The sequence below is a fragment of the Felis catus genome, chromosome D3, assembly GCF_018350175.1.
Source record: "Felis catus isolate Fca126 chromosome D3, F.catus_Fca126_mat1.0, whole genome shotgun sequence".
NCBI lineage: Eukaryota > Metazoa > Chordata > Mammalia > Carnivora > Felidae > Felis > Felis catus.
In genome coordinates, this window is record NC_058379.1 from 85,255,951 (window position 1) to 85,832,666 (window position 576,716).

The 576,716-nt window shown below is 37.3% G+C and overlaps 3 protein-coding genes and 4 long non-coding RNA genes across 25 annotated transcripts; 3 read left to right on the plus strand and 4 right to left on the minus strand.

Moving 5' to 3' along the window:
- Positions 1-2,606: 2,606 nt before the first annotated feature.
- Positions 2,607-8,206, minus strand: LOC123381104. The gene is made up of 2 exons (XR_006587624.1): positions 5,271-8,206; positions 2,607-3,519 (listed from the first exon to the last, which is right to left on the minus strand). It is a non-coding gene; the product is annotated as an uncharacterized LOC123381104 (long non-coding RNA).
- Positions 8,207-9,780: 1,574 nt separating this feature from the next.
- TMX3 (thioredoxin related transmembrane protein 3) lies at positions 9,781-55,901 on the minus strand. 6 transcript variants are annotated; one of them, XM_003995253.5, is made up of 16 exons: positions 55,615-55,901; positions 54,517-54,571; positions 47,681-47,720; positions 46,201-46,324; positions 39,098-39,143; positions 37,656-37,736; positions 35,370-35,469; positions 34,656-34,733; positions 29,150-29,216; positions 24,783-24,881; positions 22,194-22,251; positions 21,976-22,029; positions 21,075-21,131; positions 16,331-16,460; positions 14,895-14,963; positions 9,781-13,285 (listed from the first exon to the last, which is right to left on the minus strand). In XM_003995253.5, the coding sequence occupies exons 1-16, from the start codon at positions 55,862-55,864 to the stop codon at positions 13,028-13,030; spliced, it is 1,566 nt and encodes a 521-aa protein (XP_003995302.4). In that variant the 5' UTR covers positions 55,865-55,901; the 3' UTR covers positions 9,781-13,027. The 6 variants fall into 6 exon arrangements, with proteins under 6 accessions (XP_003995302.4, XP_044897074.1, XP_023097859.2 ...); XM_045041139.1 differs by lacking the exon at positions 55,615-55,901 and adding an exon at positions 55,132-55,462; XM_023242091.2 differs by lacking the exon at positions 14,895-14,963.
- On the plus strand, positions 55,887-257,646 carry CCDC102B (coiled-coil domain containing 102B). 14 transcript variants are annotated; one of them, XM_045041146.1, is made up of 15 exons: positions 55,887-56,128; positions 58,688-58,816; positions 86,695-86,893; positions 94,819-94,925; positions 100,650-100,728; positions 104,684-104,783; positions 106,355-106,464; positions 116,573-116,703; positions 116,903-116,992; positions 165,611-166,226; positions 166,761-166,981; positions 178,452-178,560; positions 209,838-209,954; positions 245,442-245,651; positions 249,208-250,690. In XM_045041146.1, the coding sequence occupies exons 10-15, from the start codon at positions 165,627-165,629 to the stop codon at positions 249,508-249,510; spliced, it is 1,560 nt and encodes a 519-aa protein (XP_044897081.1). In that variant the 5' UTR covers positions 55,887-56,128; positions 58,688-58,816; positions 86,695-86,893; positions 94,819-94,925; positions 100,650-100,728; positions 104,684-104,783; positions 106,355-106,464; positions 116,573-116,703; positions 116,903-116,992; positions 165,611-165,626; the 3' UTR covers positions 249,511-250,690. The 14 variants fall into 14 exon arrangements, with proteins under 14 accessions (XP_044897081.1, XP_044897082.1, XP_044897078.1 ...); XM_045041147.1 differs by lacking the exon at positions 106,355-106,464; XM_045041143.1 differs by lacking the exons at positions 104,684-104,783; positions 106,355-106,464 and adding an exon at positions 117,526-121,167.
- LOC109493504 lies at positions 201,416-215,639 on the minus strand. The gene is made up of 3 exons (XR_002147799.3): positions 215,347-215,639; positions 214,757-214,835; positions 201,416-202,210 (listed from the first exon to the last, which is right to left on the minus strand). It is a non-coding gene; the product is annotated as an uncharacterized LOC109493504 (long non-coding RNA).
- A 39,574-nt stretch (positions 257,647-297,220) lies between the features above and the next one.
- On the minus strand, positions 297,221-386,863 carry LOC123381105. Its single transcript, XR_006587626.1, has 3 exons — positions 386,428-386,863; positions 383,555-383,655; positions 297,221-297,294 (listed from the first exon to the last, which is right to left on the minus strand). It is a non-coding gene; the product is annotated as an uncharacterized LOC123381105 (long non-coding RNA).
- Positions 386,864-506,257: 119,394 nt separating this feature from the next.
- LOC111557245 lies at positions 506,258-520,989 on the plus strand. Its single transcript, XR_002737100.2, has 3 exons — positions 506,258-506,444; positions 507,239-507,331; positions 519,920-520,989. It is a non-coding gene; the product is annotated as an uncharacterized LOC111557245 (long non-coding RNA).
- A 17,581-nt stretch (positions 520,990-538,570) lies between these two features.
- Positions 538,571-538,994, plus strand: LOC101097520 (40S ribosomal protein S15a-like). Its single transcript, XM_045042150.1, has one exon. It carries the CDS (start codon positions 538,574-538,576, stop codon positions 538,964-538,966), a length of 393 nt encoding a protein of 130 aa, XP_044898085.1. The 5' UTR covers positions 538,571-538,573; the 3' UTR covers positions 538,967-538,994.
- The last annotated feature ends 37,722 nt before the right edge of the window (positions 538,995-576,716 follow it).

Sequence of the window (576,716 nt, forward strand, 5' to 3'; positions counted from 1 at the left end):
GCTGGTGGCCAGACTTATACTTTAATTTAGAAAAAGTAGCAGTCTCTACTGGATTAACCCCCCTCGACAAGCAGCGCGGGTCTGCTGCAGTGTACCAACAAAATAAGTTCCCAGACGAGGGGTTCTACGCCTGCCCCGGGTTCAGAACCAGAGCGATGAGAAAAACCTGTGGAGGGCTCGAATCCCTCTACTGCAAGGCTTGGAGTTGTGTCACTACTAATGATGGGAGCTGGAAATGGCACGTAAAGCCCCAATATATTAAAATGTCATTTATTAAGCCATGCAACAAAGCCCAATGCGGGCACACGGTAGTGAACCCAACGCCCATCCGCGATCCCTATTGCAACCTTGTCCAAATCAAATTTCTAGAAGATGGAAAAAAAGAAACTAGATGGACCACTGGGCTTAGTTGGGGAATCTATTTATATCGGGGACCACCCTACTATGCAACTGTTATTCAGATAAAACTAAAGGTAGAACCCAAGGTTCCACCAACCCTAGTAGGGCCAAACCAATCAGTATGGCACACAAGTAAGCCTAATACTACCCCGCAGTCCACAAATAAGGGTACTAATTCTTCAGCCACTCAGGTGGTCACTGTAACCGGGACTACTCCAAGAAAACCCCAAAAAATTCAAATCCCATTCAAAGATGACCCCTTATGGGTAATGATGAATACCACTTATAAGGCCTTAAATCATACTAAACCCAATGAAACAGAAGCTTGTTGGCTGTGCTATTCCACAAAACCTCCATTTTACGAGTCAGTAGCAATAGTAGGAAATTATAGCACTGCAAACAACTCAGACACTTGCAATTGGGGACAGAGAAGACCCGGCCTCACACTACCGGTGCTTATGGGAAATGGGACATGTATAGGAACAGTGCCAACAAAATATAGCCACTTATGCATAAGTAACAGGAATATATTCAATACTTCAGAAAACTGGATTATTCCACCAAATAACTCATGGTGGCTTTGTTCTCATGTGGGATTAACCCCTGCCTCTATAAGGATATGTTCAATCAGTCAGAATTCTGTGTAATGGTAATTGTGTTCCCAAAAATCATATACCACACAACTGAGTATATAGACCAGATGTGGATAGCACCAAAAAGAGTAACTAAGAGAGCACTCATTACTGCAGGGGCTCTAACTCTAGCCACCATATTCGGACTTGGGGCCATCGGAACAGGGACAGGGATCTCGGCCTTAACTATACAAAATAAGGGATTTAGTATACTTAGAGAAGCGGTTGACAAAGATATAGAAAGAATAGAGACTACCATCACTTCGCTTGAAAAGTCCCTAACCTCCCTCTCGGAAGTAGTTTTACAAAACAGGAGAGGATTAGACCTGCTGTTCCTACAGCAAGGTGGTCTCTGTGCAGCACTAGGAGAAGAGTGTTGTTTCTATGCTGACCACACAGGAATAGTAAGGGATTCTATGGCCAAGATCCGAGAAGGGCTAGCCAAACGCAAAAGAGAAAGAGAACAGGAGGCAGGGTGGTTTGAATCCTGGTTCAGTGCATCCCCATGGTTAACTGCCCTGCTCTCCGCTTTACTCGGGCTTCTGGCCATCCTACTTCTCGCTCTCACATTAGGCCCCTGCATCATAAACAACATTATTAATTTTGTCCAAGACAGGTTCAATGCTGTACAATTAATGGTCTTACGAACTCAGTACCAACCGCTAGAGACATTACAAATAGAAAACTGAAGATCCAAGATTGGCTCTTCAGGCGCAAGGAAAAGGGGGGAATGTAGAAAATGAATTTAAAATTTTGTATGTCTTGCCTATTGTTCGATGTGAGCACCGTTAAATTTTTCTAGACTTAGTTTGCTATACCCTAAGATTATGAAAATACTTACTAACCAGCATTTCTCGCTTCTGTAATCTTGCTTGCTTAACACATTCCTCCCCTTCCCCCTTTCCCCTTCCCCCTTCCCCCTTCCCCCTTCCCCTTTTTTCTCCCGCCACAAGTAAGGGACAAAGCCTTCCCGCCAAAGGACAGACAAAGGACGCCCAATCAGAGAACAACAAATGTCCTTACTTTAAAATCAACTAATCAGGCCCCCCATAATCTGAAACCTCCCCTGTGCTATTTGTCTCTGTCTATAAAAACGCTGTACCAACCCTGATCGGGGCCTCTTAGCGTCACTGGCAACGAGTGCGCGGAGGTCCAGGTTCGAGCCTGCAATAAAGGACCCTTGCCGCTTGGCTTTGACTTACGACTCTGGTGGTCTCTTGTGGGGGGTTTCGCGACCTCGGGCATTACAGAAGGAATTAATATCCCTTGGAAGGGTCAGTGAAAGCTTCAAAGAGGTAGTGATTTATAAATTAGACTGGATTTTTTTCTTTTGTTAAGATTAGCAATACTCTGATATAAGTGACAGTAGCCAGACATATTTACATGCTTTCCTGGAAAAAATTATCATCAAATGTCTGCTTATATATTTATTATAATTTTCCAAGTTGATTGAAAGGGATGAAACTTTGTGTCTATACTCCTGGCTTTTGAATATGATTTATTCATTTATTTTTAATAGCAAGAGACTTTTTAGAGTTTCCAGGAACCAATTTGTTCAAGCCTCTCACGTGCCTCTTTGAGTTGATATCAAGGTTTTTATTTTACATAAAGCATATGGCATCTAAGTTGTTTGAGATACATCATACTTGATATTAAAAACACCTCGGTGTTTATTCAGGATTACCACAATGAAACAAAAATTTACAATAATGCTTATTCTATTCCCCCCACACACACATTTATTTTGAAATTTTTGAAACCTACATGCAAGTTGCAAGAATAATACTTGTTGATTTTAGGTGGAGGACACATGGTACCTTCCTGTCCTGTACTACTGAGAACTACCCATTGTAAATATGTAGCTAATTTTACTTTACCTGTTTGTTTCCCTAAGTATATACACAAAGAAGTATTTATGGGTGTTTGTTTAACTAGAACTATAAAATTGACTAAAAGCAGAATCTTTGGGGTCCAAACCATGGTGCTGTCCCTTCTTCCTTTGTAACAGCCATCACTGCACAAAGACTGCGAATTTTAGTTCCTCTCTGGTTGTTATTATTGTGGACATTGTGAAGTTATACAGTCCAACATCTTCGGGAAGAAACTGAGATCACAAAAGTCTGATTACCGGGAAATGAACTGTACCTGATGACCACAAAGAGGTGGGACAGAAATGGCCTTCTGCAGAGACGGGTTTTGGTGTCCCTGAGCTACACCTTACATCGCTAAATGGGTATCTCCATACATGTTGCATATTTGGCAGCAGTAACTGCTCACATAATAAGCTCAGAAGGTAGCACAGAAGAAAGAGGCAAAATCGTGAATACTTTTGAGTTTTAAATTTCATTTTCTGCACAAATGGCTCACGGGGATGAATGAAGCCAGAAAGCGTGGTACTCTGACGTTCAGGCCTTACGAGTGCCCAGTCTTCACCCTCATCTCCAACAGCAGAGGCTAATTTCAGTCCACTGGGCCACACTGTTCCTCTCTAGAGGAAGGATAGTAGAGAAAGAGGGAGATAAATGATCCCAGATGGACATAACCTACTTTCTTGTTCATAAGAAAAACAAAACAAAACAAAACAAACAAACAAACAAAAAACACTTTCCCGAAGCTGCTACTGTTGTGCCAGCAAGTTTACTCACCGTTGGCCGAGGCTGCGGCGTCACGGAAGGGAACTGAAGCATGTGATGCTCTTGGGTCATACGTGACCTCTGAACGCTTGCAAGGAAATCACAGAAAACCCAACTTCTTCCAAGGCACTGACACTTTTATCTTTCCTAACAATCATTTAAACCATTGGGTCACAACTGGGAGTCAACAGCAAAATCAGCTGGGGAAGGTTTTGTTTTCTCTTTGTTTTGGCTTCAAGCAGAAGGTCATCCGAAACCAACCCAACGGATCTTCTAGGGCTTCTCTGTATTTTCATAAATCATCTGAGGCAATGGATGCCTATGTGATTCCGATAATCACTGCTGGTTCGGAATCCATAACTTAAAGTGTAGTAATTATTGCCACAAGGCTAACAGTTTTACACTGACTTTTGCAAAAAAGCTAATTATTTTTCAATAGTATTTGAGGGGTAGAGAATATTTGTTCCCTAAAAGTTTTCATAGTTCTTCATCTCTAATCCATTCTTATTGTCACTGACTGTATAGATTTTAAGATTTTTGATCCCAAGCTAAATATTATAAAAATCTTCTGTATTAAAACATAAAATATTTCCAAAGTTTATGACCCTTTTATGTTAATTACTTATCTTTTACATTGCTCAATCAGTAAACATTTAGATATTTTTGGAACATGCATTTAAAATCTTCAATTAAAATAAGTCTTTCTGGGGCGCCTGGGTGGCGCAGTCGGTTAAGCGTCCGACTTCAGCCAGGTCACGATCTCGCGGTCCGGGAGTTCGAGCCCCGCGTTGGGCTCTGGGCTGATGGCTCGGAGCCTGGAGCCTGTTTCCGATTCTGTGTCTCCCTCTCTCTCTGCCCCTCCCCCGTTCATGCTCTGTCTCTCTCTGTCCCAAAAATAAATAAACGTTGAAAAAAAAAATTAAAAAAAAAAAATAAGTCTTTCTTCTGTTTTTTTTTAAATCAGAACCCTTCAACACTAACATACTAGTAATAAATACATCATTATATAAATACATATTCAATTACTCATTCATTTATTCATTTATTAGACAAATATTTATTGAATGCATACTTCATGCTAAGTGTGTTTCAGGAACTGAGAATGTAGTGTTGGACAAAAAAAAAATAATGTCTCTGACCATTCAGGGCTTATATTAGTGTGTATTTAAGGTGGGAAGCAGGCAGTAAACAAACACTACGTAAGGTTACAAAGATGCACTTGTAAAAAATAAAGCAGCGAAGGGGTTAGGGAGAGCTGGAGTCCAGGAGGTCTAATTCATGTAGAATGGTTTAAGGCGTTAATGATAAGATGGCCTCCAGTATGGAGGGAGGGACTCACGTGGATATCCAGGAGACCGCCATTCTAGTCAGAGGAAATGGCTGGTGCAAAGCCTCGAACTTAGTGTGCTCCAGGAAGAGCAAGAGGGCAGGAGGATGTAATGGAATGAGCAGGAGGACTGGGGAAGTGGTAGGAGTTATAAATGTGGTAATGAGTCAGGGGCAGGGATGTTGTAAGAAGCAACTACAAGTTGTATCAGTTTGGTAGGTTGCTGTAACAGAGCACAACCAACTATGTGGTTCAAACAACGGAAAGTTATTGTCTCACATTTCTGGGGTCAGACGTCTAAGGTCAAGGTGTCTTGTGTCTTCCAGGGTTGGTTCCTTCAGAGGCTTGGACCGAGAATCTGCTGCAGACCTTTCTCCTGGCTTCCTGTGGCTTGCTGGCAATCTTCGGCAGCAACTCTGCCTTCATCCCCACACGGTATTCTCCCTGTATGTGTGTCTGTCTCCAAGTTTCCCCTTTTTATTAGGACACCAGTCATTTGGGATTGGGATCCACTGTCCTCTAGTATGACCTCATTTTAACTAATTACATCTAACGACCGCATTTCCAAAGGAAGTCACATTGTGAGGTGATAGGAGTCAGGACTTCAACATATGAATTTGGAGTGACACATCTGAATCAATAACACAGTGCATGGTGAGGGAGGACCTTGTCTGTTAGACTAAGGTAGCAAGGCCCTGGAATGTTTTGAGCAGAAAAATGTCATGATCTGCCTTACATCATAAAAGGGACCCCCTTAGCTATTCTTCAGGTAGTACATTGCAGCCAGGCAATGGTGCAGGGCAGTGAAGTCTGGAACAGGGTGTGGTGGCCTAAACCAAACTGCTAACCTGTAAAGTGCTGTGAAGTTTGGCTTCCAAGTATATCTTAAAGACATAACTAACAAAAATTTCTCACAGGTTAGATAAGAGGTATTGAAGGACAGAAGTCTCAGATCAATCCAGGGCATTTGGCCCAAGTAGTTAAAATGATGATGTTACCATTTACTGAGATCAGAAAGACTGAGCATAAGCTGGTATTCGGTGAACAGCCAGTGCCTTGGATATGTTGTTTGAGTCGCTTACTAAACACCCAAGTAGAGATGTTGAGTCAGATACAAAGTCTGGAGTTCAAGCTGGAGGTCCCCATTTGTGAGAGGTCCATGCCGAGATTTTTAAAATCAAGAAACTGACTGAGGAATGATGTTGAGCACCTGTTAATAGGTTTATTGTCCATTTGGGTTTTCTCTTTTTGTAAGGTTCCTATCCAGGTCACGTCCTCATTGTTCAGACTGGGTTGTCTTTTCCTTACTGATTTGAAAGTGTTCCTTATATATTCTGGACACAAGTCCTTTGGTAGATGTAAGTATTGTGAATCTCTATCTCTTTTCCCTCTCTTAATGACATCTTTTCATAAACAGGAATTCTTAATTGAACAAAATCCAATTGATTTTTTTTATGGTTATCTTTGTTGTGTCCTTACGCATTTGTTCTCTACCAAAGGTCATGAATATTTTTTTCTATAAGAAACGTTAGTTTTATTTTTCTATATTTAGGTTCCTGATCCATCTTGAAATAATTTTTGTGTACAGCGTTTAGTATGGCTCCAGGCAGGCTTTCTTAGCAAACATACACGCTCCTGTCCAGTTTTCCACGGTCTCTTTCTTGTAAGAACCTTCCTGAAGATCACAGGGAGTAGCAGCATGCCCTATTACCCTGAGATTCTTCTCCCAAGTCCCATATGATCACACTGCTCAGAAGGGATGGTGAACGAGTCAGCCTCCCTCCTCCTATCCCATTTGGACTCCGCTAACAGAATGAGTAATAAAAGTTATTTGTTAAACAATTATCAAATAATTCTACAGAGATCTCAATCTTAGTTGATCTCCAAAGACCCTTTTGAACTATACATCATATCATAAATATATAAAAAAAGATTAAAGTATCAATGACTTTTCTCCACAATATATCTGAGGCATATCTAATAATTTTATAAATAACTGTGGTTCTATTTGGAAAAATAAATTCTTCTAATACCTTCCTAGAGGTTGGTTGGCCCCTGTGAAAATCATTGTTATGATTCACACATGAGCAATTCAGAATTTGAGATTATATTGTTAACAGCTCACAATAGATTGTACCAAGTGTGGTAATTTGGACATGAGAGGTTTATATATTAATCTTGGAAGCTAAGATACCTAGTCTTTCACAAGAAATGTGAATTAACCTATGTCCAAATAGAAGGTGAATCTTTTACTCCTTCCAAAATAATCCCTTGTAAAAAAGAGTCACCTTCTACCTAACAAAAAAATCTTTCAGATTAAGTCAGTCTTGACTGGGTTATGGTTTGGAATAGGATTTCCAGGGATTAGCATCAAACATGTTGAGAGACTGGGTAGATCACCCACCTCTGATGGAAGAAAACCAGTTACATAAATCCACAAGTGAACATAGCGAGAATAGTGATGGAGTCATGTGAAAAAACCGAATAAGTAGAATATCCTCAGTTACTATGTATGCTTCAGTTTCACTGGACTACTTCATCCACCCAACTAAAATGTATTAAATTTAATATATTACAATCGGCCAATTTTTATTAAAAAAATGTTTTTTAAATTGGAAAGGGACTATTGTCAAATGGACATAGAGGGTGGTTTTAGTGCTTACATCTATGGCCTCGCAGAATGTCCGTCTCGGAAGGGAAGTCGTGTGTAAATATTTTCAGTGTGGGTGCTCTGAACCTCCCGACAGCCTGTTCTGTCTCTGGAGAGTTCTTCTGTTGAGACCTCTTTGTACTGCATTCCACACATGTTACCTGCACCTACAGTACGGGTGCAGTTCCGGACATGCTGAGCCAATCCAACGCCTTCATCTGTAGGAAGAAGGCCACTGTGTTCTACTCTGCCTGGTCTCTTACCCCGAGTCCCAGAGATCCCACAGACCTAACAAGGATTTCAGGTTGAACAACAGATTATAGGAGAAGGAAAACCAAGACAAACAGGAAAGTAAAACCTTGGAATTGAGCACTGTAAGTGATGACTGAGGTCACAGCAGTTCTTTACTACTGTATCTGCGGTACACAGAAGACATTTAATAAACATTTGTTAAAAGAATAAATTGCAAGAAAACAACTGCCACTTTACCAGTTGTTGAAAATGCCTTTTCAGTTTAATTTTTTTTTAATGTTTTTATTTATTTTTGAGACAGAGAGAGAGACAGAGCATGAGCATGGGAGGGGCAGAGAGAGAGGGAGACACAGAATCCGAAGCAGGCTCCAGGCTCAAAGCTGTCAGCACAGAGCCCAACACGGGGCTTGAACTCACAAACTGCGAGATCATGACCTGAGCTGAAGTCAGACGCTTAACTGACTGAGCCACCCAGGCGCCCCATCCCTTTTTGGTTTATAGGGGATGGGCTCAGAGGAAAGTTAGGCGTGGAGTACTCAGGAAGGCTTTCAGGAGAATCAAATCATCTGTATTCAGTATCCATTAGTGCTCTAAATCTGGGTCCAAATAACATTTACATCTGTCTAAACTATTTACACGGGCTGATAATCCTACTGAATACTTGTATCCCTCCTCTTACGCTTACTCATTTTCACTGAAAGCACAAAACCCAAAGGATTTTCAGAGATGTTTGTCAACCTAAATTAGTTAATTTCAATGTTAAAGAAAACTTCTTTACATGTCTACGCACTGAAATTTGCTTGAATTGCAAAAGTAGCTGAACAAATTTAAGCATATTGGTATTTCACATTCCCAAAGTCTTGGCTTTTCTCTGTGGTAAGCAATACTAAATTCTAAAAGAAGCGAGAAGAGAAATAAGTTGGATACAAAAATGGTATAATTTCTGAGCTGTTTTCACGTGCCAGGCATGTTCTTAACATGCCTCATGTGTAACTCACCGGATCTCCTAATCCAGTGAGATGGGCGAAATCTTCCTGGAATTAGCACGGGAGCAGGGAGGGTAAGCGTCTTACCAACTATGCACAGAGGGTGACAGAGCGGCTGGAGAGGTTGATTCTAACCAGCTCGTTTGTGTGATTCCCAAGTTGGGTGGGGCCGTTTTTTTGGCTGTTATTCCCGTGCCAGAGCAATTCTTATTAAAAAGTGTGCCCACAGTTTAAAATATGAAAAATAAATTACTAAAAAAAACCAGTATTTGTATATATATTTTTAATAATATACTCTCCCCATTTGATGCTATTTTTTTTGAAGTTTATTTGTTTATTTTGAGACAGAGGCAGAGGGAGTAGGGGAGGGGCAGAGAGAATCCCAGGCAGGCTCTGCGCTGAAGGCACAGGGCTTGAACTCACCCAACTGTGAGATCATGACCTACACAGAAACCAAAGAGTCGGACTCTTAACTGACTGAGCCACCCAGGCACCCTCTCCCGCCATGCTATTTTTAAAAAGAACATTTTGAGGCTTTAGATTCCAATTTTACTGACAACGAAAAGGAGGGGAGCCTGTGTTACGTCTGAGATCACAATGTAGCTGTCAATCGTGGACTCGGTTCCAATCACTTCAACTCTAAACTCTGAAATTAATATTTAAAAATAATCAAGTTTTAAATACAAAATATATCCAACCAATCTTGGGTTCTTCATCTATAAAGGGATAACAATCTGATCTCAGGTGTGTTTACTCATTATATGTTTCTGTAACGATGAAAAACTTACAACTTAATAAAAGAAAAAACACTTTGTGGAAGATCGGTCTTCGCTATCCTCTTCGCTTGCACAAGGAACTGTTTGTGTTGAAAACGAAATAAAAATAGTAAAAATAATAAACGTGTTTTCAATTAATTTATTTTAGAAAAAAACAGGTTAACAATTGGTGCCATAAGGCAAGATATCATGAATTCAACAAGTTAGTAATACAGACTTTCAAAAACCTTTATAGATTTAGTCCAAAGTAGAAAATTATTTTTTGCCCACTCTTGGACTCAGACACATTCAGAAAAAATATATATTTATAAAAATAAAATGGCAAACATAATCCCACCATTAATTGATAGTCTTAACATCCCACACTGGTTTATTTGAACAACGTGTGCATAATAAAAAGAGCTTAGTTTTTTTTCCTGTTCTATCTCCACAGCATATGAAGCAATGATCGAAATATGTAAATTACTTTTTAGAAAACCAAAACCAAACAAGCCCCTGAAGCAAAACACAAGAAACATCAACAACAAAAATCCACTGAAATAATAATAATAATAATAATAATAATAATAATAATAATAATACAGCTGTTTACTCACATAGGTCCTTCCTTCAGCCTCCAGATATTTGGCTCTTAATGCTGTTTGTAAGTCAGATACCAGGAGACCACTAGGTTCGAGGAAGAAAATAAAAATTCAGGCCTAATACACCTCAAACAAGTTTCAGATAATAGTAGCTAGAGAAATATTACTGTGTATGATGAAACAAAACAAAAAGGGTTGCAAGCTATAAGGGGGTGCACGGCTTGATAAAAACATGTACTTTCTCTGCTAAAAAAATTGAGCAACAGATCCCACAACAACAAGCATCCAGAATTTTGAATTTTAGGATTAAAAAACAGAATTTTATTGCAACTGAAAGAAAACGTGAAACTCCAACTTAATATGCAATCATGGGAAGATTCACCAATGAATTAGGACATGTATGTCCTAACACTAAGTTCATTAAGATATTAACTGTATTTTGCAGTAATTTCTCCTGAAATGAAAGCAGCATTCCAAGTGCTGATACCACGTTAAATGAGGCCATATTAAAAGCATACTAGTGAAGAAAATTTTTAACTTTTTTTGTAAGAACTTTGATAATATCCTAAAGTCGACAAATAGAAAGCAAAATCTTAATACAAACAGAAAAGAAAATTATTTACTTGTAAACTATCTAACCATTTTGTTTTCCTAACAGTCACACTTTGAAAAAACACAAATAGAATGCGAGCCAATGGGAGAGAGCTGTGAAAAAGGAAACAGAACTAAGGCATTAATTTATACAGATAAAAAAAAAAAAAAAATCCCAATACAAAGACTGCCAAACTTTTTGTATGTTGATATATATTGAGCATTTCATCTATTTTTCCCCCTACTGAGGTCTTTCATTTATAAGTGATGCCTGACAAAGGCTAAGAAATGTGCAGATGACTGATAAGAAAACGGAGTCATTTCCTATCATTTCCTACTGTCACTGGCGGAGGCTAAGCTTTACCTTCCTTACTAGACTAGACTCGAGTGAGGCACTGTACCCACCTAAGCTTTTTTTCACTGCTGCAAAGCAAGCTTGACCACTGGGAACATTAAGATTGTCCCTCCAAAAGAATCCCTCACTACTCTTTGGAGAGGAACCTATTTGTTTAATTAAAAGCATTCATCTCCAGTTTCCACGTGAGAACATTTCTTTCCAGTATTTCCTGAAATTTCCTATGTGCTTCACTATTAAAAATAATAGAGTGCCAAACAGTAAAAATAAGCATTTAATCACTGTATGTAAAAGAGCATATGGATACAATAAAACAATTGCTAGCAACTTCTTAGGACTTAGATACTCGAGTTTTGTTTCAGTCGTGAGCAGCTTAGTATCAGAAATCGTCAACAGCTGCCTTGGAGACCAAAGCCCTAAACAACTTCAATGTCAGGACCATGAGTTGCGTATTTTTAAAATGATTACACATTTTTCAGTGTTTAACTCAACTGCTCAATGAATGGTCACCCAATGGTCATCTCATAAAAATCTAAAGTTAGCTAAAATGAAGGGCTCAAAAATAATCTACAATAAATATACCACAGTGTTACTTGCAACAATTCCAATCTGTATACACGAGTTGGGACAGAATTCCTCTGTTACTTCATTATAGACAGAAGGTGAAAGGGGTGTCAGAATTGAGAGGATGGAGAGGGTAACACTTGGCTGTTGATCACTGGATACAGATTTTGCTGACAGGCTGATTATGTCACTCATTACTCATTATGAACATAGACATGCCCATAATATTACATATGTCAATAAATTTTATATATATATGTGTAAATATATGTGCATGTTGTATGTGTATATAGAGATATATATATATACATATATATATATCTCTATATACACACAACGATACACACATATTTTAAGTTACCATAAAGTTACCATACCATAAACATAAAAAATAAGATCTATATTACTTTTTAAAAAGCAGCAGGAGCTTTTTATCAAAGGAAATTTTCAGAAGAAATTCCAATATACAAAACAAGAAAGAGAAAAAAAAGTAGGTCATTCTGGCTAAAGAAGGGTAGGAGTAAGACTCTCCCCTTTCTGCAGTGATCACTGAGACACCTGCTAAGCATGTCCCAGCACGTGGCTTGAAATCACTGCTCCAAGTAAATCCTGTTTAATTTGCAAAGATTAAGCATAAGACTGGTTTTTCCCACTATACACACGCATATGAAAATTTTATAATGTAACTGAGTAGAAAGTTAAAAAGTAACATTTCTTCTCCGTTAAAAATAACTAACAAAATAAAATTGCTATGCTATATAAAACCAAATTATTTTTAAGTTGTAATCTGAATTTGATCCATGGAAAAAGGTGTTAGTTCTCCTTAAAGTGCTAAATTTTAAAGACTTAATTTTGCCCGTGTAAATCTCATCTAAAATACATGAGGAGAATGAATGGTAGGAGGTGAAAGTATTGTTTTTCTTTATCGAACATGTGTCTTCTACCTGACTGACCAATTTAAATATTCTGCCCAAGAATCTTAATTTGTCACAGAATGCTCAGATAGAGAAACATGCAAAAGAACTACTCTGCTAAAACGACATCTATATGGTAAACTCTGATGGAGTGCTTCCTCATTTTTTTGTTTTAGATAAACATTTCCTGTGTTTGCTCCAAATGTCTCCCCATTTATGAAGGACTACTTTACTCCATGCAGTTTGATATTAGCAAAATACAAATAACATATTCTCTTTTGTAAAGATCATGATTAAATGTCTAAGTTCAATAAATAGACTCTTTGATAATTTGAAATCCTATCAAATATTCCACACTAGCCAAGATTCAATCTTTCTTCTTCTCTAATACGTCTTTGGGTTCTTGCACCGTAGGCCCGAGGGTGGCTCCACCGCTTGGCTCCTGTTCTTTGCTGTCTTCTACTGGTTCCTGGCTCTCGATTTCACTTCTGGACACCTCGTATCGTTCTTCTATGTACCCTCCATCAGTGTCCGCCGTGTAGATGCCGTAGCACATGATGCTGATGACACCCAGTGGAAGGCCAAAGAGAAAGCAGCCCATGAGGGGCGAGCTCTTGAATATAGACTGTGGGAAGATCATCACAGCTCAGTGTTTGTTAAAAAAACACTACAAAGTTCGTCCTCTTGCTACCCCCCAACTTCTTTTAGTTCCAATCAATCAAGGTCAGTATTTCTGCAGTAACTACCCTGTTACAGACACTGTTAAGAGACAGAAATTTTACACTGCATGCGTGTGTGTGTGTGTGTGTGTGTGTGTGTGTGTGTGTGTGTGTGTATCCAGCTACCAGCAGCAGAAAGAGGCACCAAATACTCTATGACTTTTCTAAGGACATTCATTTTCCTCACATCAACCACAAAGGTCTCTCTGAGACGGTAACTACGTGCCCAGCAGCTTTGGAGTCGTATCTTGGACCAGACGAACCTGCTCACCGAGAAGGCTGCTTGTTTATCGTAAAGCAGGTGCATACCCATTCCTCTTCACAGGAGGCTTTAAATCCTTTTTACTTTCTGGTTAGTAGCAAAGCCACACGAGCTTAATAACAACTCCTCTCAGCGTATACACCATCTCCTCAGGTCTCAGGAAAAAGTAAAAGCAATTTGGCTGAACAGGTCTTTCAACTATACTGTATCCTATGGGTTGTGACTACACACTTCTCAGACGGTAACTCTGAGAACGATACAGGTGAATTCAGAGGAGGGCAAGGTCACCTGGGATTGAGACAACGGAAGAAGGCTTCCCAGAATAAAAGCGTTCTGAGGTGGAAATTTAAGCCTGAGGAAGAATGAGGCACTGAGAACACCCAGGCGGCTTCTGCAGTATTCGAGAACTAATGAGAACACCCGAGGCGGACAGAGTATTGTCCCACGTGTCGCTGGAAAAGGGAAGGAGAGCGATCACAAGTGACTGTTTTAGGAATACTCACCGTGCAGTGGTAGAAACAATGCACGGAGCCAGGGTAAAAGGAAGGGAAGACACCGCGTGCAAGTCAGAGGAGCAGCTACGCATCACGTGCTGAGGGCCTACTCTGAGGACTTCCACTCTGAGAACTGCTTTCGGCCGTAATGAGCGAAAACACCTCTGGACTGAGCAGCTCAAGACAGACAACGAGAATGGAGTTTAAGGCTCCAACAAATCTAGGAATGCTGACCGAGAGCTGAAGCAGCTTCAGAACCCGCGACTGAAAAGGGCGGAAAGAGGCTCCGGAAAACGCTTGTAAGTCACGTCACTGAGGTAATGGATTCTGAACTCTAGTCAACTCACCGATCGTACAGAAATAAGTAGACAAACTTAACTTCCACCCGAAGAATACATTTTCTTAATATGAATATGCACCAGTTCTCATCTTTAAAGATGTTATTTTTAGGGGCACCTGAGCGGCTCAGTTGGTTAAGCGTCCGACTCTTGATTTAGGCTCAGGTCATGATCTCGAGGTTGTGACATCAAGCCCCGTGTCGGGCTCCGTGCCGGGTGAGGAGCCTACTTAAGATCCTCTCTGCCCTCCTCCCTCTGTCCCTCCCCGACCTGCATGCACACGCCTGCACTCTCCTTCTCAAAAGAAGAAAAAAAAAGATGTTTTTACCTAACCCTTTGAAATTTCAGATTTTACCTTCCTTAGACATTAACCCATACGTTTTCAATTATCAGTGACACCAAGCAAGCTGTCACGACTCACCACAATAGTCGATTTGGCATCAAATATTATTCTTTTCAATCTCTGCAAAATGCTATCACCTCCTTGGGCCTTAAATTTAACAGGAAGAGAACAATTACATTATTTAAGTACTATAACTTCATTTTCCTGTTATGATCTTACAACTGCAGGTCAGGGTTGACCCCAGAGGATTACAAAAAGCACCTGAAAGAGCCACGCAGCAAATATTTACTGTGTTTTCCGTCCCCCTCCCCCCCAACCTCCTTTCTTGCGTGAGCACACTCTGACCCTCCTCTGAAGACTCAGTCTCCCTACTGACACTCCAAGCGTCGTGGCTGATGCTGACCCACCTGAGCCCTGCCCAACTTCTTTCTGGATTTAGCTGAGCTTGTTAAAGTCACTGCACCTCAACTATTGTGGAGGGAATCTCCCCAAGAATGACGCCCAAAAGGCAAAAAAGTGCTCAAAGGGAGAGAAGAAAATTCCTGATGAAAATCAAATCCCTGCCTTCAGCTATCTCTGAAGTCTGGCTCATTCCTTGAATTTCTGTACAAAGCTCATTTTGTGGTCAGTTTGAACTGGGTTTCACTAACGGACATATGGAAGAATTCTCACTCATATAGGTGAGTTTCGTTTCAACAAGTATTGTTCTCACAAATATAAAACTCCTACTCTGTGATTGTTTTCAGAAGAACTGCTTGTTCTTCTGTGAGCCAACTTTCAAATAAAGTTTGTAAAAACCCGAAACAAAGCTCTCACAAACCAGTAATTAGACTTCCTAGAAGTCTAGAAGTCTCCTACTTTTTCTATTTTATTCTAGCCTACTGAATTATGATGACTGCTGCTCCTATCTGAAGTCATTTCATGAGCCCATAATAGGGGTGACAACCCACACTTTGAGTAACACTGCAGTACTCCTTACAGGGAAAAATGCAAAGTGAAGACAACCCATTCATTATTTCTAGAAAATATTTTATGTGGTTGGATTTGGAACTCTCTACTGAGGCTGATTCTCGGTACATTTCCCCATCTCTCAAAAAACTGAGGTCTTAGTCACAGGTTTTTCTTAGGAAAGCAGTCTGAATAACTTAATCCAGTTATGCTCTTGAACCCAGAGAGGTTAAGGGCCGGGGCAGCTCGCTACTGGGATGCCACTGCACACAGCAGACCTCTCAGCATCCGCAGCCCCGACTCCAAACACCAACACCACCTACCGTCACTGTGACAACCAACGATGTCTTCCAGATACCCCTAGGATGTCCCCACCCATAAGCAGCTTCCGTGTCTCAGAGAATGCGGCTCTGAGACATGAGAGAAGGGAGGCGGGAGCCCGCCCCGCCCCCCGCCCCCCTCCGCCAGGCGCCGCCCCTTCCTTTCAGAGTCCGAGGGAAAGAAGAAAACTTGTTTCTCCTCCACCTCCTCCCACGGCCCCTGTGAAACAGAAGCGAACAACTCACCGGGACTGTGCCATCTAAGATGTCACGAATGAAATGTGCCATGTCCTCGGCACTGCCGATCAGTCTGTCCAGTAAGAAGTATTGTTGGTTTGAAGTGTTCAGTACAACCACAGTCGGGACTTTCAGTTCACTGAAAAGAGAAAAACAAAAGAAATCAAAATACACATTGAACAGAGAGAGAACAAATATTCTGACAGTCATTTCTATTATAGCTAAGTAACAAGTACAAAAGGAGGAAGCTGTATGAGTAGCTTTGCCTCCCTGTGTCTACATGAAGAAAATTTCAAATTGTGCATCGGTTTAAAAAAAGCTAAACGAGGACTGTATGATAAACATTCTAATATATGGTATCAGACAGCTTGGTATTTACGATTAAACTGAAGGACAGAAATTATTATGTATGAAGTGTCAGTTTCCGGGCAACCCCACTCTTTTCCCTCCAAATACCAGCAGTGTTGGGTCACACACGACCCGCTCCAGTCAAGCGGCACGAAGGGAACTCGACGGAACTCGACGGGAAAGAGCGCGGTGTCTGGAGTCGCGCCGCCTGTGTGCAAGCCTGGGGCGTTCCCACCATTTACTTTTCAAGCCTAATGTGTTTCATTTATAAATGAGTAAGAGGTGGGTAGTGGGAGGTTGTCTTGTTTTAAAAATTAGGAAAACTCAAATATTCAGCACAGTCCCTCGTACATCGTACACGTTCAATAGATGCTATTCCAAATTCTCTGAACTCCCACTATCCCAATGCACATTCCACGGGCGTCCTCAGGAAAGGCCTCGCTGATACACTACGTATCAACTCAGTTGACACAAGAGAAAACATTACCAACAGGTGTCATTTAATTGAAATAATGTTTTATTTTTTTCCTTTCAAGGATAGGTTGTTGAATAATCATAAAAGGAAGGGAGGTGCTCAATTCTGTATGTCACCTACACATGGGCTTATGGCTATTGGTGCCTATATAAAAATATTATACAAAAGCACAAAACTACAGTAGAAACAATTTACACCACTGCTGTATTATCACCACATAAGTAACCGAGTCCTGTGGATTGCTTTATCGCTCATAATTCTCTCTCCCTCCCCACCCAAAGCCCCTTTCCCAGTGAGGCAAATCGTGCTCATGTGACTCCTGATGCTGGGCTCAGCCATGGACTTGGCCAGCCATGGACTTGGCCAGGGGGAAGGTAACAGAAGGGACTCGAGCAGAGGCTCCAACTGTGCTTGCAGGGCTAGGCTTGCCTTCTTCTATTTCTGTGACTGCCACAAGAAGAGCCCCAGGAAAACGTCCTGCTAAGGTCAAGGACATGGAAGACTGTGCAGCCGATGGAACCTCAGTGGCAGTTTGGAGCCACATCCTTCTGCGCCCAGTCAACATCAGCCAAGCCGAGACAAGTGAGAGAGAACAAATACTATTGCTTGAAGCTACTGGGTATCAGGTGGTTGATGATCCAATATTATTGTTAGGCAAGAATTAACTGATTGTATAATTAAAAAAAAAATCTTCATTCTTCCTAATAAATGCAAAAACCAACTTTTTGATTGATAACAGCTTAGTTATCAGTTATCATAATGTGTAAATAGCAAAAAACTTCTATATTTTACAGAATGGATTAGAATTTGGCCTTCCTATAAAAGCACATATTGTAAAAAAGTTCAATACACAGTTGAACTAAAGACTATCGTGTGAAATAATTCAATTCGAATAATGATGGAAATGGAAAACATCATTCCATCCTATTCCCTCTTAATTATATTCACAAAAACCCCAAACAAAACAAATTAGTAGACCCAGGGTCTGATAGTCCCTATTTATTTTGAGAAAATTTAAAAAGCATAGTGCTGGGGCACCTGGGTGGCTCAGTCGGTTGAGCGTCCGACTTCAGCTCAGGTCACGATCTCGCGGTCCGTGAGTTCGAGCCCCGCATCAGGCTCTGTGCTGACGGCTCAGAGCCTGGAGCCTGCTTCTGATTCTGTGTCTCCCTCTCTCTCTGCCCCTCCCCCGCTCATGCTCTGTCTCTCTCTGTCTCAAAAATAAATAACTGTTTAAAAAAAAAAGCATAGTGCTGCCATATAACTATCTTATAGAATATCATGTGTTTGTCCTAAGTTAAAAACATTTTAGGCGTCAATACCTATTAAATTCCACTAATTTATCTGACAATATTAGTGTCACAGAAGAGCTTTGGAGTAAGAGAGATCTGGATTTGAGAACTGGATCTCTTTAACTTACTTGTTGGGCATCCTTTGGAATATTACTTAACTTCCTTGGGTTTCTTCTAAGAAATTTCAATTTCCTCATCTATACAAAATGGAAATAACAATCGTACTTATACCTTACTAAATTCTACAAAAGTTCAAAAATACATATTGACCACTCAGTCCAGTGTTGGTCACAGAATTAAGTGTTCAATAAGGACTTTCAATTATTATCACATAACCATCATATGCTTTCTCTTCTTTCAGAAAAGAAACAAAAAAGCAAAATATGAATAAAAAACAAACAAAACAACACAACAAGGTGTTGGTGGTAGAGATTATTATTGTTCTCTGACCATGACTGTAGCTCAAAATGTCTACTATCTCACAACTTACATTAAAAGTCATACTCCTGAAGGACGGCCCATCATCTGTACATATTCTGAATATTTTATCCTGGATCAAGGAGCTGTTTATTAGACCCAGACTGCTTTGACTTCTTACAAACCATGTTTTACTGAATGCTGGCTTGCCTTGAAGGACATTGCAAGAAATGGTTATATCAAAGTCCCTACTATATATCCTGTAAAAATCCTATTAAAAATATATTTCTATTATAGTGTTCTCCATTATGAGATTATATAGCATAGCATATTCTCTTAGGTTTCTGCAAAGTCTGCCATATTCCTTATAAGCGACAGTTGTTTGATAGACTATGGGGAATGTATAAATAATGTTTCTTTGAGTCTGAAAAATTCAAGGCCAAATTTTTCAAGTACCTTTAATAATTACCTACAAATGATAAATCCCTCATATAATAAAGATCTTTTATTTTAGGTTCCTTTGTCTTGATGTCTTCGTGATATAGGATATCTGGTACTTTATGTCATTGGTAAACACTCTCAAATCTTTATTATAACAAAAGGGATAATAAATATAAATGAATAAAGGTAACGCTATAATTTTAAGACTTTTAACTGAAAATTACGAATGTTATCTTGGGATTGTAAATTTGGTTTTTATTTCCCCAATGGAATACATGCGCTGAAACCTGAAGCAAGGCAACGCTCTGCCTCTGCTCCCACGCCAAGCTAGAGAACACCACACACGGCACAAGGGCACAACGCTGTGAACTTGAACTGGCACCTCAGTGTCGCTGGAGGAGGTCACCGGCCTCTAGTGAGTGAGTGAGCTTTCCGTACCTTCACTTCGGGGGCGATCTTAAAGCTCCACACTCTCCAAAGCCCCATTTTCCCACCACCTCTTGTGCGTGCTGTTAGGCTCTGTCTGGAATGAGTTCTCTGCTCTTCTTCTTGCAGGAAACTTCTCTTAATTACTGCCTCCTCTAGCAAGCATGTTCTGAACCTTCCACCTTTGTGTGCACTGGGGTGGGGGTGAGAGCCTCCATGTTTCCAAAACCTTCTACTACAAAGACCTTTTCATACAGTTGTGGAATTACTATGTTGTGTTACCAGCAGACTGTAAGTATTTGAAGACAGGGACTCAACTCGTTTTCTACATCAACAGTACCAATCACAGCATGTGACACGTAGTAGATATTAAATGTCTACTCCTTAGAGTAGACTCTTAGCTGAAATTCATTCAGTATAGGTAGGTTAAGTGTTTTCTAATACCAACTTTTTGAAGTGACAAATCAAATCTTTACATCATAAACGTAACTGACAGAATTATTTTAAAATCATATATTTTCCCTATAAAGCTATTTTAATCTGTTAAAATAAATTCTTCTAAAATAGGAGTTAATTCTTGAATGTAAAAACCTGCTACTTAAGGGGCACCTGGGTGGCTCAGTTGGTTAAGCGTCCAACTCCTGATTTCGGCTCAAGTCACAATCTCATGATTCATGAGTTTGAGCCCCACACGGGGCTCCGTGCCTGCTTGGAATTCTCTCTCCCTTTCTCCAACTCACATGGGTGCACCCTCTCCCTTTCAAAATAAACAAACTTAAAAAAAAATGTTTACTTAAGTTACATTTACTCATTAAAACTGAACTTAAAGTGTGTGTTAAATAGAAACTACAAAATCTAGAAGTTTTTGAACACTGTCTTCTTTCCAAAATACTATAAATTATTAACATGGAATTGGGAAATAAATTGTTTTCTATGTTTATCTGAGTGCGTGCGCACATTGTGCATTGGGGTGGGGGGGGGGAGCAGCGAGGGCAGAGAGAGAATCCCAAATAGGCTCTGTACTGTCAGCGTAGAGCCCGACATGGGGCTCAACTTCATGAAACCACGAGATCATGACATAAGCTGAAATCGAGAATCAGATGCTTAACTGACTGAGCCACCCAGGCGCCCCGAGGTAAATTTTTTTTAATATAGTGCAATTATTAAAGCTCACTGAGTTTCAAATTTAGATTTAAAAATGAAAGTATGGTATTTGAGGACAGAATATCTGTATCAGCATATAGGAAACTTTGCTTTTTTTCCAGCTAGTAGTTCTGTTGTTTCTCAGAAACAGAAATTTAAAAATTGACAGAATTGATAAGGAAATCACGTAACCATTTAGAATTTTACTTACTCCATTAGCAAAGTATTTATATAGTCATTTCCATCCATATGGCCAAACTGAAAATCTCTAAATAACAACCAAAGGAAAAACAAAAGAGAGAGAGAGAAAGAGAGAACACTATTAGATACAAAATAAGGTAAATACGTACCAAGAACTGAACTTTAGGGCTTGGTAAGCATGTAAAGACTATAAACGTTAAATATAAATCACATAAAATAAATGTAGAAAAGAGTATGAATTCTACTGGCCTCTGAGATACAAATACACACGAGTAATATTAAACAAGTCCTAAGACATTTCTAGTCTCTATATATTTAACATGCAGGGCAATATAAACTTTTCTAATTAAAATATGTTTAAGAAAAAATACCCACTTCTAAAAAGAACTAATCAGAAAATGCTCATAGCAGGACAAATATAAGTATGTATCACTCATACTTCACTAGAAGACTCTGAATAAAAAGGGGATAAAGAGTAAATATAATGAATGTCTCTTATGGCAGCAACAAACACAATGGTTAGCACAAAGCAAAAAAGATCACTTAGTTTTTATATTGTTATTCTTTGAGTTCCCGTGAAAATTATCATCTGTCTGTATCTGACTTGTGACCGCACATTTATCCTCAATGTAGGAGCACAAGTCCATATATCCTAACCGCAAACGTATCCCGAATCCTATCAAGAAGCAAGTATGCTCCAAATTACAAATGAAAGTTTCTTTTTCACTTATATGACATCCATCAACAAATTTTAAGTCCAAACAATTCATACCGAAATGCAACATACTATAATTCACTTCAGTATCTTGACTCACCTTTGGAAGTACAAAACAGTACTATTTTTTGCCTTACTGTATAACAAAACATAATTAAGCAAAGATAAAGGAATGTTCCTGAATGCAAGCACCTACCTGTGGAACTGGTCTCTGTAATCTCTAGCAACTTCCTGAATAATTGACTTTAATCTGTGAAGGAACACATGAATATTTCATCTCTGCAGTTTAAGAATATATTATGACTTTTCAATTACAACATCTGCTGCCTATTCTAGCAGTGTAGGAAAAGTAAGATACTATATCAAGTTTACCTGAAGCCACGTAAAGTTTGAATGAGATGATATTTGATATACCTGGTGTGTTCATTTGATGTATTTTTCTCATCAATAACTGCAATCGCCACAAGCTTTCCTGAAATTAAGAACGACATATACCTCAATTCAAAACCCTCGTTACACAAATTTTTCAATTTTTATTGTAGATATGAATCGGGAATTAGTAAATAGCTTCTAGAACTATTCCAATTATGCTACATGTTATGCACAGTAGACTGAATCAGTGCACTAGTCAACTCCAAGTGAGACAGATGCTCCCTCCCAACCCCCAAATGTAAATAATAGCAACTAACAACTTATATACTCGTAAGTTGTTGTTTTCACACAACTCACAAAGTGACTAAGTATTTTGTCAAAAGCTAAGACATTAAGAAATAAGTTGATAAACAAAATTTATCATCAACTAACGTAGCTCTAAAACAATGACATGTAACAAGGGAATGATTTTTACATGTTATTCCGCTCAGTACCATGCATGGGTCACTACCTGCCAGTGATGCCACACAAAACAAAATGGACTGCAATTTACCTAACCCTGAATACAACATGGATCCCTTTCATCTCTAACATCCTCTAGTGGACAGCAGGATGTCATAAGCAGAGCACTGGGACTGGAGTCACAAGACCAGACGTCGCGGTCCAGCGTGTCTATCCTGTTCTAGGTGGGGGGGAAACCGCAGTGAGGCACCACCATTTATTAGCTGAGGGACTTAACCACGCAGTGATGGCCACACAGACACAGCCCGGCACCAGTGGAGAGCACAGTCTGGTAGGGAAAATAATAGTAACATTTACAGATCATTTACAATACACAAACAGACGTATGGCTAACAACGAGAAGAGTTCCAAAGGAAAGGAACACGAAGCTACAAAAGGGTATGACACAGCGAACTTCGGTCGTTTGAGGGGACCAGTAAAAGATGTTCTTAAGAAGCAATGTCTGGTCTGAGTTTGATGGATGAGCATAAATTAACTACACATTTCTGGGTATTGAAGGTGCATTGGTACAAGGTTTCCAGCCTTTGCAGGAAACCGAGACGTCAGTGTGGCTGGAGAGGAGGGTGAGGAAGACCAGAGAAAGAGGACACGGAGACTCAGGCGGGGTCAAAAGACACAGGGACCTGTCGCCACCAGGACAAAAGCCAGGACCCCTTGTGGTCGTGTGGAAAGTGGCCAGTGGGACAAGGAACAGGGGCCGAGCCGCAGCAACACAACCAAACAAGGGCAAATGTGTTGGACATAAAACAGGAACATTCCATAGCCAACTTCTTTCCAAATTAATCTGGGAGAAGAAGCTACAACCACCTCGAGGTCACGATGTCTCCTATGATCACTGAACCGAAAGCAAAACTACTGTATTCCTATATTGTCCCCCTCTTCCCTTCACAAGGGTCCGAGAGAATCCAGAAGTAAACCACATTCTTTGACAGTGTCCACACCACCTTCCAACACTGAGCGAGCACACACCCCCCTCTGTAAGGATAAGCAAAGACAGAAACGTCACCAGACACAGAACGTGAAAAAGTAGGCTCAGGAGCCAGAACAAATATCCTAAGAGTCAGAAAATAACATGAGAGCCTGTTAGAACATTTCTAATTTGCATTTTTAATCAGATTCAAAAGCAGGAAATCATCAAGAGGAAACTCTATGCACACTGCTTCTCATATAAAAAAAAAAAAAAACAAGGGGCGCCTGGGTGGCGCAGTCGGTTAAGCGTCCGACTTCAGCCAGGTCACGATCTCGCGGTCCGGGAGTTCGAGCCCCGCGTCAGGCTCTGGGCTGATGGCTCGGGGCCTGGAGCCTGTTTCCGATTCTGTGTCTCCCTCTCTCTCTGACCCTCCCCCGTTCATGCTCTGTCTCTCTCTGTCCCAAAAAAATAAATAAACGTTGAAAAAAAAAAATTAAAAAAAAAACAAAAAAACAAACTGAACCTTGAGTAACATTTTCCCATTTTTTACAAATCTGCAACTATACTTCCATCCCACTTATCAATGAAATTATAAATGGAAACAGATGTGGCAATAATATCCATAATTTATTTCTCATTTGTAATTCAATATAAATTGACAAAACGCTTCCTCCTACAACTTACATGGTTAGCTTCTTACAATAGTTTTCATCTATCTGAGACCCTACAGTCAGCTGCTGATCGCTTTCAGTTTTGCATCTGTATTTACTTTGCTTGTCATTTCCAATCATGCAACTTTAAGAAACCATGCTAATGTGGTGCCTGTATTTTCCTCACAAGTAAAAGCAGGCTTTAAGAGGTTGCGAGGAGTTGTATTCCGACTCCCACTACAAAATCAGGCTCCTAATATAGGTTCCTGGTTATTTTTCCTCATTTCTTTATTACCCAGGCTCAGTTTTCCCTGGCACTATGAGTTCTAACTAGGAAACCTTTTCTAACTGACCTTTATCCCCATACAAATGTTTGTTCTTTGTTAATATTAATCTATATTCTCATAAAGCGGAACTGGCGTTGAGGTCTATTTAAGGAATGAAATTATGAAACAGAGCTTAAAATTCCCTTCCTACAAAGTCAGGTTTAAGTAACCAATAAAGGAAAAACTGTACAGATTGATGGAGCATTGTATATACGCTTGTTACCTGTGTCTCCAAGTTCATACAAGAGGAAGCCATCCATGGTAAGATAGTTCTGAAACCTCTCCCTGTTGATCCAAGATGACAGATCACCATCCTCGTACTCTTAAAAATACAACAAAACTAGTAAGTTATATGCAAATATGACTTTAAAATGCTTGTAGCATTCTAATCTAACAGTATACGTAAGATGCCTCGACACAGAATCGTAATCTTAAACTCATAAATTTCATTTTAGGGGTCTATTCTAGGCAAACAATGAGCTGTACAAAAGGACGAATGCACAAAGCAATTCTTCACCACAGCATCATTAAAAACAACAAAAGACAAATAAAAATAAAGGAAATAAGTGAAATACCCTCAACAGAAAATAATTTAAATAATTATGGTACATTTTGAGGAAGACCATTTACAGACTTTTAAAAAATGGAAAATTAAGTGGTAAAGCAGGTTGCAAAACAGTATTACAGCATCACTGGAACTCTATAAAACATAAAGTATGAAAAAAACAGACAGAATGATAAAATGAAGGCATAGACTCCTACCAAATGGTTATCCTAGACTGGGAGTTATCCCTGAATGATGGCAGTATGGGTCATTTTTTATTACAGTTTCTTTACCCTTTTCTATTTTATGACATTTCTACTGCACTTTAAAATCGTTTCTCATATGTACAACTACCATAGCACACATATGAAGCCACAGTATTTTGGCCTTTATCCAACATCAACTGCTTCCCCCACTAAACAGAGAGGAAGCATTTATAATATTCAAGAGAAATATTGTGTCCTGATTAGAAACAGAATTCTGAAGTACTTGTGAACGATATTAACTGCATGATAAAGAAGGTGATGTAAAAGCCTACCAATATGTTTGGCTAAAGACTGGATTTTAATGATTTCTTGAACGATGTGCTTTTTCTATCACTTGCATCGCTAAACGAAACATTTTCAAGTTATCGAACCTATCAAATAAGTGGCATAATCCAAATCTGGAAGTATTTTTGGCTTTGGATTTACAAATTAGAAAAATAAACATAAAAATAGGAGTTGATTATTGGGCCACAATCTCCACTCCAGGTCAAAAGTAAATGTTTCAAAGATTATACAGAGTGATAAATCTGGAACTCATCAGACAAACTATCCTTGGGGCACCTGGGTGGCTCAGTGGGTTAAGCACCGGACTTCAGTTCAGGTCATGATCTCATGGTTTGTGGGTTCGAGCCCTGAGTCAGGCTCTGTGCTGACAGATCAGAGCCTGGAGCCTGCTTAGGAGCCTCTGTCTCCCTCTCTCTCTGCTCCTCCCATGCTTGCACTCTCTCGCTGCCTCTTAAAAATAAATGAATGTTAAAAAAAAAAAAAAAGAAAAAGAGAAAAGAAAAAAGAAAGAAAAGAAACGAAATGAAATTATCCTCCTGAGCCCCATCACAAAGCTTCTAAATTTATTGGCAACAATTAAATACTAGAAGCAGCATTCAAAGTAAATGGTTTCCTCTGAAGCTTCAGCAGGCTCTCGATACTAGCCTACTGCACATTAAAAACCGCTGGCCTCTATAATAGCTACAGATACTTAACCTATCCCTCCTGTCCCCTCGTGGGAGGCCATGTCTGAAACACGGCGACATGAGGATGGGCACTCTTAGTCGTGATTCAAGAACAGATTTACATCTAAACAGGTATGAACAGGCTTTTTCCAAAAAGAAACAAAGTGGCTCTCTGAAGCATTAACAAACTCTTAACAGAACTAGAACAAGAGATCTGAAGACTAATGCTTGATTACACTATTTTGACTTGGGGGAAAAACACATTAATCCTATCTTTTCATTTGTAAAATAGTAAGAATACCAGGATCTCAAAAGGATTGTTATCAAATAGGACAATATATGTTAAGTGCTTATCACACAGGAGGGTCGTAATCAAAGAGCAAATGGATAGAATCAGTGTAGATGTGAATTATTTTCCTCCTCATATTTTCATATGTGCAAGTTACTCCTAACTTCCTTTTTAAGCCCAATGTCTGATACGGACAATCAACAAATATCCGGTGAATGAACAAATGAATGAATGAACCTGCGAAGAGTTACACATCCATCGCCTTACCTAACGCTCTTCGGTCATCTCTCTCATAACCTCAGAATATTAATCTACCTGCTTTAATACCTATCCCCACAGAGGGGTGACGATAACATGGAATATCAAATACATAACAGTATCTGCTGTGTAAAATATAACAAATGGGAGTTGTTATACTATAGCAAAAAAAATAAATTCAGCCGTCACACTTACTTAAAGTTAATGAAGATACAAGATTTTAGAAATGCTTAGTTTTCGATTAGTATAATAAAATGTTCCTTTCATTAGAAAAAAATCAGAATATCCTTTTTATTAGATATTCTTCTATTTATTTGAGTTATTTAAGCAATACAAAGCTTACAGCTCTCAAGTAGTTCTAGTTTCTTTTCTGTTCTAAAATAACAAGACTCCAGAGTATTTCTGTAATGACTAAAATGCTGCATATCTGTACTGTCCAACATAGTAACAGAAAGTCACACAAAGGCACTGAGTATTTCAAAGGTAGCTGGTGGAAATAAGAAACTGAAGCTTCGAGCGGAAATGTCCATCAACTGGACTGATGAATGGATAAAGAAGATGTGGTATGCACGCACACACACACACACACACACACACACACACACACACACACACACAATGGAATATTAGAGATTAAAGAGAAAGAAATCTTGCTATTTGCAACGACATGGCTGAAGCCAGAATGTATTATGCTAAGTGCAATAAGTCAGTCAGAGAAAGACAAATACCGTATGACTTCACTCATATGTGGAATTTAAGAAATAACACAGACAAACAGAGAAGGGAAGGAAAAATGATAAGAACAGAGAGGAAGGCAAACCATAAGAGACTTTTTTTTTTTTTACTGTTTTTATTTATTTATTTTTTGAGACAGAGAGAGACAGAGCATGAGTGGGGGAGGGGCAGAGAGGGAGACACAGAATCCGAAGCAGGCTCTAGGCTCTGAGCTGTCAGCACAGAGCCTGACGCGGGGCTCGAACCCATGGACCGCGAGATCATGACCTGAGCCGAAGTCGGATGCTTAACCAACTGAGCCACCCAGGTGCCCCATAGAGAGACTCTTAAATCCAGAGAACAAGCGGAGGGTTGATGGAGGGAGGGTGTGTGCGCGAGGGGGGGACGTCTGCCAGGATGAGCGCTAGGTGGTGTAAGTCAGTGAGGAATCAATCACATTACACTGTTCGCTAACTTGGGTTTAAATAAAATTTTAAAAAACATATTGTATGCCTTTAAATATACACGATATTATATGTTAATTCTCTCAGTAAATCTGGAAACACATACACACACAAAAGAACTGAAGCTTCTACTTTATGAGACTAATGTAGAAGGTCACTGAGACTGCTACAAGCATGACTTTGCATTTACTTTTGCTTCTTAGGGGCTGTGTGGGATCCAACAGATGTTGAGTTTCACTGTTTCCCTTGAGATCTAAATGATCTCCCGGAGCCCCTGTGAGTTTGCTCCACTGGCCCGAGGAACCTCGCTGCACAGTTCTGAGATTGTGGGGGTAGGTATTTGATAATGCCAAGGAACTGCTGCAGATTTTATTAAGTGTTATAACAGCACGTAATTATACATAAAGGAAAAATAACATTTCTAAAAAGATGCCTAACAAGGCACATGGTGACGAAAAGCCTCTGGGATTTGCTTTAAAATACTTCCAACAAAGAAAAAAAGTGTTGAAGCAAATGTGGTAAGATCATGGTAACTGCCCAGCCTGGGCGATGGGGATGTATTTTTTATTACTCTAGCATTCTCTTTATTGTGATGTACGTTTGTTATAACACAAGTATTTTAAAAATAGACTAAGTACTTACTTCACTGAAGAAATGTTGAACAGTAGGTGGGTGGTTACTCTGTCAGGAAGGGAGAGATGGGAGCGAGGGCAGAACATACCCTACAGGGACTTCACCACTATCGAAGGGGTTTTAGTTATTCATCTTTTTGTGAGTCTGCAATGTTAGATCTTTTTTTTCCTATATAAATAATTTTGAATGCTTTAAAATAACGCACAGAAATTGCTCAAAAGACAAATGACCAGACGAAAAAAAAAAAAAAAAAAAAGAAAAAGAAAAGAAATTCATTGTAGGCAAGACCCAGAAAGCACATTAGATGGAAAAACGAAAGTTGAAGGGCAAGAAGAACCTGTCAGTCACTGAACTAACGGGAGACAGAGGAATCGTCGAATCTGCCAATTCTTTGATCAACACCTAAGTCCTATAATAGACACAGCATTTTAATTTCAAAATGTTTTCCATCAGTTAAAACTTCGGAACTTACCATCGTAAACAAAGTAAGTTTCATCTTTGAAAACAAGTACAGCAGGCATCTCCTTCAGTATCACATACTGCAAAAATAAGACGCGCAAACAACTTTTATCATTCTAAAAGTGTTTAATCGGTAGGTATAATTTCAAAAGTATCGAAAGAAATCAGAAAAAACAAAACAAAACACAGCAATAATGAAATTGTTGCAAGCAGTTAAAAAGCAGCCAATCCCAAGCTTATCCAAGGATGGGTTTGGCATCTCTTTATACATCTCCAGGTACAGTGCCCTGTTTGCTGTGAGAGCCATGGAATATTCTTAGAGCTGAAAACAGAGGTAAAGACACCACAGGAACTACAGGAGACCCACTCTGAGGTAGGGAAGAGCAGTGGCTGAGGTAACGATGGGCACTGGTAGACTCAAGTCCCTCCCTGCCATTCCTCGACTGTGTGACACTGAGGCCACTTGTGTCCTGGGAGTCAGGCTTTCTCCTCTGCAAATCAAGGACACTGAGTCCCTACCTCACCACAGAGTTAGGAAAATTAAGTCCGCCAACAAATGTGAGAGCAGGTTTAAACTGTAAATTGGCTTTATAAATGGGAACCTATAATGGCAATTAATAATAAGAAATTCTTTCAGAAGGCATGCTGTATTTATTTCAAAATAGTACTAGTATTATATAGTAGAGAAATCAGTATCCATGCGGAACAGATATAATTTGGGTAAGCCACACAGAATTATTCCATGATGTGGTAGTAATGAAAAGTAACAACAATCAATTGATAACTAATAAAATAAAAATAACAGTAACAGTAAAATAAAAATAAAGATGGCTGTTCTGGAAATATCAAAAAGGGGGGAAGGCATACCTTAGTAATATAGAATGAGCTGTTTACATGACTGCTAAAAAATGGTACAACACCATGAAAATAACTATTTTATTTTTTTATGAATATGATTTATTGTCTAATTGGTTTACATGCAATACCCAGTGCTCATCCCAGTAAGTGCCCTGCTCAATGCCCATCACCCATTTTCCCTCTCAGACCTCACCCCCCTCATCCACCCTTAGAGTTTGTTTTCTATATTTAATAGTCTCTTATCGTTTGCCCTCCTCCCTCTCTGTTTGTATCTAGTTTTTCCCTTTCCCTTCCCCCATGGTCTTCTGTTCAGTTTCTCAAGATCCAGATATGAGTGAAAAAATAACTATTTTAAAGGCAGCAGAAAAGCTTGCAGGTAAGGCTCTATCATCAAGTAACTCTATTCGCCTGCTCTTGGCAACTCATCTACAAAGGTGCTTCGAAAGTATTTTTTAACATTCGGCATCCCTCTCTTTCAAGGATGCCCCTGAGGTGGCCGTACTGTTAACATTACTAGATACGTGGAATCTTGCAGCCTTTGATTTCCATAGATTCTGAACCCCTCGTCCTCTTTCTTTGTGTTCCTTAAACTATCTGATATCACAGTTATATGTCTATAGGCCATTTTTCTCCATTTACCTTTAAGTATCCTGAAATTAGAAATTGTCTTCATCTGTATATCCTTTCTTACACTTACTAAGGCTTTCAAAAATACTAGCTGAAAAAGTAGCTGTAAATCTAAGGAAGCTTTTCATGACAAAATATAAAATTCAAAATGGGGGGGAGGGGCATAAAATCAAGGGTTTTGTCCTTACTTGAGAATTCTCTATGGGAATAAAAATCCTTATATGATTGTGAAGTAACAGTCTCCCCCCAGCAGACTTTTGCAACCACATACACAGAACTAAGATGACAAATATTGCTATTTGCAGGAATAATGAAGGGATGTTTGAAGAAAACTAGTTGAGAGGCTAATAATAATAAATACAGCACATGAGGGGTGCCTGACTGGCTCAGTCCGTTAAGCGTCTGACTTCGGCTCAGGTCATGATCTCACGGTTTGTGAGTTCGAGCCCTGTGTCGGGCTCTGTGCTGACAGCTCAGAGCCCGGAGCCTGCTTCAGATTCTGTGTCTCCCTGTCTCTCTATCCCTCCCTGACTAGTGCTCTGTCTCTCAAAACTTAATATATATATATAAAGTAAAAGCAAATACAGCACATGATAACCAACAGTCTGTCCAGGTAGCAGACACCATCTGTGCTCACCCAGAAGCTGTAGGTGCTAGAATTTTCATCTCAGACACCTGTCACTGCAGAAGGACCGGGGTGGCATCAGACGGTGTCAGGGGATGAAGCCAGCACACTCTCTGCTGTACTCCAAAGGAACTGCTTGGAGAGCTTCGGAGGTGAAGGTGCAGCGTACATCCTCATCTCTAACACTAAAATGTGGTCCCCTGGGCTTTGGAGAGGAGAATGGACTAAAAGTTCCAGTTCCAGTCCATCCTAGGCCTTTCTAGCACATTGAGACAGTCCAAAGAAGTTCATAACCCTGTGGGGCATCTATTTGAGAATCTAATGGCAAGTATGGCTCTTCATTCGCCCTATCTTCTCCTCCCCATCAAAAATAAATGCATAAGCAAAATACTACCAAATAACTTCTTAGACCAAACTAAGTAAATAAACCTAGAATGAGTTTAAACTGACCAGAAATTGTCTGAGGCTCCCCCAAGGAGCTGAAACGTTTATGTACATATTGCAGGAAGCACTAGACCATACTCTAGGTAACTCAGTAATCTTCTTAAATAAATAGTATCTAAATATTAGAAAATAATAAACAAAAATTAATCAAATGTATATTATGACTTACCTTTGTGGGGGGAAAAAAAAAAAAAACTTTTGACTTTTTGTAACTTATACTGATTAAAAAGAAAAAGCTTCCCTTGATTTCATGTTTCTCGTCAGCTCCTGCCAAATTTCTCAGGTCCCTTCTCAGCAAAACCTTTCTAAAGAGAAGTCTACACTTGTAACCTACAATTTCTTACCTGCATTCTCTCAAATGACACCATTGAGGCACCTGTCCTTCTCATAAAACCACCAACAACCTCCATGTGTGGACAAAATCACAGTTAACTGTACTTTCCTCATCTTGACCACTTTGCAAGCACCTTGCACAATGGATCCTTTTTTTAAAAAAAATTTTGTTAATGTTTATTTGTTTTGAGAGAGAGAAGGAGAGAGAGAATCCCAAGCAGGCTCCACACTGTCAGCTCAGAGCCTAATGTGGGGCTCGAGCTCACAAACCATGAGATCATGGCCTGAGCTGAAATCAAGAGCTGGATGCTTATTAACCAACTGAGCTATCTAGGTGCCCCTGGACCTCTCATTTTTAAACTTTTTTTTTTTTTTTTTTTTTAAATCTTGGTTTTCCACTCATCTTGTTTTCTTACTCACTGGCTATTTTCTTCGTATTTTCTTTTGTAGTCTTTAGGTCCTGGGCCCACTCATTTCCTTAAAAATTTGTATCCCATGTCTACAAAGTTTTTTACACAGCCTTAACTCCAGAACCCTATATCCAACTGTGAATCTGATGCTTGTACTCGGATGTCTAATAAGTTGATCACTCGCCCATTCCCAAATGTGTTCCTTTCGCCATATTCTCAAGCTCATGGATCACACTATCACCTACCCAGTTTTTAAAACCAAACACCTACTTATCAAACTCAACACCCAAAAAACAAATAAGCCAGTGAAGAAATGGGCAAAAGACATGAACAGACACTTCTCCAAAGAAGATGTCCAGATGGCCAATCAACACATGAAAAAATGCTCAGCATCACTCATCATCAGGGAAACACAAATCAAAACCACAGTGAGATACCACCTTACACCTGTCAGAATGGCTAACATTAACAACTCAGGCAACAACAGATGATGGTGAGGATATGGAGAAAGAGGATCTCTTTTGCATTGTTGGTGGGAATGCAAGCTGGTGCAGCCACTCTGGAAAACAGTATGGAGGTTCCTCAAAAATTAAAAATAGAACTTCCCTATGACCCAGCAACTGCACTAATAGGCATTTATCCATGGGATACAGGTGTGCTGTTTCAGAGGGGCACATGCACCCCCATGTTCATAGCAGCACTTTCAACAATAGCCAAAGTATGGAAAGAGCCCAAATGTCCATAGATGGATGAATGGATAAAGAAAATGTGGTATACATATACAATGGAGTATTGCTCGGCAATCAAAAAGAATGAAATCTTGCCATTTGCAACTATGTGGATGGAACCGGAGAGTATTATGCTAAGTGAAATTAGTCAGAGAAAGACAAAAATCATATGACTTCTCTCATATGACTTTAAGAGACAAAACAGATGAACATAAGGGAAGGGAAACGAAAATAACATAAAAACAGGGAGAGGGACAAAACAGAAGAGACTCATAAATATGGAGAACAAACAGAGGATTACAGGAGGAGGTGTGGGGGGGGGACGGGCTAAATGACGAAGGGGCACTAAGGAATCTACTCCTGAAATCATTGTTGCACTATATGCTAATTTGGATGTAAATTTTAAAAAATAAAAAATAAAATTAAAACAAACAAACAAACAAACAAACTTCTAGCAGTTATCCTTGATTCTTCCCCTTTCCTCCAGGTCAACAAGCTTGAACAATTTCATTTCCCAAACCCAACATTTTCCCCTCTCCCCGTTCCTTTGCAAACCTCCAAGCCCAAACTTGCCAGATTACTCCACGAGTTCAACTGCTCTCTGGGGGTCTACTCTCATCTCCGTCCAATTCATTCTGCTCTTAGCAGAGGAAAGCCCTTAAGATGAACATGAGACCAAGTCCTTCACTAACTTCAGCCCATCACATGCATGGCCATGACCTGCAAGGCCTCCCCTGGCCTCTCTGCCTATCTCCTTTCTCGCTGTGTTATAGCCACACTGGCCCAGCACCCGCTTCCCAAATACGCCCAAGAGTGTTCTCATCTTGGGCATTTGGAATATCTGTTCTCTTTTTCTAGTTTACTCGGGCCACAGATCTTTGCAGGGCTCCTTCACATCATGTAAGTCCCAGCTCAAATATTTTCTTCTCACACATTTCTTGAGCAACCAATCTAGAACAGCCACCCCACCCTCATGTTTCCACTATCACAATGCTCCTTTACTTTTTTCATACTAGGTATATTGTGTTTATATATTTGTTTACTGAACATGACCCCAAAGATGTAACCAGCAACAGTAAAATTTAGCACACTTCCTCTTTCCATGAGCACGGAAGCTCCACCCTATCAGGGTCCTGAGGATCTTGCTGGTCAAGAACTTAATAGAGTGTCACAGCACGTGATTAGGTAAGCAGCTGTGAATTAATATATAAAAACACATCACTCCATTGCTTATAAGCCAGCTGAAGTGTTTGAGTTATCACTTCTTACTACTGCTATTATTTTAAAGGAGAGAACAAGCACGGACCTAATAAACACAGTTCCTAAATGCTAGGAATCTAGTGGTATTTACTTATTAATAATAAGCAATCCGGTACCAGTAGTAAAGAGTTAATGTTTACTGTTTCTGTACATATGACAGTAAATAAATTTGATAAATCAAGTAATAATTTAAAAAATGAAATTAAGTCATTAAAATCCAATTTTAAATATTACCTCAGGAACCACGTCTTCTGAGGCAGAAAAGAAGTATGTATATACAATTAATTCTGAAGCAGCATCTATGTATTTCTCCTGTGAAGATACAAATAGAAAAGAGGTGACTTTTAAATACGAGGATCCAAATTCATTCCTCATTAAACATTCCGAACAGCGGTATCATCCCCAGCAGTCTCGTCACAATTGGACGCCTCAGTGTGTTTATGTGAGGAGATGATGGAATGTTGAGTAGCACATGAAGTAAATGGTTTCTAAAGCAAAGAGACCACTGTTACTCAGTGCTTTTATACTCCTCTAAACAAAGTTAAGTGTAAGATAAGCTCAATTCCTATTTATTAATTTGATAGTTACAGGAAAAGACGTGTGTTTATACATATATAAAATGATCTTTAAGAAGTTTACACTTACATTGCATTCTGCAGTCTCAAGGAGCCAAAAATGCTAAAAAGTAACACTAAATTTGAGTAACCAGGTCAACGAGAGAAGAAATACTAAGGCAAGCAACACCTTTTAATTCATTTCTGTTTCATGAAGCAAACACAATAGAGGGCATGTAAGAAAGTGTTTTCATTAGAAAAATACTCACACTGACCTCTTATTACCAATAAGAGTGAAGTAATTTTGAGTTCTGGATGAAGTTTTGGCTATACGGAAAATTCAATTACAATACACCTGTTACTTGTGACTTTAAAAAATAAAACCATTTGATACCTTCAAAGGTGACTCTCCACCTATATAAACAAAAAACACACGATGTCTCTTTTGCACATGTTCAAACATCTGCTGACTTGGAAGTGGCCGAATTAGAGCCCTGTTTGAAAGCAAAACAAAAAACTAACTTGTGTTTGAACTACAGATAGTACACAATATAGGTCTAAAGTTATGAAGTTTTAATGTGTTAACTGCATTTTAAATAATCACCCAATCCACATAAGCCTAATAAAACTATAGCCATGACCACTATTTGTACCCACATACTAAAAACACAGTACCCACAAGTTAACCCATCAATTTAAAAAATAACTTTAAAAAAAAAAAAGTAAGTTTAAAGTATATCCCTTTAGAGAGTACCATCTTAACCAATATTTTGGTAGGCAAGAACAGAACTGTAATCCATCGAGAGTCCTCAGCTAAAAATAAAACGATCCACGTGAGAATTACTTTTCTTTCTCTTTCATGAGATCGTTCACGCTAACACACTGTGAATGTGTTACCTCAGGAAACTAGAAATACTATGTGAAGATTTATATCCATTTAAATACTAGATAGCTTATGTCAAAGGTTATTATCAAACATATCACTTACAAAGTGTTATTAAAAAAACTAAAAAAGAGCCAGTCTTCTTAAAAATGTGGTCTGCATTATCAGATTTATCCTGCACTAAATCTGCAAAAAGAATAACATAGCGTTTGCAAAGGCAAACATATTTTCAAAATGCACAATTCCTCAGATGCACCGCACCACACTCACTGCTCGCCTCTATTTTCGTACTTGAGTAATTAACCGGCAAGTGATGCAAGTCCAGAACTGAGCCACGAAATTTCTGTGCAACAGAGTCACCCCCGGTTACATCAGAAGACCATCTTAAGCTTAAAGTGAAACTCGTTAAAAATCGCCAAAACATAAAGACGAATCTAACCACAGGGAATAAAGTACATCCCACACCAATGCCCTACTATAATGTAAAAGGTATCTTAAAATTTATTCAGAAAGCATTTATAAAGAAAATGAGATATGCAATCAATGAGAAAATACAGTGAAAATTATATCAATAAGTTTTGCAGACTTGAATAAAGATCATTCTGTGTCTTTTCTCAAATACTTTAAGCCCGGCAGTGTCATGCACTCGACAAATCCCCCCCCCCCCACCGATATCTCAATTTACTTTAAAGCTCTTTAAAGGTATCAATAGAATATATCCTGTCAAACTCACAAGAAAGTGCCTATACTTTCGAAGTTAATACAGGCTAACCTACTTTGATGAATGTTCTCCTTAAGGAGTTCCACACACCCGCATTGAATAATTATAAGCACCAACTTTCTTTATACCTCAGCAAGGTAGATGTAGATTAAAAAAAAAAAAAAAAAAGAATCACCATATTCAAACCAACAGGATGCTTATGAAAGAAAGTCTGTTTCCTTATCAGTAAAACCTCAGAGATCTATAACTCAAATAGACATCTGGGTTCTAATTATGCCACATTCTAAGCAAAATGTGCAATAATACCTCACAGTTGGCAGAAAGCAGCATGTAACAGATCAGGGAAAGTATTTTAATTAGCTGTATCTAAAAAGAATTTTCCAGTATCACAGGCCAGGGATTAAACCCAAGTCTATCAGAAGAATAATACCGTGGGGTTTCTTTCAAAAACTCCAACATTAGGTAACAAGAAAAATAAGTTGATATAAATGAGGCAGTACAAGACCAAATTTATAGTAAAATAAAAATTACAATTCACAAAGTTTTTAGAAGTAATCAAATTTTGAAAATGCTTCAAAAAATCCACTGGGGTGGGGAGCCTGGGTGGCTCAGTTGGTTAAGTGTCCGACTTCAGCTCAGGTCATGATCTCACAGCTCGTGAGTTCGAGCCCTGCATCAGGCTCTGTGCCAACAACTCAGAGCCTGGAGCCCGTTTCAGATTCTGTGTCTCCCTCTCTCTCTGCCCTTCCCCTGTTCACGCTCTGTGTCTCTCTGTATCAAAAATAAATAAACATTAAAACAATTTTTTTTTTTAAATCTACTGGGGAAAATCTTTTTTCTACATATGAAATGAATTTAAATGTGAGGTTAACAAGTACATAATACATATCACAGTTCTTTTTGTTTCTTTGAAGTATCTCTCTATACGCTGCATAACCCTACCTTCTGTCATACATGAACAGATTCTACTTGGGTTAAGCCCCTAAAAAATGTGCATTCAATATGGTCTATTAAAACACATTTAATTTTAAAATATTAGTATCCTATAGTAAAGGCCTTTCCTAATAAAAACTTACCCAGATACTCTGTGAGCAAACTCAATAATATCATCTTTAGTTCGTGGTCCTCTATAATTATATGCCAAGTCCCCTTTTAATCTTAAAAAGAAAAAAAAAAAAAGATAAAAGCTGAGATTATTTCAACTCTTTTAGTACGTAATGCTAATCACTACTGTCTCATAAAATTACAGAATATAAAATAATAAATGCAGAGTTTTTTTAGAAGCGGCATAACCATGTACAATACAGTGGGCAACTGGCTTCAGGGGACCAACAACTCAAAATATAAAGAAAAAGGCTGCATTTTATTAAAATTACATGAAAACAGTTTACTCTGTATTTGATACTTGCATTGTACCTATGCCTTCTGTAAAGTGCATACATAATCTACACATTCATGGTCAAGAGCTTGTCAAAGTAGTACAATTCTATCTTCTCTAGTTAAAAAAAAAAATGACAGGGAATTAACAGTATTTTGGTAGAGGGAGAACAAATTTTAAGCAACACAACATCATAGTAACTTGACAGAGGCTCTAAGATTACAGAGTAAAACAATGCATAAAACACCTATTCTAGAGAATTATGATAATTTTCCAAAAGCCTGTCAACGAATTATGTGTCCAACTGTGATTTAAAAAAAAAAAAAAATGTGAAAGCACAAGAGAATACCTATAAGTAAACAAAAAGAACAGAAAGGATAATTTACTTGACACAAGTAAAAGAGGCTTAGCAAATGCTTTTTTGAAAGTAGGGGAAGGAGGGAAGTCAATATAAAACCCCAGAAATAAAAAATTAAAATTAGCCAAATTTGGAAATTTGAGGTTTTAAAATACGGAAAACTTACTTTATATAAAAATAAATTTCAAAATCATCCCTCAACTCGCACACTACCAAAATAAGGAAGAAACTCAAGAGAAAATTCAGTAAAATTATGATTAACAAATAAATCCTTTAGAATTAATTAGCACACCATTTCTCCCAACTTATATACATACACTTTATATTATACTTCATCAACACTTTCAGGTTAGAATTAAGTCCATCAATTTGATGCTCTTGGTTTCTTTCATCTCTACTGAAATAAGTCTATTTTAATTATAGAGAAGTAAAATTTGTTAGGAGATGGGATTCACATGATACAGCAGAATACACTCTTGAGCTCCTCAAGGGTAAAAGCCCTTTTTCATAATCAACAGCTGGTCATCTGGTCCTGCAGGATGCCTGTCCCACAGGAAGCGCTCAGAGCGCATTCAACGAACTAGCCGAAAACACCACATTCGCTTCGATACACAGAAAAGCCGAAAGATGCAGTCCCTCTCCTTTGATCACATACTGCACCTAGAAAAAACTGCTGAACCCGTCTTCAATCCTCCAAGGAAGCTACTAGAAATTAATGTAATAAAACGTAAGCAGAGTGAACTAATAAAAATACACATATAAACATACAACACTCAACTTACAGCTTAATTGTTGGATAACCTCGAACTCCAAACTCTGAAGCAATGCCTTGATGAGAAAAAGAATAAATAATTCTAAATTTTTTTTTAAATGAGAAACTAGGTAGTAAATGAGCCTTTTACTTAAAAATATAGATTTATACAAACCCTTATAGCTATGTTTTTAAGTCTTTAAAAAGGATATAAATTCACACACAAAAAAGAAAAAACATGACATTCTCGTACAAAACAATCACTTAATAATCCAAATTATGGCCAGCACAAAACACTATGACAAATTAAGGAATAAATGCCAAAAGAATCGTTAAAAGAATACTTATTTTAAAAGATATTCCTGTTAAAAAAATATATGTAAATAAAGTCTCACTTATCATCTGATTTTCCAGGACAAATACTTTTTTCTAGGTCTCATTGGCTCCTTGCAAAAAATAAAAATAAATAAAAAACAAAAACAAGCAAAACCACGCTTTCCTTTTCTAAATCTTAAAATAACTGCATTATATTTTAACTTCTAAAAGATAAATATTATTTGCAAAATTACTTAAAGAATCTGCACTCTATATATGATCTAAAAGCAACTTTATCTACTTGTTTTAGAAGTTTCTGCTACTGTAATAACCTAGAATAATTCTAGTCACTTTCAAAGATTATTCTGAAGTCCTCATGTTAATTAAAATGAGATACAGTTGCTACAACGGCATCTTTTTGAGGGAAAGAAGAAACGAGATCAAATACAGAATTAGGACTTGAAGAGATATGGCAATCACTACTGCAAATTAATACTAACCTCCTTTACAGAATCAAGGCAATCAGGACAGTAAAGAAATAAAGCAGTCTCCGTAGACAAGATACAATATATTTACACAACCATACCAGTTTATGTAAAATAAAGTGTATTTATTCATATGATCTCTCCCATTGTTAATTTTAGTAATTTCTAGGATATCTCATCGTGGTTGGGTAGAAGGACACTACACTATTGCACGTGGGTTCTGGTTTACCAATCACTTTAGTAATCATCCATCTCTGGTTTCTAGGTACTGCCCAATACACAAGAATAATGACAGAGTGAACCTGTGGCAAAATAATAGTCAAAATCTCTCGGCCTTCCTTTGTCATTAATAGAGTTTCTCCCTTGAACACGAACAAAGGTGACTGAAAGGGTCAGGACAGTGATGAACTGGTTTTGATGGACAGGGTCAGGGTCAGGGCAGTGATGAAGTTTTTACTGGAAGCAACGCAGACAGCAGAGGTTAACATAAATAACTCAGGTTCTGAAGATAGAGGTCTTGCCTCTGAAAAGCCAGATGAACTTAAACCAATTAAATACCTGCTTTGTGCCCATCTCTACTGCAGGATTTAATTCTGCCAAGTCTATTCTAATTGGAGACTACAGGAATGGAGACTGACTTCTGAGTAAAAAATATGAAAATGATACGGGGGGGATTATGCGATAAAATATGTCCTTAATGACCCCTTCCCAAATCAAGGAGGTGGGGGAAGGTCAGCCCTTATTACTTTCAACTAAGACGAATATAATTGACTGGGAGAGAGGTGTATATGCCCCTAATAATTTAATTTATTGTAAGGTTTACTTTTAAACAGACCAATGAAGAAGATATGCAATCATTGAGAAAATGCAGTGGTGGTTCTCAAAAACAGTTTTCAGAACAAAAATCCCGGCTCCACATTTAAGTCCCACCACTTAATTTCCTTGGCCTCAGTCAGCAAATGCGTCAGGTGGAGACAGATGTATACCACCCACTCTTTAGTACCTAGACTCTGAGCATTAAACTTCACTTCTGATATAATTTTGACTTGACAGTGACTCCTAAAACCACATCTCCCTAGAGGTAACACAAACAAAGCATGGGTTATAGACGTAAAATGATGTAGGTTAGGATTCCAACTTCACATTTATCATCTGGCAACTCTTTCCCTTCTGAGGACAGCACTCACATGTGGCTGGCCTTGTGGATGGGATTTTAAAATGAGAAAGCATGTGGACAAGAATCTAAGAGGGAGCCTGGCACACAGAGATCTTCAAATGTTAAGTCCATTTCCTTTCTATTTTTGATCCTGATCTGTTAGGTAGCTGCTGACACATCAACGTATAGAACAATAAGAAGAACTTTCGATGTAAAATACCTTATAACTGATTTCAGTATACCTTCAACTACGCCTTGAGACAATTTTGTGAGCAGGGGAAGGGAAGGGTGCTAATGTCACTCTTCAGATAAACTAATACTTAGGAAGATGTGGTAACTTGTTTGAGTGCAAGCACTGAATCGGTAGCAGGGCTACGACTGAAGTTTTAACATTTTGTTCTTTTTCATAGCAGAGACCGGAGATCAATTCTTTCACAAACCCATGTATAACATGAATAACTTCTCTGGAATTGTATCATTTTAAATGCTCGTAAAATGGGGTTAAACATACAGCCCCTTATTTCCTTTTTGTCTTCTCCTTGAAATGATAACAACTTGATAGTGGAGACAGGCTTGTATGTGAAACATGATGATCTTGGAATCTGGTCCTAATTCTGCCTCTAATTTTGGCGTCTGAAACCACTCAGTCATTTCACTGTTAACTACCTGCTATTACTTCATCTATACAGTGGGCTGGGAGGGGGGTGGGGGGAAGGGAGGGGCCAGCCTTAATGTGAAGTCCTCAGCTCAAAATACTATTTTTAGCATTTACCGAGTGTCACTATGTGTCTAACATGAAAAAGATATAAAATATGGCAGCCGTTCTCAACTGAGAGATTTTGCCCTCCAGGAGACAATGGGCGATATCTAGAGACATTTTTGGTCGCCGTAAATTAGTGGGAGGCTGGGCTGGGGAGAAGGGTGCTGCTGGTTATCTAGAGGGTGGAGATCACAGATGATACTGGCAAATCAGTTTTACCTTCCTAGATTATAAGCCCTTTTGATCAGTGACTCTGTTTGAGAAATTATCAGTCTTGGCACTCCAGACATTTGGGGCCAGATAATTCTTGTTTGTGGGGAGAGGCTGCTGTGCACTGTAGGATGTTCAGAAACATCCCTGATCTCCACCCTCTAGAATTTCAGCGGTTTTGTAATAGGAATCAGTACACTGTCACAGAGAGTATCATGACCTGTTTTAACTTACAAATGAGAAACAATTCTGGTTCTCAATGAAGAGAGACTAAAATATATATCTTTATATAGTTTTTTAACGTTGATTATAGCATTATTAGTTAAAACCATGCATCAAGAAAATCTTCACACAATTCCAAACACATGGGGCAGGATAATTCATGATAGTTCAAGTTCCTAGTTGAAGAATTCTATACACAGAGATCTGCTGAGTGTGATGATGTGCACTTCCAATCTGTGCAATTACATGACTGAGGATAAGGTATGCCACATCCTCTAAGAGGTTTTCCATAATTGATCACTGAACAATCCATCCCTCTCCAAGCCCTATAACTAACTGTTCCCTGGAATAATACTTTATGGTTCTCCAACTTGGGTAGCGGAAGTACCTGAAGTCCCTGTTAAAAATACAGATTATCATGACCCAATCTCCAAGACTTTCATTTGATGGGGCTGGTGTGGGTCTTCAGAGTCTAAATTTATATTGGGCAGCCCAGGTAATCCTAATGTAGATTGTGGACTAAACGCTGAGAAACACTAATGCTGTGAATGCCTGAAAAGTGACCCACGGAGCGGATGAAATACACATGATACACCAATCCTTTAGTATTTACAATTAGACACAGCATAATGTTGACAGCTAGTTTGAAAAAAAAAAAAAAATTCAGTTATTTACCTGATTCCAAGTTCTACTAAAAGGCTCAGTGCAAAAAGCACTGAGGTATTTAAGGGAATTTTAAGATTTACATGTCAAAAATCTATTTGTAATCTCTAGACAGTAGTTTGCAAATATGTTAAATCTTTTTTTAAAAATACCAGGAAGATAACATTCTTTTTTCAATAGCACATAAAACACCACCTTGACTGCATAATAAAGAAGAAAATGCATCCGTTACGGATATCAAATACTAAATAGTATGACAATTTAACTTATGCTTACTGGCTATCATTTGTCTCTCCCGTCTAGCATATAAGTTCCATGAAAGTAGAAATTTCTGTCTGTTTTGGTTACTGATGTATCACAGATGCCTACAATGTGCCTCGTACATTCTGGCATACAGTAACTGCTCATTAAATACCTGCTGAATGAATACTGACCCTACAACTTTTCAACAAAAGAATGATTTTTCAATAAGCCATGTTTGTATGATTTAGGTAGTCGCAAGGACTTACAAGCAAGCATCACCACACAGGTTGGGAAAGGGAGTGGAGGGTTTAGCATTGCACATCCAAGGAGTAAAGGATATAAAGTGTAGGAAGCACCCATCACAGTATCTGGCAGAGGTGTTCCTTGCATACCAGTCCCCTATCCCTTTTCCCAACGCTAGGTGCTTTGCTGGAGGTAAGGTGCTCTGCATGCTCCATAGAGATTTCTTCCTATGAACTCAACACAACATACAACACAATGCTAAGTGAACAATAAATAAAATCTGTAACAATCACATATCAGAGACAAAAATTTAAACCTCTAAATGGCTTATGAATAATGGAATGAAAAACAGTCCCACCACAAAGCACCTAAAAAGCTATAATCCACATATTAAGTCTCAGTACCTACAAGAACACTGCATTTTAATCACAGCATTTAAAACATTTTTTTCTCAGCTACTCAGGAAAAAATCTTACGTTTTCCCTCATCACAGTGTCACTTAAACAGTGACACACACGGGCACTAAATACACACTGAACAATAAGCTAATGAATTACCATTCATTTAATGTAAACCATAGCATTATTTTTATTATTTATTTTTTTTCTTTATATACCCATATACCCAAATACTTTATTATTTATTTTTTTTCTTTATATACCCATATCCCTTTACATATTATTTTACTCTATTACTCCATTAAATGATTCAAACCATCACAGGAATTTGCTGTGTTTGAGACTTTATTGCACCTGTTGGTTTATTCATACTGTTCCCTCTATGAGACTAGCCATTTCCTGGACAAGAAGGATTCGTTCTGGTCTGTCTTTAATCTCTAGAGACTAACGCAGTAGTTAGTAAACAAACTGTCTCAGTGAACAGGACTATGCTGGTGAACGTTTAAGTACACGCGTGTCTAACCAACAAGACAGGATGAAACAAGATCGCCAACAGATGAGAACATACTTTCGGGAACAACAGTTGAAAGCAATAATTTCTCAAACATTGTTAAAAGCTCATTTCAATAAATCAACCCAAGCATATCATTCTCTCTTTGGGCGAGAACTCCTGCCATCGCTCTGGTCTCCTCTCAGGGCTTCAACAACTCGTGTTTGACTCTGCGACTGCAGCCCTCACACCTCACGGCACCCCGGCTCTTTGGACCCCAGCGCCTTGTTCTCCAACATCACTAGGCCAAACGCCATAGATTCACAACAGCTGAGAAGAGGGAAACGCACAGAAAGTCAGTGTTTCTTTTCCATACAGCCAGCAGTGGTGCAGTTCAGTAACTACGCTCAGAATCTTATCCTGTCACTTCTGATGGTTCTTCTTCGTACCACACAGCCAATTCATCACATCTGTGATCTCAGCCTCGAAAATGTCTGTGAGCGGTTGCTGTTTCTTCTCTCCTCCGCGGTCACCACCACGTCTGGGCTCCCGGCATCCCACACCAAGATGCATACAAAAGTTGACCTAGGTGATCTTGTCTCTAACTGTTCTTTGCTATCCTACCTGTCGCTGCCAAAAACATTTTTATCTAACCGTCTGCCTTCTCAAAACGCGTATTACCTCTTAATTCACAACGGATAAAATCTAAAACACTAGGACGTGAGGTCCCCCTCAAATCTGGTCTTATGCTTCATCTTACATGCGCTGGCCACTGTGGCAATGATTTCGAATAGGAAACGCTAATACAACCCTCACAACCCTGAGGATTATCACTCCCCCATTTACAGACGTGGAAACCACAACTGCGAGGTTAAGGTTTTCCCCGAAGCCCCAGAAGCAGCACATGGCAGATGTGGGATCAAAACACAGGTCCGTCCCTTTCCAAAGCTGTACCCTGAGTACAATCCTGATTTCCTAAAAAGAAACGTACACCACATAATTCCACTTTGTTCACTGATTAAAGGAAAAGGGGACCTCTGTGTACTGAATACAAGGACTTTACCTGTGCTACATCATTTGATCTCAAAAAAACAAAAAGAACAACAATAAAAGACACAAGGCAATACAACATCTAAAGTGGCAGGGAGAAGCAGCAAGTGAATATAGTTTTGCTTTCTGAAGCCTTGCTCCTTCCAAATTGCTAGGATACCTCATAACTTCACTCAACTTTAATTCTTTTCTCAAATCCTTTCAGATCAGCATTAGTACACTTTTCTTTCTGGAAAGGGTCAGATAGTATTTCAGGCACTGTGGGGAGAACAGGCTCCATTACACCTGCTCGACTCTGCCAGTGGAACATGGACAGAGACACGGACGACAGTAAACAAACGAGTGGGGCTGGGTTCCAGGACTGTTCTGTTTACAAAAATGGGCCGCGGGCCAGTTCGGTCCGTGATGGTAGTTTGCCAAGCTCTGCTTACAGGTGTTCATTCTCTGGAACGCACTTCGCTCATTTTCAACTCTACGATTTCGCCGAGATATTCTCTCTAATGTATCCATTCCGACTCAACTCAACTTTTTAAAGTCCCTATTTACTCCTCCAACACGCCATCTCAGGCTACTGAGACGACAACTCACATTCTGACTTCACACGGCAACACCAACAGCTTCACACTCACACTTGTGCAGCTGCCTCAGGTCAACGGAGCATCTCAAGTGGGCTCAAACCATGGCTTATACGTCTGGCAGGCACAAGAGTAATGCATACAGCATGTTACACATTTGATGGCTGATTCACTTCACTCAATAAAATATATAATCTTCAATTATTAAGAGAACCTTAATTCACATAAGCAAAGAGTAGATATTTCTTCTTCCTACCCTGAAGAATGCTTCATGTAATTTAAGCACTTTCACTACGAGAAGAATAAAACAGAGTAAATGCTTACTAGAATAGGAAGTAGCATCCATCTTCCCAACTTTAACTGGAGAACCAATGCTTTTCATCTCAAGACCAACTTCATTCCAAATCGGTTCCAGTTTTTTACAATGGCCACACCACGGTGCATAAAACTTGTTGGGGGGGGGGGGGGGGGGGAGAAAGACAACCAGTAAAATGTTGTGCTATTATGTACATCAATTTTAATTTTTAAGCAATCTCTTTGACTAAATGTTCTGATAAAGACTCCATTTTAGACAAAAAGTCTAAATATAATTTTTAAGGTGGTTACACAATAAAAGATGACACGCACACAAATCTAGATAATTTAACTCTTAGTATATGCCTCAAAACTGGTTTTACCTTAAATTCATGTAAAATGACTACAAATTCCTATTTAAAATAATTTACAAGAAAAACATCTTTGCTTCACAATGAGTCTATGTTAAAAATAAAATGAAATCACCAAACACACATACATCACACACACATCCCTTAAGTGTTCAGGATGAACACTTTCTATTTTTATTACAAAAATCCCAACAGAGTAGGTACCTTTGCTACGTTAAGAATAACTACCGGCAAGGCAAACGGGGGATCACTAAGATGACTGGTTTGGCATAAGCACAAGTCAGGTTGATTAAACTGAAACCACCGTTCCTCCTTCTTCAATATCACCACAGGGCTGGGTGGAGGTGTAACAAACTGTTGTGCCTTCGTGAAACAAGACTTATCTATTTTTTTTTTAAGTTTATTTTGAGACCCTGCGAGCAGAGGAGGGGCAGACAGAGGGAGAGAGAGAATCCCAAGCAGGCTCTGTGCTGTTAGTGCAGAGTCTGATGCGGGGCTCGATCTCAGAAACCACGAGATCATGACCTGAGCTGAAATCAAGAGTCAGCCGCTTAACCGACTGAGCCACCCAGGCGCCCCAAGACTTACCTATCTTTTAACATGGAAACGTTCCAACATACACAATAGGAGAAAGAATTAAACAATGGACTCTCGTGCCCCATGGCTTAGCTTTGGCAATTGTCAACTCTGCTATTCTTATTCCATCTGTATTGCTGCCATTGATTTTTTACTGAGGCAAGTTAAAAGGAATCCCAAACATGAGGTTTAAATACATTCCAAACTTGAAAGTGAGTTAAAGAAGGAAAACGAAAATTTGATTTTGTTCCCTATTAACACGAAAACATGATTTTGACCATCAAGTGATATAAAAAATTTCAGAGTGAAGTCTGTAGTAAAGTCATACCACAATCTCCCTCAACATAATCCATACGTCAACCTCTTCAGAATTTCAGCACAAACAGGTCCTTGCCAGGAACCTTAAGGCTGAGGTTCATTTTAGTATAGTAACCCAAATAGTACTACCTGACAAAAATTGACCAATATACATCAAGCACTAACCATATACTACCATATTTGTCTGGAAGAGACTAGAAAGTAACACAACAGCAGAGGTAGAAAACAAAAATTTACATACTCACATCTACAAGCCAGATGTCATCTTTTCGATTGTCTTTAAACCTATAAAACAAAAATGAGAAAACCAACCTCTGATCGTGTGTGTGTGCGTGTTTCCACTGTACAGCAGGTGGAGATAATCAACTGATAAATATTGGGCACAGAACAAATTCTATCAACAAGTTTTTTATGTAATTTTTTTTTACTAAATGACCTCTAAATCTTATCCATAAAACATCTTTTAAAAAGTAGAAACTGAGAAAGTAATCAACAGTTAAAAAAAAAAAAAAATTGGGTGGGACCTGATAGAAACACAGGCATACGCCTCAGCTCCTGGCCTCTCTGCCCCATTTACACCCATTTACACCCGTGCACTGCAGATAACACAGCTGATTGGAGGCTGCTCTACTGAACAAGTTCGGTCCTCCGTTGGTATCTGGGAATTTGAATTTCAGGAGGGTTTCTACCATTTCCTGATAAGATGGCTCATGGTTCCAGGGCGCTTGGGTGGCTCAGTCACTTAAGTGTCTGACTTCGGCTCAGGTCATGATCTTGCAGTTCAGGAGTTTGAGCCCCGCGGCGGGCTCTCCGCGGACAGCTTGGAGTCTGGAGCCTGCCTTGGATCCTATCTCCCTTTGTCTCTGCCCCTCCCCTGCTCTTGCGCGGGGTCTCTCAAAAGTAAACATGAAAGAGGAAAACAAAGCAAAACAAAAAGATGCCTCATTGTTCTAATGGTGTGCAAACAATGTGATTTTATGATGAACATCTGCTTTCCTTGTGGGAGTCTGAAAACCTGGTACAGACTAGGCAGGAGGGTGCTTATATGACCACAATCCCTAAGCATGGGGTCTCTACTGAGCTTCCTCAGTAGATAACATTTCACACTTGTGGTCACAATTCCAGATGAAGGAATTAAGCACATCCTATGGGACTCGACTGGGAGAGGACTCTTGGAACCTGTTCTGGTTTCCTCTGGAATTCACCCCCCGTGGCTTTTCCCTTTGTTGGTTTTGCTCTGTGTCCCCTCACTATACTAAATTATGGCTGTGACTCCCAACTATAGGCTGAGTCCTCTGAGTGCGCCTAGTCAATTACCCAACCTGGGGGTGTTCTGGGGACCCTGTGACACAATACCCTACAGCCACAGAATCTTCCTAAAACACTCTTCTGCTCGTTTGATCATGTCTCTCTTATTTGACACCTTCTCAGTACCCTCCCACCACCTACAAAAACAAGTATAAAGTGCTACACATACTCACATACTAGCTGTAACTTAGCTTTCCACTCAAATATTATTAGCACCCTACAATTTCCAATCACCCTATGGTATGTATCAGTTAAATTCACATGTTTATTTGACTTTCGTGTTCACATCCTATTCAGCTAAAAGCATTTCTTACTCTATAATGCCTTCCTAAATTCCTCATAGGTAGAAACAATCTTTCCATATCATCTTTATCCTCTTTATGATTCTTATCCATTTCCACAAATGCAATACTTATGTATTATCCAACCAAAAGTATGCTCATTTCATCCCCTAATACCTTGCACAGAAATCTATATTCAAAATCTATACTGAATGAAATGACAGAAAGTCTCTATGGGGATATTTTAGTAAGATTCTTAAACCTACAATGAAGACAAAGAGAACATTATCTCCAGTATCTGAGCTCTTAGGTGCTCACATCTATCCGACTGTGACACAGACGGTCTGTCCTCCACTATGGGCACTCTTAATCAGTCTCCCAGGTTGGTAAACCCAAATCTTCTACCTTTGCTCCATTTAGTATAAACTTCTACTTTACATACTAGTATCTATCACGTGGAGCTACCCAGGCAAAGTGGAACAGCCACCTCAGGCAAACTGTTGAACCAGAAACTCAACTGATGGTCACTATTCTTGAGGCAAAACCCCATATTCCGCACCCAGTGGTAAATGGAGGAGGTTACTGTCTCCCAGTCCTTAATATCTAACAGCCTTTTCATCTCTCAGTGATCTGAGTCTTTGGGAAGGAGTCGGAAGGGTGTGCAAGTCCTTTACAGGGGTCCCCCCCCCCCAACAGAGACTGTAGTCAGTAACTGTAAAATTGAAGGAAGGGGACAGACAACCTGGTCAACCATGGAGCACTAGTGAAAAGTACCTGACTGGTGAACTGCTGCATTGAGACCCAGACCTGAAATGTGTAGTCCAGACTGGGGTCATCTTGTCCCCTCCCATCAGGGGATCAAGCCCGTACTTCGAAAGTTCATTAAAATGCTCAAGTACCCCTGTGGGTTAGGAGGGGTGTGGAGCACAGAGCCCACTATATGCTCCGTGACTGGGCCTATCGCTGTGGAGCCTGAACGGCACATGCAGGGCTGTTATCAGATGCAGTTCTCAGGGAACCTGAACAGGAAGCAAATGTGAGTCTGCAGGGCCCAGGGAGCGTGGCTGGAGTCAGCGGAACGCAGTGGAATAGAGATTGGCGGGCCAAACACAAAGAAGGTGTCAACCGACAGCAAGACCCAGCGGGACGCCAGGGGTGGGATGCGAAACTGCCGAGCCCACTGGCTTGAAGGAAACTATCTGGGGCAGCGTTAATAGCCTGGCCCGGGGCCTGACAAGCGGGATGCATTTTGCACAATGTTTTAGTGTCTTCTCACCACCGTGGCCGCTGTGCACTGCCAACCTAATCTACGACGGGGTTGGAATTCCCACGGGCCATCCTCTCGCGGATCCAGGAGCCAACGTACCGTGCATATACTTGCTTTAGAGTGGAGAACGACTCAGTCTCCACATTTAGCTAAAAGCACGATATGCTCATTGGATAGATTTCCTTTTGCAGCCCGGGGCCTCTCTGGTGGGCATTCACACAGGTTACAAAACATTTTATCTTGGCGGGCATTGCCTAAGGCCCACAACTGTCACTGCGCTGAATACCTCAAACTCACATGACACTGTATGTCATAATAATAATGAGGAAAAAAAGCATTTACTAGGAGCAGAAATGATCTTCATGCAAATGTCTCATCTCAACAGGGGATCCTGTTTTATATGCTACAGAACCAAATGGCCAAGCCATTAGCTATAGCCCCTGAGAGTGAAAACATAGCAGAGCTCATCTGCTGGGGCCAGAGCAATAAACAGGAGGTGGGGGAACGGTGGGGCAGACAGTGTCATCATCGTCCACACCGCATGAAGCTGCCCGCTGTGCAAGGGCTCCTTCCCATGCTCGCTGAAGGACAGGTCTCTTTCAGGTTGGATGGCAGCCACATCCAATTCCTACAAGTTAAGCCAGAGGAGCCATTAGTGAACCAGGCCCAGCGGTGGTCCTGAAGGTCTATCAGGTCCCCATTAGGCCAGAGGCGGCAGTGTCTCCTTTGGTGTTACGTCTGGGAGGCAGAAGGGCCTAAGACCTTTCCATGCAGTTGCAAGATGCCGGCTGGGCTCCCAGAAGTTCCATTTCCATTCTCCTGGGGATCCAGAGCTGGCCCTATTTAGGAACAAGACTGGAACTTCTGCTCCTGAGCCCACCACTGCACTCACCCAAGATCAATAATGGTCTCTCAAAGGGTGTGTACCTTTCTTTCAGCCAACTTGGGGAGCTTACAGGTTGGTCCATGTTGGCCTCTGGGGCTGTCCTCCTGCCATAGGCTCTGGTCAGCGAATTGAGAGTCTGCTGCGAGGTGTAACTCAAATGGCAGATGTAGATCAGTGGGGCTAAGAGGGGGAGGCTTGACGGCCTGTTGGAGGGCCTCCAGGGTATCCTGTTGGTTGGAGCCCCACTCAAGAGCAGCAGCCCTTCTCGTAACCTAACGGAAAGGCTCTATCAAATCTCCACATGGGCTCTCTAACATCATCAGTAGTCAAATAGGTCCACCAACTCCTGGTGGGATTGGGCCCCTTTTTCTATTTTTTGGGTCAAATAAGGTCAAAAGTTTGGTAATGATTTCCTGTGGAATGAGATGTCATACCACTTCCCAGATTAGGCCCAGGAATTTCAGTTGGGAACTAGGTCCTTGTATCTTGAGTGTGTTAACAGTCCAGCCATGATGCCCCTTGTGAGTCATCACGACATCCGGTCCTTGTTGGGCAGTGCCCTCTCTAGGCCCTCTAGGAGGTTGTCATCAATAAGCAGAAAGCCAATGCCCCCTCTAGAAGGAGGATTTCTTCCCGACTCTGGCCTACCCATTGATAGCAGACAGTTGGGGAATTTGAACAGCCTTGCAGAAGGACATAAAGCTGTGCTGGAATCCATTCCACGTGAAGGAGATTGACCAGTCATCAGCCCTGTAGGGAAGGATGCTGGAAAAGGCATTTGTGATGTGAACTGCTACAGACCAGGCTACCTCCAGTACCTTCTTCATGATGTCAGATATCACCAGTGGCAAGAGCAGCACTTTCTTACTGAGGGATCTATAACGAATATCTAGTCTCCCGGTACCCGAGGCCTTGTGCACAGGCCAGACGGAGCTACTGAATGGAGAAACAGTCTCACGGACCACTGTCTTCTTTCACTTAGAGATCAGGCTGGCTGTTTACTCACCAGGCAGCCAATAATGCTTTGGGGAGAAAATGGCACCGAGAGCCGGTAGTTAAACAGGTTCACCGTCTTCCACATGCTCCACTAAAACAGCCCTCATTATAGCAGTTCCCAGTGGGGCTTAGGAACAAAGGTGAATGGGAGTTCACACAGACAATACATCTGTACCAATAAAACACGTAGCAGCAGGGGCCAGAAAGCACTCACCCAGAGCCAGCCCTGGCCAAAGTGCTGTACCAGTCACTGTGCACTCCAAACTGGGAGGCAGCATATGCATCCTCCTCATCAAGGTCGCAGGGTATCAGGGTGCACTGATACCGCAAAGGCCCAAGAAGTGCAGTTCTCCCCAACTTTCCCAGGAAACTCTGTCCACGGCACAAGATCTCCAGCCTACCCTGGGGGACAGAGGGACTCAGCCTAATACCTGCTGAAGGTCTGAGTAAATGTTTCAGAGCTTTTCCGCCGATCTGGAGGAGACACTGCCTGCAACAGTCACATAGGCTGTCATCACGTTGACCCTCATGGGGACTGCCCATCAGGCCTCTCCTTGCTTAACATCTGGCCATGAGATCCCTGGTGAGGAACCCATCAATCTCTCCCTATGAGACCCCATTATCAAATACACAGACCCAGAGACTTTTTAGGAAAGGTTCATGCCTCAGTTGCCCAAGGAAAGGCACTCAGTTCCCCCTCTTACATCACCGTGCTGCTCAATCTTTGCTATCTTGGTGGTGGCTACTTTTTCCAGGTCTAGATTATTTGTGTCAGTGAAGACCCGGACTTCAGTCTCAGACAGACTGAACTGATGAGATGAGGAGGCTTACCTGGGTTTGGTAATAAGCAGGAGCATCGAAGAGAAACCTAGAAATCTGAGTCTGGGTAAGTCTCATTATCCACGGTTTCCTAATCTCTCAACGTAGACCCAAGGGATCGCCAGGATGGCTCGCAGGACCACTACGGCCTCTGTGAGAATGCGTCAGACACGTTTTTCAGTGACAGGAAACTTGTCACAGGTGGGCCCAACCTGGCAAACTCACCCAGCACGCTGCTGAGCAGGGTCGTAGGTATCCACGCCTGCTCATCTCTCCCTTCCTCCCCCTACTTCGGCAGATGTCCCCACTGTCAGAGCAGTCCAAAGGAGAAAGTCTATACTAACACAGCCGTCAAGGCATTGCCAAGTTTAACCAGATTACCTCCACCTTAACAATGGTTCCCTTCAGAATCAACATTTTGTGCAAACCATCTGCTGTCACTCTCCAATTATCCATCAGCATAGCTAGTGGAGTGCTCCACGGATCCTCAAGAATTTTGCTCTTCCAGCAAAGCGCTGTGCTCAAATGACCACCTGGCTACTGTACCAAGTTTGTTGTGTAAAGGCAGTTAATTAGGACAACAAACCAAACTGAAAGTAATCAAGTCTTTATTCACTCACTATGACAATGTAAGCCAACAGGCAAAAAAACCAACCGAACAAAGAAAAAAAGGCACCAGCTCCTCAGTGTTCCCTTTTTCCAAGTGGAACAGTACCAGGTGCGGGTCAGGCGGACGTGGCATAGACAAAAGAATTCATCTAACTGGAGACGAGCACTGAACCAAAGGCTTCCGTCCCTTTAGGGACATGTGGGCAGGAGAATGAAAGATGGAAAGACACACGAGTGGAAAAGTACAGAGTCCAAGCAAAGAAAAGTGCCTTCAGCAAAGCCCCTAGATAAAGAGGTGTCAGAGGAGATGCCTAGGAAGTGCTCTGGGTGAGGCCCCCAGTAAGAAGCCTTCAAAAGAGGCAACTGGGCGAGGAAGGCACATATCCACGTGAGCTAAGCTGGCCCAGGGGCCTAGTCTGTGATCACAACTCCCTCCAGAGTCTGCAATGCGCTGGTGCACCAAGTCTGGGGTGGGGAGGACGGCTTCCCTGCTGAGGCCTGCCAGGAAAAGCCTTATAATCGCCTCCGGTCAGGCCTGAGAGATCACACGTAGGACTTCGGTCTGTCTAGAGCTGGACTCCTCACTATCACTACTGACCTAGTATAAGCAAAGCCTCGTAATTAATGCTATGGTACTATAGAAATATATAGTATAGTTACCAAATTCCAACACCTGCTCAGTTGTGATACAAGCAGAAAAACATAACACAATGAAAAATGATAAAACAAAATATGAATTGTTAGTAAACTCTTTTGAGTACAAGAGCGCTCAGAACAACTTCTGAAACAAAATTACTGCTATATAAATACTGATCGTGACTGGCTCTATTATGAAAAGATTAAATTCGTGCAAATATTCAGATAACGCCAGAGTTTAAAGACGTTAAAATGCTATTTAAAAACAGGTATACTCACGATTCATCTAAATCTTCCACAAATCCTTTACAGAAAGCCATATCAAGTAAAAAAACTGGGAAAAAAAAGAAAACAAAGGACAAAATGTTTACAATAAAAGCTGACTTATTACTTGTTTTGTACTACATGCTTAGTCATCTATAAAATGTTTTTTATTTTTTACAAACTACCATAAAAACCACCACTGATCCATTCCCAGGCACTAACAATGCGTAAGTATAAGCAGTTCATCCGTTTTACTACATATTTGCTCTGCAGGCAACTATACAGTGACCAGCAAGGTTTATGTTGGCTTGTAAGTCTGAGGAACAGAGGTTCTCTTTCAACATATTTTTACTTTCATCCTGTTTTTCCTTTTGGCCATTCTACCTTTTTTTTTTTTTTTAACAGACACAGAAACCGTTCTTCTATATCTCTTCAGTAATAAGAAATATTACTTATCTTCTCCTCTGTATAAACTCCAACTGCCATTCAAAATCCTATGTTTTATTTTTTTCCCACTTTATGGATAGAAATAAAACTGAGCTACACCTCTACCACTAACAGTCCTCACAGCCCGGCACGGGAACCAAACGGTTGCCGAGGAAGTGAGCACACTAATGGGGACCAGGGTACCTGATGCTGGCAAGAGGCTGAGAAAGGCCACCACAAACTCTGATCACTTTTCACAGTGCACAATCTGGCAACCTGACCATGACCCGTCCTTGGCCATCTCTCTTAGCCGCAGGTGGGTAAAAATTCATCAGACGTGACAAGACTCGGAACCTAAAGCCAAAGCAAGGTCTGGCCCCAAGCTGGGGTGGTGGAGTCAGCGCTATTGACACTATCACGCCTATCAGTGGAGTCAGCGCTATTGAAACTTCCTGTCACACTAAGCAAAGAACCAAATGGAAGACAGGCGCATCTTTTTCAGGCACGGGTCCCCGGCACAGCCACTCTGGGGGAAGGAGCCGGCAGCTGGGGCTATCTCGGCGGATCCCAGGGCTTCTCTGAACGCAGGCGGGAGACCCCGGCCCAGGCCCGACCCCACCCCGGAAAGGTCCCAGCACGCGCCCGCCCCATCGCCCCCGCCCCCATCGCCCCCCGCGAGGTCCTTACCAGTGGCGCAGAGCCGCAGGCCGGCCCCGCGTCTCCTAGGTGCCATACTCGCCACGGGAGAGCTGCACAAGCCGCGGAGAAGAAAGAGACACCGGCGGCCGAGGCTTGAGCTCCCGGAAAGGGAAGCTGGCCTTGGCCGCGCGGAAGGGAAGCTCTGCACGCAGGGCGGGGGCGGGGCAGGCGGGCCTCCTCTACTCTCCCAGGACCTCGCCGGCCTCCGCCTCTGAGCATGCGCGGAACCGCGGCGCATGCGCAGAACCGCAGCGCTTGCGCAGTTGCACCTTGAAATTCTGTGCGCCTCCGGCGGCCTCCGGGAGCGTGGGAACCTAGCCTACGGGCGCTTCCCTGTGGGGGCGGAGCGTCGTGTAGAGTCGGGGGGCGTTTCCGGGAAGTTAGATGCCAGCTAAACTTAGAGGGTAAAGTGAGGTAAACTCTAGCGCTGCTTGAGGTTTAGTTCGGCCAGCACTTTGGCTTGTTCCTCGTGGACAGCGAGCGATCAAATTCGTGAAAAGAGGTGGGTGTCAGCAGGTGTCAGAAAAATGGAGGCCTATGGATTGCAGTCTGAGCCCCCGTACATTTCCAAAATATGGACTCTTCGAACCTGTTTGCAGAATGAGATACCTACTCTGGTGCTAAGCGCCATTAATGCGGGTTTTTTTTGTTTTTTGCCAACTAAAGGGGTTCCGTTAAAAAAAGTCTTTTCTCTTGGAACCTGAAAAATTGAAGTTGATCTTATGATGTAATTGATAATTTGCACCTGTTTTCTGATTATTTTTTATAAGAGTAAGATATTAGAAAATACTTGTTGCTATTTTTCCATACACAACGACAAATATTTATAAATATTCCTGCCGCAATCACTACATCTGATTTAGATGAAAATTTCATCAGACATAAAATACCAGAGGATTTAGATTAAATCAATTTTGAACATGTGTTATGAGAATAGAAATGGATTATGATGTCACCCAGTTCACTTTAGGTTCAAGATTCCAACAGGCAGTGATCTCATAAATCTCTATTCCTAATTGCTAGAAGATTAAATTATGATCTGATTGAGACCAAGCCCTAGATGTCATCCATTTTACGCATACAGCATGGTATCCAGTGCAGGCCTTCAGCAGATTCAAACATTTTTTAATTGAGTAACTAGTTTATTCTGAGTTCAACATACAGAAATAGCTAATCCTCCTACGGTTCTCAAAATACGGATCATATATCCTGCGGCTCAGAAAAGGTAATTTACTTAATAGCTCTGAATGATGGAGTTGCCATTTGAAACAATGTTTCAGGCTCAGCTGTTGTTCTGCTTGTAAGCCCCACCGGGCCTCCCAGGATCTCTTTACCGCTGTAGAATTCTCTCCCTTCGTTTTCCTCCCCTTTTCAGTCAACCTAGTTGAGCTAATGGTACGAATGTTTGACCAATTTCCCTGGGAGTTATGCTAGGTTCTTCCCAACTTCGTAAGTAAGGCACTCACTGTATGAGTTTCTGTACATAAGCTTAAAAACAGAGAAATCAAAAGTGTTCGAAGGAGGAGGTACAGGTTTTTTCTTCTTGATCTGAGTCCTAGGTGTATGGATCTGTTCACTTTGTGAAAACGCATTGAGCTCTGCCCTGACAGCTATGTACTTTTCTGTATATGCATCCTAACAATGAAAGTTTAAGAGCAAATAAAGCTACATAAGTTGTTGTTTTTTTTTTTTTTTAATGAAAAGGTGCTCATTATATGGTGTTAAACAGGGCTTCACAAATTGGAATCATTTACCTGGAGAACCTGATAAAGCAGGTTTCTGAATACTCCTTAGAGAATCTGAACCAGTAGGTCTGGATTTGTGTTTCTCACAGCTTCCCAGGTGATTCTGTTGCTCTGGTCTGCAGACCTCATTTAGTGTGGAAGGAAAATAAATTCAGAAGATACCATTCATTTTAGATTGCTTTGTGTAAAATACATGAAGTAAAAAAAAATGTAGAAATAAAAATCAAGTTTTTTGTAGTTATTTCTTGGTGTCTAATGGTTTTATTCCTGGTTTTAAATGGTATTTTTAAATGTCTAATTTATAATTTGGTAAATATTATTAGATATAACCCACATTAAAGAAAGGCCTCTGGAGTTCTCAATGTATTTTTAGGAATGTACAAAGGCCGTAAGAAGAAGAGTTTAAAAACAAAGTGGACATTTGTAGAACTCTGCATTAAACAAGTAGGTAATGGATGTAGTAACATATATTGAAGAGGTAAAAGAAGAGCATATCATAAAGTAAGTTTCAACAGATTGAAAAAAGTGTGGTGTTATCAATGTGTTCTCTGACTACAACACAATAAGATTATAAGGCTATAGAAGATAAAAATATCTCCCACATCTGGAAATTTAAAAACACTTATAAAGAACATCTTTGTAAAAAAAATAATAGGAACTAAAATATACCTAGAAGTAAACAAAAAATATGCCTACAAAAATTGTAGGATGCAGCAAAATCTCAGGGAAATGTATAGATGCAAATAGCTTTTTATTTTAGAATGAAAAAGATGAAAATTAGTGAACTAAAAAGTCTCCTTAAGAAGTGGGTGAAAAAAAAACAGAAAAAGGATGGATGGCACAAAAGATACACAGGGATGTTCATTTTCTTTTATTTGCCAGAAACTGCACTGAGAACATAACATTGAATAAACTGGACCTTCGTGCCGTTCACTTCCTGGTGGGTCGCAAGAGTTATCACTCATAAGGCTCATATATTGAGGCAGGCAGTGTTCTAAATGCTTTACATGTGTTAACTAATTTAGAAAGGAAAAAAGATAAACAGAGACTCAAAGGAAGTCCCAAAGCATTTTTTTTTTAAGTTTATTTATTTTGAGAGAGCACGTGTGCGTGAGCAGGGAAGAGCCAGAGAGACATGGAGAAGAGGGAGACAGAGAATCCCAAGCATCCCCAATGCGGGGCTCAATCCCACGAACCATGAGGCCATGACCTGAGCCAAAATCAACAGTTGGACACCCAACCAACTGAACCACCCAGGTGCCCCACAAGTAGGTTTTTTGAAGCAAGCGATAAAATGGACACATTTCTTGTTTTAGGGAGTCCGGAAATAGAGAGCATGAGAAAACATCTAAAGCATCCAGAAATCCTCTCCTGGACACCTTCCAAGAGGCAGGCTGAATCATCCTTCAGCCCCAGAGAAGGGGAAGCCAATTTCAGGTGTTCAGGTAAGAAAACTACACACATCTCGTTTCCCCTGTCTACATGCCAACTCTTGAAGGAGAAGGCCCCAGTTAGCGAGCTGGGAAAGCAAAAGAGAGAGAAGGTCAATCAAGACCCCCAGTCCCACTGTGAGTTTCCAGCCTAAAACAGTCTCTAGGATGGGAAAGAGAAAACTTTTTGATGGTAAATCTAGTTCAAAATTTTGTTAATACTAAGAACTGAGTGTACAAGTAATTGAATTGTGCTTTCAACTTAATTACATCTTGTATCCAGATGGGCTTGTTAGAATTTTTATCCAGAGATCGGGGAAGAATACCTACACAGAGAAATATTTAAAGGAATGATGGAAGGAAATCAGTTATTTTTATTTTGTTGCCATTATAGTTTATTCAGTATAATTACATTAATATTAGGAACAGAAGAGGGACATAGATACAGACAGCAGAGGTTAAAGAGAGAAACAACTTTCACACAATATAGACAAAAAATTAAACAAAATTGAAAAGTTATAAAAATAATAATTTACCAAAATCACTTCAAGACCTAGGAGGATAATAGGATAACCATGAAAGAAACTGAGTCAGAATTTTTAAAGTGTCTTATAAAAAAGGTGCTATCCAGCTTTTATGAAAAAAAAGTCTGTTACAAACTCTTCCAGAGAATAAAAAAAAAAAATAGGAAACTCCTCAATTTGTTCAAAAGGTGAGTATAAACTTGGTTTCAAAACCAGAGGAGGCATTTGTGAGAAATGAAGTGTACAGATCAATTCATTCATGAACAAAAATGCAAAATATGCCAAATAAAATGTCATCAAATGGGATCTAGCAATACACCAAAAAAGATTAAATTGAGGTTTCTTGTCCAGAAAAACCAATTGTGTATTAACACCAGGGGGAAAAATTAGTGTAAATATTCCACAATTTACAGATAAAAGATGAAATTTATGTAACATTTAAATAAATGCAGTAAAATAACTTGAACTTGGTACACATCAACCTTCAATCACGATAGTAAACCGGAACCAAAGGAGCAATTTCTCAACATAATATTCTGTTCAGGTTAATGTCTGGCAGTCCTGGAATTAGCCTGAGCTGTTTTGCTATAGAAGTTTCTGTTGAGCACTAACCTCTACTTGCAACACCTGAAACATGCTGATTAATAATGTTGCTTTCTAACTATGGACACAAGGAGTTTTATGGTGGTTTTTTAACAACCTGTCAGCATTGTGTATTGGTAAGAGTGAGATCAATGGTTTGCATCTGGTCTTCATGAGATCCCCCTCCCAGAGAGCTCTGCTGTTGAGGCTGATTTTGTACCAGGAATATGCATATGCAACCAGCAAAATATTAAAAAGCCCACTGAGATTCCTAGGCTCCCTTGTTCCAATGTGTCTTATGCATGTGCAGGGGGTTCCTGATTCAAGAGAGAAAGTGCTTATTACAACAATGACTGTTACAGAAGATAGAAGTTTTGTACCGGGTCTCTACAGACCCCTTGTTGTGAGACAGCCTTTGACAGCGATCCAAACTCTTACTTCAACAAGGTTGTTATACAATAACAACGTGGTTGTTATACTATAACAACGTGGTTGTTATACTCTGATGAGTTATAAAGTATTATTACTTGGCATCCTAACAGCCTTCTTAATTGAATCCTATTTTAGTGCAGTTGGCATTAGAGGTGGGGCTGCTTAGCAGACTTTTGACTCATTCTTTGCCAAAAATATGGTGTAGGCATTATTTAGAAAGAAAAAGGATGACTCTGATAATGGGGATAGAAAGGAACTACTTATGCGGACAAGATTGTCCCGCTAGGCTTGGTTCAGAGTAGCATAAACTTTGAAATCAGTGACTGATAGTAAGACTTTCCATGACAGAAATGACAGAACTTGAATGCCAGGAGCTAGCAAAATTCGAAGACAAGTGCAAACTGATGGCAGGTTGGCTGAATCAGTTCCTACTTGCTGCTTTCAACATGAGCCAGAGGGAAGGTTCAGAGTCTCCTTCAACTCCATCCTCTCTTTCTAGCAAATGGAGCTCCAACCAAAGGAACGTAGGCACTATAACTTCTGATGGGTCAGCTAAGCTTGCGAGACCCATTACAACCAAGAAGGTAATTAGTGCTGTTGATGATGGAGGAAAGCCATAAAGTAAGGGATTATTTGGTAACAAAATGGAGGCCTTTTGTAGATGGTCATAAGCATTGTCCTGATGACCTTTGTTAAAATGGTTCCTGAGAGTTTTAGATTAAGTAGCAGTGTCTCTGGTTTTGAATACTGTGGAGTGGAGAGGATTTTTGCACTCATCCTGGTCTTCCCTTGGCTGCTGTCTTCCTAGGGATAATTCAAGGAATAGTCCTTGCTGATTAGAATGGATTCAGGCAAGGGACATTCCTACTAGAGAAGGGTAATTCCTCTGCCCCTCTCTTGTCTTTTAAATAAATGTCAATGTCTGCTGAAGTGGCAGAAATGCTGCAGATGGGGACTGTACTGGGCGGGGGGGCTACAGGACAATGAGATCAGCCATGCATGGGATGCCCCTCACTCAGATTATAAGGAGCCCTACCACCGTGGACACCATATGTGATATTTCTCTTAGAGCTCAGAGGATGTAAAGAGGCAATTTCCAGATCCCCTGTCCCAGCTTCCTTCTGTGAGACTTCAGGATAATATAAAGGTTACAGTTTTACAAAGGACAAGAAAAGGACAAAAATGAAGAACTACAACTCAACACCAAAGACCCACAAATAACCCGATTAAAAATAGGCAGAAGACATAACCAGGTGTTTCTCCAAATAAGACATCCAGATGGCCAACAGACACATGAAAAGATGCTCAACATCACTCATCATCAGGGAAATGGAAATCACAACCACGAGATATCACCTCACGGTATGGCTAAAATAAAAAACACAAGAAACCAGTGTTGGTGGGAATGTGAAGAAAAAGTAACACTTTTGCATTGTTGGTGAGACTGTAAACTGGTGCAGCCACTGGAAAATAGTATGGAGGTTCTTCAAAAATCTAGAAGCTGAATTACTATATGATCCAATAATTCCACGACAGGGTATCTGTCTAAAAAAAATTAAAAAACACTAATTCAAAAAGAAATGCACCCCTATGTTTATTACAGCATTATTTGTAATAGCCAAATTATGGAAGCAACCCAAGTGTACATTAATAAATGAATGGATACAGAAGATGTGGAATGGAATATTACTCAGCCATAAAAAGAATGAAATCTTGCTATTTTTGTTTTTATTTATTTAAAATCAATTTTGTAATGTTTATTTTTGAGAGAGAGAGAGACAGACAGACAAAGCATGAGCACGGCAGGGGCAGAGAGAGAGGAGACACAGAATCTGAAGCAGACTCCAGGCTCTGAGCTGTCAGCACAGAGCCCAGGGCGGGGCTCGAACCCGTGATCTGCGAGATCATGACCTGAGCGGAAGTCAGACACCTAACTGACTGAGCCCACCAGGCGCTCCAGAAATCTTAACCATTTTCGACAACATGGATAGATCTAGAGGATATAATGCTAAGTGAAATAAGTCAGAGAAAGACAAATAGCATATGATTTCACTCATGTGGAATTTAATAAACAAAGAAAACAAACACAGGGGGAAAAAAAAGAGACAGAAAAACCAGACTTTTAATTAATAGAAAACAAACTGATGGTTACCAGAGAGGAGGTTGAGGGATGAGTGAAGTAGTTGATGGGGATTAAGAGTACAGTTATCTTTATGAGCACTGAGTAATATATAGAATTGTTAGATCACTATGTTGTATACCTATAACTAATGTAACACTGTATGTTAATTATACTGGAATAAAATAAATAAAAAGTTAAAAAATGAAAATAAAGAAAAGCCCCCTCTCTTCCTAAAAAAGAAAAAGACAAGAATTCAGGAATGAATGATGTGGAAGTGTTTAGATGGTTAAAGTAAAATGGCATTAAAAAAGAGGAAATTGGGCCACCTGGGTGACTCTTGATTTTGGCTCAGGTCATCATCTCACGGTCATGAGATTGAGCCCTCTGTCAGCCTCTGCACTGGGCGTAGAGCCTGCTTGAGATTCTCTCTCTTTCATTCTCCCTCTGCCCCTCTCCCTGCTTGTGTGTTCTCTCTCATAAATAAATAAATAAGGAAATAAATAAAATAAAATAAGTAAATAGAGGGGAAATTGGAGTGTCCGCTGAAACCTTGATAGATTTTTAAAGATGCCAGTAAAACACAATTGCCTATCCTCAAGCTTCTCAAGATATAAAAATATCAAAGCATATATACTTGTCTGAGTGTAGAAGATTTTGACATAGAGAAAAGTTTTCATGAGCCTACAGCATCAAGTTCTAAAATACCAATTTTTAATACTAAGGCAAGATACCATTTTTCTATTTACTGCAACTGAAAACAACAGCAATTTATCCCACAGTTCTGCAGATTAGAAGTCCAGTAGACTAAACTAGTTGATCTGCTCTAGGTCGCACAAAGCCAAAAGTCAAGGTGTCAGAAGGCTCTGGGAAAGAACCCACTTCCAGGCTCGTTCATGTTGCTAGCATAATTTGCTTCCATGTGGTTGCAGGACTGTGGCCCCTGTTTCCTTGCTAGTTCATGGCTGGGAGTTCTTCTCTGCTTCTGGAGAGAACTTTCCTTGACTGTGGCCCCCTTCAAAGCCAACATCAGTGCATCACGTCCTTCCCAGGTGTCATATCCTTCTAACTTCCCCTTCTGCTTCAACCTTCTGACTCTTCTTTCTTCTGTTTTCATGGGCTTGTGTGGCTACTTTGGGTCCACCTGGATAATCCAGGATGATCTCCTTACCTTAAAATCACTCATTAGCAACCTTCATTCCATGTGCAAAGGCCTTTCAGAGCAGTGCCTAGATAATTTTTCTGAGTGAATAAAGATAGTATGTGAATCTTGAGAGGAATCTTAAGAATTTTTTCTACTATAGGCAGTGATGGAAGATAGAGCATTACAAGAAGGACAGGGTCTCCTGACCAAATCAGTCCCTATGGGAGCACCATAGGGATGGGCAAAATGATCTGCAGGTGTAGAAGAAGTTCTTTTAGGTCAGCTGGTCATAGGAGCACTGCCTAGGTCTACTAATGAGCCCCTCGGGGGTGATAGAATAAACTTAGGGGAACAGGGAGATGCTACTGTAAAAAGGAATAAAAATTAAAGTCTCATTAATAGTTGAAATACATGATTTTAAAGAGTATACTGTGGGGATGTCTCCCTCACCTGAATGTATAATTGGTATGCATATAATGATTGGCTAAAAAGTCTTCCTCTACTGCTAAATTGAGAAAAATAAATAATTTGTAGATCTGCCCTAAATCCAGTACTAATTGGATATGAAAAATGGGAGCTGTTAGAGCTTTCTAAGCCTATTCAAATAGTTAATTTGAAAAGCTATTATATGCTGAGGGCAACAAAAATTTACTGCCTTAATTAAGGACATGTTAGATGCAAGTATGTTAGTACCTATATACACTCACTCTGCAATAAGCTGATGTTGCCAGTGAGGAAGGCCAATGGCTCCTGGAGGGGACTCCAATAAAAAGTAACCCGGATAGCTTCAGGTATGTTCCAAAGTATTCAAGTGCTGAACAGATTATTTCAACAAGCTGAAGGTGACCAGTTTTCTGTAGTTGACCTGTAGTTGACCTTTTTTCAATATTATTTGCTAGGGAGCATCAATAGCAACGTGCATTTGTGTGGAATGGTTTCCAATATACATTTGCCTCAAGAATATTTGGACTCCTCTCTGCGTTGTCACAATGTATGAGGCAGATCTAGTGTAATATAACCATACAGTGTTCCTGTGGACTATACTGATGATATTATGATTATTTCTGAAACTGGGAACCAAACTAATAGCAACTTCATTGTGATCATGAGTCATATGACTGGTCAAGGATGGTTAATTAACCCTGAAAAAAGTTCAGGACATTGTACAGACTATAAAATTTGGGAGGAGTGCATGGCTAGAGTGTCCTGTTACACATAGACCACTAAGAATAAAATATTATTGTTCCCTGCCCCATAGACTAAACAAGAGACCTAATATCTAATTAGTTTATTTGGCTCTTGGAGAAATCATATCCCCCATTTAAGGATACTGTTGGGTTTGATCTATTTAAATCACCTGGAGAAGGTCATATTTGATTGGAAGCCTGGAAGCCTTCCTGGAACTGGAGAAGCTATAGCCCAAGTTATCCTGTTTGCTCCTTATGTTACTGCTAAGACATCAATTGTGTGCCACCCATCCCTGCCCCCGCCCCTGGCCAAATTCATATGTTGAAGCCCTAACTCCTAACGTGATGGTTTTTTTAGAGATGTGGTCTTTGGGATATAATTAACTTTAAATGAGGTCATGGGAGGTAGGACCCCCATGATGGGATTAGTGCCCTTATAAGAAGAGAAAGAGATCTGAGAGCTCTCTCCTCTCCTCCATATAAGAACACAGCAAGAAATCAGCTGTCTGCAAGCCAGGAGGGATGCTCTCATCAGAACCCATCTGTGCTGTCACCCTGATCTTAGACTTCCAAGCCTCCAGAACTTTGAAAAATTAATGTCTGTTGTTTAAGACAGCCAGTCTGTGGTATTTTGTTACAGCTGCCTGAGCTGATCCATATAGGTGCTAATGCTGAAACGATACTTGAAATGTCAGCCACCTGCTTTGATGCAGACTCAGGTCTTTGGAAAAAACCCATAATCGTGGTCAACAGTGACCTCTGGGATTTTGGGCTAGAAAATCATCTGGTATATTTCCTCGAAAGACAGTAATAAGCTAGTTATTGGGCATTTACTAAGACAGCCCCATTAACTGAAGCACATAACATTGTATCAATTCCTGAATTACCTCTCCTGTGATGGGTAATGTCAAAAAAGAATCCCAACAAGGAGACAAATGCCCATCATAAAATGAAAATGGTATTACAGAAGCATTCTGCCATGGGGCATAGTAGGACTCGGTGCATTCATGAGCACATAGGCTATTTTCCGCTAGGACCTCATAAAAAAGCTATCTAAAGATTTGCCTGCTGATATTATCGAAGTGTCTCACCTTTCCACCAATTTCCCAAGGATGTTAGGGAACTGAGCTGGTTCACAGGTGGCAGGTCCAGAATAGAGTGTCATGGCCCCATGGGGAAAGCAGTTACCCTGTGCTAAGCAGACAGTAACCTCTTCACAGAAAGAGGCAAAAGCAAGTGAGAAGGCCAGTGGGCTGAGTTACAGCAAGGACACTTCTAGGAACAAATACAATTCCTACAATTGGGCGCATACTTATACTTGGACTGTTGCTTATTTATGGGCTTGCTATTTGGTCTGGCTGGTGGGCCATCGGTAACTGCACAATAAAGAGACCCCTGTGACAGGTACCACTCTGTGGAAATCACTATGGCAATTCTGAGTGCAATCAAAGTAGAACCTATTCACATTCACCAAAGAACTCCTAGTTTCTCTACGTGGCTGGAATCCACTGATGCTCCAGTGCTATCTCTTGAAGTGGCAAACTGAGGCCATGTAAGGACATGCTAGAATTCAAGTCATGCTGTGATAGGCTGAATGGCGACATATACCGCTGGGCTCTGCTGAAACTCCAGTCATTATTAACATTGTGCTACAACACAGAATGGGAAAGGCAACAGGAACGGGAAAGGCAACAGGAACAGGAAAGGCAATCCTGGGGAATGTTTCTAGGGAAGAGCCAGCACATAACATGCAAGCCAGATCATACTCTTTCCCTATTCTTTCAAGAGGAATTGAATGGAATATATAGGCATGATACATATTCTTAACTGGCCTTGCCTGCTCAGTAACTGAAGCCACCGCTGCTAAAACCACCTGAGGATTGAACAACAGAAACAAAAATATTGAGCCAGTTTGGGCCTTGTAGCTACAGTCCTCAGATCAAACTAAAGCTTTAAACCTGTTGTACCAACAGCACCTTGCAGCTGTGCTGTGCTGTCACTGCAGGCTTAGGTGAGGCAGGCGTGGCCTGGAGTAGGCAGATCAATTTAGTCTCTTGTCTCCTGCCTTGAGCAGCCTCATTCATTTACATCAGAGTGCCCTAAAAGAATTATCTTCCTCTGTGGACTTTACTGTATTGAAAGAGTTGGGAAATACTAGGGTTCATAATAAGGATCAATAACATATCAAAAATTATTGTTAAGGGTAAAAAAATGGGAGACTTTCCTTTAATTTCAGCAACCAGATGAGAAGTTTGTTATTACCACACCAATGAAATATTGCACTGAAAATCTTGACTTGGGTAGTAAAATAAAGAAGAAAAAGGGACAACATAAGAATAAAAGGAAACCAGCATTAATCTTACATAAGACTATTTATATTGAAAAAGGGGAGAGTTAAGATGACAGAGGAATAAGGGGACCCTAAGCTTGTCTCGACCCTCGAACGCAACTAGATGGTTATCACATCATTCTGAACACCCAAGAAATCATTATGATGACTGAGAGATCAAACTGCATATCTGCAGGTTGAAAAACAGCTGCCTCGTGGAAGGTAGGAGCTGTGGAGAGTTGATTTGAGGGAGAAAGGATGCCCTTTCTCATGATTGCTGTGAAGGAGAGGAGTCCTGATTATGGAGGGAAGAGCAAGAGAGAGAGACAGAGAGAGGAAAAGTGAAAACAAGGGATTGCACAAGAAAAACTTTCTCCAAACCATTGACTGGAAAAGGAGAGGGACTGACTATGCACACTTTTATAAGCAGCAGGGCATGAAGTCTGAAGTTTTAGAAGTCCGTGCCATTGCCTGGGCCATGCCTGGTGGGCTCAGTGGTGCTCTGGTGGGGAAGGAGGACAGAGGCCTGGGAGTGGACAAGTGGTCTAAGGATCCTCTGGGTCAGGCTGGGAGAGACAGTTCCCCTTCTTGGAGTTCATTTGGGAGTGCTGGAGGAGCCTCTCTGGGGTCAAAACAACCGGTAGCAGCAACATGCTGCCCTGATCACTAGCATAGGAACACAGACACTGGCTGAGGGCCGCAAGCCTTGGTGCTCACTTTTTGCTGTGTTTTACTGGAAACGCTGAACTTCTGCACAGTTACGTGACCACTTTTCTGGGACAAACCAGCCCCACCACAGCGTGGCTAGACTCTCCCCTGGAGAATCAGCACAGGTCTGTGCCACGTGGGTCCCTAAAATTTGAAAGTCTGAAAGCCAGCTGTGTTCCTGAGATCAAACACAGTGGTATTGTGCTTTAGACAGAGACAGAGGCAGGGATCTGATGGAAGACAGGGACACAGGAGGGGTGATCGTTTGCTCTTTTGTGAGGGCTTCCTGAAGAGTGATGGGTGTGAAATCCCCAGTCCAGGGAGGAGAGAGTGGGGTGATGCCACTTCCCCCAGCCTGTCAGCACCGACCTACTTCGGTGAGCAACACACGACCACCCAGCGGAGGCCAGAAGTGCTGACACAAAGCCCTGCCCCCCAGCACCCTGCAGGTGCATCTCCACCTAAGAATCAGGATCAGCGCAGCCAGAGCCTCCCTGAGAAAACTAGCACAAAACCCTCACATGCACCAAATTTACTGATCATAGAACGCTACAAAGCCTCAGCTCTAGGGGAAATGGGATCTACCTGCTTCTTTTTTGTTTGTTTTTTGATCTCGCTTCTTTTAACAAGCGGATGAAAACACACCTAGTTAAAACTTGCCACACAGTGGACAAGGTCTAAACACCCCTCATTTCAGGAAAGGAGAAACTCTGCAGAGGACTGACCTGAGGGAAGGAGCTAGCAAAACACAACAGCAGAGTACACACTCTGAAACACCTCTTGAAGCACCAGGCCCAAGACAGTACAGGATCCCCCCTCTTCCTCCTCCTCCTCCTCCTCCTCCTCCTCCTCCTCCTCCTCCTCCTCCTCCTCCTTCTCTTTCTTTCTTTTCTTCTTCTCCTTTTCCTTCTCCTTCTTCTACTTCTTCTTCTCCTTCTCCCTCTTCTTCTTTTTCTTCACCTCTTCTTAATATAGCCATTACTCTCAGGAGCAAGAATGTAACCAGCTTTCCTAACAACCACATAAGAAAACGTGACCTAGACAAAATGATAAGATGGAGGAATTCACCCCAAAAGAAAGAGCAGGAAGAGAAGTAATGGCTAGGGATTCAATCAATACAAATATAAGTAAAATGTCTGAACCAGAATTTAAAATAACAATTATAAGCCTACTGACTGGACTCAAGAAAAGCATAGAAGACATTAGAGTATCTCTTACTTCACAGATAAAAGAACTAAAAACTAGTCAGGCCAAAATAAATGCTATAACTGAGGTGCAAAATTGAATTGAATAGATGCAATACAATAAGGATGAATGAAGCAGAGGAACAAATGACTGATATAGAAGATACAATTATGGAAAATAATGAAGCTAAAAAGAAGAGAGAAAGGAAAATATTAGATCACAAATGTAGACTTAGAGGACTCTGACTCCTTAAAACATGATGACATTCATATCAGAGGAGTCCCAGAAGAAGAAGAGAAATTTGAGCAAATTACAACTGAAAACTTCCCTTATCTGGGGAAGGAAACAGGTATCAAAATCCAACAAACACAGAGGACTCCCACTAAATTCAACAAAGCCAGCCATCACCACGACAGATCATAGTCAAATTCACAAGTTACACAAACCAGGAAAGAATCCTGAAAACAGCAAGGGAAAAATGCCCTTAACTACAAGGGAAGATAGGTCAGGTTCGCAGCAGGTCTGTCCACAAAAACATGGCAGGCCAGAAGGGAGTGGCATGATATGTTCAATGTGCTAAATGGGAAAAATATGTAGCTAAGAATACTTTATCCAACAAGGCTGTTATTCAGAATAGAAGGAGAGATAAAGGGTTTCTCAGACATACGAAAGCTAAAGGAGTTTGTGATTACTAAACCAGCCCTTCAAGAAATATTAAAGAGGACTTTTTGAGTGGAGAAAAAAGACCAAAAGCAACAAAAACTAGAAAGGAACAGAGAACATCACCAGAAACACCAACTTTACAGGTAACACAATGGCACAAAATTCATATCTATGAAAAATCACTCCAAATGTAAATGGACTCAATGTTTTAGTCAAAAGTCATAGGGTACCAGAATGGATTAAAAAACAAGACATATCTATATACTGCCTACAAGAAACTCATTTTAGATCTAAATATACCACCTGCATGTTGAAAGTGAGGGGATGGAGAACCATCTGTCATACTAATGGACATCAAAAAAAAATCATAAGCCATACTTATATCAGAGAAACTAGATTTTAAACCAGATATAGTAACAAGAGATGAAGAAGGGCATTATAATATAATTAAGGGGTATGTCCATCAAGAAAGAAGATCTAACAATTGTAAATATTTATGTCCCTAAATTGGAAGTAGTCAAATATATAGGCCAATTAATAACAAACATAAAGAAACTCACTGATAATAATACTATAATAGTAGGGAACTTTAACACACCACTTATAGCAATGGAGAGATCATCTAAGCAGAAAATCAACAGGGAAACAATTGCTTTGAATGACACACTGGATGGATGGACTTAATAGATACATTCAGAACGTTTCATCCTAAAGCAGCAGAATACACATTCTTCTTGAGTGCCCATGGAACATTCTCAATAATAGGTGACATACTGGATCACAAATCAGCCCTCAACAAGTACAAAAAGATTGAGATCATACCATGCATATTTTCTGACCACAACGTTGTGAAACTTGAAGTCAGCCACAAGAAAAAAACTGGAAAAACCCCAAATGCATGGAGGTTAAAGAACATCCTAATAAAGAATGAATGGGTTAACCAGGAATTTAAACAAGAAATTAAAAAAAAATACATGGAAGCAAATGAAAATGAAAACACAACAGTCCAAAACCTTTGGGATGCAGCCAGTGTGCTACTAAGCGGGAAGAATATTGCAATACAGGCCTACATGAAGAAGCAAGAAAAGCCTCAAGTACACAACCTAACCTATGCCTAAAGGAGCTAGAAAAGGAACAGCAAATAAAGCCTGAAGCCATCAGAAGAAGGAAACTAATAAAGATTACAGCAGAAATAAATATAGAAACAACAACAACAACAACAAAACAGTAGAACCGATCAACGAAACTAAGAGCTGATTTTTGAAAGAATTAATAAAATTAACAAACACCTAGCCAGACTTATCTCAAAGAAAAGGGAAAGGACTCAAATAAAATCACAAATGAAACAGGAGAAATCACAGCTAAAACCACAGAAATACAATCAATTATAACAGAATATTACAGGGGTGCCTGGGTGGCTCAGCCAGTTAAGCATCTGATTCTTGATTTCAGCTCATATCATGATCTCCTGGTTTGTGAGTTCAAAGCCTGTGTTGGATTCTGCATGAGAATGCAGAGCCTGCTTAGAACTTTCTCTCTCTCTTTCTCTCTGCCCCCCCCCCATGCACGTATGCATTCTTTCTCTCTCTCAAAAATAAACATTTTTCAAAAAGAATGAATTTTAAATATGAAAATATATATGCCAACAAACTAGGCAATCTGGAAGTAATGGATAAATTCCTAGAAACATACAAACTACCTAAACTAAAACAGGAAGAAACACAAAATTTGAACAGTTTTATAATCAGCAAAGATATTGAGTCAGTAATCAAAAATCTCCCAACAAAAAAAAAAAGGTTCCAGGGTTAGATGGCTTCCAAGGGGAATTCTACCAAACATTTAAAGAAGAGTTCATACCTATTCTTTTGAAGCTGTTCCAAAAAATGGAAATAATTTCCAAACTCATTTATGAGGCCAGTGTTACCTTGATTCCAAAACTAGACAAAGACCCCACTAAAAAGGAGAATTATAGGCCAGTATTTTTGATGAACATGGATGAAAAAATTTTTGAGATACTAGCAGATCTAAGCCAACAGCACATTAAAAGAATTACCATGATCAAGTGGATTTATTCCTGGGCTGCAGGTTTGGTTTAATATTTTCAAATCAATCAACGTGATACACCACATTAATAAAAAAAGATAAGAACTATATGATTCTCTGAATAGATGCAGAAAAAGCATTTGACAAAAATATAGCATTCATTCTTGATAAAAAACCTCAACAAGTAGGTATAGATGGAATATACCTCAACATCATAAAGGCCATAGAAAAAAGCCACAGCTAATATTATTTTCAATGGGAAAAAACTGAGAGCTTTTTCTCTACAGTCAGAAACAAGACAGAGATATCCACACTCACCATTAATATTTAACATAGTACTGGGAGTCGTAGTCTCAGCAATCAGAAAACAAAAAGAAATGAAAGGCATCCAAATTGGCAAGATAGAAGTCAAACTTTCACTATTTGCAGATAAAATGATACTTTATGTAGAAAACCTGAAATACTCCACCAAAAAATTGCTAGAAGTATATATGAATTCAGCAAAGTTGCAGGATATAAAATCAATGTATAGAAATCTGTTGCATTTCTTTTTTTTTTAAATTTTTTTTTCAACGTTTATTTATTTTTGGGACAGAGAGAGACAGAGCATGAACGGGGGAGGGGCAGAGAGAGAGGGAGACACAGAATCGGAAACAGGCTCCAGGCTCTGAGCCATCAGCCCAGAGCCCGACGCAGGGCTCGAACTCACGGACCACGAGATCGTGACCTGGCTGAGGTCGGACGCTTAACCGACTGCACCACCCAGGCGCCCCGAAATCTGTTGCATTTCTATGCACCAACAATGAAACATCAGAAAAATAAATCAAGAAATCGATCCCCATTCATAATTGCACCAGAAACAATAAGAAACCTAGGAATAAACCTAACCAAAGAAGTAAATGATCTGTACTCTGAAAACTATAGGTCTCTTATGAAACAAATTGAAGAGGACAAAGAGAAATGGAAAAACATTCCATGCTCATGGATTAGAAAAACAAACATTGTTAAAATGTCTATACTACCCAAAGCAATCTACACATGTAATACAACTTCTATCAAAATACCACCAGCATTTTTCACAAATGTAACAAACAGTCCAAAAATTTGTATGGAATCACCAAAGACCCCAAATAGCCAAAGCAATCTTAAAAAAGAAAAGCAAAGATGGCGGCATCACAATTCCAGACTTCAAGCTGTATTACAAAGCTGCCGTCATCAAGGCAGTATGATGCTGGCACAAACACAGGCACATAGATCAATGGAACAGAATAGAGAACCCATAAATGGACCCACAACTATATGGTTAACTAATCTTCAACAAGTCAGGAGAAAATGTCCAATGGAAAAAAGACCATCTCTTTAACAAATGGTGTTGGGAAAACTGGAAAGCAGCTTGCAGAAGAATGAAACCGGACCAGTTTATTACACCATACACAAAAATAAATTCAAAGTGAATGAAAGACTTTACAAAAGAATTAAATATGAGACAGGAAACTATCAAAATCCTAGAGGAGAACACAGGCGGCAACCTCTTTGACCTTGTCTGGAGCAACTTCTTGCTAGACATGTCACCACAGGCAAGGAAAACAAAAGCAAAAATAAACTATTGGGACTTCGTCAAGATAAAAAGCTTCTGCACAGTGAAGTAAACAATCAACAAAACTGAAAGGCGGCCTATGGAATGGGAAATGATATTTGCAAATAACATCTGATAAAAGGTTAGTATCCAAAATTTATAAAGAACTTCTCAAACTCAACACCCCAAAAACCAAATAATCCAGTTAAGAAATGGGCATAAGACATGAATAGACATTTTCCAAAGAAGACATCCAGATGGCTAACAGCCACATGAAAAGATGCTCAATATCATTCATCATCAGGGAACTACAAATGAAAACCACAATCAGATACCACCTCATACCTGTCAGAGTGACTAAAATTAACAACAGAGGAAACAACAGATATTGGTGAGAATGAGGAGAAAGGGGAACTCTCTTGCACTGTTGGTGGGAATGCAAACTGGTGTAGCCACTCTGGAGAACAGTAGGGAGGATCCTCAAAAAGTTAAAAATAGAACCACCCTAAGGACACCTTGTGGCTCAGTCAGTTAAGCTGTTAAGTTCTAACTCTTGATTTGGGCTCAGATCATGATTTCTCAGTTTATAAGATCAAGCCCTGTGTCAGACTCTGCACTGATACTGCACTGCACCCTCTCTCTTTCTCTCTTAAAATAAATAAGTAAACTTAAAAGAGAACTACCCTACGATCCAGCAATTGCACTGCTAGCTATTTATCCAAAGGATACAAGACATAAATGCAGATTTGAAGGGATACGTGCACCCTGATGTTTATAGCAGCATTATCAACAATAGCCAAACTATGGAGAGAGCCAAATGTCTATTAACTGATGAATGGATGGAAGACATATGGGGGATACACACACACACACACACACACACACACACACACACACACACACACTGGAATATTACTCAGTCATCAAAAAGAATGACATCTTGCCATTTAGCAATGAGGTGGATGGAGCTAGAGTGTGTTATGCTAAGCAAAATAAGTCAGTCAGATAAAAACAAATACCATATGACTTCACACATATGTAGAATTTAAGAAACAAAACAGATGATGAACATATGGGAAGGGGAAAAAGAGAGATAGAGGGGGTAAGAAACAAGCCATAAGAGACTCTTAATGATAGAGAACTGAGGGTTGATGGAGGGATATGGGTGGGAGATGGGCTAAATGGGTAATGAGTATCAAGGAGGACAATTTTTATGATGAGCACTGGGTGTTATATGTAAGTGATAAATCGCTAAATAAAAACTAAAATAAGGGAAGAAGATTAAAAAAGAAAAAGAAAAATGTGAACTTTTTGTAGTTTCAACATGGCTTCATATCTCAATAAAACACAGCATTGGTCAGTGTTCCAAACTGCAAGTTACAAAAACTAACTCAAGCGAGCTTGAACAAACAGGGTAGTGGGTTTCATGGCTAATGGGCTATCACGTGGAATCTAAAGGCAGCCTGGCATCTGCAGGGCCTGGAGCTACCAGAGTCAGGAGGGACTCTCTTGGCCTCTTCTCTGCTCCATTCTGCTGCATTCATCATTCCCTGCAGACTAGATATCTCCTCTTCTCTATCTACATGATAAATAGAAGTTGGATGCTCTGTACCTCCCAAACCTGTGCCTCTTAAGTTTTAGCAAACAGCCCAGATAGAAACAGAACTCTCACTCCTACTTCTCATTTTGTAAGAGAAAAAAGTTGCCCGACTTGGGGTTGCATATTCATCCCTGTTCTGTCAACTGTGGCTGGAAGCGGGGTAGGACTATGATGCAAAATATTTGTCAAGAGCTCCTGATTCCTGTTGGGGTCTCAACAGGGATGGGCAGATACCCCAAAGTGTCTCTACGTACAAATAAAACATACAATAATAATTTTTTTTTAAAAAACCCATGTTAATTATTAGTACTAGTAAAGGTTTACCGAAGTGGGTAGGTATCAGATCACTATACAAAATGTAATTGTGTTTCTTTAAAAGAGCGATAAAGAGAAAGCATACATTTTAAAAACGTATCATTAATATTAACAAAAAATGTTGCCTTCTAATAAACTAAGGATATGTGACAGCCATATGAATTGTAAACATTACTTAATTCAACTAAAAAAGACCCCAATAAATGGAGACAGAAAACACTTTTCATGGAGAGAAAACTCAGTATCACATAGAGATATCTCTTGTCTCCTAGATTACTTATAGACTCAGTGACATATCATTGAAAATCTTAAGAAGTTTGACATGTTGGTAAAAATCTATATAGAAGAACAAATGTCCACATATATCCAAACATTCATTCAGAAAAAGAGGAAGATGAGAAACCTATTCTGCTAGACATCAAGACTTGGGGACGATTAAGTATTGGCTCAGGGATAGACATATTGACTAATGGAGTCAAATAGGTAGCTCAGAAGCAGATTCCTGTGGAATTGAGAACTTGACACATGAAAAAGATCACACTGGAGAAGACAACTTATGGCACTGACACAATTTAATATCCATAAAACGAAGCAATTGATTTGGATTCAAATCTTATACCACTAACAAAAATCAATTCCAGCGAGAAAGAAAACAGCAAAATGAATAAGCAAAATATTAAAATCTATAGAAGTAAGTATATGGGAATATCTTTGAAACTTTAGTGTAGAAAATAATTTCTTAACACAAAAATTGCTAGTCAAAAGGAAAGGATTGATATATTTATTGAAAGATACTATGGAGAAAGTGAAGCAAAAAGACAACAGAGCTTGAACTGTTATGTGCAAGATACACAACTCTGAGAGGATTGATTTTTAAAAAATAGAAAAAACTATAAAGCAGAGAACATAACAAATGAACAAAATGAAACAAGCAAAAAAAACCACAATAAGCAAAACATAATGAATAGGCATTTTACAGAAGAGGAAACACAAACATCAACAAATATACAACGATGCTCTACTTTATTTAAAATGTGCTAAATTCAAAATAAGAACTTCTTGATATACTGTTTGACTTTAATTTTTTTTATTTTTTTTATTTTTTCAATATATGAAGTTTATTGTCAAATTGGTTTCCATACAACACCCAGTGCTCATCCCAAAAGGTGCGCTCCTCAATATCCATCACCCACCCTCCCCTCCATCCTACCCCCCATCAACCCTCAGTTTGTTCCCAGTTTTTAAGAGTCTCTTATGCTTTTGCTCTCTCCCACTCTAACCTCCTTTTTTTTTTTCCTTCCCCTCCCCCATGGGTTTCTGTTAAGTTTCTCAGGATCCACCTAAGAGTGAAAACATATGGTATCCGTGTGACTTTCGTTTTGTATGTGGTTGTGGAACATTGGGAATTCTCACACTGTTGATAGGAGTAAGATTTATATTTATGAATAACATCTATCTATTTTTAGGATGTTTTAATACTAAATATAAATGTAAGGTTTCATCTAAATAAATTTCTTAATTTACAAATTTCATATTAGATTCCAAGGTACTATTATAATAGGTCAGATTCTCTTACTCATTACAAATATAGAAATATAAAAAATATTAATGCTCTGTTTTCTTTTCCATAAAAAGTATCTATATTTACATCTTAGTCTCCCTAGGGTTAAAAGGTGCTAACCTAATTATGGAAGTCAGTTAATATTCCAGTTAATTAGGTTATCTGCTTCTAGAGAGTTAGCCTAAGGGAATAACTTAGATTCTTGTCTATGACCCTGAAGAAACACTTTGAATCTTCTTTTTAATTATTATGCCAATTTTTAAAATAATTTTCAGCACAAGAGTCACTCAAGTGGTAATTCTGCCTTCTTATGGAAGTCTGCAACTCCACCTAGGATATGCAGCTGATTAGAACATTTTTATCTGTAAATATCTTTTCCACTGAATTTTAAAGACTTTAAAACATTAATGCAATCTTATGCTCGTTCCTATTCTTAAAAGCATGCAAATCTTACTGATTTTAATGACAGCAGATTGATTATGGATGTCATATATTGTGATCTGACTTGATGTTATACATATGAGGCTATTCTTGAGACAGAAAAGGTCTTCTAAATGATGTATTTAATATTTACTAGAATATGTGTCATTCATCAACATGCAAATATGTCAACAATACCAAAAAGACTGACAAATAAAATCCAGTAGGAATATACTGAGTATATTCTGATCTCTTGACCCTCTTTGTTGTATTTAAATTAATAATGGGGCGCCTGGGTGGCGCAGTCGGTTAAGCGTCCGACTTCAGCCAGGTCACGATCTCGCAGTCCGGGAGTTCGAGCCCCGCGTCAGGCTCTGGGCTGATGGCTCAGAGCCTGGAGCCTGTTTCCGATTCTGTGTCTCCCTCTCTCTCTGCCCCTCCCCCGTTCATGCTCTGTCTCTCTCTGTCCCAAAAATAAATAAACATTGAAAAAAAAATTAAAAAAATAAATAAATTAATTAATATTTATCTTTGTGTATAGTGGACTCAGGACTTTAATAGATTTAATGTTTTTTAATTAACCACAATCATTATTCCATTTTTGATGCTCAAATTGTCACCATCAAACCTTTATAATTTTGTCCCTGTGTCTTTTTTTATCTGTTTTTACTAAACCTGGAATGAGATCTTGCCTTCTGATAAGGAAGGTCTATACTTTCTTATACCTTCCTTCCCCAGACATGGAATCACTTATCCTTCCAAAATCCCTGGTTCCTTTTCACAGAAAATCGATTTTATAACTGTAATCTGGGTTTCCTTTTTATATATTAGTTTGGTCCCACCTGAAATTCCATTGACTCTAGGCCATGTCAGTGGGAAGAGGGAGAAATTATCATATTAATAATTACATATATATTATATATGTACAGCTGACCCTTGAACAGCATGGGTTTGAACTGCGTAGGTCCACTTATACATGGATTTGGCTTTCTTTTTGAGTAAATTTACAGTAAGGTACTGTAAATATATTTTCCTTATAATTTTCTTAATATTTTCTGTTTTCTAGTTTATATTATTATAAGAATACAACACACAAAATGTGTTAACCAACTGTTTATATATGGGTAAGGCTTCTTACACTCAGATTTTTGACTGCATGGGGATTGGCACCCCTAACCACTGTGTTGTTCAAGAGTCAATTGTATGGGGAAATACATATGTGTTATGTAATCTGCTGCATAATAATGTCAATTCAGGTATATATCAGTTATCAAATTCATTTGGAGGAGGGAAGCTCTTCCAACAGACCATTGTTCTTAAGACTCTGAAATCTCTAAACACCATTTCCATCCACATCAGTAGAAGTTCAGAAAGTTATATGATTCCATACTCTTTTTGCTAGAAACATTTTTTTTAATAAACCTGTGATTATATCTCATATCCAAGGAGAAGGGTTTATGGTTTTCCAGATTTAAATTTTAGTGTCTATTAAATATTTCCTGCTATGTTTCTTTCAAATAGAAAAAAAAATTATCAAGCCTCTGACTTTATTTATTTATTTATTTATCTATTTATTTATTTATTTCAGTGTTTATTTACTTTTGGGAGACAGAGAGAGAGAGAGGGAGAGAGCGCACAAGCGGGGGGTGGGGCAGAGAGAGAGGGAGACACAGAATCCAAAGCAGGCTCTAGGCTGTGAGTGCAGAGCCCAGCATGGGGCTTGAAGTCACAAATTATTAGATCATGACCTGAGCCAAAGTCAGATGCTTGACTGACTGAGCCACCCAGGTGCTCCTTTCGTGCCTTTCGTGTTCTATTATTCTGAGGAACTTTCTGCATTTTGATACATATTCAGTTATTCAAACATTGAAGTTCAGAGAGTGGAAGCGTTAATTTCAATAAAATATACTGTTTAAGGAGAGGAATCTTGAATCTCTTTTATGTGGGCCAGATAAAGTTTATTGGACTACAAGGCTGCTGTGTGAGTACACTGTGTATTTTGTCTTTGTAGGGTGGACCCCAAGAGTGCTCAGGAAATAGTAATCAAACCTTGAAGCCAGATTCCTTTGGATGGGTGTTTGGCATTTTCTTGCGGGTTTTTAATAGGCATATCTCCTGGTTATCCGTCTGATGTAACTCTCACCTACCCACAGATCACATCTATTCAGGGTTGAAGGTTTCCACTTTTCTCCTAAATGTTTCAGCATATCATGGCTCCCCGAACTATTGATAGAAAACTATAATTTTGAGTCATCTCTGCCATGCCAATTACAAATTTTCAGACCAGGGCCCATAACAGTTTAATATCCGTGGAACAAGGTTGGGGAGGGAGCTGCTTCCTGATCCTTGAATTGAGAACCTCACATAGAGTGATCTAGCCTGGGGACAAAATGAAGACATTCAGTTGATAAGGAGAACTTCACTGAGATGTAAACACTGGGGAAACCATTGTAAAGAGACTAAACAGACTCAGTTTACCATCCTTCTGTGAATTCACAAGTCTTTCTAATCTAAAGCAGCTCATAAATGGCCAAAGCCATCCAGGTCTTACCCAGATAGCCAAGGGAAGAGGATGAGACGGGCTGGAAAGAAAGACCTAGTGTCCTACCTCTCACATATTCTGTTTTGGTCCTGGAAGCTAAGAGCACAGACTCCCATTAAACCATAAGTGTTGTTTACTAAGAAACACATGGTAAATTAAATAAAGGAGAAGGGAGGAATACACAACACATACTGGTTCTTTAATACATTAAAATCACAGATCTGGTTAAATTGCTTTGAGAATTACCTGCGGTGAATAGGAACAGACAGGGAAGAGGAGATATTGTGATCCTAACCAAGGGAGAGGAAGGATGAAGTTCCAATCATAAGTTAGGAAACTTCGAGAAGACCTTTGAAAGAGGCAGTTAATTTATAGGTTTCAGTGGAGTTATAATGTTTTTTTCTAACAAAATATTAAGGATCTATCATTTTGTTGAGACTCTATCTTCTTTAAACTACTGATCACCTAGGAGCTAAGTTCTTCATAATTTGGCTTTGTCCAATGAATCCTTGTTCTCTTAAAGCAAAGTAATTTTGTAGGTGTTAAGGCATTCTGCATGTCAAGTACATCACGTACGTTACTATATAATTCTCATATCAACCTCAGCTGTTAGGAATCGGTAAAACCCTTTATAGACAAGTAAATTGAGATTTAGGGAATAAGCTATAATACCTTGCCTAAAATCAGAATATACCTAAGAGGCCTTCCCGCCAATTACTTCTGTAAGTTCATTTATTAAAAATGAAATTTACACATGATGGCAGGTGTCTACTCCTTCTTCTTTGTGATATTTCCTTCATAAAAGCTAAGATTGTTTCCATCAGCCTGGAAGGACCTCTTTCAGGATTGAATTTTTGCTGGAAACAAGAATGGCGACATCTGCTGGAGGCACGTGTTTCAGCACCACACATCTGGGTCTGAGAAACTGACTCATTTGACTCAAGTTCTGCCTTCCTTTCCTAGCAGAGGTTACAGGTACACATGCAAATGGAAAAATAATGGAGTCCGTGCTCTACTTATAATAAAGATTTATTATGGAAAGAGACAAGTTCTTTGAGACAAGATTTTGAAAGACCCGAAAGCTTCTAGAATTATCTTTGCAAAGAAATCCGCAGGACTCAGAAGCTGAAAAAGTCAGAGAAAGCAGTTTGCAGTGGTTGCCATAGTAGCAAAAGTAAGCCTGTCCTCCGGGAAGAACAGAGAATAGCTAGCTGCCCCCCAGGGAAGTAGATTTCAGGGCTCATTAAGAGGCCCCAGGTTACAGGAGATACCAAGCTCTGAAAAGACAAACAGCTGAAGAAGTGTCTGTCTGTCAGTGTGTTTATCACCAGAGGCGGCTTCGTCAGAGGGGTACAGATCAGCCAAAACAAAGGGCAGCAGGGATGCACTATTTTGAAGTCCAAACTACATTTTACTGTCGGCAGGAGGCAGTACGCTTTGAATGCCACAGGATGACAATAGCGAGAGATTACTGTCTTCACCTTGCTTAGGGAGAAATTTCACTCCATCACATATATTTAAACCACAAACAGGAATCCATGAATGCCAAGGGTTTTATGCGTGGTGACTCAAATGTCACAATTTTAAATCTATTTTAGATTTAAAGCAATACCTCCTAATTCAGTATTCTGAAAATGATCCCCTCCTTATATTCCTTTCAGACTTTTATAAATGTCAACCTTTCAAGATATTTTTTCAGAGCAAAGATCACAATCATTTAAGTACCTTTCCTGAAAGAAACGCTCGATCATTTTAGTTAACTATTTTCTAGACGTTTTTCGTCTCATTATCCGCAAGTGGGCAGGACAAAGAGTGAAAGGTATGAGTGATTACTTTATCTCCTTTCTCCTCAACCTACTGAATTTTCTAGAATTGGGAACCGAGTGTTTATGGATGTTTCTTCTTCTGCTTTTCTTTGGCATTTGGTGTTTTAGACCACACAATACTTCATATTGTTATGTAATCACTCTTCCCATATCTCTTGAAACAATTTATCTGAGTATTTCCTTTGTGAATGTTTATAATGTTTTCTTTACTTTTTAATAATGGTTTTTAAATTTTTTAATGCTTATTTCTGAGAGACAGAGAGAGAGAGAGAGACAAGAGTGTGATCAGGGGAGGGGCAGAGAGAGAGCGAGACCCGGAATCCAAAGCAAGTTCCAGTCTGTGTGAGCTGTCAGCACAGAGCCTGACGTGGGGCTTGAACTCATGAACTGCAAAAGCGTGACCTGAGCGGAAGTTGGAGGCTTAACTAACTGAGCCACCCAGGCTCCCCTTTAATAATGTTTTAAGTAGAAAAATTTCTGAAGACTGGTATTATTGAAATGTATTTCTATAACCACATATTTAAAAGGACGTTTGGGTTTATCATTTTATGTCTGCAATTCTTTTCCTTAAAAACTAAAACCGTACTCCTCCTTGTTTACTTGCATTGACTCTTGCTGTTTTGGGCGGTGCCCTGATCCTTGTTCCTTTGTAGGCAATCTGCTGTAACTCACTGTAAGCTTTGTCCATTTCTCTAGGTCTTTGATGTTTTTAAATTTCACAGTAGCATTTACAGGTATAGGGGTTTTGTTTGTTTGTTCTTTTAACGTATCCTCTTTGGCCTAACGGGAGATCTGGTGAGCAAACTCTAGTACACACAGCTTTGGCTTTCCTAAAGGACTCACTCTGCTTACCAGGTGTCCCCATTAATCTGTGGGTTTCCATTATGTCTGGGATCTCCAACAAGAAGTCCTTTCTTAGGTAAGTGAGATGTGAGATTCAGTATAAACTCACCAGTCAGAAACACCTAATGCTGTGAAGATTTGTGCTGCTCAGAATACTTCTAACTGAACACTTTTTCTGCAGAGATGGTCTTTTGGCAATTTTTTAATTCCATGCTTAAAACCTTGTGTTAGAGTGACATCACGTGGTAGTGTGAGGTTATGCAGGCAAGGCTTGTTAGCAAGATTATCTGTTCAATAAATAAGGTCAACTCCTCAGTGACTGGGAATACTTCTTCTAAGTTATTTCATACAAAATACCACATTCTTTTATTTTATCACTGTATAATAGAATTGAATCAGATGGTAATTCTCAGCATTTTAAAATGCATGTTGTTGAAATAAGTATTCGGAGTAACAATTCCCCCCCGCCTTTTTTTCAAAGTTTTTATTTAATTCCGGTAAGTTAACATATAGTGTCAGATTAGCTTCAGTTGTACAATTTAGCGACTCAGCATTTCCATGCAACACCCGGTGCTCATCACAGCAAGTGCACTCCGGAATCCCCATCACCTGTTTCACCCATCCCCCCACCCACCTCCCCTCAGATTACCACCAGTTTGTTCTCTATAGTTAAGACTCTGTTTCTTGGTTCACCTCTCCCTCTCCCTCTCTCTCTCTCTCCCTCTCTCCCTCTCCCTCTCTCTCTCTCTCCCTTTCTCTCTCTCTCTCCCTCTCCCCCCCCTCCTCCTCTCCATGTCCCCTTCTCTCCCTCTCCCTTTCTCCCTCTCCCCCTCTCCCCCTCTCCTCTCCCTCTCTCCTCTCTCCCTCTCTCCCTCTGTATCCACCCCCCCCTTCCCCTTTGCTCATTTGTTTTGCTTCTTAAATTGCACATATGAGTGAAAGGCTGTCCTAGCAAAAACAAAACTTCCTAGTGGATGTTATTTTTGAGAATTTTAAGCTTAAGCTTATTTAAAATTTAAATCCTAATCTTATAGTTTCCCACATTTTAAAAGAACTGTGAATTTTTATTTAATCATCAAAAGCAGTGATGATAAACTAAAACATTGAGCCAAGTAATAGCATCTGTAAAACAATAAGATCTCTCTTCGACCTAGAATGAATTAACTGGGCTAACGTTAACTATGAGCTAACATAAGACCTGTATGACTTAAATTGTGTATGTTTTTAGCATTGTGATCAAAACCATTATTAATGTATGTTTTACCAGGCATATCACTTAGCTTTGTGTCCTAAGGCTAGGAGTTCAGTCTTACAGAAACTTTTCTTGATGGCATGTTGCTAGTTATATGTGCACTGTTTCCTTCTTATACTTTTATTTTGATTTAAATTTTATCTAATTGTTTATAGAATATCGAAGACCAAACTTATACAAAACATGAAGTGTTTTAGGTTTGGTTTCTAGCAGAGCCTGAGGTGGGATTCTGTTTTGGTGATTTAGTGAGGGAGGGTTGTCCAGAGAGTGCACTGGGGGACTCGAAACAGGAGAAGGGAATCCAGATCAGCACGAATGTGGTCTTAGCTGGAGACTTGGTTCAGACTGATCCCAGAGGAAAGCTCTAGAGCAATGCCATCCAGAAGAAATATAGTAAATATGTTGCATGCCACATATTTAATTTTAAACTGTCTAGTAGCCACATTTAAAAAGGTAAAAAGAAACAGATGGTTTACAACATTTTGTTTAAACCAATACATCCAAAGTATTGTCATTTCAGCATATCAATATTAAACATTGATGAGATATCTTACATTCATTTTTCATACTAACTTGTCGAAATCGAATGCATATCTCATTTCATCCGTTCAGTAACTGCTAGTCGCACTGTGTATTCAACAGCCAGTTCTAGAGCGTCAGTTGCGCAAAAGTTGACCCTATCTTGTGCCAAAGGAGTCAAATTTTGTATTCCCATTTCAGTCAGTTATTGGCTCTAACATGCCCTTAGAGAGTTTGCAAGAGTAGCCCGGAAGGTGCAGTGGCTCCCATTTGGCTGGTGGTAATTCTCAAGAGAAGGTGTCATCTGTGAGTTTTGCTATCTGGGGGTGGCTGCACCTGCCATAAAGAGGACCTAGGCATCCAACAAAGTATTCACCATAGTCCCTAGCACTGCTCACATACACTTGCTTCTCACGTCAAGTTCTTTCAGTGCAGGCTATGACTCTCTAGGATTCTAGTTGTTTCCATTTTCTGGGATAACTGCAAGAGGAGAGTAGAGGGGCCAGTGACAGCCTCTGCTGCAGAGTTGGCCCCAGTATTATAGCTTATACTCCAGGGGGTCAAGCCAGCTTTCGCAAACATTCATGGATGACCCAGTGAGATGCACCTTTCTTGAGTAGGCATGATTGAACCAGGGATTACATTTCTTCTTCACAAGAGACCCTAATGTCACTAAATAGAATCCACCTGCAACGCAATCCAGGAAATAGCAGAAATACGGGGCTCTAAGGGGAAGTAGGAATGAAGAGGTTTCGAATATGGTGAACTGAAGAGAATCGCACGACAAACAAGACTGGGAACAGGATTTCCAGAGTTGAAATGTCTCAACTTTTCAGGAAGGCAGGTATGTTCTATTTATGGCCATCCTGAAGAAAGAGAAAGAACCCCTATCCAGAATTTAGTCTCCATGTTAAGAGTGATGACACCATATACATGCAGAACAGATGGGAAAAGTTTACCACTCACATAACAAGGGGGCTCTGTAGTAGTTCCAAAAATGGCTTGAGAGAGCAGGGGACGGAGACTGGCCAATGAGGGTAAGGCAAAGCAGCGGTTCCTACAGGTGGTTTGAAGGTCCCATTGGTGTCAAAGAACGGAGCATCTGGGCCTTCTTACCTGCTTTTCCAGGTATTGGGTAGGAGGTAAAGGGGGGAGGGGAGAGATTTAAAATGGCCAGCAATGAGAGCTCATAGCTGGAGTCAGGCTATGTATTTGTTTGCTAGAACCTGCTACAACAAATGACCATAAACAAAAGGCTTAAAATGAAAGGAATGTATTGTCTCACAGTTCCAGAGACTGGAAATCTAATATCAAGATGTCTGCAGGGTTGGTTTCTTCTGGAAGCTTTGAGGGAAAATCAGTTTCATGCTTCTTTCCTAGCTTCTGGTGATGGCTGGCAGTTCTTGGCACACTCCCCAGCTGATGGATGCCTCACTCCAATCTCTGCCTCTGCCCTCACAGGGTGTCCTGCCTGCACATCTGTCTCCTCTTGTAAGGACACCAGTCCTGTTGGATCAAAGATCCATCCTACTCTAGTATAACCTCTTAACTTGAATTTTAATTACTTTTGCAAAGATTCTATTTCCTAGTAAGGTCACATTCATGGATATCAGGGATTAGAATTTAAGCTTGTTTTTTTTGACATACAATTCAACCCTCAACAGACCACTAAATTCCATATGCCACTCTTTGACAGAAGAGATTTGTGCCTGGATATCAGGTAAACATAACAGCAGAATTAACTTCTTGATGGCTAATTTCTCCTTACTGTTAAGTTTAAGCTAATTGGTCATGGACCACTGTCACAGATTGATGGGTGTTCTGGGAGGGCTGAAAGCAATAATATTCTCCATCTACTTTTCTTCCCTGAAAGCCATTGAGTTTCTCCTGAGATCTTTGGCATCACTAAGTATTGGTAATATGAACAAATGTTGCCTACTCAACTGCTTTAGGGGCTGCAGATTACTTTGCTTTCTAAATTTGCTGGGTGTTGGGACAGTGTAGTGATAATCTTTGGACTCTTTAGAAAAGAGACTGTAGGATTAAGGATACTTACAACTGGTCTGTAATAGCTCCATCTTTATTTCTAGAGATGCCTGGATGTCTGGCTTTGACTCTTGGCCAAGAGAAGGGTAGTAAAATTGATAATGTGTGCTGTTCAAATTCTGACCCTTAGGGCCAGTTTGTTTGCTTCTGATTTCCAACTAGCACAATGGTTTAGACAACCCGGTCTGACTATGTGATCAGAGGTACCTTAAAAATCTCCCTCGGAACTTCTGCTTTGAGCTGCCCAGAAGCCTACAGTCAAACACACACCTTGGTGGTTCAGTCCAGAGATCGTGTCAGTTTGCCAACAAGTACCCTGGGGAGTTAGCACCTAGATGTCTTTCAAAGCCTCCTTGCTTTCCTGTACTCCATTGTCTTTCTCTTAATGAATCATATCCTTGTAAATAAGTGCCTTGTGTAAGTGAGCAGTGTGGAGTCATGTCTTTTCAGGTATCTGGTCTTTTGAAATCTTTGCAGAGGCTGATCGAAGACTTGAGATTGGCACAGCTTTTGAGGCCTGAAGGCGCTTTAGTGCTTTCAGGAAGCGATTCTCCAGCCTGCTTCTGCTGAAAGAACCTCAGATCTTCCCAGTGAGTAAACATCTGGTTTTAGCTGAGACTGAGCAGAAAAAAAAAAAAAAACCGGGGAGAAACAAAATTAATTTCTTTGAACTTCTGTAAGTACAAGACATTTTTATGGAGTTTTAATTGTTTTGGATTTGAAGTGTTTGACCTTGAAAACTTATAGCATTTGCATTTAGTTCATCCTGGAAATCTTATTAATAAGAAACCATCTTCAATATGTGGAGCAATTCTATATTTTAGGGCTTTCATTATGAGAGTACCTTTATGAAACTTATTATTGGAATATCTTGTTGATGTTATTTAGTTTCCTTGAAGGTCTTCTGATATGCTCTGGTGAATTACTTACTGAACACAATCTGCATAGGAAATAGAATGGAAAAGTAATGTTCAGTCTTGGTGGAACACTCATCTTGGAGTTAGTATCTTCTTGTGCCTGATTTCAGATCATTATAAAACAAATTCAACACTAATATCTATTGGACTGTGAAGGTTTTGTAACACACCTGAAAATGGGCATTCCTCTCATGAGAGTTGGGTTTTATGTTCGCTCCTCTTAAATTTGGACCTTTTTTAGTGATTTTGTGTGAAGAGTAGAATGCAGCAGAAGTCAGGTCCCTAAATCTTGGGTCTGGGTCAGAAAAAGCTACGGAGCTTCCATCTGGTTCTCTCAGGACACTTGTTTTGGAGCCTTGAGCAACTATGTAAGAAGTCCACCCACACTGAGATGTCCAAGATATGAAGAAGCCCAGAGCATGTGGATTGGCCATGTATAATGCTCCAGCCAAGGGCACCAGCTGAGGTCTTGGGCAATAGCTTCAACCTAGTATCAGTTATTGGACATGTTTGTGAAGACTCCTCCTCCAGATGATTGTCCACCTGTCCACCCCCAGCCATCACATTGAAGGCCCAGAGAAACTGGAGCAGAGACAGGACACTGGCACCGCATCATTCTATAAATACTGAACAATTGTTGGTGTGTACTGTGTTTCAAAGGATTAGCAACTATAAGCAGCAAGTCAACTCAGAAGTCTTAATGATGGAGCAGCAGCTGGCATTAGGTATACAACCTAAGGGCACCTAGGGGCTCAGTCCGTTGAGCGTCTGACTTCAGCTCAGGTCACGATCTCACAGTCTGAGTTTGAGCCCCACATCGGGCTCTGTGCTGACAGCTTCAAGCCTGGAGCCTGGTTCGGATTCTTTGACCCTCTCTCTCTTGGCCCCTCCCCTGCTCTCACTCTGTCTCTCTCTCTCTCAAAAATAAACAAACATTAAAAAAAATGATGTACAACCTATTGAAAACTGAAGCAGGAAACTCTGATTGACATTTGGTTTCCTTCCTCGAGAAGAACAGTCAAAACCTGATTGACCATGGGGTTGGCCCTGTGGGTTAAGGGCATGAAAAGTTGAGCAAAGTTGGGGACAGACCTATCCTTCCCCACTTCTGAGTCAGGAGGAGAGGTACCATCAGCATTCTCGGATCTTCTATCTTTTCAGTGACTCCCTCAGAGGTGGGGAAGTAGTGATGTTCTTGTTGGAGATTTGAGAAGAAATGGGATATTTGTTGCAGCTCATATCCTCTGCTTTCCTCTTTGGAAGCCAGCCTGACCAGAGGCAGCACACATTTCCTGCTCCTTTGTCCATGGCCTACGCTTACGGGGTCAGGAGAGCACGTAGTGTTCTGGCTTTTTCTGCGACTAGGACCAAGTCTCCAGGTCACGTAGCTTATCCCCTACTGCCCCCACTTCTGTGTGCTATCTCCCACACACAGAAGATGATGTTTTGTCCTCCAAAGGTCTTATTCCTGACTTAATTTTTATTTTGTTCAGAACTCAGGTAGGGGTGAGGAGTGGCACGTATTGGGCTTCCTTAAGATGCTAAGACAATTCCTCTGTGTATATCATACACTCAGTCATATTATTTATGCTGTCATGTGAGCTACTAACACAGGAAAGAGTAAACCTTTGATGTTTTTACTAACTTAGAGAAAATTAATATATATGTATTATATATATTTTTATGTGTATCATATATAAATCATATCACATATAAATATATCATATATATCATATATAAATATATATCATAAATATATATATTTATGATGCGACATCTTGTCCTAATCCTTAGAAATGGAGTCCAGATGCTTGGAAACCAGTCTGTCAATATATTACTACCATACTAAGAGCTTCTTCAAAATAACTGAACTTTGTGTAATTTCTGGACCCATAGAGTTACCTTACTTTAACTATTTGTGAATATAATTCACCACTTGAAGAAGTGATGAGACATTTAGAAATTACTAAAGAGATACTTTAAGTGTTTTCCTCTGAGAATCCTATTCTATCATAAAGAAGTTTCAAAGGGCTATTGGATGATTTGTTTTGTTTTGTTTTTTCAGAAAACAATCTTATACAATGTGATATGCTTCTTTTCTAATCCAAACCATCCTGGGATTGCACAGAGGAATGACAAAGTCCCTGGTCATAAAATTTCTGAGGAACACTGATGCCTTTGGAACTAGCAATCACCCAATCTTCTTGTTCTTAAGAAAAATACAATCTTGAAACATTTACTTCTGTAGGCAGAAATTTCTTTCTGAAATTCTTTTTCTGAGTTTTTAGTTTTATACTCCAGTCTTGTGAATATTAGCCCTTAAATCAGCTGCTTATTTTTTCTCTTCAGTCCCGTAAAATCTACCATTACAATGGTAATGTAAATACCATTACAAGGTTTTCAATTTTTTTAAAAAGTCAGTTATTGTTATGTTTGGTTCTGCCCTAAAGGTTAACCTTAAATAACTTATATCAGCTTTACTGAGGAATAACTGATATACTGAAAAGAAATGAACATATTTAATATGTACAATTTAATGAGTTTGGACATAGACAAATGCCCATGATATGAGCACCATGATCAAAGGAAGAGATTTATCCATATCTCTCAGTTTCCCCTGCTCCACCATGTTTTGTTGTTGTTTTTAGTGTTAAGGACACTTCACATGAGATCTGCCCTCTTATGAATTTTGGAGGGCACAATAGTACACTGTCAACTATAGGCACTATGTTGTACAGCAGATCTTTAGAGCTTATTCATCTTGCATAACTGAAACTATATCCATTGAACAGTTCCCCACTTCTCCCAGCCCCCGTCCCCTGGAAACTGCCATTCTATTCTTTGCTCCTATGAGTTTGACTATTTTCGATACGTCCTCGAAGTGGGATCATGCAGTATTTGTCCTTCTATGACTAGCTTATGTCATTTAGCATAATGTCCTCCAGATCCATCCTTGTTGACTGAACATTTTACTTAAATTTTATGTACTTCAGTCTGAAAATTGTCCTTGAATTGTTTTGTCTTTCATAAGCTGTGCTAGCCTTCCCCCCCGCCCAAAGCACAAGCAATTCTGAAGTGCCACATTATTGATATCAGTCAAGGGCCAGCAGTCTTCAGAGGGGGTAATTTGAGTGGTTTAAAGGGAAATTGCAAAGGTTTTGTCAAGGTATAATGGACCCAACAAGAGATAATGTGTGATTCAGGAACAAACCAATCACAGTGGAGTGGCATTCCCACTCACAGTTAGACGGAGGAAAGGGAGGGGTTACACAGGACCCAAAGGAAAGTAGCTTAGTGGAGGAGACTTCATGAAAGGAACCGTGGTCATCGGTGGAAGGTCACATAGCCAACACGTGCTGACCCCGCCGCCAGGGGAAACTGGGGACATCAGTGGTTTCTGGCTTCCCAGCTTCGACTCATGCTTCTTATTGAATGAACCCAACAGGAAGCCAGAGAGCAAGTGAGTTTGATGTAGACCATGAATGTCAGTTTCCTGAGACACAGAGCAGGTACAATGGAGACAGGGGAAGCGAGAGGGGGAAATGTCTAGCACAATTATCAAAGATCCCAGGAGAAATACTCACTTTTCAACTTTCCAGATTTTCATTTTATTCGGTCTTTTACTCAGCAAATAACTACTGAGTGCCTAATGATGAGATAGGGGCTGTGAATCAGGAGGAAAAAGACAGTGTATGTGTTCAGGGATTCTATGGTTTAGTGAGGGAGTTAGGATACAAAAAGGAAAATTATAATACAGGGAAATACACCTTAAAAAATCAACCTTTTTGTAAAAGCAGGTCCACCGCTACTGAGGTGCTCAGCACTGCTTTGGAGGAGTAGATGGAACATGAGGACAGGTTTTCTGGAGGATATGCCTGTGATGGAACCGGGAGGAACCGGGACTTATCTGTGTGAAGGGTGTGGAGAATCATACTCCAGGCGGTTGAGAAACGTGCAGTTGCTCAGAAACCTTAAGTAGTGTGGAGCTTTACAGGAATATTTTGGCAGAGACAGCTATTTCTTTACTAACAATTTTTGTCGCTGTCATGGTGCACCGTGTGCTGGAAACGCATGCATACGCACGTACACGCACATGCCTCCCAGGTTTACTTTCAGCTAAGTGGGTCCTTGATATCAGCCGAGACGGTTACAAGAGGTAGCCTCTGAAAGATTAATGAGATAAGTCATGCATTCAACAGTAACCAGAAATAACAGATTTAATCACGGGAGAACTCCAGGTGTTGGAACTCTCAAATACAGAATATGAGAAATATAAGTACAAAATGTTTAAAGTAATAAAGGATACATTTAAAGCCATGGTTATACAGTGAGGGATTTGAACAGAAAAGGTTGAAAACGAACATTCAAATGGAACTTCTATAATTGAAATTTAAATAGCCATTCATATAAAAACTCTGTGAACAGGTTGAATAGCAGATTAGACGCAGTTGGAAAAATGATCTGTGAACTCAGGGCTCAGAACCATGTACACATAATGGTAAGAAGATAAACCTGAGAGAGAGGCAAGGAGATAGGAAACATGTAGTAATGACTAATTGGAGTGCTAGAGGAATGGAGAAGAGAGAATTGTTAAAGAATTGCAGAGTATTTACAGAAAAATTAAAAAGAGAAATCCATAATCCAAGGAGCAGAATATAATTTTTTATTGTGGGAAAATACATATATAATTAAATTCACTTTCACTGTTTTAAAGTGTACAATTCAAGTGGCATTGGATACATTTACCATGTTGTATTAGAGTAGTAAAACATCCTAGTAAGGCTCTGAAAATGTCATTTTAAAGTTTGTATAAGATTTACAAGGAGGGGTGCCTGGGTAGCTCACTCGATTAAGTGTCTGACTCTAGACGTCGGCTCAGGTCATGATCTCACGGTTTAGGAGTTTGAGCCCTGCGTCAGACTCTATGCTGACAGTGCAGAGCCTGCTTGGGATTCTCTCTCTCCATCTCTCTCTGCCCCTCCCCTGCTCTCCCTCTCTCTGCCTCTCTCAAAAGAAATAAATAAACTTAAAAGATTTAGAAAGAATAATGTGATAGTAATATAATTATATAATGTAAATAGTTGTTTACAGTCATTTAAAATTTTAAACAAAGAGCAAAATTAATGTTACATGTATTCAGGTTTATTCTCACAAAACACAATATTCTAACAAAGAGAAATTAATTACCATAAAAAAGATGCACAAGCATCTTTAAAATCATTATTCTAGTATATTGAATTGAGAATTCCATTTGAGATTCAAGTTATAATTATTATACTTGTCTATAATTTTAAGAATAAATAAAAATTAAAATGGTGGTACTTACTTACCTAATCACTTATTTTGGGAGACTGACATTTTTATGACTCTTTTTGTGGTTTGCCAATCATCAATATGCAATTTAAACTATCAGGCTAATTTATTACAGCTGGTAACCACAATTGAGCGCGTTACAAATCTGTACTGTATTGGGCTTCTACAGTGATTTATATCTGAGGAGGAAGACTTTTTTTTTTAAGGTTCATTTATTTATTCTGAAGAAGAGAGTGTGCACATGCACAGGGGAGGGACAGTGAGAAGGAGAGAGAGAATCCTAAGCAGTCAGTGCAAAGCCTCATGCGGGGCTCGAACCCACGAACTGAGAGGTCATAATCCAACCTAAACTAAAGTCAGACACTTACCTGACCAAGCCACCCAGGCTCCCTGAGAAGAAAGACTTTAAAGATTGAAATTGTTGATTTTCCATTGCATGATGGGGCAAGGGCCCCGTTTCCTGCTTAAAGGACTATTCTTAAACCAGCAAAGATGGATTTTCTTATCACAGGGACAAGAGTTGCTCCCCTGATGGGAGCTTTCTCCAAGGGCTATTTAGCTACAAAATTCACTTTTGGTCTCACCAAGCTCATGCTCTCTTTCTGGAGAAGGACGAGCAGCTAGTGACTATCACTTAAGAAAACCTTCCTATACCTGAGCATTTACAATCATGTCATTATTCTCTGTCTCTTATCCAGAGTCATGAAACTGAATGTCTTATTGGTCTCCTATTCTCTTTTGTTACTGATTACCTTCCTTTGGACACTGCCAACTTTTATAACTTATTTGGCAGGTGGCTACTAAATGAAAATATGAATGAAAGAACTTGGCTAAAATAGCAAAAACAAAAGTTCAATGAGGGGAGGTTTGGTGCTTTTATTAAATGCAAGGTAAATATGCTTAAATGATTTATTTTTCCTGCTTTAAAATGTCATGTTGTCTGTACTCTCAGAGTCCATGAATATAATTGTATATATTAACATTCATTTCTGGCTTAATGTAATTAATATTCATTATATTAATAATATGCAATGAACATATGAGACACAGTGTTATTATTCCCGGGTAGCTTTCAAGCTTAAGGGGGAAATGTGCCTAAAGAATTCATTAGAATCACCATAACATGCAATAGAGGTGATTAGAGAGGCATAATTTTAATTGGGATAAAGAGAAATTAGGTAAAATTTAAAGATGGACTTGATAAGTATGTTTTTCATACACACAGAGGGGATGAAAGGTATAGTCGAGTGGGGGGAGAAGAACCAAGGGCAAAGGTGTGCGAAGTTTGATGTGTGTTAATATCAAATAGAGAATAACGTACACTAGGCAAACTGTAAGTTAGAAATGAGGATGAGTCAAGGGTAAGTTCACTCTTACCTCAGTAAGTTCACTGAGGAAAGAATATGTGTTCCCATTGGGAAATTAAGTAAGTAAGTGTCTTTAGAGCATAAGGAATTGGAAGAGGGTGGTGAGAGCTGTCACTAAAACCAACATTACATGAGATGTTGAGGACGTTGGACTTGACTTGATAAATAATGGAGAACCATTGAAGGTTTTTAAGCAAGAGAATAACCGGTAAGGCTTACATTATCACTAGATTGCTGTGGAGCAGTATGTACATGAATTTATTGGGGTTAGTACCAGAGTGAGTTCAGTACCCGATATGGGAAAAAATGAAGTTGAGTTCTTACCTCACATCTTAAAAAAATTCCAGGTAGATTACAGGTATTCATAAAGAAGCCAAACTTCAAACAAACAGACAAAACCAACCAACCAAACAAAAATAAACTAAAACTAAGATTCTTTTAGTAGATGTTGTATCTGTACAGAAGGGTAGGATTTCTTAAACAAGACATAAAAATCTCCAATCAAAAAGAAAATATTGATAAATGTATTCCACATTTTCAATAATTAAAAAGTTGACAGCACTCTGTACTAGTCAACTCAGTAGTGACTTAAGCATTTTGTTTTCACAGTTCAAGAGGGTGGGAAGTACAACATAAAGGTGCAGGCTGATTCAGTTCCCCAATGAGGGCTCTCTTTCTGGCTTGCAGATGGCCACCTTCTCCCCATCTTCTTACAGTTCAGGGAGAGAGCAAGCAAGTTCCTGGTGTCTTTCTTCTAAGGGCACGAATCCCATCATAAGGGTCCCACCTAATGATTTCATCTAAATCTAATGACTTCCCAAAGGCTCCATTTCCAAATGTTATTATACTCAGGGTTAGGGCTTCCATATATGGTTTCTGGGGGAATGCAATTGAGTCCATGGTACATCCTGTTTTCTATTTTTTGCCTCTCACTCTCTCTGTCCCTACACTTGCTCCTGGAATCATCCCCCGATAACCTAACTGCCTCCAAACTTTTGTCTCAGACTCCGTTTTTAACAGGAACCCAGACTAAGGAGTTGGCATTGGAAATCAGACTGAGAATGGGATTGAGGATCTCACTGGCCAATAGGCAAGAAGACTGTGGCGAGTGGTAAGTGAAACCTGTGAGTCAATGAGAGGCAAGTTCTGTTCTGGGAACTGACAGGAGTTATGGCTACAGTGCTGCAGGGCTAAGACCAAGAACTGAGGCTGGAGAAGTAGAATGGGGTTAGATTATGCTGGTCCTTGCAGGACATCTGGAACAGTTTGGTCTTTCTCCTAAAGCAAACGGGAAAGCAGTGACATATTTTAAGCTGTGGAAACAATATGGTCATATTCGCATTGAACATATCAGCATGATGGACACACTAGAAAGTGGGGGGTAGATGGTTATGAATAGGTGTCGGACAATGAGTGTAGAGGCTATTGCACTAGTACAGGTGAGAGCGGGTGAGAGTTTGGACTAGGAGATTGAAAGCAAAGTCCATAGGAACCTTTCCTGGAATTTTAAACAGAACATTTCTGCATTTAATGGAGGATTTGACCAGTTGACTGTAGTGGCATCTCTGAATACTCCTTTGAATGACTGTCTGATAATTTCACCAAAAGAAAAAAAAAAAGTCTTGTTAAAACTCATGATTTCCTCAATTTTCTTTACTTTTCAATCTATTCGGTACAATACAAGGAAAACAATTCGCATATTTTCCCATTCCAAACAGTAGCTGTATGTTTAACAGGCAACTCAATGGCATCAACACTAAACCAGCGGGGGGGTCAGCCAATGTAGGCCAGTCTAGGCTAGGCTGTTCTGTGGTTTCTGCTTCAATATGTGGGTCTAGCTGGGCTCAGACCGCCTCCGGGGCGGGGCTCAGGTACCATCCAGGAGGAATTCTGAGGTGTAAGCTCCAGCTGTAGCAGCTATCTAGGGAAAGCCCTTTCCATGGCAATGCCAGAAGCTCAAGGGAAATAGCTCATACATCTGAGACTTAAAACTGTCAAAGTGCTGCTTCTCCACATATTCCACTGGGCAAAGCAAGTTGCATGGTGAAGACCAGTCCAAAGAGATTGGGGGAAATGTACTCCACCTCCACGAAGCCAGCACAGGGTTGGGGAAGCATACTCCTACTTCAGAAGAGGGGAGAATTGTGGCTAATAATTCAACCTGTTGTAAAAACTAAACTAGATCATAGTCTCCCCAACCAAACCTGGAAGCTTTTTGACAATTCCTTTCACCCCAGTCCTTCCCCAACTACTGAGTCAGAAGTAGTTCCTTTGTGTCTACATTGCTCTTAAAGGGAAAGTTGATATATATATATATAATTTTTTTTTTTTTACAAGGAAGCCTATGTCATTTTGTAAGGCTTTTCTCAAGTGCAAAATTGTAGTGACATTTGGGAAATCAAATAAATTTTGATTCATAAGGCCCAGGCTTTGTAGAAAGCAGAAAGGATTTTCTGTAATTTTTAAAAGTCCAGTTTTAAAAATTACGAGCCAAGCCCAGAGTATTGAACGTAGTTTTATACTACCAAAGGAAAAATATTTGATATTATAAAATACTTATTGCTTTACCATGAATGAAAGAAAAAGTTGAGTCAGTAGGTTAGAAGGGATGGTTCTGAAGGGACCTAACCAGTATCAGTGCTGGTAGGTTAAGAAAGTTAAGTGGGGAAGTGATAGATTTGGAGGATTCATAGGTCGGATTTAATGCCTGACCTTTCAGATTTGTGCCAAGAGGAAAAACATAAAATCTGTTTAAATTATCAATGGCTAAGGGATGGTATTTTGTCAAATGGGCCTGAAGTTAGCCTTGTAGAATTTGATATACTCCAGGGTGGAGTGGTCAAAGTAGACAAGAGTGCCCAAGCATTCTAAAGGGGAGAAGTCTTTAGAAGACACCTTGAGTCAGAATGAGAAAAGGTAGAATGTATGACAAGTGAGGATGGGACTAATGATACCTGTAGCAGGTCCCACTTCTAAATGCCTAAAATCATCCAGGATGTGGAATGTCAGGGTACAAGATAGTGATGACTAGAGAGGGCTCAAGGGTGAGGTGTTCACCTTCCCATTCAGATGAATGCAAGTCACATGCCCTTGATGACTGGCTCTTTACCTCTGAACCCTGGGAGATAACTCCTATTTAAAAAAAGGAAAGGAGAAGGAGGTTTGAGGAAATCTTGAATACATTTTTTAATGGTTGTGTCACATGGGGCGAGCTTGAAAAACAGGGGTGATGGGAGTGCTTTCTCTGCAGAATGACGAGGTGTTATCCGGGGAGCTCTGCAGACAGGTGGCTGTGAACACATCTACCAACAGAATACATTTTCAACCTGAAAGTGACTGTTACCTTAAATTGCGAAAAATCAGAGTCTTCTGCCCTCAGTGAAAATAAGGGTCAAAATTGAGGTCACCTAGAAGTTGAACTGATTCATCAAAATGATGGAAATTTGCATTTTTGCACGTATGAGTTATTAGTGTGAAATATAAACACACACATATCATTTTGAAATAACTCTCAAGATGCTTAATTCTTAAATGTCTGGTTAGAGTCTCTTAAGGTAAATTGGTCTCTTCTGTTTTGTAATGTTGTAGAATTGTTTCACCTGCAGTTGTTTTGATATTTATTGTTCCAGTTCTACATATATGAAAGGTTAGAGATTAAGTAAAAAAACACAATCCACTGTAATGAGCAGAATAAAATTCTTCTCCGCTGATTTTGGCCAAAGATCCAAGAGTTCTTGACTGCAAATTTGAATGCACCGGCCTATCAAAGTCACAGACCACCAGAGCCTTGTACACAATCTAGTACCATTCAACAGAATGAAGACTTGTTCACTCAAATGGATTTATTTTACTATTTTTTGTTGCCAGCAAAAGGTGAAATGGAAAGTTTGAAATATGCCTGAAAATCTGGTCAGCATCAGCAGCCAAACCAGATAATTAGGACAAAGCCATACTCAGCACCATATTCTTAGAATTTGTAGAGTACAAATTATCTGCAGCTGTGAATAACTTCTAATATTTAAGCAATGGGTAAAAATTTTACTTTTTGACCCGAACTGTCTGGCTTGGCTCTCTCCATAGGCATTATGGCCAACTTTCCATTTTGCTTTGTACTTTACAGGCGTGGGCAAAATCTGGACAGTTAAGAAGCTGAGTAATTTTTTCTTAATTTGGTAAAATAAAGCAAAACTACTTAGCAGGTCATTTATTATCCATTGCTATATACTATCTCTTGATAAATGGTTTAAATAATCAAAGTATTAATTTTATGTTTATTTATAAATTGAGATTTAGAAATAATTTGTCTAGTCCAAGGAAAGAAGGAATGTTAACACTGGAGTATAGCCAGATTTTTCTTGGTCATTATAAACAAACTAATTAAAAGAATAGGTTTAATATTTTTGGGGGGAGAACTAGCTGGTACACATTCCTGGAGCGTTCAATAGTTTTACAGAAAAATTTCTGAAGAAAGGAATACAAAGGAGGTGCAAAATACATTGACATTTTTTCAATAGAGAAAGAGACTGAACTGGTATGAGTCTGGAAAAGGGAGTTAAAGATTTTTGGTAAGTGGGAAAGGGCAATTGGACATTACAGAGTTCTGATTCCTGGGATATGGACCATGAAAGGTGGAACCTAAAAGAAAAATTGCAAAGTGAAGGAAAGGACTGAATGAATATCAGCACGTGCTCAAAGAATATGTCATTAGCTATAAGAGCTTCTTCCAAAGTAATATATTTTTTGTTTTTGGAAGTAATCTCTTCATAACTAGAAAAAAAAAGCCAAAACAAATGAATCAGATTGAGTTTCTCCCTTAAAATTTTGAACCTGGTCCTTGCTTTCAGTGTTAGAGGATATGTACAGCTGTAAATAATTTACACTCCAAAAGTTACAAGAATGAGACTGAGTGAAATACGAGTAATTCTGGAGAGGAGCCAGAGAGAAAGGGAAGGTTAATTCGATACGTCCTACAGTATCCAAGAAGTTAGTTTGCTTAATATGTGGTGAAGAGCAGATAAAATTTATCCAAAATAAGTTTTTAAAGTTAATCTGCTGTATTCTAATTTTGTCCATAATACTTTCATATAAATATATCTACCGAACCTGTAGAAAGTTAAGTGACTAAAAACCTTTGCTATATACCATCCTAATATAAATTTATCTTAATATTAGATTCATATATAAGTATGATTTTTCAGCAGCTCTGCTTAAAAGAATCTTATTTCTTAAACTTGAATACGATTTTCACTAATAAAACTATATTTTCTAGTATATAAAAATGCAAAGCATATGATTTATTGGCTATGATAAAGGGTGAAAATTTCAAAATATGTAAAAACTTTTTTTTCACTTTAAAGATAGTTGTCAGAAATATAAGCATGTTTGATGTTGACTGGTATTAAGATATTTGAGTGGAAAACTAAGATGGCATGACTGATTTTCACATTAGCACATGGTTAGTTTTGACTAAAGATTATCTTCTCCAAACATCCATTCCTTTCTTTGAACAATAAAAACAATAATAATACCACAATTATTCTAGGGAATACTATATCTACCAATTTAGGCATGAATTTTGCTTGTGATTGAAATTTTGCTTGTGTTTAAGGGAAAAACCATGTTTGCAAAAATGAGCACCTTCTTTAAATGGTACTGACTATTCGTTAAAGGACCAAGTAGAGTTGGCCATTAATATTAGTTTGAAAATCTGATAAAAAAAAAAAAGGGAACATTGAAACACAATACAATTTAAAATTGAGCAAATATTCACTAACATCTTCCAGTAGGCAACATCAAAGTAATTATTTTTATTAATGCTTAAATTGTTCCATTTTTTAATTCTAGTTCCTTTGAGTAGAAAATTGATGCCATTATTCCTAGGCTCTTTCATTTAACAAAGTTAAGATGAATGTATATATTTATTGTGGTGACTGGCTCTTGATTTTGGCTCAGGTCATTATCTCAGACACCTGCTGTGCTGATCTAGAGCCTGCTTAGGATTCTCTCTCTCTCTCTCTCTCTCTCTCTCTCTCTCTCTCTCTCTCTCTCTCTTTCTCTCTCTCTCTCTCAAAATACATAAGTAAATATGTGTATATATTCATGCATAAAACCATAAATAAATACACATAAACCATATATAGTTTTATAAAATACATAGTTTTACATATATACCTTTTTTTCATTTTTTTTTAACATTTACTTATTTCTGAGAGACAGAGTGTAAGCTGGGGAGGAGCGGAGAAAGAGACACACACAGAATCCGAAGCAGCTCCAGTCTCTGAGCTGTCAGCACAGAGACTGACACGGGGCTCAAACTCATGAACCGTGAGATCATGACCTGAGCCGAAGTCGGAAGGCGAACAGACTTTTTATATGACTTTTATATTACTATGTATTTAATTGAAGTCAGACACTCAACTGACTGAGCCACTTGGGGGCCCCTATCCTTTTTTTTTTTAATACTATATTATAGATATCACTTTATGGTCATGTATAGAAACATCTTCATTCTTTTTTATAACTGGACAGCATTTTATTGTGTTAATATGCTACTACTTGTTTGTATAAAATACAGAACGAATTCTCACTGACACTTTCATTAACAATGAGACTGAGGATTTCTACTAAACCTCTTCTATCTCCAATCTGTGTCTCTTTTCACCCATGTTGCAAATCCTGGTTCTTGAAGATCTGAGAAATGTAACATTAGCATATCACAAATCACGTAATTTCTCATTTGCTTTATCTGCAATATGCACACAACAGTCTGAGAATAACAATACCAATACTTCCACCAAGAAGATGATTACTGAAAATAATTTAAATTTGTTTGCAGGGTTTTTTGGTCAAATTATCACAATTCAGATAGCTTGGAATTATCAATCACTGTGTGGATGTACTAACTGGATATACAGGTAAGTTCATTTGTTTCCTTTTATTTTGGAGTTTTAGAGATTGTTTTTCAATTTATTTCTATATGGCCCCAAAGTTAAATATACTAAACGAGATCTACTGAAAGGGTATCTTTAACTTCTGTCCTGTTCTCTCCACCCAAAATCCCCGTTAGTTGTCACTTAAAATTTTATAGTTTGTCCATTTGTTTTTAATGTATCATGTATAAAATGTATTATATGTATAAGTATAGTTGAGACCCGATGTCACATTAGTCTCAAGTGGACAACACAGTGATCTGAGAATTCTCTCTGTTTTTCTGTGCTCACACAAGTGTGGCTACTATCTGTCACCGTACAATCTTGTAATACCATTGATAATATTCTCTATGGTGTACCTTTTATCCTTTTGTGTTTTTGTGAATGTGTTTGTAATTTTTTTAATATTCATTTATTTATTGGGGGAGCGCAAACAGGGGAGAAGAGGAGAGGGGGGGACAGAGGATCTGAGGTGGGCTCTATGCTGACAGGCTGACAGCACAGAGCCCAATGTGGGGTCAAACTCATGAACTGCGAGATCATGACCCGAGTCGAAGTCGAACACTCAACTGACTGAACCACTCAGGGGCCCCATCCACCCCCCTTTTTTTAATAGTATATTCTAGACATCATTTTATAGTCATGTATGGAAACATCTTCATTCTTTTTTATAACTGGACATTATTTGTTGTGTTAATATGGTACTACTTATTCATCCATTCTAATATTGACAAATATTTGTGCTATGTCCAATCTATGTTTTTTTAGCTATTCTTGGAATTTACAGTATTGTGTAGATGTCCTTTTCTATATTCACCAGCTTGTCTTTGGTATATATTTCTACAGGGGATATTGCTGTTGCATGAAAAGCTGAAAGGTATATTTAATTGTGCTAAATAGTGCCGATATTTTTATGATTTTTGAGCATTTTGTATTTTTCTTTAGAATTAGATCTAGATATGATCCATACATTGCATTTGGTTGAAATGAATTTAAGTGTCTTAATCTATAAATCCCTGTTCTTTCATCCTTGAAATTTACTTATTGATGTAACCACATGTAGAATTTCATTTTCCTCTCTGCATTTCTTATAAACTAAATGCTGTATTTAGAGGTTTGATTTGGTTTTGGCAATAAGTGTCCAAAACTTCTATACAGGAAGTGTTGGGTAGTTCTATCAGGCACATACAATAAACGGATGCCCTCCTTATGTGATGTTGTGATGTTGGTAGCCATTGATGACTATTTCCTGGATTCATTATTAATTAGTGATATGGAGACTTATGCTACTCTAACTCAATTGTAATATATCTAATTATTTCTTTCCCCCATCCTTTCTGTGTTCTCTTTCTGGAATTATGATTAGATGACATTTTTTATATCTCCATATAATCCTGCATATTCCATAACCTCTCTCTCACATTCTCCAAATCTTTTATTTCTGGAGTGCATTCTAGATTTTTCTTTTGTTTCTATTTTCAAGTTCACTAATTATCACTTCAGCTTGGTCTAACTGCTGGTTAACCACCTCAGCTTGGTCATCTGCTGGTTAGCCACTTCCAGGGAATTAAAAAAAAATTTTTTTTCAATGTTTTTTATTTTATTTTTGGGACAGAGAGAGACAGAGCATGAACGGGGGAGGGGCAGAGAGAGAGGGAGACACAGAATCGGAAACAGGCTCCAGGCTCTGAGCCATCAGCCCAGAGCCCGACGCAGGGCTCGAACTCACGGACCACGAGATCGTGACCTGGCTGAAGTTGGACGCTTAACCGACTGCACCACCCAGGCGCCCCTCCAGGGAATTTTAAAATCTTTAATCACTTAGTTTTTATATTTAGAATATCTATTTGTTTATTTAAGAACTACTTGGGCAACTTTCATAATCTCTTGATTTTGCTTATACTTTTAAGACATTGGCACTCATTGAACTTACTTGTTTTTGGTCTGTCTCAATTCTAATACATGAAGTCTTTCTAGTTTTTATTGTGCTCTCTTTTTTCTTCCTGGTTTCACTTATTATGTCATGTGTACTCATATATTGTGCTGTGTGCATGTGTGTGTGTGTGTGTATGTGTGTGTATGTGTGTATGTATGTGTATGTGCAGATCATTTGGGAGAGGACTTTATCTGTGAGAATTTTGCGGATCTTGAGGTCTTTCAACTCTGAACCATTTTAAAATAAATTTGCTGAGAACTTTAAGACTAAGGAGGTCATGGAAGTTGATCTCCAAACTCACACAGGTCCAGCTTATACTTCTGTATTTTCAGGGAATATTTTTGCCTTTAACATTCAGCACACGCTTAAGACAGGCAGATGTTAATTGATCCTTTACATTCTACACAGCAGGCTAATTGATCATTTACTTTATGCTGAGGTCATAGCTATTTGAGTTCTAGTTTAATGTGAAGATCTATGCCATTGGGCTCTAGGCTTTCCCTTCTCCTGTGCCCTGAAGTGTTCTCCAAATGGAAGCTCAACATCACTGAAATTTAGGAAAATACCCTCACAATGAAAGCTGACTTTAGCACACTTCTTCCTTGATTTCTTACTTCTACTTTACATTTGGCCTAATATTTCTTAGTTTCTTTACAAGTTCAGCAAAACATTGTTTCTGTTTTATACCAGCTATTTAAAATCTGATAATTAGTAGAGTTTTAAGAGGGTATTTAGATCACTACACTGCCAGGAAGAGAAAACTATTTCATGATATATAGAATTTTAAAGTTAGTGTAAGTGATAAACTATCCAAACCAAAGGATTCAATGTCTTCTGCCTCAAATTAAGCAGATTTAAGAGTAACTCTAAGACTTCCTTGCCTGGAAATAAAAACAAACACAAAAAATAAGAACGGTTTCCTAAACACATCACACACAGTTATTAGGATTGTTTGATTCTCAAGGAACAAAATAAACTTCAAGATTGGCAAGCATACTGCAATGAATTAAATAGAAATGTTTCTTTTATCTTTTAAAGGAAAATTCTAGTTACTAAGTTACATTTGCTGACATGTTAGACGCAGTAAATTAGAAACTAGAAGTGATAGGGCTTGTGTGAGGGTATTTATCAAACCTCTGGTCGAATAGTTTTAACAAGTGAGGTAGCTCTTGCTGGCAAGGAAATTAGAGATATAACTCAAGATGTTTGCACCTACAATCTAACAGTAGAAAAACAACTTTATGATAGATTGATGTACTTGAGGATCTTGAGATAATCAACATTTTTCTCTCTCCATATGCTTACCTGTACTAGCATATTTCTTTTAATTAATGAGAAAAGTTACTGGGTCCAAAGTCAATATTTGCCAGCAAAGGAATTTTCGTGATCAATATGCCAAATAAAACATCATCTGGTTTTATCTAAGTTTTGTCATTTCGTTTTCATCAACGATTTACTCTTGATGAGCTCATGCTGAATATCTACTAATTTGTATGGATCTGATTGCTGAGAATGCCTTCCTTTATCTCTAACAATCTTGTATTATAATCGAGTAGCTACTGCTATTTGGTGTGAGATGGGACCATTTTAGTTTGCCATCTCACCAGATGTCATCAGATCAAAGATGAGCAGAATTTTGGATATCATCAGACCGACTACCCTCCTTTTTAAAATAAGTAAAAAAAAACAAAAAAAGACCAAGTCCTAGTGATTCGTGAAACTTTTCCCAAAGTCACTCAATTGTTATGTTTATGTGAAAAAAACCTATCCAAATCTTTGATATATAACTGATTGAGTAAATCATAGTGGTTATTGGAAACCTGGCACTTATGAAGACAGTGTGCTGGGAACTGAGAATAAAAGGTGATTAAGGCATGGGAACCACTCTGAAGGAATTCACAGAGTTGGAGGAGTATAACTATAAGGAAATAGTTATGCCTTCTGGTCAAAATAATTTCTAGTTATAGCTTTTAATGCATCTTTTCCATATCTATCACTGCAAAGATGAAAAAGAGAAAAACTCAAGAAAACAGAACAAAACAAAAACTGAAGAGACCTTGTGCCAGAATTTTGAAGAATTGTAGACAATTATAAGGCAGATAGGGTACGTATATGAAAAAGTAATCTTCAGCATCATTATTCTAAACTTTGATAGTGTTTATTCCGAATGGTACAAAGATGCTTTTTGTATTCCTTTTTAACAACATATACCAACCATCTAGAGAACTGGACACTGACTCACAGATGTGTTTCCATGAGGTTGACAGATGTTTCTAAATACTTTGCTCTTGTCCCCCAGTACCCTGGTAAAGAAACAAAGAATGCAAATGCCAAAAATTTTCTCTGGCAAGAAATTTTTACGCACACACATGGTTTTGCATCTTTATGTAGGTGTGTGAGCTGGCAGTGTAGCAGGAAATTCTATGAAAAGTATAGCTCTCTTCTAAAAAGAATTACAAGGAAGTATGATGATAGGAAGCCCAGCAGTGCATTCTATAAATTCCTTTTCACATACTGTGTGGGTGGATTGTATAATGCAATTTAAAAGTACAAAGAGAATAATAACTAGTTATTTACATTAAAAAATTTTTATTTTATTTTTTTTTAATTTTTTTTTTAACATTTTTATTTATTTTGGAGAGACATAGAGCACAAGCGGGAGAGGGACAGAGAGCAAGAGGGAGACACAGAATCCGAAACAGGCTCCAGGCTCCGAGCTGTCAGCGCAGAGCCTGACGCGGGGCTCAAACCCACGAACCATGAGATCGTGACCTGAGCTGAAGTCAGAGGCTTAACCGTCTGAGCCACCCAGGCACCCCAAAAAACTTTATTTTTTAAATGTGTATTTTCATACTACTTTAATAATCTACATCACATAGTGGTGTAAGAGTACATGTACGTGTTTTATAAATGAATACATGTACTTATGGGTTCATACTAGATATAAGTAGAGAAGCAGAAAATCATGCAATGAGGGAGGGGGAAAAAGCAGCAAAAAAATATGGCTGACTATAGAGATGAGTTATATTGGTAATTCTGCGGAGCTTATAAGGATTAAAGGGAGCTCTGATAACTTAGGCAAACTTGCGGCCTCTCACAAAGGCTGTTGTTTTGTTTTGTTTTGTTTTGCTATAAAACAGCTTTATTAAGATATGATTCACATGACTTACAGTTTACCCATTTAAAGTATATAATTCGGTGGCTTGAGTATATCCACAGAGCTGGGCAACCATCATCACAATCAACTTTAGAATATTTTTGTCACCTAAGGTGAAAGAAAACCAAGAAAGAAGCCTGCAGCCTTTAGCAGGCACTTCCCATTTCCCTTCAACCTCAACAGCACAAACAATAATCTACTTTCTTTCTATATTTTCCCATCCCCGACATTTCATATAAATGCAATCATAGAATACGTTGCCCTTTTCTGGCTTTTTTTTACTTAGCATAATGATTTCAAGCTTCCTCAGTGTTATAACATGTATCAGTACTTTATTTATTTATTTATTTTTACTGCCAAATTATATTCCAGTGTGTAGATATACCACATTTATCAGTCAAAGAGCATTGGGCATTTTTCCCCCATGTTTTAGCTATTATAAATAATACTGCTACAAGCATTTGAGTACAAGTTTTTATGTGGATGTAAGATTTTATTTCATTTGCATCTTTACCTAGGAGTGGGATCAATCACTGGGTCGTAGGGAAACTCTATGTTTCACATTTTGAGGAACTGCCCAACTGTTTTCCAAAGCACCTGCACCATTTTATATTTCTACCAGCAACAGGTGAAGATTTATTTCTCCCGTATCTTTCACCAACACTTGTTATTATGTGTCTCTTTTATCACAGCCATCCTAGTGGATGTAAAGTAATATCACATTGTGGCTTCAGTTTGCATTTCCTAACGACTAAGTTGCTGAGTATCTTTTCATCTGCTTTTTCATTAGCCATTTGTATATCTTTTTAGAAGACATATATATTCAAGTCTTTTGCATATTTATAAGTTGGATTGTTTACCTTTTTGTTGTTGAGTTGTAAGAGTTCTTTATATATTCTGGATGCTAGGACATTATCACATATGTGATTTGCAAACATTTTCTCTCGTACTCTTCCTTTTCTTCATAGTTTGTTTTTTTCATCCATCATCCATGCAAAAGTTTTAAATTCTGATTAAGTTCAGTTTATCTATTTTTGTTGTTGTTGTCGTTGTTGTTGCTTGTGTTTTTGGTGTCATGTTTATGAAACTACTGCCAAGATCTAAGGTAATGAAGATTTGTCCTTATGTTTACTTCTAAGAGTTTTATATTTTTAACTCTAAAATTTATTTTTTTTTAAATTTAAGTTTATTATTTTTTTTTTTTTTATTTTGAGAGAGAGAGAGTGCGATCTGGGTAGGGGCAAAGAGGAAGAGGGGAGAGAGAGAATCCCAGACAGGCTCTAGCCTATCAGTGCAGAGCCAGATGCTGGGCTCAAACCAACAAACTGTGAGGTTATCACCTGAGTCAAAATCAAGAGTTGGACACTCAACCGACTGAGCCACCCACATGCCCCTTAACTCTCAAATTTAGGTCTTTGATCCATTTTAAGGTATTTTAGTGTGTGTGTGTATGGTATGAAGTAAAGGCTCAATGCCATTTCTTTGCATGTGGATATCCAGTTGTCCCAGCATCACTGGTTAAACAAACTGTTCTTTCCCCATTAAATTGTCATAGTAATGTTGTTGAAAATCAGTTGGCCATAGATTTATAGGTTTACTATTGGACTCTCAGTTCTGTCCCATTGATCTATATGTTTATCCTTATACCATGCTGTTTTGATATCAGTTGCTTTGTAGTATATTTTAAAATTGGAAAATGTACATACTCCGACTTGTTCTTATTTTCAAGATTATTGGGCTATTTGGGTACCTGCAATTACATATGAATTTTAAAATTGGATTTTCCATTTTCACCAGAAAAAACTGTTGTGATTTTGATAGTGCCTGCATTGAATCAATAGAGTTTTGGGAAGTATTGCCATTTAATAATATTAAGTCTTCTAATTGTTGAGCATAGGATGTCTTTATTTATTTATATATTTGTCCTATCCTTCAGGAATGTTTTGTGGTGTTTGGTGCACAGCACTTGCACCATCTTGTTTCAATTTATTACAAGTTATTTTATTCTTTTGGATGATATTATAATTGGAATTGTTATTTTAATATCCTTTCATATTGTTTGTTGCTTCTGTACAGAAATGAAGCTGATCCTTGTGTTGATTTTATAATCTACAGTTTTGCAGAATTTGTTAATGTGCTAATAGTTTTTATATGGAGTAGGGTTTTCTACATGTAAGATCACTCCACCTGTGACTAGAGATAGTTTGTATCCAATTTAGATGCCTTTAAATCTTTTTCTTGCCTGTTTACTCTGGCTAGGACTTCCAGCAAAATACTGCATAGAAGTGAAGTGAGAGTGAGCATCCTTTCTTATTGATACATTAGAGAGTTAATAGAGAAAGCTTTCAGTGTGTGATTTGTTAGCTGTGGGTTTTTCATATGTACCCTTTCATGTTGTGGACATTCCTTTCTACTCCTAGTTTCCTGAGTGTTTCTATTAGAAGGTTGTTGGACTTTGCAAACTGCTTTTTCTTCATCTATTGATATGATAATGTGTATTTTTGTCCTCCCTTCTATTATAGTGTTATATTACATTGATTGATTTTCATATGTTGAAACACCTTTGCATTCCTGGACTATATCCCACTTTTTCATGGTATATAATCCTATCACTATGCTATTATATTCTACTTTCTAGAATTTTGTTGAGGATTTTTTCCATCCATATTTATAAAGGACATTGGTCTGTAGTTTTCTTGTGATGTCTTTGGTTTGGTAAGATAATGCTAGCCTTATTGAATCAGTTAGGAAGTATTACCTCCTATTCTGTTTTTGAAAGAGTTTGAGAAGGATTGATATTAATAACTTTATGTATGTATGTACGTATGTATGTATTTAAGATTTCACTAGTGAAGCTTTCTTCTTGTTCTGGGCTTTACATGTTAGGATTACTCATTTTTCTTTACTTGTTATAGGTCTAAGATTTTCTATTGATTTCTGAGTCAGTTTTGGTAGTTTCTACATTTCTATCAAGCTGTCCATTTTGTCTAGATTATCTAATTTGTTGGCATCCAGTTGTTCATAGTATTCTGTTATAATGTTGTTTTTTTAATTTCTGTAAAGTTGGTAGAAATGTTCCTACTTTCAATTCTATTCTACCAATACAATTTTTATCTTTACCCTTCTCATTATTCTTTCTATTCTATCAATACAATTCTTATATTTACCCTTCTCATTATTCTAACCGAAGGCTGCCAGTTTTGTTGATCTAATAAAGAAAAAAAAAAACTTTTGGTTTTATTGATGCTCTGTATTTTTTTTTTTATTCTCTGTATTGTTTATCTCTGCTCAAATCTTAGTTTCTTCTTCTAGTTTTAGGTTTAGTTTTTTTTTTTTTCATATAGTTTCTTGAGGAATATAATTAATTTATTGATTTGATTCGCAAAGACCTCCTCCTTTGTTTCAGAGGACTTTCTCCTGGTTAAGTATCTATTTGGTTGCTCTAAACCTGTGCTTATCTTGCAGATTTCCAGTGGGTAGATTCTGGCAGTTTTAACGCATTTTCAGTTTCTTAGCTCCAGAGTTGCCAGTTCCACCATTTTTGCTGAGTGGTCTTAGGCTCAGAGACATTTTGCATTCATTTGGAAAGGACAGTTTTGTCATGGATCTATGTTAACTTTTCCAACTTCCATCACAGTAAGGTCTAAAGGTTCTGACCACTGTCAGAACAATGACGTAATGCTAATCACACTAGATGAGGAAGAAGTGACTGGTATGTTGATGACTTTGCTAAGATACATGCCCTACCAAGGTTGAAGGAAAAGCCCTACCAAATTAGTAAAATTTTAGGCATAAAGGAAAACACATTCAGATTACCACATCTTGTATCTCCCACCATTACAAAGGAAGCATAACTGATCTATTTTTCAGCTGTAGTACTTAGCTAGCAATGTTGTGAATGGTACATAACAAGATTACTTGTCTGCTCATGGGGATTGTGCCTAATAGTCTTATTTGTGCTTATTTATATTTTCTGATCTCTTTCAAATAAACGTATGTTTTAAATATTATTTTTCAACAAAATCTTTTTAAGAGAATTTTATAAGTTTCTCACAAAATTAATAAGAGTGAGTGGGCAGACAGAAAAATATTTTGACAAGTAATTTTTCATCGCTGAAGTCAAGATTCTTTATCTGTAAAATAATGATTTGATTATATTAGTTGTTTTCCAAAGTGCTCCTTGGAGTCTGGGGAGTCTGTGGATGACCTCCAAGGGCTATTGTTGGAGGAAATTAGATGTGATGAGAGTTTCCAAGTGGGCAGGTTTCCAAGTCCTCCTCCAAGAATTAATGGGAAAAGTTCCACTTTTGACGTACATGACTTCTGTGTAATATATATGTATCTTTTATTCTTAAAAGAAAGGACTCCATTACTTCAAAAACATTTGAAAGCTAATGTGAAAAATAATTGCTTCAGTTATTTCTGACTATATGCTGTCAAAATATCAAAATATAATTATTTTATTATTTTTCAAATTGCCTAGAGCATCATCTGAGCTTGGCCTGTGGAACGATTTGGGGAACAAATAGAAGACAAAAGCATTCGGTTATGAGTATTTTAAAAGTTTTAATAATAACATATACTGCTGAGCCCTTGTAGATTATTTTAGTTAAAGTGATAATATGTATTAGTTTCAAATTTTAAGATCTCAGAGATATCATAAATAGGATAATTGTCATTGAGATATTTTTCAAGGTTTCTAGACATCAGCAAATAAAGGAAATTGTAAATACAGAAGCTACCTTATTATAGTTGTCTAGTGTTTATTTCTATCACTATTCAGAAAGGTAGAGCCTGACTAGTTTGAGCCAATAATAATGCAATTTCTATTTGAAGAAAAAAGATGTAGTGCCATTCTTATACTATCCTATAAAACACACTACTGTCATTGAAATCTTTAGGAAGGTTGTTTAATAATATTCATAGGCCTAACTTTAACATATGTTTATTTTCCTACCTCTAGGATTTAGATGAAATTATCCTGTTTTTATTTGGATCATTACCAAAAATGTTTCCATTTTTATTGATTTAGGATATCTTAAAATTCATGAAAAAAATCAACATATACATTTTTATGACCATATAGTGTGGGAATATGCCAAAATAAGATTGTCTTTTAAAAATATATTTTTTTAAAATATAGGAACCTCAGTTCCTTTTTTTTTTCCTTCTTTCCTGTAGTTTTTTAAAGTCAAAAGAAGTTATACCTGGGGTGCCTGGGTCGCCCAGTGGGTTAAATGTCTGACTTCAGCTAAGGTCATGATCTCGTGGTTCATGGGTTTGAGCCCCGTGTCGGGCTCTGTGTTGACAGCTTCAGACTCTGGAGGCTGCTTCCGATTCTGTGTCTCCCTCTCTCTCTGCCCCTCCTCCATTTGCACTCTTTCTCTGTCTCTCAAAAATAAGTAAACATTAAAAAAAATAAAACTTAAAAAAAATTATGCCTGGACAATTGGGTAATAGGAGATATATAATGAGAACATTAAGGCCTTTATTTAATTAGCTAATGGTAATACATATTTTTATTTAAATTAAATGGATGTTTTGTATGTCCTTTGCTTTCGCAAAATTTTAACTCTCTTGTTTCCAATAGTTGGACATAAAAGAGATTTGAATTCATCAATATCAATTAACCAGAATTAAATGAAATCCTCACTAATATTTACTCCTTTTAAGTGTTTAGAATGAAAAGAATATTATTAATTTTTTTCATATTGTGTAATGGAATCTATATATCATTATTTCTGTTACTATTGTTATTACACCTGACATTTATTGAGTGCTTGCAAAACACCAAACTCTGGATTTTATTTTGTAAATGCAAAATAATTCTTATAACAATAAATTGGCCTATCTTTGCAGAGGAGGTTGGTGAAGTGGGTATATTTGTTTACCCAGCAGACCCAGCCTTGAAAGGGCCAGTGACAAGGGATTTGTGGGAGGATAAAACGTGTTTCCAGGCAGGTTTCCCGCTGTGGGTGGAGAGCAGTTGAGCAAACTAAATATCCACAGTCTTTAAAAAATGTATTTTATTTTTCAGTGGATTTCTTCAGTGGATTTCTTTTGTGGATTTTACTAGCAGTAGGGTCTCTTTTCTTTATTCTTCAGTGGCTTTTGTAGTCTTGAATTTTCCTGAAACTTTGTTATACTTCTGTCCCTGTCCTGGGTGTCCATGCTAATAACCGTCCTCAGGGAAATTATCTCCCTTGCTTAATAATATTTCTTCAACAACATAGATGGACCTAGAAGATATGATGCTAAGTGAAGTGAGTCTGTCAGAGAAAGACAAGTACCATATGATTTTACTCATATGTGGAATTGAAGAAACCAAAAAAACAAACAAAGGCCAAAAAAAATGAGAGAACAAACAAAAAACCCAGACTCTTAACTGTAGAGAACAGACAGATGGTTGCCAGAGGGAAGGGGGCGGGGATTGAGAGAAACAGATAAAGGGGATTAAGAGTAGACTTACTGTGATGAGCCCTGAGAAATGCATAGAATTGCTGAATCATATGGCACACCTGAAACTAATATAACACTGCATATTAATTAAACTTAAAAAATACAATTAAAAAAAGGCATTTCTTCGTGCATTTTTTTCTGTGTTCCAAGCAGCTGCTATGTGTGGGAGAAGAAACCAGATCCCAATACCCTGTGGTCAGTCAGGTAGTGCCATGATGATCCGAGTGATAAATAACCCATCAGTTTGGGTTTGTACTACCCTTGGATCCTCCCGGACACTCTGGCAAGACTAACTTCTACCTGGAGGCAGCCTCCTTCTCTTTTGGGTGTTGTATTTTGTCATGTCCCCCACATTGGTTTCCCTGTCATCAGATCCAACATGCTTTTGATGTTTAGAAGTTTCCAAAAATGTCTTGTGTAATGCAAGCACTCTTTCTTCATTTCAGCACTGTTATGGGTTTATTTTTAATTCAACATCGGCCACATTTTTGTCATGTTAGTGGGATATAGCGTGTGAGGAGAGGAAAACTTGTATTTGGAGTCCGTTCTGTTAGAGTCTGCTGATAGCATATATGAATTTTGTGAAATGTCTCATCTGAGGCTTAAAAACGGATAGTCAAGACTAACCTTAATGTTTTGCTCTCTCTGGAAAATAAATTTTATAACTATACTAATGGTGCTTTGATAATTGTGGTTATTTTCTACTGTCTCATAGGATTTTTTTTTAATTCTTCAGCTGCTTTGGTTTACCTCAAATATACTCTGTTTTAAATATTTATTAAGAGATTTCAAGCCTGTTAATATTGTGATAATACATGTTACAAAAAGATTAAAGGTTAATTGAATATAGTACTTTAAAAATTCATGCCTTCTAATTATAATAGACCTGATGTTTTTATCAGAGTATGCTTTGCCATTTATAGAGATCCTTATAACATAAGAAAAATGATAATAATTTTCTACATATTTTTTTTTATTTCCCCGACTTTCTTTCAGTGAAGTTAAGTGTATATTCTAACATAGGCACATGCTGGGGTTAAGAACAAACCCATATCTCTTTAAGACTTGATTCATTGTTTCTTTAAAATAGTAGATTATGCTATGAAGCATTACTGTTTTCATAGTTTTTTATTACATTTTTATCATAGCTAGGATATATTACCAAAAAAAGGAAACTCCTTACATATAAAGCAATATTTTTTTTTTCTTTCAGAGTGCAGGTATTTCTTTTTTACAAGAATTCTAAAGGACAGGTTAGCAAAAAGCAATGAATTTTGGAAATAGTGAAAGGAAACTCATGTGGAGAAAATGTATTCATAAATCTTAACAAGTTATAGTTTACTACTTAATATTTATTTATTTATTTATTTATTTATTTATTTATTTATTTTTTAATTTTTTTTTCAACATTTATTTATTTTTGGGACAGAGAGAGACAGAGCATGAACGGGCAAGGGGCAGAGAGAGAGGGAGACACAGAATCGGAAACAGGCTCCAGGCTCCGAGCCATCAGCCCAGAGCCTGACGCGGGGCTCGAACTCCCGGACCGCGAGATCGTGACCTGGCTGAAGTCGGATGCTTAACCGACTGCGCCACCCAGGCGCCCCAATATTTATTAATCTTAATCAGAACAATTATGCATTGAGGAGGGTTAGTTCTGTCTTGAATGAGATTTTTAGGAAGGTTGTCGAACAATTATAGTTTAAGGATTCAGAAATTAGATAGGTTTTCTGAATCAACTTAGTAAAATTAATTTTTCTCTATGTAGATTGCCTTTTCTTTGGTTAACAAGTTAAATTGTAACTTAATATAGTTCCTGAGTGGAAAAAAAGTACTTTTCATCTATTGTGAATGTTCAATTGTGTTGTTTTGAGGAAAAAAAAAGATTTTGGCCTTATAAATTTGGTTGTATCAAGGAGAAACATTTTTGTTTTTTTATATGTGGCGTTCCTGTAGCTGAGGTTACTAAGAAACGTTCATTGTAGTACTGTAAAACTGAGTTAAAAATGGGTTTCCTACATTGGAAATGGGTTTTGTAACATTTTTGTTTTCATTTCTTATGCATTTGATACCCTAAGGCAGAAAGACTGTATGAATGACTGTGTTTGACAGGTGTGAGTAGGGTGTGTGTGTGAGAGAGTGGGAGAGGGAGGGAGACATGGGGGACGGGTAATAATAAAGGTATTAAGTTTTAGTAAGATAAGCCTTTGAGGTCATCTAGTCTAATTTCCTGACTATGTGTATATGGGGAAAACAAGTCTTGGGTTGTGGGGTCCCTTTCCCAAGGCCACAGCTGACAGATGGTTACTAGCTGAGCTGAAGCACATCTTGGTCTCACCTTGTCACTACTCCATCACTCCAAACAATGGATCTCAAGTGATAGCAGTTTGCCCCTCAGTGTATGTGTAGCAATGTCTGGAAATGTTTTTGGTTGTCACGACTTGGGTGTGCTACTGGTAACTAGTGGGTAGAGGCCAGGGATGCTGCAAAACAACTTATAATACACAAAACATCCTCACATCACAGGGTTATTTGGTCCAAATGTCAACAGTGCTGAGTTTGAGAAATCCTTCCAAAGCATGAAGTACATCACACGCCATTATTAGCCAAGGAAAGAATCATTTACTTCCGCTATGAGCTTGGTCAAAATCCAATGAGTAAATTTTTAATTTCTCATAGGTAGGTATTTCCAAGGAAAATTCCTGAAACATTCAGTCACAAAGATAAAGTCATTATAGTTTCACAAAATCTCACAAAGACGAATGTTTCATATGCTTATTATAAGCCTAAGTAATACACCTAGTCGTATTTGTCAGAAGCTGAGTGTTGGTACCAGAACAAGATCACAAGTGCGAAGTGACTACTTAGAGGGGTAGCAGAATAAGTCATGTCATCAGACTGGGCCATGCCAACATTTGCTTAGTGTTCCCATTTAGAATATCAAAATTTGCTTTAAAACTATTTTCTAGACATTGGAATTAGGCCAACATAACCACTTTTTAAAATCATTCACAACTAAGGATAGCTTTAATTTATCTAGTATCAACTACTCTTTTAGCGCTTTATTTCCATTGCCTCCTTACCCTTAGAATCGCCACCCGTGATCCACCATTTGACAGTGATGAAACTGAGGCTCAGAGACAGAGCTCCCTGAGCACGCCCAACCAACGCTCAAACCCAAGTCTGTGATTAGGATCTCTTCTTTTTAAAGTTATGTTGATTAGAGATCAGATTTATTTTTCTTACAGTTTTTTCTTAACCTTTCCCTTAACTGACGAAATACAAATAAAGCTGGCTTTGTGTTACTACTCCGACGTTGTCATAGAAAATAGACGATGTGTTTATAAAGAAATTCTGGACATTGTGAGGCAATAATTCCTCCTTCTAAAAAGTGAGAGAGAGGGGCGCCTGGCTGGCGCAGTCGGTTGAGCGTCCGACTTCAGCCAGGTCACGATCTCGCGGTCCGTGAGTTCGAGCCCCGCATCAGGCTCTGGGCTGATGGCTCGGAGCTGGGAGCCTGTTTCCGATTTGGTGTCTCCCTCTCTCTCTGCCCCTCCCCCGTTCATGCTCTGTCTCTCTCTGTCCCAAAAATAAATAAACGTTGAAAAAAAAATTTTTTTTAAAAAATAAAAAGTGAGAGAGAAGAAAATATTTTCTGTAATGCTGCAATAAGACTCGTATATGGACACGAGGATTTAAGTGGCTCATGTGTGTGAGTAGGTGCAAGGTAGTGTAATAAAAGATGGTGGCTAACCCCCCTGGTCTGTCTTGATGAAGGAAAGACATATTTGTAAGAATCATAATGGGCTCTGACTTCGTGCATATGTGTTTCTAATCTATCGTTTCAAACCACTTAGTGCATTTCAATAAGAGCCAAACTGCCTTCCTTGCAAGACATTTCCAGTTATGGAGACAGTTATGATGCTTTTGAGTAATTCTACAAATATTGGTAAAGCCATTAAAATTGTAGCAATTAAGATTTAGCAGTACAGCTGAATTCAAGTGGTGACTCAGGTCCACAGAAAATCTTTCCCGTTGGTCTTACTTTGCCAGTGTTTCTCTATCGCACTTTGTCAGTGAAAGGCACGTATGTGTGATGTTGCCATTATTGATTCTTCCGATGTATAAAAGTAGGAAAAAACCCCAACAGTATGAAGAACTTAAAAATCACTGTATACTTATTGTTTTAAAGGTGTATCTTTCTGATTTATTTCCTCGGTAAGTTATCCAATTCTGAGTTACTCTCATTATTTTTGTTTCTTTCATTGCTTTCACAGAACATCCATTCATCCATTATTTATGCATTTGTACCTTCATCACTTATCCATATATTTGCGTATCTGCTAGAAACTCAAAGACAAGTACAATGCTGTGTCCTTAAAAGATTTACAGTTCCCTGAGGAAACAGGTAATTAAGTGCATGAATATCACCTTTGACTGTAGCATTCGCTTTATGTGGGAATCAGGAGATGCCTTGCAGAGATTGTGAGAAATAGCTGTGAAATTAGGTAAAGGTTTTGATGGGGGTTTCCAACCTTACGGCTTCTTCTGAACTCCCCAGTTAGCTGATAGGGATCTGATTAATATGTTCCCCGTTGTTTTTCCAGTTAGATAGTGTTATAACTGTCCCTGGGCCTGGAGCTCCTGATCTAATCAATAAGGCCACCGGAGCAGACCGAAGACAGTGGTTTAACCAGGTGAGTTCTTTTCTCTCCATCACCAAATGCCTGCACAAATCCAGTCATGGTCCTGGCTGCTTCTGCCATTTTCAATGTAGCTTTCATCTGAATTATGACCTCATGACCTCACGATCAAGTCATGCTTCTCCATCTCCAGCTTCCTATCCTTGTTCAAGTAAGGATAAAGAGAGAAGTGAAATGGAAAGGTATCCATGTAAGGAAGACAAAACTTTTCAAAAATGCTTATCAGGTTTCCACTTATGTTTTACTGCCCAAACTACCACATAGCTAAGTGTGTCTGTAATGGGAGTCTTGGTGACATAAGCTTTTTTCTTTTTTTTTTTTTCCAACTATAGGGAGGAATCAGAGAAAAAATACTAGGTAGGTAAGTAGCAGACTTCATAGGGACAACCTAATATATAGAATAAAATTGGAATGCACACATACAAAAAAAATCAGCTTTCATTGATGTGTGTTGAGTGCCTTAAGATATTGAGAACCTGGGGCTCCTGGGTGGCTCAGTTGGTTGAGCTTCCAACTCTTGGTTTCAGCTCAGGTCATGATTCCAGAGTCGTGGGATCGGGCCCCTCGTCAGGCTCCGTGCTGAGTGTGGAGACAGCTCAAGATTCTCTCCTCCCTCTGTCCCTCTCTGCTGCTCACATGTGCTCTCTCTAAAAGGTATTGTAAACTTGCCAAGAAATGAAAACTCTAAGGCTGAATTTTCTCCTTCTTTTCTTATACTCCCCTTGGTTGTTATGGAATATTGAGCATTAAGATAATGAAGATGTTTGTGCACCCATGTGTGTTTGAGTATGTGAGCCATGGTGGCCATGTACTTTTTGAACTAAGATAGAGACACTGGATAACTTTGTTTCCATGATGCTGGTAGGTCCTATCAGTCAACAAAGCATTTGTGAGCCAGACTTGGTAATAAGCACAAAGAAGGATCCCATTCCACTTTATCTCAAGAGAAGTGAGGTTGTGTTGGAAAATGAGAAGAAACCCTACAGATATAGTCAGATTTTACTGATCAGTGATTTATCAACTTGAAAGTAAAAGCTCATGTGGTAAAACAAAAGTCTGATTGGTGTGGATTCAAAAGAGATGAAAGGAGATGAAATGAAGACAGAGAAATGGACAATTCTTTCAGGTTTTAGTATAAAATAAGTTATGATGTGTGAAGGGTGGAGTGGTATGAAGACTAGGGAATAAGAGAAAGGTTTCTAGCTTGACAGACTGCGTGGATGGCAACATCATTATTTTAGATCAAGAATAAAAGATACAACAGGAGAGGTTTTGGAAGAAATATAAGAGATATGCTGTTTGGAAATTATGGATTTAAGTGGCTCCTAGTGCCTATTCTCATTAGACTATTAGACATGCAGATCTGAAGCTTGATATTCTATTATGGGCTGGCCATATGTGTTTGGAAATTAAATGTATATTAGTGTATTTGCTAGGGCTGTCATAACAATTTACCACAAACTTGGTGGCTTAAAACAATAGATATTTGTTATCTCACAGTTCTGGATTATAAATGTCTAAAACCAAGGTGTCAGCAAAGCCATATTCTCGCTAAAGGCTCTAGGGGAGGGTCCTTCCTTGCCTCTTTCTAGATTCTGGTGGTTGCCAACAATCGTTGGCTTATGGATGCACTGTTCCTATCTTTGCCAATGCATTCGCATGGAATTTGCCTCTGGGTGTCTGTTTCTAAATTTCTCTCTCTTTAGAAGGACACCAGTCATTGGACTAGGGCTCACCCTAATCCATTCGACCTCATTTTAGTTTGATTACCTCTGCAAAGACCCCATTTCCAAATAAGGTCACATTCACAGGGTCCAAGGGAGAGGACTTCCACACATCCTGTCAGAAGACACAATTTAACACACAATGATGTATGAGTGGCAAAAGTGACCACAGAAACAAATGTGATCACCCAGACAGAGGGCTCGGAGTGAGAATAGGACCAGTGATAGTCCCTTGGAAGCACTCCACCTTGAAAACTAATAAAGGAGGGTATGGGGATATGGTACAGTCAGCAGGACAGAACAAGTAATCCAGAAAAACTGCATCCTAACAAATATATTGTAAAGAAGAGATTTGATAAGAGGGTCAAAAATCTTTAGAGATTTCAGGTAGCACGAGCAGTAGGAATAGGCCATTGTAACTCTTGCTAAATATGGAGAGGGGCAAGTTTTGAGACAGGCAAATAATTTAGGATACTGCAGCAATCCAGGCAGATCCTGATGGCCGCCTGAACCAGGATTTGGCAGTGGGAAGAGAGGACTGAGCATATTACTGAAGTAAAGTCAGAGCGAACTGGTCCTGGATTGGGTGTAGACTAGGAGTCAGAGATTACTTCCAGGGTTTTTCTTTAGCAAACTATAAGACTGGGTTGCCGTTATTGAGATAAACAATGCAGTGAGCCCATGGAGAGAAGATGATTTCAGTTTTAAATATGTTGATGACATATCTGTCACATTTTCTAGTGGCAGGGTCTAGAGTGCTGGTGCATGTAAGTGTCGGAGACTCAAAAGAGAATTGAATCCAAAAACGAAGATACTTGAAAGTCACTTGAAAGGAAAGATAATAGCTCAAATCATGAGAATGGATGACATTATCCAGAGAGGTAATAGACTTACATGGGAAAATATCTGATGTACACAGAACGATGGGAAGGAAAAGAAGCACCACCGAAGAGACTGGGGAGAGCCAGCGAGAAAGGTCAAGAGGAAGAGGAGAGTATTGTGCTAGGATAGAGAAGAGCGTCTCCATGTTGGCAGGGGTGTGAACAGCGGTGTCAAAGGCTGTGGAGATGACAGGTACAATGAGTGCTAAGAGGAGTCTAGAAACTTAAAAAAAACCCAAATATGCATGTATGTGAGTGCAAATGTGTGTGTTTTCAGAGAGTCACTTTGGTGCATTAAAGGGAGTAAATGGCAGATGAAATGGGGTTTTTGGAAAGAAGTTTTTCAACTACCTCACCATGAAATGGAGGGGAATGGTAGCCACAAATGAAAATGAATTGACTTATGGACATAAGCGAAATGGACTGAAGCCTTGACGGTGTTTAAAATCTCCTGGGGGGATTCCAGACAGAAGGAGAGCTCAGAGGAAGAGGAGAGAGAAAGGTGATTGAGCACATCTCCGGAAAAGACCGGGGAAAGGAAACCTGAGCTCAGAGGATTAGTTCCTTTTCTACAGGAGAATGTCACCTCTCTTTGCATTGGGATGTAAGGGGGAAGGATGCTGTTCAGTGGAAATGGATGGCAAACATATTATTCAGCTAAGAATGTTCATCCACACTAAGGAGGGAGAAAGACTAAAGGATCTGAAGACATTAACTCTTCGTTCAAATGCTGTTTCTGTGCTATTTATGAGGAATGTGCTCATTGTGTTTCTTGTGCCCTTGCCTCTTTCTTTGGGCATTTAGTGCTAGTAGTGTCAACCAGAGAAACTCTGTGGTCTGCCACCACTCCTTCCTCAGAGTGCTTCCTGACAGCTGGGTCCTGTCCCTGGAAAATCACTCCTTCCCTCCCTGCCCCCAGGCAGCCAGAGGGCTCTCCCTAGGGGGCTCTGGAGATGCAGCTCACAAGTCTCGCCACATTACTGAAATCCAGGGTTTTGACATACAGTTTTTGTATCATGATTTACTGACTTGAATATTCTATTAAATAGTCTTTCTTTTTTTTTAGCAATCTAATAAAAATCTTCCTGGACCAATGATATTTTCTATCATTAAGATTTTCTTTAAATCTTATGGATAGATAACTTCGTTTCTTTCTTCTTGGCCATCTTGGTTTTTTCTACTAGTATTACAAGTTATACCCATTACTGTTAAACACTTGTAGATGAAGGAGTGGGTATTTTCTTCCTTTTTCACTCACAGTACCTGGTTTCAAATGGGTTGGATGGAAGGCTTTGGGCAACCATACTTAGTTAGGGAACATTAAAGTGATTTCATTTTGGTTCGCTTACTTGTGATCCAAAGAGGGTGTTGTATTGGTTTTGATAAAACTTCACAACCAATGGGAATCTTTTTTGAGTTAGTGCGGAGTGGCCTTAATGCTGGAAATAATCCTGTTGGCCAGGACCCCAGAGCTATACAGATGAGAAAAGGATGCAGGAAATTCTGTTGTTTACACATGTGTCTGTAACACTGAGCCGCTGGAGCAGCCCAGCAAGCCCAGAGGGTAAGATGCCTAATAACCTTGTGGTTTTCTATTTAATTATTACATTTTCCTGCTGGAGCAGAGCATGTGGTATTCTCGGAGCAAAGAAAGACAGTTGCTTATAAGATGCAGAACAAAACTACTGTAGGTCTGGGAAACAGAGGGATTAGGAGTTTCTTCTTAAAGTGGACTTGGTTCCTTCCCTCTTTCTTCCATTTTCCACTGTTGGTATTATTTATCCTGACAGCTTGCCATACTTTTCCTGTTTTCAAAAAATAATATACTAAGCAAAACTCAGGTAAGAATTTCAACTCTAAATTTAGAAAGTTATAGATTATGTTGATATTAAAACTTTATTTTGTAGTTCAAATGAATATGATGAGTTAGTCAATGTGCTGGAAGTAACCTATATTCTTAGAGTTTTAGAACAATGTAAAACTGTTATGCAAACCCTCATAATTCTGCCTCATGCATTCAGGGTTATTTTCATTTTGATGGACAGTCCTCATACTGAATTCCTGCTATTGTTAACAGAAAAGTATACTTCAAAGTTACCTGGGTTGTATGGAAGAGATATGGCATAGAATCAAACAATAAACTCCTGTACATAATAGAGAAGAAATGGATCTTTAACTGTATGGAAAGTAATTGTAGAATTGAGGAGGGGAAAATGATCTTTGGAAACCATTTGGAAATGTTTGCTTATGTTTCCCACAAACATAAATTGTAAAATGAACGCTAAGTGGAGAAGTCTATTAAATAGAAATATAGGGAAGATATTCTTTAAAAAATGTAATTAGAAACCTGTAACATATGCTGTTGAAATATATAGTGATATTTCTTGATATTCTCATTTACATCAATACTAGCTTTCTATTTTCTGATCAGGTGAATACACTTTTGCTAATATTTTTGTGGAGTAGGATACTGTTACAACTTTTGATTAAATGCCTTGTTTTTTAATCATTTCATTGTTGAATATCCTTGCATATACATTAAATATTCCTGAATTATGACTTTTGTCCACATTTTTACATAGGAATTAGATTAAGAAGGAATCTTAAAAAGCTAGTGATATAGTATCTGTATAGCTTTTCTGTGATTTTTCAATATTGATTTTAGATATCAATAAATCTATCTGCATGATATTTAGAAAAATGCTTTATGTGAATTGCTTTTTTCCCAAAACTTTAAGAAATAGTTTTCTTGTAAAATAATAGATTGTATAATGGTCCCCCTTTTACATTCTTCATGTTTTTATTGGATTCAGTAATTGCTTGATCACTGGGATATAGTTTCCTAGTGCTTTGCAATGGCTGTGGCCTTGAAATTTATGAAGGTTTCCTCTAATCATTAGAGCCACAAATATAATGGCGGTGATTCTTTAAAATTAAAAAATGATATAAGAACAGTTTCTATGTGAAGAAGTACTGTTTCTTCCAGGCTGATACCGCAAGGTTAATTGAATTTTTCTATAATGGCAAAACCTTCAAACATCCTCTTTTTAGCAAGATTTTAGAGAAGCCTTGAGAGAAAAGTCCAGCTCCCTGAGCTGAGTCTTGAAAAATCCATGGAACTTAGATAATTGCTGAAAAACAAAAAGATCATCCTACTTTGCAGTAATAGTTGGGGCAAAGAGTTTTGAGCATAAATTAATATGAAGCAGGGAAGGTTAGGGATGAGCTTCATCGGAGAAGAAATAAAACGGACCTTTGTGAGTAGCAGATATTGTGCTGAATAGATAGAACAGGGCAAAGTTATGAAGCACAAAGCGCTGTATACTCTGAACACACGGAGTAATTTTGCCCCTGTATATTATGCAGTGGGGACAACTGCAAGTTTCTGAAGAGATGAGAGTATTTATTCCTCTTTGCTTTGTCATTGTTGTCGTCATCCTCCTCCTCCTCGCCCTCCTCCTACCAGCAAAGAATAATGTTTCCTTGTAAGATGATTTACATACATACCTATGATCCCGACAGTTGTGTAATAGAATGAACTTCATTTTACGGAGTACCTTCATTTTATACGTGAAGAAATTTGATGTTCAGAAATGTTAAACGATTTCTTCAAAGCCACAGATATAGTAAGTTTTGGAGCTAGGATTCCCAATAATGTCTTTCTGGCTCCAGAGCTATTTCCACTCTGCTCCACTGGTATTTTAGGAATGTGAATCTGGCCGGAGTTAAGCAGAGTGGGGTAGGATGGCTCTGGGGTAATAGAGTGCAGGGATGAGGCGGCAAGACAGCATCCGTAAATCCAAGCTAATCGCAATTTTCTCAGGTGGTCCGCTCTCGCCTTTGGGAACAGACAAAAGAAATTGATACTGAAAATAAGCAGTTTTTATATTTAAATTGGCTATTCTCGTATTCAACTCTTAGGCTTTCCTCTCATTTCCTTGGTGTCATGTTCAAAGAAGATGTCTTTTGACTTCTCAGAGGAAATTTAAGCATTGATTTTCATCAACTATTGCGTATTCATAAATGAAATGCATGAGGTTACTGGAAATGATATGGGGAACACATTGGCCTTCTTTTGTTTCTTTTTGATGTGTGATATAATTGAATGCTTAGTGACCACACCTTCTTAAAATTATGGGAAGACTCAACTATTATCAAAGAAAAGTGTCATGTAAGTTTTTTTGTTTTTTTTGTTTTTTTCCAATATGTGAAGAGCATCTATCTGTTGCTGGCAGTGTGGAGTACTGTACATTTGTAGTAAAAATAATAAACCCTGTTTAACATTTTTCCTCATATATCTAAACCTTAAACATACTTTACTTTCTCTTTAAATAAAATATTTTATATATACATATATAATATATACATATATAATGGTGTCTATGCTATCATTTTACAAATGTACTATCTGCTGTTTTACAAGTTTATTGTTATTTAAGTGGGCTTTATTGGAGTAATGCCTTTTGGCCATATGCCCAAACAGATGAAGATAGTTGAAATGTAAAGGTTCGTTCCTTTAAATTTATCATTACTAAAACAGTAAGTACATTTGTCAGTTCAGATACTTTCACCACTGACCTTATGACATTTCATTTTAATTAAACAGGTCTAGGCTGTATTCCAAGATTAACTTTTATAGAGGGTCTTTTGCATACCAAATGCCTGGAGCTCAACGTTTGGTCCTCACTGCCCTGATCAACTCTAGATGCACAGTTGTTACCAAGTGTTGTAAAAAGGAAAACTGGGTATCTTCATTATTTTAAGAAGTTTGTTTGTTTGTTTGTTTGTTTGTTTATTTATTTATTTATTTTGAGAGAGAGAGAGAGAGAGAGTGTGTGTGTGTAAATATGAGCAGGGGAAGGGTAGAGAGAGATAAAAAGAAAAAATCTGAAGGGTTCCCAGCTGTCAGCACAGAGTCAGACGCGGGGCTCTAACCCACGAACCACAAGATCATGAGCTGAGCCAAGATCAATCATGACCTGAGCTGAAAGCAAGAGTTGGGCATGCCTTCAGCCCCAGAAAACTGAGTATCTCACTGGCGGAAAGCAGCCTATCAAAGAGAAGATGAGTTGTGCTCAGTGTCATTCTATTAAAGTCATAGCTTTACAGAGGATTACTAATATTTTCATATATGTAAATATCTGGGTGATTTATATTTGATAATATTTGCTAAGAGTTGCTATGTAGAAAAGATACAAAGCTATTTGATGTTAAACAACTGGTAGAAGCACTTTTTTTTTTTTTGGTAGCTGAAGACAGAAGTACCCTTTGAGTAAAAAACATATTCATTGCAGACCCCCAGAGCAGAACGAGGAGCAGTACTGGGTGAGGTAGGAGGGGAACCATGGGACAGAAGTCTTTCAGAAACCAAGTAAATGAGTCATTCCGGAAAGATGAAATGGCCAGTTAACTAAAATACGACTGATTGGTCAAAGAAAACAGGAGTTGGGTGCCTGGGTGGCTCATTTGATTGAGTGATAGACTCTTGATTTCAGCTCAGGTCATGATCTCACGGTTCATGAGTTCAAGCCCTGCTTTGGGTTCACTGCTGTCAGCGCAGAGCCTGCTTCAGATCCTCTGTCTCCCTGTCTCTCTACCCCTCTCCTGCTCACTCTCTCTCTCAAAAATAAATAAATATTAAAAATAAAGACTAAAAAAAAGAAAACAGGAGTTAGCTATTAATTAGATTTAGCAATTTAGAAGTCATTGATTTCTGTTTTGGTAGAGATCTAGGCTTAAAACAGAGTGAGTTCAAGAAAGAAAGAGAGGAGTGAAAATATCTTCTAAAGCTTTTTAGTGTAAAAAATGTCAGAGAAATGTGATGGCCCCTGCATGGGGATCAAGATGATTTTTGTTTTTCAGGTCAAAGGTATTATAGCAATTATAGCACGCCCATTTGCTGATGAGAATGATTTAGGAAGGAAATTTAATTTGATTAAGTAGGAGAGGACATATTTGCAGGAGCTAAGTCTAAGTCAGTTAGAGGGGATTTACATGGAACATACAAATGGGAAGTTTGGCCATATGGGTATGGACGAGCCCGCCCTACAAGGAGGCTGAGGTAAGGGTATCCATCCGCAAGACTGGTAGGTGTGGCAGAACCAGAGTATGGCAGTTGTCTTTTGATCACTTTTCTTTTCTCAGTGAAATAAAGAAAAAAAAAAAAGTTCATCAAGAAAGATGGAAGAGTAACAGAAGAAATGGGAAGTTTGGAGACAGAAAATGTGTGGAGTTGTTCAGGAGAACGGGGAAGTGAATTGATAAGGGAAATGTAGTACAGTTGGCGTGGCCATGCTAGAGGCTTGTTTGATATTCAGAGTGAAGAATTTGAATTGAGACCCCATAGTGAAGGGTGTTTTCTCTAAGTAATGCCGGGTGCTCAGATGCGTCTATAGAGGAGGCGGATAGTTGGATGCTATCCAGAATTGGAGTTCTCTAGGCAAGCACGGTTGAGAGAATGCCGTTCTAGCTGAGAGTCATTTGCTAATAATGGAGCTCAGAAAAGGGAGGGCAATGTCGATAGGAAGTAGATGATACACAGTTAGAAGGCAATAGGATAAATTAGTAGGAGGTTCAAATTTGGTCAAAGAAGAGAGTTGTGGGGACAATAGAAGGTAATCAGAGAGGTGCTTAACATTGAAATGAGAAGAAATGTTAGTATGGTAAAGCATCTAGGGTATAGAACCAGCATGGGTGGGTGAGGTAAAACCATCAGAATTAATAGGAACTGAGAGAGGAGATTATTGTAAGGACACTGCATGTGAAAATATTTTGGACGTTAAGTTAGGTTTTTGTCCCTGAAAACATTCCATCCCTCCCGTACCTTAAGAGTCAGTACAACAGCTGGTTTTACTAGGTACATTTTATTATTAATAAATGTTTTTGAATTTATTTCAATGTGGAAAACATTCCTGTTATAAAAATACATAGGAAAACATGATATTTCATATATGGCTCTTACAATGGTATAAAGATAGATATCCACAAGTGGACACTAACTTTAATTTCCCATTCCCATGCTGAGACTCTTATTTTGTTAGTGATTTCATCCACTTACCTTCTTGCTATATTTTAACGTGTCCATCACCACCTATAGTTATCTACTTAAAAAAATTTAACTGAAGTAGAGTTGGCGTATAATATTAAATTAGTTTCAGGTGCACAACATACTGAGTCAATGATTCTATACCTTATGAGATGCTCGCCAAGCTACGTGTATTACAGTATTAATTGACAATATCCTCTGTGCTGTCCTTGCTTTTTTAAAAAAATTTTTTAATGTTTTTATTTATTTTTGAGACAGAGAGAGACAGAGCATGAGCAGGGGAGGGGCAGAGAGAGGGGGAGACACAGAATCTGAAGCGGGCTCCAGGCTCTGAGCTGTCAGCACAGAGCCTGACACGGGGCTCAAACTCACAGAGTGTGAGATCATGACCTGAGCTGAAGTCGGACGCTTAACCGACTGAGCCACCCAGGCGCCCCTGTCCTTGCTATTTTTAATAATGTTTTCTTGGTCTTACAATCTGTATTAGAGAAGAATCTTTGGGGAAAGGTAAGAAATAGACAGAATTTTTCACATCTAACAAATTATAAGCCCATAATTTTTCTAGATTTGTATTATTTTGCCAAAGTTTTAGATAAAAATGAAATTATATTTATTAATGATATTCAGAAACCATGAATCAATGATATTTTTCTTGGGCTTTAGTTCATAGTAAAAGCGATATGTTTAACAACTACATATATTTTAGTATTTAGCAATTATGTTTGTCTAAAAGCCCATGCTGTCTAAACAGCTTCAAATAAATGGTGTTTCTTTTAAACTTAGATGAGAATGTTGAACAGCCATATCCAATGTTTTGTATGATGTTGGTTTACTTTGATGTGACTAATACAGCATCTCTTGCGTATATGACCATGTGGCAGAGAATGAAAATGTCCTGTTCATTTGTATTTGAGTGGTAGCCATGTTTCTTTGGCATATATTTCCATTATCAATAGGATGCATTTTTCCAAACATATATTTGTGAATAATGTTATTAGAAATCACCTTAATTTGAAGCATAGATAGGAAGCCTCTGTAAGATAGAGACAGAAATTTTGTGAGAACCCACTGGGTATATTTTTGAAAAAATCAAAGCATAGCTTTCTGTTTCTATAAAATTCTCTATGAAAAAGAAAAGCCCTTACATTTCTTGGATGTTCTAAAGTAGATCTGTCCAGTAGAAATATAATCCAAGCAACATTTACAATTCAGTTACATTTAAAAAGTTAAAAATTAAATGTGATATTGATTTTAGTAATATATTTTACTTAACCCATATCTTTAAAATATTACCATTCTAGGGGCGCCTGGGTGGCGCAGTTGGTTAAGCGTCCGACTTCAGCCAGGTCACAATCTCGCGGTCCGTGAGTTCGAGCCCTGCGTCGGGCTCTGGGCTGATGGCTCGGAGCCTGGAGCCTGTTTCCGATTCTGTGTCTCCCTCTCTCTCTGCCCCTCCCCCGTTCATGCTCTGTCTCTCTCTGTCCCAAAAATAAATAAAAAACGTTGAAAAAAAAATTTAAAATATTACCATTCTAAAATGTAATCAATATAAAATTAATGAGCTGGTCTACATTTTTATTTTCCACCTGTGCCTCATTTCGACTTCTAGTACATCTCAGTTCAGACTACTCTCAAGATTTCGCCAGCACCATCTGCCTTGTGACTATCCTACTGGACAGCACAGGCTATACTACTCCAGAATATAAATAATTACAGAGTACTCTCATAGCAAGTGTAGATCATGCTTAAGGCATTGCATTTATCTTCTTTTGGACGTGAAGATAGGTGTTTGAGTGAACTTCCTATGGAACAGATTTACCCCAGGTTTTCTAATTCTGAACCCGCTGTTCTCTGAGCTCCACTCTACCATTCTGATGATGTCCTGTTGATGTATTTAAGTTCTACTGATCCTGAGAGGTATGTAAAATAGGGTGACCATTGGAGATTACTGGCACCAATATGTTCTCCTCTCGTTATAATTTAAGAAAATCTAATTGGTTGAAAAGCAGGCAGTAATGAAAATGATGAAACCCAATTCTAGGATCCCACACATTGCTTAGTTTTTTATTTTTTATTTTTGTTTTTTGTTTTTCTTTTTTCTTCTTTTCTTTCTTTTATAAATTAAACAAAAGATCCAAATCCGGTAGAGCAGAGAAACAGAAAAAGTGAAATAAGAGTTTCGGAGGAAGATTTAAAACTGTGGCTTTATAGGGATTATTTGAGAAAGGATTGAAAGGAAATATTTATATGACTAAGAGGGTAAATAAAAACAAGCAAGTTTTCAGAAATGTATCTTTTTAATCTGGTCTTCAGCTTTTTGCAGTTCTCTTTGCACATGTCTTACATTTTCTATTTTAGGGACTGGAAAGCCAGATCTTTTGAGAAATGTAAACATGAGCTATTCACTTCCTGTTGTTTTGACATTTTTAATCCAATCCCTTGTCTTTGCTAAGGAAATAAAACACTATACCTACAATGCAAACAGATGAAAACTCATTTCAGATCAATTAGCAATTTGTTACGAACTCTGCTATATAGTTAAATTGCTTTTCTCTTTAGTGTTATCTTCTCTTCTGTCAAAGACAAAACCCTGAAATATCAACACTTAAAAAGCTGATTGTAGACTCTATGTCCAGAGTACAAAGACATTTTGGCTAATATAGAGAATGTATAAAGAGGAAAAAATTTTCACTTGCATGAATAGTAACTGAACTTCAAATAAAAATCTAACATTTATGCTTTGTAATATTTCATGTCTTTTCTTAAGATAAATGAAATTTTCCCAGTGAAATCAAGATTTTGGATCTCATTATTATAAGTAACTTAGGTATTATACAACCACCAGATTTGTTTTTCTGGAGAAAGTATTTTCCTCCAAATAATATATCTGAAAGCTGATAACTTGTTTTATTTTACATGAAAATTTGAAAGGATTAGAACAAAATATATGGTTGCTATTATTTTAATCTTAGGAGAGTCCATAGAAATATAACACGGCTATAAATCTAATGCTAGTAACTAAGATAAGAAGTCAACATTTTGTCTAAACATCAACACATTATTAACTGCTGTTCTGATAATTTGTATTCTGATAACATATTACTGTTTCTCTTTTTGTTACATAGTATAAGAACATTCAGTTTTGTGGGGTGCCTGGGTGGCTCAGTTGGTTGAGCATCCAATTTCACTCAGGTCATGATCTCATAGTTCATGAGTTCGAGCCCCGCGTCAGGCTCTGTGTTGACAGCTCGGAGCCTGGAGCCTGCTTCGGATTGTGTGTCTCCCTCTCTCTCTGCTCCTCCCTTATTCGCACTCTGTCTCTGTCTCTCTCAAAAATGAATAAACATAAAAAAATTTTTAATAAAAACAAAAAAGAATGTTCAGTTTTGAACAATTCCAATATTCCTCCTTTGCTTTTTTGTATTATTTTACTTTAGTTTTTCTAAGTATTAGAATCTCCATGACCAAGAAAAATTAATTGATTTAATATATTTATACTACTGTAAGTGAATATAGTACTATAAATGACTATGTTTTAATTATATACAAAATCAAGTTTACATATCCCTTTTGTACTTTTTCCATTTATGTCACAAGAGATACAATATACTTTCTGGAACCTCTGCTATTTCTACTCACAGGTAGACAGCCTTGTGATTTCAAAATAGATTAATCATGTACGAATCATGTTTTAAGAAAAAACATAATTATGAAACTTGAGTAGGTTCATATTCACTAATAATTTTATTTTCTCATCATCCTCGGCAATCACATTCATAAAGACTTATAATTCACGGACTAAATCTGACCTGCAGTAATTTGGAGTATTCAAGGACTTACATGGGCTCCTGTGGTATTGCACTTTGAACACATTGCCATGGGTGGGTGGAGGCAGCTGGTTTCCTGTTTAAAATATTTTTGAGAACTTTTAGAAAGTTCAGTTCATTCTCAGCCCAGAGTTCCTTCAGAAAAGAATAGTTTAACATGTGCAAATATTTATATTTGAAAGATTAATTGGGAATATGTGATTAAACTCCAAAAATTGGGTTAGTTTGTTTGTGTTATAGTTTATGCAATTCTGTTATACCCAGTTCCTCCAACATGTCCAAAATAACTTGTTTTGGTTCTTTCATACCAAAAATTTAGTTCCATTTTAAAATGTGAAAACATCTTGATAATTTGCTGCAAGGGAATCTTTGGAGAAAAAAAAATGATTTACACTTGAATTTCTGAGTCAGATTTCACATGTAATCACAATGTTAAGTTCCATGAGAATAGATATTTAAATCCATTTATTTCCTATGTACCTCCAAACGCCTGGAACAGTGTCTGTGGCACATAGGAGAGATTCAGTAAATAGCTTTTGAAGGAATGCATGGATATTCAAAGCTCAAAAGTGAAAGAATGTTTATCCTTATGCTATGTTAGCAACATGCAGAAATGAGTAGTCATTATTATATACACATGCATATAATTTTAATAAAATTATTATCAAAATACACTGTTTTACATGCATTTGCTGGTTTTGACTTTTATTTTGCCTTTGCCTTACAGAAGTTGCTGAAATGATTTTAAAACCCTAATCCTAAATTGGCTGAAAATTGAAATAAATAAATAAATAAATACAGTTTTAAATGATTAAAACTACGATTTTTAAGTCAATTAAACAAAGAGGTCATTCGACTGATGTCACCTTAGTGCTGTGGTGATCTTAGGACAGCCAATCACAGACAGCCAGCTAGGCTTTCTCTAAGTTCTAGCCAATCAATAATTTCCTTACTTTGTTTCCGCCTTTTCTCTACAAAGGCCTCTCCCTGAACTCCTATGGGTGGAGAGCTCCTATCCACTTCTAGTTTGGCACTATTTAAATCAAGTTTTGTTCAAATCTTTAAAATGTTTAATATGCCCAGTTTATCGTTTTAAGCTATGGTTACCACTGCTTGCTTTTGATCCCGTGATTGTGAGTTTGTATGACAATTTTTCAGTCAAATTTAGTGACAGGGAGGTTTGTGAGAGTGTTCATCTTTGAGTAGGGTGCATTATGTAAAGGGACGTTGGTTTAAAAAAAAAAACTAGTAGGACCAAAAATTTGGAAAGAGATAGGAAGCAATATTTTTCACATGGATTTTTTTTTATCTTTACCTGTTTTTTCAACCAAGGAAGTTATTTGTGTACCTCAGCGAAGAACTTTCATAAATGGACATTTGCAGAAACACGCTCAGCAGGTGGTAAATCCCTGTTCAGATGTCACTGTGTATCACACATATGAGTTCCATCTGATTAAAATGAAAATGCAGCAACAATAAAAACCCAAAGTATTTTTTTTTGCAATTCTTTTTTTAAAAATGTTTAATGTTTATTTATTTTTGAGAGACAGAGCACAAGCAGGGGAGAGGCAGAGAGAGAGGGAGACACAGAATCCAAAGCAGGCTCTAGGCTCTGAGCTGTCAGCACAGAGCTCGATGTGGGGCTCAAACTCACTAACCATGAGATCTGAGCCAAAGCCAGATGCTTAACTGGCTGAGTCACCCAGGCGCACCATTGTTTTGCAATTCTACAATGCCATTAGAAAAAAAAGTTCCCAATCTACCTTAATACAGAAAATAAAGTCTTTATTGTTAGTGTCCTAGACTGCATAGTTTTTGAATGCCACCTGAATGCACCATATTCTCTGGGTATTGGTAAATTTAGTGATTTTTTTTTAAGAGAGACTCTATTTTGAAGAATTTTTTTTTTTAATTATGAAGTCTAAATATAAAGCCATACAGAGCTTCCATGGAAAATTTCAAGAAGACTAGGGCGCCTGGCCGTCTCAGTCAGTTAAGTGTCTGACTTTAGCTCAGGTCATGATCTCACAGTTTGTGGGTTCGAGCCCCACATCGGGCTCTGTGCTGACAGCTTGGAGCCTGGAGCCTGCTTCGTATTCTGTGTCTCCTCCTTCACCTGCTCCTCCCAGCTCATACTCTGTCTCTCTCAAAAATATGTAAACATTAAAAAAAGAGAGAAAACTTCAAGAAAACCATTTCCTTGCTGTATTCATACAATGCAAACTTGAAGAAAGTAAGCGATTTAGGCAGGCAAACTCTTCTTTTGAAGAAAGGGCTTTGAAAGGGATAGCCAAGGTGATTAAGTGAGTGAAAGACAGGATGCTTTCTGGAATGTCAGAACATGCGAGACAGCAGGGCTGACTTGGTGTTCCATGAAGCATGAAGGACAGCAGGCTGACTCTCATATGTAGGGAGAAAAGCTAAGTTAAGAGAGTCAATGCCTGGAGGTAGAGGAGACATATAGTAGACTGACTTTGGATTTAATGCACTGAGTATGTTCACTTAAATGAGAAGATGATTTGGTCACCAAATGTGGTTATCTTCTAAGTTATCCATATGGGAAATATATAAGATGTTCCTACTGACACAGAATGAGAGAACTCCCCTGAGGTATAAGCATAAATATACTTTGAGTGTTAGATTTTCATTATTGCACAGTCAGTGCTTAATGTTTTATTGTTAAACACTTTATTGTTGAAAGTAGGGAGACTGCAAGAGCTGTAAGTCATGGTTGAGTTTACAGAAAAGAAAATCAGCTTTTCATGTTTCCATTAGGAAGTTTCAGTATGTTAATGGGAAAATATATTTGAATAACTTTATTTAAAAGGATCCAAACTCTGCATTACATTAATATGTCAAGTCGTGTTTGTTCTACTTCATGAAAAGTGTTAAGTTAAAAAAATGCATTTTGTGACAAATTTAAATGTTAACCAAAGCATTTATTTCAGAAGAAATTTCCCTTTTAAGTCCTCTGAGCTTTATAATAATTTAGAATTGTGGCTCTATGTGATCACTTGATTATGGAAGTTCTAATGCAGCAGAAAACAACTGTCATGTGGTGGTTCCGTTTAAGTAATAGAAAAGCATTTAAAAAAACATAATAATGAGTTTGAGTAGCTGCTCCTTATGTTAGCATGTCATAAATTATGTCTTTTACATGTTTAGTATTAATTGAGAAGGTTGATATTTTGCATAAATCAAGAGGAAGAAAAAGAAACCAAGGATTTAATGAATATTTAAGAATTATCTATTTTTAAAATACAAAACATACGTATTTTAGTTCAAGTTGGAACTTCTACATTTTTTGTGGAAGAAACATTCCTGCCAAAGAGTGAATATATAGGAATAGAGTATTGACACCCAAAGGAAGTTGAATTATTTTGGTAATCCAAGACTAAAAGCTTGGCTCCAGTGGGAAGTGAGATCTCCAGGTGTCCAAGCACAGGAGACTTGGAGATGCTGAAATGGAAAGGCGAGGACGGGAGCCCAGCAGGTAAGACTGATGTAAGGATTTTGAACTTAATCCTGAGAATAATGGGAAAACAAATTGAAGGGGTTTCAGCAAAGATTAAATAATCAAATGAAAACTATATCTCTGCAGTTGTTGAGTGGCAAACAGTATTGGAAGGAAGGACTTTGGGGCTCCTGAAAGAGTGGGCTGTGTTTGCACGAAGGTAGCTGAGAAGGAGAAAAGCAAACGTAGATGAAAAACCTCCCAAATGGTGAAATGAACAGGACTTGGTAATTGACCGGAAATAAGGGATGATGAAGAATGATCAGTAAGGGAAATCTAAAGTTTGGCATACACAAACTGAGAGAATAGTGGTGACTTTGATTAATGAGGGAAAAAAATGGCGGAAAGCCAGTTAACCTTCCATAGAGTAAGAGATGTAAGAGCCTTCCCTAAACTCCCTGAAGCAGCAAAATTCACGCTATTTCCACATAAACACAAACACACACAGCAAATGCTCTTTTCACTTCCAACAGGCCTGAGGATTCCACATGAATAAAATAAGACTAATTTGTTAAGGCCCAATGGACATGCATAAACATAATTGCATACATATGCATTTTGGCAGTTGTAAACTCTATTTTAATTGAATGGTTCAATTAGTTTCCTCTAGATTCATTAATTGAGTAACTTCTATATTCTAGTTCCCTCTAGGCTCATTAATTGAGTATCTTCTTTATTCTAGACATTGAGAAAACAAAGATAAATAAAAGGCAAGTTGCAGAAGTTTGTGGAAGCTCATAGACTGATTGTGGAAATAGATGTATTAAAATTCCTATGCAATTTCATAAATCCAGAGTAAAATAATCAACCAGCGCATGGGGCCACAGATAAAAAAGGAATGAACTGACCAGGGAACTTAGTGTAGATCCATTACTTTTCTCATTATTAGTCATTCTTTCTCTTTCCCTACCTTTACATGCGCAAACAGCACAACACATGCGCGCACACACACACACACACACACACACACACACACACACTAACAAATTGAACTCTATTTGGGTTTTCAAGTAGTTTCTACACAAACACCTTTTTATAGGCACAAGATTATTCTTTTTATCTAGACCGCATAGCTCATATATAATAAGTGTAGGCTAAGAGTTGATGACAGGACCAGAGTAGAATAATAGAACAGCCTGCTTTTCATGTATGTGAGCCCTTTATTTGTGAATTGTGCATCCTATTTGGAGAGGAACCAAGGAAACGTCAGTTTGGATTGTTTATTTCAGTTTATCATTTCATCGTTCCCATGGCTTCAGATAATTTGGAAGTGGGATTGTTTACATTCCTAGAAATTCTTCTTTGTTTTATCTTTAAGTGTTTTGCTTTCTAAATCTTATTAATCTCACTTTTTCTTGATTTCATTGTAGCAGATGATTTTATTACCTAAACACGGGATAGAAAATAGAATAAATTGTTTAAAGAGCTGATTCTCATGATAACATCTTCTACCTTCACTAGTCATAAGAAATGTGTGAACATTGAATTTATACTCTTTATTTTTGTTTTAGCCACAAATTCATGATATGCAGAAAGGGAATCTTATGTAGTAAAAAAGAAGTATAAGAGAATATTTACCATTTATTGAATATCAACATTGTGCCCAGATCTTTTATGTACTGTAGCAAACATGCTCCAAGCAAACTGATAGGTATTATCGCTCCATGTTTATTATCAAAACTAGTGGGGAAAAAGTTTTCTCCAAGGTCTCACACACGGTCACAGGTTACATCAAGTCCCTTTGCAGTGTACCCTTCTTCCTATTTTGTTCTCACTTTTCGGAGTAACAAAAGAAATTGCAGACATTTTCTTTGAGAGTTAGCTATTATAAAATCAGGAACAATGGCCAACGGCAGCCGTAAATAGTAAAAAGATCAGTTTGCCTAACGTTACAGTATAACTAAATGGGAAAGAAAGTGTTTTTGTATTCAAGTTAACTTCTGTTATGATTAACAATATGTGCTTGCCTGCCCTGTTACTTCACATTATGATAGTGTATTCAAGCCAGAACAGTCCCGAGGTAATCAGAACACTTACTTATTCACTGTTAAAAAAAAAAAACTTCAATTTTTTTTAACTTGTTGGGACAGTCTGCTGTTTTACAATGTTACATGTGTTTTTTTAGTTTCATTTTTTATTACTTTTATGAAATGCTTAAATTACATTTGATTATATTTGAGAACTCTTTTGACTTGCATTTGTATAGATTATCTTAAAGCATAGAAGAACTTTGAATATGTGTTTGTTTTTTAGATTTTAAGCAACAAAACTCAGTAGGAGACTTGGGACTCTGAGGTCAGATCTTTTATGCTGCCAAAGATTGTTAGAAATTTAAAAGTAGATCTGGCTTTCGTAAACATAATGAAGCAAGCGGAATTGAGCATTTGAATTCAGTCATCTTCCAAAATATCAAGTTACTTTCCTTCTTCCATTTTCCATTTTAATTTAAGCTTTTGAACAGCAAAATAATTATCTTGATTTTGTTTTTGTCGGTGCGAAATTTTTGAAAATGGAAATATGTCCAAACAAGGTGGAGGAAGTAGTTGGCTTTGTCCCCTGCCCCTCCCACTACAATTTATGTTAATACTCGTTATCTTGAAGCAAGCTCAGGTAATCTTGGCTATCTGTTGAAATGAAACGTTTTTATAAATGCAAGAAAGATAACTGTGAATGGAGACATTATCAAGTATTTTTTGATCTGTGTGTGTGTGTGTGTGTGTGTGTGTGTGTGTGTGTGTATGTGTGTGTGTGTGTGTGTGTGTGTGTTTAAGGGAAACAGGACAATTGACTATTTTGTCATAAGACTTTTTAAGGGCTTTGCAAACCATTTGGGGAGACTCATGCCTTCACTTCCATTAAGGGGAGGTATACTTGATAATGAAATTCTGATAATCTGAACATAATCGTTCTAATGAGCATTAATTTCATATAACAAGGTAACATCTGGAGAATTTAATCTCAGTGATTGGATAAGTAAAGTGTGAATCAACCAGAACATTATGTTATGTTTCTTTGCATTAAAGAGACATGATTTGGAGGGGGGGAACAAAAATTTTTAATTGTAAATTGTATGTACAGGTTTCATCAAGCTTTTTGTTGAAATTAAACCCAGTGAATTTATGGGGAGTTTTTTGTATTTTATGCTCATTCAAAGTCTGCATGATAAAACTATTTCAATACTGGGAATCATTTAGTGTAAGCAAGGTATTGTCCTTTCAGGGAACATATTTCCTTTCAAGCAGAGCTGACTGATCTACAATTTGCTGACAACGTTGACCAGTCCTATTATCATGTTCTTTTCCCCCTCACGTGACCAAAAAATTCTTACTCGCACATTTCCTTGGCCACAAGCAGAGGGACACGTTCCCTCTCCTATGCTGCCTCTGAGCTCTGTGCTTCCATTAAAATGCACGCTACTATATAGTGTGATAATATTCTCTTTATCGTGTCTATTCTCCTGCCTCATCTGAAAGCTGCTTAATGGGTAGAAATCTGGGTAGATACAGTATTTGTAAAGATGGAGCCTGGCAACTGGCTGCTTTCGGATTATCCCAATGAGGCTCAATGTGGATGGCTTCATGTAAAGTGAACAAACTGTAAACATATGGTGCTCAATGCATTTTTAAAAAGAACACACCCATGTGCCCACCCCCAGATCAAATAATAGAACCGTTAACATTCTAGAAGCCTCCCTCATGTCTTCTCCCTGTCATTACCATTCTAGCCAAAGGTAAACGCTATCTCTAGAAATAGGTAAGTCTCTGTCATAAGGAGTAGCGTTGCCTCTTTTTGAACTTGTTATAAATAGGATGATGCGAAAGGTATCATTTCATACCAGCTTCTTTCTCTTATTCTGTGAGCCGCATGTCTCACTAGTGCCAGTGCATCCATTTTTATCATCCTATAGTTTCTATCACAAGACTATAATGAAGTTGATGTGTCCATTTTTAGTTTATGAAAATGGACAGATTTAGTTTTGAGCTATTTGGAAAAATGCTACCATGAAACTTCTTACGGCTAGTGGTTTTACATTGTAGTTTTAATTTGCATTCCCTTGATAACTAGGGACGTAAGGTAAGAACATTTCATTTGTTTAGTAACTATTTGAATATCACCTTTCACGAAGTACATTTAAAAATTTCTAGCATGGGAGCATCTGGGTGGCTCAGTCGGTTGAGTCTGGCTCTTGATTTCAGCCCAACTCATGATTTCATAGTTCGTGGGTTCAAACCCCATGTCAGGCTCTGCATTCTTAGTGCAGAGATTCTATCCCCCTTTCTTGGGATTCTACCTCCCTTTCTCTGTGCCCCTCCCCTGCTGGCTCATGCGCTCTCTCTCTCTCAACAAATAACCTTAAAAAAAACTTCTAGTATGATTAAAAAAGACATGTTAACTCTTTAAAATTTCTGATAATTCTTTATGCTTCCTACATATGAATCCTCGGTGGGTATACATGTGGCCGAGACCTCCCATGCAATTGTTTGCATTTTCATTCTGGTAACAATATCTTCTCACAAACAGAAATTCTTACTTTTAATAAAATTCAGTTGATAAACGTTTACCCTAATGCTTGCCGTCCTATTTGCTGACTACACGGCAATGAGAGATTTTTCTTAGCTAACTTTTATTAGGAGCTTTATTGTCCTTTCGTAGAGATTTAGGTCAGTTCACTATTCGGAAGTGATCTTTTTATACGGTATGATATAGCAGTTAGTTCCATATGGATATGTGGTTGAGTAGCACCTTTTGTTGAAAAAAAGGCAAAATAATTTCACGTACTGAACTGTCGTAAATCAGGTATCACTGAGGTGTGGGTCTGTATTTGGAAATCTGTTCTCTTACATTAGTCTGTTTCCCTCCTTCTGCCAAAACTTCATCGTCTTAATTACTGTAGCTTTATATTGTTTTCATATCCAGTTGTATAATTCCTCTTTTTTCTTCTTTAACATTTTCTTGGCATTTTTGGCTCTTGGCATTTACCATAAATGTTAGAATCAACTTGTCAGTTTCCACAGAATAAACTTTCTCAGGTTTTAGCTGGAATTACATTGAAGCTGTAGGTCAACTTGGGTAAAAATGGCATCTTTACAGTCTTGAGCTTTCCACTCCATAACCATGATATATGCCTTCATTTATTTAGATATTCTTTAGTTTCTTTCAATAATGTATCGTAGTTTTTAGAACATATGTTTACCCATCTCCTGTGATATCCCTAAGCTATTTTGATATATTTAATGCTATTATAAAGTGGTATTGTTATAAAACATTTTATATTTGATATGTATTTGTTTCTAGAACATATACATATACCTGACTGTGTATATTCAGTAACCTTACTAACTTCACTTATTAGTTCTAATAGTTGGTGAATTGATTTGAATTTTGACTTATATAACCATGTTACAGGATAGTCTTATTCCTTCCTTTCTATTCTTATTTACTTTAATTTTCTTTTCACTAGCTGTACAATACTAAGAAATAATAGTATTAGCAGGTACTCCTTTCATATTTTTGATTTTGGGGGAAAAACATCCAATAATTCACTATTAAGGATTGTTGTTTTAGGTTTTGTGGAGATAACTGTTATCATGTATTTTCCCTTCTGTATTAGATTTTCTATGTTTTTAAATCATAAGCTGGTGTTGAATTTTATCAAATGCATTTTATTTATATATTGAGATTTTTCTTCATTTTATTAGTATGGGTTATTAAATAAATTGCAATAATTGATAACCAAAGGCTAAACCAAAGTTATATTTCTGGCATATATTCAACTTCTTTGTGATATATTAATTTTTTTTAATCACTACATTTTTCTTGCTGATGTTTTCATTCATGTTTTTATATCCATGTTAGTGGGAGACATTTGTCATAAAGTTCTTGTCAGGTCTTAGTATTAGGGTTGTTTTGACTTCATGAAATTAGTTGGGCTGTGTTCACTCATTTTCTTTTACGTAAAGTGTGGAAAATTGGTATCATTTCCAGATATGAAAATATTATCTTTACAAACTCTTTATAAATAATCTTTGCTAGATTCTAGACACTTTTCTCTTAAATACCTCTCATTCATTTAATCTTTCATTCAACAACAAATATTTACTTAATGTTTACTTTACCCCCCACACTGTCCCAGCCCCTGGGGATGGAATGGTGAGCAAACACAAACTCGCATTGAGCTCACCGCTTAGCCAGTGGGAAATATAGAGAGTAATCAAATAATTTTAAAATAGGGACCAAACCATGTTAAACATTTTTGAAGAAAGGGGACCAGTCTTCAGAATTCACAGCAGGTGGAGGCTTATGGAGGCTTCCTGAGGAAGCTAACAGTCAGAAATAGATAGGCAACAAAGTCACCTTCTCTTATTTGAATGGACATCTACCTCATATGGCTGGAATGCTGTGAGTGAGGACAGTTGTCCAGGGTGGTTTATTTTTCATGTTGTGTAGCACATCTCCTAAAGTCAAGGAGCTTGGTAATCCAGAAGCAAAGTAATGTCCTTCACAGTAAATGAAAATCTGGCACAAAAGCTGCATTTCTAGGTCAAGAAAAGAAAACACAATAAATAAGCCTCACTGCGCTCTTAATACCAATGACTAAAATAAATACTTGCTGCTTTTCTTAAATTCAGTGCAGTGACTTTTCTTATCCTTTTTTCGTTTGCAAATATATTAAAGTTTGCATTTTCTAGGTTGTATTTTATATACTTGTTTCTGTCTTTAATCTCATAAATATAATATTTATATTTAAATTAACTGCTATTACATTGGAAGCTAGCTAATGCAAAAGGAAGCCATGCCAAAATGCAGCAAGATAATATCCATAATATGTTGCAAAGTTCTTTTAAAGATTTTTTTCTAGGGAAAAATCAGTAGTATTTAATTAGTAAATAAAACAAGTTACTTAAAATTTAGAACTACCAAAGAACATAATTATCTAATGTAATTTTAAGTAAAAGTATTTTAAGTAAAAATAAAATAAGCTATCTAAAAATAATTCCAAAATTCCCTTAGGAGATAACTGTCAAAGAGTTGCAAGATTTGCATTATTCTATTTGGAACATAGCAAATTTGGAGCTTTCACTAAATATGCTGTCAAGTTTCACTTTAAGCTAGTGACTTGTAAAACTATAGACTTGTAGCCCATTCTAAATATCACAGGAATTGCTTTGAAAGTTTTCTAACAACGGTGGAGTTTTTTATTGTTTAGAACAGAAATTTTACATTTGCAAGGGCATTAACGTTTGCCATATCAAATTGGTATTTTGGTTTGAAATAGGGAATTTTATTTTTTTATTTAAAAAAATTTAAGGTTTATTCATTTTTGAGACAGAGAGAGAGAGAGAGAGAGAGAGAGAGACATAGCATGAGCAGGGGAGCGGCAGAGAGAGAGGGAGACACAGAATCTGAAGCAGGCTCCAGGCTCTGAGCTGTCAGCACAGAGTCTGACGCGAGGCTTGAACCCAGGAACTGTAAGATCATGACCTGCACCAAAGTCGGATGCCCAACCGACTGAGCCCCCAGGTGCCCTGAAATAGGGAATTTTAAAGCTTTGATTTTTAATTATATTCCTGAAATATATTTCACTGAAAAAACAACAGCCAGAAAAATGAAAATATTGAAACGTGCACATCATCACTTGAATAATACAGAAGAGCCAGACTAAAGTGGTATTATAAATAGGTGGAAATCTTTTCTGTTAGGCCAGAGAGTCTGTGTAATCACAATTAATAAAAATTATTTATAATAATTAAATATTTACAACAGATTTTTGCTGAAGAATTTGTCTATCATACATATACACATTTTATACATCTACATATTCCCTCAGAAGAAATAGAAAATAAGGAGGCATAGAGAGAAAAATACAATAAAATATACCACTTGGATTATGGTGAAGAGTAAAAACACTGATACATGTTAAATGCTTAAGAAAATATTTGATAATTTCTCTCACTCTGTCTCTGTCTCCAGACGTCACTGTAGATGCTGAGCTGTTCAGTTTATGATCATTTGATTTGTAGAAATTATTCTTATCTTGAGAAAGATAAATATTACAAAATATATTAGTTGATAGGCACTTAAAAACAAGTTATCTTCAAATTAATTTTGATAAACTTCAAGATTTTAATGCCCTTTATGTGTTCAAAATATGCACTACTAAAGTTAAATAAGGTGTTGTTTGCATGGACAGCCTTCCTCATACTACTGTACTTTGCATTCAAAAATGGGAAAGAAAAAAATCTAAATCATTGGTAGAGACTTCATTTTTCTGAAAGCAAAACAATATCTTGATTTAATTATAAAAAAAAACTCATTTTAATAAATAAATTTATCAGAAGGTCAAAATGTACAAATGAGCATGCCCAGTTTTACATCTCGCACAAGAAAAATCGTACACATTGCATTAAATGTGCGTCTCATGTTGCAACCTCACATCTTTGGTAATTATACGTAGTCACGTGCTCTTGAGAAACATTTTAGGAAAGTGAATCTGCACACTACTCGCATTTTCTGATTTTAAGGTTTTAAAGGCATTGTTGGATGCCAGTTTATATTTCCTGGTATTATTACCTCTCAAAGGGCCAACATAGTAATAAAAACCCAGAATATTTCTCCCTTGTTGGTTTTTGATTTCCCAACTATCAGCAGAGACTAAAAATGAATTTTTCTGAAAATTCACATTTTGTGTGTGTGTGAAAGCTGCAGTCTTTTAGCTATTTTAAAGTAATTTGTAAAGAAACTTTTCTCTGCTGGGGCATCTGAGTGGATCAGTTGGTTAAGTGTCCACCTTCAGCTCAGGTCAAGATCTCACGGTTTGTGGATTCAAGCCCCATGTCGGGCTCTGTGCTGACAGCTCAGAGCCTGGAGCCTGCTTTGGATTCTCTGTCTCTGTCTCTCTCTGCCCCTCCCCACTCACACTCTGTCTCCCTCAAAAATAAATAAAACATTAAAAATATATGGGGCACCTGGGTGGCTCAATCAGTTGAGCCTCCAATTTCATCTCAGGTCATAATCTCATGGTTCGTGAGTTCGAGCCCCGTGTCAGGCTCTATGCTGACAGCTCAGAGCCTGGAGCCTGCTTCAGATTCTGCATCCCCCTCTCTCCCTGCCCCACCCTTGCTTGTGCTCTGTCTCTCTGTGTCTTTTAAAAATGAATTAATGTAAAAAATATATATATATACATATATATATGTATATATATTTATATATATATACACATATATATACATATATATATGTGTATATATATATGTATATATATATACATATATATATACACGTATATATATATATATATATGTATATATTAAGAAATTGCAACTTTTCTCTGTTGTCAAACTAATATTGGAATTTTAGAGGAATGACTAATGACCAGAAGCTGTCTATAGACTGTACAGTTGAATTTGGATTTCAATTGGCTTAAATATAATAAAAACAATGAAATGTAATTATATTCATTGGTGGCTGTCACCCTGATTACACATCTCATTTGCTTGGTTTGTGATGGCTTTCTTCCTTTTTGGACTGGTTACCTAATATTCTTCCTATAAACTGATGGCATGGGTAGCTGTCTCTTTTGATAGCTCTTAAAAAGACTGTTCAGTTTTACCTTATGTTTACACATCTACTTTAACCAAGAGAATATACTATTTCTCGCATTTGATTACTTGAATATATCTTTATAGCAATATGTTTTTAGTGCCATGGACTCTTTACATTTTAAGATTATCTGAAGCTACATTATAAAATTGATTTACTTTAATCCTATGATTGGCATTTGAATTGAGACTTACTGTTTCCTGTTCCCTCATTTTATATCACTTAACTTTCAAATTGGGCCTGACTTCAACTGGCAAATTTTAACATTTTATTTCTTAAGTACTTACATTTTTGTGTGAGGTTGGAACAAATTGCGATAAGTGACAATGATAATTGGTCATTTGAGGAAGTGTTTTTTATAGTCCTATATTGCCTTTCCGTATCGCTGTGTTAACAAATTATACCAAAATTTGGTAGCTTAAAACATTATTGTCTCACAGTTTCTGTGGGTTAGGAATGCAGGTGGGGGCTTACTTGGGTCTCTGAAGGGGCTGCAATTAAAGTGTCAGCCAGTGCTGCACTGGTCCCCCGGTTCAACTTGGGGTGGGTCTGCTTCTAAGCATCTTTGGAATGTTGTGGGCAGGATTTAATTTTTCAGAAGCTGTTAGCCAGTTTCTTGCCTCAGTTCCTAAGGCTCTCCACAGGAAAGCTTATGACATGGCTCTTGGCTTCATCAGAGTGACCACAAGAGAGGCAGTAGAGAGAGTGCTGGCAAAATCATCCTTTTTTATAACCTAACTTCAGAAGTGACATCTATCACTTGTGCAACATTATATTCATTAGAAGCAGGTCACTAAGGCCAGCCCCAGTGAATGGGAGGGAATTATGCAAGGTGGTGACTACTAAAAGGTGGGGATAGCTGGGAAACGTTGTAGACATATGCCCACTATACTCTCTTTTTATCATATTCATAATAATAATAATATAAAAACTTGATATGTACATTGGGAGGAAACATTTTGAACCATTTTCCTTTACCATTTTATCCTTTACCATTCTTTCCAATTTCCTGAGGCTAACATCTGAAACCATAGAACAAGCCATAGTTCTGTGGCTTGAAGTCATAAACATAATCTTATTTTTTATTGGAATTTAATTTTTATTGGCAACACCTGACTCATTACATTAATTGTTACATAGCTGCTACCTTTATTTGAAATTTGAGGATTAGTCAAAATGAAAAAATTCTATGCTATAATTTTCATATTACTTAATAACCAACACTGAATTCCTAATATAGAATGTCAACAACTTGGAACACCAACTCGAATGGCATTGAATTTTTCACCTGAATCCATGAAACCCACAAGGATGTGGCACATTTGCAAATGCTGAGAAAAAAAAGAAAAACTGAAAACCATATACCCAGTGAAACCATTCTTTAGGAAAGAAAAGGAAATAAAGTTATCAGATGAAGGAAAACTAAAAACTGTCATTCACAGACCTACCCTTAAAGCAAGTTCTTCAAAGAGAGGTAAAATGTTAGAGGAAGGAATATTGGGACATCAGAACACATGAACAAACAATCAAATGCCAGAAATATGATTACATATAATAGAATATCTTTCCCATAAGCTTTATAAATCATACTTGATAATTGAAAGAATGACAGAGCTATCTTATACTGAAGAAAGTGATTTTTAAGAATGGAGGAGAGGGGTGCCTGGGTGGCGCAGTCAGTTGAGCGTCCGACTTCAGCCAGGTCACGATCTCGCGGTCCCTGAGTTCGAGCCCCGCGTCGGGCTCTGGGCTGATAGCTCAGAGCCTGGAGCCTGTTTCCGATTCTGTGTCTCCCTCTCTCTCTGCCCCTCCCCCTTTCATGCTCTGTCTCTCTCTGTCCCAAAAATAAATAAAAAAAAAAAAGTTGAAAAAAAATTTAAAACAAGAATGGAGGAGATAGGACGGGCCTCAAAGGAAGTAAGTTTTCCTCATTTCACTCAAAGTGGTAAAATACTGATTTTAATTGACCATGATGTCATATCCATATGTTTTAAATCCCTGAGCAACCAGTATAAAAACTGTACAAGGGGCGCCTGGGTGGCGCAGTTGGTTAAGTGTCCGACTTCAGCCAGGTCACGATCTCGCGGTCCGTGAGTTCAAGCCCCGCTTCAGGCTCTGGGCTGATGGCTCGGAGCCTGGAGCCTGTTTCCGATTCTGTGTCTCCCTCTCTCTCTGCCCCTCCCCCGTTCATGCTCTATCTCTCTCTGTCCCAAAAATAAATAAAAAACGTTGAAAAAAAATTAAAAAAAATAAGTAAATAAAAAGGGAAAAGTACACCATGCAAAATCTGTTAAAAAAAAAAAAGCTAGAGTGGCTACATTAGTATCAGAGAACTTAGAGTAAAACCAAACAAAAACACCACAGATCTACAGATAAAAAGAGAAATTTCTTTTTTTTTTTCAAAAAAATTTTAATGCTTATTTATTTTGGAGATACAGAGACAGAGCATGAGTGGGGGGGGGCAGAGAGAGAGAGAAAGAGAGTGGGGGGGGAATCCAAAGCAGACTCCACACTCTGAGCTGTCAGCACTGACCCCAACGCAGTGCTCAAACCTATGAACTGTGAGATCATGACCTGAGCTAACGCTTTACAGACTGACCCACCCAGGCACCCTTCAAGAGAGAAATTTCATAATGATAAAAGGATCAATCCACAAAGAACACATAATGATCCTACATGAGTAAATAGCAAAGCAACACAGTTTTTAAATGCATGAAGCAAAACCTGATAGAGCTGAAAGGTGAAAGTATAGTTGGGGACTTCAACAACCCCTCTCAGCAACTGATAAGTTAACTAATGAATCTAGGAAACAAGACCAAAAATCAGTGGGGATTTAGGAGATCTGAATAACACAATCAACCAAATTGATCTAATTGTTGTATATCAAACCTTCCACCTGCAAACTGTTCAATACACATATTTTCAAGTGCCATTGAATATTCACCAAGATAAACCATGTCCTAGGCCAAAACTAACCTGCAATACCTAAATAGTTGATATCATGCAGAGAATGTTCTCTTACCATACTGGAATCAACCAGAAATCAACAATAGAAATATTGGTAAAGAAATAGAAATTAAGTAGCACATGTCAAAATATTCCCTGAGTCAGTGAGGAATTCTCAAAGGAAATAAAATTATGCATAACTGTTTGAAATGAAAATATAGCATATCGAATATTTAGGAGATACCTGAAGTAATGCAGAAAAGGAAACTTGTAGTGCTCAATCTTCATGAGAAACAAGAAAGCATTTGAAAATAATAATATAAACTCCTTCAAGAAATTAGAAAAAGAAGACAAAATATACCCAAATAGAAGAGAAGGAGGGAAATAATAAATGTTAAGAGCAGAAATCAATGAAATTGAAAACAGGAAAACAAAAAAAAATAAATGAAAAAAAACCTAATTGTTCAAAAAAGCAATAGTTAATAAGCATCTACCAATATTGACAAAAGGAGAAAGAGAGTAGAAATAAATCACCAATATCAGGATTGTAATAGAGAACATCACTAAAAATCCTGCAGCCACTAAAAGGGAAATAGGTGAATATCATGAACACCTTTATGATCGTAAATTAACAGCCTAGAAGAAATGCACCAATTCCTTGAAACCATAAACTATCAACACTCAACTAAGATGAAACAGACACTAGTTAAATCATATTATAAACATTAAAGAAATTTAAATTTATTTATTAAAATTTTTTTTTAATGTTTATTTATTTTTGAGACAGAGACAGAGCATGCACGGGGGAGGGTCAGAGAGAGAGGGAGACACAGAATTCAAAGCAGGCTCCAGGCTCTGAGCTGTCAGCACAGAGCCTAACGTGGGGCTCGAACTCATGGACCGTGAGATCATGACCTGAGCCAAAGTTGGAAGTTCAACCGACTGAGCCACCCGGGTGCCCCAAGAAATTTAAATTTGTAATTAAAAGTTTTACAAAAATGAAATTGCCAGGCCTATCTGGTTTCACTGGAGAATTCTACTTGTTTTAATCTTTTCAGGCTTCTGTAAAAAAATACCACAGAATGGGTAACATATATAATGGAAATTTATGTCTCACAGGTCTAGAGTCTGGAAAGTTCATGAACAGAGTGCCAATGTGGTCACATTTTGGTGAGCCTCTTCTCCTGGTTCATAGCTGGTACCTTCTCACTATGTTATCATATGTCAAAGGGGCAATCAAGCTATCTCGGGCCCTTTTGTAAAGTCACTAATCCCACTCATGAGGGCTCCATCCTCATGACCAAAGTACCTTGCAGAGGCTCCACTTCCTAATAACACCACATCAAGCATTAGGATTTCAACATATGATATTGGCGTTGTGGGGGGTGGGGGGGATGGGTCACAAACATTCAGACCATAGCAGTACCAAATATTTAAAGTATTAACACCAATTTTACCCGTACACTTCCTGAAAATTAAAGAGGGAATATTTTCCAATTTATTTTATGAGGCTGTTATTATTAGACAAAGACAGTACAAAAAAAAATTGAAGGCCAGTATCTTGCATGAATTTATGTAAAAATCCTCAACAAAATCTTAGCATAACATATTCAAAATGTAAACAAATAATTATACACCGTGATCAAGAGGAATTTATATTAGGTATGTGGGACTGGTTCAACATTTGAAAATCAACCAATGTAATCTCTACCAACAATCTAAAGAATAAAAGTCATTTAATCATATGAATTGATACAGAAAAAGCACTTGGTACAATTTGACCCTCATTCATGATAAAAACTCTCACCAGTCTAGAAGTGGAGAGGAATGTCCCAACTTGCAAAAAAGCATCTAGAAAAAAAACGTGTACTTATCATCATACTTAATATTGAAATACAGTGTGCTTTTCCTCTAACATTGGGAACATAGCAAGTATGTCTGCTTTCACCACTCCTTTTTTTTTTAAAGATTTATTTTATTTTGAGAGAGAGAGAGAGAGAGAGAGAGAGAGAGAGAGAGAGAGAGAGAGAACGCACACAAGCAGGGAAGAGGGGTAGAGGGAAAGAGAGAATCTCAAGCAGGCTCCATGCTCAGCACAGAGCCTGACATGGGGCTCGATCCCGTGACCCTGGGAACATGACATGAGCTGAAGTCAAGAACTAGATGCTCAACCAACTGAACCACTCAGGCACCCTGCTTTCACCATTTTTACTTAACAGTGCTGGAGGTGCTAGCCACAGCCATATTGCAAGAAAAATAAATAATGGGCATTTAGATCAACAAGGAAGTTACAAAACTATCCCCATTTACAGATGATATGAATATCTACATAGAAAAATCCCAATAAATCTTCAAACAAAACAAAACTCCTAGAATTGATGAGTTCAGCAAGGTTGCAGGATATGAGAGCATCTCACACACAAAAATCAATTATGGAACGTTTGGTTGGTTCAGTCACTTAAGCGTCTGACTCTTGATTTTGGCTCAGGTCATGATCTTGTGTTTCATGAGTTCAAGCCCCACATCAGGATCCACCCTAACAGTGCAGAGCCTGCGTGGGATTCTCTTCCTCCCTCTCTCTGCCTCTCCCCCGCTTGTTCTCTCTGTCTCTCTTGAAATGAATAAACTTAAAAAAATGTTTAAAAAGTCGATTATATTTCTATACACTAACATAAGCATGTAAAAAATATTAAAAACAATATTCTTTATAATCACTCCAAAGAAAATGCAACTTAATAAGACCTGCACAGGCCTTGTATGCTGCTAATTGCAAAATACTGATGGAAGAATTCAAAGAAGATCTACATAGGGGAGGCTTACTGTGCTCATGGTAAATACACTATACCCAAACTGACATATGGGTTTCATTCAATTCCTGTCAAAACCATAATAAGTTATTTGTCTATGCACATAGATGAGATGATTCTAAAATTTGTAGAGAAATGCTAGCATAGCTAAAGCAATCTTGACAAAGAATAAAGTAGGAGGAATTGCCACACCAGATAATAAGTCTTACATACAATAATCAAGATACTGTGATACTTACAGAAGGGTTGTGATAGCACATAGATCAATGGAACGGAGTGGACAAGCCAGACACAGGCCTACATAAATATGCTTCTCTAATTTTTAACAAAGATACACAAATTCAATAAAGGAAGGACAGCCCATCAGCCAAAGGTGTTGGAGCAAGCAGACCTCTATAAAAAGGAACTAATCATGTCCTAAACCTTACACGTGATGCAAAAGGAAACTCAAAATGGATCGTTGACTTAACTATAAAACATAACATTATACAACTTTTAGGAAAAAAATACAGGAGAGAGTCTTTGAGATTGAGGTCTAGGTAAGGAGCTCTTAAATTGGACACCAAAGCAAAATCCATAAAGAAATAATGATGTATTGGATACTTTTTAAATTAAAAAAAAGTTTGCTCTCCCATGTAAAGGGAATGGAAAGAAAAGATACATATTGAGAGAAAATATTTGCAAACTACATTTCTGACAAAAGTTTGTATCTCTATCTCTGAAAACCTGACAGTAAAAACCAAAAGTACATTTAGAAAATGGCCAAAAGATGTGAAAAGACATTTCAACGAAAATGATATACACAGAGTACGTAAACAAGTGACAGAGGTATTCTTAGCTATCAGGGAAATGCAAATTAGAACCACAGTGAGCTCTGCACTTATCAGAATGTCTGAAACAAAAAAGAAAAAATTGCCAATACTCAATGCTGGAGAAGATGAGAAAGTAAATGGTGTAGTTATTCTGGAAACCAGGTTGACAGTTTTTTATAAAACTGAACATGCAATTACCATAGGACCCAGTAGTTGAACTCATGGACATTTATTCCAGAGAAGTGAAAACTTATGTTCATGAAAAACATGTATACCAATGTTTATACCTGTTTATTGATAATAACCAAAAACTGAAAACAGCTCAGATGTCTTCGAACAGGTTAGCAGCTTAAAGAGACCATGCTGCATATATATACCATGGGATTCTCCTCAGCAATAAAAACAAAAATCAAAAAGCAGGCTATTCATATATGCAGCAACTTAAATGATTTCCAGAGTGCTGTGCTGAGTGAATGAGTGAAAGAGCCAATCCCCAAAGATTATACAGTGAATTACTCTAATATATACATATTAGACATATATATGTATATATATATATTACTCATATATATATTATATATGTATATATAGAAATTATATATATATAATATATATATAAATATATAATGTTATATATTTATATATATATTATATATATATATATAATTTTTTTAGAAATGAGAAAATTTTAGACATGGAGACAATTTAATGGTTTCCAGGGATTAGGCACAGGGTGAGGGAGCACAAAGGATGTGGGTTCTGTCTTCACTGTGGTGGTGGATATGCAAACCTATACAGGTGATAAAATTGTATAGAACAAAATAGACAAACCAAACAAGTACAAGTTAAAATGGGAAAATCTGAATAAGGTCAGTGAGTTGTATTTATTTCAGTAACCTGATTGGACATTGTGCTGTCATTTTGGAAGAGACTACTGTTGGGAGAAACCAGCTAAAGAGTACATGGGATGTCTTGGTATTCTTTCCTACAACTGAATGTGAATCTACAATTTTCTCAGTAATGAATTCAACTATGACCAATAAGAAACTTAGGTCGTAACAAGTGTTCATCTTGCTATTGAAATGAATTAAAGCCTCCCAATGTAATTGTACCATACGAGAGAGAGAGAGAGAGAGAGAGAGAGAGAGAATTAATTACCTATTCATGATCAGAAAATAAAATGGTTACTGTTAAACAAAAATGAAAATGTGGTCTATTCAAAGTTCTCAGTAGTAAGGCTGGAAATCCACATATCTTGTGAACGTCTGAAATACTTGCACGCACACACACTCTTCAACACGTTGCTCCAACATCAGTGTCCTGCTCAGTTCTGGGCTCATAGTAAGTATTCTAGTCGACTGTTCTAATCCAAAAGAGAATTTAGGAATTAGAACAGACTTACATTTAACTTAGCGTCCTTTTAGTTCTGTGGTATTCATTCCATACATTGCAATATGTTTTCTTGTCACCACATACCTATGATGCATCATTACAGTATCTGAAATCTACATAGTCTTGCTATTAGTTATGGTCCTTCTGATGGTTTTTCCAGTTTCTTCCAACTCCGCCATTTGTTGAATATTTTGGATGCAAATATGTTTAAAATTAGGATTTAATTCAAAATCTCTATTTTGTATATTATTGGGTTGTCATTTGAGTGATTGTATATACAAATTCATGAATCTGTATATGGAAAACTGTGCTATATATATTACAAAGCAGGATAAAGAAGAAAAGTATAATCACACATATCTAGATAAAATCACTGTTAAAAGTTTACATATTTTTACTGCAATCATAATTGCTTTAAAAATCAGGCAAAAAACCTTTTTATGCAGCTTTTGCTCCCTTAATATTTTATCTGTATTTTCAACATTGAAAATCGTTGCTATTTTATATACATTGGTAGGCAGTATTTTTAAAAATATGACTTTTTGAATAATACGACAGTGCATCATTTAGAAGGCAATGGACTTGAGAATAAAAGTGCCCTGATTTCCTGCTAATATTTCAATCTCCTCTGCTTCGAGGTACTCACGTACTATAAAGTACTTACTAGTCAAAACCATAATCATTTGAAAAAGATTGCTATGGGTTAGGTGAGAAAGGATAGGACAAAGCATGGGAAAATTACTGTTTTTAAATATATACCTTTCTTATTTTGCTTTTCTCTTGATTTCTCAGTTTTTCTGGATCCAGAATATGAAAACAAAAAATAAAAACCTCTCAACTATCTGATATATAGGTTCATTACTACTTATTACAAAGAGCTTAGTAAAGATTGATATTTTAGAGTAGAGATATTTCAAAATAGGATAGACGGTTCAGTTTACTCAATATTAGAGTGAAAATCTCATGTGTCTTTGGGGGTAGTTGAATTCCCTAACTTTTCAAATGTTTTGTGTTACAGAAACCTCAAATGTATTTTGTTAAATTCTTTACCCTTAAGGTTTAGACTCAAGTGTAATTTAAAGGAAATTCCATCCATATGTTTATAATTTAATATGTTAGGCTGTTCTTTTTTTCTTTTCTTCTTATATTTGGTGTCTAAGAACTCTCTTGAGCTACTTCTTTCAGGGATCTTTTGGCAAGATTAGACCAAGTCAAGAACTGAAAATTTCAGTTTGGAATTCAGCATACATCCATAAGGTGCAGATTCTAAGCAATACCAAGAAATTTTCTCATTTTGATTCTAAATTTCACAGAGTTGAAGATTACTCTGTGGCATTAAAGTAACATTAAGGGACATTGAAAATGATTCCAGTTAATGTTGACTGAGAGCCAATAAATTTTCTTATTCTTAAATTATACCTTATTTTGGAAGAGTATTAGTATTCTTCTTAGCAATTCTTTAAAATTTCTTTACCATTTGCTATTTAACAAGAGTGACTGTTCAATGAACTACTTTAACCACACATTTTCATCTGCTCAACCAACCAGATCTGTCAAACAATTTCTAAATGTCTAGTCTTTAAACATAGATTGTACTTTTTTTCTATCATAGCATAAGCCATGCAGAGTAAACACGTATGATTTGGATTTAAAAATATAATCTTCATACATGTTAGTGATTAGTAATGTATGGTCTATAAAGGAGCAAACATTTACTGAGAACTTGATAATCTATGCACTTTTCATTTTCTGAATCTAAAAGAGACTTTATAAGCATGGGATATGAACCTTGGAAACAAAAATGAACTATAGAAATTCATATTCAGAATACATGAAGGGTAACTATGATTTCGTTTGAAGTCTTTGTTTCATGTAATTTTAGTGAAAATGGATTAAACAGAAAAGTGAATTGACATGGAGGAATTATTTTCTCCATGTACTGCTGACATTCTTAGATATACACTAAAGTTAAGCTCAGTCTGCTAAATAATAATATTAAAATAATATGCAACCCAATTAAAATATGTGTGTATACTGTGTGTGTATGTTTTTATGTTTGTATATAATATACACACACTTGTGTGGTATGTATTTTTTTAGGTGACTTGGGGAGGCACTATAAGTGTATGAGACAGTGTGTTTTTTAATTTCCTTTTTTTGAAGAAGGAATTTAATGTTTGTTCATGGTGGAAAGCTGGGCTCCAAAAGAGTATCTTGTTCTGAGGCCAAGAATGGGAGAATGGGCCTGGAGTCTTGGTACCACCACTTTCCTCTGTGTCTAGTCCTCCTGGTCTATGGAGTTTTCTTTTATAATTTTATTTTTTTTTTATTTACGCCCAAATTAGTTATCATATAGTGCAACAATGATTTCAGAAATAGATTCCTTAATGCCCCTTACCCATTTAGCCCATCCCCCCTCCTACAACCCCTTCAGTAACCCTCTCTTTGTTCTCCATATTTAAGTCTCTTATGTTTTGTCCCCCTCCCTGTTTTTATATTATTTGTTTCCCTTCCCTTACGTTCATCTGTTTTGTCTCTTAAAGTCCTCATGTGAGTGAAGTAATATGATATCTGTCTTTCTCTGACTTATACCGTACACAAAAACAAACTCAAAATGGATGAAAGACCCAAATGTAAGACAGGAAGCCATCAAAATCCTCGAGGAGAAAGCAGGCAAAAACCTCTTTGATCTTGGCCGCAGCACCTTCTTACTCAACACGTCTCTGGAGGCAAGGGAAACAAAAGCAAAAATGAACTACTGGGACCTCATCAAAATAAAAAGCTTCTGCACAGCGAAGGAAACAATCAGCCCAAACTAAAAGGCAACCAACAGAATGGGAGAAGATATTTGCAAACGACATATCAGATAAAGGGTTAGTATCCAAAATCTATAAAGAACTTATCAAACTCAACACCCAAAGAACAATTAATCCAGTGAAGAAATGGGCAAAAGACATGAATAGACACTTCTCCAAAGATGTCCAGATGGCCAACCAACACATGAAAAATGCTCCACATCACTCATCATCAGGGAAATACAAATCAAAACCACAGTGAGATGCCACCTTATGCCTGTCAGAATGGCTAACATTAACAACTCAGGCAACAACAGATGTTGATGAGGATGTGGAGAAAGAGGATCTCTTTTGCATTCTTGGTGGGGATGCAAGCTGGTGCAGCCACTCTGGAAAACAGTATGGAGGTTCCTCAAAAAATTAAAAATGGAGTTTTCTTTTATAAGAAACACAAGAAGGCGGTATTGGCTACTGAATTCTGTAGCCTTCTGGATGGTTTCATGGAGGTTGAAACTAAATTCTTCTTGACCCTTACTCTCCCTAAGTTAAGGCACAATGAGATCACACACTTTGCTGTGGTGTTTGGGTCAGGATGCTGGTGTTTATCCTGAACATTTGTAAAAGAAACAATTTGGTATGGTGGAGATAGCTCTGAATTTTGAGATGAAAGATCTGAATTAAGTCCTGTCTCTGCCACTTGTCAGCTGTTCTGACATTGGTCCAGACACCCATACCCACCTAATAGAATTTCCATAAGGATCATGCAAAATGTACATTAAAAGTGTTTTAAAATAGATATGTTATACACATGTGAAGAGTTACCACACTGGGAGGTTGTGCTTAAATTATATTAGCATTTTGTCCTCTTGGTTTGAACCTTCAAGGCCTTGTAAAGTTACATACTCAGAACAAGGGAACACATTTGAATCCAAAGATCTGAGGGAAGAGCATTCCACCCACAAGATCCTAAGGCAAGAATGAACATGGCCTCTTCAAAGAATGAAAGGAAGTTAGCAAGACTGGAGCAAAAAGTGTAAGGAAAGGAAGGGAGATAGGAATCAAGGTCACGGAGTAAGGCTGGTGGGGTGGATCATATGAACCAGACTGTGATTAAATGTTTTCATTTTATTCTAATTGTAATAGGCATTAGTAAGTTGTGATTAGAGTTATATAACTTTATTAAATTGTAAAAAGATTTTTTGACTGCTTCATACCAACTAGATAGAAGTATTTGTAGGCATTTCAGAAGTCGTAATGCTATAAGGGTAGTGGTTGTTTCCACAGCATAGAGGCAGGGATGGTGGAACGAAATACATGGGTCTAGGAAGTAATTTGAAGGAATGAGGTAATAGAACTTGCTGACTAAGTGTGGGTCAGAAAGAAACTAGGTTTTTGACTTGAGATGTTAGATGGATGCTGGTCCCATTTCCTGGGATGCTGACAATGGAAAGAAAACAAATTTGCAGTGGGCTGGGGATCGAGAGTTTAATTTTGTAATTTAAGGTTGAGGCAGAGATTCCTTTAGTGGAATCCAAGTGGACGTTCGGAGGAACTCTGTGAGCCTGGAGCTCAGGGGAAGTTAAAAAACTGGAGATAAGAACTTGACATTCAACAGCAAAGACATTCTGTTTCGTATTTTTAAGCTTTGGACTCTCTAATACAGAGAGAGGAGTGGTAAGGAGAGACAGAAGAGGCCTGGAAGGAAGAGGTAACAGAATAATGAAAAGAGTGTGGTAATTAAGGGGGAGAAAAAGACAGATGTGTTTAAAGAGCAAGGAATTTTCGATTTTTGTGAATAATGTTGAGGTCACATGAGGCAAGGATGAGGAATGAATATCTGATTTGGCGATATTAAGATAATGTGTGATATTGACAAGTGGGATTTCTGTGGAACAGAGGACAAGATTCCCAGTTGAAATGGGTTGATGAAAGAATGGGATGGGAGGAAATAAAAGCAGTGAAAATAGACAACACATGAGATATACTGTCTCCTTTGCCATAGGAGCAAAGAAAGGGGGCATTACTTCACGGAGAAGGCAGTGATGATGCAGTCAGTTGCTGAGAGTGTACTGAAGGAAGTGACCCACACAGAGGAAAATTCATGTGACACCCTTGAAACAACCATGGCAAAGCTATTAATAATCCCATTTTATAGATGAAGAGACTTTCACATAAATTAAGTTTCTAAGGTCACAAGATGGTAAATGATAAAGCAAGAATTTGAAGTACTATTTATGTGGATTCCACATAAATCCACATATTCCACAAATTCGAATCTTTTTTCTCCCCTCTCTTCAGCTGCTGTAGGCTGAACAATGCCTACACAACTTAATCTCTGGAACCTGTCATACCTTACTTAGAATGGTAAAAGAGATTTGACAGACATGATTAAGTTAAGCCTTTGAGATAGGGAGATTATCCTGGGTTATCTGGGTGGGTCAAGTGTAATCCTATAGGTCCTCATAGGAGAAGAGAGGAAGATGAGTGTTGGGGATAGAAGACCTGATGACAGGAATGAAGGGGTGGAGTGGTCTCATGAAGAGGCCACTAGCCAAGAAATGCAAGGAGCCTCTGGAAGCTGAAAAGGGCTAGGAAATGATCCTCCCTTCAGCACCTCTGGAAGAAACCAGCCCCACCTACACTTGATTTTAGCCCAGTGAGATTTATTTTGGGCTTCTGAACTTCAGAAATATAAGATAATAAATTTGTGTTGTTTTAGGCCATTAAGTTCTTGGTGATTTTCTACAATGGCAATAGGAATCTAACTGACCACCCTTCCTATGTTAGTTAACTATTTACAGAATTGTCTATTGCTCCTTAGTTCAAGTTAAATGTATTTTAGCATGTCAGCGTCCAATGATTATACTGAATCAGTAAATACTAACTACTGTATTATTTTTTTTATATGTTTCTTTATTTCTGAAGGAGAGAGAGACAGGGTGTGAGTGGTACAGGGGCAAAGAGGGAGACACAGAATCCAATGCAGGCTCCAGGCTCTGAGCTGTCAGCACAGAGCCCAACACGGGGCTTGAATCTCCAACTGTGAGATCATGACCTGAGCCGAAGTCAGATGTTTAACTGACTGAGCCACCCGGGCGCCCCCCCCCCCCCAACTTCTATATTTAAAACATTGCTTTACTTGACCGTCATTACAAGGATGACAACCTTACACCACTTCTTGGGGGTATATTTGAAACTTCTGAAGATTACTGTGACAAATATTTTGGGCATGAGGTCCTCAGTAGCCCTGGAGAGGAAGTAGCTACAAATCTGAGGGTTCCAAGTTGCCTTTTGAACTCTGGGGAGTGTGGGTTTCTTAAACCTGGCCTTGTCTAGAAAATACAAAAATAAAAACTATCTTACCCCATCCCTTTTGGATGCTCTCTGCAACTTTTGATGAACCAGTCATCTTGTCATCTGGGGGGAGTTGGGCTTTTTAAAGACTTCTCCTTTGATTTGATTTATAATTTAAAGAATGAATTTTAATCTCTACCACCAATATGGTCATAGGTCTTTACCCTGAAGATTAAATTTCAGATCACACATAAGAAATAAAACTTAATAAATAGTATCTTTCATGCCTTTATATGAGTATTACTTTGCTTTACTAAGAAGTAGAGTGAATGAAGCAAAGTATTTGGAAATATTATGCATAGGTATGGCTCACAGAAGTCTACATCCATCATAACATTTCTGCTTCTGATTCCAGTTTTTTCTCGTAGCTTTTTGATGTGGGATACATTTTAGCCAATTTGGATTATTAATGTAAAGAATGTACAATTGGGGAAATGAAACAGACTTAAAGAATAAATTTTTTTTATTAAAAACTTTTATAACTGCGTTTCAAAAGTAAATATGACAATCATTTGGACTGTATTCTCCAAACTTCATTATTAAGTCTGTGAAAACTTTCCAGTCAGCTAACGCAGAGTCGTTGGCAGCTATGTGCGTTCCATCAAATGGGTGTGAGAAAATATTACTGAATCACACTGACATGAAAGGGCTTTCTCTTGTTCACTATAAAGTGTAACCAGATCTATGAAGAATTTGTGAGTTAGCCTCATACATTCTTTAAGAGCAAGTGTGAACACAGTAAATAGGTTAGAAATTTTTCTTAGGAAATGCATAGGCAAACCGAAATGGCTTGTGGCTTTGTTTACTGAAACTCTGAAGTGGACATAAATATTGGAAAATGTCGATGGTTTCAACATTACCGAAAATCTAATAAGTAGCTTTTAAATAAAAAAAAAAAAAAACCCAAAACTGGAAAACATAACACCACTCCTTCAGCGCTACCTGGTTTGTTGTGGAACTGGGATAGGAATTATTTTATAGGGTCATTCACTTCCACATTATAAATTAATAATAATCATAATTTTGAGTTGTTGGCTCTTTGCTCTTGTGGACTTTATTTTGATTTCTTTGTAACTAATATTTGTGGACACAGTTACAATGTCCTTTAAATTCTTTCAGTTTTATGAAATTATACAAAATTATATTTACATAGTGAGGCATATTCCAGATTCAGGGTCACCTGTCCAACTTCGGAAAATGGTAGGATCTTTGACACAACCACGTTTTTTTAGTGTTCCTTCTAATAAAATGTGTACTCTGACTGTTAGCCACCTGGAAATAGCAGCAAGATTATTCTTATACGAAAATAAGATTCAACAGGGCTTTGGAGTTCCACAGCTAATAATTTCATTTTTTGGCATAAGGTCTCAGCAGATATCTTGGCTTATTTATTTGGTGCTATTACGTTGGATTAGATTGCATGAGAAAATGGGGATCATTTGTGGTTTTGTTCACTGAAACCTTGAAACTTAAACAAAAAGTTAAGAAATGCCCAGGAATTCAACAAGTGCCAGACTTGCATGCAAATAGGTAATAAATAGCATAGACTTTGTACATACAGTTAGAAGAAATACATTTAAAGTGTAAACTCCGATCTTAGATAAAATATCATTATGCTGCAATATTTGCTCACTTATGAGACATTTCAGGAATATTTCAAAACAGAACTTGCTTGAACCTGATTGATACCCTAAGTCCTAAACAAGAGTAGTTAAATTATTTTACATTCTCCAAGAAATTCTAAATTATCTGAACCTAAATTGGTAATTGGCAGGCAAAGCACTATAAAGGCTTCAAGATGATCAGCCTGCCAGAAAAAAGAAATTTTAGTTTTCCAAGCTTCATTACCAATGATACATTGGCACTTTAAAAAATAGAAATGGAGTGTGGATTCTAGATCTTTCATTGTTCCTTTATTCGTAGTCCAAAGAAGTAAGATTGACCACTTTCTATGTCTGACCAATAAGGTTTTTATTTTAAATGTAGTTTTTTTGTACGTTTTGTTATTATTTTTGTTCTTTTTCTTCTTTTTTTTTAATCTTTATTTATTTTTGAGAGAGAGAGACAGAGTGAGAGCAGGGGATGAACAAAGGGAAAGGGAGACAGAATCCGAAGCGGGCTCCAGGCTCCAAGCTGTCAGCACAGAGCTGGACGTGGGGCTCAAACCCATGAACCATGAGATCATGACCTGAGCCGAAGTCGGACGCTCAACCGACTGAGCCACCCAGGCGCCCCATGTTCTTTTTCTTCTTAAAGCATAGAAAACATTGCTATTGTCTGGGAAGGGCAGTAATTGCATCAAGATATGATGTGGAGAGATTATTCTGCAATAGATTTTTATAAAGAAATGGAGGTAATTTTTTATCATTGAGCATTATCTAAGAAATACATTATTTTCTCAATTTTTTACTGAAAATCTAGACTAAAGAAAAGGCGTCATGCTGCCGTGAAACAGTGACACACGGCTTCAGCAACACTGGGGAAGGTTAAGATTTAGGACTCAAGGAAGAGTCAGCTTCCAAGGGCAGGGCTTGTCATATGAGTTCCATGCCAATTCTTTAAAATAGAGTTAATTTCGGGCCTCTGCGTGGCTCAGTCTGACTTCGGGTCAGGTCGGGATCTTGTGGTTTTTGAGTTTGAGCCCCGCACATCGGGCTCTGTGCTGACAGCTTGGAGCCTGGAACCTGCTTAAGATTCTGTGTCTGTCTCTCTCTGCCCCTTCCCCGTTTATGCTCCATCTCTTTCTCTCTCAAAAAGAAACATAAAAAAATTAAAAATGAAGTTAATTTCTAGTTGATCAGATAATGCAATTTATAATTTCATGATGATTCTTGGCAAGCAGAAATGTGTTTTATTTTATTTAAAAAATTTTAGTGTTTATTTATTTTTGAGCGAGAGAGAGATAGAGTGTAAGCAGGAGAGGGGCAGAGAGAGAGGGAGACACAGAATCTGAAACAGGTTCCAGGCTCATGACCTAAGCTGAAGCTGGATGCTTAACCAGCTGAGCCACCCGGGTGCCCCTAAATATGTGTATTTTAAAATGTTTACATTTATGCTTATACTACAATGCTTTTGGAAAATAAAGTTTCCAAGCTATAAATAATGTACGAATTTATTCTATATTATTTAGTTGCCTTTTTTGTGCAAGTATTTCCTGCCTGTCTATGGCTCCAAGAGCTCACATTAACATCAACAAATATAGACTATAACTGCCTGTGTAATTTGTCACAGTGCATGGATTTTTAAAATATAAAGAACTTGAGCTCTGTTGAAGTGGTATAATCTGGCCATTACCTTACTGCCTACACCCGCTGTCTCACATTTCATATTTAGTGTTCTCTTGCAAAACTATCCTAAAAAATATCTTAATTTTTTCTGCTTTAGGCACATTCAAAATACAGATTTTTAATACTAATCACTTGTGCATGTTTGACAGGCCACATTTTAAAATACAATATGGTGTTTTACTTTCCTGAATATTAAAAACTGATTTTTCTTTTTCACTTTTTATCAGAGTGTATGGCATCATATCTAAAGTAACAACTGTTCTTAACATTATATTTTGAATCTGTATTAATGTATTTACTCTTTTCTTATGGCTTTTCTTAAGTTTATTTATTTATTTTGAGAAAGGGAGAGAGAGAGAGAGAGAGAGAATCCCAAACAGGCTCTTCACTATCATCACAGAGCCTGATGCAGGGCTCGAACTCACAAACCGTGACATCATGACCTGAATCAAAATCAAGAGTCAGACTCTTAACCAGCTGAGCCACCCAGGCACCCCTGCTTATGGCTTTTATTAACATTATTGTGTATGCATTAGTTGTCTTATGCTTCTTAGGGGAAAAAAAAATCCAAGAAGGGTTTCATTTAGAATTCATTTCCTATAAGTTAATGGAAAGCAATAAGTATAAACAATAAAGCCAAAATCCCTTGATCAGGCAAAAATGCCCTGATAATGTAACTTCTGCCAAAAATGCTTTTATTTTTGGTCCACCTCATTCTTCAGATAATACATAAGATGTCGGTCACTTCAGAGAGACTTCTTTGAGTATATAGGTATGTGTTGAATCATAATACACCGTTTATTCCTTTCAGAGAGAGTTATAATTTGTGATCGTTAGATTTATTGCTTTTGCTTATTAACAAGGTTCCAGATTGGCAGCACAATCTGATTGCACAAAGGAGAAAGTTGAGGTTTGTGCAGGGGACAGACACGCCAGGGTGGCTGAAATCATGGAGCGTGGACGCAGCATGACAGAAAAGGGGCAACAGGATGCAGAAGCCCCAAACTTGCAGTTCCTTTAAGTTATGAGGAGGTTAAATTCACTCAAAGCACAATGTCAGGGATCACTTGACTAACTGTGCTGTGATTTAATGGGAGATATTGGAGCACAGAGCCTAGCGCGGGGCTGGAACTCACGACCCGTGAGATCACGATCTGAGCCGAAGTCAGATGCTTAACCAACTGAACCACCCAAGCGCCCTGATAAATCTTATTTATCTGTTGATATCCCTGTTTTTTGAGTATGCTGTCTCTCTTTCAAAAGAGAGAAAAGAAGCTGAAAAAAACAATGTTACATGTCCAGAGTGACATATTAGTGACTTGGATAGCACTGAGGAAAACTGTCCCCTTGCCTAAGAGACAGATGGGTCAGCCAGCCTGCAGGCATTTTTCCATTTAACAGTCACCAGAACTGAGATACATGATATTTCTGTCTCCCCTTACAGGTAAGGATAATGAGTCAAAGGCAATTTATATAATTTGTCCAAGATCATCCATGTAGAAAGTGGGAGAATCAGAGCTTGAATCAATAGAGTCTGGATGGAGCCCAATGTCTTATACATTAAATGTCTCTTTAGTGAGAGATAATGTTTAGTAGCAATATTTATACATTGTAGACCCATCATGTTTCATTTATTTAGTTATTTAGTACCTTAAAAATACTTGTAGTCATCATGGTAGCCTGATTAAATGAACATTTTTAACAGCTTGATTGAGCTATAGTTAATACAAAATATTGCACATATTATATATATATATATATATATATATATATATATATATATATATATAATTTGATGAGTTTGAACATATGCATGTATCTGTGAACCCATCACCAATAATCAAAGTAATAAAATGTCCGTTACCTCCAAGAGTTTCCCTGTGCCTCCTCCCTCCTTTTTTGTGGTAAGGACAATGCAAAATTTAGTGTAAGAAACCAGAGTCAATAGCATTAAAATACTTTCTCACGCATCAAAGGCTTTGTGCTACAACCGCTGACAAATCCTTTCACGGTCATTGAAATAAAACATGCATACATACAGATGCACATACATATAGGGAAAATGAATGCTTAACTAGATACACATAAGGATTCAATATCCCCATTTACAGTTGCTTGAGAAACACTTTAGAACAGGAAAAACTATTCAAGTTCAAGGACTGAATGATTAAGCCCAACTCAATTTTGTTTAGTCAGATGTGAAAAAATACATAGTTAATTGGTAGGCAAGGTCTCCACATACCAGAATCCAATTATAGAGTCTTCAAAACACTAGTGAAATAAAAGTTAATGAGACATTTTTAAAGACATTACAATTTTATGATACTGATTGATTTTGAAAAATGGCAAGGATAAATTTACGTTTAATATGCTGAAATAAATTTTCTGTCTTCACTTTGGAATCCCAGCCAAAAGAAGTATCATTAAATAGGGAATAATGGAGATGAATATCCATATGATATGTGAACATATATATAAAATATTTGTGTGCTTCTAACTAAGAATTCCTTTTCTTTTTTTTAAAATTGGTCTTGGTTTACCAGTGGTCTAAGAAATTTGGTGAGCTATATTATCATTGCCCTCTGAATTACAGTAAATGTAGGGAACAGTTTCTCCAAATCAGCACTAACTCAAATGTGATTGGACATGTACCAATGCTAACAAAAATAATCACAACCATGAATCTATATTATTGTAAGTATTATAACAAGGAGTGAATTGTTTTGGCACCTCTACAGAATACTTGTTAAAATGTGTATTTTTCTTGCAACTGAAAAGGATATATATTTAATATTATAATAGCTTTTTCTTCAGTAAATAAAGACTTATTTTGTAAGTTGTTAGCATAATGAAACCCCTTCGATTGATTAAATGGATGGTTCATAAGGAGATAGTTTATGATCTGTAACTATATAAAATAGCAAATAAAAAATGAGAGGAATGAATGTCATGTGCATTAAATGTCACTTATAACAATAAATCTTACTTGATAATAAAAGTGGGTAATCTTATACAACCACAGACCTTTATTAATTTGTAGATTAAGCTGCATGTTTTAAGCATTTATTTTAAAGAAAAGGTTCTATTCACTATGTCATCAATATAGCTATGTTGCTATATTGAATAAAGTAATGGGCGTACATACAGATAAGAGGGTCTACTCTTACCAGTTAATTTGCGTTTGTTATTATATGGCAAGCTGTTTGTAATTTCTTTATAAAGCTTTGATGTTTTTAAGACTGTTCAATGTTATCTATGCTGTGAGGCGTCTTCATTTTTAGGAGACAGTTCAAGACTTCTGAGTATCTCCTATATATGGTAGCAACCTAACACTGATAATGACATACAATATGTACTGAAGAAAGATTGATTGAATAATTAGTGTGAATACGTATTTTTATTTTTATGTGCTTGTATTGCCCACTGAACTACAAAATCTTTGAGGATAAACCCCATGTCTTATTCATAGTATTTGTGTAGAATTTATCATTATATTAACCATAGGGTGAAAGTGGTTCATCTACCAGTCTCATGTCATTTTGACTGCAAGTGACAGAAACTCAACAATCACAGCTTAAGTAAAGTCAGGTGATTGTTCTCACATGGCAAGAAAACGAGAGGTGTGCACTCTAGATTTCATGGCATAGCTCAGTCACGAAATCAAGCTCTTTTCATCTCTGTTCCACCGATTTAAATGTTATAAGGTGGCTGTGACACTTGCCTTCTTCCAGAATCATGTCCTTGTTTTGGCGGGAAGAAAGCAGAAGAAAAGAGTTTCTCAATCCGATTTTTTCATGTTTTTTAGATGGGAAACTTCCCTGGCCGACTTCCCTTCAAATCTCAGCTAGAAGCAGGTCCCATGCTGTCTTGAGACTAGTGAATGGTCAATGAGATGGTAATGACACTCTTCCGAATTCCATCATGGAAGAGTTAGACCAATCATGAGTTAGCCTCTGGGATTGGAACACACATTAGAATATTTAGCCCCTGGGCTTCTCCTCCCGGAGATCATAGATTCCACCTTCCACTTAAGCAGGTTGTGGCTAAATTAGCACAGAAAAGAGGATCACTGAGTTGTTAATGGACAATCTGTGTTATAGTAAATATTACCTGTAAAGAACTGGATTTGTTAAAATGAATTATGTCATGTGCTATCCTCAATTGCTCTTTATATTTTTATTTGTGTTCACTTGGCAATATTTCATATGAGCATTTTCTGTTTCTTTCAGGCTAATTATAAATGCATTAGTTCTATATTTTTAGTCATAGTGGAAAGAAAATCTGCAATATTGAAAGATACATTGTTTTCATCAGCTTTCTTTTTTAATTTTTTATTTTACCATTTATTTATTATTGAGAGACAGAGAGAGACAGACCGTGAATAGGGGACGGGCAGAGAGAGAGGGAGACACAGAATCCAAAGCAGGCTCCAGGCTCTGAGCTGTCAGCACAGAACCCAACGCGGGGCTCGAACTCACGAACCGTGAGATCATGACCTGAGCCGAAGTCGGATGCTCAACTGACTGAGCCACCTAGGCGCCCATCAGCTTTCATTTTTAAATGTCCATCTTGCTCTTATAATTGCAAGGGCAATTCAAATGTTAATTATGTTTTCTGTCTTCTCTTAGACCTGAAAAGATAAATATGAATTTAGATTCCATTCATCGGTTAATTGAGGAAACACACATCTTTCAGATGCGGGAGCCATCAGTTAAACCACCTTGTGACATGTTAGCACCTGCTTCATCCCCCAAGGACACTTGTCCTTCCTGTTTGCCACATCAGGGACTGCAATCACGTGCCGCTCACAACTTCTGCGCTCACTCCTGTAACACCAGTGAGTGGAATATTTGCGAAGAGCTTCGCCTGAGGGAACTTGAAGAAGTCAAGGCCAGAGCTGCCCAGATGGAGAAGACCATGAGGTGGTGGTCAGACTGCACTGCCAATTGGAGAGAAAAATGGAGCAAGGTTCGGGCCGAAAGGAACAGCGCCAGGGAGGAAGGAAGACAGCTCAGAATAAAATTGGAGATGACGATGAAAGAATTGAGTGCACTGAAGAAGAAGCAGAGTTTGCCACATCAAAAGGAGGTATTAGAAACTACCCAAGACCTGAAGCATCCTACTTTCATGGAAGTGCCTTCTGCACAAAGAGACCCATTTCACCTTGGTTCACAAACGTGGGAGTCTATCAGAGAGTGTCCGGTAAAAAGAGAATTTCCTACAAAGGAGAACCCGGATAGTAAGGTAAGAAAAACACCCACAGAGGAACCAGAGATTATGTGCACATTTGAATGCCCTATACAGTAATGGAGAGGAAAAGGAAAATGACACACTCATTGGTTGTGGTTTTCCAGAAACCTGAGTTATTCGTTTTATCTCCTTAAATAGCATCAGTTTATATTGTTACCCCTTTCTATTTAATTCCATCTCTGAAAATATAAAACATACCTTGCTCTTGTATAGTTCTATCTAAACTTTTAAGCCTTTCTGTGATATATGGGATTTATGGTAGATGTAACCTAGGTTACATTGTAAATGAACAATTTGCAAAGACTGAAATATATTTTATCAGATGGTAGAACATAGAAGGGAAAAAGAAAGCTTGAGGAATGTTAGTTAAAGTTCAGTTGTATACCTCTTTAGAGACTGATAAAGAAATGAAAAGAGGAATTTGATGCTGAATCATAAGATTTGTTTCCTTCCAAAACTATGTTTTCTTTATGATTTTTCTATACTAGATGTAAAAATTTAACAATAACTGCTTTATTTTTTTTTCAGGAAGAAGGTTTGAATATTGACCAGTTAAACTTAAGTGAAGAGATGAAACTCAATCTTAACTGTCCTGATTCATTAAAAAATGTTGTTTCTGAAAACAGTACGCTGAAATCTGCATTAAGACCACAAGCAATAAACCTGCCTTTGGAGAATAAAGCGCCTGAAATTTCAGCTTTGCAGGTACATCTGGATGAGCTCCAAAAGGTTTTATGGAAAGAAAGAGAGTAAGTGCTAATCATTGTCCCCCATTAACCAAGTCTGATTTTCAAACTTATTAAAATTAAGTCTACCAAACTGGCCATTTGATAATGTATTTTATGCAAAATTAGTCATTAAGTACTAATATTTAAAATATGAGTTTGATATTTGTATATTTTTTGAACTTTTTAAAATATTAAATAGTTAATATGTAAATATTAAACAACACACTGCTGCACAGGCATTGGGCCAAATAGGAAATCAAACAGCAAATCAAAATATACCTCAAAACATGAGAAAAAGAAAATACAATATCCCAGAACCTATGGGTTGCAAAAACAGATGTTAGAATGTAACTTATGCTATAAATGCTTGTATTAAGGAAAAAAGTTCAGGGACACCTGGGTGGCTCAGTAGGTTAAGCACCAAATCCTTGATTTCGGCTCAGGTCATGATCTCATGGTTCGTGAGTTTGCACCCTGCATTGGTCTCTGTGCTGACCGTGTGAAGCCTGCTTGGGATTCTCTCTCTACCTCTCTCTCCCTCTCTCTGTACCCTTCCCCAACTCACATTGTGCCTCTCTCCCTCTCTCTCAAAATAAATTAATTAATTTTTTAAAAATTTCAAATAAACAACTTAATATTATACCCTAAGGAACTAGTAAAAGAAGAAACTTAGCTGAAATTTAGTGAAAGAAGGAAATAACAAAGAAAAATCAGAAATAAATAAAATAGAGACCAAAATAAACAACAGAACACTGAAAGTAATGAGCAATTTTTCTAAAAAAAATAAATGAAATTGGCAATGCTTTAACATTATGAAAAAAAAGAGAACACTCAAAAACCAAAATGAGAAATGGAAGAGAAAATATCACAACAGATAACTACAGAGATATAGACTGTGCGAACAGATTACCATAAGCAAAATTAAAAAAAAAAAAAGATAATTCCTAAAAATGCACAAGATTGAATCATGAATCTTGAATCCAAGAAGTAGGAAATCATCTTAGACCAATAACAAGAATGAAAGTTGAACTGGGAATCAAAAATCTCCCAGCATAGAAAAGCCCAAGACCACATGGTTTCATTGGTAAATTCTGCCAAACGTTAAATAAATTTAATGACAACCTTTATCAAAATCTTACAAATAACGGAATAGAGGGAATACATTCAAAATCATTCCATGACACTAGGTCAACCCTGACACCAAAGCATAATAAAAACAATACAAGAACAAAAATGTCCAGTTTGTCTGATATAAGAATTACTACTGTTTCTTTTGACATTCATTTGCATGATAGATGTTTCTCCCTCCCCTCACTATCAATCTGCAGGTGTCTCTAGGTCAAAAAAGAGTCTTTTATAGACAGCATATAGATGGATCTTGTGTTTTTATATATTCTGACACCTGTGGTTTTGAATAGAGCATTTAATCTGTTTACATTGAAAGTAATTATTAATAGATAGGTATTAATAGCCGTTTAGACCCTTACAACAGAGAAAAGTGTTACAAGAGAATTAGAGATGGAGAGTGAAATAAATGAGCTCGGAAACAGGCTTGATGAAATGAACAGCAGGCTGGAAAAAATCAGAGGAACAAATTAGTCACCTAGAAGACAAAATAGTAGAAAATGACGAAGCTGAAACAGGAGAGGAAGACAAATTATGCAACATGAGAATAGACTTAGGGAACTCAGTGACTCCATCAAAAGTAATAACATTCATATTATAGGAGACGAGGAAGAAGAGAGAGAAAAGGGAGAAGAAAATTTTTTTCAAAAAATAATAACAGAAAACTTCCCTAATCTGGGTAAGGAAACAGGCATCCAGATCCAGGAGGCACAGAGAACTCCCTTCAAAATCAACGAAAGCAGCCCAAAACCAAGACATTCTGTAATTCAATTTGCAAAATATAGTGATAAGGAGAAAATCTTACAGCAAAACAAAATAAGTCCTTAACTTACAAGGGAAAACCCATAAAGCTGGCTGGAGTTTTCTCAACAAGCTTGGCAGGCCGGAAGAGAGTGGCATGAGATTTTCAAAAGTGCTGAAATGGGAAGAATCTGCAGCCAAGTTCACTCTATCCAGCAAGTCTGTCCTTCAGAATAGAAGAGACAAAGAGTTTCCCGGACAAAAACTAAAGGATTTTGTGACCACTAAACCAGCCCTGCAAGAAATATTAAAGAGAACTCTTTGAGTGTAGAGGGGAGACCAAATATGACAAAGACAAGAAAGGATCAGAGAAAATTTCCAGAAACAATGACAAAGCACATCATTTTTTGGCTTGTTAGTTTTTAGTTTTTATCATTCTTTTTTCATCATCTTGTTTTCATCATCTCTGGCAGATTTGCCTTAATTATGTTTGAGTTGTTAATGTACACGGCTAAAACAGCCAGTGTACTTTCTAATTTTTACAGCATTAGTAGACTTCAGCTAGTCAATAAAAATGAAAAATATACTGATATTTATAAGGGACAACTCAAAATTTGAGAGTTACTGATTGCAGAAAAAGGATGCTTTATTCATTGACCATTAGTGGTATAGAGCAAAGAGCACTAGACTTGAAATTAAATGACCTGGTTTTCGCCTTGGATCTGATATATTCAGCGACATGATACTGGGTTAGCTGAGAGTGTGCTGTTGTCTCCTTTGTAAGTAGATGGATCGTCGTGCCTATGTCGCAGTTATCTATTGTTTCATAACAAACCTTCCCACAAAATGGTTAGTGTTGAAACAACAATCACCATATATTCTGTTCATGAAGCTAGAGCATGGTTTTGTGTGGACAACTCATCTGTCACTACATGAGGCTGCAGCCGGGATGGTTCAAGGCTGGAGATGACTGAATTGTTGGGGGCCAGAATCATGTGAAGCCTCCTCTCTCACGCTCATATCTGGTGGCTGACTTTGGTTCTCCCCTGGGGTCTTATGTGGAACACCTGCAGGTGCCCTATCCATGTGGCCACTTTGATTCCTCACAGCATACTGGCTTGGTTGAAAGTGGACATTTTAAGAGCACAGAGAGGGGCGCCTGGGTGACTCAGTCGGTTAAGCATCCGACTTCGGCTCAGGTCATGATCTCATGGTCTGTGAGTTCGAGCCCCAGGGCGGGCTCTGTGCTGACAGCTCAGAGCCTGGACCCTGCTTCAGATTCTGTGTCTCCTTCTCTCTCTGCCCCTCCCCCACTTGTGCTCTGTCTCTCAAAAATAAATAAATGTAAAAAAAATTTTTTTAAAAGAGCACAGAAATATATGGCATTTTAATGACCTTGTCCCAAAAGTCACTTAGCATCACTTCTGTCTTCACTGATTTCTTTTTTTTCCTTTAATGGTTTTATTTATTTTTGAGAGAAAGAGAGACAGAGCATGAGCAGGAGAGGGTAGAGAGAGAGGGAGACACAGACTCCGAAGCAGACTCCAGGCTCTGAGCTGGCAGCACGGAGCCCAACACGGGGCTCGAACCCATGAACCGTGAGATCATGACCTGAGCTGATGTCAGATGCTCAACTGACTGAGCCACCCAGGTACCCCCTGCCTTCACTAATTTCTTGTGAGGATCAAGCACAGATAATGTCTGGGAAAGTGACTATTAGTGTGGGTTACTCAGTATGATGTTTTTGTTGTTGTTATTCCTTCATGATCACCTTAGGCAATTATTAGCATTGTGTGGAATATTTGATACACTTTAAAATGTGGTCCCAAAGTCTGAAAATAAGTATTTTTCCATCTCTTTAGTTATAAGACTCTTAATGGGCAGAAAAAATGGAAAAAAAATAAGTATGAATAGAATTCTATACATTATATAATTTTCAATTTTCAATTTTCCCGGTTTAAATGGATTGGAATAGTGACTACTCACACACAAATATTTCACAGATACTATAAGCCCTTTACCTGCCATTCTTTTTCTGTCAGCCAGAAGTTTCTCATTAGTCCCTCTGAAATTTATTCCCACCACTAATACCCTTTTCCAGATGCTTTGTCTACAACTTACCATATGAAGAGATTGTTATAATACATGATACAATCGACGGTAATAATATACCTGAGTGTATAATAAAAACTTCTTATTCTACCGTCAAGTATAAATTCCTAATAGATGTAATCAACATTAGTAGAAAGGAGAAAAAACCGAATTAAATTTTAGGCACGGCCTCCTATTAACATTAATTTTATCTGGAGCTAAGTCTCAGTCAAGCTCTAATCTCTGTGTTTTATTTCCTGAAGGATTTAACTTGTTAGTGGTTATAGACTTCTCTCACACCCACTCACAATGTTACTTTACTGACATAATGTAGTACAGACCATACGAAACAGCTGTTTCCTACATGTAAACTCCCCGAGGGGCCGGTTTTAATGATACACACGAGTATTGCTACACTCCGACTCACACACACATACACATACATATATATCTGACTTCCTTGGAATAAGTTAACCATCTCTCTAGTACATAAACTCTTCGGTTCTCCACAACTTGAATATATAAGCCATAGACAGGCCAGAAAATAAGGGGGAAAGGGGACCTCTGATTCGACTTTGTCTCTTTAGTAAACAATCCTGTGGGCGTTATGTGTCCATGAATCAACATTAGCATGAAGTCCGCATGAGGCGATCGCAAAGCCTTTTTTCTATCACAAGAGAATGTTTCCCAAGGACATAGTATATACTGTTGCTATAAATCTATCTAACTTTTTAAATTCTGCCTCCTGGAATCTCAGCAAGTGGATGGCTGGCGTGGAGAACGTGTGAATGTAATTTTGTCTATGTTCCCAGCTAGTGGGAAAATTCCCCTGACTAGAGCACAGGAATCCGCCAAGAGAACTCAGGGGATCATTTCCACCACTGTCACTATGGAGAACCTTCTTATCAAAAGCAAGAAACTTTCTTCTATTATTTGTACTCTGAGTACCGTTCGCTTTTATGAAAATAATGATCCAGTATCTGGAACCTTCTCGTGTGTTAAGAATTTGTACATTTTTTGATCTCTTAAACTCTTCCCAGATAGAAAATTTGAGGTACAGACAGGAACCTAATCCTTTTACTGAGCTAGGTGTACCTAGACCTTTCGGGAGAGGAACTTCGGCAATCTTAAGTAAGGGAGACCACGAGCTCTAAAATAGTTTAATGTTTAGAACCAGTTCCCAAATTAAACTGCAGAGGGCACCTGTATTCCTTAGCAAATGCTCTGCGTTATTTAAGCTGAGCTATAATCAATCCTCCTTCTCAATTTTATTTCTTAGTTTATTTTCTATATAAGAAAAGTAGTATGCTTCAATTATTTTGCTTTGCTTCATTAAATTGTGTGGTTTTTTTCTCAATAAAATGAGACTGAAAATCTTAGTGGGATTACATAGATTCCTGAATGAACACAATGAACAAATTGTCATGCAAGTCTGGTTAATGTTATTTAATGTAATATTGTTAAAGATTAGACAGTCAGGCCTACTTATTTATTTACTATTACTAATGGCATATGCAGTAAACACATTTGCCTTTTTAAAACAGTAATTTGTGGTGTGTATTCCTTTATTTATACATACGTATTTATTTTTCTAGCTGTATTGAAGTATAACTGAGAAACAAAATTTGTGTGTATTTAAGTTGTACAGAGTGATGGCATTTTACTGTTTTTTTCTAAGTTCTTATTTTAATTCTAGTCAGTTACCATAGAGTGTTCTATCAGTGCAGCTATGTAGTATAGTGATTCAGCAATTTTATATGTCACCCTGTGCTCATCCCAACAAGCACACGTGATGTACTACTATACGCTGTGAAATGATTACCACAATGAAGCTAATTAACACATCCATCACTTAGCACTGTTACTAATTTTTGTGTGTGGTGAGACCTCTTATGAGGTCTTAGCACATTTCACATATGCAATATGATATTGTTAACTACAGTTTTCATGCTGTACATTCGATTCCCAGAACTTACTCATTCCTTAACTGAAAGTTTTGATTGACATCTCCTAACTATCGCCACTTCCCAGCTCCCAGCATTCACCATTGCACTCTCTGTTACTATGAGTTCAACTTTTTAAGATTCTGCATATAAATGAGATGATATAGTATTTGTCTTTCTGTGGTGGCTTATTTCATTTAGCCTAATGTCCTACATATGTACACATACACACACACACACACACACACACACACACACGTGCACATCTCACATGTTCCATGTCCGTTTGTAGATGGACAATTGCTTCTATATCTTGGCTTTTGTGAATATTGCTGCAATGAACGTGAAGGTACAGATGTCGCTTTGAGATACTTATTTCCTTTCCTTGAGCTATCTACCTAGAAGTGGGATTGCTAGATTATAATGATAGTTCTATTTTTAATTTTTTGAGGAACTTTCATACCTTTGTCCATAGGGGCTACACCAATTTACACTGCACCCCAACAATATCATTTCAACTACACTCTTACCAATCCTGGTTATCGCTTGTCTTTTTGATAATAGCCATTCTAAAGGGTCGAGGTGTTATCTCACTGACGTTATGGTTTGCTTTTCACTAATGATTACTGATTCAAGCACCTGTACATATGCTTGGCCATTTGTATGTCTTCTTTGGAAAACTGTCTACTCAGGTCCTTTGCCCATTTTTTAATTGTTTGGTTTGCTTTGGTTTGTTTTTTGTTGTTGTTTGGTTGGTTGGTTTTTGCTGTTGAGTTGTTTGAGTTCCTTGTGTATTTTGGATATTAACCCGCGGCCAAATATATGGTTCCCAAATATTTCCTCCATTCCATAGGTTGCCTTTTAATTTTGTTGATTGTTTCTTTTTCTGTGCAAAAGCTTTTTAGCTTGATATACTGCCACTTATTTTTGCTTTTGTTTTATATGCATTTGGTGTCAAATCCAAAAACTTGTTGCCAATACCATTATCCAGGAGTTTTTTCCTTATGCTTTATTCTAGGAGTTTAACATTTTCAGTCTTATATTTAATCCATTTCAAGTTAATTTTTCTCTACTTTTGCAACTGTTTTTTGTTTGTTTGTTTGTTTGTTTGTTTGTTTGTTTTTTACTCTATAGTACCTTTTGTGTTTGGGTATTTCCTTGCTGAAGGAAATTGAGTCTACTTCTCTGCAGAGACTGCAACATTGCTAGTAAGTCTCAACTTGAGTCTCCCTTGTCATTAAGGCACAGACACTTGACATAGGAACAGCTTTTCAGATGTAGCCACCTAGACTTTTTAGCAGAAGCTAATGCTCCAAGAAGCAAGTGCCCGGAATCCATCCTGATGAGGGAGGAGGCTGCGGCAGTAACTATGTCTTGATCCCAGAGGCAGCAGTGGTCTCTGCTCTCTGGTGAAACTGTCCCACACCTGGAGTTGATGGTATTGAGGTCATGCTGGTTGTCTGTGCCTAACTGGTGGCCTCAATGACATGCTGATGGGAAGATTCCTGTGGCTTCATCTTCATCAGACGCTTAACGGATGGAGCCACTCAGGTGCCCCTACAGTATTTTTTAAATTCATTTCTTTCCTGAGGCACCTGGGTGGCTCAGTCGGTTGAGTGTCCAACTTCGGCTCAGGTCATGATCTCCCAGTTTGTGGGTTCGAGCCCCGCGTCAGGCTCTGTGCTGACAGCTTGGAGCCTGGAGCCTGTTTTGGATTCTGTGTGTGTGTCTCTCTCTCGCTGCCCTTCCCCTGTTCGTGCTCTGTCTCTCAAAAATGAATAAACATTAAAATTTTTTTTTAAATTCATTTCTTTTCTACTTAAATTATGTATGGATATTTGCTAAAAGGTGCTAAAAATGCTCCAGGATATAATTATAAGCACTTGGGAGTAGAATCACAAAATGGAAAATATGTTGCTGATTAAAAGCATATTTTAAAACATTTTAAAATTATTTATAGTGGATACTAACTCTACATTTTGGATTAATAGAAAAACTGGTTTCTAGATATTATTACAGGTTAATTATTTTTGCCTGGCCAAAACACTTCACGTTAATAGACCTTTAGGAAAATACTTACCACATATTTTACAGTGAAATTTCACACAGTTCAAAAATGATTAATATTTATTCCCAAATATTAATGTTTCAGGAATTTTCATCCTTGAAAAATATTTTGGTTAATCTTGTTTTCTATATATATGTTCAAGTTGTATGCCAAATTATTATAGGATTGTGATAGTTAACAAAATATGAAAATATTGCATAGAAATATCATATCTTTCCATAAAAATCTTCTTGGTTTACACAATAGCTTTTAGTTCTGCAACTTTTATATATTTTAGCAGTTAGATTTTTAAAAGTTTATATCATCGTATATAAGATACTACATTTTTGCTGAGCTTTATCTTATTATTTTTAGAAGAATTTGTGCATAAAATATGCAGTATCTTTTAGAGTAAATTAGGATTTTTCTTTGCCTTCCTGTAGTTCAAATGGCATGCTGATAGTTTAAATTTCAATTAGAAATTTAACTGTATAATTAATCAATTTTGAAAATCTCTCTAAAATATAGAATAAATTGATTCGGCCAGAAATTAAGAATTTAAAGGGTGCCCCCTGCTGCATAAATTTAAGTGTACAATGTCCATATGTCCTTCAACTTTGCTTGCATTGAGTCACAAAATATTTTTTGATGAATGCATATTAAAAATATCCAAGTATCACATTATCATTAAGTAAGTTTCTATGAATTGCCAGTCTGCTGCCTTCCCTGACTAAATGGTACCATTTTACATAATAAAAATGCATAATTTTATTTCAGTAAGCCATAAATATAAGTTACTGTATTTAAGATGCATACTTAAAGAGATAAATAATACTACATTTTAAATGTTACTAATTTGTCTTAAATAAGGTAATAGGAATATTCATTTTAATATACTTGGGAAAATTATATTATTTTTATTTCATGAACTGGCTTTGACTACTTGTTATAAGTCTAGATGTAATCTAGATATAATCATATCTTTAGAATGCATCTATGTTTCACTGTAACTAAGATGAAATGTTCAATTAATATGTAGTTTGAAATGCTCTTTTTGAACCTCTTATAAAAACCTTAAAGGAATATTTAACCCAATATTTTTGGTGGCATTTTTGAAGATCGACATTTATTCAGTAGTAATAATGAATCATTTTTGTGTTAATGTGAGCTTTTTCTGCTCATGTTAGCATTTGATTTATTAAAGTGTAATGTTAAAAACTGACAGTGATCTGAACATGTATGATTTTGAATTCATAAAATTTAAAATGTAGACTTTTCTCAAATTTTCAAGTAAATTTTTATATTATTCTACTGAAAATTTTTGAGAATATAATATTTTCATAAATAACTTGGGTGTCCTTAGCTGGCTGGGTCTGCTCTTCTATCAGGATTTTGGGCTGAGGTTGTTAATCTGGATCTGTAGACATTCATAGGCAGTGTTCATAGGACCTAAACTTTTATATTGACTCCTTTTGCTGGTTAATTTTATATATTTGCTGTTAATAAGAGATTTAAAATTATAGTCTTATTAACAGTGAGGATGTTTTTGCAACCTGAGTCTTCTGAGGTTAAACTCTAACTAATTCTGAGACATCTCTTCAATTCCATGGCTTGGTTCATGCAAATATAGTTACATAGCTTTTTAATGAGCTGCTTATCCATTCATTGGATTAAACTATTTATGACCTAATTCTATTTTGAATTATTTTCATAGTGTTGCTTCCTGGAAGATTCATATTTCTCATAATTATGTAAATGACATTCAATTTTGATTCTGGGTGCATCTTTTAGATCTGTGAATATGTTCTAAGATCCTTCTAGTGACATTATCATGGAACTAGACCCAAGTGTGTGCATTGGTTAATTAAAATTACGATAAGGTTGTAACAGCCACAAAATCTCAGTGGTATACAACATTCAGACTTTACTTAGCTGGAGTCTGTGAGCCAACTAACGGCTGACTGATATTGACTGGACTCTGCAGGGGAGCAGGGGAGACTGGTTATGATCCATATCTCTCCTACCCCCACTGGGAGCAGTAAGTCTGCATTGGTATGTACTTATTGCTGTAGCCAAAATATAAGAGGGTAAAACCTCTTATTGTATAAATTGTATAAACACGTTTGAAGGCTCGGCCACATGGTGCCCACTAGCATTCCACTGGTGATATCATTCACATTTTCCATTTTCCAAAACACTGCAAGTGATGATTTCATCATGTGTTTTCACTACTAAATAACACATATCACTATTTTTCCAGCTGCTTATGTTTTATCACCATTTTTCCAGCCTCTGCCCACAATCTAGTCCTGAAGTTAAGTCTACATATTTTTCATTTTTGCTACTGTAGCATCCCCCCCCCCTTAAGTGTCATTTTCTATGTCAGTTATCTTTTGCTGCAGAAAAAACAAACAAAACAACACACACACACACACACACACACACACACACACACACACACTCTTCAGTGTCGTAAAACAACTATTCTTTTTGCCCATATGGGTACAAAAAAGGTGGGGTCAGCTGACCTCCACTTGACCAGCAGGGCTTGGCTCAGTGGTAAGGCTGGGCTCAGATCTGCTTTATGTTTTTATTTGGGGACAGCAATTCCCGAGGGAAAACTCTTTTCACAGTGATGGCTGAAGCATAAGAGAAGAAGCCCAACCACACAAATTCTTTTCAAACAGCTGCGTCTGTCATATCTGCTAATATCCCATTGTCAAAGACTAGAAGCAAGGGTTGAGGAAAGCAATTCTGTCCATGGGAGTAGAGAAAAGAGATTGAACATTATTAAGCACTAATCTAATGCACTACACAAATGAGGATTGTCCATCTGCAAAGGTCAATATATGCTAATTACGACCCATAGTAAACAATTATTTTCAGTGACTCACTCTGATAGACATATGGGCATACAAAAAATCGATAATTGAGATATTAAAGGACCAGATTTCAATTCTAACTGAGTCACTTGTTCTACAAATGGAGAAATTAATGTCAATTATTTTAAATAAAGATCCCAGTGAAATTGCTTCATTAAACAAAATTGCAAATATTTAAAAAGTATTTTTATAGCCCCAGTAAATAATTGATTTCTTAAATTATTATGTAGACTCCTTGTCATTCTCTGTCATATCAAAGGATTCTTCATTCATGTATAGTCACAATATGAAGCTGGATAGAAGCCATGTTAAAATTAGAAATATATATATATCCTCCTATACAAGGAGAAATAATATGAATGAGATAATAAGACAAATGCATGAATAATATAGGAGAAAGCAGGCAGAAAGTTAAATATTTTGATACAGGCAAAGCCAAATTAAATATGTTTAACCTACTCTAATGCTAAGTGACAGAATAAAAAATTAAACCAAGTTTTATTCAATGTTTGTAATTGTTAATAAGCTGGAAAAGTTTTCCTGTGATTACAATGGTCGTATACAAATATAAAAATAATGAAAACAGGAAATAAAAACACTGAATGTGTTCCTAAACTTGTCTTTAAATTGTAAGCCTGTTTTGCTTTTAATTCTTTATTTAGAAAGCGCTCATCTTTGGAAAAAGAAATAGAACGACTGGAGTCAGCTTTGTCTGTATGGAAATGGAAATATGAAGAACTGAAAGACTCAGAGCCAAAAAATCTGAAAGAGGTATGGAGACGAACAGTGTTGGGAAAGAAATGAAACTGCCCGTTTTCTCGGTTTAGATGTGTAAGCCAGTGGGCAGAAACCTCCACAAAGAGGAAAGGTTTAAAAATTGAATTTCCTCCATAAGAGGTGTATTTGAACTTACATGCTCATGTGAACTCGGTCAGACTCAGCCCATAAGAAATCTTGTTCTAAACAGATGAACATCTGGGAAAGAAAATAGAGACTCAGACTCAGGGAGAGCCGCAGTGCAAGGTGGGTGGGGGATGGGCTAGATGGGGGATGGGTGTGAAGGAGGGCACTGGTGATGAGCATGGGTAATATGTGTAAGTAATGAATCACTAAATATGACTCCTGAAACCAAGATTACCCTATATGTTAACTAGCTAGAATTTAAACAAAACTTTGAACAAAAAGAAAAAAGAAATCTTGTTCTAAATAACACATATTTTCAGTGATCAGCCTGACAGCATTAATTATCCATTCCAGGAACTTGTGAGGGGACTCTGCTAAAGAAGCCATTATATCATAGCACTTACAATAAACAATATTATCTTGTTCTTTTATGAAGCACTTTGAAGATATCCATTCATCTCAAGTGCATTTGGGTTCTTTTCATATTGACTTTATAGTAATTCAGAATCAGCCTACTTGCCTTTATACTTTGCCTTTGCTTTTTCATCAATAAAATGCTGTCATAAACCTTTCCCATTTCAATGATTTATTAATATTTATGGTATAAACAATATTAATTGTATATCTTCCGTGTACTAAAGCATCGTTCCAGGTAAGTAAGTGGGACAGAAAATGAGCAAAGAAAAGAAAAATACAAAATAATGGCAAGCCAAATTCTTCGAGTAAACATTTAGTTGTGTGTGTGTGTGTGTATTTATATGTATATTAATAATATGTATTAAACATCATATATTATGTATACACACACACACACACAAACCATATACATGCTGAACAGCTGTGTGAGGAAGCTATCTAAATCAATTATGTAATTGTGCCTTAATCAAAAGTGCTGTTCTATCAGTTGTTAAAAAAAAAAAAAAAAGGTGGTAAGCAGTGTTTCTCTTTGTTTATGAAATCCCACATGAATGTTGCTTAAGATTTTCTTCCAGCAAGTGGTAAAGTTTAGAGTCATTGACTTAAATTTGCTAAAATTGCTTGAGGAGCCTCAGCTGTCCGCATACGCCTGATTTCTGAATCCTACGCGGGCGTTCTGACTTCCACGGGGCAGTGTCATCACAAGGTTCAGATATGGTCAGCTCTGTTCACACAGTGGATCACTGAGATTTCAAAGGAGGGAGAGCTTTTCCTCATACTATTAAGCAAATATTTCCTGCTTAGAAACCATTTATTAATCAAAGGTAATTTCAGGGAGAGCCGCAGTGCAGGATGAGTGAAACAAAGCTAACAAGCTACATAAAGTTTCCCCCTCCTTTGTTGATTCATGTGAGGTGGTCAGAGTGACTTCGTTTCTCGTTCAGACTTTAGGTACATACACAGTGTATGCGTGTGTGCACACACATGCCTTTATATATGGATCCATGGTATTTATATTCACAGGTACCTAACTGAACGTGGTGTCTCTGGGTATGATTCTTGACAGTAATTGAATGTTATGCAGGAAAAATAGTTCACGACGCAATAATCATGTTATGTTTACAGTACACATGTATTTGCCCTTTCTAATGACTCTAAATTTGATTGAGAAAGCTAATACTGAAGAGAGAATTCGTTTTAAATTTAATTTTACGAGGAACATGCATTTACCATCTCTTGCCACTAGTGGACGGTGCAGACTTGATAACGTTAGTTTCCTAATGCTTTTTATTCGAGTAATTTCACATGTCTGTGCAACTGTGTTTGAGAAGTCATGGTTTTCAGTTGGTTTACACAGTGATACGTATATTTTAAAACGCTTAATGTTTTATCGTCAAAGATGGTATTTTTGACGTTAAGCGGGGAACATGTCTACTTTAAATTAACAAAGCTTTATAAATGAGAAAAAATAAAACCAATGCAGCATGGGTGTAAAATGGCTCTACGTTTTCACACCTATACAGAAATATATATTAGTCCATATGTGATCCTTTTACTAGATAAAATTATAGAGCTTTTGGAACAGGGGAAACCTCAAGATTGTTGTGAGAAACTTGTTCAACTATTTAAACTTTGAGTGCGTGTTTCGGTTCAATCAACTACAGGTTTGAACACTGAAGGAAAGTAACAATGAATAAAAAAAGAGTTTTACTTTAGATGATAGAGAGCTGATTTAAACGGAAATAAAGAAAAACACATTGTTTGAATTATCTATATGAGATTATTTTTTTAAATGTCTCTTTCCACTCCCTAAAAAGAATTGGTGATATTCTTAAAGGCTTTTTGAAAAGATATGGGATGCACATACGTTTAAATTACTTTAGAGATATTGTGGAATATTTAAAAATATTTAAAAACTGAATAAATAAAAACACTTTGTCACACGTAATGTTTAGGTATCCTTTGTTTAACTGTTTTGTAATAGATTATAACAGGAGAAGAATTTGACCGCACATTTGGAAATGGCCTTGTAGAGTAATTATAAGTGTAAAATATTCAAAGTTTTTATACACTTGATTGACAATCAGGGATCACGCCATGATGCGTCCTTTGGAACCTCATAGGAATTCTCTTTTCTTACTCTACCTCTCAATAATTATGATAAATGATCTTCACTTTCACTGTAGCTCTTCATCTATAGAAAGTTCTGAATACGAGTGTAATTCTGTTTTACATGCCTGAAACTGTTACAAGCAAATACATATGTGGCCAGGAACTGCTTATGGAAAGATTAGCAATTTTTAGAGTCAGAAACAGATGTGCTTAATAGACCAAGGTTCTTAAAAATGTATTTTAAAATCTGGCATCTTTAGAGGAAAATCATTCTTAAATCACTGATATTTAGAGTAGAGTCAATATAAGAATTTAATTGTAAAATCTAGTATTTCAAATGCAACCAAAACAATGAGTAGTAGAGATGATTATATTCCAAATGCTGTTCCTGTGCTGAATTTAATACTTATTCAGCTTTCCCTTTGCAGGTCTGTAAGTATTGATTTGAAATGGCATTATGAATTGCAAGTTTTCTGGGATGATCATTTTCATGAAATCTCATGATCTAGAGAATCAAATATTCATGGAAGCGATATTGATTATAAATAATTATGGTATCTTTGCTTTAACAATAAATGACTCTGATCCTTTCCAGAATGGAAGATATCTTTTACCATACGTGGAAAATACTGATAACATTTTAAAATTGGTCTCAAACTGAAAAAAATGAAATGCAATCTGGCTTTGAAAATTTTTGTGCTTTTACCAGCATCTTTTTAAGGATTTTATTGAGGAGTTTTTTGTTTTTTTGTGGTAATAATGATGTTTCTAGTAGTTTATAATTTACAATGTTATTTTATAAATATTTATATTAAATATTTATAAAGACAAGCTTCATGGGGAGTCTTTATGGCACTAAGAGCTGACAGTAATGCCTTATCTCAAATACCTCAAAACACGTTTCTGATTTGGGGGAAATTGAAGGTTAGAATTAGGATTAAACGTAGCTAAAATTCTACACTAATACCTTCAATTTCTTTCCGAAATGCGATTTTTAAAAAGTTCTTTTTTCTTTTTACTTATTATTTTTTAATTGAGTTTGGTTGAAGATACCTTCACTTTTTGAAAGATTACATCAATGGACACTTAGGTTGCTTCCATATCTTGACTATCGTAGATAATGTTGTTGTAGACGTAAGAGTGTATTTTTGTGAATTAGTATTCTCAATTTTGGAGGTAAATGCCCAGTAGTGTAATTATTGTATCAAATGGTATTTTCATTTTTAATTTTGGGGGAGACCTCCGTATTTTTCACAGTGGCTGTACAAAATGACATTCCCACCAATGGTGCACCAGGTTCCCTTTTCTCCTCATCCTCGCCAACACTTGTTATTTCTTGTGTTGTTAATTTTAGCCATTCTGACAGGTGTGAAATGATATCTCATTGTGGTTTTGATTTGCATTTCCCTGATGATGAGTGATATTGTGTCTGTTGACCATCTGGATGTCTTCTTTGGAGGAATGTCTGTTCATGTCTTCTGCCCATTTTTAATTGGATTATTTATTTTTTTGGTGTTGAGTTGTATAAGTTCTTTATATATTTTGGATATTAATCCTTTATTGGATATGTCATGTGCAAATATCTTCTCTCATTCAGGAGGTTATCTGTTAGTTTTGTTGGTTGTTTCTTTGCTGTGCAGAAGCTTTTTATTTTGATGTAGTCCCAAAGGTTCATTTATGCTTTTGTTTCCTTTGCCAGTATGGGAGCTATTCTGTATACATAAGGAAAGGGTCCTTGAAGATATTTATTTGAAATAGGTGTATGGTGGAGTGTTAGTACAGTTGGGAGTTCAAAACTGCCTCATTTTGCTATTTTTGTGGCTTAAAGAAATAGCCCATAGAAATGGCCAAAATTATTAATGTATCTTACCAGTTCTAGCCATACACGGTAGCTCCTGCCATTGCTTTCTGTCTCTGCCATTTCCCCAGTCATAACCACCAGATCTACTACTTTGCCCCCTCCTGCCAGGTCTTTTACCCATCACCGTTGACCTTTTTAGTTTTCCATCCAGTTGCCAGAGTGATATTTCTGAAAACAGAAATTGGATCATATTATACCCTTGCTTCAAACACTTAAGTGACTTCCCTTTTACTTCGAGTAGAGCTGCTTGCCAAGTAATTGGACGTCTAAGGAAATCTAAACCCACCCGGTTAAACCACCAGACGTTTAAACTTCAAAGGATGCCTGATAAGGATACCACTCTTTTCTACCCTAACTGCTCTAACAAGCAATGCCCCAGATTTCAGTAGATAGGACCCAGTAGATGGTAATTTTTGACTCACATACATTTTCTACATGTGTTTGAAAGTCAGCCTTCTCCTTCTATACAGTGACTTTCTGTCCCCTGGGCTCTCAGAAGTCATGCAGCTGAACACTCTGCATCTGACCAAGATTAGAAAAAAGAGAGAATGAGGATCATATGGGGATGTTTTGTGCTCCAGGCTTGGGAGTGGTGTACCTTATTTCCACTGAGAACCCGCAGGCAAGTACTCATTTGCACAGTGACACCTTATTGTAAGTAATGTTGGGAAGTGTATTCAAGCTATATACTTGAAAAGAAAAAGAAAATGAATTTTAAAACCATCTAACTAGTTTCTGCTGCAAGAATCAATATGATACCTAATTAGTAAGATTTACTTATGAATATGTTATCTTGTGAGTAAATCTATCAATTAATGTATTACTTTTATTGTTCTTGGTAAAACTTCTATTTAAAGGAAAGTGAGCTTCCTGATCCTAAAATCCGTATTAAAGAGCTTGATTTACATCTCCACAGATGGGCTGGACAGGTGAAAGCTGTGTTTCCCGTGAGACCCTTTCACTCTTCATCCTTTGTGCTTGAGAAAGATTGTGCAAGGTGTACTTCTTGCAGATATCTCTTACCCAAAGAACGGGAGAGGAAGGAACAGGGTGACAGATGCCCAATTTCCCCTTTAAATTTACCAGTGAGATAACTCCTCCTCTTCCTGACAAGGAAAGAGTAACAGATGGAGGCACCCTTGGAGCTGTGGTCAAGTAGCTGGCCGTCCACAGGGATGCATGCTTTGAGTAGAGAAAAGGCTCCCCTCTCTTGACTACTTACCATCACCTACATGATTTCACTTCCCCTTCTAAGTTTTTATAATCAACTGGTGGATACCTGTTCCCGTACTGGCTGGGGTGATTGGTCCTGACTACTAGGGGGTAATTGGACTAGTGCTCTACCATGGAGATGAGGAGGAGTGTATCAGGAACGCAGGAGGTCCCCTAGGGAGTCTTAGGATTACCATGCCCTGCGATTATGGCTGATGGAAAACTACAGTTGGAAAACTGCCAACGCAGGCAGGATTAGTAATGGTCCTGAGCGTTCAGGAATGGAGGTTCGGGTCATCCTACCAGGTAAAGAACCACGACCATCTGTGTGCTTGCTGAACACAAGAGGAATGCAGAATGGATGACTGAAGAAGGTAGCTACAACCAGAAATGAGCACTGTCGTTACAGAAATGAGCAGTGTAGTGTCGTGAGTATTTGTTCCTTAATTTGCTGTGAATATGCCTCTCTCCCTGTCCATCTGTCTGCCAGCAGACAGCCCTATCTCTGTATATTTATGTTTTCTTTCTGATTGCCTGACATTAACATAAAATGTGTCGATTCTATGTCGATATAGAATGTATGTAAGCATGATTAAGTTTACTTCAGAGTATTTAAGTTATGGGATATCAGGAGAAGAGTAAACATCATTCAGGACTTTGCTTCCTCTTCTGGAGTAATGATTAGTGGATTTTCGAAAACTTGCATCATGTTCGATGGAATCATGTCCTTGTTTTTGTCTTTATTTGAGGATTAAATGTGGTTTTAAGTGATGCATATGGATGCTGAGTTGCCAAGAGGTGGACTTGTGATGGTTAGTTTTATGTGTCAGCTTGACTGGGCTGAAGGGTGCTCAGATCTCTGACAAACATTTCTGGTATATCTTTGAAATGTGAATAGGTAAACTGAGTAAAGAAGCTCCCCAGTGCAGGCAGACATCACCTAATCCACTGAGGGTCTGAATAGAACATAAAGGCAGAGGAAGGGTGAATCTGTTCTTTGCTTGAGCTAGGACGTCCGTCTCCTCTTGCCCCAAACATCGCCATTCCTGGTTCTCTGGGCTTGAAGACTTAGACTGAGAATTATACCTTTGTCTTCTAATTCTCAGGTATTTGGGCTTGTACTAGAATTGACTCCCATTGGCTCTCCTGGTTCTCCAGTTTGTCGACTGCAGATCCTGGGACCTCTTGCTCTCCATAACCTCATAAGCCAATTCCTATCATAAATCTCTCCATCTCTCCCATATATAGAGAGATATTATAATATATATTTATCTATCTATCTGTATGTATATATTTATATTTATATTTGTAACTTATATTTTCTTTTTTTTTGGGAGAACACTCACTAGTACCTTTTGGTCTATGCTGTTTTTCTCTGTCTAGAACAGTCACACACAACGCTTTCAGCCCCTACCAGCCAGTCACATCTTGCCACTAACCTCAGTTTACATATTACTTTATAAAAAAGGAATGATTTCAGTCCAAAAGATATTTCCTTCACTATTTGCCTTCAAAGAAATGTGCAAGATTTTAAAAGACCTTCTCAAAACATGTAGCTATTTTTGTGTTTGTTTACTATGTATCTTTCCCTTTGAACTGTCAGCTTCGTGATAATATATATTGTTTGCTTTATTAATCTCCCTCTATCCAGTGCTGAACAAATGATGCTATAATTTGTGGTGAACAGCCCCCTTTTTCTTCTCTAGCTCTGTATGTGTATATTTCTGTATGGTAGCTGTGGCTACAGTGTAAAGAGGGTAGTTGAAACCCTAGACTTGTCTTGTATGAGCCTGAGGAGGCTACCACTCTATATCCCTGAGGAGTTTAGATTTTCCAGGGCGCTGGAGTGAACCTTCACCCCTAACATTGTATCCATCATGAAAATCTGTTCAGTTTGTTCTTTGCAAAACATAAATTGGCTTATCAGGCCAAAGAGTGAGGCTGATGAAATACTGTATTAGAATTCTATAAATGTATAAGAACAATGAAGCATATGGGACAGCGTTTTGCTGATATAACCGCCTTCAAGACCTTTTTAAACAAACCTAATTAAGAATAATATAAGGACTAAATGACATAAGTCAGAATTAATTGAACTACTAGTGGATAATTTATAGACATTGCCAATGTAACCCTCATAACACTGTGATGACTTATTTAATTTGAAGGCTATTATAAGAATTATGAATGAAAATTAGGCTATTCAAAACCTACCTTGCTTGTGGGTATAAAAATATAGTAGGTATAGATACACCTACAGATATAAAGAAAAAGACAGGTTGAAATCAGATGTTTCAATATCTATTCAAATTAAACAGTACTGTTTTATTTTATTTTTTTTAATGTTTATTTATTTTTGAGAGAGACAGAGTACAAGCAGGGGAGCAGCAGAGAGAGAGGGAGACACAGAATCCAAAGCAGGCTCCAGGCTCCAAGCTGTCAGCACAGAGCCCCTTGCGGGGCTTGAACTCATGGGCCACAAGATCATGACCAGAGTCAAAGTCGGACACTTAACTGACTGAGCCACCCAGGCGCCCCAATACTATTCTACAAATAAAAATATAACACAAAGGAGTCAGCTGAGATTTAGTTAATTTATAGAAATTGATAGTTTGAGGATAATGATAAAAGTCGGTCAAAAAGAAAAAATAAGTTGTCTGAGTTACACAAAGTTTCCACAGAGTAGCAACAGTTGGTCTATGAAACATCTTTATTTTATATCCCAGATGACGGGGCACTTTCCAGCAATGCATGCTTCATAAACCCAAAAATTCTTGTTTTACCTTTTCCTATAAGAAATCTCTATGTGGAGGTATTCAGTTAAGACCATTCTGGAGATAAGAAACTTCCTTTAAGGGAAGAGCGTTAGTATTCTTACTTTTAGGAGCAGTTTTCGTGTTGAATAAGAGATTGGACGAAGGCCCCTGCATCTTCTCTCTTCCCCAAGTGTATGCCCATTTCACCCTACCATGTACTGACACCAAAGATATTTGACTGTATACGACTGAGTGAAGAAACCCAAGCTAAAACAGGAATATATAGTATACCATTTAAATAATTCTGTATGATATACAAAATCTGGAATGATAAATTTTAAATTGTCCATTCTTTTCATATGCATTACATATCATTTTTACTTTAGAAACATCATCATCATCATCATCATTATTATTATTATTAATGTTTATATTTGAGAGAGAGACAGACCAACAGACTGTGAGCTGGGGAGGGGCAGTGACAGAGGGAGGCACAGAATCCAAAGCAGGCTCCAGACCTGAGCTGTCAGCACAGAGCCTGACACAGGGCTTGAACTCACAAACTGTGAGATCATGACCTGAGCTGAAGTCAGATGCTTAACCAACGGAGCCACCCAGGTGCCCCTAGGAACATCCTTTCTTATTTTTTTTTCAAATATATAATTTAAAGACAAGGATTCTAGAGTTGGAAGTTTATGATTTTGAGGGTTTGGAGGTGGCCTGTGTTTGGGAATTCCAAGTGTTTCTAATAATTTTTTTAGTTTTATTGGGGTATAATTGATATGCAAAAAACCTACACACATTTAACATATACATTTTGATGAGTTTGGGCACATGTGCACATATATGATGCACAACCAAGGTACTAAACATGTCCATCATTTTCCAAAATTTTTTTATGTGCTCTATGTGTGTACATATGTGTGTTGTGGTAAGAACACTTAACACGAGATCTATCCTCTTAATATATTTTATTTTATTCAAAGTTTATTTTTGAGAGAGAGCGAGAGTGAGTGCACATGAGTGGGGGAGGGGCAGAGAGAGATGGGGACAGAATCAGAAGTAGGGTCCAGGCTCTGAGCTGTCAGCACAGAACCTGATGGGGGGCTCGAAGCCATGAACCACAAGATCATGACTTGAGCTGAAGTCATGCTTAACCAACTGGTGGCCCATCCCCTTTAAAGTGCATGATACCATATTGTTAACTCTAAGCACCATGCTGTACAACAGATCTCTAGAACCTATTCATCTTGCATAACTGAAATTTTATACCCGTTTAAAAATAATTCTCCCTTTCCCTTTCCCTCTTAGCCCCTGGAAACTATCATTTTACTTTCCGTTTCTATGAGCTTGACTATTTTAGATAGCTCATATAAGTGGAATCATGTAATATTTGTCTTTCTGTTACTGACTTACTTCATTTAGCATAATTTCCTGTAGGTTCATCCTTGTTGCAAATGGCAGGATTTCCTTCCTTTTAAGGCTGGATGATATTCCACTGTTCGCATTTACCAGATATTCTTTATTCATTTATCTGTAAGTAGATATTTGATTGTTTCTATATCTTGGCTATTGTAAATAATGCTGCAATGAACACGAGGATGCAAATATCTCTTAGAGAAATTTATTTTGGACATATACACTTAAGTGGGACTGCTGGATCACATGTTAGTATTTTTAATTTTTTTATGTTTATTTATTTTGAGAAAGAGTGCACATGGGAAGGGTCAGAGAGAGATAGAGACAGAATCCCATGCAGGCTCTGCACTGTCAGTGCAAAGCCCAATGCAGGGCTCGAACTCACAAACTGTGAGATCATGACCTGAGCTGAAATCAAGAGTCAGATGCTTAGCTGGCTGAGCCAGCTAATACAGGTGCCCCAGGATTTTTTAATATTTTGAGGAACTTTTGTGTTGTTTTCCATAGTGGAAATTTCCCATATACCTCCGGCCCCACACACACGTACCAGTCTCCTGCATCATCCACATCACTCACCAGAGCATTTTTTACCAAAGATGAACATTTTTTACCAAGGATGAACATTGATTATCACCCAAAGTTCATCTTTTACCTTCAGGTTCACTCTTAGCGTTGTACATTATGTGGGTTTAGGCAAATATATAAAAACATGTATCCATCATTATGGTATCAAATAATTTTTTTTAATTTTTTAATGTTTGCTTATTTTTGAGAGAGACAGAGACAGAAAGTGAGTTGGGGAGGGCCAGAGATAGAGGGAGACACAGAATCCGAAGCAGGCTCCAGGCTCTGAGCTTGTCAGCACAGAGCCCGACGCAGGGCTCGAACTCATGAACCATGAGATCATGACCTGAGCCGAAGTCGGACGCTTAGCCAACTGAGGCACTCAGGTGCCCCTCACATAGGGTATTCTTACTGTCACCGTCCTAAAACTTGTCTGTGCTCTGTGTATTTATCCCTTCTTGCTCCCTTAACCCTTGGCAGCCACTGATCTTTTTATGGTCTCCATGGATTTGCCTTTTCCAGAATGTCATATAAATGGAATTATACATTATATAACCTTTTCAGATTGGCTTCTTTCACCTACTAATATGTATTTACGTTTCCTCTGTGTCTTTTCATGACCTGCTAGCTCCTGTCTCTCTAGTGCTGAATAGTATTCTGTTGTCTGGATGTACCAGCTTGTTTATCCATCATCTGACTGAGGGACATCTTGGTTGCTTGTAAGTTTTAGTAGTGGTGAATAAGGCTGCCATCAGCGTCTGTGTGCAGATTCTCATGTAGTTTTCAGTCTCTCCTCATTTAATTATTACCCCTGCTGAGATGAGTTCCTGCATTAGATTATTTCATAGATCACTGGCCACCCTCTAGCTAGCAGCATCTGAAGGAGGCACAGTCAGGATTGCATCCAGGGTAGCAGCTCAGCGTAGGGCAACTTGTATGGAAGTTAACGGCTCTGACGAGAAGGGACTATAGACAGGGTGGGAGACTCGGAGTGTCACTGACTCCTCTCCAGGCTTGTGGTGCATTCTAGTGAGTATCGGTAGGGTTTTTTTTTTTCAATGTTTATTCTTGAGAGTGAGACAGACAGACAGAGACAGAGATTAAGCAGGGGAGGGGCAGAGGGAGAGGGAGACACAGCATCCAAAGCAGACTCCGTGCTCCCAGCTGTCGGCACAGAGCCCAGCACGGGTCTCAAGCTCATGGACCGTGAGGTCATGACCTGAGCCGAAGTTGGACGCTTAACCAACTTAGCCCCCCCAGGTGCCCCAGTTTCAGTAGTTTTTATGTGAGTGAGAAATGAAAGAGACAGAAGGCTGCTTTAGTTGGTATTTTCACAGGAATCCTATGGGAGGACTGAAAAAGGACTAGATACTCATGGATGCATTTTAGAATGTGTAATTGTCACATGAGGCAATGTCTCTTTGTAATATAGTTCTGAAGTTGTGATCAAAGACAATGGAAGATATAGTATATTCACATTCAAACTTCAAATGTAGGTGAAATGAGGGGCCAGTGGAATCTCATGAGGGTTCTCCCATGGATAATCTGAAACTTATAAAAAATAGTAGATAGTCCTGTAATGTAGTTGTACTGAATTAGCAGAATCATAGGATTCATATGAAAGGAATTTTTAAATGTTTATGTATGTGTGTGTGTATGTGTGTGTATATATATAAAATATATATGTATATATAATCTCCAAGTCTCTTTGGACATTTTGGACATTTGGATTTAATTATTTAGGAGTGTTTATCACATATCTGTGTTTTGAGAAGCTTATTATTCTGATATGCACCCAAAATTGAGATCTGCTGCTATAAAGCATCATATCTCAGAGCAGAGTTGGAGGGACCATTGAGATCCTCAACACCCGTTGTGTGATCCTTCATTTTAAGTTACGGATCAACTTTATTTAGTCAATGTGTGCCCAGATATTTAGTCAGACATTATTCTGGGTGTGTCTGTGAGGGTGTTTCCGGATGAAACTAGCATTTGAGTCAGTAGCAGATTGCTTTTCCTAACGTGGGTGGGCCTTCTCTAATCAGCCAAAGGCCTGAATAGAACACAAGGACTGACCCTCCTCCACCTAGGAAGGAATGCCTCCTGCCTGCCTGTCCCACTGGGACATCAGTTTTTCTCTTGTTTTCAGATTTGAACTGAAACATTAGCTCTTCCTGGGTCTCAAGCCTGTTGGACTCAGACTGGAACTCTACGTTGAGCTCTTCTGGCTCTCAGGTCTTTAACTGGGACAGGAACTTTCACCACTGGCTCTCCTGTATTTATGGAAAATAAAAATACAATTGGAAAATATATGGAGAGATTATAATGTAATATTACATAAAATAAGAAGATAAAAATAAATAAATATATGAAAAGATTATAATGTAATATATGGTTACATACAAATGCAATATATAGAAAGTTTATATATATATATATATAGAGAGAGAGAGAGAGAGAGAGAGAGAGAGAGAGAGGACAAGCGAGCGACCACGGGATTTTCTATTTGTTTCTCTGAAGAACCCTGATTAATACACCAACCTTAATAAAAACCCGTAGCTTAAATAGATCTACTCACTGCAAGTCCTGGCTTTTTTCTGTCCAATGAAATGTTTTCCTTTATCGACAGCCGTACTCTTGGCACTTTAAGAACTACTTGGACTTCCTAGTTAGTAACATAAATGGTGAAATGGAATGGATACTTTATTTTACTTATTTCTCATACTGACTGGTAGATTGTATAATAATTTCTTTGCTTATTACAGGGGAATATTGAGCTAACAGAGAGATGCTTGTTACTTGATGACTTAGTGTTCTGAACAACCCTCCCCTACTTTTGGTTCCATGAAGGAGAAGGAGCACGTTTCCTTCTCTGCCAAGGCCGCTGTGCCAATGAGCTGAAGAAGGTTCAGCTGCATGTCTCTGACATGGACCCCTTCTAGGACCTCAGCAGCTGTCCTGACAAGATGTAAACATGGCCATATATTTTGGTGGTATTTGCAAGCGTAGGATAATTGAGACACACGTCTAAACCTCTCCCTCTTCCCACTCTGAATTTGCCCCCAACAGGCTTGTCCTCCTGTCTGTTAGACACGAAGTAGCTGTGGAAATCTTTAGGATCCTGCCAAGGTGAAATTGAATTGAGGATACATACAGTTTGTATGTAGAGGAATATCTTTTCGGCTGTGTTTGTTACATATACTTAGTCAATATGGAAGTTCTCTCAGAAACACGCTTGATACTTTTAAATGAAAATCGCATGAAAGATAATTTTTAGGACACCTGCCTTTGTGGGGTACAAGTTTCAAAACATGAATATTCCAAAAAGCAAATAGGCTTGTGTGTTCTGCTGTGATCTCATTTTATCCAACTTTCGTTCACGAAAAAAGTGATCAACTATTCTGGAAGAAAGACGAAACCCTCTGAAGTAAAAATGATATTACACAGTCGCTGTCATACTGAAAGCTGATGAAAGTGTATGCAGTCCAAAGTCCAGGAAAAGCGTTTAGTTGTTATTTAGTAGTTATTGTTAGGACTTTGTATTGTTTTTTCAGGATTTTGTGATATATTATGGTATTTGTCAGCTTTCCAAAGTTTGAGAATGGAGTTTCTTCATCCGAAATAAATTTTTACTCTCATTCCTAATTTTGTCTTCTCCCCAAATTGTAAAATACCAGCCTCCGTAAAACGTGAACATGGGTTCCTCTGCTTTCCCTTGGCTGAACCTCCCAGACTCCGCCGATGACTTTCTTCTGCAGAGTGAAGTTCCCTGGTATCCACGTGGTTATTTTGTTACTTATCACAAGTGCCTGCTTGCTTTTTGTGTCCTCACCTAGACCGGAATCCCCTTCAGGGCAGACTCCTTGGGGGCTTTTCCACCACCTAAGCCTGACTCAGTTTGACCAGTCTGTAGACATTTGCAGACAGACTTAATGAAAGCGGGTAAACGTTTCAGGGCAAGGGAAGGAAGCTTGCTGGAGGATTCCAGCTGCTTGCTTTTGGCCTGTTTTCCATTGTTCTGGCTCCCCCTCCCACCATATAGACGGCTTTTGCTGATTCTTCCTATGGCATTGTTTGCACAAAAAGACACAAAGTCCCAAAGAAGGAAAGTGGATTGTCAGCTGTTTGTCAGCCTGACTTGCACAGGTCAGGCTTCGATATCCAAAGATTTCAAAAACGCCTTATGCTAGGGGAGAGGAGGAATGCATTAACTTCAGGTCACCAAATTAGTGAAAAAATTATATAAGATGGAGTGTTTCCAAGAGTAACTGATTGACATAAAAAGTAAACAGCATTACATGCATTTAATTAAACTTAAATCATAAGTTTAAGTACCATTCTAATATTGACAGAGAGAGTTTGGGAAGTATCAGATTCACTTTGAACCACAATCTCCATGGTAAATAATGAAATACACAGAGAAGCGAGTGGGTAGGCTTTTTAATTCTTCCTCAGATAGGGGTGCCAATGAGACAAATTAAGAGGTGAAAGCTCATTTTCAGGTAGTTTCATTAAGAATGCTCCTAATAGAAGCTCTTTGAGACTTAAAGTCAAAGGCATAATTGCTGTGATTCTTTCGATGAAATAATCTTTGCTCTTTACATATTTTTAACAAATTCGGTGAGATATGAGTCACGTACTGTACAATTCATCCATTTAAAGAGTACAATTCGGTGGTTAATGTATTTACAGAGTTGTGCAGTCGTCACCACAGTCAATTTCAAAACGTTTCATCTGTCCAAAAAGAAACCTCATATCCATTAGCATTGCCCTCCAACCACCAGAGTGGAGGCGATCACTAATCCAATTGAGTACTATAGATTTCCCAATTCTGGACATTTCCCATAAATGGAATTTTGATTTGCTTCTTCCACTTTGTGTTAGTTTTTGAATACACTTTCTGTAATCTGCTGTCTTAGCCATGATTCCTACCACAACTCAATAAAGAAAGAAACATTATGCTGATCTTCGTTTTTAATGGAAACCTCATTTACAAAAAATATATATATTAGGAGGTGTAATTTTCTATTCCCCAGAAGGAAAATATTAATACTGAGCTGTTTCGTACCTGTCTGAAGCAAGAGCTAAACATTTAAAAACATTATTTTCCTTAAATGAAAACTTTGGTTTTGACAGAAGTAAATCCTACCATTTCATGTTTAATACACAAGGACTAAATCAGAAAACAAAGAAAAAAATTCAATTTCTACGGCTTTGCAGAAATGTAAGATCTTCTTTCACTATTACCAAAGTTGGCACTAATTTTTTGCTTGGTGAAGTTAAATCATATCCTTTAACTCCAATAAATATATTCAAACATGAGTATTTGATTTTTTTTTTACTTTGTTATTGTAGTAATTATATGTTGCTTCAGGCAATATTTAATTAAAAATTAAGCCAGGCTAATCCTTTAAAAAGAACATTTACCTAAAAGTAAAAATCTAAAATACTTTTTCCCCCAAAAGCTTTGATATTCTATAATTTCATGGGTTGTGGATATTCTATAATTTCATGTGTGTGTGTGTGTGTGTGTGAGAGAGAGAGAGAGAGAGAGAGAGAGCACACTAAAGGACTCAGGGCTCGTTTGCTGTCTCTCTTGTGTGATATCTCTCTCTGGTGTGTGTGTGTGTGTGTGTGAGAGAGAGAGAGAGAGAGAGAGAGAGAGAGAGAGAGAGAGAGAGAGAGAACTTAAAGAACAATATCCTGTGATGCTTAAAAGCCTTAAAATTGATAGCTAAAATGGTATAAATTCCGAAATATCTTGAAGATGCTTCTGTTTATGGATAGGAAGACTCAATTCTTTCCAAGACATCTGTTCTTTGCAATTTGATCTATAGACTCAGTGCAATCTCAGCCAAAACCCCAAGTTATTTTGTGGATATTGACGCCCTGAATCTACTAAACTCTATAGACAAAAGACTCAGAATAGCCAAGATAATATTGCAGGACAAGAATAAGGTAGTGGGCTGACATTACCTGACTTCAAGACATACCTAAAAGTACAATAATCAAGAGAGGGTGGTATTGGTGAAAAAACAGATCAATGGAACAGAATAGAGAACCCAGAAATAGGCCCACATAAACATAGTCAACCGATCTCTGACAAAGGAGCAAAGGCAATACAGTAGATAAAAGATACTCTTTTCACCAACTTATGCTGGAATAATTGGACATTCATGTGCAAAAAAAAAAAAAAAATCTAAACACAGACCTTACACCCTTCATGAAATTTAACTCAGAATACATCACGGACCTAAATGGAAAACACAAACTACCAAACTCCTGAAAGATAACATAGGAGAAAACCTGACTGACCTTGGTGTGGTGATGCCGCTTTTAGATACAGTGTTTGAAGGCACGATCCATGAGCAAAATCATTGATAAGCTGGATTCGTTAAAATGAAAAACTTCTCTCTGCAAAGACGATGTCAGGAGAACGAGAGGACAAGCCACAGACCAGGAGAAAATATTTTGAAAGTGTACATCTGAGAGAGGATTATTATCCAAAATATATAAAGAACTCTTGAAAGTCAACAATAAGAAACACAAGCAACCTGATTTCAAAAAGGGGCCAAGGCCGTATACACCTCACTGAAGAAGATCCACGGATGGCAGATAACCATGTGGAAAGACGCTCCACATCTTATGTCATAAGGAAGATGAAACTGCAAGCAATGAGATGCTATTGCACACCTCTTGGAATGGCCACAGTCCAGGACACTGACACCACCAAATGCTGACAAGAACATGGAACAGTAAGAACTCTCATGCAGAATGGTGTGGTCACTTTGGACGGCTGCACGGTGACTGTAGTCAATGGCACTGTATTGTGTACTCAAAGTTGCTAGAAGAATAGAGCTTTAATATTTTCACAACAACAACGTCAACAAAAAGATAATTATGTGAGGTGAGGGACATATTAACTAACTTCACTGTGGTAAACATTTCACAATGTAGAAGAGCGTCACATCACCACATTTGTACACCTTAACCTTACGCTGTGCTGTAGGTCATACGTGTCTGAAGAAGTTGGAAAAAATTTCTCTTAGAAGACCTTTAAAGCACATTTGATAGTTACAAGTGATGGGGAGTGGGGGAAAGACTTTTCTTCATTACTGTCTTTGAGCAATTTGATTTTCATATGTGTTGATATGATCTTTATATATGTGCTTGAGTTTATGGAATTTCTTGAATATGTCTATGCTTTTTATTAAATTTAAGTATCTGTCCCCACCCGTTTCTCAGGGGCTCCACTTACAAGTACATCAAGCCACTTGAAGTTGTCCTGGAGCTTGCTGATTAGCACTCATTGTAGTCCTGTGGTGAGCTAATGGAAATGCACTGGGGGGGGCTTTGAGAGAGGAAGTTTGGTTAGCGGGCTATATCCGGGTCCTTGATCATTCCTGAGTTTTCAGTCATCTTTATGATTAGGTTATCTATGTATATTGAGTGGCACCATGGAAATTGGGCTTATACCCTCCGATAGAGACTGGGCAATAAATAGAGTGCTATCTCCTTTGTGATTGCATTTCAAAGAGATGGTTCCCACGTCCTAGAGAAAGACATCCTGGATTTTTTGCCTGGAAGCTGGCAAAAAAAAAAAAAAAAAAAAGAATGAAAAGAAAAGAGAAAAGAAAGAAAAGAAATGAAAAAGAAAACAAAGAAAAAGGAAAAGAAAAGGCTGGGAGAAGATTTCTACCTCAAAGAGGTAGAGAAAGAATTTACAATTACAGGCTGTTGTTTTCAAAAGAAACACTAAGAAAGTGAAAGTAAAGAGTATGTAGTCACAAATAAAGGTGTCTAAAGTTTAATCAAGCTGAGGGGAACATTAAAGTCCTCTTAGTCATTTTTAATGCTATCATCTTTATTATTTCTGGACAAGTTGTTTCAATTGATTGACTTCCCTCCTCATTATGGGTCATGTGTACCTATTTGTAAGACATGTAATTTCTGATTAGACTCCTGTCATGAAGAATTTTACCTCATTGGGTGGGTGCTAAATATTTTCATATTTTAAAAAATATATTTTTGAGCTTTGTTCTGTGGCCTAGTTCCATTACTTGGAGACATGTTGATCTTTTTTGTCTTGAAGTTTCTAAGCCTGTTTAAATGAGACCAGAGTAGCATTTAGTCTATGGTTATTTTTTCTACTGAATCCAGAGGCAAAGCCAATCTGAATACTTTACCTAATGGGCCATGAATTGTAAGGTTTTATTCTGGCAGTTGGGAACAGGGATTATTATTACTGGACTTATTTCAGTCATAGAGATAGTTTCTTTTAATCCTTTTGGGGGTAAGTTCCTCAAAATGATGCTCTGGTCACCACTCCGGTGAGGACTCTTTAGGCCTCTAGGGTTCTCCCTCTGCTCAGTACCCTTCTGGAACTCTTGCCCACACTATGCCTCAGCCCCTTTACTGGGAGATCCGCCTCAACTCATGGAGACCCCGTTGCTTTTCCTTCCTTATCTATGAATTGAAAATTCCCCCAGGCAGTAAGTGGGCAATTTTAGGGCTTTATTTATTTGTTTTCCATTTCTCAGGAATTGCCTGATAATCTGTGTTTTTACAACAATTTTTCTATTTTTCTTGCTCTTTTATGGTTTCGGGTTGGCAAATTTCGCTTCTGCTACCCCATCTTGATCAACAGTCATGGTTGTTTTGACCATATATTAGAAGTATGATTTTCTATCCTGTTTCACCTAGGATATGACTTTTGAAAAAAGCAGTTAATTTTTATTTAGAATATGTTTTACATATGTTTTGTGAATGTTTTGGTTAGTCATAATAACTTGTTTTAAAAATAATTACCTTATATTTTTATTGAATATATTTTCTTCTTTTCTGGATTAAAAAACAAAAGTTATTACCTTCTTTTAAATCACATTTTTTTTACATAATTTCTAAGCTGTTAATCATTCTTCCTTTTGCTAATTTATCAGTCTCTAGATTCTCACTTTCATATCATATTCACACTGGAAAGTTACTTCGAATAAAATCTAGCTTATCTTACTCCTTTTATGAAAAGTAAAGTAATTTGGGGTCTAAAAGTCTGATTGTCCAAGGTCAGAAACGAGCTTTTGTAGGACAAGATCTAGAAAACAGCTTTCCTGTTGTTCTCCTAGCATCCTTTTGACCACTCTGCTGTTATTCTTTTATAAAAATGCTAGAAATTTTATTTGGAGCCTGTGACTAAAAATACAATTTTTATTGTTGTGATTTAGTATCTGAAGTTGTTAGAAATGGATAAATCAAAAGTTAAGGGGGAATAAAGGCAGTATCTCTACAATAAACATGGAATAAAGGAAAGTGGTTGATTCCCCTGTTCATCAATCGTTGTACAAAATAACTTCTTTCTACTGATAAAAGAAGTATGTATAAACCTCTCTCGACAGATATCCACAGAAAGAACTGCACACCACTGTATTCCCTTATTAGATGTTTTACATAAAGTATATACTAGTTAACTTCTTAATGAAATACAAATCAGATTTCTCAGATGAACCTTATCCACAAGTCATGATTAATCCTCTGTTGACCAGTGTGATATTCTTTTATAACCTTGTGGATAAATCTGTTAAGAATCATAAATTATTCTTTGGGACTCTAATTGGCTTTCCTCTGGCCTTTGAGTGACTCTGTGGACAGAGATCAGCTATGAGCTGAAAGGCATAAACTTGGATTATTGAAACAAGTACCGAGCCTGTATTTTAATGCAATTGGGAGAGCCAGGGTGTTACAGAATTGTGGTATTCAAAATGACCTTTCGAATAATTTTCAATGGACACAATAGAAATGTGTTATTTTTCATACTCTTGATTTATAGTCTTTTTATGTGATTTTACGCTTGGATGAGCTGCCACTCATATTCATCCACACCCCCACAACCACATATCGAAGAAAAAAGTCACCTTGTTCACAATAACATGTATATTGCATGGCTTCTGTATGAAAGTCTAATAATGTCTTTAATAAAGACAGGTTCTGGACCTGAATTACTAACAGAGAAAAGACTATGGATTAATAGAATCTATACTTTAAAATAAGCTGGAGTTGGGCAACTTTCCAAGTATGTTCATGCACAGGTATAAGAGATAGATTTTACAAGCAGGGGAACTTTTTACTATAGAAAATGTCAACTATCTACAAAAACAAAAATAATACTATCACAACTCCCAATTTTTCCATCAGCTATATTTAGTAATGATTGTCTATTGACTAATCATTTTTACTCATATCAAATCCATCCATATTATCACTTTGTATTATTCTATCTGGAAGTATTCTGTATGTATCTCAAAACATAAGGACTCTTGTTAAACATAGCAATACAATTTTGAAATGTAAAAAATTAACAATTTTCTGATATCAAATATTTGGTGTTCAAATGTCTAGTTTACCAGTAAACATCAACATTATTTTCATAGTCTACTTACTTGAATCAATATCAAATAAAGCTTAGCCATTTTAATTGAATGTCTTTTTTTTTTTAAGGTTTACTTTTATTTATTTTGAGAGAGAGATGGAGAGCAAGCAGGGGAGGGGCAGAGAGAGAGGGAGACAGAATCCCAAGCAGGCTCCACGCTGTCAGCACAGAGTCTGATGCGGGGCTCGAACTCACGAACAATGAGATCATGACCTGAGCTAAAACCAAGTGTCGGATGCTTAACCGACTGAGCCACTCAGGTGACCCCTAATTGAATGTCTTTTTAAGTGCATTTTAATATATAAGTTTTTTTTTCTGTATTCAACATTTTTCCTTTTTTTCTTCTTATAATTTGTTTATAAAAAAGAAAAAAAAACAGGTAATTTGTCCCATAGGGTTCTATTCTGGATTTTATAGATTGAATTTATACATTGTATGGTTAAATATGTTATTCTGTCTACTGTATTTTCTATTAAATGTTAATTGGATCAAGAGGTATGATTTGATTCTGTTTTAAGACTGTCTCCTAGATAATGTGTTCTTCCATTAGGAAGCACATGGTATTTGTTTCTGGTGCTGATAGACTGATGCTCCTTGCATTAATTAGGAATTCCAAAATTGTGATATTCTAATTATATTATTTCTGCTTCAGTTATTATTTGGAACATGTAAATAGAAGAACTTCCTCTCATACAATATTTTGTTCATTTAGGGGCAAGTGGGTGGCTCAGTCAGTTGAGCATCTGACTTGGGCTCAGGTCATGATCTCAAGGTTTGTAGGTTCAAGTCCCACGTAGGGCTCTGTGCTGACGGTGCAGATCCTGCTTGGGATTCTCTCTCTCCCTCTCTCTGCTCATCCCCCACTTGTAGTCTCTCTCAAAACAAATAAATAAACTTTAAAAGAAAACACAATATTTTGTTCATTTAGACCGAGTTGGGTTACAAGATGGATTCCTTTCCCTTTCTTTACCAATCTACAAAATAATGAATTGGATCACTAGTATTCCCCAGTGTTAATCAAATTAGTTTTTGTGTTTTTTTGTTTTTTTTTTTTTTTTTAGTCATGGGGCACCTGGTGGCTCAGTCAGTTAAGTGTCCGACTTCAGCTCAGGTCATGATCTCGCGGTTTGTGAGTTCGAGCCCTGCTTCCGGCTTTGTGCTCACAGCTCAGAGCCTGGAGCCTGCTTCAAAATCTGTGTCTCCCTCTCTCTCTGCCCTTCCCCCACTCACACTCTCCCTTCCTCTCAAAAATAAACAAACATTAAAATTTTTCTAATTAGTTTTTTTGTATTGTTATAAATTTATGAATTTAAACTTCTTAGTTTTTTTTATTGTCTACTGTACTAATTATCCTTAATGATATTCAAAAGGTACCCTAGTTAGAGAGCAAAATGTTTTTTTATATTGGCAATTGAGAACATTTGATGCAATCCTAGTAATATTTCAAGTTTACTTATTCTAATGTATGACAAGATATAGACTCAGTGGTATGATCCTTCTTCAAAGACACCCGGGTTCTTATAATGGGAAATACCTTAAGACCACCGTCTGTGCATAGATAAGGACACTGGTGCAGTGATGGTCACTATTTCAGGCCATTTTAGTGGGAAAAAAATGGAAAATGTAACACTTTGTTAAATCCTTGTCACTCTGCTCTGTCACAGTTTCCGATATCCTTTTTAATATTTATCTTGGATTTTGGGTTTTTTGCATCTTATTTCTTTTTACCTTATCTCTTAAGACATTATCTGCTACATTTATCTGTTCTTATGTTCCTTACAGTTTATTCTGAAATAAATTTCATATTTATTTCATATTATATATAATAATATAAATAATAAATATGTAATTATATATAATATGTAACATATTATATATAAATGTTATATATAATAAACATAATATATAATATATGTAATAAATAATTTCATATTATACATAATTTTTGTTTAGGTCGCAGTGAAAAATTTGATTATTGTTTTCTTTTTCTCTAGTGGGCATGTATTTTTAGTATGTTCTCATCAGCATACTTACACTGTCTGTAAGAGCATTATTTTGTTCTTCATTCTTTTGTCCTTATAATAACATCACACATGATTCAACTATGATCCTTTCCTGTTACTCATTCTTACATAGATTTAGGTTTTTTGTACTTAAAATAGAAGAAGCATAGACCAAGAAATGTTTCTGCCTTCATCTAGAGCTCACTACTCAGTGTTTGTAAAGTGCCCTAAATTATGACTTAGTCTTATCCTTTCCATAGTCCCCTGACTCTGTTCCCTAACTGATTTATCGGGATCATTCTCCCTTTATTGCCATGGTTCCTTTTAGTATGGATTCTGTTCTCAGCATTTTATACTTTATTGTAGATGTGTTTTTAAAGGAATTTTGTCTCTTTTTGTTTTTGCTTTTATTTTTTATAGTGTACAGAATATAGATTGTTGTACTTCTTTGGACTTTTCTATGGGCCTTTTGCACTCACACACCAATTAGAATGTGTAAACCGCCCCCCTAGTTTCATCTACTGTTTTCACATTGACCTTGCAGGCATACTTGCAGGGAATGTCCGTTGTCAGTTTGGGGTTCTTGTGTTCTCAGGGCATGCTGCTTCCATTTAGTTTTCTCAAACAGGTGCTGATATTCTGCAGTTCTTGAAGCTGAGTAGATCGTCTTAGGGTTTACAGGGAAAACTTGTCCTCTAATTTTGCAGTGGGCTTCCATAGGTTTTTGATTTTGTTCTTGACATTGCTCTGCCTGTTTCATGGAGAGATTCGCAGACACTGAAAGAGTCACCACCACACTCTGCCGTTTTCCCACAATTCCCCATGGAAATAGTTATATGGATTTCACTTCCAAATTCCCAGCTTTCATATGTGGTCTTCAAAAACCCATCTGCCTAAAGACGTACTTTTCAAGCAAGTTCTCTTTTCCCACATTACCCCCCATCCATTTCTCAAATGGAAATCATGCTTACTTCCCAGCCCAAGTGTTGTTTTAGAACATTTTGTCAGAGTGGGAAAAAATCAAGAGTACTAGAGATATTTTGAAAAATTGGTGTTGAGAAACCCAACTAATCAATGGTTCACAAAATCTTTGGCATTTCAGATGGCTTATATTTTTTCTTCTTCATAAAAATACTGGAATAAGACCTAATAGATTGGTCAGTTTGTAAATAATAAATGATATAAGAAGAAATGTGACCTTGTCATTTATTTAGAAAGTATATATTAACTAGAATTTAAATAAAAACTTGAAACAAAAAAAGAAAGACATTAAAAAACCAACACAGTGTGTCTGCTATAATGAAACATCTTCTGCTTCTATTAATGTGTGATCAACTTTCTCAGTGCCTACATTTTAAAGAGAATAAAGAAAACTGATGATAACTCTTATTTCATTCTATCAATAAGTAATTTCATCCATGGATACACAAACTAATTGAAAAAATGTATCTATCCATCTCATTAAGAGATGCATTTCCAGTAAATGATTAGTTTATATTTAATAATTACTTATCACAATATGTGCTATCTTGTCTTGTTTTTAAGTAACCATGTACCATAGCAATTCTAGAGATAATTCAATCCAAAGAAACATTGTAATGTTTGGAGCCTTACAGTCATAATATATACATACATATTTTATATACATATTTTTATTTCATATTATTGAGCAAAACTTTTTCAAATATAAACATATGTTAAAGAAATAAGAATTCAAGAAATAAAATTAATACAATTTTTTGAATAGATGATAGTGACTATCACATTTCTGTGGCTTTTCGATATTAGCATTAAGTAAAATGTGAAACAACCATTTTATTTAAAATTCAGCAGAAATTTCATTTATTGAATCTAGACAAATATACTGTTTAGTCCACCATTTATAAAAGTAAAAGATACATCAGTATGAGAGCAAAACAGTTTAAACACCACTAAGATTAGTTATTTAATGTTTTTATTTTGACGTGAAGGACACAATAAAATTTGCTTTAAACACAGTTAAACATTTTTTGTGTCTTTACTACCATTCTTTAAGGTTGAGGGAGGGAATCAGGTAAAGTTGAGTTTGAATAGTTTTGGCTACAATTTTTGGAGCTATGATATAAGGCTTGGAATTTTGGAGGCTTCTGCATGCACTTAGAGTTAATTAAAATTAGTTGGAATCTTAATTGTTGTTAGCTATCCCTGGGTCCACTTCATTTAGGTGACCTCCCATTTGGGCATATTTCCTCTTATTTTCCTCACCTTTCATAAGAATATGGTATGGCTGCTAGAACCTGCCTAACTGCTAAACACTTGGTCTTCCACTCTGTACTATTTGATATTCAATACTTAGGAGCCCAATTATAAATGTATACATCAACATGAAAGCAATGGGAAAAGCCATTGAAGTGTGTTGACCAAGGTCAGTTTGGTTAAAAAATAATGACTCAAAAGGCACCTAGGTAGCCCAGTCAGTTAACTGTCCCACTCTTGATATTGGCTCAGGTCATGATCTCACAATGGCGAGATCGAGCCCCATGTTGGGCTCTGTGCTGAAAGCATGAAGCCTGCTTTGGATTCTTTCTCTCCCTTTCTCTTTGCCCCTCCCATACTCTCTCTCTCTCTCTCTCTCTCTCTCTCTCTCTCTCTCTCTCTCTCTCAAAATCAATAAGTGAACAATTTTTAAAAAATAATTCAAACTTCAGTGTGAAGAAGAGATTTGGGGGCATGGCTGATGAGGAAACTGTTATGAATCTGTCATGGTAATCCAGAAAGAAATTATCAGGTGTCCTAAGTTTAGTGGGGGATGTGGAGAGTTCAGAAATATACAAGTGAAAGAAATTGTGATGCTCTCTTCAAACTTAGTGATTAAGTGAATGTTGGAAATGCTAGAGGATGCTAGGGGGTTAGAGAGGAGAAGTTACAGATTGCTGACCTTATCTGTGGGGTGGCCATCCACCAAAGAAGGCATATCATGAAGAAGAGAAACTTGAGAGGAAAGGACAATGGATTCAATACTGAATATATTGAGCTTGAGGTAGAAATATTTGGTAGATTTTGGATTTATTAGTGCAGGAAACAAATGTGAATAATCATAGCGAGATGGTGGTGAAACCATGGGAGGAAATGGGATCCCCAAGGCTGATGTATTGAATAAAGCAAAAGAGAGTTTGGAGGACTAGCACTAGGTAAGGCAGACAGAGGAAGGGAAACTGCCCCTAAGTCAGAATGTCTGGGAAGGATGAGAGCAGGGAAAAACCTTTCCTGGGGCGCCTGGGTGCTTCAGTCGGTTAAGCGTCCAACTTCAGCTCAGGTCGTGATCTCGCGGTCCGTAGGTTCCAGCGCTATGTCGGGCTCTGTGCTGACAGCTCAGAGCCTGGAGCCTGCTTCAGATTCTGTGTCTCCCTCTCTCTCTGCCCCTCCCCTGCTTACACTCTGTGTGTCTCTCTCAAAAATAAATAAAACATTAAAATAAGAAAAAAAAAACCTTTCTTCCCATGAACCAGAGGAAAAGAGTACTTGAACAAAGACATTGTTAACAGTATCAAATTCTGCCAAAGATTCAAGTTAAGGACAGGCTGCATATTGTATATTGGAAAGTGTTGAGAATGGGGGCAGCAAAAGCCAATGGAGGAAATGAGTCAGAGGGGAACATGTGGAAACCAAACCGTGAGGGCAAGCAGCTCTTGCATGACAGTTGAAGGTAAGAGGAAACGAAGAGCTAGAATGGACAGTTCAAAACCAGAAAAGAGATGGGGCAGGAGGGGAGGTGTGGGGCGGTCTTCTACACTTGGTCTCTCATACTTCCCTTTCAAACCTAAATGGAAACTATTAAGCTATTAAATATTGATGCAAGAGAAACTAAGAGATCTTGAAAATCCAGAAGAGGTACAGTTCTTAGAATGAGTTTTCCAAGTACTCCAAAGGTACTAAATCCTGACTACAAATGGAATGATTAGTTTTTAACTCTAGGAAGGAAGGGTATTTAAGTTCTTTGACAAGAGGAAAGAAGAAAAGATTTGTACAGATGCATGCAAATTTGTAGATTATGTTACAAGAGGTTGAAGATCTTTCCTGTGCATAGCTTTTCTATTTCTCCATGAATGAAGCTGCAAGATCGTTTGTTGAGAGTTAGGGGAGAAATGGTGGATTTGGTATTTGAGGAGATTGAATTATGTTGTATTATTAATAATATGGACATAAATACTGAATGTAATATCCCACAAAGGCCAGATCTTTGGAATAAGCAATAACTACCTAATTGTTTTAGATTATTCTGAAGGGTAAAATTGTGAGGCAGAATCAAAATAACAGGGTGTGTTAGATTATATTTTTGTGCCCTTTTGAAATGAGATTTTCTTTTCCCACTTGATCTGAATAACTAAGAAAATATTTTTATTTATATGTTACACAATATTCTTGTTTTCCAGAATTATCTTCAAAAAGACATTCCGCTCCATGCTAATTTGAATGTACTAGAATAAATATTTACATATAATGTTGCTGATTTTCCAGAAGCAAATTATGGCAGATATTTCTGAAGCCAGAGAGATGACAAGTTGCCTGGTTTAACCTTTCACAAATACTGCAGTATGAAAGGAGGAATTTTAAAGAGGAATTTTGGAATTATCTTATGGTGCAGTTTCAGAAAAGGAGTCTTAACAAGAGACTATACTTAAATAAATATTAAATAAAAGGACCTGAACTTAAAAAATGCTTTCTAATGCTGACTCATTCACTTTTTCAGGTACCTTCTATTTCTATCACTTTCAATTGAAGTAATGTGATAGATCACTTGTGGGTGGCATTCATAATTCTCCCAAATAATAATCTTTACCATCTATACATCCACAGCTTTCAACTTTTCAGCTCCTAATTAGATTTTACTTATGCCTCCATTAATCTGAACCTGAAGGTGAATAAGTGGCAAAATTAAGGTAATTTTGAGTTCAGAGTATAATTTTAAAAGGATCATAATAACTCAAGTTTTCATAAGGAGGAGTATAGTTTTATTAATCTGGCCATCGGGCTTTTTTTCTTGTTATATTGTCTTAATTGCCTTCACTGTACAATATTTTGTTTACTGTTTTCATCTTTCTTTAATTTAATTTAATTTAATTTAATTTAATTTAATTTAATTTAATTTATTTAGTTTTTGCTGTTTCGAGCCTGGAGTGTGTAGGAACAGTGAGAAGTCAGAGTGACCAACAGAATACAGGCTAGGAGTAGGAGATGAGGTTTGGAGGTTACAGGACCAGGCAGATGGTAAGGACTTTGACTTACACTCTGAATGGATTGGGAAGCCACAGGAAAAATTTGAGCGGCAGTTACGTGACCTGCATTACTTTTAAAATGCTTTATTTGATTGCTGTTTTGGAAGGGGAACCACAGAGCTGCTTGAAGAAGCGAAGATCATGGCAGCTATTAAAATAACTGATGTGAGAGACCATGGTGGTGTTGATCAGGGCAGTAGTGGTGCAGGTCGAGAAGTGGTTGGATTTATTATATATTTTGAAGGCAAAATTGAATTATTTTTATTTTACTTTTTACTTTGGATATGACACGTCGGAGAAAGAAAAGAGTTAGAAATAAATCCAATATTTTTGGCCTGATCAAAGGGAAAGATGGAGTTGATCCTTACTGAGATAGCAAAGTCTGGAAGAGACACCTGTTTTAGGGAAATTCTTAATTTGTCTTTGCAATGTGTTAAGTTTTGGATACCTATGGAAGTGACAAGTAGGAAGTTGGACACATGGGTCCAAAGTTCAGAGGAGACCTACAGGATAGAACAATTTGGAGATTGTCAGAATTCTGACTAGTATGCAGGGCTATGGGTGCACATCAGCTATCCAAAGGCGTAAATGCGTCAAGACCACAGGTCCAAGAACTGAGCCTTGAGACACTAACTTGTCTCATAAAGTCTTCTAAAGGATAGGATTACTAGACACATTTAAAAAGCTTTCTTTTATTGTTCTTTTTTCTTTGAAATTTTGAAATTGCTCTGTTCTTTATTTATGAGTGCAGTATAATATTCATTTTCCCCAAAGATAGTGATTATATTTTTAATAACATTTACTTTCATATCTTAAATTATACCATTTATCTTTTTTTTTCTGTCAGACATTTTGTTTTATAATCTTAGATATTTTTTTTTTCATGTTCTTGGTTTCTTCGTATCTCCAGAGATCCTTGATTTTCCATTGTCAATGAAAAATGAAAATGGAATCATTTTAGGTAATTAATGTGGACTTCCTATACTGTTGTGTATGAAAATTTATTTTCCTGCCTCCTTTCTCCTTTGAGTGGCAAAGTTGATTGGAAGTTCGGTTGACAACGAGAAGGCTTATTGATTGATGTAATTCGCTGAGAATTAATGGTCAAGATTTCAGAAGTTACACTAAGGGAATTCAGTGACCAGAATGAGTTGGATTTTACTTTGGTGAACTTGAACCCAGAAACTGTTGCTTTGATTCAACCCTCGCAATTCATTATTTTCTTTAGCAAAGTGACTTATTTTATTTTTATTTTGGCCAGAGATTAATACCACGTTGTTTATTTACACAAATGTGAGGTGAAACGTGCCTAGACAGACTTGTACTGAACTCCGTGGCATTGTGTCCTGTTCCACATTTGCCTTCCGTGGTGTATTCTCCACGTTATTAACTCTGAACATGGAGCTTCTCTGTACTCGGCAAATCAGCCCCCTAACTCCACTGTAGTTCGTTTTTAGTATGTGTCTATAAACTTTTTGCCTTTCAGTAAACTATTCCAGTGGCTTCCAGCTTTATAATTATAGATGTAGTACCGGTTTATGATTAAGCACTCTGGTAATGAATTTAGCGAGAACATTCTTAACTTTTGCTTCTTCCATTACTAGCTTTGTGAATTTGGGAAAGTTGCTTAAGCCTAGCAAAAGTATGGTTTATTTTTCTTTAAGGATAATAATAATACCTAACACATAGGATTACTCTAGCATTAACTAAGGAAATATATATCAAGTTCAGTTCCTAGAGACTAATACATACTTAATGTTATGAGTAATGTTATTTTTAATTTTAAATAGGTAGTATAATGTTTGCTTTTATTTTCTAACTTATAGTGGGATTGCACACAAATTATATAATATAAATTCTGAAAACATTTACTACATATTTTAGGGGAAAATGTAAGTTAATAAAACAATGTTATATGTGTATTACACATTTTATAGATTTACCAAATTTTGTGTTTCTGTTGAAAACTATAAGAACAGCTATGGAGAAAATTTACTATGTATTTACAGGATTTTTCTCACCTTCCTGTGTTTCACTTTATAGACTATTTTTTAGAGCGGTTTTAGGTTCACAGCATAATTGAATGGAACGTACGTACATTTGCCATAGGCTCCCTGTGTCCACTTAAGCATACCGTCCCCCCCATTATCAGTGTCCTCCACCAGGGTGGTACATTTGTTACAAATGATGAACCTGTATTGACACATTACTATCATCCAAGTCCATAGTTTACCTTAGGATGTATTCTCGGTGTTGTACATTCTCTGGGTTTAGAAAAATGCATAATGATATGTGTCTACTAGGGTCATACTAAATAGTTTCATTGCCCTAAAAATCTCAGTGCTCCACCTGTTCATCCCTTCCTACCCATAACCCTGAAAACCACTCCATACTTTTTCCTTTTTTAGACTGTCACATAATTAGAATTATACAGTACATAACCTTTTCAGATTGGCTTCTTTCACTCCGTAATATGCATTTAAGTTTCCGCCATGCCTTCTCATGGCTTGAATGCTCATTTCATTTTAGTGCTGAATAATCTTACATTATCTGGATATGCCACTCTTTACCCTATTTTTCTGTTGGAGTTCCATATTGCATTTTATTGGCATTGTTTATAAATATGTCTTTCCCAATTCGAGCATTATATAGATGTATTTTTTCCATCGCCCAAGTTTGTCTCTGTTGTAATCTATGTACTCTTTAGACTTCATAGAAAATAGACATTAAGTAGAGTCACAAAGGATACTGTGTTACAAATATCCAAGACTGTTAAATCAGTGTTAATTGGATTCATTTAGAATCCAGTTGGTCAATTATCAGGAGTATGTGAGGTAACCAAGTTCTGCCCAATTTTCAAATGATTAGATTGCTAAAGCTTTGCTGATTTGTTTTTGAACAACTTAGAATTTTTCAAGTACAAGTAAGGAAATAAATGATTTAACTACATTAATTATCACAGCAACGGTAAAACCTGCCAGAATCCACATAGAAAACAAACAAACAAAAACTAAACTAAAAGTAAAGTGAAGGACTAATGTGGATTATCCTGGAGCCAGCCTTTGGAGCCTCATGTGATTATAATTCTAACTTCTGGTTTTGTTTTTGTTTTTGTTTTTTCAGTTTAACATTATTCCTGGTCAACATGAAAATGAAATGAAAGAAATATCGGGAGATATAAAAGGAGAATCAAAATCTCAAACCGGCAAGGATAGAGTGATCTACGAGTTAAGAGCTGAGGTAAGGTATTGGATAAGGATTATAATACCAAAATATACCTGATTTTATTAGGTGATATACTATTTTAAGAAGTATAATTGGGGCATCTTTGGTTACTTTATGAAGAATAATGCTGCCAAAAATAAAAAAAGAATATAATCAGTTTGTATATGGTTTAAAAATGCTGCGGGAGGGCGCCTGGGTGGCTCAGTCGGTTAAGCGGCCGACTTTGGCCCGGGTCATGATCTCGCGGTCTGTGAGTTCGAGCCCCGCGTCGGGCTCTGTGCTGACAGCTCAGAGCCTGGAGCCTGTTTCAGATTCTTTGTCTCCCTCTCTCTGACCCTCCCCCGTTGATGCGTTGTCTCTCTCTGTCTCAAAAATAAATAAACGCTAAAAAAAAAAATGCTGCGGGATGATACTGGCTCATTGCTAGATTGGAATTACCTGACTTTTATAAAGACAGAATATTTGGTTAAAAAACATTTCTAGGCCATACGATTCTAACTGTGGGTAAATACTTATTAAAAGTTCAGTCGGCTGCTGGGTCTAATGGGTTAAGTTATCATCAGGACCAGCGACACACAAAATGTGTTGCATGTAGTGGAATTAAGGTAGCCTTTGGCAGCTAGCAACGTGCGAGACAGGCAGGTGACCTCGCTTTCGGTAGTTTCTTCATTTCTTCGGTGTGCCAAGGGAAATGGTGGAAACGTTTATTTTCAACACTTCTACCGCGACCAACACCAGAAGACTTTTTAAAGATTGTAAACTCTGTTTTTTCTATGTCATGTTAACAAAGGAGGAATTGTTTAGGGACTGAATATTTTCACTGCATAGAAAATTGCGTTAGTGCACTAAAAGTGAGGAATCATAAATTACTTATTTTGTATCATAATTCTGGAAGATTATCTTGGATGACTAAGTGTAGGAACAATTCAGGAAAAGTAGGCTGGGAAGAAGATTTGTGTTTGATGGCTTCTTCTTTATAAAACTCACACCCCAGTATATTTTCCATCAGATGAACAGATAGCAGAAAATGAATAAATCATAGATTTTGGAGCTGGAAGCGGCTCCATCACTGATCACTTTATTCTGGACAACTCCTTCTGCCTCTCCAGGTCTCAGTTTACAGAGTAAAATAATGGAAATAAGAAGAACGAAGGTTATCATACAGGATTTTTGAAAAGATCACACACTGCAAAGGAAAACTTGTTGGAGGCAGTGTGCCTTAACTTGGGGAGTTACCACTAAGTCGTTCAGGAGAAATAGCTCTTCCTGCTTGCATCAGTGCTGTCCCTTCCCACCTCTGCCCCGAGTCAGAAAGGGGTGTTGGGAAAGGCGAAGACAAATGGAGAGATCCATGATGAGAAAGGCTGATGTGTTGAGAACAATTCTTCCTACCAGCCAGGTCCAAGGGGAAACATGGTGGTTTGCATGATGGCTGTTTTCTAAGAGGAATCAAACCATCAGGAGAAACACTCCTTTCTTGGCTTTGAGATCTGAGAAGCATCTTAGATTAAGCTTTTGTACAACATGTATAAAAGCTTACTTAGCAGTTAGAGACAAAAACAGAAAAAGACACGCCTGGCTGTTTATTGTAAGTCTCCTCAAAGGTTGAGGGCATGATCTTATATCATCATTTTCAGATGCACTGGGAGCCATTGCAATATAGGATCTCTGATACACAGCTTTTTTAGTTTGAGCGAAAAGTTCTGAGACTTATTTATTAGCCATGTGACCTATTGTGACCATGTGACCCGTCAGCTATTTCATATCTATACAACCCAAATGTGATACAGACTTTTTACCCAGCTGAAGGTAATCTTCCACAAGACATTCAAGTACTATGATAAATGATGTTATGATTTACAACTTCGTGGTAAAGTACTGCAAGCTGAAAGCAAAGACATGAATTGGCTACGTCTTTTACTCTGTGCACTTGACTGGTATATACAATTCAATTAAATGCAGAAAGAAAGCTTTGTTCAGAAGAAAACAAACAGGGGCGCCTGGTGGCTCAGCTGGTTAAGTGCCCCACTCTTGGTTTCGGGTCAGGTCATACCTCACGGTTCATGGAATGGAACCCTGCTTCTGGCTCACGCTGATGGTACGGAGCCAGCTTGGGATTCTCTCTGTCCCTCTCTCTCTGCCCCTCCCCTGCTGGCACACGCTCTCTCTTTTTCTCTCTTTCTCAAAAATAAATTTTAAAAACTTAAAAAAAAAGAAAGAAAATATTGAGACAGATTCTTAATAGAAACGATCAGCTTCCGTGTGGGTATGTTCATGTGTGGATGTGGATATGTGCGTTGTATATGTGAGTATATATATGTTCATTTAAGCCTTAAATCAGGATAGAAGCTACTTTCTTTCCTTAGAAGACAGATAACCACACTTTGTTGTCATCATTTTACGTTTTACACTGCTATGTTTAGGTCTCTAAAATCATATCATAATGTGTAATATTTTTTTTTAATTTTTTGTTTAACATTTATTCATTTTTGAGAGTGAGAGACACAGAGCATGAGCGGGGGAGGGAAGGGGGAAGGGCATAAAGGCCATTGTATCTCTCCCACAATCTAATTAAAGTATAAATTATTTTTAAAAATCTGGGTGTTTTAGCTATATAATCAATACTGTAGTATGTATGTGCACATATATCTTTGGACATTTAAAAATGGCTTAGGGTAGGGGTGCCTGGGTGGCTCAGTCGGTTGAATGTCCGACTTCGGCTCAGGTCACGATCTGGCAGTTTGTGAGTTTGAGCCCCGCGTTGGGCTCTGTTCTGACAGCTTGGAGACTGCAGCCTGCTTGGAGTTCTGTGTCTCCCTCTTTCTCCCTGTTCCTCCCCCACTTGCCCTCTGTCTCTCTCTCAAAAATAAATAAACATTAAAAAATTAAAAATAAAATAAAATAAAAATGGTTAGGGTAAATTCCTAGAAATGGTATGGCTTAGTGAAGAGAATGTTTATTTTTTAAATATTTTATACACATTGCCAAGTTGTCCTTTAGAAAAAATTATATCAATTCACATTCTCACTCACCTGCAGAGTATAAAGTGTGCTCATTTCATTATTCTATAGCCAACAGTATATATTGTTATTTTTAATTTTTCATAACTGATAGGCAAAAAAATATCATTTTAATTTGTATTTTTCTTATCTAAACATAAAGTTCTGGTTGTTTGCTCATTTTTGCTGATACAGTATTTATTATAATAGCTACCATTTACTGATAACTTCAAAAATGTCATATGTATTGTGCTGGACCATTGAATTATAAGATCTCATTTAATATTTAATATTTTAACCCTCTTTTGATCTATATGTTCTTTTTTAATTTCAGTTTTATTAAGTTTTTAAAATTTTAATTCCAGTATAGTTAACATACTTTTTTAAATGAAATTATTTGTTTTATGATCTCTATATATCCTTGTCTACTTTTAAAGGAAACAGGCTTAGGTTTGTTTGGTTTAGGTTACAAAATCACCCCAAACATTGTTGAAATAATTTTTTTACCTATGTTGTCATTTAGTTCCAGTTTTTCAGAGGTGCACACTCAGATTCAGGCTGTCAGAAAGTTAGGCCACTTACCAAGGCCACGTAGCTAATGACTTTTAATCTAGAAACCAAATGCTAGCGGTTGGTATTCAGACCTGGTCTGCCACCTGTGAGTTTACTGGAGAAACCTAACAGATTTTCAAACAATATTGTTCGAATTGGGGGAAAATACAGTATTTTCATATCAAACATCACATTTTTTTAATATTGATGACCCCCATTTATGATGGACAACTTTTAACACTGTTACTAACAGACTCACCAATCTGATAATAGTATTGCTTTCACTTGACCAGGGTATTCTAGTTATTTTTTGAAATGCCCAATTTTTTCAGAAGTAAGCTTCTCATTGTAGAAATTTGGTCAAAGAAGCTCAAAATGGAGTGTTGACAAAAAGGTCCCAGAGTATTTACATAATTGGCTCTTCTGGCCAATGTGTAAGGAGGTGAATTCTCTGAGCACAAAGTGACTGGATAAATGAATCATTCTCAATAAATGTATATGCATAACAAATACATTTAATTTTTTCTCCATATTTAAGATCAAGGCCCCTCAAACTGGAAATGAAAAAAAAATGTTTTAACTTATTATTTTGAGAGAGAGAGAGAGAGAGAGAGAGAGAGAGAGAGAGAGAGAGAGATTGAGAATGCATGTGCATGGAGGAAAGGGGCAGAGGGAGAGGGACAGAGAATCCCAAGCAGGCTCCACACACACAGGGCTCAATCTCATGAACGTTGAGATCATGACCTGAAACAAAATCAAGAATCTGATGCTAGACCGACTGAGCTACCCAGGTGCTCCAATTAAAATTTTGCTTAGAATGGAAATTAACTAGCATTTTGAGTCAAGAAGTCACTATTTCTTTCTACAATCCGGTTGCTGCTTGAAAGCAAACTCATAATCAGGAAACACTCCTTTTACAATTATTTTTAGGCCAACATTTTTTGGGATGCACGTTCATCCAAGGGAAAATAGCTGTTTTATATTATATTATTCTAAAAAATACATATCACCAACATTTCAGTTTCAAATTTTTAGGAATTTTGATACGTTATTTTCTTATTTCTTATTTGTGAATTCTTCTTTTCTCTCCAAGTACACATTTACATCCCATTTCTCTTTCACTTTGGAAAGATGAAATAGACATACTTTCCCCTATTTATCCCAATAAATGCAACTAAAAACTCTAACCATGATACTTAAAGTAAGCACAAGAAGATTCACAAAGTTGAAGGGAAGAGGCATACCATCTAGGTAACTAGAACTTACAAAATGATATGGCAGGGGGTTTCCTGGATTTTCTTTTTGCTGCATGTATCCCAGAATTGGAACTTAAGAAGGCAGCAACCTAGAAACACCAACAGTACAGATAACAACAAAACTGAAAACGAAACAGAAACATGCAACCAAAATATTCTCACTCGAGCCAAACGACTAGGGAATGTCAGTTTATCAAGACAGAATGTTTTAGATAACCATTTGAATCCAGCCAAATAAATATCACAGAAAAAAAAAGGGTGCCCCATCTCAGCCCCTGTTAGCAAAGTTGAGTGGGGAGCTTGGACCACCACCCTTGCTAGGCCACAAAAGAGGTACCCGTCCCTGCCTTCTGAAGGGGGGGCAGAGAAGGCTGAACAGGAGCCAGGACTTGTATCTCTGTTAGACAGCAGTGAGGCCCACAGCCCCCAGGGGTGCCGGTGGGAAACATGTCGGGGGCCTGTACTCCCACACCCACCCTCCCCCAGTTAGGGAGGTCTGGTGGGTGGCTGGAACTCTCATTGTCACCCAGCTTTAACCAAGAGCACCCCCGACTAGGTGTCAAAGGAGGTTTAGTGAGGAAACAGAACTTCTCCATTCACCTGGAAGTAATAAGGCAGAGCTGTACCCTTCCCCTCCAGAATGGTGTAACAGGAACCCGGATAAAACAGAATGTTTACGTAAGATCTAGAATCTCTTCACACAGTACCCAAAATATCCAGGATACAATTGAAAACTATTCATCATGTTAAGACCAAAAATATCTCAAAGTGAACAAAAGAAGATAATCAGTAGATGCCAACACCAAAATGGTGGAGCTTTTTAAATTACTGGTGAGGATTTTAAAATGACTAACATAAAGGTGCTTAAAGAACAAATTGTGAATGTGCTTGGAACAAATGAGAAAAACAATGGCAATTCTCAGGAAAGAAAATGTCTCAAAGACACAGAAAATACAAAGAAGAAACAAATAGAAAATTTAGAATGAAAAACAGTAACTATTTTTTTAAAAAAAGTATGAATGGAAGGGACAGAGGAACGAATCAATGACCTTGAAGACAGAACATTAGAAATTATTCAATCCAGGGGCGCCTGGGTGGCGCAGTCGGTTAAGCGTCCGACTTCAGCCAGGTCACGATCTCGCGGTCCGTGAGTTCGAGCCCCGCGTCGGGCTCTGGGCTGATGGCTCAGAGCCTGGAGCCTGTTTCCGATTCTGTGTCTCCCTCTCTCTCTGCCCTTCCCCCATCATGCTCTGTCTCTCTCTGTCCCAAAAATAAATAAAAACGTTGGAAAAAAAATTAAAAAAAAAAAGAAATTATTCAATCCAGAAAAAAAAATAGAGCCTTTGCTAACGGGTTGAGATGGGTTGAGGTCGTAACAAAAGATCGCATTCTTCCACCTTTGGAAGCCAGTATAAGAGAAGAAGTAAGTGTGGGGCTGAAGAGAACTCAAATAAATAATGGGCGAAAATTTTCCAGATCTTAGGATAAGAGTCAAATCTATAGTTTAAAGCATAGTAATCCCCAAACAGCATAAACTCAAGAATACCCACATCAAGAAACATCAGTCGAATTTATGGAAGATTAGGAAAAAGTAATCTTCATAGCACCTAGAAGGAAATTACACCTGACCTACAGGGGGGAAAAAAAAAGATAACCTGGGTGACAGTAAATATCTCATCAGAAACCACAAAAGCCAGAAGGAAGTGGCATACAATTGACCAAGTTCTACACCTGTCAACTCAAAATGCTGTACTCAGTGTAAGTATCCTTCAGGACGTCCTCAGTGAAGGAAGACTAAGAATTTGTCTTCAGCAAGTAAGCACATGAAAAATGTTCAACACATTAGCCATCAGGGAAGCGCGAGCGAAAACCACAATGAGGTATAATCGCACACCTTTTACAATGGCTGAAAGAAGAAATAGTGACGAAGGCAACGCTGGTGGAGTTGGAGAGCTCCTGGGCCAGACTTTGTTGCTAGAGGGAACGTAAATGATACAGACGCATCGGAAAACAGTTTGGTAGATTCCCACACAGCACCTACTATGTCACCAAACAGTTGCGCTCCTGAGCACTTCTGTCAGAGAAATGAAAACATACTCACAACCTGTATGTGAATCTTTAAAGTAATTTTATTTGTCAATGCCAAAGCTTGGAAATGTTGTCTGTAACGTTCTGTGCGTAAAAAAAAAAAAAAATAAAACAAGCCATACACCCATACCTTGGAATACTCCTCAGGAATAAAATGGAATTAACTCTTGACTATGTAGCAATCTGGATGAATCTCCGAAGAAGTATGTTAAGGAAAAAATGCCGATCCTGTCAACAACGTAGTCTGTGATTTCATTGTTATAACATTACTGAAATGACAGAATTTTAGAAATGAAGAGATTTGTGATTGCCAGAGATTAGGGGATTATGAGAAGGAGGGAGTGTGTGTACAAAATGGCAACATAATGCATTCTTGTGATGGAAATGGCCTATTTGGTCAAAATATAGATTATATAATTGTCACTATCTGATTATGATACTGTACTATGCAGTTGCAAAATGACACCATTGGAGAAAACTGGGGCAAGGGCACATGGAATTTATCTTAATTATTTCTTACAGCTGCCTAAGGATCTACAATTATCTCAAAAATTCAATAAGCAAATTCTGATCTCTTTCAGTATGGATGACAAGTTCCACCTTTTCCACATACTCGTCTGAAAATATGCATTCCTAATTTTATTTCCATTTTTGGTGTCCAAGAGACCTTGGTCATAGTTGTTATCCTGGTAATACCTTGCTGTCTGACCTTCTAGCAATTACATAGGGTTTCTGAGTCTGTCTGATTATCTGCAAAATAGTGTTTAACAACTTTTCTAAAGGATTAATTCATCTGTATATGTAAAGTACTAAAATTGTACATTACATGTTAGGCACTCGATAAATACATGTTTTCTCCCTTGCCATTTCCATTTCATTTAGTAACTTCCAAGTTGTGTATGTTCTTCCTCTTCTCAACTGTAAACTCGTTTGAATTTAAGGATAACTGTACTGACCAGTTTCCAGCTCAAGTAGGTTTCCCCAGATTTTTTTGTGATGAGGTGGGCGAAAATATAAAGAACATAAAAATGCTTTTATTCTGTGCTTAAAAAATATTTTCTAGGTGTTTTCTTAAATTATAGTTCAATCTTTGATTCTGTGTATATTGTATGGTACATACTGCGATGGGTCTAGTAATCGACTGACTGCTGTCTACATGGAAATGAACCTGCCCTAGAGAACTGCCTTCAGTGAGGGATGTAGAATTCATCCAGAATTATAGTTAAGTGCATGTTTTCAGCTGTATGGGAACCATGTAGCAGATCTGCCTGATGCTGGGGGAGTTGACCTAGTTATAAATTTTAAATGAAGAGATGCCTGGGATTTTAGTTACTGCCAGCGTTAAATAGTATCACCTTTGACTGGCAGGGAGTTGTATAATTAGAAGTCCAGTGCCATCATAACTTAATTTTCCGAGATTGTCACAATAGATGCTAATCTAATTTGATTTAAATCTGTTGTACCTCATGCCTCTTACTGACTTACATGTTGTAGCAAAGTGAGTTAGATTACTGAGAATACTCTAAATGTATCAGAAATAATTATATAATTTTGAAACAGGATACTGATGGTTGAAAGCAAGTCAATTTAGAAGTCTGTTAGTGATATGGATTTGAGTATTCTGGCACATGCTAGGTTTATATTGACAAAACTCAGGAAGCAGAATTTCTAAAGAGAAATTTGATATGAGTAAGCCATTAGAGAAAAATAATATTCTGGGAAAACTGAAAATTAAACTGTCACACGTGGATATGCATTCTGGTTATTTAGACAAACACAAATCTAAATAGTCCAATTATCCAAGACCAAAACTGTCACTTGTCTTGCATTTACAGAAGACTGACGAATATAAAATTGGGTAACAGATGAAAGCCTGTGATGATTATCCAAAAAGTATTAGGTGGCTTGAATAACAACTTTCCTTCAAAAAAGGCTTAGAATTGTGCAGAGTGGGTGAAAGTATTTAAAACTCCTTTGCATAGATACCCCATGAGCAGTGTTTTTTCCTGGTGGCCAGTTGTTCAGAAAGCTTTCCAGCTATATCAGATTGATGATTTATTTACAGCCTGAGATTGTTTTCTCAACCGTAAGTTTATCCAAAAGATACAAAATGCTGGTTCGAAGGGGCACATGCACCCCAATATTATAGCAGCACTATCAATAATAGCCAAAGTATGGAAAGAGCCCAAATGTCCATCACCTGATGAATGGATAAAGAAGATGTGATACACACACACACACACACACACACGCGCACACACACACACACACACACACACACACACACACAATGGAATACTACTTAGTGATGAAAAAGAATTAAATCTTGCCATTTGCAACAACATGGATGGACCTAGAAGGTATTATGCTAAGTATGAAGTAAGTCAGAGAAAGAAAAATACCATATGATTTCACTCATATGTGGAATTTGAGAGGCACAACAGATAAACATAGGGGAAGGAAAGGGAAAATAAGATAACAGAGAGGGAGGGGTGCCTGGGTGGCTGAGTGGGTTAAGTGACCAACTTTGGCTCAGGTCATGATCTCATGGTTTGTGAGTTCGAGCCCCACATCGGGCTCTGTGCTGACAGCTCAGAGCTGGAGCCTACCTCAGAGTCTGTGCCTCCCTATTTCTCTGCTCCTCCCCTGTTCACGCTCTCTCTGTCTCTCTCTCAAATAAACATTAAAAAGAAAATTTTAAAAAAAAGGACGACCATATCAAGAAACTAGTGGCTAGTCACCCGAGTCCTAAAGATATTCCCAATTTTCCTATTATACTCTACCATCAGGGGTTAACTGAAGAAATTCAGTATCCTCTGCACTTCTTCTTGAATTCATTTATTTTTAATAGGGTAGGATATTTCTCTCAATTATTAGAAAATCTCCTATATTTTAAATATTTAAGCAGTAGAAAATACTGTTAATTAGATAACCTTTATAAATATAAAAATTTAAAACTTTATTCACAATATGTTGTTATCCTGGTAAGCATGAGTGGCTGTTGTAATAATTATTTCTTATCAAGTTTTTAATTTTAATTCCAGTGTAGTTAACATACAGTGTTGTATTAGTTTCAGGTGTACAATATAGTGATTCAGTAATCCTATACATTACCCAGTGTTCATTATGGCAAGTGTACTCTTCAATCCCCATCTCCCACTTCTCCCACCCCCACTTCCCATCTCCCCTCTGGTAACCATCTGTTCTCTACAGCTAAGAGTGCATTTTTTGGTTTGTCTCTCTTTTTTTTTCCCTTCATTTGTCTTTTTCTTAAATTCAACATGGATAAAATCATCTGGTATTGTCTTTCTCTGAATGACTTTTTTATTTGCTTGGCATGTTACTCTCTAGCTCCATCCATGTTGCAAATGACAAGGTTTCATTCTTTTTTATGGCTGAATCATATTCCATTATAGACAGATGGATAGATAGATAGATACCACTATTTCTTTATACATTTGTATATCAATGGACCCTTGGGTTCCAAAATTTGACTATTATAAATAGTGCTTCAGTAAACATAGGAACACATATATCTTTTTGAATGAGTGTTTTCTATTCTTTGGGTAAATACCCAATAGTGCAATTACTGGATAATAGGCTATTAATTTTGGGGGGAACCTCCATGCTGTTTTCCACAGTGACTGCACCAGTGACTGCATTTCTACCAACAGTGCACGAGAGTGCCTGTTTCTCCACATCTTCACCAACACCTGTTTTTTCCTGTGTTGTTGCTTTTAGCCATTCTGACAGGTGTGAGGTGTCATTGTAGTTTTGATTTGCATTTCCATGATGATGAGTGATGTTGAGTATCTTTTCATGTGTCTGTTGGCCATCTGGATGTCTTCTTTGGAGAAATGTCTGTTAATGTCTTCTGTCCATTTTTAAATAAGGTACATTTTGGGAGTGTTGAGTTGTATAAATTCTTTATATATCTTGGATACTAGCCCTTTATTGAATATGTTATTTGCAAATATCTTCTCCCATTAAGTAGATTGTCTTTAGTTTTTTTTTTTTTTTTGATTGATTCCTTTACAGTGTGGTAGCTTTTTATTTTGATGTAGTCCCCAGAGTTTATTTTTGCATTTGTTTCTCTTGCTTCAGGAGACATATCTAAAAAGAATTTGCTATAAACAGTGTCAGAAAGATTACTGGATTACTGGATTTTTTATTGTTCCAGGTGTCACATTTAGGTCTTTAGTACATTTTGAGTTTATTTTTATGTATGTTTTAAAAAAGTAGTCCAGTTTCATTCTTTTTCATGTGGCTGTCCAGTTTTCCCTATACCATTTGTTGAAGAGACTTGTCTTTTCTCCAAGAGTAATTGATCATATAATCATGGTTTTGTTTATGGGCTTTCTATACTGTTCTAATATTCTATGTATCTATTTTTGTGCTGGTACCATACAGTTCTGGTTATTACAGCTTTGTAATATAACTTGAAATCTAGAATTCTGAGACCTCCAGCTTTGTTTTTCTCTTTCAAAATTGTTTTGGTTAATTCAGATCTTTTGTGGTTCCATACAGATTTTAGGATTATTTGTTCTAGCTCTGTGAGGAATGCTGTTAGCATTTTGATAGGGATTGCATTAAATCTGTAGATTGCTTTGGGTAGTATAGATGATTTAGCAATATTTGTTCTTCCAACCCATGAATATGGAATATCTTTCCATTAGTTTGTGTATTCTTCAATTTATTCTTCTCACGGTTGTATAGTTTTCAGAGTACAAGTCTTTCACCTCTTTGGTCAAGTTCATTCCTAGGCATTTTATTATTTTTGGTGCAATTGTAAATGGGACTGCTTTCTTAATTTCTCTTTCTGTTGCTTCATTATTGGTGTATAAGAATGCATTGATTCCTGTACATTGATTTTGTATCCTGCAACTTTACTGAATTCATTTATTAGTTCTAGTAGTTTATTGATGAAGTCTTTAGGGTTTTCTATATATAGTATCATATCACCTGCAAATAGTGTAAGTTTTAATTCTTCCTTACCAATTTAGATGCCTTCTGTTCCTTTTCTTCCTTATCTGATAGCTTTGACGAGGACTTCCCATACTAAGTTTAATAAAACTAGTGAGAGTGGCTACCTTGTCTTGTCCTGATCTTAGTGGGAAAGCTCTAAAATTTTCACCATTGAGTATAATGTTAGCTTTGGGTTTTTTATATATGCCCTTTATTACGTTGAGGTATGTTCCTTCTAAACCTACTTTGTAGACATTTTCTATCATGAATAGATGCTGTATTTTATCAAATGTTTTTTCTGCATCTATTGAGATTATCATATGGTTTTTATCCTTTCTGTTAAAGATGTGATGTATCACGTTTATTGATTTTCAAATAGTGAACCACTCTTGCATACCAGGAATAAATTTTCCTTAATCATGGTGAATGATTTTTTTAATGTATTCTTAGATTCAGTTTGCGAATATTTTGTTGATGATTTTTGCATCTATGTTTATCAGAGATATTGGCGTGTAGCTTTCTTTTTTTGTAGTATCTTTATCTGGTTTTGGCCTCATAAAATGATTTTGGAATTTTTCTTTCCTCTTTTATTTTTGTAAAAGTTTGAGAAAAATAGGTATTAACTCTTCTTTAAATATTTGGTAGAACTCACCTGTGAAGCCATCTGGTCCCAGACTTTTGTCTGCTGTAAGTTTCTTGATTATTGATTCAATTTCAGTGGTGGTCATTGGTCTGTTCAAATTTTTTACTTCTTCCTGATTTGGTTTTGTTAGGCCATATGCTTCTAAAATGTATCCATTTTTTTTCTAGGTTGTCCAATTTGTTGGTATATAATTTTTCATAATATTTTCTTACAATTGTGTTTCTGTGATGTTGATTGTTTTTCTCCTTTCTCATTTCTGATTTTGTTTATTTGAGTCCTCTCTCTCTCTCTTATTTATTTATTTACTTATTTACTTATTCACCTATTTATTTATGTGTCTGGCTAGAACTCTATCAGTTCTGTTGATCTTTTCAAATTACCAGCTCCTGGTTTCATTGATCTGTTTGATCTGTTCTATTGGCCTTTTTTAGTTTCCATATCATTTATTTCTGCTCTAATCTTTATTATTTCCTTCCTTACACTGGTTTTGGGTTTTGTTTGTTTTTTATTTTGTAGCTTCTTTTGGTGTAATATTAGGCTACTTATTTGAGATTCTTCTTGCTTCTTGAGGTAGGCTTGCATGGGAATAATTATTTTTAACAGTAATGGATCAGATTAGTTTTTATTTTCAGTACTGACCTGCTTAAGTTAAAAACAGTTGAATTACAGGCTGTGGCCATTTTGTATGTGTTTTTAGCAGGGGTTGACGTACCCTGGAAAAAGAACAATTCTCCAAAGTCCATATTTGAGTCTCCAACTTTAGGTTTTCTAGTAATCGCCACAATAACAATTATCGTATGAAAGAACTAAATCAAACAAGTGATAAAGCACGATAATTACTCTTACAAACTATTTTATCAACTATTAAGAGTATGTCTTACAAAAGTGGAAGGTGTCATCTGGAGGTGAGCATAGATAGAAGAAAGAAAAGGCCAAAAGCAAAGGGAAGAAGAAAAGCCTTTTATCTATGCATCTTTGCCTTAAATATTAAAAAATAATGGAAGGTGATCATATAGTTATTAAAATACATGTTTCTGTTTTCTTTCATAGCGAGAATCACTAGATATTTATACCTAATGTTTATGGATGCTTTGTAGGCTCCCTGTGCTTTATAAGCCCTTAACATACATGATATCATTTCATCAACACATCAACTCTGTAAGAGAAGTATGATTATAGTTTTTTCTTTTTACAGATGAGAAAGCAGGCTCAGAAAGTTTAAGGAATGTGCCCCAGGCTTCACAGCTAGTACATAGCAGAATTAGATTTAAACCTCACACCCTCATAAATCAACTAAATATTTTAAGCATTTTTCATCTTATTATTTTGAACTTATTTTTTTGCATATTTTTAGCGTAATTCTCTGATGTTAGAATACCAAATAAAAATATACAAAGCAAACAAAAATGGCTATATGATGTGGTTAAATAATGATACAATACATGGTTCTAGCAACATTTTATTTTTCAATATATTAAAAATATTTTAACCATGATTATCATTCCACCAATTAAAAAAATCATCAAGCATCCTTAAAAAGGAAATGATTATGTGCAATACAAAGGCAGGCTCTACATTGCCACACTTTAGAGAATTTGAATCTGAACCACTTGGGTAAGAATGTAAATAAATAAGACAATTATTAATACTCAGACACTGTAAATTCATGTCCTGTAGCACAGAGAAATAAAATGGGAAATAATATTCATTATCACTGACTTTTGTAAGGTGATCCTACAATCCTGAACTTTTCTTTTTTTTTAGGTCTGATTCTTTAAAATTTTCTATATTTGTTCTGCATTTTCTCTTCTTCTGAGACAAATTCTGGCCTCCCCTAAGGTTTATCCTCTTGTAGGTTATATCCATTAGTTCAAGTTAAGTAGAAACCATTGTCATTCAAAACTCCTTAAATCGGATACTTTGACTACCCCTGAAGGGAGAGGGAGGAGTTATTTCTTTCTTTCTTCTATTTTATTTTGTGGAGGTGAGGAGATGTAGAAGAGTATGGCTGGAGGTGAGATAAAACCAAGTACATTAAGAAACTAAAAACTGAAAAAACAAAACAAACAAAAAAAACCTACTTAGTTCTAGATACGAGCCATTTAAAATTTTCCTTACAAGTGATTTTGAATTCTGGTCAGAAATAATTATTGGAAACCAAATTTCAAATAATACTCAAGTCTATACTTTGACCTTTATCAAATCTGTTGGGAAGATCTTTCCTCAACCATAAATGTCTAAGAATTTTTCAGTAAAAGGTCAGGTGAGTTGAAGATTCTCACGTAATCGATCCATACTCATTGACATTTGTTTTTGAATTTGGACAAATGTTCGTGTTGGACTTTGGCTCACTGACATATTTGAGTAATTGATTTTTTAACTGACTCACACTTGAGAAATATCCTTTCTTTTCTAAAAGAGAAAACTTAAACTACAGATATAAAACTACACTAACACACACCTCTAATGTTGGTACCAAAACTCAAAACAATATTTTGTCAAGACTCTTAAACTTTTAACCTTATCAAGTGACTAAAAACATTGAAACATCTCAAAATCATAATATATTTATAGTGCACCGTGAAAAAGCATGTTTTACATAGATGTTTAATCTTTCCCTGTCAGAGAATAAATAAAATTCTACAAACATTGAGAATAATGGTGACGCACAAGGAATAAAGGTGACAAAAACCAATCCTACTTTCATACATTGGTTCCTGGGCGTATATATTCAATGTACTAGGACACAGCCTCATACATTGGCCATTGGCCTACACTATCTGCCACAAATAGGGGACAGTGTCCTACCTTGTAGAGTATCTCCCTCAAGATGGAAAACATAGATGTCATTTGATAAACCATTCCCACTTTCTCAGGCTTTCTGTTGACTTGTGATTGATATTTGGAGGACCGGTCTTGGTAATGCACCCATTTTTTATTTCCTTTGCTGTTAAATGTGCCCGAGCTTTCAGGTGATGTTTCATAGGAATTGATGTTGGTAAACCAGTTTCTGTGTAAGGTTGTAGATCATTCTGCTGGCTGAGACAAGAGAAAAGACAAACAAGAGTACTTGTCAATTTACGTGACAACTATACATTGCCTCCTACAGAAAGGGTCTGGTCTATTGTCCCTAAGTGGCTGTCGGTTGAGCCTCCCAGATCAGGCATCCAGCAGGTGAATAGCTAGATCAGCTCTGCTGGGAGGAAGCCCATTCCATTGGACCTAGGCATATCCTGCAACCCTGATATTATGGCAACTCACCCGTTATTCAAGCACCAGTCTGGTGGAGGACTAAATATGACTCATGTTGACCGGATGCCAACATCTTTCCCACCTGGTTGCTAAAATGCCTCTTCTGTGGTGGAAAATCTGGCAGATATGATATGGGAATCAAAAAAAAAAAAAGCCACACCTTTTATGTCCAAAACCATCTGTCCATCCCTATGCCTCTTGTACAGACCTCTTTATCTTTAGTGTTTCAGTTTTCCTTTGTCAAGGCCCCTAGCCAAGAGGCCAGTGGTTCACCGCTTTCCAGTCAGTTGTATGTATACTTACCTTCGGTCACTTGTCCCTTCAATCCACATTGATGACAAGTGTATTTCTCCAAATACTGGAAGGATTTTTCCTCATCGTTGTCCTTTAGAGCCACCACTGAGTAGGTTTGTAGTAAAGTAGCTTCCTTTTTTATCTCATGCTAACCTATCAAGATGACCCTCTCATGGGTCATCCCTTTTGTTTTTGTCCTTCTACATTAACTCATTGAAAGATATTGCCCGTGGACTCATATGTGTGAACTAAGAGAGAGGCATCCATGTCATATAGAGAGGTACCTTGAGGGTTTGGTCCATCTGTATGTGTAAATTACTGTTGTCCTCTGCACCTGTTGGGCCTGATCCTCAGTATATTATTTCCATTAAAAGAAGAATTGCTATTAAGTCTCCCTGATTTTATAGTTTCATGGATGAGGTAATATCCAGACCATGATGGGCAGCTCCAGCCACAGAGTCACTTATTGTCCCATGGTCAGGACTCATTCTCTACTAGGAACTGGTTTTATCAGATGAGGAGCTAGTTTTCCAATAAAAAGTAGTTCACTTCTGGAGATGGCATTGCCTTGTTTGAGAACCCTCAGGGTCTGTTCTGTGACTCCTCTTTGGGGGTCTGTCAAAGACTCCACAATACATTCTTATCTGTGACATATTTTAATGCAACAGCTTGGACCTGATGCTCCCTCCCTTGCTCTAGGCCCCACTCAAAAATGCCATGCTTTAAGTTACTCCGTAAATGGGTCAAAACCTTATTTCCAAGTGCGGCATCTCCAGTCTCCAAGGCCAACCATTCTGCCTCTTTCTTAGTGTTGTTAACTTGTTCCTCACCTTAGAGGTGATGATTCAGCATGCTCCAGAAAACTGGGTCCCTAAACATTTTATTGGAGTGGTAGGATCCTTAATCTGTGTGAATGAACTTCCTACTCTCTGACATGCCTGTGAGCTATTGGGGCACCCAGAGCACTTCCCACTTCTTGTTCATCATATGTAATTAGTATGATGTCTTCAATATCATGGACCAATGAGATGTTCTGAAGAACATCAAGGTCATTTGAGGTCCGGCAAGGATACGACATCCAGAAAGAGAACGTGAGATTGGGTTACCACTTGATGACATTTGGCTGTCCATCATCACCCACCATTTGTCTGCTGTTTCCCAGGGCCATGCAGGTGGATTGTGTCTACATGGTGTTTGAGGAACTCGTTTCTGCAGTCCCACTGGGACAGGATATTGCTTCAAGGTGTTCAAGTGCATCCACTCAAATAAGCCCTTTCTAGGTTCCAAGGTCCCACTGCTTCCTTCCCGGGGCCCTCTGGAGAACTGTCAAGACTGTTTTGTCTCCTGAGAAGCTCTTCCACATAAGATTAATTCCTGGGACTGGAGACACTCAGTCTGCCTGCTGGATTCAGGAGATAAGAGCTTCTTTAAACACAGTCAGGAACAACTTCTGGCTTTAATAACATTCTGTGATTTGAAAATTGGCTGACCCGAGCCTGTCAGCTATTTTCTTTATGGCTTCCAAGTCATTTAATAAAATCTGGCCACATCCAAAATCCATATCATTACCATTGCTTCTATATCATTTAACTGTTAAGCGACTACATAAGGTGTTTCTCCTTCAACTCTATGCTTCCCCTCAATGTTATCCTAGATCACAGGTGAGAATCATAGTTTGTATCCAGTGCCACCAGGGGTGGGGGGATCCATTCATTCAAGTACCAGAATCACATCCAGAAGGTCTGTATTTTAGGGCCACTATTAGTACAGTTGTCTTCATTTGAGTCTTTCCAGAAAATACATATTTTTTTCATTCTCTCTCTCCCTTTTGATTTCTTCACTGGAGTTAACCATAATATGTTTCTTTTTTAAAAAATACAATTATCTCTTTGAATTATATTTTGGCCCTCATGTATACACTAATATTTATATTTTGATATGTGGATTCATTTTGCTACTCTGAGGCAGAGACTTTTACTATGCTATATGCCTTAGTTATGGAACGTTGTCACTATGGGTCTCTGCAAAGTCCCTGTCTTCTTTGTATTCATTCATTCATTCATTCATTCATTCATTTTTTATTGTCTATACACCCTCTCTTGCATGCATTCCCCACATAGGCAACTATTGCAATATGTATCTATTCTTTATATATATTCTTGAAAATGTACATTTTAAACTGTCATAAGTGATATTATCATATGCCTCATTCTGCTTATTAATTTTTAAATTTAACATTATCTGTTATCTTTTAAGATTAATCTCTGTAATTAATGTACCTCTTGGACACAAGTTGTATTCATCATAATACTTTTTTCAAGGGGCACCTGGGTGGCTCAGTCGGTTAAGCGTCTGACCTGGTTTCAGCTCAGATTGTGATCTCACGGTTTCGTGACTTTGAGCCCTGTGTCAGGCTCTCTTCTGGCAACATGAAGCTTGCTTGAGATCCTCTTTCTCTCCGTCTCTCTCTACTCCTCCCCCACTCACGCTATCTCTCTCTGAAATAAATAAGTAAAAAAATAAAATAAAATAATACTTTTCTCAAATTCTTTAGCATGTATCATCTTAGAGTAAGGGCATTTTCCTACATAACCACAATTATCAATCCTAAGAAGTTATTAGCTGTAATATAATCAAGATCTGGTTCATATTTAAATTCCCTCTATTGAGGAATGTCTTTTTGATCCACTTGTCTTAATGCAGTTGAGTTTATTAATGCATAGGTGTTATCTTATTTAATCACCCTTTTACTCTAGAACTGCTTCTCCCACTATTTCCTCATACATTACTATTTTAAAAAATCAGATTAGTCCGGTGGCAGAATACACCACATTCTGGAGTTGTCTAATTGTTTGCTAATAGTATTGGTTATTCTTCTATGTCCTGAATTACCGGTAAAGAGGAAAGTAGGTCTAGAGCAGGATTTCTCAACCTCAGCACCGTTGACATGCTGTGAGGTGTTTTTCTTTGTGCCGTAGGACATTTCGCAGTATCCCTGGCTTCTGTCCACCAAACGCTAGTAACATCTCTCCAGATGTAATGACCAAAAATGTCTTCAGACTTTACTAAATGTCCCCTTTGGGTAAAACCACGCTGGCTGGGAGCCACTGATTTACAGGCTAGTTACAGTCAGACTAAACATTTTTTAGCAAGAATACCATGTACATTATATACATATTTCTTATGAATCACATAAAGAGAAACATAATGCAATGTTGTTCTGCTGTTAGTGATGCTGAACATGATTGCTTAATTAGGGTGTGGATTTGTAGCTTTCTCCCATATGATACTCATTTTGAAATTAGTGAATGATCTTTCAGAAAATTGTCTGATATCCTAAAAATACCCTGTTCTCTAAATATCTTTTCTCTAAGGATTTTGGCACCCGTTGATTGTTTTTATCTGAACTGGTTATAATTGTTATAATTCATAGTTTCCACTATCCCTCTACATTTATTAGCTGGCATCCTTTTGCAACAAAGAAAAAAAAAGTTTTTAAAAAGTCTTCTCTTTGTCTCTTTTTCTATCTTTGAGTTGTATTACAGAGTTATGAATTTATTTTTATTCGATGTATTATATGTTAATATTGATTTCACATTTGATGTTCAAATTGCCCCCAAATTTAGCCAGTAGGAGTCCTTTGAAGCTGGAACTAGTGTCCTTATGACATTTTCCCATTAATCGCCGAGTGATTAACTGTTTTCAGACACAATTATGTTCTGGGTTCATCTTGTACTTTCTAGCTAGCTTCAGATCTGGAGGCAAGGATTTCTCAATGTGCTATGGTTTATCTTACTGGAAAGATTTGGGTGCTGAACATGTTAATTTCCCTTGCAGTATATTTCTGTAGACACGTCCTTTCTGTAGACAGAAAACTGAAGTCACATTCATATTTCAAAATTTTCATTTAAATTTAGCATTAAGTATTTATTGCTGACCTTTTCTGCTGAGGTATAATTTACACACAATTTAAAGAACAGATATTGAGTGGTACTGGTCAGTGCATCATGAAATATGTAAGCATTTGTAAAAAGCACACTCTTTGCAAGATATGGAATATTTCTGCCACCCGGTAAAGTTTTCGAGTTTACTAACGCCCCTTCCCAGTCAATTTCCCACCTTAGAGGTACCACACATTTTGCCCATTGGGCAGCACTTCATATAAAGGGAAACATGCCTAATAATACTTGATGGCACCAGCCTTCTTTTGCTTATTATATCATATTTGGTTTCATATGTGGTGTTTCACGTATCAATAGTTTGTTCCTTTTTACTTACTAACAATATAATAATACTCCATTGTATGAATACACCGAAAGTTGTTTATCCCTCCTCCTGTGGCTGAACATGTTTTTGAAGATTTTGATTGTAAAGAATACAACTTTGAATATATTTTATTTACGTTTTATGGTCATGTTTTTATTAATCTTGGGAGTGGAATTTATATCCCTAGGAGTGGAATTGCTGGTTGATAGATAGTACAGGTAAAAACTTAAGCTTTTAGAAAATTACCAAACCACTTTCCAACGTGAATGTCTCATTTCTTAATTTTTTTGTTATGTCTTTTCTTTTTAAAACTTTGTTTCTTTCCCAATAATGATGATACATAAAGTTATTTGTTTTGTCTTAAAACATACCTAAGGGGCGCCTGGGTGGCTCAGTTGATTAAGCGTCCGACTTCCGCTCAGGTCATGATCTCACAGTTGGTGGGTTTGAGCCCCACCTCAGGCTCCATGCTGACAGCTCAGAGCCTAGAACTTGCTCCAGATTCTGTCTCCCTCTTGCTCTGCCCCTACCCCACTCATGTTCTGTTTCTCTCTGTCTCAAAACTAAATAAGCATAAAAAAATTTTAAAAAACATGCATAAAATCGTTACAAATTCACAACATCAATGTTATTACCCATAATAGTCCTCTTAAGTGGAATTAAAGATTTCTGTGCAGCCCTAACTGTTCTCAGAATATATCCCATTGGATATTAAATGAGAGTTTTGTGTTAAAAATCACTTGAAAAACTATATTCCGGGTTATGTAATCAATATGAAATACACTCTGTTAGTTCACTTGTATCCAATATTATGGTTTATATTTTTTTCTCTTTTTGCTTTCATAGAATTTATGTTGGAGTGTGGTATTATAGTTTTCCTTTGTCCTATGATAGTTTCATGAGGAGTATTTTCAGCAGGTGAAAGTATTTTTTCCTATCTATGTTGTTGCAAATAGCAACATCCGGCTCTTTTTTATGACTAACATTCCATTGTGTGTGTATATACTTCCCTTCTTTATCCATTCATCTATTGATGGACACTTGGGCTGCTTCCATAATTTGGCTATTATAAACAATGCTGCAAAAACCACAGTAGTGCATATATCCTTTTGAATTACTGTTTTCATATTCTTTGGGTCAGTAACTCAGGAGTGGAATTACTGGGCCATAATAATAGTAATTCTATTTTTAACTTTTTGAGGAAACTCCACGTTTTTCTCTGGAATGGCTGCACCAGTTTGCACTCCCACCAACAATGCACCAGCTTCCCTTTTCTCCGCATCCTCACCAACACTTGTTACTTCTTGTGTTGTTAATGTTAGCCATTCTGACAGGTGTGAAGTGATGCCTCACTGTGGTTTTGATTTGCATTTCCCTGATGATGAGTGATATTGAGCGTCTTGTCATGTGTCGGTTGGCCGTCTGCCTGTCTTCTTTGGAGAAAGGTCTGTTTATGCCCTTCTACCCATTTTTTAATTGGATTATTTGCTTTTTAGCAGTTGAAAAGTGTTGATCTTTATTTTATTTTCTACTTTTAGTAGTTTTGTGTGGATATTGAATTTCTTTTTGTTTGTTGTGATGAAGGGGGTAGGGTTTTCCTAGACAAGCGACAATGACAAGTATTTCTGTGGGAGAAGGTGGAATAATGAAGAGGGTGGGTTGTGTACTTAATTTCCTAGTTCTAGAGTGCTCCCCTTTGTTGACACACAACGGACTGGGTTTTTTGTTTAAGCTTTTGGGTAGGGGGATGCAGATTAATCTGTATTCTTATTCTTTGATAGGACCCTTAAGAGCAACTTCTTACTTTCCAATTTTTCTTTACCTGGAAATACCCAAATGACACTCTTGCCTTCTAGGATATATCTCCCCCATAACTGGTACCACCTCAAGACTGACAGCTATTATCCTTTGTACTTTCTAAGCTCCTTTCTTACATTCCTTCTAGTAGAGGATTTTCTGGTCCTCTCGGTTTGAGGTTTACTCTCAGTGTTTCCTGGTGGAGGGTGATGTGACTTCCCCTGCAGCGGTCCACCCTAGCTGGGGTTCCATCTAATGCCCAATTCCATCTGATTTTGCTCCTGCATGGTCTCTGGAGAGGACTCTGCAGCTCCTGGATATATATTGTAACTCTTACATGTGAATCGGGGTTTCTAAAAAACTAAGTCTCAGGGCGCCTGGGTGGCTCAGTCAGTTAAGCATCCAACTCTCGATTTCAGCTCAGGTCATGATCTCATGAAATTGAGCCCCTCATTGAGCTCTGTTCTTTTTTTTTTTTTTAAGGCTTTAAAAAAATTGTATTTATTTATTTTTTTATTTTTATTTTTTTATTTTTTTCAATATTTGAAATTTATTGTCAGATTGGTTTCCATACAACACCCAGTGCTCATCCCAAAAGGTGCCCTCCTCAATACCCATCACCCACCCTCCCCTCCCTCCCACCTCCCATCAACCCTCAGTTTGTTCTCAGTTTTTAAGAGTCTCTTATGCTTTGGCTCTCTCCCACTCTAACTTGTTTTTTTTTTTTTCCTTCCCCTCCCCCATGGGTTTCTGTTAAGTTTCTCAGGATCCACATAACAGTGAAAACATATGGTATCTGTCTTCCTCTGTATGGCTTATTTCACTTAGCATAACACTCTCCAGTTCCATCCACGTTGCTACAAAGGGCCATATTTCATTCTTTCTCATTGCCACGTAGTACTCCATTGTGTATATAAACCACAATTTCTTTATCCATTCATCAGTTGATGGACATTTAGGCTCTTTCCGTAATTTGGCTATTGTTGAGAGTGCTGCTATAAACATTGGGGTACAAGTGCCCCTATGCATCAGTACTCCTGTATCCCTTGCGTAAATTCCTAGAAGTGCTATTGCTGGGTCATAGGGTAGGTCTATTTTTAATTTTTTGAGGAACCTCCAGACTGTTTTCCAGAGTGGCTGCACCAATTTGCATCTCTGTTCTGCCAGCTTGCGATTCTCTCTCTCTCTCCCTCTATCTCTCCCTCTCTCTCTGCCCCTCTCCTGCTCATGCACGCTCTCTCTCTCGAAATAAACAAACTTTAAAACAATAAAGTAAGTCTCTGGGGCACCTGGGTAGCTCAGTAGGTTAAGTGTCCAACTTCAGCTCAGGTCATGGTCTCGCAGTTTGTGAGTTCGAGCCCTGCGTTGGGCTCTGTGCTGACAGCTCAGAGCCTGGATCCCACTTCGGATTCTGTGTCGCCCTCTCTCTCTCTCTTCCCCCTCCACCACTCGTGTTCTGTCTCTGTCTCTGTCTCTCTCTCTCTCTCAAAAATAAACATTAAAAAATTAAAAAAAACAATATAATAAGTCTCAATTATATTTGCAGAATGAGTGATTTTATTTCTTCTTGTTGACTTTTGGAGGCTGTGTGGAAAGATGGGGACTTAGTCTGTGGTCATGTTCTAAGCTGTGTAATTCCCAAAAGATACTATTTTTTGACCATGAATGGTCATTTGTTATGGCATTGATTATAGAAAATAACTTCAATAAACTTGTTTATTTGGGTATGGGAAAACAGACATCTAAATAACTTATAGGTCAAAGAAATAAATTTAATGGGATATAAGATTGAAAGATAAAACACTGAATTCTTGAGGGATTCTGCAAAATTCAGGGATATTTATAACATTAGTGACTATATTAGGAAACGGTTATGTGCACCATGGGATGGTGACTCTCAGATCTCAATTACAGGGAGTGTAATTAACCCAGAATTCTAACTGCTGTACTCTGAAATCCAGGCAATAAGATCATGCTTCCCACAGGCTACTCCCAACAGAGGGCAGCCTCCTTGTTTCTGGGAGATGTGACCTTCTCGCTAACAGCTCCTCTGTGACCTCACCTAACTCTCTTTGGACTGCAATGACATCTAAGATGATTCCACCCAACTGTCTTTTCTTCCCTCTCTCCCCCTGACTCAAAGTCAGCCCTGATTGCAATCTAGCTGCCCCCTGCCTCTCCTGACTCCCTTCTCATTTTCTCTCCGATGCATTCCTCCTAATAAAGTCATTCCATTTTTAATCCCATTGTATAGCTGCTTCTTGGAGTACCTGGAATAACAAAATAACAACGACAAAAAATTCAGGAGCTAATATTCTAATAGAAAAAAATAGAAATGGCTGTAGAAAGAAAGGAAAAGACAATATTAGGAATTAATAATATATTTAAAAAGTGTATTACAGTCAACAAAACCAGAAGTTGGTTCTTCATTAAAAAAAAAAGAAAAAAGAAATAAACTGAAATGAAATTCAAGTAAAATTAATCAAGATCTATAATTAGAAAAAGCTAGTAATTAAAAAGGGACACAGCCTTAGAGCAGAGATTTACAAAGATAAGGAAACACTATGAAGGGACAGTGCTAATAAAAATAAAATCTTACATGAAATAAATTATTGATTGGAAAAATATAGCTTACCCACTATGACTCTTATATAAATAGAAAGCCTGAATTTATTTATAACATTATATAAAGTAAATTAAAATTAATAAATTAAAACTCTTCCTACAATGAAACTCCAGTATCAGAATGCTTTATGGTTACATTGTACCATTCAAAGTAAATAATTCCAATTTTTTTAAATGTTTTTAATGTTTTTATTTATTTTTGAGAGAGAAAGACAGAGTATGAGTGGCAGAAGGGCAGAGAGAGAGAGAGAGAGAGAGAGAGAGACACCCAGAATCCAAAGAAGGCTTCAGGCTCTGAGCTGTCAGCACAGAGCCTGATGCGGGGCTCAAACTCATGAACCGCAAGATCATGACCTGAGCCAAAGTCAGACACTTAACTGAGTGAACCACCCAGGCATCCCAATTATTCCAATTTTATAGAACATATTCTAGAAGAGAAAAAGAGGAAAAAATTTCCAACTTTTTCTACTGTATTTAATCCTAATGTTCCACCTAGGCAAGTATAAGACAGGAAAAGTACAATCATTCTCACATGTATATGTAGAGGCAATAATATTAACCAAGTAGAAGGAGTCTTAATCTCATAGTAAATAAAAACGGTTGATTTGTCACAGAAATGGAAGATATATTGTAACATTGGGTAATTTGTCACATAAATCAGCACATTAAACAGAGTAAAAGAAAAAAATTATATGGTTATCTCAAAGATTACATAAAAAAATAAAAACAGTTGCTACAACTTATTTCATTATTGTACAGAAAAATATTTTAGCACACTAGGAATCAAGAGGACTTTTAAAACTTGATAGAGTAGCAAAATTTTAGAGCAAATTCTTTATTTAAAGATGGAGTATCAGAGCATGCTATCCCTTTCTTGATTCAAGATTTTCCTTCAGATGCCAGACAGTTCAACAAAAAAAGAAAAATAAATAAAATAATAAGAATTGGCAAGATACAAAATTGTAATTATTACAGATGACATAATTATCTATTTGGAAAATAGAAAGTAACCTACAAAATATAATTCACAGGAGTTTAGGGATACTGCTGGGTATAAGATCAATTAAATATGTATACACCAGCAAAATTTATATTTATATGTATATTGTGTATATAATACATATAATAAATAGAGTAGTATTTGTGCAATGATTGGTAGACCAAAGAAATAGAATAAGAGACGAGAATCCGAGCCACACACGTATGGACAGTTGATCTATCAACAGATTTGTCATTGCAAACCAGTTGTGAATAGGGAGCTGGTAAAAAGTGCTGACTTTAGACTAAAGATGAATGGAAGGAATTAACTCGCCTCATTATAATATTAATCTTTTGAATGAATGATCTCATTTTAATGTAAAAAAATAAAGATTGTGTAATTCTGGCTTAAGACAAACTATGTTTTATTCTTATGTATTTTTTAAAGAATTCATCAACGTATCTTTTAAAAAAAAGAATTCATCAATGTATCTCTTTTGTGCAATTTCCCCCCAAATCAGATACTAAAAAGCAGCATATCTGAAACATAAATGTGTTCTACTAAGTCATTCTTGATGTAAAGTAGTGATGTAGGGGAAGCTCGTAAGTCCTTGCCACCATTTCATTTTTAATTCATTGTCCTTTTCTACTATTTTCTTCTGTAAATTATATATGCACTTTTTTTCTCCTTTACAGCTCAGTGTTAATAATTAAAGTTATCTTTCTATTTTATCTGAACCATCAGAGTACGTGCAGTTAGTCAATATACCTTCTAGGTCAAATGATACTGCGAGCTATCAAAATCTCCGAGACAACCTGTTTGTTAACTCTGGGGCCAAGAGAGTTTGTCTACTTTTAAATTTAGTTTTAGGAGAGATTTTGGAAATAAGGAAGGTCTACCTTTCATAGCTTGCTTAATTTCATCTTTCTTATAATGTACTTATTTTCCTACCACAGATCTTGCTAAGAACTGTGTTACCATAGCTTTCCTTAGTACTCAGTACTACTGGAGGGTGTAGTTAGCCCATGGCAAAATTAAGGTCCATTAGACCTACCTTACCTAAACCTCTGGTCCTGTTCTCATTGGAACAAAACCCGTATCTTTAAAACTCTGTTGTGTTTCACTTCTCAAGTTCTGGAAGCACTGCTTCTGTGAAATTCATGCCTGATCAAGTTTATGAGAAATCCACTGCAGCATATCAGAGCTTGGCAGGAGAGGTGCACAAAAGCATCTTTACACTGTTTTGTGTTTAGGTTATCGCTTTTCTCTGGTTGTTGTAGGACATGTTCATAAACAGTTTTCTATGCTTGACATAATAACAGCGTGTTTATTCACATTTTAAAATCCTGACAATTACTAGGATATGAATAGATGATTATTATATCACCTATATCATTGTTCGATGATTGCACATTGAAATGGAGAAAATTTTTGTGTATGAAATTTTGTAACACCGGTAAGAATTTTTTCGACTGCCACACCATTGTTGTAAAACCAGGGGTCCAAAATACCCATTTTGAGTTTTTCTTTGTGAAATCCGTAAGTTTTCTCTGCCAGGGTATAAGCAAGTCTTTATAAATGTATTTCTCTTGTCATTCTAATATGTATAGACTTATTTATACATAGAAACACTGTTTTTTTTTGTAATTTTCTTGCATTGCTTTTGATTCATGTTCAATCAAAAGTATGTATTTTGGCCTCCATTTTATTGAAGTATAATTAACATATATTGTCTACCTAGTATCAGGTATAGAATATGATTTGACAATTCTATAAATTACTCAGTGCTCATCATGATAAATGTTCTTTTATCCCCTTAATCTGTTTCACCCATCCCCCAACCCACCTCCCCTCTGGCAACCGCCAATTTGTCCTCTATATTTAAGAGCCTGTAATTTTTTGTCTCTTTTTTCTTTGTTATTTCATTTGTTTTGGTTCATAAGTTCCACATATGAGTGAAATCGTATGATATTTGTCTTTCTTTGTCTTTATTTTACTTAGCATAATACCCTCTAGGTCCATCCATGTTGTTGCAAATATCAACATCTCAGTCATTTTTATTGCTGAGTAATATTCATATATATATATATATATGTATGTATTCATGTATATATATGTATATATATAAATGTATGTATGTACATATACATATACATGTACATATACATATACATACACATATATATAAACACCACATCTTCTTTATTAGTTGCTGGACAGTTGGGCTGCTTTTACGTCTTAGGTCTTGTAAATAATGCCCCAGTAAACATAGAGATGCATATATCTTTTCAAGTTAGTATTTTTATTTCCTTTGGGTAAATACCCAGTAGTGGTACCCATGACTGGATCACATGGTAACCCTGTTTTTAATTTTTTGAGGAGTCTCTTTACTGTTTCCCACAATGTCTACACCAGTTTGTGTTCCCACAAACAGTGCACGAGGGCTCCCTTTTCTCTGGCTTTCCTCTTTTTTTTTTTTTTGAAAAAAATGTTCGTTTGTACTTTATCCAAATTTATAACTTTTGCTATGAAAGACACTAGTAAGATAATTAAAACACAAGCCAAAGATTAGTGAGACATATTTGCAGAACATATATCTGGTAAAGAGTAAATATTCAAAATACAAAAATATCTCTTTTTTTAAAAAAGCTTTTTATTTCATTTTTTTAAAAGAAGTTTTAGATTCACCACAAAATCAAGGGGAAAGGGGAAAGTGTAGAGATTTATGCATCCCACTCCTGCACATGCATAGCCTTCCCCACTATCAGATCCCTCCCAGAGTGGCCCGTTGTAACAACTGATGAACCTACCCTGACACATCATTATCACCCAAAGTCCACAGTTTACATTAAGGTTCAGTATTGGTGTTGGACATTATATAGATCTGGACAAACATAACGTATCCATCATTGTGGTATCATGCACAGTACTTTCACTGCCCTAAAATTCCTGAGCTTCACCTACTTATTCTCCTCTATCTTCAGCCTCTCCTTTAATCCCCTGCAACTTCTGAAAAGCACTAATATATTTCCGTGTCTCTCATAATGTTGCCTTTTCCAGAATGCCATATAGTTGCAATCATACAGTATGAAGTCTTTTCAGATTGGCTTTGTAGTAATATGCATTTAAGATTCCTTCATGTCTTTTCATGGTTTGATAGCTCACTTCTTTTTTCGGCTTCATAATATTCCACTGTCTGGACATATCTCAGTGTATCCATTTGTGCCTCCTGAAGGGCATCTTGGTTGCTTCAAGTTTTGGCAGTGATGAGCTGCTATAAACATCCTTGTGTCGATTTGTGTGTGTGTGTGTGTGTGTGTGTGTGTGTGTGTGTGTGTGTGTGTGTGTGTGTATTTTTGTGTGGACATAAGTTTTCAGCTCCTTTGGGTAAATACCAAGGATCATGATCACTGGATAATATGATAAGAATGTTTAGTTTTGTAAGAAACCTCCAAACTTCCTTTCCAAGTGGCCATATTCTTTTGCTTTCCCACGAGCAAAGTATGAAAAGTTGCTGTGGCTCCACGTTCTTGCCAGCATTTGGTGTTGTCAGTGTTCTGGATTTGCATCATTCTAATAGTTGTGTATTGGTATCCCATTGTTTTAATTTGCATTTTCCTGATGATGTATGATGTGGAGCATCTTTTCATATGTTCATTTGACATCTGTATATCTTCTTGGTAAGATGTCTATTATTTATACATCATCAGCCTATTTTCAATTGGGTGGTTTGTTTTCTACTGTTGAATTTAAAGAATTCTTTGTGCATTTAGGATGACAGTCCTTTATCATATATGCCTTTTGCAAATATTTTCTTTCAACCTATGGTTTGTCTTCCCCTTCTCTTGACATTGTTTTTCACAGAGCAGCCATTTTTAATTTTAATGATCTAGTTTATCAAATTATTTCTTTCATGGATCGTACCTACGGCTATGTATCTAAAAAGCCATCTCCAAATCCATAGTCATCTAAATTTTCTCCTGTGCTACATATCTTCTATGAATTGTTACAGTTTTGTGTTTTAAACTCTCATTATAATACATTTTGAGTTAATTTTTGTTAAGGGTATAGTGTCTGTATCTAGATTAATTCTTTTGCATGAGGATCCCTCTTCTATGTAACTTTGGCACACATTTTATTTCAAATGACTTCTGGGGCTCCTTGCTTTTAGAAATTTTCCTAAGATTTAAAATGAAATTAAAGTAAGTAAAATACATGTGACATTACCCGTTACTAAAATCATTTATTATTCTCTTGACTTTTGGTAGAAGAGGGTGTGAGCTGTCAACTGAGCTGTATTTAACTGTGGACAAGTGGGAAGTAGATTTTTATTTAGCAGAGAGTTTACGCAATTCTTTTCTTTTCTTTTCTTTTTTTGATTCTAAGTCTTGGTTAGAGGAAGAATGTTAAAAGACTCAGGGCAGGCTGACATCAGTAATATGCACAGTGCATTAGCTTTGAGTTGCCAGTCTTTGCACAGAATTGCTTTCCCTCTGAATTAATTTGCTGATAAAGTTGAAGCAAGGATCAAAACCCCAAACTACATCAAAAGAAAACATTCTTTTGCTGTAAAGTAGTACAATGGATTCAAACGTGTTGGTTGTTACTGCTTGCAGATACATTCATACATTAGCAGCTGTTAGCGTGGTATAGGTAGAATGAGGTCAGGACTGGAATCAGAGAGGACCTCTGGGTGAACCATAGACCTGGCTCTCTGCCTACCTTGAGAATTACTTCTACTCTAAGGACCCCAGTTTCCTCATGGTAGCAAGTACAAACTTACAGGATTATTGTAAGGATAAGAGCCTATATGGTTCTTTACCAAGAATATATATTACCCTCAGTAAAAGAGTAATCATCTTACTGCTGGGAAATAGCAAGCTTCCTGCCTTTTACCTTTAACTTCCAAAAATCATAGTTTGTAGTCCGATTTTATGGCTGACTTGGCTGAAATGAAAATTCTGAATATCTGCAAATATAGTATTGGCATATCCACGTCGGTTGCAGGTGACTCCTCACTGGCCTACAGAACGTCACACAGTGCTCTCTGTTGGGGCTTTCCTCAGTTGACAAGGTCCATTTACAAAATGATCATCATCTTGATAAAATAGGAAAAAGAAACAGACTATTTTCATCCGTCCTTATTTGATTTGGCCATTGCTATGTTTTATTCTTTAGAAAACAAATTTATCACATGGAATATTTGAGTTTGGAATAAATATTTCCCCTAAATAATAGAATTTCTGCCTCATAAGACTAGGCTCTAGGAAGTATTTTCTACATTTTATAAATGAAAAATGGAGGCTTTCAAGATTAAGAGAATTGGGACCCAACTCTAGGTCATTTTGCCGTAAGTCTTGTCTTTATGTCACTGCGTTCACCTGTCACAAAATGCAGTGGAACTATGCTGAGAAATGACTTAAGAGTAAAGCTGAGAAATCCTCCTGGTGTTACGTACTGTCGGCTAAATGACTGGTTCTTCTAGGATGCTTTCTTAATTTTGTTTTGTGTGTAATTGTTGTGATTGAAATATAGGAATGCTGTTTCCTAGAGACTACCATTGTGTACTTTCTCCTCATAGATCACTTACGTAGCTTGTGTCGGGTCCCAGGCTCATGAACAAAATGGCACAGCTCTGGTTTCATAAACCTACATTCTAGTTATTGCATTGGTTGGGATCTTTGATGTCTTCTCAAAATTGTCAAGCACTAATAATTGGTGAATATCGAGTGAGTAGGTGTAAATGTTTATAAATGACCCCGTATTCTATCTTTAAGGATAATCATAATATTACGTTTTCCACAAGCAACTCAAATGATTGTTGTGTTCACACTTGCTTTCAAGAACCACTGCCTGCTTGTCCAAATTCCTTTTATATCCTACTCTACCCCACACCGTGATTGAACACTTGCCTCTTATAATGCTCAAACCTATTTCCTGCTTCCTCTATTGGAACACTCTTGCCTTGATTCTGACTCTTTGCTTTCTTAAACTCCAGATTTCAGCTTATATTCTATTCATTCAAATAACCTCTGATTGCCTAATTTATCACAGGCCTTTCTCAGAACACAGGTTGTTTCCTCCTCCGTGAATCTCTACCCAATTTATACCTATGTGTTTATTTGTATTTTGGAAATAGAATATCCATTGCCTCTTACATAATAGACACTCAATAATTGTTGAACACCTGAACAGTTGGGTATTTATATATTTTTCTTGGTGCTTAATATGTATAACATTGGAAATCATTAAAGCAACAAATATTTTATTGATTACTCTGAAGAGAATATATTTTTACCTTAAAAATTTTAGAAAACATTTTTTCAGTAATTTTTCATATTACCTGAAATTTAACAATAGTACCCATGATTAGTTATAATTCATAGAATTTTAGAGTTAGAATTCAAATATTTTAAGATGTTCTCTTGATCAGTAGAAGCAAATCAATGGAATTGCATTCAATTTGGTGATTCTTGGAATTGCTTACCATAAATCTGAGGGCTTAAAATAGTACCTGATGTTTATTTTGTCTTTTTAACTTGCATTTAGTTGAATGGCTTTTAATGTGGTAGATTTTCATATGATTCTTGGAAAAGAATAATTTGATAAGAAAAAATTTTGTGAAATGAAAACAGAAATAAAACTGCTTATAATATCAGGCACCTGGGTGGCTCGGTCGCTTAAGCATCCGACTTTGGCTCAGGTCATGATCTTGAAGTCTGCGAGTTTGAGCCCTGCATCGGGCTCTGTGTTGACAGCTCAGAGCCTGCTTCCGATTCTGTGTCTCCCTCTCTCTCTGCCCCTCTCCCGCTCACACTCTGTCTCTCTCAAAAATAAATAAATGTTTAAAACAAATTTTAAACTGCTTATAATATTTGTGATGTTCCAATTTCCACATAACCTTTACTTTTTTGCTGTGTCTTGTATACATAAATTTATCATATAATCACACTGTGTTAATAGGCTGCAAACAACAAATAATCAGACGTGATTATTTAAGATTTGTTGTTATGACTGGTAAAATCATTCCTTTATTTTTTTTAAAGATTTAGAGTTTATTCAATCAAACAATCTATTACTTTTTTAAAACCTTAGTTCTATCTGTTACCTGTTATTAGTAATAAAATGGACTTCATCAATTTCTTTTAAATGCCTACAGTTTCATAATGCCCTGACATACCATCATATTATATATCCCCTTGGCCAAAATATATATTTTTCCCCAAATTAATTTTTCTTTTAAAATTTTTTTTTTTAATTTTATTGATTTACTTTGAGAGAGAGAGAAAGCATGAGTCAGGGAGGGGCGGAGAGAGAGGGAGAGAGAGAATCTCAGGTATGGATCCCAAGCTCTACACTGTAAGCATGGAGGCTTGAACCCACAAACCATGAGATCGTGACCTGAGCTGAAGTTGGATGCTTAACCAACTGAGCCATTCAGGCGCCCCTAAAATTAATTTTCATCACTAAGTTAATGATTTTTTCTTACAGCTTTATTATTTTAATTCTCATAAGTGACATGATGATAGTCAAAAAGTTTAAGCATGAACCTTAATAATTAAAGAAATGTCATGTTGGTAATTGCATTTTGAAATACTGTTTTCACCTTAAATCCCCCAATAGATACTCCACATGTTTAACCACATCGTCTAAAATTTGGTCCCTTAGTTTATGATATTTAGTTGATACACAAGGTCCAGTCTCAAGAATGTAATTTTTGTTTCCTGTTTTTTAGAAGCCAGAACATCTCTTTGATTTGGGAACAGACTGTTTTCTATAATAATGGTATAATTATGTGTATATGAAAAAGGTTGTTTTAGAAATGTTTTAATGCAAATTCATTTCCAAAGATATTTTTGAAGTCTAACATTTTCCTTAAGTTGATCTCTCTTTTAGAATTTAAAATGTCATGAAAAATACTTTATAATATTATAATACTAATCAGTACTTTGCAATCAAGCCGTTTAAAACTATGTAAAAATGAATAATTTCCAATTTCTATCCTTAACAGTTTAAAAATGTCTCACATTTTAATCATGTTACATAGTTTACAAGGCATTTCAAATAACTGATTTCATTCAGCCCTTATAATTCCACGGATTTGGTGGGTCTGGTGTTCTCATCTGAATTTTATTTTTAAAAAAGGAACAAAAAGAGGAAACGTTTTATTCAGAATCAGCCAAAAAATGATAAGTGACAGAATCAGGACTAGGTTCTACTTGTTTTTCTACTGTGAAGTGTGGCTTCACCATACAGATGTATGCCATAAAATTACTTTGACGTTTGGATATACATATGCTCAAATTATGAGAAATACGTATATAATTATTTCCCCCAAATATATATGGCCACAGTGTTTTTTCTCTAAGTAGAACATTGCTATGCAAAGTGTTTTCCTGTCAATTTAATTAATTTTACTTCTCACAGACCCTGTTACATTAGAGAATAAATTGTCCACATGGGGAGATTAAGTTGCCTGACCGAATTTACCCACAGAATACATGGTGAAGTCAAAATTAGAATTCAGAGCTCAGGATTAGAATTTAGAACTAAAAAAGCTACTAATCATTTCTACTTACAACATCCAGAACAAGAAAAAAAAATAATCATAGCAGGCAATTATAATTTAATGTCATTATAATAATGAGCAAATATTTAAACATAATGAAACTGAATAAAATAAACACATTTGATATTGCCTCTTTAAAATCTAAATAGAAAAATATTAAAACAACAAAACTGACCAAGGAAGAGAGACATTAAAATTACCCTAAGTTCAATAAATCAAAGCTCCTAGAGGTGGGTTCTTGTTCACCAGTAATTACCAACATCTCCCTAAGGCAATCTCATGTGCAGCCATGGTTGAGAATCATCGGACAGAATTGGAAGTGAGCAGACTTTGTCCCTAAGGGACCAGATAGTAAATAATCTAGGCTTTGCTGGTCATACAGCCTCTGTCTCAACAGTTCAACTCTGCCATTGTTAGTGTGACAATAATCATAAGCAATGTGTCAATGAATGAACATGACTGCATTCCAATACAACTTTATTTTTTTGACACTGAAATTTGAATTCTGTATAATGTCAGTGTGCCTGAAGTAGTATTCTTTTTTAATTGTTTTCAACTATAAAAAAATGAAAAACTACTATTATCATGGGGTATACTAAAAGAGATGGGTCAGATGTGGCCCCCTGGCCATGGTTGTCAACCTCCAATTCTCTGGAAATCCAGTTAGCCACTCACTCATGTGTGCTTGACTATATTTTATAGTACTTTAATTATGGATTATACTATTTTGTTTCACTCGCTTGTCTTTGTCCTCAGTGACTAGTATAATATGTGGAACTTGAAAGGTATGGTAAATAAATAAATAAAGGTAGACTAAATAAATAATAAGTGAATGAATACATGAACTATATCCATGCAACCAAAATTACCCAAGAAATTATTTCGTGCCTTCCCAATGGATAATATTCATCATTTAAGTGGAGATGATCGCCAGAATATTATCATTTTTTTATTTGACATATTTATTTGACAAATACGGTCTGTACAATTATAGAAATAGTCTCATGAACCAAGAGGAAGACTGCATTTATCTAGGGCATGGCCTGGTCTTAGGATCTTCGTGTTGTTCACAACTTTTCAGACAAATACAGTGTTCTTTTTAAAAATTATATAAATCTATGTGTCTGTGAACCTTAGTGGGAGCTTGTTTGCTGGGTGCCTTGCCTTTTGATAATTACAAATGCTACATGTTGCTTCTTTGTGTTTTCTGTATTTAGCTAGAGAGATTGCAAGCTGAAAATATCTTGGAGCGGGACAAGAGGGAAACACTTGAAACAGAAAAACAAGGACTGGAAAGAGAAAATAGAAGGCTAAAGGCCCAAGTGGAAGAAATGGAAGAGCTTCTGGAGAGGAGAAATGTATTAAGTGCAAACTCTCCAGGTGCTGACTTCAAGACCTCACAAATTGAACTGCAGGAAAAAATCAAGGTATCGGGGTTTCTTGGAAGCAAATGTTCTCACTCACTGTAAGTTGCCTCCCTCACGCTGCCTTAACTTTTGCCCACCTCCAAGTCTGAATATTTCCTTTGTACTATTTAACATCTAATGCTTGCTCTTTTTCTCATTGCAAGTAGAATAATGTTGTTCATGCATATGGAAACAGTGTAACAGATTTTGTATGAAAATGTTACGCTATTAGGGTGCCTGGGTGGCTCAGTCGGTTAAGCGTCTGACTTCGGCTCAGGTCATGATCTCACGGTTTGTGAGTTCGAGCCCCGCATCAGGCTCTGTGCTGTCGGTTCAGAGCCTGCAGCTTGCTTCGGATTCTGTGTCTCCCTCTCTCGCTGTCCCTCCTCCACTCTTGCTCTCTCTCTCTGTCTCTCAAGAAAATGAATAAACATTAAAAAAAATAAAAAATAAATATTAAAAAAAGAAAATGTTACACTATGACAAATCCAACACTTTCAAGCTTTCTAAAAGGAAGAGAAAATGAAAGGATGAACCTTTGTATTTTTCATTTCCTTTTACAGTTTTGCCCCAGTGTTTTTCAAGCAATTGATCTTATTTTTAAGTAAGTCTATTTCTCCGTTAGTTTGAACAACTGTGTAATAGGCATTTGTCAGTAACTTTAGTAAGGATCTGCATAAACGTTTCAATTTAGTTTCAATTCCGTTTACTCTTCTCTGGTTCTTTTTTAGTCTCAGAAAAATTGTTTTTGAGTCAATACAATGCATCATGTTTCAAATAGCTTTTGTAGCCTATAACATAAATGTTAAAACTAGATTTAAATTCAAAATCTGGCTTTGAGAAATTTAGGTTGTCTTGGAATTATTTTGTCCTAAAGTCAGTAGACATAATTACTGCTATAGATGGGATTGCTTTAAAATAAATTGTTTTTAGATTTTAAAAATAATCTCTTAATAGCAGTTGCAATTTGTGTGTTTTTTTAAAAAAAATTTTTTTCAACGTTTATTTATTTTTGGGACAGAGCAAGACAGAGCATGAACGGGGGAGGGGCAGAGAGAGAGGGAGACACAGAATCGGAAACAGGCTCCAGGCTCTGAGCCATCAGCCCAGAGCCTGACGCGGGGCTCGAACTCACGGACCGCGAGATCGTGACCTGGCTGAAGTCGGACGCTCAACCAACTGCGCCACCCAGGCACCCCAACAATTTGTGTGTTTTAGTGTCAACATGCTACAAAACATTTACATCTTGTTTCTATTTCTTCCATTAAAGTACATATAGTATCTTTTTTTATTTAAAAAAATTGTTAATGTTTTATTTATTTTTGAGACAGAGAGAGACAGAGCATGAGCAGGGGAGGGGCAGAGAGAAAGGGAGACACAGAATCCGAAGCAGACTCCAGGCTCTGAGCTGTTAGCACAGAGCCCAACCCAGGGCTCAAACTCACAAACCGCGAGATCATGACCTGAGCCAAAGTCAGACGCTTAATGGACTGAGCCACCCAGGTGCCCCTAGTACATATAGTATCTTAATGCACTCTTCTGTCTTTTCATTCCGTTTCTTTACCAGTGAATTAAAAGTGAGTTTGATAAGCTCATATCTTTTAGTTATATAAGTAGTTCATACTCATATGAGCTCTAAAAGCTAAAGATGGCCAGAAAAGTTGAATTCCATTTCACCTTTCCTTATTTCTTGTGATTCTAGAGATGAATTGCAAATACAAGATTAAATTGCATTAGTGTTTTGTGACTTGCAAGTGCAAATATCCATTTTGTTACAGCAAAATGTTGTATGAAACCAGCCTTAATAGTGGTTCCGATGTACATAACATCTGTAGAGATGTTTTTATGTGTTTCTACTTATGGAAACACAGAATTATTTCAATTATGAAACAAGTTTGATCATCAAAATACCTGGGTGTGTTTGACTCACCTGAACTAACAAGCGTTTATATTATACTCTGTGGGTGATGTGAAGATGAACGAATCATTATCCCTGCCCAGAATGGGCTTAAAGTCTATATAAATACATAAATCATTATCAATAGGACATCATGTTGATTGCTAAGAATAAAGTAGAATGGGAATACAGGCGAAGCAATTAATCCTATTTCATTTTGATTCCTATGTGGTTACCTCAAAATGTTATAGCATAAAGTATGTCAGTTAGGAAATACAAGAGTTGATTGGGGGCTGTTTGGAACTGGCCTTGGTATATACCATTGGTATATATATTGGTATATACGATTGGTATATACCAGTCGGCATGTCCTGTCAACAGGGCACAGAGTCCGTCCCTGGGGTCTTTGAGACAAGTGCGGTTCTTCACTTAGAACTAAACACAACTTGGAAACTGAGAAGATTCTGGAAGGCCTAACCACCCCAGTGGGTGTGTTCATCCATCAGAAAACTATTCCTCAAGTATATATTATCTTGACGACCAGGAAGAGGTGCTAGTGATTCTTACTCTTCATTAAGAATTCAGACTCCCTACATGAACCAAAATAATTATCATAGAACAGCTGCAGGTCAAAATCCTTGGTGCCACAGAGATCCCCACTGGGATCAAGATTGTGTCCCCAAATGCCAAACGGATCAAAGCTGCATATAGAACATGCCAAAGTCCAGAGAATAGTGCAGGTTTTATTATAACATGAAACTAAATTGTAATTTTAATATTATTTTAATAAAACCTAATTTATATGTATATAAACTATGCATGTAAGTTCCATATAGGAGTATCATGTGTATATAGGTATATAATTATCGTATAGAAGTAACATATATCTATATGGATATAAATACTGTATATGAGGGAGATAGTGGAAATAAGTGTTGGCATGTAAGTGATAAAACAGTAACCACTCAGTTATCAGTCTCTAAAAGAGGTGTAAGTTCTCTTACTACATTATATTTATATCTATTGCATTTAACAAATGTCTGTGACAGACACGAAACTACCACGTATTCATAGAAATCTTCATATCGATAAATTGTGTTAATTTCTTGAACTGTAACATTCTCATTGTTTGATGATTTTTTTTGTATAAATCCTTATTATACAAGAGAGGAAGAATTTTGCATATATATTTGAAATATATAGAGTGCTATATTTTGCCTACATTTTTGCATATTTTGGCTTCAGTATTATAGGGAATAGATTTTTAAAGAAAACATCTTGTAATTTTAAATTGCACTGTTAATTTAAAGACAAAGATTCTCCTCAACACAGATGATCTCATCACATGAATGTCCATATTGTGGTTGTTTTCATGTCCTATGTTAAGGCTATGTGTGCATCAATTTTTTACAATTAAAAAACAAAAACAGCAGCACACCTGAACTTTTAATGAATACATTGCAAATTACTAATCAATATCATATATGAGAGATGGGACCATACCTACGAGAGACACAGAGAGAAGTAAGTTTCAAGACAACCCATAAATCGTGAGGTTAAGAAAATAACATCTTCAGGGCTTGGGGAAAAGAAAAAGAAAAAACTTGAAGGACTTCACCAAATCTAATCTCTTTTTGAGCTTTTACTTCCACCTCTCTTCCTCCCTTTGTTCGTTTCCAGGAACTTTTAGGAGGACAGAGAGGAGAGGAGAGAAGAGAGGACAAGAGAAGACAAATGAGGGAAGAAGAAGGGAAAAGTGGAATTTGTGCTGACTATAAAGTGAGAGGACATAACAGAATAACCAAAATGGGAGCAAACACAAATAGGCTAATATTTATCAAAATATGTCCTGATTTTGCTGTAATGGAGAAAAGTAGAGTTGTAATTCCCAAACATTTTTCTAAAAATGATACCTTTCAATGCTCGTTTGCTTTACCTAAACTTTATTCAGTGACAGGGAGTTTTGTACTTGGAAAGCCTTGATTCTGTAGATATGCAGTGTTTGTATTCTCCATTCCAAATAACACGTTTTGAAGTGAAAAGTTATTGGAAAAAGTGGTCAGTATTCTATGGGGTAAAGCCCCATGAACTAGTCAACATGCCTTTTGTGGAGCTTTTTGGAGGCTTGTTTTCTTAAATCATTCTGGCAACTGACTCTCTTCCTTCAGGTCACACAGTGGGTCATTTTCAGAAAGCTAATGTGACAGAGTGGTAATTGATGTGTCTCAGGAAAATGATGAATTAATCTAAGAGTAGAAAGGCCATCAAAGTCAATTCCTAATGAATTTACATTACTGACAGTGTCCATTTCTTGAATAGGAATGACATTATATTTATTTTGCTTAGTAACTTTATCCTCAGAAATGTTTTATTTTCACTCAGAGGTTTATCAGGCAAACCTATGGCTTTGTTAACTTCTTCACTCATTATTTTTCTTTTAAAACCTTCATTGCTCATACAATTACTGAATAATTTAAGAATAAATATATCTATTCTTATGCTGTTGTAAAATAATACCTTTAAATATAAAATAACATAATTTGATGTTATTAGACAGGGTTATTTCACGTTTTTCTTTAACCATTCTTACATAGCTTTGCTTTCTGTGGTACACTAGAAATTTTAATTTTTAATACAGTGATTAGTAAAAATTTATATTACTGTAGAGACTTTAGAGATATGGACATTTTTAACCCTTTTGTAAGTGAAATATATTTTGGTATATAAAAATGAAAATAATTCATTTTGAAGAATGTCTTAGTTGTAGCAAAACACTGAGCTATACACGAGTGTCTTTCATGAATTGATAATTCAGTGATTTCATAAAACTTAGAAACACATCTGTGATTTTGTATACATTTTAGCAAAAGTGAATTAGATTGTGTGGGTTGACCAGAACAATGTTCTTTTCTCCAAGAATTTCTGAAGTTAGCAGAGACAGATGCTTAAGTACCATTTGTTAATGTCATAAAGAGGTATCTAGTGAAAGTTGACACTGAATTAAAATAAATCAATATACTACAAAAGAGGGTGGCATTTTCTCTAATATAATGACTGCCCTCACTCACCCTGAAATACTCACATGCGTTCATGCATTCAAACGCACATGTAAATGCAGACAATGAATTGATTTTTATAAATAAACTCAAAAGTAAAAGTTTTATTTTTCGTTGTTTTGTGATTATTCACTGGAGAAAAGATACACAAATAAGATTTTGTACATGTGAAGCATTATTTCTAGGACTATATTATCACTGGGTGGAGTTTCACTTTTTCTTATAAAAAAAACAAATGCTGTCATAGATTGTTAAATTAAAGTTATGAATAGTAAATCCCAACCCATCCCAACCCAACCCAAATAAATAAACATATGTTCCATTTCCATTAAATTTAATTGTATATTTTGATTTATCTTTAATTCTTATACTCTCTTTTTTATTCTATGTTAGTGGGCAATGAGGTCTATAAGATTGTTGCAGGCTTATAATATCCGTTAAAATTTGCTTCATGTATACCAGATCAATGATATTTTACCCCACAACCAATTAAAACCAAGATGTAAATTTTGACACTTTAGGTCACTTATATATTCTAGATTTAGAACTTCATGAAATTTTATAATATAAATTGTGACATTCAGATATGAAATTATATCATTTTCTGTTGATATGCCTAGCATACTACTAATAATCCACTATATTATTACAAAATGATTGGCATTTCACATAGCTGTTATCAGTTGATTTATATTAGCTTGATTTAAAGCAGTGATAGGAAATAATATTTAGCTTCTTATTTAAAATGAAAAAAACACTATGGTTATAGTATTTCCTTAAAACTAAAGCTAAAATACAAATAAATAAAACTACAAGTTGAGGGGAAAAACCTGTAGGCCTGAGACACTCACTATTTTGTTCTTTTTTCTTTTCGTTTTTCTCCAAGTCAAGTTATATTACATAATATTCTCTTTTTTTTGTTTGTTTGTTTTTGAACTCATGACCCTGGGATCAAGAACTGAGCTGAGATCAATGGTCAGACGCTTAACTAACTGAGTCACCCAGGCACCTCCATAAAATTAGCCATTTTGAAGTGAATAACTTAGTGGCATTTAATGCATTCACAATATTGTACACCCACCACCTGTAACTGATTCCAAAACGTTTTCACCATCCTCAGGGGAAGCCCAGTCAGCATCAGTGACTCCTATTCCCCGCTCCCCAAATCTTCTGGCAACAGCAGGTCTGCGTTCTGTTTCTACGGATTTACCCATCGAGATATTTCATGGGATCATACAACATGTAACATTTTGTGTCTGGCTTCTTTAACATACATAAGATTTCAAGGTTCGTGTGTACATCGGTTCTTCATTCTCCTTTTTGGTCGCATAGTATTTGATTCCATGGAAATACAACAATTTGTTCATCCATTTATGTGCTGATGGACACCTGGGTTGTTTTCATCATTTGGCTCTTTTGAACAATGTTATTATAAATATGTATGTACATCCGTTTATTTGAGTACCTGTTTTCAATTATTTTAGGTATGTATCTGGGAGTAGAATTTCAGGGTCCTATGGTAGTTCCATATTTAATGCTTGGAGGAATCAGCTCCTCACAGTGGCTTAGCCATGACATTCCTGTCACAGTGTATGAGAGTTCCGAGCTCTCAATAACCTCAGAAACATTGGTTTTGGTTTTGTCTTTTTAAAATTATACTCATGCAAATGGCTGTGTAGTGTGGTATCTTATGGTGGTTTTGCTTTGCATTTCCCTCATGATTAATGATGTTAAAAGTCTTTCTATGTGCTTCTATATCCTTTTTGGAGAAATGTCTGTTCAAATTCTTTGCCTCTGCCCCCCCACCGTCCCCTTTTTTAAACATAAGGTTGTTTCCCTTTCTGTTGCTGAGTTGTAAGAGTTCTCTATGTATTCTGGATATTAAACCCTTATCAGATATATGATTTCCCAACACTTTGTACCATTTAGGTTGTCTTTTCACTTTCTTGGGAATGTCTTCTGATGTACGAAGTTTTTAATTTTGATAAAATCCAATGCATCTAGTTTTCTTTTGCTGTTTGTGCTTTTAAAGTTTCATTTCTTAGAATCCATTGCTAAATCCAAGGCATGAAGATTTAGCCCCTATGTTTTCTTCTAAGACTTTTATTTTTGTGTATGGTGTAAGAAAGTGACAATAAATTATATTTATAAATTTTTAAGACGGTTAAAAGTAAAAAACAATAAAATAAAAAATTGAAGAATAAAAAAAGACTTTCATAGTTTTACGTGTTTTCAGTTAATTTATATATATAGTATAAGATAGGAATCCAACTGCATAATTTGACACGTGAATCAGTTGCTCCCACACTATTTATTGAAGAGACTTTTTGTCTCCTAGTGAATGGTGCTCACACCTTTGTTGCAAATCAGTAGTTGATAGAGCTATGGACTTATTTCTGGAGGCTCGATTTCATTCCGTTAGTTTACGTAGTTACCATTATGCCATACCGCATTCTTTTGATTGCTGTATCTTTGTAGTAAATTTTGAAATCGAGACATATGGCTCCCCCAGCTTTGTTCTTCTTTTTCAATATAATTTTGTTTATGTCGAGCCAATTAAAATTCCGTATGAATTTGAAGATCAGCTTTTCCATTTCTGCAAAAAATGCAGTTGGGTTTTTGGTAGGGACTCCACTGAATCTGTAGCTGACTTTTGGGAATATTGAGATCTACTAAATGTCTGTGTCCCTCCAAAGTTCATATGCTGAAACTTTATTGCAAATGTGATAATATTTGGGGGTGTTGCTTTGGCAAGGTGAGTAGGTCTGAGAGCAGAGTCCTCATGAATGAATTAGTGCCTTTAAAACAAAGACTCCAAAGATCATCCACATGATTATCCAAATGAAAGTGGTAACTGCTAAATGTGTGATTCAGTACGTCCGTAACAGGAAACTAGGACCAGTGTTTAGAAAGAATAAAATTCTTATCCTGGTTCATACTCAATATGTTGACCAAATAATCCTCCTTGTGCTTTAGTTTCCTCGTTTTTAAGAAAAGAATCTGGAGATTCTAGCTGAGATTCTTCCAGCACCAAAATTCCATTATCTTATGTTTGCCAAAATTTAGCTACTAGGTTTAAATAAAGCACTAATTTGGGTTCATGAGGATAATGTAACATTTCTTTAGAATTTCAGTTTATTTTCACAAAAATAGCTGTTGGCTCCTGATCCCGCTTAGTGTACTCTTTCCACTTGCTGGATTTATTTCTTTTTAATTCACACAGTTAAATTTAATATGTTTGTTGACATAATTGAGAGCATTTTCATTTCTTATTTCTCTTCCACTGCCCATCACTTTGTGTTTCCCTATCATTTTATTGTGCTTAATTTAATGGTATTTAAATTCCCACAGCATTTGGCAGCCTTTCTAATTCTCTTTAAATTCTAGGAAAACAGAAGACAGGAAGCATCAATATATCAGTAACTAACAAAAATCATCTCTTTGCTTTTTAACCAACTTTAATTCTCCATTACATACTTCCTTGTGTGTGTGTGTGTGTGTGTGTGTGTGTGTGTGTGTGTGTGTAAAGGTGGTTCTATTTTAGTGTAAAGTGAATAGAAAGTCAATCAAGAAGGAATAATTGCAAATTACATTCATATTTCACATTCAGCTCCTTTCTAGCATTCTGAAATCATGTTATGCCATGTATGTTCAGTTAAATTCACACGGTGGAGAGAAGGAATTTAAAAGGAAACTAGATGTTCTTGTCTCCTAATTCAATGTTTCTTGAACAATTGAATCATGGTCCTACTGTACCAGGTAGGGCGCTTTCTGAAAATAAAAATTCTGAATTAATAGGCATGCGACTTGACAAGTGGGAATGTATATGTTTTTTAAAGAGTAATTAGGTGTCCACTGATGAATGGATAAGGAAGATGTGCTGTACACACACACACACACACACACACGCATACAATGGGATATTACTCAGCCACCAAGAGGAATGAAATTTTGGGGCGCTTGGGTGGCTCGGTTGGTTAAGTATCCAACTCTGGATTTCAGCTCAGATCATGATCTCATTGTTTGTGGAATCGAGTCCCACATGGGGTTCTGCGGTGACAGCATGGAGCTTGCTTGGGATTCTCTCTCCCCCTCTCTGTCTCTCTGCCCCTTCCCTGCTCTCATGCATGTGCTCGCTCTCTCTCAAAATAAATAAATAAACATTTAAAAAAGAATAAAATCTTGCCATTTGCAATGACATGAATGGAGGTAGAGAGCATTATGCTAAATGCAATAAATCCGTCAGAGAAAGACAAATACCATATGATTTCACTCATATGTGTAATTTAAGAAACAAAACAAATGAGCAAATGGGAAAAAGGAGAGTAAAACCAAGAAACAGACTGTTAACTACAGAGAACAAACTGATGGTTAACAGAAGGGAGGTGGGTGGGAGGACCAGTTAAGTTGATGATGGGGATTAAGGAGTGCAATTGTGATGAGCACTGGGTGCTCGATGGAAATGTTGAATCACTATATTATACACCTGAAACTAATTACATTGTAGGTTATCTAGGTGGAATTTTAATAAAAACTTTAAAAATTGTTTTAACAGCGAAAACAATAAATAAAAATAAAATGTTGATAGATTCAGCCAAAATCTCTTAAAAAAAGAAAAAGAAAGAAAGAAAGAAAGAAAAAGAAAGAAAGCAAATAGCTAGGTGATTTTTATTTTCACTAAACTTGGAAATCTTCGAGTCAATAAAGAATGTTCCAAAAATATATTATACCTTTTGTAATAACTATAAATGACTTTAGGTTATTTCTGATTTGAAGTGTGTGTGTGTGTGTGTGTGTGTGTGTGTGTGTGTATGTGTATAACTTTAGGGATTAAGGTAAATATCTTTTGTTAATGGTAATTTCAAATTACTTTCAAGGATGTTTTGTATACCTCATAGTTAATTTAAATAAATATCGCAAATGAAATTTATTTTCTAATCTGCTCTAATGCTTGAAAACGTGGTTCTCTGCCCTGGAGGCAAGTTGGTGCCTGTTTTGGTGGCATGTCCTTGACAACATGGAGAAGGGCAGGGAAATGTGAGAGGTCTTCTGTGCCAAGGTGAGGCAGGTGTGGGGAGAACGGTAGCATATGGAGAAATAATTAGCCGGCTGAGTCTGTATTACAAGAATAATTTTACCTTAAGCCAGTTAAAATTAATTATCCTACCTTAAGCCGGATAGAATTAATTCAATTTCTCCCAAAGAAACTGTTTATTTGGCATGATTTGGGCAGACGTAGCTGGAATGTTTTTTTACCCATATTAATGAGCATTTCATAATTAGAACTATGTCCTTTGGCTCAGTATACAAATAGGAAAAAAAGAGAAAATTGGGATTTACAAAATTTAAAAACCCAAATGTGTCCTTTTCTCCAGATAATTATCTGAGTTTTAATGTTTTCTAGTCTTTATATTTGAATGAGTCACTGCTTATTAGCTTAGCTTGTACCATAGGAGGAATGCCTTTTTCATTCTTTTTATTAGATTTGTCTTATCTGCTTTTTGCTTATTAGCAAGTAATGCACTTGAAGAAAAAAATCCATTTTAGTTTTTATTTTTAATGGTTGTAGAGGAAGTATCAGTGTATTTTTTTCAAAACTAGATTAAAAAGTATTCAGTTTTTTCTGTGATTGGGCAATATGAATTTTTGGAAGGAGCAAACTATCCCATTACTTATTTTGCATATGTTCATAACTTATCATTTACTGAGAACAGAAGAATATTAAGACATAATTTTATCAAGGGCGGAAGGTAATCTCATCTATTATAGACAAAAAAATCATTTAAGGTCACGTAGTATCTACTCTTTCATTTGTTTATGGATTGGTTCAACAAACATTTACTGAATACTCACAGTTTGGTTGCAGATATCAAAAAATAGACAAATAACAGAAAGGTATATAATATAAGGAATCGGATGACTTAGAAGGACTCGGGGGGCAAACTCCATGTTGGATGTATAGGAATGACCTCTGGTGGATTACCACGGAACAGGGCTGACTAAGGAATGAGTTCTCCACAGAAGGTGTCAGGAAGAGACAGAGTTCAATGACACGGTTTCATCGCTGCCTCCATGATCACCCACCTTAGCTGTAAGCTGGGGATACAAGTCACCCTATGACTGCCAGCTCTATAATGTGTTGTTGGCATTCTTCCTCCTCTGAAATCAGCTCCAAATTTAGGTCTTACTTAAGCACATTTATTTTCCAGCATCTAAAGATTATCTGGAGCTCTAGCTACAAGAGATTCAGGAAAATGTAGATGTTTAGCAATACAAGAGGGAAAACTGGAAGCAATCTGGAATAAATGTCGAGATAGCCAATCTATCTTTCAGACACAGTGTAGATGGGGTTTATAAAGGTGGCAAGACACACAGTGTAACAGCTGTCCTCATGAAGCCTACGGTCAAATCAAATAATCAACAAAGAAGTCTATAGTGGCGACTCTCTTAAACGCTGAAAGTTAGTAGATTCATGTCATCGCTTCTTCCTGGAAAATGATGATTCAGACTGAGTTCAGAAAAAAGAAATCATTACCTGGAGAGGAATGGTATTCCATATGAAGTAAACAAGTTCATGGGCTCATTTGCTTCTGGTGAAGTTTGGTGAAAAACAAGTGAAATCTACTTGAAATCTACTAATTTTCTGAGATGAATCTAAGTGTGTGCAGTAGAAGAGCCAAGTGGCTGTTGGGCAGAGATACTGGGAAGAAAGCTGAGGTTCTGAGATTCTAAAATCTGTGTCCACTCCCTCACAGGTCCCTGGTGTGATGATGGAGCTCCAAGGCCCATTCTGAAGACTGCTGGTGGGCCTCTGGAGGAGATGTGCTCAGCAAAAGTCCATGTGCTGTGGAAATAGCGGGGAAGGCACAGAAAAAGAAGTCATGGGATCTCCTAAATTAACTTTGTAGGTACTCCCCTCCAAGGATCTGGTGGTTATACTTAGTTTGTGTAGCTAACAGAATTGTCATGACCTTTCCTAGTTGCTTTATCCTTAGATCCTGTTGTTCCTTTCTGTCCAAATTTATTTGCACTGAGATTAAAGTACCTTTCTATGTTGTTTTAAGGACTTTATCCATCAATTCAGATATTCCTGGAGTATGTTAATGATATAGCTTAGTTTCTTTAATTAAGGAGCCTGTTCTGAATTGTTATTTTGGAAGTTTTCTGTTAGCATCTGCAGCAAAATACTTGTTGATTACTTCTTTACCTAAGAATGGCTACAGTTTGCTCTGTATCTTTATCTCTTTGTGTTGCAAACATTGCACAGTATAATCAATGTTCACCTCACCACAGAAATAGAATTGCTTTTATTGGTATACAACCTGAAAATGAATCTCCTCTTCAAGTCCGAAATGGACAGAATGATCCTTATATGTAAGAATATGTCCCACCATTTTATTTGCCTTATGCACACTATAGAAATGCATATATATTCTATATATATTACATATGCCTATTTTATATATATTTATATACATACACACACACACACACACACACACACACACACAGTACATAAAGCATTCCTCCACCCCCATTACACAGACATGCAGAGCTACATATACATGAGAAAAGTTTAACAGTGTAGTAGGCCAATATTGACAAATCCAAGATGATAGAGACAATGAGGAAGTCCCTAAGTCATCTAAGATCGGCAGATATAAAATCTACACAAAAATCTTCATGTTGTCAAGGCAAAACATAAAATTAAATGTGTGTGGAGACTCAACATCCATTTTGTGTGATAAAGATTACTGGATGGTGGTTGTTTTGGGAACCATAACATCTATTCACCTGGCTTCTACTTAACATGCACTGATTTTCCTCTAGGATCAACTCCACCCTCAAATTTCAGGCCACATCCTGTGGTTAAGGTTGATACCTGCCTCTGCCTCCAGGTTGGGTAGGAGATTTGTGTGTATACAATCAAAACGTTTAAGTTTTCTGGGCACACTTGCTATTTATGTACAAGTAACCACATCAGAAAAAATGAAATATAATGATGCTTAGACTTTTTGAAGAGATGCATTTTCCTGCTGTTAAAGTTAAACCTGAGAAAATATAGACTCAGAACTGTAAAAAGTATCATCCTTTCACTTGTTGCTACATGAGAAAGAGAGTTGAGGTGTGGAGAGGGGCCTGACCTGGAGACATAATGAGCCTCTGGCTTAAGCAATAGCCTGGATCGAGATACCCCTGGGAATTGTAAATAACGCTGCTATAAACATAGGGATGCATGTATCCCTTGAGTTAGTGTTTTTATATTCTTTGGGTAGAAACCCAGTGGTGCGATTACTGTATCATAGGGTAGTTCTATTTTTAACCTTTTGAGGACCCTCCACACTATTCTCCACAGAGGCTGCACCAGGTTGCATCATCACCAACAGCGTTCCTTTTTCCTCCCCAACACTCGTTCCCTGTGGTTGTTGTGAGTTTAGCCATTCTGACAGGTGTGCAGAGATATCTCATTGTAGTTTTGATAATTTGCAATAGCCAAATAATGGAAGCAGCCCAAGTGTGCACAGATTGAATATTATTCATCCATTAAAAAAATGAAATCTTGCCAATTTTAACGACATGGATGGAACTAGAAAGTGTAATGCTAAGTGAAATAAGTCAGTCAAAGAAAGACAGATACCATGATTTCACTCATATGGAGAATTTCAGAAGTAAAACAAACAAGCAAATGGGGGGTGGGAGAGACAAACCAAGAAACAGACTTTTAACTACAGAGAACAAACTGATTGTTGGTTACCAGAGGGGAGATGGGTGGGAGGGATGGGTGAAACAGGTGATGAGGATTAAGGGGGGCACTTCCGATGAGCACTGGGTGATGTATGGAATTGTGGAATCGCCATATTGTACAACTGAAATGAATATAACACTGTATGTTAACTATAGTGGAATTAAAATAAAATTTTAATTTAAAAAAGATACCCCTGGGATTTTCAGTTATTTGTGTCCATGAATTTTCTTCTCCATTAAAGAAAAATTGAATTGAGTTTCCAGTAAATTCCAATAAATAAAAACGTGTTTTCCAATAAATCAAAACACGTTCAATAATAATAGCAAATATATCCTTTAAAAAGGGCAACTTTAAATTTTTTTAAATGTTTATATTTGAGAGAGGGTGGGGAGGGGCAGAGAGAGAAGGAGACAAAATCCGAAGCAGGCTCCAGGCTCTGAGCTGTCAGCACAGAGCCTGATGCAGGGCTCAAACCCACGAACCGTGAGATCATGACCTGAGCCACCCAGGCGCCCCAAAAGGCAATTTTAAAAGGAAAATATAGGTTAAATAAATAAAATAATAAGCTCCTTTGTTTCAAGAAAAAACAGGGAATCGATCTCTATATTTGTTAATCATTATTAGGACAGACAAGTGATATTTAGTTTTTAGCTATCAAGTGTTACATGTGTTGCATATATGTATATGTGTTACATATAAACATAAAAGGGAATGGTATGAACATATCTACATGCACAGATATGGTATATAACACATGTGGAATATGGGGAGATGATTTTTCCACATCCATGTTGGAGAAAACTATTCCCTAAAGTATTTTGTAGGTTTATGTCCTATTTGAAGCGGTATATTCCATGATACATGTCTTATTACTTATCAATGTCATAATGTTAAATAATTTTTGCCAACTACTAGTTATCAATGCTTAATATAAAGTGCTAAGGAAACTAGATTATTCAGTATATATGTAAATATTTGGAAGGGATTCACACTAGTAGAAGATGGATTGAAAACTTTATTATATTAGCCACAGTCTTATTAGCAGAAATCCTGGTTCTTCTTACAGAAATACCTAAAAGAAATAAATATAACTTTCTCATCTGTTTTTACCCATACTAAGCTGAAAAACATTGGCTTCCTCATAAACTCTACCAGGTGTATTTTGGTAATTAACTATTAAAAATTTGGAAATTCAGAAATAGCATTTCAGGGTCTAGAAAAAGTATTCACCTTCTTAAAATAACAATTATCCTGGGATTTATGGAGAGTCAACCTACAGAACTGTGTTCCCCTGAAAGTTCTTTTATTCTTCTAGAGACACACAGTGTGAAGTTGAATTCTGCTGCAAACTTAGTGCCAAGAGAAACCTTTTGTATTTAATCCCTAGTTAGTTATGATTCGTTTGGTATTTGTGGATGTGAGATGAGATCATTGTACAGTTGATCCAACAAAAATGGTGTTGAGGGATTATAGTTTATTCAGACCTATGTTTCCAAGATATGTGAGAGAATAACTTCAATGTTTGCTGTGGCAAACCTTGTGTATATTCTTGCATTCTTGTTTTATAACAGGTCTTAATTACCAAGATGCTAGTATTTCAAAATTTTAGTTGAATTTTGGCAAGATTCGGAATGATGCTGTATCCTGAAGAACCACATTATAAAACATTAAAAAAGCCACCATTTCCTCTTGTAGGTACATTGGACAGAAAAATCAAACAAATAATTTAAAAGAAAACCCCTTTCCTCATGGATATTGCATTTTAGTGACTAATAGAGACAACAGTAGGCAATATATAAGTACGTATTCTGTATGAGGAAGTACCTCAACTTCATGGCGTAAGCAATAACAAGATTCCAAAGGAGACAACTATGTTCGTTTTCTGGGGCTGTCATAACAAATCATCACAAATCTGTCGCTTAAGCATAAGAAACTTATTCTGTCACAGTTCTGTAGGGTAGAAATTCAAAAGTTACCAAAAGGGCCTCTCTCCCTCCAAAGGGCTCGTAGGGAGAGAACCCTTGCCTGCTTCCTCCAGCTTCTGGTGTCTCTTGTTATTCTTTGACTTGTGGCCGTGTAACACCAGTCTCTGCCTCCATTTTTGCCTGGAATTCTTTCCCGTGTTTCTGTTGCTCAAATATTCCCGACTCTTTCTATGAGGGCACCAGTCATTGCATTTAGAACCCAATGTAAATCCAGGATGATCTCATCATGAGATCCTTCACTTAATTACATCTTTAAAGACTATGTCCAAATAAGGTCACATTCATAGTTGCTAGAGTTAGGACTTAGACGTGTCTTTTTAGGGACACAATTCAGTCCACTGCAATGATTAGGAAACAAACATTCATTCGTCAGTGTTCCACATATACGGCAAGGAGACAAAATTCAGTGGATCAGAGCAAGTGCTACAACACAGCAAAGGGAAGAGGTAGCAGGTTAGTAGGGCAAGTTCCCTTGTCCCTGAGTCTCACTGAGTGATATAGTGATGACAGTGGCTCCACGTGGGGGGCAGCATGTGGGCTGAGCCAGCCCTCCTTATCTAGAGATTGGATAACAGTAAAGGAGTCATGTTGTGGTCACCTTGACCAACTTAGCTACCTACATGACTAGCTAGTTCAGAGCTGCATTCAGCAATGATGTGCAGGGACATTCAGAACCACAGTAAGCTGCCTCTTTCAACAATCCACCCCTTGGTCCTATATATTCTTGGCCAAGTTTACATTTTTACGTGTCCACATTCTACCCCTGGAATTCTGGAATGTGTCGTTTTATACGGGCAAAAGGAAATTGGCAGGTGGAATTAAAATTGCTAATTAGGTGACATTAAATAGGGAGATTATCCTGGACTGTCTCCTTGGGGCCAATGTAATGACAAGGGTCCTTAAATATGAAATGTAAGGCTAGAGAGTTCATGAGAGAGATGTAGAATACGAAGGACTGGACCTACCGTGGCCATCTTTGAAGATGGAGAAAAGGGACCATGAGCGGAGGATTGCAGTCACTGTCTAGAACCTGAGAAAGTCTCTTCGGGGCAACGAACACAGAAACAGGGACCTCCACCCCACAACCTCAAGGAACTAACTTCTTCCAATAACCTCCGTGGCTAAAGCAACATACTTCCCCTTGAATCTACAAAACACAATGCGGCTTTGGCAACACGTCGGCTTTAGCCAAGTGAGACCTGTGTTGGCTTTCTGACCTCCAGAATTCTAAGCTAATCATTTGTGTTGCACAAACTGGTGAGTTCGTTGTCATTTCTTACACAACAATAGGGAACCACCACAATGCTATTGTCCTGCCGCTTGAATTCAATACTCTGAAGGCGCTGAGACCCATTCCATTTAATTTTCACACAACACTTGATTAGTGCTGTCATCAGCAAAATTCCAATCAGCGGGGTGAGGCCAACGACACCTCTGATCTCAGCATGCACCTCAGATCCCTCACTCAGCCTGCTGAAGAAGTCCCAGAGGGGAGTGGCTGGTCTTATTTCAGATAACTATTTAACCTGCTCTTCTTATGCATGTTACACCCCAATAGTAGCATTAACCCAGACACTGCGAGAAGTATTGGCAACCCTGCCTCTCCCTGTCCAGCCAGGATGTAGCTCAGGGGTTTTTCACTACAACCCATTCAAGGGTTACCAATCCAAGGCTTGTGCTGTCTCACTGGGGACACAGATAACTCCAGTTTGGAACGTGCTGTTGAACTTGCTCGGAGTTAGTACTGCATCGGTTTGGTTAAGCCCACAAGAACCTACCACAAAGTATTTGCAGCTTCGATAGCCATGCATAGCAAAACTGAAAAATCACTTGCGGGCCAGGAGAAGCGTTTGAATTTGCATCAGTCTGGATGAAAGGAAGTTGTCTCAGTCTGTGTGTGTGTGTGAATGCACCAGGGTGGTCTTCGTTTATGAGCAGCCGTCGTTGAGGGCATAAAGCCCGGTTCCCCTGGCTGTGTCCACAGGGGCTTTTTCCGGTCCCTGGAGGGCCTGAGTGGGGAAGACAAGCTCTCCGGTGAGTCAGATGGCTGCCTGCAGCTCCCGCCTGACATCGGTGGAGCAGGTGACCGTGTTACAAGGCTGCAGTGGTGAATACTAATCTGCAGAAAGCAGCTTCTACTAACTGAGCACATAGCACGTTCCATGCCTTATGTTGGGTGTAGTACAAACACGGCATCATATAAAATCTGCTGATAGTAATTCTATTATTCCCGTCTTACATCTGAGAAACCTGAAATCCTGCAAGGTTAAGTAACACAGCCAGAAAGGAAAGGAGCCTGTATTCAAACACAGGTTTGCACTGATGTGAAAGAAAAGCAGTGAAGAAAATAGTTATTGGAATCCTGTTTCCTTCCTGTGAACCGGAAATTCAAGAGTTAGAAGCAACCTTGGTAAGAGAATTGCACTAAGCTTGTTGTCTTCACATCACCTGGAAAATAATGTCACAGATGAGTAGACGCCAACACAAGAGAACATGGTGTCCTGGGACTTGATTTGTCTGCATTTGAAGGGTATGGATTCATGATAATGAATATATGGAACCCAGGGGGATGCTTTTAATTTGCTAACTATGATAACGGATCCCTGGCCCTTAGCAGCAAAACTTGCTGTTTGTCCCAGGGCTACCCTCACGATGTGCGTGTTTTGTTTCATGTTTACTACTATAAGGGGCATCGTTACCGACCGAGCAGCTCTCCTAGGACTGAAATAACTGAGTTGCCTATTTGACTGAAATTAGTCTCCTGACTTCTGGTCCAGTGTCTGCCTCCCTGCCCCTCTCTCCTTCCTTCCCTCTAACACTTACCATATCTTTCTAGTTCTACTGAATCATTCCTCAGTATCTCCTGATACACCCAGACTTGGAGATACGAACAAAAGTGCAACGTTGAACCATGCTGGATCCACAGCCTCTCAAACAGGAAAGAAGATGTCCTTGAGAGAGGAAGCAGGTAGATGAGCTGACTCTTCTCTGGCCCCATTAATGTTCTCTCACGGGAAGTCCCACTGCCATTTACACACCAGCCCCTGCTAGTCGTCATTTTATGGCTCCGGTCAAGTACCGAAGAAATAAATTATTCTCTCGATCCCTTTAACATAGCTGAGCTGTATTACTACCTTACTTATGCCAGAGTTTCTGCAGTTTTACTCAGTGGCCAGAAGCACCCAGTGGGCTTGTTAAAGCATAGATTACTAGTCCCTACCCCCAGACTTACTGATTGGGTAACTCTGTAATGTGGCCTAAGTATTGGATTTTGAACAAGTTCCCAGGCGATTCTGATGTTGCTGGTCTGGTGATCACATGTTAGAAACCACTATGATACGCTAAGGTGTTCGGAAAAGAAGCATGGAAAAATCAGAACAACTGATGTTCCCCATAATGGCGGTTCCCTGATCCTGCTATGCGTAAGCGTTCTAGTACGCCTTCCCATCCTAGTTGTTCCCACAGCCTCTGAGAGAACCAGAAGTCACCCCTTTGGTTCTTGACCCAAGCTTCATATTAAAATTACTTGGAGAGCTTATTAAGAAGTACTCAAAAAGTTACTCAGCATCACTGATCGTCAGGGAAATGCAAATCAAAACCACAGTGAGATACCACCTTACACCTGTCAGGATGGCTAAAATCAAAAACACAAGAAACAATAAGCATTGATGAGGATGTGGAGAAAGGGTAACCCTCTTCTTGCACTGTTGGTGGGAATACGAATGAGTGCAGCCACCAGGGAAAACAGTATGCAGTTTCCTCAAAAAATTACAAATAGAATTCTCCAGCGATTCCATTACTGGATATTTACACAAAGAAAATGAAAACACTAATTTGAAAAGATATATACACCCCTGTGTTTATTGCAGAATTGTTTACAATACCCCAATCGTGGAAGCAACCCAAGTGTCCATCAATAGATGAATGGATAAAAAGATCATTCAGCCATAAAAGAATGAAATCTTGCCATTTGCAACAACGTGGATGGATCTAGAGAATATCATGCTAAGTGAAACAAGGCAGAGAAAGACAAACGCCATATGATTTCATTCATATGTGGAATTTAAGAAGCAAAACAAATGAAGAAAATAGAGACAAAACACAGATGCTTAACTAACTGTAGAGAACAAACCCGTGGTTACCAGAGGGGAGGTGGGGGTGGGGTGGGTGGGGTGGGAGAAATAGGTGAGGGGGATTAAGAATACACTTATTGTGATGAGCACTGAGTACTGTATGGAATTGTTGAATCACTATATTGTATACCTGAAGTTAATATCACAGTGCATATTAATTAAACTGGGATAAAAAAGAAAAAGAAAAAGGAAAAGGAGATAGACACTGTTCAATCATCTGGCCTGTTGCAGTGGTACAAATGTGTGTGTGTGTGTGTGTGTGTGTGTGTGTGTGTGTATACACAGTTTTTTAGAGTATTTATTTTGAGAGAGAAAGCATGAGCCGAGGAGGGGCAGAGAGAGAGAGAAGAGAGCAAGAACCCCAAGCAGGCTCTGCGTTGCCAGTGCGGAGTCCCACGCAGGCTTGAACTCATCAACTGGGAGATCATGACCTGAGCCAAGTGGGAGGCTTAACCTACTGAGCCACTCAGGGGCCCCACAGTGGGACATTTTTTAACCTCACTGCCAGCTGAAACTCTTCCCATGTGCAGCCAGGATGTGGTTCAGCTGCAAACACATCTAAGAGGGCCCAGGTGTGCAGGCGCCCAGTGCTTTCCTGGGCTCCGCGAGGGCGCGAATATCGGAGGCTTCCCAGGCGGAGGCTCAGTTTCACTGGGGTGTAATTCGCTGCTTAGAGATGCTGTTTCCCTAAATGATGACACAGTGAAAGACTTCAGAAGGAGCTCCTGCGGCAGCCCCTCCCTGCTCAGTACTTAGCTACTCTGAGAAGCTGCTATCTTATACTATGTCGGAAATAGCAGAAGGAAAGCCAATGAATCACCAAAACAGTCATTAGTAAAAGTTTATTGTGCGCACAGCACAAGTACCGTTCTTGAACCAGGGGCCCTCAAACCAAGCATGGAATGAGACTCGGGGGTATATTTTTAAAAAGCAGCTTATATAGGGAGGGGGGTAGCAACTGTTCCTTTTCCCTAGTGATTAGTTATCATTTTAGTTTTCTTAAATGATAGGGAATTAGTTCGTGGTTATCTCATCAATTGGGGGAAACAGTTTCATGAGGCCTAAGCAGGAAATGAAAGTTCGTCTTGCAAAATAAGCTAAATTAAGCTTTGTACGTGAGACTGTACTGGTTTTGTTAGCTTCGGGAATTTTCAAGGCTACTCTCCACTGGTTTTTGATTTTCACAAGCACAATGCCACGCCCATCAGTAGACCCATAAGCACCCCCGGAAGCCAGGTGCAGTCGGGCGGTTAAAGGAACTGATGAGGCAGTTCTCCGTTTTCCTCCTCCCTCCAGCCCGCTTTTAAGGTGAGCTTTCTCTAGCTGCTTTCTCCTCTTTGATTCCTTTTCTCTCCTCCTCACATCCTGCACGGGGGGCAGCAGGGATGGGAACAGCTAACTTCACATCAGAAAACGGAGCATCAGGTAAGCGCTTTCCGCATTTCCGTTTTTATTCCGGATGTTTCTGACCACAAAGCCCCCTCCTTTTTAAAATGTTAATAGCATCTCTCTATTCTGGTTTCCCTAGCACTTACTATGTGTCAGCGCTTTCCCAGGCTGTGGCGTTCATTGTTTCACCTTGTATTTATATTTGTATTTGGTTACTGATCCAAATGATTAGTATCTTATAATTAGTATCTTATAATCAATCTAATAAGTCAGTTTTTGGTAGTATATTATCTACACAAAGGCTAGGGGAACTTTCTTAAAGACTGGATTCGTAAAACACCAGCCTCTTCACACTTCTTTGCTTTTTATAAACCATTTAAGACAGAAATATTCTAATCGATATTACATTTATAAATGAATTTTAAAGGGGTGCCTGGGTGGCTCTGTCAGTTAAGGGTCCGACTTCAGCTCAGGACATGATCTCCTGGTTCGTGGGTTCGAGCCCCGGTCGGGCTCTGTGCTGCCGGCTCAGAGCCTGGAGCCTGCTTCGGATTCTGGGTCTCCCTCTCTCTCTGCTCCTCCCCCACTCAGGCTTGCTGTCTCTCTCTCTCTCTCTCTTTCTCAAAAATAAATAAACTTTAAAAAAATTAAAAAACAAATGAATTTCAGAGTTTCCTCTGACAGGAATAATAATTTAGCAGAACATTGTTAAAACTGGATAAAATATCAGGATGAAAAGAAAACCAAGATGGATATATCATAGTTTTTGCTAACATTTGGTGAGAAAGTTAATGCACAAAACTTCATAGCCTTGAAATATCGGATATTATAATAATGGCTATAACAATATAGGTTGTCTTTTAAATATGTAAGGACAATGAAATTTTCAAAATCAACCTGGAAAGGGAACTAAGAGAAAATGTAAACTTTTTTAAAGTTTATTTAATTTATCTTGAGAGAGAGAGACAGAGAACATACAGGAAGGGCGGAGAGAGTTCCAAGCAGGCTCTGCACACTGAGTGCAGAGTCCGATGAGGGGCTCAAACTCATAAACTGCGAGATCATGACCTGAGCTGAAATCAAGAGTCAGATGCTCAATTGGCTGAGCCACCCAGGAGCCCCAAAATGTAAACATTAAAAAAATTTTTTTAACTGTGTAAATATGGTACCAATATTTATAATTTCATATTAATCAGGAATTCTGGCTTTTAAAACATCTGTTATTTCTTAGGGAGCCTGGGTGGCTCAGTTGGTTAAGCTTCTGACTTCAGCTCAGGTCATGACCTCATGGTCCGTGAGTTTGAGCCCCACGTGGGGCTCTGTGCCCACAGCGCAGGGTCTGGAGCCTGCTTTGGATTCTGTGTCTCCCTCTCTCTCTGCCCCTCCCCCACTCATGCTCTGTCTCTCTCAAGAATAAATAAACATTAATAAATAAAGCATCTATTATTTCTTTAGACCAGCAATGATAAAGTAGATTATGAGATCAAATACCTATAATTATTTATAAAACCTGCATTAAGGCAAGATTTAAAGTTTTTTATTATTTCTTTGACTTGCTCTTGTATCTAGTAATATAAATAAAAAAATATAATTTTAATGGCGATAGGAGCTAGAAAGAATATAATTCACTTTTAGAATAACTCCAATAGACATAATTGTTCAATTGATTTAAAGTTAGTAATTGAGTGTTATTTCACATACATTAAGTCATGAATACCAAAGGTATTGTTAAAATATTTCCATAATGACTGATTGTCATAATTTCCATAAATGACTATTATTATTAAACTTCATTATGTAATGAATGATTTTGTGGCACTGCCTTTTTTACATATCTGTTTTAAGATGCAATTCTCTTTTGAGATGATTTTCCTTCCAAGGTTTATTCAAGTTTCATTTGTGCTCATTACTTTTCTTTATGGATTATATTTATTAATGAAAGTGCAGCATGGACACTTCTCTCTAAATTGAAAATTACAAATTATTACCTTAAGCAAAATTTGAAATATCAAGTGCAAATGAATCAGGACAATATTAAATTTTAGCTTGTTCTTCAAGCTTTTCACGGGTCAAACAATCTTCTCCTGCCAATGGCTTATACAAAGCTCATACAATAAATGAGTCAAAGGTTATAATTTGTCTAAAACTTCAATTGTTTGTACTACCTGGAAATATTTGAGTCTAAGATAAATGGACTCAGCATGTGTAAAGGGTAACGGTATGGTGTAGGAAAAGAAGTATGGACTTCAGAGTCAGGCATCTATTGGTTCCAGAATCTGGATACATTTTTAAACCTCACAAAGTCCCAGATTCTTGCTTGAAACTGCTCATAGAAATATAAATGAGATCATTTATAATGAAGAAATCACTTATATAACATATTGATGATGTGTGATGCATGAAAGTTGTTCCATTCTATTTAAGCATTCACTTACTTATTCAACAAATATCTGGGAACACTTATGATGCAAGAGCACTCTGGTAGGCACCAAAGATACACTGTGAATGAGAGACACTTAGTCTCTGCCTAATGGAGTGTAGATGCTAATACTCCATAGTTTTTACCTCCCCTGCTTCCTTTCTTTATAGAACTGGTCTGTTTTATCCTGTTGATGAGAACACATTTGATCAGCGGTATCCCTGCCTGAGAAGTGGCCTGTTAGTTCTCAGAAATGACATTGACAACAAGAGATCTAATTACATGATTGAACTCAATAGTTAATGCAGTTAATCCATCAGTTAACTGGATATCTTTGAAAGTGAAATGATACCAAGCATTTCCCCTGTCTCTGGGGATGCTCTAATGACCAAGACAGAAAATGCCCTAATCGCTGGTAAAACCCGCTGGACAAGAGGGGCCTTACACAACCACAGATAATCAAAGGGTTAGAAGTGTGTCAAGGTGAGAAGTGGACATCAGTGGATTTTTCAGAGGGAGTAGGGGGAGGGGAGAATCAGGTCCTTCTTGAAATCTTTTTCAGGCATTTGCTTTGGAGCGCACCAAACATCTCATTTGCAGATAATGAGTGAGCAGTTAGGTAACTCCCTTTGAATTCTGGCTCACCTACCTGCTAACTCTGGGAACTTGAGCACCTCTCTGATGATCTAAGCCTCCTTTTTCTCATTTGTGAAGTGCTGATTATAATAGCAATTACCTTACGGGGCATTCATGAGGATTAAATGCTGCAGTTAGGGTGCTCACCCTCAAGGTTAGCACATAGTAAGGGCCCAAAACATTTCAGTCATTAAATCATGATCATGAGTATCATATGGGCCTAGACATCAGAAGAATTGTCTGGATTAAAAGTATGGGTTTCAGGATCTTGGACCCACAGCTGATACTCAGTTGTACGAGGAGATGAAAAGGTTAATCGACAGTGGAGAAAGAAAAAATAAGAGATCGGTACTGATCATAAATGGTATGTGATGAGTAGTTAGGGAAGGACACTAAGAGGAAGCATCAGAATAAATTGGAGGAAAACAGAAAGTGATGCTGCTTGGAAAACACTGATTTCAGGAGGATGAAGTGAGCACCTCTATCAAGTGCTCCCGAGAGGTCATCTGGGGAATAAAAGCCATACTTTGGATGTATGACTTTGGAGTTGACTGTGATCTCAGTTGCTAATGTCTCAGAGAAGCAATGGGCAGAAGTTAGATGGGAATGGAATAAGGATTGGAGTGGAAGCTGAAGAAATGGAAGAAACTATTATAGATTACTTTGTTGAGATATTGGATTGTGAGATTTAAAAACCAGAGAAATAGTCTAATGTATTGGGTAGTAATTTTTTTTTGTTAGAAACATGAGCCTTTTTAATGCTGATGAGTAGAAAGGTAGAGTTGGAAATTATAGGGCAGAAAGGATACAACCAGATTTTCTGAATGTAGATGGTTGAGTTGGTTAGGATAGGATGGGGTCACCTTTTCTATTGCAGTAAGATGGGAGGAAGGCCAGATGTATGCTGGGGCAGGAATCTTTTCCCATCAAGAGTAAGACTGATGCTCTTCTGGGAGGTGGATTTTGGATAGAGAGGAACAATGGATTATTGTAGGGCAAGAAAGATGAAATGGTGGATGTTGGCACTTAAACTCAATGGTAAGAGAAGTGGCAGAGATTATCCAGTGACGGGCTGGAAAGTCATGATGGACTGACAGAACAGGTGTATGTATTGGATCAAAGAAGCAGATCAGCTGGAAGAATAAGAATTTGTGTTCAATGAGTTATTTGGGCTTAATCAAATATATCCTAAATCATCACAACTAAAGGTTAGTGCTTGAGATTATATATTTTTCATACCTATGAGAGATATGAAAGACACTGAAAATTCATTGTCAATTTTGTGGGAGTGGAGCAGAAATCTAATAATTTGAGTAGAAACTGTGACCTGACAGAGGCCTTTTCTCTCCCAAATTCCACACAGCAGGGGTGTCAAAGCTAGTAAAGCCTTAATTTCACCCTTCAGTGTCTCATCAGGCTAAAAACTTCAATTCTGACCAAATGGATGGAAAGGCTGTGTAAAGAGTTTTCTACCTGAAATGGAACAATTTCATCCTTCTGCTGAGTTTTCCACTTTACAAAAGTATCAGTTTTCCAAGAGACTGCCTTTGCATTGGTTTTACTGAGGAAGGAAAGTGGCTTTTATGGAAGCCCCTGCTGGCGGAGGCTCCAAAGCTTCAGTTTTCCTCAGTGAGGCAGGAGCACCGGGAAACTTGAGCTTGCTAAGCAATAAAAACAGTTGCTATTTCAACTTTAAATTCTACTAAGGCAACTTTTCATCTTGCTTAAAAATTTCTGGAAGTTAATGACTATCTCACTGACTTAATTTGATTTGAAAATTGCAAGCATCAACTTTCTCAATAGCTTCTAAGTATTTTAGAGAATGAGTTTCTGATAATCTGTTAAAAAAAATTGGGGGAGGACTACCTTTGCTAGACCAAGTGCAGTTAAAGTATTGGGACATAATTTGGCTAGTAAATGTGAACACCTTGTGTGTGTGTGTGTGTGTGTGTGTGTGTGTGTGTCCCATACCTAAAAATCACCATATCTACCCTATGTTTAATATTTTTGTGATAAAATTTGTAACTATAATTACCACACGACCCTATGAATCAAAAGAGAAATTGTGTTACTTTCTAGACCAAAATTAAGTTTTTGTTTGGGCTTGTAGTTTTTCATTTCGTTCTTCCTTCATTTCTTCTCTGTCGTCCCAAGTTTCCTAGGACTGAATTTGATCATCACACAGACCTTGCGAAAGATCTACAAGCAAACATAGGGCAAGGCAATTTGTAAAGGGTTCCAGATACTTTCACATTTCTGTGACGTAGAAGTATGTGAGAGGTATATGGATGTTTTTGTAGGCTATTCTTTATCACAGTTCTCAGGATACTAGTAAAAGCAAATCTCATTGACTTATTCTCCTTATAGTTTAATATACAATAAATCATTAATAGTAGATGTCACAAGGAAAATCAGTAAATGGCATTGTTGCACACCAGTGATGTGGTCATGCAGATTAGACACCTAAGCCAGAGAAAGATGGTGCTGAAATTAAGGATGTGCTGAGTTCCTCATGTCATGGGCTCTGGGCTGCTGTGTCTACTGGGCAATGACTTTTTTAATCAATGTGAAGACAGCATTTGAGCTGCCTGCCAGAACTGCCAAATTGTTTAAATAAATGTTAAGGTTCAAAAATGTTAGTACCAATGGAAGGATTTTCTTTGAAAATTGTCAGAATGTAAGTTTTGGATGGTTACCTTAATTTTCTGTCCCACAAATGGATCTTTGGTTAAATTTAGGGTCATTATATTGGTAAAGTCTGGTTAAAAAGTGAATATTAGGGATGCCTGAGTGGCTCAGCTGCTCGAGTGTCGGACTCTTGATTTTGGCTCAGGTCATGATCTCACAGTTCCTGAGATTGAGCCCCACTTTGGGCTCTGTGCTGGCAGGGCAGAGCCTGCCTGGGATATTCTCCCTCCCCCTCCCCCTCCCCCTCTCCCCCCCCTCCCCCTCTCCCCCTCTCCCCCTCTCCCCCTCTCCCCCTCTCCCCCTCCCCCGCTCATGTTCTGTCTCTCTCTCTCTAAAAATAAATAAACATTAAGGAAATTTTTAATTTAAAAAGTGAATACTAATCAGGTGCCATGTCAAGAAATTTATAGAAAACACAGCATCACAATAGCAACTATATACACACGTCAGACAAACATTTTTTTTTAGTAATGAACAAGTGATTTATTTGAAAGCTTTATTCGATTTAAGCTACTAGAGAATTCTCCAATTATTCTGGTCTTTACTTTATACCACATATTTCACTTCAAGGCATGATCAGTAAATTCAGGGTTTTATTTTATTTTTACATTTCAATAATTTGGCCACCTTAAAATTTAAAGTAGGTTTTACAATTTGTTTTTGAGTGTATCTGTTTTCTTAGACATAATGTAAATTCTTGGCAGAGATTTTTCTTGGGCTTATTTTAATTTACCACCACTTCTGTAGCTCAGGAAGTCAAAGAATCACTTGTATACAATAAATTTGCACCCTTAAGTGATGTATACTATTAAGCTGAATATTTGTCACACTCGTGAAGCTATAATGAATGAATTAGATAATCTGCTACACTAATCTACCAATTGAAAGGATGCCATAAATTATCATTAGTTGAGAGAATTTAAGCTGACTCTTCAGGTGTCTATATATTTGAAAAATGAAAACAGTTGGTAGAAAATGTTCACTAACAAAAATTTAATTGTTGAAACTAATACAATTATGTAATACAATTATGTAATATTTTATTACATAATTATATCAGAAGGCAGTTTGTATTCAGGCAGCATTCATTGTGTTTATAACATACTGCTTAATTTAAAATTTTAAAATAATTATGTTACTTTGCATTTATATAATCTACAGAAAATGATGCAGTTATTTTTTGATCAAAACTAAAATAAACATGAACTTAAAAGATTCTAAATTAATCTCCTTTTGATAGGTTTCTGTATTTTTTTGCAGAAACACAAAGTGGACTTTTCAGACAGCAGAATATTTTCACTACCACATTTATACGATGTATATAAAGTAAGAAATACCTAGTCTTTTTGATCCTGTGAAGGGAATGGCTTTGTAGAGAGCTCTGAGGACAGTGAGCTTACTGCGATTATTGGGCAATAATTAAGCCCCTCATTACCACCCCCTTCCCCCCCCATCTTATGTTTGTTTTGAAGGGAGTTCTGTGATTGAATGGATAAACTAATAGTCTGTTGATACTGTGGTCAGCCTTTATCTTTCAAAGGGAAATATGATCTGTAAGTCACTATTATCTAGTGAAATTCTTTAGTTTTTGTTTTGTATACAAAGGATTTTAGTGTTTGTTATCAATTTTTACCAACTGTTGGATTCTTTAGCTAAGCAGGCAAAGTATACTATTGCATTTTGTATGAATACATTTTTAAGACCTTCGTATTACTTAGGATAGGCTAAATTGTTATAACATATTGGACCCAAAATGTACAAGGGTCAGCATATTGGAATTTATGTTGTGTTCTTAAAGCCATCTAAATTGACCCCTGACACCTTCCATTTATCTTTTTATGACTCCATAGGGCATGCATTCTCAATATGAGCCATATCATCTGAGGGGGTAAAAATTATGAGTTTTCTTTTTTTTGGGGGGTGGTGGTAGGGGTGGGGGAAGGGGCAGGAATGACAACAATTTTAGGTATTATAATAGTCTGTGGTCCTCCAAAGGACCACGGTATGTAAACAGATATATAGCACAGTATTTTCATGGTATTACAATTTTACGGTAAGGATTATGAAAAGAACAAGTCTAAAACCATCCCTTGGGAAAAGTAATAATGGGAAGAAGTCTTGAGAACCTGTTCCTAGGGCCTCACTTTTGTTTTTTGCTTCCATTTGACAGAAGATAGTAGAAGACTGTGTGTAGAAGGACTTTAAGACCAAGTATGAGAGTGGTTGGAAACACTCCCACGGAAAATGATTGACTAAAATACAGTCACATGACTGCAGCTAACTTCAAGAGAAGCTGGGAAATGTAGTCTAGTTGTGTGTAGGACTAAGACCAACATGTTTTAGTGAATAGCCAGTGATCTTTAAATTCCAGTTCACAGGTGTGTACCTATCACAGAGTGAAAGTTCAGTGAGTGTTTTCTGAACTGTTTGCTGAGCTGATGTATGGATCCCCATGTCAGCTTCTTCTGACGTAACTCAGATCCCAGCTCTGCGGATCTTGTCAGTGGATTGTTGGTGAGTTACGGAGAATTGTGAATCCATTTGACTTTTATGGGATTCTTCTTTATTCAGTGTTGATAGTATGCAATCTAGCAGAATTTCTGTGAATTTAGGCTTTTGCTGTGTCTTTTTGTACAAAATTATTTCGACATTTAAATACAAATTTCTTATTATATAAAGTGACTTATTACTAATCTATAAATAACTTGATTTTTTAATGCTTTTTGAGCAACTGCTTGTATAGACATATGGTAAGGTTTGTTTTTGTTTTTGTTTTTGAGGGGAGAAGCAGTACTTTCTTTACAATAACCAAGTGACAAAATTGTTTATACCATAATGTAGCTTGGGATTGCTTATGTTGGAGAGCACTATAGATAAAGACTACCTTAAAATGTATACTGGATGCGTACAATTGTAGTGAATTCTTTGGATTAGAATTTCTTTCTTCTTCATTCCATTTTACATAACACGATCTTCTGAATAAATTCCTAGAGACTAACCTATTCGTTTCAAAAATTACTTAGTTCAGAATTAGATTTGAGGTAATAGGGCTTGGGAAGAAGAAAAAATTAAAAACACTGTCATGACAAGGAAGAAGCTTTGGTTCTAGACTTCACCGTGAAACAAGAAGATCATTAAACCACTCTGTCTCTTAACTTTCTTGTAAATAAGTGGAGAGCCTTCCTCAGCTAAATCTTTCCCCCACTTGGGTAAACTCTATAATTTCTTCTGCTTTATTTACAAATCGTACAGAAAGGCTCCTCTATTTCTAAATCTCCTTTCTGCTCTTAAGTGATAACACATATTAGTTTAATGTCCACCAGGCATCTTGAGAACAGACACAGAGTCTTATTTGTTGAAAAAGTATTCATGTCGGTATTTTTCAGCTGAAATTATAGTGCACATTCACTTTGTATTTTTTCATTTTTGCCCCGTGTATGTTGAGTGATTACCATCTCTTTTACTCTATGTTAAGAATTTTTAAAGTATTATTTGCTCCTCAAAATCTGAAGAAGAGATTGCTCTTTTACTGTTTCCATTTTATAAAGGAGAAAATTGAGGAGGAAGAATGAGTGATCCAAAGCTTGTCAGTAGAGAGCCAGATTTAGATCAGGGCCAGCTGACTCCATAGGCCACCTCCCTACAAGTGGAAACTGTCCTCCATACCTGGCCATAAGCATTTATAACAAAGGAAAATCTCATGTTTTTGCTAATTTGTCCACAATTTGACATTGAATTTTAAGGAAATTTATTGCTACCTATCATTAATAATTTTTTCCAAAGTTTTTGGAGACCAAATAGTCTGAATGTTAAGCATAATTATAATTTTTATTTCCTATCTAAAACATTTCTAGATATCTTAACATCAGTTTGACTGGTGACATTTGACTTTCCTGAAAAGTAGATAATTTTGATGAGGCATGAAGCCAAATCTACAGGGCCTGATATTGGGGCAGTCATTGATGAATTTGAAAAACTATGGGCAAAATACCTGATGAGTATATATACAATTGTTAACTGCAAAGCTCTAATTTCCTCAGACTCTTCAAGAATATTCTGTGATGGATTAGTGGAACTATCAGTTTAAAAACTGGCCATAGGGGCACCTGAGTGGCTCAGTCAGTTAAGTGTCTGACTTCGACCAGGTTGTCATCTTGTGGTTCATGGGTTCGAGCCCTGCATTGGGTTCTGTGCTGACAGCTCAGAGCCAGAAGACTGCTTCTGATTCTGTGTCTCCCTCTCTCTGCCCCTCCCCACTTTCTCTCTCTCTCTCTCTCTCTCTCTCTCTCTCTCTGAAAGTGAATAAACATTTTTAAAAAAGGTTTTATAAAAAAATGGCCATGTGACAGTGTCAGCCTTTATTACAATCCTATCAGTTTCAAATTGTAGAAGTGCATGTGTTGTAATTCCTATAGCATGATAATGTAAATACAATTAGGATAATTCCCACTAGTTGAAACTCATAACCCCTTTAATTTGAATTTTAAAAAGTTAACCAAAGGAAAACAATTGAAGAACAAAGGCATAAGCAAGTCAAACAAAAATCCATAAAAATGTGATTTCTATCTACTACTGGTGTTTTCTAAAGGAATATTTGAGAGCCAGAAAGCTATTTATATGTTACAGTAACTGAAAGTAGGCTTCTCTTTAGGTGAAGCAGTAGTCCTTTTTCACATGACACTAGATAAATGTCCTTTCACCTATGATTAGTTATTACTGATGAAGAATCATGTCACCAAAGCAGCTGGTGTCTACCGTGCCCACATTCTTCATCAGCAGGGAACCAAGTATGTAGGATCTATCCTTCGCGTAGAAAAGTAATTTAAATGTTTTCCTGTAGTGAGAAATCATTTGGAAAACACTTTAAGTTTTCAATTTTAAATTAAGATGACTTACCTTTTATGAAAGTTGTTGGCAAACTATCTTTAAGGAAGCTAAGTTTTTGATCATTAGAAAATTTATCAGTTCAGCTTTCTTGATTTCTTTGGCGAACTGGATAGTTCTCTTAAATAAGGAATACAAATATTCAGTAATTTCTTTTGAACTTCTTTTTCAAAAGTAACTTTTATTGTAGCATGGATATGATCCCTTTGTGTCAGGAAGCTGTATTTAAAATGGGCTATCATGAATTAATTAATTCTACTCATGATGGTTTCTGAGCACCTTTAATATTTTTGACCTCTAGTAAAATAGATTTCTTTGACCTAGGCCTTTAATTGAGGGAGAATCTTATATCTGTCCTAGAAGGTAATACTTTTTATTCATGTATGAAAAATATTCAGTCACTAGAAGTCAGGTGGTAATTAATGGAAAATGGCAGGGTCTTTTCTTTGATTTTTGTCAGAAAATACACTATCCAAATACATTTCATAATATACTGATGATGTTTATGTAAAGTTTTAAATGTCTCTCATATTTTTGTTCATTCAACCAATATTTATTTAATGCCTCCTTATGTAATACTCCATTTTAATATCTAGGTATAATTTAATGGAGGAAAATTGCCAAAAACAGACAAAAATATATATTTCCTATCTCAGTTAATAGTAATAATGCCTTTCCTCTAGTCTTGGAAATCAATTTTTACTCCTTGCTTTCTCTCATATACACATTCAATCCATTGCCATATTTTGTCAACTTTACCTTCAAATATATTCAGAATCCACTTTATACCATTTTCACTACCAAAAATATTATATACATATGTGAATATATACTTAATACATATCATATTTAATATATAATGCTTAACATGTATTAATACAACCACTAATAAGAGTATGTTCAAAAAGGCTATTAAATATCAAGGGAACAGAATAGAAAATCCAGAAATAAACTCATAATTATGTGGTCAACCAATCTTTGGCAAAGCAGTTAAGAATATCCAATGGGAAAAAGATAGTCTCTTCCACAAACTGGACAACAACATGCAAAAGAACTAAACTGGACCACTTTCTTACACCAGACACAAAAATAAACCCAGAATGATTGAAAGACCTAAATGTAAGCCCGGAACCCCCCCCCCAAAAAAAAAATCCTAGAAGAGAACACAGGCAATAATTTCTTTGATATTGGCCAAAGCAACTTTTCTTTCTAGATATGTCTACTGAGGCAAGGGAAACAAGCAAAAATAAACTACTGGGACTACATCAAAATAAAAATCTTCTGCATAGCAAAGGAAACAAGCAACAAAACTAAAGGGCAACCGACAGAATGAGAGAAGGTATTTTCAAATGGCATATGTGATAAAAGGTTAGTATCCAAAATATATAGAGAAAATATAAAACTCAACCCTCAAAAAACAATCCAATTAAAACAGGGGCAGAAGTCATGAACAGTCATTACTCCAAAGAAGGCATACAGATGGCCAAAAGACACATGAAAAGGTGCTCATCGTCACTTATCAGGGAAATACAAATCAAAACTACAACGAGATATCCCCTCACACCTGTCAGTATGGCCAAAATCAACAACACAAGAAACAACAAATATGCAGAAAAAGGAACACTTGCGCACTGTTGGTGGGATGCAAAGTAGTGTAGCCACTGTGAAAGACAGTATGGATGTTCCTCAAAAAGTTAAAAAATAGAACTACCTTACAATACAGCAATTGTACAAGTAGGTGTTTACCCAAAGAAGACAAGAACACTAGCTCAAAGGAACCCATGCACCGCTATGCCTATAAGCAGCATTATTTACAATAGCCAAGGTATGGAAGCCGCCCAAGTGTCCATTGATTGATGAATAGATAAAGAAGATGTGGTGTGTATGCAGTGGAACATTATTCAGCCATAAAAAGAATGAAACCTTGCCATTTGCAACAACATGGATGGAGCTAGAGATTATAATGCTAAGCAAAATAAGTCATTCAGAGAAAGACACCTACCATATGAATTGACTAATATGTGGAATTTAAAAAACAGGCAATGGGGAAAAAAAGAGACAAATCAAGAAGAGACTCTTAATTATAGAGAACAAACTGATAGTTACCAGAGGGGAGGTGGATGGGGGGGATGAGTTAAATAGGTGATGGGGATTAAAGAGTGAACTTGTCATGATGAGCACAGGGTGACGTATGAAAGTGTTGACTATTATAAACTTGGAGCTAATAAAACACTCTATGCTAACTGGGAATTAAAATTAAAACTTAAAAAATGTTTTTTTTTAAGTTTATTTATTTTGAGAGAGAGAGAGTGCAATTGAGGGAGGGGTAGAGAGAGAGGGAGAGAGAGAGCAAGCCAAGCAGGCTCCGTGCTGTCAGCACAGAGCCTCACCCGGCTCCATCTCATGAGCTGTGAGATGACAACTCGATCTTAAATCGAGAGTCTGACGCTCAACCGACTGAGCCACTTAGGTGTCCCTAAAATAAAAACTTTTAAAAAAGGCTACTGGGGTACCTGTGTGGCTCATTCTGTTGTGTCCAACTTTGGCTCAAATCATGATCTGGCATTTCACGAGTTTGAGCCCTGCTTCAGGCTCTGTGCTGACAGCTCAGAGCCTGACGCCTGCTTCAGATTCTGTGTCTCCCTCTCTCTCTGCCCCTCTCCTGCTCTCTCTCTCTCTCTCTCTCTCTCAAAAGTGAACATTAAAAAAATTTTAATAGAAAAGCTATTGAATTCAATAAAATAGTAATTAAAGATTATATATTTTCCTTCCTTTCTCCTGAAGTAACTAGTTATAGATTAAGTTATTTTATATATTCTGTATTTTATAGGTTCTTTATTTTACAGAAAATATATGAAATAAATATGTATATTATATTTTCAACTTAAAAATAATGGTTTCATTTTAGTTTTTTAATAATTAAACCTTCCTAATGATAATGTAATATGTAGAAAATAGACAAGGGTGCCTGGGTGGTGCAGTCCGTTAAGCGTCCGACTTCAGCCAGGTCACGATCTCGCGGTCTGGGAGTTCGAGCCCCGCGTCAGGCTCTGGGCTGATGGCTCAGAGCCTGCAGCCTGTTTCTGATTCTGTGTCTCCCTCTCTCTCTGCCCCTCCCCCGTTCATGCTCTGTCTCTCTCTGTCCCAAAAATAAATAAACGTTGAAAAAAAAATAAAAAAAAAAAAGAAAATAGACAAAAGAACAATATTAGTAATATTTTTGCATTTATATCTCACATTTTTTTCAAGTGACAAAAGTCAGCGTATTGTATATGGCTATTATATAGGAATATAAGTCATCCAAGTAAGTAATTGATACTTCTGAGCTTATAGTTCTGAGCTAGGAAATAAATGTTTCTGCCTACCAAATGTTGACTTTGTTTTTCTCATTTCAGGGGATTTATTTCTGTTAATTTCTTTCTTAAAAAGGGAAAGATTGCATATTAGACACCTTTGTACATATTTTCAAATGCAATTTACATTTTTTTTTTACCTTTTCAAGGGTACTTTTTAATGTAGTTCACCATAAATATAGGGGGAACAATGTTTCTATCATGCTAAGCACTGTACTTGATGATGATATCTTCTTGATGTTGATAGATCTAACAGTCAAGTTTTCTCTCTAAACCAAGAATTTGCCAGCTTCCAATTGATGGCTGAAATAAATGATATTCTTAGTTTTTTGGTAGAGAGAAAAGCTATTTTTACTATATAAGACACATATCATATGCTAGAAGTTACTGCTAGATTAAAATAAATTTTAGAAGGTTAGAATAGATAATAGAGGTCACGAATGATGAATTTTTTCATTATATTTTCCTTTTACATTTAAGTGAAATGTCTCCTCATCTTATTTATTATGTTTCCTTTTTAACAGATTAAACTGTAATGAAATTAACCCAATGCACTGAACATTCAGGCTCCTAATATTCTATGATTAAGTGGCAATATTAGATGATTCACTTCATTAAAGTACATAAACCCATGAGTAATAATCAGTTGAACATGTGGGCTTGCCAATTTTTTTCCTTCTACATTTTTTGCCTACTACAAAATATATTCAGTGATCATATTGACAACATTATTTCTAACATAATCTGATTAGTTTGGTTTCGATTTTTCCAGATCAAAATTCAGACACTGTCTTTCCAGTATTCCATTTTTTAGATATTATGATACAAACAAGAAATGTTAGAGAATATGAAGTAAGGAGATTCAGAAATATTTTTTTAATTTTTTCTAAATATTTATGTATTTTTGGGAGAGCACAAGTGGGGGAGGGGCAGAGCGAGGGGGACAGAGGATGGGAACAGGGCTCTGTGCTGACAGGCAGACAACAGTGAGCCTGATGCCCGCTCGACTCACAAACTGGGAGATCATGACCTGAGCTGAAGTCGGATGCTCAGCCAAGTGAGTCACACAGGCACCCCAATATTTTAAAATGTTTTTTAATGTTTCTATATTTTGAGAAACGAGTAAGGACAGAGAGAGAGGGAGAGAGAATCCCAAACAGGCTCTATGCTCAGCACAGAGCACGACATGGGGCTCCATCTCATGACTACAAGATCATGTCCTAAGCCAATATCAAGAGTTAGGTGCTAAACCGACTGAGCCACCCAGGCTCCACTAGAAATACTTTTTTTCATTAGTGAAATAGGGATTGTACAAAGAGGCATAATGCTTTAAATGTATTTAATCTTCATTTATTGAATAGTGGCATATAAAATAGTTTTTGACAATAAGCCTTTATTATCACAAGTGTTTGTCACTTGGAAATATTTGTGTGTGTGTGTGTGTGTGTGTGTGTGTGTGTGTGTGTGAAATGGTTGAAATTTTCAAAGGTTTACAAGTAAAGCAGAACACATAGTTGTCACATGTTTCTTTGTTTTTTGTTTTCGTTTTTGTTTTTCATTTGATTTGGTTCCATTTGTATTTTTTTGGTAATAGCCGAAAAGTATCCCACAGATGATTCTGTCCTTGTTCAGGCTCTTTCTTTACATCACTGAATCACATTTCATGTAAGGAAAATCATCTTATGAAAGATAACAGTTTACAGTCAGTTGCATGGAACACTCACTAACTTCTGATTATATATATATTTGTTCTTAAAAGCCTCACGAAAGCTTATAATATAGAAGTCCATGAATTCTCTTTAACTTTCTGAGGAACCTCCTCCACACTGTTTTTCAGAGTGTCTGTACCGGTTTCCATTCCCACCAATAGTGTAAGAGGGTTCCTTTTTTCCACATCCTTGCCAACTTCTGTTGTTTACTGAGTTAATTTTAGCCATCCTCACAGGTGTGAGGTCGTATCTCATGGTGGTTTTGGTTTGTATTTCCCTAATGATGAGTGATATGAAGCATCTTTTCATGTGTCTGCTGGCCATCTGGATGCCTTCTTTGGAAAAGTGTCTCTTGATGTCTTTTGCCCATTTCTTCACTGAATTATTTATTTTGGGGGTATTGAGTTTAATAAGTCATTTATAGATTTTGGATACTAGCCCTTTATCTGATATGTCATTTGCAAATATCTTCTTCCATTCTGTTGGTTGCCTTTTAGTTTTCTTGATTGTTTCCTTCACTGTGCAGAAGCTTTTTATCCTGATGAAGCTTTTATCCCTATAGTTTGTGTTTGCTTTTGCTTCCCTTGCCTCCAGAGATACGTCTAGTAAGACATTGCTGCAGCTGAAGTGAAAGGGATTCCCACCTGTGTTCTCCTCGAGAAGAAGATGGTTTCCTGCCTCATATTTAGGTCTTTCATCCATTTTGAATTTATTTTTGTACATGGTGTAAGGAAGTCCAGTTTCATTCTTCTGCATGTCGCTGTCCAGTTTTCCCAACACCATTTGTTGAAGAGACTGTCTTCTTTCCATTGGATGTTCTGCCCTGCTTTGTCGATTAGTTGACCATATAGTCGTGGGCCCATTTCTGGGTTCTCTATTCTGTACCATTGACCTATGTGTCTGTTTTTGTGCCAGTACCATACTGTCCTAAGATTACAGCTTTGTAATACGGCTTGAAGTCCAGGATTGTGATGCCTCCAGCTTTGGTTTTCTTTTTCAGGATTGCTTTGTCTATTCAGGGTCTTTTCTGGTTCCATGCAAATTTTAGAATTGTTTGTTCTAGTTCTCTGAAGAATGCTGGTGTTGTTTTGATAGGGATTTCATTGAATATATATATATATATATATATATATATATATATATATATATATATATTGCTTTGGGTAGCATAGACATTTTAACAATATTTGTTCTTCCAACAATGATGCATAGAATATTTTTCCATTTCTTTTTTTCTTCAATATATGAAATTTATTGTCAAATTGGTTTCCATACAACACCCAGTGCTCATCCTAAAAGGTGCCCTCCTCAATACCCATCATCCACCCTCCCCTCCCTCCCACACCCCATCAACCCTCAGTTTGTTCTCAGTTTTTAAGAGTCTCTTATGCTTTGGCTCTCTCCCACTCTAACCTCTTTTTTTTTTCCTTCCCCACCCCCATGGGTTTCTGTTAAGTTTCTCAGGATCCACATAAGAGTGAAAACATATGGTATCTGTCTTCCTCTGTATGGCTTATTTCACTTAGCATAACACTCTCCAGTTCCATCCACGTTGCTACAAAGGGCCATATTTCATTCTTTCTCGTTGCCACGTAGTACTCCATTGTGAATATAAACCACAATTTCTTTATCCATTCATCAGTTGATGGACATTTAGGCTCTTTCCATAATTTGGCTATTGTTGGGAGTGCTGCTATAAACATTGGGGTACAAGTGCCCCTATGCATCAGTACTCCTGTATCCCTTGGGTCAATTCCTAGCAGTGCTACTGCTGGGTCATAGGGTAGGTCTATTTTTAATTTTTTGAGGAACCTCCACACTGTTTTCCAGAGTGGCTGCACCAGTTTGCATTCCCACCAAGAGTGCAAGAGGGTTCCCATTTCTCCACATCCTCTCCAGCATCCATAGTCTCCTGATTTGTTCATTTTGGCCACTCTGACTGGCATGAGGTGATATCTGAGTGTGGTTTTGATTTGTATTTCCCTGATGAGGAGCGACGTTGAGCATCTTTTCATGTGTCTGTTGGCCATCTGGATGTCTTCTTCAGAGAAGTGTCTATTCATGTTTTCTGCCCATTTCTTCACTGGCTTATTTGTTTTTCAGGTGTGGAGTTTGGTGAGCTCTTTATAGATTTTGGACACTAGCCCTTTGTCCGATAAGTCATTTGCATATATCCTTTCCCATTCCATTGGTTGCCTTTTAGTTTTGTTGGTTGTTTCCTTTGCTGTGCAGAAGCTTTTTGTCTTCATAAGGTCCCAGTAGTTCATTTTTGCTTTTAATTCCCTTGCCTTTGGGGATGTGTCAAGTAAGAAATTGCCATGGCTGAGGTCAGAGAGGTCTTTTCCTGCTTTCTCCTCTAAGGTTTTGATGGTTTCCTGTCTCACATTCAGGTCCTTTATCCATTTTAAGTTTATTTTTGTGAATGGTGTGAGAAAGTGGTCTAGTTTCAATCTTCTGCATATTGCTGTCCAGTTCTCCCAGCACCATTTGTTAGAGAGACTGTTTTCCATTGGATGTTCTTTCCTGCTTTGTCAAAGATGAGTTGGCCATACGTTTGTGGGTCTAGTTCTGGGGTTTCTATTCTATTCCATTGGTCTATGTGTCTGTTTTTGTGCCAATACCATACTGTCTTGATGATTACAGCTTTGTAGTAGAGGCTAAAGTCTGGGATTGTGATGACTCCTGCTTTAGTCTTCTTCTTTAAAATTACTTTGGCTATTCAGGGCCTTTTAGGGTTCCATATGAATTTTAGGATTGCTTGTTCTAGCTTCAAGAAGAATGCTGGTGCAATTTTGATTGGGATTGCATTGAATGTGTAGATAGCTTTGGGTAGTATTGACATTTTGACAATATTTATTCTCCCAATCCATGAGCATGGAATGTTTTTCCATTTCTTTATATCTTCTTCAATTTCCTTCATAAGCTTTCTATAGTTTTCAGCATGCAGATCTTTTACATCTTTGGTTAGGTTTATTCCTAGGTATTTTATGCTTCTTGGTGCAATTGTGAATGGGATCAGTTTCTTTGTCTTTCTGTTGCTTCATTATTAGTGAATAAGAATGCAACTGATTTCTGTACATTGATTTTGTATCCTGCAACTTTGCTAAATTCATGTATCAGTTGTAGCAGACTTTTGGTGGAGTCTATCGCATTTTCCATGTATAGTATCATGTCATCTGCAAAAAACGAAAGCTTGACTTCATCTTTGCCAATTTTGATGCCTTTGATTTCCTTTTGTTGTCTGATTGCTGATGCTAGAACTTCCAACACTATGTTAAAAAACAGCGGTGTTGTGTTCCTGGTCTCAGGGAAAAAGCTCTGTTTTTCCCCATTGAGGATGATGGTAGCTGTGGGCTTTTCATAAATGGCTTTGATGATCTTTAAGTATGTTCCTTCTATCCCGACTTTCTCAAGGGTTTTTATTAAGAAATGTTGCTGAATTTTGTCAAATGCCTTTTCTGCATCGATTGACAAGATCATATGGTTCTTATCTTTTCTGTTATTAATGTGATGTATCACGTTGATTGATTTGTGAATGTTGAACCAGCCCTGCATCCCAGGAATGAATCCCACTTGATCATGGTGAATAATTCTTTTTATATGCTGTTGAATTCGATTTGCTAGTATCTTATTGAGAATTTTTGCATCCATATTCATCAGGGATATTGGCCTGTAGTTCTCTTTTTTTACTGGGTCTCTGTCTGGTTTAGGAATCAAAGTAATACTGGCTTTATAGAATGAGTCTGGAAGTTTTCCTTCCCTTTCTATTTTTTGGAATAGCTTGGGAAGGATAGGTATTATCTCTGCTTTAAACGTCTGGTAGAATGTCTTTAAACGTCTGGCTCCCCTGGGAAGCCATCTGGTCCTGGACTCTTATTTGTTGGGAGATTTTTGATGACTGATTCAATTTCTTCACTGGTTATGGGTCTGTTCAAGCTTTCTATTTCCTCCTGATTGAGTTTGGAAGTGTGTGGGTGTTTAGGAATTTGTCCATGTCTTCCAGGTTGTCCAGTTTGTTGGCATATAATTTTTCATAGTATTCCCTGATAATTGCTTGCATCTCTGAGGGATTGGTTGTAATAATTCCATTTTCATTCATGATTTTATCTATTTGGGTCATCTCCCTTTTCTTTTTGAGAAGCCTGGCTAGAGGTTTATCAGTTTTGTTTATTTTTTTCAAAAAACCAACTCTTGGTTTCGTTGATCTGCTCTACAGTTTTTTTAGATTCTATATTGCTTATTTCTCTTCCTCTGCGGGTTTAGGCTGTCTTTGCTGTTCTGCTTCTAGTTCCTTTAGGTGTGCTGTTAGATTTTGTATTTGGGATTTTTCTTGTTTCTTGAGATAGGCCTGGATTGCAATGTATTTTCCTCTCAGGACTGCCTTAGCTGCATCCCAAAGTGTTTGGATTGTTGTATTTTCATTTTCGTTTGTTTCCATATATTTTTAAATTTCTCCTCTAATTGCCTGGTTGACCCACTCATTCATTAGTAGGGTGTTCTTTAACCTCCATGCTTTTGGAGGTTTTCCAGACTTTTTTCTGTGGTTGATTTCAAGCTTCATAGCATTGTGGTCTGAAAATATGCATGGTATGATTTCAATTCTTGTATATTTATGACGGCTGTTTTGTGACCCAGTATGTGATCTATCTTGGAGAATGTTCCATGTGCACTTGAGAAGAAAGTATATTCTGTTGCTTTGGGGTGCAGAGTTCTAAATATATCTGTCAAGTCCATCTGATCCAATGTCTCATTCAGGGCCCTTGTTTCTTTATTGACCGTGTGTCTAGATGATCTATCCATTTCTGTAAGTGGGGTGTTAAAGTCCCCTGCAATTACCACATTCTTATCAATAAGGTTGCTTATGTTTGTGAGTAATTGTTTTATATATTTGGGGGCTCCTGTATTCGTCACATAGACATTTAAAATTTTTAGCTCTTCCTGATGGATAGGCCCTGTAATTATTATATAATGCCCTTCTTCATCTCTTGTTACAGCCTTTAATTTTAAGTCTAGTTTGTCTGATATAAGTATGGCCACTCCAGCTTTCTTTTGACTTCCAGTGGCATGATAAATAGTTCTCCATCCCCTCATTCTCAATCTGAAAGTGTCCTCAGGTCTAAAATGAGTCTCTTGTAGACAGCAAATAGATGGGTCTTGTTTTTTTATCCATTCTGATACCCTATGTCTTTTGGTTGGCGCATTTAGTCCATTTACATTCGGTGTTATTATAGAAAGATATGGGTGTAGTGTCATTGTGATATCTGTAGGTTTCATGCTTGTAGCGATGTCTCTGGTACTTTGTCTCACAGGATCTCCCTTAGGATCTCTTGTAGGGCTGGTTTAGTGGTGACGAATTCGTTCAGTTTTGTTTGTTTGGGAAGACCTTTATCTCTCCTTCTATTCTAAATGACAGACTTGCTGGATAAAGGATTCTCAGCTGCATATTTTTTCTGTTCATCACATTGAAGATCTCCTGCCATTCCTTTCTGGCCAGCCAAGTTTCAGTAGAGAGATCAGTCACGAGTCTTATAGGTCTCCCTTTATATGTTAGAGCACGTTTATCCCTAGCTGCTTTCAGAATTTTCTCTTTATCCTTGTATTTTGCCAGTTTCACTATGATATGTCGTGCAGAAGATCGATTCAAGTTACATCTGAAGGGAGTTCTCTGTGCCTCTTAGATTTCAATGCCTTTTTCCTTCCCCAGATCAAGGAAGTTCTCAGCTATTATTTCTTCAAGTACACCTTCAGCACCTTTCCCTCTCTCTTCCTCCTCTGGAATACCAATTATGCGTAGATTATTTCTCTTTAGTGCATCACTTAGTTCTCTAATTTTCTCCTCATACTCCTGGATTTTTTTTATCTCTCTTTTTCTCACCTTCTTCTTTTTCCATAATTTTATCTTCTGGTTCACCTATTTTCTCCTCTGCCTCTTCAATCTGAGCTGTAGTTGTCTCCATTTTATTTTGCAACTCATTGATAGCATTTTTAGCTCCTCCTGGCTGTTCCTTAGTCCCTTGATCTCTGTAGCAAGAGATTCTCTGCTGTCCTCTATACTGTTTTCAAGCCCAGCGATTAATTTTATGACTATTATTCTAAATTCACTTTCTGTTATATTGTTTAAATAGTTTTTGATCAGTTTGTTAGCTGTCGTTATATCCTGGAGGTTTTTTTGAGGGGAATTCTTCTGTTTTGTCATTTTGGATAGTCCCTGGAGTGGTGCGGGACTGTGGGGCACTTCCCTTGTGCTGTCTTGAATAACTTGAATTGGTGGGCGGGGCCGCAGTCAGACCTGATGTCTGCCCCCAGCCCACCCCTGGGGCCACAGTCAGACTGGTGTGTGCCTTCTCTTCCCCTCTCCTAGGGGCGGATTCACTGTGGGGTGGCGTGGCCCGTCTGGGCTACTTGCACACTGCCAGGCTTGTGGTGCTGGGGATGTGGCGTATTAGCTGGGGTGGATTGGCAAGGTGCACAGGGGTGGGAGGGGCAGGCTCAGCTCACTTTTCCTTCGGAGATCCGCTTTGGGAGGGGCCCTGCGGCACCGGGAGGGAGTCAGACCCACCGGAGGGATGGACCCACAGAAGCACAGTGTTGGGTGTTTGCCCAGTGTAAGCAAGTTCCCTGGCAGGAACTGGTTCCCTTTGGGATTTTGGCTGGGGGATGGACAAGGGAAATGGCGCTGGCGAGCGCCTTTGTTCCCCACCAAGCTGCGCTCTGTCGTCCAGAGCTCAACAACTCTCCCTCCCGTTGTCCTCCAGCCCTCCCGTTCTCCTAGCAGAGCTGGAGCTTATAACCTTCCAGATGTCAAGTCCCGCTTGCTGTCAGAACACACTCTGTCCGGCCCCTCCGCTCTTGGGAGCCAGACTCAGGGGCTCTGCTTGGCTGGCGGGCCGCCCCTCTGCTCCAGCTCCCTCCCGCCAGTCTGTGGAGTGCACACCGCCTCGCCGCCCTTCCTACCCTCTTCCGTGGGCCTCTCGTCTGTGCTTGGCTCCAGAGACTCCGTTCTGCTAGTCTTCTGGTGGTTTTCTGGGTTATTTAGGCAGGTATAGGTGGAATCTAAGTGATCCACAGGACGCGGTGAGCCCAGCATCCTCCTACGCCGCCATCTTCCCCTTTTTCCATTTCTTTATGTCATCTACAATTTCTTTCATAAGTGTTCTCTAGTTTTTCAGAGTATGGATCTTTCACCTCTTTGGTTAGCTTTATTTGTAGGTATCTTATGGTTTTGGTACAACTGTAAATGGGATTGGTTCCTTCATTTATCTTTCATAATTTGAATGAATGCAACAGATTTCTGCATCTTCGCTTTAGATCCTGCAATTTTGCTGAATTCAAGTATCAGCTCTAGCAATTTTTTGGTGGAGTCTTTCAGATTTTCCAGAGTGCCGTGTCATCTACAAAGAGTGAAAGTTTGACTTCTTCCTTGCTGATTTGAATGCTTTTGATTTCTTTTTGTTGTCTGATTGCTGAGGCTGGGACTTCCAGTACTATGTTGAGTAAAGCTGTTGAGAGTGGACATCCCTATCGTGTTCTTGACCTTAGGAAAAAACTGTAAGTTTTTGCCCATTGGTAATGATTATAGCTGAGGGTCTTTCATATGTGACCTTTATGATGTTGCAGTATGTTCGTTCAATCCCTACTTTCTTGAGGGGTACTGACCTATGACCCAGCAATTGCACTACTAGGTATTATTCAAAGGATATGAAAATACTGGTTCAAAGGGGTATGTGCACCCCAATGTTTATAGCAGCACTATCAACAATAGCCAAATTATGGAAAGAGCCCAAATGTCCAACAACTGATGAATGGGTTAAGAAGATGTGGTGTGTTTGCGTGCATATATATATAATGAAATATTACTCATTAAAAATGAAATTTTTCCATTTGTAATGACATACATGGAACTAGAGTGTATTATGCTAAGTTAAATAAGTCAGTCAGAGAAAGACCAATACCATATGATTGTACTCATATGTGGAATTTAAGGAACAAAACAGATGAACGTAGGGGAAGGGAAGGAAAAATAAAGTAAGGTAAAAACAGAGAGGGAGGCAAACCATAAGAGACTCTTAACTCTAGAGAACAAACTGAGTGTTGCTGGAGGGGATTTGGTGGGGGATGGGCTAAAGGGGTGATGGCTACTAAGGAGAGCCCTTATTGTAATGAGTGGTGGGTATTATCTGTTAAGTGACGAATTACTAAATTCTAGTCCTGAAACCAAAACTACACTTACGTTAACTAACTTGAATTTAAATAAAATCTTGGAAAGAGAGAAAAAGGAAGTTAATCAATTCTCATTAAGAGTAATCACATTTCTCATTACATAACAATTTTCTTTTTTTTATTTTTAAGTTTATTTATTTATTTTGAGAAAGTGAGCCAGTGAGCAGGGGAAGGGCAGAGAGAGAGAGGGTGAGAGAGAGAATCCCAGGGAGGGTCTGCACTGTCAGCACAGAGCCAGATGCAGGCTTGAACTCACGAACCATGAGATCATGACCTGAGCCAGAGTCAGACACTTAATTGACTGAGCCACCCAGGCACCCCTTCTTTATTTTTATAAACTTGGGATAAGCTTAATTATTCATGTAGACATTTGAAAAACAGTTTTTAAGTAAAACAAGTTTTATAATGACCTATATATATATATACGTACAATCACATATATATCACATATATAATCGCTTTAAAAGGTAGAGGTGACAAAGTATACAATGCAATTTTATGACATTTGTTGTAAATCAGGTTACATTCTTGGCATATAGTAGTTAATGAACTACCTTTACAGAAAATAGAAAGCACTGGGGACTGAATTTAACAGAAATGAAATCTCAAAGATCAGTGTATTTCATCAGTATGAACCCAGTTTTCAAGGGATTAATGATTCATCCAGGTTAGACAAACTATTAGGAAAGTTTACTCTCCTGATCAGAGAGCATTATAATTATATTTAACAAATAGATTCTGAAACTTAGGTAGAGAGAGGAAATATCTGCTTTCCTCTTCCGCATCAAATCGTAACTCCAGGTACAGTGCCCAACACCTAGCATTGACTGGGATAGTGTTTGATTGGTAGTGCTTGACCGTGAATGGAGGCCTGTTTGATATTTAAGAAACCACTTTTTAAAAATTAGTCTTAATTTAGATAAACGCTCAGTATTGACACACCTACTTGTTTACTACTCAGTAGAAATCATAAATATTTCTGAGCAATCCTGGATTAGATACAAAAATACCATCAGAATGCAATGTAATGTTATTGTAATGTAAATGAAAAAATATAGAGGAAATGTCCCATTAGTCAGAATCTAGTGTAACGCACAAAACAGTGTTTTGTATTCAATTGGTGATTCATGGAAGAAAAGCTTTCATATTTCATTTATATAATATGTCTGGATTTTTAACTACATTATACATTACACAGTTTGCATATTTTCTTCTCTTTCACTGACGTGTGGGTTACTGAAGACAAGGGTAATGTGTTATTAATTGTTCTGTGTCTCACAAGAAAGGAAGACCCCTAAACTTACCAGCTTATACTGACAAAGGTCACTCACTATTTGTTAAAATAAGTATACAGTCATAGTGGGGTGAACTACATAGACATGAAATGGTTTTGTAGACTTGAAATATAAAAACCATAAAGCCATTGAAATTTTCTTTGGAGTTGTCTTGATTTTGTAGGGACAGTATTTTTTACATCAAATAATATAAAATATACCAGTATTGAGGCACCTGGGCAGCTCACTCGGTTAAGCATCTGATTCTTGATTTTGGCTCAGGTCATGATCTCACAGGTCCTGAGTTCTAGCCCAGTGTGGGGCTGTGTGCTGAGTGTGGAGCCTGCTTAAGACTCTATCTCCCTCTCCCCTTCTCCCACTCCCATGCTCACTCTGTTTAAAAAACAAACAAACAACAAAAAACTCACTAGTATTTAAACTTTAAGTGTCCATTTACTTATTAATGACTTATAAAGTTTCTGATAGAATCAAAATACATAATATCACGGTGATTTTTGAATGTGCCAGCTGTCGCATTGCCGGACAGATACTGCTTTATGCAATTTTGTTGTCACTTTTCAATCCTTTTTTCAACTAAAAAGTTGAGTTGAAGAATAGTGGTAATACAGTATTTCAGGTGTACACCATAGTGATTCAATATTCATATAACAAAATGATCACCACAGTTAATCTAGTTACCATAGGTCACCACACAGAGTTAATATACATAAAAGTATTGACTATATTCCTTATGCTGTACTTTACAATCTGGTGACTTTTTTATAACTATGTAAATTTTATAACGATGTATGTAACGATGTAACTTTTAATTTCTTTCACCTTTGTTTCCTGCTTTGAGTTTTATGGATTCTTTATATGTTTTGGATGTTAGGCCCTCACTGAGTATATCATTTGTAACTATCTTCTCCTATTTAGTCGGTTGCTTTTTCATTTTGTTGATGGTTGCCTTTGCTGTAGGAAAGCTTTCCACTTTGCTTTCGTCCCAATTGTTTATTTTTCTTTTGTTGCCCTTGCCTGAGGGGACAGGTCCAAGATATATTGGTTAGACTGATGCCCAAGAGTTTACTGCCTGTATTTTTTTTTAAGGATTTTTATGGTTTTAGCTCTCACATTTAAGTCTTTAATCCATTTTGAGCTTATTTTGTATATATGGTGTAAGGAAGTGGCCCATTTTCATTCTTTTGCATATACCTGTCCCGTTTTCCCAGCATCATTTTTGATGATACCTTTTCCCATTGTATATTCTTGCCTCCGTTGTCATACATTAACTGACCACATAAACACAGGTTTATTTCTGGGCTTTCTATTTTATTCCATTGATCTACGTGTCTGTTTTTGTGCCGGTACCATGCCATCTTGATTACTCTATTTTTGTAGTATAGTTTGAAATCTGAGCGTGTTGTATGTCCAGCTTTGTTCTTCTTGCTCAAGATTGCTTTGGCTATTGGGGATCTCTGGTGTTTCCACCCAAATTTTAGTATTACTTGTTCTAGTTCTGTGAAAAATGCCATTGGTATATTGATAGGACTTCCACTGAATCTGTAGATTGCTTTAGGTAGTATAGACATTGTAACAATAATCTTCTAATCCATAAGCATAGAATATCTTTCCATTTGTTTGTATTGTCTTCAATTTCTTTCACAGGTCTTCTAGTTTTCAGAGTACTGTTCTTTTGCCCTTGGATATATTTATTTTTAGGTATTTTATTCTTTTTGATGCAGTTATAAATAAGATTGTTTTCTTATTTTCTCTTTTTGCTCCTTTGTTATGTATAGAAATGCAACAGATTTCTGTATATTAATGATTAATTCTGCTACTTTGCTGAATTCATATATTCTACCAGTTTTTGGTGGAGTCTAGTATGTTCTATACACAGTATCATGTCATCTGCAAATAGTGGCAGTTTTGCTCTTTCCTTACCAATTTAGATGTCTTTTATTTCTATTTCTTTCTATTGCCGTGGTTAGGACTTCCAGTATTATGTTGAACAAAAGTGGCAACAGGGGGTATCCTTGCCTTGTTCCTGATCGTAGAGAAAAAACTTTCAGTGTTTCATCATTGAGTATGACTTTAAGTGTGGTCTTATCATACGTGGTTTTCATTTTCAAAGCAGTTCCCTCTAAACCCGCTTTGTTGATAGTTTTTATCATAAAAGAAGTTAAATTTTGTCAAATGATTTTTCTGCATGTATTGAGATGATAATATGATTTTCATTCATTTCGTTAATGTGTATCTTGTTGGTTGATTTGCAGATATTGAACCATCCTTACATCCTTGGAATGCATCCCACTTGATCATGGTGTATGATCCTTCTAATGTATTCTTGAATTTGGTTTGCTATTTTTTTTTTTTTTGAAGATTTTTGCATCTATGTTCCTCAGAGATATTGGCTGGTAATTTTCTTTCTTTTTTTTTTTTTTTTTTTTTTTTTTTTTTTTTTTTTTTTTTTTTTTGCAGTGTCTTTTTAGTTTTGGTATCAGGGTAACAGTGGATTCACAGAATGAATTTGGAAGCATTTCTTCCTCTTCAAGTTTTTGAAATTGTTTGAGAAGATAAGTATTAACTCTTTTTTAAATACTTGGTAGATTTCACCTATGAAGCTGTCTGGCCCTAAACTTAGGTTGGGAGGTTTTTTGTTGTTGTTGTTTTGTTTTTATTACTGATTCAAATTGTTTACTAGTAATCTGGCTGTTCAGAATTTCTATTTTCCTTCCGATTTAGTGTAGGGGGGGGCGTTATGTGGTTATAGAAAATTATACATTTATTGCAATTGTCCATTTTGTTGGCTTATAATTTTTCATAGTAGTGTCTTATAATTTTTTTTTTAAATTTCTCCCTTGGATGTAACTTCTCTTTCATTTCTGATGTTTTTTTATTTGAGTGATCTTTTATTTTCATGGTAAGTCTGGGCAAAGTTTGATCAGTTTTGGTCATCTTTTCAAAGAAACAGCTTAGTTTCATTCTTTTCTATTTTCTTCGTCTTGGTTTTATTTATTTCCACTTCTATCATTATTATTTCTTTCTACTAACTTGGGCTTTGTTTCTAGTCCCTTTGGGTGTAAGGTTAGATTGTCTGAGATTTTTCTTGTTTCTGGAGATAAGCCTGTATGACTGTAAACTTCCCTCTTAGAATTGCTTTTCCTGTATCTCCTAGATTTTTTTAAATGATTCCATTTTCATTTGTTTCAAAGTACAGTATGTTTAAATTTCCTGTTTTATTTCTTCGTTGACCTATTGGTTGTTTAATAGCATTTTGTTCCGCCTCCACATATTTGTGTTTTTTTCACTTTTTTTCTTGCAACTGATTTCTTTTTTTTCATCCCATTTTGGTCAGAAAAGATGCTGCAGATGATTTCAGTCTCTTGTGGCTTGTTTTGTGGCCTAACATGTGGTCTGTCCTGGAGAATGTTCTTTGTGCATTTGAAAAGCATGTGTATTTTTCTGCTTTGGGATGGAATGTCTATGTATGTCTGTTAAGCCCATCTGGTCCAGTGTGTCATTTAAGGTCGCTGTTTCCTTATTAATTATCTGTCCAGATGTTTCATCCATTAATGTGAGATGTTAACCCCCTCCATAATATTATTGTATTGTACTCAATTTCTTTCTTTATGTCTGTTGGTTGCTTTCTATAACTCGGTGCATATACGTTTGATACATAGATATTTATAGTTGTTGTATCCTCTTACTCGGTTAATCCCTTTATCATCACGTAATGGTCTTCTTTGTCTCTTGTTGCAATCTCTGTTTTAAAGTTTATTTTATGTGATATAAGCATTACTCCCCCAAGTTTCCTTTGTTTCATTTTCATGGAAACTTTTTCCACCCTTTCACTTTCATTCTGTATGTGTCTTTGGGTCTGAGGTGAGTCTCTCTTAGGCATATAGATGGATCTTATTTTTTGTCCGGTAACCCTATGCCTTTTGATTGGAACATTTGGCCCAATTACATTTAATTATTGATAGGTAGGTAATTATTGCCATTTTGTTATTTTCTCATTTAGTGGTCCTTTTTTCCTTTTCTCACTTCACAGTTTTTTGTTGAAGACGTATTTTATGGGACTTTACTAGGCTCCAGACTATTTCAGCAGTGTCAGAGTATACTTTCCTGTTTTCTCTATAGCAATTGTAAATAATTAAAATACTGGAGGAAATGTTTCTTTTGTAACATCATGACAGGTTTATTAAAAAAGGTGAACACATGGGGCGCCTGGGTGGCTCAGTCAGTTGAGCGTCCGACTTCGGCTCAGGTCACGATCTCGTGGTCTGTGAGTTCGAGCCCCGCGTCAGGCTCTGGGCTGATGGCTCAGAGCCTGGAGCCTGCTTTGGATTCTGTGTCTCCGTCTCTCTCTGCCCCTCCCCTGTTCATGCTCTGTCTCTCTCTGTCCCAAAAATAAATAAACGTTAAAAAAAAAATTTACAAAAAAAAAGGTGAACACAATTGACATTTTAAGTCGTGCCCAGTAATGAAAGCTGCCGTTCATCTATCAGTTTACTGAGTACCAGTCTTTGAACACCTATATAGATCTAATCATCTATATTAATCATATTAACAATAACCATGGGCTCAGTATCAGTATCATGTTTCACAGATATGAAACCTGATCTCTAGCAAGGTTAGGGAAGTTGTCCCTAGTCACAGAGCTGGCAGTTTCAGATTGAGGTTGATACCCATGTGTGACTCCAAATCTGAAAGTCCTGACCATTTCCCTGTAACACTGCCCTCAAATAAACGTAATTCTCCTTCCCTCCTCCATCCTGATACATAAAAGTCATTACTAGTAATCCCTGGTGATTGGCGTTTCACCAAATGGCTCTGATACACCTAGAGACATTTGCTTGACTACAGAAAGCCTTGGTTTCACACATGACACAGGCACTAATGTCCCCCCTCCGTCTCTTTCCCTCTAACTTCTCCCTCTCTCCTTTTCTTCTACTCTTCTACTACTCTTCTTCTACTCTTTCTTCTACACTTCCTTCTTCTCTCCTCTTCCCCACTCCTCTCCCTTGCCCTCTCTTCCTGGAGCTCCTTGAGCTTTCTGTCCCCTTGCTCTCCCTTCTCTCCCCTCCCTTCTCTCTTCCCTCCCTTCTCTCTCCCCTCCCTTCTCTCTCCCCTCCCTTCTCTCCCCTCCCTTGTCTCCCCTCCCTTTTCTCATTAGCCCAGCTCTCCCACCCACCCAACCTTGTAAGTAAGTTTACTTATCTGTTCACTTGTTTATATGATTTGGAAACAATGATAGCCACTTCTGTTTTATATACTGTGGAGGGAAAACGTTGTTTAATTTCTTTTTGAAAACAGTTCGTGGCTAGCCTGCATTGTAAGCTCTAGTTTATATTAAAGTAAATCTAATGATCAATTTAACTAACCAAACACAAATTGCAAAATGAATATTTTCAAGGTCATATAGTATATATGATTTGCTTACCATGAGCAAATCAAAATTTTAAAAACAGTCGTTTATCTACCCACATCTATGATATAAAACAAATAATTTTAACCAACAATTTTAATCCCACAATTAACAAATACTGATATAAATGTTCGTTTCTTTGACCTGACTTTGTTTTGCCGGTTGGCGCAGTATTTTATAGTTTGTTGATTTCCAGTAGATAATGGATTGAAACTGCTTTTAATAGTGTTGGTTACTGAAGCATGCTGTTACAATGTAACCTCAAGGTATCCCTCATAAATGTTGTGGAAAATCTCCTGTAGAACAGCAGTAAAGTAATTTGTCCTTGTTTATTCCCAGGAGAGCATATCCATACACTTTGTTCCTATGATAGGATCCCTTAAGAATTGTCCTTTATAATGTTGATATTGTAATTGTGGTCTGTTATTGCTGAAACCACCACATTTTCTGGTCTAATTCATAGACACTGAAACAATTGACCTTGGACACTATTGGCTTGTGGGAACGGCATTTTTAAGTACAGGCTTTCCTAAAATGATCACTCTATTTTCTGCTTTTCTAACCTACATTGTGTGTATTCATTTTCTATTTTATCCTTTTCTGAAATACTTCATTGACTTTCTGGCTTAGTGGCTTAGTCGTTCTTAAATATCTTTTGCTGCTAAGCACTTTGTACCTTTTCGGTAGCTTTTTTATTTAAAAAAAAATTTTAATGTTTATTTTTGAGAGAGACAGAGACAGAATGTGAGTGGCTTAGGGGCAGAGAGCGAGGGAGACACAGAATCGGAAGCAGGCTCCAGGCTCTGAGCTGTCAGCACAGAGCCCAATGCGGGGCTCGAACTCACGAGCTGTGAGATCATGACCTGAGCTGAAGTCGGACGCTCAATCAACTGAGCCACCCAGGCGCCCCTAGCTTTATTATTTTTCTATTCCAAAATTATAGCAAAAGAAAAATCAGAATATATTGAAACAGCACTAAAGCATATCCACAGTTCTAGCATCTAGTCTAAGCCTCTGTTAGTTTTGTTAAAAATGCTTTTAGGTCTTTTCTGTGTGAACGCATACGAATGATCTCTCCTATACATACGTACATATTCCAAAAGACCTGCAGCTTCTGTTTTCCACTTAGCGATCCACACTCATGTGAATAACTGTGCCTCACTTCATCATACTTACATATATGTGCACACATACAAGCATAAATCGATCTCCCATCCTAATTTGAATAATTTAAAATAATTTCCTATCGTCTCAAGCTATAAATTACAGATAGTGTATGGTACTTTAGCAAAATCTCTGAATTTTTCATACAGTTGTTGAAAACTAGACGTTGCTGATTATTTGAAGGCAAAAATTACATTTTAGGTATTCCATTTGATGAACTGTTATTCAGCCAAACCTAATAAGCCTGAAGGTAAAATTGTTGTTAAATTGTATTTTACTATGTTTTTTTTTTTAAGCCTCGCTACTAGGGTAGATGTTTTCATTCCATATTGGACCACCTAATCATAGAGCATTTCCATGGAAATTGTATTCTGTGACTGAAATTATGCTTCGGTAATTTCGTGTCCATATATTCAATTATTACAGTAATAATCCCCAAAGGATACATCATGGACCAACAGAGGTCTCATACAAGATGTACTATGTTTATGGGAAATGGAGAATTGGGTATATAATGTATTTTCCAGAACAGAATCAGAGTATTATGTAACCATAGTCTGAACAATGCCTTAAAATTGATTTTTTCAAAATTATGTGAGATAAGAACTAACTTTGGATGTGACATTTTTATTTGGAGTAAAGCATTTATTTCTCCAGGACCTCGGGGTAATCTGCTTTCACATTCCCCTAAAGAAGGAACAGCAGCATTGAGCTACAATTTCTGAAACAGCTGTCTCATCTAATTAGCTATCTATCATTAACATATATTTCTTGATCTAGGCGATCAAGTTGTAGAATAATTGGAGTGAGTAGGTTTAAATTTAGAGAGTTTGAATGGAAGTTGGCACTCGTATTTGCAATATGCCCAGTACTTACACACGGGGCTCAACACAAAATGGCCGCACATGCGTTACGGTTACCTCAGGGAGCGTAAAACATGCTCCTCAGGGAGCGTAAAAATAAGGAAACAAAAAAAGAGCTGGCCATGTCTCCTTAGTTTATGGTGGAACCAGACGCCGCTGTGCTCTGTGTTCATTCCACAGTTACCTATTGTTCATAAAAACTTCAGGAAATTAAGTGTGATATATTTGCTGAAATGGTTTCCTCTTAAGTCATAGGTAAATCCTGGTTTTCATCTTTCCTTCTGCAAGTCTCCCTACCCCCTCAGCTCGATCTTACAACTCCACTGTATTTTTTTTCATTCTGTAGGAAGGAGAGCGTGACACATTTGAACTTATTTTTGATTAATTAGGGCTGTGTGTGTGTGTGTGTGTGTGTGTGTGTGTGTGTGTGTGTGACAGAGGGAGGGAGAGAGAGAGAGAAAGAAAGAGAAAGAGAGAGCGTGCTAATTAGAAATTTATGGCTTCTGAAATGTTACCTGACATTATGAAAGAAGTTAGCACATTTGTTTTCATGGTAACAATAATTAAAATAAATTAGAATTACAGTAAAAGCCCTTTGTTGATATACAGGGTAATTGTTTTGCACCTGTTTATTTTTTCCCCCTCAAACCCAGAATACCAGTCTCCTTTCTCTAGTAACTAAAATGCACTTTCATACACTACTTAAATCGTACCCACTCTGCTGGCTGCTCAATGGTATTGCCTTTTTCTTTCATTTGCTATCTAATATATGCTATCTTGTATTATCATTTTTATGTCATTTTCTTCAGTGTATGGCCTTTTCCATGCTGGGCCAAGTAATTGAAGGATATCTGGAGAAATTAATGAAACGTGGAATATGGTACCACCGTAAATCCGTGAACACGGGTATCGCCAGGGGTCCTCAGGTAGGTTCTCCAACTGCCTGGAAAAACTGACCCTGCATCTCCAGTCTGACTACTTTTGCGCTGTCTGCACAGCTTCCCATCTCAGACCTTTTCAACCCATAGAAACGTCCGCTATGCCTACCCTTTTGTCCCTTCTGTATCTTCCTACTACCAGCAGCAGAAACAATGTGTTTCTTTTCATAAATATTTATTGGGCACTTATTGGCCAGGCACTGATGGTTCTCAGTGCCAGGTACAACTTAACAAAACATGCACAGTTCAGTCTCCTGCAGATTATGGTCCATAACTAAAGAAGTATTCAACATGCTAGGTGGTGATGAGTCAATGAAGCTGAAAGTGCATTATGGGAGATAAGCAATGACTATTATGCCTTTTGGGCAGGATGGTTAGGGGAAACAATGACAGTTGAGGAGAGTGGAAGTGATCCTTCCAGATACCCAAGCATGAGAGGTTGCACATGGAGGGAGCAGCAAACAGGAACACTGCAAGGTGGGATCATGCTTAGTTTATTTGAGCAAGATGCACAAAATACCGTTTTGTGTTTCATAGAGGAAACAGAATCGCTTAGGAATTTAATCATTTCACCTTGCAAATTAATGATGTGATTCCATCCATCTCTCTTCTTTGCCTCCTGCTACGACAGAACGCTTCTCCTATCAGAAGCCAATTCCCCCTTCAGGAATATTGTCTCCATCTAGTAAGAAATCTTAACCCCATGTTAGTCTGTGTTTTGTATTTTATCTTCTTCCTCTACTCTAGATTTCCTATTAACATACTCTTGTTCTAAAAGTAAAATAAAATGTTAAAAATCTTAGGCCAAGTGTATACCCTCTTTTAGCTATTGTACTTCTGAGAGAGCATCAGTGATGAAATCATGGCTAATAATTAATAAATCATTGGAATAACCATGTATGTTTTATATTAAACACCAACTTCAAGTCTTAAAGTAGAAGTATTTTGGGGCGCCTGGTTGGCTCAGTCGGTTGAGCGTCCGACTTCGGCTCAGGTCACGATCTCGTGGTCCGTGAGTTCGAGTCCCGCGTGGGCTCTGGGCTGATGGCTCGGAGCCTGGAGCCTGTTTCCGATTCTGTGTCTCCCTCTCTCTCTGCCCCTCCCCCGTTCATGCTCTGTCTCTCTCTGTCTCAAAAATAAATAAAACGTTAAAAAAAATAAAAATAAAATTAAAAAAATAAAGTAGAAGTATTTCTAGTCACAACAATGACGAAATTCCATTAACCAGAATACTGTTCCCCCCCCCCCCCGCCCCCGCTATGGCTAATATGTTAGTATTTTTCTATCAATTTGAATTACATGAATGTATCAAGAAGTGCACAGCCTGTATGTAGCTTAAGTATTTGATTTTCATGTAAGAGATGGGAGATACTCTTATAATCCTTGGTTTTAGGGGTTGAGTTGACTAGAACTTGCTGAATATGCTTTAGCAGTATTTTCATCCTAAAATAATTTTATCTGAAGTAGACATAAGAAAGTTTTACAAACTCAAGTATTTCAAAACGTATACATCTGAATCTCTAGAAATCATAATAGATGAGCAATAGGAACTTTTAAAATATCAAGAGCTAAAAGCTTCAGTCTACAAGGCTTTTATATTTGGGTTTCTGTACATTTTCCTTGTGTTTGATAAATTGCAAAGTTTCTACTTTATATCCAAGAGACTTTGAGTAGTAAAACTTATTTAAGTATTAAAAATATAGTCTAAAGAAAGTATAATATCAATATATATGCTATTAGATAAGTCAGAGACTTTGTAAAAATGTATTTGAAATAATATAATGTAGTTTAAAATGTTGCTCTTTAATTTTCTGGAATATCTGTTATATTTCCTTGTAATGGCATTTTTAATATTTATTCTAAAACTGTGTCTCATTGTCTCATTAGATTATGGGGACATTCAGGATAATGTAAATATAAATATACATGCTGTAATAATAATACAAACATAGTAATATACAATTATAAAATATGTAATAATGTTTAATTATAATATGCATAATAATAGTTTATCACATACAAATACTTTATTTAAAGATTTTTAACTTTTAATTCTAGTGTATTTAACATACGGTGTTATATTAGTTTTAGGTGTACAATATTGTGCTTCAACAATTCTGTATGTTTCTCAGTCTTGATAAGTGTACTCTTTAATCCCCTCTACCTACTTCTACTTCACCCGTCCCCTCCCTCAACCCCCGCTCTGTTAACCCTCTGTTCTCTATAGTTAAGAGTTTGGTTTTAGTTTGTCTCTCTTTTAAAAATGCATTTGTTTTGTTTCTTAAATTCAACATATAAGTGAAATCAGATGGTAGTTGTCTTTGGTTTATTTCACTTAGCATTATACTCTCTAGATCCATCCATGTTATTGCAAATGGCTGAATATATATTCATATACATAATATATGAATATTATAGAATATGGAATATATATATATAGAGAGAGAGAGAATATATGTACACACACACACACACACACACACACACACACACACACACACCCCACCACCACTTCTTTATCCATTCATCTGTTGATGGACACTTGGGCTGCTTGCATAGTTTGGCTATTATAAATAATGCTGCAATGAAAATAGGGGTGCATATATCTTTTCAAATTAGTGTTTTCATATTCTCTGGGCAAATACCCACTAGTGCAATTACTGGATCATAGGGTAGTTTTATTTTTAAATTTTGAGGAGCCTCCATACTGTCCTCCACAGTACCTGCATCAGTTTACATCCCCACCAATAGAGCACGAAGGTTTCTTTTTTGCCACATCCTTGTCAACACTTGTCTCTTGAGGTTTTGGTTTTAGCTATTCTGACGGGTGTGAGGTGATATCTCATCGTGGTCTTGATTTGCATTTCCTTGATGATGGATATGTTCAACATCGTTTCATGTGTCTGTTGGCCATCTGCATATCTTCTTTAGAGAAATGTCTGTTTGTGCCTTCTTCCCATTTTTAATTGAATTATTTTGTTTTTGGTGGGTTGAGTTATAGGAGGTTTTTAAAACATATTTTGGATACTAACCCTTTATTTTATATAGATAGATAGATAGATAGATAGATATATTCAGCCTTTTAGTTTTGTTGATTAGTTCCTTCACTGTGCAGAAGCTTTTAATTTTGATATAGTCCCAATAGTTTATTTTTGCATTTGTTTCCCATGCCTCAGGAGACCTATCTAGAAAGGATTTACTACAAGCAATGTCACAGAAATTACTGCCTGTGCACTCTTCTAGGATTTTCATGGTCTCAGGTCTCACATATAGGTCTTTAATCCATTTAGAGGTGTGTGTGTGTGTGTGTGTGTGTGTGTGTGTGTGTGTGTGTGTTGTGTAACAAGTGGTCCGTTTTCATTCCTTTGCATGTAGCTGTTCAGTTTCCCCAACAGCTATTGTTGAAGATACTCTTTTTCCCATTGCATATTCTTGCCTTCTCTGTCAAAGTTTAATTGAGCATATAATTGTGGATTTCTTTCTGGACTTTCTATTCTGTTTTGTTGATGCACATGTCTATTTTGGAGTCAGTACCATACTCTTGTGATAATTACAGCTTTGTAATATGACTTGAAGTCTGGAATTGTGATACCTCCAGTTTGGTTTTCTTTTTCAAGATTGTTTTGGCTATTCAGGGTCTTTTGAGGTTCCATACAAGTTTTGAGAATTATCTGTTCTAGTTCTATGAAAAATGCTATTAGTGTTTTTATAGGGATTACATTAAATCTGTAGATTACTATGGGTACTATGGACATTTTTAAAAAAATTTTTTTAACGTTTATTTATTTTTGAGACAGAGAGAGACAGTGTGAGCCGGGGAGGGGCAAAGAGAGGGAGACACAGAATTGGAAACAGGCTCCAGGCTCTGAGCTGTCAGCACAGAGCCCGACGCGGGGCTCGAACTCATGGACCGCGAGATCATGACCTGAGCCTAAGTCGGACGCTTAACCGACCGAGCCACCCAGGCGCCCCAATCGACATTTTAATAATACTTGTTTTTCCAATCCATGATGGTGGAATGTGTTTCTATTTCTTTGTGTCATCCTCAGTTTCTTTCATCGAAGGTTTATAGTTTTTAGAGTACAAGTTTTCACCTCCTTGGTTAAATTTATTCCTAGGTATTTTATCCTTTTGGTGAAATTGTAAAATGGGATTGTTTTCTTAATTTCTCTTTCTGTCACTTCATTATTAGTGTATAAAAATGCAACAGGTTTCTGTTCATTGATTTTTGTATCCTTAGACTTAACTGAATTCACTTGTCAGGTCTAGTAGTTTTTTGGTAGCGTCTTTAGGGTTTTCTATATATAGTATCATGTCATTTGCAAATAGTGAAAGCCTTACTGCTTCCTTACCAATTAGGATACCTGTTGTTTTTGTTGTCTGATTGCTATAGCTAGGACTTCTAGTACTATGTAGAATAAAAATGGTGAGAGTGGACGCCCTCGTCTTGTCCTGATATTAGGGGAAATCTGCTCAGTTTTTCCCCACTGAGTATGATGTTAGCTGGGGGTTTTTCATATAAGGCCTTATATATAGAAGTCTGTTTCCTTTAGACCTGACTTTGTTGAGGGTTTTTAGCATGAATGGGTGTTGTATTTTGTCAAATGCTTTTTCTGCATCTGTTGAAATGATCATATAGTCTTTATCCTTTCTCTTGTTGATGTGATACATATTGATTGATTCGCAAATACTGAACCACATCTGCATCCCAGGAATAGATCCCACTTGATCACGATGATTTTTTTTTTAATGTATTATTGGATTCGGTTTGCTAACAGTTGAGGATTTTGCATCTATGTTCTTTAGAGATATTGGCCTATAGTTTTCTTTCTTTCATAGCGTTTTTATCTCGATTTGGTATAAGAGTAATGCTGGCTTCACAGAATGCATTTGGAAGTTTTATTTCTATTTTATGGAAAACTTTGAGAAGCGTAGGTAGTAATTCTTCTGTAAGTGTTTTGTAGAATTCACCTGTGAAGCCATCTGCTTCTGGAATTTTGTTTTTTTGGAAGTTATTTGATGGATTCAATTTCCTTGCTGATCAGAAGTCTGTTCAAAATTCCTATTTCTTCAGTTTGGGTAGGTAGGTTTCTAGGAGTTTATCTGTTTCTTCTAAGTTGTCCAATTCATTAGCATCCAATTTTTCATACTATTCTTACAATCATTTGCATTTCTGTGGTGTCAGTTGTTATTTCTTCTCTTTCATTTGTGATTTTATGAGTCTTCTCTTTTTTTTTAATACTCTGTTAAGTGTAAGGGAAGTTAAGGAAGAAATAACCTCCAACTTGCAATCTTTTCAATTTCTTTAAAATGTTCTGCATGAGCCTCATTATTTATAAATATAGCAACAAATTCTAAGTTGATTGCAGAATTGATATGTTAATAACCTAAAAGAACAAATTCATTTTTAAGAATGTTTTTATGTGAAAATTAAACATGCTAATGATGAATTATAGACATAAGACATCAGCTCATTCACCTGCTTCAGATTCTGTGTCTCCCTCTCTCCCAGACCCTCACCAACTCACCTCACCTCTCTCTTTCTCTTTCTCTCTCTTTCTCTTTCTCTCTCTTTCTCTTTCTTTCTCTTTCTCTTTCTCTCTCTCTCTCTCTCTCTCTCTCTCTCTCTCTCTCTCTCTCTCAAAAATAAATAAACATTTAAAAACTAAAAAAAAAAAGCGGTGATTCCTGGGTGGCTCAGTAGGTTAAGCATCTGACTTCTGCTCAGGTCATGATTTTATGGTGTGAGTTTGAGCCCTGCGTCGGGCTGTGCTGACAGCTCAGAGCCTGGAGCCTGTTTCCGATTCTGTGTCTCCCTCTCTCTCTGCCCCTCCCCTGTTCACACTCTGTCTCTCTCTCTCTCAAAAATAAATAAGCATTGACTTAATGTCGCTTAGCATAATACCTTCTAGTTCCATCCACGTAGTTGCAAATGGCAAGATTTCTTTCTTTTTGATTGCTGAGTAATACTCCATAGTATATATATATACCACATTTTCTTTATCCATTCATCCATCGATGGACATTTGGGCTCTTTCTACATAGGCTATTGTTGATAGTGCTGCTATAAACATTAGGGTGCCTACCTGTATCCCTTGGATAAATACCTAATAGTGTAATTGCTGGGTCATAGGTAGTTCTTTTTTTTTTTTTTTTTTTTTTTTTGAGGAACCTCCATATTGTTTTCCAGAGTGGCTGCACCAGTTTGCATTCCCACCAAGAATGCAAAAGAGATCCTCTTTCTCCACATCCTCTCCAATATCTGTTATTGCCTGAGTTGTTAATGTTTGCCATTCTGACAGGTGTAAGGTGGTATCTCATTATGGTTTTGATTTGTATTTCCCTGATGATGAGTGATGTGGAGCATTTTTTCATGTGTCGGTTGGCCATCTGGATGTCTTCTTTGGAGAAATGTCTCTTCATGTCTTTTGCCCATTTCTTCACTGGATTACTTGTTTTTTTGGGTGTTGAGTTTGATAAGTTCTTTATAGATTTTATATACTAATCCTTTATCTGATATGTCGTTTGCAAATATCTTCTCCCATTCCGTCGGTTGCCTTTTAGTTTTGCTGATTCTTTCCTTTGCTGTGCAGAAGCTTTGTACTTTGATGAGGTCCCAATAGTTCATTTTTGCTTTTGTTTCCCTTGCCTCCAGAGACATGTTGAGTAAGAAGTTGCTGCAGCCAAGGTCAAAGAGGTTTTTCCCTACTTTCTCCTCTAGGATTTATGCTAAATGAAATTAGTCAGAGAAAGACAAATATCGTATGACTTCACTCATATGAGGACTTTAAGATATAAAACGGATGAATATGGGAAGGGAGGCAAAAAATAATATAAAAACAGGGAGGGGGACAAAACAGAAGAGATTCTTAAATACAGAGAACAAACAGTGGGAAGGTGGGTTGGTTAAATGGATAAGGGACATTAAGGATTCTACTCCTGAAATCCTTGTTGCACTATATGCTAACTAAGTTGGATGTAAATTAAAAATAAATAAAATATTTAAATAAATAAACATAAAAATATTTCAAATAAAAAAAGACATCAGCTAATTCAAGTTATTTATGTACTTTCACATAATAAGATGTATTATAGAAAAACATCTTCAACTAAGATGCCCTTTTAGTACTGGAAATATAAGTATATATGGAACAGAGTTAACATTTTCAAGGAATTATCAGTGAAATGGAGAGGGACTGATGGTATGGATTTCAAATGTGGTAGGGAAGGAATGGGCATCTAGAGTTTTAGCTGCAATATTTTGTTCAGGAGGCAGCTTTAGCTGTGACTGGGGGATGGATAGAATTTAAATAAACCCAGATGATGCAAAGGGGGTCCTAGAAAAAAAATACAGTATCAGAAAAGAAGCAGAAATGAGAATTCAAATAGGGTGTTTGACAATCAGGTGACTAAGGATTTGGTCCTAGTTGAGGATTCTCAAAGCCCATCTCGGGAGATGAAATTTGGTAAAAAGACCTCGGATTTTCATTTATCCACATAATGAGTACATCACTCAAAAGATACATTATCTCACTTATAAAGGGTAAAATATTTATAATATTTATAAAATATTTATTTTATTTATATATTTATTATATATTTAATTTATTATTTATATATTTATTATATATTTATTAATAAATATATAATATTTATAAATATTTATAAAATAAAGGGTAAAAACCCAAGGATGATGCAAAACAATCTAATTCTAAAACAAAATATTTACAGTTTTCTATATTTTCCCCATAAAATAAACAGGTATTTTTCTCATATTAACCTTTAAATTATTTTAAAATCATTTAGTAAATTCATTTAGTAAATTAATCCAGCATTGTTCTTTTTCTCTTTTTTTTTCTTTTTTGGTCCATCTCTGTTTCTTTTTAATTTTTTTGAATATTTATTTATTTTTGAGATAAAGAGAGCACAAGTCAGGGAGGGGCACACAGAGGGGGAGACGCAGAATCCAAAGCAGGCTCCAGGTTCTAAGCTGTCAGCACAGAGAGCGACGCAGGGTTTGAACCCACAAACTGTGAGATCACGACGTGAGCCAAAGTCGGTCGCTTAACCGAATGAGCCACCCAGGTGCCCCTCTTTTTCTTTTTTTAATGGCCGTATAGCTAACATGCAGTGTCATATTAGTTTCAGGTGTACAATATGGACAGGCATCTTTTTACTTGCACAGAAGAACATTGGGTGCCTGCGATACATTTCTTTACAAATTTACTGGAATTCTTGTTTTTTTGTTTTTTGGTCAGAGGAAGATACTGATTCTTACCTATTAATTTCTTTTCCTTCAGTATCCATAGATGTACGTAAACTTTAAAAACAAAGTCTTTTCTTTGCTCTACACTAGATCAGTCTGATCAGGAGACAACTTCGTGTGCAGCTCTGCTCGTCCACTAACTCATGAAGTGATTTTCTACAAATAATGTAAATTGAAAGATGGCAAACCTTATGCCCCTCTTTCAAGTGGGGTTAATCGCAGCTAATTTCAACTCTTCAAAATTTTGACAACCTAATAAATATTAGAACATGTAAAATTGTAAGTTGTCCTAAAAAATGAAGTACTTTATAGCTTAATTTAGGTTTTAGAGAAATGTTGGATCTATTTTATCCCATAGGTTTTAATACTCCATTTAATACTCCATTTAACGGTCTTGAACCAATTTTTACCTTCGAAATCTGAAGTCTGCTTATAGGGTGAAGAGATCATTCAGGAGGGATGGGAAGAAAATATTCTGTCATGTCATTTACAGCAATTTAAAGGATCCAAATTTGAAGCTCCTGGGTATTTGGTCGGTTGAGTGTCAGAGTCTTTTTTTTTTTTCTTTTTCTTTAATTTCTTCATTTATTTTGAGAGAGACCTAGACAGTGCGAGTGGGGGAGGGGCAGAGCGAGAAAGGGAGGCAGACAATCCCAAGCAGGCTTGCACTGTTCCAGGTGAAGCCCAACATGGGGCTTGAACTCATGAAACCGCGAGATCATGACCTGAGCCGAAACCAAGAGTCGGAGGCTTACCTGACCGAGCCAGTGTCAGACTCTTGATTTTGGCTCAGGTCATGATCCTAGGGTTGTGGGATGCTCTCCCATGTCCAGCTCCGTGCTGAGCACTGAAGGCGGAGTGTGCTTAAGATTCTCTTTTTCCCTCTTCCCCTCTACCCCCTCTCATGCTGTTTCACTCTCTCTCTAAAAAAAATAAAAATAATAAAGTATTTAATTTTAATTGTAAATTGCGAATTTTAATTTTAATGGTAAATTGCAAGAGTATTAGGAAAAAATGTTCCTTTGTGAGCCCTTTTCTCCTCACCCATGAGCTTGCCCTGAACTTACACAGATGATATTAAGTGTGCATTTTTCTCCCTAACTGTGGAAATTAACTGAATTCAGTAAGAAAAATAGGAAATCAGCATCTTCCTACTTAATAGCAATTTGTTTTCATGCAATTCATATTAGCATTAAGTACGTCCACACATAAACAACATACTGATTATCCATCTACTTAACAAACTGACTTCATATGTAAGAAATATCAACCATCACTATTTAGATTAAATATTCAATTTCTTAGAGATTTTCGTGTGTTTTCTCCTCTCTACAACTCTTTGGTGGAGTTTAAGATTTTATACACCTAATGCCCTTCTAAGCACTTATCACTGCATCAGTTACCAGTTAAAACATGAGCAGAAGTACATCATTGAGTAGATATCTGTCTGGGATAAATGAACCAAGAAGGAAGAAGTCAAGTTCTCAGATTGAGCTGTTAACTGGGGGACGATGTGTTTTAGTACTTGATCAAACTTAGTGACAAGCCAAAGTTCAGGGCCTATAGCTGGAATAAAGTTCATTCAGGCCAAAATTCAGTGGCTAACTAATGGACAATTGTAAGCCCTTGGTCAACCCCAATGAGATGCAGTATTATTATCACGACTTGGCAAAAATTGTAAAGTTTGATAGTACCAAGTGCTATCAGGGATTTGCGTCAACAAAGCTGTTATACGCTGTTGTTGGGAAGCCAACTTGGGGCAAGAACTTCGGAAGAAATTTGCATTATCTTGTTAGCATGTGCAGGGTTCACGAATCCACAATTACACGAATCCACAAAGTCACGCCAATACTCTTGTACACGTAGACTGAAGATATGGAAGTACTGTATGAAATGGCAAAATATAGAAGCCACCCAAATACTTGTAAAAAATATAATGGGAAAAATAGTGGTACAGACATATGATGGTATATCTCAGAGGAATGGAAACAAAACAAAACACTGGAGCTCCAAGTGGCAGCATTGATGAGTCTTAGAAACATAATACCGAGTGAGAAAAAAAGTCTCAGAGTATCATGTTCAGGATAATTCTGTTTTTGCAACTATCAAAGGCAAATAAAAATCAAAACGGCGTAGGTTGTTAGGTACATGTAATCCACACAGGGAATAAGTTGATGTTTAAATATCTGAAGGATGAGGAGTGTAAAAGTCAGGATTGTTTACGCTGGGAGAAGGCAGACAGATGGGATATGGGGCGAACACACAGGTGGCCGTAACAGTATTGGTAATGTTCTAGTTCTTAAGTCTGTTGGTTTCACGGGTGGTCATTTCATTATATGCTTCGTTCATATCTTTCAAATATTCCGAATGAATGTAACATTATGTTAATAAATTTAGATGAGAAATCAGGTGAGTTTAGTGGCCACAGTAAATGTCACAGGAGAGACTGGATTATATTTGCGTATTGTTTTATGTCGCAGAAAGAGAATTTCATTCACTGGCTAATAGCCTTGATCATGTTTAAATTTAGGCATTGATTTCTGCTTAAATGACTAATCTTCCTGTCCCAAGGAAGAAATGGAAGGAAAGAACTAATTAGAAAGCTTCTTCTGGGATCTCTTCGATGTTCTACTTAGACCAAGTGGATTCATTGTTTTTGTTTAAAAACTCTTGTTTTATATTCATTTATTTGCTATTGTGGAATATGTCAGGTGAGCATAAAAATGAGTCCTCAGGAGAACCAAGTATTTATACGTAAAGGGTGGGAATAGAGATGACACCTGAAGAAATCTTACTTTCATGTGAATAGCTCTCTCCTCTGCCATAGGAGTTTTCGCGAAGCGTTAAATAGCAAACTGACTTTCAGGGTAATTTCATAACTTCTGGGATGTTATTTGAATCTGTACATGGCATTAAAATGCTCACAAGACTTTCATTGAATTGCTGCTGCTCTTAATGTCTGACTTAGGATTGCCTTGCCTTCTCTTTGACATTCTTGAATATTTACAGTGTCACTCATGCACTTTTTTAATATGAAAACATCATAAGCCTTAAAAACAACCACATCAGCAACAGACTTGACATGATACACTGCTTCACAGCAAAGCTACAACATCTATGGGAAATGCTGATCTGTGGAAATATCTTGCTACCTGTTCAGACAAAGCCTAGAATTCTAAAAGCTTTTTCTCCCTTTTTGTCTGAAAACTCTCTAATGAAAATGCACTAGATGATATCTACAGCACTAAACATCAAATATGATTGCTTTTCAGTAGTATTTGCATTTAATTTATTCAGTTTAACAAATTATTAAAATACAAATTTCTATTCTTTTTGTAGGCATGAGGGCTATAGGAAAGTCAAATTTATATTTCAATAACAAAAATAATGTTTACATGGAAGAAGAAAAGTGTAAGAATCACATTTTCAGATATACACTTTTTGCATATTGTGTGGTAAAGCATTTGGTATTTTTATATAATTTAATATTTATGAATCTACAATAATACTGTACTACTGTTATTAACAGTCTGATTTACAAAGGGAAAACTCGAGAGTTAGACACGTTAAATGATCTATGCCAACCACATTTACACAGTGGAAAAATAATCTGAGTGCAATCTTTCCTACTAAAACCAATTAGGATTCTGCTCACCATGCCTCTGTGAAAAGAGATTGGGCACAGATAACAATCTGGGCTACTTTCATAAGTATACATGTAAGTTGTTGGAATTCATTTCTAATTAAGGAATTCAAATTTAAATGTCTTCATTTTTTTATGCTTCATTCACCATCTGCCTTTATCATTTAACCATTTGTTTAAAGCTCAGTGTTTCCAAATGATGCTGATGAAAGCCTTTATAACTTATCTCTGAAGATTTTAATATTAGTGACCAACATTTTTATATCTTCTTTTTAAACTTTGTGAGGGTATTTTTGTTGCCCCATAGAATACCTTCCGGAAACTCTACCTGAGATCAGTTTATGTTTACATAAGACAAGACTCCTCCAGAAAGAACAGATTTAAATGCATCCAATATATCTCATGCTTCCTTTTCTTCGGAAAAGCAGTGTCTATAAGAGAGGGCTTTGAATTTAGGATTAGGAAAGTCCCTTGTCACCAGAGTGGAGGCGAGTAGGTGAAAGGGATTAAGAGAACACTTGTCATGATGAGCACTGAATGATGTATAGAATTGTTGAATCACTCTATTGTGCATCTGCAACTTATAGAACACTGTATGTTAACTATACTGGAATTAAAACTTAAAAAACTTGGTAAAAAAATCAATGTTTATTTTTAAAGGAGTTTAATTAGTTGGGTAGAAAGATAACCACACAAAGATATATCTCCATTTAGGAAACCATAATACATGGAAATCTGTATACGTTTGGGAAAATGCACAGGGTGGCAGAGAAGCTGTTAATTTCCATTTTAAATCACAAATGGGAAAGTCAAAGGAGGGCATTTCTGTAAACTGGAGTCTTGAAAATGCATTCATTATTTTTTGGCAGTCAAGAGTATTTCCTTCTGTTTTTGCCTTTTCATTCCTACCGGTTGTTCTTTCCATTTGTTGTTTTACTCTACCTCTTGTATACTGGGAAGAACAGTATCGGTTTGTTTCTTTTATATACTATATAAAAAAGAAGGCTGATCCGTGGCCCCTCAGCGACCATGAGTTTCCATGCAAATGAAGGACAATTTTTCTTGCTACTGAATCTCTTAATATGTTTGTAATTCTGAGTCTCTGGGAAATCCTGCTTTCTTTTCACACATTGCATTCAACTACCTTATACTCCCCTTCTATTGACAGGTCAGAATCATTGTCTCTTATTTGAAAACAAATTTATTTCTTTGGAAAAAAAATACTCAGTAGATTTTTGTTGTGTAGTTAATATTTTCCATACCATTACACTCTTCCAGAAGTGTGAATTCTCTATCTATAATGCTTTCATAACTAAGAATATGGGCATGAAGAGTAATAGAGGGAAATATGTTTAAACTCAATGAGAAATATTTTAAAAGTTTGGACTCAATATATATGTAGTCAGCCCTTTACATACTAAAATAATAAAATCTATGCATTCCTTTGTATTACATATTATCCATTACCAAATAATATAAAAAAAAATTTTAACGTTATTTATTATTGAGAGACAGAGAGACACAGAGCATGAGCAGGGGAGGGGCCGCGAGATAGAGAGACACAGAATCTGAAGCAGGCTCCAGGCTCTGAGCTGTCAGCACAGGGCCCAACACGGGGCTCGAACTCACAAACCGCGAGATCATGACCTGAGCTGAAGTCGGAGGCTTAACCGACTGAGCCACCCAGGCGCCCCCCAAATCATTTTAAATAAGAATCTGTATGTATTAGTTTTCCTGTAGAGAATAATTCCAGTAGAAGTTTCCAGTTGCTAATTATGTACGAAATTAACTCCTTGATACCCACAACATTTTATATTTAAATATGGTAAATAATGGAAATATTACTTATTTAGGGAGATTAGAGGTAACCTTTAAGTTTTTATTTATTTGTTTTTTTAATTTATTTTTTAAAATTTACATCCAAGTTAGTTAGCACATAGTGTGCTAATGATTTCAGGAGTAGAATGCAGTGCTCATCCCAGCAGGTGTCTTCCTTAATGCCCCTTGACCATTTAGCCCATCCCCCTACCCAGAACCCCTCCAGAAACCCTCAGCTTGTTCTCTATATTTGAGTCTCTTATGTTTTGTCCCCCTCCCTGTTTTATATTATCTTTCCTTCCCTTCCCTTATGTTTGTCTGTTTTGTATCTTAAATTCCACATATGAGTGAAATCATATGATATTTGTCCTTCTCTGACTAATTGCTCTCCGCATAGCATAGTACACGCTAGTTCTATCCACGTTGTTGCGAATGGCAAGATTTCATTCTTTTTGATTGCCGACTAATATTCCATTGTGTATATATACCACTTCTTTATCCATTCATCTGTCGATGGATATTTGGGCTAAGTTTTGTTTAAATGAAAAATGTTGTCATAGATTTCATTGAGTTCCTGAAAACCTCTTCAGAGTGAAATATTAATTAAGTTGCCAGGTTCATTAGTAATGAATATTGTGACTGCCCTGAATCTCGGCAGAATCGTCTTTGGATTTTCTCCCCACCACTGACCCTCACCTGTCTTTTATCACAGGAGCACAAGAACATGTTTTCCATTAGTACGGGAAAACGTGATGACACACGATTTTCCTTTTGCAAACTTCACTTCACTGAACTAAGCCCCAACAGCACAAATATTCCAGTGCCTTTTAAGATATGTATACTTTTTAGTCTGGGTTTGAAATATTAGAAAACAAGTGTATTACTACTTTATTAACGTTTTGAAACAAATGTATTTTAATGCTAACTTAAAAGGGATGTGTTAAATTGCCACATATAGACATACATGATAAATGCAAATTAGCATTTTCTCAGAAATTTTAAAGTATAAGAGAAATTATTTCTCATGCAAGATTCGTTTATATAAAAATCATTCACATTAACATGGAAACAATGGTGACAAAAATATCTGTATCATTTGATTGTACGTTTCCAAAAAATTATATGTGGGATCATGAGAATTTTCTAGCTTAGATATTCTGAAGCGTTCACACTTTCCTTTGGTAATAAGGCAAACCTTCCATTTCCTTAAAATAGATTTACAATAATATTCTTTCATGTAGTAGTACTTTCTTAGTATACGATTAAATTTATAAGAAATTTTAAGATATCATTTATTGGAAAAAGTTAGAATGTGCCTGTAAGATAACCAAGCTATTCTGCCCACAAAATTGTTATTTGAAATGAATAAGGAGGCTTTGAAATGTATCTTCTACTTTCTCATCCTACAAATTATATCGTAGCTTTTTTTATATTGAATATTTTGTGCCTGCGGTGTTGTGTGTATGCGCATATAAAAATAACATTTCTGTGGAAATATTATGGTAATTTAAGTTCTCCAAAAGGGGAGACACCCGCTAACATACCACTCTATGGATTTTAATAGAATTTTACCTGCTTTTATATATTCATTCTCTGTGGGACTCTGTAAATGTATTTTTAAATTTCATAAGATGTAGAATCTCTGAGCATTTTACTGCAGATACTATTTTTCTATATTGAGTATATGTCTTATGAAATAAGCATTTCTTTCACTAGATCGTTTTGCTACTGTATCCTGGAGAATTAGTTCTTACTTTTCCAAAGAGCAGCCAAATTGGTATTTAGAAATGTCATCCTAAGAATTGTAATGTTTTCTAATATATTCTAGAAAATATTCCATCCTTTTATTTGCTTTACTTTAGTTCTCCTAATTATGTTGACGCAGTATGTCTCATTAGTTTTGTGATGCAGTTTTGAAAAGCAAATAAAGCTTTACTCCATTTACTCTTTGGAGTCTCCTTGGATTGAGTTCTGAACTCAACTTAGGCAGCTTAGAAATCTGTGTATTTGGTCCGGTTCTTTTACATTCACCCCAATACTTTCCCTCCAATTATCCAAGAATCAAATACCCTTGGATGGCTTGCTACTACCACAATACAACATCCACTCTTTATTTCTGTTTCCAGACCAATCATGCTTTTCAACTGCAATAATATTATCCTTTATTTTATACTGAAAGCATTTTAGTTATTACTGTACCATCATTTGTATATCATTGCCTATCTTCAGAAATTGATTCAAGGATACAAAACTGCTGATTCAAAGGGGCACATGCACCCCAATGTTTATAGCAGCACTCTCAACAATAGCCAAATTATGGAAAGAGCCCAAATGTCCATCGACTGATGAATGAATAAAGATGTGGTGTATATATATATACACAATGGAATACAACTCAGTGATGAAAAAGAATGAAATATTGCCATTGGCAACAGTGTGGATAGAACTAGAGAGTATTATGCTAAGCAAAATAGGTCGAGAAAGACAGATATCGTATGATTTCACCCATGTAGAATTTAAGAACCGTAACAGATGAACATAAGAGAAGGGAACAAAAAATTAGATAAAAACAGAGAGGGAGACAAACCATAAGAGACTCTTAAGTACAGAGAACAAGCTGAGGGTTGCTGCAGGGGAGGTGGTTGGGGGGATGGGTTAAATGGGTGATGGGTATTAAGAAGGGCACTTTTTGGGATGAGCACTGGGTGTCATATGTAAGAGATGAATCACTGGGTTTTATTTCTGAAGCCAAGACTACACTGTATGTTAACTAACATGAACTTAAATTAAAAAAAAAAAGGAAATTGATTATATTTATATTGATAATTATTATTTCCTGCATCATTCATTTTTTCTGTCAATGTTGAATAATTATATATTGACCATTTGTGTTTAGGTCCTAAAAGCTAAAGCTAGGTACTGTATATACAGTAATAAATCTACTGAAGTCATTGCCTTCATGGAGCTTAGAGTCCAGTAAATAGGGAAATACAATTCAAATCCTATTTATTTTCCTTATGAATATGTCTTGTCTGATATCCATCACCTAAATGAATTTCTATTATTTTCCTATCAGTAATTCAAGCCCATGTATGGTATCATCTCCAGGCTTGCTTCCAATGATTCCTAAATACTGGCGTCAGCAATTTTGTTTTTCCCTATTAAAAGACTTTTTCTGACTCCCTGTTTCCTATTATACTGAAGACTCGAAACCACTTTTCCTTTCTTTTAAAGCATGGCTTCATTGATCCACTCTTTTATTTGTGTGTCTGTATACTCATTTGTTACATTTTTGAGTGCGTATATATAACCAGGCTCTACCCTTTAGCATTATGGGGATTGGCATTGGATGAGACTGTCTTACTCTCAGGGAGTTTGCAGGCTAGCAAGAAGAGGACGTGTAAACCTGTAGTCCTAATCTAGTGTGAGATCGGCCATGTTTGGAAGATCTGGAGAAAGTGATTTATCACTTACAAAATCAGGAGAGTTATGGAGAGTTTCCAGGAGGCAGGCTGTTGTAAATAGAGAGAAAATAGGCGTGAGCCTTGCACACTGCGTGGTTTAGAGAGAGAATTGTGGAGAAGTTCAGGGGAAACACTGATCGACCTAATCTCCTATTACATTTTTCCAACTGAGTGAAATATTAACACATATTTTGTGGTTAAGAAAATCAAATAATATTGACTAAACAAAAGTTACCCTTGATAGCTCCTTCCACTATATTCTCATTTTCAGAAGTTATTGATTACTATTTTCAGGTTGTTTTTTTTTTTTTGCATCTTTCCAGATCTCCATGTGAATAGAATTTGCAACTCATTGTTTACTTGGATTTCTCTAGTATATAAGTTTTCATCTCTGATCACTTGTAAATTTGAGTTTTCTCCAGGCATGTGTTAACCTTTATTGTTTCATGACTGTAGAAAAAGATCAATGTAAATCAGATCAGAGAAAGATCATGTGTATGTGGAAACTTGATACATTATAGAGGTGGTAATTCAATTCACATAGGGGAAGAAAGGCTGTTTACCTTCCAATAGCCTACCATTGACCAGAAGCCTTACCAATACATGAGTCAATTAACACGGTTTTTGTATGTTATATGTATTATATACTGCATTCTTACAAAAAACATGATAGAGCAAAGAAAATATCATCAAGGAAGAGAAAATGCATTTATAGTCTTACGCTGTAAAAAATCCACATATAAGGAGGGCTGCATAGTTCAAACCCAGGCTGTTCAAGGGTCAACTGTACATTTACACACATGCTTATTTTAGCAAATCTTGTTACTTTTTCTAGATGAACTTCACGGGTGGTATCATCCTGAATGGTAAAATGTGTGTCTCTAAAAACCGTTAACTTTGTTACTTCGAAACTGAATGAGGTTCCCCAAACTTTCAGGTATTGCTAATGACTTTCAGGTATTGAAGACCACTTTCTTCGAATGTGTGGTGACAGAGATACCAAGTTTGGGACTTGGGGGTTCTTGCAGAACAAAAGATGTCTGCAGTTCTGGAAAATTTTCTACCTGTATTGTTCTGCATATTGGATAGCCACGTATATTTCTTCTTTAGAAAATTCAGTTAGGCATATATTTAAAGTCATTGATATGCTCTCTGCTTTTTTTTTTCATTTAGTTTATGCTCCTGTAAGTTATTTGCAGTACATTCTAGGGCAATTCCTTGACTTTATTTTTGAGCTAACAAGTTTACTCTTCAGTTATAACCATTTCGTTGTTCTGCTCACCTCTTGTACCAAAGACCAAATCCTAATTTCCAAAATTTGTTTAACTTTCTATTGATACAGAATTCTCTTCCATCTCTCTGAGGTTATTAATAATATCTAAAGTTTTATACTTTGTGTTTTTTTTTTATTTTTTGAGTTTTATTTATTTATTTTGAGAGAGAGAGAGAGCATGAGCAGGGGAGGGACAGAGATAGAGAGATAGAATGAGAGGGAGAGAATCCCAAGCAGGCTCCACACTGTCAGTGCAGAGCCTGACACGGGGATCGAACTCACAAACCTCGAGATCATGACTAGAGCCGAAATCAAGAGTTGGTCACTTAACTGACTGAGCCACCCAGGCGCCCTGTACTTTGTTCTTTTAACTCTATTTCTTTGAGTGGAATACTTTGTTTAATTTGGTCCTGCTTCTCTATGGTTTGGCTTTTCTCAATTGCTTTGTTGAATTTAATGTTTAAGATTTCTAGTCATATAATTTGTCTTAATAAACTCAGGCTATCATAGAAAAATCCCATAGACTCACATAGCCTTTCCTCTGTCCAAGTGTGGAGAGGGACAGAGTGATAGAGGGCCAATGGGGCAGAGGCAAAAGAGGGGGAAAGAGAGCGAGCTCTCTTACTCTTCTCATAAGGACCACTAATCCAATCGTGAGGACTTCACTGGCATGACCTAATCTAATCATAATCACCTCCCAAAGGCCTCATCTCCAAATACCATTGCCTAGGGGTTAGGGCATCAACATGTAAATTTGGTGTGAAAAGAGGCACAGACACTCAGTGCATGGCAGTCCTTTATGGATGAAATTAATAAAGCTAACTATAGTTTTTTGTTTGTTTGTTTGTTTTGCTCATTTTTTCATGGCATTCTTTCTCCATACTTTTTTTTTTTTTTCTTTTTTACCCATTACATTTAAAGTGAATTTCTTGTAGACAGCGTGTATTTGGGGCATGCTTTTATAACCAATTTAACAATATTTGTCTTTTAATTGATAAGCTTAAACCATTTACCCTGTTGATCTTTTTTTAGTGGCAGGCTAAGTGGGCAGGGCTCCAAGGTCATTAATCACAGGTTGTAGTATAATTTCCACAGGATTAAAAATAACCCATTAACCAATAGGAGCACGTAACCCGAAATAAGCATCAGTTTCATCAGGAGAACGTGTTCAGAGATACATGCACTTTATGCAAATTCTTAAGAATTCCAGACTAAGTTTTTGATATCCTCGAGCAACCAGAGCATGAATATCACCCAGGTAATAAATACCATGTTTTGGAAGGTGTAATGGTTGAACAGGCATCTGCATGAGAGGAAATTTAATCAACATGTGGAAAGATGCCTAACTTTAATGGTCATCTTAGATATGCATTTTAAAATAATGATTCAATACCTTTCCAAATTTATTAGATTAGCAAAAATGGAAAGTCTCATAGTACAAGTGTGATGAAAATGTAGAAAAATGGGAATTACTTCCTTTGGAGAGCAATTTGGTCCCCTACGATAAAATTACATTGTGCCTAACAGTCTCCTAGTATCACCATTTAACTGGTTCAAATAGTGTAGAAACCTCCCAGCACATCCCTTATAGAACTATCGTAAATATTTTCTCTATAGATCTCAAAAACCTTAGATGGTGTTAAAATTTTTGCTTCAATATTAAACAATTTAAAAAAAACAAGAGGGGCGCCTGGGTGGCTCAGTCGGTTAAGCGTCTGATTTCGGCTCAGGTCATGATCTCACAGCTTGTGAGTTCAAGCCCTGTGTCGGGTTTGTGCTGACAGTTCAGAGTCTGGAGCCTGCTTTGGATTCTGTCTCCCTCTCTCTCTGCCCCTCCACCCCCCAACAACAAATAAACAATAAAATTGTTTTTTAAACTCAAGAGAAGGAACCTCTAGGCTATTTATCATACTTTTCCACTTTCTTTCCTTTCTTCTTTTCTTGGTGCTCTAAGATTCCTTCTTCTACCACTTTCATTTTAGAAACTGTCCTGTAGCCATCTTTTAGCATAGGATTGCTGGTGACAGATTCTTAGTTTCCTTTCACCTTAGACTGTCTTCATAAGTTCTTCATCCCTAAAGGACATTTGTGCCTGATAAAGAATCTGGACTGATGATTCTTTTTCCAGCACTTAAAAAATGTTGAGCCATGATCTATCAGCTTTGATGGTTTCTTATGAGAAATCTGCCATTGAATTGGTTTTCCCCTGTAGGTAGGGGGATATTTACTCTGGCTGCTTTTAAGATTTTCTCTTTGTCTTGAGTTTTCAGAAGTTTTACTATGATGTGTCTTTGTATGATTTGCTTTGAATTTATCTTCTTTGCCGTTTGCTCACCTTCTTGAATCTGTAGGTTTATAGTTGTTGTCATTATTCCTTCTAGTGCTTTTTCAGCCCTGACCTCTGTGTCCTCTTTTTTTTTCTGGGCCTTCAGTGATGTGACCCTTAGACTCTTGTACCAGTTCTGCAAGCCCCAGGGATTCCATTCCTTTCTTTTCATTCTGTTTTCTATGTTCATTGGATAATTTCTGTTTTCTAAGTGCAATTATTTTTTCCCTTCTCTTCCCTCGATTGTATTATCAACCCCATCCAATTCCTTTTGTTTAATTTTGGTTCCTGTACTTTTCACTTCCAAAGTTCCTATTGGATTCTTCTTTATATTTTATTTCTTTACTGGGAATCTCTATTTCCTGCTGAGAGTTTCTATGTTTTTATGTTCCCAGTGCATTTGTAATTACTTGTTGAAGCATTTCTATGATGGTATCTTTAAAATCCTTGTCAGATCATTCCGACATCTATGTCATTCCGGTGCTGATGTCTGTTGATCATCCTTCCTCATTCAGGTTTGATTTTCCAGGTTCTTGGTATGATGAGTGATTTCCTATTGAAATCTGAACTTTGGGTATTATGAGACTCTGGATCTCATTTAGAGCTTTTGTTTTATCTGGCTTGCTCTGACACCATCCCAGTAGGTGAAGGGGTACATACACCACCTTGGTAATTCCAGGTTTTCATGAAAGTCCAATTTCCCTATTTAGCCTCTGCTATCACACGTGGGTGAGAGGCTCCTCATGACTGCTGGGATTCAGGCTTCCCACCAGGCCTCTTCTGGTGTCATCCCACTGTGAGTGGAGGAGTGTGTTGTTATTATGACTCTGTGGTCCCCATTGATGGCCTGGTGTGGTTTTACACTCTGATGCTTTCCCACAGTTCTTGGATACTATGTTCTCTTTTCCCACTTTCTTTTCCATCTTACTATTTCAGTTAGCTTAGTTTCTAATAATCTACAAGTTCATGATTCATTCTGTGAATGTGTTGCATCTACTGGTGATCCCTGTCTGGTACTTCCCAACAACTCTCCTAAATCAGTCTCATTCTGATAATTGCTTTATCTCTCCAGACTGTTTTCTTGCTATTTAAATATACCTCCTAATTGTTTGCTGAAAGCTGGACAAATTATATAGCACAATAAATACATGAATATATATATATATATTTTTATGTCTGTAGATGAACAAGCCTTTCCTCCTGTTAGGCCTTCAGACTATGGGAAAAATCTAATCAGATTTTGAGTGGTTTGGGTGCTAGTTAATATGTTAGAGGTTCATCTCAATATCTGATCACCCTTTGACTTTGGTGTATCCCTTGGCCCTGCTCCCTAGAGAGACCTCCCTCTCAGCTGGCTTGACAGTTATTTTGCTAGTGTGGTGTTGAGTGGGTGGGAGAGTAAAATATTCCCTGGTATTCTGATTGAGCCTTGGTGTCTCTCTCTCTCTCTCTTTTAATGTTTGTTGATTTGTTTAAGGAGAGCATGTGTGAACAGAGGAGGGGTAGAGAGAGAGGGAGAATCCCAACCAGGCTGCACACTGTCAGTGCAAACCCAATGTGGGGCTTGATCTCATGAACCATGAGATCATGATGTGAGTGGAAATCAAGAGTCAGACACTTAACAACTGAGCCACCCAGGCACCCCTGAGCCTTAGTCTTATGGAGCCTGTGAACTGGGTATTGGGGAAGTATCTTTCTCAGGCGTCCTTACTCATTTTCCAGATACAATGCTTGACTTACCATATATTCCTGCCTCTCCCATAAGATAGTCTATTCCCACAGGAGTAGACTTTTGTGTTTCTTGCCCCCCCCCAACTTCCTATAAATAACCATTAGCACTATAATATCAATTCCTGTATTTTTTCATATGGTATAATGTTAAGTACACAATGCCCAAATGATACTTGTCAACCCAATAAATAAGCAATGTATTGTAATTTCCATAATGTATACAGTGATAAAATATGTGTCATAAAATCCACCTTTTTAGTGTTATTTTTAAGGGTCTTATTTTTTCTTCCAACTTCTAGATTGACAAAGACTATTCTTAGTAAACTACAATAATTTTTTGTTGCATTATTAATTTGTTTAAGACTATTTTGATGAATAACCTTTCTCTTTTTATCTATCAATGTAAGAAGTTCATAATCATGAAAAATATTAGAGCCCCCATTATCAGTGTTTATAAAATTATTTAATTGACCAAGAGTTTTATAACTTACATATGCATATTTATTCTGGTAAGAGCAAATTATATAGCCTTGAAATATAATTTCATTACTTTTCAGCAAATCTTACATCATGTAAATCCATCAGCCATGGCTATTTTCCTTATTGAATTTGAGAATGAGAAATTTAGGTCCCTTTTAAGCTGTCAGAATGAGAAAGTTTCATAAAATATATTAGCAAATGAGAAATATTTAGCATATTTATTGCTATGGTAATCATAGACCGACTGTATTTCAATAGTAAACAGAGATACAGTATTAGTAGTAAATCTTTAAAGAGCACTTATTTCTTTATCTTTCAAGCTCTTTGGATAACCCTTATTGGCTACGGGAAGAATATAGCTAGGACTTTATTTTTAGATGAAATAAATCAAAATATAAAGAACAAGGACTGCCACTATAAATTAAAAGTAGTATAAATATTCATGATTTTTTAATCTTACATAATTCTTCTTCTAAAAATGTTTGTCCATATCTTTCTAGAAAAACAACTGACACTCCTATCTGATGCCAAATTTGGCGAAATGGGATGCTCAGAGAATTACTGTTCTTATGTGATTCTTTAACAATATCTATATATGGACTTCATTACAATTGTATTATTTACTTTTGCTTTTTTTCTGCCTGGTTTCTAATTCCGTCTTTCCCACACACTTGCAGTTTGCCCTTGGGAACATTTAACTTGTTTTTTTTTACCTCACTTTCCTCATCTGCAAGATGGTGCTATAATAATACCAGGATGTTTAGATAATTAGATGGTTTCACACTTGTTGAGAGTCTAGATTAGCCTCTAGCACATAAGTAATGACATAGTGATATTATTTTCTGAATACAATACGCTTTCTAATTCTTTTTAAAACAAAATTGTCTAACCTAAAGCACTTCAGTAAGTTAAATACAACACATGTGGAATTTGTAATCATTTTGATAGTAGCAACTAGGGTAATGCTTACATCCTCAATTATGATACTATAATGAAAAATGTTTTTCTATGAACATGGGTCTCCTAATTTGATCCAAGGGATAAATAAACTAAAGGTGATTTTATTGTGTAGTAATATATATGTGAATGTGTGTGTGTGTGTGTGTGTGTGTGTGTGTGTGTGTGTGTGTGTAAGCAAATATTTGATTATAATCAAGGTGGCAATATTCAGGAAGAACCATGTGAAATAAGTATCTGTAATACAAAAACTTTGAAAAAGAACACTGTCCTTAGGAAGAGTAAAAAATCATATTTAAAATATCTTTTATCAAAATTTATTCTTAATGAGCTTTTAATCAAATTCATTTTGATTAGCTCCAATTTTTCCATACTTCTTTAAAAATTTTTTTAATGTTTATTTACTTTTGAGAGAGAGAGAGACAGAGTATGAGCCAGGGGGAGGGGCAGAGAGAAAGGGAGACACAGAATCTGAAGCAGGCTCCAGGCTGTGAGCTGTCAGCACAGAGCCTGATGTGGGGCTCGAACTCACGAACCATGAGCTCATGACCTGAGCCGAAGTTGGATGCTTAACCAACTGAGCCACCCAGGTACCTCATCCATTCTTTTTTTATACTTGTATGCAGACAGACCTAAGAGTGTGTTTGTAAAAGTATCTTCAAATTATATGTAATTAGAATCACTTCCCTATCTTACCATGGCTTTATGGATCTGGTTATCATTCGTTGTTAATTTACAGCCTTGTGTTCAGTTCTATTTCCATCCAATTTCTTTTTCACATATTCATCCACACCCCACCCCGCCAGAATTATCTAGTGAAATTCACAGATACATATTCAGAAATACTTCTACAGAAAAAAAAAAAGCCGAATTTTGCTCTATTGATTTGCTCCAATGATTAAAAGATAGGATCACCTGCTGTAAAGCCTAGACTTTTTCTTCTCTCTCCCTTTATCTTACTCACTACCCATCCCCTTCAATGTCTCCATACATTGTCTTATGTAAATATACCTGATAAAGTTAATGCCCAGCACCTGAGGCCAAGGCAAGACAACATGATGTAAAGCATATCTTTAGTCATAAGATGAAAGTCACTAGAAATATTAGAATAGTAGTTAGAAAGGTAGATATGATATTTTTGAAAATCCCCAAATGCTACATTTTGGAATTGTGTCCTGAATTCTTTCCTTCAAAAACAATGTTGGAATTTGGGGTCTGGACTACTCTTTATTCTCTCTTCCTGTTTCCATGTAAGTCTCTTCATCTGTAGAAGAGGAGAGAGTCACCTGATGGGTTTTGTTGGCAGAGGAATCAGCGTACAGCGTCCCGCCTGCCTGTCCCCTCTGGTCTGCCTGCGGGACACCGATCTCCTGAACTGAGTTGTGCTGCTGCAGGGGCATATGCCTGCACACTGCTGGGTGTGAAGGACACCTGTGCTTCTGTGTTTCCACGAGTATTAGGAATTCTGTTATTGTCCTGAAACTGAACCCGGGTCTCTAAGATCCTTCTCTAACATTTTGATTTCTGTCTGTTCCTATTTGTCTATCTCAACTGGCTCTGAACTATTGGGAGAAGATTTGTTATCTATGAGGCCCCTTAAAATCCCAATAGAGAATATATTTTTAAATGAATCAATTTTAGTAAGTGGACCTTTGGTTTCAGAAATATGCATGAAAAGGGGTGCCTGGGCGGCTCAGTTGGTCGAACATCCAATTCTTGATTTTGAATCATGTCATGATCTCAGGGTCGTGAAACTGAGCCCTGTGTCAGACTCCATGCTGAACACAGAGCTTGCTTGAGATTCTCCCTCTTCTTCTCTATCTCTAAAATTAAAAAAATACAGGAAAATATATTAGATATTAATATCATAATATATGTTAGTACAAGTTTATCCGAATGTTCATAATAAAATTTTAGAGATTCTTTACTGATTATATTCAGATGTAATTAAAAAGTAAAGACATGGTGAATTTTGCCCTTTTTATTTATTTTTAATTTCTAAAAAATGTTTATTTATTATTGAGAGACAGAGGCAGAGCACAAGCAGGGGAGGGGCAGAGAGAGAGGGAGACACAGAATCAGAAGCAGGCTCCAGATTCTGAGCTGTCAGCACGGAGCCCAATGTGGGGCTCAAACTCATGAACTATGAGATCATGACAACCCGAGCCAAAGTTGGGCGCTTAACTGACTGAGCCACCCAGGCAACCCAAATTTTGTTCTTTTAAAAAGCAGTATCTTTTTACTTTGTATAGTTTTCTTAGCTCTGTGAGCAGAGCTTTGTTTAAAAGTTATGAATGACTTCTAAATATCCACAATAGTAAAGGAAAATGAACATATGTTTGCAATTTTGTATGGGATATTCATAAGTTTTTTAGTCATCGGATGCTTTCATTTAGGAAGTATTACATATACCAGCAGCAGGTTTCTAATGTTCCGTTAGTGAGAGTTCTATAGTAGGTAGTCTAGTGGTAACACTCTCAAATCCTTGAATCTACTTATTGATTTGCAGGTTGGTGCAGGGTACAAGGAGTTCCCAATCCATAAATAGCCTGGCCGCATAAATATGGAATGTCTTCGTAATTTAAGTATTACTTTTTGTTTAGTTCTTTGTTTGACTGGCAGATCTCTCCTATTGTTTTCTATATAATGGCCTATAGTTGCAAACAAACCTATCACTGAGACCATGTCGAATTCTGGATACAAAGCAAACAAGAAGATCCAGAAAAGCAGATAAATGGCTACTGAACCACAAGACCATAAATTGCTTTTGTTTTCTTTGCAATAATCGTGATATTGTAGGATGTAGCCGACTGAGGGTCACCCACACCACTCCCAAAGCTGACATATCTGTTTATTCTAGATCTAAGAGGAGAATCACGTAGAGCTTAGCAACCAAAGGCATTGTATCTGATGTATGTCGAGGGTGCTTAAAACCAGTTCTCGATATACTTTTTATTTTTTATTTTTTATTTTTTAAAATTTTTTTTTCAACGTTTTTTATTTATTTTTGGGACAGAGAGAGACAGAGCATGAACGGGGGAGGGGCAGAGAGAGAGGGAGACACAGAATCGGAAACAGGCTCCAGGCTCTGAGCCATCAGCCCAGAGCCTGACGTGGGGCTCGAACTCATGGACCGCGAGATCGTGACCTGGCTGAAGTCGGACGCTTAACCGACTGCGCCACCCAGGCGCCCCTCGATATACTTTTTAATATACAGCATCATTTAGAAGCTTATTTACTATTATTTAGAAAGACATTTAAATTGCTAGCTCTCACAAATACACAACATTTATGATTCTTTTTGCATACATAAGCATATTTTCATGAAGAACGTTTTCTTTTAGGAAAAAACCTTCAAACTTATGGCAGAAAGGTTTATTGTTTTAGAACTAGATTCTTAAATGCTGACTAATTCTTTTTTCTAACAAAATAGTCACAGGTCTGCTTTTCACTGTTTTCGCAAGATTCACAAACATTGGGTCTCCTGCACCTTTAACTGCTGCAGCGTCAAATCTTAGCAAGAGCCAAGCCACTCTCTATATAGGTTATATTAAAAGATACTCAATATTGGGGCACCTGGGTGGCTCAGTCGGATAAGCGTCAGACTTAGGCTCATGTCACCATCTCGGGGTCTGTGAGTTCGAGCCCCACATCGGGCTCTGTGCTGACAGCTCAGAGCCTGGAGCCTGTTTCAGATTCTATGTCTCCCTCTCTCTCTGGCCCTCCCCCGTTCATGCTCTGTCTCTCTCTGTCTCAAAAATAAATAAACATTAAGAAATAAATAAATAAAAGATACTCACTATAAAGTAACCAACTGTGAATCCATGATGATTTTACAAACTTTTATCAGCAGTTATGTTGGTGATTTGATGTATATTTAATCATTTTATGAATAAGGCTTAAAATAAATTCAGGTACTCAAATATCATGTTTTTGTTGTCCTCGTTAAGAAAAATGTTCTAGTCCAGCTGTATGAGGCCATTTTTTTTTTCCTGTGGCATTTTCCCATTTATTTTATTGACCTAAGAAAAAAATATGTCTGGGGCACCTGAGTGGCTCAGTCAGTTGAGTGTCCAACTCGATTTCAGCTTGGGTCATGGTCTTGAAGTTGTGGGATTGAGCCCTGAGTCGGGCTCCACTCGGCATGGAGACTGCTTGGGAATTCTCTCTCTCTCTCTCTCTCTCTCCTTCTGCTCCTCCCTGACTCACACTTTCTTTCTCCCTCCCTCTCTCTCTCTTCTCTCTCTCTCCCTCCCTCCCTCTCTCTCTCTCAAAAAAAGAAAGGAGAGAAAAAAGTTTGTTGGGTATAGTCAATTTATATATGGTAGAACCCTTACCCATGCAACAGCTAACTGTTTTGAATGCTATTTAACTGTGGTATAACATAGTTTTCCCTCATAACCATAAGACTATACATTCAAATACATTCTCAAAATTTTAAAGTAGACCATCAGTGAAGAGTGGTGGAATTATAATGCAGGAATATAGGAAAAAAGATTTTATGATTTACAAGAAAACCCACACGACATCTTTACATATGTGGCTCTTTCCCCTAATGGTTATCAAAAGTACAATTTACCAAAAATCATTTAAAACATTTAGATAGGATTCTTTATATACAGAAAGTATCATAGTCTATCAAAATGATCTTCTTTGATCCTACACTGTGTTGAGAACCACTGTGCTAAATGCTATGAGCAATGTAAATTAGGAGATACTGCATGCTCCAAGGAACATACAAATTAGCTAAGATTTAAAACATGTCACCGTAGAAAGGTTACAAGAAGCAGTGTCCAAAGTCAAGTGACAAGTAGAGGCATCCTTCCCAGGCACCACTGCCAACTGTATCTGCACTTACATAATATGAAATTAATTTTCCAGGATTGATTACTCTTGGAGTTTTGTATGCCCCTTTCTTCTCCTTATGGATAAAATTTCTAATCATTATTTTCTCATGAGCATTCCATAGGTCAAGGGAAAGCAGAACTTCAAGTATTAAATATTTAACTCATTATTTTTGGCTTAAGAAACAATAAGATTATAGAGCAATTTATTGTATCTATAAACTCTCACCAAATATTTGAAGAAGGAGGCTGATACCTATTTGGGCAGTCTATAATAAGGTTTGAGGAGTCTGTGTGAATAATTTTTCTAATATTGCCTCCAACAGTTATCATCATGCATATAATCGAACTGATTGGGTCCTTTGAGGAATGTCCTTTGGAATATTTGTTTTCTTGAGAGAATACTAACAAACTAAGTCAAGGCTGTGAGCTCCGGGTCTATTTCCAAGTTGAAGTGTGTGGCTTGGGAATGTTTTCTCAGGTCGGTCTGCCTTCAGTGTCCCATTATTATTACCTAATAATGTGATTTCATAAGTAGCTGCCTAGAGACTTCGCACTCTCTTGTCTTAGGCCATTCTGCAAGTGACATCCTTCATTCATTAATTCTCTCAACAAACACCCTACCTTTTATGTGCAGAGGGAAAGCACATTCTGTCTCCTGTAGTGGCTCATTTAAGAAATTTTCTCTACACAAAATTTGTATAGATCAGCCCCATGGGACTTAGGCTCTTCAGACTCCATCACAAACAATATTTTCTTTTCCTCTCCTTTGAAATATTTAGCTGTTATTCATGCACACAGCACTAATTGAAATTTTATGTTCACAGGATTCAATAGAAATCCAGAGGCCTTTCAGAGAAGTTTGCTCTGAGGAGACAGTACCCATAGAAAATCCCCTTTTCTCAGTTAAAAGATATTTTCTCGTCATTGCGAAAATTATATAAAGTTTAAAGTATAAAATATTCTCTTAGGTTTGGCTTTGGTTTCAAGTAAATGATATTTAGATTCCTATTCATTCACCAGTACATAATCTGTACAAAAACAACCAAGTTTTGACTTACAAAACTTAAAATCCCACTAAAGATCTAACACATTTTCACAAATCTTAAAACTGTCATGTTAAAAAAGTAGTTAAGCATGCCCAGAATACTAATTAATTATTCAAAAAACAACTCTTAGTGGTCTTATTTTGATAACAAAATGGACGCGAATTCATGTAGAAATTTTGGAAAATACAGAAGATATCACAAGCATTAGGGATATTTTATAAAACCATTAAATTTTCTTTTGCAAAATAATTCTGAATGGATGCATTATATAATATGTACAGAATAATGCAGTTAACTAAAGACCAGAAAGTGATATTTAGGTTCTTTTTTAAAAAAAGTTTATTTGTTTTGAGAGAGAGGGAGAGAGAGGGAGAGAGAGAGAGAATGAATGAATGAATGAATCCCAAACAAGCTCCCTGGGCTCAGCTCGGAGCCCAATGCAGGGCTGGAACTCATGAACTAAGAGATCATGACCTGAGCTGAAACTAAGAGTTGTATGCTTAACCTACTAAGCCACCCAGGAGCCCTGATACTTAGGTTCTTTTTAACACATACACAATTATTACTTTTACAATAGTGGGTCAAAAGTTGGGCACATTTTAATCAATAAATTTGTATTACAAACATTGTCTCAAAAAAAGGTATCAATTTATTTTCATTAGCAATGGACAAGTAATTTATACATCCTTTGACTATTTAGACATATTTCTGAGTCTCTGCCTTCCTCAAAGTCCTCTGTTTGTCTATTTCTGTCATAATATCACCTGGTTTTAAATATTATAACTTTCCTGTATTTTAATTCATCAAGTAAGGCTATCAGTAAATTTCTTGTTCAAGTTTGCTTGGCTCTTTTCTTACACACATTCTGGCAGATAACTTTTCAGATTATTGTTCTGTGTTCCTAAAGAAAGCCCATTATGATCCCACTGATATGGATGGCATTAAATTTGTGAGTTAGAGATTTGCTCTTAAATTATTAATAACTCTTTACATTGGTCTGGTCTTTCTCTTCAGAGAAGTTCATTTTCTTCATATTCTTATGAACTACCTATTCAGTTTATTCTTAGACATTTTGTATTTTATGGATAATATTAATTAGCTCTCCTTTTATTATAGTTCATCTCAGATCAATTCTGGACTGTAAGAAAAGCTATGGTTTCTATGCATTTGATAGCACATAACTAGATTGGCCCCAATGTGTCTCATATGGTTTAATTTACAAACTTGGGGTTAGCTTGTTTATACTCATGCAAAATTTGGTGATTTTATCCTGGCCTGGCCATAATTTAAAGAGCAACACTGAAAATAGGATTGGCAATAGGCATCCTAAACTCTTCCCTGATTTCATAGTCATGGTGTGATGTTTTAACATTAACTATGATGATGATATTTATAGGTTATGGAGACTGTATCAGTCTGAATATCATCTTGCTCAATCTAATTTACTGAATTTTAATTTTTTTAGAATATATTTTTAAATTTTATTCAAATGCCCTTAGGACCTATATTGACAGGATTTAAATTCTTCCCCTTCCATTTAGTATTATTTAAGATGAATTATATCAATAACCTCCTAAGAGCAATAAATTTCAGCCAGCTGGAATAAACACTTCCTTTCAGTTGTATTATTCATTTTAATTCACTGCTAAATTCAATTTACTGCTGTATTATATAGAATTTGTCAATTTATACTTAAATTTGCTTTCATATGCAGTTAAATATGCTTATTTTTACTTGAAATATTTGCTGAGTAGCTCAGAAAATGTATTTATCATCACAGTACCGGCCAAACTTATCTGAATGATGGAGTATATGGGACCCTATATTAACCTATTAATGTACTTGAGGACTTTTTGAAAGTGGGTTATTTCATTTTATATAAATTAGTGAATTAATGTAATACGGCTTTCTTTAGATTCTATTATGATTAGCACAGGGTTTTGGAACTTACAATTGATTTGGGTGAAAATACAGAGGCAGTTACACTCTTTGAAATAATGTAAATTCAACCTGGGAATTGAAGAGGTCTTGTCATTTGTTTATCTATAGAAAGCACAGCATCTGACAGCCTGTCCCTCTTTGTTTTGTCTAGATCAGCTCAAATGGAAGCAATGAAAGCCATCACCTTGCAGGCACAGCCATATGCAAATATGAGTTGTTGAGTCCATTGTCTACCTGTAGAAATCTCTTAGATCACCCACTTCCAAAAGCATAATGTAGAGTTAACAACTCAGGCCTTGGAGTCAGACTATAAAGCACATAACAATGTGACACCAACACAGAATTAAATACTTAGTAAGTGTTGATAATAGTACTATTGCTATCATACTAATTCTCTGGGGGTAAGCCCTGGGCATCAGATAGCCTTTTGAACTCTCAGGGAGGTAGTAAGCTTTTCTGGTGGTTAATACATTCTTTTTGCATTTATTTTAATATGAAATTAGGCTAATAGTTACTAATATCGTTTCTTCATATTGTCTGGAGAAATAATTGCGCTGTTTCCAGCAGAAGATAAAATATGCTAAACATTAAAAAAAAGCAAAAGCTAAATTTCCAACTACATTGTTAAAAGTAATATTACTTCGAGATAATCCTAGATTGGGTTGATGAAGATTGGAAACACAGAAATGAAAGAAGGGAGGATAAAATGGGCCGTTTCTTTAAGTGTTAAAAAAAAATTGAATTATGCTTAAATTTGGTAGCTACAACTACCGTTCAAAGTGTTTATGACTTCAGACTAAGAATGAAGCCTTTGTGTATAAAAGGGAATCATAAACCTATCATAAACAGAAACAATCACAAAACATAAATACTAAAAAATCTCAAAAATTCTCCAATCAGAAATCGCACAAGCCATAATGCAGCAAAATTTGGCAACAGATATTTATGAATAAATAATTCTCCTAAATAATTGCATGAGAAAGAAATTAGTTATTCATCAAATGAATACTCCAAAAGATAACGGAAGTTAGCATTTTTTTCTTAATGGCCAAAGTCCAAAAATGATACAAATTTCATAAACAATAATATTGTTCAATCCATTGTATTTCTAGGGAATGTATATGGGAATGGGAGAAAACACACAAGAGCACGGCTGCATTTCACAGGTGGTTCTAGGTGGTTCTGATGTAAAGCATATTTGCTCCAAACATTTTCAACCCATAACTAATTGGCCCCAAGTCAATTTTGCTATAGAAGAAAAAAACATCACAAAAAAGAAGAGAAGGACTTTCATTTAAAAAGACCTGGCAAGGGGCATCTGGGTGATTCAGTCAGTGAAGTGTCTGACTCTTGATCTCAGCTCAGGTCTTGATCTCAGGGTCGTGAGTTCAAACCCCACATTGGGCTCCACATTGGACATGGAATCTACTTAAAAAAAAAAAGACCTAGTGAAACATAAAAAAATGAATAACACTTATAAAGCCTTTAATGAAAAATACAAAACATTTGAACATATTTAAAATGAGTGTAGATTCATGACAATGAGCACAAAGAACTGATTTTGCTTTGCGGACTGTACCTAAGCGCTGTCTTCACAGTCTTCCATTTATAGTGTTTTTACAATATGTTTTGCTTAGCGACTCACCTCCTCATTTGGCCTTGCACTTTTGCCTTTTTTGCTAAAATTTCTTCAAGAGAAGCATCAGTTTCCAAGTACTAGAATGCGTATTTGTAATCAAGCTTTATATGGCATCGTGAAAGCATTCTGCACAGGTGTTTGTTCTGGCCATATTGTCACATGTCTACTGATGGACATTGCAAAGTTCTGTGGGACATGTGGGTTTAAAACTCTGTGCCACTGTATAGACCACTATGAGGGCTAAATTTATATCCTATAAAAATAGGAGTACTGTGCCACTGGAGAAACGAAACCAAGTAGTCAACCGGTTATTTTTTTTATCTCTTATGGCAAAACTACCCCGTGGCCAAGTAGTGATGCTGAAAATGTTTGTGGCAAAGATGTCTACTGTGAAGATACCAGACACGCTCGCACACAATGTTGAGTGAAAGAAGCGGTTATAAAAGGATGTAGACCATGTGATTTCATTTAGAGATTGTACTGGCAGAAGACACAGCAGCAGTTGAAAGATGCAGGTGGCTTTTGTCATGTTGGCGACCTTACATATCTTAAGCAGGGTGCTGGACTCACAGGCCATTTTCCCCTCTGCAAAGTTTCTCCAACAGTATAACTCATGTTATACTTCATTCTGTATGAGTTATGTGTTATAAATAATTCAAAACCACATAGAATGTGTTCAGGATGCTATTCAAGAGTGGTGATTCTACAGTGAGGTAGCATGCGGATTTTCTGAAGAAAAAAAAAAAAACCTAGCAATACGTATAGGCTTAAAAGTATTCTTTTTCTGTAGTCCAATAGTTTCAGAGAAATGAGAACTCCAAAATAAAATGGATCTCTCTCCAGGTCATTTAATAGTGTAAAACTGAGGTCAAAGATACAGAAAGGAAGAAAAGAATAAAAAAACAAGCTAGTCAAAGTGATGCCTTCAGCCCAACTTTATGAAGAGTCAGAAGACCACTAATGTGGGGGGTGGTGAAGAAAATATTATTTATTAGATTTCTTCTTTGGCAGAATGCTGTGTGTGGTTTAATGAAGAAAATTAAGACTGAATAAAATGCAATTTCCTTCAGCAGAGGAATAGTGAATGGTTCAGACATAGGATGAACTGTTAATCAGTTTTCGAGAAGACAATTGCAAAGACTTATGTGTTCACTTTCATGGAAACATACTTCTATTAAGTGAAAAGGAAGTTGGCAAAATGGATCATGGTAAATACTATAGATTGCTCTTTTCTGATGCTTTTCTTTGTTGTAGAGGCTAAAATGCTGATATATATATATGTGTATATATATATATGTATATATATGTGTGTATATATATGTATATATGTGTATATATATGTGTGTCTTTATATATATGTGTATATATATGTGTGTATATATATGTATATATGTATATATGTGTGTATATGTATATATCACTTTCTAAGATTCCTTACAGCATTACTTCTGGATGCTAGTTAGGTTCCATGCTTTTCTGAGACTTGGAAGGCCAAAGGAAAGCAGAATCCACTCATTGTTCTGTTATTTTTTTTCCCGTTGTGTGGGTTGGCAAACAAGCCTGTTGGGCAAGAAGCAACTGTGGGCTGAGATGGTATTTCATTGTATTCTCTGGCCTCCAGGATGTCAAGGGCAGTTAAAACAGTGGCCACTTTTGTTAGGTCCTGGTTTTCTATTCCAACCTGTACTGAAACTCCCCCACCTTCCAGGTAGATCCCTTCATCGGTGAGTTCGCCGGTGGCTGGTGGCATTCTGGAGATCCAGGATGGAATTCTGTCGTCTAGCATCTTAAACATTTGATAAACACCTATTTCCTTATATGAAATTCCTTTCTTCTTGAAATACTTGCAGTTTCCTTCATTCATCACAGGATGGTATAGCGATCTTAAATAAGGTCGTTCGTTTATTCAAGCAATTCAACTTAGGGCTTGGAATTTTCTAGGTACTTGGGATACATCATTGAACAAAATGGACAGAGATCTTTGCCCTTGAACCGTTTAAAGTTTAGCCAAAGCTGTCCATGAAGGAAAACCAAAAATGATATAGAAGTATATACTCCCTGAGAAAGGTTGCTGTTTTGTTTTGCTTTGTAAAAAGAAATAAGATAGATCCAGGGAGGGCATGGATGACATAGTTTGAAGTATTAAACAGAGTGGTCAGATGAAGTCACATTGAGGACACTTGAGCAAAGATTAGTAGGAGTCAGATAACAAGCCAATGAATATATGGGGCAGAGGGAATGACTAGACCCAGGCCCAGAGATTGGAGTGGGCCTGACGTGTTGGAAGAACAACGCAGAAGGAAGGCAGAGTATCGCGGGGGGTGAGGCCAGAGAGATGGCAGGGGCTCCCCACCACGGAACTTGCAGGCCAATTATTAGGACACTGGGTTTACTCGGAGACAAGGGGGGCACTGTGCCTTTTGTGCAGATGAGTGTGCACCATCTGACTGGTGTTTTAAGAAGATCAAGGATCACTTAGCTGCTGAGATTGTCAATGGTATTGATGGGTTCCAGTAAGGAGGCTCTTGCCATGATCCAGGAAAGCTAGAGCTTGGAATCTGGGGCGACTGATGGCAGTGAAGGTAGCATGGCTATCACCAGATGGCTGAGTTTGTTTTCATGTCTTTACTTTTCTGTGCCTTCAGATATCCTACAATAAGCATAATTTACTTAATACTAAAAGCACTTTTAGGAATTAAAATTTATAGCTGGTAGAAGAGGAAAAGTGGCTAAAGGAGACAGGTATATTTAGTTCCAATGTAAAGCATCTGGAGAAAAGAGGGGAAGGAAGGGGGAAAGGAAGGGACGAGAAAGAAAGATGGAGAAAAGGTAGTTCATACTAGCAGTAAAGTACAAGGGCCACAAAATGTATGCATGCATGTGGTAATGCTGGCCTCCGTGCTGAGAACAATAACAGTAACAATAACCCTAGCATCTCAGGGACTTACCAAAACAAAGGATTATTTCTGCTCACTCCGCAACGCAATGTGGTTGGTGGGGTAGGAAGGTCAGCTCTAATTCCCGTATTCACTCGGGGACCCTCTGAGAGAGGAACCCCATCTCATTCTGTGGAGCAGCCAGGGACTCATGCAGGAGACACCTGCCTCTAAGCCATGCTGGCAGAATATTAGGCCAGCTCTGGTCAAATACCCAAACTGACCACAGGGTACTGGGAAATTTAGTGAGCATCGCAACCTTTAAAATTTGAGTAGAGAATGGGAAGAAGACATGAGAATAAAGGATACCCAGGTAAAAGAGAGCTGCCCTAGCAAAGGAAAAAGTATCCTTTAAGGACAGATGACTCTCCAGGGTCTTGCCTATCTGTAACACTTTGGTGATCTGAATAAGAGTTGCTTTGAAGAAGAAGAATAAAACCTGATCAGTGTTGAGTGAGAATATAATTCATGGGATGATAACAGTAGTGTATATACGTATATGCATATATGACCTAGAAGTTTTATTATAATATGAATGAGAAAGTGGGGCCTGCAGGGCTGTTTTGATATTTTAAATATTTAATGACATAAAGATCTTGGTATACTTAAAGGTATCAAGTATACTTAGTGTACCTAAAGACGTCAAGTATGTTTAATATCCTTAAAATATTTTAAGGTATTAAAGATATTCTGTATTTCAAGGGGCTTGGTCTACCGAGATATGAAAATATTGAGGTCGTAGGTAAGAATAGGGCTCTGCTGAAGAGTGAAGTCCTTAGGAAGACCGTGGAGGTAGTGGAGAGGTTGGTCTTAAATAAGAAGAGCACATATTTCCATTTTTCACAGGAGAGAAGACAGAGAGTGAAGGTGAAGGTGAAGGCTGGGTGTTGAAGCTGAGGGCTTGTCTGTTTCCGTTCCTGTGTGATGTATCCAGTTAGGTGACTAGTGAGAGCGAAGAGGAGAAGTGGAGATTTGATGAGAAATTGTCTTCGAAACTGAAGACGTGAATTTACCAGTAACGTGTAGTGACAGGCAAGTGCAAAACGCCAGACCAACAGAGAGGAAGACGTGGGAATAGGTCTTGTTTGCCAGGGAGATGTTTTATTGGAGTGCTTTTCACTTACGCTTGTGAGGAAAAGACGTGGAGGCAACAGAAAGCTAAAGGAGAAAAAATTATTGATTTTTGACAGAGTAGATGATACAGAGTCTTGATGAGAACAGCTGACACGGGAACATGAGAAACGCTGGACGCAATGGTTCGAACCTGCTGACCAGAGATATTTGAAAGCAAGATTCATCATTTTTAAGTCATTAACTCATTAATGTTATAAGCATCTTTTCGTGCCTGTTCTAACCATTTTCATGGAGGCCGCCAGGAACATGGCAGTGAAAACACACACGAGACCCTTGGCCTGACGAAGTTTGGCATTTCATTCATGCGTTAAAGAACCGATAGAGAGATTTCTGAGTTGGCATCCTAACCGGTTATGCCTGCTAAAGAGATAAGAAGGTGACATTTGAGCCGAAGCTCTAAAGTGAGTAGGATCTTGAGCTACTTAGGAAATAAGTGGGGAGATGAGAGAAAACTTCAAACGGGAGTAAGATTCTTTTGAGGATGAAAACAAAGCCAGTGAGCTGGAGGTAATGTAGTGTGAGATATCAACGGTGTCTTTGATGATAAGACATTACCCCGTCCTAGAGACAAATCCATGCAGAATTTTCTCTGATAAAATATAGAACACTTATTTTCTGTAGTCCAGTACTCTCAAAAATGTTGTGTTCATTTATCCCTAAGAATGTAAAAAAAAAAAAAGTACAATATGTGGATGTTTTATCTGGCATTAGAATTTATAGATTACATATATTTAATGCATATGATATATGCATTATATATGGATATATATGATATATGCATATATATGGTATATATATATATCATTATATATATATATATCCACACATTTGTATGTATACAAATGTATGTATTAAATATATATAATGATATGATATGTATATGATAATTTTAAGGAATGCTCACACATAAATGTGTACACACAAACACATTAGTTGGGATATTTTCTTCCTGCAATCTTAACCAGGCACACTTATTTGCAGTGCACATCCCTCTTGAAATAGATCAGATGGGAGCACCTCGATGGCTCAGTTGGTTGAGCGCCTGACTTTGGCTCAGGTTATGATCTCACAGTTTGTGAGTTTAAGCCCCGGGTGGGGGGCTCTGTGCTGACAGCTCAGGGCCTGGAGGCTGCTTCACATTCTGTGTGTCCCTCTCCGCCCCTTCCCCACCCCCGCTCTGTCTCTTTCTCAAAGATAAATAAAAAAATATTAAGCAACGGGTCAATGCAAATTTTATTTTCTAGTACATTTTCTAAAAACTTGATTTTTAATAAAAACTAGTGATTTTATTTTAATTTTATATGGATGAGACGGGAAAATAATTTCTATTTGTTTTTACAACGCTAATTTGCTTTTGTCTTCATTGTATTTTAGTCCCTGGAATATGCTCTCCCTCCTTCTAGACTATAATCTCATTCCGTAAGAAATAAACGTCTGCAGAGTAATAGCCAATGAAAAATATTTGTTAAGTGACTAAGGACCTAGTGAAATATCACAGCAACAATTTAATAACCTATTTTTTAATCTTCTAATGTATTGCATATCTACATTTTCTTTCAAAATCATACATAATTCTGTACGTAGAAATTTTAAGAGGTATTTGTATCTTTTCTGGTTAGTATCATAAGCCACAGATATTTGCACAAGCCACAAATACTTGCATCACAAATATAGTTCTTAGAATAAGTGCTTTTCCATCTGGTCATTTGTGTCTGTGTTACCCAATTTCCATTTTTAGTAGCATACTTTTTTCCCCTTATAATTGGAAGTATGCATTAATTTGAGAGGAATCCTGAGGGGTGATTAAGTTATTTTTTTTTTCAGTATAATTTATGTAATTTGGGTGAATATATGAACTCTTTCAAGTCATTTAGTAAATTATTCTCTCTCTCCCATAATCTTATCTGTATGCCAAAGTGAAGTGGACATTTGGCAAGTGACCAGTTAATTTGATCAATGCAGACACCAGACAGGATTATGCAGGGGGGGAAAATGTCACTTGGCAGCTTTACTAAGGTCTTAATGGATCAAAAGGTTTGATGCAACTGCAGAAACAGTTTAGTCACCTTGTGTGAACCAACCCACGCAATTCACAGAAAACGGCAGTAGTTGGACCCATGAACTCAGGCAAATGTCCCAGCTTTTATTTTACAAACCTGTGATCAGATAGACTGGGTGCATCCTAACCACACATGCAACAAAATGCCTGTTTCTTCTCAACTACCTATTCAACCACATAATTACAAAGTGCGCTACTTTTGTGATCTGAAGTGGAAGCCTGAAAAAAACAATTTTATTTAATGAAGTTTCGACTAATGAAGTTTCGACTAAAATACTCCTTACAAGTACAAGTACAAATACACCCTTACAAGGTGTTTACTGGGAGCTAACATTTGTTGTTGGTGAATAAACTCAGAGGAAGTCTTTTTGCTGAATTTTCTTTTAGGGTTATTATGAACTTTATCTCATACTTAAGGTTGAATTAATAAAATGTGTTAGTCTTATCTGATTTTTGGATGGTATGAAACTGATCTTGTACAATTATTATTATTATTATTATTATTATTATTATTTTTGAAAGAGAGAGAGCAGGTCAGAGAGAGAGAGAGAGAGAGAAATCTGAAGCAGGCTTCGCAGTGTCAGCACAGAGCCCGACGTGGGGCTCGAACTCAGGAAATAATGAGATCGTGACCTCAGCTGAAACCGAGAGTCAGAGGCTTAACTGACTGAGCCCCCCAGGCACCCTGATCTCGGATAATTCCTGCCTGGGAAATGATAGTAGTTGTACGTCTTAAGGAATGAAATAAGTATTTTGGAGAATAATACAAAAGTCATAATTAAAATAAACTAAATTACAATAATTTTTATAGCATTTTCAAGAAAAATTTTCACATAAAGGAATTTGGAAGGAAATTGCTTTCTTGTGTACCAGAATTGCATTTGCAATTGCTTTAACTCTTGCATTTGTAAATGCATTTGTGCCTTGGCAGAAATGTACTGTTTTCATGATGAAAAAAAAAAATTTTTTTTTTTTGAAATTGTGTTAGACTGTGTTAGACAGTATCTGTTTATGTAAAACTTGGGCTTAAACAGACTGAAATAACCATATTTCATATTGCTCATTTAAAAGATTATGGACAGAATTCCATTAAAATTCTAGAATACATGTTTGATCCTCAATACACAAATTATACATATTGAGTCTACTGACCATATATCTAAATTGATAAAGTATTTTCAGAGAAAGTGTACTTAAGATAGGCCACATAAATAGGGGAGGAAAAGCAGTATTTAGAGCTCAGAATGCTTTGTGTAATGTTTGGGGTAAGACCCTTTAACCCTATTCAATTTTGCACATAAAAGGTTTTATTAAAAAGTTTGCTACATAAGCTATGCATGCGTAATCTTTATTTCATAGCTATAGCATTGAAATATTTAGGAAGAACAGAAAAACCGTATCTGTGGCCCTATTTTCAATTATGGGCTTGGGAGGATACTTACAGCTGCCAATAAAAATCAAGAACATATTTCTAAATTTACCTTTTCCCTCCAGAGACTTTTCTTATTGCAAAGACAACAAGAATGTGTATAAATGTCACTTATTGCATAATGATAGCAGATATTGAAATCATTTAAATTCCTGTTTTTGCTATCAAAAAGAAAGAAGATGGGAGAAACTGTAAATACCACTCATGCAGGTTAAATTAATATGAATACCAGGGGCTAGAGTATATTCCCTACGTAGGAAAGTAATTAAGATTTTCTCTACTCCGTTTATCTGCGGGAACCACTCCCGGCCCTAACGTAGCACTCATTATGTTCTATTTTAATGTACAGTTAACTCATTTCATCTTCTAGAACAAGAGCTCCCTAAGGCCAGGACTGTTACCTTTGTAACACAAGGGCTGCAAAAATTTTTAAAGTAAACAGTGGTCTCTCTCTGAGCCCCTCCAGGCTGTTTCCAGCACTCTCCTGTTCTGACGTGCCGGAAACTACCCAGATTACGGGCAATTGGCATTTGGGACTATTTGTGTGAATGGCCAGCACACAGATTCCAATCACCAGGCACTGCTGACCATGCAGGGTGGTCAGAAGCAGGTGTTGATTTCCTGGGGGCGGGTCCAGACCCCAGGATGTTTCCAGAAGAGCACCAGCTCTGGCGGTGTCTCTTGAAACATTAGGAACCTATGCCTTTCCTTTCCTTTTTTTTTTTTTTTTCCCCTGGCCTAACCTTTCCTAACTCTATTCTTTGCCCCCAAGAAACTATTCCTTAATGCACGCAATACCACCTTATTGAATTCCTTGCTAGCCCTGGAGCAAAGCTGAGGACAACTGCAACTACAAAGGGACCCACCCACTTTGCATACCAGGCAAGCTCTATTAAGTATGAGGATATGTTCAGTTTTGGATAAACTTATTTTCCCACTTTTATTTTAAGGTTTGCCTAACTCTGGCCTCTAATGCTTCTCTTTTACAAACACCCAACACAGAAAGGAAAGATGAAACTCCAATAGTCTACATTGATGGATTTGTTTTTCTTAATTTACATGGAACCCCTTATTTCCAGACTCCCCATGAGAGTGCCTGAATGTACCAATTAGTGCTAGCCTATTTGATAATTCCATTAGGTAACATATATCGATTTCTGGATATGGAAACTATCTGGGGAATTAAAAAAATTTTTTTTAATGTTTATTATTTTTGAGAGAGAGACAGAGAGCAAGCAGGAGAGGGGCAAAGAAGGAGGGAGACACAGAATCAGAAGCAGGCTCCAGGCTCTGAGCTGTCAGCACAGAGCCCAATGCAGGGCTCGAACTCACAGACCAGGAGATCATGACCTGAGCTGTAGTCGCCGCAAACTGCCTGAGCCACCCAGGCGCCCCGGAAGCTATCTGGAGAATTAAATGTTAATAAATGCTATTATCTATTTCTTGCGGTCTGAGGCAATCTGAGTTTGTGAATGAAATATGAACTACTTGTGTTAGATCAAATTGAAAAACTGAATTAGCTTCGTGGTTCTCTATCGAAACTTGTGTATTTCAGTGGAAAGTAAAAGGCTAAGAGCCCCACTCAATTTGTACACCTATAATCCCACGCCTCCTCCCCGTGGCAAACGTTCTGTCCAAAGCGATGGTGCATTTGGTATTCCATGGAAAAGAAAAATTCCAGAGGATGATATATATTTAATGATAAGACATGTTTAAGAAAGCTGAGATTCACAGTAACAGCGAGAAGCACTTTGTAATCTTTTCTACATCAGCAATTCATATTTAAATTTGATATACTCCTTTGGAGATATCATACACATGTAATACATTATAAGTGCTGAAAAGACACAAAATGAGTAAAATGAAACCACGTCCCTCATGAAATATACACTGTATGTCAGTGGAGGCCCAGTCAAGTAAACGGAAAGTACTCCTGTGTCTACACACAGAGGAGATTCAATTCCAGGGACTTGATTACATAGTAACTGAGGAGGTGAGAAGCTAGGGAGACCCGCAGGCAAAACCCACAGCCCAGCAACAGCAGGGCCACGCTGCCAGGGGAGAGGGGAATAGTATGAAGTAGTGTTGCCAGACCCCAGAGCTGGAGCCATCTGATAAGAATAAAACAACTGTTGATAACTTCCCTTTTCCAAGATAGGAGTTAGAGCCACAGCAGATAAGCAACTGCATGCGTGAGATAACTCTGGACAGAGCCAGAGAACAACTTTGGATTCTCCCCTCCACCGGACCTCCGTGGTCAGGATCCATGGCCATTGGTGGAAGCTGCCTGGAAGTCCATTGACCAGGAGCCTGGGAAAGGGACTGACTGCAGTGCAAACCAGAGCAGGAAAGAAAGAGGAATAGATCTGAGAGCAGATATAAGCAAGTGGCCAAACAGCACAGACAGATATTCAAACAACTAGTATAGTAGAGTATGGGAAAGGCCATGAGAAAAGTATAAAATGATTGCTCAGGTGATAACTTGAAGGCAAAACATAAACTGGTGAGAACAGATTGTATTTGATGGGGGGGGGGGGGGGGTCAAGATTAAAGTGAATCTATTGTTGATCATCTAAACCAAAAAAAATTAACAACGTATGGGAGATTTTAGTAAGGACTCTAAGACTCTCAGCTGGGTCAAGCTCTTGCATTTCTTCAGTCTTGGCCTCTGGCTGGGAAACCTAGAGTGAGAATTGGCAATGTCTGCTTCTCTCTTTCCTACATCGCTCTCTCGCTCCGTCTCCCCGACTCACTGGGCCACCTCACATTTTTCAGGGCTGGGAGAGAGGAAAGGGGGAGGGAAGGTCCTACGGCCACTCGTGCTTCTCTGGCCACTGGATGCTCCTGTGCCAGCTGTGTCTGCCATGGCACCCCTTTCCCATTTAACTGCTAGGCCTACTCCTTGTGTTCTCGGCCCTTGTGTTCTCAGAGTTCCTTCTTCTCTAGCTACCACCTCACCCATCCTAACTAGTCCTATAATAGGTTTTCTTGTTTTAATGACGCAAGCCCAGCATCTCTCCTGGGTCCACTCATGATTCATCCCAAACATTAATGCTTTCTTTTTCCACCAAATTGCCTAAGAGTGCAGGCAATTACTAGTGAGATACCAACTCTCTGCCCTGTAGCAGCAGGTGCTTTTTATTCTTCTCATGTGACCAAGGTGCCAATCTGCCCCCCAACCCCAGCTCAAATGAGACGTGTTAAGATTGTTTTCTGGAGTGCCCTTGATTTGGGTTCAGGTGGGTGTGGGTAAATTGCCTGCGTTTCTCAGGAAAAGAGGAGAGGACGTACCTTGGCACTCAGTTATGGCCTCTCCAGAGTCTCCATGTCAATGTCAAATCCTCCCTTTATGTACCCTCCAGATGGGGGAGAAGCTAATGGGTGCCACACTAAATTTCTCTGTCCTCTTACCCTTTTGCTGTTCTTGACGGCCATCATGTTATCTGTTTCAGGAGAGGTACCTAAGAATCTTCTGATTCCATGTTGAAGCCTTGGGTAAAACTGAGCAAAAGGAAAGCCCCATTTCCTGTATATTTTGAATATCTTGCTACCGTGTGTTTATGTGGTATGTCCATACATCATTGTAGTTACTATGTATGTAGATTTGTACATTGTGCTGTTTTATTCCTCATTACATTAGCCTCATTTCTGTATTACCAAAACACTTGCCATATAGTTTAAAGGCATATAATATCATACTGTATGGATTATAATTTTTTCGGTAGGGGCCCAATCATATAGATCATTCAAGATGTTTATTTTTGTTGTTGCTATTATTATAAGCAACACAGTGATTTTTTTAATATTAAGCTTTACTATATATGTCTTTGTATTTTCCTAAAATAATTTTCTTATTATAAAATATACTACAGATTTAAGAATGGATATTTCTTTAGTAAATTATCTTCTCTCCCAAAAATGTCATGAAAATTTGAATTTTCCTTTAGCACCATATGAGAGCATGTTTCTCACCACTTCTGTATCAATATTCTTATTATTTTTTTTTTCATTTTTGGATTTCCTCTTCCATGAGTCTTCTTTGCTGTGCGTATCTTTGTCTTAACCTCTGGATTATTTCCTATTAATTTTTAGGAACACTTAATACAGTCTTTTTTCTATTTGCATTTCTGGGCACTTCTTATTCCCTCCTTTACTGACTCCTCTGTTATTTTTATATAAACAGTGGGAATTATTTGGATATTGGGTCTGTAAAACTCAGTAAGAAAATCTATTTATTTTTTATTTAAGTTATTTATTTCTCTAGAATTATGACCAAAAGCAATAACCTTAGCTATTGGTAGAGTTTGCTGTGTGCAGAACCACTTTCATATAAAAGGGCTGCCTGGGGACTTGGAAAAGCCTGATTTATTAAATGAAATTAAGCATTTTCAACAATAAAGTGCTTTCTCTGAATATTTGTAGCTTTGTGAAATTACAGAGTGCTGAGTGTGGGTAGAGAGAAGATTGCAAACTTTGGTTATGAAGGATTACTTAGCTAAGTATGCATGGCTTTAAGAAAAAAAAAAACTATGTAGGAGTAATGCATTCCCCCACTGAGAATGAGTCAGTGATCAGTCTTTCTATTTCCCATGGAGGCCTGTAAAACAGAAAAAGAACTTGTGATTCCATCTACAATTTTTGTGGCTAACCATTAAGGATTTAACATAACATTTGTGTGTTCTTTAGAGACCCAGAATGCTGTGTGAATACTAAATTATATTTGTAACTTATAGTTATGGTTTAACTGTAGGGTTAATAGCCATATTTGCATTTTTTTTTAAGAAATATTCAAATATCACACAGTCAGGATATGTATTGTATACATGAAATGTATTGCCTACTGTTATAGAACTTTATTATGTATAGATTTAATTGGTGATTAATACATGCTTTAAAAGAAAGTCTAGAGAGATATTTTTTATTTAGCCTATCTCATAAGAATATATATATATATATATATGCATATATATATATGCATGAGCCACACGAGATACTCAAGATGTATACATATTTAAACACATAAATGGGATAGGAAACAAATACAATATTGCTACTTAAGCCCTATAATGTTTCTCTGCAACATTTTTAGGTACATTTGATCCCTGTTCTAGCCTTACTTTTGCATGCTAGACTATTTTGATTGTTTTTCTTTGTTTTTTTCTTTCCCTTTGATATGGGTTTTTGACTAAAAGGAAATAACCAGCAGGTACTGTGTACTGAAACCTAAATGACCCAGACTATTGCTTCTAAAAGGAGCATGGACCTCCCATTTGGACTCCATTCTACATGTAGAATAGGACTCTGAATATTTTCATTATGCTTATTCATGGTTTCATTCATATAGATAATTAATGCTTATCAGCCACTATCCTTATGCCAACTCAAGAAAGAAATATATTGACAATGAATTCAGGAAGAAGGTCAGAGTCATCGCCTAGATTAACTCAGAAGCCTTCTGGCTGGACTCCACCTATATCCATCTCTGCTTCTTCTATTTCTTTTCACTTTGTTCTGGGACCTTCTCTTTATACTCTTCTTCAGACTTGATAGGTATCACCAAACTCTTCTCCCAAGTGTTTAGCCAACTTACATTCCTACAGTGTGCATCTATACTGGGGTTATTACTTTTTAAGTATAATTTTATAAGTATATATATATATTTTAATGTAATTTTTGTATTTTTAATGTAATTTTTGGTAGACCTTTTATATTCTCTGAAATAATATGGAGCAAGTTTATCCTCTAAAATTTAGTAAAATCTCCCTAAAATGCTTTCTGTGTCTTGATTGTTCAATTTTTTAATGATAATTCATTGACTTTAATTTTCTGTTTTTCTCAGTTCAATTTTGATAGGTTTTTCTAAAGTCCATTTATTTATTTAAAAACATTTTTACACCTTCATATATGTTGGTATAACTATAACATATTTCATAGTGTTCTCAAATCTTTTATAAATATCTATTCTGTCTGCATCCATCCTGATATTTTTCCTCTATTATTTTTTAAGTCAATTTTGTGTTCTCAATTTCTAATGTAATTTTTAAAAAATTTTTTTTCAACGTTTATTTATTTTTGGGACAGAGAGAGACAGAGCATGAACGGGGGAGGGTCAGAGAGAGAGGGAGACACAGAATCGGAAACAGGCTCCAGGCTCTGAGCCATCAGCCCAGAGCCTGACGCGGGGCTCGAACTCCCGGACTGCGAGATTGTGACCTGGCTGAAGTCGGACGCTTAACCGACTGCACCACCCAGGCGCCCCTCTAATGTAATTTTTAAAGGAACTCTGTTATCTCTTTCTTCTCATTGTTTTTGTTAATTCATTATTATTTTTGTGCTTCCAATTTTCAAAAATCTACTGTTTTACTATCTCAAGTTTCACAATTTTTAATTGAATTTGTTTTCATCTTCATGTCATTTACTAAATGTATCCAATGCTATAAATCGTCCTCTGAACACTGGGTTAGTTGAACCCTGTACCGTGAATATATAGAACTTTTTTTTTGTAATTTGTATTATAATTTCCTTTAACTCATGTAAATTTCCACATAATTTTTAAACTATTTATAAAACTTTATACTTTAATTGCTTTATTACTGCAAAATGTCATCTATAATTTTTTTGAACATTGAGGTGGGAGGTTGTTGGAAATTGCTAAGACTTCTTTGTGAGTAGATATATCAGAAATTTTGTAAATATTCTATTAACTAAAATAGACAGGGATGTGTTCCCTTTTTGTTCTTTTTGTGTGTTTCCTTTTGGGGGGATGTATAGACACACCTCCACCCTCACCCATGTATTTTATACTAGATCAAACTTTCAATTTTGCCATTCAAGTATTCTACATAGTTGCTGTTTTAATTTGTTGTTTTTTTGACACAGACTGGCATATGAACCTCTGCACTTATAGGTGACCATGTACTCCAGGACTGATAATTGGGGGCTTGCTAGAATAGTATGGTTTATATATCAAGTAGACCACTGGAAATGCAAGTCTGGCCCTTAGTATTTCTTAACCCTTCTGTATAGTTACTTCATAATTCTTTGCTACAGTCTATGTACTTTAATTCTGATGTGTTGGGATAGTTAATTTCCTCTTCAGGGGTATCGAAATTTCTATTTAATTCATCCATTGACTTTTTAATTTTTAGAACTTTATTGAGATTTTCAAAGAGTTCTACTTGGTTCTTTTTCAGATCTGCATTTTCTATTCTCACAGTTTACTTTTATTATAATTTATAGTCTTTTTATCTTTCAACGATATTGTGATTGCTTTGTAGTATTTTCAGATTGTCATAGCTCAGGTTCTTGGGGTGCTAATTTTTCTGCTGTGTTTGTTTGCTCTCTCTCACATTGAATCACTACTTCTTAGGGTTTGAAATTTTATTTTTGAGCTAATTTCCCCATCACGTTGAGCCATTTGGTTTGTTTCTTCTACGTGTTCCAAAGGTTTCACTGGTAATTAGGTTGTTTTTCCCACCTGGTGATTGCTTTAGCTTCTCCATGTCAGTGCCTGCTCAAGTCTGTGAGTCTTAATATTTTTTACTATGAGAGTGATTTGTTCACACTCTGTTGAAGGCAGAAACAAGCTTGCTTTTTCACCTGAGCTTAATATCACATCGCCTATGTTAGTATGAGCATTAAAACCCAACCATTAAATGCTTATTTAGGGCTTACATCTTGGTACTCCTCCTTATTTTCTCGGGTTGTGATGACTTTTATGTGTTTTTTAGTAAAAGGCGTACTGGTTAAGTTTCCCATATCATTGGAATTATTAGAACAATAAGTCGTATAACATTTTAAATGTCTATTAGACATTCAAATGTAGATACCAAGTTGATAGTTGGGTATACAAGACCAGAACTCAGCATCCAAAATGAATTGATTGTGTGTATGTATCTAAAATTATAATCATAAAATAAAAACATTGTTGAGAGTTCGAGTTAGGATTGCGACTGGGAGGCAAGCAATGTGTTTGGCTCTCTAGAAGCCACTAGTGACCTTGACAAGAACAGTTTCTCTGGAATCATGTGAAAGAGTAATAATGAGAAGAGTTAAAGAAATTATCGAGGATGGAGAAGTAGATACAACAAATACAGAAACTTACTTCATAAAGTTTTATTTTGAGGGAGAATAGAGATAAGGACTCTATCTTGAATTGGGCATAGAATCAATATCTAAGTCTTCCCAAATCTTTTGTTTGTCTTATGTTACCTTTAAATGTGCCCCTTTTACACATTTCCTTGTTCTCCTTAAACTGTTCCTATTATTTGCTAATTTGCCTGCATCTAAAATTTCATCTGTGAGGGTGGAAACAGGGACTTCAGTTCACACTGACCATCGGCATCTAGCAGTGTACCTGAATGCAGCATAAACGTATTTGTGTTTTTAAATCACTTGAGCGGGAAGACTTGTTTAAGATTGGAGACAAATAGTATATATTGTTTCGCTATTGATATAGTACATGCCCTCTGGGAATTGTAAAAGAGAAATACGTGAAGTAAAAAGTTCTATTTACCCCAAACAGAACTTATACATATTGAATTTTAATTTTTTTGAGTTCTTGCAGTCATTGGATCTGTGCAACCCATAATTAGAGCAGAGTGAAGATAATTTATTCTTAGTAATAATAATAATTAGCTGTGTATAAAATATCAAATCTGTATTATATTTATATATATATGTACATATATATAATTTACTATGAAGAATATGCCTGTTTTAAACATACATGTTTATTACATTTAATATGGTAGAAAAATTCTTTTTGCCTGGACTTTCAATCTTTCCTCATCATATAGTAATTTTTAATAAACTCCAATTTCAGATACAATGTTCCTTTCTCTAGGAAATAATGCCTTCTTTGTGCTGTTAGCTGCTTTGTGTATCTCTCCCTGAGCATACCCCTAACATAGTTCTTCCCAAGAGAGGTATTTCATTTTTCTGCTTTCATTTTTCTCAGCAAATAAGTCCATGCGTTGATTTTATAGCTCTATCCTTGGTGCCTATGATAGTGTAAAGTACATAGCTGTTTGTCAATAAACACTCGAGAGTGAATGAAAGGATGGAATGAAGAAGAGAGGGATAAAAGGAAAGAGGGAGAGAGGGAGGAAGGAAAAGGAAATACAGAGAAATAATGCATTGGATAACAGGCATTTTTGGTTGCTCAGTGTCTAGCTCCTTGCCCACTGTAGCTTTCTTGACACATAAGCAAGTAAACCCTTCAACATGTGATAAAGACTATGAAAAGAAATGAACAGATCATATAAAAGATAATTAAAAATAGTACTATGAATCCTTACTCAGATTCGGGTAATCAAGAAAGCATGTCAGAACAAAATAATAGGTAAACTAAGACCCAAGTGATATTAGGATTCAGGTTACTGTAGAGCTGTAAAAGCTCTTGGCAGGGGGAAAGGAAAAGCACGTCTGAGTACTCGGAGGCAGGCAAGGATTTGATTAATTCAAACTGTAAAAAAGGTAAATTCCTGAAGACTGTCCTGAGTTCTTCCATCAAGATGTGAATGGAATATCCTACCTCTGCCTAAAACTACAATTGATTTTGCCCTGCCTCTCACATATTAGTTTACCTGGGTTTAGAATTCTATGTTATTCAGTAACTGAAGACATTCTTTTATTCAATAAGGTTTCTTGCTGTTGCTGATTATAAATATAGTATTCATTTATTTACATGTTCTTGTTTCCCCTAATCTGTTTGTGCTTTAATAATCTCTTTCAGCCTTTGATGTTTGTTTGTTTACAATATGTTTGGCTTTGAATATATTTTTGTGTGTCCTCCTCAATATTTTGTGCAGTGTTTTTAGCATTTCCCCCCTGTAACATAGCGTTGGGAGGCTGTCTTATCAACAAAAAGGCAGAATCTCACTAGGAGAAAGCCATTTTTATCACTGCTCCTTCTCCTCCTACTTCCCGCCCAGCAAGATTCAGCAGATATTTTGTGATTATAATACAAGGAGCTTAAGGAAAAAGCCCATAAGAATGAGCTCAGGGTGGCAAAGCAGAGAGATGAAAAGGGTCCAGTCCTTGATGGTGTTTGCTCTATCTACTCTGGATTCCTGACACTCAGACTTATCACTGCATTTGATAAAAACCAAAGGATCTAGTCAGTCTGTTTTTTTCTTCTTTATGTGTAATTAGTGTATCACAAATGGCCTGCACATATTGTGTCATTTAAAACTTACAATTCTGTGAAGTTGCTATTATTTGCATTTTTATAGATGAGGAAACTAAGACTTGGAAGTTAAAATTAGTGAAGCTTGGGCACCTGGGTGGCTCAGTTGGTTAAGCGTCCGACTATGGCTCAGGTCATGATCTAACGGTCCGTGAGTTCGAGCCCCACATCAGACTCTGTGCTGACAGCTTAGAGCCGGGAGCCTGCTTCGGATCTGTGTCCCCCGCTGCCAACTTTCCCCAACTCACACTCTGTCTCTATCTCTCAAAAAATGAATAAATGTTAATTTTTTTATAATTAGTGAAGCTTTTCCATATTTTCTCCAACATGAATATTTTGGGGAATATTGACTTAAATGACTAGATAGTCCTTAATGGAGGCTCAACAAACATTTTTTTAGCAAATTGTTTAGTTATCTCTGGCATTTAACAGACAGTCATACTCCAAAGTTCAATTTACATTCTGTGGCCTTTACCTTGTCATATTCACTTTACGCATATTCAAGCATAGCCTCTATATAGACGGTTCCAGAAACTCTCTTTCTTCAGACGTTACCATTGGGAATTCCTATCTCTCGACATAGATATACACAAGATGGCCCACCAACACCTCAAAAGAACATAGCAAAGTTGAACTCATTACCTTCTCTCATTTTTTCAAACTTGTCTCTTTGACCACTGTTTTTGCCTGAGCTACTTTAAGCAACATCTTTCCGAACTTCTAGGAAACAAAAAACCCTAAACTAACCTGCCTCCAAAAGCATCTGTAATATTTTTCCACTGCTGTTTATCTACATTCCCTACTCCAGTCCATAGTTGCATGATTTTTCACCCTGACCATTGCAATGTATTTGTAATTGACTCATTTCCTCCGCTTTTTATTAGGTTTGTCTTTGAAACTCTGGTGTGAATATTTTTGTTCCTGCTTAAAGCCAGACCCTCTTTGCTTATAGAGTAAGTCTCGAGTGCCTTAGCATGTCATTTAATGGACTCGTAATTTGTGTTCCAATATCTCTTTTCCAAACTCAAGTCCTCAATTACTTAGGTTCATTGGCTATCAACAGACCGTCGGCAAGTTATTTCCAGTTTCCCAAGTGCTTCTCTCTATTAAATATAGTTGAACTATATACTCTGTTGTGGATTTCAGATTTGTACGTGTCAATACACTATTGATATGAATATTTGGTATTACATACAACACTGGTGAATACGATACTGTAAACTCACACTGTTTCCACATTATTTTGTCAGCAAAGTTTCTACCCTCTAGCTCTCCATCCGTGGCCTTTTTGCTCTCATATTTAATTCTTCATGGTAGATGTCCCCAAGCCACAGCCATGGGGCACGCCTGTTGAAGTTTGTGTTAGCCAGGAGGCAGATTCTGAGACAGATAACAACACGTGGGAAGTTTATTAGGGAGGACAACCCCTATGGGAAAAGGGAGCAGGCGATATACAGCAGAGGGAGAGGTGGGACTGGAATGAGAGAGAACAGTACTTCAGCTGGCCTCTGGGGAGTTCTGAAGCCAGGATAGACCCGTGGAGCTGTGCCCAATCAGAGTGAGGAAAGCAGTTGTTTTTACTTCTAAAAGAGCCAGGCACTAAGTCAGTTAAGCATCGGACTTCAGCTCAGGGCATGATCTCGCGGTTGGTGGGTTCGAGCCCCCCTCAGGCTCTGTGCTGACAGCTCAGAGCCTGGAGCCTGCTTGGGATTCTGTGTCTCCTCTTCTCTCCGCCCCTTCCCTGCTCACACTCTGTGTCTCTTTGTCTCTCAATAATAAACACATGTTAAAAAAAAAATTAAAAGAGCCAGGCTGCTCCTGGGAGAGGATATGTACTTAGGGAGAAGGCTCTTTGTCCCCAGGGAGAAAGAGCCATCTCACATTTCCAGCTGCCGGTGGAATACATTCTCCCACCCTTCCAGGGGTTCTGAGGAGCATAGGGCAGCATTCCCCAACACCAGGTCTTCCGTGTTTCTCATCCACCCCTCATAATTTATTCCCAATACCCTATCTTAATGACTCATTTGATTATTTCTTAGTAATTTTCACAGTTAGAAAAGTTGCTTATTAGGCATCTTTAACCCATCGCCTCTACTGGCTTCTGTGCACCGCGAAGGTAGAGATTTTTTCTGCCTTCTTTACTTTTCTATGTAAAATGCAGAACCCAGTCATTGGCACATAGTAGATCCTCAATGAACGCTTGCGGAATGAATGACTGATAATGTGGCAACTCTATAGCTAGCACTAAAATCACTCTATTTTTATTTAACATATATTAAATGAGTCTTCTAAAGATGCTACTTACAATCACAGCGCTCTTATAATAATGTATCATAAGTATGTTCATGAATAACATTGAATTTATTTCTGTTGAAATATATGTTGCTTTGATTTCTCTATTTCTTGATGTAAACATTTATTATAGATACAGAGGTAGGCACTTATCATAAGAAGCAGGCAGGTGGTACCAGATATTTTTAGAATATGCTTAATTTGGGTGAGATTGTGAGTTCTTTAATGTATTTAAGTAGATGGATTTGATCTGCTATCAATCCAATCTATCTGAGTCAACTCTGAGAAAAATCTGCCCTTGTTGATAGACTCCAGCTATGTAATAGTGCTAAGAAGCCCATCAACAGACCATGAGCAAGTTATTTCCAATTTTCCAGGTGCTTCTCTCTATTAAATGTAGTTGAACTATATATTACATTGTGGATTTCAGATTTATAAATGTTAATATACCATTATTATGAATATTTGATATTATCGATGTAAAATTCATAATTTCCTATAGATTTAAAAAATCGATCAAATAACATAACACATAATACTCTAAATTTCCTGCACGTTATTTTGTTTTTCCTTCAAATAGATGCCTAGAAATGTATCTGATTAATTTTTACCAGCCTCCCATGTCATTTCAAGTTATAATAAATGCATTTTAGTTCTGTCAGCTTGTCACAATCAAGAACATGTAAGCCTCAATACTTGATGTATCAGATATAAAATTAATTCTAGGTAGAAAGCAATATTCTTACTTATAAGAGCATAAACTAATACATGTGTTCAAAACCACATATAAAATTTAAATCAAATGCTTTGCATCACTACAGTCAATTTGAGAAACTAGTATTATCCTATCAAAATATCTGTATATAAACACATTATGCATGTTTGTTTTCTACATTAAGACTCAATATCATTACTCATATGCACTTATAAAAAGATTTTGAATTATATTTACTGTTCAGTTTTATAGCTTTAGATTTATAGAGGATTACACACTAACAAAAATCTGTAGTACTGGATATTCTTTACATATGCTTGATATCCATTCAGATTTTTCTCTTCCAAAATAAACTATAAACATATTACATCATTGTTTTATGTATTTTACCATTAAAATATACTAGAATAAGCTTGCTCTAAAAGACCATAATAATCTGTATTATCCATTTAATTCTCTTTTCAAATGCAAAACATTAACTCTTAAATAAACATATATTTGGACGCCTTCCAATTGAACATTTAAGCAACTTACAGGGAAATAGATTCTTTGGATAAAGTCATCAAACATATGCATGGGACTATAATTTGTGATACTAAGAGCTTTCATCTTTTAATGTGTATTCAAAGAAAGAACTGGGGTGGTAGAAGTCTCATTACAAGAATAACAAGAAATGGGCATATAGTAGCAAAGGCCAGAGCTTTGAGAATTAAAGAAATCCATCTCTCTCCAGGAAGTAAAATGGGGATTTGGAGAATTAATGGCTTAAAATGTTAAAAAAAACTTGTGAAGTCTTGAAAGTAAGGCCTGATAACAAGATTAAAGCCAGCTATGATATAGTGTTTTCATAAAATGAAAAGTGCAAGAGTAATTTACAACTAGGTTGACTATAAGCAATTTGCATAGTGTCTCTAAGACTGAAGAGGGAAAATCGTAAAAAAGGAAAGGTATGTGAAGAATTTGGCATACAGCAGGTACTTAGCTAATACTAATTCCTTTCGCCCTACACTGATTTTTTTTTCCAATGTTTATTTATTTTTGGGACAGAGAGAGACAGAGCATGAACGGGGGAGGGGCAGAGAGAGAGGGAGACACAGAATAGGAAACAGGCTCCAGGCTCTGAGCCATCAGCCCAGAGCCCGACGCGGGGCTCGAACTCACAGACCGCGAGATCGTGACCTGGCTGAAGTCCGACGCTTAACCGACTGCGCCACCCAGGCGCCCCGACCCTACACTGATTTTTAAAAACATCTTTGTATTAATGAACTAATCTTTTTCTTCTAATGTGGAATCCAGTTTTTATTTTTATTAGAATAGAAAGTAAAAGTATGCAATAAATGTAATTAAAATATGTTTGTAGATAAAATTTGATATATTTTCCCATGTAAGAAAACGAGGCCAGGCCAGGTTTGCCAAACTCAACTGTAAGCAGGATTCCCCTTTTGGCCTAGATCATTGTAGCACCTACAAACATGTATCTTCCCTTTACATATTTACATGCTAAAAATTCTAGATCATTTCCTACCACCCAATATTTCATTGTTCAGTTAGGTTACATCTACTTTACTAAAAAACTCACGGGTTAAGAGTAAAACTTTCTACAACTAGCATATACTACTGGGTCCCCAACTTTAAGTGGAATCACTAACACACAGAGGGGTTGTTAAACACAAAGTTGCTGTGGTTTCTGATTCATCTGGTCTTGGATGGAATTCCCAGGTGATGCTGATGCTGCAGGGCTTAGGAACAATGTACTCGGAATAGAGTTTGGCCAATAATACATAGCCACCTCCTAGGCCTGAGAATAGGCTGACCTTCCCTAAGCAAATGGCCGAGCAGTAGAATGTGAATGCTAGCGCTCTGCCTGCAAGGATGACACATGCTTGAGGTGCAATTTGCACTCACTGACAAATTTTTGTGTTTTTTCCTTCCTTTCTTCCTTTCTTCCTGCCTTCTTCCTTCCTCCATCTCTCCCTTCCCTTTCTTGCCTTCTTCCTTCCTTCCTCCTTTTTTTATTCTCTTTTTTTCCCTATATGCACATCTCAGAGTTGTTTTTGTTAGTTTTCTTTAAATAGAGTTAAGTAAACAAAGTGAGACTTCCAGGGAAGATGGCAGAGTAGAAGGACCCTAAGCTCACCTCATCCCATGGATATACCTAGACAATAGCCACATCATTGTAAATAATGTAGAAAAGGACTGGGAGACCAGTAGAATGCTCTCTCCAGCTAAATGTAGAGAAGAAGCCAGATCAAAGAGGGTAGGAAGGGCAGAGACAAGGTTGGACCCATGGTGGTGTCTGCAGGAGGGAGGGACACTGCAGGAGTGGACAGGGCAGAGGGACAGAACCTACATTAGGCATCCCAGGCACAGGGAACTCACACTGGGAAGATGAATCTCCATAATATTTGGTGATAAAAACTAGATAGATTAACTTCACAAGTTATTGTAATAGGTGGGGCTTAATACCTGGAACTTTAAAAATCAGCAGGTTGGCTCTGAAAGCCAGAGGGTAATAAAAAACTGAATCCCACCCTTGAAGAGATAACAAACAGATATAGCATAGAAACAGCAGTTTGAAAAACACCTAGTATATGGGAAGAATTATTGACTAATCTCAATGTGTGCTATAGGGGCAGGGATCATTAGGAGACTTCTCCAAGAACAAAAGAGCTAGAGGGCACCACTTCCCTCCCCTGACCCCCAGCCTAGATACACAGTCACCTGCTGGAACCAGCACAGAACAAACACTCTTGATCTAGCTTGCTAATAGTATGCCTGACCCCTGCATTCTCCTGCAACTTACCCCCTTCAACCAGGACTGGAAAGAAGTTTTCCAAAGCAGCTACAGGTCCCCTCCCATAGCAGCCAATGCAAACCTTGCTAATACCATGCACCCTGCCCTCATGTTCTGAAGATCAGCCCCCACCAACAGACCCTCAACAAGAATCCATCCAAAGCAGCATCATAAGCATAGCAGTGAGAAACCCCAACAGGGGCTGGCATCACTCCAAAGTGACTCCTGCCCCAGGGAAAGGGGAAGATAACCACACACACAAATTCAGCTGTGGTCCTAGCAGTGGGCTAGGGGCAGACATCTGGTGTGACTACAGGCCCTGCCCACCAATGAAAACTTCTCATAGGACAACACAGGAAGAGCACCCTGCAGTTTGGTCCTACCATAGATCTGGCAAATGTCTGATCTGACCCAACTCAAGACCAAGGCCCCAGACTGGCCCATTAACACCACAGGAACCAAACCCTACCCACAACAGGCAAAGAGAACCATTGCAAATAACTAGACTGAAGGCAAATACAGCTCATCCACAACAGTAGGATGCATGCAACACACATAAGAGATACCCATGAAGCACCAGGTTGCAGTAAGCAGGGGACATTGCACCACAGGGCACTACAGGATCTCCTCTTTATAAGGCCACTACTTTAAAAGGCAGGAGATGTAGCTGACTATCCTAACACATAGAAACAGAGAGAAGGGGTGCCTGGGTGGCGCAGTCGGTTAAGCGTCCGACTTCAGCCAGGTCACGATCTCGCGGTCCGTGAGTTCGAGCCCCGCGTCGGGCTCTGGGCTGATGGCTCAGAGCCTGGAGCCTATTTCCGATTCTGTGTCTCCCTCTCTCTCTGCCCCTCCCCCGTTCATGCTCTGTCTCTCTCTGTCCCAAAAATAAATAAACGTTGAAAAAAAAAATTAAAAAAAAAAAGAAACAGAGAGAAAATGGAGACAGAGGAATGTATCCCAAATGAAAGAACAGGGAAAAATTCTAGCCAAATGAAATGGAGATAAGTAATATGCCTGATAAGGAAATAAAATAAAGTTCATAAAGATACTGGGCTTGAGAAGAGAATATTTCAGTGAGACCCTCAACAAAAAGATAGAAAACATTAAAGAAGAACCAATCAGAGAAGAATTCAATAAATGAAATGAAAAATATAGTAGTAGAATAAATAGTGGACTAGAAGAAGCAGAAGAATGGATCAGGGACCTGTAGTCCAAAGTAATGGAAAGTAACCAAGCTAAAAAGAAGAGAAAAAAAAGATTAATAAAAAAATGAGAATAGATTAAGGGAATGCATAGACATCATCAAGCATAACAACATTCACATCATAAGGATCTCAGAAGGAAAAAGAGAAAGAGAAGCAGAGTGTATATGAAGAAATCGTAGCTAAAAACTTCCCAAATCTGGGGAAGGAAACAGAAATCTAGATCCAGGAGGCACAAAGAGCTCCCTAAAAAATCAGCCCAAGGAGATCAACACTATGTCCCTTACATAGAAATGAGAATGGCAAAAAGCATGGACAAAGAATTTTAAAAGCAGCCACAGAAAACAAAATAGTCACATACGAGGGAAACCCCATAAAGCTATCAGCTGATATGTTTTGTATGTAATGTATTGTCAAATTGGTTTCCATACAACACGCAGTGCTCATCCCAACAAGTGCCCTCCTCTCTGCCCATCACCCAATTTCCCCTCTCCCCCAACTACCATCTACCCTTAGTTTGTTCTCAGTCCTTAAGAGTCTCTTATGGTTTTCCTACCTCCCTCTCTGTAACTTTTTTTTTCCCTTCCCCTCCCCCATGGTCTTCTGTTAAGTTTCTCAGGATCCACATAAGAGTGAAAACATATGGTATCTGTCTTTCTCTATATGGCTTATTTCACTTAGCTTAACACTCTCCAGTTCTATCCACGTTGCTACAAATGGCCAGATTTCATTCTTTCTCATTGCCAAGTAGTACTCCATTGTATATATAAACTACATCTTCTTTATCCATTCGTCAGCGGATGGACACTTAGTCTCTTTCCATAATTTGGCTATTGTTGAAAGTGCTGCTATAAACATTGGGGTACAAGTGTCCCTATGCATCAGCACTCCTGTATCTCTTGGGTAAATTCCTAGCAGTGCTATTGCTGGGTCATAGGATAGATCTATTTTTAATTTTTTGAGGAACCGCCACACTGTTTTCCAGAGTTGCTGTGCCAGTTTGCATTCCCACCAACAGTGCAAGAGGGTTCCCGTTTCTCTACATCCTCACCAGCACCTATAGCCTCCTGATTTGTTCATTTTAGCCACTCTGATGGGCGTGAGGTGATATCTCATTGTAGTTTTGATTTGTATTTCCCTGATGATGAGTGATGAGCATCTTTTTATGAGTCTGTTGGCCATCTGGATGTCTTCTTTAGAGAAGTGTCTATTCATGTTTTCTGCCCATTTCTTCACTGGCTTATTTATTTTTTGGGTGTGGGGTTTGGTGAGCTCTTCATAGATTTTGGATACTAGCCCTTTGTCAGATATGTCATTTGCAAATATCTTTTCTCATTTCGTCGGTTGCCTTTTGGTTTTGTTGATTGTTTCCTTTGCAGTGCAGAAGCTTTTTATCTTGATGAGGCCCTAATAGTTCATTTTTTGCTTTTAATTCCCTTGCCTTTGGAGATGTGTCGAGTAAGAAATTGCTGCGGCTGAGGTCACATAGGTTTTTTCCTGCTTTCTCCTCTAGCGTTTTGATGGTTTCCTGTCTCACATTCAGGTCCTTCATCCATTTTGAGTTTATTTTTGTGAATGGTGTGAGAAAGTGGTCTAGTTTCATTCTTCTGCACACACACAACTTGTATATTTATGTGATGACATTTTAAAGCTATGATCTCATGAATGAGATTGTGCTTAGTAAAACTTGCCCTGTTTGGTAATTTAAAAAGGATCCAAATGATTTCCCCAGTATTTTCTAACGCTTTATGGCTTTATTTTTACTGTTGGATCTCTGACTCTTGATTATTATTAGTGGTAGTGGTAGCAGTATAATATGTGGGAAAGAATACTATTTTCGGTTGTCTGCCTACTTGTTGGAAAACAATTTAACTATACATTTTTAACTAGTATCATTTTATGTGATTTTCATAAAGTACCATGACGGTATTTTTCTGAAATTTAAATAAATAGTTTTAGATGTTTTTCTTAAAGGATTACATATGATGAAAAACTAGATGTTTTCTACAATAACAGTGCTGTTAACTTGGCCCAACACATTTTATGAGAAGCTACATTAGTGATAATCTGAGGCCAATTAGTGTAATATATTGATTCATATCTTATATTTATAACAAGGTTGGTTGGAGATACAGTCAGTTAATGATAGGTTTATTCTGTTTCTTCCCAGGGTAGGACCCTTACTCCAGGTATCTTAGCCCAAATCATGTGGTTTTTAGAAGGGGAATGTTCACAGCAGGACTTCAGCAGCACAAAACCTTTGTTCTTAGAAAAATAATTAAAAGCAGATAGCTAACTTTTAATACTTTTCCTAATTTAGCAGAGGAACAGCTCTTCTCGCATTTATTTTTATTTTATTCTTCATTTGTGAATATGTGATTTCCTGTTTTGGAAAGCATACATACAAACCATATTTGCATAACAGAAAATGGATCATTCATTCAAGAACATAAATTTACATTGTTTTTCAGCCATTCTAGTCACACAAAAATAAAGTTTCCATTTATGGTTATATGCTAATCATATTTCGTTGCAGAAATAAAGAGTCCCAGTTGAAGAGATGCTTCATCTGAATTCTTCCTAAAATGTTTTTCTCCTTTGTCAGAAGAAGTTGCCATTCTTCTGACCTTATCAAAGCAAACTATAAATAATGGAATTTCTGTTTTCTTTTCAAAGGAATTGTCGGGCTTTCAACGTGCCCACTATAAATGAAGCAGACAATACCAGGCAAAAATAGTGGAATTGACACATGCAAACAACTGTGTGGACCAAAAGGAGTCTGAAGAAACAGAGGTCCAATGGAAGGACTAAAACAGGGACTCATCCAAAAGGAAGAGTGAGGCATCATATGTGTGAGCACATGTTGAATAACATCAAAGTAGCATCTTATAGCTTATATAAAGCATTTCCCCCTTTATTAACATATGGTTTCATTGAGATAAAAATCTTCACATTTTAAAAACTAGAATCAGTAAAAAGTCAAATGTAAGGGAAGAGAAAAATATCATATAGACAACATGCTCATCTTTGTGATGACAGTAGTATATTCATTATGTGTGATCTACAACTCCAAATATGCTTCGTCATGGTCCTCTATGTGTGTGTTTCCATATGGGTCCAGTATCACTGAAGCTTGATGTTTTAAGCTTTAAGCCTATACATCAGAGAAATGTGATATATGTCATGATCATATGTTATGTCATATATTATAATACGTATTCTCCTCAGGGCTCTCTGGTGTTTAGAAAAAAAATGTAGGCATCTTGTTTCGTTGGGTAAGGTCAACTTGTTAATGGTTTACGGAGTATGTAAGAGGTTTCTGGAAGGTGGAAAACTCAGTGTCATGAGCAGCGTGACATCTGCAACGAGGAGGTGATTCGAGTTACAATTACAAACCACAGAGAGATTCTTTGGGAAGGAAACACAATCTCAAATGGTAATGTTCTCGTGAGACTGTCACCACATGGCGACAGTTACTTCAGATGGTGTTCCAGTCACCACATCTGCTCCTGTTGGACAACTTATGACTTGAAAAGTATCAGTTCCCTGGTTGGTAAGACTGTTTCCTGATAATGCCAAACAGTTAGAAATTTAAAAAAAAAAAAAAAAAGAAAGAAAGAAAAACACGGAATCATTTTTCCAAGTGGTAATTCTGTAACAGAACACATTTCATATTTTGAGATTTTATTTTAATCAATACTATTCTAGTCAAGCAAACTAGGGTTTCTCCTCTAATAAAGCACCTGAAAGAAGAATCGTTGGCCAGCAAAGCTCATACATTGTCCCCCGCTGTTACTAGCAATGACTTTTTGGAGGACATTGTATCTGTGATTCCTCCCCCCCCCCCATCCCCTTCATCTATTTTATCATCCCCTATCCCTCTTTCTTTGGCTACCACCAGTTTGTTCTCTGTATTTATGAGTCTCTTTCTGCTTTTTGTTTATTCATTTTTTTGATTCCACATATAAATAAAATTGTATGATACTTTTCTCTGACATTTCACTAAGCATAATACCCTGAAGATCCATCTAGGTTGTCACAAATGGCAAAAATCTCATTCTTTTTTATGGCTGAATAATATTACTCTGTGTATGTGTAATATATATATATATATATATATATATATATGTATATATATGAAATCACATCTTTTTAAATATAAATATACACATCACACACACTGTGAATATTTTTTCACATATTTTTCTTTTTTATTATTTTTTTAAAAATTTAAATATAGTGGGGCGCCTGGGTGGCGCAGTCGGTTAAGCGTCCGACTTCAGCCAGGTCACGATCTCGCAGTCCGTGGGTTCGAGCCCCACGTCAGGCTCTGGGCTGATGGCTCAGAGCCTGGAGCCTGTTTCCGATTCTGTGTCTCCCTCTCTATCTGCCCCTCCCCCGTTCATGCTCTGTCTCTCTCTGTCCCAAAAATAAATAAAAGTTGAAAAAAATATATAGTTAACATACAGTGTTATATTAGTTTCACATATATGATACGGTAATTCAGCAATTTTATACATTACTCAGTGCTCATCATGATAGGTGTATTCTTTAATCCCCATCACCTATTTCACCCACCTCCCCACCCTTCTCCCTTCGGGTAACCATCAGTTTGTTGTCTATCGTTGAGTCTATTTCTTGGTTTGTCTCTCTCCTCCCCCACCCCCACCCTTTGCTCAATTGTTTCTTAAATTCCATATGAGTGAAATCATTTGGTATTTGTCTTTCTCTGACTGGGTTATTTACCTTAGCATTACACACTCAAGCTTCACCTATGTTGTTGCAAATGGCAATATTTCATTCTTATTTTTATGGTGAATAATGTGTGTGTGTGTGCGCGCACACGCGCACATCTTTTTAATCCATTCATCTTTCTATGGGCACTTGAGTTGCTTCTATACCTTGGATACTATAAATATGCTGCAATAAAAAGGGGTTTGTAATCTTTTCAAATTAATGTTTTTTTTAATTTTGGCAAATATCCAATAGTGGAATTACGAAATCATATAATATTTACATTTTTATTTTTTTGAGAAACCTCCATCCTCTTCTACAGTGGCTGTACCAGTTTGCATTCCCACCAACTGTGCATGAGTGTTCCCTTTTCTTCACATCCTCACCAACTCATTATTTGTCTTTTTGATTTTAGCCATTTTGACTGGTATAAAGTGATATCATATTGCGGGTTTTAAATTTCATTTCCCTGATGATGAGAGATGTTGAGCATCTTTTTATGAGTCTGTTGGCCATTATGTATATCATCTTTGGAAAAATATCTATTTAGGTCTACTGACCATTTTTCAATCAAATTGTTTATTTTTCTGCTATAAGTTTTGTGAGTTCTTTATATATTTTGAATACTAACCCCTTTTCAGGTATATTATTTGTAAATGATATTGTGGTATAGTCCCAATCATTTGTGTTTGCTTTTTTTTCCTTTGCCTGAAGAAATGTTCCATAACTATGCTGCTAAGTCTGATATCCAAGTGATTGCTTCCTGTGTTTTCTTTTAGGAATTTAATGGTTTCAGGTTTCACAGTTTTAGATTCCACGTAAATGAAGTCATATGGTATTTGTCTTTCTCTCCCTTACTTCACTTAGTATAATAACCCTGTAGGTGCATCCATGTTGTCACAAATGGCAAGACCTCATTCTCTTTTCTTCATCATTTATTTGAAAAATAAATGTCAGTTAAAGTTGAATTTTCTGGTAAGGATCAAATCAATGGTGTAGTCATCAAGTCTGTTGTTAAAAGCTCTTAATCTCCTAAATTATGTTCCCTGTAAATTATTTGGCACAGGGAGAAGAGATTGATATTGTCCTTCTACCAGAACATCTCCCAGATTCAAGGTAAGTATGAATAGTTCGGAGATAATGGAACATCTTCAAAAGATTTACAGATGTGACAATTGACTTGTGTTAAGTTAATGGAATAAAAAAAAAAAGACTACTAAATTTTTGTGAACGTTATACTGGCAAATGAACCTCTGGGCTGGGATAAAAGAGTAATTTTCCAAACTCGACTGAATCCATCCATTCTCATGCTTCTAAATTTCCACGGGCAGAAAGCTGGCTGAGCATGCTGTCAGCACCTTGAGATGGAATCATGTCCATAATATCCATTGCCATTCAAATATGGATACAGTATGGATATATATGGGCCTCCTATAAAGTAAAACCAAGGACCATATAAAACTGCAGAATAGGTAGGGGTGCCTGGGTGGCTCAGTCGGTTAAGCATCCGACTTCGGCTCAGGTCATGATCTCACAGTTCGTGAGTTCGAGCCCCGCGTTGGGCTCTGTGCTGACAGCTCTGAGCCTGGAGCCTGTTTCAGATTCTGTGTCTCCCTCTTTGTCTTTCCTCCCCTGCTCATGCTCTGTCTCTCTCTTCTCAAAAATAAATAAACGTTAAAAAAATTAACAAAACAAAACCGAAAACTGCAGAATAGGCAACTCTTTTCAGGGGGCAGAACCAAGGTCAAATAAGCATTTCCCATAACAGAGCATAATAGAATAATAGAGTTAGATTTCATGAGTTAGATTTCATAAATATTTTCAATGATCTCCTTTCTATATGGGGTCTTTATTGCCCTGCGGTTTCAATATAGTACATTGGGTGTGTGGGGGAGGGGGTTAAATCACGTGCTGTTTGAGTACACGGACTTCTGGAGCAATCAGACATGCTGATTTCTGAGGTACATATTATTGTAAGATCTTTGACTGTGAGGAAGGTTGCTGGGGTAATTTCTCTCGGGGAGAGAAAAAAAATTTGAAGAAGGAAGGCTGACAAACTCTGTGACCAAGAGGATGGACTGTGTTATATTGTATGAGAATGAGTGTGTATGATCGTATTTTAATACTTGCTGCCCTTTTCTGTGGAGAGAATATAATCCCAAGCACAAAGGATGAGCATGATCCTGTAATTTATTTTGCAAAGGGGATTTGTGCTGTTCTCCAATGGAAAGTTTGGGAATCAGAGTTCAATGTGGAAAAGTATTTGGGAACATTTCATGTTTGAAACCTAGAAATAGAAGTATTGAACTACGTGTTCAGTACACAAAATATTTCCATGTTCTACACCTCTACATACAAGCAGTTGAGCACCAGAGAGGATTGACCCAAAACAGCATCAACTCATAGGAATATTGTAATTTGGATTATTTGATTGCAGTTGTCAAATATCAGTTTTTCTCTGATGAAAGGTCATCACTGTTTCTGGCGGTGGATGGGAATGAACATAGTCCTCACGGAAATAAGATTTTGTAATAGCAAGCAACACTTACACATTTTGACTTATCGTTGAAAGCAAAGAAAATTCTGTCACTTTTCACTGCTGAGTTTTTTAAATTTATAGTAGCAAATTCTTCAAAGTATAATTAGGTGAAATTAATTCTTAATTGAAAGTGTCAAACATGAGGTTTCAAACTCCCTAAGTCAACAGATTTCAAATAAATGAAAATGAAATATTAATTCTCTATGTTGTAGAGAGAATACATATTTGGGGGCTCATAAGAGAAAACGTAGGGCTTAATTAAAGAAATGAACAAATTAAGAAATCCAGTGTTTTGGATGAGTTCTTTTCTTAAGGCATATTTAGAAAACAAACAAACAATTTGATGTATACATGTTAGAAGGTAAACATTCTTTTTTCATCATTTCATTGACATCTCTGTGAATACATAATTTCAAAATATGTAATTTGTGAAATTTAACTGAGACTTCATTCCCATACTGCAGGACCAATAACATCTATGGCCAGATTAAAATACTGAAAATAACTGACCACTTTAATAAATACAGTAGAAGAAAAGCCTAATGAATAATAGGGTAATAAGCAAAGCTATTATAGACAGAACAGGTGTCAGCCAAATTTACAAGATTATGCCTCTAGTGTCTAAGAAGAAAGGAGTATAAAATAAATGATTACGGGGATGCCTGGGTGGCTCAGTTGGTTAACTGTCTGACTTGGGTTCAGGTCACGATCTTGCAGTTCATGAGTTTGAGCCCCGCGTCAGGCTCTGTGCTGACAGCTCAGAGCCTGGAACCTGCTTCAGATTCTGTGTCTCCCCATCTCTGCCCCTCCCCTGCTCATGCTCTGTCTCTCTCTGTGTCTCAATAATAAAAATAAAAACATTAAAAAAATAATTACGAAGACACATGGATGTTCACACTGCAGAAATAGTGTCAGGAAGGCTAAAGGATGATTGAGATAAGGTTTGCCAAGGAACATTTTATAATTTGTAAAGTAAGATCACATTACATAAAGAAGGAAAAATAAAGGGAAAAAGTCAAATTATCCACTGCACTGTGGTATCCTTCAGTGCATTGATTTCCAACATTTAGGCAGTTTTACGCATAATTGCAATCATTGTTTGCAAATAATATACTCTGCTTTTCAATTGCCATATCCGGTTTTCATGTTGCTGTGTAGTTCTCATACTTGGTATTTCAAGGGAATATGTGATATTTATTTCCTTGAATATAAGTTTAGCTAACCAATCCTCCCTCATTTAGGTCATTTGGATTCTTTTCTGTAGATCTTTTTTTTTCCCCATGGGATAAAAAAAAATTTCTAGGTGGAATTATTATGAATGCTTCATATACACAGTATTCCCAATTTTCTATGCTTCTCAGTGATAGGTCAAATTGTAGAAATGTTTATTTTCTAATGCAAAATGTTAACTGCATTTTAACCGATACAAAAGTATTTAAATCTCAAATGATTTACATACAAAATTAATACAAGCTGAATCACTCAATTTTCCGGGTTGTTAATTGGATATACTTTTCAGTTTCATCCTTTTATTGAGCTCTTTTCCCCCTAGTGTGATTCAATACTCTTGTTTTGTTTTCTCTATTTAGTAATAGCTTTTCTATGTAAGAGAGCTTTCAAAATACTAGTGAATATTTTACGTTAAAGAGATGTAAATCACGGTCAAGTAGTGTCCAGACTCTAGACACCTGTTCCCCACAAACCAAGATGTGGGGTGAGCTAAGATAGCCAAGATAAGAGTGAGCCTCGTAATTGAAAAATAAAAGTCTTATGGTAATGGGAAGAAGAATCACCTAACTCTAAGATGATATTCATGCTTTAAGTAATGCATGGATTTCTTTATCAAACTAACATTCATTTAGGGGCTTGCTACAATTCTGTGTGAAAGACTATAGAGATGGATAAAATATAATAAGGTTTAATGTCTAATACATTGATTTTCTGTCTGCATGATAGAAACACTTCAGAAGATTTTTTAAATACTAATATTCAAGTCTCATCTCCAGAATCTGAGTCAGTTGTTAAAGGGGGGACTTGTGCATGAGTATCTTTAAAAGCTTCTCAAATGATTGTAATGTCTAGTCAACTGTCAGAACGCCCGGTCTAATGAGAAAAAGCTACCAACAGTGAGACTCAAATTCATAACTTTGGTTCCCATTGAACATATATTGAACATAGTTGTGATAACAGATTTTACTAGTAATACAAATGTAAAATAGCTTGCAGCTAAAGAAGTTCTTATTTCATTGTAGTCTGTACCTGTTAGCATAACATGCAAAATTAATGTATCGCCTTCTAGTTTGAGAAGAATCAAAAGAAGAAAAATCACTTCAACAGATGGAAAGAATAAGCTACTACTGAACACCATAAGTTCACACTAAAAGTGTTAGTGTTTTGCTAGATACATTGTTGGTGTGGCTTTACACTTAGCAATTATCACATTATTACAGTTTAGCTAATTCTGGCCTCACATTTTAATGCCTTCTGGTGTCAAAAGATGAATCTTTTCAAAAGTCTGATATCATCAGCGATGATGAATGTGAGAGACACTTTGTTTAAACCTACAAACCAGTAATTATCTAAATTAACAGCTAATTTATAAACAAGCCTTTATTTGGAAGGACACAGAAATCCTTTTCTAGCCCTAAATATACTTTGGTAAATCTCATTAATTTGCACCTCACTAATTTTAGGATTGTGAGAATAACGATAGACTGAAATTCACGTTTATCTATGAAAAAGTTGTAAGTGTTTCGGGTAAGATGAGTTAAAATAAGAAAGAGGCCAAATCTGCAGGTTCGCACGGGGACACGGGCAGTGACCACAGACCCCAGATCTGAATTGACTATAACAACCAGACTGTTCATTTAATATCTATTACTTCCTAACCTCTATGTTGGATGTTAGAATATACTGGAGGCTTCCCAAGAAGAGGTTTTAGTGTGGCAGGGGATTTTCAAGCCTAAGTATAGGAAGTTTGAATGAAACAAATGTAAAGATGTTCTTTTCATGTTTCTTTCCCTTCCAGTGCTTAAGGGCCCTTTGTAATTATGTGCTCGTTTTAATTATTTCTGGTCTGACACCTCAACTGGACCACATAGGAAAGGACAGCACTGTCTGTGCCCATAACAGTGCCAACATTCAGTAGAGCCATCCAGAGTTCTCTAAAATGAAGACACAACGAGCACAGCGATACGGACAGAAGTCCAGCAGCCCAGTCTCTCCGTATTTCTAATCTAAGTCACTCTAATGATTTCATTCTGCTTGCCCTGAATAATGTGAAGGTCACCAATTTCCTGCAATCCTTTATCATGACTATGTTCTCCTTTTACTTTACGAGCCACCTCCATTGCCCAGCACTTCGGTTCCCCTTCGGACACACCAAACTTGGCAGGCATGTCCTATCCTCTGCTAAATCCTCTCCAGGTTTTGTGGAAAGGTTTAGATCCTGATCTTCTGTTAGTTTTCTCTCCTCTTAAATCCATGCACAGCGCTCATTAGATTACCATCCTTTACCTTTTATATTTGTTTTTTGAATATTTGGCAGTTTATTCCTCTCGTTCAGCTTTATTGTTGTCTACACATACATGCTCTGAAAAGTGATGAAGTGACAACCCTCATTCTATTGGAATGAAATGGCAATGGGAAACCCAGCAGAGAACAATATATATATATATATATATATATATATATATATATATATATATATATATATATATATATATTCTTCTTTGGGGCTCTGTGCTGCAGGCTTAATTAATCTCACTTATTTCTTATCACATTCGTTCCTCCATGCGAAGCCATTCTTTCCGTGTATACATTCCTTTTTACACTCCTATCCCATCCCATTCACCTCTGCCCCGTGCAGCCACTTGAAGGAGGGTTTTGTGTAGCTTTTTAAGTGTATTGTTGCACAGTGTGTCCTTTGTTTTGTGTATATGTATTTTAATTTATGCTAACCCTGTTCCCAGTCATCTCCCAGGGAAGTTCCCACGCAAGAGCCAGGGTATTTGTTGCAGGATTGTTTCTGGGGGCTGAAAGATGGGTGCAGTTGGGCTTTGCTCCCGGGGAGAGCAGACAGAGCAAATCTGTGGATGTGCACCCCAGAGGCTCTACCTTACAGCAGATTACACAAATACACTGTAATGCGGAGGGATTTTAACAACTATGTTAAGTGAAAATAGAGAAGGAGATTTTTTTTAAGTATCTTCTGGATCTGAGACTGAGATTGAATACTACACACACGCACACACACACACACACACACACACACATAAAGACAGGTGAAAATTGTAAACTCCATCTAGCTTCTGAAATTTTCACACAATGTATGGTCTAGTTGGCAAGATAAACAAATGGAGTTAGATCTGGAAGTAAACTGATGTACACATTTTCGTGGTATGATCTTGAGCTAATCATTTAGCTTCTGTGGGATCCACTTTCCTCATCTATAGAATGAGGACTCATGCAGGAAGTTACCTAAGTTTAACCATTGAAATACATGTAGTTGATTTAATAAAATCTTAGAGGGGAGTAAAGAAACACTGCATCTTACAATATGAAAAAATCATGCATAATTAACTAGGTCTTGGGTCAGGTGTTTAGTGTTTAATGTTACAGTATGTAGAAGTCCTTAATTGAATGTCCTAGTATTTAACATGTAATATATATAATAACCTAATTTTTATTATAAACTTATAATGGCTATTATAGTAATTTATCAATATAAATATTGATCTCATTAAGTTTTACTACAACCATAAAAGTAGGTATTGTAATTATAGTAATTACAAATATTTGAGATTTAAGCAATAAATGACAAGACCATAGTCACAGATAGGCAAGGAAGAGTTAAGAGACCAACTCAGGTACTGTTAAAATATATTAAAAACATTTTCTGTTTTTATGTTTTATCGTATTCTCTACATGATGACAATATTTATTATGTTAGGTCAGCTATTTTTACCTGCAAATGAAAATTTAAAGAGAAAATATTATTTAGTATCTAGGCTTCCATTTTGGATTACCAAGAATTCTGATAAAAGATTCATATTCTTTATTCCTTGTGAGCCATTCAAAGGGAACACCCAGGAACATATTGTTCCTGTTCTAATCAGAATGTTCTCTTCACGCAAAAATCAAAACTAAGTTCAATAGTAAAATATTTCACATAGTGATCCAGTAAAATGAAAATATAACAAGGAACATTTTATTGTGTTGAAGGAAGTAAAATTCTAAGTTTTCTTGTATACAATATATAATAATGGGAAATAGTGGTATCTTTGGGTATTAATTTATGTTCAAGAGAAAACAAATGTCCAGGGTAGACTTAAATGTTTTCTAACTTCTAAAATAAAAATCATATTAGTTTTCACCAGTGATATTTTAAGTTGTGTCTTTTTCAAACATTTTTCAGGGTATTATAAGATATTTTGGTTACCTGATATAAAAGGTTAAAATATATATTTATATTTATATTTATATTTATAAACATATATTTATAAACACATATTTATAAATATATATATTTTAGGATTGTTCAATCTATAACTATTTTTAAAAGGAATGACTACTTGTATTTAAAAACTCAGAACTCTGAACCCATGAAATTATTTTTAATTATTTTTAAAATTTTAATTCCAGTATAGTTGATATACACTAGTATGTTAGTTTCAGGTGTACAATATAGTGATTCAACAATTCTATAAATTACTCAGTGCTCATCATGATAAGTGTACTCTTAATCTCCTTCACCTATTTCCCCCCCCCCCCCCACTTCCCCTCTGGTAACCATTAATTCTCTATAGTTAAGAGTCTTTTTCTTATTTTGTCTTTCTTTTCCTTTGTTTTATTTCTTAAATTCAACATGAGTGAGATATGTTATTTGTCTTTCTATGATTTATTCCACTTAGTATTATACCCTCTAGGTACATTCATGTTGTTGCAAATGGCAAGAAGTCATTCTTTTTTAATGGCTGAATAGTATTCCCTTCTGTGTGTGTGTGTGTGTGTGTGTGTGTGTGTGTGTGTGTGTATAACGTATATATAAATTATATATACTACTTCTTAATCCATTCATCTATTGATGGACACTTGGTCTGCTTCCATAATTTGGCTATTGTAAATAATGCTGCAAAAACATAGGGGTGCATATATCCTTTTGGGTTACTGTTTTTGTATTCTTGGGGTAAATACCCAGTATGTGATTCCTAGACCCATAGTTCTATTTTTAAATTTTTGAGGAAACTCCATACTATTTTCTACCATGTCTGCACCAATTTGCATTCCCACCAACAGTGCACTAGGTTCCTTTTTCTCCATATCCTCACCAATACGTGTTGTTTCTTGTTGATTTTAGCCATTCTGATAGGTGTGAGGTGACAGCTCATTGTAGTTTTGATTTGCATTTCCCTGATTAATGATGTTGACAATCTGCATATCTTCTTTGGAGAATTGTCTCAGTCTTCTGTCCATTTTTAATTGGATTATTTGTTTTTTTTGGTGTTGATTTGTGTAAGTTCTTTATATAGTGTGGATACTAACCCTTTAGGGCTTTATTTGTTTGTTTGTTTATTTATTTATTCATTTATTTATTTATGAGAGCACATATTAAGTGAGCAAAGGGCAGAGACTGAGAGGCAGAGAGGGAGAGAGAAAGAAGCAGGGCTCACCTGAAGTGGGGTTCTAGCTCACCCGCTGCAAAGCAGGACTCAAATTGACAAACCATGAGATGACCTGAGCCTGAGCCAAAGTCAGATGCTTAACTGACTGAGCCACCCAGGTGCCCTAGGGCTATGATATTCTTAATGAGCCATTTCTCCTTCATACTGCAATAAAGTTGAGAATTTTGGGAATTGGAAAAGTATATATGTGGGACACCTGGTTAAGCGTCCAACTCTTGATTTGGCTTAGGTCATGATCTCATGGTCTGTGAGTACAAGCCCCACGTTGGGCTCTGCGCTGACAGCATGGAACCTGCTCATGATTCTCTCTCTCTCCCTCTGTCTCTGTCACTCCTCCACTCTCTCTCTCTCTCTCAGAATAAATTAAAAAATAAAATGTATGTATGCCAGAGTTGTAATTATTCATATGTGTGGGTCTGCTGGTGTTGATAATTAGATAAAACATAAATCACACAATTATATATCTAAGACTTTATTATTTGATGTGTTTCACACTTAATGACTATAAATAAATTTATATTGGCATAAATTATCAAGAAATATTGAATAACAGGTCTTTTTCCTTTTGGTGGAAGAAAAATGAATGTGTTGTGTTTTTTTTTAATTCAAGATGGATAAATATACCTGATTTTATACTTTAAAATATGTATAGATTGGGCTAATTATATTTGAATAAAGATATATGAATAAGTATAGGAAGTTTTCTACAGTAGATATTTATGAACATTCAGTTTTCCCTTGTATCACTGACATTGAGAATTTTAGGGAAAGCTCAATAAATATTTTTGAAGTATCGCATAAACATACAATTTTTTATAAAGATTTATATACTTTTAAATAGTATATATTGAAATTGTATGCATTTTTGCATATGTTGGTCATTAACACCTTATCAGATATATGATTTGCAAGTAATTTTTCCCGTTCCCATTGTCTTTCACTTTCTTTTGCTGTGCAGAAACTCTTTAGTTTTATGAAATTCTACTTGTTTATTTTGCTGCTTATGCTTTAGGTGTATCTAAAAACTCACTGCCAAGACCATGTCAAGGAGCTTTTTTAAGGAGTTTCCTGGTTCAAGTCTTATGTTTAAAATTCTAATCCATTACTAGTTAATTTATGTAAATGTTTAAATTTCTAATATATTACTAGTTAATTTATGTGTTATAAGGTAGAGGTCTTCATTCTTGTGAATATTCAATTTTTCCAGAACCATTTATTGAAAAGATTGTCTTTTCTAGACTGAGTATCTTTGGCTCCCTTGCCAAACATAAGGTGACTGTATATGCTTGGGTTTATTTATGGGCTCTCAATTCTTTTCCATTGATCTATTGTCTGTTTTTATGCCAGTACCATACTGTTTTGATTAACATAGCTTAAAATCAGGAAGTATGATGCCTTCCATTTTGTTCTTCTTTCTCAGGATTCTTTTGGCTATTTGGATCTTTTGTGGTTCCATATAAATTTTAGGATTGTTTTTTTTCTCCCTCTGTAAAAAATGCTACTTGAATCATTATAAGAATTGTATTGAATCTATGGATGGCTTTTGGTAGTATGGACATTTTGATTCTTCCAATCTATGAACATGGGATACCTTTCTATTTATTTGTGTCTTTTATTCCTTTCATCAATATCTTGTTTTTGGAGAGATCTTTTCCCTCCTAAATTCATTCCTAAGTATTTTATTGATTTGATGCTCTTGTAAATGGGATTTTTACAATTTCTTTTTCAGGTAATTTGTTGTTAGTGTCTGGAAATGCTACTTATTTTTGTGTGTTAATTTTGTATCCTGACACTGTATTGAATTTATTGATTAGATCTAACAGGGTTTTTTTGTGGAGTTTTTAGGATTGACTCTCTATAACATCATGTCCCCTGCAAATAGAGACAATTTTATTTCTTCCATTCCAATTCTGATGCTTTTTTTTTCTTTCCTGATTGCTCTAGCTAGGACTTCTGGTACTATGATGAATAGGAGTGGTGAGAGTGGGCACTTGTTTGGTTTTGTTCCTGATCTTAGAGGAAAATAATTCAACCTTTCACCATTTAGTGTGATGTGAGCTGTGGACTTATCATATATGGCCTTTATTATGTTAAGGTACATTCCTTTGGTACATAATTTGTTTAGAGGTTTTATGATAAATGGGTGTTTAATTTTCTCAGATGTATCTATTGAGATGATTATACGAGTTTTTCTTTTATTCTATTAATGTGATGTCTCACATAGCTTGATTTGATTTTGTTGAACCATCCTGGTATCCCACACGTATTTCCACTTGATTGTGGTGAATGATCCTTTTAATGTGCCAAATTTAGTTTGCTCGTATTGAGAATTATTTAGAATTTTTGCATTTTTATTCATCAGGGATATTGTTCTATAGTTTTTTGGTAGTGTCGTTCTCTGGCTTTGGTATCAATGACCTGATAAAATGAGTCTGGGAATATTCCCTCCTCTTCATTTTTTTGGAAGAGTTTGAGAAGGGCTAGCATTAATTCTTCTTTAAATGTTTGGTAAAATTTACCAAATTTACCAAAAATTTACCAAAAGGAAACCATTTGGTCTTAGGTTTTTCTTCATTAGATTTTTGCTTACTGACTCCATCTTGTTATTATTAATTGATCTATTCAGACTTTCTATTTCTTCTTGTGTCAGTCTTGGTGGTTTATGGCTCTAATTTTTTTTTTCCATTTTATTCTAGGATGTCTGGTTTTTGGGGGGTATAGTTGTTCATAGTAAACTCATGATTTTTTTGTATTTTTGATGTCATTTGTAATATTTTCTTTTTCAGTTATAATTTTGTTGATTTGGGTCCTATTTTTATTTCTTGGTTTATCTAGGTAAAGATTTATCAATTTTGCTTGTTTTCAAAGAAACAACTCTTAGTTTGGTTAGTCTCACCTACTGATTTTCTGTTTTCTATCTCATTTATTTCTGTTCCATTCTTTATTACTCCCTTTCTTCCACTAGCTTTGTACTCAGTTTGTACTTCTTTTTCTAGATCCTTAAGGTGTAGAATTAGGATCTCTCTTGCTTCTTAATGTAGGCACTTATTGCTATGCACTTCCCTCTAAGAACTACTTTTGCTGCATCCCGTAAGTTTTGGTATTTGTGTTTTCATTTTTGTTCATCTCAAGATACTTTATTCTTTGATCCATGCTTACTCAGGTGAATGTTGTTAAATTTCCACATATTTGTGAATTTTCCAATTTTCCTCTTAGTGTTGATTTCTAATTTTATATACATATATTTTTTGAGAGAGAAAGAGCACACGTGCTGGGGGGAAGGGCAGAGGGAGAGAAAGAATATTAAGCAGGCTCCACACTCAGCATGAAGCCCGATATGGGGCTCTCAATGTCATGAATGTGAGATCATGGCCTGGGGAGAAATCAAACATTGGACACTTAACCGACTGACTGAGCCACCCAGCCCTATGTGTATCTTTAAGCATAAAGTCAGTGTCTTATAAACAGCGTATCATTCAATATGATTTTTAAAATCCATTCAGCCATTCTGTGTCTTTTGATTAGAGAATTTAATATGTTTATATTTAAGGTAATTATTGATAATAACTTACTATTGCTGCTGTTTTCTGGTTGTTTTGTAGATCCGTTGTTCCTTATTTTTACTCAGGTGTGTGTGTGTGTGTGTGTGTGTGTGTGTGTGTGTGTGCGTGCATGTGTATTGGCGTGTCTGTGTTGATACCATGTGAGATCAGTATGTTTTGACTTTTTTTAATCATGTTCTTACGTGCAATTACTCCAGGTTTTTCCTTTGTGGCTACCATGAGGCTTACCTAAAATAATTTAAAATTATAACATCCTATTTTAATAACAACTTAACTTTAATAGAATTCCCTAGATTTACACTTTACTTCTCCCCTTCCTCATTTTTTACGTTATCAATGTTACAGTTTACATATTTTTTTATATTGCATAAAAAATAATAGGTTATTATGGTATGGTTCTTTTTACTCATTTTTTTTTAATTTTTAAACTAGATTTGTTAAATGCTTCATGCACCACCATTACCATATTACAGAATTCAACTTTGACTATATATTTACCATTATCAGTGAGTTTTGCACTGCTTTATGTTTTTATGATGTTCATTAGCATCTCTTTATTTCCACTCAAGGAACTCCCTTTAGCCTTTCTCCAGTGGTGAGGAAAGTCTTCCTATCACCTCATTTCTGAAGGACATCTTTGCAAGGTAGAGAATTCTTGGTTAACAGTTATTTTCTTTCAGTGTTTTCAATATATTATCCCATTACCTTCTGGACTGAAAAGTTTCTGTTGAGAAATCTACCAATAGTCTTATGGGGTTCCCTCATATGTGACTTCTCTCTTTTGCTGCTTTTAAAATTAGCTGTCTTTGACTTGACAATTATTTGTCTTGGTGTAGCCCTATTTGGATTCAACCTATGTGTAATCCTTTAGGCCTCTTGGATGCCTATTACTTGGATGCCACAACATTTTCAAAGTTTTCAGCCATTATTGCTTTAAATATACTTTCTCCCCCTTTTTCTCTTCTCCTTCTGGAATTCCCATAATTTAAACATTGTGGGTTTTTTTTTATTGTGTCCCATAGGCTTTCTTCATTATTTTTTATTCTTTTTTGTTTTTGCTCCTATGACTGGATAATTTCAAACATCTTCCAGGTCATTGATTCTTTCTTCAGCATGGTCAAGTCTGATTTTGAAGCTCTCTATTGAATTTTTCAGTTCAGTTGTATTTTTCAGCACTAGGATTTCTGATTTTTTTAATGGTTTCTATTTTCGTCAAACTTCTCGTTTTCTTCATGCATTGTTTTCCTAATTTTAAAGAGGATTATTCAGAATTTTTGTCTGACAGTTCATATGTCTCCATTTCTTTAGAGTTATTGGAGATGAGTTTCTAGTAGCCATTCTTCTTTCCACCCTAGTATGTCTTGGTCTCTGTGCTGCAGGGTAGTGCTTCATCCTCCCTCTCATGTTCCAGGATTCTCTCCAGTGATGTCTTGTCCCTAAATAGTCTTCTTGTGAGGGGGAACAAATTCAGGAATGACCTATGTTGCCATCTTTTTGGTGTCACTCTCAACAAATCAAAATCAACTTTTCAGAGTTAAAGTAGTGCATTGAATTCCAATTTGTATGTTCCAGTGCTGATCATATTTCAGGACATAATTGGACACGATGGTAGAAGAGTATAAGAGTGGAACTGAGTAAGAGTTGAGATCCAGAACTCAGTACGTGCTCGGATGAAAGTAAGCCAGAGCTGGAATGCCAAACCTAACTTGAAATCATAATGGTAGACAATATACACAAGGCAATTCCAAAATTGGCGTTCTAAACATGATTTGGAAGAATCTAGGAGGGTGTGGTCCTTAGAGTTGGTACATGATTATCACCCTCCATCATAAAACTCTTTTGCAGTCATTTGCACTGTTTTTTTTTAATGTTTATTTATTTGAGAGAGAAAGAGCATAAACAGAGTTGGGGCAGAGAGAGAGGGACACACAGAATCTGAAGCAGACCCCAGGCTCTGAGCTGTCAGCACAGAGCCCGATGTGGGTCTTGAACCTACAAACTGTGAGATCATGACCTGAGCCGAAGTCTGATGCTTAATTGACTGAGCCACTGAGGCACCCCTTTGCATGGGTTTCTAAAGGAGAGAAATCTTGTTCTGAGGGAGAAGACAGCTATGATTCAATCAGGGTCTCAGGTGAAAAGGAACTGGAATACTCAGCAGTGTATCAAGAGAGGAACCTAGTCTCAAAGCTAAGAAAAAGGTGATGTCTCAGAATGAAGCAGAATATGTTAGAGATTCAGCATAAAGACAGACTATCAACAGATGTCCCAGAATGGTAATCCTGGAGTCCTTAAAATATTCTTTACTAAACTCGGGAAGAACTTTAGGAAAAAAAATTATTATATATTTAATTATATCTGGAGATGGGAGAAAAGAAGGCGGCAGAGACTAAGAATTTGTTAAGGTCTTCAAGGTGACACCTTTGTCACCCAAAACATTATGTCCTATTTCTTTTTCCTGCTGTATATCTACCTGTTTTTTTCTACTTTATACATAGGAATAATTCTAGGAAAGAATACAGTTATAGAAATAGCATCCAAATGTACAATACAAATAAGCATATGTGGGGTGGGAAAGTATGAGAAAGGTCTGGGAGGTCTCACTCACCTTACTCGGTAGTGTTTGAAAAATGATTGAGTCTTTCTATTCCTCAGCTACATCAACCATGAATTGACAGAGTAGGATTCAAATGAGGTTCAACCTCTACTTCTAGTATTATTCATTAGAACTTTCATTCAAAGCTAACATAAGTTTTCCACAATTGTCTGTTTGGTAATGTCATCTCACAGGTGTTAAGTAGGGCTCACCAGATCTTTATGAATAGAGTTTATTCAGTAGAGGTGGATTACCCCATTGTTTGAGGCAACATGACGTCTTAGATGACATCAGCAAGTGATTTTCATCTCTGTGATCTTACGGAAACAGTTTGCTTCACTCTTAAAATCGTTTTCAAACTCTAATAAGTCCTAAAACAATGAAAGCACATTTTTAAATTTTCTCATTTGCCGTAAGATAGGCACATACCCTTCTCTTTTCATGCACTCAATTTTTATTATGTCAATGTATGTACTTTGAGAAATGGAATTTTCCGTATGCAACAGGAAAGACTTATTTTGAAGGTTCTGCATGCTCTGTCCAGATGTAAATCATTTGTAACATTTAACTTTTTAACTTTCAAGATCTGGCAGTTGAAAATCTTGTTCAATGTTCTGTTTTACACATTATGACATCAGCAAAATTTTAGACTACTGACAGATTGATAGAGAAGGTAAGCTTTAAGTTTTAGGCAAATTAAAACTACTTCATAGTAAAAGCATTCCATTTTCAAGACAGAATTTCTTTTTCCCTTAAGCAGTGTTTATGTGCAATATTGCTATGAGTGACAGATAACCAGTGACTATCACATAAAATACAAATAAGTGAATTCTCATTTATCCCACACATGCATTTATACATGGAAGGATAATATGTACCGAATGCTTACCAAATTCTAGGTCCTAATTAAATAGCAATGATACAATGATGATATAAAAATTTCAATAATAATGATGAGTACTTAGTAGACACTCAAATCTGTTGAACCAATGCATGATCTCTAGCTTCGTGGAATTTACATTACACTTAATTTGAGAAAACAGACAACTGAACAAATAATTAACCTGAAGAGGATTTAGTACCCTATTGAGGCAACCAGGGACAACCAGCTTAATCTATTTAGAAAGCTTCTTGGAAGAAATGTAAGAAATTGAGGACAAAAATGGGGATTATCACTTAATTAGGGCACAGGGAAATGAAAGGAACAGCACCTCTGAAGGCTAAATGATGAATGAATGGCAAGTTTGAGGAAGTGAAGTGTGGCTGATCGGGGTAGGTAGTGAGGACAGAATTTGAAAAAGAAGCTAGGGCTGAAAGCACAAGGCCTTGAATGCCATGTTAAGGAAGTTAAATGTTGTTTGGTGGGAATGGGAAGCCACAGAAGTATTTTATATAGGCCAGTGATAAGGCTGATTGCCACCTCTCAGATGATGACTTTTTTCCCTATTCTGGAGGTGAAGGAGGTGACCTCTCTTCTATTCACCTCTTCATTTCTAACTGCAGACCTTTGTCCCTTTCTTTAGATGACAGATGGAGAACTGGATGGATAGGTATGGTATTCCCTGTCCCTGCTCATTGCTGTCATTGACACAGCTCTGGCCAGTCTCCATCACTGATATTTTAGCACCTTGCTATTTCTTTGCAACTCTACTTTTGAGTACAGTATCTGAAACAACACCTTTTAATACCCTATGCTCTCAATTCCTCAAATTTTTCTCTTCCAATCATCTTGTCTTCCACCGGACCTTAGGAATCCACTCCTAAGGTCATACTGCAGATATTATCCTCACAAGTTAGGACATCTTCTTTAGGGTCTCTAATCAAGCAGTCCACTCTCCAAACATACTTTCTTACTCTTTCCAGCTAACTCCTTTCAGTACTAACTACAAGACTTCAACCACTGGGGCATATAATCTTGATGACCCCACTTCTTTGCTGTTCTTTACCCACCCCCATTTCTGATTTTGCTCCTTACACAGAAATGTAATGGCTCAGCATTATAATCACTTCAATGCATACACCTCAATTTCCTTGCCCTCATACCCTTTGCAAAAGCTTACCTGTGATACTCAAGCTTTGGTAAATGCAACCCTCTGTTCCGTCTGCAGCTGAGGGAAGAAGCTGCATGAGGTCATAGAAGAACTATGGTGCTAGGTCTTGGTTTAAATCCAGGACCACTCATCTCAAGTAGCATCTTAGTACTCCATTCAGCATTAAATTCTTCAAAATGACTACTTCACTTGCTCTCTTCCCTCCAACCTGTAATCCCTCCTCACTTCTCCACACTCTCCGCTGACAGTTTTTCCTTTTAATTTACTGAGACACAGAAATGGGAGTAGGGAATATTTACACACTCCCACCATTGTATCTACCAAACTATACCAGTTAGAACCATTATATTCTGCCAACATTACTGACACTATGGATGCAATTTCTCCTGTGATCAGCCCCTCCATGTATGCAGAGTCCTATCTATTTTTGCCAACAGATATATATATATATATACACACACACACACACACTCATTATATAATAGTGATATCTATTTGATTATATAGCTCAGCAATAAAGATTACATATATATCTGATATATCTCAGATATTTATCTATAGTATAGATGTACATACATATGTATTTACACACATACATGCATATTTAAAGATTGTATGTTTAAAATAAACCAGCTTTCTTTAAGCATGCATTCCATTGCTGCTACTCAAAATTTCACTCCCTCCCTTCACAACAAAAAGTCTTGAACGAGATATATTTATCTTCACTTCATCCCCTAAATCCCAGCAGTAAGTGATATTCTGACCACTTTGTCTTTACCCAAAGATGTCAAGAACACACATGTTTCCCATACTTTTAAAGCCAGAAGTCCATTATCAGTCTTCATCTTTCTGAAAATATCAATTTGACGTACCCAGTCATATTCATAAGGGAATTTAATCACCTGGATTCAAGAAAAAGTAGTCTTTCTTGAGTTTCATCTTCTGCTGTACTTTTTGACCTCAATCTTATTGACTTCTCTTCATGTCTCCAATTTGATATGTGCAAAAGTCTCCAAAGTTAGCCATTAGTTTACTGTTTTTGCTGTGCTCACCCCAGAGATGATATCATTAACCCTCATGACTTCAGAATGTTATATTTTTTTTAAAAATGTTTATTTGAGAGAAAGCACATGAGAGAGAATCCCAAACAGGCTCTGTGCGGTCAGTGCAGAGACCAATGTGGGGCTTGATTCCACAAACTGTGAGATCATGACCTTAGCCAATATCAAGAGTCGGATACTTCACTGACTGAGCCACCTAGGTGCCCCTCAAATATATATCTTTAAACCTGCTTCTCTACTGATTCCAGTGCTCAATCAAAATGCTCTTTTCTTTCTCCCCCACTCCATATAAAATCAGTCCTCACATTCTTTAAGCCTTATATTCTTTTTTTTTTTTTTTAATTTTTTTTTCAACGTTTATTTATTTTTGGGACAGAGAGAGACAGAGCATGAACAGGGGAGGGGCAGAGAGAGAGGGAGACACAGAATCGGAAACAGGCTCCAGGCTCTGAGCCATCATCAGCCCAGAGCCCGACGCGGGGCTCGAACTCACGGACCGCGAGATAGTGACCTGGCTGAAGTCGGACGCTTAACCGACTGCGCCACCCAGGCGCCCCAAGCCTTATATTCTTAATATATCACAAATGTGACCACTTAAGACCAACCTCATAACTTCCAGTCTTGCTCAAGACAGCATCATGTTTGGTCTATTCCACACTAACACAAGATGTTAATAATAGGGGAAAATGGGGTCGGGTGGGGGGCGCAGGGCTACATGAGAACTCTTTACTTCCCCTTCAGTCTTTATGTAAACTTAAATCTGCTCTAGAAAGAAAACTTAAAGTCTGCTAAAAGTCCCTAAAATTTTTACATGCAAAAAGTCTATTAAATTTATAGTCAACTAAACATCATTAGTGTTATAGCACTTAACTTCAGTATCTGTGCTATCAAACTGCATTTTAAGTTCGAAGTAAACAAAAGTAAATATTTCATAGCATATTGTCTTTTAGAAGAATATGGCCTTTGGGGAAATAAACTTAAATTTTAATAAATAATCTTTCCAAGGAGAAATATATCTAAATTTAGTAACGTGATTAAAAGTAGTGTTGTCTTATGTAAGTATACTGGTGTTCTAAAGTGATGGCTATTTTTCACAAAATTCCCTGAATAAGAGAGTGGACTAGTAGCCCAGAACATTCTACATTATGATCCTCAGCTAATGTGACATTTCTTTGATGTTTACAGTTTCTATTACAGAAAATATACATGGTAATCTTAATGTAAAATATTTAAAGATACTATTTAATCAGTTTACATTTGCCCAAATTTAGGAAAAAAAAGGAATTCTAATGATTGCATGATTTTGTCTTACCATATAGATATGGAAAGTCTTACAGTGGCTTCTCTACATGGAATGTGTTCACTCAATGACCTAGGTGTGGAGGGCAAAGTGGATGTATGTAAACCAGAAGTAAATACCCTGTTGGATCACCAATAGCACTGAGGATTTTTTTCCAATCCACATCTCACTTCATTTGTATCCATTTTAGGCATGTTTGTTTGCTTTCATTTACTCACTTATCTTTAGTTCTTTATCAAGAAGCTAAATGTGCTATGAATTATTACACTATTACACTATTGGAAGAAATCTCCAAAACTTTACACAGGTAGTTTTAAATGAACTGAATAGCAGCATTCCCCACTGGTATCTTTTAATGTTCTTTTTTTTTAAGTTTTAATTTAAATTCCAGTTATTTAACATACAGTGTAATAGTTTCAGATGTAGAATACCTGGTGTCTTTTAAAGCAGGTAGTGTTCTCTGACATTCTTCACATGAGGAGCCTTCATTCTCCACCAGGTTGGATGATGTGCTTCTCCATTTATTTGTAGCCTATATGCAAGGAAGTTTGTGTCAGATACAAGAGGGTTTTTTCATACCATCTCTAGTAACTTCTAGCCGAATGCAAAGTAAATTAAAAATGCTATGAACTCTTCCAATTTGGAATGTATTGTATTGAGATAACAGTCTTCAAACTAGCAGTCCTCAACTGTGGCGGGTCCTAGAGAATCTTTCTGGAGATCCTGTGAGGACAAAACTACTTCTATAATACTTTAAAGATGTTGTTCACCCTTCTCATTATATTGACTTTGAATGGGTAACACAAAATAAATAGCGATGCAGTTACTTCCAGGGACCCAGACTGTAGGCAGAGGCGATGCTCAGAGAAACGTACAAAGAAATGTTTTGAAAGTTTGGAATGCACGTTACTCCACTGAAAGAATACTTACTATTTTATCGTTAGTTTTCATAGGTCAGAATTGGGTTTCTGTTTTAAACAATGTGCTTTAGATACTGCTCATCTGTCTTTATCCTATCAGCACCAATGAGTCTCCTTTGACTTTTGTAATATCACTAATGCTATGACTGGAAGTGATATGTTGGAAGTAAATTAAAGTATGCCAGCTTTATCCTACGTCTCATTTAGTGGAAAACATGTTTTCCTTATTATTCAAGACTGCATAAAGTTTGTAAAGCATGACTACATTTTCCATTTACTATTTCTTACTGTCATTTAAAATAGTTTAACCATGACAATAAGGACAAATCTAAGTTGATCATAAACTTATATAACAAGGAATATGTAAAATAAAATATTTAAATTTTTTTTTCCATTTAAACACTTATCCCAATGTGCCAGTTAGCTCCTCTTGTCTCACGGATTAAGCAATTTAGTTACTTCTATAAATGCTGATTATTCCAGATAATAGTCATCAAAATTATTTAGAGGAAATTAATGAGAGTTTCTTGGTGGAGAATGATCTGGAAAGATAGGACTATAGGTCCAGTTAGGAAACGATCAAAATTATAGTAGACAAATGCTGGAAGTTTGGAGCTCAGAAACCTAAATATAATGCAGCAAATAATGAGTGTCCATTTCTGTTTCAGAAACATTTTTAGAAACATAGTTTTGGAATCTCTTCTGGTTCTTTGAAACTTTCATAGGAATGTGTCCAACAAACATGCTTATGGGTTATATAGAAGTTCATATACAAGTCCATATGTATTTTTTCTTTAAATGGAAGGGCATATATTTCAGTATAAGATTTTCTACTTGAGTCTTATTCAATAGAAGAAAGATTTAGTTTGTCCTATCTTATTTTCTATCCGAGGAAAGAAACCTATATAACAGCTTTTAGGTACCTCTGATCTGAGGGTGTTCATTCAAGAAGGAGAAGTTGCAGGGTAAGTAACTTCACCTGCATGCTTTTGTCATTTTGGAAACTGTAATCTGGAAAATATTTGTATTATAGAGGAAAATATTTCTTCCTATTAACATACATTACTCATCTTTCATCATAGTGCCTTTTAGAGATTTAGGGGTTCACTTTTAAATTAAAAAAATGAATATTGCAATATCCTTTCCTCTGTAGGAACTTAAGGATTAGTCCTTTGATTTATAAGCCAATCATACAAATATCATTTTATTTCCCCTTCTCTTAATTTGTATTCATTTCTGTATTACTTTTTGTAGTCTGCTTAGTTATAGAAACAACTTTTTGAAGACTCTTCTACTTACTCTTTATGTCAATTTCATTTTGAAATAACATTGTTTCCCTAATTTTGGATATCTAATTTTTGTTTGATAATAGCATGAACATTAGTTGTAATCCATTAATCAACAGTACTTACTGGTTTTTAAATATTCCATTAGTCGCTAAAGTTAGTTCCTAACTTGTTTTTCCTTCAGTTTTTCATTTTCCTTCATTTCCTTCATCCTTGGTTGCAGGTCACAGGGCTCTTAATAAAATTACCATTTCCTGCGTTTCATGAAAAGTTCACATCTTTGTGGAACCAGATTTCTGGTCTCACTGTCAGATAGTGCTGGCCACACCACAGGCCGTCTACACAAAGGACTGTCTTAATAACTGGGCTGAACTGCTAGAGTGTGCAGAGCCATGAGGAAGGGTTTCCAAATCATGTTTTAATGAGTAAAATTGAGTAGTTTTGTACTGAATTCTCTTGTTCTTGATGTTTACATTCTTTTAGCCAGCTTCGTAATTTTAATCCCATTTTACCTTTGCATTTCTATAACTCATGTTTCTGCAATTTCCTTTTCTTTGGATTAAAATAGTAAGAGATATAATCGGATTTTTATACGTATATTCAACATTAGTTGGAGATGAATTCTGGTGGCTCATGATTGAAACTTGGGGGAAAATGGCAATTTTACTTCTTTCATTGAGTTTCATGATTCTGGAACTCATTCCAATATCCGAAGGCAAAGAGGCACATAGCCCAGTGCTCTTAAAAAGCTTCTTCTGAAAGCAGACATCTGTTGTATGTTAATTGACTAATATAAAATAGGAAAGGAGGGATTGTTTGTTCCCTGGGTACGTTATTAGTGCTCTCACTATTCAGATTCTCAAAGAGAAAAGTGGGGAATACATATATCATGTGATGATCAAATACAAGTGCTGTTGCCATGAAAATTAATATATTATTTGACAATGTTTTGTCTTCCTTTGATGTTAGACAAGATATTGTTATCCCTGCACAAACATTTTAGCACATTACTAAGGTTACTGCAACTTGAAATCAGTTTTAATAAAGATCCATATCAAAACCCTTGTGAAATACTAGTTATAAATTAAATACCCTTACCATTTTGTTACACATTTTTATGAGACCATTCTTCTCTATGGAAAGAGATGCTTTAAAGTTGTCTTTAATTTGGATAAATTAACACCAATTAGGTGTCCCTTATCAAGATGCCACACCATGAACACTTGGAATAGTGCTGCCCCAGGTGATCCCACAGAATCCTGAAGTGTTCTCTCAGCTACAAACTTGCCATATGAGATCATTGCTTTGATTCTGCAGTTGCTATGGTACCCTGAACATATTCTCAGTATTAGTCCCTCAGGGCATAAATTAAGAATCACCAGCATTGTAGGATGTCAAGTGCTTCACTCCCACTGGTCATGAGGCTGGTTTAATTTGTTGAAAAGAAAAGAAAACTAGCTCTGAGCTGGAGCAAACTGTTTCTTGATATTTATATACAAAGGATTCTATTAATCATATAAGATTAAGGCATCAATGTCCATTTATCCACCCAACTATTAGGGAATATTTCAAAAGTTCATTATATAAAGAGATAAAGCAATGAGATATTCTAGACTCAATTGATGCAATTATTTAAGATAATATGCCTAAGAATTTTGGAACCACTAGTTATATTCAATTGACTTCTTTTGTAGATACCCTAAAACTAATTTTTATTGGCCTTATATATACATATTATAGCAACTGAAATGCATGCCATATTTACTTTTAAGAGCTAATTGATATCTAATTCATATACCACAAAGTTTACCCATTTAAAGTGTTCCATTCAGTGGTTTTTAGTAAAATCAGACTTGTGCAACAATTACTATAATTTTAAAAGAGTTTCATCATCCCCAAAAGAAACTTCCTTCTCACCAGGAGTCATTCCCCATTCTCCCTTTACCCCCAGCCCTTGCCAAATACTAACCTGCTGTCTGTCTCTATGGATTCACCTATTTTGGACATTTCATATAAGTGGAATCATAGAACGTATGACCTTTTGTGACTGGCTTCTTTGACTTAGCATAATGCTTCCAATTTCATCCAAACTGGAGTATGGATCGATACTTCTTTCTTGTTATGGCCAAGTAATGTTCCATTGTATGGATATAGCACATATTTTTTTCGTTCTTCAATTGATGGGTATTCCGATTGTTTTCATTTTTTGGCTATTATGAATATGATGCTATGAACATTTTATGTACAAGATTTTTTGCAGATGTGTTTTTATTTCCCTTGGAGTTGCTGGATCCCATGATAATTCTTATGTTTCCATTTTTAAGGATAACCGAACTACTTCCAAAAGTGGTTGCAATACTTCAAGCAATGTTTGAGGGTTCCAATTTCTCCACATTCTCACCAATACTCGTTGGGGTCCATCTTTTTTATTACGGCCATCCTGTGGAGGTGAAGTGGTATCTTATTGTGGCTTTGATTTGAATTTCCCTAATGACTGATAATGCTGGTCATGTTTTCATGTAATTGGTCACTTGTATATTTTCTTGGGAAAATATATATGTTTAGATACTTTGCCTATTTTTAATTGGGTTATCTGATTTTGTTTTTATTGTAGTTTTGCATATTCTGGATACAAGTCCCTTCTAATTTGCAAATATTTTCTCTCATTATGTAGATTGTCTTTTCAACTTCTTGACAGTTTTATTTAAAGTATAAAACTTGGGGCACCTGGATGGCTCGGTTGGTTAAGCTTCCGACTCTTGGTTTGGGCTCAGGTCATGGTCTCATGGTTCAGGTGTTCAAGCCCCATGTTGGGCTCTGTGTTGACAATGCAGAGTCTGCTTGGGATTCTCTCTCTCTCCCTCTCCCTTGTCTCTCTCAAAATAAATAAATAAAAATAAAACATAAAATTTAAATTGGCTTCATCAAAATAATTTTTTAATTGTTTTGTTGTGTTTTGGTATTACATGTTAAAACCACTGCCTAATTCAATGCAATAAAGATTTACTCCCATATTTTGTTCTAAGAATTTTATAGTTTTAGCTCTTACATTGAGGTCTATAATCTATTCTGAGTGAATTTTTATAAATGAGGTGAGGTGAGGTAGGGGTTCAACTTCCATGATTTGCTTGTGGCTATCGAGTTGTCCCAGAACTATTTGTGGAAAAGATTATTCTTTCTTAGTGAAATAACTTGCCAATATCCAGGCAACCATAAATTTAAGAGTTTATTTCTGGTCTGTGGACACAAATTTTATTCAATTGACCTACATATCTATACATCTGTCCTGCCAGTTAAACATTGTGATTACTATAGCTTTTGAAACCAGTAAGTGTCAGTTCTCCTTCTAATTTTATTGTTCACATTTTTTTTTCTTTTTTTAGGTGAAGAATATTGAGCTTTATCACAGATTTATCCACATGTGCTTCCAAAGAGAAAGAAACACTGGCACTAAAGCACAGCCACTTGGAAAGTTATTATGGCTTTGGTTGCTAAGACAGAAATAGAGCCTTTGGAGAAATGATTGGTTCAAATCATTGGGAATGTAATTTTCATCATTGCATTCACTAAAAGGCTCACTTAGAGAAAATGGCCTCCCAGTTTCCAAAAATACAGTTTCCTTAAAATGGGAATATCTCAGATCTGATCTTTGTGGGTATTAAACCAATTTACTTATAAGCAAAAATTATACCTTTTGCCCTAAACAAATTTAATTCACAGATTGAGTTATTTAGCTGAGATATACTCCTATTAGTTTCATTAATCTTATTGACAATTACACTGTCACCTTAGTTCATTAGAAAAGTTTATAGACCTCAAAGGTCTAGGGGTGCCTGGGTGGCTCAGTCGGTTGAGCATCCAACTTCAGCTCAGGTCATGATCTCATACTCCGTGAGTTCAATCCCCACGTCGGGCTCTGTGCTGACAGCTCAGAGGCTGGAGCCTGCTTCAGATTCTCTGTCTCCCCCTCTCTCTGCCCCTCCCTGCTCATGCTTTGCCTCTCTCTGTCTCAAAGATAAATAAAAACATTTGAAAAAAATTTAAAAAAGGTCAATAAATTGTTTCAACAGTGCATTTATCCAGTACTAGCTTAACATTTCTCAAACACTTTCACAACTGTCCAGGAGACAATGAAACTACTTACTTTAAATGGAAAATACTTGGTAAAAAATTTAACAGCCAGTTTCATAAAGCTTGAAAGTCCTATGAAATAAAATGACATATGTGTAAAAAGGTAAGTAAGTATGAGGAATAAACTTAGGAATTCCCTGAGCCTGCACTGATGGGTTAACGAGGCATAAAGAAACTAGCCATAGGATGTACACACCCAAGTTTGGGTAAACAAAGTTAGGTAAATGGGGCAAAGGCCCCCAGGATAGGACAAAGGTATAGGAATAGGGAATCTCAGGATGAAAACATCCAAGATGAGGTAAACAAGATTAGGGTGGAAACGCCCCCAACTTAGTACAATAGCAGAAAGCTGCTTTCTCAGGAAGGAAGGACCAAATTAGGTAAACAGGTAAATAGGGCTATAGACTGCTGTGGGGTGAAGTTGCCCAGGGAAGAGCTAGTTAGCAAAAGAAAGGTGCCTTGTTGAGCCTGAGGTTGCATGCTCTTTCTCCTTCTCTGTTTACCTAAACTGGTCTAGAGGTGGGGCCTCATGTTTGCTGTAAACAACCTTCCAACTCTAGCCAGGGTTTTGTTTTGTATTGACCCAAACCCCTAATACCACATATCTTCAGAACCCCCTTTCCCTTATGCACATGAGTTAATGTTCACGATTTCATTGTCTCTTTGTGCACATCCATCAACACATTTGTAAGCCTTTTGATCCTAATAAAAATGGAGCAAGGACCCTTACTCAGGGGTCTTGTCTCCTCCCAGACATTAGCCTCTCTCGCAGTTTTAATCCTGCATCCTGCTTTCTTGCTGGACAAGAGAGAACTCCAGACCCAGAGTCTATGACAAGTAAGGAAACAAATAATTCTGGTATATAACACTTATCATCATGGGTTATAAGATCACACACATGTTATATTCTATTAAAATAAGATCACATTAGATCATAAACTTATATTTATTTAAATAAAATGAGATCACCATTTAATTTTTGAATACCTTAGTAATAATAACTTGAAGTCACTGAATTTAAGTCATCCAATAATTTCTATACAGGTAGGAATGAATTATTACATTTAAAGACTTGAAGTTAACTTTGACATTGCAAAATAGGCGGGATCATGTAACATGAGCTATATACTTAACAAACCTTTAAAAATACAACCACTTTCCTTTAGAGATCACCAAGAAGTTTTAGTAAACCATTGCTATTTTTTTTTTAAGGAGAAAAGCATATTGTGGTATAATCCTTAATAAAACAGTTCAGAATACTTCAGTTCCGATTATAAATGTCTGTACAAGATTTAGTCTATTAATTATTTGAAGTTGGCAAGTTGTCATACCCACTCATTCCTTACAGAGACTGCATTACACGAGTTGGGTTTAGGGAATTTATGAATAGGATATTTATTTGAATTTGTGCCATCATTCCTTGTTACCTTAATCAAATTCCAGGCTGGAAAGATTATAAAGACACCCCACTGTGGATGCCCTGGAGCAGAGTTGGAGCAGATTGGCCAGGAGGACTTGCCAGAATACTCCATGCTCAACATGTCAGTTCAATTGCTGTGACAAGAATCAGTCCTATTCAGTTGCTAACGGAAAGGCATATCCAAACTGATCATATCAACTGTTTTCAGTTAGATTTAAAGATTTATAATACAAGTGAAAATATGATTTACATGCTGTTGTCCACAACATCTAACAAGCTTTCCTTTTCTAGTCTTCTCCTTTCCTTTCTTTCCAATAGTAGAAATGAGTATTCTCTAGGAATTTCACCTTTTGTTTTCTTGTTTTGGTTTTGGTTTTCGGTTTTTTTTAGCTGAAGTCATTGTGTCCCTATCAACAAGGCTTGGACTATAGTTTGGATATTGTTATATTGCCAGTTTGATCAGATTCTAAAGATGTGGTTGGCACACATTTTTTCTTGAATCATAAATTTTTGGGAATCTACCCAGATTTTAGCCAGATTGCCTGGAGCTTTAACAGAGTAGCAGTAGGAACAAAGCAATTATTCTCTACTCACAGAATATATTGAACTGGATTTATCTGGCATATGAAAGTTCTAGGATACTATTGATACAGACTTTTTAAATTACAGCCTACTTTCTTGGCAAAGAAATAACAAATTAGAAGGCATCTGTTGCTTTAACCCATCCATCATCCATTTATTCCTTATTTCTAACATGTAAACACTATTCCAAACACTAGAAATACATATATGAATAAAATAAATACTTTCTTGCCTAAAATTTGCATTCCAGTGGAGAGAAACTGACCTAATATATAAATCATATACCTGGCAGAAAAAAAAAAAAAAAAAAAGTGTTCTTGCTTTTGGGACAGGTTGCAGTATTAAATATGGCATCTGGTCCCAGATCTGAGTAAATACATGAAAAAAGTTAAAGAAAGTTAATTATTCAGATATCTGTTGAAGAAGGTTCTAGGCAGAAGGAACAATCAGGAAGCACAAAACTCTTGATGGGAATGATCAAACAGAGAAACAAAATGGCATGTGAGTAAGCAGTGCATATTGAGGCAACTTTAGTAGGTGAAGAAAATGGGGTCTAGTACACAACTCAGGGAAGTACAAGTTAAAGTATATGTAAAGTATATATTTATATATAGTCTATAAATTGTGTGTGTGTATATATCATACCATATATATATGGACACATGCATACAATATGTATGACTGCAACATTATCAAGAAGCCCATAATCTATGAGAGAAAGAGACAGAAAATGACCACCATAGTTTAAGTTCAAGGATAAAGGTAAACAACAGGTATAATGGAATATCTAAGGAAAGCCACAGCACTCAGGTCATTGTCCTGACTTCTACTCACAGTATATGCCAAGAACCAGAGCGTTAGTATCACCTGGGAACTGGGCAAAATAACAAAAATCTTGAGCCTTACCTGAGAACAGTTGAATTATTATTTTCATTTTAACAGGATCCTAAGGTGATTCACAAAAAGAACTTCAGGAAGCCAGTTTTAAAGAATTTAGGAGCAGGTCGTCCATTCCAGAGAGAAGATAGAATGTGAGTAACGGCCTGGGAAAAGAAGGAGAAAACCAAATAAATAACATGACCAACATCACTACCGCCAAACTGTCTTGCTTGTATGCGTAGAACAACAGAAAGTTCAAGGTTGCTGGGGAAAAAAACAAAACCTGGGGTTACCCTGGGAGGAAGTAATGTGAGAGATGAAAATAGAGGGGGGTTTACAGGCTAATCTGGGCACTGAAATTCATTCTGCAGATGCCGGAGGCTATTAAAGATTTGTCAGGTGGGGCAGCATGGTGAGCATTTTGGCCAAGTCTTCGAGGTGGCCAGATGAGAGATTGTTAAAGCCTGGATCTCACGTTGGGTACTTTCCATTGCACTTAAAACATCCTTAAAGTTATCTGAAAACTTTATTTTTTATTTTTTTTTACTGTAAATTTTGTGAGAGCCTGGCACAGATTTAGAAAACATCAAAACTTCTAAACACCTCCACCAGTATTTTGAGGTCTGTGTGTGTGCATAATTTTACCTGAGAAATATCATTCACTACTCACAGTATTTTAAGGGTTTTTTTCTCAAATAACAAAATAACATTATGAAAACCAAATAAACATTTTGAAGTCTGTAGAATGTTCTATCAGCGTGACAGACTATAATTAAATGTAATACTTTTAGTAACCATTCAGGTCAATCTGACTTTTTCATGATTATAATAAAAAATATTTGTACTGAGAGCTTTTATGTTTTTCTGATATTTTATTCAGACATTCCACTACATGGTAAAAAACCACAAATGTTAAGACTTTTGGCATACATTTCCAAAACATATCACAAAACTTATTTATTTCATTTATTCTAATTTTGGTATAACTTTTACTTATTTTAGTATCAAACTCTACTCAGTTTTTCATATCATCGAACCAAAATATTCCTTCAACATCTAATAATACCAGTCTGTGATTAAGCTTCCCAAGCATTTATCATGTATCCTATATTAGTATTCACATATTGAAATCAGCAATGAAAGCATAGAAGCTAAAACTTTATACATTAAATAAAAAAAAACTAAAAGATAACATTTCTCATTCCTAAGTCATTTAGGAACTGTCCTTGGAACCGGCACCATCATGCAAAATAACTGCTGTTTTTACAAGTAGATATTTACGAAGGAGGATTAAAGTGTGAAATAATCTGAGGTTCCAGAATATTATTAGTCAAACATTATTATTAGCCTATTACCTTATTGTTCTAATTTACATCTTGACCATATATATAGTCTGTATACATAGCCTATTGGAATTTTATAAAAACATTTAGATTATATACAGGACATAACTGTGCTCAAATACTTTTGTGATCTTTACCCATTAAGTTGACAACACTGTCTTTGATATGAATAACTTTAGGTAAAATATAATGATTAGAATGCAACATACACCTAATATATTAACAAAAACATGTTGTATTAACAAATGCAGACAAAATTAGAACTGGAGAAATGTAACAGTTCTGTAAAATTTTTCTAATTCAACATTTATCTATATAAAGTGGAAATTTTAAAAAGTGAGGTCTGCAAAGATCTATGCAAGTTTGATAAAGAACTTTTATGGTAAACAAGTAAACTCAGATTTACATATATAAAGGTAATTCTATTAGGTGTCTATGAACTTAAGAATTGTGGCTGTAAAGGGGCGCCTGGGTGGCTCAGTCAAGTGTCCGACTTCAACTCAGGTCATGATCTCATGGTTTGTGAGTTCAAGCCCTGCGTCGGGCTCTGTGCTGACAGCTCAGAGCCTGGAGCCTGCTTCAGATTCTGTGTCTCCTTCTCTCTCTGTCCCTCCCCAACTTGTGCTCTTTGTCTCTCAAAAAATAAATAAATGTAAAAAAAAATAATAAAGAATTGTGGCTATAAATAAAATGGGTATTACTAAAAATGTGTGAATGTTTGAAATTTAGAAATAAAATTTGGGTGTTAATTTTGAGATCCTTTAACAAAATGTTCATTCTATGGGAACCAATAATTGATAAAAAGAACTTACAGAATGGTATTACTCCATGAGCATATGAAGAAAATAGCTATTTTATTCTCCCTAGAAAATGGTACCAACTTAACTATATACAATTCTTTCTAATGTTTAAAGTGATTTAATTTGAATAGCACTGGCCTAAGGGATTAGGGTATTGGGACCAGATTTTTAGCAGTACTCTGATTTTGTACATCATCAGGAAGATTTGATTATCCTTACAGTTTTATTAAATACTAAAATTATTAACTTTATGTTACTAGACTGTTAGCAGAAATCTGCTTGGAGAGGTGGGAGTTTTGACTTGAAGATGAATATGCATGGAAATTTCCATGAGATTTTGAAGTATTCCATTGGATTGGAGGAATATGATTGCTTAAAATTGTGAGAAAAAGGATAGTAAAACTAAAAATATTTAATGATTAAATTGAAGAAACTCAGTAATATTTGAAAAAGATATAGTTCTTCCTAAGAAGGGCAGTTCAAAGCCAAGAACTAACCTTGTTCCGAGTGTGCCAGGATCCACTGCTTAAACTTGCTTTTCCAGAAACCTGATGTTGTCTATGAACCAAGAGTTGAAGGAGTATTTTGCACACAGGTTTGTTCTCCTCTAGCTCACAAGGCTTGAGCATTTCAACTTGTAAATATAAAGATAAAATATAATGTCAGTACGATTAGATCTTTTTGTGAACTTCTCTTGTTGAAAATGTCTGATTTCTGGTTCCACCGTCTCTGTTACACGCTGGTCATCACCTTAGGTTAAGTCTTGCTCCCTCTAGTTTTGCCTTGATGAATGTTCTGCCTTTAAAGCGACTTACACATTTTTACTTTTATGTGCTCATTTTACTGCATTAGCATTCCCAGTCATGATGATGTCACACTGTAGCTAAGCATTACTCATAATTGCAGTACTCAGAATTACTCTTGACTCTTTAATCCTAATTATCCTTCCAATAAAACGAGTTTAGATTAGTTAACATACAGAGTAGCACACAATGTGCTTTATGTGTATTATTTTATCTTCTCAACAAGCCTGTAAAATAAGTGCTAGCATTACAACCCTTTTATAGAGAAGGAACTTGAGACTCTATGAATAAGAAAGTTATTCAATGACACAAAGCAAAAGAACTGTAATATGGACTCTAATTGTTTGATTTCAAAGCTTAAAGTCACTTTTCAAAAATTATTTTAAAATAATTACCTTGTATCAGAGAAAAAGGAAAATACAGCCTAATTTCTAGGAGTATAATGTTTAGCAAGATGTCAGTTATGTAAAATAATTCATTAATAATACAATTACTATATATCTACAATAAAATTGAGAAAATAGTTCAATTATCCCATTTAATACCGTAAGTATAAAATTCTGAGAAATAAAATGGAGCACAAAACTTCTAATGAATAAATTATAATACTTAATTGAAAGAATTTAAGGATGACCTAAAATATACCTTGCTCATGGGCATTAAAACATTAAATATTGAAATAATGTCAAATATACCTGATTATTCTATAGAATTAATATAATGCCAGGCTAAATAAGATTGTTCATGGAATTTACTATGTTATTTCCAAAATTATGAAGAATCAAAATACCCTTAATATTTCTGAAGAGGAAAAACCAGAAGGGAGCTTACCCCAGTATATATAAAGGTTTATAATAAAGGCTCTAGCAAGTCATAGGAAAAAGAAAAAAATAAAGTAACCACCAAAACCTGATCCAAAGTCAGATTTCATAAAAGAAACTTGATGCATGTAATATAGAATTTTGATATCTGACAAATTTGATATGTCAGAGCAATAGGAAAAAGTTTATTCAATACATATACCTATTAAAATTTTCTGTATAGAAAAATTAGAATTAGATATCTACTATACATCATACATAAAAATTAACCCAGAATGATCAAGGACTTAAATAACAAATGCAAAATCTTAACAAATTTCAGTTCAAAATACAGATTGATACTTCTCTAAACTGAGTAGGGAAGTATTTTTAGCATTATTAATAAATGCATTCCAATGTAAGAAAATATTGAAAAATTGTATTAGTAAAATAACTATTATTAATTCAAAGATATTTTAAATAAAATGGAAAAATTTGTTATAAATTTGATATACACTGGGTGAAGACAGTCAATATTAATCCTTTATCAGTTACAACTGTTCCAAGATTGTACCATAATAATGTACAGGTTAATAAAGGAAAATCTCCAAGTAGAATGAGCATAAATTTGAATAAGCATAAATGAAAAATTTTAAAGAGGTATCAAATATAGTTATTAATCAGGGATTGGCAAAGTTTTATCCCACAACTTGTAATTTCCCTTAGGAGGTAAATTACTAAACCATTTTGGGGAAATGTTGGTATTATCTTAAAAATTAAACATTGGAAAATTATAACTTGGTAATTCTCTACTAGTTATGTCTCAAAAGAAAACTTTGCTCATATGCATGGAGACATATACAAGAATATTCAGGGCAGCACCAGGCTACAAACTAACACTGATGGACAGGAGGGTGGTGTAATATCATGGCATATTTATGCAATGCTCTAAATGCAGTGCAAAACAGATACAACCAATAGACTACAGTGTAACACCAATATAATGTTACCAGTTGAAATAAACAAGTATCAAAAGATTGCATAAAGCAAGATAACCAATTTTTTGTATATTTAAGTTAAAAACAGAAAGGAAATAGATCTTAAACAATATTTACATCTATACATACATATTCATATACTTAGTATATGTGTATATAAATACACATATATGTTTATATATTAATATACACATATAAATATATTTATATGTATGTTAGAACTGTGATTTTCAAAATCACAGATGAAGTAAGTACATGTTCCAGTACAGTAACTCATTTAAGGGAGGAAAGGGTACAAAAGGAGAAAGAGTGCCTAAATAGAGAAGATTTTGTCAAATATTCTATACTCCATAGAGATATCTTATTGTTGAATACATGAGTTAATTCATTGAAAGTAAATGAATATTCCCAATATCCGTGTATATATGCAAAAGAAACTCATGCATGATAAAAGTGTGTCATACAATAGTGTCTTTAAACAACCTGTTAAACTAGATGGATATAACAGATGTATACAGAACATTCCGACCCAAAACAACAGAATATCCATTTTTTTCAAGTGCACATGGAACATTCTCCAGGATAGATCACATGTTAGGCCACAAAACAGTCTCAATAAATTTAAGAAGGTTGAAATCATAGCATGTATCCTCTCCAACCCCAATGATATGAAACTAGAATTCAGTCACAAGAAAAAAAAAAAACTGGAAAAGGGGAACCTGGGTGGCTCAGTCGGTTAAGCGTCTGACTCGTGATTTCGGCTCAGGTCATTATCTCACTGTACATGGAGCTCCACATAGGGCTCTGTGCTGGCAGTGATTCTCTGTTTCTCTCTCTCCTCTTCCCCAACTCACATTTATGCTCTTTTTCTCCTCCATCTCTCTCAAAACAAATAAGCAAACATTGAAAGAAATAAAGAAAAAGGAAAGAAAAAAGCTGGAAAAAACACAAACACTTGGAGGCTGAGCAACAGCTTCTAGATTACCAATGGATCAACAGACAACAAAGTAGACATAAAAAATAGATGGATGGAGACAAATGAAAATGAACATGCAACAGTCCAAAATCCATAGGACATAGCAAAAGCAGCTGTGTATATGTGTAGCTGTATATATGTAGCAATATAGGCCTACATCCAGAAATAGAAAACTGCTCAGATAATACAAATTTACATCTAAAGGAACTAGAAAAAGAAAAGCAAACAAAGCCCAAGGTGAGTAGAAGGAAGAAAATAAGGATCAGAACAGAAATAAATGACATAAAAACTAAAGAAAAATTTTAAAAAGATCAATGAAACCAAGAGCCGGTTCTTTGAAAAGATAAAATTAATGAAACATTAGCCAGACTCAAAAAGAAAGAGAAAGGACCCAAATAAACACAAACAAAAACAAGTAAAAACTGACAACACTGAAATACAAAGGATTATAAGAGACTACTATGAAAAGTTATATGTCAACAAATAGACAACCTACAAGAAATGGATAAATTCCTAGAAGTATACAATCTTATAAAACCGAATCAAGAACTGAAAACTTGAATAAGTGTATTACTGGTAACAAAATTGAATTAGCAATCAAAAAACTACCAAAAAATAAAAGTAAAGGATGAGATAGGTTCATAGGAATAGAATTTAAATGGAATTTAAATGGAATTCTACCATTTAAAGAAGAGCTAATACTTATTCCCCACAAATTATTTCAAAAAATAAAAGAGGAAGGAAAGGTTTCCGCTTTCAAATACATTCTACAAGGCCACTATTACCCTGGCATGAAACCAAAGACACCACAAAAAATGAAAACTGCATGCCAATATCCTTGGTGAACATAGGTGCAAAAGTCTTCAACAAAATAATGGTGTATCAAATCCAAAAATACATTAAAAGGACAATTCATCATGACCAAGTGGGACTTATTCCAGGGATGCAAGTTTGGTTTAACATTTGCAAACAAATTAACATGATATGTCACATCAACAAAACAAAGGATAAAAACAGTCAATGAAGAAAAGCATTTGACAAAAGTGAACATCTGTTCATGATAAGAACTCAACAAAGTGGGTTACAGGGAACATACCTCAACCTAATAAAGGTCATATATGAAAAACCCACAGCTAACATCATGCTCAAAAATTTTTAAAAATGAGCTTTTCCTGTAAGATCAGGAATAAGGATGTCCACTCTGACCATGTTTATTCAAAACAGTACTGGAAGTCCTAGCCATAGCAATTATATAAGAAAAATAAATAAAAGGCATCCATATTGGACAAGGAGTTAAACTGTCACTATTTGCAGATGACATGATACTATACCTGGAAAACCCTAAAGACTCCACCAGAAAACTATTAGAAATAAATGAATTCAGTAAAGTTGCGAAATTAATATCCATAAATCAGTTGCATTTACAAACACTATAAGTGAAGTAGTAGAAAGAAAATTAAGAAAACAATTCATTTACAATTGTACCCAAAAGAATAAAATAGGAATAAACCACACCAAGGAGGTGGAAGACCTATACTCTGAAAAATATAAAACACTGATGAAAGAAATTCATGACACAAATGGAAAGATCTGCATGCTCATGGAGCATAGGAGTATTGTTAAAATGCTTATCCTACCCAGAGTAATCTATAGATCCAATGCAATTCCTATCAAAATACTAGCAGAATTTTTGCAGAACTAGAACAAACAATCCCAAAATTCCCATGGAGCCACAAAAGACCCTAAATAGCCAAAGCAATCTTAAGAAGAACAAAACTGGAGGTATCACAATTCCAGCTTTTATGATACACTACAAAGCTGTAGTAATCAAAACAGTATGGTACCAGCACAAAAAAATTGACATATATTAATGGAACAGAATAAAAAGCCCATAAAGAAATCTACACTTTTTGGTCAATTAATCTATGACAAAGGAAGCAAGAATACACAACAGGGAAAAGATACTTTCTTCAATAAATGGTGCTGGGAAAACTGGTATCTACATGCAAAATTAATGAAACTGGACAGCTCTCTTACCCTATACACAAAAATGAACACAATGTATGAAAGACCTGAAACCATAAAATCCTAGAAGAAAACTAATTTCCTAGGAGAAGACAGTAATTTTTTATGGCATCAACTGTAGCAGCATTTTTCTAGGGGTCCCCTGAAGCAAGGGAAACAAAAGCAAAAATAAAATACTGGGACTACCTCAAAATAAAAATCTTCTGTACAACAAAGAAAACAATCAACAAACCAAAAGGCAACTTAGTAAATGGGGGGATATTTTTACAAATGATATATTTTATAAGGGATTAATATCCAAAATATATAAAGAACTTATATAACCCAACACTAAAAAAAAAATTAATCCAGTTAAAAAATGGGCAGAAGATACAGACATTCCTCCAAAGAAGACACCCAGATCACCAAAAGACACATGAAAAGATGCTCAATATCACTCATCATCAGGGAAATGCAAATCAAAACCACAATGAGATATCACCTCATACACAGAATGGCTACAATCAAAAACATAAGAAACAAGTGTTGGCGAGGATGAGGAGAAAAAGGAACACTGGTGCACTGTTGGTGGAAATCCAAACTGGCACAGCCACTGTGGAAAACAGTATGGAAGTTCCTCAAAAAATTAAGAAAAGAATTAACATAGGATCCAGTAATTCCACTACTAGGTATTTACCCAAAGAATATGAAAACACTAATTCAAAAAGATATTTTTACTGTAGCATCATTTACAACAGCCAAAATATGGAAGCACTCCAAGTGTCAATACATAGATGAATAGAGACGTGGTGATATATATACACAATAGAATATTACTCAGCCATAAAAGAGGAGGAGATTTTCCATTTGCGACAACATGAATGGATCTAGAGCGTATTGTGTTAAGTCAGACAAATACCATATGATTCTACTTGTATGTGGAATCTAAGTGAATAAACAAACAAAAAGCAGAATCAGACTTACAAATAAAACTGATGGTTGCTAGAGGAGAGGTAGCTGGGAGTCTGGGATAAATGGATGAAGGGGAGTTGGAGATACAGGCTTCCAGTTATGCAAAAAAAGTCACAGATATAGAAGATACAGCATAGGGAATATAGTCAATTGTATTAGTGTTGCACGGAGACAAATGGTACCTACACTTGTGGTAAGCATAGAGAGTTGTGGAATCACTATGTTGGATACCTGAAACTGACATAACATTTCATGTCAACTATACTCAATGTTAAAAAAAATTAAAAAGAATGAAATGCAAAAAAATGAACTTGATTTTAAAGAGGACTGTCTCATATCAATCATTGATTTCAGCTTGAATTGTTTTCTTTCACCTTGAAGATTTCTTGAATCAGATCTGTGAGTTCCAGGGATCTCTAGATGAACAGAAACAAACAAATGAGAACTTGGAAATCCAACTCAGGCACTTACAAAACTAGTAATTAGCTCACAAACTATGTTGAATTCAAGGATGAAATCTTAGATAAGAAAATTCTGATATCCATTTTTTTCACATTTTCTCATATATCAATATTTTCATTAATTAGAAATATGAATGAAAGACACTAAATGCCACTTAAAACTTGATTGGCTTCTTAGCTTTTATTATTTACCCAATAGACGTTGCGTGTTATGGTAAACATAATTCAAATGTCATTGAAAAATAACTTTAGTTCTAAAAGGTATAGGAGCTGTAGGTGAAAAGTAGGTAGAGGTGTCAAACAATATGATTTGTGTTATAAGGAGCCAGAAAGGGCAAGCTAAGATTTGCATTCTTAACTGATAAAAATACTCTCAGAACAGTAATAGATCACCTGTGATTGAAGCTATGGAAAAGTTACAAGCACCTCTGAGAAACTCAGAGGGTTTCTGGCTTCATTGGGATAGTCATTTTGCAGTAAAATCATAGAAAACCCACTAATGTTGAAAAGTATTTTATCTAGATATAAATTAGGCTGAAATAAAGCTGTCATTTCCCTTTGAGTGGTATGAAATTGTACTTAGGGGAATAGGTCTCTAAAATGTTTTACTTTACTTAAAATATTTTACTGCTTTATATTTTAGTTTTTAAGACAAATTTACTTTAAAAAACCCACTATGTAATCCTATATAGTTACTTCCAAATGAAGCAGACTTGCAAAATTTTTTTTGTTTTAATTTTTTTTTTCAACGTTTTTTTATTTATTTTTGGGACAGAGAGAGACAGAGCATGAACGGGGGAGGGGCAGAGAGAGAGGGAGACACAGAATCGGAAACAGGCTCCAGGCTCTGAGCCATCAGCTCAGAGCCTGACGCGGGGCTCGAACTCACGGACCGCGAGATCGTGACCTGGCTGAAGTCGGACGCTTAACCGACTGCGCCACCCAGGCGCCCCAAGACTTGCAAAATTTAACGGTCAATAATATACATGGTGTTTTTTACCTTCCCATTAGTTAGTGGGGGGAAAAATGAAGCTCACTTTTGCCTGAGAAATTAGCTGTCTCGGTGTGAAAGTTTTCATTGTTCATCCAGCCTTCCCTTTTGCTCCTGTTCCTTTCTCTAAAGTTGGGGAAGGTATGACTAAGGGGGATTCTGAGATCTGGGGCAAGAAGGCCAGTTGCCAGCCTCATACTGCCCCTTAAGCATGCACAGGCGAGTGTTTGTTAGTCTGTACGGGGGAGTCTAAACCGTCTTGTCACTGGATGATCCGCAGCATTCTGATGCCGAAATGTGAATCACTTCATTTTGCTCAATATTCCTCTTGCCAATCTGGCCCCATTTTGGCTCTTTTGGGTAGAGCTTGAGTTGTATCTCCGCACATCTCCTATGAACCAACTGACTGAGGGATTCATGCAGCAGAACCTTCAGCGTGGGCCCCAGGACGGGCTCTCACTTCAGCCAGAACACATATGAGAATTACCACAGTTTTGAGAAGTTAAATATTAGCACCTCCCTCTGCCTGACCACGTTTCTCAGTGGATGTGCCCCAGGTGAGGATGGGACAATGTGGGGTATCTTCCTCCTGAGAGCCCAGATGCTTGTAAGAAAACAAGAGTCTCCTCACCCCCATCCCTCAACACCTTCCTTACTTTCTGTAGCAGTTCCTTGCATACAATCATCTCCACACCAAAGCACATTAGGGAGAATTGAAAAACTTTTAAAATTCACTCCCAGAGGTAAAAAAGAAGCGGGCTTTTATAGTTTCATCATTTTATGTCCTTTTTCTACTCTGGAGCTCAACTATTGTGACGGGCAGGGGAAGCAGCTCCCTAGGGTCTCAATATCGACTCTTACTGGCAGCTACCACTTACAGGGCCACTGTATGCAAAGCATTGTTCTAGGTGCTTCATACAGATCAATTCATTTAATTGCCATAAGAGTTCTGTGACGGGGCCTGTTATTATCCTCATCAACCAAATGAAGAAATAGAGGTACAGTGGGTTAAGGGGACAGGACTGTGGAAAAAAGCCCTGGGAGAGGATTCATCCTCAATCAGGAATGGGATTTGCACAGTGGACATTTGATTTGTCCTCATAATGGTTTAAGACCGTCAGTGGTCTCAATGATTTCCTTACTAAATGTTGGGAACGAAATTTTTGTTTTAGCTCTAGCCTGCTACGCAGGAAATTGTGCCAAGACTCAGTGACTAAAAGAGCAATAATTTCCCACTGTTCAGGTTTTGGTGGGTGGACTGTGCTGAAAAGTTGGTTTTCCCTGTGTGATATTGGTCTGGGGTGACATTCAACTGGTATTCTGACTGGGGCTGGGGTTGGGGCACTCAAGATGGCTTCTGTCAGATCCCTGCATGGGCTGGATGTCAGTGTCGTAGGCTTTTCCTTCAGGTACTTCATTTCTCACCACTCAGTAGCAAAGTTCATGCTTCTTAAATGGTAGCTGGCCCCCAAGAGGGTAACTATGGTTGCAGCTTTGTCATCTAGACTCTTGCTTGACTGCATAGTCACCCTTCCTTTGGAAGAAATTGTCACGTTTCCTGTCAATTAGCTCTTCTCCCAAAGCCTCGCCATAGAATATTGGGAAAGTAGAGGAATCTTTTCTTTCTTTTTTTTTAAGTTTATTTATTTTGAGACAGAGTGTGGGGGGTGGGAGGTTGAGGGCATAGAGAAAGAACCCTAACTAGACTCCGAGCTATCAACATGGAGCCCAACATGGGACTCGAGCTCATCAACAATGAGATTGTGACCTGAGCCAAAACCAAGGGTCAGTCACGTAACGGAACGAGCCACCCAGCCTTCCTGAGTCCTCTTTTCATTTTTAACTCTATTTCACCTCAACCTGGTGGTGATTTTCCTGGTAGTACTTCCTTTAAACCTTTAAGAGTTTTGTATGAACCTTTTCAGGACTTACCACATCCGTGACCCACAACAATAGCTATAGTCCTTTTGAGACAGACTTCCCTCTGTGCTTGTCAGGCTGCTATGAAGAATACTCTCGAGATCTGCATCTTCTTTGTCTACCCAGGAACTGCTCTTAAGCCTGCCATAAGTTTTTTGTTTTGTTTTGTTTAGTTTTTTTAGTTCTTAATAAAAGGTGTTATTGCCAATTTGATTTTACCTTAACCTGGAGACAAGTTCTTACTCTGAGTCTGCCTTCTCTATTTCCTGTAAATTCTGCTTGAAAACTAAATTGTTTAGCTTGTTTTCCTCTTACAAGCATTTGTCATTCATGGCTCGAAGAAGACATTTGGCACTTTAACATTCTGCCTGGAAATCCCGTGAGTTAGGCTCACAAGTATGTGGTTGTATTTTCCACGTCCTCTGCTGCTAATAGTCACACCACTGTGTTACATGTGCCTCCTTTCCTCCAGCCTTTGGTAACAATCTCGTCCCCGATCTTGCAGCCATCGCTGACAGTCTCTTCTCTGTCCTTCTGGCATTTATTTGTCCATGGTCCCTAATCCAATGCTACCTACTTTAAGGCTTTGTTATGGCAGCACCCCGCTTCCAGGTACCAATGTATGTTTGAGATATCTATTGTTATGAAATGAATTGCCCAGGTATGTAATTGCCTAAGACATTTATAAATTGTTTATCACAGTTCTGTGGGTTTTCTGGATTCAGCTGGATGGTTTTCCTGTTTTAAATGGAGGTGGCTGTGGTTACCCTGGCAGCTACATTCCACAGAGATCACTGGGGCCAGAATGTCCCAGATGACTTCACTCAACATCTGATACCTCAGAAGGGGTGAGGAATGGCAGGCATTGGCTGTGCTTCTCCTTTGCTCCGAGTAGTCAGGCTTGGGTTTCTTTATGTGGAGGTTAGCTCTCAGGAGGATTTCTGGGGAGTCACACAGTGTACCTTTCTCCAGAATCTACTCGTCAAAGTAGGTCAAAAGGCCATCCCAGAGGACATGGGCATGGGTTTATTCAAGAGAAGAGGAAACAGGCCTCGTGGCTTTATGGAAAGAGCCAGATGCACATACAGAGGCATCCTTGGAGTTGTTGCCATTCATCTTTGCAGACAATTCAGCATGGATACAATAACTTTTCATTGGTTTTGCCTGTGCCCATATTCCTCAAAATAAATCAGAAGATAGACTTTGCTGTGGATTACCTCTGCGGCCTTGAGCATGTTGCTTATAATAGAACTATATAACACTCCCTTAAAGGTTGCATGAAATAGTATATGAGAACAATCTGGTCCAGAACCTGACATTACTAAATATTTAACAAATACTGGTTTATTCGTCTTCCTCTACTTCTTTTTTTTTTTTTTTTTAATGTTTATTTTTGAGACATAGAGAGACAGAGCATGAACAGGGGACGGTCAGAGAGAGGGAGACACAGAATCCGAAGCAGACTCCAGGCTCCGAGCTGTCAGCACAGAGCCCGATGTGGGGCTCGAACTCATGAACCATGAAATCATGACCTGAGCCGAAGTCGGATGCTCAACGAACTGAGATACGTGGGCACCCTCTCAACTTTTTAAGATATAATTTCCTTCAGAGCAATTATATTTAGAGAGTAAATTTTCTGTGCAAAAAGCAAAGTGCACTTTTAAGAAATCTTGGAAATGCCTTACAGAAAATTTTAAAATTGTAATGATGCTTGCCGTTGATGTTAAATACTTAAACCTGTGTCCTTTTATTGTCCTTTTAAGTGATCTTCTCTTTTGAATTATCTTGATAAAATTCTTTACATTTCTATTGAACAGCATTTCATAATAAAAATCTTGACAATACCTGAAACTTTTGTATATTATACTCAAAAACTGTCAGGGACATAGTACTGTGGAATCAAAATACAGGCATTAACCAATAAAATTAATCTCTGAATTTTTCTCTTTAAATGTTATTATTTGTAATTTTAAGAAAATGTTTAGAATTGTAAATACTAGAAAAGCTTCAGAAGAAAACATAATCTAAATATTTCCCTTAAATTAAAATACACAAAACCACATTAAAAAACACTATTGTTTTAAAAATACCCCATTAATTTTCTTATATCAATCAACATCAGATATATACATTTATAATAGAACTATAATAACTTAAGCATAGTTTATATTGAACAATCTAAACAAAGAGGTATTGCAATAAAGTTTAACATTTTGTTGCAAAGTACCACACATTTATGTAAAATGTGAAGCGATATATATACAGAAAATAGCCTTTGTTTATTCTATTTCCAAGAATGCCTATCTTATGATACTGCTGCTACAGAGGTTAATATAAAAGTATGGAATAGGGGGGCGCCTGGTGGCTCAGTTGGTTGAGTGTCTGACTTAGATCCAGGTCATGATCTTGTGGTTCATGAGTTCGAGACCCACATTGGGCTCTGTGCTGACAGCTCTGAGCCTGGAGCCTGCTTTGGATTCTGTGTCTCCCTCTCTCTCTGCCCCTCCTCCACTCGCACTCTGTCTCTCTCTCAAAAAAAAAATTTAAAAAAAGTATCGAAGAAAGGAGCTGTTAGTTGATTTTAAATCAGTCTGTTGAAAATATAGTATTGTCTCCAAATCTCAAAAGGCGTTACATAGACTTTAAAGATTAGCGTAGAGCAAACATATACATTAGGCATATTTTCCTCCAAAATCCAAAGGCCATCTGTGTTCTGGCCTGACCCTTGCTTATTCCTAGGACTAAAAGTGTAGACTGTGATCGGTGTGAGAAATGAAATAATCTCCAAAGCCTTCTGGTCTTGGTAGCCTGCAGCTCTCCTCACTGTGGCTGAACTTCAGGAACATCACACCAGATGGAGTGGAAAGTGAGAGAATGGTTATTTCTAATTTTAATACACTTTTATCTTGTTGATATGATGCATTTCTCATTTAGAAATAAAAAATTAAAAAGTTTCTTCCCATTATATATTGTTTTGAAGAAGGCCACCAGTTTTATGATTATTTTAGAGGTTTAAGTTAAGGATAGATTCATTGCAGATGAGAAATACATCGATAAAATGCTTTTCATGGGCCAGGATTTCACTAATCCTTTACACTGATTCATTTCATTTCATAGGTACGTTATTAATATTTAAAATTGACCACACTTTTCATTTTTGGTCACCAAAAATGAAAATAAAAGGATCTCAAGAAGGACAATGATGAATAGGTTTGAGAATGTTCCCCATAAAGGGATAATAGAAGGAATTAAGGTTCTGTTTCTCCAGAACTAGCTTGCTCTAGTTTGCTCCACTTTTGACTGTTATCATCAGGTCAAATTTTGTTCAGAGAAAGATGCAGACAACCCTCCATACCAAGAGATGACAAAGAGAAAAATCAGAACTTCGAACTAAAAAGATATTTCAACAGTAAGCTGAAATTTGGGATAAAGAGTAAGAAAATAATATTCAGATCTATAAATTGTAATTTTGTGGATGAACATGTTACTGTACTCTTAGGTTATTCATTCCATTAAGTAAAATCAGAAGATATCTGTTCTTTTTTTAGCTTGCTTTTAGGGATATTTTTATTTCCTATGAGTGATGGGACAATATAGCTCAGAGGATATTATGGTTTAATGGAAATGGAGATTTTTACATAAATCTTTAATTAACTTAATTTCTCTAGGTATGAAATTTATTTTGGACTAAATTCTCTCATCTTAAATGTAACATTTAAGAAGTGACTGCTTTAGTTGAACTGCTGAGTAGAAATTTAACAGTGATTCCTGCAGTGCTATGGTGGGACTAATGTTTCCAGAATCTGAATCATTATTTAGAAAAGGAAAAACAAATTGGAGGTTGCAAAACACTCTCACACACACATATCACAGTCCTCCTACTCTGAGCCTAGATATTATATAGACGTTAGTAACAGAGAATGAGATAATTTCTGAAAATTTAAGAAAGGCAACACTTATTTTTTAAGGCAATACTTATTTAAAATCAAGGGTAGGAATAGGAGTAATTCCAGAGGATTCCAGTAACTCAGTGATTCTGAGGATCCAGAGGATTCCAGTAACCCAGTGATTATATGCCAGTGCTTTCTCCCAGGGACATCACCAAAAGGAGCAGTAGCTACAAATACATGGAAACTAGAAGATAGGTTAACAAATGTCTTGACTAACGCCGAGGTAACCTGGGGGTTTTATTCCAAAAGTTCATCGGAGCATTAAAAAAAGTGTAAAGTAGCATTTAACCAAAGCAATTTCAGAATCAAAAAGCAGGAATGCTTCATATTAACCATATACATTTCCTGTCCCTAAGATTCCCTGAAGAGTGGATTAAGTATACCGCGTGCTTGGATGTCAGTGCCCATGACCTGGTGATGTGGCAGGGCCACCAAACGCCCGGTCGCAGAGACTGGAAGAGGTCTAGAGAGGAAGGAATAATCCTTCGGTCAGACTTACCATTCCTCTGACACTAGATCGATGTGAGAAACTTCTGTAGTAGTCCACTGAGAACTATAATGAAACCCCTAATTTAAGGATTGCCGATTCCACTGGCATGAAATTCCTTTCATATAAAACAGGGAGACCAAGAAGCAGACTCTTAACTACAGAGAACAAACTTACGGTTCCCAGCGGGGAGGTGGGTGGGGCGGGGGGCAGTAGGTGATGGGGATTAAGAGTTCACTTGTGAGGAGCACCAGGTGTCGTGTGAAAGTGTTGAATCCCTATATTGTGCACTCGAAACCAACGTTACACGGTAGGCTAACAGGAATGGGGAAAAAAAAACTGTGAAAGAACACAATCCAGAAATTTAAACTCTGTGATAACTACAAAAAGAAGAGAAAGTGCACAATATGTGTTAATTTCACTGAATCTATTTGGGGAGAACAATGGCATGTATGATACTTAAGGCATCTATAAGATGATGTCTAAAACACGAAAACTTTGTACCGTTTGCTCATTACAACACAACGGAATTAAGATTTTGAACAGAGTGCACAAGTCTATTAGCCCCATCCCCCTAAGTTCATTAAAATTAGTAACATTAAAAACAAATCTCTGAAAGTATAGAGTTAGATTACAAAATGTTTTAAAAACCATCAATGGCAAGCCATACAGAATCAAACTGCAAGCAGATTAAAAAGATAATATTAGGGGCGCCTGGGTGGCCCAGTTGGTTAAGCCTCCGACTTCAGCCAGGTCACTATCTCGCGGTCCGGGAGTTCGAGCCCCGCGTCAGGCTCTGGGCTGATGGCTCCGAGCCTGGAGCCTGTTTCCGATTCTGTGTCTCCCTCTCTCTCTGCCCCTCCCCCGTTCATGCTCTGTCTCTCTCTGTGCCAAAAATAAATAAACGTTGAAAAAAAATTTAAAAAAAAAAGATAATATTAAAAAACAAAAGTAAACTGTGAAAGTCTTATAAGAAAATAGATTTTTTTTAAAGATTTTTTTGTTGTTGCCATTTGAGGCAGGCCTTTTACAGCAAACAAATCTCAGAAGCTATATAACATTTTCGACTTTATGAAATTTTGTTTCTAAATTTTTTATTTTAATTCCAGTTAGTCAACATACAGTGTTAGATGTGATCTTACAGTGTTTTCAAATATATTCCATTTTTTAAGTTTATTTATTTACTTTAAGAGAGACACGCGGGGCACACAAGCAGGGGAGGGGCAGAGAGAGAGGGAGGGAGAGAGAATCCCGAGCAGGCACCTCACTGCCAGCGCAGAGCTGGATCCGTCCATGAACTGCGAGACAGTGACCTGAGCTGAAGCCAAGAGCTGGACGCTTATCCCACTGAGCCACCCACGTGTCCCTCAAATATATTTCACTTTAATCAAAGGCTCAATCCCCAGGGGCAACTGCTTTTAAATACGTTAGTACTTCTCCTGCTTATCTTCCTGTTTCTATATCATATGCTTTCCCTACAATTGCTTTTCATAATATCTCTTGAGGTCCCACTCCAGTCGATAAAGATCCAGCTTTAACTCTCACCCCAGCCTCCACCCTTCTTCGATCTCCTTATGCCAACCGAGTGTATAACAAATTCAGGGGCAGATGAAGTTAACATTTTTAGGGGAACGTTCAGATCGCTTCCCTCAGACTGTAAGTGTTCTGTCTGGCATGTTTTGTGGTTTTTTTTTAATTCAATTATTGCTCATTTTTATTCACTTGTAGATTTCTGTATGTGCCCATCTCTTTTTTTTTCCTTCAGACTACCCTTCTTGCTCAACCACTTGATTCCAAATAAACAATATTTACCAAATGAAATGGGACAGATCCCTGTTCAGGCACCACTCTATCATTGTGCAATGTCCATTTCCCAACATTCCTAAATTCCTTGTTTTTATCTCTTGCGCTTACCTACCCATTTATCACTGGTCATTTAATAAAAATGACATTATGCGAGATAGAAATTTTATGCTATTTTGTTTTTACCATTTATTTATTTTTGAGAGGCAGAGAGAGACAGCATGAATGGGGGAGGGGCAGAGAGGGAGACACAGCATCTAAAGGAGGCTCCAGGCTCTGAGCCGCCAGCACAGAACCCGATGAGGGACGTGAACTCACAGACTGCAAGATCGTGACCTGAGCCGAAGCCGGACGCTTAACTGTTCGAGCCACCCAGGCATCCCAATGCTATTTTGAACTTAAGCAATTTCCTATTCTGTTTTTTTATTGTTTTAAGTGTCTTTGTGTTTTATGGATATAATGTTCTTTTTGACCTCTGTGACGATAATAGCTAAATATTTATTTTATTCTCCGTTCTTTTTTTTCTTCTGAACCATCATTTTGTTTCTTGGTTTCAACCTTTAGTATTCTCCCGTTTCTGGCTCGACCCAGGATGGGTAGGGGTGTCTGGGTGAATCCCTGCTTCCTCCGAGGCTGTCGTCTGTCATCTCTTGCTTGCTCTATTTCTAGGGCTTTGTCTCTGGTGGGAACGTGGGAGACTCTTCCTTTCAGAAGCTTTCAGCTTAACTCTTTAGCCTACCAAACAGCCTGAGAATTCAGGAAGGTATTGGAAAGCTGGCCCTCAGGTCTTGAACTTGTTCTTGTAGCTCTTTATGGTCCCTAAGAGCACTGCTTGCTCCCCACCCAGGAGTGGCTCTCAGTCTGAGCAGAACCTCCCCGAGAACCGGCTGATTCTCCAAGGAGATAGAAAACAAGGAGTGACCGGCGGTTGTCAGCCCAGATCTGAACTGCTTTCTCCTCTTTGAAATTTTAGTCCCTCCATCTCTGCTGCACCTACACATTTCAGATGCCTTTAAAAATACGGCTTTTGCAATTTGGTCATTTTGTGCCCTAGGTGACGCTGGCAGTAGCCTTGGCTTGGGTTGATGTGTCAGCTCATATTTTGAGGAGGAGTTCCCATCAGATTTAGAATTATACTTGTCCCTTTTTTTTTTTTTAGTTAACAAAATGTGATCTTCATACTCTGATTCCATTTCCATAGCATTATTCTTTCTACTAATTAAAATACTATTCTCAGCCACATTTTGGATAGGATTTTTTGTCCCCTGAGTGGGTATTCATTTGGGGGGTATGTAAGTCGTTCAGCTGCAGCAAACCAGATGCCCAGCAGGTTCTGCTCTAACAGGTGTTGAGAGCTCAGAAAACTCTCATGAGAAGAGCGTTCTGCCCTCAGGTGCCTATATACTCAAGTTGTATCTCTCTCCCAACCATGAGGCCTTGGACATAGACAAATGACAAACACCATTCCCCTTACATTCACCAGAACCCTCAGGGTTAGAAGGGCCCCTTAGGAATGAAAGCCACAGTGAGGCACAACCAGCTCCCATTAAGGAGTCAAAGATGGCTGAACTACAGGGAACCTGAGGCCCCACCCCCACCCCCCCAGGGAGGCAAGTCTGCATTTTTATTCCCACTGGACTGCCAGGTTCATTGACCTGAGCTGAACCTGGGTTCATTGAGCCCACGCTGGTTTGCACTCCTGAAATTCTGGTAGAGATGAAAACATGACCTCTAGGAGCTGCAGGGTTGTGCCCACAACGTTGTGTTATTAGGGAGAGCGGAGGGGAGGTCTGGAGGAAGAGGAGTCTGGATTCGTGGCAGGGAGGGGCAGCAGCGTGGGGTCTGGCTCAAACTGGCATCTTCCATGTTTCCAGATTCAGCCTTGTGCCTCTTTTACACAGAATATAAATGGGCATCACCTGAACTTAATCTGAGAGTTGTATCTTTTATAAAAGGGTTTAAAATATTAACAACAATGTCATAAATAAAAAATTAGTATGCTTTCTTTTCTTTATTGCTTTTGCATGCTTGATGTTCTCTATGCATTCTGTTTTCCTGTAGGGATTAGGCTGTTCACCACTGCTTTTATGTTGTGTCCTGTGCCCTTGGTTGGAGAGTTATAGGTCTTGATTTTGTTTCTACTAAGAATCATTTAAGTTATTTTTAAAATCTCGAATCTGGGGGTGCCTGGGTGGCTCAGTCGGTTAAGCAGCCGACTTGGGCTCAGGTCATGATCTCGCAGTCCATGAGTTTGAGCCCCACATCAGGCTCTGTGCTGACAGCTCGGAGCCTGGAGCCAGTTTCAGATTCTGTGTCTCCTTCTCTCTCTACTCCTCCCATGCTCATGCTCTGTCTCTCTCTGTCTCATAAATAAACATTAAAAACATTAAAAAAATAAATGAAATAAAATCTTGAATCTCTTAATTATAGCTCTGTAATTAAGGTTAAGAATAAAATTACATTTTAAATATTCCCCCTCCATGAAGACTTCTTTATCTTAATATTTGCTTGTGTTCTTCCTGCCCCTTTCTAGAAATCACATGAGTAAAAATATACAAACTGTAGATATAAATTCATAGAGTTATGAAAATTTTATTCTACCCTCTCAGGTTGTAACTGTTATGCTTCAGATTTAAATCTATGTAATCAATTGTGTGACTCACAGATTGTTACCGTACGTCACAGTTTTCATGAATCCTCAAATTTATGTCACTTTTCAAGTCAAGTCATTTTGTGTGTATGGTCCAGTTCCTGGAGTACTTTCTAAATCCGTTCCTCCCATGTAAAGTTATAAGCTCAAATACACTTAAAATTCTCATAAGGTTTATACTCCCAAATTATGTTTATTATCATTTTTAGTGGGGATTAGACTATTTTTACTTTTTGTCCATATATAGATGTTTCAATGATTTTGGTTTTTGAATTTTTAAAATAAAAACAGATGTATTTTTATTTGAGCTCTTCATTGTAAAGCTTTCTTGACATTTTGATCTAATTCTTGCTGTTACTAACCTCTCTGTTTTGGTTCCTCATAAGCTGGTGTACATATGTCATATTTTCTCCAAGAATGACAGGCAGGTAGTGTTGCTTTCACACATGAAAAACAACTCGAATTGCACAAAATTCTAAATTCACAGAATGTTGCCATTAATGAACACAATTCTATGTATCTTGTTGGTGTTACGGGAGAGATGTCAGTCCTCGGTTTAATGTTTGCCCCTTGAAAGTATACTATTTTTTTTTCTGCCCAAGTACTAAAATTAGCCTGGCAACTAATTAAAATGCAAACAGAATATATCCTGATGTAAACACGAGTTAATAAATGTAATGGAATTGTGAAGAGCACGTTCAAATCCGTGCATTCAAGATTTTCCATCTCAGCTGAGGAAGCTCTTACCGCGATAGTCTTTCTTCTGTGTCCTAACTTATTCTGGGTTTTCTTTCTACCTCTTTTTTTTTTTTTTCAACGTTTATTTATGTTTTTGGGACAGAGAGAGACAGAGCACGAACGGGGGAGGGGCAGAGAGAGAGGGAGACACAGAATCGGAAACAGGCTCCAGGCTCTGAGCCATCAGCCCAGAGCCCGACGCGGGGCTCGAACTCACGGACCGCGAGATCGTGACCCGGCTGAAGTCGGACGCTTAACCGACTGCGCCACCCAGGCGCCCCTCTACCTCTTGATCATCAGTTACTCCTCCAGCAAGGCCAGGATCTGGCTGCCTGCTCCCTTTGGCTTGCTGTGTTAGTGATATTCTCACCCAGCATTTTAAACTCGTGCATTTCTTTTCCCCTGAGTTCCGGAAAAGCTTTTCAAGTCTGTTCAATTTTCATGGCTGCCAGTACACTGCATTCAAAACAATTTTAAAATCTGTTTTGCAGATTTTCTTTGCAGTGTCTCTGTTTCCATTTTAGCCATTAACTGCACACAACCTTTCCTTATAATGTCTCCTCCAGCCTTCATCATAAAGGCCACTTTACATTGCGTCTTGTAGGAGACATCTAACAGAAACACACACTCACTCGCTCGCGCTCTCTCTCTCTCTCTCTCTCTCTCTCTCTCACACACACACACACACACTCTCCCCCCCCCACACAATTTCAAAATTGTTTTTTTTAAATGCTTATTTTTTCTGACTTCTAATAATACTATTTCCTTTCCTTTCTGATATAATATTTTTCTTTCATTAAATGTCCTTGCTGTTTATTTTTCTGTTTTGTCTATTTTTCTTATATGAAGAGATATTTATTCAGGTTGAGTTACCTACGTTATTACGAGTTCATTTTCTCAAAATTCTGTAGCCTTCATAATATGTGATCCAAATGGAATACAGGACACACGACTACCTCAAATAAAAATGACAGTTACCTTGACAATTTCGACAGTGACTCCCAGGGGCTGGGGATAAGAATAAAATTTGTTCCAGCTGTTGATTTCCAAGCAATGGGATCTGTAGCAATTTTGCAGCACTATGTTAGTCATATTTGAAATGCTCTGACACCTTCCTATTAAAATACCTATTAAACCTTGCAAAATCTTAAAACGTTTCAGTAGCACTGGAAAAAAATATATACTGTGATATTTCTGGGATGGAGAGAGACAGAGTGTCAGGAAGTGGCAGGGCCTGAGTGCCCAGCTCAAGCCTGATCTGAGTTTTGGGTTTTCTTCTCTCTAGTTCTGTCCCACAGAAATCCCTAACGGACTGTGTCTGCTCTCTCTTCCACTTGCAATTCTTCTTCACCCTTCATTCCAGAAGAGTGTGCCTCACTTTATTTGGCAGCTCTGATCTTGCCAAATGAATGATTTCCACTTTCCACCTTTGCTCTCTGTCCTTTTCTGCCAAAGTAATTCTCTCCTCCTGTTCTAACAGGAGCTCTTGGCAAGGAAGAAAAAGAAAAGGAACTACTTCAGGACATGTGTCATACATACATAGTTGACTTCAGACCCTATGAGTTAAAGGTTTCCTACTTGGCTCTGATCGTGGTGTGCTTTGTACCAAAATTTCTCCGCTATTTCATAATATCCCAAGTTCTGTACTTTGAATCTTTCCTGGTCATAAATGTGTACATGTTATGCAAAGACGGTCAACCGCTAACATGTTTCTTCAGTAGCTAATGAATTGTGCTATCATTGCCGTAGGTCAATTCCTATGGAATTGGAATTTAATACAGTGCATGGCCAACACAGAATAGTTGTTAATAAAACAGCATAATAAATTCCCTTAAAAACAAATACAGAAAATTGTTCAATGTGCAGAATAATCTTTTATTTCTAGGACTTTTCCTGTGGTTTCTACAGTGGATTAGATCAGCAGATTTGCATTACTAAAGAATATTTCAAGTTCTCAGAAATGGAGCTGATCAGGAAAATATCCATTTTCTCTTCTACTCGGCTTCTAGCATTGAAAAATTAAAGTTTCAAACATCCGTGTGCAACAGAAATAAATGTGAGCCAGACATGAGCCACATTTAAAAAAGAAAAAAAGAAGTTGATGAAATTAGCTGTAATATATCTTGTTTAGCCTAATGTATCCAATATATCACCATTATCAGCAGGCGATAAATATAAAAAATGAGATAAATAAATGGAAAGATGTTCTGTGCGCTCAGAGATTGGAAGACCTAAGATTGCTAAGATGGCCATACTACCCAATGCAATCTGCAAATTCAATGCAATCCCTACCAAAATTTCAATGGCACTTTTCCCAGAAATAGGAAGAAAAATTCTAAAATTTGTGTGGAACAAAAGACCTCAAATAACAAAAGCCACACTGAGAAAAAAGAACAGAGCTGAAGACATCATGCTGATGATTTCAAATCATATTATAGACCAATGGTATTCAAAATGGTATGGTATGGACATAATAACAGACACATAGATCAATGGAACGGAATGGAGAGCTCAGATATAAATCCACACGTAAACGGTCAGTTAATTTATGACAAAGGGGGCAAGACTATACAAACTCTTCAATAAATGGTGTTGGGAAAACTGGAGAGCCACATACAAAAAATGAAACTGGACCAGTATCTTAGACCATATACAAAAATCAACTCAAATGGATTACACGCTTGAATACAAAACCTGAAGTCATAAAACTCCTAGGATAAAACATAGGGAATAAGCTCCTTGATTTTGTTCTTTGCAATGATTGTTTTGTGTATGACACCAAAAGCAAGGGCAGCAAAGCAAAAATAAATAAGTGGAAATACATCAAACTGAAAACTCCTGCACAACAAAGGAAACCATCAACAAAATGAAAGTCAACCAACATAATGGGAGAAACTATTTGCAAATCATGTATCTGATAAGAGGTCAACATCTAAAATAGATAATAAAAACTCCTCATACAACTAAAAAGTAAAACAAAACAAAAACTGGACAGCTACCTGCAGAACAATGAAACTGGACCACTTTCTTATAGCATACACAAAAATAAACTCGAATGGATTAAAGCCCTAAATGTGAGACCCGAAACCATAAACATCTTAGAAGAGAGCACAGGCAGTAATTTTTCTGACATTGGCCATGGAAACATTTTTCTAGATATTTCTCCCCAGGCAAGAGAAACAAAGGCAAAAATAAACTCTTGGGACTACATGAAAATAAAACAGCTTTTGCACTGTGAAGGAAACCAACGAAATGACAACATAACCTAATGAATGGGAGAAGATATTTAAAAATTATGTATCTGATAAGGGGTTAATATCCAAAATATGTAAAGAACTTATACAACTCGACACCAAAACTACCAAAAAAAAAAAAAAAAAGAAAAAAGCCAATTAAAGGGCAAAGGACCTGAACAGACATTTTTCTAGAGATGAAATACAGAGGGCCAACAGATACATGAAAAGATGCACGAGATCAGTAATTATCAAGGAAATGCAAACCCAAACCATAATGAGGTATCACCTCACACCTGTCAGAATGGCTAGAATTAAAAAGAAAATAAATAATAAGGGTTGACAATGATGTGGCAAGAAAGAAACCCTCATTAACTATTGGTAGGAATTCAAACTGGTGTAGCTATTTTGGAAAAAAAACGGATGAAGAGTCCTCAAAAAGTTAAAAATAGAATTACCACATGATTTATTAATTCATTCCACTGCTGGGTAATTACCCAACAGAAATGAAAACATTAATTAAAAAAGATATATGCACCCTATGTTTATTGTATTTACCCTATTGCCATTTACAATAGCTGAGATATGGAAGCAACCCATGTGTCCAACCATAGATGAATGGAAGAAGAGGTGGTGCGTGTGTGTGTGTGTGTGTGTGTGTGTGTGTGTGTGTGTGTAATGGAATATTAGCCATAAAAAGAATGAAATCTTGCCATTTGCAACAACATGGATGCACCTAGAGGGTACAGTGCTAAGTGAAATAAGTTAATCAAAGAAAGACAAATACCATATGATTTCAGTCATATGTGGAACTTAAGAAACAAAACAGGTGAACATAGCGGGTGGAAAACAAACAAGGTTCTGGAGGGGAGGTGGGTGGGAAGATGAGTTAAATAACTGATGGGCATTAAGGGGGGACACTTGTGATGAGCACTGGATATTTTATGTAAGTGATGAATCATTAAATTCTATACCTGAAACTCATATTGCACTGTATGTTAACTAACTGGAATTTAAATAAAACTTGGGGGAAAAATAAAAGAATTAAACAATAAAAAAGAAACAAAACAAATGAACAAAGGAAAAAATACAACAACAACAACAACAACAACAACAACAACAACAACAACAGACTCTTTCTCTCTCTCTCTTTTTTCCTCAAGTTTGATAATATACAGTGTGTCTGGCTTCAGGAGTAGAACCCAGTGATTCATCACTTACATATAATACTGAGCGCTCATCCCAACAAGTGCCCTCCTTAATGCCCATCACTCATTTCCCCACCCCCATCAAGCCTCAGTTTGTTCTATGTATTTAAGAGTCTCTTATGGTTTGCTTCCCTCTCTGTTTTTATCTTATTGTTCCTTCCCTTCCCCTGTGATCATCTGTTAAGTTTCTCAAATTCCACATATGAGTGAAATCATGTGATATCTTTCTCAAACCCAGAGGACAAACTGGTGGTTGCCAGAGGGGAGGTGGGTGGGAAGATGGGTGAAATAGACAAAGGCATTTGAGAATATACTTATTGTGATGAGCACCAGGGAACATACAGAATTGTTGAATCATTGTCTTGTACACCGGAAACTAATGAAGAACTTTATGTTAATCATAATTCAATTAAAAAATTTTAAGTTTATTTATTTATTTTGGAGAGAGCATGAGCAGTGGAGGGGCAGAGACAGGGAAAGGGAGAATCCTAAGCAGGGTCCACGCTGTCAGCACAGAGCCTGACATAGGGCTCAATCTCATGAACTGTGAGATCATAACCTGAGCTGAAATCAAGAGTCAAAGACTGAATCAACTGAGCCACCCAGGTGCCCCAAAATTAAAAAAAATAAAACAAAACAAAACTTTTTCCCATGTCTTCTGAATCCAAGATGGAACCTAGAGATCATGCTCCTTGTGTATACATATTGTTTTCTTTATGGTTGGTCTAATTTTTCTCTGGTAAATGAGTAGGATTCTTTCTTCCATGTTAACAATAAATTAATTCTGTGTCTATTTAAAATATGATTAAAAATAAGAAGATCTGAATATACATGTTTCTAAAGCAGATACACATATGCTCAACATGTACTGAAAAGATGATCAACATAACTAAATCATCAGAGAAATGCAAATCAAAACCACAATGAGATACCAACCTCACATCAATTAGAATGAATATTATTACTTAAAAAAGACAAGAAGGAACAAATTTTGGTGAGGATGTAGAGAAAAGGGGACTGTTATGTCACTTCTATGTGGTCTCTAAACAAACAGAGCACATAGATAGAACATATTTGCGGTTACCACAGGCAGGGGATGGGAGGTCTACAAAATGGGTGAAGAAGGTCAAAAGATACAAACTTCAGTTACAGAATAAATAACTCATGGGGATATAATGTTCAGCACGGTGACTATAGTTTACTGTGTTGCAATTTTGTTGAGAGCAGATCTTAAGTTATCACAAGAAAAAATTTGTAACATGGTGACGGATGTTAACTAGACTTACTGTGTTAATCATTTCTCAATAGGTACAAATACTGAATCATTATGTTGTACACCTGAAACTAGTAAGTTACATGTTGATTATACCCCAATTTCAAAAAGAGGTATTTACAATGTTTCAAATGTATTTTATACTTTGAGCAGCACATCTGTATTTGTACCAGCCTCACCACTGTGGCTCAATAACCATATGTGGCTAAGGGATAGATACCATACTAGAAAGTGCAGGAGTAACCTTTGAGTCACAGATATTTAAATTCTTTCCGTCTCCTTTCCTTTTACAAGTGGTAGTAAACATTTGAGAAAAGGCAAGATTTACTTTAATACAAAGTCTATTCCATATAAAGCTATTTCAATAATTTTAAGAGGAGAAAAGCAAAACGTATTCAATGTCTATTCTAGATAAACTAAGTTAACTAGATGGTTTATTGACATACTTCAAGGCAGTCAAAGTAGAACATATTTTTAAATGTTAAAAATTATACATATATATATATATGTGTGTGTGTGTGTGTGATATATGTGTGTGTGTGTGTGTGTGTGTAGCTATGCCCCTTCTGAATTGTTTTATTTTACTTTCTCTTATATGTGGCAGGGTTTAGTGAGAGATTTCATTTTAAATTTCCATTTTAATTCTAGCAGTTATTGTTATTTGATCTTGGACAAATTCTTTTCAAAATATGTAATGCTACTGATTTTGTGGTTGTTACGGAGATTGGAAATAATACATAAGAACAGGCATAGTCTCTGGCACTTACTTGATAATTAACATAAAGACTTCTTCTTATGTGACAAAGCCTTTAATAAGTTAAAAACAGCATCAAGATGAAACTTGACAAAGGGCTTATTAACATGAGAGAATCTCTGGGGAAATACGGTAAAGGAAGGAATAGCCACCACTCTTGTTGACTATGTGTTCAGCCAGCGAACCAATGTGTTCACATATGTTCACTTTAATAATCTTCACGATAATTTTTTTTAAATGATCTGTTGGGTGAGTTTATGAAAGATATTGTCTGCGCTTCTTTTTATGTTTTATTTATGTGTAATAGGATTCTGTGGATCAATAATTAATGCGAATAATTGGAATATGTCTTTGGATGTCATGTTATTATAGGTTTTCCCCTTTTTCTTGTTGACAATGTGTTTTCACAAAACTAAATGGGTATTGCCAAGATACAGAGTGAAAATATATTTTGCCTGTTAAAGTATTCCATGACTTCATAGACCTATGACCTTTGCTTATTTAAGGATTGAAGAGGGGAGAGAGGAACGCCCACAATATGACAATTTGATCATTCACGTTCAAGAAATTTTCTGATTACCTTTTCATATTTTATGTTCCTAATTATCCTTCATGTCCATCTGGACTACTTACAGTGGTCATCTGCCACCCAAGCCACATGTTACCCACCACTGTTCTCTTCAAAGCTTTGTCTCTCGTGCCCTCCCTCTAAAATGTGAGCATGTAAGTGAATTCTGTAATTGCTTATATTTGTACTGAGAAATATTTTTTTTAACGTTTATTTATTTTTGAGACAGAGAGAGACAGAGCATGAACGGGGGAGGGGCAGAGAGAGAGGGAGACACAGAATCGGAAGCAGGCTCCAGGCCCTGAGCCATCAGCCCAGAGCCCGATGCAGGGTTTGAACTCACGAACCGCGAGATCGTGACCTGAGCTGAAGTCGGACGCTTAACCGAATGAGCCACCCAGGCGCCCCTGTACTGAGAAATATTATCAGTCATAAATCTGTCCCAAATGTTTTATTATTATTAGTGACTTTCGGGAATGTCTCATTTTTGAAAAAAAAAAATTTCATGGAAAAGAAATTTTGCATGTCAATAGCATCTTACAGTATCTTGCTTACAAATATTTAAATGAAGAATTATTTAAATTATGACTTACTCAAATTTAAATGCATTTCATATATCCCTCCAATTTTATAATGCTCTGTCAATGCTTGGTTTTAATCCATTTTAGCACAGATGTATTTTAATTTACTCCCATGTTTGAGCAGAGCTTTTACTACTAAGGCATGCTTTTACTTGTAGAGAATAGGTTTCTGGTGTCTCATTTAACGTTTCTGGTGTCTTTGTGCCTACTATGTGCACCAAGGACTCTACAGTATCCCTGGGAAGGAACTTCAACATTTTTCCAGTACTGGGCGACCTCTGAAACTCTCAGCCTTACTTCTCTGCATCTGTTCTCTGCTCGACCTTCTAGAATCTTGCCTTGCACATATTCTGCTTAGGAAGCACCGCCGGGCCAAGAGCATATTCTGTGCAGATGTTTGGAGCACTTCTCTATCCTTTTCTACTCTCCAATATTTTCCCACCTAATTCCCAGCCACTTCCACAGCCCCTAGAGGATTCGGCTTGCATTTTCTCCATTCAGTGAAACAAGGGCTCTTTGTCCAGTCTAATGGTCTGTGTGGCATTTTGAAAAATTCCCCAAGCGAGAAGTCCAGGGTTCATGTGGGTCTCACTTCACAGCCTTTCCTCCCTTAAAATTCATAGTATAGTGCATTGCTTTTAAGTGTGTTTTTATACAGTCTTCTATATTTTTGCCCCATTTTGGTAATTGTTTACCACGGTTGGATCAATCAGATGTGAGCTATTTTGTCTTGGTCAGAAAATATTAAGTTCTTGACATCACTCCTACGCCTCCCCTAATAAATCAGAAAACTCAATTAAATCTTTTAACTTTAAACCTGCTCTCCACCACTCCACCATTACTCTGGTCTAGACCATTATTCTCTCTTCCCTGGATTCCTACCCTGGCTTACGTTTCCAGTTCCAGTATATACTTAAAGAATGGGATTCTAGAAACACAATTTATATTATGTCACCCTCCAGGTGAAACTTTCCAATAGCTTCTCATTAAACTTAGAATAAATATTTGAACTCCTTACAATGACCTATAAAACTTGGGATGATGTAATCCTTTGAAATCATTTTCTATGCACTTCCTCGTTCCCCCTTTATGCTTCAGCAGCATTAATTTTTTTTTTTTTAATTTCCTGAACCTGCAAAGATCTACCCATAGCTATACTTTAGCACAGTCTATTTTTTATGGCCATGGCATTTCAAACATCATTCTTCCCCTGACTTCTTTCTCTTGTTTTAGGTGACAGCTTAAGTGTCACATCCTTGGTGGGGCAATTTCAATCACACAGAACTTTACCCTTAAACTCACAACCACCTGATCTTTTCATTCTAGTCACACATACCAGATGTGATTTCCTACTTGTATATAAGTACATGCTTTTGTTTAACATCTATATATTAGGCCAGGTGTAGGCATCATGGGGACAGAGATGCCTTTGTTTGATTTACCACTGTATGCCCAATGCATCTATATGGTACATGGTACACAATAGGGGCTACATAAATATTCATCGAATTAATGAAGAGGTATATTAAACTTCAGAAGAAAAGTCTTTAAAATCAATACTTGGGGGCTTAACAGAGCATCAAAATTTTCCAAAAAAATCTTAGAGAATTGGGACTAGAAGAAACCACCAAGATTACCTATCCAATCATCACCTTAATGTAATAATTCTTCTGATAACATTACCTGCACTTAAATCCGTTTAGTACTAGGGAACTCACTATTTCACAAGGAATTATATTCTATTTTCAGACAGTTATAATTATTTAAAAAATGTATTTCCTATTACATTTAATATAATTTAAACCTTCTATTGAATTGTTTTACTTATTGTCTTACAGCAATAGTTCTCTACTTTTGAAAAGAATTTGGAAAACAATGATACGTACACTTTCTTTTTGTGACATCTTCTGAAATTATAGTACCAAGAGATACAATTGAAAATTCTTACAATTCATTGAATGTTAAAGAATGGCATTCCTTTTTGGATGCTTTGTCACCATTGGGATTCTTTAAGCTATATATTGGGTCTCTTTCTTTATCCTTACGCACAGTTAATGGCCCATATTTGAATGCACTACAAATAAGAAATTTTGGATTTCACTCAGAATGAAAATACAGATTTTAAAGACCAAATTTAGAGAAAGACAGCAGTCTCCGTGTAGCTAACATTAAGATATGTCAAAATATCCTTTAAGGCTTTATACTATTCACATCTGTCCATTGTCTTATCACAAAAGAAATGAAGATCTCTGTATGTGTATGTATGCATTAGAATAGAGTAACTGCCTCAATGAGAAGACTTGTATACAATGTGGAAAACATACTTGCCTGCTTTAGCTCAGCGTGTGTGTGTGTGTGTGTGTGTGTATATATATATAAAATTTAGAAACATCTATATTCTCTCTCTCTCTCTCTCTCTCTATATATATATATAATTTAGAAACATCTATGTTCTCTCTCACACAGATTTGTAATGGCAATCAAATGAGAAAATGTATTTGAAAGCATTTAACAGAAATTTTAAGTGAACTGTTCTAATACTGCACATTATAATCATAAATAATTTTTTTAATTGTTACACATTTTTAAATAAATAAAATGAAACTCCCAGGCACAATTGCTTGGTTTTATATGCATGAAGCAATTTGAAAAATTGAATTATTTTGTTATTCTGGTTGTTTGTCCCTCTTTCTAAATCATTTTTATCACCACTATTCTTTAGGATGTAGAGGTTTGCTTACAGAATGACCCACTTTCCCTTAGCTCTTCTTTGGGACTACATTAGACACCTCTAAAATTGCATTAACTTTTATAGGTCACTTAGATGCCGCTATATAAGGTTACTGTTTCAGCACAATAAATTACACTTTCCAAATTGCTGCCTACGGACATTTATCTAGGAAAATGGAAGTGTTTGGTGGTCTAATTACATATCTGATCCTTTTATGATCCTGGCTGAATAAAAATATAAACCAAATGTGACAAAATAGTGTTTTAGACATTATACTAAAATCTAATAAGACAAATCATTTTTATATTCAAATGTAAAATGATTGCTGACATAAGAATATGTAAGCAATCCGTGTCAAGATATTATAAGATTATGCATCTATTGTCTTTTCTCTGTTCTGAGCATAGCAATAAAACCTATTTTAATAAGTCACTAAGAAACATAGGCATGTTCAATGTACAAGTAAAACACTCCACTGGCCAGAATAGCAGAGTAGTTACAACTAGGGCTTTGCCTATTGCTGGATCCAAATGCGGGTCATGGGGCCTGGAGCATGACCTTGAGAGTGACAACGACCAGTCACTTCTTAGAAAGCAAAGTTGGGGGAAAGAGAAAGACATTCAAGATAAACCAGAATCCCCCAAATTTCTCATCAAAAGACTGTTACCAAAATCAATCAAGAAAAAAGAGGGAACATACCCACAAAAATTTAAAAACAGAATCTAATTATAGTTACAGTTGACATTTAAAAACGTGAAGTTTCTGAAAAAATTTAATCCATTAAAGTTAAAAATATAGATACTTGAAATTTTCTAGGATGTAATTTCCAGTACTTCATTAAAAAATAAAAAAGAAATCGGATAGAGTAATTATCATTAAATAGTTCACTCATGCATCAAACTCCTTATTCCTTCTTGAAACAAACCAAGTTTTGTAGCTGAGTTTTACAGATGAGTTTTAGCAAAACCTTAAGAAATGGATTTTTAAAATGCTTTAGAGTAGTTCAAAAGGACACATTTCCTAACACTTATGAGATGGCAAATTATTGAAACGAACTTGATGAAAATAGTCTGAGAATTATAGATTAATCTATGATTATGAGTGCAAAAATCCTAAGCGATGATCTTGGCAAATGGAATCTGGAAGTGTTATAAAACATTCACCATGACCATATGGTGTTTATTCTCAGAACTCAAGGAGGGTTCTCTATCAGAAATGGATTAATTTATGTCACCACTCGAATTGAGAAAAACAGCATGGTTTTTACATCAAAATGTTAAAACAATTTAAAGATATTAACCCCGTTCATGATGAAAGCTAGGAACATAAAGCCTTCCTTTACCTACTTAGAATGTCTACTTGAAGCCTATATCAAATATTGTTCTTCACGTGAGCACTGAGAAATGTATAGAATCTTGAACCCATACTACACACCTGACACTAATAACATTGCATGTTAATTACGTCTGCATTAAAAATATATACAGAAAATAAAAATACAGCTCTTCACAGCAAAGCATCAAACCTTTCATCAAGTTCAGAAGCAAAGACCAAGGACGGCCAATCTGCCATTCAGTGCTCTACCTCAGTAAAGCAAGATTACACAGGAAGAATGCAAGGGGAAAAGGAAACACTCATTACAAAGATAATTTTGCTATTACATACAGAACGAAGTATCTGTCCAACACCATGTACAGTCCATTTATATAAAAAGAACATAGGGGTGCCTGGGTGGCGCAGTCGGTTAAGCGTCCGACTTCAGCCAGGTCACGATCTCGCGGTCCGTGAGTTCGAGCCCCGCGTCAGGCTCTGGGCTGATGGCTCAGAGCCTGGAGCTTGTTTCCGATTCTGTGTCTCCCTCTCTCTCTGCCCCTCCCCCGTTCATGCTCTGTCTCTCTCTGTCCCAAAACTAAATAAACGTTGAAAAAAAAATTTTTTTAAAAAAGGAACATAAACAAATTTTCCGGCAAAGTTCAAACCAATTTTAAAACATAAGAAAAATTTCAGTAATTCAAAATCTACAAACATTTTTTTAAGATGCCTTTGAAGAAATCAACTACGTATGCAAAACTCCTTTTGAGAAGTTTATGAAAATTTTTATAGGTCATGAAAGGGGTCCTAAATGTTAGAAGTTATCTTGCATTCACGGATAATACATTGTAATAACAACATCAGGTTTCTCTGTGGTAGTCTTTACATTTACGTATTTCCAATCAAAATATCAACAAAAATCTGCAAGGGACTTGTCAACTTGTAGTGAAGTTTCTATAGAAGAAAGTAAAATGTAAATTTCAAGAATAACTATGCCATTTCTGAAAACAAATTTTAAAAATTACTTCAATCACCAGATATAGACAGTTATTTATAATAATTAAGACAATGTCTACTGATTGCATGCATGTTGTGCCATGTTTACTGGTATTGCAAAACATTTTATAGCAAGTAAAGTATGCGCAACTTAAATCACGGAGAAATATCCTTTGAATAGTGTTTTCCATTAAATAAATCAAACACATTGTAAGAATGCCCCTAATATTTTCCTAGGATGTTTTTAGCCATTTTACAATGTGCGTATTTAAAACCAACTCGGGCAATGAGCTTTGTGTCTTCTGACAATTTATATCACTTTAAAAATGAATAATAAATAAATAAATAAAAATGAACTAATAATACTAAACATAACCAAATACCAGCATGCTAATGGTCTTTTCCTTTTTGTGCGTGCAGTGTTTTCATAGTGAATAATAAATAATAAATAAATACACATAAATACACATAAATAAATAATACACATAAATAAATATACATAAATAAATAAAATAATAAATAAATACACATATATGGTTTATAGATACAGATAGGATATCTATATCTGGATTGTAAGCTTCGTGATGTCAAGAATATTATTTGTCTTGCTGCTTTATGACCAACACCTACAACAATATCTGTAACATACCACATTGTTTTAATGTTTATTTATTTTTGAGAGAGAGACAGAGCCCAAGCGGAGGAGGAGCAGGACATTGTGTTCTATTTTTAGACATACAGAAATATACACACATATATAGACATTCCTTCTATTTTTTAAAATATGTAAGTTAAATATAATTTGTTGAAAAGAATTGAGGGATGGGAAACAGTTTAAAAACTTTTTTAATGTTTATTTATTATTGAGAGACAGAGACAGAGCATAAGCATGGGGGGGGGGGGAGCGGGCAGAGAGAGGAGGAGACACAGAATCCGAACCAGGCTCCCGGCTCCGAACTGTCAGCACAGACAGAGCCCAAATGGGGTTCAAACCCACAAACTTTGAGATCATGACCTGAGCTGAAGTCGGATGCTTAACAGACTTAACTGAGCTACCCAGGCGCCCCATTTTTTTTAAATTTTTTTGTGGGGGAGCAGTTTAAAGGTATAGACCTAACTAAAGATCTTTATATATGTGATTTCTCTATAATTTATATTTCGATAGAAGAATATAATTTATCATTCGGATTATCATTTCATATTGTACTGTATTCCCGTTTACTTGTATCCTCTAAATACTACTCTACATATTATCTTCATCGTTTCTTATAGTATCTTAGCTCATTGCTAGATTTTTACATAGAAAAATACTTCACCTGTTGTTGAAGCCCCAGTGATTTCTGGAGGTAAGAGAAATGGCCTTGAATTCAAGGGTAAGTGTCCAACTCTTCATAGTAACCAGATTAAGCTAACTAAAAATTATGCTGGGTAATGGAACATTTGGATTCTACATTGCTTTTCAATTCTAATATAACATAAAGAAACTATTTACACCCAAGTGTATTCTATGATTCTTTTAGGAATCTAGAATATTGAATTACTAAATTTTACTCTATCATAGTGTATATTTATTAACATCTTTTCATTACATTTATTGTCTTCTTAATATTAAACAGAAGTTATATAATTTTTTATTTCCCCATTAAATTCCACACACTCTCTTCACTTTGAAAATGTCCTTTATGTATAGATTTCCATTTCCTCTCACCTTATTTAAGCATTTTATATACAGTATATTTCTCAAACCATATCTATGACCATTCAATAACTTCAATTATAATTTAGGTATTTCTATTAAACTTGTTCTCATAAGAACTGGGGCGCCTGGGTGGCTCAGTCAGTTAAGCGTCCAACTTCAGCTCAGGTCACGATCTCGAGGTCCGTGGGTTCGATTCCCAAGTTGGGCTCTGGGCTGATGGCTCAGAGCCTGGAGTCTGCTTCCGGTTCTGTGTCTCCCTCTCTCTCTGCCCCTCCCCCGTTCATGCTCTGTCTCTCTCTGTCTCAAAAATAAATAAACGTTAAAAAAAAATCTTTAAACTTGTTCTCATAAGAACTAAATGCAGACAATGTCAATGAACTAAAATATGCTGTTGATTTTTACATCTTTAGTCATCTCCCATGCTGGTATATTTTCATTAATATTTAACTTCAGTGTTTATACTACACAAATTTGTCTTTCTGATTTTTACACCATTGGTAGGCACAAGGGAGTTGGTACTTAAGAAAACTGAGTCGAATAGCCATATCCCTCTTTACTTCAAGATTTGCAATATTATCTTATTATTGCTATGTCTGTCAAGAACACTACAGAACTCTGTAAAACTTGCTTACACAGTCAGATGTGAGGACAAAAATATTGATTCAATCACAGATGATTTTCTAGTAGCACAGTTGATGCTGCGTGTTTACTTCTGGTTATTAAATTTTGACAACCATTTCTATGGCATGTGCAATTGACAGCCTCCAGTAACAACAATTAATGGTGACACAGCATTCAAATTTTAAGAATATGTCTTCCGTTTTTAGAGATTCCCGTTTTGAAAAATGTCGATATCAAGTAAAAAGAAAGTGGTGTAAATTACATGGGTAAATCTGCGTGGGTATAAAGCAGGAAGTTGATAGTTCGCATTTTTTTTCAATATATGAAGTTTATTGTCAAATTGGTTTCCATACAACACCCAGTGCTCATCCCAAAAGGTGCCCTCCTCAATATCCATCTCCCACCCTCCCCTCCCTCGATAGTTCGCATTTTTCATCAGTAAGCAAAAAAGAGAAGTCTCAGTGGCCTACACAAAACTGGAATTTCCTCTTCCATGGACAATAATGACAAGCTCATAAATGCAAGTGATTTGTATATAACTCCCACAGAATTGTATTTTATTCTATTTATCACTTTTTATCTCTTTATGGAAAATAAAGTCAGCTGTTTTATAATATTTGTGCCTTATTTACGTATTATAGCATGGCTGGTGCAGAGACAAAAAACGTAATGTAATGATGAGGAGAGAGAGAAAGAAGGAGGGAGGGTAAGGAGAAAAACTAAGTTGTTTTTGGCTACTTTAAGACAGTAAAATGAAGAATTAAAATAAACCTACACTACTAAATCTACTGTTTATCTTATACCTCATCCCATTAAATGAACCTGAACTCTACTCTCTTAAAGATACATTTTAGCAGTGTTAGCTTCATCAGGCTTATTAAAATAAGTCTATTACCTCTGGGTGCATAAAAATAAATACCTTCATCTATTTAAGTCAAAGATTAATTCTGGCTGCAGAATAAAAAAATTAGGGGTTTTCCATAGAACCTAAAATTTAGTCTGTGCTATTAAAAATAATACATTTTTAAAAAGATAAATGTTGATTCAGCATTAATGAAATTTGCATATATAAGTTTACAGACCAAAGAATTCCCACAAATATTCTCAATGAGGGGTCAATGGGCATCTGGTGGATTTTAATAGCATTATATTACGGATCTGATGAACGTCGGTTAGGATACTAAGAGACCGTATCACATGAGGGTATTAAAACTTGTGGATGGCCAGTCGAGGTTCCTATTTAATTTCTGAAAGTCTTTACAGACTAGTCATATATTGGAGAAATTACATCAGAGATTAAATGTAAAATACATTTGCATTTAATACATTCCCTTCTTATAAAAATATACTCTATTACTAATTTACTTAATAAGTGGCAAAACTGGGATTCACATTCAGAGTTCACGCTCATAATGTCTATGTCTGTTCTATATAACCGCTCCCTGGACACATACACACACACACACACACACACACACACACACACACACACACACTGATTTGTAAAATGGTAAATTATATCTAGATTTTAAATACATGACTATACATTATAACCACAATTATGATATCTGTGCATATTTGAGCTTGCTTTTTCACCAAAATTATATTTTGAGTGTTTGGAAATTTTTTTCATGTTTATTTATTTACGAGAGAGAGAGAGAGTGCTAGCAATTAGGGGAGGGAGAGAGAGAGAAGGAGATGCAGAATCCCAAGCTGGTTCCATGCTGCCCATGCAGAGCCTGATGCAGGGCGCGCACTCAAGAGTTGTGAGATGACGACCTGGGCCAAAATCAAGAGTTTGACACTGAGCCAACTGAGGCCCCCAGGAGCTCGTCTTCAACTTTCAAGTCTTAAAATATTATGAGTATTATGGCAATAAATATCGATGCATATACACTTCTGTTCTAATTTCTCATTATTAACCCCAGAGAAACTCCTGGAAATGAGAAACTGCTTTTCTCTCAAGAAAAGATTTTAATTTCCACTGCTATTAGAGCATTAACTCAAAATCTATCATATGCCATTCATTAAATAAAGAGATATGTAACTGTCATCCCCTGTCACAGATGCTGTCCTCTGGGCACAGAGTAGACAGGTAGACATGGTCGCTGATGTTTGGGTATGACAGTAAGTGTGCGTGTGGAGGTGGGACAGGGTGGCCAAAAAATTGATGCAATCTGATTAAAATTCCCCACTACTTTGCCCAACAGGAAATATCAAGGATAATATATGGATATTAGTGGGCTGGTTGAGGCTATTTTATGCTTTATGTTATATATAATAATAGAATATCATGACTGAAAACACTAATTTGATCAGGAAAGCTAAAGGGCTTTTAAAAAATCTGTGTTTTGGGGCACCTGGGTAGCTCAGTCGGTTAAGCGTCCGACCTCGTCTCAGGGCATGATCTCACCGTCTGTGGGTTCAAGCCCTGCATCGGGCCCTGTGCTGACAGCTCACAGCCTGGAGCCTGCTTCAGATTCTCTCTCTCTCTCTCTCTCTCTCTCTCTCTCTCTCTCTCTTTTTCTCTCTCTCTCTGCCCCTCCCCCACTCTCACTCTGTCTCTGTCTCAAAAAAAATAAAAAAAAATCTGTGTCTCTTTTTTGGAAGGAGAAATTTCCATCCATACAAATAATTTTGTAGCTGTAGACTGCCCACTCAGATAATCCAATTCTCTTTTCTAATCGTTTTCTTCCATGAATTGTTCAGCTTTCCTGAAGGTCACTCTTGAATTAGATATTATCCAAACCCCTTACTTTTACTATAATCTATTTCTTCCCGTTCATTTCTTTTTAAGTTTGCTTGGGTTCTTGCTAAAATATTCCATTGCTTTTCAGTTGTAAATCTTGTCAACGCCATGGGTCCTTTATGCACTTGTGGTCTTTGACCAAATGATCACTGAAAGCAGATTGCTGGGGACAAGCAGAGCTCGAGGCGAACCTGACTTTTGTGGCTTAGTGCCTTCTTATTTCTTCCAGGCTTTGCCTCAGGCCCAACTGCATTTGTAGTGATATACTTCTATAATTCTGATTTAATTTTTCTTATGGGAAATTATGCAAGTTCAGGAGCTCTACGCCCTTTACTGAAATAATTATTTTCAAATCCCCTGAAAGCGATTACATAATTCAAGGGAAGTAAAACATTCATTGCAGGACGGGTAAAACATCTACCACAAGTTGTTTTTTTTTTTTGAAAAGTGATGTTTAATTTTTTCTTGTATGCTTCCTCTGCAAATGGAAAATGGTGTTTTTGTCCAAATTTATGAAGTGAGAAACCATTCTTAATATTTATACATTAGCTGGAAAAGGAAATATATGCTTTCTCTATTTCCTAAGTATATTATTGCAGTTAGACATTCTGGTAGTCTTTTATCCTGGGTAGAGATTCTGTGTTTTCACTTCTTCAGAAGACAAGCTCCCATCAGTAAAGAAATTACAGAGTCATGACTGATCATACAGAAATTATTGTTCGGGGAGGCAGGGAGAGAAGGGGAGAGAGAACTACAGAGGTGCAATAAAATAAAGAATCCCAGTCTTCTGGATCAAACGAAAGGAATGAATAGCTCTGGATGTCCCATTCGCACACAGGATCTCATTGTTAACTTTACAAACTCACTTGCTCAGCCGTCTAGAATCTCTTGTAGCAGTAAACTCGGCCTTTTCCTAGTTCTATTTTCTTTGTCTAAAACATATAGTCTTAACATCGGAAATACTTCAACGGTTTAACGTTTCTTGTGTCAAAAGATACTATTTAGATTATTTTAAAAAAATCCTAGTAATTGTATGAATAGATTCTTCCTTCAATCTGAAGTAAAGATCATTAGTATCACTAAAAAATGTATCATTGTTTCCTGTTCCTTGACTTTCTTTGTTTCTATCCTAGGGTGGGAGAGGGGAGACCGATTAACATGAATTATGTTTCATTCCATTTTTCTTCTGCTTCATTCCTGAAAGTATATATATTCCTACCTCTGCATCTAATTTAGTCTGTTCAGGCTTCCATAGGAAATTACTACAGACTGGGGGACTTACAAACATACACAAAACCGCCTAATTGTCACAGTTCTGGAGATCAGATGTCTGAGAGCAGGGTGCTGGCATGGCCTGAAGAGGGCTCTCCTTCGATGGCAAGACTTCTCTTTGTATCCTCACATGGTAGAAGGGGTGAGGGAGCTCTGCAAGGTCTCTTGTAAGAACACTCATCCCATTCATGATGCCTCCACCCCCCATGACCTAATCACCTCCCAAGTCCCTGCCTTTTAACACCATCACACTGTGTGGAAGGATGTGGAGTCATGGAGTCATAGGGGAAGTTCGGACCACAGCAACAGCCCCCCCATAACCCTCCCTGGCTTCTTGTTCTCCTGCTGACTCCCTGCAGTGCCAGCACGAGACAGAGTGGTATGGTGTGCCGATGCCATTGAACATGTAAGTTGACCAGAATGACCATTCGAGGTTCACGATAACGATGCTGTGGAGTTGAGCAAACTCCTGCCATGTTCAGATGCTACCACCTCTGCATTTACGCATGCTTTCTAGCAATGCATTTAGAATCCACTGCACCTCCGTCAGAGGGCATCACACCCAATTCTGACTAAGAGCTTCACTCCTGTGTTTATGATGCACTCAGAAGTTCAAGTGGTCTCTTCACATATACACATAAGGCTGTGTTTTGTTCCAACAGATCTTAGAGAAAGCTCAAGTCCAAAATTAGATACATTTAGGGGCACCTGGGTGGCTCAGTCGGTTAAACATCCAGCTCCTGATCTTGGCTCAGGTCGTGTCACCGTTGGGAAGACTGAGCCCCACGTGGGGCTCTACACTGACAGCCCGGAGCTTGCTTAGGATGCTCTCTCCCTCTCTCTCTGCCCCTCCCCTGCTCATTCTCTCTCTCTCTCTCTCTCTCTCTCTCTCTCTCTCTCTCTCTCTCTCTCGATATATAAACTTTAAAAAAGTCAGATACAGTTTTCTATACAATAAATAATGGATATATTCAGCAATGTCTTTTAGGTTTTGTAAGTTTCAGTGTCAGAGGGTATTTTCTGGGTGAGGATAATAGCTATTCCTGTGAGCACATGCTAACGCCACAGCAAAATTCAGTGTTACTTTGACTCATGAAAACAACAATGGGAAGAAATACTTCCATCTGGCCTACTACTAATATTTTGACTTCCTATGTGCATCGATGATCATTTTTTTAAATCTTATTTTAGATGATGCCTTCAGGTATACTGTTGTCTTGCAAACTTTAAAAGTAGAATAGAAAAGCTTAAATACTGTTTTGTAACTGTTACCCTGCCTCTGTTGTCTCTTTTTTATTAATTAATTAATTAATTTATTTATTTATTTATTTATTTTTTATTTTTGAGAGAAAGAGAGAGAGAGAGAGAGAGAGCGCAAGGAGGGGTCAAGCAGAGAGAGAGAGGGAGACACAGAATCCAAACCAGGCTCCAGGCTCCGAGCTGTCAGCACAGAGCCCGACATGGGGCTCGAACCCACAAACTGGGAGATCATGACCTGAGCCAAAGTCGTATGCTCAGCTGTCTGAGCCACCCAGGCACCCCGGTTGTTTCTGCTATACTTTCCCAACTTTCCAACTGTGCGTTTAATGATGTATCATAGTGTCTCAATAATGAACTTTATTGGTATTATGATTTTTCATTTTTCTATCCTGTTTTGTGTAGGGTACCATGGTTCTATTATATTATATTAATCATTTTATTTGGTTTGGGAAATCAGATATCCTCTCCGACTGCGTGTGACATATCACATTTATAAAGTATTTAAAAGATTTTAAGTCTGTTGTTCTATTGCATTAAAAGTGGGATACAGTTAATTCTGTGTTTGGTTGTATGCGTGTATATTGTTTAGTCACAGGATAATTGCAGTTTCCATTTCCCTGCCTTCCCACTGCATCACATGGTACTGAGTTGAGCTGACCCAGAGATGTTTCTGGAAGTTGTCTCCAGCTACATATGCCAAATATAAGCATAAAGCTCACTATATACTTATAAATAGTCTAGAAAGACTCACAAGAATTTTATTTATGGCAAGGCTTAGAAAGAGTTTCCTATTAACTATTGACCTAGTCCCGTGTATGCTTTCTGCACCTGCCATAGATATAAAATGCCTGTGCAGCAAAGTGACCTCTTCCTGTAACAGTATCGCTTTGCAATGGATTTTCTTATTTGTGCAAATATTAATCTTTATTTATTATAAAATGCATGTATCTTTTTAAGTTTTTTCTTTCAAGTTTTTATTTATATTCTAGTTCACATACAGCATATTTATTAGTCTCAGGTGTGCAATATAGTGATTCAGCACTTCCGTACATCAGCTGATGCTCATCACAGCTCACTCCTTACTCCCCATCACCTGTTTCACTCAATGCCCCCACCCATGTCTACTAGACCCCGTAGTCCAGTTTCTATCCGTTTGTGATACTACAAATCTGGGCCCTGGTATAAAGACCTCAAGGAGAATAGGGGGGAAGTCTGATGCTCAGTTTTATTTTCATGAGAGATGCCCTGTGACATTGTTATTATGGAATTAAGAAAATCAACTTTTGATTCAGAACATTTTGTAATTATGTTAAACATGTTACCGTAGTTCTGACCCTCAATTAGAATGACGCGTATGTTCTTACCTGTGATTTTATTTTCCTTTGAAGTCTACAAAGTTGTCACTTAATATTTATTTTTTTAACGTTTATTTACTTTTGAGAGAGAGAGAGAGAGAGAGAGAGAGAGAGAGAGAGAGAGAGAGCGCACAAGCAGGGGGAGGGGCAGAGAGAGACGGGGAGAGGGGACCCCAAGCAGGTTCCATGCTCAGGGTGGAGCCCAACGTGGGGCTCAATCCCATCATCTGTGGGATCATGACCTGAGCTGAAATCAAGAGTTGGACACTCCACCAGCTGAGCCATCCTGGTGCCCCTTCATTTAATATTTAAACATACAGATTTCATATAGCTTTTCAACACTAACATTACATTCTGAGTTTCTGGCTTGAAATTTTAACTGTTACAATATAAACAGCATAGACTACGTGTTTATGATTAGTTATTGTAACAAATGCATTTTACTGTATCATTTACATTGTTGGCCCTTGGCAGTTTATACTAATTTATATCACATTTCATTCTCTTTTTGAAATTTCACATTTCTTAATTTTATTTATGTTCAGTTGCAAAGCTTAGGGTTTTGACAAAGTGACGTCTGAAAAGGGAGTTTTTAATAGAACTTAGCAAAAAATATTAAATCATTCAGCTGGATTCAGCATATGTGTTTTCTTACAGAAGAAATTTTTGGAATCAGTGCATTTTTGTCCAGACAGAGAAGTTTAGGGTTATCATTGATATAAAAAAAATTATGAGTAACATTATTTACGGCACAATTGGGAATTTTTTAAGGAATATAAACTAATAGTTGGCTCTTGCTTATTCAAAATTTGACAAGCTAAGGTTTTTTTCCTTCAGTAGTGTGATAGTAAAATATATATCAATATTCTTTTCATTGGCCAGATATAAATCTCCTCTTCATTATGGCCAAGTGATCTGCTATTTTCAGTACCAACATGAAGTCCTTCTCAATGTAATCAATACCTTCCTACACGTTAAAGAGAAAAAATAACTCTACCTTTAAAAGTTTAAAATTTTTAAGACACCAATTCACACTCCCGTTTAGAAATATTGAAAACCATTCACAGCTATTTGTGTCGTTGAGAGTAAGGTTCCATCAAGCTTCCTGTTTTCTGACATACTCTTAGTGACATCGCTAACCAAGATACAGTCGTATCGATTCTTTCTCCAGCAAAGAAATAATGGGGATATAAGAAACGGTGTTTTATTTGTATCACATGTGACCATACTAACGGTTATATTTCCAAATCATAAATCTCAGGGTCACAGTCTTTGTGCTCACAAAACCCAAGTAAAATTTTAAACTACAGATTATTCTGAAAGTCCCATTACCATAACACATTTTCTCTACCAAACTGAGGACAAATAGTAAGCATAGATTTGGAAGTCCCACACCTGGTTTATTACTCACAAGATGCGTGACTTTGAGAATTTGATCTTAACTCCTGCTTCCATATCTGTAACGTGGATATCATCTCCACTCCATCAAATTACTTTGACAGTATAATGCATACAAATGTATAAAATTTAGCATAATTGCTGGGACAGGGCAGGAACCATATAAATTTTAGTTTACTATTGATTATTTTTAGGACATATACGGACTGCTCTTAAATCTCAGCCAAGAGCTAGTAAAACTAAACATTTTATGTAGTTACGATAGGCAATGGTTTTTAAGGTTTTGAGTTAGAATGTGCCTACATCATGTATTTTAAAGCATTTATTGTCTCTTACTGAATTTAATCCTCTATTTATGAAGCAGTGTTTCTACCTTTAAAAATGAACTACCTATAAAGGTCTGTCCAAACCAATGACTCCTAGGTGCGGGTTTAATTTTTAATTCTACAAATGGAGAAATGCATACAAGGAAAAATTAAAATAAAATAGAAGTCTTACTTGTATGACATACATAGCCAAGAAATATGTAAGGCTTCTGTATATACAAAAGAATCAACATAGATGATAAATGACAGTAAGGAACTAAAGCCTAATTTGCATGAGCATTCTGTCCCCAGTTACCGCGACCCATTATAGCTTCTCATAACAGAAAACTTAAAAGTATAAAACAAAATGGGCCATTTGCCAGGTGAGTTCTTGCTGAATCAGCCTACTTGGTATGATGCCAACTTCTACTGTTTCTCACTAAGGGAAAAGATCCCTGAATAAAATGCTAGTAATGCTTAAAGGGAAATAACAGCCTCAATTTGAACTTGAAGGCTGTGACTACAAAAGATTTTGCCACAAAATAAATAAAAATAAGGAAAAAAAAGAAAAGTGAACTTTAAATACGCAACATTGAAATTGCAGAATCATTTTGAACCTGAAGAGCTTATCACAGAATTACCACAGGCCGACAAAACAAAAATAAACAAAACACATTTATTTGTAGAAACAGTGTTTGGGAAAAACTGTAATGAAAGTGATGTCTGCTTAGTCCCATTGGGATGGGAAGGCAATCACTAAGTAAAGAAGAGCCATTGGAGATACAGGAAGTACATCCCTTTGTTGGCAAGGCTGCCTAGAATCACGGAAAGATCTCAGGCTGAGAGGTCAGAGTGCACATGTCCTTTGACTACTTAAGCATGCAGTTTCCTCATCTACAAAACTGGTTTAGCAGTAATTGTCCACGTTATCAGTAACAGCCGATAGTGTAAAATTTTTCTTGGATCTCAGACAGATCTAGCGAATGAAGTATTAGCAGAAAATTTAGCGCCCTATGTTCTACCAATGAGCATATTTATTTCCCAGATAACTTCTTAAGAAACAGCACATATTTTGGAGAAAGTCTGACTGGGTTTAAGTACTGACTCATCCTTGAAGTGTAACTTAGAGAAAGGACATAAACTTCATGAAGCTTCAGATGTCTCATCCTAAAAATAGATAATAGTTTGGCTCCTTGTCCGTTTTAAATAAATTCTAGTACTTATTAATATTCAAGAATCATATTATCTTATATAATTAACAGGCATGTACCAGTTCGGACCCTATGTTGACCATGAGAGCTTGTGCCTAACTCCCACGTGCATGACATAAATACTGAGGGTCACTTATCAAAAGTACTTGGAAAAAAAATTATCTGGAATTACTAACTCAGAATTACTATCAAGAGCCTCAGACTGTAGTGGAGACCCTCATCTGAAGCATTCAAGGAGTCTGAGAGAAGAGAGCAGATTTAGAGGCGTATGTCTCACAATGTGGCAGCTTAGCCACAACACAGAACAAGAGGACACCTCACAGAGTGACAGGTTATTGGGTGTCAAACGTATGTACTGAGTGTGTAGGAATGCAGAGACAGTATAATCCGTGTCGAATGGACAGCTTCAGAAAGGTTACATGGAGGAGGTGAGTATGGGCTGTGCGTGTAAGCCTCAAGAAGTTTTGGATGAATAAAAAGAAGGGACCATCAGCAAGGATATGAGGAGAAAATGCAAAAGGCATGGCAAAGGCATAAAAGACAGCTTCCATGTGGTGTTGAGGATATGACAGGGCATGCGGTTGGACGGACAGGAAACAAGGCAGATGGAGAGGTCATGGGTTATTCTGTTTCTAAGTTTGAGTTGGGCATCCCTCCAGAGGCTTGTGGGAAGGGGAGGGGGGTGCCTCCTCCAAAAATAAGCAGGATAAAATGGTTTACAGTTCTGAGACACCCTAGTCCTAGAATGTTAGAATGTTCTGGGAGCTGCGAACGAGCTCCTTTTGGCTTTGAAGCTTTTCTTCACAAGATCCAGGGGTTCTCGTCCAGATAGTACCTGTTTGTTCACATCTAAGTTGCTCAGTTGCAAAACTAGGGGCTCAGCAGCCCCTAGTATCTCTCTTGGAACGTGAAAATATTATAGTCATCTGAATCAAATTTCAAAAGGAATGCATAACATAAAATAGCATTTTAAAATGTATCTCAAACTAAGGCTTAGAAATGGTTGTCTATTTAATTTTCATGGCTTGAGAAAAGTATGTACAAATTTCAAGTGTAAAATATCTATTAAGAAATTCCTGAATTTTTGTTAACCCTGCCAAAGACAAGGATTCTCATGTTTGGTTTTCATGGTCCAACTCATGGATAGTCAAAGAGCATGTGATGAAGCTGTGAACTTTTTTTTTTTTTTTTGGATGGAGAGACAAATTATTGCCAGGTTTGTCCCAGAGAAACAGTTCAGAAGTCAATTTACTAATCTTATTGAGGGGGAAAGAGACAGGGAAACTCTCAGACACATGAAGACAAGGACCACATCATCTTGTTGATGACAGTTCATCCAAAGATAAGCATGATGCCTGACCCATAATAATTGGAGGAAGTGGGAGCAGGAATAGGAGAAGTCACAGTCTCAAACTGATCTCTGAAAGTGTAGTGTCCCTCCTGAATATGGGGTTTGCCCCCATTAGATGCCCCCCATCTAATGATGCCCCCATTAGACTGATTAGACTAAGTTCCATCTTCAAGAGAGAGAAAAAGTACAGAGGAAGAACCGTGTTGAGTAGAGCTCATGAGAACTTCTTCCTAACTATATCTCCTCTAATCTAACATGTTTATAAAGGAGGAAACTCATACTTAAATGATTGTCTTATGTGGATCCTGAGAAACTTAACCGAAGTCCATGGGGGAGGGGAAGAAGAAAAAAAAAAAGAGGTTAGAGAGGGAGAGAACCAAAGCATAAGAGATTCTTAAAAACTGAGAACAAACTAAGGGTTCATGGGGTGGGGGGGTGGGGGGTGGAGAGGGTGGGTGATGGGTATTGAGGAAGGCACCTTTTGGGATGAGCACTGGGTGTTGTATGGAAACCAATCTGACAATAAATTTCATATTAAAAAAAATAATACTAAAAAAATAAACACCTCAAAAATACGTAAAAAAATAAAATAAAATCCATTGCCAAACTGAAAAAAAAAAGATTGTCGAAATTCATGATAGGATATTTATTATGTGTTTTGAAGAGTGCCCGTCACAGAGGAATCCCTCAAAACTATGATCTTAAGTAGACCTTAAGTAGATCTTAAGTAGACCTTCTATAATGCTCAGGTTGCTATCCAAGTCGGTGTTTTCCCATGAACCACCACTTCCGCTCCATGTGAAAACCCTCCCCACCTAGACTGCAGATATGAATGACATCACCGAACACAAAATGCTCTGGATTTAGGACTTCGAAATTCAGTGCCAAAGTTATACAGACAATAAACGATATGTTCACCTTTCAGTGCTGCAATTAACATGTTTTGTTGCTAGGGATACTTAGAACCCACCCCCACACGTGCACGCTGTAGTTTGTAGTCCTTGCCTGAGCTGTTTGGAGGTACTCACCAGGAGTAGGGGCAACATGACTGTGGATGTCCCCTCCACCCACCATTTTTTTTAAAAATTTTTTTTCAATGTTTATTTATTTTTGGGACAGAGAGAGACAGAGCATGAACAGGGGAGGGGCAGAGAGAGAGGGAGACACAGAATCGGAAACAGGCTCCAGGCTCTGAGCCATCAGCCCAGAGCCTGACGTGGGGCTCGAACTCACGGACCGCGAGATCGTGACCTGGCTGAAGTCGGACGCTTAACCGACTGCGCCACCCAGGCGCCCCTCCACCCACCATTTGAGGCTTGGGAATGTCTAGCTCTCTTGGGCCTTTGGGTACCAGGGGACCAAAAAAGAAAAAAAGAACCCATATTAAGTTCTCTTATTTTTAAACAATACTAAAGAATGAGGTCGGTATTCTAAAATGATATGTACTCTTTTATGTAAGTGTCACCTTATTGTTAAAAGTGTCCACGCATAATTTTCCCACTTGCTTTAAATGTGGTGTCCTAATTGATAGCCTTTTTGAAGTTAAATAAGCTTCAAATAGAGACTCAAAGACTCTGTTATCACCAAGCAATTACATTCAGTTAATAACCTGGTTGTATTTTCTGTCCACATAGGATGGCTTTGTAAAAGCCCTAGCATTAATGGATTTTATTCACAGTGACAAAGGAAATATTAAAATTGCAATACAATTTCCTTTATCTTCTCTTATCTAAATGGGGAAGGGATCTGCATGAAGACGTTAACTCACCCGGAGATGAGGAAGTTAAAATACTATTATTTCTGCAAAATAACCTTTCGGTTGTAGTATTTGCTTGGCTTAGAATCATAATTTGGCTATGAACATGTTGTTTAAAATATACGGAGCTGGAAATGAGCAAAAAATCCAATTTGGGTATATATTCAGTAAAACTTGTACAATTGTTCTCTATTCCTTATTTTTATCTCCTAACATTAGAATCAAAATGTTGTCAGTACTTTTCCTATGTCTTTTCATAATTTCTCAAATATATATCATCTATTCTCTCAAATGGACTAAATGATAATAAAAACAAAGGCAGACCAGCTGAGCTGACACTAAATTAAAAAATATCTCTATCCTTTCAACAACTAAAACCTTTAAAAACACATTTGCGAAATGTCAATTTTAATATTCATTCCAATTTAGAGATTACAATGGATGAACTGATGTCGCTAAGAAAATAAGCAATAGATATCTGACTCAATAGCAACTCTTATAATAATGCATATATATTTAAAAATATACAAAACATGTAGCAAAATTTTTCAAGAAATGCAAATTGACAATTGAATAAGTAAACTCGATTAAAGCTGTGTTGTGATGCCTTGCTCAATATTTTATAATCAACCTGAATTTCTGCAGTTTGGATAGAAGTACCAGACGGTACCACTAAAAAAATGTTTATTGGACACTTAACTGTGTGAGAAACGTCTGGATTATGAGTAAGTCATAAAGCACCCCATTCGTTCATTCACTCATTCACCCTTCTAGAACTATTCTGAGACTACAATAAGCCATGCATTTTACTAGGCGCTAGGGAATGAACAGTAAATGCTGGATTTAGACGAATTTAGACACTGTTGGAACTTATATTCCAGTTAAGACAGAAGATACGTAAACTCAAATTTCAGGACAAGGTGATAGAAATCTGCACTGAACACTGTGGGCCTGAAGTTGGGGGTTTGGGGTCCTACACAGGATGTGTGTGAACCCCAAGCCATAGCTCTTTTACTGCATCCTCTCCCTCTCCAAGCCCAGGTCTGAACAAAGTGTTTGGCTACAGAGAACTTTCCTCCCCATATTTAGTTAAACAAAATCATTACCACGTTGTAAGAATCACCATATACTTGGACATAAGTTGAATCAACAAATGAAGTATAATATTAAGGAATTTAAGAAATTTCATGTTATCCTTTGTTTTTTAATGTCTTGTGTCTTATATAAATCGGATCAAAATAAATCAAATAAGGAGAAGCCAGTAAGAGTAGGACTTCACAAAATATAACACGTATGGATTCCCGCGGCATCATATGTCATCGATGACCTAAGGGTTATTTTCCTTAGTTTTATATTTACCTTTTTATTGATAAGTACACATTAATAACTGCAATATTAGTGGTGTTTTTTAAAAGCATTTCCTTCTTTTCTTATAGTTTTTGATCCTTTAAAGTTCATTGCTGTGTTGCAACATGTGTTTCAATATTTAAATTCATATGAAAATAGAGTCTGATTTTTATATCTAGAGATGAACTTCATGAATTCACCTTATATCCTTTAGGAATAAAAGCATATATACCTAAAATATATAAAGGAGTGGAGGAATACTACAATATTTCAGTCATTTCCACTTTTTATATTTCTATATATCCCCAGATAAAAAATATTTTCCTCAGCTCTTCATAGTTTTCAGATTGTATATCTGACCGAACCCCAAACCCAACCTTATATTGCAATGCCCTTTATGCAAACATGTGTGCATCTGATTTTAAATATACATTATTCTCCTAAATCAACATTTTAACACAGGGCTCTGTTATATCTTTAATAATGACAATGTATCTTCACCTAAGTAATGTGATTTCATTATGAAAAGTTATCCAGTCTCAAGGCTTTGATACCAGGATTAAAAGATAAAGATTATAGAAGGAAAAACATGATCATTTTTGTGCGGCTGGAAGTCATCCCTGCTACAATTAAGCTGGTTTAATGAAAAAAACTGTATATATACTTACTACCTCCAATAAATTGGGATGCAAATGATTTCAAAAAAAATTTTGGCTTGATAAATTTGGAAAGATCTCAAACTTACTTTATCAACCTATTTTAGGGCACTTGAACATCTGAGGCACTTTTTTTTTTTTTTCATTTTAGCTTTCTGGTGTACCCTAGCAATCTGGAAAAATAGGATATATGGTCTAGGTTACACTAAGTGTAGGGTTGGAAAGTCTAACATAATGAGGGCTTAATTAAGGCAGGGGAACTCTACTGATACCAGTTACAAGACAGTCACAGGACTCTAGGTGAGACATGATCAGTGTTTGAGAATTGGATTCAGAAAACATCCAGGTCTAGAAATGTCCTGAACTCTGAACTGGGAGAGGGTCACGAGCACAATGAAGGAGAGTCTACATTAGGATTAGTTCACCCATTTCACAATTGCACTGTGTATAATAAGCACATATATAAATTTATAAATATATTTTATATTTACATGTAAATATGTAAAGGGATGCAGGAAGTAGAGCAGGTTTTATACGAAGAATGGACAAATGATGACTCTATGTTAGAATGTTGATTTGTACTATCTATGAATGTGGCCAGCACACAGACCTAAGTAGAGGGCCCAAGAGCAGAGGAGAGAGTATTTGGGGATGAGATATAGCCTATTTTATCAACTATATGCCTTCTGTAGGCATGCCACAGGTATCTTTTCAGAATGAAGAAGAGATAACAGTTTGTTTTTAATTTTAAATTCTTTTTTAAAATCGCACTATAAAGTGCTAGATTTATGTCACTATAAATAGTACATAAACTGACGCTACGTAACTTCAACTGGAGATCACAACTGCTTTCTGATCCCTATGGTCTTTTCCAAGTTTCCAAACTTGAAACAGCAGGCTTGAGATGCGCCAGGTAATTTTACCGCCATGGCTGCCATAGAACCATAGGGCAATCTGACACTAGAACTTTATTTGGAAATGGGTATCCACACTATGATGGGTATCAGTAAATATTTTGGGTTATGTTTGTTTATCAGGTTAGATTTCCAGTATCTAACAAGTGCATTTGCTTTTTATGAGTTTTTATAAAAAGAAAAAGGAAAATACATTGCTCTGGTCTTCTTGTTTATATAGCACCTATCATGTATCAAAAACAGTTCAAAATATTCTTCTAAGTTCTGTTGTGTTTAGAAAAGATAATAGGTTTTTATACAAAGGGATGCTTTAAGAGGATCCCTATGCTCGGAGAATGTTCTGGGAATTGTTTAAATGTTCAGAGTTCATTACTTAACACAGAAGCTCTTTGCCTTGATTACATGGAGATAATTACTTGTATTTATTGTCTTTTCCTACTACTGTTCTTCAAATGCATGTAATACAACAATGGGAAGTGACACACAACAGATTCTCTTGATAATGCACTTACAGTAACTGTGGCAACATATAGATCACTATGTGTGGACCAAAAATAACCGATTGCTTACAATGATCTGATCACATGATGTTGTTCAATGTCAGTATGGGAATCAAAAGGTCTGTTGGTCCTGACTTTACCTTAGTTGGGTGATAGCAAGGCTTTGCTCGTTAGTGGCTACTAAATAAGAACTAAATAGGCCACAGGTCATTGGGGGACAATGTGACCCAGAGCATTATTCCTAGCCCTAAAATATTTATGATTCAGACTAATGAGTAAGAAGTAGACTACTTTAGGAAGATCTAAAAAATTAAAAGAAGATGGTAAATTTTCAACAGTTGATATTTCAGGCAAGGACCAACAGAGAGTAATTTAAGTGGGGTTTGATCAAAGAGGAAGCCTTGGGCCTGTGGACTGGATCAAGCAAGGTACTCCATGCACTCGTCTTCTTACGAAGCTTTGGGCACCACTCTTACTTGTGGTTTAGGTGACACCATGGGAATGAATTCTGTATTTGTCTATTAATTCAGTAACTAATTTTAAAAGGAAGCCTACTGATCTAACTCTACTCTTATCTTATTTAAGGACGAGGTAATATATATGGTGATAATTAATGATTACATAATTAAAATGATAGTTTTCTACTTAATTTGATATGCATAAGTTTTACTGGGTAATTTCTAACCTAAAAGGATCAATTAAACATGATGGAAATTTCTGTCAAAAAATCTTGTCACAGAAAACTCATTTTGTATGGCTTAATGATGGTTTTATTACCATAAATATACAGAAAGTTGTCTGTTTATGAATAAATTATCTGCTCTCTAGTACATAATATGGGATTAAAAAGTGTGAGGACTGAGAATGTCATGAAATATTTTTGGAAATATGGGAAATTGAGTTCATATAATGAATGTCCTTATTGGATCTACAATGATCTGCCTGGTCTGTGGTCACTGACTTGACTTGCTAAGATGTTCCAAACGAATCAAAGTGCACATGGACAAATAATTACAAGGTCTGGAGATACCATTCATTAAATTTAAGCTCAGTGTATAGCATTTAGAAACTCAATATATGGAATATAAAAGATAATGTGTAAACTATAGAGAAACTATAAAGCAAATAACTATCAAGTTTTTCCCTGGAAGCATTACTAAAAATGGGGTTTTCTTTGGTAAATTGAATATTTATTTTACAATGATGCTTATTACCTGTGCGTTATCAAAAACATAAGTTATTATGAAACTGTAAAGTGAATTTCTCATAAAATCAAAGTCAGTCAATGTAATAATTTCCTTTTCTTTTTAATTGCCTAAAAAGCTGTTATTTTTATTTTACATAAAAGTTTAGAATTTCTAATTCCCTATTCAGATACCATACTAGATACTGGTGTGGTGTTTGTCTCTCTACTGGACTCTGAGTATACAGAATATACACACAGAGATTGCACGTGTATATATACACACATGCATGTAATAAATGTTACCTCAACTACAGATCTTGTTTGTTTGCAACATATAACAGGGCCCTTGAAAAAACGTATCCTAGTGAAAAAAGCTACAATATCTAAAGTATTAATGGGCCTATTTAAAAACAAAACTGTTTTAGTATAAGCATTACATATCAGTGTTACTTATTACTGTCATTACTAAATGAAATGAATTCTAGAGGTACTTCTAAGGTAACTGCTTGAAACTTGTCTGCAGCAAGATATGAATCTAAAATGTAAATCAACAAACTCATTTCTTCATCAACAAAGTCTTGATATATAGATAATTTGAAAAAGCTGAAGTCAACACTATATAGTCGCTTTATCTGCAGTTGCTCTATATTCTGGCACAAATTCCTTGTCTTGTTAAAGGACCAGCATCCATCTATGTAGACCATGACTTGAGTCTCAGTGTCAGACAATCTAACTGAAAATTGCACTAATGTTTATTGAAGACTTTAGATTTCCTTGTGTGAATCTCCTGAAGGCTCTCTCTTCTCACTACTTAATTTTTTTTTTTTTTTTTTTTTTTGTATTTTAAAGAGAGAAAGTGAGACAGCACAAGTGGCGAAGGGAGGCGGGGGGAGGGAGAGAGAGGGAGGGAGAGGGAGAGAATCTTAAGCAGGCTTCATGCTCAGCACAGAGCCTGACACAGGGCTCGATCCCACGACTCTGGGATCATGACCCGAGCCCAAATTGAGAGTGGGACACTCAATCCACTGAGCCACTCAGACACCCCTCTCTTCTCAGTACTTTTGTAAAACCTACAGATGACACCATTTAATGCTTATAGAATTCTAGCTTTAACTAGTTTCCGTTATGTTGAAATCTTCCACATTTCTTCTGAAATAAGAATATTTTTTCTCTGAAACAATTTTCTACTTGTAGACTACTGCTTAATCCCTTTTACTTAGTTATCACAAAGGCATTACTTTATCTCCATCCTCCCGTAGTAGACGGTATCTTTGGCTGCCTCATCAGATGAAGTCCATTTTTAAGTAGGTTGCCATCCTAGAAAATCCTTTTATTTTTTGTCCCTGCTCTACTCCTTCCCAATTTTAATTAGCACTGTTTGGTTTGATTAGTGTCTGCAGCTGTTGCTGAGAAGAAAGTTGCTCTGTCCCATTGCACTTTATCTTCCTATTGTAACAGGCAGACATTTGTTGGTAATTAGATTATTGTTTACATCAAAACCTGCAACTGAGCAGTCATTGTCAACCTTCAGAAACATCAGTATGAGTTCGCACGGTACCTGCCATCTGTTCCTTTCATGGGGTCATAACAGATCATTTCTGAAATTTAACTGCTTTTCTATCCTTTCACTGAATAGTATATAAGAATATCCAATAATCACCATCAAGCAATATACACATTTTCTCCATTGATATACCTACCTAAACACTAAAATGCTTGAAGCCTGTGAACAATGTCAGCCTCATAAAATACAAAGCAGAAAGGATGTCCCCATGAGGAAACATGAGGGCTTCTCCCATACGGAGCTCTGTCGACACTCACCAAGAGACCATTGAAACCTCCAGAAATTCAATCTCCATCCCAGCTCTTCTCATATTTAAATTTTTTTAATGCTTTATTTATTTTTGAGGGGTGGGGGAAAGCACATAATCTGAAGTGGGCTCCAGGCTCTGAGCTGTCAGCACAGAACCCAACGGGGGGCTCAAACCCACGAACCATGAGCCAAAGTTGGACGCTTAACAGACTGAGCTACCCAGGCTCCCCAACTCTTCTTACATGTTTATTCACCTCATGCTTTAACATAGGGGTATCTAAACAACCTATGATATATACTGACAGAGATGTATAGTCTTTCCTGCATTTATTTACCGTATAAGAAACCATATTCTTGGTGTACAAATGGCACTATGAATGATAAAGTATATATTTTGCTCACAGAAACTTTCTTGGTTAGGTCCAGCTGGCAAAGATAGTTTCTTTGAAATTCGTTCTCTGACTTGACTTTCAAATTATTCCATTGTTTGTTCGATTCTTAGGAATAGTCTCTTGTGTCATGACTTTGTGTTCAGACGACAGCCCGACCCAAATGCTGCTTCCTTTGTGCACCCTTTGGCCTTGACGCCTTTTCTCCATGTTATACAGTCTTTTTTAAAATGTTTATTTATTTTGAGAGCAAGTGTGCATGCATGCTCATGCACTAGCGGGGAAGGGACAGAGAGAGAGGGAGAGAGAATCCCAAGCAGGCTCCGCACTGTCAGCACAGAGCCCCACGTGGGGCTCAGTCTCACCAACTGTGAAATCATGACCTGAGCCGAAATCAAGAGTTGAACACTTAACAGATGGCGCCACCCAGACACCCCCCCCCAATCTTTTACAGTCTAGGTCAACTGTCTGATGTCTATTTTTCCCATTATACCCAGTCTTGCATCTGGGAATTTTCTCTGTGACTCAAGCTGTATCAAAGCCATTTGTTTTATTGTCCCTATAATTACCTGCACATCTAATTCTCATTGCGAGTTCCCTGTCCAATTGAGCTAAGATGGCATATAAATATCTTCTGATTCCATTTATGAATCACATTCAAACAAACAGCCACAGTCATTGTTTAAGAATTAACATCTATAGGGGCATCAGGCCCCACACTGACCCTCTCCCCCACTTGTGTTCTCTCTCTCTCTCTCTCTCTCTCTCTCTCAAAAGAAATAAAATAAACTTTAAGGAATTAACGTCTATAGCAACAAACGTCCATGTGCAATTAAGGAAGAGGCTAGTCACAACATCCTATTTAAATTTCTTATGTGTTTATTCAGTTCATGTTTTATGCAAGACGTTAAAATAGAGGTATCTAAATAATATATGGTACACACGGACAGAGTCTATAAATTCAAATCTAGAAGAAAGAAGTGTTAATTTATTTTTATCTACCTTATTATAAAGAGAATAAATGACAAGCTGGGCAGGAGTGGAGGTGTTAAAATTCTGTGAATCAGCTTGTTTAATAACTACTGTTTGGAGGCAGCTGCTTGTCAATTTATATTCTTGAAGATTCATACCATGTAAATGTTGCTTAGAATTTCACCAGGTGCACAAAACCCTCTCAAGTATAATCAATTAAAAGTGCATGAATGCCATTTAATTTATCAACATCCAGGAATCTTCCTAAAACCAGAGAAGTTACTGCTCAGTCAAGATGCTTGGTCACCTCTACTATGTGATAGAAGTACTATGTCATCATGAAATTACACCATGTTCAGTATTCAGATTTTTTAAAGTCTTATATACAATTAAGTTTACCTTTATAAAATGGGAATAGGATTAAATACACAGAGAATCTGTATTTTCCCATTTTTGTCTTTTTGAGTTCATGATGCTTTTTTGTTTTAAAGTTTATTTATTTTGAGAGAGAGTGAGCAGGGTAGGAACAGAGAGGGAGAGGGAGAGGGGGAAAGGGAGGGAGGGAGGGAGGGAGGGAGAGAGAGAGAGAGAGAGAGAGAGAGAGAGAGAGAGAGAGAGAGAGAGAGAGAGAATCCTGAGCAGGCTCCACAGACAATGCGGAACCCGACAGGGAGCTCAATCTCACGAACTGTGAGATCATGACCTGAGCCAAAATCAAGAGTCAGAGGCTTACCTGACTGAGCCACCCAGGTGCCCTTAGTTCATTATGCTTTATAAGCTATGTGTAGGGTTTGGGGGGTTTTGTTTTGTTTGCTTTTGTTGACATTGATCCTGCTTACTGTTCTGCTCTTCCGGGATGTGTGGTTTTGTGTCTGACATTCATTTGGAGACATTCTCAATCTTTGTGTCATAGCTTTCTTCCATTTCCTTCTTTCTTCTCTTTCTGGTATCCCCATTACTTGGATAGGATACCTTTTGTAGTGTGCTATGGTCCTTGGATAACCTGTTATGGGTTTTCGTTCTCTCTGCCTTTTGAGGAGTTTTTTGATGCAGTGTCTAGCACAGAGATCCTTTCTTCAGCTACATCCAGTCTACAAATAAACCCAGAGGTGCTTCATTTCTGTTACTTTTTTTCTTTAAGTCTCTAGATTTTCTTGTTAGTTCTTTCTTAGGATTCACATTGCTCACCTGTTCTTGCACACTGGTTACTTCATCCTTTAGGGCCTGCTCTATATTAATCACAGTTGTTTAAAATGTTCAGTCTGATAATTCCAACATTCCTTTCATGTCTGGTTCTGATGCTTGCTCTGTCTCTTCAAGTGGTGTTTCTTGCCTTTTAGTATGTCTTTAATTTTTCTTGGTAGCTGGACATGATGTACTGGGTACAAAAGGAACTGCTGTAGATAGGCAATTAGCGATATGATGGGCAGAGAAGATCATAATCCTGTGATTAGATCTCAGGCTTTTAGTGAGCCTGTGTCTGGACTGAGAACATCGTAAGTGTTTCTCAAGGTTTTTCCTCCCCCTTTAGCTGGGACAGGATGGCTAGGGTGGGCTGGAGTTGGGTATTTTCCTTCCCAATGTCAATTAGGCTCTGGTTAATTAGTTTGTCCCGAGAACAGGACTTTCTAGGAAGAACCAACTGCTCTCTACCTATCTCAGATGGTTCTTTTTTCCTCTCCTGCCAGAAGCCTGAGGTGGTCTTCCTCCACTATTTATTGCGGGACTCTGGTCGAGGTCCTGGAGGTACGTCTCACAGTATGTCAGGCCCGTCCTGTGACTGGGTCTCCTTGGAGTTGTGACTCAGCTGTTTACACTGAGCCCCCAGCAAGTCATCAGTTCAGTTTGGATATTCCTACCCAGCACTGATTCCCATGGAAGTTGCCACAGTTCCCACTCATTCCCTGTATTCACCTCTTGCTTCAATCTTGGGGGCAGTGGTTTGACCTGTGTCCTCTTTGGTCTGGAATCTCTCAGATTCCAAAAGAGTTGATGATGTTTCAAACTGTCCTGATTTTCACTTGTTAGGATTGAATAGCAGTTTCCAAGTTCATTACATGAGGAATTGGAAACCAAAAGTCCACCATTATAATATTAATTTTTAAATTTTTATCTTTAAGATTTGGTCACTAAATTTTTATAGTGAAAACATTAACTGAAGTAACAGAAGTAAATCTTCTGATTTAGATATCTTTGTCTATCAAATGAAAATTATTTCCCATCTCTCCAGGACTATACTTTGTTTTAACAAGGCTTTCTACCATCTGGTTCCTTCATTGGCTTATTACTTCCATTTATTAGGTTTGTAGATAAAACCAAATTTGTAGAAATGGTTGCATCTCTATACACTTACTAAATCTCATTTAATTGCTTTTCTTCAAGTGTGAGAATTTGTGGCATGTAACTTATACGTCAGTAAAATTGTTTAAGAAATGAAGAACCAGACAAATTTAGTTGGATATATAATCAGTGGATAGATATTTTTTTTTCCATTCAAATATTATGCTTCACTGGTTTGGAAAATCAGTGTTTAATTTTATATAACTTTTTTCCTAAATGTGGATATGCACTAGTCATCACTGGAATGACCAGAAATATATCTTTGAACGTCAAGGAATTGAGATTTTTACTTGACAAAATGGAAACATTAGCATTGTTTTCAAGAGCCACAGAACAAATTTCATGCCTATTAACCCATCACTGGTTTTTTTCTGGAAAGCTTTAATATAACTAATAAACACAATTGTCTAATAAAATAAAGATATAGCAGATTGTATGGTTTTAAGTAGTTTTACATCCTTTGAATTGGTATTAGAGAGGGATAAAAAATTAATCTAGTTTTAAACTGGAAATTACAATAAAACTAACACATAAGAACATGAAAAGTACTCAACCATCTTTAAGATGAGTCAACTTTGAAATTAATGTCAAGAGAAGAACCTAATATTTTGCTGATAAGCCATGATTATCCATTCAATAATTATCTTTTAAGAAAGTCACATTTTATTAAAATGATTAATTCACTGTACTACTTTCCTAATACCACAGGAGCCATGGTAATTGAAAGGACATAACAAGAGTTTTCAGTAAAAGTGAAATGTGAGTGGTGACAGGGTCTGCATTCCAGCATCAATTTAAATATAAATATGCACCCACAATATCGATCTGCTTTGTAGAACCACAAAGGTGGAAATTTCCTGCTTAGGTACTAAAAGCAACTTTAATGATGATGGTGAATGTACTGTAAGATTTAACGCTAATCAAACCCCAAATCCCCTTTTTATCTATTACACTGAATCCCAACAAATCTCAAGCAAAATATCTAACAGGAAGAAGCAAATTAAGCCTCAGACGACCACGCAAAGCACTCTATCAATCCCATTAGTATGAAAGCTATTGAATTCATACTATAAATATCATAGTGCCTAGAGCTTTGTGACAAGCTTCGGCATCTATAATCCCATTTACGTAAATAAAGAATATTTTGTTCTATGTTATGATCCAAGAAACTCGATCTAATTCTACAGGGAATGACAATTCCCTCTACCTACAGGGATTTGCATCTATACTGAAAATTAAATGGTATTATCAACAGCCTGGAAATGGGGTATTTTTAGCACACTCAAGAAAGACAAGTCCTAGTGGTGATAACTGGGGTTTATCTGCTGGAGTGAATCCCCTTGACACTATAAAGAGGTAATTAATGAGACTTGAATTCCCCTTCTGAGGAGTGTTTTGACAGAAAAACACAATCTGTAAAATTTTATTGCATTTTCATAAGTTTACGTACTTGCCAATTCCCCATAGTGACTAAATTTGGAGTCTGAAGATAGGAGACATATCCTAACTCTAAATTACCATAAAAATATAAATTATGTTATCATTATGCTCCTATGAAGTTGTTAAAGAATTTCTACCATCTGAGTTAAGTGTTGTATCCCTTGAGCTATCAGTAAAAACTCCTAATTAGGATAGGTGTGCCTGCAAGCAAAAAAAAAAAAAAAGAAAAAAAGAAAAAAGAAAAAAGGCCCCTTCAACAAGAAAGAACTGTAATTCATTCTACAATGAGAATGAGAATTAATTTCTAGATAGGTAATGTCATCCCGGTAAAGCAGTTTCAGTTTGTTGGCAGGAACCCTGGCTTCCACATTTCTGCAGGTTCATAATTTTCCATAACTGCTAGACATTGGGCAGTCATGCGTGGTTTCACAGAGGAGGGGTTAGAAGTGCAGGATGAGGGGTGCCCGGCTGGCTCAGTCAGTTGAGTGTTGGCCTTTTTGTTTCTGCTCGGGTCATGATCTCACAGTTTTTGTGAGTTCAAGCCCTGCATTGGGCTCCATGCTGACAGTGAGGAGCCTGCTTGGGATTCTCTGTCTCCCTCTCTCTCTGCCCCTCCCCAGCTCGCTCTCTCTGTCTGTCTCTCACTGAATGAATGAATTAATGAATTAATGAATGAATACATAAATAATAAAATAAACCTAACACAAAATGGTTTTAAAGTGCCTGATGCCAAGGCAACGTCCTAAAACTGTGAGCCCACGATGCTGCGGACATCCCATCGACCAGAGTGTAGTCACAGGGACCCACGGAGCAGCCAGGCAGTCTATAGTAATAGGTGGTGATGAACAGGAATAACAACTGGGACATTATTGCTAAAGAAGAAAATGACAATGGATATTGAGAGGCAACAACAACAATTATATAGCATTCATCTTTACTAATCCCCCCAGGGAATTTTTTTCAGTTCAGCACATTTAAAATTAATGTTAAAATGCAATAAACACAACTATCATTTACAATTGTTCCTAATTCTGCCATATCAGAGAACCCACATTTTGTTCTTACCAGGGAATTTCAGTACCACACTCATGTAACAGCCCCCAACGTCCTGCACAGAAAAGGGGGTGCCATCTCTTTCTCACAATCTCTACGAGTATCTTTCTCTACCAATCAGAATATGCTTTTCTAGATCCTTCTCTGTCTGGATGTCTTGCGAGTATGATCCATATTTGTGAGGGAGTGTGGTTTATTTGGGATAAATATCAAAACCTACAATTTTCAATTTCAAGCCTATGATTTTCTTGCCCTTTCCTCTGAAAATCAGTGTATTCTGAACAGTCTTGCCCCTCTGGTTAGTATGGCAGGGAACGGGTTTCCAGATTCCTTTGAGTTGATTCCGCTGTCTTTGCCTTTAGCTGAGTCATGGTGCACTTTGCGTTGCTGTGTTCAGTCTTAATGGCACAGAAGGGAAAGAATGAACAGGATTGGCCCTCGGTTCATTGTTATTCTGTAGCCCTAAAAGCACATGCAACGTGTAGCTTTTCCTTTGCGGATAAGATGGCCCCCACGGTCTGCGTAATGTCCACGCAGGTAGAGTAAACCAAAGTGAGCCAAGTAAAACAGAAGTGCTTGTGTAGCTCGGCGGTGCTCCTACAGTGTAAGTCAGTACAAGATGGATTCTAGAAATGTCTGTGTGAATTAAATTTAAGAAACCTGTACCTGGGTACAGGGAGCTGTTGGTTATAATCAAGAATTATTCTCAGTCTTCTGGATAGCCAGTTCATGATTATGAAGTGTATGTGTAATGCATATTAATTGTAAAGGTGTATTGTGTCAACTTGTACATGCAGATGGCTTACAGGTTTCTGTCAGATACTTCTTGGGAAAAACTAAATATATAAGTAAATGCAACTTTTAGAAACACAGGTTAGTGAATATTTACAAGTAGATAAAAATATAAGTATGTAAGCACAGATGTATTTAAGATATTATATTCGTGTATAAGACTATACATTACATTTGATAACTATAGATATAAAATACATATAAGCAGGTAAAGCATATGGCAAAAGTGCCCAAGGAGACTATGACATGTGTAAGAGTATTTGCGTGCAGATGCACACACAGGTACTAGCAGGGTCTCTGGACAGAGTTGGATTCCAGCTGCTACTCCAGGAACAAGATGTGTAAGAGTTACTAGATTAGGTCTTAGAGCCTCATTCACCATTTTACAAAATAAGGGGGGTTAGCTCATTCTGGATCATTTTTAAGTATCCTTTTTTTTTTTAAAAAAAATGGTCTATGATCTTTAAGAAATAACATAACCATAGGAAAACAAAAACAAGGAAATTGGTCATTTCTGAATCAGTTTTGGATCTATTTATCCATAAAGAAAGCTATTTTAATTCAATAGGAGTACCAGCCAGGATCGTAGATGACAATCTGCTACAATTGTGTATCAAGTAAGTCTTCACTATACATACTGGACTCAGACTAAATCAATTTACCTTCGCAACACTTTCTAACTAAATAGAATTACAGCATGCCTTCAGTACCTACCTCCTCTTAAGAGGTGTCAGTTCCAAAATTCTTTGACATTTTTCTTTTTTTTAAGTAGGCTTCATGCCCAGTAATGAACCCAGTGCGGGGCTTGAACTCACGGCTCTGAGATCAAGACCTGAGTTGAGACGAAGAGTCAGATACTTAACTATCTGAGCCACCCAGGTGCCCTTCTTTGTCATTGTAATTAAATACAAAAAGTCATTGTGACTTTATTCTGGCAGATATGTGGAATTCCTATCAAATTTTAAAATTCCAGGGCACCTTGCTGGCTCAGTTGGAAGAGCCTACAATTCATGATCTTGGAGTCATGAGTTCAAGCCCCATGTGGGGTGTGCTATGTATTTACATAAATAAAGCATCACAAAATTCCTTCTTTTGAATTTAAATTGTACATCCTTTTTTGGAGGATCAGCTTTCTACTTATTTTAATCTTGCATCTAATAGGCCCTTGAAAAAGATGAGCCAATAATAAGGATTTTTTCCAATGTTATTGGCACAATGTGGAATGTGGACTGTCTGAAAAATGTGTGTTCAGATGTAAAGAGTTATGAAGTAGCCTTATGCAGATGTGTGAATTCAGAGAGCATTAGATCAACTCCATGCCCTCATTTCCCATTTTAACAAGCAGTCTCTTCAAAAGCAGTAACAAGAAGGTGTGGGTATCTTCAGGTATCAACCCAGAGATGCTCTAGCCCCGATCAGGAGGATCAAAGGGAAGAAGGGGACACAAGGAGTTCAGAGAACTTTCTGTAGACTGTAGGCTGAGGCTTAGGGGAGACATTTCATAGCTGGTATTAATGGCATGATAATTTACAGCACAATTAGTGGCTTCTGGGGATTCTAGCTCAAAGGCCCTTTGGAGACCATTTGTTCCTCACCATTTAAGGTTTATCAGAAAGATAAGAAAGGCACAGGTAAGTTAAGATTTAAGCATTTCATGAGATTGGGACTTTGCTTAAACTGGACTTCCAGTGCCCTTCCTCTCACTCTGAATTATCCACCTGAGGACTCCTAACTTTTCAAAGAGAACCGAGGACTTTCGCAAAAGAGACCTTTTTTGCAATACACATCTATTCCATAGGTTAGCTTGAGTTTGATAGTCACCTGGATAAAGAAAATAGCTCACCTACCAAGATAGAAACCTAAACATCACAGAACATGCTATAAACCAATAATGGAGTTAAGTTTTAAATTGTATTTGAAAGGCACAGAAAAGCAAAACTGAGGTGTAAAATCATCCGTAATTGCACAGATTTAAAAAAAATAATATGATCTCAAAGGTGAAAGATCCTCTGAAATCTCAGGTGTCAGAGGTCACCACTGTTTACCCTTTAAATCCTCACACCCCCTACTAAACTCACAGTGCCCGCAGTACAACAGCATCTTTTAAAAGCGATTCAGTATTTCCCATGGGGATTTTTGTTTTGTTGCCCTATTTCAGCAATTGGAATTATGGGAATGAAGAATTTGGGAAAGAGAGTGAATCCAAAATTAAAAAGACAAAGCTGAGCTTTCTCATGCGCTTGTAGGAGTCATTCCTTGAAAGGATCCTATGAAATTCAGCTTCTTGAAGAAAATTCCAGTCTTCCCAGTTTCAATCTGTACCTTCTTGCCCAGGAGTCTGACTGTGTACGTGTGTCTGTGCATACGTGTATGTGTTGACGAGTAAACAATTAAGTGGAACATAGGGAAGGTAGATTTCATTTTCACTCATGAGCTGATGCTGTTCATACTTCCGGATATAGCTTTAAAATACAAGAGGTAAACAACTCTAAAAGTCACACTAAATTTTGTATTAAGTTTTCTATCTCAGTCTGATGTTTCCCTGTCAGTGATTCATTTTTACCTCCATGTAACTGTGCTAACTGCGATGTACCTGCAGCTACCAATCCCCAAATTCCTTAGAGTACAAAGGGACGCACTGGTAAAAGCTACACTAATTCTAACGAATGATGCTCTCATTCTGTGTTGTTAATAAATCATTGATAAGGCAACATTTTCTTGGGAAATTTATTCGAGCCCGGTCACCATGGATGCCTTTAAACGACCTTCCAAAGTTCTACAAATGGGAAAAATATTTAGTATGAATCCAAAGTAAATTGGTTTGCATAATGAATTCTTGTGTTTTTCCATGGGCAAGAGAATTCTCTGAAAGTTGTTAAATTAGGTTTCCGCTTTGTTTCAGTGCACCTGAAAAATATAAAGCAATGAATCTCACAGGTGGAAAGTATACTAGCTACTCTGCCTTGTTTGAGATCCACCCATCTTTCGATAAAATTGTTCTGTCAAACCTAGCTGTATTATTGGCAAAGTTAATATAGATGAGAGCAAAGGCAGTGCCGAAATCGGACTTTTGCTCAGAGGTAAATACAGAGTCCCTGTGGCAGGGCTTCAGGCAGAGCAGAGACATGACCCAACATATTCTGGGAGTACATCTGAAAAAGAGGGCGGATGTAATACGCAGCAGTAAGGGTGCTGGTGGGGAGGTGTTGGGGCAATGCAGGAGCGAGAGCACATGGTGGCCTTGCAGAGACCGAGATATGATAGAATTATATATATATAATATATAATGGGATGATAACTAAGAAGAAGTTATCGATTATAGGCAGCACCATTAATTATTTTTCAGACATTTGTGGGTTTAATCATCAATAAGCCCAATATTACGTTTATATAGGCTGACTTTCCAGCAAAATCAAAAGTACGTGCATTTTTCTGAAATACTTTATGGCTTGAAATTATTTTACAAAAATAGCGTTTCTGTAAAGTGAACCAATCTTTCGTCACCTGATAGAGTTGATGTTGTTCTTAATATGATTGTTCATAACTTAATAGCCTGTTCTCTAGCTACCAAACTGTTTTATTTCAATACTTTGTTCTGTCCAGGTGACCAACATTTCATGACATCTTTCTGCCCATTGCAAAAATCCAACCTACACAAAACTAATATGCCACAGGGAGTAAAGTTACCGTTACACTATTTCGAGAATACTGAAAGCCTGCTTTGAAAAAGGTGTCTCTAATCTGTTTTCAATACTGGTGAGTAAATGCAGCCAGGCACATTAGAGCGCATAGTTGTATTCTTCGATATCTACAAAATACTAGATATACAAACTAATCTATACTGAAAGAAAGCAGGTGAGCGGTTGCCAGGGATGGTAGGGTGGGGACGGTTGGGAGAAAAGTTCATGAGGATACATCTGGGGCTGATGAGGTATGCTCCCTCACTAAACTGAGATCACAGTTTTCTAAAGTGTATAGATGACAAAACTTATTAAGTGTTATAACTTAAATACTTACAGAATTGTATATCAATTATATCTTAATAAAAATGTTAAAAATAAGTATAGCTGCATTTACAAGATTTCTATTTCCCCAAAGATAGTGGCACCTGTCTGTTTCATTGAAAGCCAACCACACTTAAAGTTCCAGAAATTTCCAAAACTATCATCATTATCCTGTTTGATATCAACTGTACTTGCTTATGGATTTTATATTAGTTTTATGAAACTTTTGGAGGATAGTAGCATGGCAAATTAGTACACGTCATGGGCAACAAACCTTTTTTTTTTTTTTCAACGTTTATTTATTTTTGGGACAGAGAGAGACAGAGCATGAATGGGGGAGGGTCAGAGAGAGAGGGAGACACAGAATCGGAAACAGGCTCCAGGCTCTGAGCCATCAGCCCAGAGCCCGACGCGGGGCTCGAACTCACGGACCGCGAGATCGTGACCTGGCTGAAGTCGGACGCTTAACCGACTGCGCCACCCAGGCGCCCCAACAAACCTTTTGAATAGATTTTTAAGAGTAATAAAGTAATACAATTTTAGAGTAATACGTATATTCCTTATAATACAGTTCCGAGCAGTATTAAAATCATAATAATAAAAGTTATTTTTCATAGGTCTCATTCAGAAAAACCCAAATTCAACCATTGAGAAATAATCTTTGTAAAAATCAGGTGACTACCATTCCATACCTGTTGTGTTCCCAGGTATAGACGGATGTTGAAGAAAGCATTCGAGCCGATCTATATGTACTGAACCCCGGATCATCGTTTTAATCTATCAGCATTTCTGATCTTCCTTGATTATTTCCCTATTCACAGACTCTTCTTGACCATGACTTAATATCCATGACAACAGAGCACTGATAGAATTTTTACTCTGAGTGAAACGTGTTCATAAAATGTGTGAATTTTCGTTGATGTATACTCGTCAGATCTGCCCTGTAATCAAGAAATTTACCAGTTTCTTTCCCTTTAAAGGAACTTTTTTGCCAATAGGCAAAAGGGGTCAGATTTTCAGCTGAGAATGTTACCATGGTATCATGAAAGTTAAAATGAGATAAATGATATTAAATCAGCTGTGTAATTTAGCATAGCTCAGAAGGACCTAAAAGAGGCCCTGAAATACTTTCACTGTTTATACTGTAAATATGATTAAAGGAGTTTGACATATTTTCCTTACTAAATATTAGTTAATACCTGCAAACAGTGCACACATATGTTTGATGTTCATATATTATTTCCTATCTAGGAGACTTCTAGTCATTTAGCATCCTGCTTCACACCTTGGTAAAAAATACGTATACGAAAAATTGCCTGTATCTAAAGCAAATACTTCCACAATGGATTAAAAATGTGTAAAGGAAAATTAACAAAATTTAACCAATTAAAAAAATTAAAATGCAAGACAAATTCATTAATGTTTAAAACAATGCCCTGTTTAAACCAAAAATGAAACTACCCAAACATTTCTGGATAGAAACATCTCTGGCCTTTATTATATACAAACATCTCTCCCCACTTATGAAGAAGCAGTTTTGAGTTATTTCTTCATGAAGCATATGGGAGGCAACATATGAAAGACAGTTTTTCATAAATATCTATTTTGTTAATTTTGGTAAAATAAATTCAGGGTCTAAAACTTCATACAAAATATGTGTTACCATCATAAATCTTGTTTCTTTTTTACTTATAGTCAGCCAATTTACTCAATAGTTTAAAAGACTTTTTTTAAAAATTTTTTATCCATTGATTTTTATTTAATTATTTAACTTTTATTTATCTTGAAAATAAATAAATATTTTTATTTATTATCTGCGTCTGGGGAGACGCAGAGAGAGAGGAGAGAGAGAATAATCGCAAACAGGTGCCCCACTGCCAGCTATGAGGCCTGACTGAGATCCAACCCACAAACCAGGAGATTATGACCTGACCTGAAATCAAGATGCTCAACAGACTGAGCCACCCAGGCGCCCCCCCCCATTTTTTTTAAAATTCCAATCCTAGAAGTGACCTTTGGGCCCCCCTTCCCCAACGTGTAGGAGGTGCCCTGAAGGGGGTTAAGGCCCTGGAGCACAAGGAGCTACCAGATGTTGAAACCCAAGCTGTACTCTGATGCTGACCCTTCCTTTTTATAAAAGACCCAACTAAGAATAATTGATCCCACATTCTGTAAAGGCAAAAAGGGTTAGGCTTAAGGAAAATATTCATTAGGTAAATTTCATTGACAGCTCAACTTTCCGGTCATTTGAAAAATGCAGGGTTTCAATTACAATAACCGTTAGGGACTAGCTAATGCTGAGCTGTCCCTGAACACAGACCCTGTTCTGTGCTTGAAACGGGGATCTAGAATTTATTACTCAGCTCCAGTTTTCCTGGTAAATAATTTCCCTTGTAGGCCTCTTTAACTTCAGAAATGTTTAGAGAGGTAAAAATGTTATTGAAAAACATAAAACTCCTGAAGAATTCTAATGTTGTGTTCCCTGGTAGAATCATTCCAGTTGTTCAATCATGCGAAATCTCACAGGACGCGGCAGGTGTTGTTGCTTAGTGCAAGGACACAAGCAGTGGTGACCCACGCCCTGTGGTTCTCTTGAAGCTTTCTTTCCCACAGAAAAGGGAAGAAAAACTGCATTATGTTGCACGCCAGAATGTGAAGCACCATGAAGAAAGTACTTCACTCGTGGTAAGACACAACGCTCTAGTAAAAACTGATGTCCCAGCAATCTAAACGAAGTGAAAGAGGGAACCACGCAAGTATCTGAGGGAAAAGGGAACTTCCAAGAAAACTTCCAGAAAACCCACCAAAAGTTAAGGCTTGGATATCAACAAGGGCACATTAAGTTACAGGAAGTTTTATGTAAAGGAACTTTAATAGAGACTATTTTTTTTAACAGTGTATTTTCTTTTTAAGTTTATTTATTTATTTTGAGAGACAGAGAGCAAGCGGGGAAGGGGCAGAGAGAGAGAAAGACAGAATCCCAAGCAGACTCTGTTGTCAGGTCAAAGCCCAACTCAAACTCACAAACTGCAAGATCATGACCCAAGCCAAGATCTAGAGTCAGATGCTTAACCGACTGAGCCACCCAGGAGCCCTGAGACTAATTTCCACATCATTTCCCCAAATACAAAGTGATAAATGCTGTCCTTTTTATCCCTGTGTGTAAATTCAGAAGCCCTTAAATACACTATACCAGTACCTTTGGACATTCTGTATGTAAAATGTAGCTATTATATTTTTATGTATTTGTTATTTCTCAAGAAATTGCTGCATACAAAACTGAGTGGCTTAAAATAGCATTTCAGCTTCTTACAAGGTGGTTCAGGGAAATGGAAGCCATCAGACTTCTCAGGGGACTAGTACCAAAATGAGACAGCACATCAAGGGTGCCATACTCTACATCTCCAAGCGAACAGTGAGGATAATGATGAACCAATGAGCAGGAAACAGACAACACTCATCACGCTGATCGTATAGCAATAGAATGAATCGTTAGAAGTCAATTTTGGAGGAAATTGCCCGCAGACCCCCATGCACTTGGACCCCACCACTTTAACAAATCAAATTGTTTTACAAAACTAGAATTTACCATTAAAATGTAAATATATTCACTTGCATAGTCTTTAAATGCTCATATATTTATTCGCAATAATTCTAAAACTATTTAATATTTATTGACTGTTACATTTAATACAAAGTTGATAATTAAGAAAAATGAAACCTGGGGCACCTGGGTGGCTGAGGTGGTTAAGCATCTGACTTCGGCTCAGGTCATGATCTCACGGTCAGTGAGTTCAAGCCCCACGTCGGGCTCTGTGCTGACAGCTCAGAGCCTGGAGCCTGCTTCAAGATTCTGTGTCTCCCCCTCTCTCTGTCCCTCCCGTGCTCGTGCTCTGTCTCTGTCTCTCAATAATAAATAATCATTAAAAAAAATTTAAGAAAAATGAAACCTGCACAGCAAAAGAAACAAAATAAAAAGGCAACCTACAGAAAGGGAGAAAAATTTTGTAAACCATATATCAGTTAAGGGGTCAACATCTAAAATACATAAAGAACGCCTAAAACTAACTCAATAGCAAACAGAAACGTTCCAACTAAAAAATAAGCAGAGGAACTAGATTTTTCCAAAAAGACACCCAAATGGCCAACGGGTCCATGAAAAGTTGCTCCACATCACCGATCATTATGAAAATGCAGATCAAAACCATGAGATATCACCTCACACCTGTTAGAACTATCATGAAGAAGAGCTAACAAGTGATGGTGATGACAAAAGGGAACCCTTCTCTGTTGGTAGGAATGTAAATTGGTCCAACCACTATGAAAACCACATAGAAGTTCCTCAAATTTTTTTTTAAAAAATAGATCTACCTCATGATTCAGCAATTCCACTTCTGGGTGTACACCCACAGGATATTGAAGTGATATCTACACTCCCATGTTTGTTGCAGAATTATTCACAATAGCCGAGATACATAAAGTACCTAAGTGCCCATCAACAGATGAGTGGATAAAGATGTGATTTTATATTTACACACACAGGCACACACACACACACAATGGAATATTATTCAACGTGAGAAGGACATCCTACCATCCGTGACAAAATGGATGGAATTTGAGCTGAGGTAAGTCAGACAGACAAAGACAGATACTGTCTGTGATCACGCACGTGATGGAATCTAAAACAGCCAAATTCACAAAAACAGAGTAAATGGCCATTACCAGGAGGCGGGGGTGGTGACAGGACAGATGTTGTTTAAGGGGCCAAGCTTGCAATTAGAAGTGATTAAGTCCTGGAAATCAGATGCACACGATGGGGAGTGGTGTAATCATCAAACTCGGGAAGAGGCCAGAACTTTAACCACTAAAAAGAAATGATAATCATGTCATGTTATGGAGGTGCCAGTCATTGTTACAGTTGGCATCGTATTACAATATATAGACATATGAAATTAACGTGTTGTACATATTCAATTTGCACGATGTGATACATCAAACATTTCAATAAAGGACACATAATTGTTTATAAATGTAGAATCTAGGTAAACAAATACAACTTAAAATTAGTTGATCTGCAGATGTATCTTTGGCCACTGGATGTGTACACAGGTACTCTGTTAGCAAAACTGACTTGAATTACCTAAGTTTGTGATATTTCACTTAGGATGTCAGGTCCATAACAATTAGAAATAGTACACACACATTGAAACAAACAAACAAAACTAACAGCTCTGACACTTCCCAGGTAATTTATATTTAAATACTTTAAGCATTCATCCCCTTTCTTACAGTATTTATGTAATAGAATTTCACTTGAAGAGTATAATATAATCTCAACAAGTTGCTTAAAGATGTTACTCTAAGCTCTTATTCTACTATCAAGGCATAATTGATGTTGCACCTTTTCAATTTTGTAAGCACCTATGTATCTACATTTTTCATTTGCAATGCCTTTGCAATTTTTGAATTTTTAAGTTTCCATGCTCTTGTAGTCCTTCCCAAATATTACTGCATATTTGGTTTCAGATACAGATTATCCAAATTTTAGCATATGCACCCTTAGAAGTGACCAGGATATAGATCTACATCATCTTTTGTTGAAAGTCACATAAAGTTGTGATCATCTACTTTATAGCACTGGACACAAAGGGGAAGTCTGGGACGTTGAAAAATGACACAGCAATGTGTGACTTTGGAGACAAATTATTGATACGTATGTTAACCAATCTCCCTCGGGTTTTATGGGAATTTATCACCAAAGATCAGGAGAAACTCTAGTCCAGTATGCAGGGCACAGATTAATTGATAAATACATTTTTCAAAGGCAATAGATAAAAAAAAAAGTCAGAAAGCAAGGAGTTCTATCTGTCAGAAGGATTTTGAATAAATTGCCTTTATTTTCTGTTCAGGGCAACAGAAAATGAGGATCAAATATTACTTCTCCTGACTTCTAAGGCCTCTGCTTTTCTTGAAATGTTTTTTTTTTTAATTTTCCAGCAGAATTTGGAGATTCCCATCCTTCCGCTCGAGTCCTAAATAGGAGTGATAGAAATGCACCCTTCTTTCTGTGCGTGATCTAATCACAGCTTTCTGCTCTCAGAATAACTTGCCTCTCTTTTTTATCTCAAGATTGTCAGTGATGTCATGCAATTACTTTTGCTTTTTTGGTAGAGGGAAAAAGAGCACGTTATAAAGACTGAAAAACATCTCATGTCTGTGTTCCCATTTTTTCTGTAACTATAAATGAATTTTGTCTTAGCAATGTAAGATAGCTTGAAAACATTCCACAAGCTCTTTGACACACCTTTGGTAAAGAGTGGAGTCCACTTTTTCTCTCCTTGAATATGAGCCAGGCTTTGTGCCTGGAGCAAAGAGAACGCACTGGACGATATTGTGTATGGCTTGTAAGGCTAGGCCAGATAAGGTGATACAGGTTCCACCTAACGTGCTGTCTCTTGAGACATGTCCCGAGTCACTATGTAAGATATCTTGCCTCTCTGAAGCCACCTTGGAGGGATCATGAGACCACGCCAAACAATGACAGTTGCCCAGGCAGCCAAGCTTCCAGCTGTTTGAGGTGGCCCGGAAAGCAACTTCCAGGCAACAAACCCATGAGTGAGTTTCCATAACCTTAGTCTTCATGCCTTTCAAGAGGCCTCCGAAATCATGGAGCAGAGAGAATTCACGCTTTTTTTTTTCCTCTCCTTGAATTTCTAATCAATGGAATCTGAGCAAAATAAATATTTGTTTTATCGCACGCATTTTGGAGTAATTTGTTTTGTATCCATTGGAACACAATGGACTAGCTAGAGTCATTGCTCTGCTTTAGTGACAATTAATCCACCAGGACGTGCTCACAAATCTTATTTTGGTAATCATTCCATGATATATACGTGGATCAAGTCAATCACACTGTTCACCTTAAACTTGCACAATGTTATATGTCAATTATATCTCAAGAAAGTTTGAAAATTCAAAACTAAAAATAAACCCATTGTTTCTGGATGAAGGAATGGTGGTCACATGACAAGGGACATCATCTCCTGTGTAGTCCGTTACTCCTGCAATCACGGTGGATATATCTTTATCGTTTGTGCATATATAACGTTGCTTGACATCTCAGGAGAATTTGCAGTTTCCTTTTTAAATCCAGTGCTTACTAACACATGACTTTTCGAACTTGGTGCCCAAGTATATTTGCTAGCTCATTAGAATTAATACTAAAAATGGACAATTTTCATTGCTTAAGCAGTGATTCCTTACAGTATGAAAAGCCATCCCAATTTTTGGAAATCATTTATGACAGGTTTTTTTTTATATTGAGAAGCATTAAAATGTTATGGCAGTATAAAATAAAATGTTTGCAACTTCTACCATTTTTGAAGAAGTACTAACTTTGTTAATATTCTCTGAGTAAAAATATCTTGGCTGTAAACAACAGATGCTTTGATTCCTATGTGCAGACTCAAACCACAGGTAGGAACCGTTATTTGGGTTGAATTCTTAGCATCACTGATGAGAAATGTAAAGGATATTTTTCATATTTTATTAGACAATATTCTTTCTTAAACTGACTTCAAAGAAGTGATCTCTTCCACTAATTTCAAATAGATAGTTATAAAAATGTCTGAAAATTCATGTTGTCAGTCATGTTCATTACTAGGTAGCTCATCAAAAATAGCAACAGATATCAAAATGGATGAATTGGCATTATATCTGCTCTTTCTTCTGTGTGTTTGCTTCTATAATGTGATGGCCAGCTCCCCCCCGCTCAACCTCACAATGAGTATGGAAAGCAGCAAAAAGTGACCAACAGGGGTGAGACCCAAGAGAAAGGCTTTCCAGAGAAAGCTTTGGATGCTGATGAAGCAGATGATTAGTGTCCCAGAAATTAAGGGTTTGACTATTGCTAACGAAGTTATTATGCATAAAAGAAACTTAAAGTAGCCTACACACAGGAAAAATTTTGTCTGTTTGATAACCTTTTCCTAATTAAGCATTTTACCTCAGAAGTTGTCTTTACATCGTTTGCTTCTAAAATTCTATTGAAATACAAAGATTATCATTCTTCTGAGATCATTTTTTTTGCTTCAACATTGTACAGCTAATATAGTTTCTTCAGTTCCCTCCAAAGGTTGCCTTTGAAATGTACTGCCTCTCAAACATTCTCAATCTTTTTTTCTCCAAATTTCTGCATGTTGAATCTTGTGGAAGAAATTGAGCTCCAGTATTTGAAGAGAAATATATGATAAATGAATGTGTTAGCCATTTATGAAAATTGAGTTTAATTCTGTTCCTACATATTGTCCAAATGTATTTTTTCAGGTTATCTTTTTTGCTTTGTGCATACAGCCCCTCAGTATAAGTTTCACTCAACACATTCTAACTATGGCACCATTTAATGCTGTCGAAAAAAACCAGTAAAAGTAGGACAAATTTGGTCCGAGTCCAGGCCTGTGCACTGATGGCTGGGCACCCACACACAGCCCTAGCTGGCAGTACAACTTCCCAGTTCCTATGTGACATCTTAGGATCTGGCAGAGTGCTACAGAAATGGATTTTGAGGACAGCTTACTGGTTTCTCTCACCAACAGCTGGGTGCCCAAGGAACGTGGACAAGCTTGCTGATGATTTCTCCCTAAATACCTATTCTAGAGATCATAGGCACGGAATAGAATCTCTCCACAGGTTCATCTGAAAATCTTCAATCAAGCAGCATGCACATTCTAATTAGACAAAATGTATCTATAATATGTGTATATTTTAGGATGAATCCTTTCAGGATTTGCAGACTGTGATTTTTCTTTCAACGAACCCAATCACCATACTATTACCCTGATAAAAACTTTTATCAAGAGTACTCAGTTGTCACATTGGGAAAGCTTAATACAAATCGGCAAATAAATAAGTAAGCAAATATATAATGACCAAGCAAACAAATGACCAGATGAACGCAGGAATGGATGCTGCAATTATAGAAGCCCCAGTATGTGTGATGTGAAACATTTAGTCAGAGAATCAAGTCCTAGCTCTCATAATTCCTAGGATGCTGTTTGGACAAGTTAATCTCACTTACTCTTATGGTCTCCTCACAAGAAAAAAAAAAACCCAAATCTATATGTCTGTTATGGATGTTACACGGACACATCTATGGTAAAGGAACCACACGGAATCTCCACCATGAATGACCTATATGCACTTTGTTCCACACTAGATGCTATCAATAAGACTAAGATCTTGAGCAATACCACAATATTGGGGGTTCCAGACTGGTGTACATCCCCCAAAATTGGGAAACCACCGTCTTATTGTTAGCCTATTAATGCGTAAGCCAGGAGATCATTTTTGGTTTTCTAAGGAAGAACTGCCAGGAATAACTGGACTTCGATCTTTCCCAAATTGAGCATCAGCTACACAAATCTATAGAAGTAATCCTTGACTGTGAGAAGCTGCATTCTTCCAACTGTCATTAAGATGAAGAACACTGCTAAAGTCTGACGTCCCAGGCATGCCTACTTCTCCCCAAGAGGCAGGCTTCTCACTGGTGGTGTTCTATCTGTGTACCATAAAGTCCTACCAGATAAGTGAAAACCACAATGGAGCATTTGTGTCACTCTGAAAATTCAGCAAATTTATCTTCTGTTAGTGCACAATCTTGTTTTTGTAAGCCATAAAATCTAGATACAACTTGCATGCTTCATACTATGCCATCTGTACCAACTTACTACATTGTATATGGCTTATAATAAAATGAGAAAGTACCACAATATTTTTACATTTCCTTTTGTGTTCATATTGCATCTATAAAACTAAGACTGTGTGTGCCTTTTTAAAATTATCTGTGAACCTAAGCCTTGCTGAGCATGGCAGGGCTAGTCAGGGTTCACTCAACAGGACTTGTCTTTGCTCTGGCATCTTGTTATTTGAAATGTAGTCATCCAAAAGAACCTGGTAGGCACCATTTCTCTCCCCTTCCCCTCACCTAATCTAACTTCAGTAAACAGCATCAACACTGGCTGCCTAACCTGCTTACACCGAGTCCTGCCCCTGCTGCACTCTGCTGGCACTGCTTCTCCCCAGCAAGTGTGCCTAACAACCAGAGAAGCCAACCCCTCCCCCAGAAAACAAGCATGTGCGCACACACGCACACGCGCACACACACACACGCGCACACACACACACACACACACACAATCTGCATGCACTGACCATAGACTTCTACAAAGCTTCAGCTCTAGTGTAAATGCCATCAGGTCTCTTAACAAGCAGACCAGAGCACACCTAATTAAAACTCACCACACTCTGGCCACGGTACAAACACTCCCCGCTCCAGGCAAGGAGAAGCTCTTGCAGGGGGCTGACCCGAGAGACAGGGAGCTCATAAGACCACCCCAGAATGCACACAGTACACACCAGTGACACTTCCTGAAGCACCAGGCCCTGGACAGTATAGGACCTATTCTTCCTAAAGCCATTACTCTCGAAGGCAGGAAACATCATAGGCTTTCCTAAAACAGAGAAGAAGACAGAAACTGAGTCAAAATGCCAAGACAGAGGAATTCATCCCAAAAGAAGGAAAAAGAAAAGGTCATGGCCAGGGATCTAATGGAAACAGATATGATATGCCTGAGCCAGAATTTAAAGCAACAGTCATAAAGATACTAGTTGAGATTGAGAAAATCATGGAAGACATCAAGGAGACCCTTACTGTAGAGACCAAAGAGCTAAAAATGAATCAGGAGGAAATGAAAAAATGTGATAACCGAGTAAATAAATAAATTTGAAACTAGCTGGATGTAATGACCACAAGGATATGAGAATCAGAGGAATAAGTGATATAGAAGAGAGAATTATGGAAAATAATGAAATGGAACAACAGTGGTAAAGAAAACTCTTGGATCATGAAAGTAGGCTTAGGGAATTCTGTGAGTCCATCAAACCTAATACCATTCTCATCATGGGACTCCCAGAAAAGAGAAGGAAAAGGAGGCAAAAGGTTTATGTGCGGAAATTATACCTGAAAACTTCCCTAATCTGGGGAAGGAAACAGACATCCAGATCCAGGAGACAGAGTGACCCAACAAAATCAACCAAAGGAGGTCCACACCAAGACACATCGCAGTAAAATTTGCAAAATATAGAGACAAAGAAAAAATCCTAAAAGCAGCAGACAAAAGAAGTCTCTAACTTACAAGGGAAGATCAATAAGGTTAGCAGCAGATCTCTCCACTGGCAAGCCAGAAGGGAGTAACATGATATACTCAACATGCTGAATGGGAAAAAAATCTGCAGCCAAGGATACTCTATCCAGCAAGGCTATCTATTCAGAATAGAAAGAGAGATCAAGAGTGTCCCAAACAAAAAAATAAAGGAGTTTGCAACCACTACACCAGCCCTGCAAGAAACATTAAACAGGACTCCTTGAGTGGTAAAAAAAGACCAAAAGCAAAAACACTAGAAAGGAACAGAAAATCTCCAGAGACCATACAGAACAAGTAATTAAATGGCACTAAATACAGATCAATAATCACTCTGAAAGTAAATGGACTAAATGCTCCAATCAAAAGACACAGGGTGTCAAAATAGATAAACAAGACCCATCTATTTGCTGCCTACAAGAGACTTATTTTAGACCTCATAATGCTTGCAAATTGAAAGTAAGGGGGTAGAGAAATGTCTATCATGCAAATGGATATTAAAAGAAAGCCAGAGTAGCAATACTTATATCAAACTTGATTTTAAACCAAAGACTGTAACAAGAGATGAAGAAGGGCACTATGTCATAATAAAAGGAACTATCCACCAAGATCTAGAAATTGTAGTTATGCACACAAATATATAAAACAATAGCAAACATAAAGGGACTCCTTGAAAATAATACAGTAATAGTAGGAAACTTTAACACCCCACTGGACAGATCACCCGAGCACAAAATCAACAGGGAAACAATGACTTTGAATGACACACTGGACCAGATGGACTTAACAGATATATGAAGAACATTTCATCCTAAAGCAGAATACACATTCTTTTCAAGTGTGCATGGGACATTTTTCAGAATAGATCCCATTACAAACTAGGCCTCAACAAGTAAAAAAGACTGAGATCATCCCACATGTATTTTCTGACCACAACACTATGAAACTTGAAGTCAACCACAAGTAAAAATTTGGAAAGACAACAAATACATGGAGGTTAAAAACATCCTACTAGAGGATAAATGGGTCAACCAGGAAATTAAAGAAGAAATCTAAAAATACATGGAAACAAATGAAAATGAAAACACGATGGCCCAAAACCTGTGGGATGCAGCAAAAGTGGTCCTAAGAAGGAAGTATATAGCAATATAGGCCTACCCTAAGAAGCAAGAAAAGTCTCAACTATGTAACCTAACCATATACCTAAAGGAGCTGGGAAAAGAACAAATGAAGCATAAAGCCAGCAGAAGAAAGGAAATAATTAGAACATAAATAAATGATCTAAAAACAAACAAACAAAAACACCCACACACATACACAAACAAAAAAACCAGTAGAACAAAACTAACAGCCAGTTCTTTGACAGAATTAATAAAATTGATAAATCCCAAGCAGGCTTATCAAAAAGAAAACAGAAAGGACCTAAATAAAATCACAAGTGAGAGAGGAGAAATAACACCATCACAGAAATACAATTATAAGAGAATATTAAGAAAAACTATATTCCAACAAATTGAACAAACAGGAATAAATTTATAACATGTGTTATAAACATGTGTTTCTAGGAATTTATAAATTTATTCCTGTTTGTAAATTACCAAAACTAAAACAGGAAGAAATAGAAAACTTGAATAGACTGATAACTAGCAAAGAAATTGAATCAGTAATCAAAAATTTCCCAAGAAACAAAAGTCCAGAGCCAGATAACTTCCAAGGTGAATTCCACCAAACATTTAGAATGAACACTTATCCTTCTCAAACTATTCCAAAAAATAGAAATGAAAGGAACACTTCCAAATTCATTTTATGAGGCCAGCATTACCCTGATTCCAAAACTAGACGAAGAATCCACTAAAGAAGAGAACTACAGGCCAATATACCTGATGAACACAGATGCAAAAATTCTCAACAAAATGCTAGCAAATTGAATCCAACAGTGCATTAAAAGAATCATTCAATGGTGCCTGGGTGGCTCAGTTAGGCGTCTGACTTCAGCTTGGGTCATGATCTCAAGGTTCATGCGTTTGAGCCCTGCATCAGGCTCTGTGCTGAGAGTGCAGAGCCTGGAGCCTGCTTCGGATTCTGTGTCTCCCTCTCTCTTTGCCCCTCCCCCGCTCGTGCTCTGTCTCTGTCTCTCAAAAATGAATAAACGTTAAAATTTTTTTTTTTTAAAAAAAGAATCATTCACCACGATCAAGTGGGATTTATTCCTGGATTGCCAGGATGGTTCAGTATTTGCAAATCAATCAGTGTCATATACTACATTTAAAAAAAGAAAGAGTAAGAACCATATAATCCTCTCAATAGATGCAGAAAAAACATTTGACAAAGTATAACATCCATTCATGATAAAAACCCTCAACAAAGAAGGGATAGAAACAATATACCTCAACATAATAAAGATCATATACGAAAAACCCACAGCTAATATCATCTTCAATTGGCAAAACTTAGAGCTTTTCCTTTTAGTCAGACAAGGATGTCCACTCCCACCACTGTGGTTCAACATAGCACTGGAAGTCCTAGCTTCAGCAATCAGACAACAAAAAGAAATAAAAGGTATCCAAATTGGCAAGGAAAAAGTCAAATTTTCACTATTTTCAGATGACATAATACTCCACATAGAAAAAACAAAAGACTCCACCAACAAATTGCTAGGCCTGATACACAAATTCAGTAAAGTCATGGGATAGAAAATGCATATACAAAAATCTGTTGTATTTCTATACACCAATAATGAAGCTTCAGAAAGAGAAACCAAGGAATCAATCCCATTTACAATTGCACCAAAAACCATTTGATACAAGGAATAAACCTAACCAAAGCGGTAAAAGATCTGTACACTGAAAATTATAGAAAGTTTATGAAAGAAATTGAAGAAGACACAAAGAAATGGAAAAACATTCCATGGTCATGGATTGGAAGAACAAATATTGTTAGAATGTCTATACTACCAAAGCAATCTACATATTCAAAGCAACCCCTATCAAAATAACACTGACATTCTTCACAGACCTGGAATAAACAATCTAAAATTTGCATGGAAGCAGAAAAAAAACCCAAATAGCCAAAGTCATGTTGAAAAAGAAAACCAAAGCTGGAGGCATCACAATCCCAAGACAGTATGGTACTGGCACAAAAACAGACACATAGATCAATGGAACAGAATAAAGAACACACAAATGGACCCACAAATGGATGGCCAACTAATCTTTGACAAAGCAGGAAAGAGTATCCAAGGGAAAAAAGTGTCTTCAGCAAATGGTGTTGGGAAAACTGGACATTGACATGCAGAAGAATTAACCTGGACCACTTTCTTATACCATACATAAAAACAAATTCAAAAATGGATGAAAGACCTAAATGTGAGATAGGAAACCATCAGAATCCTACAGGAGGAAACCTCTTGGACCTTGGCTGTAGCAACTTCTTACCTGGCATGTCTCCAGAGGCAAGGGAAACAAAAGCAAAAATGATCTGTTGGGACCTCATCAAGATAAAAAGCTTCTGCACGGTGAAGGAAATCATCAAAATTAAAAGGCAGCCTACAGAATGGGAGAAGATATTTGGAAACGACATATTGGATAAAGGGTTAGTATCCAAAATCTACAAAAACTTATCAAACTCAATACCCAAAACCCAAATAATCCAGTGAAGAAATAGGCATGTGGATTTTCTGCTTCCCCATAAATTCCAAACTCGGTTGGTAATTGATGTTTGCCACTGTGATATATAGGATGTGCAAATTCCTTTAATGATCTAATCTTACTCATTGCTATTGATATCTTACTATCATTATGAAGAATAGGGAACAAACTATCCAATGGTTGAAGGGAAGACACAGATTCAAAACTTTCAGCCACCAAAAGGACAGGCAACCGGTTCTATTGTGAGTGCCATGAGGACTTTTAACACGAGATAAGAGTGTCAATGCATAGTCTAAGAATGAAGTAGAAGACCATAAGAAGGCAAAGCTGGACAGACTATTGGAGTGACACTAAACAGCAGATTCATGCAGGGGGTGGATTACGAGTCAGACAGTCCTAAAATAAAGCCTCCAGGAAAATGCTGGTAACAAAGGCTATTTGACTATTTATTACACAGACACAGACACATCCATCCATCCACACCCACACACAAATACAGTTTGTCTTTCTTTTTAATTTGAAGAACTTTAAGAGATTAATGTAGCAAGAAAACACATCATGAATCTCAAACAGAAAAATGAAAAAAATTGTGAAGGAACACCATCTGGCAGTTAATAGAGACGCACATTCACACTTTATGTTTCTGCATCTGGACAAGCCACGCAGTGGAGAACCAGCTGCCTGTACCAAGGACAATGCAGACTAGTAAGGCTTTGATTTGCTTTGCTAGCACTTCTATAACCCATGTATTTTAAGTGTGTAATGATTTTTTATTCATTATGGATTCCAACAAATAATCATGCAAAAGAAAGGGTAAATACTACTTTGCATTTTCTCCCTAACTTGGACCCAAAGTATGTGCCCCTTTGAACTAGTCTCTGCACAGAGCTTGCTTATTTTAAACCATTACAGCCACCAAGAGCTATTTAAAGGCGTGTCTTAATCTTGACGCCATGTTGTTCCCAGTCTAGCAGCAGCTTCTTGTAACTGAAGTTCTTGAAACATCCTTTAAGAACTTTATGACTTAAGCTTCTTTATGCTATCACTTCAGTCTTTATCATATCACTCTTGCAACTGAATGGATTTCTTTCAAAATCTGCTTTGCAACTTTTGGTGGGATGTGTGTGTGTGCACCATATGCAATAACGTTCAGTAAGTTACCTCCCTTACTACATAACTATGAGCCTTTCAATACCTTTCATTCCAAGTATGCCGAGAAAAAGAGGAGATTTAAGACCTAGGGAATGTGCTCCTTCAAATATTTTAAGAGCCATCATGTTAATGTATATTCAATGCCTATTCTGTAGCTCCAAAACTCAGAACAAGAACAAATCAGTGCAAATATCAGAAAATCTACTTAGTACAAGACATTCTCATAGCATGGCTGCAACTGAGGCGAACTCAGAATCATGAGAAGAATTCAAGTTGGGGCTGAGAGAGCAAAGACAATTCCTTCTACATAATTACTGCCTGATCAAGACACTGAAGGCACAGGATGCACAGTGATGATCTTCCCTTCCATTCTGGATGAGTTTCCTGTGGTTGCCGGGCCAGTTCTGGGTCAGTGTCATATATGACACATATCAAGAGAAAAAGTCAAAGTACCAAAACCTGAATGCCTTAAAACAACAGAATTTTGTTAGCTCACAATTAACTTGTGTTTTCTGATGTCCACACCGATGATATAATGATACCTTTAAGATGAATTCATATTTTTAATTTGAATTCCCGAATTCACTAAAATCCCACCTAAATGAATATCAAGTAAAATAGCCTGGAGCAAAAACCCAAAAAGCTTAAGAATAAACACTGTATTTACCTCACTGTCTTATAAATCCTACAGGAGCTAATTACAGCTTTCAATCACAGAGCAATTACATGTACCCGAGTGAGCCAAGGAAAACGTGTCCTACTCTTTGACCCTAAACATAAGGTAATCATTAACTTTTAAAATATTTTCGGTCTAAATTGTCACCATTCATGCTATGTTTTCCTTTTAAATGTTGTGCCATTTTGATATCAGTAATACTTCATAACATAGGCAATATAAACATTAATCCAAAAAATTCAAATGAATCAAAATCTTCTATTGTAAATTCTATGTATAAAATAGGTACACATTTGGACATGCTTGCTACAGTGTTATTAATCAATCGTGTGATCTGATATTCTGTTAAAAGTTAGATCTGAAAAATATTTGAAAACCAATATAACAAAGTTTGAGAAATTACAGTTTAGCTCCTAGCCACGTGATATTAAATCAACAAGCTTGTATAAATATTGATCAAGATTCGTCTAAATTTAAGCTTGTGTATTTTGACTTGGGGTTTAGACTATATAAGAGATGCTTATCATATCAAGATCATTTCTCTTGTTTCCTATAATTCCAGCCTGGGCACATGAATCTCATGTATATATGTATAGACGAGAGTTAACAATAATGATTCTGTTTTCTATCAATTCTTTATCTCTAATTCTGACTTTTCAAATTTATTTTGAGAGCCAACCCGAACTAGAGAAATAAAAACATTAGATTGCTTTGACTGTCCCTTAGAATTAAATATAGCTGGAAATTTTATTTCAGCATTGCTATGTTATTTTATATTTAATTTTTTGGGTGTTGGGTACAAGGCATATGACCAATCACAAGCACTAACCTATCCAATAGGCAATGTTTCCTCTGGCTGACTACAGAGCTCAAGGTTACTTGCTAGGGCAGGGCTGGGAGGCTGGCTGGGTTTTTGGTTTTTTTTTTTTTTTTTTTTAACTATTACTATTTTTATTCAATATATTTAAAGTAAAAAAAAAAAAAAAAAAACAGGTCACCCATTTCTCCCTTCCCCCAGCCCCCACCTCTTGCAACTACCAATCTGTTCTCTGTATCTATGAGTTTGGGTTTTCTTTTTTTAAAAAAAATCAGTAAATACTTAAGATTTTTATCCAAATTCATCTTACTTTTGCTTCTTCATTTATCAGAATTTTTCTGCTAAGCTAATCTTTGGTAACTATTAAATTTTTAATTGGACAAATACCACAAGTCGAGGAAAAGTTTAAATCAAAGTGTACAGAAGCACCTGGGTGTCTCAGTCACTTAAACGTCCGACTCAATTTCCGCTCAGGTCATGATCTCACCGTTCATAAATTCAAGCTCTGGGTCAGGCTCTGTGCTGGCAGTACAGAGCCTACTTGTGATTCTCTCTTCCTCCCTCTCTACCCCTCCCCTTCTCACCGTCTCTCTCTCAAAATAAATCACCTTAAAAAATAAGCCAAAGTATACAATTTAACAAATGAACACACAGAGAGCACCATTATCACAGGACCCCAATCAAGAAGTGGATACAGCTTTCATGCTGGATTACAGCTTCTTCCCACAGAATCCAACCACTAAGTTGCATTCACTCTCCTAACCTTTCTAGAAATCGCTTGCTTGCTTTTTCTTTTATTTTCATCACTTAAGTATGCATCCCCAACCATTCATTTTTGTCTTCTTTGAACTTCATATAAACATGAATGAAACGGTCTATATTCCTTTGAGTATTTCTTCTGCTCAATATTTCTATGAGATTTATCCAGTATGGCATGTTGCTGTAATTCTTTTATTTAGCTTGCTATATAGCATCCCAGTATATGACTCTATCAGTATTTATGTCTTCTACATTTCATTTGCTCTGTTTGGGGCTTGGAAGTAATTATGCTATGAGAGTTCTTGTGCAGGTTCCCTTGGTACATATATGCTCAAGTTGCTATCATATAAACACCAAGGAGGGAAATCACACAGTCAGTCATACGAGTATTTGAGTATCTGACATTGGTAAGTAAGATCAAACCGTTCTCCAACTCATGAGACTTCCCGTAGTTCTCATCTGCACAAAGTCTAGCAACCATTTTAACATGAGTCATGCTGGTATTTGTGTGGTGCTCTCTCATTATGGTTTATTTTTATTTCCTAGTTTACTAATGGCATCAATCACATTTTTATATATTTTATATATTTATTGGGCATTTCATTCTATTTTGAAATGTAATTTCAAGGCTTTTGCCTACTTTTCTCATGTCCCATATCACTTTCTTATTGGTATGTATGAGATTATTTTCTAAATTGTATTACCAATCACACACATCTTCTCCTCTATAGCTTTGACTTTTGCCTCTGTTAGTGGTGATTTTTCATAAGGAGAAGTTTTAACTTGGATATCATAAAAAGTATCAACCTTTTAAAAATAAATGAATAAAGATTAAAAAAGAATTACTTTGAGAATCTAAAGCCTTGAGAATATTTTCTTATATTATCTTTTAAGAGGTTTACTGTTGCTTATTCAAATGTAGGTCTGCAATTCAAAAGGAGTTTAAACAGGTGTATGGTAAGAAGCAAAGTTTGGGTTATTTTCCCAGGAAAATAAACAACTATAATAGTACAATTTATTGAAAAGACAATGTGACAGTGGCACTTTTGTCACAAACACATGCACACACACTGCACACCACCCCCCCACACACACACACCAATGACTTTCCGGGACCTCTGTTATTCTGCTTGATTGCTTCTTCCTCACACAACTACCATATTTTTATCATGAAATAGGAAACTTGCTAAAGGCATATGGATCTCATTTAGGAAGTTACATTCTTATCCTACTTTGTTCTAAATTCTGTTAGGTATGTCAATTGGATTTGATCAAATGCCCTTCTTCATATATTAAGGTCTTTATGGTTCTTCTCCTTAAATCTCTGAATGTAATGAATTGATTTAATGATTCCTAGAACGGTAATCCAACCTTGTCTACGTGGAACAAATGGCTTGTTATGATGTATTACTCTTGCCACATATTGTTGAAATTGATGAATTTTTAAAATATTAACTTATTTCTTCCTATTATTTCAAACTTACAGATAACTTGCAGGAACAGTAAAAGAAACTCTCACGTATGTATTAACAAAATTCATCATTTCTATTTTGTCCATTCTCTCATGTACATGTTCTATATATGCACATACACATGCTGTATATATACACATACACACACTATATACACACAAATACAAACATGTAATATGGATACTAAATGTTCATTTGTTATCAAATGAATAAATTGGAAGCATCATGCCTCTTTTCATATATATATATTGACTGAATTAAAAAGGACTAAAAAGTGACTCTGCAAGTTAATATTGGGACAACTGAGGAATTTAAATATGGACTGTGGATTACATAATAATTGTCTCAATGTTTCTAAAACTGATAACTGCACTGTGGTCATGGCAGAGAATGTCCTTGTTCTTGTGAGAAATACATTCTCTGCCATGACCATCCATGACCACAGCTTTTTTTTTCCCCCCGGCTCAAGATCCAATTCACATCCAATATTGCATTTAGTTGACTTTTCTGTATAGTTTCTTTTACTATAGAACAGTTCCTAAGTCTCTCTTTGTGCTTGTTGACTTTTTTTTTTTTTTTTGGATTATAGGAGAGCTATATATAAAGTATCCCAAAATGTAAATCAGGATTCCACTTTCTTGACAGAATTCGTCTGAATCGACAGTGTCTCCTTTTTAGTGTATAATGTCTGGAGGTACGTGATATCAATTTCTCCCAATATTGGTGATGATAGGTTTTGATAATTTGTTAGAGTGTTTCCTGCCAGTTGTTTTATCGTTAAAAGTACTATTTTTTAATTTTAATTAAAAACTAGTATCTGGGAAGATATCTGAGTCTCTAGTAAATCATTTGTTCTATGTATTGTCATCATTTATTCCATCCTTCCATCTACAGTAGTTGGATTCTACTATAAGGAGGGTTTTTTTTCTTCTTTTTTCCTTTCATTGGTCATAAGGTAGATATATTTTAAGTTTTCTCAAATACTGAAAAGTTATTTTTACAAGTGATAGGACCATTTTGTACTTCCTCTGGCAACGTATAAGAGCTGCACTTGCCGCAGATTCTTACCAAATTTGATGTTACAATTTTTCATCTTAGCCCTTTCAGAAAGTGGTTGAAAGTGATATTTCATCAGATATGTATGTTTGCTATTAGACTTGCCTATTGATTTGTTAATCATGAGCATTGCCATTTCCAATTGTAATATTTTCAGTTCTCTTGCCATTGTGCAATAGCTCAATGGTATCTAGATTTTTGCCGAAATTTTAAAATTGGAGATCTGTTATCATCCATAAGCATAAGAAACTTAATTATTGTATAGTGGAAGGAAATTCCACCATTTTGGATCCTTTTGACTCTGTGTTCTTAGTCTGTTGTGTACGTGCATTATCTCTTATGATGGACAATGCATCACAAAAATTAGAGACAATTTGAAGCTTAAGGTCAGAGTCTTTTTCCTACTTCAGAATATCTATTAAACTATTTTATTGGATATATTATTTTACTCAGTTTATTTTACACTCATAAGAAAAGTATACAAAGCTATGGTAATCAAAATAGTTGGCATAAAAACAGACACACAGATCAGTTAAAGAAGAATACAGCCCCCAAATAAACCACATAGAGTCAATTAATTTATGCAAAGGAGTCACACGTATACAATGGGAAAAGGACAATCTCTTCAACCAATGGTGCTGAGAAAACTGGACAGCCATGTGCAAAAGAATAAAACTGGACCACTATTTTACCCTGTACACAAAAATTAACTCAAAATAGATTAAATATTTTAATGTAAGACCTGAAACCATAAAGCTCCCAGAAGAAGATATGGGTAGGTGAAAGCATCTTGACATTGGTCTTGGGGATGATTTTTTAAATTTGACCCCAAAAGGAGAGGCAACAAAAACGAGCAAGTGGGGCTTTAAATGGAAACCTAAATCCTTCTTCATAGCAAAGGAAACTAACAACAAAATTAAGAGGTAACCTATCAAATAGAAGAAAATATTTGCAAATCATATATCTAATAAGGGGTTAATATCCAAACACATAAAGTACTCACAAAACTCAGTAACAACAACAAAAAAAACCCAATATGCTTAAAAAATGGGCAGAAGACCTAAACAGACATTTTCCAAAGATATACAGATACCCAACAGGTATGAGAAAAGATGCTCAACATCATTGATCATCAGGGAAATACAAAGCAAACCTACAATGAAACCTCACACCTGTTAGAATGGCGATTATCCACAAGACAAGAAATAAGTGGCCAGGTATGGAGAAAGTGGCCAGGGTATGGAAACCCTTGCACACTGTCGGGAGGAATGTAAATTGGCACAGCCACTATGAAAAATAGTATGGAGGCTCATCACAAAATGAAAAATGGAATTACTATATGATCTAATAATTCCACTACTGGGTATTTTTTCACCCAAAGAAAGTGAAAACACTAATTGGAAAAGATATATACACCCCCATGTCCACTGCAACATTATGACAAAAGCCAAGATATGGAAACAATCTAAGTGACAAACAATGGATGAATGGATAAAGAAAATACGGTATATATACACTATGGAATATCACCTAGCCACAAAGAAGAATTAAATCTTGACATCTGTAACAACATGGATGGAATTGAGAGCATTGCACTTAGTGAAATAAGTCAGAAAATGAAAAATGTGATTTGGTCTCATTTATATGTGAAATCTAAAAACAAAACAAAATGCCAACCTCATAGATACAGACAACAGACTGGTGGTTGCCAGAAGCAGGGGTAAAGGGTGAGGAAAAAAGGGGTCAAGAGGTACAACTTCCAAGTAGAAAATAAGTCATATGCAGCATGGCAACCCAAGTTAATAATACGGCATTGCATATTTGAAAGTTGTTAAGAGAATAGATCTTAAAAGTTCTTATCGCAAGAAAAAAATATTTCTGTGACTAGTACGGTGATAGATGTTAAGTAGATTTACTGTGGTAATCGTTCCCAGTACATACACATCTTGAATCATTATTCTGTACACCTGAAATGTCATGTCAATTATACCTCAAAACATAGAGAGAGTGCTATTAATCAGTAGTTGTCTAGGTGCAGTGTTATGGTTGGAAATGCTATGATTTCATAGATTGCCATACCACAGAGGGGCTGAAACAAACTCATTCCAAACCTTAGAGTAGAAGGAACCTATTTTACTTGAGTTTGATTTCATCAAAAGATGGAGCAATGAAAGGCCATAATGGTAGTAGTAATGTGATAGTGAACATGCAATAGTTTCATGTTCATCTAGGCCATTAATATTTTATTGGGCTGAATTTGAGTTTATTTAGAATTTTCCAAAGATTGTTCTTTTGGGTCATTTCTCTCTCAACTAAGAATATCAGGAGGAGAGTTAGTCTCTGCTGTTCATTTTACCTTCTCCAACTCAGTCTTGTATATATATATATATATACATACATACATACACATACATACAGTTTTTGCAAAGGTTGTATATATTCTAATGTGACCATGTACAAACGACACATTGGAGTATCGTGTTTCAGACGTATATTCAGATGTGCCCTTTTGGAATCAGAGTAGGACCAAATGACCGCTCTTCTGCCAAACTTGCTAACTCAATCCGTACACATGGTCCCTCAGCAGAGTCTAAAGTTTTTTGCAAAGACGCACAGTCCACTCCTCCTGTCTGGAGTAGTCTGAAATTAAAGCTTCAAGAATCAGAATGGAAGAAGAAATGAACAGCAGTGGACAGAAATAATAGAGAAAATGACTCACGCTCATGGGTACCTAGTAGAGTAGATGTGCACAGCTTCCCTTTGTGCATGGACGTGTCGCCTCCTTCAGACAAGGCAGGTGCCTGAGATAGGATTTAAGGGCACCAGGAAGCCGGGTGTAGCCCAAAGTTTATCAATTATGAATTCTTCAGGTTAATAATTCTCTTGTAAACGATATCCACCAAATGTATTAATCTCATGACTTCCTTTTTAAAACAAAGTGAAATCAGCTGGGGAGGCATGGGGACTTGGGGCTGGGGGTAAAGAGCAGGAGAGAACGAACAGTCTTGGAGCCCTGGGCATGTCAGAGGAGAGCAGATGTGCACAGGAGCCCATAGGAGGGGCTCTGTGGAACAGTGACTACAAGACTGTCAGGAGAGAAAGCCCACTGAAAAGCAAAGAGGAGGAAGACAGAAAGGAAATTAGCAACAGTAAAAGCCGGGAGTTACCTAATGAGAAATACGGTCTACAAAACAGGCCCTCCCAGAGATCGAAATGGAAAGCCTAACCATTAGAATCAGTATACAGACTCACTTAACATGAATATCTTAATAAATTTTGAGTGAAAATGTGAAAAGGTGTAGATAGTGACGAAAACTATCTTCAAGTATGGTGATTTTGGTAAAAGGGAAGTACAGCCATCATTTTCTGGAAGCCCAGATCAATACTCCTCACCTGTCGCACTATTTCTGGCCGACTTTGGGGGTGCGGACTCACACATCGGTTTGTCTGAAAGAACCTGCAGCTAGGGGGTCAGAGGGTCAAAACATAGGACTGCATTGAGCCTTTATTTAGGCCCTACAAGCACATTTCCGATTCCTAAAATTAAAAGGCGAGGAGGTGCCTAATTAATGTCATTAGGTCTAGTTCTTGGAGCTGTTAAAACAAAAGCTACTTGTGTGTTTGTAAAGAGAACAAATTGTGTTCTGCTATGAACTGAATTATGAACTGAAAAAGGTAACAGTAATTTTTTTTAAAGGTTGAGAGAGTCTTGAAGAAAATCACTTGTTTCAAACAGACACCTAAATACCAACTGTACTTCAAAAGGCAGGGGGAGCCCCAAAGGTACATTCCTTGTCCAGTCTGAAAAGAGTTGTAATCGGGGGGGGGGGGGTGGTGGTGGTGGGAAAAATGGGTGATGGGCATTGAGGAGGGCACCTGTTGGGATGAGCAGTGGGTGTTGTATGTAAGCGATGAACCACGGGAATCTACCCTCAAAACCAAGAGCACACTGTATACACTATATGTTAGCTAACTTGACAATAAATTATATTAAATAAGTAAAAAATAAAAATGAAAATAGTTGTAACCAAGGGGATTCCAACGCATAGTATTATCATTTAAAAAGCTTTCTTCGCTAATGAAATGAATTTGGCTCCTGCTTTTCTGTCAGATGCTGTGTTCCGTGTTTTCCTGACAACTCCATTTATAAGGCTGAATATGAATAAAGAGCCCCAATATCCAAAACCCATGGAAACAGTCCTGACATCTGACTACAGATTAAAACAAACTTTGGTGAAAACACTTTGGAAAAAGACTCGATAATGGAATGTACCATGTAAGGACTGAAATGACAAAGCTTCTCTTTTTTCTTTTTCAAAATAGATTTTTTTTTTCTGCAACTATTGGCATATCATAGAAGGCTTTGATTATTCTTTATGTGAAAGTGGTTTTTGTGTTTACTCTAAGAACTCCTCTCTCAGTTGTTTCACTGACTTTTACCATTAAGTTGAAATTTTCGAGGTTCTTCTAGAAGAGCTGGAACTATTTTTAGTTCAGGAAAGAGACAATGAAAGATAATTATACCTTACTCTGAAAATGGCTAATGCAGGCAAGGTAGTTTTCATGGGTAGATTTCTATTCCTAGGGTGGAACACATGTAGGATGAGCCTGAGCACAAGTTTATAAAAATGTGAGTTACAGAGACATATGGGGGCCCACACTCCCTATCATGGTGGCATTTCTCTATTTAGAGGCATGATATCAGATGAAAAGGAATACCATTCCCTCAATGACAACAAACTTCTGCATCACATTTAAACTAAACATGATCATTAGTTATAAAGAAAAAAGTGATCTTTCATATATAAGAATTTCATCTGCACATGTCATCAGACTTAGTCATTTTTAACGAGAAATGGAAATACATACATTTTACACACTTTTAACTAGTGTTTGGTGTACATTTGTGCACCCCTATACATTATTCATGGTAGAAGTGCTTTCCCCCAGGTTTTATCCAAGGATCGAACTGACCGGATAGACAAGCAGCTTCTTTAATCTCTAATCGGAAGCAATGCCAAGATGAAGAGTTTTCATGGGCCTCATGATGCCCTCCCCAAGTGTGGAAGAAAACAAAATAAAACAAGGGCAGAGATGCAGCCTCAGTAGAAAGGCATAGGGGCTCTCTCCAAACTAGCCACTGCTCTTCAGCACCAAAGATTCCCTGTGAATACCTGGAAGTCACACGAAGGGCCAGAACACTTACTGTGTCTGTCGGGAGAAAAGTGAGACAGGAGGGGAATAACTACCCAGAGCCAACAGCATCAGTAACAAATAATGGCAGAAAGGAGCGGAGAGATGTGATTAGAGAAGGAAATTATTTTACGTCTAAAATACTAAGCAAACCAAAAAACAGAATCAGAAAGCAACTCATCTCAGTGCCAAAAAAAAAAAAAAAAAAGAGAGAGAGAGAGAGAGAAAGTGTGCTATGCATATGCCTATAGAAATTGACAAGTACATTAAAGCCATACATTTGAAATTACATTACAGTTAGGATTTGAAAAGGTGGTGCTAGCATCATCAGGTAGGGAGGCAAGGGACATGAAAAGGTACCCATGCATCCTGTTTATCAATTATTTAGCAATCCCATAGGTAGTCCTTACGATGTACCAAGGACTACTTTAAGTGCCCTGCAAATATGAACTCATTTTAATGTACACGGCAAAATCTGTGAGCAAGCTACTATTTTTTTTTAATTTTTTATTGTTTATTTATTTTTGAGACAGAGACAGAGCACGAGCCCCGGAGGGGCAGAGAGAGGGAGGCACAGAATCTGAAATAGGCTCCAGGCTCTGAGCTGTCAGCACAGAGCCCGATGAGGGGCCCGAACCCACGAACTATGAGATCATGACCTGAGCCGAAGTCAGACGCTTAACCGACCGAGCCACCCAGGCGCCCCAGCAAGCTACTATTATCTTGCATGCTTTGCAAGTAAGCAAACTGAGGCATATAGATATATATAATAAGCACCACGAGACCACAAGCTAGTGAGCAGCACAGATAAGTTTTGAAATTAGACGCTGGTGAGACTGTCCATGGTCTTACCTCCTGCCAGGCTACTTCTACCCAGTCACTTGATAAAATGTGCCAGGTTATAGCTTTACTTGCTCTTTTAAGAATGAACAAATAAAAAAGAAAAGCTGATGGGGAATTTTAACTACGTTTTCTTACTTCGTTACCAGAAGACACCCATACCTACAATAGGCTAGTATGTTAATGACAGAAGTTTACAGAGCTAGAAATAGCAAGTCTAAGATTTATATTTAGTGAGTTAGGTTGCTTTTTTCTCCCCTTTTTTACACTGTAGAGTTAACTGATTTCATTGCCTTAAAAACAAAAATATTCCACGTGGGAAAATAAGTTACTGTCTTAAAATATAAAAGAAAAGCTCTCTGGAGCAAAGAATTTTAAATAGAACATTTAAATAAATCTGAGCGAAAGCAATGCCATACACAAACACACAGAAAAGTATTGACGAATTTCAAAATAACAGATGCAAATCTACTAAACATTAGGAAATTGTATCTAGCTATACACTGAAATAATGTGGCTTGGACATAGAGGGCTTATTCAAGGAACACATGCATAATTCAATTAAAAAGTACTAGACTACACTGAGGGGCACCTGGGTGGCTCAGTAGGGTAAGCATCTGATTCTTGGTTTGGCTCAAGTCATGATCTCATGGTTTCGTGAGTCTGAGCACAGATCCTGCTTGGGATTCTCTCTTTCCCTCTCTCTTCGCCCTTCCCCCACTAGTGCTATCTCTGTCTCTCTCAAATAAATAAGTAAAGAAATAAAGAAATAACTTTAAAAAATACCAGACTACATTGAGAATGAAGGAGAAAAACATAACCAACTCAACAAATGCTCTAGCCACACAAAATTGGTAAAGTTCATGTTTTTGGAAGGGAGGGCACTTAACAATGTAGGAATAGGCCAGAATTATCAAGGACAGACAAAGATGTAGGTCTGTCAAAGGATTTTCCCAAAACATAAATGTTTTCTACCAAATCAACTAAAAATAGACAAACCTGTACAACTTCAGACAAAAACATGAAAAGGCTTTTTACAGGTGAAAAAAACGGAAGTGGGGCACTTACATAAAAAACAAATGTCCAACCCCACTAGCAACTAAAGGAAATACAAACCAAAACAGCAAGTAAATGCTGTAACTCATTTACCAGCTGACAAAATTTTTAAAACTGGATAATATAAAATTTCAGAGGAAATGTAAAACAGAAACACTCACCCACTGCAGCTGGAGATGGAAAATGGAACATAACCGCCGTGAAAAACATTTTTGGCATCACGTAGTGTAGTTGAATAAACTTTCAGCACAGTGGGTCTCAAAGTGGTGCACGTCGTCGGAGTCACCTGGTGATATTTAAAGCGAAGGCCTGGCTCCACCCCCAGCCAGTCTAATTTAATTGATTCCGAGTGAGAGCTGGGTGTTGGGAGTTTTAGAAGCTCCCCAGGTGATTCTATAGTGCAATTATGGGGGCGCCCGGGTGGCTTCAGCTCAGGTCATGATCTCGCGGTTTGTTGAGTTCAAGCCCCACGTGGGGCTCTGTGCCGACAGCTCAGAGCCTGGAGCCTGTTTCAGATTCTGCATCTCTGTCTCTCTGTCTCTCTGTCTCTGTTTCTCTTTCTCCCCCTCCCCCACTTGCGCTTTCTCTCTCGCTCGCTCAAAAAATGAATGAACATGAAAAAAATTTTAAGTATAAACCTCCGCTGATTTCATAATTTTAACTTATTGCCCTAAACTCAGTTTTCCTCTTTGTATACAGACTGATCTCTTAGTGAAAATAATTTGTGTAGCTTATCCAAAAGCTGTCTACCATTTTATTCATAGAATGAGCATGAATTCCTTTGTGTAATATTTTGTATTATTCATTCATGATATTAGAGCTCACTTCTGTACAAACAATGAATCATGGATTTCAATTTTGAAACAATATTAATCATTAATGGGATCTAAATCTGTCTACTTTATGGGCACGCACAGATTTCTACAAGATAAAAATGTTACATGCAGCAAAAATAAGCCAAATAAATCTATTTCAGAAACATAAAATGTGTTCTTTATTCTTTAGAAATTATATCAGATTTTAATTATGATTACTTCCATAATCAGTGTTATTAACAACTGCATAGAAGCGTATATATTTATTTATTTCCTAAATAATAGAGCCCCATCTCTTTCCTAAGAACATTCAAAGCCCTTTCCCAACTTAGCCTGAATTCTCTTTCATAGTATTCTCTTCTATTCCCCTTCTCCATTTATTTTGTGCTCTGGATATGTTGGCCTCATCTGGAGTCCTTAAGGATTAACATATTTTTAGGCCTTTGTTTCTTTTTGTGGCAGTGATCTCTACCCTGAACCACCTAATGTTGAAATTCCTCCTTCTTTCTCCACCTCAATGCCATTTTTGTCTACCAGACAAATTGTCATATTTATTCTCCCATGTCCGGCTCAGAAATGCAGTCTTTCTTAAAGACCTTCTTCAAACTTCCGTGGCCCACTCTTCTGCTTGAATTAAACACTCCTTACTCAGTACTTCTAAATAAAGAGATGCAAAGACATTCAGACTCAGTCATCAGGTAAGTTAAATTAATAATGTAATACCCCTATGCAACCAGAGGAATGACTAAATTAAAAAGACTGAATATCTATGTCATCTAAGGCAAGGAGCAACTGGAAATTTTACGCACTGCTGTTGAAATGTAAATTGCACTACTCATGTTCAGAAAGTGTTAGCAATATCTACTAAATCTGAACTAACATATACCCTGGGACCCAGCAATTGTGCTCTTGGTTATATAAGCACAGAAATATACAGTAGATGTACCAAAAGACATGCATGAATGAGGAGATTATAAAGTCAGAACTAAGAATACAATAGACAACCAAGGTCTAACAAGGTAGAAAGGGTGGCTACATTTTGGTATTCTTCATACAACAAAATAACTACAATAAAAATGGAATTAAAAGCTTCTGCTGTGAGCTACAACATGATGTCTCAAGTCGCATTCTGTTTAGGACGGTGGATAGGAGAAAGGATGCATATATGACATATACACAAAATTAAAAAATCAGCAAATTCCATGTCTGACGTTGGAAATCAGAGAGTAGGTAGCTTTGTGGAGACAGAAAAAGAGAAAAATGAAGACTGGGTGAAGGTCTGGGGGATGGTCTATGGTGCTGAAAATATTCTATTCCTTGATCCAGATGGTGTTTCTGTGGTTAAAATTCTTGAGCTATACAGCTACGACGTCGGCTCTGTCTATATATATCACACTTCCAAAAAAAGACTATTAAAATATGAAGCTATAAAATGCTTGGCATTCTGTATCTCAGAGGAATATAGAATTGGTCTCCAGGATTTATATATGAGCTCTTTTAAAATTCTTTTAAATCAAGTATCTGGAAAAGACAATCACACTAATGGTATTGATAAGTCAAACTATTATTTATTTCAAAGTTGTAGAAGCCAGTTTGAAACTTCAAACAATACAGTTGTTACAGTTGTAGGTGGTCCTCTTTTGGTATACTTTACTAAATTTCCATAGAGTTAGTCTCAGTTATAATGAAGTGAGCTATCATTAGATGGAATTTGATTGTTTAGAGTGTTAGTTTTTTATATCAAGGATAGACTTGACCTGTCAACCCCTCATCTATGTTTACCTTTCTTTGAGGGGGCAAAGCCCACAACTTCAGTATGTGTATTTTTCATACGTATTTTCTCTGTGTTTGAGAAATGATCATATTACTACGAACTCATAAAACTACCATAAAACAGAAGGGAAATTCATGGATCAAGTGTTAACAGAGCCAGCATGTACAAGCACATTAGGTTGAACCCTACTGTGACTCACCACAGTTTGCGTTACCAGGGACTAATAATCATGAAGGAATAATTGTCCATATTTTATTTCCCTTGAACAGTGAGGTCACCAATTTATAATATAATTTAATATGGGGAAGTCCTGAAAACAAATTGTCATTAAACTTCCTATCATCTCTAGGATTTGATAAATGAAGTGTGCACTAATATTCCCTTTTTTAACCTTCAGAGAATTACTTCTACTTTGATAGCCTGTCTTGTAGAGTGCGCAAACGGCAATGCAGCTTTCGCCCCGAGGTGGAGATTGCCCCTCAATTTCACATGCTTGAAAACTCTGACAAAAGGGATGATGTGAGTTTTACATGATGAGATAAGCGGAACATTGAAAAATCTAGCCTCAATTACAGGTGAGTCTTTTGTCTGCACGCGTCGTTCTCGACTAGAAAACAAAAGCACCCTGTGCATATTGGCAATGCTTTTCTCTTCACATTAACATTTACAGTAATCCCTACACATTTGGGGTTTTTAATCAGCAACTTCAAAAATGTCTGTTTCTGGAAATCCTTCTACTGATGTGTCACGTGTAGTCCTCAAAACTGACAGTTTCACAGTAAGACATGCTCGGGATGAGAGGCTTTCTGTTGAGCCCTTACAAACTTGTAGCAAAGAAGAGGAGAACCAGGTTGATCTGGCTGCTTGACGCTTGATTGCAGTTTGTTACTGAGTCAGTCCTTCGTCTTCCCGAGTCTCACCTGGTCTGTAGGCACGGCAAGGGGAGGAAGACCTACTACCCACTGATGCACAGAACAACTGTGTTATTTTCTATTGCTGCCATAAAGAATCACCATGTAACAAATGGCCACAAACTTAGCATCTTAACACAAAAATTTATCTCATCATTCTGGAGGGTAGAAGTTCTATGGGTCCTACTGGACTTCACTCAAGGTTTTTGGCAAGGCTGCTTTCTTTCCTGGAGCCTCTAGGGAGAATCCTTTTTCTTGCTTTTTTTTTTGACTTCTAGAGACTGCCTCCCATTCCTTGGCTTGTGGCTACCTCTCTCTGTCTTCCCAGCCAGTAAGTCTGCTTTCGTCATCACCACTGCTCTCTGACTACAGCTGGTTCCCTGCTTTTCGAGGATTGATTGGATTAGATTGGACTCATCCAAACAATCCAAGGCTGTCTCCCCATATCCATGTTCTTAATGTTAATCCCATCTATAAAATCCGTTTTGCAGATAAAGTAAAATAGCCACTGGTTACAGAGATTAGGGCCATTCTATTAGCATATTCTCCCTACAACAGCAATAAAGCATTTTAATGTGTTGTTTTAGGTTGAGGTTTTTTTTTTAATGTTTATTTATTTTTGAGAAAGAGAAAGACGGAGCGTGAGCAGGGGAAGGGCAGAGAGAGGGAGACACAGAATCGGAAGCAAGGTCCAGGCTCTGAGCTGTCAGCCCAGAGCCAGAGGTGAGGCTCGAACTCATGAACTGTGAGACCATGACCTGAGCTGAAGTCAGACGCTTAGCCAACTGAGCCATCCAGGAGCCCCTTAGGTTGAGTTTTTTGAAGATGAATGAACAAAACCATTATGCAGAGATTTTTTAACGAAAATGGTATCTAAGAAATCATATTGTGAAGTGTCATGGACAATGACCAGTCCCCTTTTAACTTGGTGTATAATAGACAGGACAACATATGGTTCATGTTACTATTTGCTAGAGAAAAAAGACCCTAAGGTTTTCTAGTGTTTGGTATATACTCACTGGTTGTGATTTGTTTTGTTTGTCTCCCATGATCTACGTTTCTTTCATACATGTGGGTGTTTGACATCAGGCAGACTATTGAATGAAGGGTTTTCCACTTACTGTTATGGACTGTAACTTCCTGTCTCTACCCTGACGGCCAGCCTAGGCCCATATAATCTACCCTCTGCCAGTCAGATGCACTTATGCCCAGTTCCCATGGACTGTGTTTAACCAGCAGTGTGACAGGGTCCACGAGCCAGCATTGATGCCTTCAGATGTTACCTGAAGCATGAGTTCAGTGTGGTTTCTGTAGTCCAGTGGTCCTTGTTTGCTTGCTTTCTACCCCTTTTCTGAACTTTTTCAGCTTTATGTTCATTCTGTCAGCATCCTGATATCCTTAACATAAATTCCATCTCTGCTTACAGTAGCCAAAATAGGGATCTGATATTTACAACCAAGAATGCATAGCTGAGTCTGTTTATTACCTCAAAATCCAAAGAAATAAATAATCTATCGGGGGGGGGGCGGAGAAAGACTTGGATCTACTAACATGTTTTAGCCAATCTCGAATATATAATTCTATGATGTAAATAGCCAAAAATCTGGTAAGGAAATTTTCTCTAATACAGAATGGGAACTGAAAAAAAAAAAAACAACTGGGATTTTGAGGTCATGTAAGCATGATTTTTAAAAAGACAAAATCATAAGTCTATATATTAAAACACTTTGTATCATGGTGAATTTAATTAAAGGAAAGCATGTGTGCTGGTTTCACTTTCATATATATTAATGAATTAACTACATCTGAAAGTCAGATTGCTATATTTTAGGCGGCCAGAAGAATGGAGTCACTGATAATACTGATTTTCTGAGCACCGTGTAGCATAGAAATCTTCTTGGTGAGGGATTACATTCACACAATAGAATTTTAAATATTCTAGAAAGACATCATAGAAGGGTGCTCTTTTTATTCACTTGCTCTAAGAAAGGTTTTTTTTTTTTACCACCCCCCAACTTGTGCCTCTTAAATGCTTCCCCACAGCTGACTGTCTGAGCCCACCCTCACCATCACCTCATCCAAGGGCTGTGATTCCCTGTTGCAGCAGGCCTCTTACTCTAAAAACAAAGGGGGGGGGGATTTTTTTCACAAAATGGTGAGAAAGGGGGCAGGGGTGTAGGAGAACAACATGTTTGGAACTATAAAATGTGACAAGTGTGGCAAAGGAAAGCTTTATTTTTGTGTTTACGTTGTTTATGCAAATGAGAACCACATCTCCAGTGAGAGCCCCCAGTAGTGGTCATACCAATGCAAGGCGAGTTTCTTCTCCAGGCTTAGTTAGATGTGCAGCCAAATGGTTGGAGCCAAAAGACAGAATAACAGACTGTGAATCAAAATGTGGTTCTGCTGCGTGGGTATGCCAACAAATGAAGTGCTGGAAGGGAACGGACGCGCAAGGGTGGAGAGGAGTCAAACTAGGAAGATGAAGAGGGTTGTCTGTTCAACAGGGCGGTGCACAGGAGCTCTGGCAGGGAGAGGTACCCATGTACCCATGTGAGAGTAGAGTGCACAAGAGGGTTGGCTTGAAAATATAGAGGAATTAATATCTAAAACACTGATGGAATGGGCAATAATCAGGAAGGCTCTAATTTTAGAGGTAAATGTTAAAAGAAGCATTCTATTTAAAAGGTGGGAAGGAGGCAATTGACCATTGAGTGGTCAATAGTACAAATAGAAGTTGGCTTGTTTTCAATGAGTTTTCCCATTATGTTTGATCATTAACCCATTTAAAAGTGGGTCATTTTCTGCATCACAGTACAATGACTCTCCAGCTGTCACCAGCCACTTAATGGAAAGCAAGTTTCATTAGGCCAGACATCCAACCAGACAGTTGAGACAGCGTAAATTGAAATACAGAATGAGAAGGGTAATCTGACTTTTAAAGAATAGATTTGTCTATATAGTTTTATTAGTTTAATGACACCACAGTATCCCTCAGAGACATCATCTCTGTAAAGTCTCCAAAAACTTAGAATGCCCCAAGTTTCTTCTTGAAAAACCAACAAAACCAGGTCAGTTTGGTGCCTAGTCCTTATGCCTAATGAAGACCATTATTTGTCTTTTTAATATGAAGAACAATGATATTTTAGTATGCTTGCACACATAAGTACTTCAAATAGTTATTGATTACTAGCATTTCATCAGGACTAGCCTTAGTTGCCTTTCTTTTTAAAGATATTGCTCAAATGCTCTTTAGTCCTCAAAGCTTCCATCAGTGAATTTCATTCCAATATTCTAGGTTATCATGACTATGATATGTCTTAGAGCTGCTCTTGACCTCACATAAGTTGAGATATTGATGGAAATCTGATCGGATCCAGTAACTTCCTCTGCTTATGGGTTGGACTATACCTAATAGATCCGTGCTCCTTAAGACCAGTTCTAAAAAGTGCATCCAGGCTTCTTCTCCACTTCATTTTGCCCCAAAATTCGTGAGGTGGCATTTGATAGTGTAGTCACCTTTTTCTCAAAATAAGTCAAGACAATGGACTCTGTTGGAGTTGAGCGTACTTTAAAGTGAATCCAAGGTACACTTTGCAAAGGCGATGCTTGACTCTGGCCTTCCAATGCTTGTGGACTTCCAGCTAGTGTAGGTTTGCTTTTCTTAGATCAAGTTCATCTTAGTGGAGGGGAGCTCATTCCTTCAGAAACTACATAATTCAATATTGAAGTACCTAATGACTAGGAACTCATCAAAAATAGCTTATGATCCACATACAAGTTTATATGTCACTTTCCACCTCGATACTCCCACTTACAAGTGTCTGTAAAGTGACTTTAGTCCCAACCAAGTCATTCAGGTACATTATTTAGACTTCTTGCATTACCAAGGGCCTTTCATTACTATTCCTTGTTTAAACCAGAATTCGGATTTTTTATTATGTCACCATTCTTTGAATGTTTTTACTAGATACTGATGAGCTGAAAGGTTCTTGTACACTTTTGTTTTTAACCATTGTTCTCTATTTCGTTTTTAGCTCCATATGCCCTACATCAAAGGACTCTAAAACACTGACACTACATGTCGTTGCTGTTTTTCTATCCTCATGTCTAACTCATTCCCAGTTTATGAAATCTCTACTTAGGCAAACTAAGATGAATGTAAAGATCCTTGGGTTTGATTTTGTCATTAGGAAAAAAAAATAGATCCGCAATTTTCAGTGGATATGCATAGGGGTATATCATTAAGTAAGGTACCTGAAATAGTGAGATAATACGTTGCTAAATAGGCATGCAATTTCCTTGTCAGAAAAACCATATTTTAGTAAAAGATCCAAGATTTTATTTATAATAAAATAGCATGCCGTTGCCCACGCTGAGGAGAGAGAGAGAGGCAATCTCACAGCAAGGAAAACTGTCGGCATTTTTGAGTTCTAATTAAGAAAGGAAGCATGGAGCTGGAGAGATAGCTAAGCCAGGCGGGAGGGTGAGTGGCGCCAGGCCCACACAGCACATTTCTATGCAAAGAATATGGCAACTGTTGTCTGTCTTGTTCCAATTACCGTGTATCAAATAAAGGGCTTGACTCTGTGGTGAGATGCAGAAGAATGTAAAGAAGGCCTGCTTACCTTTTTCAAAACACAACTACATTTGTCCAAATGTGAACCTGACCTGCAATTCAGTGGGGCTCTCTAATTAAAAAAAAAAAAATTATTTTTTCCCACCAAGTCAGTCCATCTCAGAAGTGCCAAACCCAATGGTGATTCCAAGCCCACAGTCACAAACGGGGCAGGCTTTGCCAACGAAACAGATGCTATCCTTGGAAGTCCTTTCTCCTTCTGTCGGGTAGCATCTGAGCCTTCTTCACTACCAAATGATGGCAGACAAAAGACAATAGTATTTGTAGTTCCATGAATATTAAATCGGGAAGGTATGCACAAGAAAAATGTGCATGGCAACACACTCCTGTACTCGAGGCCTGCACGCACATTATAAAAATATGAGGCACATTGGTTTTTCTTATATTTCCCCGTAGGCATACTCATTTGCTTGACTGGCTAGCCAGAGTAGCATCATTACATCATTTTTACCTACTGTTCTTAGAGACCGTGCCTCTTCAAATCTTATTGGGTGGTGTATAGACAAGGAGTTTGATATTTATTCAGTTAAGTCAGACCCAGGACTGTGTATCCTAAAACACATTACAAGTCATAGCTAATGTCTATGCAAGAGCTTGTGTTCTGTAAGTGGACGTATCTTGTCTAATGTCAATTTTGAATGTTCCCTCTATGAGAGATTTAGAAGGATCCTTCTAAAGGTCTCATTGACCTCTTATACAAAGTTGATAGAGAGAAAAGAAAATGTTTAGTTTCCCCAAATATTTCTACATGTATATATACCAATGCACATGTTGACGTGAGAAAAAAGTACAAGAAGTCTGCTTGCTCATACCCAGACATTCAGACAAGCATCTACAAAATAAATGGAATAGTGTGTGTTTAGAATTTTTCGTAATATTAAATTTAAGTAATTGAATTTATTAATTTAATAAAATAATTAATTAATTGAATTTAATAAAAATATCAATGACAGCAAATTACTGGGGAGAAATGTATTAAATATCAGATGAAAAAGCTAAGGAATTAAAGCAGTTGTTTCTGGAAAGTGAGAACTCGAAGTTGGGAGACTGACATAGGGAAGAGGTTCTAAATATGAAAACATGAATTAAAATAAAATTTGAAACTCAGTTAAAGAATAAAAGTAAATACCACCAAATGGAAATAGGTAAATAAATGAATATACAACCGTAAAATGCAAAGCCATTGAAATGAATGAATTAGATCTAGGTTCTGCATTTGAAGATGTTCCAGATACGTTAATTCAAAAAGCTGTAATTCAGGCCAAGCATATCCTAAGCAGTGAGGCAATGAACAGACCCGATCTGGATTCTCCCACCTAAATGTGGTGAGGGATGACATAAAATACACACACATAAATATAATATTTCAAATGGTCATCTTTCTATAAAGAGAGAAAAACAAAACAAAACAAACTGAGGGGTATAAGGTGTGTGCGATGGTGTGGGGGGACGCAGTGGGTGTTTTGTGTCCTGTCTTTTCTGATAATATTACATATAGGCAGAGATTCACAGGAAGGGAGGGAGCACATCATATGAATTTGTGCTGTTTTGGAACCGTATATATCAGCAGCATTGTGGACCTTGGGGGAAAAAAACCTGAGAGACAGGTTGGGGATATAACGTATTTGACAACTATTATTCTCATGGAATTTCCATTAGTGGGGGAACAGTATATAAAAATAAGAATGATACGAGTATTACTACTAATTCTATTACTAATAGGAATACGGTTAATAGGAATAATGGGTAATATCACTCAAATTAACATGTGTCAATAGTTGTGCTTCGAGTATCTTATCTTAGGCTGCCATAACAGAATACCATAGACTGGGTGGCTTGGACAGCAGGAATTTATTCTGTCATGGTTTGGGAGTCTGGAAATTTGAGAACAGGGATCCAGTGTAGTTGGGTTCTGAGAGCTCTTTTCCTGCCTTGGGATGGCCACCTTCTTGTTTGTCACTCTCATGGCTTGGGGGTGGGGATGGTGTTGGGTCAGGGAAGAAAAGAGAGCGAGAGAGCGAGAGAGAGAGAGAGAGAGAGAGAGAGAGAGAGAGATCTTTCTAGTTTCTCTTCTCATAAGAGCTCTAATCCCATCTATCATGAAAGCCCCACTCTCATGACTTAATTTAAACCCAATATTCTCCTAAAGGTCCCATCTGCAAATACCGTCACACTGGGGGTTTAGGCTCCAACATATAAGTTTTGAGGGGACTGCAAGTCAGTCCATAGCATAGAATTTACATGCATTATCTTAATTTACTAGTTTATATCATCAATAAATTAGTCAACTAAGTTACATCATCAGGTTAGTCAGTCATCCTCATTAGTCAAAATTTAATACAGAATAAGCATTTTCCAAATTCCTTCTTGTGTCTTCTGAGATATAAAAATATACGTGGTGCTGGTGTCTGTGACAAAGCAACAGATGCTATTTCTTTAAGCAGAATTAAAAGACCGTCTACATAGCATTTCAGTTTTATTATTTTCAAGTACGTATGATAACAGAAACCATGCTAAGGAGCATAGCTTAGACCTTTGGGATGATCTCACACATATTTCGTACAGACATAGTGAAAATGTTTAAAGTAAAGGTATATATACAAAGAATGTATTCAAATATATATATACACACGCATATAATTGTTGAACATACTTATAAAGAAAACACATTCTTTATATTAATAATTTAAAAGCTAATTATCTCTGATGATCTGGGCTTTCACTCATTCATTCAATCAGGAATCTATGTATTCATGTTGTGCTGAACCTTAAATCTTACACCGAGGTTATTATTGAACACTGATGTGTAAGAGTTGCCTCAAAATCTAGCATCTTAAAGAAACCAAACATTGATTATTTGAGTCGCTTTATGAGACTGAGACATGGAGTTGGAGATGGACATAATGTGAGTGACTGACTCAAGAATTCCCATGAGATTGTAGTCAAACAGTGGGTCTGAGCCCCAGGCTCAACACTTCAGAGTTCTGCTAAGGAGGTTCTGCCTCCAAGCTCAATTACGTGGCTGCCCGCCAGATGCTTCAACTCCTTGTCTGCAGATCCTGGGGCCCCCGCCCATGTGGATCTCTCCCGCAGATCCTGGGGCCCCCTCCCATGTGGATCTCTCCTGCAGATCCTGGGGGTCCCTCCCATGTGGATCTCTCCCGCAGATCCTGGGGCCCCCGCCCATGTGGATCTCTCCCGCAGATCCTGGGGCCCCCTCCCATGTGGATCTCTCCCGCAGATCCTGGGGCCCCCTCCCATGTGGATCTCTCCCGCAGATCCTGGGGCCCCCTCCCATGTGGATCTCTCCCGCAGATCCTGGGGGTCCCTCCCATGTGGATCTCTCCTGCAGATCCTGGGGCCCCCGCCCATGTGGATCTCTCCCGCAGATCCTGGGGGTCCCGCCCATGTGGATCTCTCCCGCAGATCCTGGGGCCCCCTCTGAGTTGTGACTGAGAGAGAAGGAGAGAGAGTACACTCAAGATGAAAGCTTGCATCTATTCATGTCCTGATCTCAGAAGTAGCATACTGTCATTTCTGCCATTTCCACTTGATAAAAGTAAGTCACTAAATATCTATAGTGACTTAAGGATATTTAAGGATAGAGAAATTAAGCTCCAGCCCTGGGAGGGAAAAGTAGAAAACATTTGCCTTCCAAACCATCTCCAAGAATACTTCATCTTCAGCACACTTTTTACTTTAAGTACCAATAATAAATAGCGCATATTAGTGCATATACTGTGTTCTGTTTCCATAATTGTTACAATTTATAAAAATACCTGTACTATTTAAACTGAGGATGATACAGTGGAAAATGCACAGCCTTTATTACAATAGTTAAGAATACCTGGAATCGAATACCAACTCTTCCACTTGTTAAATGTAACCATGGACAAATTGCCTATTTTATTTTTTTACTTGTGCGAATCCAAGATAGTAGCGACACTCACGAAAATTGGTATGTTTATACATTTCAAGAAATTAAAGTGGTGACTAACACTTAGAACAAGTTTGATAAATATTAGCTGTTATGACTATTTTTAAAGCTTTTTGAAATTTATGAATCTTCATATTCACATCCTTAAAGTAATTTTACTCTGATGATCAGTAATGAAATAAGCAATAAAGGATTCATACTGAGGGTTTACTGAAACAACAAATCCATATTTGTCCCTTCACAAGTGGCAGTAAAACTGCATTGGTGGGCGATTTTAGCTGACAAGAATGTGGAGATGCACAGTTAGGCAGGAAATGTGCCATATACACCTGGACGCCGTGTGGCTGCCCCTTAATCACACTCCTAATGTCGTCCTAGTACCTGGGTATTGGAAGACGTATGCTCTTTTGCCTCCTTAGTGGTGCTTCTCCATCCTAGACTTGGTTGGCAGTTATTTCCTATTAATCTTCTGCCAGCTGTAAATATGAAGATGTAAACATAAAACCTTCTCTACGGTAGGACTCACTCCTGGGCAGTTTACAAGCTCTTGCTCGATCGGCATCGACTTGGGTCAGGAATTCTACAGCTGCGCTTTGTATTCCCCTTCTAATTAAACATATAATCTTGTGGTCTGCAAGCAATTAAAAAAAAAAAGAGGGCTATCTAGTTCCTTAGTTTCTGTCCATGTTACGTTATAATAAACAGCTCTCTCTCCAATCTTTGGCTTCCGAGATGTAAAACGCTAAAAGAAGTTTTCAAGTAGAACTAAACTGGATGAACATCCTTTGACAAATTTCCCAGAATCCATATGTTAATGGGACTCAGAATGCTGCTGTCCTCTAATTTGGAAAAGAATCCCGAGGAAGTTCCAGACAAGGTCAGACTCTGCTTGAACCTCAGGCTTCACCTCATCAGAAGCAGACCGTGAGCAGGAAGGGGAAGCAGATACGCCACGTTGCTTATGTGGTCACAGGATTAACAGTCATCTTTCTTAACGTACTGCTTGGGAAAAACCTACCATTTCCACCATTTAGTTTGGGAGTCTACTGCCAATGGGATTAGACAAATAAACAAACAAAACACTGGTTCTAACTCAGAATTGCTTCTGGGCGTAAGACCAGCAAGAGGTCCTATTTCCCACCAGGTACAAATATGAACAAGGGAGACTCTGAGAAACTTAAAGGGGGACCTTCCAAGTGGAGATTTAGATGCCCGGATGTCCTCCATTGGGAGGTGCTGTGGCTGCTGTAAGAACATACCAGCCACTGCTGGGATATTGAAGCAATGGCCGTGTCTACCCCCAGAGCAGCCCAATGCCACAGGGACCCTGAGAGACACCACTCAACAACCCTTCCACCAGCAAGGGATAAAGCAAAAACAAAACAAAGCAGGAAGAAGATAAAGCCTTTCCTTCCTCCTCCTGCTCTGCCATTTCCCCAGAGGAACCCCTCCAGGCTGGCATTTACAAGGAGCCTGCAGGTGCAGGAAAAATAAAGTTTGCAAAACCCAGGTCTTGTATCACAAAGTGGGACCAAGAAGGGGGTATTTAGAGCTGAGAAGTGACAAATAACCGGCAAGTCAAGTATGTCCAGAAATGAGACGCTCTACTTGCCAATAATGTACTTTGCTGTCGCATTCTCATCTGTAGCATCTGTGACTGTTAACACTATTTCGTTGTTCCTTATTCCGTTTCGTTTTATCAGTGTAGTACTTTATAATCCATTAAGCCTTTACTACCCATTTCTTTATATATCAAATTTTATTGAATGGAATACTTAAAAATCCCATGCTCCTGACGCAAAGCCGGCTACACTCCACGGCCATAATCATCAATGACAGAGAGCCACCCCATCGCGTTAATAAAATGTAAGGCATTTCCCAGAACAATCAGCCACTTAGGGAACAGATTTTAGAAAGTAGAAAGAGCCTTACTTATCTTCCTGAGTCTGTCTTCGATGCTGGGAAGTGGTGGATGAAAAAGGTCAATCAGGTCCATGCCCTCAAGAGCCTCATCCTAGTAAATAAAATAATTTCTGATGGTGTGAAATACTATAAAGAAGTTGAGATAGATAACAAGTTAGAAAGGAGACGAGTCAGAGAACAAGTAGGTTCATGAGACTTGGAAAGATGTTAAACATCAGGAAAATAAAATTCGGTCAGGCTATGCATAAAAGAAAGAAGTAAAAAAAAAAATTAAACATGGGCGTATTAAGAAAAAATAATTTTAGAAAGACTAATCACGTGTATAGCTACAGCCTGGCCCAGAATGATGGCATGAGGAAAGGGGCCTGGTATCCAGAAGCATTTTGTTTAGGCATTTCAACAAAACAAAAGAGAAGTCGTGACTTCTGTCCCTCCCACAGCCCTGCTCACCAGATTGTGAACTCCACAAAAGCAGAGAACATGTCTGTTTTTGCTGAGCGACCAACCATAGCCATCATTGGCTGAGGGTCAGCATTCAGTAAATATGTTCTGAATGACTGAATAAGTAAATGAATCATGGATACGCGAGCATATGCATGTATATATGTCAACATCTCTATGGAAGACGTGTGGATGTTTCATGAAGAACATTTATTTAAGATAATGGCCCTGTGTCATATTGTTAAAAGGGACACAAAACTGACTCTTGCATCTTTAATTTATTATATTAGGAACTCTCCCCGCCCCAAGAGAAAAAAGAATGGACCGCTCTGAGAACTCTTTTCGAATATAATTCCTAATTTTTATTTATTTGTTTTCATATAACTAAGTTTAAAAGTTTAGTTAGCTAGAACTGCTACACATTTAAAGAATTTCAAGGATCATTGTTTTCAAAATGCAACATATGCCATTTTCATAAGTTTAAGAGTACCATACTGATAATTGACTAAGATTGATTTCTGTCTCTATTAATCAAACACGAAATATATTTTTATCTCCCCTCTGCTCTCCGCCCCCATCCAAGAGAGGGCCCACTAACTACCATAACTGAGAATTTAAAACAAAGCCATAACTAATGTTTAAAATGCTGCATGTTACCATTAAATTAGAATTGCTACAGAGAGAGAAAGAGAGGAAACATGGCAATTATTGTAAAATACGTGGGTGATATACACTTCAAAAAGAACATTGGTCAGGATTTGGGGTATATCATTTTAAGCAGAGTTTCCACTTGGCCGGTTTCCTTTTAACCCCTTAATTTTCTGCATCTCTTGAGACACACAGGGAAAGGATGATGGCTGCTGTGTTTTGGGGCGTTGTTGCCTTAAGGGGTGAGCTCTGATGCCTTGAAATAAATTTTCATACCAGCACCTGCAATTGATTTGTACCGGTTAAAATATTAATAGAATGCAAATTAAAGCATTCATAAAGTTCTCTAGGACACTATTTGATAACTTTGCTAGATGTTTTAATTAAACACTATTAATTATGATTTGTATTGAGTTATAGAAAACACGAAGTCCAGTCTTTTAGGGACAGATAAGTGTATAGTTTACTCTGAAAATCAGCTCTACTCTACTCATTTTTTAACATGTATTACAATAAAACATTGAAATTCTAATAAATCTAGAAGATTTTTAGGGCAACAGTGCATCTATCTTTAAAATTCAAAGAGGTGTATATATTTTAATTATTAACCAAATGAAGTTATTCATTCTTGTCCTATACATTTTCTGGGCAACTCTTACATAGTTTAGTCATTGACTAAATGTTGGGCAACAAAAGCACATGCTGTGGGATAGCTCACAGCCTAGAAGGAAAGATAACTTTACAGAGAGTAGGTACATATCTTTAGCCTACACACACGCACACATACGCATACACAATGACAATGCAGAAGTGAGGGGTTCTCAAAGGACAAGTTTGGAGACAATACAGTTTGTGGTTTAACATGTCTACACTGGCATGACAGAAAAAACATGGCTGCATTTTAGAATTCATTCACATCACATGAGAAAACCATTCAGTGGCTAATGGAGCACCAAGACCACAATTCTGAATGCATATTTGTTTGATGACTGAACGGAACCAACAATGACCTCAACAAAAAACGGGTTGAACCTATTGTCCCTGTGTGTGCTTGACTCTGCTTGCTTTTCATGGACAATTTGGGAGTCGGTCGGGTTCCTGGGTTGATAGGGAACACTTCCACAGACTAAAACGTTGATCTTCCCCATGGCGATCTGAGAAACCTTATCCAAGAGTTGTAAGGGTAGAACATTCCTTGAAAAGCATACAGAGTTCAAGCCATTTGGCAAAAAATGAGGAGTCGGTTATACAATAATTCTGGAGAATTTAAATACTTTAAACCACAAAACTGTCTTATGAGTTTAATAGGACTATCTTTGGTGATCTGCCAGTTCCAGGACATGGTTATGGTGAGGGAAGTGTGTGAGCCGGGGGTGATACAAAAATGACCGCCAATCAGCCTGTATAGGCTGAATCCATGCACTATTTTTGATTGTGCAGACATACAGACAGTAACTGAAACCTTCTCAGCAGGAAGAAACTTTCCAAAGGTCAAATAATCCAATCATATACATGGCTGGAAACATTTACCTGAAACATAATTCTCATTCAAAGAGTATGTACTTCTTTAAGTGCAAAGTGTTCTTAACTATTTGGATTACTTTAGAGCTTTTTGGTTTATTCTAGTTTCAGGTATTTAGTCTGTTAATCACATTTTCCATCCTTCTTTCAGGCTACAAAGATCTTTTTGAAGCTAAGTACCAAAAATAGTTAGTGAAGATCTCCACAAAAGATCTCCAGAAAAGCAAATACTGAAGAGGAAGAGTTATATCAAATGAGTCCATAGGACATCTGTGGAAGTGTGTGTGTGTGTGTGGAGTGGTTTTTGAAGAGAAACCCACACAAGTATCTGAGAAGTACAACACACAATTAATGAAGTCCACCCACAGTCAGGCTGAGAAATTCACAAGGAATTTTTATGGTTAGTTGTATATGAAAACTTGAATTTGATCAAAGTGTGAAATACAGTCCATGTGACTATTATTTTCTTAAACAATTAAACTTAGCACCTTCTTTTATTTCCTCCAAAAAAAAAAAAGCTGTAGAAATTAAATGTGTTATTTAGGAGGCAACTGAGCTTTCTAACTTGTGCCTTAGTAAAGGCAACACTTCAGTGTGCTTTTAACCTTCTTCAAAGTGTTCATGTGACACACATCTGACTCTAAAAGCATCTGCATTTTGACTCTAAAAGGACATCCTAATGTCACAGTGGTGGGTGAATAGAAATATCCTCCAAATTTTCTCAGTCATTAAAATGAAATAAACTTTTAGGTTATCCTAAAAATGAATGTAAACAATACCAAATGTGATTAAAAGTGATCTTTTGGGACGGTGAAGCATACGAAAGATTTTATGATAGTACAGACAAGAAATCACCCTACAATTGACTTATGCTGATAGTGGCATCATTTTTTTTTTCCTTTCCAATCCAACATATAGATTTTCCTAGTTGCCTACACTCATGATTATAATCATTTGAAAACTCAAGATTAACTGTCCTGTTTGCCACTGAATGTGTGTGGTCTATTTTTTACTAACTAATATGCCTGCTACATAATATTGAAGAGATAAATATTCACAGAGCTCATTCCTTGGCAAAAAAAAAATTTATTAAATCAACAGCTTTTGCAAGCACAGGGTTTTTTTAAAGCATAGCTGCACTTACAAGACTTTAAGGCTAATTAAATTTTCTTCTCTTATTGAGTTTGATTAAGTGCTATCTCTAGTCATTCAGCAAAAATCTAGTGAATACCTATTCTTCACGAAGGGCTGTGGCCTCGAGCAGGCCAGCAAATAGCATTCCTTCTCCTTCGTTCCAAACAAATTAAGAAATAAAAAAGTGCATCACGTCATGGCGAAGACATCAGCTCTATAACTTATAAAGGCTCTGTTGGAGATTGGGGTTTAGTGTGATGGCAGAAAGGCCGCCAACAGAATGCTCACATGAGGAGCTTACCCACTAAGTGGCAGAGGAGGACCCCCCCACAGAGGTGGAATGTCCAAGTCCTGGGAACCCCTTGCTCCCCAGAGGAAAATGATGCAAGCATTTCTTGGAGAATTCCTGTTTGGTCTATTCCTCCAATGGCCACTGCATAAAGGAGGAAAATGCGGGCAGATTTTATACTGGAGCTCCCGCCAGGACTGGGGGCAAAATCTCCCCTCTAACACTAGGTTTCATGCAACAAAGGTGAGTAAGGATCTTAGCCTTTGTGCTAGAAGCTCGGAGCCTGCACGGAATGTGGACTGAAAGGAAGGAGACCACTACTGTTGGGGAGAGCGGGCTGGAGTCGCCTGGGCCACTGGTATTGCAATAGTGTATTGCCTGGATCTACCTTTAGTCAGAAAGATGAGGGAACCTGACTAGAGAGAGAATATTTTAGGTCAAAGACTATTCTCAAGTAATCACAATACATGTTAAGTAAGTTTCGACGCATGAAGACACTACCCTTTATCATCAATGCCCTCCTATTCCTTCGGTCTGAATGGGACACCACACAATATATTTGTAAGATTAATAGTCGACACTTATTGAATGCTATGTGCTAAGCATTTTGCCTAAGTAATATACATGATCTCATTTACCCTTCCCAACAACTCCCTGATTACACTGAGGTTTATATAGGCTAATTAGCTCGCATGAGATTACACAGATATTAAATGTTAAACATCAGAAAAAAAAAAAAAAAACCTTTATCACCAAGAGGATGAACATAAAAATATTTCACAAAGCCCTGGAGACCAAACACGATTACATCTCTGCCTACATTTTTAGCTTTGCCTCTCTGTGGTCTGGTCTCTCTGGCTTTCTTTCAGTCATTCAAACGTGCGTGATCTTTCCCATAAGTGCTGATGCAGGCAAGCCGGGTTCGAGAACCCACAGGGCATCCCGAAGGACCAGCTTCACCTGACAGAAATCAAATGGGAGCCAGGAGGAAATAAGAGGGGTGTTTACTGAGTCAGGTAAGTGCCAGACTACAGCAGATAGGGTGTCTGGGAGACTTGGAAAAGGAGAAGTAAGCTGCTTCCTCATTGCTTGGGGTCAGAGGTTTATGTTGAAAGGAGTTCAGTGTATGTGTTCCTTCAGGCATCCAGGGTAGGCTCTGATCAAAGGTAAGTGTCAGGTGAACAAGAGGTGTTATTCCAGAAATCACTGAAGGTAAGGGTATCGGCACCAGCATTGACAGAGATTTGCTCTTAGATGTTATCAGGTGTATGGGGACCAAGGATGTTTTCCCACCAGAGAATGATTAACTTTCTTGTCTCCCCCTTGGAGTAGGAACATAGCTTCTTTAGTTTACTCAGATGCAAGGTGAAATACAGAACATGAGGAAATGGGACCGGCGGAGACACAGCCAAGATGGAGCGTTTCCAAAATGGACTCCCTTCAGTTCCCCTACGTCAATGCCTTGAAGGTATGTGCTGAAAGGAAAATATCTGCAGTTATTTATGCGTTGCTTAAAATAAAAGTTCCTTTTTAAATTTTTTGATAGATTTAGGGGTGCCTGCGTAGCTCAGTTGGTTAAGTGCCAGATGCTTGGTAACATCTCAGGTTGTGATCTCGTGGTGGTGAGATTGAGCCCCACCTCGGGCTCTGTGCTGACAGCATGGATAGAGCTTGTTTGGGATTCTCTCTCTCTCCCCCTCTTTCTGTCCCTCCCCTGCTCACCCTCTCTCTCGCTCAAAAAGAACAAAATTTAATTTTTTTTATTTAATTTTATATCTTCAATTTAAATGTATATCTTCAAAATAAAAATCTAGAACACTATTTTATCTTAAAAATCATCAAGTATTTATGAACAACACAATTCTTTTCTAAAATGAAGTCAGATTTATATTTTTCAAAAATAAAAATATTCTGTTTAACTTAAAAATTTTTAAAAAATAAACATATTCTTAGTTTAATTTTAATTTGGTACATGACATATTTAATCTCCATTTTCCAACAAGGTAATCTCTAATTATAATATTATAGGCTGTTGTATGGAGCAGTCATGTATTTAGTATTGTGATCCTATGGTTAAGACATATATTTCTCAGAGTTTACTCAAGAAAATCTTCATATAAACAGATTCAGAAGTGAGCCTGTGCCTAACAATTGGACCAAACCTGAGGACTCTTTATTCTTTTTTTTTTTTATTTCATACCCTTTATTTTCCACAAATATTACTAGTAAATATTATATTTGAGTCACTGTGTTACATTCTAGGATTACAAAATGATACATGAAGAAAAAAACATGAAAGCATCCAGACAGTAAGAAACAGAAGTTCAGAGAAAGGACTAAGGCCATTAGGAAAAGGTAAGTGAAAAAGGCAGGCTATACCCCGGATTTTGAGTAAACAACAGAGAAGGCAAAGCAAAAGAGGAAAGTCATCCTGGGCAAGTTAAAATTCAGAGACAGGAGTTTATATCATCCAGTTCTGTGAGAGCAGACGGATGGATGAAATCCTTCCCTGAAGGCTGCATGAGACATTGATGTTTCAGGAGGACAAGGCAGTGACATTTTCCAAAGACTCCTGCAATCAACACGACATTTCTTAGAACCAGAGCTGATGGAACGCTAGCTCCGTTTATCTCTTTTCCAATATGTAGCGTCTTTTTGCCATTTAGGAACCTATTTTCAGTCTTTTCTGCCTCTTCTTAGAGAATGACATGCGAGGTTTCTCCTCAATACAGGAGGGGTTTGGGGGGTGCGGGGGACTAGGGCAGGAGTGGACAGAAACAGAAACCAGCCTGCATTTCCTGTACTCCAGACACTATCAGATTTCCTGTACTATGAAACTACTTTGAAAAAGAAATTCTCAGTCTGAGAAATAAATTCCTGGGCTCAGAATATCACCCTCTTCAGTTTACCCTCATCAGAACTGCCAGAATCAGCTTTCTTTCCTTTTCTTTCCTTTTCTTTTCTTTCCTTTCCTTTCCTTTTCTTTTCTTTTCTTTTCTTTTCTTTTCTTTTCTTTTCTTTTCTTTTCTTTTCTTTTCTTTCTTTCTTTTCTTTTCTTTTCTTTTCTTTTTTCTTTTCTTTTCTTTTCTTCTTCTCTTCTCTACTTTTTTTAATGTTTATTTATTCTCGACAGACAGAGAGACAGTGCCTGAGCTGGGGAGGGGCAGAGAGACAGGGAGACACAGCATCCAAAGCAGGCTCCAGGCTCTGAGCCATCAGCACAGAGCCCGATGCGGGGCTCGAACTCACAGACTGTGAGATCGTGACCTGAGCCGAAGTTGGAGGCTCCACCAACTGAGCCGCCCAGGTGCTCCCAGAATCGGCTTTCTGAAACCCAAACCTGATCGAGTAACTGCCCAATTCAGAATCCTTCTACCCCTTTCCAGTTTTCACAGCCTAAATTCCCATCTTTAATATGGCAGCAGCATTTGAAAGGTGTGAGAGGACGCTTGCCGCCGTCTTCCAACCATGTGCCCAGTGTGGGGAGCAGGGCTGGCATGCACCGTGCTCTTGGAGAACACAGCTGAGGGGACAACGGCCCTGCCAGCTTCCAGCCTTGCCTCCCATTGCCTGTCCCCCTCCTGTGCTGCGTCCCTCACCCCCCTGCTGCTCCTCACCTGCTCGAGTCTCTCCTGCCTTTCTGGCCTCTCTCTTCCTCTGACCCTCCTGTTTTCCATCTTTATCCTCTAACCTACCCTCTGCATCAGTGGTCTCACACTTTGCTAACTGGACCCACCTTTCAAAACTCCTGGAAGGTGGTTTACTCCGTGAAGTTTCCTTTGATCTCTACATGTAGTAAGATGTCCCATAGCCATTTCTACAAACTTTCCTCACTGCTCTTACTGTACTTGGACGTACCATTGTCTCCCACAAAGGCCGTTAACAGCATTCAAAGCAGGGAACGTCTTACTCATCTTTGCATTCCCAGCGACTAGCAAGATTCTCGGCATTAAACTACTTTTTTTTACATAAAAGCTGTTAGAAATTGTTAGTAAACACAACTAAAGAACAATCTTTTCAGAACTCTCCCTGTTGTTTCTGATGGCCAAAGTCCTTTTTCAATCCTCTTCTATGATGATAATTTGACACGAAAACTTCATTTTCTTATTATGTAACAACTACCGTCATTAATAACATAGTTACTGTTCGTTTTTTAATGGCGCTTTATAGCTGGTTCACTCCATTGACTTGCCTCTTTTTTACATTTTTTAAGGAGAAAAAACCGTTCAGGTGTCACAGAATGAACACAAACCTGAGAGTTTTCTGCTCTGGGTGCCCCTTCCAATAGCTGTGACAATGGACTTCTTTGGACCTCAGTTTCCCCAACTACAAATCAAAGACATGGACAGACGGTATCTAAATCTAATATTCTAGTCTGAAAATTAAAGGAGAGTACATTATAAATATTTTATAGAGGCTATTTGTGATTATGAACTGATGCATAATTTCCTAGAGCTTTTTTACTGAATATTCTAGGACTATAAAAGTATTCTGGAGAAATGTGCCAAAGCAGCTGGAAAAAATCCAATTATTAGTTTAGCGTCAATTTTTCTCCCTCCATTTCTACATTATATTATTCTCATCCAGTGAAGCATTTTGTTGACACAGAAAACACAAATACATTGTGATTATTAAGTTAACTTTCATTAATAGAGTACTTACGTTAATAGCATTTCCAAGTAATTTTTCTTGTCTACAAACAAAATGCCTTATTTTTTCCCCAGTGAGTGCACCTTTTTGATGATAACTTGAGGCTTGCCTACTCTATATGCTAGTGTCAAACACAAAACCAGCTTTGGGTATGCGTGAACGATTTCACTGCATGTTCTAAATATCTTCTGAAAATGGCACTTTTTTTTTATTATGAGCAGCAGAATTATGCCTCACCATGTGGCCTTATTTGAGATTATATTATTAAACGTGGCATGAGAGCTGAAATACGAAGTGAAACTTGTATGATTTCTAACTGCCTTTCCAATAAAAGCAGCAGGGTGCTATTAAGAAATCCCATTTTGAAAGTATATATTTGCAGAAGAAATAAGGCTTCAGTTCTCATTCTCTATAGGCAACTCTACATAGGCAAGCTGCAAGGTCTCTTCCATGTCATTACCATTGGTTTTTTCTTCCGATTTATAGAATTTCACTATCTCCTAGGGACGCACCAGGCTCTAAATAGCTCTGCTTCATTAGAAACTCTTTCTTTGGACTCTTCTTCTCAAGATTAGAAACAGCCCTTTTTTATAATTCTGTGAATGGTACCGTTTGAAACATACAATGTTCTTGTTTTTGTTTTTTCTTCTGGAAGCCTATACCTACCACTATAGTGTTTTTGAAATAACATTACAGCTTTCTAATATATTTGTGACTATTTGAGTTTTAAATGGGGACAAACATTGGATTAAATATTAACTTGCGCCTGAATGTACTATGGAATCGTGGACGCACGCTGACCACAAATTTGTCATTACTATTCAGTGTAGCACATTCACTTTGTGTCATAAAGTATACCAGTTAGACTTTAGGATTTTCGAAGGATCTTATTTACTCTGTAGCATTCATAGCTCTTCTCTTTAGAAAGCTTAAGGAGTCGTGGCAGATAACAAAATGCCTATTTTTCAGGGAGGAAGGCAGAGTTGATTTGAAATAAAATAGAACTCCCTGATGCTGATTTGCTTTGTGAAAGATGCAGTTGGATTCAAATATCTCTAATGAGCAGCTATGTTGCCTCTGCTTATTTCAACCTAATATCATATTTTTTGTTGTTTTCTTAACTGTGATTTTCTATAAAGATAAAAACATATAGATATTAATAGAGCAGAGATCTGTGTAATCATCACCCAGATTTAATTAGTACAATTAGTATTATATTAGTATTCCATCTATTATATTAGTATTATATTAGTATTTCCATCTATTACAAAAAAGCTTTATACATATACTGCAGAAAATCTATTCCCACCCCCATCACATTCCCTCCTATCTGTTGCCAGAGATGCTGAGTGAATATGTGTCTCTCCATTTATGGTTTTATTTATTTTTTTAATCTTCATTTATTTTTGAGAGAGAGACAGACAGAGTGTGATCAGGGGAAGTTCAGAGAGAGAAGGAGACACAGAATCCAAAGCAGGCTCCAGGCTCTGAGCTGTCAGCACAGAGCCCAAGGCGGGGCTCGAACTCATGGACCGTGAGATCGTGACCTGAGCTGAAGTCAGATGCTCAACTGACTGAGCCACCCAGACACCCCATCCATTTATGGTTTTATATATAACATATATATAATATGTATTGTCACCATAAACATATTGTCACTAATACAGGAGGAACATAACACTGTCAGATCACTTTGCAACATGCTTTTTATTCACTTAAAATTATGTATTTTGGGGTGCCTGCGTGGCTCAGTCGCTTGAACACCTGATTCTTTTCAGCTCGGGTCAGGTTCAGATCTCATGGTTGGTGAGATCGAGCCCTGTGTCGAGCTCTGCACTGACAATGCAGAGCCTGCTTGGGATTCTCTCTCTCCCTCTCTCTTTCTGCCCTTCCCTCAGTCTCTTTCTCTCTCTCTCTTTCTCAAAATAAATATACATAAAAATATGTATTTGAAGTTTACTGATTTTAATAAATATACTCTTTACTCATTTTTGATCCATTGTGTGACCATACTCAATTTATTTACTCATTCTTCAGTAATGAATGTTTGCATTGCTTCCAGAATTTTACTACTAAAAATAATACTGACTGGAGGTTTTTATGTGGCTCTCCTAAAATGGGTAAACATGATTTCCTCTAGTGTGTATTTTCTCCATTTGAGGAACTCTGGGGTCAGTGGGTCATTACTTTCTGCTTCTAAAGCTTATAAATGTGTGTGATAAACAAAAAGGGGCATGCACAGTTTTGCCTTAACAACATATCGTCTTCTGCGTCATTGCCGAATCAATCAATAAATGAATAATTAATTTTGAATAACTTACTAGTAGGGAGATAGTAAACTTTTCTGAGGCGAATTGTAAAGCATTCCTCTCTGTGGTTGCAATTAAGGTTATTTCTTTTTGAAAAATGTCCTTTCGTCTTGCTTCATAAATGAATAAAAAAGAGTGAGGTTTTGAAGCGTCATGGACCTAGCCTGCACTCCAGCTAATGAAAATGTGTTCACTGCTTTAAAAGTTTTTTTTTAATGTTTATTTATTTTTGAGAGAGACAGAGACAGAACATGAGTGGGGGAGGGGCAGAGAGAGAGAGAGACACAGAATCCGAAGCAGGCTCCAGGCTCTGAGCTGTCAGCACAGAGCCCGACGTAGGGCTTGAACTCACTAACCACGAGATCATGACCTGAGCCGAAGTCGGACGCCCAACCGACTGAGCCACCCAGGCGCCCCTCTTCACTGCTTTTTAGAACCACAAAGTTCCTAATGCCTCTTCCTAACACATGACTCTTACAAGCAGTTGCCTCACTGTACTTACCTTACATGTGTAGAGGGTAAAAAACATGCAGAGAGGAGGAAAAGGACATAGCTTTTTCTAAGGTTAGCATCCTCCCTAACGAGAAACTGTTCAGGACGTTCAGCCTGGACACCAGAAAGGTGGATACCTGAGGAGCTCCTGGATGGCTCAGTCGATTAAGCATCAGACTCTTGATTTCAGTTCAGGTCATGATCTCACCGTTTGGGAGGTTTGTGAGTTCAAGCCCCGCATCAGGCTCTGTGCTGACAGTGTGGAGCCAGCTTGGGATTCTCTCTCTCTCTCTCTCTCTCTCTCTCTCTCTCTCTCTCTCTCTCTCTCAAAATAAATTAATAAACTTTAAAAAAAAAGAAAATTGGTTACCTGAGAGCAAGTACTATCTCTTAGTTTTCTATCAATAAATACTATCCTGATAAACAATACCAGAACAGTGTCTATTAACAGGCAGTTATTCATTTACCCATTCTATTGGTGCATATTGCTTATATTTATATTTAAAAATAAAAGGACAACCATTCGTGATGATAATTTTATGTGTCAACTTAGCTAGGCCATGGGGCCAGCTGTCTGGTCAAACATATTCTTAATGTTGTTGTGAAGGTATTTTTTAGATGCGATTAACATTTAAGTCCCTAGATTTTGAGCAGAGCCACCTACCCTCCAAAATGTGGATGGCCTCATCCAATCAGTTAAAGGACTTTGGAGCAAATGTAGGTTCCTGGACCAGAAGCCATTCTGTCACTCTAGAGTAGCATAGAAACCCTGCCTCAAATTTTCCAGTTTCCAGTTCAGAAATTTCTGACTCAAGACTGTGACATCAACTCTTTTCTGAATTTCCAGCCTGTCTGCCTGCTTGCTCTACAGAGATTGGACTTGACGACCCCCCCCCAACATATGAGATAATATCTTAAAATAAATCTCTCTCTCCCTCTTTATCTCTCTTTTCTCTCTTTCTATCATTTCCTTTTCACCTCTGAGTTTTACTCTATTTCCATACTTTATCTATTTTTTCTTTACACACTTTGCATAATAAATCCCCCTCTCTCTCTCTCTCTTTTCTCTCTATAGTTTCCTTTTCACATCTAAGTTTTCCTCTATTTCCATACTATATTTATATTTATATTTATATTTATATTTATATTTATATTTACATGCTTTTGCATAGTTATATATCTGTTGTGAAAACCCATCTGGTAGTTCCAACATCTGGGTCGTCTCATGGGTGGTCATCTCCATCGATTGCCTGTTCTCTTGAGTATGAATCATCGATTCCTAGTCCTCACATAAATAGTGATTTGGGATAATGCGATGCCTCATTTTGTATGGCAGTTTGGGTTAAAGGTAAAACACTATTTCTGGATGTGACTCTGAAGGTGTTTAGCTATGGGATTAGCATTTGAGTCAATAATCTGGATAAAGAAGGTCTACCCTCACCTACGTGGGTAGGCATCAGTGGAAGGCCCAAATAGAACAGAAAGGAAGAAAGGGGATGCATTCTTTATCTTTTTTCTTGAGCTGGGACATTCATTTTCTCCCACCCTTGGGCATTGGAGCTCCTGGTTCTCAAGCCACTGGACTAGGATCTTACTTACACCAGTGGACCCCTTCTCATGCCTTCCATCTTGAACTGGGAGTTACACTCAGCTCACCTGGTTCTCGGGCCCTTTGGGATGCAGACTGAATTACACCACTGGTTTTCCCAGTTCTCCTGTTTGCAAATGGCCCCGACATAGAACGTCTCAGCCTCCATAATTGACTGAGTCAATGTCCATAATAAATGTCCCCTTTTTTATCTATACATATCCTATGGGTTTGTATCTCTGGAGAACGCTAATACAGATTGTACCACTGACATTATGAATCATATATTAAAGAGACGCTAGACAGGGACCTTTCTTCTAAAGGAAATATTTTTCAGACCATTTTAAAAATATTAGCCTGCAGTTAAGTTTTAAAATTTTCTTTGATTTTAGTAAAATGTCCATTATCTTCAATGTTAAAATTCTTGATATTTTGATATATCTAGATTTCTTGCACTGATCTTTTTATGCAGGAAAATATGATTTGTCTTGATTGCTGGAGTTATCAACCCTCCTTGAAAGTTTGTGCCAACCTGTGTATTTCATTTGCCTCTCCATTAGTCTCATGGGTTCTCAGGAAGAAAGAGGCGCCTGTCTCCAGCCTGGTTGCTGTCGCCGTGTGCCGCTGTGGCTGCACATTAATGTCCTGCGCAATTGGTCCTGTTGATGCTAAATGACCTCAATATCATGACCCCAGAGGATGAATGTTCCAAATATGGGCTGCATCTCTGTCGGCTTATTATTTCTGCAGCTGCCACTTCCTCTGCTTCTATTATAGGCACAGACACACATAAAAATAAAGTCATAAAGATGCTATCGCTTTTCTCCATACACTAAGAAACAGCTAGATAGCTCATACATTCTGGTACTCGAGGTACCTGAATTATCGGATTTCTCTCCTTGCCAGTGAACACACTTGCACTCTTCTTATCCTTATAGAAAGGAACTAATCCCTCCATTCTCATTTCTTTCCTCCAAATAACAAATTTAAAAGGTGGGAAGTCATACTTTTCATTGACATCATGAAAACGTTCTACTCTAAATAGATAGGCATATTTTCTATGTTCTCAACAAAGAAACCAATAAGTAAGTCATAAGGTTATTTACAGTCATATTTTTTTATTTAAAAATATTAATTCTTTAGGAAGTATTAAGCTGAGAGACTTTCTCCAAATGAGAGTGAGAGAAATTATATTCTGCCTGTCTCCCTCCCCCCGCCAAAATTGCAACTTCATCATTTTTTCCGGGAATGGTTATGTTTTATTTACAAAGAGAGAATTGCTTTTTAAATGGATTTAGTGGAAATTCTTTTTTGTGTAATCTTAGGGAGATATAATTAATTATAACATCGTGCAGGTGTCAAGTGTCCAACATAGTGATTCGAGTCAACATTGCTATATGCAAACCTCAAAGTTGCTAAGAGACTAGGTCTTGATCGTTCCTAGCACAACAGAGAAATGATAATCATGTGACATGACAGAGGTGTTAGCTAATGTTAAGGTGGTGATCCTATTGCAATATATAAATACGTTGAGTCAGGGGCACCTGGGCGGCTCAGTCGGTTAAATGTCCGACTTCGGCCTAGGTCATGATCTTGTGGTTTGTGAATCCGAGCCCTGCTTTAGGTTCTGTACTGACAGCTCAGAGCCTGGAGCCTACTTGGGATTCTGTGTCTCCGTCTCTCTCTGCTCCTTCCCCCCTCTCTCTCTCCCTCTCTCAAAGATAAATAAACATAAAAAAAATTTTTAAAATTAAATATACTGAGTCAACATCTAGTCCTCATTTTTAATTAAACCTTAAAAAGAATGCCCAAATGTTCACTTCTCTAACATTAGTTGCAAGACCACAGCACGACCTCATTCCAGCTATTCCACTATTTGCTACTTTTCCCACCTCTATAATTTCCACTCTTTCCAATTTTACACGCATGGAATTGGCAGTCAAATTGTTTGCGAAAAAGTATTTTTGTCTACTTATTCATTAATACATTAATTATTTTGCTCATAAATTCATTGCTTAATCTATGATTTCAGTACTCCCAGACCAGTTCTTGCACCTTCTTTTTAAATTATTTCTTCCCTGATACAAGGACAGTGCTATTCGGCAACTGGTAGACCACCAAAAGGGATTGCTTCCCAGGTATTTATTATACATGACATAGGAAGAATGACATTTCTGGACCTCTAATTCCATGGATAAAACTTGGGAATAATAGAATTCTCTTTTACCTTGCTGTAGAAAATGAAATAAGATAACGACATAAGTAATAACACAAGATACACAACAACAGCCCATTTTCTTCTGACTATAGGTAACTTCATTCTATTTGAAATTTTGCCATTGTTGCTTACTGACCTATGTGATTCTGCCTCTGTCATTATTTGTATTTTAGGAGAATATTTAGATTCATAAATTTCTCTTTTTAAATGTGCAGGTAAGTTGTTGTATACCATAGACTAATTTTTGACCTTCATAATGTAGCCAGGTTAATTACTAGTTAATGAAAACCATTTATTTTGCCTATAATAAGCTGCTCAGCAGGAATTTTCCACCTAATTAATAGTGACATGTTATATGAACCACATCTGGCATTTTGCACCTATTTCGAGGCAATTTCGAAGACTAATAATCTACAATACATTCGAATATGTCTTTGCCAGTCATGATAACAACTCACGGCGAAGAATATTTCATAAACAAACACTGCACAGTGATCATTCGAAGTGATTTCAGTTTCCTCATAGACAGTAAAAATAAGTTGAAGAATGCTTCTTTGTCTCAAGAGTAGATATGAAAGTCCTTGGTTAAAGATTAAACCATGTTCTAACCCTCAGTGGTACCCCTCTCGATATTGTAAATATTACTATTTAATTACTAATCTAATTACTTTCCAAATGAACATATAAAATATGTATTAAGTGGAAGAAAACCCATCTAGGCCACTTCTGCAGAATTAGATCGTCATCAAATATATGTCTGGTTATGATTGTTAAAGGGGTCAAATCGAAGGAATTTACATACAAAATAATTTCAAACCCTAATGGATTAATACTTTGATGAATTCTAAAACTGTGCATCACGGAGCACTCATCCTTTACATGGGACTATGTACGTTAGGGAAGTTAGATAAAACATGTTAACTATGGAAACATTTCAACCTTTAATTACAGGAACACACAGCTTTGCAACTTCCCTTTGTTATAAATTTCACCAGTCACTAGAGTTAATACGTAAAATATTTTAAACAGTCTGAACGGCCTGACAGCCAGTAATCTTCAGTGCAATTTGTCTACTCGTATTCATTCTGCCTTCATAATCTCAGGTCAGCCAACCATTGATGAGGCAAGTAAAGAGGCAAAATGTTGGGATTCTGGCATGCCAACAAATGGACCCTATCACTGGAATAAGAGAAATTTCAGGTAGTCTCATTCATGCTCCTATAGATTATTAAAATTTCTTGAAAACGTCAATGCTCCATTCTCCAGACTATATCTCCCAGATCTGCTAATCAATGTGGAGTTAGGAAAACGAGATTACCACAATATTAGGCCTATCCGCAGTAATGACAACAGGCCGGATGTGAGGGGGCATTAGAGATTGCCCTGAGGAGATCACTTGGCCAAGATTTGAGAAAGTAAATCCGATCTTCAATATTTTGCATAAATCCAGCTGTGGTTTTATCTGCATGAAATGTGTTGCCTTAATGTTATATTTTACCTGGTCTATGGGTCAGAGGAACAAAATTACCATAATCCACTGACCTCACCTGTTTTCATTCGTATTCACTTTAGATTACAGGAGTTAATATGTTTCGTAAGATGAGTTTTTCCATAAAACGATGACCAAACCAGAAACTCTTCATGAAGGCAAAGAATGAGAAGGGAAGACACGACCACAAGCTAGGGTTTTGAGACAGGAAACCGAAGGCACCCATGAGAGAAAAAGCTGCCTTTTCCCTTTGCTTCTTTTCCAAATTCTATTCGTGCTAGGACCTGCTCCCCCACTCCACTCCACACATGCCTCGGGATGCAAATAGCCCATGTCCTCCTTGTAAGGGACAAGGAGTTCGTGATTTCTCTAGAATACCACGCATCGAAGGAAAGACCAGGTGAGAATGATTGAAGCACCAGACCACAACTGTCAACAAAAACCCTAGGCCCCAAGAAAGATGAGACTCCTTCTTTTCCTTTCTGAGTCTCCCAGACGTTCCAAGTGCATCTCCTTCCCCACGCCTTCAATAAAGTGGGCTTTCCCCTTCTACTGCCTTTGATTTCCATCTTGAGTGAAGCCAAAGACCGTGTAGGTTGGTCCCGGGGGGCCCCCCTCTGGGTCCTCCGACTCCACCTGTCTGCATCAATTTTATCATTGCAACCTATACATTTCTCTTATCCTTCTCACTTGCTTCTGGGTAAAACTAAGTGATGTAGAGTCTCAAGAAGATTGTTCATACTACAGGAAAAAATAACACGTTACCATAAAAAGTTACTCTAAATAAATGGCTTCCCCTAACCGTACCCTCTGTATAAACATTTCTCTATGGGGCACCTGAGTGGCTCAGTGGGTTAAGCATCAGACTTTGGCTTCAGTTGGTCAAGCACCTGAGTGGCTCAGTGGGTTAAGCATCAGACTTTGGCTTCAGTTGGTCAAGCTTCTGAATTCAGCTCAGGTCATGGTCTCATGGTTCCTGGGTGTGAGCACTGCGTCGGGCTCTGTGCTGACAGCTCAGAGCCTGGAGCCTGCTTCAGATTCTCTCTCTGTCTCTCTCTCTCTCTCTCTCTCTCTCTCTCTCTGCCCCTCCCCTGCTCGTGCTCTGTCTCTCTCTCAAAAATAAACATTAAAAACAAATCCAAACATAACTCTTCATGTAGTTGTGGTGTAAAGCCTAAAGCCAAGGTGCAGTCTGATGCATTGTCTTCTGGTAAAATCAGGAGGACTTCAAATGGCCTAACTACAAGGTTGTCGCCCAATCAGCCCACCAGGATAAGGCCCCCTAGCCAGGCAACAGGCCTCATCAAATGTACCAAGTGTAGCTCCTGCTTCTGGAGGGTGGGCGTCAGTTCCCTGCCAAGCCATGGAATTATTCAACAAGCCAATTACGTGATCACATAGAAACCAGGGGGCACCCCACCCTCTTGATTCTGCAGAACTTCCCTCCGACAGCCCCTGCCTGTTCACTGTTCTCAAGTGCCACCCTCTTGGGGCCCCACGTGGTTGGGATTCCCCTCCTCAAAGCTGGGTTTGTCCGTCCCCATAACACGAGGTAGGAATTACTACTTTCTTAACAACAGGCTGAATAGCAGACAATTAAAACTGTACAGAAATTATAATGATTTATTTTTGCTTTAATATGAAAAAGTGGGAAATTGCATTAATTAATTTTAATGCATTCCTGCTGAAGGTCCAACTGACCAACGATGAATTATCCTTCGTACATTTTTCACTTTACTATCTAGTATTTTCCTTAGGATTTTTGTATGAATGTTCTTAAAAGTTATTGGCTATGGGATTCTCTTTTATTTTGCTGTTCTTGTTAAGTTTGGTTTTAAGGGCCTGATTAGCCTCATGAAGTGAAAAGAAACTCACTCATTTTTATTTTAACTCTGGGAAAGCTTGTATATGATTGGAATTACTTGTTATGCAGATGTCTGATAGAATTCATCAGTGAATCCAGCTTTGTGTGGGTTTTCTATATAGAAAGATTGTTGATTGTTAATTGAATCTATCTGGCTTTAGTTATAATTCAGATTTCTTTTTTGTCGTCCTCATAAGTTTTACTAATATTTTACCAGCTATTTTTAGATTTTTATCTAAATTTTCCTATAGTTTGCTATAAAGTGACTAACTCAAAATATGCTTTCATAAACTTGTCTATTATATGATTTCTCCTGTCTATTGTCTCTCTTAGGTTTGTTCATGCTGCTTTGTCTCCTTCTGTGCATGATGTTTTAACTGAGTTGAAGACATTACTGAAGAAAAATTGGAAAAAAAAATTGTCGGGCCCTAAATGATGTTGCATCTCACATTAGAGGCCAGAGATTTTGGCAACACTGAAATCAGTTTAATCTACACAACTATTGGGAATTCTAAGTTGGATGTTAGCCTTTGAACTATGTTTATTCCTATTATTCCTATAATTGTTGGACAAATCATTCCCAGCCAAATTGCTAGGAGTTGTAACAAGATTTCAACTCATGCCCCGGTATGCATGAACTTTGGTTCCTCTTGTCCCATGGATATTCAGATGAATCCTTTTTTATCTGGCTTTTCTTCATCTCTACTGATACTTTGCTGTTGTTTTAATGTCTGTTTTATCTGAGATTAGTACAGCCACTCTAGTTTTCTGTGGTTTCTGTTTGTAGATTTTTTTCTATCATTTTGCTTTCAACTCATATCTTCAAATCCAGTGTGTCCCCTGAAGACAACACGTAATAGGCTATTGTTTATTTTAACCATATTGACCAACTCTGCCTTTTGATTGGATTGTTTACTTCATTCACATTTAATGTTCGGATTTATGGCTCATAGTTTTGTTTGTTTTACATAAATTGCCTGTCCTCCATGTTTCTCCATCATTAACTGCTTTCTTTTGCATTAAGTGAATATTTTTCAGTATAACATTTTCATTTCTTTAATAAATAAGAAGAAAGAATAAAGAAAGAAGAGGAGGAAGAGGAAGAGGAGAACAACAAGAACAACGATGATGATCACAACTCCATGAGCTTGGGCTTTAGATTTATTTTATTTTTCAATTAATTTTGCTCCAGGTCTGATTATCCAATCTGTTTGAGTGTTTAGGTCTAAAGGATTCAATATTAATATATTCTATCCTTAAAATGGCTCAAGTGAATCATATGCCCAAAGTGATCTGGAGTCAGTTCCTTCGAAAACCCTGCAATTGTTGAGGGGCGCGTGGGTTGCTCAGTGGGTTGGGCGTCCCACTTCGGCTCAGGTCATGATCTCACAGTCGTGAGTTCGAGCCCCACGTCGGGCTCTGCACTGACAGGTCAGAGCCTGGAGGCTGCTTCAGAATCTGTCTCCCCTCTCTCTCTGCCTCTGTCTCTTTCTCTCTCTCTCTCTCTGTCTCTCAAAACTGAATAAACGTTAAAAAAGTATCGAAACCCTTGGAATGTTCAAAGCACACAGTTTTGCTGGCTTCATGTTTTTCTAAGGAATAAGTCTAAGCAGGCTCATAGAGGAATTTTCTGGAGAAGACACTGAATGTGTTTCAACTTGGTCAATCTTCAAAGGCCCAAGAAAGCAGGAAAATCAAATAGTTCCTAGTTTGTGCCAAATATTTTCTTAATGACCAGTGATCCAAGTGGTGATTGCATTTGGTTGTTAAGAAACCTCTTTCGGTCTCCCAGAGACAGGCACTGGATCTGAGGTTATCACTGCATTGGCTCGAATGCTCAGTTAGTAATGGCTTCAGTCAAAAGATCAACTTAAAAGAAGCAAGCTCTTATCCATTGAATATTTCAAGCAAGTATTGATTGTGTTGCATTTTTTCTTAGATGTTTGCTATTTTTTATTTCAACTCACTTTCAAGTGGAAATACTGTCAAAATTCCATAATTCATAGTTAAACTAAAGCTTGTTTGAAGCCCTTATAAAACGGATCACAGCCTTGATTTAAAAATCAAATAAATATATTTAGAGAAAATAAATAAATATAGCTAGAGAAAATATATTAAAGGAAATATAGAAAAAATCCTTAGACATACACAGTAGTCAGATCTTGTAGGTCTCATATTCCTCAGTTACTTTGCAGTTATAATCTGAATAGAATACTAAGGATTAGAAAGTAAAAAAGAAAATTGGCAAAAAACAAACTGATCTTTGCTTGGCTTAATATTATTACATACCTCAGAATCTTAAAAATCACTCTTATAATGAATCAGCCATAAGGTCGGCCTTAATTAATTCAGTCTCCTGTGCAAGATCATAAATGAAACATAATTCATTGTAATTTTCATTTACCCTCCTCTACCCTTTAAAAAATAAGAAACTTCTATTTTAACCTTCTTGGCTTAGTGTTTTAATTCAATGACATAGTGAAAATGTATGGAATCGACTTAAATACCTTCTTAGATTTTTTCAGTGAGCATTGGCTCTAACCTGAGTATTTCCTTGTTGACATTAATGCAGTTTATTCAATCAAAAGCTACATTAAATTCTATATCTTCACTGCATTTATCAATTACACTCCTTTCCAGGTCACTAACCTCTCCTGAATTTTTTATTACTAAATTACTTTGATGAAGTGCGGCTTAAATTTCTCTTTAGTACTTCCTAAAGTTATGAAACTGATTCTCATTCAGGCTCACATCGTCATCTGTCAGACTATTTCTTGAGAAACTGTTCTAGCAAATACACGCATGTGCTTGCACACACATACAAAGCGCCTCAGGCTTTGCAATATTTCACGTACGGATCCTTAGAGACAGAAATAGTTGGCAATAAGGAAAATAGGGGAGACATTTCTCACTAAAGTAACTAAGGACATTTAAAAATAAATAAGCAAAAACAGTGCTCCCAAGATACAGTTCAAATACAGTGAAGAGTAATACCAACACACAATTCCAGTATCTGTAAGAAATTTACACTGAAAAGAAGGCACATGATTTAAATAACTTTACCCAGAACTTATATAAAAGCATTTTTGAGATTTGTTTCATAGGACTCAGGCAGTTTACAGCACAATATTAAAATTCTTTGTGCCTTTCCAATTCTTGACTTAAAGACCTGGAATCTTTAGGTCTTTAAAGATTAAAAAAAAAAAAAAAGTACAATCATCTGTCTACTCTGCAAGAGCTTATTTCCAAGCAGATAATAATGTCAAACTCCTCTCACACTCTCCTCATTTCCATTGTTCGTATAATTTTACAGTATTAATTATAATAAGCAACTTGTGAAAACACGAGGCTAAAAATAAAAGGTAGGATGAACAAAAGTGATTCATTTACTGCTTCGGAAGTTTCCTCCAATTGTTACCATGCTCTGGGAGACTGAGAATGTAGACCCAGGTTCGGGGGGAAGAAACTCAGTGACATGATGCCTGTCATGGTATGTGGGCTCCATCCTTATGCCTTCATCCAAACTCAATTACTTCCTAAAAGCCCCACCTCCAAATACCATCATATGAGAAATTAGGGCTTCAGGGGCGCCTGGGTTTCTCAGTCAGTTAAGCATCTGACTCTTGATTTTGGCTCAGGTCATGATCTCACATGTTGCGAGATCGAGCCCCATGTCTGCATGGAGCCTGCTTGGGATTCTCTTTCCCCCCACCCCCCCTCTCTCTCTCCGCCCCCTGCCCTTACACACTTTCTCTCATGAAATAAGTAAATGAAGTTTAAAAAAAAAGCAATTAGGACTTCAGCATGTCCATTTTGAGGGACACAAACATTCAGTCCGTGGCAAATACGTACATATAATGAAATACTACACCATAATGAGAATAAATGAAGTGCACCTTCATGCAACATCTCATAACTATAATTTTGAGCAAAGGAAGCCAGATATGTGAATATATTAAAATATTCCATTTATATAAAGTTGAAACGGAGACAAATATTAACTACGGCATTATAAGTCAGGTGTTTTCTATTGGGGAGTATGTATTAACAGTATTAATAAACCCTAGAAGGTCCCAAAGAAAGGCTTCTAGGGTTTATTAATACTATTATTTTATTCCCTGTTACATTTTAGGTACCTTTACTTCGAAAATTCTTTAAGCTTTGCATCTATAATCTGCAAAACTTTTAAGGGTTTGTTACACTACAGTGAAAAATGACATTTAAAGTCTTTAGGAAACATAATTGTTGTGAAAGAGAAGTGTCCTTGGTTAAGCTTAAAATAACTTGATATTAGACTGTAAACTGTGTGTTTAACGTTCAAGACCTTTCTTTAAGTAGTAAGAATGAAACAAGGTTATTGTCTGTTAACAAACAGTAGTCTTGGCATATCTCAATTTTTCAATTGGAAATGAAGAAATATATTCACATTGGCCTCTGGATAAAACAACACTGCATATAAGTGAAAGCAAATGATTACCTCTAAGAATTAAAGGAAAATTTCTCCAAAAATATTGTTCTGAAAAATCAGGAAGAAAATTTCAGGAATTTATTTGGAATCTTTAAAAAAGCATACAAGGATGTGTTCTCTTTACATTTAGTAGAAAAGCCAAGTGAGCACAGATTGAAATTAAAAAGGTATGGACTGGAAAAAAAAAAAGACAACAGGGTGAAATAAGAAAATATATACAAATTTATAGTCCTGATGGTGTGACTAGATTTAATAAACAAAATAAATAATTTCAGACATTTCTGGGAGAAAAAAAAGTTTATACAGGGTGCCTGGGTGGCTCAGTTGGTTGAGCATACAACTTCAGCTTAGGTCACGATCTCATAGTTCATGGGTTTGAGCCCTGCATCAGGCTTTGTGCTGACAGCTCAGAGTCTGGAGCCTGCTTTGGATTCAGTGTCTCCTTTTCTCTCCCCTGCTCACTCTCTGCCTCTCTCACTCTCAAAAATAAACATTAAAAAAATTAAGTTTTATGCTAATGAATGCCATCTTTTTTTTTTTTAGTGTTTTTCTTTTTTTTTAATTTTTTTTTTCAATGTTTATTTATTTTTGGGACAGAGAGAGACAGAGCATGGACGGGGGAGGGGCAGAGAGAGAGGGAAACACAGAATCGGAAACAGGCTCCAGGCTCTGAGCCATCAGCCCAGAGCCTGATGCGGGGCTCGAACTCACGGACCGCGAGATCGTGACCTGGCTGAAGTCGGACGCTTAACCGACTGCGCCACCCAGGCGCCCCTAATGAATGCCATTTCTAAGCATAAATGAATGATCCTTCACCGATCAAAATTAGATATAAAAGTTATATCTGAAAATATCAATAATTATGAATTTTATGTGAGTTGTTGGCCTTGAAAACAAAGCCAGTTATATGACAAACAAAATAGGTTCATTCAGGAATAGCAGAGGAATTGCAATTTTAGGACATGAAAGTTATGGCAAAACTACAGGCAAATCCAGAGAAGAAAGAAGAAAAATGTTACTTTATGGAGAAAAAGGAGGAACTTGGGGAGGGTTTTTCTGAATGAAAGTCCCTTGGAGGAGAGTGAGAATTCAGGATGGTGATCATCTCTCATTGGCTGAGGTCTGTCAGCTTCTCATTGGCTGGGCTGTTGCTGGGCAAGGACAGAATTTCTTTTTCTTGGTGGGATAGTAAATTAGGCTTCTTCCTGTTGGAAAATGCAAGGTACCCTTGTTCCTCCAATTGACAGTGACTTGGTAGGGCATGAGAGTTCTCCCTTCTGGCCTCCCAACTCTATTTTAAATGGGGTTTCCTTGGTTCCGTTTCACAGAGTTTAAAAGACTCCTATGAACATTCTGAAAGGTATTATTTATCAAAACTGCAAAGGAGGTTTTTCAAAGTTCTCCATACAGAACAAATGTCAGAAAACAATAGATCAATGTATTCAGTACTGAAGAGGAAAAATATTATGAATAAAGAATATAAAATTAGGCAAACTTGCGCAGATGTTGGTGACAAAGAGACACTTTCAGTTGTAACAATCAAAAAGTAGAACACACATACCAACTTCAAGGGGAAAAGAACCACTAAAACTTATGAAAGCAGTGAGGAGAAAAAACAATACTTATCAAAATAGGGAAATAATAGTGTAAAAGAACTAATTTTGAACACAGAAAACACTTAAAATATTAAAAAGTCTGAATAACTGATGTGAAACTAGTCTTGACAATAGCTACAAAAGTTACAAATTCTTGAGTGAAAAAACAAATAAAAAATAATATTGAAACCAATAAACTAAACTAAAAACAAAAGTTTCATCGTATTGAGAAAATAAAGGAAAATCATGTGGAGTGGAGTTGACACAAGGATGCTAACCTCCCATATGCTCTTGTGGGATTTCTTTATATGATGCATAAAATTGATGAGGGAATGGTGCAGGACAACATTCTTTAGAAATACGTGATTAGACGTAATCACATGTATATGATTAACATACAGAGACTTCACATTCTCATTGATGCAACCATACCAAATCTAGGACAATGAATAAACTAAGATATGTCTGAAGAAAAGTTCTTATGCAAAAAAAAAAAAAAAATCTCTAAGCAAAATGAAAGGATGGCCCTTCTGTGATCAAAATTACATAGAAAAGTTGCATCTGAAGGCTCAAAGATTTGCCTATTTAAAAAAAATCTCACTACTTGTTCCTATTAAATTCTACTTTATGGATCAAGATATTCCTTTCATCATAAATATGTGGTAAAGTTGGAAGGGTCCATTACCTACATATGTCTTTTCCTGAGAGGAATCTGATGAACTGATGATATCAATTGGCATATTCGTGTAAAGAAGCTGTCACTTAAGAACAACGGCCGGTAGGAAGGAGAGGTATCCATGGTTTCTGTGAGTATGTGTGTGCTTCGTGGGTCCATGTGTATGTACGTGACCTTGTTCTTGTGTATATATAAGGGCGTGTGACATGGGGAACAAAATTGTCATCTCCTGAATTTGGCCTAGAACAGGTATTTTGTCATGCATGCCTTTATTTTCTGTCTTTTCTCTATAGATGAAGGATGAAGGAAGAAAGAATATTTACCTTCTATGTAATGTAAGATGTAAAAAAATGTGAGTTCTATGCTAAAACTCTTCACGGGCTCCTGAGCCAATATTCAACCCTAAATTCATTATTTACAAGATGTACATACACTCTGTTGTTTTGTTTTACAACATTATTTTTTCAAAAGTTTCCTAAATAAAACATAATATATAATTATTATATACAATTATACATCATATTATCTTATATGCTTATAGAACTAATATATTAACATTTAACATTTCATTATAAATTAAAAATTTTATTTTTTTATACTTAAAGATGCTTTGTGGGGTGCCTGGGTGTCTCAGTCGGTTAAGCTTAAGTGTTTGACCAGCTCAGGTCATGACTTCACAGTCTGTGAGTGAGTTCAAGCCTCACATCAGGCTCTGTGTTGACAGCTCAGATCCTGGAGCCTACTTCAAATTCTACGTCTCCCTCTCTCTCTGCCCCTCCCCCACTCACACTCTGTTTGTCTCTCTCTCTCTCAAAAATAAACATTAAAAAAATTTTTTTTAAAGATGCTTTGTAGACTTTAAAAGGGAGAAGCCACTTTTCTCAACCAAAATACCACTGTTTAGCATCCAAAATGCTGAAAAAGAGGTACGCCTGGGTGGCTCCATTGGTTACATGTCCAATTTTGGCTCACGTCATGATCTCATGGTTTACGGGTTCGAGCCCCACATGTGGCTCTCTGCTCTTAGCACAGAGCCTGCTTCAGATCCTCTGCTTCCCTCTCTGTCTAGCCCTCCCCCATTCATTCTCTCTCTCACTCTCTCTCCCTCTCTCTCAAAAAGAAACACTTAAAAAAATTAAAATGCTGAAAAAGAAATTCATATAACTGACTTCTCTGACTTCTCTGACTCATAAAACTGAAGAATCTACTCCCAAGAAAATGAACAAAGCTCTAAGAAACAAAAGTATAATGAAATCTATTCTTCTCCAAGCTTTGCGTATGTTCAAATTTCACTCACTGTTTGGAACTGTGCAGTACAGAACATTTTTGAATGGTGTTATTGCACGAGCTCAGTTGTGGCATCATTTTGAGGTCAATCATTAAAGAAAAAGAGCTACATTTTCCTAACATAAACGTGATAAGCTCTTTAAAATCCAAACACTATTTGTCAGAACTTTCCAACTGGAACTGAAGAAGCCACCGACGCGTCTTACAAGGTAACTTATCACCGTGGCTGGAGAAGCACACACGCGAGCTGAGACAATAATAAAGCCGTGTACAGTGGGCATCGGTGATTGCCTGCAGTATAAACAGGAAGTGAAATAAATCATGGCGCTGACACTTTCCACCATGAAGGAGTTCACTGTATTAAAGATTTAGATACAGACGTGAAGGCCGGGTTAACATCCCATGTGTAGAATTGCGCTTTTGCCTTACAAATGGTCGGATCTACAGAAGTGAATTAACTTGCCCTTTTTCTGTATTTTCGGGTTCTGCACCAACTCTCCCATGAAGGAAGGCTCCTTTTATGTGACTGCTAAGCCACAGACACAATGGAGGCGGTATCTTAGAAGTGTCAAGTACACGTTTTGCGTCTCCGCATTTATCTTGGAACAGTTAAGTTGACATCAGCTCTAATGACCAAAGAGCAATGGGGACAAAACTGCGGATGCCCTGGCGCGAATGAAGCCAGTAGCACCAATTTAGAGTAGTGACTCTCCTCTTCCATGCCATGTTGACAACGGTAAAGAAAATGCCAGTCCTGTGTAAGTTTGCCTTTGATGAAGGAGAAAGAGGTAATATTTTATTAAAGCTAAACCATTGTCTACGTATCTTTTTTTAACATTCTGTGGCAAAATGTGAAGCACACGTAAAATATTTTTGCAGCATTCCAAACATCAGTAGTTGTCTAGAAGATAAAAAGTTTTGAAATTGTTTACATTGCGATCTGAACAAGCTACTCTTTTCATGAAATTCCATTATTCTTTGGTATCACGAGTGAAAAGGAAAAAAAAAAACAGTGGTTGTTCAGACTTGGATGTCTGGTAGACATTTTTTCCATTTAGTTGAAGTACATTTGCATTGATTCCAGTTTGAGGCATCGCAAATAAGGCCTCCGTACACAGCCGCGTGCAGGTTTTTGCATAAACATGTTTTCAGTCCTGCTGGGAAATGCCTAGAAGTGAGTTCACTGGTCACATAATGTATGTTTAACTTTATAAGATACCACCAAACCATATGTAATATTAATCATATCATGTGTTTCTTCCTGACTGTGCTTTGGCGTTTTACATGTTTCAAATAGTTTGTCTACTTCATGTACATTATCACATTTAAGGACATAGAGTTGTTTATAACAGCCCCTTATTATCTTGTTAATGTCTGTATGAGGGATGTCCTTTCATTTCCGACGATGATAATACGTAACTTCTTTTTCTTTTTTAACTGATCAATCTAAGCTAGATGTTTATCAATTTTCTTGATTAATTTCAAAGATCAGAGCTTTCTCACCTCTCTCTACCATTTTTCCATTTTCAATCTTATGAGTTTTACTCTTATCTTTATTATTTCTGTCCTTTTACTTGATGTGGGTTTAAGTTCTTCATCTCCAAGTTTTTCTAATTGAATATTTAGATGATTGAGTCCTTTATCTTTTACAAGAAGCATTTAATTCCATAAATTTCACTTAAAGCACTGTGTTACCTGTATCTCACAAATTATGTCATGTTTTTACTTTTGTTCAGTTCAAAAAATTTTCTAATTTCATTTTACCTTCTTTAACCCATAAGTTATTTAGTAGTGTGTTGTTTAATTTTCAAATATTTGGACATTTTTAAGATAACTTTCTATTATTGCATCTTAGTTTAATTTCTTTGTGGCTACAGAACATATTTTGTATAATTTTACTTCTTTTAAAATTTGTTTAGGCTACTTTTGTGGCCCAGAACATGGTCTAACTACAAAATATTCCCTGTGCATTTGAAACAAATTGATGTTTTGTTCATGTTAGATGGGGTTTCCTATTAATAATAGTTACATAAAGTTTGCTGATAATGTTTTTTAGATTCCACATGTTTTTTTGATTTTTCTCTCTGCTTGTTCTACTGGTTACTTTTATTCCTACTTCACAATTATGGTAGTTATTAGATCTAGAACTAAATCATGACATTTAAGCTATTAATAATAACATATATAGTATTCTAGTGTAAATTTTTCATATGTTGATAATTCCATTCACACATGAGTGTTATTTGTAATACAAACATTTTTTTGCTATGAATATCTTAAACTTCAAATGGACATAGAAAGATTAATAATTCTTGAGCTTGATTAATGAACAGATAATCTCCATTTGTTCTACTGCTTTTAAACAACTAAGCTCATAAACAATGGGCTTTTTAAAAGATATAGTCCTAATTTTTAGTATCATAGCCAAAAAGAGACAGCCCCAGATGATCCCTACTTTTCCATCAAGATACGATTCAGACATTCCCCAATAAGGGACATGACTTACAGCAGATGCCATGAGTAGGATTTTCTAGCCACTCATGTAGCCTTCCAGATAGTTCCAAGAGGCCACCCCGATGGAAAACAATTCCAGTGCCCATACAGCAGTCCTTCTTGTAATTCTGTCATTATAGTCTCTCAGTGCTATGCTTATAGGTATGACATATATTTTGAAATCATATATAAACATATATGTTTAAATATATATAAACTTTCATATACTTTTAAGGCTGTATGTGTTTACATACATAAACTATATATATGCGCTTTTAAACTATAAATATGATTTGAAACATGCATGTATAGTTTTTAAATATTGTTTCCTTGATGTTGACATAATCTAATTTGACATTTATCCTCAAGTTCAAAAGACTTCAGATTTAATGAATTCAATAATTTGTCATCATATATAACTTCCCTTGTCTAAATTTTTGCTATTCCCATAAATAGCACTACTATTCTTCCAGTAAACCCAGGTAAGAAATTTCAGTTACCTTTAACTTACTTCTCTTCTGCAATTTCCCAGAATAAATCCACCATGGCTGATACTTACTAATATGTTTTTAGTTGGAAAGTGATTCAAATGAATAATTTATTTTAAAAGAATGTATTGCCTCTTTAAGTCAATTCAGGAAAAACTGTTTTAAACTCATGACACATTAAAAAAATATTGGGATGATCATCTAATTTCCATTACCTGGGATAACATGGTATCATATTGCTTCTAGAAATTTTAGAAAAAATACATCATTACAAAGGAAGCCAATTTTCCCTTCAATCAACAGTCAGAGCCCTTTTCCCTTTTCACTCTATAATGTGTCTGGATCATTACTCTTGTAATCATTACACTCACTGTATTACAGTTATTAGTATGTGTTTTTAAAAATTTACATAAATTCTATCATTCCATAAGATGTTTTAAAACTTACAATTTTCATGTGAATGAGATAATCCTCATTATATATTTGTACAGTTATAACTTATTATTTATCTTTGTGTATGCATGTTTCACTTTAACCTGCATAAAACTAAATCCATATCTACACGTAGGCATAACAAAAAGTCAAACAAGAAACTGAATAACCAAATTTGTTATACTCGCTGCTACAGTTACGTCTTTGCACATAAACAGGTATCTCAAAATTTTGGAGATTAAAGCAGCAAACCCTTATTATCTCACACTTTCCATGGTTCAGGATTTAGGAGGCAGGTTAGTGAGATGGCTGTGTTCTAGGGTATCTCAAGAGGTTACAATCAAGATCTTGGCCAGAGACCCTCTAAATTACTAGTATAAGGTAAAATTTTTAAGCTGTAGAAAAAGAGAAAACACAAGATGGTATAACATAAGAATAATATTGGAGTAACAAAATACATAAACTGTTAAATACGACTGAGCTGGAATGTTACTCAACTACAGACATTTAAAGATCACTTTAAAAAATAAAATACGGCCATATCCTTTATAAAAGATGACTTCTAAAAATAATTGCTAAGAAGGACTGAGTATATGGATGAACAAGAATGCACAAAGCAAATGCCAGGAAGAGAATAATGGCATTATCAACAGAGGATAATATGAAATCTAAAGTAAAAAACATTAAAATGAAAAATGAAAAAATGCTGGGGCACCTGCGTGGCTCAGTCGTTAAGCGTCCAACTTGGCTCTGGTCATGATCTCACAGTTTGTGGGTTCGAGACCCGCATCGGGCTCTGTGCTGACAGCTCAGAGCCTGGAGCCTGCTTCGGATTCTGGGTCTCCCTCTCTCTGCCCCTCACCCACTCATGTTCTTGCTCTCTCTCTCTCTCTCTCTCTCAAAAATAAAAAACAAACATTAAAAGAAAGAAAGAAAAGTGAAAAATGCAGTGGAATAGTTTATAATAATTAAAGGATAAACCCTGTTACATTTTTCAAGATGAAAGAAAAATTATTTTGTAATTTAAAAAGAGGCAAATCTTACTGTGAAAAGATAGAAAGTTCATGAACCTTACTTTATATCTAGCACAGGTGGAAATACATAAAGTAAAACTTTTATAAATAAAGGAAACATGATTAATCCAAGAATGCTGACAGAATTTAAGACACCTTGCTCAGATGTACACAAGGAAAATTAATAATAACTAAAGATTTAGGAAGATTTGAATAACCGAAATCACCACAAACTGTAATCAATTCACAAATAATATTGATCGTTTTCAAACGCTAATGGAACCTTTTAAAAACTGGACCAGGCATTAGGCCACAAAGAAAGAAAACAATTACACAACGAAGGAAAGTATATGGTCCATCTCTTGCCCCAAATGCATCAAAAATTGTTGCACTATATGCTAACTAACTTGAATGTAAATTTCAAAAAAAAATTAAAAATAAAACAAGTTAAAATTTTTTTTTAAAAATAGATGCTAATCACAAAAACTTGTCTTTCCTATCTTGCCCCACCATCCCCAAGAAATATCCATCTTTCAAATCATACAAATGCTAGCATTCTTTGAACATTTTTTAAATAATGTAAGTAAAACTAAAATTGCAGTTACTTAGGAGTAAACAAAATGAAGGTAAAAAATGTTAGTGCAATTAATGCCTTTGTTGGAACGTAATAAATATTTAAAACAGATGAAAGATAAATACAACCCAAGAATCAAGACATATAATTAAGTAAAATTCTGAAATTTTCAAGAACTCAGTACAGATGAAAGGAGAAATCAATGAAACACAAGACATGGAAAAAATGAAAATTGGATCCTATGAAAAACCAAGAGTCTTTGACAAGTCTGATCATAAGGAAAGGAAAGAGTCTGATGTATACAACATTAGGGGTGAACCCGGTCTGTGAAAAAATAGAAAAAAAAAGAAAACAATAGAAAAATAGAAAAAAAAGGTGGGGAGACTTCAGCCTCAAAATAGATTCGAATAAACAGTTCAAGGATGGGCATTCCTAATGTTAAGATTTCCTAAACGATATAAAAAAGGAAAGAAGCTCAGTGGCTGCCACTCTCTCCTAACAAGTAATGAAGCTGAAACTGACTGAAAAATCGACAAACCTCCTGAGATCTGGAGAAGTCAGGTCACAGGGCACACGGCTGTCCCTAAAACTGGAGAGTCAGACAGGCAGATTCAGAGAATCACTACAGACCAGAGCAGAAATTGCTGTGGGAACCAGTGCCTGGAAAGGAAAACCGGAATGGTAATTGATGAGTTCATACAATTAAAGAGGCTCGGTGTGGACAGGTCTGAGTTAAAAACTCAACGGGGAATCTAGTCCCTAGGGGACCCTAGTACTTTTGTGAGTTTTACCTCCTCAAGTTCTACCATATTCTCACAATATATATTGAAGAAAAATATATTGAGAGGCACAAATAATAAACTATAAAAATTTGGTGACTGGACTTAACGGGGGATAATTTCATAGTACATGGAAATGTAAAGTCACTGTGATATTCATCTGAAAATAATAGGACATTGAATGTCAGTTACACTTCAATTAAACCCACGTGCGTGCGCGTGCGCGCGCACACACACACACACACACACACACACACACACACCTACAACACACAGGCAGGAGCTTTAAAAATGAAGCTTGCATTTAGCAAAACAAAAATTTTAAACTCCAAAATAAATACATAAAAGTATAAAGATGAGCAATAAAACTTGACAAAACATCAACAAGGGCGAGAGCCAATCGGCGTTCACCTCCCTCACTATCTAATCTTTTAGCACGTTCTCAACTTTCCCTTCCGAAGGATTCTGGTCTCCAGTCTTTCTGAATCTCCATCACCCCTCCCCTAGGCCCGGCCAGTCTTCTCTGCCTTCTGAGCCTCAGCAATAGTGAAGGAGGATGGACTGAGGCAAACTTCCCTCTCCCTCCCTCCATTTTCCACGCGGAGATTTTGGATCCCCCAAACTGCACACAATAAAAAGTAGTCCCTACTTTTTTTCCCAGTCGCTTGAGGTTTGGTTTCTCAGATCTGCCCTTTAAATTATTTGCTTGCGTTTGTTAATCTATGCCATGAGAGAAGGTTCTAGATTTATCATTTCCATTTTCATATTCAACTGCCATCATTGGAACAGTCCATCTTTGCCTACTGATTTGGGATGCCTTTTCATTCTGGAATCTGTTTTCTGTTCCATAATGATCTATTTCTCCATTCTCATGCAGCAGGCACTGCACTGTGTGTGTGTGTGTGTGTGTGTGTGTGTGTGCATTATAGCTATGGTATTTTGGATAACAGATTGGGCAACTGCTTCTCATTGACAAAGAGATATGGTGAGACAAGAGATCGTTTGGAAAACAAGCAACTTCTTTTGGGTTTTAGAGATTTAGAAAGAAAACTCAGTGGGCTTCAGGAAACTGTTAGAATGCTATAGCGTCAGCTCATACAAAAAAAAAAATTACTAATTAAATCTTAAGTGCCTTGAAACCATAATTTAAAAGACTTATTTCGACTCCTTTAAATTCCCAGGACAGCCAAATTTAAATTTTTATCCTTAGGTGATTGTCGAGGTAAAAGTATCATTGGTTAATCCAAAATATTTTCAGCAAGGATCCCAAACAAACCAACAGGTAAATACACAGTACATAGTTATACCTGGTTCGGAGCTGTTTTATGGCATTATTACCTATAATTCCCTCCTGTTTCTACTAGTGAATTAATTAGCATTCTCCCATAGATATTCATCAAATCTTGAGTTGGGGCAAGCAGTAAGCATTAAAAAAAAAACAACAGAAGACAAATATTTGCATGTAAAACATCTGCTTTGTCAGCACTAGGATTCTAGCTGTGTTAATTTAGCAATAACAATGTAGCCTACAGAAGCTTTATCAGTATGGTTTGTATATTGAGGTTAATGCCCTTGCAAATGAGTTTATATTTACATATTCTATGTTGTGGGAGTTTTAAACCATTCTTCAAAAAATATTAGGTATAGGTAGCTAAGGTGATTTTTGTGATACTTGAATTAAAATAACATGAAATGTTATACCAATCATTATGCTAAATTTGTATTCCATTCAATATGGTAGAACAGTGAGTTAAAGGCTGGATAATAGAAGTATAATGAATAACACACCTAGCTAGGATTTATTTTATTTGGACAGAATTCTGTAAAGGGCAATGCTTGTCTATTCTTATTCCTGACTCATATAGGAAACCTGGCCATAATGTTAAAACAAATTCTACCCCAGTATGCCTTCATGGCCACGTTCAAAATTACAGAGGTAGGATTTATTTAACCTGTGACTGTATCACGATAACAGTGAGATGATTTCCAATAAATGAAGCCAAATTTTGGGAAGAGTTCTATGTACAATTTAGTTCATTCTACAGCAGCCTAAATATAAATAAATATAATCAATACTGTAACAGAAGAATAAGGTCAAACGTTTCCAATTAACCATCCCTAACAGAACTGGTGTTACTATTATGTTTTGTGATCAAGACAAATGTTATTTTATGTTCCTAGCTGGAACTATTCAATTTTTTTCTGGTCTGCCAACCCCTGATATATTTTTCACTAAAATGTTTATTCTTAATCCAAGACCTTTACTATTGTTTAATTACATGTTATTGTTTGGTGATAGACTTATTAAAAGTACAGTCATTAATACTATCTTTTTGTTTTCTGCTGACGCCTTTCTTTCCCTCCAAGTACTCTGCTTAATGTCCACTACTGGTTTTTTTTAACAGGAATTGGCTTTTTTAAAAAATAGAAATATGCCCATGTTCTTTGTTGTATCTTTCTCTGTCACTTAGTGTTGCTTTCTATTGTAGATGATGCTGGGGAGAGTTTATAGAATCCGCTTTCTTCACAGGAAGAGTCATTTTCTCACTGAACTGACAGTGAACTCATATCAGGTATTTTGTGTGACACAGCTCCACAATTCCTGCCTGTGGGTGACAAAGCCTTCATGCGCACCAGGGGCCCACAACCTGTTTCATACCATGATGGCAATAAAGACATAGCAAAGCACTGACCCCAGCACACGTCCATCCAGTCTGGTAGTAATCAAACGCTCCCCTGGCAGAATTTTTGGAGTGCTATTCTCTAGATACTTTGGTAACACATCCCAGAGATTAAAGAAAGGTCTTGATTGTGGGCAAAGCACAATTTTAAGTTATGGAACTAGACTGTGTACTCCAAATTCATGCTTGACATTATGAACATGAATACCATATTTATGGATTCAAAGGAGAATCAAATTCCTCCTCTGAATCATTGACAAATATTTTTCAGAACCCCAAAAACAAAAGACCTGGTGGCTCAGTTGGTTAAGCATCTGACTTTGGCTCAGGTCATGATCTTCCAGTTTGTGGTTTGAGCCCCGAGTCAGGCTCTATGCTGACAGCTCAGAGCCTGGATCCTGCTTCAGATTCTGTGTCTCCCTTTCCCTTTGCCCCTTCCCCATTGGTGCTCCGTCTCTCTCTCTCTGTGTTAAAAATAAACATTATTTTTTTTTAAAGATGTGATATAAAAATCATGTTTTTATCAGTCTCTGTAAGGGATTTCACTCCAGTGCCAACCGAATATTCCACGTATTCATTCTTCCTCTATGAAATGTCCACATACATTGGACTTCTCTAGGCTTTTTTTCTCCTTTTCATTCTATGGACCACTAGGGAGGAGAACTCCTGTGTTCAATTCTTTCATTGTGTGTTTGCCTGAGGAATCTCAGAAAGAGTTTTATATTGTTTTCTCTGAATAGGTCAAAGGATTAGGTCACAATGTGGAACTCCAAGGTCTAGAATAAAAGCCACTAAGTTCAGTTCACACAGCAAAGATGATCTGGACAAAAAGTCTTTTCCTTATACTTATTCTGAATTGTTTTTGGCTATTTTTCTCCATAAAAATATTCCCATTTGTTGACCTGTGCAACTTAAACTCTTTTCCTTCATACTTATAATTACAGATGCTGTAATGTTACATTTGCAAATGTTGGCTGACACCTTTAAATTAATTTAAGGAGCACACCTGTCATTTTATTTTTAATCCTTTCTCCAGAAGCTCCGTGTGTGGCTAAATCTGATGGTGTTAATGTCTGCTGTGTGCAAAAGGTTAAAAGAGTCCTCCAAAGTAAATGGCTGTTCTTAAAATAAGATTATGTTATTTCCATATACCGTTCCTTTTTTTTAAAAGAGGCTGCAGAGATTGTGTTTGGATTTTAATAAACAAGTGGACTTCATTGTAATCAGTTTGAACAACTTAGAGCAATCGTTCTATGACAATTTCATGTATCTTATTGATTTTGTACAAACAGCAATTCGAGTGACTCCTATATTCAATACTGTGTTAGAGAAGATACAATGTTTACTTGGCACCTCCAACTTCATATTAATATCCGCTGATAAGAGAGTAGATAACTTTTACTAAGAGATAACATAGCTATATGAAAGTGAGAATTAAGGCTGAAACTCTCCTTGGCAAACATGTTGATAAAAAAGCGAATATCCGATATATAACAGACGGGAAAAAATCAAGATGATTCAGAATCTCAAATGCAGAAAGAGTTGGGAAGGTTGTAGGCATTGTCTAGAAAGTTTAGTGCCAAATGGGCTTTACTGGATAAAAATTGAGAGAAATACTTGATTTCACATCAAACTATAATCTTCCTGTGAATTAGAAACTAAATGTGTATTTCTCTCATTCATAGATGTAAACAGTCATGGAGTAGTTAGTTACCATTCTCAAATGCTACCAAAGCGAACCACCTAAGATAGGTTTTCTTTTGCTACCTGGGCGTTGGTGCCTAGAAGATAGGACAGGTAGATAAGGAAGTTTTTCAAGGGGAAAATCATGTATCAAAAAATACTGAGTAATAAGTATTTCCAAAGCGATGAGAAAGGGAATCTTTTCAAGAAATTTCTAATCCAATAAAAAAAAATCTACAGATACGATTAGATACATATAATTATAAATGAATAGGTTAAGTGATGGCTATGAATTGTCATGATGGGAGGGAATGGGACATGATATGAGCTAGAAACCAGAAAGGGTTAACAGAGGAAGGTGAGTGCAAATGGCCCTGGATGAGGCAACAATCAAGTGTGCAAAAATCGGAGAGCCTGAGGCAATCACACCAGATGAGCCCTGGAAAGTAAGAATATGGGGGTGTTGTAGGAAGCAGTACAGTTGAGCTAAAATGGACAGTCTTTAAAGAGGAATAATAGAGTATAAATCTGAAATTAAGAAATCAAACACCCAGGACAAAACATGGAATGGTTAAACTAACAACCAGGTTAAAAGTTTGTACTTTGTTAAACACACACACACACACACACACACACACACACACTCACACACGATTCAGGATACTTGAAAAGATTTTCAAGTGAGAGTAGCAGTAGAGTATTAAATGGATTGACATGGGGAAAAGACCAGAATACAAGAGGCCTGTTAGGAAAAAGTTAACTTAGAAGGAGATTTCAGCCCTCCCGTCCTCTTTCCGGCATCTTTCCGTGCCGCCATAATGGTGGGCATGAATATCCTGACAGATGCTCTCAAGACCATTAACAATGCTGAGAAGAGAGGCAAACGCCAGGTTCTTATTAGGCCATGCTCCAAAGTCATCATCAGATTTCCGACTGTGATGATTAAGCATGGTTACATTGGTGAAGTTGAAATCATCGATGATCACAGAGCTCGGAAAATTGTTGTGAACCTCACAGGCAGGTTAAACAAGTGTGGGGTGATCAGCCCCGAGTTTGATGTACAAGTCAAAGATCTAGAAAAATGGCAGAATAATCTGCTCCCGTCCCGCCAGTTTGGTTCCTTTGTACTGACAACCTCAGCTGGCATCATGGACCATGAAGAAGCAAGGCGAAAACACACAGGAGGGAAAATCCTGGGATTCTTTTTCTAGGGATATAATACATTCATACAAACAAAATGCCTCAATGGGAGAAAAAAAAAAAGAAGGAGATTTGAAAGATAAGTTGTTATTTAGTATCTAAATACTTTCCCTACATACTTCATACATACTTCCCATACATACTTCAAATTACTGCTACATCCTTCATAATGCAGGGAACAGAAAAGTTAAAGGAAATATGGTATCAGCCATAGTCTTAGAATGTAGAGTGTCGTAAAAATTGATGTCATTTATTTACAAATAGAAAACTTTAAACCTGTGCTTTTTTTCATATATAAAACTAATAAGCAAAAGAAATCAGTGTGGTCTGAATGGATTCATATTTTCTATAATCATCTTATTCCAATGAAGCCATTAGGAAACTGGAAATGTTCTCTGTAATCCAAAGACTGAAAGTATGTTTAAATTAACCAAAACAGATTATGATTCTTCAATTCAAGAGAATATGTGCAATCTAAATATTTTCTTTGCAATTTTTTTCTAATTTATTTGCCTATTTATTAGTTTTGAGGGGAGAAGTTTTGAACGACACTAGCATATGCATGTTTCTGAAAATTTAGTAACTTGTGCAGTTTGAGAATGGAAATCAATAAAAAATGATAGGTTCCAACAGCATCAACTTTTATTAACTTTGAAGCTAGATCATGTTTTTTTTTTTTTAACATAGCTCCAAAATTAAAGATACTTTCTTGGCAAGTTCTAGTTTCAGACTGATGTTTAATTAGTCTTAATCATTCAAACAGCTTAAACCAAATGCAATCTACTCACTTATTAGATGAATTACAGCAGTATACTACAGGGCATTTTTGTCATATTTGACACATGTACAGATGTGACTGATTTGGCATGAGTCAGATAAATATTTTTTTAATAATTATTTTCACCCAGTGGGAAATTGCTTCAAAAATTTGAAACTATTGGGAACATGTAAGTGTACTACCTAGGTTGAAATCAGCTGACACAGGCAAGAGACCATATGCCTTTGTGTTCACACAGTATTTAAAACTTTACAAAGCCAGCTGGCTTTATCTCATAATTTAATTACATATAAAAATGTTGAGCTAAATACTGCGATGCTTGCCAAAAATTGCTTTAAATATCTTCACCCTCCTTAGCTCCATGTTATTGAATTTACATGTTTCGTAACTCCTACCCTTAAAATTACTTCTTTGTTTTTCAATATTAGTCTTTTAATAAAATATTACTTTGCCTAACATATTTTATTCTGCCCAATAAATTAGTGTGGATGTTCTTTGCATGATACAGCAAAATGATTTTCTGAGGGTTAGGAGGTTAGGGCGCCAACCCCCTACACAATCGAAATCTATATATAAATTTGACCCCCCCAAAACTCAACTACTAATAGCCTGTTGACCAGAAGCCTTACCAATAGCAGAAACAATCAATTAACACATATTTTTTATGTTATGTGTATTATATACTGTATTCTTACGAAGGAAATGTTAAAAAAAATCATGATAAAGAGAAAATACATTTACAGTACTGCGCTGTGTTTGTTTCAAAAATCCATGTATGCCTGGACCCAGGCAGTTCAAACCAATGTTGTTCAAGGGTCAGCTGTATGAATACATATGTGAAGCAAGGAAAGAAAGGGAATTCCATATTCCAACAAAAGCCATTACAATTTAAAGATATAATATTTGACAACAACAACAAAAACTCCTATTTGATAATAAGGGAGATATATGTTAATGGAATGCATATCACAGAATTTCTATCGTATTAATGCCTATTTTCTTCTCAGTACTTCAAAAGTATGGCTGAATTTTGAATGAAGAGAGATGTCTTTGTTTGATAGATGCACCTCTGTTACCTAGTCTTTTCTTTTTAGTTACCTTTTTTTCCAGTAAGATACTATGCCACACTTTTTAAAATTTTTAAAAATCAACATTTTCTGCCCCAGATGCTATGATTCTATAAGTTTCTTTAAAAATGACCTTTGGCCATGGAAGACAAATGTACTATTAATAGCAAAATGAATGATTTTCTTTGTTTTATTCTCTTAAATATTTGAAAACATTTTCATTTTCTCACAAAATTATATTTTAAAAGAACTCTGGATCTTTAATATCTTCACACCATGGGAAGAAAAATACTTTCATACACTAAAGTCATGCATAATTCATTTATGCTAGAGAAAATGATCATGAACAGCATTTACAAAATAAATGGAAAATGTTTTAATGAGCACATAAAAATGTTTACTTTATAAAAACAAAGTTATAATTTTATATTTGCATGATTTTAGGAGTGCTTAATTTAAATGAATCAATTATGGAGACTTGAGTAGGAAACTCCCTTTGGATAGATATACTGTCCATATTATTTTATCTAAAATCGTATGTTTAATTTATGGGGGAGATATTACAATTTCAGAATTCAGAGAAAAATGCTCACTCTGTTTTTCTAGAACACTATTTTTTTTTAAGTCTTCCCTCTACTTTCACTGCCTGGAAACTTAAAACCAAACATTGCTCTATTACCAAAAGTACTACTCTGCAGTCAGTCAACTAAAATAGGTTCATGGATTGAAAACTGGCTCTTACACCGTTTCTTTATTATTCAGCCTTCCCAACTTCCAGTCATTGCCCAACTGGGCTATTCACTATTTTTATATTTCTGTGCTTTTCCATCTACAGTTTTCTTTCAGGCATGGAAAGTTCTCTTTTCCGCCCTCCCCTCCCCCCCCAAGACATTGTGCAGCATCCATTTAAACCGATTTCAAGCCACTTCTCTTTGAAAAAAGTATTTTCAATGCCATTTTCCCTTGAATAATCTCTCCTCATTGAATCCAGCTCTTTTTGTCTCCACTGCTCATTTGGGAATTTGGTTTTCTCTGTTATTGTTGGAACTAGATGCTCTTTACCTGACTGTATGTCCTAGAACAGAGGAGCCATGTCTATTGCGGTCTTCTATTGGCCACTCTTGATATAGGCTTATGTGGTAAAATTTTGTTACTTAATTGCTGGATCTAAATTTCAGTGAATAGTTTTATTGTTCCAGTTATGCTTCAGCAGATATTCCCCTACCTAGATGTCAGAGTCATTACATATGGAGAGAGGGATTTACCTTTGCCATGTTACCTGCAAATGCAGTGTTCTTGGGATGGCCTTTCAAAAACTGGGCACCCATGTGTTATCCCAGTGAACTGTTCAAGGAAATTTGACCTTATTCTCCATAACCAATTTTGGAAAGTGATGATTATTCTATAAAATGATTATCTGTTACACTGAGACATAACGCATTACTAACATATATAGAATACAAAAATATCTGTATCTATAGATATATAGACTTGTACATCAATGTATAATACATATGTATCTCTATTTACAGATCCCTATGTATAGGGAGAGACAGAGATAGTGTATGCATATAAATATACATTTTAGGTGGGAAATGGACTTGGATGAGAAAACAAACTAACTTAGTGAGATTTCAGACCTGCAATAAAATGTTTCATTCTTTTCTGAATGTTAATTTAAACAGCATTACTCCTTGAGATATCGTAAAACAAAACAAAAACCCAAACAAACTTAACTAGAATAAAGCATGTAATGCCATTTTCCACTGTAAAGCACTATAAAATGTTGGTTATTATTATTTTCTTATCTTTTGTCTGAGGTTTAAGTTGGATACAATGATGATAATACTACTACTACGTAAGGTAGGGACAATGTTCTGTAACTAAAAGGAGACTCAAAATGCTTATAATATCTAGTGTCTTCTTACAAATCACTTTATCCCCGCATGATTTAGTTATGGCTGAGAGGTTTAGGGAGACATTCTCAGGATCAGAGAAAATGAGTGATAGCTTCAAATTCTAATGCTACTACTTAAGTTTAACAAACCATCTGAATCTCTATCTCTTCATCTAGAAAATGTAAGTAACACCAGCTGGCATGCTTGTGAGACCAAAGATAAGGTATAAAAACACCTGGCAGTGTGTGTGTGTGTGTGTGTATGTGTGTGTGTGTGTGTGTTTAAGAAACATTTAACAATTGGGAACTATTGATAGTGTTAGCATCATCTTTTGAGAATAAATATATTGGTTTACACCTCTATGCTTTAGCACGCCAAATATTATATACCATATAATTTTTTCTCTTATCTTATCCAATATCTATGATGAAATCTAATTCATCAACATGTCGATTTGATTTCTAGAGGTCTTTAACATGGTGGTATTTCAAACTTTATATTCTGCAAATTACATCCTTCTAAATTAAATGCACTTTATGCTGATTTAGCATATTGAAATTTTATGTTTAAGTGATAAACCAAAATAGTCTGTTCAGGAGTTATAGGATAATGACTGATTTTATGATTTCATTCAGCGTCCAAATGCCTACGTTCATTACGTGTCAGGCACTCTGCTAGGTAATGGGGACACAGGCATGAAAACCACTAAACTCTTGCCTTTAGGTGTATCTCAGTCTTTGGGGAAAGAAAGGGAAAAGAAAGTGCATTTTATGAATCACATCTTAAAAGTCTGGACAATGTATCATGAGGGCCCAGAGAAAGGAAGAGGCACATAGTCCTATAGGTATAGTTTGGGTGGAGGACCTCGTATAGGAGTTGATGCCTAAGGACCACATATTGTCAATTGGACAAGAAGTAGAAGCATCCCAGCGCAGTTATATACCAGCACCAGTAGGATGGGAGGCCTTTCAACCAGATGTTATAGCAAAGAAATTTAAATGACAATATTAAAAACAATCTAAAAATTAGAAGGCAATCTGAAAACAGATACCTTTCTCTTTGAGCCTCTCATCCGGGGTAACTGGAACTTAGGCTGAGTAAGAGTTGATAAAATACTGTCTTTATTTTTATTTCCCCAACATGATGTAAGAAAACAATTATAAATCTATATTAACTCCTTTTACAACTAATGTGACATTAGTACCCACTTGTGAAGTTTCAGCCCTTGATAAGTAATCGAAACATCTTTTTGAGAAATAAGCTTTTATAGTTTATGCATGTGAGTATGCAAATGTATTTTATATGTATGTATGAAAGTAATTCAAGTCATCCTGAAAGCAAATTTTCTCTCTACAAATTTATCTTCACAGAGGGAACAGTGCCCTCCCCTGCACAACATATTTGCTTCTTCAAGCCATCTTTCCTCTTATCTGAATGCGTGCACACCATGCATTCCCCTTTTTCTGTTCTGGTAACATGGCCAACCACTTGTACCATTTTGCATCTATTCATCAGATATTTGTGTTTGTCAATGACCTACTAATTAACGTGTAAAACATTTCGTTAGAGGTTGGGGCGGTGGGGGAGATGGATGGCTCAGCATGGAAGGGTGAAAAGGCAGTTGCCTAAAAATCATGTAGCAAATTACAAAGTTATAGGTAGAATAAAGGAAGTCAGGTTGGGTTTAGAGAAGTGAAGTGAAGGGGTGAAGAGGCATTTTCTGCCTGATCTTTTAATTTTTATTGCTAAGATTTTATCTATGTAAATGAAAAACATGAAGAGGAAATCATTTTAAATCTAAAGTTTTTCCTCCCTTTAGAATTCTGCACAATGTGTTTCAGTAAAGGAATGAGTTATTAGTTGCTACATCTTCTCATGTTACAGGTTTGCATGGAAGTCCTAGGTTTGGTTCCACCCTATTAGGGATGCGGAAATCAGACAGGTGTATAGGATTCTCCTTTCTTATGAACTAGTAGCTGCCATTATCAAAGCAAGAAGTGCCCTTCCTCAGCTAAGCAGAGGCAAAAACCTTCCTCAGCTAAGCAGATGGCAAAGCTCAGCCACTATGCTGACAGTCTGCAGATAAATGGCAGTCTTACTTGGCCAATCCATGCACTGCTGAAAATCAGGATCAGAAAAAATGGGCAAAAGACCTAGATAGACATTTTTCCAAAGAAGACCTACAGATAGCCAACAGGCCATGACATGACATGAAAAGATGTTTAACATCACCAACAATCAGGGAAATGCAAATCAAAACCACAATGAGATATCACTTCACTCCTGTCAGAATGGCTAACGTCAGAAAGACAATAAATGAGCATTGGCAAGGATGTGGAGAAAAGGGAACACTTGTGCACTGTTGATGGGAATGGAAATTGGTGCAGCCACAATGGAAAACAGTATGGAGTCTCCTCAAAACATTAAAAACACAACCACAAGAATACTGAACACTTCTACATATTTATCCAAAGAAAATAAAAACACTAACACAAAAAGGCACAAGATCATTTATAAGAGCCAAGATATGAAAGCAACCTAAGTGTCCATCGATAGATGAATAAAGAAAATGTCACACACACACACACACACACACACACACCAGAGTATTACTCAGCCATAAAAAAAAAATCAAAACTTGTCATTTGCAACAACATGGATGGACCTACAGGGTATCATTCTAAGTAAAATAAATCAAATATATGTGGAGGATAAAAAACAAGACAAACAAACAAACAAAACAAAATGGAAACAAACTCATAAAAACAAACCAGTGGCTGCTGGAAGGGAAGGGAGTTGAGGGGGATGGACGAAACAGATGGAGGGATTAAGAGGTTCAATCTTCCAGTTATAAAATAAATAAGACACAGAGATGTAATGTACAGCGTAGGGAATATAGTCAATAGTATTGTACCAATGTTGGATGGTGACAGATGGTAACTAGACTTATTGTGGTGACCAACCATCTCCTAACATGTATAAATATCAAATCACTATGCTGTACAACTAAAACTAACCCAATATTCCTTCTCACTGTTAACAATTTTAAAGGTGTCAGCACTGTTCAATTATTTTCAGAATGTCCATTTCTTTTGAGATACACAAATTCCCTGAAAGCATCAGATAGCTAATAAAATTTTTTAGAAGGCTACACCCAGCAGAATGTCGACTCCATGAGAGCTGGGAGTGCAGCCCTTTTCCTAGCTCCTGGCAAGGTCTTACAGGTGTAGATATTTTCCTGCTCTCTGTCCTCCTTGAAATGAAATAAGGTATTAATATCAAGCTATGTCTACAGTGTTTCAGTGAATCTGGATATTCATGCTAAATCTAATTCCAAATTCTGCCTCCACATATTTATCTATAAAGTGCCTGTGTGAGATGCCTGCATTTCTCTTCTTTTTTAAATTTTGTAGGGAAGAAAGGATTAATGAACCTAACACTTCTCTCTCATACAGGGGTGAAATGGACTTTATAAAATCTTAGTGGGAGCCTCTCTGATTTATGAGAGCGAGGAAAACGTCCTCCATTAATGGCACGAGCCTTCTGAGTGTTCTGTCCAAAACCATTTAACCTCTGGGCTATCCCTGACACGCAGACCTGGGAGGAGCCGTGGGACCTGCAAGAGGACATTATTCTGAGCTAATTGAGAGAGGAACTGAGTGGATTCTCCCCTGGCCTCATTATGAACAGGAACAGAGAGCCACTGTCAACGTGGTAAAGGTGAAGAGAGTCAAAAGGTCCTCTTGACCAAAAATCACTATCAAAATCCTCCTTTTGTTTTCACAAATTCCAACATTATTGGCCCTTTTAGGGACCTTGCGTACTATTTAGCTAGCTTAAGACACTGTTGAAGTTTAAAAAGATAATGGATTTTCTCTCAAATTAGCTGAGATTGGTTTATCCAATTATTTATTGCTACAATCTGTAGGAGATCCTTGGAGAAATAAAATAAATAACAAGATAGTTTAGGTGATAGAATAGATAGCAAGTTCCCAAGAATACTGAACTTTATTGGAAAGGGTAAATGGTGCAATTACTAACCAGGGGAAAGCTTAGGGGAGAAAGTGAGTGAATTGGGAAGTATTTATGAGAGATGGATGAATTGTATGGAGAGGGTTGCATGTGATAGTCATCGAGTGATAAGTCAGGGGTTTATCCCTTTTTAAAAAAGAGGTGAGTGAACACCACTGTCTCTACCACAGCTCATACTTCTTGGAAGAAGGAAAATGATTTCATAGATGCTTAAAATGAGAAAACCTTAAATCCTTTCTGCACACCCCCCGCCCCAACCCTACCCTCCTTAGTTTACAACTATCACCTGTATATGGCAATGGGAAGTTATATTCCACTGTGACTGGTCTTCCTTAAACCAGCAGACATGGGATGGGCAGAAGAAAGCAGAGTTTGGGGCGCCTGGGTGTCTCAGTTGGTTGAGTGTCCGACTTTGACTCAGGTCATGATCTCACAGCTCGTGAGTTCAAGCCCCACGTCGGGCTCTGTGCTGACAGCTCAGAGTCTGGAGCCTGCTTTGGATTCTGTGTCTCCCTCTCTCTCTCTGCCCCTAACCCACTTGCATTCTTTCTCTCTCTCAAAAATAAACATAAACATTAAAAAAAAAATTTTTTAAAAAGAAGTGCCAAGATTAGGGGCTGAGCCATAAGATCACCTTTTAAAAGCATAAAGGCCAACACTTCATAAACACAGAACCTCATCCTTTTTTCTAACCCATAGCTTCTAAGGAGGAAACTACCTTCTAGAGGAATTACATCCTGTTCTTTATTCTGTATGTAGCGATTGTTTATTTAGTGTTAAATCATGTAAGATAGCGCAATAATACATTTACTTTAGTGAGAACTGAAAGGAATTACTTGTTAAACCAAGGGAATGATTTCTAGGGAAAAATGATAGTGGTTTTCTTAAATTAGATTTTTCTATTTGCTGAGCAGAACTTTAATTATGTATTTTTTAGTCGATAGTCAGCATCCTTTTCCATCCAGATTTTTAAGCACAGTTTAAAGATAACAGGATACTTATCTCATGGCAGTGGCACTTTGAGAAGCTTAGCTTTTGTGCAGTTAGATTTTAAACCAGATATAAACATAGGGCAGTTTCCAGGGGAAAACGTGAGTATTCATAGTTCAAATACGAAATATTGATTCAAACGGGCATTGGTCATGCGTGGAAGTTTTACCTTGACCTGAAGAGCTTCTATTAACTCCCCTTCCTGTGTGAAATGCTCCATAAACATGTGGTTATATATGCAAAGTGTGACCCTTGGATCATTATTATTATTATTATTTGAATTTTAACTAAAATAAACCTTGTACTAGGGGTTGGAAGGATAAAAAGAGATAAGAGGGCCTCTGCCCTTGGATAGCCTCACATTCTAGAAGGAAAAATGGACATGAAAATATGTAATTTTAAACCAATAATGTAAATGAATTATCTGCAAAATGATAGAATCGCTAAGAAACTGAAAAGGCTAATTCCACCTAAGAGGGATAATAGGAAAGGCAGGCAGTGTCTATTTCCTGGGCCTATTGGAGAGGCACTTCTTAGACACAGACAGAGACAAAAGTGTTAAAAGTTGTTCAACAGAAAACCTATGACTAAATTAGAAAATAACTGTTTAGTGAAATGCACACTGTGGGAAAAATGTGACAGAATCAGTGCAGTAGTTTCGTCGATAACACAGTAGGAGAGATGGACACTGTAGCAGATGCCCTGGGAAATTTAAGGAAAGCAGATTTAGGGGCGCCTGACGGCTCAGTCGGTTGAGCATCTGACTTCGGCTCAGGTCATGATCTCACGGTTCATGGGTTCGAGCCCCGCGTCGGGCTCTGTGCTGACAGCTCGGAGCCCGGAGCCTGCTTCGGATTCTGTGTCTCCCTCTCTCTCTGTCCCTCCTCCACTCATGCTCGCTCTCTCTCTCTCTCTCTCTCTCAAAAATAAAATAAACATTAAGGAAATTTAAAGATAGCAGATTTAACATGACTGGAGAAAAACAAATTTCACATAGTGTCCTCAGTTACATCTTATTGGCTGGGTTGGCCGTGAGAACGGTCCTGTCTGCAGGCCATCACACCCCTGCAGAGGAATCTGGTGTGGAGGTGGCAGACAGCAGAGGGCGTCGAATCTGATTAGCAGGTTAGGAACCCAGAAACGTCAAGTGAAGTCAAGAAATGCAGGAGGGTCCTGGTTTGAGAAGTCATGAACTACCTTTACACTCTGCCCCAGAACTTGCACTCTATCTAGGAGTGCAGCAAGGAGCCATGGACCAGATTTAAGCAGGCTGTAACAAATCAGACGTGATCTGTTGATCACTCTAAGAAAAGTATGCTTTGTGGGGCGCCTGGGTGGCGCAGTCGGTTAAGCGTCGGACTTCAGCCAGGTCACGATCTCACGGTCCGTGAGTTCGAGCCCCGCGTCGGGCTCTGGGCTGATGGCTCAGAGCCTGGAGCCTGTTTCCGATTCTGTGTCTCCCTCTCTCTCTGCCCCTCCCCCGTTCATGCTCTGTCTCTGTCTGTCCCAAAAATAAATAAACGTTGAAAAAATAAAAAATTTAAAAAAAGAAAAGTATGCTTTGAAATGGGTTCTAAGCAAAAAAAAAAAAAAAAAGCATCTGAAAAGAAAGTGTGTTGCTGAGGTTTGATTTTAAAAACATTGTTAAAGTTTTTGTCCCGGGACAGCTTAACTTTAAGGAATATTCGCCTTCCCAGGAGGGCCTCAACACTTGGGATATTTGTTTCTATGATACTAAAAAAAGAGCAGAGATCTCAGGGGTAGGGACATTTGCACACTGGCATGTTGCTGTGGAGAAAGAGGAAATCAATGGAGACGTAAGAGCTTCTGCTGATACCCTGGTTTTGAACTAGAATGGTTAGATCACAATGGGATTAAAGCTAATATTAACAGTATGTGAATACTAATGTTATGATTATCATCGCTATAAATAATACCAATAACTTCATTAGTGACTCCTGCTATTGACAGGGAGTATGGCGTTTGCCGCACTAGAGGACCAGGACAGGGTCACGTGGAGGAGAAAGCGGACTGTAAGAGATCAAAGCCCAGTCACAAAGTGTTTCTCCCTGACTTTAAGTTCCAGCAGCACTGAAGTGTTTGTTCTTACTGGATGGCTTGCTGTCATCTGGCTGTGCCTTTGATCGTGTTGCGCCCTCCACATTTTCATTCCCTATAGCCCATCCCCATCTAGTGCATTCTGACGCCTTGGTGACTCGTGAGAGGCTTTGCTTCTTGACATCACTTCTTCATGGAGTCTCCACCGTTCCTCAGGCTGGCCGGTGCTCCCAGTCTATGGAGTGAGTATACTCACTTTCCCACACTGGAATTACGTTGTTTGCTTATGTGTTTGTCTGTCTTTCTCGGTGGGCTTCTTGAGGGCAGAAACTCTGTCTTGGGTATTTGTGATGCTCGAGGATGAGCCTCTTTTCAGGCATCTGGTAGAGTTCAACTAAACTTTTCATGAAAGAAAAGATGAAGCCAAGTTAACTATGTTGTAAAGATGATTTACATGATTTATGACAGAGGCTAGATAAGATCCCTATTGTAGGATTATAAATTACTAACAGGCAAACTTTAATTCATGTAAGAAAAATATACTGATATTAAGGATATATATTACATATGTAATATATCATACATATATACATGCACAAATAGGAGTCTGTATAGATGTAGATATATTCATCGTAATGAAGTGGAATATTTTAGATATATTTAAGGAAATGCTTAATGACCAATTGTCACAGATATTGAGGAAGAGATTACTTCACTTTAATGGGTATAAAATAGCTAGATTATATGACCTCTACTGTATTCTTCTATCTCGAAAATATTCTGTAATTCTGTGCTGGTTTGAATGAATGAAGAGTTGAGAACAGGCCTCTTAAGATGTACATTTCTCAGAATGCCTTGAGGTGACAATTCCACAGAGACATGGCCTCTTGCCATCTCAGTTAAACCATGGAGCCCGGCATGACACAAGGATTTGTGGTCAGTCATATGGTGTCCTGGCTCTGTGGATGATGATGATCGAATACAGGACAAAAATGGGAGGAGAGAGGACATGTTTATCTTTAGGAAGGTGTCCAACCTTGGATATGGTAAGCAAAATCCGAAATAATCTATACTACATCAACAAGACAGGATAGAACCAAAAGATTTCTGTAACAATAAGCTTTTCCTGAAAGGAAATTTGCCAAAAATACTTTAGTGGAAGAGTTGATCACTGACATAATGGAAAGGTTAGTTCCCAGGAAATTCTACCAATTCCGGGCAGCTTTGCTGCTTGTAAAGCATCAATAACTTGGATAACGGAGAAACTAAAGACCCAGACCAAAAGCTAATCTTTGAGAAACCCCAGAAATAAAACACAGGGGTATGTGGAAAGGACTTGCACTGGAATTGAAACTTGATGTAGACGCCCTGGCCTTGCCCCCACATCACATCCTAGCCAAAATCCTGGGTGCAGGCAGGATCGCACCCTCCCCCCCACCCCGTACATGGCACCTGAGTCTGTATAATAGGAGCAATCATGATGCTGCCAACCACAACAGCAACGACCGAACTTGGGCGGTACCCTCCAGACTCTGCTCCTCATTTTGTGGACCACCACACTCCCTCCTCCCAACAGCCTTGAGTCAATCGATAACATTATTCCCATATAATGAGTGAAGAGAGTGAACACTCAAAGGGCTAAGTAACCAGGCTGAGGATAGACAACCACAATGAATGTAACTAATTTAAAACGGGAAATCTGACCCCAAAGCCCACACTCTTGATCACAACCGTCACATGCTTCTCTACAATCTGAATCGAGAAAGGCATATTTAAATCGCTGTTACAGCAGACATAGCAGGAATTGCAAGGAAAATACTCAACAATAGGTAATGATGACCTTCGGTTCAAAAGGACCTCACCAGTCCTGCCAAAGGCCTCGTCTCTGCCCAAGGAAATTCCTCCAGGACTACAAGGGGCCTGGGGGTGGGCAGTGATGAGCTCTGCTCCACAGAAGGAAGCGCTGGTCATATCTTGGTGAGTTTTGGGCAGTGCCTTCTAGAAGCTCCCAGGGCTGGATAGGGGAGGTACGTGGGGGACAGACAGGTGTTCCTCCAATGTCCTCGGGGAAAGCCAACGGTCGGTGCCCGAGAAGGGGGATTTCCCTGGGTCTGACTGACATAGGCAATGCCCAGACAGAACAGCCGCCATCTAGGAGTCGGTCCTACCAACCGGTGGATATCAGCTGCCCCTCAAGCATGTAGGTACACAGTACAGATCTCATGGGAAGGTCTAGACTTCCTCACCACAGAACATGTTGAATCCCTCATTTGGGCTCTTTTCAGATAGAGTCAAGATTTCCTTTCTCCTAGGTTTGGCTGATCTTCAGTTTTCTCCCCTGGGACAGACTGACATCCGATTCCCTTGGTGCCCTGATTCTTGAGTTCTGCCTTTACCCTTACCCCACAGTGTTGATCTGATCACACAGAGCTAAGGACGCTTTCCGGTAACTAAGCCGTACTCCCTGCTGGCTTCCTTCTATCCTGATTGCTGAGGAATGGCTCCACTCTCTTCCTGTTGAACCTGTACTTTTCTATTTATACACGTTTAGCCGGCCTCCTCTTGGCTGCAGATGTAGGGAGACTTAAATTCTGCCTCTTTGGCAGGCGGGGGTAGAATTAGGTTGGGGGAAGGGTGGCTTCTTATTTACAGTACAATCTAAAAACAGATTTCCTTATTACACAGAAACGTGGCCAGCTGGACACTTCCTATATCACAGTGTTAACACAGCGCCTGCCCCCCATTTCCAGTAGCTCAGGGATTTTCAAGTGAATCACTGCACTCATGCTGTGCCCTCGTGCCACAAGTATTTTATAGGATGAGTACCTTCTACCTTCTCTCCTTCTCTCCCGGGAGTCCGGGGAATATCTGACTGTGTTCCTTCTGAGCCACCCGCCATAACTCCACCGTCTCTCTCTGCAGTGAACTATTTCTAATCCTCATTGGACTGATAGGATTTAATTTTCTGGCTTTAATAATAAAAATGCTCTTTCCTGCCTCTGATACAAATAGGCAGTTTGTTTGGGTTTTGAGTCCCCCGGCCTGCTTGTCCTCCCCCTTTACTTCATCATGCATGTTCTCTTGAGACCCTCTTTTTATTCTCCTTTCTCTCTTCCTCTTTGATTTTATTACTTTTTGTTTGTTTGTTTTTTGCTTTTAAGATTTCTCTTTCAGGATCTGTGCCTGCTGCATTTCAGGGCAATCTTCCTTTCCAGGAATTCACAATAGTGATTTATCAACTCGATCGTACTTAAGAATATACTTAAAAGCCTCTGTTGATATTTTGACCCAGATACATCCTGTGTTTTAATCTGGGGTTAGGCCACACAACTCATCAGCCTGTCTTATAGAGAGGGATGTGTTTTTATCAGGAATTAGTAAACAGGGATTTGGCCCGACTGGGGACACGAGGCCAGCCTCCAGGAGGAACAGTGGACAGAAGGTATTTCTTACCATATCCACCTCCCTGCACTGCCCAGATTCAGGCTACTTCAGAAGGATGGCTGTGTTTTATGTCATGTGACAGCTTCAGGAAGCTTTAGGAACTACTTGCAGATTGAGGGTATATGTCCTTTGATCCTTGGAAGCTAGTTTATTCCCAGTAACTACTGACTGATGCGTGTATGGCTCGGAGAGGCTGTGTGGGCAACAGCAGTTTCTACAGTGTCTTTAATGTCCCTTTCACAAAGCTTCCTGCATGGCCATATCTCAGTGCCAGAGAGGAAGTCCAAATGCTTTCCTATCACTGAGTCTATGATTGAACCCCCCACGTGACCACACACACACACACACACACACACTAGACCCTTACATGTGAAAAGGCTTTTTTCTAAAGTTTTAGAAAACTTTCCATTTTTCTAGAATGCTCACAGAGTCAGCAAGTTATAAAATACTTACTGTGACATCTGGCCTTCAATTTGACCAAAGGGAAAAGAAAAGGACGAGTTGCTCTCAAAGACACAGCTCTTTGGCCAGCAGGACAGAAATCTCATTCCCACTCCTGTTTTGCTGACTATAATAAATGTTATATTAGTCCGCAGCCTCCCAAGTGGTCGTGTGACGGATAAGAATCTAAGTAGCAGGAAAAAGAACAAAGCCTCCTCGTCCAGCTCCCACTGCCCCAGCGCATCATCCAGATCCTCGCAGCCGGGGGGCGGGGGGGGGGAGGGGGGGGGGGATGAATCGGGACACACTGCAGTGACAGTGGAGCGAAATGAGGTGCGCTAAATTATGATCACCTTGCAGCTTTGGAGTCCTAGCCCATTTCTCCTCAAGCAGCTGGGGTTTATAACCAAGCGCCACAGTGATGTCTAATAAAGTCCTTCTCCCCCAGGGAATTGTGTGTGACCCAAGACAGCCGTGTTCCTAGGAATGGCACTCGGGAGATGGCTATTTTGATAACGTGTTCTTCAAAATACCTGTGGAACTTGGGAGAGATTAGTACCCCCACTTGCTATTGAAACAAAATCTGCAGAAATGAACACTGCTCTAGAATATGGGTTCCAGTGTCTATCTAGATCCCCTTGCACCTGTGGTTAACAACTCCCAGGAATGCTTCCTTCCCTCTGAAGAGTCAGACAACCAAACACCATCTAGGGTGTAGGATTTATCAATTTGGTCTGATGTAATTATATATTTTTTTTCAACCTTTACTTATTTTTGGGACAGAGAGAGACAGAGCATGAACGGGGGAGGGGCAGAGAGCGAGGGAGACACAGAATCGGAAACAGGCTCCAGGCTCTGAGCCATCAGCCCAGAGCCTGACGCGGGGCTCGAACTCATGGACCGCGAGATCGTGACCTGGCTGAAGTCGGACGCTTAACCGACTGCACCACCCAGGCGCCCCCTGGTCTGATGTAATTATCTTGAGGAAATTTAATAAACTAACACTAGTTAAAATTAAAACTAGGCAAAGTTTGAATCTAATAAATCCAATTCCATGTAACCCTGTCACTAGTACCCCCAAATTTTATGGAATTCAATTTAGCCTGACCTCAAAAGAAGATGTATAATAGGAAGCGATAAAAAAATATAAAAATTTCTCAATTTATAGCCCCCTTTGATGATTTTCTCTTTGTGATCAGTGGGATATTCCAGTTATTGAAAGCTCTTATAAAAATTGAACATAAAATATCTCAATCTTAGTAAACTAAAGCTCGCCAAAACTAAATGTAATTATAACCATATCTTTAAATATCAAGTATGATTATAAAATTTACAATTGTACAGATTTTGGGGAATTCTTATGACATGTAGAATAAAACTAACTGATCTGGAAAAGTAAGATCTTAGAGAAATCATAAAATATAACAGAAGATTTTATGTCAGATTTATGATCTGTAATCTAGACAAACGAGTTTTAAGTAACAATGTGTAATTATTTTGCCTCTGAGTTATTTTGCTTCTTTGAAAATATTTATATAGTGAATTTCATCCCTGCTTTCACATCTAATCCAAATCACTTGGTTGCTTGAAGATTGGCGATGGTCTTGAAGATTGGCGATGGTCAAGGTACACTTGATTAAAGTGTACCTTCACTAAACTCTTTCTCCTTTTCTACCTTTTGTCATGTGCTCTAAGCTGTTGTAAGAAAGATCGGTACTTTCTTGAAGATAATTAGAATGTTCTTGCCATCTAATTACATTGTTAAACATATCTTTTAATGTTCTTATTAATTTCATCTAATGTTTAACACATAATATTTAAATGTTCAGATGTTATCTTTTGTGTATATTTCTTCTCATCAATTTTAATCCTAATGACTATGATTAGCATAAATGATTACTTGAACAAGAAGACTGGACATTTTATGATGTGGTTGTAGAAGGGAGTTATTCTACATCATAATTAACACTGAGGAAAAGACACATAATTTCAAGTACAGAAACTAGCACTCCTGAAAATATATAAGTTCTTGGTAGAATAATTTGAAAAGGGGGGCTAAATATTCCATAAGCAATTTTAGAAGAAATTTGTCCCACCTCTCATTAGAGATAGAATGTAATTTTATACTAAGAAATAAAAACGAAGTTATCCTGTGCCTGGCTCTATTCTTTGGCTGGACCTCTTCATTGATTTCTCGAGAAAAATTCTCTATGACAATAAATATGCCTTAGTATGTGCAGAATGTACAGACATGATCTTGTAAGTTCTCTGAATGCTTTTGGCAATTTTTGTGATCATAACAAAGGTCAAGTTCAATTCTGCAAGTATGAATTAAAGAGTCCCTTATATGTTAGACACTGTGAAAGGTGTTGAGGTTACTAATGAGAAAATGAGGTCACCCTTCCCTGGAGATTCTCTCAGTCTACTTACAACCTGCCAAGAAGATCATGTTAAAGGTGGCATGATAAAATTTGTCTGGGAAAATATGAGAGGGGAATAGAATACGTTGCCAAGTCTGAAAGATATCAGGGAAAGCTTTATGAAAGAGCGGTGCCTGGTAGGAAAAACCTTTTGTTCTTGAGAATGAAAAACCTTTTTTCAGTTGAGAAAAGCAATTGAGTAGCTTATTTTTTTTAATATATCTTTTAAGTTGATTTATTTTGAGAGAGAAAGAAGATGAGTGCAAGCAGAGGAGGGGCAAAGAGAGAGGGAGAGAGAATCCCAAGCAGATTCCATGCTGTCAGCACAGAGGCCGACAAGGAGCTTGATCTCACAAAACCACCAGATCATGACTTAAGCCAAAATCAAGAGTCGGACGCTTAACCAACTGAGCCACCCAGGTGCTCCTTGAGTGATTTATTTATAACAAGAAGGAGTAAGGGGAAAAATTAACAAATAGATGAGTATAACCTTCAGTAAAGAATGCTTAATGGTTTGTTAGCCAATACACTAAATTATTTCCCTATGTAAAGTATCATCTCTGTATCATCTTCTATTAACAGATTTGTATCATTGTTAAGACTGTTCTTTAATGAGAATGCACAATCATATTCCAGTTACTTGAAGAATAACATAAATCAGAGTCAACATTTAAAAGTCAGTACCAAAATATTTAATAGTACTTTACAAACATTAATATTTGTAAATTTAATATCATTAAATCTCATATTATCCCTATGAGATAGATGTTACATTTATGTTTATTTTTATAGCTAAGGTAACTAAGGAATAGAGTCTAAATATTTGGCAATGACATTATCTATCTAAGATGTGTTACTCTCTTGCCGAACTATGCCATCCTGTCACTCATGATGGAACCAGTATGTGAAATTATCTAGCAAAACTGAAGGGCATCAGTTGTATTTAATGAAATCATGAGCTCAGGTGGTTTATCTTCCTCCTTTTATTATCTTGTTTCTTTTTGTATTTGAACTAACAGGGTTTCCATTTTAAAGCACATTCATTCAATCACCTTAGCATAGGAAGGAAAGGGGGGGTCTGGGCAAGGATTCAAGGGAAAAGGTGAGTCAGAAGAAGGAAATTCAAGAACAAGGATCCTAGTGTTGCCACACTTCAGCTACCTACATCTTTAACTGGAACTCTGGGAGGAACTCTACACTCTTGAAGGCTGAAAACCCTCTCTCCATGATGGTACCGCTTCTTCTGCATATTGACGCCATCATTTTTCGTAGCAATCACATCCTCATCACCTAATTTTGCACGTTATGAGTTCAACTGACCACCGACAAATAGCTTCTCAGTTTTCCAGATTCTGATTTGCCAAGGAATATGTCGGGCTAAGCTCTCCTTTTTACAGAGGGCAGACGTCACTGCTCATTGCCTTTGAATCAGGAGTGCACCAACATGGGTGTGATGGACGTGACCACAGGCAAGTAGACGCAGAAGACAGGGACGTTGTATTTATGAAAGGGGTTTAGTGTCAGAAATCATCTACATGCCAAATTAACTTTTATCATTATATATTTTCTAACTGTACCCCTTTTCAAGGCTCGACAGCTCTGTTAGATCTGTGTATATGCCGTATGACTGACTGCCTACCATTCTTCGTGCACTCCTTGCTGATTGCTAAATGCTATCGTGAAGCACGTAATAGCAGGTATGACAATTTCTAAGGGATTAGTGGGTTCTATGCGCTGGATGCGGGCTCGGAGCTTATTTTGTAAAATTTTATGTCAGTCAGGGAATCGCAGCTGAGCCCAATGCTCAACTTCTTTGTTGTCATACTGACCACCCGCGGTTGCCTGTCTACCCTTTGACGGTCCTTTGAAGTCCTGGCAACGCTGCTTTATTCTCTCAGTTCGCAGAAAACCAGGAGTTTAAGCATAAAATAAGTAAGTAGGATAAAATACTACTAAATTACAAGAGCTAAAGTTCTTTTCTTTCTCTCTTTCATCTCAAGTTCAATACCCAAAGTGAAAGTGATGCATTATTCCTTTTTAAGAAAGTTGATTGAATAATTAAATCCTGAAGCACGCATATCATACAAGTAATATTCTGTCCTATGAACCAACCAAATCCAGTCCCTCTGGACTGTCAAAAACTCTTACCCTCATCAGTGAAAGATAGACTTTCACTTTTACCCTGGTCCCCAGTTGGTATTCTGTAAAAAGCAATTGGGGTCACTACTTAGATTCACAGATTTACTTTCTAAGGCGCGTTTTTGGCTATGCTTGAGTAGCAATAAACAGTAAGATTCTTTTCTATAAATTGGATTGCAATCTATCTGAATTTTATGGAACTTCTTCCTCATTTTTAATATGAAGGAGTTGGACTAGATCATATTTAAAGTCCCTTCCAGAATTAAAATGCCATGATAATATAATTTTGTAATTCAATTAAACATCCCCGGTTCAAGCGAAAGGATCAGAACCCAAGCAAAACCTGAATTCGGTAAAAAAGGTGACTCATTCTCTGTCAAAGTTTCCTCTCTACTTTCATGGATCCTATCTTGGTCTCGCAGGGCTGTTAGTTATCTTTCTCTAACTGCTTTAAATTACTGCTTCCTTCACAGCTAAGCATTTGTGAGAGAAACCTGAAAACAGAAAAGCCTTCAAGATACCAAGTGATGAATTACTGAAGGTGAAATTTCAGGAACTGATAGGCAGCCCCTCAAGTGACATAGTGTACCATATCTACTCACTTCTACTGGGCTAAGCTTGAAGTTCTGGAGAATTGAAATGGCTCTGAAAACCAGGTTTTCTCTATTCTAATGGACAATCGGTTAGTAAAAGAAGTCAAACAATTATTTCATTTATTAGTCAATATGTCACTGGTTCACAGTCTTTTCTGAAGTTGGTGTTGATAAAGTCTTTCCTTCACAATCATGAGTGTAAGACAGAAGCAAGTCTCCAAGATTTATATTCATCAAAACATGATGGTTCAACATAAGGATGAGGGGATTACACTACGTAAATGCCTGGAGTTCGGGTGGGCCATGAAGAGCATGTTCCAATCATGAAACTAAGGGTATCTCTAGGGGCGCCTGGGTAGCTCAGTCGTTTAAGCCTCCGACCTCGGCTCAGGTCCTGATCTCAGGATTTGTGAGTTCGAGCCCCGCGTCAGGCTCTGTGCTGACAGCTCGGAGCCTGGAGCCTGCTTTGGATTCTGTGTCTCCCTCTCTCTCTACCCCTAACCCACTCATGCTCTGTCTCTCTCAACAATAAGTAAACATTAAAAAAAAAATTTTTTAAGAAAATAAAATAAAGGATATCTCCATTGCTTCACCGTATGGCAAGTTCTGTATGCAGGGGGCTTTGGGCCACAGTAACAAAATAATTGATTGAAACCGGTTAAAACAATTTAAAAATATCAATTAAACTTTCCGCTGACAAAGAAGTTTCAGGACACTCTACAGGCTCATGCTTTACCTAGGTGCTTCCCATTTTTCTTCAAATTCCAGGATCCAACTTTTGTCCTGAAACTTGTTTCCACAGGAATCCAAACAATTCAGGCATCCTAGTCTCACAGAGTTCATATAGAGGCAAGGCAGGAAAGCAAATTTTCCTCATGGGCCTACTTTTTTTGTAGGGAAAGTCTTTTCCAGAAGCCCAGAAGCAGACTTCTAATTATACTTTATCCGCCAAAACTGAGACAATGCTCACCTTTTTTTTTTTTAATTTTGGCGTTTTATTTTTATTTATTTTTTATTTTAATGTTTATTTTTGAGAGAGACAGAGAGTGAGGGGGGAGGGTCAGAGAGAGAGGGAGACAGAATCCGAAGCTGGTTCCAGCCTCCGAGCTGTCAGCACAGAGCCCAGCATGGGACTAGTACTCCTGGGCCGCGAGATCCTGATCTGAGCCAAAGTCGGACGCTTACCGACTGATCCCCCGGGGGGCCCCGAGTCCACGCTCATTTTCAATAATTTACCATCAAAAGGTACTTATGTTACCAAAACTGTTTTCCTCAATCATAATTAAAGATCTGCAGTTGTGTATTTCCACCCCCACAACATGGACAAAATTTAGATTCTATTATCAAAACTGAAGAAATAGCTGTATATTAATAAAACTTTATAGGTAAGTAGGGGCACCTGGTGGCTGAGTCTGTTGAGCCTCTGACCTCAGCTCAGGTCATGATCTTAAGGCTTGTGGATTGGGGCCCTGCGACAGGCTCTGTGCTGATGGCTCAGAGCCTGGAGCCTGCTTTCAGACATCTGATTCTGTATCTCTCCACCCCTCCCCCACTTGGACCCTGTCTCTCTAAAATAAATAAATAAATAAAACTTAAAGACAAACTTTGTAGGTAAGGGATGTATATCCCCAACTAAAAACCACTGTCCTAGAAGATGTTAGATTCACATTAAAGAAGAAATGTTGTAACCGAGTTAACATTTTAAAAATAACCGATTTTATAACTGATGGCACTTTACCATTATCCAATTTTAAGCGAAGCAGCACCAGGATCCTGACAAATAGAGGTATATTATAGGCAATAAGGGCATTGACAGTCACTCAGACCTTTCCATAGAGGCTACAATTCCGAACTATTTATATTAGTAATGCTTTACCTGTACCTGTTTAACCCAAAGAGGGTTACCATCTCTTTTGACATGTTATTTTCCCATGCAAACCATTAATAGAACCATATCAAATAAACCTAATTATTTATAACACTTCTCTTTTTACAAGTTGAAAGCACAAAGCCTTTGTGATTTTCCAGAGACCCGTCAAGATAGTTTTAGGTGGAAACAATATGCCCCAGAGAATTAGATTTGCAGACAGAGAAAATAGAGAAAGATGTAAAGATATCTGAACACTTGTTTAAGATAGGATCATGGGTTGCTGAGAAACAAATTGGCTACCTATTTAACCAAAGCAACAAAGATACCTTAAAATTTAATAAAGGAGGAACTTACAGTTTCCAGTTCTTCATGTAAGGAGCTCGGAAGCTACCACTCTATCCTGTTAACAAGGAAAAAGCTAAACACACTGAAAATCAACAACTCTTCTAGCATCACAAGAGAGGTAAGGAAACCAAGCAAACTCTTGCTTCCAAGACTGGAGAAACGAACAGGCAAGTACAAAATATAACACCTTACCTGAGCAGAGCCCAACGAAGCTGAACCCATCACAGGAAGCAGCACCAGGACAGGACAACCAAAACTGTAACTGATGAATTGCTGGAGGCTCGTGTGGACACCTCTATTAGTTTTAAACTCCAGGAGGACCCAGTCATAGGAGACTCCCATAATTTTGTGAGATTTCCCTCCAGGAGCTGGACCAGGTTCACACAGTAAATATCTGAGGAAGATTCCCTTCTTCTAACTGTAGGGAGCAGGGCAGAGGAACCATTTTGAAATGCCCCAGAGCACTCTGTTTTTCTTAACAAGGCCTGCCCACAGGGGAAACTCGTTAGGAGCCTAACCTACTGGAGTATTAGAACCTAAATGGCCTGGGGGATGGAAATACCCAACTCCAGCAGGCTCCACCCTTTCAATTTTTTTTAATGTTTATTTTCGAGAGAGAGAGGTGTGTGAGTGTGTGCAGGAGGGGCAGAGAGGGAGGGAGACACAGAATCTGAAGCAGGCTCCAGGCTCTGAGCTGTCAGCACAGAGCCCGACGTGGGGCTTGAACCCATGAGCCGTGAGATCGTTACCTGAGCCAAAGTTGGATGCCCAACTGACTGAGCCACCCAGGTGCCTCTGGCTCTACCCTTTCAAATCGGTGAAGGGAAATACTTAACTCTACCCAACTCTAGCTCTAGTGGGTATCCTTTCCCACTCAAGGAGGAGAAAAAAAAAAAAAAGAAAAACACTGTGAACTTCACAGTCGAGAGGCACAGACTCACAAAAAGACCAAGAACTAATCCTAGGGATATAGAACACCTCATACACACACAGCTCAACACCACATTACTAAAGGCTTAGTTACAGTAGTTCCTTTTATCCAGTACATGAAGGCTGGCTATGAAGAAGAAATTATAAGATGCACCAAAAGGCAAAAAGCACAACCTGAAGAGAGAGAGGAAGCATCAAAACTAGACATGGCAGGGATATTGGAATTATCAGACTGGGAATTTAAAACAACGAAAATGAATATGCTAAGGGCTCTAATGGATCAAGTAAATGAGTGCATGGGCGGGTGGGCAATGTAAGCAGATAGGTATCCTAAGAAATGAACCAAAAAGAAATGCAGAGATAAAACCCACTGTAACAGAAGGAAGAATGTCTTTGAGTGACTATTAGCTGAGGGGAAAAGAAAAACAAACCTCTGAGATCAAGGATATGTCAATAAAATTTTCGAAAACTGAAAATCTGAGGGAACAAAGCCAAAAAACGAACAAACAAAAAACACAGTCCTACCCAAGGACTATGGAACAACTACAAAAGGTATAGCATACAAGTAATGGGATTTCAGAAGAAGAAAAAGAGAAACAAACAGGAGAAATGTTAGAAAAAATAATAATGGAGAATTTCCCCAGTTTAATGTCAGACACAAAATCATAGATCTGGGAACTTTGAGAACATGAAGCAGGGTAAATGAAAAGAAAAAAAAAATGATAGGCATATCATCTCAAACTACAGAAAATCAAGGATATAGAAAAAATCCTAATAGAAGCCAGAGGGGGAAAAATCTTTACCTATAAGGGAATAAAGGTAAGAATTAGATCTGATTTCTTTTTAAAAACTCCGCAAGCAAGAAGAGAGTGGAGTAAAATATTCAAAATGTTTAGAGAAAAAAAACGCTAACCTGGAATTTTGTACCCTGTGAGATTATCATTCAGAAGTGGAGGGGAAATAGAAACTTTCTCAGACAAAACAAAACAAAACAAAACAAAACAAAACAAAACAAAACACTAGGAAATATGTTGCTAGCTGACCAGTCCTGCAAGAAATGTTAAAAGAAGTTCTTTCAAGAGAAGCGAAATGATACAGGTCAGAAACTCAGATCTACATGTGGAAAGCAAGAATATCAAAAAAGGAATAGTTTAAGGTAAATTTAAAACTTCAACTTTTCTTATTAATTGATCTAAAAGATAATAGCTTGTTCAAAATACCAACAATGTATTTGATTATGTATACTCATGTCGCTGTCTATATTTTATGTGTTTGTGTATATATATATATACACACACGCTTATGAATGTTTATATATAAATAAATTGAATGACAGTAATGATATGAGGGATAAGGACAAATTAAAATTATTTTGTTATTTTAAGGTACTTACAATATCCATAAAGCAGTAGAGTATTATTTGAGTGGACTTAGATTAGTTTTCAATGTGTACTGCAAATTCTATGGCATCCCCTAAAAAAAAAAAAAAAAAAAAGAAGTCTAAGTATAGCTAAGAAAGAAGAAAAGTTAAATGATATAAAATGTTCTATTAAACCACAAAAGGCAGTAAAAAGAGTGGAAGACAAAAAGAAAAACAAAAACAAAGGCAGCAAATAGAAAACAGTAATAAATATGATAGATATTAATCCAACTATATCAACAATCACTTTGAGTGTCAATGATCTAAATTCACTAATAAAGACAGAAATTGTCAGAGTGGATCAAAAAACAAAACCCAGCAATAGGTTTTCTACAAGAAACCCACTTTATTTTTTTTTATTTTTTTTAATGTTTATTTATTTTTGAGACAGAGAGAGACAGAGCATGAACAGGGGAGGGTCAGAGAGAGGGAGACACAGAATCTGAAACAGGCTCCAGGCTCTGAGCCGTCAGCACAGAGCCGACGCGGGGCTCGAACTCACGGACCGCGAGATCATGACCTGAGCCGAAGTCGGCCGCCCAACCGACCGAGCCACCCAGGCGCCCCAAGAAACCCACTTTAAACATAAAGACCCATGTAGATCAAAAGTAAATGGTTGGAGGAAAATATATCTTGCTAACACTAATAAAAAAAAAGCACAATTATCTATTAATTTAATATAGAGCAGACTCCAAAGTAACAAAAGTTATCAGGGAAAAAAGGACATTATATCATGAAAAAGGGCTTAATTCTCTAAGACGGCATAACAACCTTTAATGTATGCACCTAACAACAGCATCAAACTACACGAGGTAAAAACAAGAAATACAAGGAGAATAAATGCATCCATCATCACAGTTGGAGACTTCAACACCCTTGTATTAGATATGGACAATTCTGGCAGGCATAAAAGCCAACGAGGATGTAGATTGACTACTCAAACACCATCAATCAATCAAACTGGATACAACTGACACCCATAGACTACCTCAATCTACAACAGCAGATACTTTAATGGCGAGGAGCTGAAAGCTTTCCCACTAATATCAAGTAAAAGGTAAGGATGTCCCCTCTGACCATTCCTTTTAATATCCTACTAAAAGTTGTAGCTAATGCAATAAGGCAAGAAAGGGAAATAAAGTATACAGATTGGGAAGGAAGGTATAAAATCGTCTTTGTTCACAGATGATATGTAGAAAACCTGAAAGAATTGACAAAAATCCCTAGAACTAATGAATGAATACAGCAAGGTTATAGGATATGGTGTTAATATACAAAAGACAATCATTTTTCTGTATAAGCAATGAACAAATGGAATTGGAAGTTAAAAAGACAATTCCATTTACATTAGCCCCCTCCCCCTAAAAAAATGAAATACTTAGATATACATCTAAAAAATAAGTACAGGATCTACTTAAGGGAAATTGTAAGACTCTGATGAATGAAATCAAAGAAGAACTAAATAAATGCAGAGATATTCCACACCATACATTGGGAAGACTCAATGTTATCAAGATGCTAGTTTTTCCCAACTTGATCTAGAGTCAGTGTAATTACAATAAAAATCTCAGCAAGTTATTTTATGGATATCAACAAACTGATTCTAAAACTTACAGAGAGGTAAAAAAAGAAATCCAGAATAGCCGGGGCGCCTGGGTGGCGCAGTCGGTTAAGCGTCCGACTTCAGCCAGGTCACGATCTCGCGGTCTGTGAGTTCGAGCCCCGCGTCAGGCTCTGGGCTGATGGCTCGGAGCCTGGAGCCTGTTTCCGATTCTGTGTCTCCCTCTCTCTCTGCCCCTCCCCCGTTCATGCTCTGTCTCTGTCCCAAAAATAAATAAAAACGCTGGAAAAAAAAATTAAAAAAAAAAAAGTCCAGACTAGCCAAAACAATACTGAAGGAGAAGAACAAAGTTGCAGAACTGTTACTCTCTGACTTCAAGACTTACTATAAAGTTACAGTAAAAAAAGACAAATAGGTCAATGAAACAGAATAGAGAGCCCAGAAATAGATCCACATAAATACAGCCAGCTGGACTTTGACAAAGAAGCAAAGGCAATAAAATGGAGAAAAGATAGTGTTTTCAACAAAATACTGGGACAACTGAACATCCACCTTAAAAATATATATATATGAGTCTGGACACAAACCTTATACTCTTCACAAAAATTAACTCTAAATGTAAAACAGAAAACTTTAAGACTCTAGAAAATAGCATAGGACAAAACCTAGATGACCTTGAGTTAGGGTGATGACTTTTTAGATGGAACACCAAAAGCACAATCCATGAAATAATTTGATAAGCTGGACTTCATTAAAATAAAAAACTGCACTGGGGCGCCTGGGTGGCGCAGTTGGTTAAGCTTCTGACTTCAGCCAGGTCACGATCTCGCGGTCCGTGAGTTCGAGCCCCGCATCAGGCTCTGGGCTGATGGCTCGGAGCCTGGAGCCTGCTTCCAATTCTGTGTCTCCCTCTCTCTCTGCCCCTCCCCCATTCATGCTCTGTCTCTCTCTGTCCCAAAAATAAATAAAAAACGTTGAAAAAAAATTTTAAAAAAATAAAATAAAATAAAAAACTGCACTGTGAAAGACCACGTCAATAGAATGAAAATACAAGCTACAGAATGGGAGAAAATATTTGCAAAGGAAACATCTGAGAAAAGACTGTTTTCAAAACATAAAAAAAAACTCTTAAAACTCAACAATAAGAGAATAAATAAGCTGATTAAATATGCAGATAGAAAATAAGCCTATGAAAAGATGTTCCCAACATCATCATACATGAACAGGGAAATGCAGATCAAACCAGCAATGCGATACCACTACAAACCTCCTAGAATGGCCAAAATCCAGAAGACTGACACCATCAAGTGCTGGCAAGAACGCGAAACAAGAACTGCCATTCGTTGCTGGTGGGAATGCAAAGTGGTGTAGCCACCGTGAAAGAGTTTGGCAACTGCACTTCCTGGTGTTCACCCAAAGGAAGTGAAAACATGTCCACACAGAAACCTGCACACCGATGTTTATTTCTATTTGCCAAAATTTGGGAGCAACCAAGATGTCTTTTTGTAGGTAAATGAATGAACTGTGGTACATCCAGATAATGGAATATTGTTCAGCATTAAAAACCTGAGCTATCGGGTGGCTCAGTCGGTTGGGCGTCCGACTTTGGCTCTGGTCATGCTCTCACAGTTTGTGGGTTTGAGCCTCGCTTCGGGCTTTGCGCTGACAGCTCGGAGCCTGGAGCCTGCTTCGGATTCTGTGTCTCGCTCTGTCTCTGCCCCTCCCTCACTCATGCTCTGTCTGTCTGTCTCTCTCTCTCAAAACAAAGCAAAACAAAACACGAGCTATCAAGCCATGACAAAACATGGGAGAACCTTAAATGCATGTACTAAGTGCAAGAAGCCAATCTGAAAGGCTACATCCGGTATGCTTCTAAGTATGTGGCATTCTGGAAAAGGCAAAAATATGGAGACTGAATAGATCAGTGGATTTTAGGGTTTGGGGATGCGATGACAAGGCAGAGCATGGAGAAGGTTATAGGGCAGTTAAAATATTCTGTATATAGAAAAATATGGATGGATATATGTCATTATACATTGTCCAAACCCATAGGGTATGAGTACCAAGAGTGGACCCTAATGTAAACTATGGACTTTGAGTGATTTTATTTTTTTAATTATTTTTTAATTTTATTTATTTGAGAGAGAGAGAGAGCGATCAGGGGAGGGGCAGAGAGAGAGGAAGACACAGAATCCTAAGCAGGCTACAGGCTCTGAGCTGTCAGCACAGAGCCCAACATGGGGCTCGAATTCACAAACCGTGAGATCATGACCTGAGCCATTGTCAGATGCTTAGCCGACTGAGCCATCCAGGCTCCCCAAGGACTTTGAGTGATTTTAATGTATTAACATAAGTACATCCACTGGAACAAATGTGCCACTCTGGTGGGTGATGACAGTAATAAAGGAAACTGTGCATGTGTGAGGGCAAGGGGTCTGAAGGAATTCTCTGTACTTTCTCCTTAATTTTGCTGCGAACCTAGAAGTGCTCTAAAAGAATAGCATTAAAAATATGGGGGGGGGGGGTGAGGAATGCATGTGAAGAAAAAACAAGTGTGGCCTAATCAGGGAAAACTTGAGGGAGAAACTAATACCTAATCTGATTGATACTTGAAGGGTAAGTATGCATTACAATTACTCATAAACTAGGTTCATAAATGGGAGAAAAACATTCTGCACAGAAGTTCATCTACAGTGATCAAAGCATTTTGGGTAATTCATCATTTACTTAAAACATAGAAGTCAAGGGGCGCCTGGGTGGCACAGTCGGTTAAGCGTCCAACTTCAGCCAGGTCACAATCTCGCGGTCCGTGAGTTCGAGCCCCGCGTCGGGCTCTGGGCTGATGGCTCAGAGCCTGGAGCCTGTTTCCGATTCTGTGTCTCCCTCTCTCTCTGCCCCTCCCCCGTTCATGCTCTGTCTCTCTCTGTCCCAAAAATAAATAAACGTTGAAAAAAAGAAAAAAAAATTTAAAAAACCCCCAAAAAACATAGAAGTCAAAGTGGTGAGTGGTAAGAAATTAGGTAAGGAGGGTAGGTACAGAGAATGAATTTCAGAGGAACGAGAGTGAATAGCAGTGCAGGACGAAGTAATAGTAATCTATGCAAGGACTTATCAAGACAACGTCTCAGGACATAAATTATTAGGGCTCTTCAGAAGTTTCAAATATGGAATTTATAGTTTTAGTTCTGATTATGATATTTCTGATGACCGCCTTATACCCGAGCACTGACACATAATTTCAGCAGCTGCAACTGGGATTTTAATTAAAATTAAAAAAAAAATCTCCAAGTAGCACTACTTTAATTGCCAAAAGGCACAGAGAAGATAAGATGCACAAAACAAGCAGAACGATGTATTTGTAGCAAATGAAGATACTAATGAAAATTTCAAAGCAATTTCAATAAAATGAAACAATTGGTATGAGAATTACATCACCTCTCCCCTGCGGGAGAATGAGTCTGGTGAGTCCTGGAGAACCAGTTGGTGGCAGTAAAATAGAAACCTGACAATGGTGAGTTAATTTCAGCTTGTCATCATTCATCAAACGATTAAAATAATACCTTGACTTTCAATTTTAATTGGCTTTGTGATTTCATTCCTATTTAATTTTCTATTACATTTATAAATTTTTGTCTTATATAAGCCACATCCATGAAGAGATTTTCCTAGATCTGTCTTCATGTATTTACATAACATAGTAAAATAATTTGATTCAATCCTTTGAGTTCTGCAAGAACTTATTTTCCTTTATATTTTTTTTATTTTATTTTGGAGAGAGAGATTAAGAGGGTGAGTTGGGGAAAGGGGCAGAGAGAGAGAGAATCTTAAGCAGGCTCTGCATTTAACACAGCGCCCAAGGTGGGGCTCAATTCCAAGACCCTGAGATCAGGAGCCAAAATCAAGAGTCAGATGCTTAACCGACTGAGCCACCCAGGTGCCCTGAACTATTTACAGAGGATTTGCAGTCTGTTGCTTTCTAGGAAGGTTAACCTTGTAAATTTCCCAGTAGAAGGTCACACCTCTGAGTGGAAATCTTTGCTCATTAGTGTGACAAAAGAGTAACTTTTTAAATTATTAACTAAGTGCCCCTCCCATTTTATCCTTTGGGGGGGGGGGTGTCATTTTTTATTCCTCTCTTCAAGCCAGGCTACAGTATTGGTTACATTCTGAGTTTATGTCAGTTGTGTTTTGTTGCTGCTGTTGTTACAGTTCATCTATAAATCTATAAGGGTGGGCAATTCACACATTTTCCAAAGCCTTGCCAAATTTTTGCAATACTGGTTTCTGCTCTTTCATTGTTGATACCCTTGGGAGAAGATGAAAGAAAGCCGCTCTGATATTTACAGTCTCCTTTAAAAAAATATTCTTAAGAATATAACTCAACAAAAATACCCCCTTCCATCGTTAACATCACCTTTCGCAAAGGTCACAAGGAAATCATCCTCAAAGAAAACTTACCTTCCCAAGAAACAGACTTGAAGATAGAATCAAAACCTAAGAGATCCTCAGTATCATTCATTGCTTTTTGAGAGCTGCGACCAGATGTGTAGGCTTCTTCCCAAGCCCAGTTTACAGCAGCACAGCATCTTCCAAAAGAGATACCCCAAGTACCTGCTGTGTACCGATGGCCCCTGGACTCCACAAGATCCTGCTGGCTCCTCCGTGCTCAGATGAAACCACCTTCCCCCGGACAAAATTACCCATCGGATAATCTGCTGCTTAAACCTAGGAAGCTGGGGGTCTCCACACAATTAAACATCCTTACACATCTTAACACTTGGCAAATGTATGCACTTAGTAACAATTAATGTAGCATTTTGAACCTTTAATGACCTTAGTATCTCCACACCAGTGTCTCTCCACCTGAATGCCACAATTTAGTCCTTCCTCTGTTGAGTACGGTGGACTTGGGTTGAGCTCAAATAGTCAAAGAATGCGCCATCCTTGAAGCTGTTTTATACTCAGGAAACTCAGTTTTGGGTAGAGATTGAAGATTGAGCCCATCTGTCTGCGAGTCGTGCTACCTCTCCCCAAATCTCACATATTTTCTCTCTGACCTCAAAAACACCTGCAGTTTCCCCAGGGTGCTCTGAAGTGTGGGTGGTGCCCAGTCCTCGGGTCAAGAACAGAATCCAAGTCTGCTCAGATCAGATTAGACCTGTGTGGTCCAGAGTCTGTAAAATCTAGAACTGAAATACCAGAAATGACCCAAAATTTCCATTGTCCATGATGTATTTTAGAGTATAATATCCTGAAATATCTAGGAGAGAGAGTGCAGTATAATGGAGCCTGTGGCCAATAGTTCTCAGTGCCAATCTTGAACAAGTTGCTTTGTGTCTCAACTCTAAACAGGGGATGAAAAAAAAAATAGCATCTGTTTTTTAGACTAAAAATGAGAGTGGAATATGTTAGAAATCTTGTGTAAACATAAGACATCCTCTGATACGCGGTGTTAGCTCCTCTGTTATGGTCCCATGGCTTCAGTGGAAAGTGGGTCTCACAAAACAAATGCTTGCTAAGTAAAAAAATAAAATTAAGTTACAAAACGCAAGCCCAAACCTTCACAACTTAGAAGTGCAGGCCCCACCCCTTTACTGCCAACTGTCACTCATATAAATAAGAATAATGTTGCTAATTTTAAAAAATTGAAAGAAAAACCACAACGCTGACGAAACCCCATGTGTTGCTTGCAGACATAAAACGAGGCTGCCTGTGTGCTTTCTTCCCCCAGCATTGGCAAGACCCAATGATCTTTTCAGATCGCTGACTTCTAACTCCTACTCTGCCCCAATATCACCTAAAATAACCTTTCAGTTTCTCACCTCCTAGATGTCAGGAATGCTTACATCATTGTTTTCTCAATATAAGATGAACCCCGGAGGCATTATAAAGAAAGTTCTCAAGGCAGTAGGAGACATGCCATGAGGTGAAGAAGGGGGGGCTTTAATTCTGTAAAACTCACCAAATAAAAGAAGTTCTGTAACCCAAAGGAGGCCACCCACTCTCATTTTAAAAACTGGGCAATCCTCCACCTAAAGCTATTTCTATTTAGATTAAATCCTGAAGATACTGAACACTAAATCTGAGAACTTGGAAATAGCAAAACTGGAGAAACTTTGCTTTAAAAAAAAAGCCCAAATTATTAAAATGAAAGGTTAAAGAAATTGTTTGCATTTGAAATAATGTATACTAATCAAGAAGCATTGGATAGAAGCCAAACTAAACATGAATAACTGTAAACAGCTATGTTTTAATATCCGAAGTGCTTTTTTATTTTTACATGTTAAGAATGTATTGCCTCCAAAAAGAACTCCGAAGAACTGTGATTCATACAAACATAAGTTTATTGAATTAAAAAAACAAAAAAAAACCAAAAAACCAAAACACTTAGAGAGCTCAAGCTTCAAGAAGGAATCTTTAGAAAGACTCCTGGAGGGGCACCTGGGTTGCTCAGTCTGTTGAACACCCCCCCACCCTTCATCTTAGCTCAGGTGGTGATTCCAGGGTCGTGGGATGGAGCCCCACACCTGGCTCTGTGCTGAGCATGATGCCTGCTCTGTCCCTCTCCCCCACTCACTCACTCTCTCTCCAAAAAACAAACAAACAAAAAGGCTCCTGGAATGGTCCCAGACTTAACAGAGAGTGGTGCCACAGTCAAACTAGGATAGCTCAGGGAGGGTTGAAACAAAGACCAAGATATTTACAAAGTTAGTGATATTTACAAAGTTAGCATCAGCGAGCACAAGGGTATAGCAGGGAACCCTGAAGGAGCCGTGTGGGGCTGCTAGAGAGAGCAGGTACCGGACCAAGGAACAGGAGCATCGCGGAGAGGAGGTCTTGAGGGATGCCTCTAGCCTGAGGTGTCTGATGGGACCAGGGGAGAGAAATGCCCTCATCTCCCTCTCCTTCCTTTCCCGACCATCTGCCGGAGCTCCCGTTGGCCAATAGGAAGCGAGGGAATCCCTGTTGCTGGAGCTGACATAAGTCAGCGTCCTGAGGCGAGACAAGGTGGAGAGGGCAGAATGGATATGGAAAGCCAAGCTGAAGATGTCAGCACAGCTGCTTCCACAAACAGTTTTTTTTTTAAATGGAAAACAAGACATTCTGCTGGTAGAAATATGAAGACTTGTGTTTATGTTCTTTGCTTACACGTACGTGTTTCTAGCTAAAAGGACAGAATGGCTGCGAGTCCCTTTTATGAAGTTAGAAATGATAGGAATTAAACTTAACGAAAAATGCCCTCCCTTGAAAAGCACAATCTTATATTTGGAAAGAAATTTAACTAATGGGCTGATGAGACCAGGCTACCAGCCAAGAAAGTGGTAAGAGGATTAACTAAGGCTAAAAGGTCTTCATTTTTTTCATGCGCCACTTTTAAATCTTCTAATAGAAAAATCCCAGGTTTTAGAAGGGGATCAACATCTTCAACCTCCCTCTTTTGGTCAAAAAATTGTTTATGATTCTCTTGTTTTTCAATAACACATTTTCTAATTTTGAAGGCAAATATTAAATTCCGCTTGAATTTGAAAACGTGGTTAAAGTACGTATTGTATAACAAAACCAAAAAGTTTAATGTTTTATCTTACTTGGCTTAGAAGAATATTTTGTGTTTTGAGCACAATTGCTAGTAATACAAAATTGGGAATTTGGGACAAAGTATATACATTGTTGTCTTTCAAGAATTTCATTTCTTGACTAAAAAAAGTGCATAAATTCTTACGTCAATGTAATAGGGATTTAGGATTGTCATTAAATGTTTTAGAGTTTAACTGACTTAGAATTTTACAAACTAATAATAGTTTGAAAATGTGAATCTATAAACAGAATCTATAGAATCCACAAAATAAAAATTTATTTATACAGTGTTTACATATATACTTTGCTTATTTTTCCTAACATTATTAATAAATTTGTGGAAGTAAGACTTTATCACAGAAATGGGTATGTATATTTGTCCAATGTCCTCTGGAATTTTGGATTTCACACTAGGAATTCTTGCAGTTAAAGTAACAATGCTTTGGGGTACCTAGGTGTCTCAGTTGGTTAAGTGTCCAACTCTTGATTTTGACTCAGGTTATGATCTCACAGTCATGAGATCAAGTTTGAGTCAAGCTCTCTACGGGCAGCTCAGAGCCTTGCTTGGGATTCTCTGTTTCCCTCTTTCTCTCTACCCTCCCCCCACTCACTTGCACACACTCTCTCTCTCTCAAAACAAATAAATAAACATTAAAAAAAATAAAGAATTTTTTTTAATGTTTATTTATTTTTGAGAGAGAGAGACAGAGCATGAGCAGGAGAAGGGCAGAGAGAGAGGGAGACACTGAATCTGAAGCAGGGTCCAGGCTCTGAGCTGTCAGCACAGAGCCCGACGCGGGGCTGGAACGCACGAACTGTGAGATCATGACCTGAGTTGAAGTCAGACACTCAGCCGACTGAGCCACCCCGGTTCTCCAGAATTCATGTCTTTAAAAGAATACAATTATCCAAGAACCTGGGTGGCTCAGTCTGTTAGGCATCCAACCCTTGATTTCAGCCTGGGTCATGATCTCACAGTTCATGAGTTTGAGCCCACATGGGGCTCCATGCTTACAGCATGGAGCCTGCTTGGGATTCTCTCTCTCTCTCTCTCTCTCTCTCTCTCTCTCTCTCTCTGCCTCTCCCTACCCCTCTTTCTGTGAAAATAAATAAATAAGCTTTAAAAGAAAAATAGCTCGGGGCACCTGGGTGACTCAGTTGGCTGAGCGTCCAACTTCAGCTCAGATCATGATGTCACCACTCTTGGGTTTAAGCCCCCACATCGGGCTCTGTGCTGATGCTCAGAGTCTAGAGCCTGCTTTGGATTTTCTGTCTCCCTCTCTCTCTGTGATCCTCCCTGCTCTCTGTCTCTCTCTCAAAAATAAATTTAAAAAAAATTGTTTAAACTTCAATTCTCGTGACTCTTTCCTCCATCGACTGAAATGACCTAGGGACAACATCATCCTAAGTCTCGATATCATTGTCCACTAAAAAGAACAAGAGCTCTCTGAAGATCCGGATAATTCCATCTGCCCAAGGCGAGACAGTAACAGGTTCGGGTACCAGAAAGCAAGATATATTTCCGAGGTTAATGGAATCACATCAAAAATACAGAAGCGGACTCCCACTGAACAAAGTGTTGATAGTGTTAGCATCCAAAAATGAATACAGATTTCAGTTAATTGAGAAAATACTGAATCTAGGAGTTCATAATTGTACACACAAGAAAGGCAATATAAAGTATGCTAAATTACAGGATGTATTGCTCTTGAGTCCTTGCTTAATCGTCTCATGTAACTGACCCATTTAATGCATTTTTAAGATTTGTTTATAATATCTTAATGCATTTATACTGGAAGCGGTTTTATATACATTTTAGGCTCATTTGCTGCAGTGATACTAACACGTACATTTTGAAATATACTAGTGGTAGGTCTTTTTTACTTTAATCTTCATGTTGCTATAATAGATACCAATTTGAATTTTATTTCTAAGATTTTTGTTTTCTTTTGTTTAAATCTGCCCCACTTACTTTAGGTGAATATCAGCAACTCTTTTTCTGTCTAAACCTTCTCCCCAACTTGAGTCTACATTTCAGACTAATCTTGTTTCGGTTTCACTTTTTCCATGTATCTAATTCACGTCTATGGTTTTTTTTTCTGTTATAAATCAAGGCCAGACCCTTCATGCCCCCATTGGATGCCCCATGGTCCCTCACTCAGCTTCCTGTTTAATTGCATACAACTCCAAATCAAATTCCTAACTGACAAGCTGGTTTTAATGGTCTGGCACATGGGGCGCCTGGGTGGCTCAGTCGGTTGAGCGGCCCGCTTCGGCTCAGGTCATGATCTTGCCGTCCGTGAGTTCGAGCCCCCTATCAGTCTCTGTGCTGACAGCTGAGAGCCTGAAGCCTGTTTCAGATTCTGTGTCTCCCTCTCTCTGACCCTCCCCTGTTCATGCTCTGTCTCTCCCTGTCTCAAGAATAAATAAAACATTAAGAAAAACAAAATTTTTAATGGCCTTGCGTATACTTTTCAGTCTTTGGCTCATCTGGTTCCTTCCCTCCGTCCCTTGTTTCAAGTCTAGCATTTCAAATCCTTCAAGTATGAGGACCCTCCCGTGGCCACTTCACACATCCAATACATCCTTCTCTAATATTTCATAAAATCCTGGCCTCTTTCTTTCTGAATATCTCTATTTTGATTTGTGTCCACACTGAATGCTTACTATTGTATTTTATATTATTCTATAAGTTTGTCTTATAGAGAATAAGGTTGCCGTAGCATCTGACACATTACTGATCCCATGGTAGGTACTTAATCAATACACGCTAGGTTGTTCTCATTCATTCATTCATGGTTATTGTTTGTATACATACCAATACAAGCTTTGTTTTGGTCATTTGGGCTCTTGCTTTCACTTTATGCTTGGCCTCTAATCCACATAATGCATACTTGTAGATTCGGTCAATCCCACTCGACATTACACATCCATTGCTTTTATTACTATTAGATTACAGGATGCATGAACAGAATCTTAGATCAATAATTTTCACATTTAATGACCATATTTTGCTTTGGTATTCATAGACTCGCTTTTTCCAACAATCTACCAGTAGTGGACGTTTAGCTTATCTCCCTTGCTCATCTGAAACGCTACTGATTTGACCCCCCAAGCTTTCTAGAAGTAAACAGTACTTCTCTTCTGATGGTCTGTGTTCCACATGATGGATTTTTTTTTCACCTGGATAAGCAGACTTGATGAGAAAGTAGACCTTATTTCTTTTGATCAGTCCTGCTCTCCCAGTTGCCTAGCAAAATACTAGGAGGCATTAAATAAGTGTCCACTAAATGAGTTAAGCTTTGCTAATATTTGCATTGGGGCTTTTCTATTGCTTTTTTTGACTAGCACTAATTACAGCCTTCATTATCTATCTGAACAGACCTGGATTTTTCTTTGATTTTTGCTTAGGAATTCATTAACAGCAGTTGCCTTCAACCTGTTCTTTTCCCCCAATAAATACCTTGCAATTGGCTTTTTTTTTTCAGTATCCAGAGCTTTGTTTTCAAAAAACACTTAGTTCAACCCATTGCCAACTGAGTTCAATGCAGATACCAGCCTCGGTGAGCAAATGAATGCAATTCTAGCATAAAGTCAAAATGAAACTAGAGTTATTTTAGCACATTTGCTACCTAATGTTACGTTCCAAGCTCCATCTTGACTGGCTTGACCTTTGAACAAAATTCAGTTCACATGTGAATTTTGATAATACTTTATGACAGCAAAACTCCTTACGTCATAGATTTCTTCACAGTAAAATTTGTTTGAAATTTGCAAATACATCTCAACTCCACCTTCATCATGGACTATCTCAGAATTTCAGATCAATATGTTACCATATCAGGTTCTCTCACATGTTTATCAGTGTTTTTATTTAATCCTAGCAAGATTATGTACCTACATATAAAATTCTAGAAAAAAATGTTTCTTTTTTTCTATTTCTTTCTAAGATGACAATGGCATTTGTCCAAATACATTTAATTCTAAAAAGATCTTCCTCTTTGAGGTTCTTTATGCACGAGGCAAACAATCATATTGTCTAAAAATGAATTAAAAAGGTGAAGAATAAATTTGAGCAATGGCATTTTCGTTTACCTCTTGAATCCTCTAAGCCCAAAGCATGCACAATAGTAGATTCAGGATTCTAGAATGCTATTATTTGGGGGGGGAACGTTAAATCAATTTACATGCTTTTTATGC

What these genes read in the sequence shown, in the direction of transcription:
- TMX3 (XM_003995253.5), bottom strand. Translation starts at nt 55,864, where the DNA reads ATGCGCCGCGGTTCCGCGCATGCTCAGAGGCGGAGGCCGGCGAGGTCC. An exon ending in GGTTATCCAACAATTAAGCT is followed by an intron (nt 37,737 to 39,097) that starts GTAAGTTGAGTG and finishes TTTCTTTTTAAG; the next exon opens with ATTAAAAGGGGACTTGGCAT. An exon ending in ATGCCAAATCGACTATTGTG is followed by an intron (nt 13,286 to 14,894) that starts GTGAGTCGTGAC and finishes ATCTTCCCACAG; the next exon opens with TCTATATTCAAGAGCTCGCC.
- CCDC102B (XM_045041146.1), top strand. Translation starts at nt 165,627, where the DNA reads ATGAATTTAGATTCCATTCATCGGTTAATTGAGGAAACACACATCTTT. An exon ending in AGGAGAACCCGGATAGTAAG is followed by an intron (nt 166,227 to 166,760) that starts GTAAGAAAAACA and finishes TTTTTTTTTCAG; the next exon opens with GAAGAAGGTTTGAATATTGA. An exon ending in AACTGCAGGAAAAAATCAAG is followed by an intron (nt 245,652 to 249,207) that starts GTATCGGGGTTT and finishes GTTCGTTTCCAG; the next exon opens with GAACTTTTAGGAGGACAGAG.
- LOC101097520 (XM_045042150.1), top strand. Translation starts at nt 538,574, where the DNA reads ATGGTGGGCATGAATATCCTGACAGATGCTCTCAAGACCATTAACAAT.